We start from the raw sequence: 545,612 nt of genomic DNA on the forward strand, positions 1-545,612 counted from the left end.
TCATTCATCCTTCTACTTGCCTACAGTGCCTAGAAAATTACTTGATTACTTGATTAATTACATTCAGGAGGTTTTCCACTAAGCACTATTCAGCATGATTATCTGGTACCTCCATACTTTCATTAAAGAGACAGACAATGTCTTATCATCTTTCCTAATAGCTGGCCCATGCTGCCGTGCCAGATCTGATAAGCTCTCAAGATGATTTGGAACAGCCTTAGAACATCCAACCACTTTTAATTGGGGTCAGTGTCTTCACATCTGCAGATGCTCCTCTCACTGAGTGATCAAATCACTCCTCTGTAACCAGGGCAGGCAGTCTGTGGCACAGTGAGCGTCCCTAGGAGACAGAGAAGGTGCTCAGGCAGTGAAATTGTCCTGCTGTGCCTCTGCAACTCTGGCAGGACCACACTGGGTGGCACCACCGTGTCCCCAGCTCTGGCTCTGGTCACATCTGCTATTTGCTGGCAGAATCACTCAGGGATGCTGCTCTGAAGGCTGTGGAAAGCTGGAACTGAGTGAATGAAAGGCTCTACGAAAACTACTCTGAAACCTGGGTTTAGGTTCTTGTTTCCACAACACTCACAATTTGTTTAAACTATAAAAGTGAGCGAAGCAATTCTGGCTGAGCAGCCTGTTTTGAGTTTGTTTTCCAGTTGTCTGCAGTATTTGAGTCTCCCTCCCACAAAACTTAAGAGTTCAGATTCTGTGGGAAACTTTCCAAATTCTGGCTGGAATAACTCAGCCATTAATTCCCAACTTGCCCATCTGCCAGGTCTAGAAAATATTTCTTTAAATCCTTTAAAACATATGTCTAAACTGCTTGTTTATCTGTCAACATTGTCTCACACTATTTAATTTTAAAGCTTTACTTTTTAAACCTCTCAAGGTTGACCCTGCTCTGAAGGGGAGGAGCAGTCAGTGGGTTTGCACCACGTAAGAAGTGCCCGTGGCACCAGGTGGGCTGTGTGCCCACTGACCCCACACCGAGCTGCTCAGATTCTCCCACAGCAGCCTTTTCCCTAACCCCTGTTAAAATATTTAAAAAAGAAATTAAAATGGATTTGAAAGGAGGCTGAGGAGCTGGAGAGAGAAAATGCGATTTCCTTGTCCTTGTACCCGGCCTGCCCAGAGGGCTGATGCCCTGAGGGGAGCTCGGCTGGCACAGAATTGTTGCCACATGAGCTGGCCGCTGGCAGGAATCAGTTTATATGGAGCTTTATGGACACGAATCTCAGTTCAGACAGAGCAGTTCTCTTGGTTAAATGGCTGAGTGCTTGCAGAAGAGTGGCTGGCTCCTCCTCCACTGCTCCAGTCCCAGAGCTGGGAGCACCAGCAGAGATTTCCCCATTTACACATCGCTGTGCTTCAATACTCCTCTGCTTCCACTGCCGGGGTGTTTGATTCCACGGGAACTCCCCCAGGCTCCCACTGCCACAGCTCACCCCAGTTCCATGCCCTCACCTGGTTTTCAAAGGAAAGTTCCCAAAAAACTCCTCTAAAGCTGTCACTACATGGCCACGCACACAGAGCACATATATGGACACAAAATATGTTATTTATTGTGAATTTTGCAAAGACACATTTAAGCAACAAAATATACATTTGTGAACCTTTAGTTTATACATAACAATCTGCTACCATAGCAATAAATTAAATATACATTATTTACAACAGACATAGGTCACCAGAAACTACAAAGCACTGCCTCTCTACATCAAAAATAAACTTTGTCAGATACATTTCTCCAAGATTTATTTTCACTCTATAAACTCTCTTCACATTCTCTGCTATAAATCCGCGTTCCCTTTGCAGGACATCGGCAGTGCTACATTCATTGAAGGCGACGAAAGCATGCTGGGGCCGGGGCAGAGGCTGCAGCGGCAGCGGAGCAGCGAGAGCACAGGCGGGACCCGCAGCGGTGCCGGGCTCGGCCCTGGCTTCGGGGCGGTACCGGCACCGAGCACCTCCTGCAGCCCAGAGATCCCAGCCCCAGGCACAGCCCTTGGCGGCAGAAACATCCCTAGGCCCCTTACCTGCTGTTCTTGAGGACCCTCAAAACTCTGGGAAGAAACGGAGTTTGTGCTTAGGATGCCCTGCTTCCCTCAGAAGAAGCAATTCCATGTTGTGCTTTGGCTCTGTGGGGTTTCAAGGAGATGCAAGGACGTGCCAAGCGCTTTCCTGAAGGGAAGCCCAGCCAGGGCAGCGCTCTGCCGGCCCGGGGCAGCTGCGCACCGGCCCTGATGGAGGCGATGCCGCCGGAGGGGAAAGGCACCGGCACAAGGACTCGGAGCCAGCCGCACCAGGTGTGCAGCCGCACCTGAGCTGGCCTGAGCCGAGGGGCTGCAGCACGAGCAGGCAGGACCCGCACCCGGCACAGGGGGAGCGCCCCCAGCAACAGAGACACGGCGGGGGCTGCCCCATCACCCCCCTAAGGCGTTTCTGAGCCCCCTCTGCTCCCTCTGCCATGCCGCTTCTGAGGAGGGCAGAAGCTGTATGCATGGAAACAGTGGAATCAGAAAGGAAAATGCACTGCCCAGTAACTCTAGTGTCAGTTAAGGATCCTTTCCTTTATATATATAAATATATATATATTATACATACATATATATATATATATCTCCCTTTTATATATGTATAGAGGTGTGTCACTTATAAGCACAAAACATTTTGCAAAATATATACAGGAACGCCTCCACCCGCTGCTGGAAGCGCAGAAGTGCCCGGGATGTCACACGAGCCCTGCGGAGCCCCAAGGCCCGCGGGACGCTCCAGAGCGCTCCGGAGCAGAGCGGGGCAGCCAAGCCCAGCTGCCGGGAGGAGGCACAGCGGGTTCCAGGCCTCTGGCGAGGAGTGCTGCTGGAAATGTCCCGCAGGAGCCAAACCCCGTGCCAGAGCCCGGCCCCACCGCCGCCCCGGCGGGCTGGCCGAGAGACAAGCCCAGAGCACTGCAACTCTCCCTGAGGCTTCACACTGTTCTGCCTGTTAGTCCCATTCGAATAATTCCCAAATCAATCTAGGTCAAAAAGGAAAGCCATAGTTTCAAGTGAAAAAAAAAAAAACAAAAATAAAAGCAACAAAACAACCAAAAATGGCAAACCAGCTGACAGTAGCCACTGCATCATCTGCTGAAAGATCTCATGGAGATCAACACCCACAGGAATGACAACATCTACAGAACCGAGTGACTTCTCAGAAGAAAAAAACCCAGAGCAGACCCTGGGAGCAAGTCATTGCACCAGTCAGTGTTTCACTGCGCAGCCTCAGGAAATCAGACCAAAGCTTCTAAGAGGAGAATTGGGGATGGGTTTGAAAGTGCTACTGAAGCATCATCAGACAAGTGCTGAACAGCAAAAGTGTGTGATCCTGAGACACCTACAGCTACAGGCTGGACTGAGCACACTGCATGCTCCTCTTCCAAAGGAAACTCAAGGCTTAAACCCTATTGAAATGCAACTGGCTGGGCGCAGGAGGAAGCATCCCCATGGGAGTTACGATATTTACTCGTCCTACACAGCACTTAGGGCTGGTGAAACTGTTCCCTGCCTTTTCACAACTGTTCTCCTTCTTTAACCTGGTTCCCCCCCATCACAGCTACTGCCTACCCCCATGGATTAATTCCAGCACCTGTGTGAACTGGGTCCTAAGGCCCTCGGAGAGCACCTCCCTGCAGGACCAGGGTGAGCAGAGCACGTCCTGCTTGGCTGGGCTCATCTCTGGCTGGGGAGAGGACAGGGAGGAAAGCAGGTGGAGGTTGAATCCTATAAGCACTTGCCCCAGAGAGAGGGGAGCAGGAGCAGCCCCAGCCAAGGCAGCTGCCCAGGGCTGCTCCAGGAGCACAGCTCTGTCCCTGCCTCTGAAACCTCTGTCAGGTACTTCGTGCCTCTGGGAGCACCCACTGGGGGAAGATGGCTTTGGCACTCAAAGTCCTGTTTTCAGTAGGAATCACAAACTTGAAGAACTGTGTTCACTTGAGACTGAGAACTTGATTTCATGAGGGTGTCCAAAGGTCACAGGCTGGGGGGACAGGGGGCAATATCTCTGCAGCATCATGGCCTATCTTCCAGAAAATGGGTGAGGAAAATCTATGAGCAATGTGAAATTTATGGACAGGCTCCAGGAAACTTCACATGAAGTTCCATAAAAGAGCAAAAGGATTTCTTGGCATGTTGAGAGAGGTATTTCTGGGAAAGGGCATTATGGGAAAGTTACCTTGCAGAATCCATATTCCTTTCAGAATAACAAGAGCTTGCTCAAAAGCAGCAGGACAGACTCTGTAAGGGCTGGAGCAGCCTAATGCCTCTCTAATCACCAGAGTTTTATGCAATTGCCTGCCTGGTGATCCAAGCCATAGGGCAAAGCAGAGCCCACCAGGTAAATCCCCTCTGGTTCCAGTTCTAGTACTAAGAAAAGCTAAAGCTGTAATACAGCACAGCTTCAGGTCACCTTTCCCAGGCCTGTGCTCAGTGTCAGGCAGGGACAGAGCAGGGAGGATGAACCTGCCAAGGAGGCTGAGCTGGCTGCTGTCCCCAGCTCCCCTCCCTGGGCCAAGTCGCTCACCTGCCTCTCGTGCAAGAAACTGAGCAAGTTTGGGGCGAGGGGCTGCCTCGGCCCCGAGAGTTTTGGGGTGTAGGTAGGAGCTGGGGGGTGGCTGGAGAGACCCTGCAGACTCCACTCCAGGGAGAGCTGCCCAGGACCCCCCCAGGGAGGTTTTGCCCCATGGTCCCCAGAGAAGAGCAACAGCAAACGGTGGAGGGCAAACTGCCCCAGAGCTACTAACACCTAACTTTGGCCTGACCCCCACCCTGCAAAAAACAAACAAAAACCCCTGTTTCCCCATTGATAACTGCAAATAAAGCATGGAGGGACCTGAACTACGCGGAGGTCTCTCCTGCTGCCCCTCTGCCCCAAAGGAGCTGCCAGACAATGCAGGGACGGGGGGATGGACGGTGCCCACCAGCTGCAGCACACTGGGCAAGCACAGGGTGACCCAGGAGGGGACCTGGCCTGGCCACGCGTGTGCAGCACAGGCAGGGACACGTCCCCCCTGCAGGCAGAGCAGGGCACAAGGTGTGTGCTGCACAGGGGGACAGAGAAGGTGAGAAGGTGGCTGGTCCCTGCCAGGACAGGACTGCAGCAAGGTGAGAGCTCTTTTCTGGTGTGGCGGGCGAGGGCACCTCGCTGCCCATGGCCGGGGCGGGCGTGGTCCCGTGGGGGGGTTGAAGATTTTTCCCTTTGTTGAAACATTCTGTGCAAAGAAGAGAAGGATGAAAGTCAGGAGCGTGGAAGGAGAACATTCCCACCCCTGAGGTGCTGGCTATGAAGCACCTGTCCCAGGGAGGGAGCTAAAGCCACGGCAAAGCCCTTCCCCAAAAACACCAGGCCACCAATCACTCCCAGGTTGTGGGAGAAGGAAACCCAGTGATTGGGTGAAAATCCCAGCTTTTTGAGACCCATGCTTTCAGAAATATAACTGTCTTTCATTTCAAGTTCAATGATCTCTTCTGCTCTGTTTGGATCTTCCTAATGACACCCTTAATTTCATGGAACAGAAGGAACCCAGCTAAATCCTACTGAGTTCCCTTTACCTCTACCCAAGAAATCGTGTATCTTCTGTTTCCCCTTGGATTTTTGGAATGGGTGAGGGCCTGCATTGCCTTTCCACCCCAGTGCCCAGAGCACAGCACAGCAAACCTGGAGATGGGCACCAGTGTTTGACAGAGGTTAACAGGGAAAAATGCAACCTGCTGGGCTGGGGCGCCTGACCTGGGAGCAGGTGCAGGAGCACGGTGCTGCAGAAAGCAGCAGCAGCACTGGTGGGTGCAGACTGCCATGGATCCTGCCCTTTCCCTCCCTCGCCTACAGCAGCACCCAAGGTGCTCTAAGGCACAGGATGGATTCCATAAGCAATAACAAGCAGAGTGAGCAGCTGTGGTTGGCTGAACGCAGCTGGCCCCCAAACAGCCTTTTTGCACAAAACAAAACACACCGACACTCACCTGTGACAAGTTCATGACTTCCTCCTGCTAGTGGCTCTATGTGAAAGAACAGAACATGGGGTGGGTTGCAAAGGGGCAAGAAATCACAAAATCCCTTCCCTTTTCTCCCTCATGGGCCCAGAGCCACCCCCAGAGCCCAGACCCCCCCTGCCAGGCAGGGAGGATGCAGCTGACAGCATCCCACCAGTGAGAGCCCTGGCACCCACCAAGCTGGAGCTGCCATGGCTGAGCTTGTCAAAGCGAAACTTCAGGTTGGACCTTGGAGAATTTCTGTTCTTTAGATCTGCTGGAGGGAGAGGACACACAAAGAAAAAAAATAATAAACTGTGAACAAAAATATTTGCTGTAGTACTGGCTGCATTCGCCCAGCAAGGCACTTTAATAGGCTGTCAGGAGTGCTACCAATATTTAGTCTACCTCGGCTGAATGTTTGGCAAAAGCTGTACATTAAGTGTTTGCAATGGAACAAATTGAGGCTTAATTACATTTCACAGTCTTTCTCCTGGAAATGCCACTGAAAAGGCCACAAGGAATGACTGATCCATATAATGTATGGGTGGATTTTCATGTTCTTGGCAGGAAAAATACAAAATAAACACTTCAAGCATTAAAAGGGGCTGGTTTAAGGGTTCAAGAAATCACTAAGGAAGTAAGGAGGAGGACCTGTGGAGTGCTGAGACACAAAAAGCCTGCCTGCACTCCATGGTCCCATTTTGCCTGCAACACTCCCAGTTACAGAGCTGTTTGGGTCTATTTGTGCTTCCTGGCTGTTTCAAAAACAGCTCCTCAGCTGACAGTGCATCTCCACGTGGCTGCTGGTGCCTTGTGGCAGGCTCTCTGTGGCTCAAGGAACCAGAGCCGTGGGGATTTGTGGGCGAGGGGTGACTGTGGCCATCCCCCATCTCGCTGCACCGTCACCACAGGACGGGCCAGCAAAGAGCTCTTCCTGCCTGTTTGGCCCTCTTGGGCTGCACCTCATTGTGCAAACCATCCAACTGAAATGGATGGAGGTGGTGAGCAGGTTGGCAGGAGAGGAATGGAGCCAAGACCACAGGAAGCTGACTGTTGATTAAGTAATTGTGAGTCATGGCTGAGCCTCTGGAGGCAGAGTTTCCACGACTACTGCACATGCCTGTCAGGGGACACAGAGGGAACAAAGCCACAGCAAGAGCCACCTCTGCCCTCTAATTGAGAAAGGAAACAAATTCCCCATGGAAGTAACTCCAGCACATGGGGCCATCTCTGCAGATGAGCCCTGTCAGGATGGGGCTGCCCCACACCCCGTGGGTGCCTGTCCTGCCAGGGCGAGCACAGCTGCTGCTGCACCCTGGGATCCGGCAGGGCTGGGAGGGGGCTTCTCCATCCCAACCCCCTACCACAGGAACCCAGGGGCTTTGCCTTTGGGCAGTTCCAGAGCCGGTGCCTGCTGCCTGTGACCCACCTGTGGGGCTCCTGCTCATGATGACAGGGGTGGCCGTGGCCGCCGCGCCGGGGCTCTCGCTGCCGGGCGAAGCGCTGTACACAAACACGTCCTGCTTGAACGGCGACGCGGTGGAGGGCTGGCTTCCCTGCTCACACAGACAGGACACAGCTTTTCCTGCAGTCAGGCCTTCCCCACACCCTGCCAATGCCCCACTGCACCCGTGCCCGCTGCAACTACTGGCCTGGGCAGAGCAAGCAGTGCCCAGGGCATTCCAAGGCTCACTGGGGTGCCACAGAATTACAGAATGGTTTGGGTTCTCGGTTTGGAAGGGACCTTAAAGACCATCTAATCAGACCTTCCCTGCCATGGGCAGCAGCTCCTTCCACTGGACCAGGTCACTCCCAGCCCTGTCCAATCTGGCCTTAGACACCTCCAGCGATGGGACAGCCACAACACCCCGAAGTCCCACCAGGCACACCAACCCTCCTCCTCCCCACAGCCAGAGATGGGTTGAGCCTCTCCACCAGCAGTGAGGAGGCGCCTGGGGGCTGGCAGGCACTCGTGCCCCTCAGAGCCCGGAGGTCTGGCGGCAGCAGGGCGCAGAGGCGAGTGGGCAGCGTGGCACAGGGAGGGTTTGGTACCTACCACGCTGTCGTACTCCTCCAGGGTCTCGCTCTCCCCCGCCGTGCTGCTGAAGCTGCTGGTGCTGGAGGAGGAACGGGAGATGTTCGACCGCCCGTTCTCTTTCAGCTTGATAAAAGGCCTAGAGAGAGGCGGAACGGAAGGAAGGGCGCGTGGCTGTCACCAGGGAAGCGTGTCCCTTGGACTGTGACGGGGGACAGGCCCTCCTGCGCACCCCCGGAGCAGAGTGCTGCCGTAGGAATGAACCTTTTGGGGCGCTTCAGCACATAACCACTTCCAAAGGCGTGGGACAGGGCATTGGGCGGGTGCCCAGCAGGAACACCTAGGTGGAGCTGACTTCGCCTTGGCAGGGAGGAAGAGGCACAACAGCCTTCCGTGTCCTGAGGATTCGGGCAACCTCGGTCAAACGCTGCTCCTTGCTCTTCTTTGTAAAGGCCAAAAAGGAGCTGGGCTCAAGAATCACCAGATTCTTTTCTCCCTTAATATCAAACTTATTTACAGTAAAATTTAGATACGGTTTTGTTTGACAAATTCCTAGATGTCTGCTGAGCTGTGGTGGAAGGAGGATGGGCTCCTCCTGGCTCACCTGTCTTTGTTGGGGCATATTTCAGGGGAGCTGGGGTTGGATGAGGTTTCAGATTTCATCTCTTGGGAAGAATGTCCCAAATCTGTTGTCTTCTGGGCTCCAGAAACACTGTCGCTGAGGGCACAAAGACAGCTTGCATGAGTTATACAAGAGACTCAAAAAGGATGGTCAAATTGTACTACCTGACACCAACTATAAGCTGTGAGAGCGGCAGAGGCTCTGAAGGCACCAGCACAAACTCACCACCTCGTCCTGCTCTCCGCCTGGCTCTCCGACGTCGTGTGCAGGCGAGGGAACAGCCCTGAGCGGCGCTTGATGGGGCTCCTGGACTGGTTCTTGGCAGCCACAGCTGGGACAGGGGGCTGGGAGCAGAGAACAATCTGGGTTTGAGAGCCTGTGGGGCTGTGGAGGGGCGGGAGGAGGAAGGGACACGAGGACAGGCTCACCGAGAAGGTGGTCTTGGTCACCTCGCCACTGTTGTGGGCAATGCCCCCACTGAGGCTGCCCGGGATGCCACTGCCATGGTGCTTCTTCTGGCTGCCCACCATGGTCTCCATGGAGTGGCTGCGCACCCGGATGGCTCTCTGTGGCAGAGGGGACAGGGGACAGCAGGTCATCACCAGTGGGGTGCTGTTCCCAGAACTCCTCCCCAGCTTCAGGTCTTCCCCAGGCACAAGGGAGAGCAACCTGTCTATGCTTCCCTGAGAGCAAGCACACCCCAACAGCAGCACGACTCGTGACAGCAGCCCTGGCAGGTGCAGCTGAGCATGGGCTGCCCTTGGGGAGCCCCACAGCCACCACAGGATCAGATTTTCCCCTCATTGCTCTGTGATACCAAGGACTCCATCTCTGGGACCAGGAGACAGAGACACAAGCCCCAAGCCCTGCCTCCTGCCTGGCCAACCTCCCAGACCCTTCATCAGGAATGGGGACCACAGCCAAGCCATAAGCCATGTTTGTTTGCACACCCTCCACAATTCTGCCTGGACTCAGAGAGGACAGATCCTCTCCTGCCTTTCTTGCACCTCTCCTGCACCTCTCCAGCCTGTCCCAAAACAGCCCCTGAGCTGAAGGCTTCACAGCCACATAAAAGTGCTTCAGTTCTTCAGCAAGTTACTGCTTGAGAATACATTTAGCCTGAACCCCTGCTCCCTGCCATGGCTTCTGGTTTGGTCTGTCCACCTCTGGAAGGGACTGGAGGTGAGCTGTGCAGCACTGGCCCCACGGCAGCCACAGGCTCTCCCTGCTCCCGTGGATCTTCATTTCTCCACGTCCCTTCCCTTACTCTTCACATCAGCAACCTTCTCTGTTCTCCTCTCAGCTATTCCCTCAGCCATGGCTCCTCCAGCCCCTGAATCCCAGCCCAGGCTAAAGGCTAAATGAGCCATGGCAGGCCAACTTCCTGAGGGTGCCAGCACTGCATCTGCAGCATGCAGGCTGTTTGGTGCTGGCTTTGGGGGTGATGGAGCCACAGGTGGACCTGTACCAGGGTAAGAGGAAGCTGCAGCCCTGAGCTCTCACCGAGCCTGCAGTGCTGATGACCACAGCCCCAACAGCCCCTCCTGCCCAGCCAATAATGAACATCAAGCAAGAGTCCATCAGACTGAATTTATTTGGGTCAGCAGCATTGATATATAAATAGAAGTTGTTCTTAGGTAAAAGTGATCAATTGCTTTGCTGCAAAGCAGCAGCCACAGGCACTCACACTCTGCAGGCTCCTGTCCAGGGCTGTGGAACTCTCTGGGGTTCCCCAACACCCCAGCCCTGAGGAGTGGCTCCTTTCCCCAGAGAAGAGGCAAAGGCACCTCTCACTCACTCAGAGCCCAGCAGAACTGCGCTCTTCTCACCTCTGAGAACTGGTCCCCCGGTCACCTGGCCAAGGGGGTGATCTGTAGGCTGGGTTGTAGGTGCAAGGCAGCGAGCAAAAAGATATGGTGGGGACCAGGGGTGAGCCCTGCAGCCCTCCTTTACGGTGGGGACCAGGGGTGAGCCCTGCAGCCCTCCTTTACGGTGGGGACCAGGTGTGAGCCCTGCAGCCCTCCTTTACCGTGGGGACCAGGTGTGAGCCCTGCAGCCCTCCTTTACGGTGGGGACCAGGTGTGAGCCCTGCAGCCCTCCTTTACGGTGGGGACCAGGGGTGAGCCCTGCAGCCCTCCTTCACCGTGGGGACCAGGGGTGAGCCCTGCAGTCCTCCTTCACCGTGTGTCCTCCCCGTCACTCCCAGAGCGCGCGGTGCAGGATGTACGCCAGCAGGCAGCCCAGCAGCGCGGGCCCGAGGTGCCCCACACGGACCATGGGGCTCACCTCCCACCCCAGCGCTCCCTGCAATGCCAAGAGAGCACGGTGTGTCTCTCACATACACAAAGTGTGCCAGAACATCACTGCTTAACCTCAGCGTTGAGCCCTGCCGTGAAGGCTGCGATGTGTGACTGACTGCACAGCAGTGCCCTTCCTACACGTCTCACACTGGAACAGGACACATCTGAGCCTCCGCAGAGGGGTCTGGGGAGCTGTGCACCCCTCCTCCCCAGCCTCATCCTCCAGGTACCCATTCACCAGTCTCACTTCTCTGCACTACAGAAACAGCCATGCCTGAGATAGCCATGCCAGCAGGCACAGCCGGGACAGGCCCCTGCCCAGACAGTGCCAGCCAGCACCAGCCCCCTCCGTGCTGCAGGGCAGCTGCACCACAGACACCCGGCCATGGCTCATACCCTCACACTCAGGTGCTGCCTCTCCATCTCGAGGGCTGTCCCTGCTGCTCAGCCAGTCACTGTCCCTACTGCCAATGGCTGCTCAGAGTTTCTCCACAGCACTTTACCCATTCCTTTTCCTCCAGCCCACATCACCTGCTTTCCCTCCCACTCACCCAGTCCCCTGGCATACTCAGCACCACTTCCCCACTCCACACCCAGCACATTCTTTCTATCTTCTGTTTTAAGCACAATGACCACCACCCCCACCCGCTTGCTGTGGCAGCTGCCCAAGGCACCCCCCCTGACCCCCTGGCAAGGGCAGGGCTTTACCTTAAAAGACTCCAGGAAGCCTCCATGACCCCCATTCTCCAGCTTGTCCTCCTCGGGCCCCAGCCCCAGCATGGTCTGTGTGTGCCCGTGCAGCTCGTCGTGGAGGTTGTCCAGCAGGGCAGCCCGTGTCCGGTCCTGCGGGAGAGCCACGGCTCAGCCCGGGCTCCAGGGAGGAGCAGTGGATCCACGGCTCAGCCCGGGCTCCAGGGAGAGCAGTGAATCCACGGCTCAGCCCGGGCTCCAGGGAGGAGCAGTGAATCCACGGCTCAGCCCGGGCTCCAGGGAGGAGCAGTGGCTCCACGGCTCAGCCCGGGCTCCAGGGAGGAGCAGTGGCTCCACGGCTCAGCCCGTCTCTCCTCGAGGGCAGAGCCGCCCCACGGTCACCACGCTCTCGTCCCTGCGAGCACTGACCCAGCTCAGCAGGGAAAGGCGGCTTTGGGGAGGGTGGGACAACTCCCCAGAGCTGCTCCAGGCAGGGGCACGTGGCCAGCGTTACCTCCAGCTTGGCAAACTTGTCAGACTTGCAGCAGGCGTTCTCGGCATTGATGAGCTTGGTCAGCAGGAACTCCCGGAACTCAGGGCTCTGCAGGGACAGAACCAAGGCAGAAAACACCCATCATTTTAGGACTCTCTGTATCTCTGGTAGCACAGCTGTACCAACCCAAAACCCAAGCTCACAGCACCTGGCAGTGCCTCCGGGTGTGGAAGCATTGGTGGAAAACCCCAGGTGGGTTTGAGGTGCTCGCCTGCACCGACACAGCGCCTCAGCGCCAGAGCTGCTGCTGCCGCCTTGCTCACATAATACCATGCAGTGGTGCATGGCCACTCAGTGGTGCATGGCCACCATAAACACCGGGGGCCTCCACGGAAACCAGAATTAATGCAGGTCAGTTCCAGAAGTTCCCCAAGCCGGTGTGCTTGGAAGCACCTCGGACACGCACATCTACATTTCTCCAGTTTGGAACATGCTTCCCTCCCAGCCCCTACCTTCTGGAACACCGGTGGGCTCGGCAGGGGTGGGCCAAAGGAGGGAACATCTTCCCGGGCTGTGACTGACACCTGAGGAGTCAAGAGACACGTTATTCCCAGGGGTGCAGCAGGATAACAGGGTTTATTCCACCTACAGGCAGGTGATATGTCATACTGTTCCAAGATACATTCAAATGCTGAGGATCATCAAAACTCTTTACCAAATGAGTTGTTTCACAAACATATATTTTATGTATTGCTGTCTGTATACACACACATTATGTCACAGTGCATACATAACACATCTATGTGCACACGTGTGTGTGCTCGGCACACAGGTACAAGCCTCCACCGGGCCTAACACTGCATCACTGAGCACAGGGTAAGTGCCCTGGGCAACCTGTGCCAGGGCCTCACCACCCTCACGGGGAAGAATTTCCTCCTAATCTCTACTCCAACCCTACCTTTGCAAGTGGGAAGCCATTCCCCCTTGTCCTGCCTCTCCATGCCCCTGTCAAAAGATGCTGAAGCAAAACTGGGTGGGTGACACTGCCCTCACCTTGTACGCCGTGTTATCTGCCTCGGGGTTCTCCACCTGCACCACGATGTAGGCGTGCAGGAAGTTGGAGGCAATCATGTCTGGCACAAATGGTGTGTTCTCCTCTTGGAAGATGATTGCCACAATGTCGTTGCCAATGTGCCTCTTCCTCTGGAGCTAGACCGGAAGGGAGAGCACTGGGTCGGTACAAGCAGGCAGCTCTGCTCCTGCAGGAGCAAGTGCCAGTCCCGTGCCGGGGTGCCAAGCAGCCACGTCCCCACAGGGGACAGGCTCAGCAGGGCCCACAGCACCGGGCAGGGCAGCTCAGTGCATCCCCACTCAGACCCCTCTGTGCAAGCAACCGCGTCTCTCTTACTTGTTGTGTGTCTCCTTCGGTAAAAGGCAGCTTTGTAGAGACATGAAACATTATCTCCCTGTCCCTGAACACCGTGTACACAGACTCCGCTCCCGTCTGCCCGTGGCTGACATCCAGGCCTCCTCGAAAACTGGAGATCAAGGGAAAGGCGGAGAGAAACGAAGAGATGTTAATTGAAAGCTTCACAGAGAGCACCAGCGGCTGTCAGGGGACAGGCTGATGAACAGCCCAGCTCATTTATCTTTATCTAGCAGCAAGCAAATGGGAAAGAACAAACCGTGCGTCATGTGTTGTAACCAGCCATCGCTGTCACCAGCCTGAAATACAGGGTGCACATAAGGCAGAGCTGGCCAGCCAGGGCTGACCACAGCCATGGGCATGAGCCGTGGCCTCACCATCCCTCAGCAGCAGTGGGGGTCTCTGCCTGCACTGTGGCTGCTGCGGGGACGGCCCTGGAGGCACCCGCAGCTGAGCCGCGACACCGGGCACAGCATATTTCCACAGACTGCCTTCCTTCTATGGCTGAATATAGCCAGACTTTATCACAACCTCAAAGCTGCAGGAAAAGAAATTTTTCTCTCTTGGCAGCTCCAATTTTTTTTTTTAACTCCCCCAGCTTTGAGAAACAAGCCAAAACTATATTTGCTTCTGCTCTGCACATCCCGCTCATGAGCGAGATGACTTCTGTTCTCACACGTAGATATTTTTACATATGACACGGTCTCTTGTTAATATATTTGTAAAATCATCCTTTTTATTTAACTTACCCTTTGAAGTCCTGGAGAGTTATGGTGTCTCCCAGAAAACTTAAGAAGTTCTTGAAGGCAGTGCTCTCTTCATTATTGCCAAACAGCTCCTCCTCTTGGGTCTGCAAAACACAAGGTGCACCTGCTGACAGCCCCAATTTCCCTGCCAGCCCAATTCCCTGCCACCTCCAGCTCCATCCACAGGGCCCCTGGGGTCTGACCAGCACCTTGTTCCATGGTGTCCTGCACAGGCTGCTCCCCACCTCTGCTCCCCAGCTGGCACCACCACTTTGCCCCCCAGCCACCAGCACCATCCATGGGCTGCACAGCCCGCTCAGCGCCCAGGACAGCCTAGGGCAAAGCTGCTGAGAGCCTCCTCTGAGCCCCAGCAAGGATAATATCCAGGAAATACCAAACCAGAAGTGAATCCTCTGTTGAAAAATCCCTAATCGTCTCCTGCTTGCTCTATTTCAAAACAATGAGACCCTAATTATGGCCTTGCATGAGTCACTCAATCCAACCCAAATGCAATATATAGAGTGCCTGTCAGAGTAATTCTCAGTGAGTTCTGAGGCTGAGTTCTGCACTCACCACCCAGAGTCCCCCTGCTAATGACAGCATTTTCAGCAAGCGCCTTTCTTCAGAGCCCACAGTCCCTCCAGACAAACGAAGCTGTTTAGCTGTCTAAACATATATCTGATTAAAATACCACGCCTGCTAAAATCCATTTTCACATCCGCTTTTCCCTACAGCAGCTTGTGGGCTGATTTCCATACTGAGACTTTTCAGTCACATAATTTTTTAATGAGTGGGGAAAACATCCGAGCAATGAGAAACACGGTCAGTGAGGACACCCAGTGCCACGAGGTGCTGCACACGGCAGAATTAAGGTCAGAGTTGAGCCTGTGCTCGTGAAATGTGGATCTCTGGTGCACAGGGACACGGTCCATGAAAGCAGCATGGGGACAACTCACCTGCCTGAACTTCTGATAAATCACACCAAACTTGAACGTGTTGTTGACCTCATGCTCATCATATGACACTATCATCTGGGATGCCTGCAGGAAAGCAAAATGCCACTTGTTTTATCTGGTGGTTCAAAATGTGATGGCCAAAAGATCCATGGTGAGGGGTGAGGAGAGCCCACCAGAGCTGCAGCAGGGTACAACAACAGCTGGGCAGCACTGGGGAAGTGGAAGGGGGAGAGAAGCCAAATTCCCACATAATTAGGCTAAAAGTTTCCAACAGTGGCCCTGGGTGTGGTTCTCAGTATCCCTGCAGAACACACAATCAACTTGGGCAAGTTGCCTCACCTTGGGGTAGAGAACCGGGTTAAACTTCAGCCCAGAGGCATCGTCACAGAAGGCCTGTGGGCAAGGGGAAAGAGCAGTCAGTGCCAGCTCCTTGGCCAAAACTTCAGCCATCAATGTCTTATAAAGAAGCCAAATACAGCCTCCAATAGCAGGAGCTCCCCACTTCACATCCACCACTGGGATGCCCCATGGCCTGGCTGGCCACAACTGAGGATGCAGCAAGCCAAGTCCCAGGTCCCTCCATGTCAAATGAGTGCAGCTTTCTCTCCTTGCAGGAAACCAACAGCAGGGCAAGCACACAGCACCACCCAAGTGCCCCCTGACCTGAGAGCCCAGGCACTGCTGCCCAACGCATCCCAGCACTGGCACAGGCACAGGCTGCACGAGTTCCAGCCAGGCCAGGCAATTCACCTTTGCAATCTGGGGGATGCTCGGCAGTTTGCTGAACCCTGCCAATGGAATCCTTTCATGCAATGTCTTCACTTTGGACCTAGCAAAGAAACAACAAGCAGACAGATGTCAGAGAGTGTCTACAGCAAAGCAACACCCACTGTTGGGAAACACAGTTGTGCTGCATTTGTTGGGCCTGGTTAGTGAGCAAAGGCTCTATTTGTCTTCTCATCTCTTAAAATATTCATAGTTCAAGGGAAATGACACAATGGTTCAGACATGCTGGGTCCTGTCAGCTTATGGAGGGATGGTGAGAGAAGTGACTGGTGTTATCCCAGGGAGGATTAAACCCACAGAGGTTTATGTTCAGTTCCAGCAGGTTTAGTGACAGATCAAAGTCTCATGTTCATTATCAGGTTTAGGCAGTCCCAGCACAGAAACACAGGGATGCTGCCACTGCCTCCCATCCCACCCAGACCCCCTTCATATGCTGCCAGTCCAGCCCAAGCACTTGCAGTAGAAACAGAACCAGGGACACCCAAAGAGAGAATATTTTGTGAAACAAAGATTTTTTTTTTCTGTACCTGAGTATAACCCTTAAATATTCTGTGCCATCTGTCTCCTCACATTTAACAGAAAGGATCAGATTTCCAAGGCTGCTGGCTGTACAGTAGAAATTTAAATGATCCTAAAAATAGAAAACTGCACGTTAGCAGCCGGGAAGCAACTCGCCGATGGCAAGGACACTGCCTGGACACTCACCTGCTACCCAGCACCCTCCCATCACTCACCCTGCACCCCCTGCCCAGGAGCAGGGCTGTGAGCAAGGGAGCAGGGGCTGCCACACTGGCCCCCATGTCTGGCTGAGCCCCGGGTGCCAGGGGCAGGAGGCTCAGAGCCAACACCCCCACTGGTGTCACAGGAGACCTGTGCCTGTGGGGCCAGGGGCAAAGGCCACAAGTGTGGCCATCACTGCCATGCTGGGAACCCACCAGTGCTCCATTCCCTGCAAACAGGGAAATTGTAAAACTTGCCCATTTTGCTCTCAGCTGGAGAGTTTTCTTAGTCAAAGGTGTGCAACGTTGAACCCCGTGGGGGGAAGAACCCACCTTCCCCAGGAAATGCTTGCGGTAGGCTCTAGCCTCTCCCTTGCACTCCAGCTTGTAGCCATAGGTGCTGGGGCTGAGGTTTTCCTCCTCCTCCTCACAGATGCTGCTGTCAGATGAGGTGGGTGTGCCAAGGTTTTCTGGGTCTTCTATCCAGTATCCCCCAAACTGGGGCAGGATGATCAGCGGGTATGGGCTACCCTTCTCCAGGATCTGCAGAGACACGTGCCAGGAGGGGTCAGGCAGGATAGGGGCGTGGATGTGGGATGCAGAGCTCATTGTTCCATGTTTTGCCCCCCTACTACAGCAGACCCCAGCCCTGGCACCAGGAAGGACAAGTCCAGCCCCTCTCTGAAACCTCTCCTCTGTCACAGAAGAGGGCACATGCTACTGAGGAAAAGCCAAAAACACAAAGGTAGGGAGGAAGAACATGCTTTGTGTAGCTCCTCTCAAAAACAGAATCTCCACCAATTCCTCTGCCATCAGCAATTTTGGAAAGGCATTCACCAGAAAGTGTTCAGGGGGTTCAGGGCACCCACCTCATCGATGCTGGGGTATGGGATGTAGTCTTCCTGGAAAAAGGAACCAAAACATCATCTATGACCATCTGCTCCCCACCAGCTGTCCCCAGCCCTGCCCACCCAACCTAGGGAGTGCCTCCAGCACCTGCTGGTCCCTCGCAGGAAGGCACCAATGCAGGCCAAGTCCTGCCTCAAGGGAGTTCCTCTACTGGAGCAACTTCCCAGTGCAGTGGCAAACCCCAAGCCTTTTGCACAGCTGGAAGCTGAAATGCACTGGTCTGGACACAAAGCTGGATTAGGGATTTACAGGCAAAATGCTCCCATCTCTGAAATTCAATCAGTGCCTTGTTTTTAGATAACATCTAAATCCTTCCCAGCCCTTTGAGTGACTGCCTTTGACAATCACAATAAACCTCTGAGATGGGGGGACACTTGAAGAGATCCCCTCAAGAAACAAAAATCAACTAACCTTGTGTTTTTGGCTTCCAGACCTCTGTTCTTCCAGTTTTGGTGCCTGTTTGGAACAAAATGAGTGCATCAAACAATTTAGATGCTTTTATCCACACAGGGGGTCAGTCCACCAACATGAGGGTATTTTGCTACACAGAGATCACTCCAACCCAAGTGGCTGGAAGGTGAGGTCTGTTCCTGGGACAGGCCCTCTGCCCTCACGGGCTGTGCTGGGACAAACATCCCGAGTTACTGGCATGCACACTGCTGCTCACCTGCATTTTTTCCAGCATTTCGAAGAATTCTGCCGACTGAAAAGAAAAGAAGGAAATCTATTGTTCAATTAAAGCAGACGCAAGGCAAGCCAGTCCAAGCCACATGACAGCAGGGACACTGGACCCCCACCCCGAGCACTTGTCCTGCTCCCTGAATGTGACCAGGCAGCTGTGACACCGAGATTCCCATCCAGCCCCACCTGGAGCTCAGCGTAATTGCTGCAGCTGCCCTTGTCAGAAGCCCTCGACCCCCAAAAATGCCAAGCTTTGAGCACATTTGATCAGGGGTCTTGAATAATACATTTTCTTAATGACAGCAGCATTGCCTGCGGCGCTGGGTTGCCCAGTGCAGGGTTAATCCCCCCTTGCCACAGGAACTAAAGAGATTACTGAGCCGCTCCGATTAGAATCCCTGTTTCTGCTGCCTGGCTCAGGAGTGCCGGGGCAGCCACGGCGCACACGGGACGAGCGGCCCGGGTGACACGGGCGGCGGTCAGGGACAAGAACTCCAGCGGGGCGGGCACAGCGCACCATCGGCTCTCGGGAGAGCTGCCAGCACCCCGGCTCGGCCGCGCTCTCCCTCTGCGACGGCAACTTCAGGTAAGGCTGCTCCGGATCTACCTGTGCTGCCCAGCGGGGCCCGTCCGGGCGGGGCCGTCCCTCCCGCACAGCGCCCGCAGCAGCTGGACTGGCCGGACACTCCTGATCCCTCTCCCAGCCTTGCTGCCGTCAGCTGCACACAAATAAACTACCCAGCTAAACTGCGGCTGTGAATGCGGCGCTCCCAGTAAGCCCCTAAGTGGCTTTTCTGGAGGCGTGGCGCCCCCGCCCCGTCCCTTCTCTCTGCCCTCCTTTTGCCCAGCCGGGTTCGCTCCCGGCGCGGACCGGGAGCGGCCGGACCACGGCAGCGCCGCCAGCCCGAGGGGCGAGGGAAAAGAGGGATCAGCAGCTCCCATCCCACCGGCTGCCAGAAACGGTTTGCGGGAGAGACATGCGTGATTTGGGGCCAAAAACAGGGGTCATGGCAACAAGGGAAAGGCAAGGGGGGATGATTTTTAGTGAGCACTTAGAATAGACTGAATTTATGAAAAAAACAAAAAATAAAGGAAAAAAACAGGAGAAGATGAAGAAATGAAAATCAAAGGAAAAAAAAGTCTGAGAGAAAATTTTCCCTTTAATATTTGTGGTGAGCAAAGGTCGGATTTACAGCACGAGCAGTCTATGGCTGCCAGCACAGGTGGGGCAGCTGTGGCTCGGACACAAGCATGGCTGTTTCCAGCTTTAGACCATGCCCCTCCTTACCTAACACACCTGTGGGAGTCAAAAAGAAAAACTCCAGGCTCAAACAGCTCTGTGCCCACAGTGGACTACTCTTTCAAAAGTCTGGATTCTGTTTATCTCCAGGTACAAATGTTCTTGGGTAGTTTCAGGTCCTGCTCTACCAGTAGCCAGAGCCAAGACCTGACTCCACGGTGGCACCAGACCCAGCTGCTACAGTGAGCCCCACAGAAAATGCCACACGTACTGAGCAAAGCACACAGCTCTTCAGAGAGCTGTGCACACCTAGAGCCGGCTTTCCTGGGCCACAAAGGAAAGGATAGAAAGAAAACCCTGCACCAGGCAGGAGCTGCCACGAATGGAGGGCAGCAAGCAGAGCTGTGCACCCCTCCCCAGCACTCTCCCCCACATGTCGCAGCCCTGGAAGAAATCTATTACCTTCCTGGCATCGCTCCCCACCTGCATCAGCCACACAGCCCGAGCTCCTCACGGGCACCTAGCAGGAGCACCAGCCCGACCATCCTGCCCGGCCCCGCCTCCCTTCCGCAATGCTTCCTCAAGCCACAAGCGCAGCAGGACAGCCGTCCTGTTATTTCAAAGGGTGGCTCCCCTGGGAGGCAAAGTGCCCGGAACAGGCTGGGCGGGAGGCAGGAGGGGTTTGCGGAGGACAGGCAGGTGCCGGCTGGGACGCGCAGCCCAGGGCGCCCGGGCACAGCGCCTGCCTCACACGGGCACAGAGCCACCGCAGGGGCTGGGGAGGGTCACCGGGAGGGAATCACCCTGGGAAACACACAGAGCCAGGAATCACCCTGGGAAACACACAGAGCCGCCCGGCACGGCCGGCACCCAGCGCCCTGCCTGGCCGCGCCGCTCGCGGTTGCGTAACGGGAGTGTCGGTGCGGGATGGGCCGGCCCGCACGGCCCGCCGCCGCGGGTGGAGAGGGACGGCGTCGCAACAGGCTGCCGGCTGGATTCCAGAAACCATCTACTGCTGCTCCTGTGGCAACAGCCCTAATCCGTGCGGCCGCTGCGTCGGAAGTGCTGCTCCCCGCCGGCCTGGCTTTCCAAACCCGGGCCCGGCCCCGCACTCTCACCTTCATGGTCGGGGGGGCCGTCAAGGGGGGCGACAGGGGCCGCTCCGGGCCGGTCACATCCGTGCTGTTCAGCAGCTCCTGTTTCCTGGAAAACCAAACACAGGCATGTCAGCTCCCCCGTGCCTGAGCCAGCGCACCAGGCAGAAGATAAGGGTTATCTCTCTTGGCAAAGCCGTGGTGTGCAGCTGCCTGTACAGTAATATCTGGAATCTGAGAAAAAACCCAGCAGACGGTGTGAGAAGGTGATAAAGTCATCAGAAGAGCCCGTGCCCAGGGTGGGCTGCGAGTCCCTATGTGCCATCTTGGTGGTGCAGGGACAGCAGGGCTGGGTTCCTGTGACAGGAACCAGCCATCCCCAAGGCTTCCCTCCCCCTGGCAGCCTCCCCACCCGGGCAGGACCTGCGGCTGAGCAGCCCTCTGGCAGCAAAGGAGGCTCAATGACACCCAGGGACACCCCAGCACAGCTTTGGAGGGACCCAGCCGAGGGCCCCTTTGCCAACACGGCACCTGGCACCAGATTTGGAAGTACCGAGAGCCACCACAAAGATGCAAGACCCCACAAAGGCAGAAAGCAGCCCCTGTGCCATGGAGCTGTCAAGACAGCCCCCACAAAAGTCCCCCAAGCTTTGGAAAAGTACGGCCTCAGCCGTCCCCTGAACAAAATTCCCATCCCCGTCGCCCGGCGGTTCCCGGGCAGGCAGCCACGCCATCACACAGCGGCACTGCCAGATGCTCCTCTGGGAGTCAGAAAATCTGAGATTTAATTTAGTTTCCTCTTGTCCCTGCCAGGTTAGTCCTGCAGAAACCGGGCCAAAACGTCCAACTGTTTATCTCGCTGTAACGAGGTTTGGTTCCCATGGCAGCACGCCCCGGGATGGCTCCACGCAGCGCGGGCACCGATCCCGCCGGGCCTCTCCAGAGCACACGGCTCCTGCCACAGGGTGCACCCCGGCCTCTGCCAGCACTCACCCTCTGAAACACCTGCCCTCACCACAGCCCCAGCACCCCGGGCCCTGCCCTCCCAAGCCCCGGCATTTGTGACAGCAGGTGACAATCACCTGCTGGTCATGGGGGAGCGGTGCCTGCAGCCCCTCCTCAGCAGGGCCCACCGAGGTGCTGAGGGGATGAAGTGAGGAGGCAGCAGAGATGCTGGGAAGGCAAAGTGGGACCAGCAGCATCGTCCTACTCACAACCAGGGGAGTCATGGCACCACCTGGGCTGTGCCAGCAACATGGGCTTAGCCAGAAGCACTGGGGGTAATATCCACTGAATTGTGGCCAAATGTAAATCCAGACCAAGAACTGGTTCTCACATTACACTAAATCAAAGTAAACCCTCTCTCTCTCTCTTTTTCATATCAGAGCAAGTTAAATTTACATTGTAACATCTCATTTGAGCTCCTGGCATCTTCCAGTTTTTCAATGCAAGAAATTAACTGGAGCAATGTGGGGCAATAGCAGGATTCCCGTCCTGCCCACCCCACACTGTTTATCAAGCTCCTTCCCTCTGCTCTCCACAACCTCACCAAGTCTCTGCTGCTGAAAAATGCCGAGGATGACAGATTTTCCTTGTTTGCTCTTTGACTTTCTGGGACACCAAAGCACAGCCTGATCTGGAGCAAACCACTCATCCTCTGCTCTCCTTGCTTTGAACCCTGAGCTCTGCCTGATTGCACTCAGCTGCACAGTGGCCTCAAAGGCATAAAACAGATACGACTTTGAAAAGATTAAAGTTACAGGGATGAGCACAAATAATTTGATTTGATCTGGGATTTGTAGTGGGTTGCCATAGCATCATATTCTAAGTATTATAAAATCACCCAACTTAACAACATGTTCCTCTGTCACATGCTGGCTGCTTCTTTGGGGCCAAACTGCTGGAACTGCTCCTGCAGTTCCGGGAGAGCAAAACAAGCCCATCCCCAACGCCTGCTTGGAACGGGCCTCTGCGCTGAGAATCTGTTATGGTAAAGTCCAACCACAGACGCCGATGATTCAGCCCGCCATCAGCGCTGGGGTCAAGGGCCGGCGCCCATCGCCCAAACTGATTGCCCTCGGGGGATGGTAAATGAATCGGGGGGAGGATTAGCGCGCCTTTGTCTGCGCACCGGGGGCTCACAGCAGCCCCGCTCCGTGACCCAGTGCCCAGCTGGCACTGAGGGTGCGATCTCTGCACAGCCTGAAGCGCCGCAGAGGTGGCAGGTGCCCAGCCAGCGAGGATGGGCGCTGGGGACGCCGGGCAGCTCCCCACGCCTCTCCCTGGCACCACAGGAGATGTGCAGCCCCAGCATCGACAGCCAAAGGTCACAGGGCTGTGTCCACTCCCTGTGGGGGCATCTGGCAGCTGCCAGGGGGCTCTGCCCACCCCTGATGCCCGCGGGTCCACCCTGGCCACGGCCACGGCCGGGCGCCGGTGCGCAGGATGGGCCAGAGCGGACACCAGCCTCTCCAGAAGGAAACGTGGGCATCGCTTTTGTAATTATTTCTTTGTTTTTCTCATTAGGCAAATTAAGAGAGAAGGGAAAAGAGAGAATTAGAATCCTGCATACTTAGTAAATCTAATTAAGGAAATACCTTAATGCGGTTATGGCAGAGCCGACTGCAGGGTTTCCGAACAGAGGCTGAGATCATTCCAGCCATCCCAGCCCCCCTGGGACTGTGCTGGGGGGACCTGTTGCCAGCTCTTAGGCAGGCAAAGCCCACCTGCCAAGGGCTGCTCTCCTGGCTCCTTCCAAAGGGGGAGAAAATGGGGATTTTTCCCCCCACTTTTGGGGGTAACCATGGACACTGGTGAGCTTCCAATACAGCAAGGGCAGGTGAGGTCTTTCTCTTTAAAGCGTCCCTAATCACAGTCCTAAAGCACCTTCAAATTAATATCCTGTATTTGGTAAACCCCACGGACATACTGAAGTTCTGATTAAAGAGTCCTGGTCAGCACAGAGCCAAGGCTGCCTGGGCCCCTGGGGTGTTCCCACCCAGACCCTGACTCCCCGTGCACACTTGTCTCATGCTCTCTCAAGCCAACGTCTCATGAAAACCCCCAATGCATCCACCTCCTCATTTTGTCCATCTGATTTGTTTCCCAGACAGGCTCTAAATCAACACAATACTTTTAGATAAATCACAGGTGGGGAGGGGAGATGCCAGCATGTTACCTGACATGGTGAAATGCTCCACATGTGGTTGGCTCTACCTCTGTCAAGATGTGCAAATGAGATGGGAGCACCGTATGCCTATGCTTAATTCCACAGATCAAACCTGGCCTAAGGAGGTACCAAACTCCTGCAGCAACAAGTTCTGCCTGTCAGATGCCTCACCCTTGAGAAGGTCAGCAATGACTCCCCTGTAAATTAACAGCCTCTATTTTTGGACTCATAATTTTTTATCCTTGATGGGCATCACCTTGCCAGCTGCTTCCTTTTTAGTTTGTTTCATATTCCATGCCTGATCTCCTACATTTCCAGAGGGGACTGTGCTTCCATACCACCTTCCATCCTCCCCCTACCCAGGCTCAGCCCTGTCCACAGCGGGCAGTGGGAGTGGGGCACAGGCTGCTGGTCCTCCCTCTGGGGGGGCTCCTCTCCATCCCCCACACAACTGGGACTGACCCCTGGCTCCCAGGACACGAGCACCTGCTAACACACCAGGCAGAGCAGCATGGGGCCCTTGCCAGCTGCTCACAAATTGCAAAGAAAAAACCAAACCAAAACTGTGGGTTTTTAGCAACACAGACAAGGTCACCTTGCTGTGAGTTTACACCTGGAAATCTGCAGTGAGTGCCTGAATGAAGAACCTTGCCCTGACTTTGAGCAGCTCTCCACCCAATCCCAGGATGCCAGGCAGGCAAGATCTCGCCGCATCATCACTCATCCCATGGAGGACAACAGCAGAGGACATGCACTGCTGCAGGCTCCCACTGATGTCAGGCACTTGTGGGGTTCCAGATTCCCCCCCAGACATGGGGTGCAGCCCAAGTACTCAGTGCTGCAGAGCTCCCAGACCCTTGGGCAGAGCCCCTGCTATGGAACATCTTTCCTAGAAACTGATTTACCTTGTTGTGTCCTGGCTCAGCTTAGCCCTATTCAGCCGTGTTGCCTTCTCACATCGAAGCCTCAGAGTCAGCAAAAAAAAAGTGCAGCATTTTCTCATCTACATTTCTTGCAATAAATTACACATTTGCAAACTGCCAGCCTGCACCTGCACACATGCAGCCTCCCTGGCGCACTGTCCTTGGAGCAGGACTGCAGCCCTGCTCAGAGAAAGGTGACATTTAACTGCCAGTGGGGTTGGCTTTAACTACCCCCCCCCCAAACAGCAAATAAACATTGTTGAACAGTTCAAAACATCCTGTGCTGGAGCAGGCAGGATCCCAGCTGCCAGCACTGGCCATGGGGTCCCTGCTGCAGCACACATCGCCCATCCTGCTGGGCAGGGGGGCCAGCAAGGAGCTGACTCCTGCTTTGCCTGCACCTCTACAGACACTGGAATCTTTCCAGCTGGCCAAGGGCTTCCCACTGGGCCACGCCAGGACAGGACAGCGAGGCTCGATATGCAAAAAATGGTGAAAAGAGTTTTTTCTTTTACCAAATGTGCTGCCTACTCTGCCTTGCAGGAACAGAGAAAGTGGCAATTTCCTGCAGATCTGGGTAAATCAGCCAAGGCACTTGCACACATTTTCAGACCAGAAGGCTCGTCTGATCCTATTCCTGCCAAACCCGAGCCAGGAACCTCGGGCAGCCGTTTCTGAGCTGATTCAATAATTTGCAAATTGCAGAGAGGAGCTCCCAGAAACCTGCGTCTCCAAACGCCACGGCACTGATGCCAAAGGGCAAGGGGAGGCTGTGAGAGGAGAAGTGCCCACACCAGGGCACCCACCCACCAGCTCTCCCCTGTGAGAGGACAGCCACCACAGCGTCACCTCACTTGCATGTGGGACAGTTGGGAAAATTCATTTAGATATAAATACAGTTCCAAATCCCAGGCTTTCGGAACAAAACAGGAGCAAGGAGGAGCCCGCAGCAGCAACCACCCCCCAGACCTCCTCACTCCTCCCCCCTGGCTCAGGTGAGCAGAGGAGGCACAGGTAAGAAGACTGCAGAGAGAGGGGCAAGTAAGCATCACCCAGCTCTGCCAGGGGAGCCTGGTGTGCTGCGCTGCACTTTGCTGGGTTGCTAACAAGGAAGGGACATGGGCCACCACAGACTCTGCAGCTGCCACTGATCCTGCCAGGCTTGCATATGGCTCATGGAAAGCAAAATTCAATTGCAAATGCAGAACAAAGACTGAATGTAGGAGGGGAAAAAAGCAAATAGGAGCAGGTGGAGGAACAGAGTCCCTTTTGAGGATGCCGCTAGCAGTCCCTTCCTTTTCCTGCAGATTATGTCACTTTGATGGCCCTGGCAGCTTGCATAAGATGAAACAACCACCGTAAAGCACTGCTTGAATTCTTGCAATCACTCCCATGGAGGCTCCTCAGTCCACGGCAGACAGAAAAAACCTCCTCAGGGTCTTGTTCTCCCCTTGAGAAATCTGTGTGACTCTTGTTGCACTCAGTAAACCCTGCAGCAAGAGGTGCACCGACTCTTTTTGTGCACAACATGATAGTGGGGGAAAAATAAAAAGGAAAACCAGGCTCAGACATCATGGGGCAGATTCCGGTGTAAGTTCAGAGCCAGGTTTTTTCTAAGCACTCCAGTGTCACCTTGAGCTCGTTCATAAAATCCTGGTACCTGGGGGAAAGACAACTCTTTGCCAAAGTCTTCCTTGGTGTGACGAGTAAAGCACTCCCTGCCCTTGGGGCAAGTGCAGGATTGGCCAATGAGTTTCAGTGGGTACAACATCCAGAGGATCATTTGGGTCCCACCAGTGTCACTCTGTGCTTGGACAGTCCCCACACGTGTGAAAGCACGAGGAGAGACTTCAGGTCACCCCCAGCCAGCCAGCCCCTCCAACACTTGATAACCGGCAGCTAGAGCCCATAGTCCAAGGGCAGAGTTATGGCTGCAATGGGCCTGGGCTAAACAGGACAAAACCCGAGGAGCAACAGCAGTGGCAGGAACAGTCAAGCCCAAAAGGAGCCCCAGCACAGAGCACCCCTCATTCCAGCCCAGTACAGGGGACCACAGCTAAGCTCAGGTGAGCTGACATTACTGCCGCTCATTCAGGACCTGCAGGTTGGCTTTTTCCAGCTGTTCTGCTTTGATGATCTACCTAATACCCCAGGAAGGGAGACAAAAATACCTCAAACCAGCAAGTGACACAGGAACTCCCCAGGAATGCCAATGTTCAGTCTTTAGTGCATCGCTGACATCCTGCTCTCCGTGGCACCAGCTGTCCAAGGCAAAGTCCCAAAGCCAGCAGCACTGAAAAATGGGGTACAAGCCCTGCAATCCACAACTGATGGCAGACAAAAAGCTTCATCCTCAGTTGCCTCACTCTGATTTTTCATGCTTATAGATTAGGGAGCGGGGGAACATTTTACAATAACGACTCCAAAATAATCATTTCTTCATTCATTTTAGTTTGGTACAAAATCACAAATTGAACCAAGAAAAAGAAAGAAACAAAAAATCCCCCAGTCTGTAGCACTGCCCATGTTGCTTCCACCCTGAAACAGAGGTACACACACTGTGAGGTTCGGGTGCATATTTCTGACTATTTTTAACACCAAAGTTGCCAGAGCAGCAGAGTCCTGGAGGAGAAAACTCCCTTCCCGGGGCAGCCCGCACAGATCAGCGCGGGGTCAATCTCCGAGGCCAACAGCGACTCCCGTGCGGAGCGGGGGGAGCGGCGCCCGCGGAGCAGATGCCAGCTCGCAGAGCGCTGCAAACAGGCCATTTCCTACGGCACAAAGTTGAACACCAAGTACAGCCCGCGGCTTCGGCAATGAAAGATGAAACCGTTTGTCAGCTGTTCCCGCCGCAGACAAAGCTGCGGAGCCGAGTCACGGCAGATCCGGACGGGAGCCCGAGGGGGCCCCGAGGACCGCGCTGCTCCTCCCGGTGCGGCGGCAGCGGGTGCCGGGCTCAGCTGGCCCGGGCGTGCGGCCCCTGCACACACACACTGACCGAGCGGTCACGGCGGTGCCGGTGCGCGGCCCCCGGCGCCCCGCACAGCGCGAGCGGGTCACGGTTACCCGGTGCCGGCTGCCTGGTGCCCGGCACCGCTCCGGCGCACAGCGCACACCGCGAGCGGGTCACGGTTATCCCGGTGCCTGTTTTCCAGCTCTCGGTACCGCCGCCGGCACCCCCCGCCCAGTAATTCCATGCGCCGCTCCCGCCGCCGGCCCCGCGTCCCCCCGCAGCCCCCGGGCTCTGCCCGACCCACGGTACCGAGCGCTCCCCGGCTCCCCGCGGCGTCACCTTCTCTCGCTGCTCTGCCGGGAGCGGTGCAGGAGCCCGATCAGCACCACGGCCGCCCGCACCCCCGCGCGCCGGGACCGCGTCCTGCCGCCCGCCCGGGACATCGCCGCTGCCGCCGCCGACCGAGCGCCGGCACCGGCGGGGGCGGCGGCGCGTCCACGGCCGCGACCGCCCCCGCCCCGCGCCGCCCCGCGCGCGCCCCGCGCCGCCGGTAACGAGCGCGGGGCCGGTAACGGAGCCCCGCGGGAGCGGCTGCGGAATGGCGGCAGCTCTGCCCCCTCCCCGCAGACCGGGGGCCGGGGGTGTGTCCGCAGACCCCCGGACACCCCGGGCCGGCGCTGCGGGCGGGCGGGGCTCTGAGCACGTCACGGGCCCGGGGAGCGGACTGCCGGCGGCACAGCCCCCGGTACCGAGGCTTTCCCGGCAGCGGCAGCCCGGCCTCCTCGAGGGGCGAAGTGCCAGCGCAGCCTCTCGAACCCTCACAGAGGGAGGACTCGCCCCTGCCCCACAGACGGGTTCCTCACCCAGCAAACCCCGCTGGAGCTCTCGGCTGGTCCCAGCCTGGCCCTGCCATCCATCCCCGTGCCAGGGCCGAGCATCCCTCCCCCCGAGCCCAGGCTGCAGCAGCGGGACAGCACGGGGCCTCGAGCCTGTCCCTCACACCGGGAGCTGACACGCAGCTCCCTCCAGGAAATGAATTCTTTTTTTTATTAAGTAAACTGTAAATTATCTACTTCTCACTTCAGCACCTTTCCCTGGAAGTCCTTGTTGCCATGGTGATAAAACACCCAGGTCCCTCTGCCCCCCTTATCTCACCTCTCTATTCTGCCAGTTTAATTTTCACAGGAATTAGACACAGGACAAGCTACAGCACTTTGAGCTACTTCCTAGTCTAAGGGATGGAAGCACCATCCCTGCTGCCAGCAGGTGTGGGATCGTTCATGAGAACATCCACCCAGCACAGGACAGGACACGGGCACCTGCCCAAACCTGCTGGCTCTCTGCATCCCTGCAGCCATTAGGAACAGTCAAACAATCCTCCTGCATCTGGTCCAGCCACTGTCCTGGCTGGGTGTAACCAGCCTGGCCTTAGAGCAGGGAGTGCAGAACCACTCTGGCAGCGGCACACAGGGCCCCTGGGGCAGCTCCAAGTGTCACACCCAGGTCAGGGTTTTGGGGGGACCCTGCCACAACCAGGAATCTGTTGGGGGGCACACACAGGCTGCAGGCAAGCACATCCACCATCCATTCAAGCAGGACCTGAGCAACTCCTGGGGAAAGATGGCCAGAAAGGGCCCCTGCTCCCCACCCACAGAGCAAGAGCCCAGCACAGAACAGGAGCTGCCTGGAAACCCCCAGCTGGGGCAGTCAATCATTAACAATGCATGGGGCTCCCCTGGCAAAGCCTGTAATAAATGTGTTTGCTCAGGAGAAACAGCTTGCAGAGGCCACAGACCACATCTGGCAGGGAACAGCCGCTCCTGCTGCCTCGTCCTGCCTGTCACACTCCTCCTTCACCCACTCCCCTGCCTGTCACCCTTAAGGAGATCAGCATAACCTCAGTTCTGGCCTTCTCCATCTAAATGCTCCAGCAGAATCTCTAATCAGGTGGATTCCTTAAATGCCACAACAACAAAACCCCTATCATTGCCATAATCTCTTTCTGTATCCTACTGTAAGTCAGATAAAAACAGGTGTGATGTTATTTTTGTCAACACACCACATGAATTCACCCCAGTTGAACCAGACAGTGTTTCAGCATCACCACAGCACCCATCCCGACCTACACCGTGCACATGGAGCACTCCAGAGAGCCAAGACCCAAACTGAAACCCAAGATCAGTATTTTTGTGTTTCACCAGATCTCGAGGGCCCCGAGGAGACTGAGGCTGCAGCAGTTGCAGCAGACAAGTGTTGAGGTACCCACTTTCCCACAGGAAAAAGCCCAACTCATTCTCCAGAAATTCCAAAATGCATTTCTGTCTCCTCAGAACAACACCAGATGATGCCAAACCCTGAGTGGTGGTGAGAGAACGTAAGTGGGTAAGAGGAGTGAATCTTGCTAAAGATGCTACCTGCACTGCCAAGCCTTTCAGTAAGTTTTGATGGATCAACAGACATCTTCCTGCAGAAAATACCTGTCTGCTTTCCTTCAAGCTGAAGCTATCAGTCTGACAAATTCCTCAGGCACAGAAAAAAAAAAATAGATCCTATTTCTGTGCCAAATTACACCAATTCTCAAATTCATTTTCAATTAATAGAGGGGGAGGGGGTTAATTTTAAATCTTTTAGCTCTCACATTAAACAGGCAGATTTGAATTTCATTGAGTCTCCCTCTCTGGAGACATTTTCCACCTCTCCCCTCCCCTTCTCCAGACAAGCTAAGTATTAATCTCCTCTTGGTTTATGCTGAAGTGGCTTTGTATTGATTTTTAAAGATGTTCAATTCTCTCCTATTTGGAAATAGACAAACACTTTGAACAGAAACTCAGGTTCCCTCTCTACCCAAACACAGCCCAGCCCACAGTGGAATAATGGCATCTGGACTCACTGCAGCTGATTTGTAATTTACAGCCTGAGGGCAAGACAAGAGATGGTGAGGGGCTGAGGTGGGCCGGGGGCTCTGGGCCCCAGGAGGGCTGCATGCCCACACAGGTAAAAGGAACCAGGACCTCCTGCCCCACAGGACATCACCTCTGGCTGTGCCAGGCCCTGCAGAACCTGCCCTGTATTTCTTAGGTTCTCCATCTGGGAGCTGCTCCAGGACGGACCAGGGCAGGATGACAGGGATGCCTAGGAAGGCACACAAGGTGGCAGGGCTGGTGCATCTGAAAGCTCCTGCCCTACCTGTCTTCCCCATGCCACACCCGCTCCAGCTCCATGCAGCATCCCACAGTGATGCCACCCCAGCATCCATCACCTTCCTGAATGTTTGCAACAGGAATGCCCTGTCAGGGCCAGCACCCCCAGAAGCTCTCAGATGTCCCAAAGGACATCTCCTAAGAGGGAACGCTGCAGCTCAAGACATTCCAAGTCTCCATCCTTCCTTTAAAACACCAGTATCACCCTGTCAGCGACTAAATTACCCCCAGGCTAAGCAGTTGCCCCTGTTTTTTGAAGAAATATATATCCCTTGAAAATGCCCTGACATTTTTGCTCCAGACAAAGCAGTTTGGCAGTGAACTAGGAAGCCTGAGGGGCTGCAGGGAGAGCAGGACAGGTCAGGACAATTACACACCATGATTAACACATCACCTGGCAGCCATCTGGACACTGCTGGGAAAGAAGGACCTGAAAATGCCAGACTGGGACAAGATTGAGCCCTTATCCCTAGGAGTACTGAATCTGCCGTGAATAAATGACACTATTAATATTATTATGAAGCCATTAATTTATGCAATAACTTTGGCTTTTGTATAGATGCTGCTGTGAGATGAAGCCCCCCATAGGTGAGCAGTCCATCAGTCTTCCTCAGCCACCTGCAGAGGACCCAGCCCCCTGCTCACACCTGAGCTGCAGCCACAGCTGAGCCCAGCTCTGGTGACTCAGGCCTTCTCTGGCCAGAGCCACGGCGCTGCCTCATCAGACAGTGCAGGAGGTGTCCCTGTCACCCCCGTGCCTCCCTGGGCAGGAGATATTTCTGGTTCCCTCGCTCACGAGGGACAGTGCCAGAAATACACGAGCTATGCCAGGCATTTACCACAGCCGGGCTGGAGGCACGGCCAGCCCATCCTGCCTGGGCTGCAGGGGCTGAGGGGAGCCCAGAGATCTGCCCAGGCCCTTCCCCACCACCTTGGGACCCTTCCACACTGCCACAGGAGCCCCCCTGGCCACTGCCTCCCACCAGAGCACGGGCACCTGCCCTGCCCAGGTGGGAGAGCTGAGATGGAGCAGCTGCACCAGCACCAAGGACTGGGAGCCAGGGAGGAACAAAAGGAGACAATGCAACACGGCCCAAAACCCAAAAATAGTAACTGCATCCTTGCAAAGGAGCAGTCACATCCCCATTTCTCTGGCACGGCAGAAACGGATTTGGGAGCTTGCAAACGAGGGAGAAAGCGATTATGGTGTTTCAATTGGTGCTGCAGGAGGAGGATAAGAGGGCATCCACTTTTATAGAAGCATCACAAGAAATAGAGCTTTAGATTACATTACATCCAGCCCCAAGTAATCTGATTAGAAATTTATTTTATGGATTCAGTTAGAAAGACATGAAGGCAATCCCAGGAAAGCAGAGAGCAGCTCTTCCATGCAGGCAGTGAGAGACAGAGCGCAGTGAGCCTATCTCCCCAGAAATAGTGTGAGACGGGTGTGACACAGCCACCCCGACACCACGTCAATTCTGAGAGACTGGATCGACGTGTGCCAAGGCATGGGGCAGCCCCAGCTCCCCAGCTCTCACCCCACACGTTGGCAAGCCCCCCCAGCACAGCAGTGCCCCAGCCCTGACGGTCCCTGTGCCCCAGCACTGTGGCTCCTGTACAGAGGAGCAGAACTGAAGTGCAAGAAAGGAAAAATTTACCTGCTGAGCTCAGGATGGCCAGAGCCCATCCCTGTGACAAGTGCAGTCCAGCATGGACGTTCTGCCTGGCCTGTGGCCAAACAGGGCCCAGGAGTGTCCATCTTCCCAGCACAATTTCCAGCCCTCCCAAGCAATAGGCAGAAAGAATGGTCAAGGCCACAACAAAAGAACAAAAGCTCTCACTGCAGAAAGCAGCTGAGGTCAGGTGGGTCTTGTGCCGCTGCCCTGGGCAGAGGGGATGCTGAGGAGCACAGCTAAGGAAGGAACTGGGAGCAGCCCCTCCCTGTGCCCCCCAGGCTGCTCCTGCTGGAGGGCACAGCCCCCAGAGCAGCCCGGTGGAAGGGCTCCTGGCTGCAGCGTCTGCAGAAGACACTGAGCACCGTGTGTGACAGACACACTCAAACAGACCGGCTCCAGAGGGGTAACACCTGAGCCACAGCCAGACCAAGAACTTGAAGAAATCCACAAAAGAGCAATGACCCAAGAGCAATCGGTGACAGGAGCCTGGAACACTGACCATGCCATCAACACATCAATGCACGAGTGGGTGGTTTTCCGAGACTCATTTATCAAGGAACAAAGCAAGCTATGGGTACAAGGAGTCTCTTGTACACCTCTCCCATCCATTGTGTGCCGTTGGCTATGAGCCAAACACTATTCTGTAATTGAGACAGCCCAAGTGAGTCACCTTTGGGCTCTTCCTGCCCAGCAGCCTGGCTGTGCAGGGGCAACTGGGGGCAGCATCAGCCACAGCACAGCTGACACAGAACGAGGTAGTCATGGCCATGACAGCAGCACAATTACATGGAAATTGTATTCCTGATCATTTGGGGTATTTCTCCCTGTGAACACAGGCCTCCTGAAGAGATGAGCTCCAAGATTTCAGCATCCAATTAAATTAGATCAAATCAGCAGAGGAAATTAGTCTTTACAGCATGAGCAGATCCTCAGAATTTTACTAGTAAATCAGTGAGCTAAATGTCAGCATTGATCATTAACATCGCTAATAAAGCCAGATTTGGGAGGCACAGCCACCAACATGTGCCACTCGCCCAATGCCTCCAGCACCTCCAGCACTCTGCTCAGCCCCAGCCCTTCCTGCACTCCCCGTGCAGAGCAAAGACCATCCCTGCAGCCTTTATGCCAACCAGTCACCACTGGAATCCTGCTGGGAAGCTCAGGATCAGGCCCAAACTTTAGCCTCAATGGAGCAATGCCCTTCCTGAGGGTGCTGCAAGGGATGTGGGAGGAGGAGGTGGGCAGCGAGGGGGTCATGGGGCAGGTCCCAGGGCCACAGGGGGTGGCAGCAGGAGCAGCAGCAGCACCTGGGCCCCAGCCACTCTTCCAGAGATGACACCATCTCAATTACCCGCCTCCCTCACACACCTTGTTTGATGTGAAAGCATTAAAAGACATATAATTTGCGGAGCTAAAACACAGGTATTATCTCTGACACATCCATACTACAGGGAACGTTCTGAAGTCAATCACATCCAGAGGTTTCCGCTGCTCTACAGATTTTTCCTTGCCTCTTGCTCCAAATAAGAAAAGATGGAAAATGAAGCAGTTTTTAGCTGTAGACCCACCATCTTCCTCTTCCAATCACCTCACACTGCGCAACCTCATCGATGATCGGGAACGGGAGACCCAGATCAGCTTGTCAGGGCTTTAGAAAGTTGACTCTGCATTCCAAACTGGAAAGGATTAACAGTATATTACTGGAGGAGAAAGGCACTGTCATGGTCAGTAACATATGAGAGGAATGAGACAGAACAGAGCCTGAAAGGACTGACCTTTGAGCCTTTGCAGAGACTCAGAATATAGCTCTGACCTATTCAAGTACCTGTCAAGCCTCTACACGTCTCTTCTGGGTGGGAGCCTGAGATGAGCCACGTTTTCACGACGGGCTTTGGAAGATGTGAGTTCCTTGGGTATGGCATGGGTCACCGAGAGCATCCCAAGCCCCATTGGAACTAAAACAGCTGAGATGGAGAGGGCCATTCCAGGGCAGGACCATGGCACGGGAGTGCCACTGGGCGCTGCGGCCGCCCATCCCTGCCGGAGCGCGGCGCCGGCCGGCGGCAGGAGCCCGGCCCTGCCAACTGGCAGGAAAAGCGACAGCCGGCAGGAGCGGCACAGTAATTAACAAAATTATCATCAGGAACAAACCACAGGCTTTGGCAGAATGCCTGCACCGCCACGCCGGCGCTGCCTACCCGGCTCTGGGCTCCTTGGCCCAGCAGACACGGGGCTGCTCACAGTCCCCAAATCACACCCGCCCTGGCGGCAAGTGAGCACACGGCCACGGCCGAGGGGAGGCCAGTGGGCACCCCAAGTGGGGCAAGAGCCCCTGCAAACCCTGCCTGGGTGACCTCAGTGACTGCTGCAGGCAGGGAGTGAACCCAGGGCAGATGGGCCTCAGTCACCGCAGCCATCAGGGCTCCCTCCTCCCATCAGGACAATATTTGCTCTCAGAAGGTGGCTGCTCTCCCAGCAACCACCCTCCGGCTGCAAACAGCTCCCAGCCTGACAGGCTATAAATATGGCAGGAGGAAAAACCAGCACAGTTTATTAGTTCTGAGACAGAGCTAAAAATAGACCCACGTGGGGCTGCTCAGTCCTCTGGGCAGATGTAATTGTGGATAATCTAGCTTTAAATATGGGAAGGCTGTCTGACAGCAACAACGACATTTTAGCGTACGGACGGGGCGGCACTCGTGCCGCTGCGCCACCTCCAACGTCACTGGGGAGCAGAGCCTGCACCGCCACATCCCAGCCCACCTCTCCTGCTCCCTGGCTGGGCTTCCCGCAGGAACAAACCCTCACATAAACCCAAATGTCTCCACCCCGCCACTCAGAGGAAAGCATACAGTCAAGTACCAAGGGGGAGCATCAGTGGAGCTCTGCCAGTACCCATTCTCCCAGCCTGAAATTTTATATAACTAAGGCTTACCAGATTAAATGGCTGAAACACTCCAAGTCCTCAGAGCTGACAGCACCTTCCTCCTCCTGTGAAAGCTTCCTCTGTCCCAGGCAGGCTGTGAGACGTGCTGGGAGGATGCTGTGTGGGTGCAGGGTTGGGTGTGGGCAGGCAGCCAGGGCGATAACTGCCCTTCCACGAAGAGGGAAGCACTCCCGCCTGCCTGCCAGAGATAGCAGGGAGTCGTTGGGACTGGCTGGATTTTGTCAATCTCCCACCAGTCCTTGGGCTGACGGGGAAGGACAGACCATGGCACTGCCACCGTCCTGGCAGGCAACTCAAGCAGCTGATGGTGAGCAGGGCTGGTGGCAGCCACCAGCCGTGGCAGCAGCAGAGGCCTGTCACCATCCCTGGGCACACACCTGCAGTTCCCTGGCACTGCAAGGGGCTTCATCCCAGCCACAGACCTGCTGCCAACACAAGGACTCATTTTGCCTGGCGTGCCATGCCCAGCCACGGCTCTTTGAGCTGCCACAACCCTGCACTCTGCTGGGTGCACAGCTAACACCCATCCAGCACTGACCCACGGCGAGAGACAGCCCAGCCTCCAGCTCAGACTGGTTTTAACTGAGTTTGAAGTTTTCTGCAAGTCCAGAGCATTCCTTGCACCCTGGCCCTGCAGGCTCAGTCCTTCCTCAGGCACACTGGCAGGAGGGGGGCACTGCCAGGCTCCAGAACTGGGACAGCCATGCAGGGCATGCTGCTGGTGGGGGTCCTTGCTGGGGTTTGCACTGGGCTGGCCCCATGCCCGTCAGCAATGGAGAGGAGCAGTTCCAAAGACACGGAGATGGGAAGCCTCCCTGTGTGCTGCAGCTGGCTGCTTTGCAGTAGTTTTGAAAGCATTTCCTTTGCATGTGCTTCTCCGGCTAAACATAATTGCAAAACATACATTTACATGCAATTATCCATTTATGAAGTGCTAATAAGTCAAAGGAATTTACTTAGATGCAATCTGCTTGCCAGACCTTGTCCTCACAGGACCCAAGCACAAACCTCCAAGATCAGGGCAATAGTCAGTGCAGCCAGCTCCAAGATGCTAAATCATTCCCACATCTTCCCATTAACTCAGCTCCAGCCCATCAAATATTAAAGAGCCTCAAGCCTGGACACAGCTCTTTTTACGAAGGTCGAGTCAATCTTTCATCTCTTCCCACCTTCATCCTCCTGCTCCCATCAGCAGAGGAGCATCACATGCTCTTTCATGTGAGTTCTGACAGCACACACACTGACTCCCAGTAATTGCTGTGCATGGCTCCTCCATTCCACAGAGACATGATTATTTTGGTGCTATTTTTGCTTTATAAAGCTAAAAGAAGAGGTGACTCTGCTAAAAGGGGGGGGGGGGGGCTTTTTCACTGATTTTTTTTTTTTGTTTAACACTCTGTGGTTTCTCAGTACACCCCATCAATGCAATGGGGTTATTTGCAATGAGCAAATAACCAGAGCACAAAGGCTGAGGAGCTGTCAGCAGGTAAAGGGTTGGTGAACCTCCCATGGGACATCACCCTACCAGTTTGTTCCACAGAGGAGGAGGAAGGGCCCCACGAGTCCCCATCCTGCTTTTCCACCTCCAGCATCCCCAACAGAAGGATTTTACAAGGCTAGGGGTGTTCAAGGGTCTCTGCCTGCTTTTTTGGGGACTCCTCCACTTGCTGGGCTGCTGGTGAGAGGCAAGCAAACCCACCTGGCTGGCTCACCTGGCCAGAACTGCTCTTTGACATGCAAAGATCCTTTGCAGGCTGATGTTTTCCTCCAGGGTGATCCTCCCACCAGGGAAGCAGCTTAGTTGCCATCTGCCTCAGGTCTTCCCTTCCCAGCAGCACAACCTGACTTCAAACACCCCATGTTTGACCAGGACTGCATGGAGCTGTGCCCCCAGGAGAACCAAGGGGACCCCAGGAGCCTGAAGACACTTCTAGCTCCCTAGAGACTTTATGAGACACAAGAAAACACCAAGACCAAGCCAAGGCTGGGGAGCTGCTTCTGGACACGATCCCCTTTTGCCAGCCCAGGGGATTCAGTAGCCCCAAGCACTCTCCCCTGAAGTGAGTAAGGAATAAAAATGTAACAGAAAAGTAGGGATCACAATGGAGTTGGTCCAAACCAAACCCAGGGTCTGCAAATGCCAAATCCCATTTACTGCCCAAGTGTCTCAGTCTCCATCCCACCGCTCCCTGGGGCCAGCCTCAGTAGCTCTCAACAGTCCCAGCACCCGAGCACAGCAGCACCAGTGCCCACTTCCACCCTTGGGGACATGCACCCCCAAAAACAGTCAGCAGAGTATCCCCAAGCCTCTCCCAGACTCTCCATCCCCCAGACACTGCCTTTGGGCAGGAGCATATCTCAGCCCCCCAGAGGAGCCCCTGGCTCCCCACGGCAGCCACAGGCTCAGCTTCCTCCTGCCGCAGGAGCGGGGGCTCCAGAGCCAGGGCTGGCCCGTGGCCAGGGCACCCAAACCCGAGGGGTGGGACGGGCACACCGGCTCCTGGCTGGGCGCCCACGCTCTCGGGTTCCTCTGCCCGGCAGGCACGGGCATGGCGCAGCTCCCTGGGGCAGAGCCAACCCAGGCTCCAGAGCTCCCCGGGCCCTTCACAGCGCCGAGCTGTTCGGCAGCAGCTGCCCGGGAATGCCCCAGCCCTGTGCAGCGCCTTCCCTGCCCTCCTGCAGCCCTGGCACCTTGGCCTGTCACCAGAGGGGTCAGCTGGGCCCTGCCTGCGCTGCCAGGCTCCCCACCACCCCCTCTCCCGACACTGCCCCTCCGCAGCGCCTGCTCGTGCTCTCCGGTCCCTCAGACACATCCACGGTTACCATAGGAACTAACGAAACCCGAACTGAAGAAGAAAACGGAGAGGCAGGCAGAGGGAGAGCTGCTTTGATGCCCCAGTGGCACCTGCGTGGGTGAGTTTATCCTGACCGTGTGCGGGCAGGCTGTCCCGCGGAGGACAGGCAGGGCGTGCCCCGCATCCCTCACCCTCCCAGCCCGGCCAGGTGCGCGGGGCCGGCCTCGCCGCCTCTGCCAGGCAGGGCTGATGTCTGCACGGCACGAAGCTCCCTCAGCTGCTCCGGGGCATGCGGAAAGCAGCTCCGATTTTCGGTAATAACTTATACAGGGAAAGAAAACTTCCGATGCCTGGTGCCTCTGTGCCACGGGTTAAACCAGGACACTCCGACAGAGGCTGCAGCAATAACAAGAGGGCGCTAAAAACCCGAAAGTTTGGGTTTATAATATTTTTATCATTTTAAAAGCTTTTACAAATACGAAACGTGGCTCTGGCTGAGCCCCAATTACAGAACCACTTAATGAAGCAGCCTACCCACAGACTAGAAGCACCACGGGGCTGTGGGAAGCATTAGCTGCAAACAGCAGTGGATGTTCATCAAAACCTCCAAGGAAACTCCCTCCTCTGGCCAGGGCATGAAAGGTAAGGATAGAGAGAGAAACGTGGCCCCGGATCCTCACCCTGCCCAGGCAGGAGCATGGCAGCATGCCCACAGCACTGGCACAGCATTCCAAGCTCCCTGGCACGGCGGAGAGAGGAGGATACAGGGGGGTTCTGCTGCAGAACTGCTGCAACAGCATTCAAAAAATATCAGGGCACAGTGTACAGCAGAGTGCAAAGAGCAGCTCAGTCCTTCTCAGCTTCACAGAAAAAGGAAAGTGCAGAGAATTCCCTCCACTCCCCAAAGTGGTAAGCATTGATTTAAACTTCTCATTAGTTCAGCACAACCTGAGCAATGAGCGTAGCACCAGCGGTTCTGCTGTGCCATTTACAACGGGCATTGGGCTCGCCCAGGCAGCAGCTCCCCCAGGCCTTCCGGATACTTTTCCATTAATGAATAATTTGCAAAATGATTATAGAGGGAAACCACATGAGCCATCACCCTATGCATTGCCTGGAGCCCAGGGGAGGCTTGGCCAGAGCATTTCTGCATCAGCACAGGGTGTAGCTGACAACACTGGAGCTGCACATGTGCTCACAAGGGGGAACCCCGACCTGGGGTTCCAGGAATCCAGGAATCCAGGATGCACAACAATGGGAGGGAAGGGCTCAGTACCCAGGATGTGCAGCCAGGAGGACAAAGCTGGTGGGAACAGGAGGCAGGTCCCAGACAGCCATGAGTGCTGGGGGAGCAGAGAGCATCAGTGCCACCACTCCCAGACCTTCTCCATCTTCTCTTCCCCACTAGCCAAGGACATACCCCAGCAGGGATGTGACCTCACACGGCTCACTCCATCACAGCACAGGATCTGGCACAGCAACCACCTTGCCAGAGCTGCACAACCCACACCACCCACCAGTGTGTAACAGTGTCCAGCAAGTGGCAAATCCACCATAGACCCACCAAGCAACACTGCCAGTCCACAGACTCTCCTGGACCCCAGCAGCATCTCCACCCCCTCCAGAGCCCCTCAGCAGCACAGGAGAGGAGCTGGGTCACTGGCACTCACTGTTCCACTGACACTCACCACCTCTCCAGATTGAAAAACCGAATACAAAACCTCCAGACTTCACTGGATTCACCCCCAGAAGCTCAGTGCCAGCCTGACCTGCTGATCCCCCCCCCCATTACCCCCGAGGCAGAGCCCTGTGGGCTGCCCCACGCACGCCTCAGCCCACCCATCTCACAGCGATGGTGTCACCGTGCTTGCTGCAATCTCCCAGCGCCTGATTCACTCCAGGCTCCAGGAGAACAGACTGTGGGACGTGCACCAACGCGTGTCCTGCGGTGGGCGGCCGTGGCTGGACTCCACTGCACCAGCTGGAGCCCAGCTCCCAGAAAAGCCCAGGGAGCTGGAGCCCAGCTCCAGTTCCCCACCCCGGGGAAATCAGAGCGCGAGGGAAGAGCCAGGTACTCACTTGATCTTCAGGCTGGCCAGCATTGTCTTGTCGATCCTGAGGAGAGAGCAGAGGAGGGTGTTACTGCCGGCACGGGGCTCCAGATGTAGCTGGGAGGGGGGTGGGCACTGGGGGCTGCTGCCAAACACGACCTCAGCACATCCTTTGGAGGTGCCAGCGCTCCAGCTGACACGACAATCGCCACAGCAAGATTTCATCGGGAAACAAAATCAACCAAGATTTAGCCCAAAATGAAGCCTGGCAGCGAGCAAGAAAAGATCCCCGTGGTTCTTTCCTGGTGCAGAACTGCTGCCTCCCAGTCTGGAATGCCAGAGGTGAGCTGGGAAGCAGAGGAGGGCACCGCCTGTGTCCCAGCTCTCTCCAAAGCACAGCCTCCACAAACCATGTATTTACAGATAATGGACCTGTGGCAGCCCTAATGGGCCAGGAAGATCCCCCCAAACCCCACATATTGCAACTCAGCCCCAGGCAGACAAAACACAGAGCAGCCCCATCACGCCCAGCCCTAGCTGGCTCATGTGGGACCAGGAGCCCCAGTTGCTTCACTCATTTCCCTGGCACTGGTAATGAGTGCTCATCTCCTCAGAATCATTGTGGTTACAGTCATATTAATATTAATTAATGCAAATCATAGTAATGTCTCAAAATGCAAAATAATGTCTTTTGGCAGTCACTGAAAATGCTCTCTTATCTGCCACATGGAACCAATTCCACATCTCAAAAAAAGACCAAACAGCAAAATAACACCCCCAACACCTTCTTGTTTTGCACTGTGATCACAGAGAACACAGTGTGGCCACAGAAATACAGCTTCCCCCCGCTTGCAGCTCTACCTGGTCGCCCCCAGGCTGGGCTGTGCTGTCAGGAGGGGCTGCACCTGCGGGTGGCACAGGGGACCGGGTCCTGAGGTGGCACAGGCTGAGCCTGGCAGGCACTCAGGCACAGGTGCCATCACCTTTCCCAGGGTCCCTCACTTGCAGCAGCCTCACTCTCCCAAAACCCCATGGCCATGGGAGCTCTGTGCCAGGCATTTCCCCAAGCATCAGCTTCCATGCTCTGCTCTGGAGAGCCAGCATGCTGCTGCTCCTAAAAATAGATCTAGGGCACCTGCTACTGTGGCTTAATACCTTACAAGCCTTCCCAGACCTTGTTCATCATTAAATCACGTTGAACGTCAGAGCATGCCGGGGAGCAGAGCTGTTTCCAAACCCAGTGCAGAGGCAAAGCAACCCAGGGACAATGGGTGGCTGGGGCAGCTCCCGTGGGACCTGTCCCTGAGTGAGGGCTGCACCAGGGGCTCCATCCGGAGCCACGGGAAGAAAAAAACAGTTGTAGTTGTTGTTATTTGGCCTTTTAGAGTGAGAAGGGGAGAAAAAGAAACAACAACAACCAAAAAAAAAAACCAAACAAACAAACAAACAAAAAAAAAACCCAACAAACCCACACAGGAAATAAACTCCCATGTTGGGGAAACCGCAGTTGCAGCGTGACTGTGAGAGCCGTTTGTCCGCCCTGCCCTGCCCTGCTCCAGAGGCGGCAAAATGAAACTGCCCACACCCCAAGCCCTGGGGCTCCGCGGCCCTGGGCTCACCAGCTCCGGGGGCAGCACCAGCTCGGGGAGCAGCGCTCACGGCGGCTTTGCACACTATGAGCATCCCTACAGCCAGACCGGGGCACCACGTCTGTGCCCCAGGACGAGCACACTGCTCCGGGACCTCGCCGGCAGCAGATGCCGCTGGAGGAGAGTTTAAAAAATATTATTTTCCCGCCCAGCAGAGGCTGGAAATAGCGAGTGCAGCCACAGCAGGAGGTGGCTGGGTGCGCCCAGGCACCTCACACGCAGCCCCACAGGAAGGGTGGGTCGGCCGGGACCGTGAGAAGAGGCAGGTGCAGGTATGGGGCTGTGGCAGGTCTCTTCTGTTCCAGTGCACGCCCAGGGAAGGGCTCTCCGGCAGCCCGCAGGGCTTTCCAGGCGGCGCCTTCCCAGGGAGCCGGGGAGCAGCGCACCGACGCCTTGGGAGCAGCCCCCAGCCCACAGCTCCACGCTCTCACCGTGCAAGTACTGGCGCGGTGCCTAAAGGAAAGCCCCTGTCCTGATTCCCCAGCCCCAACTGCAAGCACAGCCCCCAAGAGCCAGTGCAGCCCCCCTAAAGCTGCCTCGGCCCCCCTAAAGCTGCCTCGGCCCCCAAGAACCAGCACAGTCCCCCAAAAGTGGGCAGAGCCCATTTTTCTCAGTGACTCTCCAGCTCGTGATTTTCTTTTCCCTGCAACTGCCAAAGCACAGAAAGAAAAAAACATCCAGAGCAGAGCCCAGCTGGCCCTGGATGCCCTGCCAAGGAGGGTCACGGCTCTGCTCCACCGCAGAAGCTCCTGGGATGCCCCCGGGCAGCCAGGGCCCCAGAGCCACTGTTCTCCACAGGATCGTGGGACAGAGCTGCCCAAGAGCTGCAATTTGACCACCCCAAAATGAGCCCACATATCACAAAACTTATTTGTACAGAAGTCTATCCAAGTGCTCCCTTTGCCTTTGTAAGTAAAGAAAACCCAGTCTGGCCAAGGCGGCTCTCTTGGCTTCATCGAGGCTCTGCTCCATCCCAGGGAACCCTGCCGAAAGCCTTGGCGCTCCAGCTGCCCTCCCGGTGCCCTCGCAGTTACTCAGCATTTCCCCCGGCCGGTCTCAGGCAGCTCTAAGTCCCCGGCACCACACTCCCCTCAAAGCCCACTGTCCAGTGCCTGCAGCCCCTGCGGAACGGGGAGCGTGCAGAGCAGCCTTTTGCCCCAAACACCACCACATGGAACAGGCATAAAACACCTCGGAGAGGAGTCCTGAAGAGAGGGCAGAGGGAGAACCGTGTCGTTTCCTTAAGCTGTTTCCCTACAGATGAACACCTCTCAGAGAGAAGCGACAGGAGCAAAGCGTCCCGCTGAGCTCGGGGCGCAGGCAGCAGCCGTGGGGCTCTGCTGAGGACCGACAAGGAAAGGATGACTCCTGGAGATGCCAGGAACCTGCCCCGGACCGGGAGGGAGCTTGCTGCACACCCCAAGGTGCTCAAGGTGGCTGCAAACATCGCTGTCTGAGTACGGGAGGAGCAGGCAGCAGGGAAAGGGGCGAGAGAAAGGTGCGCGGGCAGCCCCTCCTGCAGGTATCGTGCCCGCAGGAGCCGCCGGGGCGCTCCCTTCCCTGCCCATCAGCCGCGGAGCTCACGGGGCGCTGCTCAAGGGCTGAAGTTGTGCCAGGCTTGCTGCGGGCGCTGGGGCAGGAAGGTCCTTCCCGACCCGCACGGTCGGGCTGGCGCGGGCCGAGGGAAGGGCTCTGCCCGAGGGCACGGCGCCCAGCGCCCGGTGATTCCTGCTCCGACAGGAGGGGAGGAAAGCGTCCCACGCGGCTCCCAGCAGAGCGAGGGAGGCAGGGAGGAAGGGGAAGGCACCCACCAGCCGTAGCCGCCGAAGGAGACGCTGCGCTTCCTCTGGAACATGTTGGTGGCTCGGTGCTGTCAGGGCACTGCGGGCGCGGGGACAGCGGGGACGGGACAGCGGGGACGGGACAGCGGGGACGGGACAGCGGCAGCCGTGCGGGCACGGCCGGAGCGGCGCTGTGCCGGGCGGGGGGACCCCAGCACGCCCCGGTCCGCTGCTCCCAGCGCAGCAGCGCATGCACACGCGCACACAAAAACACCACAAAAAAAGTCATTTCCTTTTCTTTTCGTGGCCACAGGCTTTTCGCAACCTCACGCTGCAAATATCGTATTTCTCCTAATGGCAGGACCGCCAGCAGTGCCGCACGGGCAGCGGGGCTGAGCCACGGCCACCGTGCCACCCACAGACACCGTGCCACCCACAGACACCGTGCCCTGAGGCTGCCCCAGCCACTAAGGCCCGACCCAGAGGGTCGCTGGTGGCAGCACGGTGCTCTGCCTCTTCCTCTCTGTCCCCGAAATGGCAGCGCTGCAGTCACAGCATCAGGCTGGCTCCCTGGTAGGGGAACCCCCACCCAGCCCTCCAGTGCCCCTCAGGGGACATCCCACCAAAGGCATCAAACCTCAGTAAGCAAAACCCCATCACTTCATCTCTCATGGCAAACAGATCCCACCATGCCAGAGCCCAGCAAGGCATCTCCCATTAGCTCCCATGCAGCTTCTGCCTGTGGCACAGGTTTTCCATCCTCTGGTTCCCTGGCAGCTCTGTAAAGCTGAAGTGGCATCTGCAGCCTGACCACCACCCAGACTCCCCTGTCCTTTAACAGCCAGGCTTTAAAAATCCCACGGGAATGGAAATGCTGACATCTAGCTGGGTATGAGCTCCCATCCATCACAAATCCCCAGAAAACAGATGCTGCTCCCTGCACCACACTTTGGGCATTGTAGGGCACAGCAGAGCCGTGGGGAGATGAGCCCTGGTGCAGGGGTGGGCATGATGCCCAGAGGCTGAGTGTGGTGCCCAGGTGTCCTCACACCTTTCACCTCCCCAAACCAACCACCAGCACCCACCTGCACCCACTCAGAGCTGGGCTACACCAGGGGATCACCACCACTGCAGCTCAAAGGCCAGAAAGAGCCTCTGACTGCCAAGGTCCAGCCAGATCACTCACCTCCTACCCCACTGATCCAAGCCAATGCCTGGTGTGGACTGACAGCATCCCCTTGCCCTGGCACTCCATGCAGTGCTGGCTCCTGGGTCAGAGGCAGCTCTAGCCCAGCATTCTCATACAAGCACCCAAAAGCTTTAAATTGAGAGGCACTTGAATTCTATCTGATGTGTGAAAAAAGGGGTGGGGAGAGAGAGTGTATAGGGAGCTGGAGAGAGAAATCACTCAACACCAGGGAAAAAACTTGGACTGAAATCCAGTTATTTCAACTCCTACTTTCTGCCCACAGCCTTAAAGGGATGAAACGATGGAAATTCTTTTCATTTTAGAGCTCTTAAGGACATTATTAAAAAAAAAAATGCTGCAGGCTTTGAAGCCATAATTCAGGTGCTACAAAATATCTGGAGCAGTCATTTGCTTGGAACACGTTTGCTCCTGGCCTGCATGATCTGTGTCAAAGCTCTGCCCCAATAGCAGTGTGACGTTATCCTCTCGCTTCATCTTCCCCCAGGTCATGTCTTCCTTACACTCCTCCCAGCTGATTTCTGCCCAGCTCTACCGAGCTGCTCACAATTAAAATGTCTGAGAACAAAAGCTTTGGGTGTAGCCAGGCTCTTCCACACACTGGAACGAGACCCAGTGTGGCTGCTCCAGCACAGCCCTGGGTGCAGAGGTGTGGGACACGGGGTGACAGTGGCTGTGGGAAGCACTGACCTTAGCCGGTACCATGCCAGAAACAACTTGGAGAGCCCCAGAGACACAGCCAGCTTTAGACCTTTCCCCTTTTCCCCTTGCAGCACCATCTGCTGCATCTTGTTCTTGTTCTGCTGCTTTGGCCCTGCGAGAGCTCGCAGCCACCGGGGGTGACACGGACACAGGAAGGGTGACAGGGACACGCCCAGCAGGGCAGGACCTGGTTCCCCCTTGCCAGAGCTCACCTCAGTCAGTAGGTCATTGTCACTCCTGCAGCTCTTCCTCGTGTCACACTAAAGCACAGGGTAACCCCCGTGCCTGCCCCAGGATTTCAGAGCACAGGGGGGCAGGACCCTGGGGTGGCCATAGGGAAGCATCTCCGTTTCCTGCTGTCCAGGAGGGAGTGGGGCAGCCCCTGCACAAGCCCACCTCACCCTGCCCCAGCAGCTGGGGATACCCGTGGCTGGCAGTGGTGGAAGTGGAACTCTTCCTGCTCCCCATCCCCACACAACTGACAGCCCCCCAGGGCCACATCAGCTACCACAGATCCAGGTGGCACGCTGCATTTCAACCAGGCAAAGGTTAAAAATGCACCAGGGGCCCAGCCTCAGCTGCCCCGAGGCCACCAGCCTCCCTCGCTCCCGGGTACCACACCACAGCCTGCCCAGCACCGTCGCACCCGCAGGGGCGTGCCTCCAGAAATAGTCTCTGCAATGACATTTTCTCACTTCCCCTCTTCCCCCCCGAGGTATTTCATGCAGGCTCAAAAACAACAAGGAGAAAAACCTTCCTACTTTCAGAGCAGGCACAGGCAAATCATAACCAAGCAGCCAAAATTAGGGAACAAAACCCTGGGGGAGGACGACTCCTCAGTACCATCTGCGCCAGTCTAAATTAACATCTCCCAGGGGCCTCTGCCAGAACCAGGATCCCATTGCTCCAACCAACCTGGTGAGCAGCCCCTGCCTACTGGGAACAGTGCCACACTGCTGGTGACACCACAGAGCAGGATTGTGCCCAGCAAGGGCAGCATAATTCTTCCCTTCCTTACTGGGATTGCATCATTAGTGCTTTAATATTGCCTGAAGCACTCTGAGGGCATTCAGCTTCCTTTTATGATTCTAAAGAAGGTTGTGGGCACCCAGAAGTATTAGATTTTGTCCTGACAGGAAGAACACGCCGTGCGCATCATCAGCTTGACCTACAGAGCAAAGGAAAACAGTGTCCAAATTACCTCTGACTCAGTTCATGGAATATTTAAACACTATTTTCTCCCCTTTATGGTACTGCTGAAGTGAAAAGAGAAACTCGATGTCTTAAATGCAGCTTCCCACAAATCCCAGCTTGGTCTTAGGGGTGGCTCTTCACTGTTCAACAGCTTCAGACCAGAAGGACTGGGAGGCTCCTTCGGCCACCACACCGGGGAGGTGAGGCTGTGTGTCACCCAAGAGGACAGCTTCAGACAAAGGATGGGAAAGCCAGAGCCCTTCCTGAGCCCAAGGCCATGCACAGCTCCAGCTGCAAACCATGCTTCAGCTCCTCTTCCACATTCTTGAGAAAATTGATGGCTCATGGACTCATCCCTATGTCCAAAGTGATCTGACCACTCCTGCTCATTTCTGTGGAAATGGCTGAAAAACAGATCCTGGAGGGAGCCACCACGTGACCCGCAAAGCATCACTTCTCAGCAGTTGGCACAGAGGGATACTTACACCCAGGTATGACAGCACCAGCTTTCCCAGCAGCCCAGGAAGCACCCAGCCCAGAGGAGAGAAACCCAGGAAACCAACGGGTGCTGGCTGACAGCCTGGCCCCCGTGCTGGCCAGGTGTTTGTGACCCCCAAGGCCCCACTGGCCTCTCCCACCATCACATGAACCAGCTCTTTGCTGCAGAGGGACACAGATCATGTCTCATCACAGCCCTGTGTGCACAAACTCATCACATGGGCTCCCAGGCTCATTGAATTCTTCTCAGCCCACTGAATTTAATGTACAGGGTTGTTTGTTTCCTCAAGGCCACCCATTTTAGAGTCCTGCCTTGCTAGCAAGGGCATGAAATTCCTCTCTCCTGAAAAGGCTCTCTCTAGGAAAAGCCTGTTCAAGCACACAGATTTTCTGTGCCTGTTTTCTCCACCTCTTCCAACCGCCCCCTTCCCGTGCCGGTGGGGCCTGAGGGAGGATGCTTCAGGGAAGCAGCAGAGGCTCACATCCTCATGCAGTCTGCCTCCCCAGGACCCAGCAGGAAGGTTGCTCTGGGCATCCACACAGGGCACACATGGGTGCCCTGCTCAGGATGCTCCAGAGACAGGGCAGCCCCGCTGCCGCTGCTGTGCTCCCTCTGTGCCTGTGGCATCCCTGCTGCAGGCAGACAGCAGCTGCCATGCCAGCAGCATGTCCTGGCCGCTGTCACCATGGCTACCTGAACGTCCACGGTGCTCCTCTGCCCAGGCAGTGCAGGGGCTGCTGGAAGGAGGATGCACTGGGGCAAACCTCCACAAAAACCTGCTCCCAGTGGCAGGCTGGCACTGGCAGCTGTGCCAGGAACTGGAGAGTGTTTGGCCCAATTCACACAACAAACAAGGAGCAGGGGGGTGGCTGCAGCCAGTGAAGAAATTGTGGAGAGACAGAAAAAGAACAGCTTAAACTGAAAACCAGGGCTGGGAAAACGTGGGGGCGGGATGAAAGCATGGGAATGAGAGAGACCTGAACATGCTTTGGCTGGAAATTAGGAGGTTGCTAATTTTCAATACAATCAATCTCTGGAACAGTTTCCTAATTATGGAAATAAAGGAATCAAAAATACCCCAACGACCTCATCGAGACTCAGAACATTTAAGATGTTACACAAGATGATAAAGTCTAGTGTCCCTGTCCATAGGAGGGGGTTTGGAACTGGGTGACCTTTACAGTCCCTTCAAGCCAAACCATTCTGCGATGCTGTGATCCTGCAATGCCCACAGCAGCAGGGCACTGGGCTCACTGACCCAGCATGTGTCCTGGCACCTTCCCCTGACCAGGGCTGCTCCTCTCAGACACCCCTGCCCTGCACCCCGGCCTCAGCAGCAGACAGGGAATCCGTGGCTGCCCGAGGCTGAGCTGCATTGGCACAAGGTCAGACCTCAGCAGCCAGGGCTCAGGTTTGAGGCCAAACCCGTGCATGGACACTCTGAACATTGCAAACAAGCCACACGGGGCTTGGACTCGAGCTTTTCCAAATCCTGCTACATCTTGCCAACATCACCTCTATTTTTCAACCATTTTGGGTGGATTTTTCAGGAGCCAGGCTGAAACCAAATCACAGTCAAACAACAGTCCTTCTGGCATCCAGCTTGGAGGCAGATGTTAACTCCAAGCAAGGATTCATCTACCCCCACAAAACTGCAAAACTGTCTGTGGAGAATGAGCTGTTTTTAGCTCCTGGAAAAAATGTCTCTCCTCCTGTTGCTGCTGAAGTCCTGTTCCTGTTTCCACAGCAGCAGCATCCACCAACCACCAGAGCATCTGACCAGGTACACGACAGGCAGCAGAGGGCCTCTCTGAGCAGCCCTCGGGACCCTGCTACCTCACAGATATGCCTAGGGATGAAGGGAAGGAAGGATGATAAAACAAACAAGCAAAGAAAAAGGCATTTTTGCTGCTATGGTTATCGTCTCTAGCGGGAGGAGCCGGCAGCAGAGGGAGAATGCAGTATCTGTGAACGTGGTGCGAGCCGGCTGCCCGCAATCACACCGCGTGTCGGTGCAGCTCCACGCCAGGCACATCGGTGCTCTGCCTGCGGGATGAGCAGGATGGAGGGAAACGCTCAGCCTGGTGAGCAGACATTGCACCTCTTTCCTGTCGCGGAGGAGCTGCAGCCTCGCACAGGGGCAGTAGAGTGGAGGATGGCCCCAGCGGACTGGCGTGGGGCATGAAGAGACCCTCACACGTTCCTTTTCCGTGCAAACACCTTTGCGCTCCCAGCGAGGCGGTGCCCGGGGGAGGCAGGACAAAGCCCCCGAAATGCCACCGGACCCCACCACCCCGACCCCCGAGGACGGCAGGCAGAGCCCCGCACGGACTGCTGGAAATCGCCTCCTCGAACGGTCAATATTCTAAGAGCGGTGCTGGCAGCCACTTCCCCGTCCTCCCGCACATGGGTCCCGGTCCACCGTCCCCAGCCCTGAGCCTCCGGACAACGCCCGGCTCCCGGCCCCCAGCCCCGTCCTGGCACCGCGGCTGCCAGCGGAGCGGCCGAGAGCCGTGAGGGCACCTCGGCCGCGGGGCTGCCCTGCGGGAGCACGTACGTACCGCCGAGGAAGGAGCCGCAGCCCCGCCGTGCCCGCCGCTCGCCGCCTGCGGATCCCGCCGCGGTGACGGAGCGGCCCGCGCGGGGCGGGGCAGCGCGGTGCGGGGCCGTGCGGGGCGGGGCGCCTTCCCCGCCCGCCGCCGCAGCTGCGGGGGCACAGCCTGGTTCCGCCGCCCCGTCCTGCCAACGGCACTAACGCAGCCCCGCCGCGGCTGTCTGCTCGCTCCCTTCCCGCCGAGCAGCCGCTGCGGCGGGCGGCCCGGCCCGCAGCATCCCCGTGCCCCAGCGGTGCCCGCAGCATCCCCGTGCCCGTCCCTGCGCCCCAGCGGTGCCCGCGGCTGCTCCTGCCTTGGGAGGCAAGCATTTTACTCCAATGAGAGAGATACAGACACCACCATTGGTCACTAGTGTCCTACAGACTCTCCAGACGGCTCCAGGTAACTTCTCAGGGGAAACTTCCAGATAACTTTTCCTCTGGGAAATCAAACGAATCCAGGGAAATCAACCCCCTCGGGAAATCGAATTAATCTAGTGAAATTAACCCCAACAGCACTTAACATTAATTATAAATGATGTTACACGCATTCCAGTTGCACGTGCCAAATGAAACATGCTCATCGGGCGCGAGGCTAACGCAACCTCTGAAAGCAATTTGCAAAAATTAGTTAAAATCAATAATCAGCACAGTCATTCCAGTTTCTGGAAAGCCTCTCCAGCGGCAGGCAGAGGAATTCCCATCGCGGGATGCAGATGGCAGCAGTAAGCGTGTGTGCCGTGGCTCCTGCCGGGAACAGCTGGCACCTCCCTCATGCCCCTGGAAGTCTCTCCCAAATGTGAATGTCACCTCCTTCCACCCCACCATGCTTGCCCTGCATGAAGAGTACCCACAGCCCTTCCTGTCCTGGGAAATCCAAGTATTTTGGGCACCCCCTTCCTCTGCAGCCACCCTCCTACTGTTCTCATCCATGCAATTCCAGGCAGATAAATACTTCAGGGCTTTAAGGGCTCTTGGAGCAAAACTGCTGCTGAAACAGAGAGGGAAGAGCCTTTAGTGCCACAGCCACTCAGGGACTCAGCATGCTCCAGAGCTCTTTGCAGGCCAGAGAGCAGATGCTGCGCTGTGTGTGTCTGGAGGCCCATGAGGTTTTTATGTTAATGGTGTTTTATCATCAAACACGGGGTGGGAACTGACAGCAATGCATATGCATCGGCAGGGAAAGCCACAGCACATGCCTGGGATGTAGCTCCCAAGGGGAGAGTTTAAGCTCCAACCAAAATCAGGGAATCAGAACAGATATTTTCCAATGATCACTGATGGCTGGGGGAAACACAGCCCCTAGCTACCATCTGTTTTTAAGTAAATCTCAAGTGCTGCACGCATAAAGCAGCTCCTCAACCAAAGCCATGGGGATGATTACAAGAAGAGTTTGGGCAGTCAGGTGATAATTTGTCCTTTCCACTACTTTAAACCAAACAGCTCTTATGTGGTGTTTGCAGCTCCTGGTGCAACCGCTGTGCCTGGCACTTTATTTTAAAGCAAAGCCCAAGATGCTCATGTGTCACAGGGCTCCCAGACAGGCTCAGAAGGCCCGAGTCAAAACCACCAGGGCTTGTGCAAGGGCAAGCAGCAGGGTGTGCCAGCGCTCCCCACAGTGCCCAGCCCTCACCCCGCAGCCCCCTCACCTGCTGGGGGAGCCCAGGTCTGCCCGGCTGACGATGCGGTGCTGCTGGGGTGAGTAGAGCCACTGGAAAGCCGTCAGCGTCCTCTCCTCAATGCGAAAGCGGCCCTCTCGCACGTACCTAAAAATAAACCAAGGGAGACTGAAATATTCATCAGCCCTGGATTGCAGGAGGGAGCGCAGCACGCAGGAGCGGCTGGCTCTGCACCACCACGTTCCTCAGGGCAGCAGAAAATCCCTTTACAGCCCCTTATCTGCCCGATCCCTGTGCCACCCCCACCCTGACTGCCCCCCCCGCCCACGCACCCATGGCCATGTCTGGCACAGGGCATCCCTTGAGACTGACCCCAGGGAGGGTCCCAGCACCCTCCTTGGGCATCTGTGGGGCCGCTGCCGGCTGCAACCCCTGTACAGCCCCGGGGGACAGAGCCCCCAACCCGCTCAGGGCCTCAGACCAGACCCACAGGCCCCCGTGACCGCCTTGTGCACGAAAGCAAAGCACAAACATTCCCAAAGCAGCACAGGGCATTCCCTCGTAAAGCCCCAGGGGACAGAGGTACAGCACCCCCTTCTCAGCCCCATCATCTTGGGGTACAGCCTGCCCCAGCACACACCCACCCCCAGGTCAGCCCCGTCCCCAGCCTGTCCCTGGCTCCAAGGCCTTTCTAGCATCACTTCAAATGCCAGGCCAGATGTTGAGGCTTATCCAGTAATAGTCGAGTGAATTGATGGTTATGAATTTGATTAGAAGAGTATGGGTTCCTGTTAAGTGAGCAAAATTCTGATAACTGCAGTTGTTTCCATATTTTGGAACAAAATCCTGTTGCCTGCCTCCGTGCCAGCAGCCAGCTGCGCTTCATACACACTCCTCTGAACGTGAAATTTCATCAGCAAGTAATTAATAAGTTAAAGCCCCTGTAGTACTGATTGGAGACACAGGCACACACAGCTGCAGCAGCCACGAACCTCAGCCAGAGCTGGAGAGGGCTCCTGTCCCTTCCTCTGCATATGGATGCCCCGGGAGGTTCATTCCCAATGTTAAGCCCAGGGATGTGCCCACCCTGTCTGGATGGGGCTGAGGGGAGGTTCCACTGTGCCATGAGCTCCCCACGTGCTGCTGCGGGGCTCTGTGACCTGCCCGAGCCCAGCCAGCCCTGCGGGTCCTGTGGAGCTGGGGGCAGTGACAGTGCAGGAACTGTGACTTCACACTGCAGCTAAAGGAAACCCAAAAGGCTCCCTGAGTATCCCCAGCACAGAGTGACCTGCCAATTTTCTAGTTAAAAGCAACCAAGCAGGGTGCAATGCCAGTGCTCCCTGCAGCTCTGGGGTATGATAACTGTGCACAGAGCAGAGGCAGGGAAGCCAGGGTGTCCCTTGGGAAGTGGTGGTGAGGCAGTGAGGATGCAGAACAGCAGGGCCATGCAGCTGCTGTAACAGTTTGTTCAAGTGTGTGAGGGAAATAAGCGTCCCTCGCTGCAAGGAGCGGGGAAAAGGGAGGGAGAGAGGAAAAATCTTCAGTGATTCCCACTCTTGCCCTGGTTTGAGGGGCTCCCACCCACAGCTGGGGCGCTGGCACCCAGCGCCGGCCTGGCTCGGGCTCTGCTCCCGCCCGGGAACCAGCCCGGGCCCGTCCCGTCCCTTCCATCAGCAGCCGCCCAGCCACAGCCTGGCGTCGCCGCAGCGCCCTGCTCAAAAGTCACAAGCTTCGGACGTCACAAACTGCACAATTCAACATAAAAGAACACAGACAAAGCTTGTTCTCAATGTCAGCCCGTCCCGGCTGCTCCGGGCACAGACAGTGCCCTGTCTCAAGCCCCGTCCCCGCACGCCAGAGACCGGAGTCGCCCCAGCACGCCACGCGAGTCCCGGGGACTCCCCCGGAATGAGGAGACCCCGGCATCCCGGCACGCTGCCGCTCCCGCTCTTCCTCCTCAGCGGGCAGGACCCTTTCCCAAGTGCAAAGTCTTCGGGGTCTGACTCTCCTACCTCTGCCAGCGATCCCCCTCCCAGCACCGACCCGCCCCCTCCCTGCACCCCTGTGTGTCCTCCCGGCTGGAGCAGGCGCTCCGCCGGGACCCCCGCTCCGGCCGGGACCCCGCGGCACCCCTCGGAGCGCCCCGCAGCACCCCAGATCCAGGGCGACGTCCCGTGTCCCCTCAATCCTACCCGGGTCCCCCAGCCCGGGTTCTCCCCCTCTCCCGGGCTGGGAGCATCCCCACGCCAAAGCCCAGACCCCTCGCAAGCTGAGCCCCTCCGGTCTCCAGCTCGGGTCCCCCTTGCCGAGAAAGCCGGGACCCCCGGGCCCGCCGCACTCACCAGCGCACCAGCTCCCACCGCCGCTCCCCCGCCGCCTTGCCCGAGGCCATCCCGGGGGTCCCGCCGGGCGGGGGGAGCCCGCAGACCCCGCTCGGAGCCGGCGGCGGTTCCTCAGCAGCGGCCCCGGGGCTGGGGCGGCTGCGCCGGTTCCCGCGCCAGTTCCTGCGCTCCCGCCCCCTCCGGCGGCCGCGGGACCCGGGGGGCCTGGCCCGGGCAGGTGCGGGGGGGCCGCACGGCTCGGCCCGCTTATGTAAAGCGTTATGCAACGCCCCCACCGGGGCGGCCCCGAGGGGCACACAACGCCCCCGGTACCTCTCTGCGGACCCCGGAGTCTCGCACCGACCAGCTGGACCCCATCCACGGCTCCAGGAAACGTACGTTTGCCAGCCTCTTAAACACTCAGAGCAAGTCGCGCTGAGCATCCCAAAGTGCCTCGGGAACAGCCACCGGGGGAAAGATCCCCCCGACGGGACCCTGGCATCCCGGTCCTCCCCAGCCCCTCACTCACCCAATCCCGCTCAAGCGCTCAGGGGCGGGCGGAGGCCTCACCTGCCCGGCCGGGGGCCTGGACCCCGCCCCTGGTCCTGCCACGGTCCTTGCTCGCTGTCAGAGCACCCACCCAACCCACCTGGCAGAACCGGCAGGACTATTCTCCCATAAATTCAAAGTAAAACCTGCCCGAGCCGGAGCTTCCCTCCCAGAGCCCCTGGGCGCTGCAGGGGGCTCAGAAGGTAAACCACACGTGCAGTCAGGTGTTACTGCAAGGAGCTTTAAACCACACAGAAAGCTGTTTCCTAAAAGTGGTGTTCTGGCCCTAAATCCTCACTTTTCTGATCTTTGAGAACTTATTTTCACAGCTCAGCAAACCCAGGTGCTGCATCCACAAGCCAACAGCTTCATTTAAAGCAAATCATGTCAATTACTCAAGTAAATTCCTGTTATTGGTAATTCTGAAGTCCTGCTGGTGTTGGGTGCGAACACATCTGAAGGGCACTGACGCTCCCCACGGCTGGGGAGCAGAGGTTGCTTAGCCATGCTATCTGGAGAGGCTGTGCCTTGCCTGGGCCACAGAAAGGGAACTTAGGTTCTCCCAAATCTGGGCAGTGGCCTGCTCTCCACAGGGAACGTCATCCCCTACAAGTCATGGGCTGAAGGCTGGAGAGAACGACCTGCCCAGAGAGACCGTGTGCACGGGCCAGGTGGGCAGCTGGCAGAGGGGATCCCCCACGGGAGCCCAGCACTGGCCCTCCCGTGTGTGCCAGCTGTGGCCAGGAAACGGTTGGCACCCACCATAACGATTTTTAAAGACCTGGGAGATTTAAAAATAAAAGCACCCTTCATTAAAAAAGCTTTTAAACAATGCAAAAAATTAAAAATTGGACTGTTCACATATCATATATGCACTAACACAGAGGAACAAATTGCATTGCTTAGCTCAAGCAAATATCCTTACGAGTAGATATTTTCCAATCCCTGTGGAAATGTTAAGCTAATGTTAAATTTATTAAAATCCTCCAGCTTTTAGCCTTTAGACTTTAAGGAGCTTCTTATTAGTTTCTTCAAAGTGATTAGAAGGCACACACATACTACATTTCAATTAGGGTGAAAAATAATATCTGAGGCAAAGTTAAACTCATTTATAAATTAAATGAAAAAATCCCCCTAATAATTAACTCGGGGGAGGTGAGGGAAAGCTCTTGTCTCAAAGCACTCTGTAGCCACCCTGGAAGGGACAGGGCTCAGGCTAACTCCAGTGCACATGGGATGCAGCTCCCATTGGGAATCAGCTGTTTGTTCCAGGAATCAGTCACCGCTGAAGGGACCTGGGTTTACCCAGCACAGGCCCTTGGCCACATCCAGACCTGCCGGCAGAGGCTCCATCCCTCAGGTGCTCTGGCAGCCCCAGGAAGGGGAGATGGTGGCAGAAGCAGCCCCAGGTGCTGCCTGGGCTGCTTCTGGGGACTGCCACGTCATGTCCTGTCATGTCCCTGCCCGCTGACTGCAGCACGGAGCGAGACTTGGGGACCTCTGAGGACAGAAGGAGGCCGTGGTGCCCAGCACCCCTTGCCCCTGCAGGGCAGCACGGCCCTGGCCCTGCCCGGCCCTCCCCCAGCCGCCCCCCACCTGCCCAGCCCTGGCGGCGGGGTGTCCAGCACAGCCACCGTGGGAACGCAGCCTGGCACGGCCCTGAGCCAGGGACATGGACACACGGACACACACAAGCACACACACACAAACACACCTACACACTCATACACACGCACACACACACACAGGCATGCACACGCACACATGCATGCACATGCACACACATATGCATGCACATGCACACACATGCATGCACACGCACACACACACATGCATGCATGCACACGCACACACACACATGCATGCACATGCACACATAGACGCACGGGTGCTGCCTGTACGGGTGCTGGTGCCGGTACCATTTATCCTTACCGCAGCCGGTGCCGCCGTCCGCCGGTGCCGCTGCCGGTGCCGGTGCCGGTGCCACTAGAGGTCAGTGCCGGCACGGAGCAGCAGCAGCGGCGGGGCCGAGCCCAGCCCCGATCGGAAGAGCTGCCGCCCGCAGCCCCATCCGCAGTGCCCGCATCCCGCATCTCTCACCCCACGGCTTCGCATCCCGCAGACTTCATCCCCACATCCTCACATCCCCACACGCCCCATCCTGCATCCCCCCGTCTCCCCCAGCCTCGGACCAGGGGAGAAGCCACGTTGCTGCAGCAGAACCCAGGGCTGGGGCACTTGGTGTGTCTCCCCACGTCTGCTGCCCCGTGGGTCCGCTGAGCAGGGGCTGCCAGCGCTCTCACAGAGGCACATGGCAGTGAGATGTCTCCAAGCTGGGGTATAACAGGCAAGGAGCTGACTGCCTCTGCCCAGCAGGCTCTGGAGCTTAGTCACGCATCTGAAGCGGCAGCAGGGACCCCCAGTTCCTCCTGAACTGGTATTCCTGCCATTTTTGCCTCACTGGATTGTAACCTCAGACTTGCTTGAGCAGGAACTCCTGTTTCTTGGAGGAAGCAGGGAGCAGGGAAGAGATGCAGCATAGTTGCAGTGCAGGACATCGCGGTGGCTGGAAGCACCAGCAAAGGGACTGCCATGTCGTGTCCTGCTCAAAAAAGCTGCCAGTGAAACCAGTAAATTTTGGAGCTGGTGATGGGAAACGTGAGCAGCCTGTGTGCAGCAGAGTGACCCCAAGTTGCCAGATGATGGCTGTGGAGGCAGCCGACATTTCCTGCGCTGTGCTGGGTGCGGAGGATGCGCGGTGCTCTGCTGCTGTCCCGCCGGCAGGCTGCATCCCGGAGCGATGACCTCATTCACACAGCAGCTCTCTGTCCCTGAGTGCCTGACCTTGACTCTTTGCAGGCTTGTCTTTTATCCAGTGGAAAATCAATGAAAATTGTACAAACCTTGTGAAACACGATGCACTCAGACTTTCCCCCCCTCTCCTCCCCCCACCTCCTGTCTCTAGCTCGCTGCTCCTCAAGTTAGCACACAAGTTAGGGGAAGACACAAGGAGACGTTAAAAACATCCACACCCCCCAAACATGGCACACTGCCCTGAGAGGGACAAGTGACCCCTTGGCAAGCGTTGACCTGAGGGTCACAAACGGGCGAGGGGGGCTCCACGTGAGACAGTGCTGCTTTGAACAAGAACAGCTGCACTCTCCCCCTTCGCACAGGCATCTGTGATCCCTTAACAATTTCTCATTTCTAGAACTCATTTTTCAGAGAACACAAGTTGAGAGGAGCCCACAAAGTTGGCATGACTGGGTGAGCACTGGGAGGCCCTGAAGCTCTCCATTGTGCTGTCTGGGGCTGCAAGCAGATCCGTCTGAATAACTTATTGCAAATGAGCTTCTTGTGTGTGCACGTACAGACCTTCAGAGCACACTGCTCATCTTTTCTCCTGATTCAACGATTTCTTTCTTTGTGTGAACTAAACTTAGTCTCCATAGATGAGCCCTAACACCAAGCCCAGCCTTTCTCAACCACCAGAAGCAGGCCAGGCTGGACCCCAGCACTGTGCATCAGGTGAGGGTCCAGTCCCTGGCTGTTACTGTGCAGAGATGTCACAAACCTTCTGTATCACACCTGGAGCATGTGCTTTGCTGCAGGCACAGGGCAGTCTATTGGCCACAGCACACCCTCGCTGGATCTGTGGAGCACCAACCCTCACCCAGAGCCCGGAAGCATTCAAGGGGAGGGAAGGATGTGGGATAGCAGAATGATACCACAGACCACGGTCTGTGAGCTCCCCTACAACTCCCCTGTGTGCTGGCTGCACACCGGGATAAGCAGGATTGCAGCAGTTTTAACAGGAGTCAGCAGCACGATTCAGCATCTGAGCGGGAGCATGGCACTCTCTAGGCACATTTGGGTTTAAGGGAACGGGAATCAGCAGACTGTCAGCTGACGGGGAGGACGCTACCATTTTGCTGTGCCGTCACTGCCGCGCAGCATGGAACAGGCCACCACATCCCAGCCTCCCTGCCGGAGCAGAGGCGCAAAGGATTGAGTCATCCTTCAATGTGAAGCCCCAGCTGGTCCGGGCACCACAAACAAAAGGCATGAAAAATCAGTAACCACTCGAGTAAACAAGTTTTTGTCACCATCTCTCTGACCACTGCTCCGCTGTCTTGACAGACCGGTTTCCCAGCTGCAGCTGGTACCGGGCCGCATTTGAGTCGCATCCCCCCGAGCGGCGGTGGCATTGCGGCCCCCGCAGGGACACACGGCCGCCGCCTTCCCCGCAGACACAGAGTCCCCGCTCTGACCTCCGGGGCTGCTCGGGGGTCCCCGCGCCCGGGACTGAGCGGGCGGCGGCCGCGGGACCCGCGGGGCAGTTTCGGCCTCGGGCTTCAGCACCGCGGACAGCGGCGGGGAGCGGCGGGGAGCGGCGGGGAGCGGAACCCCGGCCGCGCCGAAGGTCCCGGGGAGCGGCACCCCGAGACCCTCGAGGAGCGGGACCCGGCCACAGCGAGGCCCCAGGGGAGCGGGGCCCCGAGAGTCCCGGGCAGCTGAGCCCCGCTTCGCCAAGGGCCTCGGGGAGCGGCGCCCCAGCCCGATGCGTCTGCCCCGGCAGCGGCTCGCCGCGGCCCGGCCCCGGGGCAGGGTCTGTGCCCGCGCCGCCGCCGCCCGCCCCGGCGGAGCTCCCCAGTTCCGGTCACGTTGCCGCCTGTTTACGGGCGGCGGGGCCGGGCCGGGCGAGGCGGGGCCGCCGCAGGCAGCGCGGGCAGCGCGGGAGCCGGCGCGGCCCCGGCCCGGCCCCGGCCCCGGCCCCGGCCCCGCCGCCCCATGACGCCCAGCGGGCGCCCCTTGGGGCCCCGCCGCTCCCCCCAGGTAAGGCACCGGCCGCGGGCGGCGGGGCGGGCGGGCCGGGCTGCGGGGCGGGCGGGGTCCCGGGGCTGCGGGCCGGCCCCGCGCAAGTTGCCCGCCGCCCCGCCGTGCCCGTTCTAGGAGTTGCCTCTCCCGGTGCGTGACCCCGCCGGCGCCGTGGTGCCCCGCCGCAGCGGCTGTGCCGGCGCTCGGTCCCCGCGGCCCCCCCGAGCCCGGCGGGCTCTGCCGCCCGCTGCGGAGCGCGGCGCCGGCACCGGGCAGCGCCGCTGCCCAGCCCCAGCGTGCGGGCGGCACCGCGGGTTACCCCGCCGGGAGGAGGATTGGCCCCGGAGCGGCGGGGAGGGCCCGGTTCCGCTGCCGGAGCTGAGCTGGATCCATAGCGAATTCCCTCGGAGCCGGGGGGAGAAAGCACGGACTTGCCTTCAGCCTCCGCAGCCCCCTAACAAGCGTCACCGGGGCTTTTCCTCAGGCGATTGTGCTCGGAGAATTGCAAGAAACAATAATTTATAATCACCATCTGTATTGATTTTATCTGTAAATAGATACTGGCAGATAATGAATAGCAAAGGGCGCTCCAAGTGTAATTCTGCCTCTGCTGAGATCAGGGAAGGTTTCCCACTGACTTTTCCAAGGCCAGGATTTCACCTCTGGTTTCTATTCCTGGCATCACCACTGCCTCTGTGACCTTCTGCAAGTTTCTGAGCTTCCTGCTTGCCTGATTTCCCTACATTTAAAGATACACTAGCTTAGTGGCACTGCTGCAGTTTATATTTGAGCTGTAAATACCAAGCACTATGGATTTCTAGTGTGTATCAGTGATATTCCTGTGTATGTTTCAATGTGATGGAGAAGGGGTTGCTGGCAGCCACAGCAGGACAAATTATCGACCTGTTCCTGCAAACCTCATGACCCCTGACTCCCAGCTAATTTGCCATTTATGGGGAATAATAATCACAGATAAGGGCCAGACCACGGTGCGACCATGGTGTGTGTACAGAGGCACACAGATATGCAATACTGCATCTCCCTTTCAGATGCATGATTGGGATGGAGGGTTTTTCTTGGGTCACACCTTTGGGATTCTGATTTACATTGAACAGCAGACTTAAGCAGAGTTTTGTCCTGGAACCAAACTCTCAATCAACCTGTCTATGCAAAGGAAATCAGCTCTTGATAGACTTGCAACTAAATTGGTCATTGTAGCTGCTCCAAGAGGCTGCTTCAGTCATTTTGGTTTGTGAAATAAGAATTTGATAAACTGGGATGAAATTGTAAATTTCATTGGGGTTTTCCACCAGCACTTTGAAAGAAGTAGCTGAGATCAGGACTCCCAATATTCTTGTGCCAAAGGTCACAGTTGCATAGTGAAAGGACAAGAAGTGTGGAAAAAAAACATGTTTTAGAGGCAAGTGCACAGGAAGGCTCAGCAGTTGAGACCATGCCCACAGTCACTCCCCATGAAGAACTGAAGGGGGCTGAGCCCAGTGCCACCTCATCATTCTGTGCTCAAAATCTTGGGGGATCAGCAAGGGACCCTCGTTCCTGGAAAGCTCTCAGTGGTGGAGCAAAGCCTGTGGATGTCCAGTCCCCAAAACTGGAGAGAGCTGTTTAGCCAGAGCTCTGCAAGGAGCAGGGGCCAGCTCAGGCTGTAGGTGTCACCTTTGAATAGGGGCAAGCCACACTGCTCAGCTGACTGCTGCCTCCTTTGCTGCTGTGTGTGCACATGTACAACTCTCAGAAGCACAAGGGCACAGAGCATCCTTCACGCTAAAGAGGACTACTATCACTTACTCTTGGCTTTTATTATGAATGACATTGTTTTCTAAGGCTGTAACCTCATACGTAACTCATCAAAATCAGAGTACACAGTCACTGTGAGAGCTTCCACCACCGGCCGGCTCGGGATCTTAGAACTAGTCTGGAAAGGAGAAGTAATGGCTACAGCAGCAAGGGAGGGATCAGAGTGGGGGCACCAACTGAGTCCCTACTCGCTGCAGTACAACCATCCTTTTGGGAGCCACTCACCCAGCTGGGGCAGGAGGAGCCAGTGGCAAGGACAGCCCCACTCACCACGCTTTGGGCTCTCCTGCCTGTGGCACGGGGTGAAAGTTCCTGCCATGGTTCACTGCACAGGCTTGTGGTCATCACCATTGTGGGTGTTCTGAAGCCCTGGCGCAGGGAGTTCTGGTGTTACCAGCTGGGAGCTTGTGACCCTGTAAGTGTTAAATCAGCCAGCAGCAGCAGCTAATCCTTATTAACTCCCAACACTGCCCAGGATGAAACTGTGTGAAATGACAGAAGGCACACATCAAACTAAAGGCTTAGGATGCTGCTGCAATCCCACTTGCCTTCAGGAGCATTGGAGGGAGGATACCAGCTGTTGAGAGTTAGGTTCTGAACTCCTTTGGGGTAAAAGGTGGACACTGCCCCAGTGACGCAAATGTTCATCTATTGCCCTCAGGTAAAGTTAGGGACACTCCAACACTGATGTTACTGAAGCCTGAGGAGGAGATTATATCATCCTTAACAGCTCTGGCTCTTGCATCATCACCTGTGAGGCAGAGCTGTGTGACCTGCAGAGGGGACAACACGGCCCTCCCATGGGGCTGCAAATGGTGAACAGAAGAAGCCTCGGGTCCCTGGAATCTCTGGAGAGCTCTTACCCTCACTGCTCTTGGGCAACAGCACAACTGTTTCCATCATTGTCCTCATTTCTAATGAAGGCAGCTCCTGCCCTGCTTGCCTCTGTGTCCCACTCCTGCCTTGCTCCATGCCCTTACTACTGGTGGGAGGTTCATGGCTAAAAAAACAAGGTGCTCGCTCCCTCATGTAGGGCTTCAGATGTTCCTGCCACAAGCTGAGAGCTGCTTCTCAAGAGAAAACATGAAAGTCATGTTGGACAGGCAAGGCTGACTCAAACCCACTAAGGATTTCCCATTGCAATTCTGGAGACAGACTTCTCTTCCCGCATACACAGGTAAATTATGAAGGCTCTTTGCTTCCAAATCAGAGACAACAAACAGATCTCAAGTCCAGATTTTTTTTTTCTTTGACTTTTTTTGCACCTTGAAATCTATCAACTATTTTTACAGGAAAACATTTTCATTAGTTAAAAAAAAAAAAGAGCAATTTCCTACTTAAGGGGAGAAACGAAAGTTCAATGGAAAATTTGCAGCCATTTCTACTAAAGACATTTCTACTAGACAGAACAAAGTGCTTGAAAATAGCAGTATGTCTCCCCTGGGCTTTGGCCAACCTACTTTCTGATGTTTCCTGAGATGAGGAACACAACTCCCATCAAGAAGCTCAGCCCACCATGGCCAGGGCTGGCAGGAGGATGTACCCATGGTGTGGTTTGCATTCCTGGTCTCTGGCAGATGCCAGATAACTCCCATAACTCTTGCACTGGCATCAGGACATATGGCCCTCCGAGGAGGATGGCCTGGCCAGCCCCAGCCCCCTGGCAGAGCTGGGTTTGACACCTTCCATAAGGACAACTACAGGACAATGCACTTCGGATCATTTCCTTACCAGCAGGTTGGGTGCTTAGCTGTCCCAAACCAGCCTGCACCCTACACCTCATCAAATACAGGAGACCTTACTGTAGAGTTGTCACAGATCTACAGAGCAGGAACAAAGCTTTGACCTTGGGGCACTGCCAAGACCACTTACTGAGGGATTGATCTTAAATGCATTCCGGGGGCAGGAATTGCAAAATGCCCTATGTGACCATGCCAGGGGTGCTGGAACAGTGAGCCACAGTGCTCGCTTGGTTCTGCAGTTTCTGTAGAGAGAAAACTGGAGTCAGATGTGGGAAGCAGCTGCCCAGGGACAGGATGATGCACTCTATCCCTCAGGCTTGGGGCACAGCATTTCCCCATAGAATCATTTAGGCTGGAAAAACCTCTCAGGTCGTTGAGTCCAGCCACTCTGCCAGGTTACCTTGTTTTGCTGTAGCTTCCCTCCTTCTGAACTGCGCGTAGGGAGGAAGGACAGATTCCACACACCACAAAATGGTATTTTCTGGGATAAAGGGGCTATTTTTCTCTCTGTGCAGCAGCACAGGTGGGCAGCTTTTGCAGCTGCTTTGCCATGGCCACTGATGACGTAGGGATGGACCCCCAGCCCAGCCAGCTCGGCTGCCTGGCACAGCCTGCCAGCAGCTCTTCTCTGCCAGGTAAATTACCAGGGAAGATGTTCCTTCTCCTGGAAGACAACGTGACTCTCCTAGCCATGCAGTGCTGATCGGGTAAGACAGAGAATACTGTATTTTTCATGTGCTGGATCGCTCGCTGCAGTTGCTGCTGTGTAATGTGGGGCTTGTCAAGTGAGAGCCAAAATCGTCTCTGGTGCAACTCCCACCTGGGGACGACAAGGAGCAATCCTGTCCCAGATGCATCCTACTCAGTGATAAAGTACTTCCTAGGGCCAAATTCAGAACAGACATGCATGCTGTGATGCCAGGGTTCATGCAGCAGGATTTCCTGCCTGTGCAGTCTCAGAGCAGGCAGGACAGGAGCCAGCCCCAGAGGCACTGGAAGGTGAGAGGGCTGAGGCCATTCCCTGGCCATCAGCTGAGCAGGGCTGGCTTTGCCCACAGCCCCAGTCCCCGTGGAGAGGGCTGAGGAGAGAAGGCACCACCCTGCGCCTCTGTGAGGGGCCCTGCCCTTCACAAGGGCTCCGGGGCTGGGGCTCACAAGCCCAGCACACTGCTGCACGTTTGATCACCAGCCATCTCCACGCCCTGCAGGCCTGGACTGTGAATTTGGTTGCGATGGAGACCGTGTCCCTGGAGCACCAGATCCAGAGCGTGCAGCGGCACATCGCTTTCCTGAAGAAGGAGCAGATGGAGCTGCTCCATGACCTGCACCTGGAGATCCTCCGCTTGCAGAAGCACTGCTCAGGTGAGCGCTGGGGCGGCCACGGTGGGTGGGAGCTCACGGAGCTCCTGGGGCAGGAAGGCTCCTGCTGGGGTGCTCACAGAGGTGCTGGGCAGGTCACAGAGGAGGCGAGTGCCAGGCTGCAGCGCGAGGCTCGGCGCCCTGCACAGCTGCCCCCCGCTGCAGCAGGGTCACACTCCCCTCCAGCCACCCCTGCAGCAGTGATGGCTGCCCAGCCTTCTGCCATCACTGGAACTCATTCCAACTTGTGCTGCTGCTCTCATCAATAATTCAGCCATAGCTAATTACTCCTTGTCTTCCAGCCTCCCATTCTCCCAGGTTCCTGGGAAACCAAGAAACGTCTGCACTGATAAAATTGGCTATTTTTCCCCATCCTTTCTGAGCTCTTGGTGTTCTGTTTCATTGTTTTAATGGTTTCATCTATGGCCTCTTCAGGCAGGCAAAACAGTGGGGTTCTCCTGCCTAAATCAAACTTGGGGCTGAAATGAGCCCACTTCACGGGTGATCTCCCCTTCCCACTGTGACCCAAGGACAGCTGTACCTGACCAGAGGGGTCCTGTCCTCATGGGTGAGGTGTGTGCTTCTGCCAGGAGTGCCAGGCAACCCCTGGGCAGTTTTAAGGAGCCTTTCCTGAATTTGAGTGTCAGTATCTGGGGAGCTGTTTGCAGGAGGAGAGTAGAGTCTTTAAGTCAGTTTTTCTTCAATGTGGCCCTGTGGAGCCTTGCCTGCTGCCCTGGCACTGTTGTTTCCGATTTTTTCACTGTCTTCTTCGTCTACCTGAGCTATCCCTGTGGGAAAGGCTCTCCCTCCCACAGAGGTGGTTCTCAGCTGCCTCTCAGGGGTCATGGGGATGGTACTGAAGCAGATCAGCACTCACCTCCCAGCTCCAGCACAGAAACTGGGACCCCAGGCTGTGCATCATCCCTGCACTTGCTCAGCAGGATGATGTCTTTGGAAATAGGCAACTGCTTTGGTTTTCATTTGAAATATATCTGAGACTCCAAACCTATTATTTTAGCTTCAGAAAAATAACACAACAATGGCCATTGATTCCCACCGGGGCAGTCGAGTGTGCTGAACGCTTTCCAGAAACTGCATTACGGTCGCAGGTACTTCTGCCTCCTCACTACAGATTTGTTTCCAAGACAGACAGGCAGAGCAGCCTGAGACAAGGGTTCGGTTTCAGAAGGTGGCAGTGATGAGGATTAGAGTCAACACAAAAGCAGATTAAAAGAAAAATGTAGGGCAAAGATTAACCATTTGAACTCATTTTCCAGGGAAAAAATAGCCTCCAAACAGCTGAATGCTGCTGCTAGCACTCTCTTCCTCTGCTCAGGGCTGTTAGTGGTTGGGTGGGCTGTGATAATTAATTCAAAAGGGACTGTCTGTAAGAGTGCAGGGTAAAGTGAACTCCAGAAGGTCCCTGAGCTGAACTTTGTGACCTAGTGCTGTAGCCTGGGGCTAGACAGCAAGCAGGCAAAGGGCAGCAGAGAGGAGGCAGCATGTTGGGGCTGAGCAGGCAGGTAGGCGCTGCAGCTCCTGAGATTTGGAAGGGATTTGAATGCTCCATGTTGCCCTGGAACAGGGCAGCATCCTTCTGCAGGCACATCGTGCTGGGACGAGGCTGTCCCTGTTTGTGTCACGTGCAGAGGCAGTGATCAGCCTGGAGCAGTAAATTATGAAATGCTTTGGGTGGCAGCTTACACTTTGGTCTATTTTCAATCCATTGCTCTGCTCTTTGTTCTGGTTTACAGCACTGAAAATGGTTCAGCAACTCTTTTAAAAAAAGGAAAGGCAGAGGAGCGTCCCGTGGACAATGTCTTGGCCATGAGACTCCTTAATAACATATAAATTGCCAGTATTGCCTATTTTTAGCTCAGCCTGTGGCTGGTGCTCCAAGATGGCCACACTCCCATGGAGGCTGGGCAGAGATATCACTGCAGCCACAGTGATGTCCAGCGCCCCAAAGAGAGAAGAGGAAGTGATGGGGAGCACAGAATGGGTGGGACACTCCTCCTCAGTCCTGCTGGATTTCTCTTCCAGAGCTCACCCATGACCTGGAAATGAAGGAGCTGGAGGCCCGCCAACAAGGTAAGAGCACAGCTTTGGGCACAGGACAAGGGGGAGCAGGTGTGGTGCAGAAGAGCCTGCGGCCAGAGGGCCCCATCAGCAGGGAGGGCACAGGGACCTTGCCTGAGGGGGCAGTGGGGCTGAGGGCAGACTGGGAAGGCAGGGTGCACAGCCTGCTGGTGCTGCCCGGGAGCCCCGCGGCCGGCAGAGGCTGCTCTGGGGGCAGCCTGGCTCCTCTCCTCCTCTGCCCACAGATGAAACTGGAGCTCCTCCCTGGCGCTGCCTGGGCACGGTCCCTGGCACCGAGCCCCAGCCTGTGCTCTGTCCTCAGTGCCAGGGCAGCCAGTCCCAGGGCGGGTGTGGGCTGCTCTCACTGGGGCCAGCGGGGGTCCTTGGCAGTGCCATGGCTGGCTCCATGGCAATTCCAAACTCCCAGCTCCTCCCTTGGAGCCAGGGTCCCTTCTCTGCACCCCAGGGCTTTGCTGGCAGAGGGCCTGGTGCCCAACCCACCGGCTGCCATCGGGGTGTCACCAGCCACAATGCAGCGAGTCTCATCCACGGTGCCTGCCCATCCTTCAGCCTTTTAGAGCTGCACAATTACTTTGCCACATTTATGGGGCAGCACCTCATTTACGATGCCATCAAATGATTGCTCTTCTAGTGCCATTCATGCAATAATTACTGCCTGCAACTGCCTCCCTAAGACCTCATTATAAAGCTGCAGAATCACTGAGGAGCTGAGGCTGTAAGTGGTTGCCAATCACATCATAAAAAGCAGATTATTGCAGAGGATGGGAGCAGGCCTGGGCAGGCCTGGGAGCGTGGGCAGGTGCCAGCCTGCGCCCTGCCAAGGGCTGGGTGCTGGAGCAGGCAGCCAGGGCTGGGGTCAGGAGTCCTCAGCCCTCCTGCTGCCCACTGAGCTTGGCTCCAGAGCCCCAAGCTGCGAATTCCTCAAGCTGCCTGGCCACCCTGCCCCAGGACAGCATTCCCCAGAACTCACTCCCTCGTCCCAGGATGGTGACTCCTTCCCTGCTGAGAGCAGCCCAATTCCTCTGTAATCGTGGATTAGCATCTCCATCCTGACTGACCAGGCTTTGGAATCCCAAGGCTTGAGGCCAAAAGTTGGGCTGATGGTGTCCCTGCACCATTTCCTTTTCTCTTCCAGCCTGTGTGCTCCCCCATACCCTCTGCACACATTCAAAGTCACTTTTAGGGTGAAAAGCTACTTACCTAAGGAAATTTTAAAACTGCAGCAAGGTAGAGGCAGCAGGTTCCATGGCAACAACATCCTCCACTGAAACTGCCTTTTGCTGTCACCCCGCGTTTGGGTGTTACACATGCCGGGATTCCTGTGCCTGCGCTGGCAGTGAGCCCGTGCTCGGGCAGCTCACAGGGGGTTTTTTCCCGACCTCAAAAGGCACCCAAGCAGCCTCAATGGCACTGCTGGCACAAGCTGGCACCACCGAGTGCTCAGCAGCCCAGTCCAGGCAGGACCAGTACGGCTGAGCCCCTGCTCCCCATCCTGACCCCTCTGTGCCTTGACCCACAGATGTCCTGGACCGTGAGCTGGAGGAGAAGTGCCGGGCGATGGAGGCCCAGCTGCAGGAGAAGGAGAAGGACAACCTGGAGCTGCGCAAGGAGCTGCAGCACAAGGAGACGCTGGTGGCTGCGCTGCGCTCCAGCCTCCGCAGCAAGGAGCGCCGGTTCCTGGAGGAGCTGAAGCGTCGGAGCCACCGCGTCACCATCCTCGACACCGAGCTGCAGAAGCAGACGGAGGCGGCCGCCTACCTCTCGCTGCAGCTGCACGCCACGGCCCAGCGGCTGCCGGGCCCCCGGGCGGGCGGGCGGCCGCCCCCCGAGCAGCCCCCGGCCGAGGCTCGGCCCCGGCGCCGCGGCCACAGGGCGGCCGCCCGGCGCCCGCCCGGGGACGGCGCCAGGGACCCCGCGCCCGAGGAGCACGATGCCATGCCCGACCCGGCGCTGTTCCTCTACACGCCGCGGCCGCACGGCCCGCAGCGCCCGCCGCCGGAGCCCCCGGGCCCGCCCCGAGCCGCGGCCGGCGCCGCCGCGGCCTCCCGGGGCCAGCGGCCCCCCCGGCAGGAGCCGGCGGCCAGGGCCAGGTCGGCCAAGGGCGAGCCCAGCAAGAGGCAGGGCTCCGGTGCCCACGGCGCCCCCCGGGCCCAGGAGTAGGCGGCGAGGGCACGGCGCGGCCCGACCGGCCCGAAAGGCCTGAGCCCGGCGGCACCGGGCGGCGCCGGCCGAGGCTCCTTCCCCATCCCCTCGGTGGAGAGGAAGGGGCGGCCGAAAGCGGAGCCCTGCACGCGCCTCCCGCCCGCCGGCAGCCAGGGAGGGTCCCCGAAAGTCTGAGCCAGGGATGTTACCGGCAATTCTGCGGCACGGGGGAGCATCCAGCACCCGGCTCTGAGGGGGATGCGTCCGAGCGCCTGTCCGGAGCTTGCGAGGAAAAAAGAAAGAAAGAAGAGGAAGCATTTTTGAAATGAGCTTTTCCTGCTGCTGCTGCCCTCAGAGTGGGCGCCGGGTTGCTTTCCCTGGCCCGGGGCGCTGGGAGCGGGCAGAGCAGCAACAGGCGGTGCAGCACATGGCTCGGCCCCGCGGCATGAGCCCAGCCTGGCCATCCCCGGCACAGGGCGCATCGCCCGCGGGGCTCTCCAGAACGCAGGCAGCTGAACGAGGTGGATCCTGCGGGTGACGGAGGGATCCCTTTCCACAAGGACCGCGCTGCGGTGCTGGCCAGGCCCTGTGCCACGCTCCCTGTGCAGCAGTTTGGCTGTCTCCAGCACGGATTTTCCCTCATCGCGGTCGCACGCAGGACTCGGACAAGGCAGCTGGACAAGTGCCGAGATTGGTCGTCCTGCTGGACGCTCTGTGGCTCCTCGGCCGCTGCAGCCGGGCTCCACGTGCTGCTGGAGCAGGGTTGCACCCTGTGCTCTCCTCGGCACCAGCGTTGTGGTTCTCAGTCACATCCACAGCCAGGTCTGGGCTCGCTGCCGAGGGCTGAGCAGCCCCCGGTCCTCTCGCGTTGCCCCCCGTCCTTCCCAGCACAGCGGCCATACACAGCCGCCTTCGCCCCGCTGGGGCAGCCTTGTCCCATTCCCACCAAACTGTCGGCTTTACAGTCCCTCCCTGGGTGTTGTGAAACACCATCAGGAGCGGAGGGCTCTGCCGGCCAGGCAGGGCAAAGGTGACTCTGCTGCGGTGCTGCCGGCCCTGTGCTGCTCAGGGCAGCTCAAGGGGCAGGTTTAACCCTGCTGTGTGCGGCACCGGCCCCTGCCTGCAGCCTCCCGCAGCACCTCACTGCCCCCGCGGCTGGTGTGGGCAGGAGGGAGCTGCAGGGTGACATCAGACCCTATTTCCTTCCAATTCAGTTTGAAACCTCTTGAAAGACATCGCCCTCATAGACTAGCGAGGCTTGGCCTGCCCGCACTCACCCTCAGTGTGCCCATGCAGTCAGAGCTGTCTATTTTTGTAGTTCAATATTTATATACTCTATTAAAATGCTTTATAAGATTGACAGCAGCAGTCGCCAACCAGCTCTTAAGTAAAAACAAACCCCAAAGCATATGAGCTGCACTAGCAGGGCAGAAATTAGTGGCTTTTGTACCTTTTCTTTGGCTGTTATGTAACTAGTCATGCTTTGGAGGGCAAAACCCCTTGTGCTCTCCCAGGGCACCCCTGAGGGTTGGGACTCCCCAGCTGCTCCCATGGTCCCTAACACACCCCTGGGTTTGGGAAAGAGCCCAGCAAAGCCACGCTGGGCAGGGCCCCCCTCACAGTGCTCAGGCAGCAGGCTGGCTTCAAGCCAGGCCCAGGTGTGCAGCTCCTGGGGCATGGAAGCTCTAGTGGGAGATATTTGCAGCCCCCAAGGTATCTGGAGCTGCTGCCTCGGCAGTGCAGAACCCCAGGAGCCCCCAGTTCTCCTTCCAGACGGTCACAGCCGTGGGAGGCTGCAGGGAGCCCGGCAGGGTGCTCACAGGCCATCCCTGCAGAGCTCCACCTGCCCAGGTTGCCCGCACAGGTTGGGCAGGTGCGGGGCAGCACGGGGGCTCTGGTAACGCCCCGCTGGGCTCTGAGCACCGGGAGCAGTTACATGAGGAGAAAAGCCCCGAGCTCCCTGGCAAGGCTGCAGGATGCATCCCGCCTGCTTCCCCCTGCACAGTGACCCAGGCAGGCTCTGCCAGGCCCAGCTCCGGGGGGACCTGGGCGTGCTGGGGCCCTGCTGTCACCCACCCACGGGGGCACGGAGCGGAGGTCTGTGAGGGGAGCAGCCCCAGGGCTCCAGCGGCACAGTTCTGGGAGTGTTGTGCCGGTATTGGCCTCCGGAAATCGCTGTTTCTCTCGGGTTCTGAGAGGTTCTACTGCAGATTTGTCTCTCCTCTGGTAGGGTGAAAGAGGCGATGCCTGTCCCTGTGTGCTCGGCTGTTGCTGCAGCTGTGGAGTGCACAGCTCCTTCCTGTCCTTCCTAGACAATCCAGTATGTTGCATCCTTATTACAAACTTCTTCATGAGATCATGGTGTTTATGACTGAGCATTGAAAAGTGGAGGGAGAAGTATGATCCTTCTCCTGTGTAAATACCTTCCTAGCAATCATCATCCGTAGTGCCTAGTATGTAAATTAAGCAACCCTGTCTGAGCTGCAGGGCCCTTTCCTCTCCACCAGTAATTAGCAGCTTGCTCAAGGAGTTGATCTCATTCCAGTCCCCCGTGCGGGTCCCTCCCCAGCTGGGCAGGTCTGGCAGAGCCGCCTGCAGCGAGGGGAGTTCCCCAAGGGATGGAGAGCCAGCACCCCAGTTCCCCCCTTCATGCCAATGTAATGTGCTTGGAGATGAGTTGTCAGGGTGAGCCCTGCACTTTTCCTTGGGCACATTTGCCTTGGAGCAGGAAGGATCAGCTCTTGCGTGCTGTACCTGCTTCAGTCACTGCTGCTTTTCTTAGGGGGGAGGGAAGCTCTAGAGATACTATATATACACTTATATATATATATATAAATATATATATACACACACACACATACATGCACTTGTTTTGAAGGGAAAACACTGTATGATTGTAATAGAAATAATGTTGAGATAAATTATTTTAACCTTTGTATTTATATAAAATGATCGAAGAGAACAAAAAAAAAAAAAAATCAAAAAGACAGTATTCCTATTTTTTACTGAGAAGGCTGCTGGAGCCACCAGGAGCCTGAGAGCCACTGGGGCCCAGGCAGGGCTTGCCCTCCCGTCCTGGAGTGGGGGGCTCTCGTAGACTCCCCCTCAGCCTGTAAGGTGTAGCAGGGATCTGTAGGTGCAATTAGTCTGTGCTCTGCACTCCTCGGGAGTCCAAAGGGCGCACACAGCTCCGACCCGCGCCGCACACCTGAAAGCACAGACTGAGGAGCACAACCGCCCACACCGATGGAACGGGCAGGGTTTGATGTTCACTTGTAAAGCTTAATGATTAGACTGGAAATGGAAGCATAGCAATAACGCTCGGTTGTTAAACAACGTCTTGTGTGTGTGAGCCACCACGTGCCGAGAGCTGTCTACAGACTAACAGCCGGGCTCCCCTCTGCACCCCCTTCCGCTCTGTAGCTCTGCAGAGGCTTATGGATTTGATGTGTTTGGTTTGCTAATATCTCTTATTATTATTTTTCCTAATGCTATCTGAGAAAGTGCTGTCTCAAATGCACCTTGCAGCAGCTGTGAGGTGAGCAGTGGATGTGGGAAGATGCACCCGCAGCACTCGCTGTGGCAGAGCCAGTCCTGGCAATGGGGTGTGTGCTCCTCTGGACTTGTTCAACCCTGGGCAGATTAGTCAGGAAGTTCTTCTTCTTGACCCTGTTAACTAAAAAGCCATATTTTCTGAATGTGTTTTCTGGGGCTACTCTAAGCACTCCCAGCCGTGTCCTTCCCATCCCCACTAGGCTCCCAGCCTTCCCACTGCTGCATGGCTCTGTGCTGAGACAGTCTGACCTGGGCCAGGCCCAGGAAAGGAAGCTTTCTGTGAATTGCCTTACGGCAGGCCAGGCCAGGTTCATGGCCCACCTGATGGCTGCTCTGGAGGGACTGAGGGGTGCTCTTTCCTAGGTGCCCAGGAGAGGTGGCAGTGGCACAGCAAGAAACATCCTGCCTGAAGTGGCTGGAGCCAGCAGTGTGAAGGGATTGCTTTGCTTTTCCCAAGTTCTCCCCAGGCTCTCCGCACTGGGAAGGTAAATCAGCAGCACAATAAGGGACTTTCATTGTTGGGGGTTAGGTGAACCTTTCAAAGTCCTTGTGTACAGCCTTGTGAACTGGCTCCTGCTGCCCCAATGAAGCCACACCATCCTGCCTTTCCTGGAACAGCAGCCCTCATGTCCCAGCAGCCCCGATGAGCCAGTCTAGCCGTAGTGACGCTGCAGCCGCCTCGCTGCACGCCTGTTCTTGTCACCCTCTTGCACTGCCGGCGCCTGGCTGCCAACAGCACAGGAGAGAACTCCCTTATGCCTCTGGGTTGCCCCATGCAGGCATCTGAGATCTGTGGATGAGATCAGCAGTGCCGAGTGCTGGCTGGGTGAGCAGGAGGAGCTCAGGATCGATGAGCACAGCAGCTGTGGGGGAGCCACCAGACACCACGGCCAGTTAAAGCACAAGGATCAAAGCACTGTGTGCCCTCACCATCAGAGCTGCCCTTTGCTCCCCAGGGCCCCATTTCTGCCTCTGTGTCCTCCTTGCCAGCTCTGGCCCTGCAGGGACGCTGCTGTCCCAGCCCCATGGAGGGATGGTGCCTCTGGGCAGGACACAGAGGGTGGCACTCGGTACTGCCACCACATCCAACCCCTTCCTCTCACCCTCCCTCTCCTCCCACCTTCGGGCAGGAACAGGGGTGAAGCTGCCGGGGTGTGTGAGAGGTGCACCCAACCCACACCCAAACGGTGCCTGGTCCTCCCTGGCCAGGGTGTGGTTATGCCTCCTGGCTCTTCCCGATAGATTTCAGTCATCTTGCAGCTTCCAAGAAAGCTCCTCTTTCCTGTTGCAATTATCGCAGGAATTAGACTACCAGGCCCTGGGAATGCCCCAAATCTTTGCATGTCTGAAGCAGCAGACCCTTTGTGCCCAGGTGCTGTGGGTACAGCACTGAGCTGCAGCCCCCTCGGCCCACAAGGATGAGCCCTGTCTGTAAGGTCACTGTCACCTCAGTGGGGTGGGGACATCACCTCTGTCTGGCCAGAGCTGTGCCAGGACCCCTGGGAGGGCTCAGGCAGAGAGATGAGGAAGGCAGCCCTTCTGGTCTCAGCTCCCCCGGTCCCAGAGCAGCTGTGGTTTCGCTGGAGCAAAAATATTGTCCTTGGCTGAGTTTGCGAAGCTGAGTGAGAACAGTAAATGCCTGTGCCTCGTGCTGGGGAGCGCCGCCGCAGAGGGACAGATGCCAAAGCTTTGAGACTGCTCTGCTTCATTTGAATGTTCATTTTGCTACATGTCACCATTTTTTGCCAGGATGATATTCTTGTCAACTTTGCTTTTTAACCAAGTGCTTTTCAGAATGTGTTAACACTCAGAGACTAGAGTATGGAGCTGTACTTTAGAAGTTGTTGTAATACTCCTTTTTCTTAATAAAGAGAATGAAATCTGCAGGGTGGTACTGTCCTACCCCAGAATGCAGGACCTCCAGCCACAAACCAGAAGCATCTCTGTCTCTGTCCCAGGACTGTCTCCTACCTCACTCCCCCAGAGCTCTTCCTCAGAGGGACAGCCCAGTTCTGACAGGGGGCCTGCAGGGAGAGAGGGGGATCATGATCAGGATCTGGAGGAATGGCTTCCCACTGCCAGAGGGCAGGGTTAGATGGGATGTTGGGAAGGAATTGTTCCCTGTCAGGCTGGGGAGAGCCTGGGACAGAGAAGCTGGGGCTGTCCCATTCTTGGAAGTGTTCAAGGCCAGACTGGACAGTGACACAGAGAAATGGGAAATAAATTCTCCAATGAGTTTCTTTGGTTAGAAAGTTGACATTATTCAGCGCCGGGTACATGAGGGATTGTTCCACCTAACATGTATGGCAATTATCAAAACTTTTAACAATTTATACATTTTAGCAAACAAAGGAATTAGTGTGCATTGGCTACAAATTACATAGTTCTCTCATTAATTAGTATTCGTTATTGGTTCCCCGCTTCCCATGCTGATTAGTCTTTCTCTTCTTTTGGATCGGTTGATTTCTAGCATAAGTGGTCTCTGGGTTGGTGGCCACAGACCCTCCCTACGAGAATTACCTTCTACCCATTTGGAGCTGATTTCAGCACAATCACTGAGTCAGTTTTATTAGTTATTCCTTATCTTGGGAGTCCTGCCAAATGTCCTTGTGGCCCATAAATTCTGCACTCTTTGTGTCCATTATTAGTGGTAATATCCTTCTTCCCAAGCTATGTTAACTTCCTCCCCCAGGTCTTAGATCACTGAATCATGTCAAGCCCCAAAGTTTGTTTTTCTAACACATGGACATCACTTACAGCTTGCTTGTTAGCTACTATGTGTTTCATGGATTAAATATCCCTTCTTGTTGGTTAGGCTTGAAAGTTACAAAGATCAAGCGTTAAATAACATCCTTTGTTTGGTTAGAATTTTTGTTTTGATTGGAATTTTCATTCTTTTTGTTGTTGTTAGTTTTGTTTGGTTTGGTTTTTGTTTGTTTGTTTGTTTGTTTGTTTTACCTATCACCAACCATTATTTGTTACAATTAAAGATTTTCCCAACCTTTCCCGGCACGGCTGCAGACTCCTGTTTAAAGAAATAGAACCTGTTGGGTACAGCGGGGCTTGGAGCGGTCTGCACTGTGGGAAGGTGTCCGTGCCCACGGCAGGGAGTGGAACCGGGGGTCCCTTCCAGCCCAAACCCCGCTCTCCTCTGCCCCGCGAACGCCCCGAGCCGTGCCCGTGTCCGTGCCCGTGCCCGTGTCCGTGCCCGTGCCCGTGTCCGTGTCCGTGCCCGTGTCCGTGTCCGTGCCCGTGTCCGTGCCCGTGCCCGTGCCCGTGTCCGTGTCCGTGCCCGCCCGGCGGGGCGGACAGACCCGCACAGCCCGCTCCCGGCTGTGCCCCCCGGGCGCGGGGTCACGCCGCTCACGGTGACCTTGCGGCCCCGGGCAGGACGCAGGGGGCCGGTGACCTTCCCCGGGGTTTGGGGGGGTCTCTCCGGGCCGTACCCCGAGTGCCGCGGGGCGGAGCGGGGCCGAGCCCGGCCCGGCGCGGCGGGCGGTGCGCGCGGGCGCGGCCCCTTTAAGGCGCTGCCGGCGCGCGGGGGTTGGGCCCTGGCGGGCGCCGTAGCGGCGGCGGGGCCGCACCACGTGGGCGGGCGGACGGCGCTGTCCTTCGGCGGGCCCATGGTCATCCGAGCGGGCGAGATGCCGCCGGCCGCCGTGCCGGCCGCGCAGGGCGCCGAGCAGCAGCACCCGGCACCCCGCGCCAGCCGGCCCGCCGAGACGCAGCAGCGCCCCGGTAAGGAACCGGGCCGGGGCCTGCGGCGGCAGCGCGGGCCGGGCTGCGGCGCCGGGGATGCCCGTCCCGAGGATGCCCGAAGCAGCGGTGCGAGCCCGCCGCTCCCTCTCCGGCGCTGGGGCTCTTAGCGCCCGCCGGAAAGGTCGCGAGGGTCTGCGGGAGCGGGGCCGGGGCCGCGGAGGGGACGCGGGCCGGTTCCGGCAGCTCGGGCGGCTCGTCCTATGCGGGGCCGGCCCGGCGGAGCGTCCCGGGCGCGCCCCGCCGCGGGGCCGTGCGCCCACGGCCGGGGGCTCCGTTCCTGCGGGGGAGCCGTGCCGGGGCCCCGCGCGCCCCGGGAAGGCTCCTGGCGGCCCTGAGGCCGCACTGGCTGCCGGGGCCGGAGGCCGCAGCGGGGCCGGGCCGCGCGGTTCCGGGTGCCGTCCCGTGCCGCAGCGGGGCCGGGCCGGGGCCGGGGCCCGGGGGAGCCGCGGGGTCAGGCGGGGCCCCGGGCCTGGGCGGGCCCGTCCCGGCGCAGTGGGAGCCCCGGGCCCGGTGAAGGTCACCTTCATGGGGCCGCTCCACCGCGCGGCCGCGGGGGGGCCCGTGCCGGGAGTGCCCGTGCCGGGAGTGCCCGTGCCCGGCCCGCGGGGAGCGGCCCGGCCCCGTGGGCCGCTCCCGGGAGCCCGTGGGCGGCGGCGGCGCGGGCAGCGGGAGCGGAGCCCTTTCCGGGCACCGCGTGGCGCTGCCCGCGGACGGACACGCGGGTCCCGGGGGTGGCGGGCAGCAGAGGGCTGAGTCCTTCTGCAAGTTCGGGCTGCGGCCGCCACTGACATGTTAGAAAATACTCATGAGCGAGAGCTTTCCTGGAAAGGGCAGAGGCTCGTTCGACATCTCAGCTGGAAATTGCAGGTTTAACTAGTTACTTGCTGGCTGTTCTTGCGCTGTGCTGGAGCCTGAGTGGCTCAGGCCGGGCTCAGGGACAGTGTGCAGCTCCATGTCCTCACTGCTCTCGGCGCCAGCTCCAGGGCTGGCACCGACCCTGAGATGCCTCCACCTGCCCTGGGTTTGCTCCGTTTGGTGTTTGTACTTTCAAGAACTTAGGAGCCTGAGCACCCATCTCAGACTCAGCTCTTTTCTCTGGTCTCTAAAGCAAAAGGCGTGTAAGCAGCATGGCTTGTGGCCGGCCTTCGTCCCAAGGCACGTGAATCCCCTGACTGACCCACACCTTGCTTCCATCCCCCGCTGGTTTTATGGTATTAAGGTGGATTTTTGAAGTTTGTCACCTGAAGCAAAGTTCACTGGTGTTTGGTAGTGGAGCAGGTTGGTTGCAGTTCAGGAGTGGGAAGCTCAGTGCTCATAGTCTCCCCCTCTCTCCTGCGCTGGATTTTGAAGCAAGCATCACGCCTGCAGTGCCAGCAACCGGGTTAAAAAGTTATGCAGTGTAATCTCTGCCTCTCCAGCCACAATTGGTTGCTGAGAGAGGATGGAAGGTGGAAAAATCCTTTGTGTGTTTCAGCACTGCACGTGGAATCTGGGGAGGAGTAGAGGAAGGTCTCACCTGCGAGCAGGGCCAGTCTGGCCACCTTGGCATTGGCCTCACAAGATCTGGCTCCCAGGCTCTGGTGTTCCCACTGCTTGTGTGCCCTGCAGAACACCCCTGTAGGCAGGCCCTGGCTGTGTCTGGGGGCAGCTCTCGGTACCTGGAGCCATGAGCAGGCTGCGAGTGGGCTCCTGGCTGCAGAAACACCCCCCCCAGCTGTGCCAGGCACCCGGGCTTGTGTGCTGGGCTCTGTGCCCGACGAGAGGGCTGATGGCTGCTGCTCTCTTCCACCAGCCTGGAAACTGTTGAGGCTGCTCTGACCTCCTGAGTGCAGAAACTCAAAAGCATGGACAGTTGGGGTTCCTGTAATGATTTCTGATGGGCTCAGTTTTGGGTTGTTACCTTTGCTATCAGCTGGTGTTTCTTGGATTGATTTTATTCTCTGCCTTAGAATAAGTTTCTCACGTACAAGTTAGCAGTGTTTCTAGCTACTGTAAAACGCCTTTCAACCTTGCCTTGCCCAAATCTGTTTTCTCCTGGCTCAGTCCCTCTGTCCCCGAGCTCCCCAGACAGCCCCGCTTTCAGATGCGTCTTCCGTTAGAGCAGCAGAGAATGCAGGTGTTAATGGAAAACTGCTGTGGAGGCAAGTGTAGCTGTGCGTTAGCAACAAGGTCAGAAGGCTGAGTCTTAATCTGGGGATGTGCTATCGCTGTCTGTTGCCCAACCTTGGAGGTTCACTGGTGTTTTGGAAAGGACTGAATTGCTGGCAGTTGGGGTTTTTAATACGCGGCTCTAGCAGGCTTGGGGGGGACAGTCAGAGGAAAGTTGTGCAGGAGAAATCTGATCACTGGTACGAGGTTAAGGAGAGGAAAGGAGTGGGATAACACCCCATCTGCATGGCAAGATGAGGGATGGGAACCCGAGGGGATCGTGTTCGGGGCGGCTCTGTCAGTGGGATTAGAGCTGAGCTCCCACTGGAAGCTCTCCGCTCTGCCTGAGCAGCCTTGTTCCTGGGTTTCCCAGCCGAAAAGTGGAAGTAAGTAGGTCAGGAACACGCGCTGAGATAAATCCACCTGCAGACTCGGAACTGCCTTGTGCACAGTAAAACCAGCACCATGTTGCAGAGTCCTGTGTTTATCTTCTTTGTCTGTACGTGACTAAACTTGGCAGCACACCCCTCTTCTGGCACAGCTTCCCAGCACTTGCTTTACTTTCCTGCATTGTGCTCCATTGGTTGTGCTGGAAAGTTGTTATTTCTAGAAGCTTTACAGGTCTGAAGTTCATGCATTTTTTTATTTGCATTTGAGAAGCAATGCCAGTCCTTGGGGCAGTGCTTGGACAGTGTGCCAAAGATGAAAACCAGCACGTGGTTCCTCCTGTGGTGGCATTGGCTGTCACTTTTGGCAGTAGGTCAGGTTTTTGCCATAGTAGCAAGGCTCTCTCAGGATTAGCTGTCGGTTGGCATGTTTTTCTAAAAAAGCATTTCCTTAGTTTGTCTTTCACTTGAAAGTCTCTACTACAAGCCGTTGAAGAGGTTCAGAGAGGTTGTATGTAGTTATGTCCAATGATATAAAACTGCAGGATCGTGAATCTTGCCCAGAGCTTCAGCGGGTTGGATTCAGCGGGAGACTAGCCCTGCTTCCCAGGCAGCCAGCCTCCTGCCCTTGGGGTTGGATGAGACTGGGAATGGTAATGTGGGTCCTGGCTGTTAGCAGGCCGTGCTGTGCTGAGTACCCTGCATGCTCTGTCTTTGCTGTTGGTGTCCCTGGAGGTTCAGCTGCAGGTTGGGCTGTGGTGCCAGCTGGGGTCAGGGCACTGTGCAGGCCTGGGTGGGTCACTCGGTGTGCCTGGCAGAGGGGTTCCTGTGGGGCTGCAGCTTTCCCAGGCTGCTGCTTGCAGCACTCTTGCAGAGCTGCGGGAGCAGCGCCCGCTCCTGTCCCCTGAGCCGTGTGGGGCCCGAGTGGCCACAGGTGCCCTGCAGGGCAGCTGGAGCTGCTGAGGCCATCACAGCTGTCAGACCTCCCCTGCAGAACCTGCCCAGAGAACAACAGGTTGGTTCCCTGCTCTTGCTGACCCAGGAGCTTTCTGAAACGAAGGTATGCACAAGAGTAAAGCACAGGACTTGGAGGATTGTCAGCTGGTTCTTGGTTTCTGTCTGAAATACAATTCCTTCCTTCGGCTCTCTTGAAATTTGAGAAACATGCTCTTCCTGACACAGTTAATGTTTTTGTTGGTGCTGGTCTTTGCACTTTGCATTAGTCCTACTCTTTGTGCCTGATTTCTGTGATGTTTGAATTGCGTGTTATTGTAGCAGGGTCACCCAGACAGCCGGTTTCAAGGCTAGGTTCATGAAAAGTTTTGGCCAGATAGAAAGTTTACAAATGAGTTTAAACGTAAATCTCCCAGATGTGGGAGAGTGCAGAGTGGGTAGCTCAGGGTGCCAGATGCAAAGCACAAGGCATTTCAGCACCTGTAAGTGCCCAAGCCAGCAGCTGTGGGACCCTGCGGATACCCTGGGGCTTGGCCCTGCCCAGAGCACTGCAGGCTGCAGCCTCACCATGTTCTACTCTCTCTGAGCCAGTCTCAGTGGTGTGAAGCTGCTGAGAAATAAATGCAGAGCTTGCACCTCTGCCCACAGATGTCTTACAACCAATTTGAGTTTAATGATGGCAGTAGAGCAGCTCTAATGTTTCACTGTGGGCTCTTATTAAAAGAAGTCCTTGTTGCACCTAATGTGGGAAGTTCCTGGGAAGCTGTGGTTTCCACAGGGGAGGCAGAGGGAGGCACCTCCACATGTCTCCCATTTTCTCTGATGGGATGTCCTGCAGAAATGTTTTCATTAGGGCCATCTCTGGAGCTAATGCCTATTCATTTAGTAAATTTATTTGGACTCATTAAACTATTTATTTTGCTTCATTTATTATTCAGCTAAAATTTAATTTGCATTTGCTGTACTGACACCAGCCTTCACAGGTTAGAGCTAACACATACACTCTTGTGAGCTCACATACATGTGTGAGCTTGCTTTGGCTGTAGTCGAAGAAATGCAGCTCAACTTCATGATGCCTGACCAGGTACTTCTAGGAAATTCCTCCTCTTCCCAGAGGTCTCTTCCTAAGGAGGAAGAGTTGAAGCTATCAGTACATATGAAGTCCTTCAAAAATCACAAATCACAAGAAAAACACAATGTTCGTGTGATCTCGAAGTCGGTGCTGGCTCATGGCACTGAGGGGTACCCAGCTGTGAGGCTCCAGAGCTCGGAGGCCTGTCCTGTGCCAAAGGAGTGATCCCTGGATGATGCCAGTGATGGAGGGTGAGGAGCCCGCGGCTGTGGCACAGCCTCGCTGGAGGCGAGCAGTGGCCTGCTTGGCCACAACCTCCCTGGGCCGTCTGGTGCTTGGAGAAAGCTCCAGCTCCATAATCCCTGCTTCGGTTGCCATGGTTTTCTTTAAGTAGCATGGAGACAGGAGAGGTGTTTGGGGATTGTGTGTGTGGTTTTGTGGTTTGTTGGTGTTTTATATGTCAGAGCTGCATGAGAGGAGAGAAAATTCGTCTAGAAACTACTGACTGGTTCACTGCCTGAATGCTTTGTGCTCGCCTGCTTAGTATGGATGGCTGTGCTGGGCCCGGGCGTGCCATAGTAACTGCCCTCGCCTTGTAATTCAATGCATCTCACTTGCTCGGGTTTGGCACAGCGCTCGTCCCAGGCTGCACTGGTGTGGCACTCGAGATCGGGCTATTAATAACCGCCCGGCCCGGCCGGCATCCCCCGAGTGCTGGGAAGCCGTGTGAGCCCGGCTGTGCTCGGGACGGGAGAGCGGAGCCGCAGCTGCGGGAGCTGCTCCGTGCCCGGCGAGGCAGCTGGGGACAGGGCCGGAGGTGGGCCGTGCAAGAAGGTCACCAGGCAGTACTTTGGGGAGACTGCTGCAAGCCCAGCATCCAGTTCTGAGCACACGGGACGTAGGATCCTGCGCCTGTGTCCTGCCACACTGGGGCCACACAGGCATTCTCGTTGGAGAAAGCACCCGATTGCAAGAAGGCAGTGGAGGGCACGGGCTGCGCGTGGGACTGTGCCTTGTGGGGACTTCAGTGTATGTGTGGAACACAGCTGACCGTTCTGATCCGGTGCTGCACGACCCAGGCATGGGAAACAGCCTTTTTGCAAACTGCTGCAGGCAAGTCACCGACCTCCTCTTCCAGCCACGCAGCTCTGGCTCACCTGACGAGAGGTCGCCCCTCTTGCCAAAGTCTCCCACAAGCTGCACTGCCGTCCCGGAGATGCCAGATACTGCCCAATGTGCTGGGCTGTATCCAGACATCATCCCCAGTGAGGCAGTGACTGGAAGCCTGCAGAAGGGCACTGGATGCATCCAAGACCTTTCTGAGACCAAGGACAAAGAAGGAATGATGACAGTTTGTGATAAGAGCGGTTTGAGACCTGGTGTTGGCACGGTTGGTCTGCTCCAGCAGACAGAGGCATCCCATGCAGTGACTGTCCTTCCAGCCGACCTTGGGGACAGGCCGGCAGGGCTGGTTGATCATGCTCAGTCACTTGAGGCCTGCCAGAGCTGTGTGAAACTTGAGGACAGCAGCTTAGCCCACAGATCCTGCCGCCGGGAGGAGCACGTGGCAGCAGCTGACTGCAGAGAGAGCCCTGGAGCGCAATCCGCTGGCCAGGGCCACGGCGAGGGGCGAGCGGCCGTGCGCCTGCACGCAGCCTTGGTGGCTCCAGACAGCGTGCTCAAGGGCAGAGCTCCTGCTCCCTCCCCAGGGAGCCCTGGGACACCCTCCGCTGCTCTGCCATCAAGTGCCAGGAAAACACTGCCAGCTCAAAGTGCACTTGTGCTGCCTGTTCTCCCTGGTGAACCTAAGGCTCAGAACACAAGTCCTGGTTTTGTGACAGAGCCTGCTGCCTGCCCCAGCAGAAGGTCAAGCTGCGATGCTGATTCCCAGGTCCAGGTTCTGCCCTCAAAGCAGCAGCAGAAGAAGAAGAAGAAGAAAAAGAAGCTTCCTCTCCCAGGTGCTCTGTCCTGCTGCATGGAGCCACCACACCGTATGCCCCTCACAGGGGTGGGTGGCTGTGTGTGCCTGTGGGATGGGGCAGAACAAAGGAGAGGGGAGGGGTGCAGAGGTGGTGTTTTAACTTCACAGGTGAAGGAGGAAGGTGACAAGGTATCTCACCTGGGTGTGTACCACAGAGGGACCTGTCAGTGCCTTGTTTGTGTCAGCAAAGCAAACTTAAGGGGATTTTGCTTGTCTTTTTCTCAATTCATAAGCTAAATCCCTCTTTCGTTTGTGACTGCAAACGTGGTCCTTGTAAAGGATGGGAGTGGATCTGTGCAGCCCAGCCTGCAGCAGCTTGGGTGGAAGTGTGCAGCTGTGAGGGACCAGCACAGGGAGCCTTTGGCTTCCTTCAGCTGTGTGCAGGTTGAGGACAGGCCTGAGCTGCAGGGGTGGAGCAGCTCCATCAGCTGTGCTGAGGATGGAATGTTCCTTCTCTTCCTTCACCCAGTGCATTATTGCAGTGCAGTGAGGACAGTGGGCCCCAGCCAGCTGGCCCCTCAAAATGGCACTGGAGCTGATAATAGAAAATAAATTCCAAAAGTTGTTGCTGGTAAAGTAGGGGGTTTAATTTTTAGTTTTGTCTCTCTTAAGAATTTCTCCAGTTACTAAATGTAGGGAAGGAAACTCCCCACGACAGACCTGTCCCTGTAGGACCAGGCTTACTCCCAGCAACGTAGTGTCGCTGACTTTTGGATCCGATAATCTTTGAAAAGGATTTGTGTCTGACTTTGGTTTAGAAGATTTGTTTGAACGTAAATCAGTTATTAACTAACTCTTCCCAGGATCTGTGCTGTCTGTCGCTGTCTGCAGCCAGCAGGTTTTGGGTTCAGGTGTGCGCCCTCCCTCATGCCAGGATCTTTGCAGGGGTTTCCCAGGTGCCACTGCCACAGCCTGGCTGTAAATAGGAAGCATGATTAAAGTAGGCCCTGTCACCTTGGCGTGTGAACTCCTTGTCCAGGCACAGAGATGAAACTAATCCTGCGCCTGATCCTTTGTGCCAGGTGAGAGCGCAGACAGGCAGGTGCGGGTCGCTGCCCCGGTGCGGTGGTGCCCAGCCCTGCTCTGCTCTGCTCTGTGTGTGTGCAGGGATCGCTGCGCTGTGCTTGGGGCAGCAGTGAGAACATTGTGTTCATGCTGTTCTCACCGTGAGAACACTGCCAGCCAGCACAGGCCAGAGCTCAGCAGCCTCTGCCGCACCTCGGGTAGGAGCTGCGGCTTGAGTGCAGGAGGAGGGTCCTTGCTGGGGCACAGGCACACATCCCTTGGAATGACAGGGGAGGCCAGAGGTCACAGCCTTTGGTCAAGACCACAAACCTGCGTGTTGAGGCCGACGTGACCCGGCAGGGATCTCCATCTGCAGCAGGACCAGGGTGGTAAGTGGGAGGAGCGCCGGGTTTGCCCCCGGAGCGGGTGGAACCGCTTCCCTGTGACTCAGACACCTTCCGTGAGCCATCTGGGGTGCAGCGAGAGCCAGCAGCCAGACGCAGCTGCCCGCCTGTTTGGGGCTTGAAGTGAGAGCAAGGAGTGGGAGAGAGGTCTCTGCAGGTGTCCCTAAGGTGTTCCTGTGCCTCGTCCTGCAGTCTCAAGTAGGCTGAAATCCTGTGGAATGCATGAGTGCCCCGTGATGTACCTCCCTCTGTGCCAGCGCTGCTGAGGCTGCGGCACAGTCGGGCTGCAGCGGGTGGGAGGAACCAGTGACCCACTTTAAGGCAGGTGGGTGCAGCTCTGCTTCCCTCGGGGAGCACATCAGGTGAGTCAGCGCCCAGCTGGCAGCACGGCCTCCAGGCCAGCTCGTGCTTCCTTGAAACATACCCATTCTATACAGCACCTCTCTGGAAAGCCTTGGCTGGCTCACATCCAAGGGTTAACCTGCTGCACAGCAGATCTTTCTCAGTCCAGACTTAACTTTCATTTCTAAACCCAAGACTGGGTTGTCTGGAGCTAGATCCTCTAGCATAAGGAGACATGAAGGTGTTGCCTGTACATGTCTTTTGTCACAAAGTGCAGAGCTGTGCCAGCCCTGCCCTCACTCAAGTGAGGAAAAGAGGGATGGAAGGTGTGAACGTGTGTTGTATTTCTGCAGACCAGGAGCAGTATTCTGATTTCTGAAACACTAGGTAGTTTGGGGATCTTACACCACTGAGCAGTAAAAAGCAGAAGTGTGGTCCTGGCTGGTGACTTTCCCTTGCTGTGTACAGATTTTCCTGTCTCATTTGGCTTTGCTGCTGAAGGTGTTTGCTGTTCTCCAGACTGACGTGTGCATGGATTGCAGTGCCAGCCTTCCTTTCAGCCAAATTCCGTCTCCTTTCTGGCTACCACAGCAGGAACAGAAGTTGAGTGATCCTGCCCTGCTTGGGTGGGCAGGGGCTGGGCTGTGCCTGGCTCAGGCACCTGGCAGGTCATCCTGTCTGCAGTACCAGTAGCCCCAGGTGTAGCATTTCCCTGGTGGCTTGTCTGCACTCCCTCCAGATCCCCACGTGTTCAGGCAGCCCAGGAGTATGGCTGTGCTGGCTGCAGGGTGTGATGAGGGGCTTTCCCCAGCCCTTTGGGCATGGTGTGGTTTTTCTGAAACCACATCTCTTGAGGCACTCTTGCATGGAGCTTTTCTTCCTCCTTTCTAGCATGACAGCAGCTTGCTGGAGCCAGAGCCAGGCCTCTCGTCTGACTTGCCCGTGGCTTCATCTGTCAAAGAAATGAGCAGCAAGTGCTGGGCACATATGCACAGTGACAGGGAACATGGGCAGCAGCCGCTGAGCTGCTGAAGGCAGCCGAGGCTGCGTGAGGTAGCTCTGCTACCTGCTGCCTTTCAGAATGGGTCTGCTCTCATTGCGTTTTTGCCCTTTTCACTGTGTCAGCCCTGACAGTCATTTCTGAGGGTTTGTTGTTGGCAGTCGTTGTCTGAGGCAGGGACATGACCCTCCAGGGGTGCTTTTGCAGGGCTTGTTGCTGCAGCCACATGTTGTGCTCCAGAGGTGTGCAGGGGGATATGGTGTTGCCATCCCTTTTTGGGTTATCGTGAAGGCTGGATGACTTCTCTGGGCTGCAGGAGCAATTGGGGCTGATAGAGAATAACTGGATGTGACAGCTGTAAGTCCTCAAGCCACAGCACCAGTCTATGAGGTGAGGGAGGCTGAGCTGCCATTTCCCCTGGAGTGGGGATTGCTGGAAGGTGAGGATGAGGAGAGACACCTGCCAGATGGAGCTGGCTGCAGGGCTGCAGCCTCGATGCATTAGCCTGGCTTGCAGCTGTCCTGATCCTGTGCAGCCTTTCAGAAAGGCTGTATCTGCTGCCTGGGAAAGCACCTCACCTGCTCCATCCGTGCTGCCTGCAAGTGGGTGTCTGAGAGCACCAAGCTGGCACTGCTGTGTGTGACCTTGGGGTGCAGCTGGGTGTGCTGGGCCAGCCCTGCTGGGAGCACAGCCTGAGGGACACGATGCCAGGTGTTCTCCAGCACCCAGTGCCCTGGATGTGCAGGGTGGGGTGGGGTGCTTGGGGCACCAGCCTGGCATGCTGGGGGCAAGGGGTACTCTGCCATCTTCTAGAGTTGTTATCAGCAGCTCTTTCCACTCTTCCAACTTCTCCTGGCAGCCCCTTAGTCCTCTTTAGTGTGGTCCCCAGCCTGGTTCAGAGGATGTAGGCTCCTGTAGGAGACTGGCAGCTTCCTAGATCTTATCAGCTCTCTGACGGTATCCAGCTCATTGGAAAAGAAAACAAACCATTGCAGAGCTGTGAGGTGGGTGCAGAGAGCTCCCCAGCCCTGTGACGCATCTGTCTAAATGAGCACTTAAAATGTCGTCACCATTTTCTTGAATAAAAGTGCTTAGGCTCAGCCTCGCCCTGGCACCATGGGATCTCTGCAAAATATTTTGGAAATGCAGAGGGTGGCCAAAGGCGGGCAGGGCCGTGGGAGTTGTTGTGTGCCTGTGGAGTAACCGGGCTGCCACATGAGCGCGGTGGTGCCGGGCAGCCGCTGGCCTCCATCTCCCTCTGCTCTCTAACATGTTGGTGCAGAGGTTACAGCTACCTCCAGGCCACAATGCACCACACACCCTTTTTTTTTTAATTAAGAGGCTTCTTAAGACAGCTTAGTGTAGTGCACACTGACCCATCCTTCCTGCTCTCCTTCCCTCCCCTCTCTGCTCACGGTTTGTGGAAGATGCAAACACCGCAGGCAAGTGAGAGCACCTTAATTATGCTGTGAGGGAAGGGCCTGGCACACCTCTGTCTAGCAAACAGCAAGTGCAGAATAAAACCCTGCCTTTTAGCCCCTGATTAGCTCGGGCTTTGCAGTGTCCAAGTCAGTCTCTGCAGCCCATTGGAGAGGACCTTGTCTAAACCCCTGTGTCCTTGCCCAGAGCACCCGTCCGGCGTGGCACTGATGAATGGCAGCGGCCCACATGACAGCCTCAAGGGCGAGAAGGATGCCAAGCAGAATGGCCACGAGGAGGCTGACCCGGGAGAAGATGGGAACGACCAGGAGGTCATCGTCATACAGGACACGGGATTTACTGTCAAGATCTGTGCACCAGGGATAGAGCCCTTTTCCCTGCAGGTACCTGCCCTCGCCAGCTGGGGAAGGGAACAGAGGTGGTGGGGAGTATTTGAGCCAGATCCTTTCAGCCAGGCAGGCAGGGAAGGAGGCAGTGCCTGGGAAGGCCCCTGTTAACCCTCACAGTCTGGACAGTACCTTTAGGCAGCTCACAGCTCCATGACCTCTCTATCTTCTGACCAGGACTAGGTGGGGAAGGAGGCAGCAAAGGATGGAGGGTGCAGGAATCTGCCTGGCCAGTGCCTTGACAGAAATGAAGGAAGAAGAGATGTGAGCAAGAGGCTTGCCTAGCCCAGGCCTCCCTGGGCCTTGCAAGGACAGGGAGGGTGTTTTATTCTGGATCCCAGATGTGGAGCATGGGGAAGGAGAACTCACTGTGCTGTAGCTCTTTGTCCATCACAGAGTGGCTTGGCTGTGGAGCTAAGCACAGGGAAATTGGCCTTCCCACTTCTGGGCTGTTCTAAAGCAGTGTTGTGAAAACATGATTTCTGGGCCTGAGTGAGGAAGGGAAAGTCCCTTGCTTGCTCAGCAGTTATGACATGATGCTGCTTCAGGCCAGCCTGGGTTTGGTACAGGGACAGGTGCTAACACAGCTCAGGGAGCTCAAGCCTGAAGACCAGGGGAATGATGCAGTCTCCACTTCCCTCTGCATGGAGAGCCCTGCCTCATGTCTTGTGGACAGTGACGTGCTGCCACATCGGGATGGGCTCTGATGGGCCTGGTTCATAGTCCCATTTAGCTTGATACTTCACCAAAAACTATCTGAATTAAGTGTCTTAATGTTGGGGAGAGGCATCTGGAATCTAAATCCAGTGGGAAGTTCTTATCTCTCCAAGACTGGCAGAGAGTGCAGCAAAATCCCATCCCCTGTGGAAATAGCTGCGTCTCAGACTGGCTTTTTGTCTCCTTTAAATCCCCCTGGCTGTTAGTTTTAATAGGCTAATAACAGCAGGCCACGTTGTTTACAGCAGCTTATGTAAACTACCCCGAGTCCTCTGGGTTTTCCAGCAGTGTCAGTGGTGCTGGAGCAGAGCAGGGAGGTGGGGGAGCAGCCCTGGTGCTCAGGGTGGCTCTGGCCTCCCCTGAGCCGTGTGGAGGTGTGGCACTGGCACAGGCACACACCACCCAGGGGGAGGAGGAGCTGGGCTGTTTTCCATGTGCAGCATTCAAGGTCTCACCACTAATCTGGTGTGAATGGATAAGGAAAGAACCCCACTTCCCCCACCACCTTCTGTTCCTTCAGTGCCCTCTGTCACCTCTGTCCCATGCCAAGTGCTTGGTGCAGTGCCTAGCTGTTACATCTCTGGCTGTTGGCCCAGTGAGGTGGAACTCAGGTGGCTGACCCTGCCAGAGATGACACTGCCCTCCCAGCAGGAGCAGAAGTGATCTTCCTGGGAAGGGAGGTAGAATCTGCCTTTCCAAGCCTGGAGGGAGAGGTCTGAGAGGTTTTTGGTATTGCAGCTGAGGGGCAAAGTTTGGCAAGAGCACGTAGGAGGGTAAACAATAATTGTCTGTGTTCTTACCTTCTTAAGGTTTCTCCTCAAGAGATGGTGCAAGAAATCCATCAAGTTTTGATGGACCGGGAGGATACCTGCCATCGGACCTGCTTCTCCCTGCAGCTGGATGGCAACGTCCTGGATAACTTTGCTGAGCTGAAGACAATTGAAGGACTGCAGGAGGGCTCACTGCTGAAAGTGGTGGAAGGCAAGTTCCTTCAGACTTGGGAAGGGAACGAGTGAGGGTTTTCTTAGGGAGTGCTTTTGGCCACCTGTCAGCTCTTTCCTCTGGTTCCATTTTGAGACCTGTGTGCCAAAGGAGTAAGCAACTGTCTTAATTCCAGTTTCTTTCCTCACTTTGGTCATCAGAGCCATATACAGTGCGAGAAGCCAGGATACACGTGCGCCACATTCGGGACCTTCTGAAGAGTCTTGACCCATCAGATGCTTTCAATGGTGTGGACTGTAACTCATTGTCCTTCCTGAGTGTCTTCACTGAAGGAGACCTGGGAGGTATGGGTCAAAAAGACTTCTCTCGTGTGGTCAGTGATTTTATTCCCTGACTCCTTGCTTAGTTAAATACACAGTAACAATCAGCTCTCCTGTGTAATTTAGAAGTGCAGAGAATACTTGGAGTTCTTCTGCATCCCTCTTTGAATGATGACTGGGGGAGGGAATGCTGCACTTTTCAGAAATGACTTTGTCTCTGTCCATTCTAGACAGTGGAAAACGGAAGAAGAAAGGTACCGAAATGGAACAAATTGACTGCACCCCTCCTGAACATATCCTGCCAGGTAGCAAAGAGAGGCCCCTGTGTGCCCTTCAGCCCCAGAACAGAGACTGGAAGGTAGAGTTCTCCTGTGTCAAACAGCCGCTGGCATATTCCTCACAGCAAACTGGTGGTCAGGGATTGAAAGCTGAGCTGAAGTGGACTTTGGGATTTGCTCTGCTTGGTGCTTAACAAGTGCTGGGGTAGCACTGCCTAGCCAAAGGAATAAAGTCCAGCAGCTGGTGTGCAAAACACCGGACATGGAGTCTGGACATCTGCAGAGTGTGGAAGGGCCGGGCTTGCTGGGATGGGTGGCAAAGAAGGGAAAGCAGCATTCCTCTGCAAAGTCCTGGAGACAGGATCTGCAGGTCACTGCAGATTGCCCTTAGCTTTCCCATGCCCTCCCACTCAGATTCTGGTTTAGAAGCTGCCATTTGAAAACAAGTAAAGCAGGAAATCCATACCCTGGGCAGCCCAAAGGCCCAGGGTGTCTGCTTTCACCCATGTCTCATGGTGTGAAAGGCAAACTAGTGGACTGCAGAGGGCTCAGGAAGCTGTGCTCAGGAGACCAGGTGCGTTTGTAAACTCTGTTTCTGGAATGGAGCAAGGGCAGCAGGTAAAAGGGATCTGGCATGTACCTTGAGTGACTCTAACTCAAAGAAATTAATTCCTGCTGACAGGAGTTGCTTGTGTTGTGTTCTGCTGTAGCCTTTGCAGTGCCTAAAGGTATTGACGATGAGTGGCTGGAACCCTCCACCCGGGAACCGGAAGATGCATGGGGACCTCATGTATTTGTACGTCATCACGGTGGAGGACCGGCACGTCAGCATCACTGCCTCCACTCGGGGATTTTACTTGAATCAGTGAGTAACTGAGATTCTTCCTGTCCTGCCCTGCAGCAGCCAACTGGAAAGCAACTCATAAACAAACAGTTGTGACTTTTTTTTTTTTTTTCCTGTGGCAGAAACAGCCTATTTTAATTCACTGCTCACATGGGCTTGTGGGAGTTGCTGTACTGGATTGGGCTGTTCAGTTATGCCTGGTACCATTTCTCCACAGTGGCTAAATGCCTCGTGCTTTAGGGAAAGTTTAAACATCTCATAGTGTCATCAGCTATTTAGAGCATTTTGAGTTGGGAGGAAATTCCTTCCTGACTATTGCAACTATCTCATTTTGCCCTGAAGCAAAAGCACAGCCTGTCAGAACTCCCTGAGCTGGGTGCAGATTTGACTACAAATAATTTCTTTTTTTGTTTTTCTGATGGTAACTTTGAGAGGCTGTTGTGGCTCTGCCTGTTGGAGCGGCTGTGCTGAGGGGTTCCTTTGTTAAGTAAAGGCACCTCTGGTGCATTTGGGAAGTCCTGTGAAATCAGTCCTTCCCAGCTATCAAAATAGAAGCCTCTCTTGATCCTGGGGATGGCTGAAAAACGATCAGGCCCAGGTACAGGGTTACTGGCTATTTCATGTGGGGAGATGGGATAAGGTCCTTGCTGCCCATCTGCCTCTTTGTCCCATGGTCTCTGTCCCACAGGCAAGGGCACATGGTGCAGCCTTTGATACTGTGCATGTCTGAAGAGCTCTCAGTCATGTTCCACGTTCCTAGGGCGTGGAAAGTTTCAGGTATGACAATGGCTTTTGACTGTTTCTTTTATTTTCTCTTGCAGGTCTACTGCATACAACTTCAATCCCAAACCTGCAAACCCTAGTTTTCTCAGTCATTCCTTGGTGGAACTACTTAACCAGATCAGCCCTACCTTCAAAAAAAACTTCTCCGCTCTGCAGAAAAAACGGTAGCAGTGCTTCTTCCTCTCTAGTTCCTTGAGCAGCCCAGTGTGAAGTTGGGGAGGCTCAGCTGGTTCTGGGGAGCTGGATGCCACTGGTGCAGGGATTGCAGTGCCTGCTTCTCTGAGCTTGTGTAGTGGTGGGTGGTTTGGACAAGCAGTGGAAGCTGCAGGGACCACAGAGAACCTGACTGAACGACAGAGCAGCACCCTAAGGATCTCCCTGATCCACAGAAGAGACTGAGGCATAAATATCAGTGAAAGTAACACAAGAGGGCTTTGTGTAGGCTTACAGTGGCAAGAGGTTGGTTATTTTAAACATGTCTGTGCATGTTAATATTTTGTAATTTCCTCTAGCTCCTATAATAATAACACAACAATAAGGCATTGTTTGATTCTCCTGTCCTTGCTGCAGGGACCATTTTTTCTGCTCCAGGACAGTGGGTCCTGTGCAAAAGCCTGTCATTCTTCAGAGCCACTTAATTAACCACCTCGGCTCAGCAGGATGTGGATTGATGGGCACATTGTGTGGCTTTTGGGAGCTCTACTCCTGCTTCATTAAGGAGATGAAAGTGACACTGGACGAGAGCTGAAATAAGCAGGGGCCTCCAGCCACCACTGTGACTATCTGGCCATTTAAAAATGGCTGTAGTGTGTTGCTTCTTGGGGCAGAAGTACCTACAGATGAGCCCCCAGCCCCTGCTGAGAGCAGACAGATTACACGAGAGACCTTTGGCAGTGCTTGGGTTTCCACTGCGCACCGCTGTTGCATGGTGACCTGTAGGGACCAGTGTGAATGCACAGGGAAAATTCTCTTGGAATAGAAAAGATTCTTCCTTTATAGATGTGTAATGGTTGTTTCTCCCAACCTAGGGTTCAGAGACACCCCTTTGAGAGGATAGCCACTCCTTTCCAAGTGTACAGCTGGACGGCCCCGCAAGCAGAGCACGCCATGGACTGTGTCCGGGCAGAGGACGCCTACACCTCCAGGCTGGGCTACGAGGAGCACATACCTGGACAGGTACTGGTCTTGCTTTGCCGGATGACACTGGCAAGAGTTTTGCTGCCAGCTGTGCCAGGAAAAAGTTAACTTCCAAAAAGTAACCTCTGTTATTTGTGGGAGGGTTTTGGTCATCAAAGTAAAACTTGCAGGAGTCCTTGTTCTTCACAGGGCCCTTGACTACAGGGGCTGTGCTGCTCAGGCTTCAGCTCCATGAGCACAGAAGTGACTGAGAGGAGCAGCTTCTGCTCAGATGCTTATAAATTCTATGTCCCTTCTCTGAAGAGTGCCACTGTGCAGGAGGCAGACCACTCCCTCATGCCAGTCAGGCCTGGAATGGCTCTTGTGTCTCTGAGCAAGCTGCTCCAAATGCTTCGGCTGCAGCTTTCTAGCACTAAGTGGTGCAGGGCAGCAATGCCCAGTCGTGGGCAGCATGTGCCTGCAGTGTGCCCACAGCACTGGCTAATGACACCTGCATCATGCTGCCCCTTCAGTGCCCCTGCACTGGCTGGGCTGATGCAAGATCTGTCCCAAACTGCTGTTGAATAAAGTCCGCTCTCAAGGTTTGTTCATTCCTGCTGCTAAGTCACTTCCTCTGAGCCCCACAGCAGCCTGAATTCTTGCCCCTTCCTCTCCCTTCTCTCCCAAAATGCCTTGTGAAGCAGGAATGCTGCCTTGCCAGCCCCTTCCCACACAATGCATTGCATCCCACAAGGCTTTTCCTCCCTCTTTCAGACCAGAGACTGGAATGAGGAGCTGCAGACCACACGGGAACTTCCACGCAAGAACCTCCCTGAGAGGCTGCTGAGAGAACGAGCCATTTTCAAGGTAACTTTGGGATATGCAGGCAGCTCCTCACACAGCCCCTTCTTTGCTGCCTGTGTTCTGGCTCCTGGGACTTGTATTGAAGCCACTAGCCAGGTTCACAGCAGTAAAAGCCAGTGACCTGCCTGTCTGCTGAATGGCTATTGCGAGGAGAGGAGCAAAGGAAAAATTTGCAGGGAGCTTTGAGAGCATGGGAGCCCATCCTGACCCTGCTTTCTCTCCATGTGCCTCCAGGTTCACAGTGACTTCACTGCAGCAGCAACACGAGGTGCGATGGCTGTCATTGATGGCAATGTCATGGCCATCAACCCCAGTGAGGAGACCAAGATGCAGATGTTCATCTGGAACAACATTTTCTTCAGCCTGGGCTTTGACGTCCGTGACCACTACAAGGACTTTGGTGGAGACGTTGCTGCTTACGTGGCTCCTACCAATGATCTCAATGGTGTGCGGACCTACAATGCCGTGGATGTGGAAGGGCTGTACACGCTGGGGACTGTCGTGGTGGATTACAGAGGGTACAGGGTGACAGCTCAGTCTATTATCCCTGGCATCTTGGAGCGGGAGCAGGAACAGAGTGTCATCTATGGGTCAATAGACTTTGGCAAGACAGTGGTGTCACACCCCAAGTACCTGGAGCTGCTGGAGAAGACCAGCAGGCCGCTGAAGATCCAGAAGCACAAAGTTCTCAACGACAAGAATGAGGAGGTGGAGCTGTGCTCCTCAGTAGAGTGCAAAGGCATTATTGGCAACGATGGGCGTCACTACATCCTGGACCTGCTACGCACTTTCCCTCCAGATCTAAACTTCCTGCCTGTTGAAGGGGAGGAGATGCCAGAGGAATGTAAGAAAATGGGGTTCCCCAAGCAGCACAGACACAAGCTTTGCTGTCTCCGCCAAGAGCTTGTTGATGCCTTTGTAGAACACAGGTGAGCAGAGCTCCCCCCTTCCTGCACCTGCATCTGGTCATGGTTCAAGTCAGGACCTTGCTGCACTGTCCCTGGGAACATCCCAGCAGAGCTCCCATTAGTGAGCAGCTAATTGCCCTATTGCTTGGCTGTGTAAATGCAGTTATAGGAACTTAATTAACAAGAGGTGAAAACAGAAGAGATTTGGACAGGGAGCCAGGGAAAGAGATGGTTTGAGTTTTAGTGTCCAAGCATCTAGAAGTTCTTTCTCTGCAGGTGTCCTTTCCACTTGATGGCTAGGGAACGGGAAAGATTTATGCTTCTTTTTAAGGCTTTCCCAATATCCTGAAAGTTGCGTTTGTTTCTAGAGGCTGGAAAAAATCCTGTGGGCACTGCTGTAGGCGTGTTTGTGGTAGGATGTGTTTGGGTCACTTGGTGCTGGTGAGGCAGGGGAGCTCAGGGAGTGGGACGTGTTCCAGACGTGTGGTGCTCTGGGATTCTGCTGTGCTGAACTGCCCTTTCCCTTTGCTGCAGGTATCTCTTATTCATGAAGCTGGCTGCACTGCAGCTGATGCAGCAGAAAGCCAACAAGCAGGAGAGCTCAGCTGCGCTGGAAAATGGTGCCTCTGCAGAGAATGGCGCCGCAGAGAGTGAGAGGCCTGAGTCCGAGGATGGCAAAATGGACGACAGCGTGACTGGGCTCGATCAGGTGAAGGAGCTCGCGGAGACCATCGCGTCTGATGATGGAACAGGTATTTCATCCTCAGCACCAGTCCCTGGTGGGCTGGCACTGGTGGGAGCTGCGGCAGGCTGGGGGTGGTTGGGGTGATTGGTGGTGGTTAAAGAGGACAAGCACTGGCTGCCTGTCAGTGTTGCCTGGCCTCTGTTAGAGCTCCTCACACCCTGATGAATGACTCGCCCCTGCAGGCAGGGGGACTGAGGTGTCTGAACCCAGCAAGGCCACCAGCCCCTCCACTCTTCCCTGGGAGCAAGAGCCTGGCCTGGGCTGTGGAGTGCAGGGGAGGGCTGGTGCCAGGCAGGAGGCCTGCAGTGCACAGGCACCTTTGGGAGCCCCAGGCTAGGATGTCTGAGTGCATGTGCGGTGGAGGTGGGGATATCCATGGGGATTTCGGGTTATCTTATGTGCTCTTATTCAGACTTTGCAGCCATTCTCCTTTACAATTTATTGTTTTTATAATGTATTTCTTCAGAATGTGCCATCATTTTTAGTAACAAAACTTAATTTAATAGCTAGGTCTGTCATCTCCTGATCTCCACATTCATTTGTATTCTGTTTTTCTTCCTGCTCCAGTGGATCCCAAAAGCAGAGAAGTGATTCGGAATGCTTGCAAGGCTGTAGGCTCCATTAGTGACACATCATTTGATATTCGGTTTAACCCAGATATTTTCTCACCAGGTACGTGTACCCAGAGCTGGGACCAGCCCTTCAGAGGGTGGCTGTGTCCAGCCAGCTGCAGCAAACGCTGTGCTGTAGCCAACAGTGTTGCTGGTTTTGTTTGGCTGGGCAGGGTGCAGGGCCCTCTGTGAAGCATGGAGATGCAGAAGAGAGGAAGCAGCAATGGATTGCAGTGCTGGAGCTGCCAAGGGCAGCCAAGGGGAGTGTCTTCCACCCCCAGGGGAGGGCTGTGGGTTGCTGCCAAGAATCCTCCTGTGATTCTCCAGCATCCCAGCTGTGAGACCACGTGAAAAGAAGCAGAGGGAGGGAAAAAACCAAATTTGATCCTCATGTAGTAGTTTACACAAAAAATAACGCTTGTAGTTGAACAACTGATGTTGGGACCTCAGTGAAGGGCTGGGTTTGTTTTAGTAACATTTCAGTGAGCAGTCACAGTGTCCTTTCACATGCACACATCAGGCACAGGCATGAATTTCCATTACTTGGAGCCGTATTTTTTATTGGGAAATTGAGAAGCTCCCAGAGTGTTTCTTGGGTTGAATACTGGGGCAGTGTGCAGGCACATTGCAGGAGAAGGGCCAAACCATTGAGTTTGAGCAGCCCAGCCACTGCCTGAACAAAGCAGCCAATGCTCTTCCCATCAAAACCTTTATAGTTTGAGATAGGTTTTTGAAGCATCCAGCATTCCAGGGTGACAGTTACATTTCTGTGAGTTGCTGTGGTTGATGTTTTTCTCTTTTCCTCTCCCAGGTGTTCGCTTCCCAGAGTCGAGTAAAGAGGAGGTGCAGGATCAGAAGCAGCTGCTGAAGGATGCTGCTGCGTTCCTGCTGTCCTGCCAGATCCCAGGCTTGGTAAGGAACCCAGAGCCAGTGGTGGTGCTGCCCTCAGAACCTGGCTGCTCTGAGCAAGCAGTGGCCCTGGTGATCTCTGGGACAGCCGCTTTACCTGAGCAGCTGCAGGCTCTGGCACTGCTGGGGGACAACAGCATGAGCATTGCGTGCAAGGCACAAGGGGTTTTCCTTTTCCCATCTTACATCATGGCACAATTTTCTCACCTCAATCCAACAAAAAATTTTTGGCACTGGTAATTAAAGCTATTGCTAAGAGTTTGGGACAATAGAGACCACATAAGCCCTCCTCCCTAGCCCTAGGCATCCTTCACAGCTTATTGTTTTAGCTGACCCTGGCTGTGACTCAGTCAGTGACTAATAATTTGAAGTGAACTGGGAAATTATTTTAACTAATAGCAGTCATTAAAAACTCCTTCTGTAAGTCTTAGGCATTTTGGATGTTACCCATGCTCCTGGCCACGCAAGAAATCCCAGTTTCTCCCTTCTTGCGATGCTTGCTGAATTGATGGCTAATGCAGCTGTCAGAGCAGGCACTGGAACTGGCAGGAGAGAACTCATGAGCTCTACTCCAAGAGGTCCAGGAGTTGTTGGTTTTGTGTTACAAGAGGGTTTTCCTTATTGGAAAGTTTCTTCTGAACTCTAAATCCACTAATTCTGTAGTCAGCACAGCCTTCAGAACCAGCTATTCAGTCTTTATACAAAAAAGCAGGTGAGTCAGTCAGAAAAGGGCTTGGTGATTGTTGATTACGAGGTAGTTGATACTCCAATATATAAACCCAAGACACTGCACAGGCCTGTGTGAGAGCAGGTTGCAGACCAGCTGCTGTAGCAGGTAGTCCTGTGCATATCAGAGAGGAGCTGGTGTTACTCCATGACGTGAATTAAACAACTGTTTATCAGCACTGCAGCACAACTTAACATGCAAGTGCCATTTGTCCTTATCAGCTATGTGTGCACAGCTCCACGTACTCTTTGAATTGGAAATGGCATTTAGTGATTGTGAGGCCCTTAAAGAAGGGTCAGCCTGCTAGTTGCACAGGTAGGAGTTGTTTTACCTCTGAGAGAACTGGCTACTGCAGGTGTCCCCCCTGCCCGTGTTACCATGGTGGCCCCTGGTGTTACAGCAGGTGTTACCCACCAAAAGAGTCTTGTTTGGGCTCAGTGCCTGCTTTCAGGGCAGCCCTCAGCCCCAGGTAAGGAGGTGTCTGCAGTGACATTGGGGAATGCCTGTCCTGCCTCCTGGTGTGGGTTTTTTAAAACGGGAGTTCTTTCCTCCGTGTTTGTCCTCAGTAACCACAGTCTGTACGTACCCTGCAGGTGAAGGACTGCCTGGATCACACGGTGCTCCCGATGGATGGGGCGACCTTGGCTGAGGCCATGCACCAGAGGGGCATCAACATGCGTTATCTGGGCAAAGTGATCAACTTCATCACCAAGACCCCTGGCCACGCACAGCTGGATCACATCTTTGTAAGCATCAGGCTTAACATCAGACAGTTCAAACCACTCTGGCATCATTTGTCCCAAGGAGATTCCCACTTTGCCAGTTGTTCTCTCTGTGTAAAAATAAACAGCTTCCAGAACAGGGAAGGAGGGAGGAGGACGTGTAAGTGGTGTCTGTGGAGGATTTTTCCCAAATCCTTAATGGATTTTATAATGTTAGGAAGTGTGACTTTTTTTTGGGGTAGAGAATTGCTTCAGGGATTCCCAAATGTAATAGTGAGTAACACAGTTGGATTTTCAGCCATGCATTTTTTAAGCCTCTGAGACACATCTGGGCTTTGGCTCAAACTCTGAAGTGTTGTGAGCGTGGCTGCCCAGGAGCAGGCAGAGGCTGGGCTGTAGCAGCCCCTGAAGCACTGCTGGAGCTGTGCTGAGCTGCACCCGTGGCTTGTGGGCACAGAGGTACCAGGGGCTCCTCACTGCCTTCAGGAGGGCTGTCAAATGCTTTTACAGTTCTGTGCTGCAGGGAGAATAGCGTATCTTCTGCAGATCTTGCTAAAAGACCATTTCAAAAGCCCAGTGTATTTTTCCATATTCTTGCCAATTCACTCGGTCTGTTCTTTATTCCTTTGGGTAGAAAATTGGAATCAGTGAATTGATCACTCGATCAGCCAAACACATCTTCAAGACGTACCTCCAGGTATGACCTGCAATCTGACCTCTTGCCTCGTATGTCCTCCCTAATGACTTTTTTCCACAAACAGAGCTGTTTGGGGTTCTCCTCTCATTAGGCAGTTCCTGGGAGTTGCATGGCAACAAGAAGTACAAGCTCATTAGCAGTGAAATAGGTACAGGCCTGTATGTAAGGGAAAACAAGTTCCCACTTGAAGAAAGCTTTCCCAGAGAGCAATCATTCATGCTTTTCCTCCCCAGATCCTCACTCATTATGTTGGAGGCTTTTAAAAGTGAAATCACAGCTTGTTTTCTTTGTAATACTTTTTCCTCTTAAACAGTGTTGCTTTTCCCCTTCTAAGAAGCCTTTTTAATTGGTTCAACGCTACATATCCTTGTAGGTGTTCACACACAGCCTAGCAATACACCTGGCTTGGTTCCAGTGCTAAAACCTCCTTTGCACTCTGTGCTCTCTCTGTCCCAGGTAGCAGCCTGAAGTGCATATGCCTACGCTGCATTTCTGTGTGTAGGCACACACTCAGTCCTAGGGGCCGTAACTGTGTCTGTGCTAGTGCCACCTGGACATGCTGCCTTCCTGTCCCTCTCGTGGAAGGTGCCCCTGTTTGTGTAGGACTGGGTGTGCGTGAGGCTCGGGGTTGGAGCAGTGCTGTGGGATGGCAGGTGTCTCTCCTGACTGACTCTGGTGTCTCCCTGTAGGGTGTGGAGCTGTCAGGTTTATCTGCTGCCATCAGCCACTTCCTCAATTGTTTTCTGAGCTCCTTCCCAAATCCCATTGCCCATCTTCCAGCTGATGAGCTGGTCTCCAAGAAGAAGAATAAGAAAAGGAAGAACAGGAACCTTGGCAATGCTGATAACACTGCGTGGGCAAGCATGACCCCTCAGGAGCTATGGAAGAATATTTGTTCAGAAGCAAAGAACTATTTTGATTTCAGTCTTGAATGGTAAGTGGAGCAGGTGACCCTGGCTTGTCACCAAACTTCTGTAGCTCTTGTTCATTAACAGGACCTCCCTTTTTTATTTGTTTGAATAAAATTTGTACCCTTGAGGGACTTACACAGATCTTTAATGGAAAGAAATTGGGCAAAGAGTAGTAATGGGGAAGTGAGACTTTGAATCAGATGAAACCTATGATGCAAAGGCAGCCATGAAAAGCAGAGGAGGAAGGGAAGCCTTTCCTAAGGTTTCAGAAGGGATCAGAAAGTGAGAAGCAGAAGTAGTATAGTCAGAAGATACTTGTCTGTATCAACAGTGATTTAGGCTGACGGGAGCTTCTGCTCCAGAAAAAGGACAACTGCTCCTGTACATGAGTAGAGATAGGGAATAAGGAAGGGGCACGTTGTGAGTGCTAAACTGGAAGCACCAATGAAGTGACCCAAGAGAAAAGCCATGGCTAGTTGGATAAACCAACTTTTGGCAGTTGGACAGTGATCATTCCCTTGTGACAGGGACTGCTCGCTCCTCACCAAGAGCTGAAGGTCCTCAGCCCAAACACTGCAGTGGGCTTTGAGAACACACGTAGGATTTCTGTAAAAGCACTGCTGTGCTCTGTAGGCTTTAACAGACTGTGGGCAAACTCTGCAGTGTTAGTCCTTGGTTTGGGTTAGACCTGGCTGTCCGGGGACCTGTGCCTCAGGTACCCACAATGGAGCAATGGCCTTGAGCAGAAACTCCCCTGAGGGCTGAAGCTTGTGTTTACTTTCTGCAGTGAGAATGCTGACCAAGCAGCTGAAGTGTATAATCTACAGAAAATCACCCTACTCCGTGAAATCTCCCTCAAAACTGGAGTCCAGGTAAGATCCACATCCTCCCTCCCTTGCCATCATGATCTGTATTGAGGAACACGAAGAGTAAGTGCAATGTGTTTTGCAGGGGCAGCATGAGCCCCAAAAGGTCTTTGTGGTGTTCATGTTGGAATACAGGTCTCAGCTTTGAGAAACAGATTTCTGATGCAGTTCCCTCTTAGGGTAAACTGGCTGGCATGTCCCTTGGAAGAGCAGCTAGCCTCAAGCACTGCCTTCTCGCTCCTCTGTGGGCTGTGGGACAACAGCGGGATGAGCTCTCCTGTGAGGGGTTCAGTGTTGTCACCGCAGTGCCATTTTGCCATGTACAGGTGGTGGTGCACACCTACATCTGACCTTGGAGAGTTCTGTCCCAGGTCATGGTACAGGAGATGTTTTGACTGTGATTCCGCATTCAGAATTTTGCCCCTTTTCTTGCCAAGCACCTATGGAAGTGCTAACTGCCCTCCACTCTTTTGGTCCCTCCAGATCCTGCTGAAGGAGTACAACTTTGACAACAGGCACAAGCCCACTTTCACAGAAGAGGATATTCTTAACATCTTCCCTGTAGTGAAGCATGTAAACCCCAAAGCCTCCGATGCTTTCCACTTCTTCCAGAGCGGGCAAGCAAAAGTTCAGCAAGGTACAGTCCCCATGTGCCTCTGCCTCATGATGATCCCTGATAATGGGAAGAGCAGGGTATGTGGGGCATGGCTACCAGGACACCGCTGCCAACCCTGGTTTGGTAGAGAATCCTGGTGTCCAAGACCATCTGGAACACTCCTGCTATAAAGCCACCAGCAATGAGCAAGCATGGGTCAGGGCAGTGATATTCTGCCTTCAGGGCAGTGACCTGTGTCTCACTTCCTGTCTCCAGCAGTGTTAGAGGTTTTTATATATTTATATATATATATAAATATATAAATATAAAATATGGATATACCTTCTTTTCAGGTTTCTTGAAGGAGGGCTGTGAGCTCATCAATGAAGCCTTAAACCTGTTCAACAATGTGTATGGTGCTATGCATGTAGAAATCTGTGCCTGCCTGAGGCTGCTAGCTCGGCTCAACTATATCATGGGAGATTACTCAGAGGTAAGCAGGGGCTCCGAGGGGATCTCAGTGCTCTCATTCCTTCCCCATGCTTGCTCAGGCTCACAGCGTGGTGTGACTTGCCCTGGGTTTTGTTCTGTTCTGTTCAGGCCTTAAGCAATCAGCAGAAAGCGGTGCTAATGAGCGAGAGGGTCCTGGGCATCGAACACCCCAACACCATCCAAGAATATGTGAGTATGGGGAGCTGGGGGAGCAGCAGCACCTCGGGGGTCTGGCTGCAGTCTGAGAGCCTTAGTTCATGTCTGCAGCTGGATATCAGTTGCATTTCCCTCTCTTCTGCAGCTTTCTTTCCAGAATTCTCCACTTCATCATCTTTTATGATCCTGCAGAGTGAAAAGCTGAGTGTGTCCTGCATGCTCACTATTTGTCCTGCTTAACCTAGGTTTCTAGTGTTTGTTTGCTGCATATTTATTTAGATATATTAATTCTCCTGGCTTTGGCCCTGGGCTTATGTCAAAAACAAAAAGAGGAAAGAATCCCCCCCAAAACACAGTCAGAATATGACATACATATGCAAGTCAGGTTGGAAATATTCTGTGAGGGGTGTTAAGAGAAACTGAAATGAAACACACAGCTTCCTCCGTGCTGTGTCCTCAGGGACACCTCAGTGGGACTGTGAATCAGCCAGCAGACTGGACTTTTCAAAGTGACTGATGTCCTTCAACCACTTATTCATGTGCAGCTAAGGAATGGTGTGGAGAGATTAGTTTCCTTTAGAGTAATGCTGGGTCCCTTCTCTTGTCCTAGATGCACCTGGCTCTGTACTGCTTTGCAAACAGCCAACTCTCAACGGCACTGAACCTGCTGTACCGTGCACGCTACCTCATGCTGTTGGTATTTGGGGAGGATCACCCAGAAATGGCACTCTTAGATGTAAGTAATTTGTTTAGGAGTCTTCAAGTTCCTAATCTCTGAGAAACCTCTTGGCCTTTAAGATGCCCACATGATGGCTGTTAAAAACAAATGTTTAGGCACTGGGATACTGCAGATGGTTTTGAGCCCCTGTAATCCTTAGGAAAACTCCTTTGTTTATTATGTTCTTGTTGCACTGGCACAAACTGGAGCGTTTGTTACCTCCCTTGTGCCTGGATTGTTTGGGCCTGGGGGACGATGGTCCCTGGCACATGTTACTGCTGCAGGGACTGGCCAGGGTCACAGCCCTTCTGGCAGTGACACACCTGTGGGGTCCCACTGTTCACAGAGCAGGAACTGCAGTGTCAGTGTGTCTTTCCCAATGCCTGCTTGGCTTCTCTGTACAGAACAACATTGGCCTAGTGCTCCATGGGGTCATGGAGTATGACCTGTCCCTGCGGTTCCTGGAGAACGCCTTGGCCATCAGCTCCAAGTATCACGGCTCCAAGTCTTTGAAGGTTGCACTGAGGTGAGGCAGGGTGGGGTGCTGGGCTGGGTCACTGCTGTCAGAGCAAGCACACTCACTGGGCACTCACATGGGAGGGTCTGGGCTTGAGAACTGCATATTCAGTCTTGTCCCAGAGCCAAGGTCATGGTGCGGTATCCAAGTTTGTTATTTCAAAAGATGGAGATCTGTTGTTCTTCAGGTTAATTGGATCTGCTGGGATGCTGCTTGCTCAAAAGAATCTGTCAAGATAAGCCTGGTCCCTGTGGACTCTCAACAGAAAATTGTATGTGGGAAGTAAAGGCTGGAGAGCCTGTAAGAGAATTACACTGGGAGCCAGGCACAGTATTAAATGCTCATGTTTAATTGTTCCAGCCCTCAGGGAGAGACCTTTGAGAATCATTTTATGTGCTTTTGTCTTTTGCCATAAAATTCTCTATTTTAATAAAAACCCTGAGTGGCTTCTGTGTTCCCAAGGGACCTGGGACTGGTGACACCTCTAGGATCTGCTTCCAGTGCCCACTGCTGCAGTGCTGGATGGCCTCTGTCCTTCAGTGCAGAACTGGTTCTCTTAGCCAGGCATGGCCCACTCCCAGTTTTTGCTGCCACATTGCAGCCATCTGTTCTCCATCAGGCTGCAAATCAATCTGATTAAACACCTGCAAGAGCCTGCCTTGTTTTCCAGTGGCTGATGAATGTGCAGGCTCCAGAGAGTCTTCAGCTGTCCCTCAGTGGCACTGGGATGCTTGGAGAGACCCATCTCCTCCCACAGAGAAACACTGCCAAACCTAGCAATTTCTTTTTCATTCCAGAAGCATCAAGGCCAAAAGTCCAAGCCAAGTCAGCTCTCCCTGCTGGCAAGAGCCCAGGGGACTCAGGCCTGGCTCTGCCTGAGGGCTGCAGCCTTCCTCTCCCGTTAATAAATCCAGCCCCAAGGTATTCCCATGGATGTGCCTCTCCCTTCAGTTCACTGTTGTGGTCTTCAGCTTTCCTGGATGCAGAACAAAAGATGCCCAGCTCAGTCTTGACCTCTGTAGGTCACTGCTCAGCATTCCAGTTAAAATCCAACCTAATTAGTGTAGTATTTGAATCCTCAGCTGGGCTGGGAAGAAGTGCTGCATTCAGTCTGCTTTGACACTTGTGTTAAGACTTTCAGCCCAGACACTGATGGCACAGTCATGCTTGCTGCAGCACAGAAATGTTTTTTCTTCAGAGAAGTGACTCAGCCCTTTTCCTTCCCTCAGCCACCACTTGGTTGCCCGAGTGTACGAGAGCAAAGCAGAGTTCCGGTCGGCTCTGCAACATGAGAAGGAAGGCTACACCATCTACAAGAATCAGGTGATGAGTGGCCCCACTGTGCACTTGTGAGCTGTCACTGCAGGGCCAGAGTTGAGCAGTTCCACTGCAAACCAGTGCCCAGCCCAGGCCTTGGGGAAGCCTTTCCTACAAACAGCTCTGAGCAGATGCCAGGGAGTCCTTGCAGGGCCAGGGCAGAATTGCTGCCCTGTGCAGTAACTGCCACGGCTATGCCAGGAGTCTTTGCTCAGCTTCCTGCAAATGTCTCCGTGCTCTACCCACGGCTGGACAAGCACTTCTCTTGTGGCATGGCCCCACGTTCTGGTGGGGCTTGCAAAACACTGGTCTCTTCTTATGTTTTGTGCCACTAGTCTTTAAATACCAGCTCCAAACTGGTTTGGTAGTGAGCGCTCAGCCTGGCTGCTGCTCAGTGAAACTCCTACCCCAGCCCGGGGCTGTCTGAGCACGTCTGCGGCTGCACGGGGTGACTCAGCTGAGCTGGCTGAGGGCACAGCCCAGTGTGGGGAATGCTGGAATACTGGTCCAGGTGGGGGGGGCTGCTGGGATGCTGCTCCTGGAAGAAGAGCCCAGTGCAGGGAATGCTGCTCACCCAGCAGATACTCTCCCACTTGATGAAAATGTGAAATGTTGATAAGAAGGCTCCCAGAGGAACTGTTTCACTGGTTTTTGAATGCCAAGGCAGGTAAAATCCATTTTCTGAGTTCCTGTAGGGATGCTGAGCTGGCCGCACCCGGGTGTGTTCCCTGGGTTGGGTCCTGCTCTCACTTGTGACGTTGAACCTTTTCTTTTTTCCTGTTTCCCATCAGCTCGGTGAACACCATGAAAAGACCAAAGAGAGCTCCGAGTACTTGAAATACCTGACGCAGCAAGCAGTCGCTCTGCAGCGCACAATGAACGAGATCTACAAGAACGGCTCCAATGCCAACATCATGCCCCTGAAGGTAACCCAGAGCACTGGGGGTCGTGCTGTGCCAGATCCAGTTGTGTCCAGCTGCTCCTGAGGGACATGGACTCTCAGGAGGGAGTAGCAGTTGTCCCTTCCCAGGCAGAAGGCCTTGCTAGGGCAGTGGCTCAGACACAGTGTGGTGTCACCTGTGTGGATGGAGCACAGCGTTGCAGGGTGCCTGGGGAAGCAGCAGGGTGCAGGGAGAGCTCCTGGGGTGAGAGCCTGGCACACCTGCACACAACCCTGCCCTGCTGCTGACTCACTGCCAGGCAGCAGGTTGCTCAACCCAGAAATACTTCAGTTTCCTCATCCTCAAAAATGCTGTCATCTTTTACCAGATGCTTTGTTCTCCTTCCAGGGATGTTGTGGTTGGGGAGGCTGGGCAGGGAGCGCAGAGGGGCTGTCAAGTTTACCTTACATGGAGCAGCAATGACTGGCCTTCCTGGGCCAAACCCAGCTGCTCCTACCTGCCTCCGCACCTGGCAGAGTACCCAGCCTGAGCCATGGGCACTCTCCAGCAGATTGGGAAAGAAGGTTCCAGCTGCAGGGAGGACAGAGTGGGACAATGCTCTGTGTGTGGGTGTTCTCCCTGTGGAGAACTGGCAACAAGACCTGAGGAGTGCATGGCAATAATGGGAGAACAAGGACCTTGAATCAAATAAAAGTCCAGGGAATTGTGGCCAGTGAAGAGGCTCAAACCCATAAAAACAGCACTAAAGGGTTTACCCTTGTTAAAATACTTCAAGAAGGGTAGAAAACCCAACACATTTTGGAACTGGCACTGTGATGTATTTAACTGAAGTCCTGCAAGGTTCAGCAGGAGCTCCCTGTGGGGACTGGTGGGAAGCTCTAGATGGTGCTTTGCAGCTTACGGGTATAGAGAGGTAGATAATGTAAATGATACTGTTTTCTCAACCATTGGTAAAGGGACATGCTTAGCAGTTCAGAGTCCTCTCTAGGTTCCTAAAACTTCTTTCCCCTTGTGATGTAGTTCACAGCTCCCAGTATGGCCAGTGTCCTGGAGCAGCTGAACATTATCAATGGAATTCTCTTCATTCCACTAAGGTACAGTGATTCTTCTGGGCTATGCCTTTAGAAATCAAGTCTGTATTGTCTTAGTTCACAAGAGAGCACAAACCAGCTTCCCAGGATTTGTTTGTTTTAGCCAAGATCCTGATTCAGGCCTTGATTAGCATTATCAAGGCCACTGCAAGCAGTAGGACTATAAGATTTTTATTATTATTACCATTATTATTACTATTATTATCATTACTGTTATTACTATTATTATTATGAACTGTCTTCTGTACTTCTAGTTGAAAATTTGATTGGGATGATAGTGGAAATAGATGACCTGAGCCAAGGCTGTTGTTCTAAGGCTGCAAATAATCATTGGTGGTAAAAATGCAGCATCAGCAGCTGGAGGCTGCCTGGCCATCAGCAAGATGAACCCCCTGCTCTGCCCCAGCCCCACTGAGAGAGCAAATCCTGGTGCCTCTTTGTTCAAACCCAGCCAGCAAACTGGGCCCTGGCTGTGCTGAGGCATGGCTGAGCTGTGGGGGAGGGAGGTGCAAGCAGTGTTCCCCCACTGAACATGGCCTTGTCCTGCTTCACCATTCCCACAGCCAGTCTAATGTCTGCTCCCCTTCCTGCTTTCCCCTTCAGCCAAAAAGACTTGGAGAACCTTAAAGCCGAGGTACAGCGACGCCAGCAGCTCCAGGAAAGCATGAAAAGTGGGGAACAGCTGGAAGCAGAGGACAAAGCTGTGGAGGAGAAAGAGGCTGAGCCGAGCATGCCTTCTGCTGCCATCCCCTTAACACAGAGCTCTGCTTAACGTGTACCTCGCTTTAAAAAAAAAAGTTTAAACCACCCTTTTCTGAATCTGGCCCAGGGCCTTAGCTGCCCTCGGAGCAGCTCCTCCTTTTTGACAATGTTATTGCACTGGTACAATTAATACACAATGCAAAGAACTAATCTGAGCAATGTAATCTGTCTGCCCAAGCTTGTGTCTGCCACGCGAGGGGAAGTGGCCGGAGGCAGCACAGACCCGTCCTGGCGCGCGGGGCCCTCCTGCCGTGTGTGTGTCCGTGTCGTGTGTGTGCGCAGCAGTTATTTCTACTTTGTACATATGAATTCCAAATGAACTGTCTGGAGGAATGTAACGTTTCTCAGGTCATTTTTATGTTGACTAAGGACACTGCTTTGCTAAACCAGTAAAGAACCAGCCCCATCACTGTTCCACGTTCTTGTAAAATGTGGATTCCAAGCCAAAAGATTGATTTCCCCCAGTCACTATTCAAGCTTGGGCTGAGAACAGCCATATTTGTGTCACTGAGATGACTGAAGCCTGTGACGTATGGAAGTGGGGGATGTACAGCATTTTCTACATCAGGATATAGCCATGGGATCCCTTTAACCATTTTTTTCTATGTTTGGTTGGCAGTTTGGCAATTCAGTGGGGTTTTGTAACATTCACATTCTAATTTTCAAGGTAAAGATATAGATAGAGATATATATATATATATATAGATATATATATATATAGATATATATATATATTATATTCACCGTTCCACCTCCGCCTCTGCTTGCAGCTGAGTAACTTGGGATACTGTATCCAAAGAATGAGGGCTTGATCTTTAAAAAAGCGCACAAACTTCCATTGCAGTGGAAACCCCAGTGCCTCTGTGAGGTGGGAATGCAGCAAATGAGGGCTGAGCCAAGGGGAGTGAGGAGGGAATCACAGCCCTATTTAAGGGCAGGAGAGAGGGGAGGAAAATTCAGAAATAGTGACCTGGTATCATTTGCAACAGCAGCTGTTGACACAGAGCTGAACCTGACAGAATCACAACCAGAAAGTACCAGGTTTTGGGGAAGGGGTTTAAATAAAACTGAAGTTCCCCCAGCACTGAAATCTCTGGCAAATACCTTTGCCTCTGGCATTTTTGCACACTGGTTTTGGGACTGGCGCTGGGAGCTGCCATTGCTGGCAATGGACGGTACTGAATGGCAAGTGCCACTAAAGAAATCCTCCTGCCCCCTCCCCTCCCACACACATCCTGTGGGGCCGTCACTGTCCTCAAGCAGGTAAGATGTGGCTGCTGCAGGCCCTGGGATGCCGACAGAGTTGAATGTCCCATTTTCCAAGCAGATCAAGCTGTAGAAGAAGGGCGGGCTGGCCGCAGCCCCTCGCTGCCATCGCCCAGCCTCTCCCTGCCTCGCGTTGTCTGTCCTGGATCGTGCCCCGTGCTAATGCGTGCTGCTGCTCTTACTGACCCTTGGAGCCAAGTGCTGTCCCTGTGCTCTGTACCCTCGGTTTCCTGTCTGACCCTACAGGTATCTGTAACTCTGGGCTGCGCGGGGGGAAAGGAGGGAGCAGCCTCTGAGGTGCTGGAGGCAACAAAGCAGAGTCTTCACTGCAAATGAATTTGCTCCTATTAGAAAAATTCTGAATTTGCTGGAAAGCAATCAATAAATGACTACAGTGCATCTTTCCTACAAGATTTTTCTTTTACTAGTGTCTTACAGTCCATTAAAAGCTTTTTAAACTCTTGCAGGTATTTTTTTGGTTTCTTTACTGTTTGTTGCAAAGTGTTGGTACCAGCACTGGAGCCACCACTCCTGTTCCTTTGAGCAGGAGTGGGGGGAAGGAGAGAACAGGACCAGCTGACCCAGAGGCTTTAAAAGCTGTAAATCAGTACCAGAGTCACAACCCCAGCCCAGAGGTGATAGGACCCACAACTCTGCTGTCAGAATCCATTTGTGCTCAGGGAGATGAGTCACTTTGCCCTCTCATCCCAGGGGAGATGTGGGAACAGGAACACAGCTTTGGGGATGTTCTATGCATGTGAAATGAAGCTGAAGGAGACAAGTCCTGGCTACTGAGGCTCCACAGCTAAGCAGCTCCAAGGACAATGCAGGCTGGTAAGTAACTGCATTTGCCAACATCTGTGTACCTCACTACCTCTTTTGGGTCCTGGGGGTTCTCGTTACTCTGTTCACAAGTCCTTAAAACACAAGTGTAAAAATTGATTCAAATGGGCCCTGGGACTCAGCTGAGCTGGAGGTAGGCAGGTACTCAACCCATTCTCTGAAAAATGTTCCCGTGCCCATCAGTGCTCCATTGGGACTGGAAACACCTCAGAGCTGCTGTCAGCACAGCACTTGCTGCATGAGCAACAACTCACCCAGCTAAGGGGGAAAATTAAATTTAACTGTCCACACTGCTCTTAGCAACTCACACCTAAACCTGCCTTGTGCTCCCTGTGAGAAGCTCACTGCTTTTGGACATACGAGGCTTGCCTTTCAACCCTCGCCCCAAAAACCACTTCTGTGCCACCATGTCACCCCATCTAGCCCATGCATGCACTGGCTCTGGCAGAGCCCAGACTCAGGTCTTCTCCCAAATGCAAGTGGGTCTGCTCCAAATGTCCATCCCATGTCTGTTCCCACTGCAAAGTACCACCCTACCAGCTGCTCCCACAGACCTCAGCTGGCAGGAGGGCCCTTTAATTCTCTCCCCATATCAAGCTCATGAGCACATCCGTGCTCTTCCATTACGAAGATGTGCCCATTCCTGTTCGGCCACTGACCCATCTCTAAACAGTACTTGAGGCAATTAGGGCCAAATCACAGAGAAAAACCAAAGCACACATAGGCACAAGACCCTAAGAGCAGAACAGATGTTGCCAGAAGCACCCAGTGCCGTGCTGCCCCAAAGCCGAGAGCGATTGCTCCGAGGGTCGGCAGCCGGGCTCAGCCACCGCCCTCGGCTCCAGCACGAGCGAGGAGCAGTGAAAGGCAGCTCCTGTCTGCGGTACAGAGAGGGTCAAGAGAAGGGAAAATCCCACCAAACCCAACCCAGCCAGGGCTGGCCTGTGCCAGGTGCAGGGACAAGGTTCTCCTGCCCACCTGTGAGTACAGCTTAGCCCACCAGAACATTTCCTGCAGCACCTCACTGCATCGCAGCAAACAACAAAACCTCACTACTCCAGCTGCCATGAACCAGCTCAAAAGCACTTCCTGCAGCCTCAGGTGAGCACAAGTTAAAATGAGAGCAAGGGCAAAGCAGGTGGGAGCACAATCTGAGGGTGAAACACCAATAGCTTTTTTTCAAAATAGTTTTAATTCTTGCATCCAAGGAAACAAAACCACATCTAGTTTTATATGCATTTAATAGTTTACCAATTGGTACAATAAGATTTTTTTAATATGCAGAAAACATGAATAAATTTTGTTTTACACAGTCTGAGAGCAACAAATCTTACTGTAAAACACAGAGCAGTATTATATACATTCCTTTACCGATTTTGTTTTAATTGTGTCAATGCTTCAGTTAACTCCTACAGCCTGGGAACTGTTCTCTCCAATTGCAACCTCTAACAGCGCTCAAACAAACATCTGACATTTGCCTTCACGTCGATGTCGGGATCGACTCTAAAGCGTGAGAATTTTGCTAACTTCTCTTCAGAATGAACTCGGGGAAGCCTGAGGGACAGGCAGGACAGGAAAGCAGCTACTTACATGACACAGTGGAAAGATAAAAAGGCCAGTTAACGCCAGTTGTGACTTGCAAATCCAACGCGACCCCCCCCACTCCCCCCCGTCCATCCCACCCCTCTATGCACGTGCTCTTGCTACAGGACTCTCGGTATTGATTTAATACACGGACGTTATATACAGCTGGACACAACAGCTCACTCCAAGGGCGCTTCTCCTTCACTCAACTCAGCATTTGCAATATTCAAATCATTAAAGGATTACCAAGCCACCACTGTCTACGAAAACAAAGTATTTTTCCTTTTAAACAGCTCTCAGGGAAGTCAGGAGCTGTCTAAGAGTGATTTCTCAGGCAGTTCACATGGTCAGGAAGCGGCAGAGGAGAGGCAGGGACCCCATGCCCACAGTCCCCACTCACTGCCAAGCAGGGGTTGTTTTCCTTTCCTCAGTGTCCCGGGCACACATTGGTCAGCCCACACACAAAAGCAGGATGGGTTTGTTTCACCTTCTAAAGTGCAAGATGGTATAAAACACCAACCTCAGCTTCTATCTAAACCACAAAAAATGTTGCACTTTCTGGCCCGTGTGGCATGCCACAGGCTAGGCTAAGCCCAGGGATCTGCAGTGGCCCTGGTGACAGGCCAGAGCTGGGTCCTGGCACGTGCTGCCAGGTTTAGTCAGGAAGTGCCAAAGCACCAGTGACCCTCTCACCCCCTCCACTGCATCTAGTTCATTATTGACCCAGTAACCTCACTGTTGCAGATCTGATCACAGCAAAGGCACAGCACAAGCTGACAGTAACAGTGGGGACAGTTCCACATCATGTCCCAGTGTCCCCCTCACTCCCACGCCTGCGGTGTGGCTCCCTTCCAGCCAGGGCTTCAGCTTTAGTCCAGTCAGGACCATCCCTGAGATCATTCCCTGCTGCCCAGAAGGCTCCCTCTGCACAGGAGCAGAGTTGAGTCTCACACAGCAGTGACACTGCTGCCAGCGCTGGGGCCAGGTGGCCTGGTAAATGCGTCCTTGCTACAGGGAAAAAATGCAGTAGACAACTTCCACATCACAGGTACCTTTAATTTCTCATTCAGGTTTTGAATTATGTACATGAGGGTGGTTTACTTTAGACTTAAATAAAGTTTCTAGGTCCTACCAGGAATTAAACAGATGTTATAACTTTACAGTTGCAGATGCATGGAGGGATTTAAGATGCACTATTTGTGTATCTGGAATTCTCCAATAGGACAAAAAAGCAGCAAATTTTTCCAGTCCAAGCAGCTAACAAACAAAACAGACTTTATTGGTGCATGCTTATGCAGCAACACACACTGAGAATGACAGAAACCACTGGATTTAAGAGATTAGCCTGGATCTTAAACTGCCTCTGAAAACCCCCAGACCAGAACGCCACTTTCTCCACCGCTTCCCAGAGGATCCCACGCCCCAATCCAGCTCCTCCCACAGAACAAAGGGTCCTTCTGGGCTGACTGTGGAAGTTTCCCCCTCACCAGTGCAGTGTGTTCGCCCTCCAGCCCACCCTATGCTGGTCAGGGACTCTCAGGGGCATTAAAAGGACATTTTAAAAGCCATGGATTAAACCAAAGGAATAAAATAAAGCACAAATTCACCTGTTAAAACATGAGCCTGGTACTTCATTGTATTGTCAATTTTAAAGTTGATTTTTAAAAACACCTGGTTAGTTTGATAAGTATTGTAATTCTTGGTTATCTACAATGGAATCTGTCAAAAATGCTGATTAAAATATTAATTTATAATATTTTCATTCATTTCAGGTCAAAATATGTAACTTTAGGGATATGCAAATTAAAAATTGTGTACACCAAACAACATAAATACTAATAACTGAGCTGGGCTGGTTTTGCTGATAGGATTTGGGTTTGGTTTTAATGTTTATTATCATTCCCACAGATGGGTGTGGGCTTTGTTCATGGCATCTTTCTTTTAGAAGCCTGCATGGATCTGACCTGCCATTGTCAACTGAGTCTCAAGATACTTAGTGCTTCCTTTAAAGCATTTCAATGCTGCAGCCCAAGGTTTTTCTCCACTTGCAAACCCCAGGATGTTTTAATTGGAGCCACATTGCCAAGGTGAGGATCACCTCATTGTCCAAGGAGGCACTAAGGAAACCAAAAAACTTTTGTATACCCCAATTTCCTGCCAGTGAATGAGGGAAGTGTCCTTTGATCCTGCTGTGTAAATAGGAATTGCACATCTCTAACAAACATGGAAAGCAAACAGCAAGTTGGACCATGGCAGTCATTTGGGAGAGGAAGCTCTACTGGAAACTGGATCACTAAACTCTAGTGGGATGGACAACTCCTCCTGGAAGTTCGTCTAGCATAAAAAAAACCCAAACAATAAACCATTTAAACTTAGTTTAACAGCACAGCTTAACCATTGAATGACCAAATAAAAAATAAATACATTTATCACATCAGCTGCGACTAAGATTTGTTGTCTTATTTCAGGTTTACAGTCAGTTCTATAAATATACCAACCCTTGCGTGATAGGAGGCCAAAACAAATGTTTTCTGTTGATTTGGCAAATGTTTCATGACAAATATTCCAGAGTTTAATTAATTTCCATTAATTACATATAAGGTTCAGAAGATTCTGAATTGCAGCCTTATTATCTAGTATTCTTAGAGAAGATTTATTAAGCACACTTAAGTGATGTTACATAGATACACATTTCTGAAAGAGCCCTACAAAACTTTTCCCAAATGAGGTCACCAATTCAGGCACCAACAGACAGCAGAAAGAAAAACAGGTATAATTATCCGACATAACGACACTGTCAACTATTCAGTTAAGTGCCCTATTCCAATCATCCCACTTCTGCCTTCTCAGGTCTGATGTGACCAATGCCAGCCCATGTTCTTAAACCTATGGTACTTCTAGACAACGTATGTAAATTTACAGTATACAATTTGGATTCACCATGCATGAATACTTTGTGTGTAACATTTAATAAGCTCAATCTACATCCAGAATAATTTACATGAAAGGACAATATTTATTTAAACAGAGCTCAATGGGTAACCATGGTATCTGAGTGCATCCAGAGGAAAAGGGGTCACTGTGAACTCCATCAGCGGCACTCCCACACTTTTACTGTTTGATCTACACTCCCAGTCACCACGTACGGGGCTGTCTTGTGGAAATCTGCCAGGAGACAAAAGCTCACGTTACCAGTGAACCCAGAACTTCAGCATTTCCTACTCTCACTGAATGGCACTGCTTTTTCAAAAGAATTCTACGAGCTCAAACGCTAAATTCCAAAGCTCCTGGCTGTACTTCTGTAGCCAAATTCTCTCATGCTGTTACCAAGATCTGGTAACACAAATTAGGAATGTCCAGGAATTCAAAGTAACTCTTTTCTGATGTTGCGCACAACCTACTTTTCCTTTTGCTGGGCAAGTACTGACACTAGAACCCTCCCCACGTGCCAGCACGCTCTGGTGACAGGTTCCAGAACTCCCTGTCAGTTAAAACATTCTTATCCATGAGCAACACTGGCAGCAGAAGTGGAAAAATCCAGCACACTCCAAACTCTACAACTCACATGGGTGGGGGGTTTGACTAGAAACTGGAGTTAATTTCTAGGTCATTTCTTCTACACAGAGAGCCCAAGGTGCCACTAGGGCCCCAAGGTGAATGCCAGCCTGGTGCTCAGCTGCACCAGTGGGGAAGCAGCAGCTCTGGCACAGGGAGCAATACGTACCCAAAGAGGTAACAAAGTGTTCATGCGCGTTGAGGGTTTTCATGCATCGCTTGTTCTTGAAGTCCCAGACACGGAGAGTCTTGTCATCAGCACAGCTCAAAATAAACTTTCCCCCAGAATGGAAGAGGACGCCACGTACCCAGTTATCATGGCCCACCTTGTGCACAAGGAGAGATCAGTGAGCAGGCTGAGAGCCGAGTATCCCACACCTCGCACTACGGCACATTAAGGGACCCCTGCCTGGCCCCACAAGGACAGCTCCGAGCTCCTGAGACCTCACAGCTTATCTCCAGTTTCTATTATTACACCTCTATCAGTCCGCCCAACAATGCAAGTTCCTGTACTTGAAGGCAAACAAACAGCAGTCCTCATGTGATCTGCAGCAATTCTACTCTCCACCCCCAGCATCACCCAGTCCAGCCAGAATCTGAGCTGGGAACAGGAGGCTATGGCCTGCAGGAGGTCCCACACGTGACAACAACATGATACTTCACAGAAGACACAATTCAGATCATAAACGGCATTTCTGTAAACAAACCAAGCTACTCATAACAGAACCTACACCACAGTACCGCATTCACACTATGATTTTGGAGATTGTCAGTATTTCTTAGCAACAACAAGATCTGAACCATAGAAGCCATTAAAACTGTATTTCCAGCATTTGCATTATTATAACTCTGGCTTCTCTTGAAAACATGACATGCAGGATAATACATTTCATTAAAACTGGTTGTACATATGCAGCTAGGACTGCCAGAAAAAACACCAATGGACTTACAAGTGTCATAAGGCACATGCCAGTGCTAATGTCCCACATCTTAATGGTCTTGTCTCTGGATCCAGACAGCAGAAAAGGCCCAGGCTTGCCACTCTTCTTAGTCTACAGAAAATTATGTTTTAAGTTATGGTACGCATAGGATGGAAGCAGCAAGAGGAGGAATGAAGCAGATCCCTTCCCAGTGATATTGTTTAGTACCAAAATCAGATCATACAACAGCTTACAGCGAGTAAACCCACACTAACAAAGCTGGGTCGCAGGCACTGGTACTAATGCTAGGAAAATTACACAATCTGTGAAAAGAAATGGTTGCTTGCCGATTCCACAAGCCAAGTAACACTTTGAATACACACTTTCCTACTGCAAGACATCCTCTGTTAACAACTCAAGCGCCACATCTCGGGATGAGGACGCAGCTCACACATACCTTTGTGTTCACATTTTTCACAAAATGTAATGAAGCAGGGTTAAGAACTGAAAACTCCCGACTGTGAAGTGATTTCTGTGTGTGTCCATGCACGGTGTGACCACCAGCCGAGCTCTCACCTGCCCCAGGTGTGCAGGTGCTCCCCTGCGGGCTGTGCCCGATCCCACCAGCAGGGGGCAGGGGAGGCACCACTGCAGAGTCCATATGGCCACAGGAAGGACACATGGACTTTCGTTTTTATTACTTATAATCAAAAGATTATAAGGATCTTTAAGCGATTCAAGTAACATTTGACTGAAATAACCTGTAAAAGCCATCATTAGTTAAATTCCTGTGTTCACTGTGGCTACTTTTCCTCTGGGGTGTCCATGGCCTTTGGAGGCAGAGGGCAAAACAGCAATGCCGGGCAGGGGGCATGACTAGAAATTGAAGCTTATTTCTATTTCCTTTTTTCTACATTTTAACATCCTTAGAACGAAAATTTCTTCTGTCCTTTAGCCTTTCCTGAGGCTCACTAGAAGTGGTATCAGTACCCAAGGCACCTTCATTCTGCATTCCTGACTGGCTTCTTCCCCCTCTACCTTCCAATTGCTAAGCATCCTTATAAACTTCACATTCTGCCAGAGAAGCTGCTTTACACATTTCTTTGCTTCAGTACAAGACAGCAGTTCCACTCTCACCCCTCCCTGAACAGAGCATCTCCCTGAAGTTCACTTTCACCAGTGCAAGGATAGGTCCTTAACACAAAAGCTGGATCCTGGGAGCCAAGACGGGGCTTAGCTGCACACTAAGATACTCGGACAAAAGTACTCATACATCTGCTGTACCTGCCAGGCCCTTTGAGCCCAAAGCTCAGCGGCTCTCAGTGCTACACAGAGCACGGACAAAGATCTCCCTGTGCGCGCTTGTGTAACAGCCCAGGAATGTTACCTCTGATCCTGTAGCTTCTGATATGGTGGAGTAGGAGCTCTCGGGAGCCCAGGAAATGCACTCTACCACATGCTCATGCTCTCGGAGCTCAGCTTTGCATTCCTTTGTCGCTACCACCCACACGCGCACCGTCTGGTCGTTGGAGCAGCTGGCAATCAAGGTGCCGTCCTGGTTGGGCCGCACCATGCGCACCCATTCTCTGTGCCCCGTGAAAGTCTTCACGCAGTAACTGTGCAAAAAACACAGCATCACTCAGCCGCCGGCGCAATCACCCCCTGCACGTGCCTTGGAAATGTGAGGACACCTCACCAACTCAGTGGTTAAGATAAAATATTTTAGCGCACACATGTTCCTCCAGGCAGGTGATGGAGCACGCCATAAGGAGTTTGTGGAAAGGATGCTGACATGAGAAAGCAGCGGCAGCTAGGAGCTAGCTAAAACTTGTTAAGGCAAAAAACAGGAAACTTGGGGGAAAATTAAATTGACATGACTACTTGCATTAAACAAGTATTTTAAGAACAAGTAGAGATTTACAGGTCATTTAGGTTATTAGAGAGACAACTGATAAATGAAACAAGCAAGAAGACAAAAAAAAATCAGGAGACAACGTGATCTGTGTCAAAAAAGGTAACATATGCTCCCTTTAAATTCACAGTTAACCAGTGAATTTATTTTCTAACTGGTCATGAGCTAGAGATCTACCCTCATAGCCTCTAGAAAGACAAAGCCAGTTAGCTTTAATTAGTCAGTATTAACATCTAAACTCCTCTGCCTAATGACTGGGACAGAATCTTTCAGTGAATTACTCCAAATAGCAGAACATAATTTCTCAATTCAAAGAGTGCCTGTTGACATTCAGATTCCTGTGTCCCATTTCTACACACAGTGGTTTCTCCTCGCTTTTATTCTGTTTGGTGCTGTTTGCTCACAAGTGCACTTACCCTGTCTGGACTTCCCACATTTTGATAGTTTTATCCCTTGAGGCAGAAACTATATGATCTCCGTTGGGCATGATGGCTACCGAAGAAACATTATGATCATGACCTAAAAACAAAATAAAGCCTTTATTAAGCGGCACTGGCAGAGTTTTCACAGAGCACACAGGACTTGACTTTTTTTTTTATCTTAGTCAAGTAGCTACAGTGGCAGAGCATGCTTTATTGAATAATCTTTACATGTAAACTTGAGGTTTTATGAAATAATCATTCATACTTTTAGAACCCACACAGTCCAGACACTGAGCATCCTTAAAGGTGCTTTTTGTTTACTTGCATATACCTGTAGGTGGGTGTTTATTTTTTTAAGTCTCAAACATTCTCTATTTCTACTCACCCCTTCTAAAATATGATCCTCAAAGCAAGAAAAAAGCTCTTACATAGGACTATAAAACCCATTTGCTGTTAATCTTAGAATCTTACAGCTGTGGGTGTTGTACTTTCTCATTTTTCCTATGGCTTTCAAACCTAGTGCAAAGGGAACATTCCTGTGTGATCAAACACATGCAGCCAAACCCCACATGGAGCAGCCATAACTCATCTGGTGCTGACTCCTCCTTTCCTGTAGCCCTGCATCAGGAACTGGGGGCTGAAGGAAGGAATCTTTCACTGATTTGAAGGCAGTTTTATTGTCTAGCAAGCATTTCATATTTAAAGCTAAAATCCCTCTAACTGTCATTTTATTTCAGTATCATTATGAGATGCTTCCTACACCATCATGCATAGTAGATTTAAGATGCTATTTCATTCCATATATACTGCATGTATCCCCTATTTACAGAGCACTCAAAGTATCAATGGAATACACTCTGGTCTATAACTCCTTTCCACATCAGCAGTTTTCCTGGATTAAAACAAAAAACCAAAAAAACTCTTCACTTTACAGACTGCTAAATCAATCCCTTAATACCTTACCATGCATAGTTCTGATGCACTCAAAGCCCTGGAAATCCCATAGCTTAATGGTCATATCAGCAGAACAGGAGGCCAAGAGTTTGCCAGTGTGGTCAAAGGAAATATCTTGCACAGAGTCTGTGTGCCCCTTCAGGGTTCTCTCAAAGTCTCCCGTCTCATAATCCCACACCTGACAGGGGAACAGACAACCTGTTAGCAGCAGCCCACTACTCTTTGTTTTCTCCAGCCTCCCGTTTGCACTCTGCAGGCCAGTCTGGCACCTTGTTCAATAATTAATCAAGCAAAAGACAGCCCTAAAAAGCTGAACAGTAGAGAAAAAGAAATTTCTTTTTATGTGATTTTGTTACTTATAAATTAACTGAATTCATGCATTTTGAAAACTATTTTCAGCTAAGTTTAAGCATTATAAGCCCAGCAAGAGAACAAGTTTCACTGTATTGATGTCACCTATTCCACAGGCAGCTGTCTGGAGCACACACATACCTTTATTGTGGCATCCTCTGAAGCAGAGACCATAACACTGAACACTGGATGGAAAATGACTCGAGTGACAGGACTCCTGTGCCCACTCAATGCATACTTCTCTGGAGGACGAGGAATCCACTCTTTAGGGTCTCGTTTCTGACCAAGAGGTCCACCTGATGTAAATTCTTCCTTAGCTTCATTCAGCTTCGATTCTAATTCCATTACCTAAGTGTAAGAATTTTAAAGAGACCTTTCATTTCCAGTTTTATACAAGACCTAATTCACCTTCTTCATTAGTAATCCAAATAACAACTGACTCCAAAACTCACAGCAAAGCAAAGATTGCATGGACTGAAACTGATAGCCAACATTCAGTAGCACTGGTTTTAAAAATCAAACCTAAATTAATAATTTATAGCTTATTCTTTAATAATTTATAATTAATTCTTAATAATTTAATAATGAATCATTTATTCTTTTCAAATTCCCAAATATTTTCACAGGGGAAAAAAGTTCTACAAAATCCCCTTTACTCACACACTGTACAAATACATCTGAATTACTATTGTGCCAAACTACCAAAGAAGGTTGTGCTAACAAAAAGGAATGCTACTGCTGCAGGAATTCTGCATCCTGTTGGAGCTAGCACAGACATTAACCAACAACAGAAACACTGGAGGGCTAATAAGCCCTTGCTGTATTAACCTGCACAAGAGATAGGACTTTGCTGTTAACGCACTGATCTTAGGGGTTTTTTTGCTTTTAATACACTCTTGAGCCATTGAAGCATGACTAAAAAGAGTTTTGTACTCCACAATCCCCCACTGGAACGCGCTGGAGCTAATGGCTCCTTCCCTCTAGGGCCATGGCCAAAGACAACAGGCAGCACTGATTTTTCCTCCGTTCCAGCCCAACCTGACCCTCTGCACACAGCGATTCCATCTCCCTGCTCACCGACTGCCTCAGGGCACCTCTTGCCTCTCCAGCTTCAGGACTGCACATGCATGTTCAGTGCTGAATGCTTTCTGGGCTAACTTTTTATATGTGTGTATCCAGCAGATCTCTACTTACCTTCTTTTGTAATCTTATAACAGATGTCCATTTCTTTTCCAGAAGTCCAGCATACTTCTTATCTAACTCTTCATTCTGAAAAGAGGCATTCAAAGAAAGAGGAAGAAAAGCAACACAGAAAAACAAACATGAGAGACACAGAAGTAACTAAGTGCTGCACTTCCTCTCCATTTACAAAATTACAGTCTCATGCTACAATAATCCTAAATGAGATGAAGATAACAGATATCAGAAAATAAACATGCCAAGACTTACTCCACAGCAGATAAAAGCTCTGAAGACTCACTACCTTGGTCAGAGACAGATGTTATCTACTATAGGGGCACACTTGTGAAAGCTGGAGTCATTTGCACAAATAATCCATACAAAAATTAAATCTCTCTTTGTAGAGCTACACATCTATCATTCCAATTTACTCATATCATTTCAGCCTTTACCTTTTCTTTCCACTTTAATATATCCTACTCCAAATCACATTTTGTTGCATAAAAGTCATGAAACTTTAAGCAACTGTGTTTTCTCTTTCCCTCAGGACCATCTAACCTATTTAGATTGCTTTCCTAAGCTTTGGGAAGAGGAGACTAAATTAGGCTGATAGATAAGGCAGATAGGGAAATGATATTAGGATTTTCAATTACAAGTATGGTATTTTGATTTGTAATTTCTACCTAATTTCTCCAATTTGCTACTATTATTAAATAAATAAGTCAAACTTCAAGCATTTTGGAAAAAGAACAATGCAAGATATGTAACAAAGAAAAGGCAAGGATTTATCCAGAGAATTTATCCAGCACACAGAAGTTTACAACTCAATCCAGCTGTAGCCATATGAAATGCACACCTCCTATGCTAATAGGTGGCAAAGTTAAAAATTGTATCAAATTATCTGTGACAAAGGCAAATCAACAGCATGAAGATGCAAGAAATGACTGGTCTGAGTCATTGGCATCTGTATAGTCTAAGCAAACAGAGCTGCTTACCAGAGCTGGCCACACAATCACAGAATCACAGACTGGTTTGGGTCGGAAGGGACCTTGAATCTCATTTTGTTCCACCCCCCTGCTGTCAGGGAACACCTTCCACTAGACCAGGCTGCCCCAAGTCCTGTCCAACCTGGCCTTATTGGATGGTGAATCTCTATGAACTGTTTCAGCCTGCCCTCCTACTACATGGTTACCCAAGAGGTATGCAACAGATTCAGGCAATGACTTAACTCCTGATCCAACTCAAGTCTCAAAGGCATTTTCCAACATTGGCTCTGTATGATAAAGCAGAGGACAAAAGCAAACCAGTTTTGTCTTTCTGTTTCTTAAAGATGCCCAGTGGAGTCAGTCTCCAAAGTTGCACAGTCTCTCAGACCATTTCAAAGCTGGTTATAAAACCATTTGCTCAGAAATGGTCAACTCACCCAGTGATTATTTTTCCCTTTTCTGGTAAGGCAATAAGCATGTGAGCTCATCATCTTCACTTCTGAAACTGTCTGAGCTAACAGGTAGGTAACAGACACAGAGGTTTAGAACAGATGCAAATGCCATAAAACTGACTTCTGAACTAAAATACAATGAAGAATCTTGACTGAACTCACCACATCTAATTCAGCTTCCTTTTTAAAAACCGAGTATGCCTCCTCATAGCCATTGGAACGTAGGTAATCTGCTATCGCTCGATTTCTACAAAACAGCATTTTAAATACAATTTAAGGATTCAGAGAAATATTGTCATCAGAACATAGTGCATTCTGATCAGATCCTTTTATATGTTACAAAGTCAAACAGCAAAAAATTTCCAGAATTTACTCAAGATAAATGTAGAATTCACAGATTGCAGCCTATATTGCAATGTGCTTACTGCAAATTGAAGAATCCATTTTTTATGCCATCAGTAACTTTGAAATTATATTTTCATCATTTCCCAATTCTAGTTTCAAATACCATCAGTTCTAGCAAAAATAAAGGGAGATCCAAACCACAATACACAGTACTTAAAGGGCATGTGAACAGAGACACTCTAAAATCTATTTTGAAACAAATGCTAATAATTGAAGTTTAACGAAAATGCAACACAAACTTAAAAACAATGATCCCTTACAGTTCATCTCGTTGCCTTTGTGACAGCACCATTCTGGCTGAGATGTCAGGTTAACGTGATCGAGCAGCGGCTTCTCCTCAAGAGCTAAAGTCTTGGGAACCCAGGATCCACAATTCAGTTTGCCACAGTGGCTTAAATCACAAGTATTTCCTCAGATGTGAAACCCAGCAGGAAATCCAGAGGCATTCAACACAGAAGATTCAATCCATCTACAAGGAGGATAAAGAGACATCATTTGTTTCCTTGAAACAAGCATTCCTCAGGTAGCTTTCTTAGATTTATCCATCTTTAAAGACTCTGGCTCTACCCCAGGATGGGGCCCTTGCAGCTACAGTGCTACACAACTGCAGCACACAAATGACTTTTCCCACTCCAATACCACCATCTGAGGGAGTTTCAAAGAACCTTTGAATAAGAGACAATACTTGTTTTCTTTGTTTACTTGAAGTTAATACTTCATCTCACCCATGTTTAGGGCACAGAAAATTTTTAAATAGTCCTCCAATCTGATCAGAGTGGCACCATTACCATGGGAAGAGCTGCCACAGGCCCATGGCAGCAGCTGGGCTCAGGCAGTGGAGCAATCACAACACCTCTGGCAAGGCCAGCCAATTCGGGATACAGCTGAAACCTGACACGCTCGAGGAAGTTCAAGTCAGTGGAGCTGTGCTTTTCCAAAACACAGACTTGTTAGTATCCTTTGATTCAGAAACATGAACTGCAGCATTCTCAGTGCACAACCTGCTTCAACTGGGCAGCTTCAACCTCTGCCACAGTGACATCACCAAACCCACACTGCCTTTGCTTTCTGCACTGCAGGGACCTTGTGAGCACCACGACCATGGGAAGTGCTGAAATGGCACTTCTTGCACACCTGGCAGGTTCTGTACAAAACTCATCATTCACTCAGGCTGCTCAGCAAGTCTGACCAACCAACCAGCCTTCAGCACGGAGATAAGCTGAGGCAATGCACAGAGGCTGAGAGACAGCAGGTGGGTTTGTAAACCTTCTACCGACTGCTAGAGGACTGCACGCTCCTGCTGCCTCACCTCTGCCCCTCCCTAGACACACAGGTACACTGACTTCAGTATCACCGCTCAATAACAATTTCAGTAAGGAGCCTCCTCTAAACAATAGCCTGCTATGAAAAAAGTAAGGAAAATACTAAGCTTGTATCATTAATGGCTACTTATTCATCACAGGGGATCAGAGGCTTCTTTCTAAACCTATCTAGGTCCTGCTGTCTGCTTCAAAATGAGCTTAAGCAGCAAGTTGCTTGGTCCCACCCTGTTGGCGGATCTTCCACATTAAATGCTGCACACGGTAATACTGCCTGCATGCCAGTTACAATAGGAACACTCTGAACAGGCAATGCCTCATTTAATTAGTCTAACTTCTTCCCCAATAGCTATTTCAGAAACAATTAGGCTGAAAACTAACAGCATAGGCTTCATCCTTTCAGATAACAGAAGCAAGCATTTCACCTCCTCTTGTCCCATAACCCAATTCATGCCAGGTGAAGAGACAACTGGGTTTCAAGATCTGTCCGGTGCTCAGTACAGAGCAGAGTACCACATGCAAATTAACGGAAATGCAGTTAACATCAAAAATAAGGTGCTGCAGTGCTGAGAGGCGCCCGCAGAGGGCGCGCCGCGGGATACCCGGTGCTGAACCGGGCTCGGGCCCGACAGGGGCAGAGGAACGGGACCGGGCACTTCCGAACACACGGCAGGGCTGCCGGCAGCGCCCAGCAGCACAACGCAAACAGAGAAACGTCCAAAATCTGCCTCTAGTCCTGCCAGAGGGAAAATCTGAAGGTGGGATTTGTATTATCAACTGCCACTATGCAGTGAATGCGTAGCAAATCCAGTGCCAGTGCACGGACTCCAGTAAAAAAATCCCAATATCTCATCAATTTTGTAGTGGCATCTGGGAGATCCAATTATAGCACTTGTCTAAAAATAACAGCAACTGTGTTTGTAAGGCCATCTTTCACATGTCATCTATTTAGAAATGCATTTTCCCTGTCAAAAGGTAAGTAACCCCAAACTTTTCCATATCCCATATCCACTTCCCAACACCTGGGCTGCTCCACAATCTAACTCCGAATTGTTAGTAAGAAACAGATACTAATACTAGATAAATTCCAGTAGCCACATGGCAAAGCAGCTACTCCTGCTATTAGCAAATTACAGCTGAGCCAAAGCCATCAACCAACTGATCTACAGCATCTCGCTCCTCCAGAAGGGTCTGTTCCAAGCACCCTGCTCAGCATTCCTAACTTTTAACTACAAAGTCCCCTGAATAGAAGGGGAAGTATTTTTAGGACTGCCCCCTTCATAGACAAAACCAGAAACACAAAAGGAAAACAACCAAAGCCCACTGCAAACAAAGAAAAAAAACAAAACAAACAAAAATCCCCCACACAAAGAACCCACTCAAGCAGAAGTGTCCAAACCCAAAAAACCCAAAAAAACCACCATTAATTACACACCTATGTGAACTACCTTTTTTTCAGATGGAGCAGACTTTGTGACATACAGGCTTCAGCAAAGCAAGACTAACCAGTCCTCCTCCATCACCTATCAGTCGCCACTGTGTTACCCTCAAACAGCTCAGCCACCAGAGGCAGCTAGAGCTCTGGGGGAACCCTGGGGAACGAAAACAACCCACAAAGAACTGCCACCACTCCATTACATCTTGCCTCAAAATGGTCACTTTGTATCAGCATATTAAGGCAGTGTCAAGACAGAGTTAGATATTCTTCTGAAAGAAAAGGTGTCTTGGCATGAGAATTTTACTCTGTCCACTATTAAATACAGGAAAAAGCACACTGAACTTAGCCATCCATGGAGTAACAGCTACTCATTTAGTGTGAACCAGGATGTGCCTTTTGTTAATACTCACTTATACTCCTCCAAGTTGTAGTTTCTAACTTAAAACCTATCTGATTCCCTATCAATAGTCTGCATATACAAAAGCACCAAGTGGCAAGCCTCTGCATAAGGACAGTAACAGAGGGCTACAGGTGTTCTCAGCAAGATCAGGTGTCATTGTAAGCCTTTTAAAATTGGGAGCTGGCGGAAGTCCTGTTGCTGGCACAGGTACGACACATGCAATGGGCGCCTCTCACTTCTCCTGGCAGCACAGGACCTGCACGGTTTTCTAGAACAACACAAACCATTCCTTACCTATACAAAACATACTCCTCAGCTCCACTAACAGCAACGTCCTCAGCAAGCAACTGCACCTCATTCCAAATGCCCACCTTTCCACTCAGCTACAAATCAGCTTTTGTACTCAGGACTGGCAGAAACATCAAAGCAGTACAAAGAGCAGACCTACTTCAATCCTTTGGTGCTGCAGGACTAGAGGGTGGCATACTAAAGCATAACCTTTAAAAATAAATTAATTTTAAAAGAGACAGCCAAGAATCATCACAGGCCAGAATTTTTCCCTGCACAAGTTTCTAAAGCACGAGAGAGTTATTGATGAAGAGCAACAAACTGAGCAGGAATACCTTTAAAGCAGAAGAACCCTCACCTGTAAGGGAAGGTAAAAACAGCACAGTACAGGCACTTCTGACCTTCTCATTTCAAAAAAAATAAAAACAAATGGGACCCTCTGACTCTTCATGTCTGACCATTGCCCCCTTCTTCCTAAACTGGGGTTCAAAGATTCCTGAGCTTCACCACACTGAGGACACGCTTACTGCCAGCGCAGGGGCTCCGAGGCCCGGCTCTGCCCCGCCGGTGCCACCTGGGGAGCACGCGCCCCTCGGCGCACCCGCGCAGGAACACCCTCTGCACACCCTCTGCCCCAGGGTGACCGAGGATTCAACAGACCGCTGCTGCTTCCTGGCTTCAAACACTGCCTTCTTCCACTGATGCCTATCAGTGTGCTTCAAGTGCTTCCTAGATTACTGGAAAACTTCACAATAACTTAATGAGAGACCTGCAAATGATTCATAAATGCACCAACAGCAAAATGAAACAAGTTCAGCTCCATTTGTTAGCTGAGACAGCTCTACAGGAGGTATCCAAGCACAATAGCTACACGTTCAGTCACAGCAATGAGGTAGAGAAAAAATAATTAATTTTAGGCAAGAGATTCCCCTCAGCTCATGGTATGTTATGCCCACAAATGATACACCTTGGCTTGTAGGTATTTCTATGACTGTGCTCATACTTGCTTCAGGAGACACTTAAATATTTTCTATGTGTATTCTCCAAATGAAACTGAGAAACAGATTATGGAATCAAATTAATTCATCACCATTTTAGTGTCAACATGACAAAAATACTTGTTCATTTACCAGAACCAGCATCAAGCAAGAGTAAAATTACTGGAATTAAAATTCCTAAAAGTATCTATTCTGTACACAGAAAAAAAATAATCAAATCTAGTCAGTAAATTTCTTCAGAGATTATGATTTTGTTCAGCAGAGTATACTGGATGCTAAATAGTACTACAATTTGGGTTATATACCTAAGCCCTTCCAAATCCCCATTTTCAGAAGTGTATCCTTAGCTACCACCAAATTCCACCACCACAACAGACCTCAGCATCTTCCACAGGATTTTGCCAGTAAGTTTGGCTCAAGGTTCTCCACTGCCTTTGTTTGCTCCCATCAAGTGTGTCAAAAACACTTTTAAGGACCAACACCACAAACAAACCCCTAAAATGGCTCAACTGACTAACAGTGCCCATTTCTGCTGTTCAGAAAAAGTCACAGTTGAAGTCACTCCCAACTGAGCTCTGATCCCCCTCACCCTTAGTGAGCCCCAGGAGTGAGGCACAGCAAACCCAGCTGTGCCAGCGCCTCTGTCACTGGCAGTGCTCTGCTACCACAGTGAGATGTAAGAAGACCAAAAATCAGCTTCATTCCTTGGCTCACGACACGGGCAGCAGCAGCGAACTGTTCCATACACCAGCACCACCACCCCAGGTTCACTCTGCTGCTGCTGTCCAGCAACCTCATGGTACTGCATATCCCAAATACATGTCCATGGCTCCCCCAGTAATTTAACAGTAAATTAATTCAATTTCTGCACCGTTGCTTAGGCTCCATAAACTGTCTTTGCCACAAAATCAAGCTATGTACACTAAACATGTAACTGTAGCTCATTATATTAAAAATAAGAAGAGATCCATGGCACAAATTACAGAGCTAAAGCATCCACAGATACAGAACAGACCAGCAGAGTGCAGCTTTGAAAGCTCAAGAAAGCTTTAGATCAACACTGCTGTGCTTTAGGAATTGTATATTTTTTGCAGAATTCTAATACTTTAGTTAACTCAGCTACAAGATCATTTTTTCCCTATTATTATGACAACATTTTAAATTATATTCTCCAAGAACATTTATTCAAGGAAACAAAATCAGACATCACTTTTGCACACTGCCAGCCAAGGCACACCTAATACAAAGCATTTTGTGTAAAAAAGGCATAGGAGCCGTCACCAGCATCAGGAACACAAAACTGGGTTCACACTGTGAAATCAATTAAGAATTTTTTATTACTCACATTTAAGTTCCAATTTAAATCTTAACTTATCATTTAAAATATCGATAACCCATATAAAACTTAAAACATTTTGAAGTGTCCACTTACATGCTAGCAACTTTCAAGTGGTTCCTCTAACACATTCTATCATTCTTAAAAGGTTTCTTAACCTCAAAGAAAACTCCTGGAATTTATTTCTGCATTGCTAATATATGCAAAATCCTCCTTCAGTTAGCTCCCTCTCTTCAGCTAATTTTACAATCCCAGTGAAAGGCCAGTCATTTGTGAAAACCAAAGGCCACCAAAAAGAGTAACTGAATTGATATAATCAGAATTAAATTCCACAATACTTTAAAGTTGAAAGGATCCATTTGTGCATTACTAAAGGAGAAACTCTTGTTGCATTGTCTCTTGCTACATGGCTGGCACAGGCAAGGTTCTTCGATAGTGTATCCTGTTTCATAACATCAACAAGAGAACTTAAAGGGGTTATTTGGGAGTAATTCCCAGGTAATTAGAGCTACAGTCCTTATGGAAGAACTAGACCACACGAATTGTTCTCTTACACCTCTGGATTATGTTGCTAAATTCTACCAAGTATAAAAGAAAACTTCCTTTTAATTTAAACTCATTTTTAATGGGTCTGATTTTGTTTTAAAAGCATAAGCAAAAAGCTGCTCTATCAAACTCAAGCTACAGAATAGGACAATTCTTTACACAATGTACCCAAAACCAAATTCCATAGAAGTGAAGTAATATATCCATGGTTCCTAGGCATAACTATCAGGACCTGAAAAGGGTTCCTAGATATGTCTGTATCTGTTGATAGGAAAGAAAAACAGTAACAAGTAAAATAATTCAGTTACTCTCCTGCTTCCATCCTGCCCCCCATTACTGCAGGAAAGCTCATCCACAGTAGAATCACCCAGGCACAGTCAAGCAGCTGCTCTTAGTGCAGCAAACAGACCTTATCCTAGAAAATGTTGGAATCCATCACCTGCTAAGCCAGCAGGGATGAGTGGGAGAATATGAGAAAGCTACTCATTTATGAGCTGGGTTAATCTTTTTTCCACTTTTCAGCCTACATCAGTAAAGCTGGCTGAAGGATTACGACAAAGTGAGCTCCAACAGCTATCTGATTTGGGAAAAACAAAACAAGAAACAAATCTGATCTGAATTACAACTCTGAGCCTTATTTTTAATTCATATGTTTAGTAAGCCTGTTATTCTGCAATTAAGGGAAGTCTCAAAATGCCTGTAGGTCAACACTTTCTTTGATACATCAATGTAGTATCCACAGAGTACAGCATTCTGTGCAGTGCTTATAATAATTCATAAAAAACATTTTCCGTTTCAGTTCAGTTACAGGTTTATCAAAGGAAATATATTTTTAACATGAAAAAATGTGGTTGTTTTCTTCCCCATTTCACCTACTTTTACAGCTTTTGCTAAAAACCTGATACAGTAGTTTAGTTCTGAAAATAATTCAGCATGAAATCCAAGGGGAACCAGAAAGCAATCTGTAGGCAGATCAGATATAGTGCCTGTGTTCCAAAGACTTGGAATGCAGGTTGCAATTACATCTGAAAAATAAAGCTAAAGAATGCCATCAAGATGCTACAAACCAGAACAAGTTGGGTGCTCCATGCAGCATGCTGCTGAAAGAAACGCCTGTGCATTCTGAAATCAACTCCTATGCCTGTCTGCTTTCCCATATTATTTCAAGCTAATTTTTAACACACCACTGGCAATCACTACCCACCTCTAGGACTGTAAAACAACAAAACATTTCTGGCCTCGTTACCTTCCCAGGCCCCAACACTAAATGACTTTGAGGAATCTGGGCCAAATTTGCTTGGGAAATATTTTTTTAAAAAAAGAAGACTTTAAATTAATTCAATCTTGACATTTTTTCACTATGTATCACTTCAGTTTTGCAATTCTGATAGAAGCATGATACAATTAATTCTCAGGAGAAACATCTTGAGTGAACACTGTCATACCATCTCATTTTAGAGCCTTTGAGCTTCCTCCAGGTCAGAGCTGCAGCCTGAGGTCTGTGTGTCGGCTTTGGTGGAAAACAAGGGAAAACATCCTTCTTCTAACCTCCCTGTTCAATTCTATGTGAAAATGCAGGTAAATTTAGCTACCAATAACAGGAAGAATGCAGGCTGCAGTAGAAAATAAAGCCCTAAAATGTGTGAGAAGGTTTCTGACCTGGCAGTCCCCACTCTGCTGCTCAGGGTACTGTGAGAGCAGTAGGACAGCAGGCAGGGGTACTGTTATGGGCTCGATGTTACATGCTGCTACTCCACACTTGCTCAGAGCAAAGCACGTCAGGGTCAGCTGGATGACTCCAGCAGGGTACTTTTCAGTATCATTATTGCTAGGTCAAACAACACATACACATTTTGGGATAGCAATTCTAGACCACAAGGAGAAGAGTGCTGCACTTAGATATGTCTGTCAGCAGCCATGCACTGGATTTGAACTTTGTTGTTCTCAGTTTTTCTTCCCATACTTCTCTGGCTTGAAAAATTAAGTAACAGATTTATAATTGTAAAAGAGGTCACAGGACTATAACCAAATTTAAGTAATTCAATCATTAAACTGCCTGTTATCCTGGCAATGTGATATTAACAAAAACAACCACAAATTGATTAAATTTATAAAGCAAAATATCCAGAAGAAAACTTAAAGGAACACCTATATTAATATTTTAGAAACAGGGGAAGGTATAAACCACAAAGAAATCCAAACAAGAACTTAGACAGAACTTCCACTCTTCAATCATGAGAACACTGTTGGTCCTTTATCAGTTTTCAAATCTTGTCGACCGAAAATGGTTTCACTTGCCCAGAGGGGGGGAAGAAAGCCAAAAAGCTCATCATAATTAAGATCTATAACATCTTATTCTATTATAGGGTATAGTGTTCAACCTTTCATGACACTAGTACCAAAAATAATGAAATCAAGATTCTGGTAGAAGGTGTCTCATCTTTCTTATCACCCACCTTCACCTACTACACTCCTGCCTCTAAAACAGAGCTGAACGTGAGAGAACCAGAAACTTCTACCATTACTGATTTAACAGACACCATCTGTTTAAAATACACAGACACTCATTAATGACATCATCCTCTTAATAGACTGCAAAGACAAACCAAATTGTTTATCCAATCTCTTTCTTCACCCCAAAAAGCAGGTGAACTCAGCACAAGACAAGCTGCCAGTGTTGTTTCGTTATGGAAGAAATAGTCATTTATCTGCAGCAAACAGCCTAGCTGTGTCCAGCTGATTTTCCTTTAGTCTTAAAGAGGGATAAATGTAACACCTTTGCTTTAGCATTAAGTAGAAAAACAAGGCAGAGGCAATCTCGGGGGGAGGTGGGGGGGGGAAACACTTGTCGGTCTAATTAAACCAAAGGAACTTAAGGTTTCTGGAGCACAATGGGAACAATTAACATGGATATAAGAAGCAAGGTATAAATAATCTCAGTCATGAATGCCCCTGCGCTATCCCAGATGCAAACCAGTACAGCACCACGCCACAGAGCCTGTCACCTACCTCACAAGAGGTGTGACAGCTGAGTCACCAACCAGCTCCAGAACAAGAGGTGCCTCTGAACAGCCTTCGACCAACTCCCTCAGCAGGGACCTACTTAGCAACGGATCCAAGGAAATTACAGGACAGACACTGCTGCTGCACCACCTACAAACCTCAACCATGGATGGTCCCATCTCTGGAAACACCTTTTCAAGGATGCAGCAAGTAGTTACTAGTAAAAAATACCAGGTTTTGATTCCAGAATCAACAAAAACACAACCATAACGATGTATTTATTACATTCATTTAATCACAATCCTTATCCAAAGTCCACAAGCAGTCAAGCCAAGCTGCAGAACTCAATCAGAAGCAGGACCATTAAAAAGGAAATGGCAAAAATAATTCCAAATGTATTAACTAGCAAGTACTTTGAATTAATAATGTTGATTTTTTTACATAGTTATACATGCATCGGTGCTCTTAGTATTGGTCAGTGTGACAACGCTGCGCATAACATTAGTTTTGAACGGATTGTATGTTTATAGTCACAAGGAAATGGAGTTCAGCATACACTTACTTCGTACATAACATTTTTCTTTGAAATTTCCTGACAGCAGATGCTAGCAGGAAGTGAAATGATAGGTGGCTTCCAAGATAGTGAACTAAAAGCAAAAGAGCCTAAGTCACACCTATCTAATCCCTTAAGGAGAGAGGAGGAGGTTAAAAAAAAAAGAATATAGAATAAACTTTTAAACGTTATGAATGAGACAAACATTGCCTCATCCAGGTCCTGCCTCAACTGAGAGGAAAAGGCCCTTTTTTAAACAACTGGGATAAGATACAGGTTAGCAATACAGATCTGTTGGGCTAACCTGCAGCAGCTGGCATCTCCAGGGTAAACTGGAATTCTGTTCCTCATCAGACAAAATCCTAGTTCTTGCCAAGGCTTTTAATATGTACTGTTCATCAGTAGGTCTTAGAACATGGTAGGAATGAAGAAAAGTTTTGTTCTAAAATAACTTGTAATAAATGAAAACCAGATATTTAACCCAATCTAGGCTCAGAACCCCACCATTAAGCTGATGTGACAGAGCTACAGCTTCCACCACACCTCTGCACCCCACTGGCAGCACCATCCTGCCAACAAAGCACAGCCCTTCACAGTCCCCTAGCATGGACAGCATTCAGAGTAAGAATTCTGAGGAAACAGCTTTATGTACTTGAAAATTGATTTTAAACAGGTTGTATCTTAGTGTAAACGCCTACTTCTAAAATCTTAAAGTGTAGCCTATTCTGCCAGGCAGATCAAAAGATAAAGCAACATCACCCATGAATAAAACCCTCAAATGCCACATTAGGAGCCCCATTTCCCTCATGTCAGGTAATAAAGTAGCTCCTGAGAAAGCGCCTGAACCCAGGCAAGGCTTCACTAGTGCAATACATTTTTAGTAGTCAGGTTGTCCTGCCAATGATATGCAATCTCTTGTAAAAGGGAGAAAGAGGAGCCAGTTGTAACGTCACTGACAGATCTGCAAGTATGGACAGTGCATAACTTAACGACTTCTCTGCAACAAACCCCACAGGAGAGTCCGAGCACCACTCTATCAACACACATGGCTCTGATCCTTGGGAAAGACCTTCAGTTGCCATCACAAATTACATTTTAGAGACTGGAAACTCCCCCGCACCCTATAGGAAATCTGAAATTATTATCTACTTCTAATAATTACGGATTTCTATTGTCCTCTTGATTTCCTGAATTTAGGCCTACACAGCTCTTATTTTCAGCCTCACAACTATTTCAGCACCCACTTCATGGATGCTTCAGCTGCTCTCCCAATCTTTGCCTTTAGTTTAGAAAATGGGCCTGAAGTTCACCAAAGTAGAAGAGAGCTGACCTAAACCAAACTACTCCAATGTCACTCTCCTTCGTACTAGATAATTCCAACCCCTCTAGTTCAGGAAAACAGGGCAGCTACAGAGGGTTGTAAAAAAACTTAGAAACATATGCAGTCTATACCTGAGCTACCCTGAGGCAGAGGGGTCCAGCTATTGTTTGCCCAGAATACTCCACAAGAAGCGTAAATACATTACAATTAATGGTGGACATGGGCTATGGAGTTCTTCATGGAAGACAAGGTTGCAGTACTGGACAAGGCAGTCAGCAGATGTTGATTCTAGAGCTGTCCCATCCACAGCAATTTGAGAGCAAAGACCTGAGCTCCCAGGCTGGAAGGAGCACAGGAGCCAGGACAGGCACAGGGGTCAGCAGGACAGGCAAGACAGAGCCTGTGTGCAGCCAGAAAGACTTAGCATTAGACTCATTTGGCTCATGCAGCCACTGAATCCTAGAACATCTACTCCAAGTGAATGAACTAGAAATAATGCAGAAACCACTGCCCCTTATTTTAATTTTGGGCATACTAAGAGAAGCAGTCTCTTTCTTGTATGCCCATCTCTGTGAGACCCCCATGAAAAAGCAAAACCTCAGCCTGCTTCAGAACCATCCATGTTCAATGCTGTACTTGCTCCAATCAGCACTGAAATCAGATGGGAATGCCATGAGGCACTGTGTGGAACAGGAGAGCACTTCCATAGGCAGCCCTTCCTAGGTGCTTCCTCCAATCCCTATTGTATTCCCCAAATCCTTTGTTCAAAGGCTTTTCCCACACAACTTTAAGCAGTAGTACCCAAGAGGGACAGCAATGCTCTTACAGAGCTACAGTGCTCAAAAGGACTTCCAAAATCCTGAGATGTTATTTTACAAGAGCTTGGCACATGACGAAGGGCAAGGCAATCCAGTCTGTACACTGACAGCGGTCACTCCACTGTGGTCACCAGAGAAACCAGGGATTGTCTTTTTCTGTGTGCCCACCCATAATCCGCTCTAACCAAGAAGTTCCATGAACAAATAACAGCATGAAGCCACAATACAGAGGCTTCTCTAGATTCCAGAAAATCTTGTGTGTAAAACACCGGCACAAAAATTGCAATTCTTATCTTAAGTGTAAATAAAATCAATTCAACAAGTGTATATCTAAGTGGATAAATTGAAGCGGTTATCAGACAAAAAAAAAAATCCGGCTTTGCAACAGTAACTGGTCACTTCTCACTGCCAGACAAATCAAAATCCACCCTGCAGAAAAATCAGTCTCAGAACAGAATGTGAGATTTGTTTCGTTTCCGAAGCTTCCTGCACCATTAGATTCTTCCCTAAAGAAGAGACTTCATTGTTACGGCAATTAGTATTCCTCCACCCCGGCAAAGGGAGGAAAAAAAAGCTCTGAAAGGGTAATCGAGCCATTTCGCAGCTTTGCCTCCTTACTCCACCCAGTCTCTTCCTTGCTCAATGGCTGCTCACAGCATCCACAAACATGGGAACAGCAACAGAAACACACAAAAACGAGACGCCCAAGAACAAGCCAGATATTTGCAATGCATCTTACAGTTTAAAAATATTTTCTTTGTTTAGTTCTCCAACATAATTTTCCTATTTAACAAAATGACTCTAAGGGCAAATAACATTCTGACAGCAGACCCTCCCTCTCCCGAAAACCAGCCAAATGCTGCACAATCATTTACAAAATGATCATCACTGAACGGAGGTTCTTTAACCACCACCTCCTAATGCCATGAACAATACTGCCATAGGAACATATACTTAAAAGAATCACCACAAAAATACATAAGCTAGCCAGGTCAATCTGCCCAAACATTTAATTATATTAAAACGGTGTTTATTAAAGATTTTTAATATAGCTTAGATTAACCTTCCCCCATCCGTAGTAGGCAATTCATTATGAAAGGACTTGACCTGCACCAACCAAGCCCACTGCTGCAGCACTATTGAAATGGTTTGAGTGATACCATGGCAAAGAAAGGGAAGGTGTCACATTATTATTGGTATTAAAGGTCAAGTTTAATTGCATCCACCTTAAAAAAAAAATTTAAAAAATCTCACGCCCACAGAACTGAACAAACCCCAAACTTTTCAAAGGAGGCACCACTCCCACCCCCCAACTTCCATCAAAAGCCCTGCCTGCGTATAACCAACCTCCTGAGGAAACAAAACCTCGGGAGCAGCAATTAATACAGGATTTAAGCAATATTATAAGGTTTTCACAGGAAGCCTGTGCACCTGCAGCCATCCAGGCAGAGATATGACCCCCAGAAGGAGAGATTAGACCTCCCTCCCCCGTTTTACTGCAGCTGGTTCTGAAGGTCTGAGCCACCTCCTATCGCTGCTGCCCTGCTGAGCACTGCAGGAAAACTAGGGATGCGAGACAAATTCTGAAACAACACCTACTCCTTTCCCTGGATTATTAATTCTCGTCTTGTTTTCGGTGCCTCGGCCGCGCTAGCGATTTGGGCCATCGCCCGACGCCCGGCCCTGCCCGGGGAGAGGGTGACAGGGGGAAACCCCCGGCAGGAACCGGGGAGGGATGCTCGGGGTCCCCTCCGCGTACAAACCAGGCCCATCGTCCCTGAAGGCTATTTTAGCGCTATCTACCCTGGCCCATCGCATCCTCCCGGTATTTGCTAAGTCACGGACGGAGCGGCGCGGCCCGAGGGGTGGGGGGGGAACACGGGCCCGGCGGCGGCTCCGCGCCCGCCCCGCCGCTCCCACCGGGCCCTGTTTTCCTGCAGAGTCACCCCGGGAGCGGGGCCGCGATCCGCGGGGAGGGGGAGAGCCGCGCCCCGGCCCCCAGAGCCCCCCCCCACACCGAGCCGGGGGGAGGACACCGGGCCAGCCCCCCCGCCGCCCCCCGCCCCGCCCGGTCCCTCCTCACCAACGGGCGCGGCCGCCATTTTGAGAGCGAGGAGAGGCGGGGGGGGGAGCGGGGCGAGGGCGGGGAGCGGGAGAGGAGGGGGAGAGCGGAGAGGAAAGCGGTGGCCGCTCGTGCCCCGGGCCGGGACAGCCCGCGCGCCGGGGGGGCGGCGGGCCCCGGCCTTACCGAGCCCCGCCAGCGCCGCCGCCTCTCTGTGCTGCGCGGGTCAGGCGCCATCCGCCTGTCCCACTCACCGGCGCGGCGTCCCGGTGCGGCGTCAGGGTCCCGGTGCGGGGTGACGGTCCCGGTACGGGGGTTCCGGTGCGCGGTCCCGACGCTCGGGGACGCTCCGCTCGCTCCGCGCTGTCAGAGGCGCCGCGGCCGCCGGGAGGGAGGGCGGGAGCGGCGCGGCCGCCGCGGCGCTGCGCATGCGCGGCCGGGGGCGGGGACGAACGCCCGCCGCCATCTTGGGCGGCTGAGGCGCCGGGTGCCTGTCCCGGCGTGCCGCGCGCGTCTCCCGGCGTGCACCGCGCGGCCACCCGCCTGAGGGGCGGCCCGGGAGAACCGGGAGTAGCGGGTACTGTCCGGGACGCACCGGCAGTACTGGGCACGGCCCGCAGGCCACGAAGGTCAGGCGCACTGGGAAAACACCGGGCGCAGCAGCAGTGGCACTGGCCGCGCCAACACCGGGCACGCCGGGTGTCACCGAGCGCCGGGAAGACGAGGCACCTCGGGTACACCACATCGCCTCTGGCCTCCCACAGGCACCGGGCACTGTAGTGCTTTCCGAACGTACCTTCCCGGAAATCCCTTCCCGGGACAGCTGTTTTAGTGAGTGACCTTGTCCCTTGGATCTGGATTCACCAGGGTTTAGATGTGGTCCGGATCCTTTGTGTCCATCACTTCCGTGTGACGGCAGCTCTGGGGGTTCCCCTGTGCATCTCCCAGTGCCCCTTCACAGGGGCACTGGAGAAACACTCGCACTTTACACTGGGAAGTGAATGTTCACATTATCTTCAAACCCCATTTAGGTAAATCCCAGAATGTCCTTTGTTTGCTATTTCAATATGGTAGTTCCTGATGGTAAACTGAGGCACAGACCGGTGCCGCTTTAACCCGTGCGCTCACAGGAGGTGACGCAGCAGAGTCTTGGCACTGCCTGTCCCAGCTGCCGTGTGGCCCGTGCAGCCGAGCAGCTCTATCCAGCACGGTTCTCCCATCAGTTTGTAGCTCTGAGTCCCCCTGCTCCGCAGCAGTCTCGTGTCAGGGGCAGCAGTGCTTGCCCAGGAGCTCTGCACAGCCCAACATGGTGAGTTCCCAACTGCGCTGGCAGAGGCCCAGGCAGGGACCCTGCTGCTGGCCCAGAATGCCAGAGCCCTGCAGGCCAGGGACAGTGACCACAGCCACCTCCAGCGCTGGCAGCAATGCGGTGAGAGTGGGGCCACGCAGCTCTCTGAAATGCTGACCCAAGGGAAGAGGAAATTCCATGTGGAAAATTATCTAGATAGTAAAAACTGAAAGAAACTTCAAGGGACACAGAAAATTTCATCATCAAAAGCTGCACAGTCCTATCGGTTACTCCTGCGAGTAGCAGTGGAAGTTACTAATGTAGCAGTTACCTAATGGATCTCTGTGTTTGTACCCACAGCACCTGAGGGTGCTGGTGTCAGCCTTGCCTGTGCTGGGCCTTGGCCCCTGGCTTGCTCTTGTTTATTTTGTACAGCAGTAAACAAGACAAGGCTGTGCAAACCCCCTATGCAACACAGATACTCATCAGGGTTATTTCACAGACAACATAAGAAACAGGGGACTGAAATTTAGGGGAAGACTTTCAAATGGTTACCCAAATTACCTTGGCTTTATTTCCATCTACTTGCAAAGCAGACAAAACTGTTTTGACAGCCTCAAAATTCTAATATTTCAAGTATTTTGGGGTGTGTAATCAAGTGATAATTATCATCTACCCAAAAAATTAAATCTGGTTCATGGGGATTAATGAATTTTCCAGAGATTGTTAGGGCACTGGCATTTTATTCTCCTTTTGCGGTTGGCCTTCCTTGTCATATCATTGCTTGATACTAGAGTGGAAAAGAAGTCCCAGCTGCCAGCACAGCTGAATGGTGAGGAGTCTCAGAGCCCATTTTTCTTGATCATTTCCTTGATTGCCACCATGTACCTTGAATAGCAAACATGGACCCTGCGCCTCAGTGGGCACAGGCAGATCCAAATTGCACAGCTCCTTCTGATCTCAACTTCAGTTTTTCCCTCAGAATATTCCTAAAGGTAGTGTTTGCAGCTTGCACAGCTCTGCTGCAGCATGAGCCAGGCTTCTTCAGGGGAGTTTTTGTCATCTGGGGTGGCACAGACAGCAGCAGCTACTACAGCTGAGATTATGGTTCCAAACGTTCCATCAGCCCTTGCCACACACTTCCTGCTAAACACGGAAACTGGATTCATTGATAATTCATATGTTGCCTCTGAATGAAAGTTGTCATTAATATTCTGCGCGTGTACATATTTGTGTAGCAAGGCACCTGCAGTGACTGTACCACTGCAGCCAGCTCATGTACACGTTTCACGTCCGTCGCGGTGCCTGACCTACAAAAGATGTGAGCTGTTACAGCCACAGAGCTCTGGGAGGGAAAGAGTTACGTGAAAATGCCTCCACAGATTTGAACTGAAAGATCAGTGCAGTTTTAGGTCGGGACTGAATTCCAGTGACACAAATACTGTCATTACAAGGTGCCTAAGCACATACCAAAGGAAATTGACTTGTAGCTATGTCTTGCAATTCAATTTAATGAGTCAATGGGCATGTCTACCTGTGTCATTAACCCTGTCACTGGGATAAATCACAAGAAATGAGCATTTTTTTTCTTCTTTTTGTTCACTAGTGAATAGTGACTTCTCTGTGGCTCAAGCAAGACTCTAGAACTGCAAGTTTCCACTTTATTGTTCTTATAGATGAAAAAGTTTTAGCAATCCCAGTCCTAGTACTCATGTGGCCTTTCCTCTACATTATAAACATAAGGAAGAGAGCAATCTGTAAATGTGTCTTGCTCTACGTGACATTCTCAATAGCATTAAAAAGAAGATAAACAAATCCTGCCTCTGAGGTTCCTGTGTGGGGAACCTTGGCCCTGTGCAAAGTCTTCCCTTGTTGCAGTAAAATTTTTCACTGAAGTAAGCCCCTTTTCTAATTTAGTATGAAGGAAATGAAAATTAAATTTTCAGCAAGTGTTCCTGTTTTATTGCTAAAAGTGGCCATGCCTGTTTTCATTCCATTTTGTGTCTCACCTGCACTGCTGATTGCATAGAGCTTATAAAGAATTTCTGCTACTTTTGATGATGATGTGTTTCTGTATCTTGATTCAATAGTCTTTGATAATCCAACGCTATTCTGATGATACTGCTGTCACATGGTTCCTTCTTTAAAATCACGTGTTAGTTCTTTTCCTAGAGCCAAAGGATGAAAGTCCAGGTACAAGTAGCATTTCAGCCACTTATCAGTTCTGTTTCCACTGGTGTCCCCTGCCAGGCCCTTATCCAAACCTGAGTGCTCAGCCTGGAGGTGCTGCGTTCCCTGGCAGCCGTGGGCCTGGCTCCCATGCTAGTCCTGGGTTATCTGTGGGTTCCTATGTGGTTTTGTGAGGTTGTAATTGGTGTCTGCTCGGCCTCTGTCCGTGCTCCGCAGGTGCGGCGAGGGCGGAGCCGGCCCGAGGCGCTGCGTGTCCCGCGAGGTGGTGGACTCTGCTGCTCAAGGTACGCAGGTGCTGCACCGGAGATTTGCAACTACAGGCTGAGGTATGCAAGGGGCCTGGTCAGTACCTACAGGGTAGTTGACTTTCAATCTTACATGTCTTCTAAACAGTATAATCCTGAGCAGAAACACTTCCTCGTACAGTTAAATTAATGCTCTTTTCCTAACGTACAATCTGTTTAGCTGACAAGCCTGCACCAGCTATAATAAACTGACAGTATATCCCCCCCATTAAAAACAGCAACATTTTACAACAAATAGAGCTATTCAGAAATGTAAATGCCATACTGATGCTTTTTTACATTTTAGAATATTTGTTACTACCAGAAAATGAAAATTGTCTATTAGATTAGAAACTCATGTTTCTCAGCAACATCATGAATATTATTGGTCTAACGAGAAGGCTGAGATGTTGAAATAGATGTGTGCTGAGAGCCCCATCAACTTCTAAAGGGCTAGTCCAGGTTTCTTTCCAACAGGACAGAATATTGCAGTTTACCTACAAGGAGGAGGTAGGTGGCTCAAATGCTGTGATTCACAGGCGTAAGAATGCACCACCACCAACCCATGCATGGGTACTCACACGCCCTGATCAAATTATATGTTTGACACATTCTTAAACTGAACCTTTCTGCAAGCAATTACACACGTTAGTGATGCTGTGATTCAGTGTGGTGCTGGCTGATGATGAAACACTGCAGGGCTGCACCTCATGGCACATGGCACCAGGAAACAGGAACCTTAGCTTGCCTTTTTACCACTGGCTTCCCTCTGGAGAGCAGCTGTAAGGAATATTATCTTAAATGGTTGTGAAAGGACAACTCCAGGACATCCCCTGTTGCAGTAGGTGTTTTCTAGTAAATGCATTGAAAATCGTAAATGGAAGAAAAAAACCTGGGATTTAAAACTTTTGTCAAGACAGCAAAGACACAGACAGAGTGTGGGACAGAGCTGGCTGTGGCTCTGGGGGGCTGCAGCCACTGCCCAGGGAAGTGCAGCTTCAGGAACTCCAAAGGACAGAGGCAATAAAAGTGTTTGTTCAGCGATACATGAACAGGAACACTGCTGCAGTCAACCCCTTCTGGGTGCAACTCTTGAGTCCCAAGAGGGAGGGGAAGGGAAGGAAGAAGGAATATCTGTCCATTTTTGGAAAAGTTACAAATTCTTAATGCTGATACACTGTGATATCCTGTGCTTTGTCCTCTCAGGAACTCCGCTTCTTTGGGGCAAATCATTTAATGTCTCTTGGATACTTGTTAAAACATTTCCAATGCCAGCATTATTCATTCATGTTTATGAAGTCTGTTTATATTCATGCTTCAGTAAATGTCACCATAAAAGTAATATTATCAAGTATTGGAAAAAATCTTTTCCCAAACCTGTGGTAAAGCTCTTGGTGGCTGTGATGGAATTAATCATCCAACTGGTCTGCAATGTTTATAGAGAACAGTGGATATGTCTCCACACTCTGCTGGCTGAAAAGCTCTCTCATACATTTGGTGTGTTATGTGTTCTAAACATCATTTAGTACCCTCTGTGACCTTATTATGTTTATATATATATAATTAGAAAATGATACGTTTTAGGATGTGGCATTTTTGGCCAGGTTAAAAAATGCACTTAATTAAAATTGATTTAGAAATGATCAATTGTCCCTGACTCTCCACTGGATTTTCTGTGTTCATTCTAAATTCTAAACAAATTTCATTAAAGTAAAGTGTATTACCTAAAAAATTGATAGAAGACTGAGTTCTGGGGTTTTAAAAGCTCTCTATGAAAAAAGGAATAGAACTTTACCTCAAGGTAAAAAATCAGCATCCAACCGTGACATAAGAGTTTGCAGGCAAGACTTCCACTGGTGCCAGTTAGAGCTGCACTGTAAGGAGATTATAGTTATGTAATAGAATGTTTTAGTGAATAGTTTCATAGTTCAATAAATTTTCTATGACTGGGAGAGATGTGGGGCTCTGAACATGACAGGACATGATTTTCATAGTGTTTACCCTTTATGTTACACCACTACTCCCTCTGACTTAGCCAGGAGTGATCCACAACTCTAACTAGGAACAGGATGTCAGACTTGAATTGTAAAAATTACAGTTGTGAATTTCAGTTGTTCTCATTTTAATCCATGATTATATCCTTGGTTTGAAATGGTGTTAATAAATAATGACAATCTGTATTTGGAATTGAGAAGGATTTCTAATTGAGAATTATTTACTAATTCTTAAAAACATAGGAATGAACTCCTCTTTGCTTCATTTAGAGTCCCAGTAGATTTCCATTTGGCCTGGAGAGTTTTCTCTGTCCCCGTTTTCAGGCTTCATTGCGTTATCTGTATTCACTGCTTTATCTCCTATGGCATCTTCTTCATTATTAAGCAGGGTCTGAGAAGGAGAGATTGGATTAGAGCAATTTTGTCATCTTATGGCACAAGACAATACGAAGTATCTCCTAACATTTTTGACATACTGATAAAGCAGATTTTTTGATATGAACTCTGTCTAACACATCTGATCTGTACAGTATTCCAATACGTTGTATTTGCAGAGCTACTCTGTGATTTTTCAAAAACCAACCAACCAATTTTCCTCTTTTAAAGACTTGTGGAGGGGGATGTAACGCAGGGATGTAAAGCCAGGGATGCTGACCTGTCTATAAAAACTGAGAACTGCGTAAATAAGGAGCTTGAGTTTGCAAAGTTGTTTTTTCCCATAACAACATTTCCTAGGATTCTTTTTTTTCTCTTAATTCTTTTTTAGAATTAATCAGCCTGATGGTACATAACACACCTGAAAGAAATACTCTTTGTTTTCTTTTAAGTTGCCAATGTAACCATAATTTAAAAAAAAATAAAAAAAAAAAACAACAACAAACCAGACAGTGTTGGGAAGGGTGACTGATTGACAATGTGCCAGAATAATGGAGTTAGGTAAGGCTGTTAGAAAGCAATTGAATTATGGTGAGACAGTAATAACTACAATGGGAGTCTGGACTGTAAAATTTTCGGCTGTAATACCTCAAACAGACAGTTCTGAAAAATTTGCCTTTGTGCCACCTGCACATCTGTAGGAACAGGCGAGTCCACTGCTGGTGAATGCCAGGGTAGGAGCTTGGTTCTGGAACACCTGTGTGTGTAGATCATGGAGCTTCTGTTACAGAAGCAGGAAGAAATTAGGCTAAAGAGTTACTGTAGTGAGTTGAAAAGAAAATGTAAATTATGAGGAATAACAATGGACTTGTTTGGGAAAAACTCCCATCTCCTACCTTGTCTGTCTGCTCAGGAGACCTTCACCTTTTATTTTCAGGTGAGCAGAGCTGGGCTCTGCCAGCAGAGCTTTTAGAAGCATTCTTTGAATGCAGAGAGATACCTGTAGGCAATTTCAGCAACACAGCTTTTATTTTAATTTTCTTGACAGAAAAAGACCAAGCACTGAAAAAGATGGTGATTGCATTTTAATAACTAAGAAATCAAGTAAGTTTCAAGTGGCTAAGAACAAATTCTCTGGGGAAAATAAAACAAATGCATTTCCACCTTCAGCCTGAGAGATCAGCCTTCAGAGTGTGTACCCTTCCAGATTCTGGGTTCACCATTACGTACTTTGTACAAACCACCTTTTTTAATTCAGGGTGGTTTCCCGCAAGGGAATCTTTCCATGCTCCGAGTTAATTATGTTTCTCTCCTCTCGAGTTTCTTTACTACCTAGAATTTTAAGCTAATGTAGTCTATTTTAGGTTTTTAAAAGTGCTTAGTGCTATGATATCTATGTAGTCATCTAAAAAAAGATTTCTTAAAATCTGAATACAGGGAAGTAGAGGACAGCTAGGGATCATCCTAGTTCTCACAGAACGTAGTATCTTTGGGCCGGCTAGAATAGTTGTTCTCAAGTAGTCCTGCTATGCAAAATGTGTACATTTCATGAGGTGAGTTAATCCCTATGTTCTAGGAACAGACTTTGATAGCATTATCTGTCATTACTTACAAAACTGTATGAATTAGAGTGCACAGAGCTATTCTGGGGCTGCCAGACCAGTTAAGGAAAAACAGTGTTTTACAGGACACTAAAATTCAGTTGCTTACAAGCACTCAGCTCCAGTGGGGATCAATATCAGCAGGGACTGCCGGACAGAGAGAGGCACATACTGTCCTAAGAGTGCCTGATGCTGAGGTTTTACAATAAACCTCTTGCCCCACAACTTCCACCAGCCTTGTTTTTAGCTGGAAGTCTTCAAAGCCTGTTAGCAAACAGCCACAAGTGTTCTACTGACATCTAAGATGGGGAAAATAAAACACCAGCCGCGCTAAATGTCACACTTGGAAATGCAATTGTACATGTTCAGCAGCCCCATTATCCCTGAATATTAAAAAATTATGTGGGTCCTTGCTGGGGGGATGCACTACCAGTTAGAAAATGGAAAGCACTGAGCTCAGAGAGAGCAGAGCCCGCTGAACGTGCGGGCAGGAGCCTGTGCCAGTGAGCTGTTACCTAATAACTTGGTAATTCAAGCTCAGATACAGAGCACAAGGGAGCCTCTTGTAGCCCAACATTTAGAGACCTGAAACTGAAAATCAACTAAAATGACTCAATTTTTTCTTTTCTTAATTATTAGCTGTCCAGGGTTTATGTGAGCTCTGAGACATAAGGGGGAGCAAAGTAGAGCTAAGCATGGCTGTAAAACTAGAATGGATAAGTGGGGTCAATAAGTAAGCAGGAACCTTTCTGCTGTCAGCCTTGAACAGTGAGGGCTCTTAGTCCAGCAGTGGCAGGCCAGTGTCCCCAGGAGCAGGCACCAACAGTAATTGAAAGGTGCTGGAAATGCAGGGAGGTCAGCAGGTGCACTGAGAGCCAGGTGCACAGCAATGCCTTTTGTTCCCATGTCCCAAGGGAGCATTGGAGTGACCTGAGAGAAAACTGCAGTGGTGACTGCAGAGGAGAGTGATGCTGCTCTGTGGGAAGAGGCTTCTGGAGGACAGGGAAGCTCCTTCAGTGGCTGCTGGTGGTTTGTCATGTGTGTTCCTGAGTCACCCATAAATTTGTGTGAAGATGGTCAGTAATTTGATTGCTAGGGGCTCACCAGGTAAAGGACAGTAAAGGCTGCTCAGGGGTAGTCAGAGATGATGCTCAAGCTGGTAAGGGCTCCCTAAAAAGCAGTAAGAGTTTCCTGAAATCTTCTCCAGCATGGATGCAGGAAAATCAATCGTCCAGCTGAAAAAAGACTAAAAATAATGTGAAGACAATAACTTGATTGGTTTAACATTCATGCTTCCCTTAATAGCTAAAATGCTTTCTTCCCCCTTCTATAAGCTTATGGAAAGCCCCCCTCGAATTCACTTGGAGCAGGTCCTTTAAGGTGCAAATGAATCTTTGTTTAAAGAAGGAAGTAACACCAATGAATACAGCTGGCTCCAACCAGTGGTCACATTTCTGTGCAAAGATTTCATTAGTGAAGTACATTCTTTTCAGATCATTTCTAATGGATGTAAGAGCTTGACATTAGCTACTTACTGTATCCCCAGACCAGCTTAAAACCACTGTGGAACCTCCTTATGGTACGTTGGAAATGGAGAAGAAAATGTGAGGACTTGTAGTAAGTCCTTTAAGATCTTGTAGTAAAATTAATTCTCATGGAATTTGGATTGTTTCACCGAGTGACACAAACAGCACTCTACATTTGTACCGATTTATTTTTGTGCACTTCATTCTTCATTTTCAATTGTCTTGCTTCTTGTGGAGTAATTTACATATATGCAAAATGAATGTAAAAAAAATTGAATCAAAACTGTCTTTTCTCACTACAATTTTGCTAGTGCTAATAATAGAACAGGGTGCAAGGCAAGTGGAGAATCTTGCCTTCAGGCATGAATCTGATTTCATCGCATTTTTGTCCAGTTAATTGTTTTGATGTTATTCTTAATTTATCAGTATTTTTACTAATTAGAAAAATACTCAACAAACTGCACCATTCAAAAAATTGTTGTGCAACTCAGCACCTAATGCACATTTTTAATCTGGAGTGTTGAGAATGATGGCGAGAAACAAGACAGAATGGAGTGGGGGTAGGGAACTTGGAATAATTCAAAGAAATTGGAGAGAAGGCAAGTAGCTAGTTTTATTCCCATTTATCAATTAAGGCTGGATTCTGTGTTTATCCATCATGGCAGACAGAGGGAAGGAAGGAGAAGAGGGTGTCATAGTTGGGCACACCAGTTGTGATGGGAGAGGTGAGCACAGCAAAAGAGAGAAGTTGCTGTTGGTATTCACGACCAAAGAATGTCTGAGCAGGGCAGTGATCGGCTCGGCAGAGTCTGTAGCCCCCACAGTAGCCAGGTGGCCAGTTCCCCACTCAGTCTGCCAAGTGAGTTGATCGTGAGCTCGGAGCCAGACAGGGTGCCAGGTGGCCAGATCCATCACTCAGCATCCAATTAACAATGACACGGGTTTGGAGCTGAGCAAGAAGGCAGCGCTGCGATGGGGACAGGGAGCATCACCACACCACCGGTCCGGCCCCTATGGCAGCTCCTGCTCCTTTCCATCCCTCTAGAAAGCTTGGGCTTCTCGAGTCTTTGCTTTGAGTGGTTTTGGTCGGTTGGTTTTGGGTGGTTTTTAAGCAGTAAAGCTGTCCAAATCTTTTGGATGTCTCAGTGTTATTCTTTTCTAGCACTTTCTCCATGGCTCAGAGCACAGCTGTGCCGTGCTGTGAGCAGTGAGTCTGTCCACACAAGAGGGGAGCTACCCAGGTCATTTAACTTCCAAACTGCACTGGAGTTTTAGGGAATTTTAGCCCGTGTCTGGTACTGGGATCGTGGCACAGGTGGAACACACCTGATTATACCTGAATTGCTTGGCAAGAAATAATGCTCCACTTAGTTCTCATCAAGAATTTTAGAAATAAGGACAGTTTTCAAATTCTGCTTTTCACACTGATTCAACATTCAATAAAGACAATTGCCCTTTAAAGGTTTTTTCACCTCAGTGGATTATGCAAGATGTTCTTCATTATTTACACATTATTTGATGGGTCTGCTTTTCCCACTCTTTACATCTGTCACAAATTTTCCATAGCTTTAAATGGAAGTATAAAATTCAAAGTTTATTGTGATTATGTGGGCATAATAATGGATTTTCTGAGAAAGCTTCGAAAGACAATCAGGATTTGGGAGATGGAACAGCCCAGTGTGGTTGTTGTTTGAATGATGCTGTTTGTCCTCACTAGTGGCTCTCTGGAGGCAGTGCATGTGATCTCTTCTCAGGTCTTACTGATCAGCCATAGGAGCAAAGCCAAAAATTTTTAAAGTTTTTTCCACTCCCTAGGAACCAGGTTGACACTGGTAAGTAGAGAAAATTTGTCAGTTTTATTTATATGTTGTGAATACATAGAGGTCTTCCATTTGTAGCATCTTGCATAAGTACTAGGGTATTAAAAAAATAGAGGTAACAGGAGTGTATTTTAACATTTATCTCTCTTTAAGCTTCTCATAGACTGAAAATAGCATTCCACCTTTAGGCTGGCAGTTAGGGCAAGATAAACATTTCAGAATCAGTCAAATGGACTGGCTGAAAGTGAGATAATAGTTCATAGGAATGGAGCTATTTATAGCCTGCAGGATGCAGTGGTTCAGCGACAGCCCCATGACTCACAGGGAAGGTGCTCTCAGGGGAGAGGCCTGGCCAACATCTCAGAGCCGTCACTGCAGTGGCACACACGACAAACTGACAGAACGATGGCAGGGGCTTGTGGTTCTACCTGGGCAGCTACAAATAGGGCCAGGTATCAGACTGGTCACATCTCACTGATTTGCTATATATCAGTACAAGGATATGCATATGAGACAATCAGCTACATCAAGCAGAGTGTTTAAGAGAGACGGGTGTCTCCTTTGGCAGATGGAATACAAAATACCAACGCTTGTTTCAAGTTCTCAAATACTCTATTTGTTAAATCATGTAATACTTCTCTGGGTTAGACTTCTCAGAGATGAGACGGGAATAGCAGTTTTGATCCATAACTCCTTAAAGCCAATGAAATATCCCAGCATTTTTGGATGAAGGAGACAGTCACTGATGTACTGTGATCCTGAGTTGACTCAGAGTGGCCCTGTGACCTTGTGTTAGCCTCTCTCACCAGTTTCCATGGAAAAACGGAGCTAACAGTGCTCAATTATCCACTTTATCTACTAAATAGGGTTAAGGCTGGGGACGTTACGACCATTTAATTACTCTTTGTAATGAGCTCTGAAGAGAAGTGACTAAGAGCCGGTGGTGGTGGAGTAAATCTCACAGCTGCTGGATAAACCGTGTGGGTAGGGTGGGAGGCCGGGCAGCAGCAGATGCCGACGATGCCGTTCCCGCGGGCTCTGCGGTGCCAGCCCGCCCAGCGGGGGCCCCGCGGTCCGGTCCCAGCGCAGCCGGCAGAGCGGGGCTCCGGGCGGCTCCCGGCGCCGCCTCCCGCGGAACGCGGCGGTCTGGCCACCGCCGGCGTGATGCCGAGCGCCTTGCATCATCCGCCCGCCTCCGCCTCTCTCCGCCACAGCTGCGATAGTCACAATTACGCTGGGAGGAGTGTGTCCGTGGCATTTCTGCCCGTTGGATCCCTCGCAGGCCATCCCACGGAGGTGGGGTTTCTGCCGTGCTTACGTGTCTGTATTTTAAATCAGGCTCTCCTTGTGTAGCCGCCCTGCGGCCAGCGTGCCCTCCGTGCCCTGCGCGCGGGGCTGCAGAGCGAGGCGGCTTGTGGCTCCTCGGCCATCCGAGCCCGGAGCGGCCCTGCTCGCCCCCGGTGCTCATCTGCCGCCTCCTCGGCTCGCCGTTCCTTCGCACGGGACGGAGGGAGAGAGAGGTTCTCAAGGGAACTTGAGAGAGAAAAAAAGGAGCTTGGAGAGAAAACGCTATATGAGACCAGGCTTTTGGTTATCAGTGGCGGGACAGGTGCCCAGTAGTGGACACGGTGATTCCCGACTGACTCTGCTCGCCGCCGTCCCCTGCCCAGAGGATCCCCACGGTGTGCACCGGCTCTGCCTTTACTGGGGCCTGCTCACACAGCTACACCAGCAACCCAGCATGTCTGTAATCTCTAGCCAGTACACAATCAACTTGCTGAGCAATTTTAGCTCCTGAAAATTATTTATTTTGAAAAACAACTTAAAACAAGAAGCTTTTGATTGTTGGCTAGGTTCAGAAATGTTTTATTGTCTTGTTTTGACTTTAGATGTTTGTGAAATATAAAGAAATTATTACTGTGCCTCTTTCTTGTATTCTAATATGATTGCTTTTAGAATACCTCCATCATTTTGGATCAGCAGAAGGGTGTTTTCATGTCAATTTCTAAGGGCAGGAACTAATGTAGTCATATTGATGAAGTCGGTGCCCAGTCAGAGAGAAAAGACAGAGTAATTAATGGTCAGCTCCAAATATTCCAAAACTGAAAGTTCTAGGTAGGGCCTTCCCCAGATAATGTTTTTCCATTTTAATTAATTCTTCGATCTCTATTGGCATTTTTTACCAGCATCATCAGGCTTTACAGTATTTATATTTGGGGGTTTTTTTCAGAATGTTGGAGAACAACATGTGAAAGAACGAAACCCAAATTATATTCTCTTCAAAGATATTATCACTTTATCATTAATGTAATATGGGGCTTGTTTATCAATGACCTCACATTCTTAGACGCCAGTTGAGAACCTGCTGAAGGACCAGACAGTTGGAATGACTGACTATAATTGAGCCGTCATCAAGTCAGCTGCCATCCCAGGGATCATGGAATCCTGTTCCTAAATATGTATGACACCACAGAGTTTTGTGGGGAGTTTTACCACAAGGGGATGAGAGTCTTCTCCAGGTTCAAATAAATTCTCTCTCCTGGCCCTCTCTTCTCCAGTGATCCCAAATTGTGCTGTGGGCAGGCCCTTGGATAGGCAATAGGGAGGATCTTGCAAGCGTAAGAAGGGTAAAACTCTTTGCTTTGATTGCAGGTGGCTTTCACTACTAGATTCATGCTATTTTGGTGTACACTAGATGTTAAGCTCAGTGTATTTCTAATTTCAACTTTCTTTGCTTCAATCCCACTGTTGCTCGCCTTGACACCCTCATACCCACGACCTGACAGCCACACCTGGCAGTGTGCTCAGAAAGAGCTGATGAAACACAGAGAGCCCCTGCCAGACACCATGAACAGTGTTGCCCCAAGGAAACAAAAATTGCCTGTCTATTTTACACCCATGTGCTGTGCAGATTAGGATATGGTTTCAGGTATTTGAATGCTTTAAGCCTGACTGTAAGATTTTTTTTACCCCCATAATAATGAAGTGGAACTAAATGCTCTGTTTTCCAATATGCCACACGGCTGATTAAACAGGAGGCTGGGAAAGGGGATGAAGAGTCAACATTTAGCTTTGGGTATTCTTTTGTTTGTTATTTTGGAACAGTAGGTTGGAGCAGATTACAAAGCTTGAAATGAATATAAATAGTTTCCTGATTAAAAAAAAAAAAAAAGAGAAAAGCAGAAGAGTACTTAATTTAAACCTTGCCCTGAGGAGCTGGCAGCTCAAAGCCAACACGTGAACTTGTGTAGTGGCACTGTAAAGAGAAATTCCAAACCAAAAGGAAATTAAACTCATCTAGTTGGGTTTGCTTCAGTGTTCCCCCAGCCCAACTGTCTGTAGAGCTGTTACCAACATATTTGCACTGGGAATTAGGTTGCTATTATTTGTAACAGCAGTTATTTGTAACAGCTCTCCTCCACTGCAGAATGCCTTCTTGGCACCAAATGATTTCTGCAGCAGTCCTGGAATGGCAACAATCCTCATAATTTTAATAGTTCTTATCGTCTGGGAAATACCGATCCATTTCTGGAGTCCTGGATTTACTTATAGCATTAAGATTAGTTAATAAATATAGTAACAGTGATATCATTGTTACCTGTACCACTTGCATGCAGGAAGCTTCACCACCTGACAGCTGGGTAGAACAAGGAAGGAAGGGCCAGGTAGGGCATTAGGGCAAGCGAGGAATGGAACAGCAGCCTCCTCCTTCCCAGCTCCTGCAGTGTGACCTCCAGACAAGCTCTTCCCATTCATCCTAGCACTTGGTTTTCCTGAAGAAATCTGGCAAAGGATCAGGCAATGCATAATGGAAAGGCTGCTGCATGCTGCAAGTGACAAACCCCACAGCGTTTGGCATTCATTTCTGTTGCATTTGGAGACGTGGACTGGGTAATCCAATATGTCTTTTGTGTCTTATCTGGTGTTGTTTGCAGCAGGCCTGTTTAGTGAGCGTGTCACCTTTAGGCATTAGTGATGAACAACATCTGAAAATGGAACCCTAACAGGCTGCTGCTTAAGCAGCACGAGAGCACAGCTCGTGCTCCCAGGCAGCCTGGGCTCCATGGCCAGCGCTGCCCGCCGAGCCGCGCTGACCAAGGGGCTGCCCACTAACTGTCCTTAGGCCAAAAATATGAACTCATGGTAAAACACAACGAAGCAGTTTGGAAGTATCGGTGGAAAATAATGCACCTTCCTTTATCCCAATCTTCTTATTTACTTCTTATTTACAGGTCTGTGCAGGCATAAATAGCATATCAATGCATTTGCTTACTTCATGTTGCACCTGCTAATTACCAGGTACAAAATATCACTGTCTCTGCCTAGTGCATTAGGAATTGTAGAGGGTTTTTGGACTCACTAATAAATACAGATTTTATTATCTATTGAGAACAGGGCTAAAAGAGGACTTAGCAAAAAAGGCCCCGTGGATGGTGTTTTTATTGCTGTTCTTTAGTGAATACCATCCAAAAGGATTTCAGCACACTACTTTGCCATCTCTTCTAAGCAGAATACAAAATTATATATAAATATATATACACTTAAATGTACTTTTGCAGCACTTTGGGGAAGATGGGCTGACTCTGACCCAATTTTTCACTGAAGTGATTAGTGGTTCGATATGCCTCAAACTGAAATCCATTAAAAGGTGCTGCTGTGCTAATGCTTCATCTCTGGTGATCAAGTTTCTTTGAAGAGTCTGCAGTTACCTGCTCAAAAATAGACTCACTAACAGTCACTGAGTAATTGTTGAATATTTAGGTCACGTTTCATTTCTAGTTTTCAGCTTTGGAGGCAGAACCTGGTACAGGTAGTTACTACTCTGAACTCTGCTGTTCCCACTTAAGTAAGGGGGAATTTCACCATTAACTTCAGTAGGCAGGACTTCTAGATCTGTTCAAATTTAAATGTATGAAAATTTCAGCATTGCTGCCATTCACAGTTCCATGTTTCAGGATGGTGTATCACTTGCTTCTGTTCCAGTTCAATTCTTTTGGTTAGTTAGGAGTTCTTTTGACTGAAAAGGCCATGTCAATGTAAGCCCAAAAAGGCTGAGGGGTTTGGTATACTTCTTTCCCTTCCTTTTATGTGATTTCAGCCATACCTGGATTTGGGGATTTGCTGAGCTTCAACAATCCCATTATAACCAGAGCAATGCAATTTGTCTGTAGACAAGCTCTTAATGTCATTTACAGTGATTATATCTGTGCTAAAATTACAGTATTGGTTCAGAGCAATGTCATTATTTTAAATAATTATTTAAAATAATTGTAAAACAAATCAGTCATCCTTTTTTGTAAAATTGCTTCAAATTACTTTTCTTCAAATACTTCTCTTAGAAGGAGGCCTGTTCTTGTTCTGTGTCAGCGACTGTCAGGTGCAGCCAGCCGTGGCTCACAGCAGTGCCATGACAATACTCAGCACGTCGGGCTTGGCAGAGGTGGCATCGACTGCTCACAGCTGCTTGAGGGGTTTCTTGGGTGCTGAGGCTTTCCTGCAGCACAAGGAGCATTGAGCGTAGAGTTGGATTGCTTATTATCAGTATTGCTTTTATTACTATTATTTTCTGAATTTTCCATGTTCATTTTACACTCTTTGCCTTCTCCAAGGGTGGATTCTCCATTACCTTGTACTTGTTGCCTGATGTTATGCTCGTTCTGGCAGGTTGTGCTTACACCCTACAGTCACTTGGCCTGAGCATCTTTACTAACCCTTTGGAGAAATGGCTCTTCTCACTTTAACCCTACAAAGAAGAACATGAGATTTTCTTAACTTGGTACTTCATTATTTGATACTTGAAGATTTTAGGAGAAAAATAATAAAAGTTTCCCTTTCTCCTCTCCTAACTCAACAGGGTATCATGACAGCTCCTGTATTGAATGTTTTGTGTTACTGGGACTCTGGACAGTTTAAACAGAGAGAACCAGACTTGGAAATAAAGCTCTCAAGGTGTGTCTGTGCTTGAGGCCGCTGACTCTGGAACGCTTTGTCGGGCTGTCCGTGCGCGAGAGACAGGGAGCCGGGCCGGGATGGACTCTTCATCCCGGGAAACCGCGGCCAGGGCTGGCCCGGGAGCGCCGGGCAGGAGCCGGGCTCGGCACGCCGCTCCTGCCTGGGAATCACCCGATGGCTCAGGACAGGAGTGTACTGCCAGGAGACGAGTGGAACCGAGAACACACAAGGTGCTACCAGCTTCATAAATGAGTCACCAAAAGAGAGAAAAGAACTTTGATTAAATCAGGCACTTCTTACACTATCAACTTGTCACAAGTGTGAGACCCGAGCAAATGCTTTCAGCATCTAAAGAGATGATCCCTCTGCAGTGCACTCGGTTTCATCCTGATGATGTTTAAAGACATCGTTTCATGGCTTTAAACATTTTCTGCCAAACAAATGCCGTTTGCGTTTATGTGCTCAGACTAACAGTGACATCCAGTGGCTGAGCGGCCCAACCACGGGAACAATCGCTGCGAATGGAGCGGCGAAGGGATCAGTCATGGTGGCTTAGATCACATGGACTTTAGAGTGAATATGTAATATGCCATTCCCAAGACTTGTGTGACGGCCAAACCCATGCCACCTTCTCACTTATTCCCTTGGGAAGAGCTGCAGTGTCTACAAGAGGGATTATTGTGAGTTCTCCTGTGGTGGTAGCGGCTGTAGGCATAGATTGACTCCTCCTTAAAAAGCCTCCTTTTATCTCTGTAAACAAGTCTCGCTGAGTCTGTAAGCACTTCGGGCATGAGCAAAGCTGATGGCTGTTCTGAGAGCTGCCTGGGCACTGGGGAACAAGCAGGGCTGCAGCAGCAGCACTCATCTAAGGTGTAGAATGTTGTTGCATGCTTCTGAGTCCACGAATGCAGGTCAGAACGTTTGTTTATTCCTGAGACGTTATTTGTTACCGGCCTTGGTCCCAAGGGCAGCCCCTGGAGCCACCATTGCGCAGTCAGACCCCTGGGCTGTGGGTACGTCACAGGTGGAGGATCACCCACTGCTTTTTGGGGTGGCTGCTGCTCCCCTCCTGATGGCAAACTGCTGCCGTCTTCCTCTCTTACTGCTCAGCTTCCAGAGAGACATTTGTGTTTTGTTTGTGGTCTGACAGTTAGCAGAGATCTTAATGGCATACAATTCATAGAGCTTTAGGATGGTAATTACAACAGCAATGCCATGTTCCAGGAACAAACTCGGGTGTTTCAGAGAAAACTCACACAAAACCAGGAACAGCTCCCAGAAGTCTTCTGACATTAAGCGTACAAATAGCTTGATAGAATAAATGGTTGCTTCCAGCATGAACAGAACTAATTTTAGACAGGAATCCCTAATGTGCCTGTCAGTGCTTCCAAATGAATGATTAAAGATAAAAATAGATTTATCATGTTTTTGCTTGCATGGGGCCTCAGATCTGTGAGCAATACAGAATCACCTGCTGCAAACACCCATGTGAGCCTCCCCTAATGTACTGTGGAAGTGATTCCACAGTGTCCATTGAGCACAGCTAATTTCATTGTCACAACTGGAGACGTCTGGGTTGCAGTAACAAGAAGTGCTTGGTAAATTTGTTTTGACTTTGCTGTTTCCTGATTAACATAGAAGTGCCAGTGCCATGAGGCCTGTTCTGCACTATGATTCATTTTTTTCTAAGAGCCTGCCAGTGAACTACACACACAATGAGAAATGTGCTTTGTAAGGCTGACCTGAATGTAGATGTTGTCTTTTTTGTTGGTTTTCCCTCAAAGTTTTGGTCTTATCTATTTGTTTTTATTGACAGTATAATTGAATTTGCATAACAGTTTCCATTTAGCAAACATTTTTCTTTTAAAATAACTCTACTTGCCTCTGTCTTGTGGCCCATTTTCTAATATATGTTAAAATATTCATAGTACCAGTAATACAGAAATATTGCCACAATATCACTAGATGCCTGAAACACATGCACTTGTAAATATTGTCTGTGTCACAGGGGTGCAGCGTGGCTGTGGCAGCTCCTTCCCAAGCATCCACAAGCATTGGCAAAACATCCATTCCCAAAATACCTGATGAGAAGACCCCCTTCCTCACACCTGCTCAAAGGCCAAAGGATTTCACTCTCTTTGTAGGCACATCATTTATCAGAAGAATTAACAGATCTTGTATTAAAGTGCTTAATTCTCAACTAAAGAGTAAAGCCAGAAAAAATGAGTACATTATTTGTCATGGATACAGAGTACATTTGCTTTTACTATGTAGAGTAATACATTTATAGTAAGACTTTATTCTTCAAGGTTCACGGGTCAAGATTAATCAGTTGTGACCTTGGCACACAGCTCATCTCTTCACGAAGTAAAAGCTGAGCAAGGGAATCTGAAACAAGGATCCATACATTTATATAGAGCTGAGTCTGACTGAATGGTTGAAATGTAATTGAACAGCAAAAATAACATTCCTTTGCAGAGGAAGAATTAAAAACCTTTGGAAAAAGAGAAGTGAAATATGAGTAATTTTTCAGTGAAGTGACATTATGAATTAATCTCTAACATGGCTGAAGTTGATGGTTATAGTTCCTTCCCAGGTATAATCCTTTCTCCAGAGCAGTTCTCCATGCATAAAATATTCAGAGAGAAAGATACAAACATCAACATTTTAAATGCCAGGTGCTTTATTGACAGAGTGTTTGCTGTTTGCTGCCAAACAAAATTCATGTTTGCTTCTGCTTGGCATCTTTACTCACAGGAACTTTTAATTTTTTATCTACTTCACCTATTCTGTAGTAGCAAACCAGACTATAACTGTGTAATAAGCTGCTGCAGTCATCCTGGCAGTTCCATCCGCAAGAATGCTGCCTACACAGCCAGGGCCAGATTCCCTGTATCCAAAGTCTGTTGGGACACTGGGAGAGCAAAGCTCCTGCCTCAGCTGTCTGAGTTCACAGATCTCAGTGTGTGCGTGACAAGGAACAGCTTTGGTTTATATGCTGACAGGGACTTTCCAGTGATTTTTTAATCTAAATAAACTCTCTTTTTTCATGTTTTCTTGGTTTTTTTTACACCCATCAGAGCATCCTAGACCTCTGCCCCAATTCACCAACATGGTTTCCGTTGATAAGGGGAATTCCTCACTCACTGTTTTTGGTTTAAGATTATTTTGTGTTCATTGTCAGGCTCAGCACATGAGACAGTCTTGACTTGTGCGTTTGTATGATTTTTATTTGTTCCTCTGAAAGCAAAAGGCTTTTGTATTTCCATGCATAATGCTGGCCTGAAAACCCATGTGCTGCTCAGGATCTGGCTGCACTGCTCTGTTCACGCTGTAGAAAACTCAGCTCTCTTCACAATCCTGTTCAAACTGTCCACTCTACAGTTTAGCAGATCTTTGCCTATTTCCACAGATGTAGAAGCAATTCCTAAAAGGAGTATTTTTGCTTAGTGATGTAGTTTTCTCTGGCCTGCTCTAGTCTACACATTGTCCACTAAGTTTACACATGTTTACATAGAAAATGCATGAGTACTACCATCAAGAGGAATTATTTTGAACCACAACTTTCCTCCTATTTCCTTCTGGTTTTATGAGCTTCCCTGCCAAGACTAATCAATATGTAAACCTCTGCATGTTTGTAGCTGGTCTCATCTTTGTATATTAAAAGTTGTATTTCATAGCTTCCAGGTCTCACAATTTCATCTCAGCTTCCATAATACTCACCTTTTCATTCACTCCTGCAGGCATGAGTTTTGTTACTTTAAATATTCTATTCATTTCTGCAGTTGTTGACAGAAACTTGCAAATCTGACCCTGCAGGCTTGAAGATTATTAGGGATATTGCAAAGCACAGAAGCTTAAAATGAGGCACTACTTTAAAGCTTGGCTTGAGAGAGTCCTCATCCTGATTCATGGCTTTGGAATTGCAGAACTCTATCTAAGCTCCTCTTCATCCTCTCTAATATTTTGGATTGATGTTCCAGCAGAGGAAAGACCTGAGAGCCAGCCTGTTGGTGTTGTAGCTCTGGGGCAGCCCAGGAGCAGCACCTGCACCCCGGCCCCCAACGCGGGGCAGCAGGCACAGCCAGGGACAGGCCCTGGTGAGAGGAGTCAGAATCTGGTCACTCCTGCTGCAGCTGCCACTCCCTGTGCCCAGCACAGGACTCCCCAGCACGGGCTCTGTCCTTGGCAAGTATGGTTTGAACCTGACCTTCTACAGGACTTCTACTGCCTTTTCATAAATCCACTGAATCATTTATGTTTGTATTAAGGTTTATAATCTTGTTTTTGAAAAAGGAGCGTGACCTTTGGCCGATGTCATTTGCCAGACTTCCTCCAAGCGATGCCATCAAGAATTACAGGGATAATGAGGTGGAACAATTTATTAATCTGTCATCTCTGAGCAAATGGGCTACATTTGTTTTGGAGCCTTAATGTAGTGGTCGTGGGTTAACCAGCTTGTGAAATCCCTTAGGCATTTCTTTCCAGGTAGGAATAAGCTGGGATCTCACTGACTTACCATATAGTAGAGAAAATAATGGGTGAAATCTATAATTAACATCAAAACTTCTTGGATTTTCACTGGGTCAGGAATTCACTGATGGCTTCACTGCTGCAATTCTTTGCACCTAGAGAGCTCTGGAGAGGCTTTAGCAGGACTACCGCCGGCACCACAACCTGCAAGAGCTCAGCTGAGAGATTTGCTGGCAGAAATACTCAGTGGTTGATCTGCGTTCTGTTGGCCGTGCAAGGGCAGAGCTGAGAGCCCTGCCTGGTCCCTGGCCTGTCCCGGCTTTCTCCCGAGAGCTGCTCCCCGGCCGCTGTCCGTTCGGCAGCACCGTTCTTCCCTGCGCTGCCCCTGAGGAGGGTCCGGGGCTGCAGCGCCTTTGCCAAGGCCCAGGCCCAGCCCATGGGCTGTGTCATGATGCTGGAGCTTGTGGGGCTTGGCCAGATACAGCCTGGGCTCTTCTCCAAGTTTTGGGAATGATGCAGCTGCGGTTCCTCAGTGTCCCTCCTAGACACCTGAGCACAGGTGGACTTTCATAGACATTAGTCAGCTTTATCATGGCTGGGGTAGGCAAAGGATTTTAGTCAAGAAAACAAATAATTGGATACCCAAGTTAAAATTTTATTCATTACATTGTTTTCCTCTTTTGTTCTAATTTGAATCATATCAAAAGTGACTGATGTAACAGACTTTCAGGTTCAGCCTGTTGGTACAAAATATCTGATAGCATTGCTCAGGGCGAGCAGATTGATCAAATCCTGTAGGCAAGGGCTGGAATATCAGACTTCAGAATCCTTGGATACATTTAAACATCCAATTCAAATAAATGCAGCTTACAGGAAGAATTCTACCTATCATGTTTAGGGCAAAGAGAAGGTCTAAGTTGGGATATTGCTGACACCACTGCTGTACTACAATTAAAATATGGCTTTTGATTAGTAAACAGATGGATTTTGATCTGCATCATGAGCCTGAATGAATTTGTTGCCAGTTATTGAAGCAATTTGTGTTCTTGGAATCAAACTACCAAACAGTAACAGATGTGAGTACACTGAGCTGTCAAGAGCTTAATGAAGTAAAACTGAGATCACTACCCAGTTTCAGAGAAGGGTTAAGGGGATCCCTTTTTGAAAGCTAATTATTTAGGACAGCACACCTGTCCTTAGGCAGCAGAAGATACCAAAAATTAACCATTATCTTGCATGAGTTCTCACTCTGCCACATGTGGTTGAAATGATAGACAGAGTTGTAGCTCAAAATTAATTGAGCTTTCAAATTGGGAGAACGCAGGAGAAAAAAATTACCAAGGGTTATTAAAACCGTTTGAAATCACTAGCACAGCTCACTTTCCAGTAGTATAAACCATTTCCTTTCAATTCTTAATAGTGTAAAGACAATTTGGTACACAGAACACAGACAGTTAAATCCAGCAGACGTGCCGCAGACGAGACATCTGCTTTCAGCATGGGGTGGGAATAGAGAGCAGAGCCTGGCCGTGCAGGGAGGCGATGCAGGAAGACCCAGGTTTGGGATACTCAGGGCTCTGGCCACAGGCAGGTCTCTGTGTGGGGAACCTGGAGGAGTGAGAGCCCTGTGCCTGCCTGCTCGGAGGCTGCAGCAGGCCATGGGCTCGAACCTGTCAGAGGCTGCCCTTGGAGAGGGCCCAGCATCATTCAGCCCAGGGCTGCTGGGGTGACCTGTGACGCCTGTGAGCAGAGGAGGCTCTGTGCACAGCCCTTGGTCACATCAGCTGAGTGCAGCAAGAGCTCCTCTCGTTCTCACATCCCGTCCCACCGTGGCTGTGCTCGCAGGAGCTGGCTCGTCGTGCCCAGGAAGGCAGCAGCTGCTGCTCTCCCTGGCTGCAGACGTACATGCGGACGTACAGTCCCAGTTAGAGCTGTGAAGATGCCGTCTGTCACTTTTTGTCCCAGGTGGAATGGGATGTAAAAGCTCACCCTTGGGGTCAGGCCTGCAGAATTGCCCAGAGCCCCCCCGAATCCCACAGCTCATCAGCTGCTGGCGGCAGCCTCCCCTCCTCCCCTTCCATTCAATGTGGGAGCACCAGCCCGCCTGGCCAGGGGAAATCACCAAGTACTTTCCAAGGAGCACTGTTTCCATCCTTGCAGGCTGGTGACCAAGGCAGTATGTGTCTAGGGATGGGAGAGCTCTGGTGCCAGTGGTGGTTCTTTGCATGTTGCTATATGCAAGTAGTTTCACTCATGCAACTCATGCTATTAAAATCACTCACCTGGTACTGGCAAGCAGAGGGGCTCCCGAACCCCGACATGGAAAGGAGATGCAATGGCTGGCATTGATAGTGCAGAAAGAAGGGAGAAGTCTTTGTTACTCTCCATTTTTGTGGTAGAGGATGTACAGTGCTGACCCTGGGTCTCCTCTCCAGAAAAGCAAATTAATAATTCTTAGGAGATTGCTGTATTTTTACAGGAGATTTGGGTGAATATATAACTGCCTCCATAGGAGCCTTTCATCATTTAGCATCCTACTGATACCTGCTTTTCTCTCCACAGGAATCCTGCCCTGGAATGATTGTAAATTACCAGGCAGAAATCTTTGATCACTCACCAATTAACTCCCTTCCTTTCAACATGTAAAGCTCTGTATAAAGGAGCTCCGGTAACTTCAGTACGGGGAGAAACATTCAAATTCAACATTCTGGGCACTTGGTTACCTGCCACTTATTCTTGAACAGAAAATTTCTTCTGTGGTTCTTTTAGACTGTTCCTTTCAAGTAGGCACAAATCCAGTGTGTGAATACTGATGCTTTCTACATCTGCTCTCACAAAAACTGAAATCTTTTAGTCAAACATAAATCTTTGAACTTCATAAGTTATTTCAGTGAGAAGTAAAACATTGTTGTAAGCAGAGAGACCGAGATGGAGAGAGGATGCTCACTTCTTACCTTGAATTTCTTTTTTCTTGGGCCATAGTGGGAAGCAGTGAAATAATCAAGGTCTGCCTCAGCTTCAGGAGTGGGCACAGCCTTGGCTTTAGTGCTGCCCCTGTGCTTGAGGTCGAAGTCCCAGCTCTGCTCAGCTGGAGCCAATGCTCTCAGGGATCACCTTCCACCCGCATTTTGGGTTCACAAAGAGAAAGATTTGCTTTCCTTCTAAATGAAGGATTTCTCAGTTGTAATTCTCCATGATTTACATATTTTTAAAGATTTTTTGATACTTTCCAAAGGGCAAACTTAGTTTCTAAGGCTGAGTGTCAGTATGGCTTCAGCCAACACACAAGGGACTGAAGGCAGTGGTGAGTTCCTTCTTGATGTGAGCTGGGGCAGCAGCTTGACAAGTGATCCTGTTCGCAGAGTTAGCTTTGGTGTTTGCCAGTCTTTGACCTTCTAGAAATTGTTGTTCAGTTTTAGCACAGTCTCAAGTTCTCATTTCCTGGTAAGTTTAGGACTTTTATTTTTTTAACTCTACACTATCTTACTCATTCCTTCCCAGTGGGAAGTGCCCCACATACTGAATTCAGCAGTGGCAGCCACAGAATTAGACTCTCACTTCCCCTGTGAAAACATCACAAAGTTTCTCCTGAATTTTGTTCTACTTTCATTAAACCCATGAAGTGATTTTTAGCAGTAAAATAAGTTTTACTGACTCTTGCTCTCCCAAAGCAGGTATCTAGAATAAACCCAGTGATTATTAGCTAGCTATGTTGCAGTAACTATTAAAAATCAGGGGGGACATTAGTGTCACCACTGAAACAGGCAGATCATGTCACAGAAAACAAGCATTCGAGGTAGAAAAAACCAAACAGCCTCAAACAAGTGGTGTCGGGGTAAACAGAGAAGGGTATGGCTTTGAGGCCGCGGCAGATCCAGGAATAAGGCCGTGTGTCACTCTGGAAGCAGGTTCCTTGTGCCCTCTGGAGCCCTGCAAAAGCCCTGGCAACACTGAAGGGCTGCCTAGGTATAAGGGGCTGCTGGCATGGGGGCTGCTGGAGTCCAGCAGCTTGGGAGAAGTATGGCCAGACCACCCTCTTCAGCCATTTTTTAAAAACAGTTCCATTCATTCTTCATTTTTCTTTCACTCAATTTTTTACAGCAAAAAGAAACATTTTCCTGCTAAGATGTCTTAAAGTAAATGTATTGTAGGAATTTGGGTGTTATGGGTATATCTTCATTCACAATCAGTAGATAATTGCATTAAACTCTCTTTACCTGGAGAGGCCTGAAATTATATTAAACCCAACAGTCACATCGCTGCCCAAACGACATAGATCACTTACAAACTGAGATGCTCCCTTCTGCCCTCAAACCAAAAGCCCTTTCAGAAGAGAGGTGTTACCACCCACCACCTGTCTCTCCAGCCGTCAAGATCCAGAGCCCATTCATTAACCACGAGCAGCTCCTTTAAATTATTAAACCTGATTGTACATGTTCTGGAGACCATTGAGCTGAACTGACAAATATCCTCTCCATGATGGTGTCTGGGTTATGGGCTCTACTCTGGAGGAAAAGGCTTTCTCCATCATTTTGGTCACATTCCTTTAACTGCTCCGATGGAACCAGCACTTGGCACAGGGCATAGGGCTGGCATGGGCCCAGCTGTCTGTTCTCTCACGGCTGTGTTTTCCTGGTGTCCAAAAACCTGGTGGAGGATTCTATCCAGTGGGCAAAGCTGGGTACCGGGTTTACACTAGCCTGTGGCCAAATACAGTTTCAAATGTCTATTGTGTTTAGGGGTTTTTTTCCTTAGAAGTGAATCACAAAAAATTACAGTAAAAATAGGGTGAAAGTAGTCTTTCTTCCTATTGTTAGATTGGTTTTATTCATGGTCCAGTTACTGCTTAACAGCCCGCTGAATATCCAGGAGGCCACTAGGCAACCTATTAAAAAATGTAATCCAGAAGCAAAGAAGCAAAGGAAGAAGGAAAGCAACTTGCCCTGTGGTACAATTAAAAGTGAAGCCCAAGAATAGCATGTGATCAGGGAACAAAATAAAGCAAAGGCTGGTTCAGTAGAGATTGCACATGTCACATAACCACTGCTCTTCAAGCATCCCAGAGGGCTCTGCACACATGGATGACCTGCATGCCTTTGCATCCCACTGGGGGCTCACCCTTTTACAGATGAGAAACAGGAGTTTATTTAAATCAAAGGTGGCTGAATAATCCAGCACAAACCTTCAATTTCAAAGCCATTCTTCCTCCAGCCCTCCCTGCCAGCCTCCCAGCAGAAGGCTGGGGATGGTGCTGCTTGGGGTAGCCGTGGGCTGCAGTGCCAGGGCTCTTCCCATTGCTGCTGTGGTCAGTGGGCTCCCCGTGTGGGGTCTGCCAGCCACAGCCCGTGCTGGCTCAGTGGCTGCGGTGTCCCTGTCCCTGCGTGGGCCCATGTGGCCGTGTGTGCACTCCTGAGGTGGTGGGGAAAGGGTCTGGTGCAGCTGGGGGCAAAATAACTGCAAGTTGCTGATGGAGCCCTGGGCCGCAGCGGGCAGGAGCAGCCAGAGCAGCAGCCAGCTAAGCAGAAATATTGGCCTACATTTGTTTCTCTGCCTGGTGGAAGGCATGTGAGTTTCTATGGCAACTTGTGTTTTCTGTTCGTTAGGCCTACTGACTCACTTCTGAGGGAGCTGCGAAGAAAAAAGATTTTCTTTCTGTGCCAAGTCAAGTGGCTCCTATCCTGCAGCCCAAAGCTCTTGTCTGAGGGCTGCTGCTCAGGGTTTGTGACTGGTGTGACTTCACAGCATCAATTTAGGGCCACAAGAAAAGACAGTTGAATGTGAAACATCCTCATCCCCTTGAGAATACAATGGCAATGAGTTAAGTTTATCTTCATTACAAGAGGACGACAGCCCGGCTGCAGCCCTGGGACAGTCGGGCTGGTGCTGGTGGCAGCACAGAGCTGTCTGTGCAGGAGGGCAGCGCGGTGGCTCCCAGCATGTGCCTGTGCCATGGGGTAGCCCAGAGCACACACCCTCGGTGAGCTTGTGAGTGCTGGTAGGATAAAATTACCAGAGAGGCCCAAAAGAGATATTGCTGAGGTTAGTTCTTGTAGGGGGAATCAGAGCTGGCGAGAGCACGGCTCAGTGGGAGGAGTGGACACGTGCAGAGCATGGAGCCAGGCAGAGCAGAACATGCTCCTGAGCATCTCATCACCTCAGTTTTTCTAATTGAGAAACTTTCCTGCATAACCAAGCTCGATTTTCCAGCAGAGCCCAGGGATGCTGAGTAACCATTTTTCCTCGAAATGGAGGGGGGCTTTGCATCCACTTCTCTCAGGCTCCACTGAAACTCCCAGCTATTATACCCTAGAGAACACTGTGAACGCTCGCACGACCAGCAATTCTTCTGATGCTTTTTCTTTCGCCTAATCACAAACATATGGTACACTTTAGGGGAGATTATCCTGACATTGTTAGCTTTAAAATGCGGTTTTCTTCCAGCTTTCCAAGGTCACAGCAGCTATCCAGTTAAAGGCTAGAGAAGAAATAAAACGTTAACGCAGCATGACCTTGGTCAATCAGTTAATCTTTCTCTACCCTATTTACTCCAGCAAAATAAAAATCCATCCCCACACACTGCAGAGTGCTTTGAGATCCTGGGGTGAAAGGTACATCATAAGCTAGAGTATTAATTATTGAAGGCCTGATAGAGTGCATGGTGCTGGAGGGAATGTAAATAAATTTTCTGTTGGTGTCTGTTTGTTTGTGCACAGCTGGGACGTACATTGGTTGTGGAGGTGCAGCCCCCAGGCCTCTGAACCACTGCGAGGTGTGTGAGGGCTCCAGTGCTGCTACTCCAGGGAGTAAGAACAGTGTAAAAGACTTTGTCACCGTTTGACATAGAGCTCCTTGTTCATCACCCTGCGAGGGGCGGTCAGGATGCAGGCAGCTCTCCGCTGGCATCTGCAGAATGGCACGTGGGTACTTGTGCATAACACGCAGGGGCAGAGCCTCCCGCCTCTTGTTCCTGTTGCTATTGCAACCTTGAGGTTTTGTGGGAAAACCTATTCTAAAATTGCTCATAAATGGGTTTTCTGACTGTTATATTAAGCTGGATTACACAGCATAGAGCATTGATTTTTAGATTTGAGAGTGATGAATAATTTATGTGCACGTTGCCTCCTAAACCAGACTGAGGCTGGGACGGCCCTGGCCCTTCCCAGAGCAGACACAGACAACTGTGGTAGGATACAGCCAAACAATCAACTCTCTTACTTTTTAGTATCTGCTTTTAAACAGGCAGGTCATTTCTAACATCATTTTGTTACTGAGGTTTTATTTTAAAGTGTCCAGGAGTGTTGTCCCACTGAAAGCACAAAGCATGATTTTTAGAGCTACTGTTCCTTAAAACGTGCTTTTGCTATCATTCCATTTTAACATGGCCATATATTATGATATCCAATTGTTTGATACAAGCATGAGTACACATAAACAGCAAAAGGAAAATTGTCTTTTTATGAACCATGAAGCTGTTTATCATATATCTAAATAAAACCCTTTTTCAGACCTTTTATCAAATTGAATTGGCTTGTGCCATTCAAGCACTTCTATTTTTCACATGTATATTGTAGAATACGTTTAAAAATAAAAGTGGATCTTGGCACAGAATTAAGCTGGTGTTTGCACTGTCCTTGTGCAGAGACTGTCTCTGAAGAGCTTAATACACTCCTGTGCGGGTTTAAGCCTTGTTCAGACATTGATTCGTTTGTAATTTTTCTAGCAACTTCAGTTTATTTTTAATATTTTGCATCTTTACTGACTGTAGCAAATAGAGCAGAACGTGTCCATTTTTCCCTTGCATTGGTCAGCTTTGGTCAAGTCATCAAAGGCAAGAAATGTCTATTAAGTGTTCTTTTGCTGAGTCCTCAATTTAAATGAACTTGCAGGGAGCAGCAAATCTTTTTCCTCCTGTTTTCTGTAGCCCAGTTCCTGCGTCCCTCGGAGGTCACAGCCTCCCTGGAGAGCAGCCTGCCGGCTGCCGAGCCAGCCCGAATGCCGCTAGTCAGCAGCTCTGGAATAATCTCCCTTAAATGCACCAGCTCCCAGCCATCAGAAGGCTGACCCTCGGGAGGTGGTGAGGGATTGCTGCGGGATCTCTGTGGCATCTTTGCGGGATCTCTGTGCCATCTCTGCGGGATTGCTGTGCCATCTCTGCGGGATCGCTGGGCCATCTCTGTGGGATCGCTGTGCAATCGCTGTGGGATCTCTGCGGGATCTCTGCGGGATCGCTGTGGGATCTCTGCAGGATCTCTGCGGGATCTCTGCGGGATCTCTGCGGGATCTCTGCGGGATCGCTGCGGGATCGCTGCGGGATCGCTGCGGGATCTCTGCGGGATCGCTGCGGGATCTCTGCGGGATCTCTGCGGGATCGCTGCGGGATCTCTGCGGGATCGCTGCGGGATCTCTGCGGGATCGCTGCGGGATCTTTGCGGGATCTCTGCCGGGATCTCTGCCGGGATCTCTGCGGGATCGCTGCGGGATCGCTGCGGGATCTCTGCCGGGATCTCTGCCGGGATCTCTGCGGGATCGCTGCAGGATCGCTGCGGGATCTCTGCGGGATCTCTGCGGGATCTCTGCGGGATCTCTGCGGGATCTCTGCGGGATCTCTTCCGGGATCTCTGCGGGATGGCTGCGGGATCTCTGCGGGATCGCTGCGGGATCTCTTCCGGGATCTCTGCGGGATGGCTGCGGGATCTCTGCGGGATCTCTGCGGGATCGCTGCGGGATCGCTGCGGGATCTCTGCCGGGATGCGGCTGCGCGGGGCTCCCTCTGCCGGCGGCTGCCGGGAGTGCCGGCGGCCCCGGGCTCGGTCCCGGAGAGCGGCGGCCCCGGACCCCGGCGGGGAACGGGGGCCCAGCGCTGCCCCGGGGCTGTCGGCGCTGCCCCGGATTCTCCCGGCCCTGTTCCGAGCGCACCCAACGCTTCAGCAGGGCCCTCAGCGCGCCCTGCGCTGTCGCGGCCGTTCATTTACGCAGAAGAGCACGGTCCGGTCAAAATCGTTCGGTAGCTGTCGTCTCCAGGGAGCATCACTTGGCAGGGCTTTTAATGCAGCCAAAAGTGATTCCAAGCCACGCAGAGCCCATTCCAGTTCTCAGGGGAGAAGAATTGCTTCTCTGTGTATTCTGTAGGTTAAATTCTATCATTTCAAGCAGGTATTTTAGTCACAGACCGTATTTGCAGCAGACTGCGGTGATGCGTTCGGTGTTTGTGACTCCATCACCGTTGCTCCAGACCTGGGAGACCTCAGCATGCCGTCTATGGACTTTGGATGGGCCTTTCCCTCCCGCTGTTCCTCAGCAGTTCAGCAGCAGGTTCTGCAGCTGAGTGCAGCCCATGCCTGCTGCACAGAGTTTCCCTGCGCTGTTGCAAACCACACAAGGTCAGGTTCTTACCTGCTGAGAGACCTGCACAGCTGGTACTGCCCCGTGTTCCCACACCGGCCCCATCTGGAGCTCAAACCGGGCCTGCTCAGATTGCACGAGTGAAGACCATGGCATGCAGCAGAACTCCAGGAAAAGCCAGCCCCAGGTGTGAGCCCCGGGAGCCCAGGAAGGGTTTGAGTCTTCCCCTGAGCTCATCTGTAGCAGCATGTGCTCTTATAGTAGAAATATTATGAATATATTATTGGCATAATATAAACTGTCCTTATGTCGTGCTGAAGCTCCTGGGCCAGTGCAGGGATTACTGGGTAAAACCAGGAACCTGGGGAGTGTCTGAGACCCTGTCAATCCCTGTCAGCCCTGCCCCAGGGTGGATGTCAGGTGCTGCTGTGGGAGGAATCGGTGATTTTTCAGCCATATCAGCAGATCTGTGTGAGACCTGTTCATCACACATGTTCTGCTTAACCACTCTCCATGATTAAATATTTACAATAAGAATTTATTCATCATTAAAACCCTAAATAAAAGGATTACAGAGAAAGTCAGAATGGTTCAGTAAGAAACACCACTAATTATTTTCACCCTTGTGGGTTTTTCTGTGTTTGGTACTTGAATTTCAAAATGAAAATATTGAGATAAACTCCTGCTTTCATGTAAGCACAGTCGGGGGTGATTTCTTATTTGGTGTGAAGCCTGAAAAGGGAGAATTAACACTCATTTAATCATTTATGTTCAGTGATAATTTAGGCCCTGAGCAACAAAGTATTTAGGCAGGAGAGAAAACTTTAGGCAGTTGTATATTCCAGTGACTTCATACACATTATTCAGATGCCTGAACTGAAAAGTTGCTTATTCAGAGTGAGGGAAGAGCAGAATTCCATGTGCTGGAAGCTGAGTTGTGGAGCCCAGCTGCAGCAGATGGATGCTGAGAGTTTTCAACCCAGGGTGCAAACACAGAGCTCAGTCCCTGCACAGCCACCAGCGCTGGGGGTGATGCCCTGGCTCTCAGGGCCTGGGTGACCTCAGGAAAGTCAGGAAATTAATGAGCATCATTTCTGAGCTGGAGGAAAAGTCAAAGAGGAATACTGCCAGAAAGCTAAACTCACTGCCGGTCATGGGATGCAGAAATCCTGAGGATGGTTTGAGCACAGAGAAGCTGTTTCTGCACAGCCAGAAAGGAAACAAGCAGAAGAGCAGGAAGGAGATTGTCAGATCTCCAGCACTATTGCAGTTATTCTGCCAGGTCTGCACAGCTGAAGTGTTTGTTTTAACATCCATCACATCACCAGTATAGGGTAAGTGTAGGGTATTAGGTGAGTCTTGTGCCATTGCAAGACAGTGTCATCCTCAAATGGAAATTTGTCATCTCCTTTCAAATCTTGTCTGTTTTGTGGGGGGGAGAAGAGTGGATGTAAGGAAAGATGATGAGCCTCATAAACACTGCTGCTTTTTCCTGCACTGTCTATATATTAATATCATCATAATTTTACCTAAGTAAATCTAAGCCCATTCAAACTTTATATAATGCCACCATTAACCCTCGAAACAAAGAAAGGAATTTACAACAGCCCAGCCTCATGATTAGGGTATTATCCAAATTCACCATTTAGAATGTTTCAGAGTGATTTCCTTCAGGCTCAACTACAGGCACAATATAGTAAAGATCAATATCTGGGCAATCTGAGTATCATCCAATGTGATCTAAAGGACTGACTAAACAGGAAATAATACACAGATAAAAAGATAAAATGCCCTGGGCATTTCCTCAAAACAGGTAAAAAGGCTCACCTTGGAAACTGTATATGCTTATAAGGAGACTAAAGGTGAGAATTTTCCTAAGTTACATCTAATATTTAGAGAAGATCAAAAAACATCAGTCAAAGGATTCAACTGAAACTTTTAATACCAGAGATGGAAACTGAAGAGACCCCTGTTCCCCTAGTGCAGGGATGGATGTGGCAGCTCCAGCAGTGCCACCTCCTCAGGAGCCACAGGAGCCCTCTCTTCCTGGGAAGAGATTCCTGCTGTGGGTCATTGTCAGGAGTAGCCCGGGTGAGGAGGACAGCATAACCCTGAGCAGAGTCCCTGAGGCTGGGCAGCCTGACAGGAAGGACAGCTCTGACTCCAGAACAAGCCACTCTGCCTCTTGGTGCCCTGAGCCCCATGGCAGGGTTGTGGAGGTAGCCCAGTGCCTGCTCTTCCCAAGTGTGGACCATAATGGAGTAGAAATTGGACCTCTTGGTACTTCTAACACACATGCAAAGTTTTCAACACTGTCCCTAAAGTGTTCACAAAGTCAACCAAGGTAATGTAAGTGCTCTGGTTTATCCCTGTCCCCAGTAACAGTGTCAAATTAATCAGTGAAAACCCTTCCATAAGGCCTTTCAGAGGTAGATAAATATATACAGTTGAGGGATTGTAGATGTGTACACAAGCTGCTCCATCAGCCAGGCCCAAAAACTTGCAATAAGTAAATTTAATCAGGAAACATCACTCAGATATGAATGTTTAATGACGCTGATTTCTACTGTGAGCTGCCAAAGCTAGGAGCCAGCTTAGCAGTCAAGAGCCCACAGAGCTCAAGGTTTCAAAACAAACAGCTCTCCTTGGAGATTAGTATTGCAAAAGATGTGAGCAGGCAGAAGGAATGTTTTGCCTCCTGCTAAAGCATTAACCCAGCACAGGACTAAACTATTGTATAGCACTTGAAAACGTTTCTTTCAAAAGCTGTGCTCAATCAAGCACCCTCAGTCAGAGCACTGCCTCTTGTATGCTCCATAGCCTCCTCTAATGACTCATTTTTGTTGTCTTGTTTGGGAATGTTTGTCTTACCCACTAAACCCCAGAGTCTGTGGCCCTTGCAGGGCTGGGGTCTCTGGGCTGGGCTGTGGTGCTGCAGGCAGGGCTGGGGTAGGAGGTGACTTTGTACAGCAGGTTTGATGGCAGAATAGCAATCCCTCCTTCAAACCGAGTCCATCGAGAAGAGCACTGCAAACCCAAGTGGTCTGTAGGATTACAGACAGAGCTGGTTGGAGACCACTGCACTTTGCACGTGCATACACAGATCTGGTGCGCAGCACTGCAGCCCACACCAGCAGCTTGGGCTGCAAAGTGCCTGTCCCAGCCGTGTGCTCCCCTCTGACACAAGTCCAAGTCACTTTGCTGTCAGGATGTCCAGCTTTTTGAAGTGCCAGATGAGCAGTCTAAGCCCTGCAGAGTGACAGCCTGCAGCATGCACAGCACAGCCAGCCCAAGCTGTGGGTGTCCCAGCTCTCTGCTGCTCTCCAGCTGCGTTTGCCAGGGGCTGGGCTGTCCTCAGCTCCTCTGCTGGGATCAGACAACCCGGTTATTGAATCTGACATATACAGCCACGCACAGCACGTGCAACATCTACCAGGATACATCCAGGCTACAAAGGGAAGAGCTTGCGAGATGTCAGCTGCAGGCAGCCCTGGAGTAGCTGATACTCCACGTGCACTGTGTGACTTTCAGCAGTGCTCCCGCTGCTGTCACAGGCTGAGCTCAGCACAGCCCGGGCTGCTCTGGGGAGCTGGGCTGGCTGATGGAAGGCATTCCTGGTGGAAAACTCCTCCATTCATTGCGGGAGCTGGGAGGAGCCGGTGAGGCAGTTTGCAAGATGACTGGAAAGCAGCCGACAAATTCGATGAGAAATGAGCTTGTCCCTCCATGAGCTACACCTGCCCAAAGCTACCCCAGGTGAGTTCTTTTGGCCAGGCTTCATCTACATCTGTATTTTATCTACCTCTTCTGATCATAGTTGTCTACATCTTCTGCTCATGTGTGATGACGCTACTCTCATTACTCTTGTGAGGAATTCTGATAACACAAGGATGAGTTCAAGGCAAAGCCGGGGAGGAAGTGACTCTTTGCATCTGCAGAGGATCAGATGAACGTGCAGTGCATGAGGCCAGCAGTCACATGCTGAGCAAGGGTGAGGCATCACCCTCACTGCCCAGCACGGGCAGTGGGAAACAGAAGCACCTGTAGAGCCAGCCCCAAGCTACACAAACCAGCACAGCCCATCCCACAGGGATTTGTGCTTGCCCCCTTCAATGGCCATGTCTCAGGGCAGTTTTAGGTTTGTAAATTCCTTAATGTTCGTAGGTAGAATGAAAATTCGCATATGAAAATGTGGTTTTTTTAAAATCCCATTCCTTCTGTGAGAAGCACTAGTTTTTCTAACCAGTTTATTTTCCTCTTGCTTTAGTATTTCTTCCCAGCCAAAAAGCAAAAGTCAGTCAGAGGTAGATAGAATGGAAATTCGAATGGCAAATTTCCTTGTGGATAATTGAAGCTCAATTTAGTTTCACAAGCAACTGACAAAGGGGCCGTATACAGGAAAACGTTGCTCGAGTTAACCGCGGGCAGCCGCAGTGCGAGGTGTTCCCGGGAAGCAGGCGCTGCTGTGCTGACCCTTTCCAACGGGCTCTCTCTTTTCCTTGCTTTTGTCCTTAAAAAGGGTTCGGCTTTTCCCTTCCGTGCAGCCACCCCGCGGCTGCGGTGCAAGGACGGGCAGAGCGCAGAGCCACGCGCGCCCGCGGCTGGTGACCGAGGACAGCTCGGGGAGGGACGGGACACAACCGGGGAGCCCTGCGGTGCCGGCGGGGCCCGGATGGCGCAGCGGCCGCTGCCGGGCCGGGCGCGGGGCGCGGTTCCGCCGGTCCCGGCCCGGGGGTGCGCGGGGCAGCCCCGCCGGAGGCGCCGGGCCCGCACGTGCGCGGGGCGCGGCGGGCGCGGCCCCTTTAAGGCGCGCGGCGGCGCGGGGCGCCCATGTGGAGGGCAGCACGCGTGTTGTGCTGCGCGCCCATTGGCCCGCGCGCGCTGACAGCGCGCCCCGGGCCGCGAGCGCACTGCGGGGGGAGCGCCGCCCGCAAAACGCGGCGCCCGGATCGCGCCGCCGCCGGACCGGACCGGCCGCCGCCGCGTCTCGCGCCCCGCGCCCGCCCCGGAGCCGGCCCGGGTCGCGCCCGTCCCGCGCGACCGGCGGGGCCGCGGGGCCGTGTTCGTGCGTCCTCGGCCCTGACCGGCCGCCGCGTCCCGGCGCTCTCCGTCCCGTCCGGGCGGCGCCCCGAGCTCCACTCCGCGTCTTGGCGCCGCCCGCCGCGTAGTAGCGGGGCCGCGCCAGCGCCCGCCTGTTGTGTTTCTGTTGCCACCCGCCATCTTGTCGCCAGCGCTGCGGCCGGCGGGGCGAGCCCGGGGCGGCGCGGGCGGGGCGGGCCCGCGCTCCGGGCGGCGGCGGCGGCGACGGCGGCCGGGCCCGCGCCATGAGCATCGAGACGCTGCTGGAGGCGGCGCGGTTCCTGGAGTGGCAGGCGCAGCAGCAGCAGACCGCACGTGGTGAGTGACCGTCCGCCCGCGCCTCGCGGGGCTGCGCCTGACAGCCGCGGCCGGCCGGGGCTACACGGGCACTGGCACCGGGGAGGGGTGGGGGGGGGCACCGGCGCGGGCTTTGCGCTGCCCGGGGCATGCGACCGGGGGAAACTCGGGGCGGGTGGGGCGGTGTCAGGGCACGGGCGGGATTCGGGGACGGCGCGGCGGGGGCTCCGTGCGGGCGGGGCTGCCCCGGGCCGGGCCCCGCTCCCGCCGGGGGCGCCGCCGCCCCCGCCCCGCGCGCTGCGTGTCCCCGGCCGGCGGGAGGGCGGGGCCTGGCGCGTCACTGGCTCGGCCCCGCCCGCCACCACGTGCGCGCGGCCCCGCCCCGCGCGGCCCCTCCGGGGGCTGCGGGGCCCGCCCGGGGCGCCGGGGGTGGGGACGGGGGAGCCCCGCGGGGCCGCCCCCGCCCGCTGTCCCCGCGCCCCGCGCCGCTCCGCCGCTGCGGCGGCCCCGGCCCTCCGGGAGCGGCGGTCTGTGCCCCGGGGCCGCCGCAGCAGCGGCGGGGCTGCCGCCCGCGCGTGGCTGCAGGAGAGCGGCGCCGGCCCCGCTCCCGCGGCGGCCCCGGCGCGGGGACTCGAGCGGAGCCGCGGGAGCGGCGCTTTGTGCCGCCGCCCATTGTGTCGGTGATGAGTCACGCAGCAGACGGGGATGCGGTGCTGAGGGGCCGCGCAGGGCCGGGAGCATTCCCGAGCCCGGAGCACAGCCCAGGATTTGCAGAGGGCAGGGGCTGCCCGGTCCGCGCTCCCCGCCGGCTGGGTGACAGCTCCGGTGCTGCTTCCCAGCCCTTGACAGTCTCCTTGCCACCGCAAGCCCTGCGGTGATACCGGCTCCGGGCTTACAGGTGGTGGCTGTGCTCATGATGCAGCAGTAAAATACCCGGGGCTCGACCTCTGCAGGTTTGGGTTTGTCTCTGCTGCTGGGAGACAGCTCCCGCTGCCATCCCGCTGCTATCCCGCTGCCATCCCACTACCCCGCGCTGCGGGGGCATCTTGTGAGTGGGTCTAACAAGCTGTGCTCTGGGTTACACAGGAGCAGGAGGGACTTGGCTTGCTGGACAGCTTCTGAGTCAGGAATTACTGCTGAGCAGGGTATATGGGCAGGGTAACACAGCAAAGAAAAGACGCCCTGCAGCCTTCTCAGCTCCAGGAGCAGCTCACAGGGATGTGCGGGGATGTGGTGTTACACAAAGCCTGCTGCAGGCTGGAGCTGCCACCATGAGCATGCCCTGGCCTCTGGGTGCTGCTGGGGGGCACAGGCACATAAGGGCTGGGCTGGTTGCAGGACCAGCAGTGTCAGTGCAAACGTGGCCACTTCAGGGAAGTCTGAACACCAGGAAGACTCTGGCACGGGAGGGAGGAGCCCTGCAGTGACCTTTGGGTGGCAAGAAGATTTCAGGGGAGAGCACAAGCAGAGGAACAGCTGGGAAGCACTAGGAAGTAATAAGTAAGAACAGTAAGACTGTGCTGGCTTCTTTGCTTGTGTTCTTCCTCTCCTTCCCCTTGAAATATTGTGTTCTGCGAAGTGTTATCGTCTGTTATACCCGCAGTTACACTGTGGAACTCCAGGGGTTCAGTATGGCCTGAAAATCAATCCATTTTGGGAACAGCATTAAAAAATATATACTGAATCTGAGGGCTGCTGTGTCTGCAGCTGACAGCAGTGCCTACTGCTGCTGCTGTAACCCTCTTGCTGTAAGCGTGTGCCTCCCAGGCAGGTAACACTCGTTTACATGGGCCCAGATTCACAGCCTGGGGTCCTTTCTCCCTCTGTTGTGTGCAACCTCCAGAGGCATTTGTCTTGAATTAGAGGGTGCTGATTTCCTTGAATTTAGCTTAATCCAGGAATGTTCCGTGATCTAAGAAAAACAAATTTTTTCATAATTGCAAGTAACTGATACTTGTTTTCCTAGGGTTTTTCCCATAGATGCTCATCTGGGGCTGTCCAGCTTGTGTTTGCTGCTCTCTCGAGTCTGCACAGTTCATTCACACCATTCCTTTCCTGAGTGGTGCCATCGCAGGCAGTGACCCTGCAGCAAGCACAGTTCTGGGCTTTTCCTCTCACCTACCTGCCATTTGGGCACGCTTAATTTCCTGGGAGTGGTAATGGTGTGTGGTGGCCAGGAAGGTTTCCTTTGGCTGTGGTGCCACCTTCCCTGTGCCAGTGGGTGAGGAGGACAACCTGCTCAGACCCAGCGTCCGTGGCTGGGCCTTGGCTCAGTGCTGTGCTCTGTGTGGCCTCTTGCTGTTGTCTTTCAACAGATCTCATCACTATAATGTTGGGGTGCACCTCCAGAAACCTTGTGGGGCTGTTTTGCCACGCCTGGCTTCTGTCTCACCAGGGTGCTGCGTGGCCTTAGCCTTGGCCTCGGCAGCGCACCCACCTGGGTTTCTTCAGGGGAGGTTAAAGCACCTCCCAACACACAGTGTGAGTTTATCTGTTTCCAGAGGCTTCCAAGAGAGCTGCACTGCAGTTCTAAGGACAACAGTGCCATAGTGACAATTAGACTTTGACTTCAGGAAGAGCCTTGCTCTGTGACACAGCAATCTCTGAATTTCAGGGGTGGCAAGGATAATTGTTGTGGGATTCCAGGGATAACTGCCTTGGTGCAGCCAGTTCAAGTGGTGGTGGTGACTCCCAGTTTTGATGGGCAGATACCCTTGATTCCTCTTTCTTTTTCAAGTATGGAGATAGGGTTCTGAAGGAACCCTACACACAGGAAATCTGCGCATTTTCATTCACTTCTTTGAGAAGAAAGCTGGCTAGAGTGAGCAGCCTGTGGAAGCAAGCCCTGGTGCAGCCCTGGGATGAAGGTGCAGCAGTGAGCCCTTGTTCTCCTCACAGGATCGAGGAATGTTACCTGGAGCAAACATGCTTACCTAACAGGCTGGCTGTTATCTGCCAGATCCAGTTTTGCCATGACTCACTGAACTCATTTCACCTGTCTGTGCTCCCTTGCTGCCTGTGTAACACACTGTTTGCTGGCTGTGTAACACACGAGCTGTAAACTCAAGGCAGGCTGCAGAGCACTTGCCAGCAGTGGATGAAGTGTGTTTTCAGAGTTTCTTCTGAAGGGACATCTGTGGACTTTTTGGTCTGTATTAAGAATACATAGTCTGTTTATAATAGTGTTTAGTTAGTCAGTTCATGTTTACTGTTCTTTTCCAACCTGTACATTTGAGGCATGTCGTGGTTCACTCTTCCTGCAGTGCGTGCCTCTGTCCCTGGGCCAGAAGCAGGGACAGCAGTGTCCTCATGTGCATGGGAGCAGGTGGGTTGGGTCCTGCCTGTCAGCCATGCCATTTCTTGCTCTGAAGTGTGACACAGAAGCTGTTCAGCTGACAGAAATACATGGTTTTTATCAGAGTGCATGACTTTGTCTCCCTGTCTCTTAAAACGCTGATGCCCGGTGCAAAAGCACAGGGCCATCTTGTGTAGGACAGCTCACCTGCTTGGCTGCCCAGGTGTAGCTCCTTGGATGGTGGAGCAGGGTCAGCATGTGCTGTTGGTGCCCACGTGGCCTGTCAGAGCCAGTGCTTCCTGCACTTTGTCCCAAATACCATGGAAAGGTACAACAGGAGCTGTGCATCCCTCCAGCCCGCCAAGGTGTGATGCTGCAGCTGTGACAGTGGCATGCTTGGCATCCTGGTGACATGATGGTCCTGGAGTTTCTGTAGAGATGAGACTCTCCATGATGATTTTGTCTTTTTAGCAATCTTGATCTTTGGTCTTGATTCCTTTGTAGTGCTCCTAAATCCTTACCGCTTATTTCTTTCTTCTGTCCACAAAGAGTTAGTTGTAACTAAAATGCAGCTAAAATTACTCTAGAGCTAATTCAGGGTTTCATTTAAGCACTGGAATAGCTTATTAAAGCTATTGTAAATGTAAATTATCTGTAGAGACTGGAGAAGCTGTTTTTAGAAATGTCTGCCAGGTGTTTATTTAGTTGTTGTTGATTCTTCTTCTGGTTGAGAAAGTGGAGATCTGAGTATTGTAGTTGTTAGCAGTGAATGGTGACCCAGTCTGCACGTGAGGTGTGAGCTGTGATGGCAGTGGCAAGATCGCTCGGCAGGGAGGGTCTCAGGTAGGGGTAGGGGTCTCTGAACCCCTGAAACTGATGCCAGGTAGGCTGGCCTAGCTCTTGCTTCTCTGTAGTGTGTTGTGAACTTCTGAGGTCTAATAGTGAAGCATTTCAGGTTCCTTTGTGAACAGCGTGCTCCTGAAATACAGTTTAGTTGGTCTTTGAGGTGCTAGTGAGGCCCAGTGTGTGTGGGGAGGAGAGGAGTGGCACCGTTCGGTATCAGGCTGCAGTCTGGACGCGTCACTGAGAGCAGCAGTGGCCCTGTGGAAGTGTCACCAGGTGCCTGGCAGCCAGCTCTGTACTGAGGGCATGGCCAGGAGCCCACAGGGCTTTGGGAAGCAGTGCCATGTCTTGGGTCTGCCATGGTTCTGGTGGAGAAACAATAATGCCAAGGGCTGGGCACCAAACTGCCATGTTTTAGCTAAGATGGGAGAGAAAAGTGGGGCTTGTGCTGTTGTCAACCAAAATTCAGGAGGAGTTAGAAAAGTGTCCTAATTTTAAAGGGTTCTCAGTCCTGCAGGCTTGTTCCTGGGCCTGGAAGTGCCCGTGGCTGTATGCTGCAGCCTCTGGTGTCAGCAGCATTTGCTGTGACTCAGAGCTTGCTTGGCTGATGCTGAGCTTTGCTGGGCTCCTGTTCTGCTGACTGTTCTTATCTCCCCCTTCCTGGTTCTCCCCTGCAGAGCCAGGAACTTGCAGAAACAGAATCCCAGTCTCCAAGCTGAAGCCTGCCCTTCCTCTTGGCATGACTTGTCACTCCCCGGGGCAGCCTTTGGAGTAGTAAATACCTGGAGACTCTTCTGTACCCAGCACTTTCCCGGTAGGAGCCTGCAGTGACTCCTGCGGGTGACACTGCTGCCTATCCAGAGTGAGTGACACACAAGGCACTCCTCTCCAGGGTTGTAGCAGTTCAAGGTGTGCAGGATAAGTTCCCAGAAGCATTGAATGATTCAGAAAAAACACTTCAGACCATTCAGAGAACTACACCACAGAAGTGCCTCACTGTTCCTGGAGTGAGAGATGTTCTCCACTGAGCACACACAGAGGTGGGATGCTTGGCTATGCAAAGGCACAGGCTGTTGATAAACTCTTGGTACTGATAGTGTCCCTAGTGAAAGGTAGGAGCATTCAAAGGGCTGTGGCATCCCTTAGAGCCTGCTCCTCCAGCACGGCTCCAGGAGGCTGGGGCCATGGCCTGGCTGCTGCAGGCCCACGCTGCCAGCCCGAGGGCACATGCGGCTCGGCCTGCTGCTCCCTGGCTGGCCTGGCAGCAGGGCCTCTGACAGATGGGTGGCATTTCCAGGGCAGGCAAAAGGGACGAGATATATTTAAATGCAGCAGATTATTAGGTAACAAAGAGTGCCTGGTGCTGTGTACTCAGACCATCGAGGCCCTAAATAGCACCAGGCCAGTGGTCAGGGGTGCTGACCCTGTTTCTGTGTCCTCCCAGGACAGGATTTGCTGTTCAGTCCCGCAGCTGCCGATGTTGCTGTCACTGCCTGGGTGGTGTGGCCAGGGACCTGAGGTGCCTGCTCTCGCCATGTGAACCTGCTGGCAAGCAGAGTGGTGTGGGCAGGGTGGGATTCCAGGACCCCCTGTGCTTGGGCTGTGGTTCAGATCCCCTGGGGGTTCACAGGACTGGTTCACTCCCATAGTTTGTTCTGTCCTCAGTCCCCTTGTTAAGAGCGTGAAGAGCAAGTGGAAATTACACATAATTTTGAGGCGCACCTTTGGATTCAGCTGTCCTCTTACCCAAGGGGATGCCCTCAGCCTTGGCTGCTTTCTGTGTATGGGCTTGCAGGAGATCTGTGCTGAGTGTGCCACAAGGGAGGGAATGAGCCTAGCATGTGTCTGGCATGTGTCAGAGCACACAGCACGCTGATCACCCCTACTTGCTTTGTATCTGTGACCAAATGTAGGTGAGCCTCCTTCATATGAGAAAACATAGAGCTTGGGGGGGCTTTCTTCAAAGGGTGTCTGGTTTGTGTACAGGGTGTGAGTGCAAAGTGAGAAGGAGACAGACCTTCACCACCCAGTGGAAGGGTTTCTGTCCAAAGAGGTGGCTCAGGGCCCTCCAGTCCTTTTGCTGGGGCTGGGAGCATGGGTCCTTTGTGCCTGTGGGTAACTCAGACCCAAGAGGACAGTGGCTCTTCAGTGTTAGATCTTGGCTAAAAAAATCCTTGAAATAAACTCTTTAGCTCAAGGGAGCAACACCAAAGGCCTTGCTGGCAGGTTGTCAGCAGCCCCAGGGCGGCACCTGCTTCCAGAGACATTTACATAAATACTTGTGATCAGTAATGCCTGCTTTAACCTTGCTTTGCTGTTCTCTCCCTTCCCCATGAGTGTAGCTGGTTGCAGGAGTTGCAGGTTGGCTTCTGCTGCTTCTGCCTTTGGTGCAGGTCTCCGGTGTCCTGGCTGGCTGCTCTGCTGTGGCCGTGTCACCTCCAGCAGCCCGGGCAGGTCCTGCTGTCCTCACTGCCACGACTTCCCACGAGTGACTCCTTTGCTGCTCCCTGTTCTCAGTCTCGGTGCAGCTGGAAGCCTGGGTGGCAGCTCTGCTCTGTGTGGGTTTTGCTCTGCTGTGTGCCGGGCAGGGCGGTGCCGGTCAGCCTCCGGCCGCTCTCTGTCCCCGAGGCCGGACGTGCTCAGGGAGCACCGTGAGTCAGCAGGTCCTCGGGGCTGGGTTTCCTCATGCACCCTGTGCCAGGGCCATTGCGTTGGCTCTGGCTGCGAACCAGCAGCAAAGTGGAGCAAAAGATCTGCAGACAAAGGGCTTTTCTTTATTAGTTATTAATGTCGTTGAACTGAACCCCTCCGAAATTGTTGGTAGCTGAGATTTGTGTTTGCATCAGGAGATTCCTGCTGGGGTTTTTGCCACCCTGCACTGCTTTGCTTCTTCCTTTAAGGAACTGTTGATAATACCCTGAAATATTTTGAGAAAATACAGAGAAGTGCAGCTTTAAGATTAAGCTGCTGCTTAAGCAACATCCCTCCTATTTTTGAGTCAGTCAGATCTTTTGCTCACCCACCCTACTTGTGCTGCAGAAGTTGAATGAAAACTTTGGATTTGTGTCTCAGGCAGCCGTGAGAGGAGTGCTGTATGGATGTGAAACCCATCCTGATGACAGAATTTTGTATGGTGCTTTTGTGAGTGCTGCGGGGCTGCAGCCTCAGTGGTAGAGCTCAGTCCAGAGGGTGGTTTCTCCAGGTGTGGGTTCAGGACCGTGTTTACCTTGGCAGCTGGTGCTTGACCTGGCTCCTGCTCTCCAAGAGGTGGAGGCTGTGTTTGGGCTGCTGCTGCCGCTGAACTTCGGGAAATTGTGTCGAGTGGATCTGGGTTGGTGTTGCTGTGTGGTCACGCGTACCAAAGCGCATTCAGAATCGGGAGTAAGAATTTTGTTGCCTTTTTTGCTCTCTAGTTTTTGCACCATACCCTTCAAAATCAGAAGATGGGTTAGAAGTATCCCAGTAGTGGCAGGGCCCCTCGGGGGTGACAAGGGCTGGGTAGCTCTGTGCCTGGTGGGGCCCTTTTCCCCTTGTTACACTTGTTATGTTCAGTACAGGTTGTCTTGAAGATCACTGGGGGATTGAACACAACCTGGTCATTCCAGGTGGCAGCATACATGCTCTTCTCTCTAATTTCCTAAATACGCATTCTGACTTCAGTGTTTCAGTCGAGCCAAAGCTTCTCCTGGGAGAGGCTCTGTTGGGATGTTTCTTAGAGCTTCCTCTGAATTACCTGCTTTTGGTGACTGTATAAGACAGAACACCCAACTGTCCACATCCTTCGCCTAATCCCTCCCTTGATAAATTAAAGTTTTATTTTCCAAATATTTGTATATTACTGTGAAGAGGTTGCTGCACCACCTTTTGTTGCAGCTCCTTAGAGGTTGTCAGGAGCGGGATCTGCTGAGCCTCACGGATGGTGGGTTTGGAGATATTTGATTAAGGCTGCGCAATGTCTAGATGCCAGGGCCACTGGCGCCGCAGGACTTGTATAAATAAATTTTGTTTGTGCCATGTTCACACAATTAAAGCCAGAGCCCTGGATTGTGTTTGATGAGGTTTATTTTGCTAGTTGGGCCACACAGCTTTTATTTACTTTGTCTGGTGTTCTGAAAACATATAGGAACATACACACATCAAAGCCAAGTTTAAGAACTTGATTAAAATCCACAGCAGTAAAGAGGTGGGTGCCCTGATGTGTTTGTATCAGTGCAGTGTCCATTGAGCTGGGATTCACTCGGGATAGCATAAAACCCAGAGTATTTTAACTTAGGGATCCTGTCCCGTGCTGGTTGTAGGCTGCTCTCAGGAAAGGTCAGGGAAGCGCCATTGCTCACTGTGGGTGTTTCTCTTTCAGAGGAGAATGAGAAGCATGAGAAGCTCTGCCTGGAGAGGGAGCAGGAGCAGAAGAAGGCGGGCAAGGCCAGCGTGCCACGGGCCAACAACACCCTATCCCCGGAGGAGCCCCGGAGCGAACTGCTGGTGCCCATCTCCCCCCCGGGCCCAGTGCCCCTGCCACCCCCACCCCTGGCAGCTCCCATTTCAGTCATTCCCATCCCCGTCGTCACCAGTTCCCCCCAGCAAGCAGCCCAGACCGCCCTGTCGCCGCCGCTCGTGCAGTGCCACCAGCCCCTCGTAAGCACTCCCAGCGTGCCCAAGGAAGCGCCGTCGGTGGCACCGGTGATCCAGCGGCCGCCGGGCCCGCACCTGCCGGACGGGAAGGCGGCCACGCCGCCCTCGGGCAGCCCCAAGCAGCTCCCGCACTACGCGGCGCCGGTGCTGGCCATCTCCCAGCACCATGTGGTGCCGCAGCCCATCCAGCCCCTGCAGCACCCGGCGGCGCCTGCGCCCCTCGGCGCCCTGAAGCTGGCGCCGGCCGACGACATGAAACCCATCGAGCTCAAGAAGAGAATTGGAGGGTGAGTGCACTGGGTGTGGGTACCTGTCCAGGAGGGACGGGCAAAGCTGCGTCTCTCTGGAGCAGCTCCTGTTTGTGCAAGCTGTTGTCGGATCAGAAATGCCAAGACCCGTGGATGTTTAATGTCTTTGAATTGCTGAGAGCGGGGGTTTATTAGCTGGACAGGTTTTTATTTTCCTCCCTCACTCCACACTGTAGGATTTTGTATAAGGATTTTTTTTTGCAGGCCAGAACGGTGTTAGGAAGCAAGTCCCAGCCCTGCATGTCTGATCTCAAGTGGTATCTCATGTTATGTTTGGCAAAAGATCGCTGCTTGTACTGGTCAGGGAAATTAAAGTGCACTGCTGCTTGTGGGAGCTTTCTTGAAAACTGGAATGGGATCTGGGAGATGTTCTTCTGAGGACAAAGAGCACCAATTTCTCAGTGCTGTAAGCGCTAAGGGCCTCCTGCTTGTTCAGAATCTTGCAGCTGGAAGGGGCTGAAGACTATTTAGTCTGCCCTCACCCTCTGTCAGGACTTGTGGCTCTGATGTTGCTTCAGGTTAGTGTTTTTCTGGCTTGTTCTTAAGGACTTTGACTGGTGGAGACCCTGCCTTCTCTGTAGGTGGTTGTTTCCAGACCACAGTATCCCAGTAGGGAGTCTGGTATTACTGCTTGTGGACTGGGAGAACAAACCATTCCCTTCTTCACAGCAGTTTTACCTGTTTCCTTTGGCCCCTCAATTTTCCTGCAGCATAAGTGACCTGGGTCTGTTCAGTTTTCCCTCCTGGCTGTGCTGTCTGGGCCTCTGACTCTTCTGGCTGCCTGCAGCAGGGGGATGTCTCTTGGCAGTGGTGTTGGAGATGGTGTGCAAATGCCATGGGGACTGGTGGAGATGTACAGTGGACAGAAAAAAGGTTCATTGGGATGTACAGATCCCAGAATGCATAGAAACAGTGAAAGTAATGCAGATAGGAGTTTGTGGAGATAAAGGCTTCAGTAAAATACCAGTGTAGTTCCTCTAAGCAGATTGAGATCTTCAGAGCCTGTTTGCTGCTGGAAGGGTCTGTTAGTCTGTGCACTAATGAAGAGAGCCTGTCACTGACATTGTGTGGGTTCAGGAGCTGTGGAGGAGGTTTCTGCTGGCACAGGATACCAGGGCAGGCTGCACAAGTTTGGCTGCCTGGGCTGTGGGCAGGGGGGGGGCTGCAAGTGCACCCACAGCCTGGTGCTGTGCTGTCAGAATGAGCTTTGCCCTGGGAGGTGGGGGGGCTGTGGTGCCAGTGTGGAGCACATCATCACCACTGCCTCCCCCCAGAATTGTCATAAGCACAGAAAAGATGTCTTTTTCAGCCTGTAAATGTTTCATGGGAAAACACTGACAAATATTTGTGACAATTTATTAAACATTATTACCTCCATGTCCTGTATTTTCAGTCAAAGGCAAATAATTACTTTGCACAGTGTATGAAAGATTCTTGAAATCTCCACATCTGGTAATGTACCTTATTGCTGAAAAACTGAGATAACATGTATTTGTTTGGCTTTTCCTAAAAATATTCCTCTGATTCAGAGAGTGGGTGGACTCAAACCCCAAAACCAGGAACTCACGCTGGTTTTTCCTTAAGCAGTGACTGGAGAATTCCTGTATTTCTTCATTCCATGTTTATCCTCAACTGTGTTGTTTCATGCACAGTAAAATCCCAAAGCAGTTGGCAGTGTCTACCCAATCCCATATGCTTGAATTTGGAACTGCACAAACCTGGTCCCACTGGAATGTAGGAGTAGATCAGAACCAGGTCAGAATCTGGGCACTCTGGGTCTGTACAAATACTTAAAATTCATACTTTGTGTCTCTCCCTGTTGTTGGTAGTAGCCGTGTCTGCATATATACCCACACGTCACACCTGTTTGTATCTTCTGTGCACTGTGTGCACAATGCCTGGTTCCTCTGATGCACGTGTAAAGTATGGAGTTTATCCTGACAAAGTGTAGGCAGAAATATATATGTACTTAATGTTAAACCAGTAATATATGAACACTTCTGCTGCTTTTGCATCTTGACATACAGACACTGCTGCAAGCACAGGTGCAAGGCAGGAGTTTTCAGTCTGACACTGAGCTGATCTTTGTTCTGTTTGGGTTACAGGGTTGGGACCAGGGAAGTACATAATAAATTGGAGAAGAACAGGTGCGTAGAAAGCCAGTGGTTTGGGTTTTTTAATTGTAATTCCCCTCCTTTTTTTTTGGCCTGTCATTTGTCAATATTTGTTTGGCTTTGGCGGATTTTTGTTTGTTTGCTTGCTTGTTTTTTAAACAGATAACCTGAGTAAAATTCTTAGTGACTTTTCCTGAATCTTGCAGTATTGCTCAGCTTTCTTATAGCTTAATTCTGCGTTTCTTGCTTCCCAATATGTTCTGTTTAACTGCACCATTGCATCCCAACCACCCTGATCCTGCAAAGCAGTAACAGTGCATAACAGCGTGACTCTCTTTTGATTTAAAAAGAGTAAAATACCCCAAATGAGGGATCAGTGTACAGTGTGTATACAGAATAAACATTAGTTTCTGACCCAAGACTCTCATAAGCCTGTCTAGCTAAATTGGAAGTATGGTGACAGTGGAAGCACCAGCACAGTGAGATGAGATATTTTATGTGAGGCTGCAGAGTGTTCCTAACAAAGCTGGGATAGAGCCCAGGTACAGACCCTGCTGGGGTGAGCTGGCTCAGCTGTGACATGCTGTGCTGGGAGGGGGGGGCTGCTATGCACAGGTGTAGGTGCTTTGCTGGATTAAGGCCCCAATTAAGCTCTCCCCTCTGGTGGAATTGGTTCCTGGTGTGTCTCCTGGCAGCTGACGACCCACCTGTGTTTTCTTTAGACGTGCACATTTGAAAGAGTGCTTTGAGACATTGAAGCGCAACATCCCCAACGTAGATGACAAGAAGACCTCAAACCTCAGCGTTCTCAGGAGTGCCTTGCGATACATCCAGGTACGTGCAGCGCTCGCGGGGCTGGGCAGAGCCCAGAGCTGACTTTGGGTGCGCAGAACGCCCCTTCTGGGGGTTCCAGGGTAACCACAAATCATCCTCACCAGAACTGTGATGGCAGGGAGCACATAACTCGCATGATCTTAGAGATCCAGGCTGAGTGAACTTCAGTTGTTTCCTTTTGGGCTCAGGTGAATTTTAATATGTACGGTTTGGGGAGGTTTTCTGTTTGCTTAACCAAAAGACAGATTTCTGTAAAGATTTGGTATGTCTCAAAATTTTGATGAGATGGACATGTGAGTATAAGTAATTTGCTTGGAGGCAAGGAAAGCCTAGAATCTGAGGTTGCAGCATGAGGCTGTAGTGGATGGGGCACCACCAGGAGTGATCTGGGAGAAAGCACAGGTAAAAAATCAGTTGTGTTTGTAGCTGGAGGAAAATAAGTGTTAGTGTTTGCTTGTTTAATGTTTGGGAAAGTGGTTAAGAAATTGTTGTAGATTACTCCTTTGAATGTGAAATCAGTAGCATGTAATGCAGTTAAAATTCATTTGGAAACTGGAAGAGTTGCTGCATTTATAGTGCAAATAGAGAGCTAGTACACCTTGTACATTTTGACTGGAATAAAAGGTGCTGAGGATTGATCACAATGGTCTTTTCCGCAGAAAAATGTAATCTTTTCTCACTTTGTTTCCATTTTTCCTCAGTCATTCTCAAACGCCATTTCCCTCTGGTGTTCAGAATTGATTATTCACTTCAGCTTTGCTTTGGAGAGTCAGTAATGCCTCAGAATTAGATCCGTTCAGCCCTCATCTTAGTTTTCACCAGCAACTTCCCTCAGAGAGACTTTGACTGGGGCAAATTCTGACTGTACCCAGCCACTCTCTGTCTTGCTTTAGAGATCCGAGCCTTTCTTTGGGTTTTGGCAGGCTGCTGTTGTAATTTGCAGGAGGAACCTCTCTGACAGCCAGTCTGGGGTGCGCAGTGTGGGCTGGGACCGGCCGGCTGTCTGCTGGTCGGTGTGCAGTCTGTCTGTGGCTGTCCGTCGGTCAGTGTGCAGTCTGTCTGTGGCTGTCCATCAGTCAGTGTGCAGTCTGTCTGTGGCTGTCTGTCTGTCAGTGTCCTGTCTGTCCGTCAGTCAGTGTGCAGTCTGTCTGCGACTGTCCATCGGTCAGCGTGCAGTCTGTCTGTGGCTGTCCGTCGGTCAGTGTGCAGTCTGTCTGTGGCTGTCCGTCGGTCGGTGTGCAGTCTGTCTGTGGCTGTCCGTCGGTCGGTGTGCAGTCTCTCGGTCAGTGTGCGGTCTGTCTGTGGCTGTCCGTCAGTCAGTGTGCAGTCCTGGGTGGGACCGGCTGTCCATGGCTCAGTGTCCTGTCTGTCCGTCAGTCGGTGTGCAGTCCTGGGTGGGACCGGCTGTCCGTGGGTCAGTGTCCTGTCTGTCCGTCGGTCGGTGTGCAGTCCTGGGTGGGACCGGCTGTCCGTGGGTCAGTGTCCTGTCTGTCCGTCGGTCGGTGTGCAGTCCTGGGTGGGACCGGCTGTCCGTGGGTCAGTGTCCTGTCTGTCCGTCGGTCGGTGTGCAGTCCTGGGTGGGACCGGCTGTCCGTGGGTCAGTGTCCTGTCTGTCCGTCGGTCGGTGTGCAGTCCTGGGTGGGACCGGCTGTCCGTGGGTCAGTGTCCTGTCTGTCCGTCGGTCGGTGTGCAGTCCTGGGTGGGACCGGCTGTCCGTGGGTCAGTGTCCTGTCTGTCCGTCGGTCGGTGTGCAGTCCTGGGTGGGACCGGCTGTCCGTCGGTCAGTGTCCTGTCTGTCCGTCAGTCGGTGTGCAGTCTGTCTGTGGCTGTCCGTCAGTCAGTGTCCTGTCTGTCCGTCGGTCGGTGTGCAGTCCTGGGTGGGACCGGCTGTCCGTGGGTCAGTGTCCTGTCTGTCCGTCAGTCGGTGTGCAGTCCTGGGTGGGACCGGCTGTCCGTGGGTCCGCGGGACGCTCCCGTGCCGGGTGCTCGCCCGGCGTGGCAGAGAAGGTCAGGGTGCCCTCGGGCCGCGCCAGCGTCCCCCTGCACGTGTGTGGGGAGCACATGGCGAGCGCAGGGCCCCGCTGGCGTGGCGGGGCTGCCGGCGGTGGGCTGGCACTGACCCAGGGCAGGCAGGGCTGGCTGGCTGCCCACGGGCACTGACCTTGTGTGACGTTGTGTAACCTCCTCCCCGCATCGCCTGCTCCTCCTCATCCTCTCCGGCAGATGCTCAGGGAGTATCCCGAGCGCTGTTTTCCTTGGCAGCACCAAAGCCGTGGGTCTGTGATTCAGTCACAGGATTCAGTTGTGCTAAAAACCCAGATTACTAGAAATCTGATTTGAAATTTCAGCATTCAGAAACGAAAGTTGGCTTTTAAGTTTTTTTTACTGCTGTTTGAATTTAGGTTTGATCTGTTCAACAGAACTAACATCTATCACTGTGGGGATGGCCACCAATCGTGTGCCAGGCTCCCTGTGTTTCATTCACAGGCTCAGTGTTTCCCTTGAAAAGAGAACAGGGTAATTCTACAAAAGAAATTTAAAAGTAAAAGCTCTTACTCTTAAAGTAGTTTTTCACTAAAGGGGGAAAAAAAAGCTCAAGAAACTCAAACCCAAATGAGCCTCACAGGGGAGGAGCACAGCACCAGCCAAAGCTGCACAGCGGCTGTTCTGCTCCTGCAGGCACTGTGACAGTGCACTGATTGTTGCAGCCTCTTCCTACAGAATCCTTCCTTCCCCCCTTCCCAGCTGGAACTTCTTAGAAAGCAGGCTGCTTGTTTCTTTGGCTGGATTTAAATATTTGTATCTGCATCAAAACAGGTAAGTTAGAAAGTGAAATTCTGAACTTCCCATAGAGCCATCATTTTAATTTATCCTTGGACCTGGGCTTGTGTTCTGCTACAGTAAATTAGAATTTGCAATTAGGCACACTGTTGCACAAAGGAAATGGGGCCCAACGCAGCTGGAAGTTAATAATCCCTTTAGCTGGTGATTCAGCCTGAGGCAGTGTGGGCTGTTGTGCTGCGGCTCTCAGCTGAGGAGGGTGTCCCGGTGGGTCCAGCAGCACGGCGAGCTCCAGACCCTGGCACACAGCTGCGACCAAGTCTGTTTGCAACATGAGCCACCTCGGCTCTTGTTCTTCACTTTGCTGCCTGCACAACCTGAGTGGAAATGTGGAGACCTCTGGGAAGTTTGTAAGATGAATGGAGCGATGTGGAAAAAACCAGAGTGAGAATGAAATGCTCTTTGCTTTGAGAGAGCAGAGCCCTGTCCCCCAGCCTGCTCCTGAGCAGTGTCCCCACAGAGGAGAGGCCTGTCCTCCCCAGAGCCCCTCTGGCTCTGCCCGTGCTGGGGTGGGCAGCAGGGAGCACAGCCCAGCCTGGCACGTGCCAGACGTGGCTCACAGCCCGTGCGGCTGGGCTGGCTCTGGTTCTCTCAGAGGGATTCCTTCCCCCAAGGAAATGGAATCATCTCTGGAAGCTAACTGGAGCCCTTAAGCAAGGCTGCAACTCTAAGTTCTGAAACTGTGCCTGTCAGTGTGGCACCTGAACACCCTCCAGTTTTGGGGGTTATTTTCTACTGTACATTTAGTGTCAGATGCCATCCAGGTGATTTACTCACCAGGTGGCACTGGGACAACTGGCACACAGCCCAGCCCAACCCATCAGTCTTTGGTTGTGCTGCAGGTCCTGCTTGTTGGTAGTTTCCCCAGTACAGTTGAAATGCTGACTAAATAACAAGGTGCTTTCAAAGTCTGAGATGCAGCTGAGCTTCCCAGGACATGCAAAACACAAGGAGCACGACTTTGGAAGTTGTGGAAGCCAGGCACTGCTGTGATCCCAGCCCCTGCACATGCTGCTCGGGTGTGGCAGAGGCACTGGGAGCTGCTGTGGTGACAGATAGGCCTGGTCCTGCAGAGCAGTTTTGGCTCTGTTTGTGAAAGAGACTTTGCTTACTAATTCACAGAAGTCCTCTGGCAGCCCTGCTTGTAGTGTTAGAGACAAAATGTAGCTGTAGTGAACTAAGGATTTATAGTATGGCCAGTTTGTCATTATTACCTTGGCAAAGGGCAAGAAGGGTGAAATTTCCTTATGGCTTACCTGTGCTCACTAGTGCTGCCAATCATTTATGATGCTTAACTTGTTTATCCTCGCCTCATCTCCCTCGCTTCTCAAACTGCCTTAAGTAACAGTTGTGCACCTAAGAATGATACAGTTTCCTGTTCATACCAACAGTGAGCAACAGATTTGACTCCTGTCGGGGTAGAATGAATCCAGAGTACTATCCAAGGATGCCTAAGTAGTGCACATAAAAATCCTTTGTGAAGCCCTTTTTAAACTGATCTTGTGGACATGTGAACAGACCCGATACAGGTTTTGCATTGGTTAAATTTTCCTTTTAAGATTCACAGCATCTCTTTGTCTTCTAGTTTGTTTTATTTGCTGGTCACTTTGCTGGTGCCTGAGCACAGTCATCCATCCCTGTCTGTGCAGAGGACCAGAAGAAGACCAGTGGATTTTTGGGTGCCATAGCACTGCTTGATTTGGGTGTTGATTGGTGCAGAGGGCCCTGCAGCCGTGCCAGATCCTGGTGCAGGGAGGTGCTGGACTGCAGACACAAACCACAGGTCTGACAATGGTTGTGATTAAAGACCAGAGCTCATTTACATTCAGGCGCTGTTGTGACTGGATTATTGATCAAAATGCATAAGCCAAGCCGTGCTGCTGAATTCTCCCATTAAGTTCCCCACCTTGATGAGGATGGCTGTAACTGTTATTTTTTTATTCTGTGCCAGCTATGAGGTAAATATACTCATCTTCTGTAAAACTTGTTCTATTAAGAGTGGGGTCCATCAGTGCCTGCCCTGCCTCCCTCACGTGAGCAGCTGTGCTGCTTCATGTTGTTTACCTGACCTGATCCACCGATTCTATCGTGTCTAATTAGCCTGAATCTCAGTGTCAGTAACGAAGGCCTCCAGCATCCATAGGCTATGGTCATGGTCATGCAATGTGGCGTCATCTGTAGATTTCAGAAAGTGATGAGAAGAAATAAGACCTTAAAAAAACCCAGTGTTTAGTTCCTCCAGCTGCAGCAGGACCTGTCTACAGGGAGGCTCATCCAGGGAGCCATCAGGGACATTTTTATTTGCAGGATTGGCCACAAAACATGTCCTGTAATAGTGATTAAAAATGTCCAGCATTTGGACCTTGTTGAGTAATTGGAGCTGTTTCTTAACCATTGCCAAGAGGGATAGTGATTTTTTTTTTAAAGTATCTCACTCATTACTTGTACATGAGAATTTGGAAAGGGTGAATGGAATTGTAAATCTGTCAGTGTGTTTGTAATTGTCAGAGAATCCACACCTGTTCCACTGCTGTCATTTAAGTAGTAGTTTAAGAAGCACTCAGGGTTGTAAAAACCAAACCAGCCTGTAAGTGGATTGCAGCAGAGGGTTTGGGAATGCTGTTGTGTGGTAGCTGGTGTGTTTGGGGGCTGTTGCTTGTTCTGATTGCCACCTGCTGTGAGAGCTGGCATGGGAGGGGAGACGGTGCGTGGGCCCTAAGGAGAGTAGTGATAATTACAGCTCGGTTGCATGGGCTCTATTTTATGTGTGACGTTGCAGGAGTCGCCTGCCTTTGAAACACGGCAAAAGCCCCAAACAAAGCAAAGGCAGCCCTCAGCCCAGCAGAGGAGCTGCAGCGAGCAGCAGTGTGAGAGCCATGGCACGGAGGGCAGCTGTGCAGCAGCAGTGCAGCCCCAGCTCTCCTGCACAGACAGAGGTTTGCACCCAGGCACAGCTCTGCCTCATGGCCTCACGCAGGTGCTGGAGTGGGTTTGCCTTTAACAGCTGGGTTTGTGTCCTCCTACTGCCGCCGTGGCCTGACAGCGAGGGAGATGGATGGAGAGCAATCCTCTGGTGACCCAGATCTGCTCTGTGGGCCGTGGGTGGAGCTGCTGGGGTGTGAGTAACTGGCACTGACCTCCTTAGATGGATGGGGAAACAGGAAGGAGAGGTGGTGCGGAGGATGGCACATCTCTGAGTCACCGGGACCTCGGACCTGCTGCCGTGCTGTGGGGGACTGCTGCTGTCAGAGCCCTTGGCTCCTGGCACCAGCATCACCTGCCAGAACTGTGTCCTCTCCCAGGAGAAGCCCTCACTTCCCTGCTCCCTGGTCAGGGTCCCTTCAGGTGTGCAGCTTCCCTGTGTGGCTGTGGGCTGAGCCAGGGTGTAGGAATGGGAGCAAAGGGGGAGTCTGCACCCAGGACACAGCCAAAACTGCGCCTTGGCTCCTGCAGCAGCTGCTCAGATCTGCCTGCAAGGAAAATACAGAAGTACTACAGCAAGTGGATGTAGGGATAAAGTGTCTGTTCAGAAATCTCCTCCCCATCCCTGGCAGACAGCTCTGGCTGTGGCTCCAAGATGTAAACCTGCCTGTTGCCCTCTGGAGCTGCTGTCCATGCCTCATCACAATGGCTTGGGAAGAGCTTTGGGGTCCTGCATCCAGCAGTCATGTTGTTAATAATAATCCCTCCTTGAAATGCAGCATGCTTCATTTCTGTTTGCAGAAAATGATGATACTTAATCTCAAAGTATATTTCTTATATATACTTTGTATATATATAAGTATATACTTATCTCAAGTATATTTCCCACAATTTTTTATTTCAATTTTTTAAAATTTAGGTATGCAGAATTAAATTTTAAATCAAAAATTATCAAGTTTTAATTTCCCAAGTTATTTTCATTTTTTTGGGATAATTTTCTAAGTAACAAATGCACCATGGTATTTCAGGATCTTTGGGGCTTCTGGAATCATTAGAAATATCTCATTTGTTTCCTGAAGAACACAGACTGGTTAAAAAATAAAAATAGGAAAAGCAAAAGACATGACCAAACTGAACACTAAGCGATTGCAAGTCATACTTCAGTTATTTTAAAATTTAATTTCTTGTGTCCTTGGGAGTCATATCAAGGAATTAAACCAGATCTGCTTACCTAGTGACAGCCAGGATGGGGCCAGTGACTGGCCTGGGGATGGCTCTGCTTTTCCTTGCTTTGTTGTACTGTGGGTTCCAGTTGGTTGCTGCCTTTTTGTTTTGTTGTTTTGTTTTTTGGGGTTTTTTGGGTTTTTTTTTTTGTGATTTGTTCGTTGTTTATTTTCTTCTGAATTTATTTTTTGCCTTCCTGATTTGGATCATTCCTGCTCTCTGCCCCAGTGACTGTTTGTACTTTGTCCAGAGTGTGGTGCTTCAGGAGGCTGACTCTGACAGGTTGGTGCAAACAGCCACGTTCCAGCCCTAGTTTTGATCAGAGATTAAGGCCTGATGTCTTTTTTTATCAGGAGCCTGAAGTGCAGTTATCAGTGTGAAATGATAAATGTCAGTACCAATGCATGTTCTTGTTTTCCATGATTGCTCCAGGTATATTTCCTATTCTGGGAAGTATTTCTGTCTAGAAGTTCATCCCTACCCCTGCAGGCAGGTTGAGCAGTGGTGGGTGGTGCCCGCCCCGCTGGGACCTGCCGAAAAGTGGGTGCAGCCTGTGCAGTGAGCATGGGCTCCTTGCCTCGAGTCCCTGTGCTTGTGAGGGTGAGGTCATCTCCCAGGACACAGCAGCACTCCTTGGCTGCTGTCCTTGTCCTGCACTTGGTCACTGGGAGAGCTGGCTCAGGAGGCTGCTGGTGCAGGGGGTCACACTACGGGGAGCCAGGGACAGTCTCTAGTTCACTTTGCAGGCTTTACTTTGGTTTAGCTCCTGGTGTGAAGTTTAAGTTTGAGATGTTGGGAGTCTGAAGCTGGGGCACGAGCGCTGGGAGCCTGAAGTCCTTGTCCTGTGGCTCCCCCCATTTGCACACAGGCTGTCCTCTCTCCCAGTCCCCTGGGGACCGGTCATGGTGAGACCCTCGCCCCGCTCTCCTGGTGCTGAGCACGGTCTGTTAGCATCTTGGGGCTTTGGGTCAAGCCCCTTGTGATTTTAGCTTGTGTTTGGGGAAAGCAGGACTGTGGTCCTGTGCTGAGCAGGGGCTCCCGTGGCACAGGCTGCAGTGAGGTGTAGCTGTGGGTGGTGGCAGTGCCTGGCTGGCTGCAGCGCAGTGCTGACGTGCTCTGTGGTGGTGCTGTGGTGCCCCACCTGTGTTTTGCTGTCAGTGGTACCAGGCCAGTGCATCCGGCATCGCTGCGGGATCTCAGCTCCAGAGCCGGCAGAATGAAGTAGTTACCATGGAAACCATGGCTTTGGTTCCCGTGGCAACTAGCCGGGGTTCACACACGGCTGCTTCTTGCAGGCAGAGGGGCTGGTCGGCATGGGCAAGGCAGGGACGGGATCTGGCAGGTGCTGTCACCTTGGAGGGTGCAGGGGGCGGCTGCAGAGGCTGGGCACGCTGGCCTGGTGCTGGGGGAGCTGGCTCCTCACCTTGGAGGGTGCAGGGGGCGGCTGCAGAGGCTGGGCACGCTGGCCTGGTGCTGGGGGAGCTGGCTCCTCACCTTGCCATCCCCGCAGGCTCTGCTCCTTGGCAGCAGGTCGGCAGGGCTTGGGGCGAGCAAACGGCTTGTGGCAGCTGAGGAACGTAGACAGTTTAGCACCACTGGAAGCAGGAATGCCCAGAGTCGATAGGAGTGATGGAAAATCCCCAAATCCTACAGGGTGAGTGCCTTGGCCGGTGGAGTTTTGGCAGCTGGGGCTGTTTGGGTTCCATTTGGGACTCTGCGGGGACAGCTCGTTCACCAGCATCTCTCTGGTCCCGGTTGGAACATTTTTGGAGTCAGGCTGGTGGATTCTTGCTGCTGCTGTGAATCTCCTGCACCATGGCAGTCCCAGCAAAAATAAGATCCTTAGCATGTAGGGCTTTTTCCATTACATATAGGAATCAAACTGTGCAGCAGTGGAGAGCCTGATCAGCTGGTCTGGTCTGTGCTGAGGTCCTGCAGGTCAGTGGCAGCTAAGGACACCCCTGGCTCAACATGTCCCTTTCTCTGGCACCAGCTGTGATCCCCAGAGCAGAGAGTTAAAGATTATCTGGCTCAAAATTGCAAATCACTCTTCTCATTGCTTATTGATGAGGTATTTTCAATCAGCAAATGTTAGAGAAGAAAAGAGCTGAAATATGCTTTGGAAAACTCATAATTGAAAGTGTGTTTTTAAACGGCTAATAAAATGTTTATGAGGGGAGCTGCGTAATAAGGCCTTTTAAACCTCTCCAATGCCAGCCGCAGGGCCAGCAGCATTCCTGGGGCAGGTGCAGGGAAGGTGTTGGGGGCATTATTTCCAGTCTTGACAGGATAGTGAGCAATGTAATTACAGATGGCTATAAAATGGAAAATTCTTTGCAGTGACAAATGACTGCTGCTATACAAGGAGAGCAGGAGTTGGTGTATGGTTTGTTTACCACATGATGACAGGGAGATGCGCACAAGGACCAAACAGTGGCTGCAAACCAGCCAAGGTAATGGGCAGAAAGTGGGTAAGAGTTACCACTGGAATTGTGTCAGGCCTTTGCTGTCACTGCAGTTGTCTGGTCTCGCTTCAATAATCCAGGTGCATAAAGGCTGCCAAGGAGCTGACAGGTACAGGAGGAGAATCAGATACTCTAGGGGAGCAAAAGCAAACCCACATGTGGATTTTAATTTGGTTGCTGGTGTTTAAATAAAAGATGAAGGGACTCAGCACTGCCCTTGTGTCCTTGTCATCGCTTCCACCTGCACATGGAGCAGCCCCTGCTGTGCCCATGCAGTGGTGCCTGCCAGGGGAGGGTCAGGCCCTTGCTCTTCTGCAGAGGGCTCACTCAGCTTCAGCCCAGCAGAACGGAGAGTGTTCAGAGAGGAACATCATCTGCTTTCACCAGAGCCAGCAGTTGATTTGCAAAACTTCCCAAGCATCAAAAGCCATAGATGGATTCACAAGAATATGAGGAAATCCATTATTTCTTTCTGGGGTAGCTCAGCTTCCCCCTTGGCATGGCCAGGGCCTACTCTTTTAAGTGATGATCATGTGGAATTTTTTTTTAAGTGTGAAAAATAAGAGAGTTCTAAAGTCATAGCTTCTGTAGGTTCCTCACACTGCAGTGTAACAGTTGCCTGGGCAACCAGGGTTCCCAATTGCTTAAAAGGAAAAAAAGAAATGCTGCAATGATGGAGATGCAGACGTAAGAAGGAGAGTCTGTGCTGGAGCAGCCTGGGATGGGGTGGCCTCAGGGAGAGACCACCCCCAGCTTTGGGCTGCCCTCAGCAAACAGAACAGAGCTCACGGGGCATGCCTGGCCTTCCTGGGACCAGCCCAGCCTGGCCTCTCCCTCGGGAAGGGGGAAAACAGAAATGCAGGTAACTTCAGTAATTTTTCTGCTGTGGAGAAACAGGATCAGTATTTCACGAGCCAGGTTAAGTGTGTGTCCTTCAGGATCTTAGCAAGCACCTTAACTGTCATCCCAGATGCCAGCACCAGATGTGAACCCTTGCCATGGTCCTTCCCAGTGCCTGTGGAGGTGGGTCAGGTGGCAGCTCCTGCCCTGCAGCTGACCCAGGCCTCGGTAGTTGGGCATTTGTATGAATTTCTTTTACCAAAATTTAATTCTCAATTACTGTGTTGTCTGTAGTTTTAGGGTCCCCTCTGCCCTTTTCAGTGCTACCGTTACATTCCCATTCTGCTGGAAAATTGCAAAGGCTTGGGTTTGGGGAAAAGTGTCTGTGTGGTTATATGTTATTTTAAAGCATCTGGTTTTGTATTGCATGGGATCCATGGTGATAGTGCTGACAGAAACTTCTGTTTTAGAAAAACATCCTGGGGATCAGTGGGAGTCTCTAAAGGTTTTGATGTGCCGGGGCAGGTCAGTGACCACAGTCCCAGTGACTCAGGGTTGGCTGTCACTGTGGACTTTCTGTTGACTGACGGGAAATCCTGGCACCTGATGTGGGCAGGATGATTTGCAGAAAATAATCTGCCAGGAGGCGGGTGCCAGGAGCTGCGTGTGCCTGTGGGGCCACAGTCGGAGGGCGGGCAGGGTCCCTGCTCCTGTCCCTCCACGGCTGCTCGTTTCTGCAGTGGGGCCAGGGCTGTTCTTGCTCCCAGGCTCAGCTCCCGTGCAGGGCACACTCCCAGTCCCTGCAGAGCCTGAGAGGGGACTGCACCCCTGCAGAGAGTGGGACAGTGCTGGGAGGGGAGCTCAGAGGAGAGGGAAGAGGGCTCCAGTTAATCCCACCCAGTTCATTATTAGGCCAGAGCAGCTCAGCCTGGAGATCTGTCTTTACCAAGTGAGCTTTGGTGTATTGCATCCCAGAATAGGTTTTGAAAGATTATGGGTGCCTCCAGCCCATCTGCTGCTCCAGCCTCCCCAGCAGCTCCCCTTGGAGAACACCCAGCTGTGCTGGAGCCCTGGGAGGAGATGCAGACCCAGCAAGGGGCTGCCAGGAACTGGCATCCAGTCAAGAGCTGGGACAGCTGGCACCGAGGGAGGCAGAGCCCAGGGGGCTTGGCTTGGAGCAGTGCCGTGTCCCACAGCCTGTGGAGTGCCTGCAGAGTGACATAGTGAACTCCCTGGCTCTCTCGGCTGGGACGCTCATCCTGGAGCTTGCTAAGGGTTTGCCTGCCTTCCCAGTAATTAAAAGTTTGTAACTAATTACCAGCTGCCCTGCTCATACTTTGTAGTAGTGCTTTCCCCCAGTGCTGGGAGTCTCCTCTTGCAGCAGGGAGTGAAGCCAGATCTGCTTGAATATGCGTGTGCTGTGCCCGCTGCGGTGCCAGGCGGCTGCGGGGATTTCGCGCCTGCTCCTCCTGGAGAGCTGCTCCTCTTCTGTCCTCTGGTGCCCTGTGTGGAGAGCAGCTTTGGGGGGATGCTGCAGAGAGGGACTGGGCTCATGTTTGCACTGCAGGTTTAGCCTCAGCCTTTCTTTACTGGCCTCTTTCCTGATGACATGGTGAGGAGAGGACATTCAGACAAGTTTCATGCAAGTCTTGCGTGTTTAAACCTGATCCAGGAGTGTGCACCTTCCTTGTCACCTTCCCCTCCATCACTCCCTGTCTCACCCACACCTCTCTGCAAGGCCATCAGAGCACACACAGCACATGACTTTTCTGAGTCAGGCAAAATGCTTTGGCTGCACTCAGTAGGAAACAGACTTTAAAACTAGCCTGTGGATTTGGGCCTCAGCCACATGGGAATCTCTGGGCTACAGGTCAGGGCTGGTGCAGAGCCAGAATTCCAGGAGTCCCCATCCTTCCTTCCTGGCTGTCCCCATGGCTACCTCCCTGCAGTGCGCTGCTGGGCTTGCCCAGGTCAGAGCTGTGGGATCATGGTGTTGGTCTATCTGCTGCCTGGTTTGGCTTGAAAAGCAACAGGAGAGAGAGAGCTGCCACCTTTGCCTGAAAACCCTCTGTTTGAGGAGCTTTTAGCTGATCTGGAGGGAGAGGAACTGTCTCCATTGACACCTGCAGTGGGTGTGCCCTGCTAACACACATTGTTTGGCTCTTTTAAAAATACTTCCTGTATTGCTATTACTGGGACAAAGGTATCAGCAGGAGCTGCCCTAATCTGTGTTGCCTTAGGCTGCATTAAAGGCTGGCTGAACAGGCTTTAAGGTCCTTCCCAGCAAACCTGTGAGCTACAAACCAGCAGAACTACTGAAAGGCATGAGGTCAGGCTCTGAATGTACTCATCCTGGAGAACCTGAGAGAGAAATAAAGAGATGTGTTGAGAAGACCATGAGCCTGGTCCTCTGTCAGGTGTGGGGTTTGCTTTTGAGCTCAGTGCTTGCCAGCAGTGAGGGAATAGGAGCATCCATGTGGGCTCTGTGTGGCTGGTATTTTCAGAAGTGTGTGTGGGATTTAAATTCCCAGTGGTGAAACTTAACTTCAGAAAATGGAGAATCTGTATATGGTTTTACAGATTTCACCTAATTTTATCTCTCATGCATATAGTAAGTGTGGCCCTGGGATGAGGGACCAGGTCTCTGACTGTGCAGTGTACACTGGCTTAAAAACTTATAGAACAGGCCTTGGAATAGTTGGGGAATGTGGTTTGTATTTCTCAGCAGTAGTGCTGGGCAGTGTGGGACATTTCTCTGTATTGTGCTGTCTGATGCAGCAGCTCCCCATACCTTACCAATGGATGTGGTGATTCCCAGCACCAGGGGGGCATTAGCAGGAGAGGACAACAAACACCCTTCCTTCCTGTTTGACCTCAGGATTTCCCCAAGATGCAGGGGCTTGTTGGTTCTACCATCCACCATCTCCTCTAGGTCAGGAGGTCTTGCTCAGAAGCTCATCAGTACTTAGGCTTCTTCTTTCCTTCTAAGCATTTCCATTTTGGGGGCTTACCAGTTTTCCCTCAGAAAGTAGAAGGCCTTCAACTAGAGCAATACTTCATGTGCCAGCTCTTGTCCTTCCCTTTCTGCCCGCATTTTGCAGGTGTAAATATAGCTGAACACATCTTACACCAGCATAACTGGCAGTATAAAATAATGACCTGTGGACATGGGAGTGACCAGATTAGTGTAGGTTATTCTTGTCTTTGTTCTCATTATGTTTCTTTTTCTTTTCTCCGACTTCAGACTTTAAAGAGGAAGGAAAAAGAGTACGAACATGAGATGGAGCGGCTGGCGAGGGAAAAGATCGCTACGCAGCAGCGGCTGGCAGAACTGAAGAACGAGTTGAGCCAGTGGATGGATGTTTTGGAGATTGACAGAATTATTCGACAGACAGTTCAGCCAGAGGATGACCAGGCATCTACCTCGACAGCATCAGGTACCCATAATTGTTCTCTTTTTTTCGTAATTATATTGGAATGTCATTGACGCAGTTACATGGAGTGGTGGGGATGTTCATTTAGCAGCATCAGGGCTTCTTTGCATTCAGAATAAAGTAAAAGGTTTTTGAGTTTTTGTAATGATTGATGTTGTTAACACCACACCGCTGCTCATGTGAACTAAACTGAAACTTGTGCATCAGTGACAGGTAGATACAAAGTGCAGGTTTGCAGATCTGACCCGATTGTGGAGATAAATCTCTGCTTTCCAAACTTAGCTCTTTTCTTGCACAGCTCTGCAGCCCTGCTCATTAGAAGCAGGCATCCTGGTGTATTTGTGTGGATGTGGGAGGGTGTTCAGCACATATAGAAGAAGGATTCAATACAGGGAGGATCACCAGAGCATTTGGGCAACTTAATGAGCCTGCACATTGTTGAGGAGGATTCACAGTGAAGATGAAATGACACTAATGGATATCTGACATGCGGTTCCAGTGAGAAGTTTCTGTGAGATAGGAGAATGCATGCTTCTCTCCACGCCAGGGATCTGCAGCAGGAAGAGTAGGCAGTCTGTGGATGTAGAGCTTTCCAGACACCCGGAGGCTGCAGCAGTGCAAAACCATTCACAGCATTCCTTTAAGTCAGCATTTGCTCTTGGCATGCCAGGCAGATGATATGGCAGGTTCTAGGAAGGGAAAACATGAGTTTGTTCAGGCTCATTGCCTCTGATGGTAGGAGCAGGCTCCAGGTGTAGTCTGATGGAAGCTGGGAGTCCCAGTGCTTTGTCCTTACAAGTGCCAGCTGTTCCCTCTGCAGTGGCCTCTGCTGAAAGTGTCCACATCAAGCTGCTGCTTCCCAGAGCTTGGGAAGGGGAAGTGTCTTCCTGGAGTTCCTGCTGCTTCTGTCTCCTGAGATTTTTATTCTGTGCTGCATGGCTGGCACTAGAACAGGCAGTGCAGGGTGCCGGGCTTGTCTTCCTGATCTCAGGGCTAGTATGTTCCTGTTTTGCTTCCTTAGTTCCTGGGCTGGAAAAGAGTCCGTTTTCCAGAACCAGATGAGAGACTTGCTGCCATGTTTCTTCATGGCAATTTCCTTCCTGCTCTGGGTGCAGAAGGAGTGGTGCTGATCAGTGAAACAACTGGCCAGGAAAGGAAACCCTGTTCCTCTTCCCAGAAGAAGCTCACTTCAGCCCAGACAGCTCAGCCGTGTGCTTTCTGTCAGCCTCTGCTTTGCCTGCCCAGTGAGACCTCTCAGTCTGTTGGGAGCACCCTGCTCTAGCTGGGCTTTTGAGCTGTCACACTTACCTGGCTCTGGGTCCTTGGCCCACAGGCAGCGAGGACAGAGCCGTGCCATGCCGTGCCATGCCGTGCCATGCCGTGCCATTGTGCCACCAGCCTGTAGCTCAGTGATGCCTCCTGCACGTCTCTTCTGCTGATGCTGCCTTCTAGGGAAGCTCGTTGGTCCAGTTCATGCTCTGCTTGCGTTTTTATGGGAGTTTCTTCCTTTCGTGTTTTCCAGAGGGTGAAGACAACATGGATGAAGATATGGAAGATGACAGGCCAGTGAACTCATTACCAAAACTCACCCAGCGCCAGCACCCAGAGCTGCTGAAAGCCGTCCCCCCCAGTGCTGCTCCCCCCCTGCCCACGGTCCTGCCCCCACACGTGTCCATCCAGCAGAAGCCCCACGCCCAGCCCTCCCTGCAGACGCAGGCACTGGTCCCGCCGCAGGCGATCGTCCCTGCACAGACTCACATCGTGGCGGCCTCGACCGTGCAATCGACTGTTATCGCCCACACCGCCACCACCCACGCCTCGGTCATCCAGACTGTCAACCACGTCATCCAGGGGCCACAGACCAAGCACATTGCTCACATCGCACCTTCCACATCCAGCCCCGTGCAGCTCACCACTGCTGCTCAGCCCATCGGCCACATCACTGTGCACCCAGCCACCATCAACCACATGGCCCACCTGGGCCCACAGCTGCCCATCTACCCCCAGCCCGTGGCCGTCAGCCAGCCCGTGGTGAGTCACATCGCTCACACCATCTCGCACCAGCAAGTGAACGGCACGGCGGGCCTGGGCCAGCCGGCCGTGATGGCCAAGCCGGCCGTGGGAACCCAGGTTGTGCATCACCCGCAGCTGGTGGGGCAGACGGTCCTAAACCCCGTGACTATGGTGACCATGCCGTCGTTCCCGGTGAGCACGCTGAAGCTGGCCTAGAGGGGACGGTGCACCGGCGAGGTCTTTGTTGGGAACCTTTCCTAAGGAAACTCCGTACATTCCAACCACGCCCGGCTCGGCGGGGCGAGGCGCGGAACGCCGAGGGCGGCGGGGCCAGCATGTCCGGGTGCCCGGGCTGTCCCGGTGCCCGGGCTGTCCCGGTGCCCATCCTGTCCCGGTGCCCATCCTGTCCCGGTGCCCGGGCTGTCCCTGCACCCATCCTGTCCCGGTGCCCGGGCTGTCCCTGCGCCCAGCCTGCCACCGGGACGGGGCCGCGCCACGCTCGGGGCTGTGCGCTGAGAGACTTCAAAGACAGTTGTTCATGGTGATTTTTTTTCCTTTTATGTGTAATGAGTGGACTATGGATATGATGTTCTTAAGACTTTAATTTTGCCCTCTTATGTGTTGCTTCTTTGTAGAATAAAAATTGCTGATCTCTTTATTGAGACATTGCGTAGAATGGGAAAAAAAATCATAGAAGTCTATATTTATATATATGTGTGTATGTGTGTGTATATATATGTATATACATATATATATAAATATAACATTTGAAGGCCTTTTGTAAGGTTGATTATTTTGCAGGATTATGAGACAAAATTCATTTTTGGAGGAAGAAGCCAGAGTGTCCTCTCTAAACAAGAAACTATAAGATAGATGGTTTGGTGGACCAGAGTACAGTGACAAAAAACCCCCAACAACAAACCACGAGTCAAACCATGTTAAAGGTATTTCCCATCAATATATTACATTTCAAAAACCATCTAAAATCACTGTGACTTGTTATGGCATTTTAAGGAAATTCTCTGTCCTGTCTAATAAAAGGAAAAAGAATACACAACCAGACTTGATTTGTTGCCATTTTATAAATGACTTGATTTTATAGCTATGTCAAAAAAATTACTGTTTTTTTATTATTTTAATGATTGACAGTGCTTTGTCTGGACGTTTTTGGGGGAATTTGTATTTTGTCTGGCTTGGTTTGCTGATGCAATAATTTGGTTTTGCAGATCTCTGTGCATGGCATGGCCCTGGTCAGGGTGCCTCCTGCTGGTCCACGCTCCCCCCAGGTTTCTTGGGTTTGTTGTTTGGCAGAGGCGCACACTTTGTGCTGGCAGCTTGCAGCGTGTTTCTGTGGCCTGGTGATTGGAACCTGGGACAAGAAGACGTAGAGAAGTGAGGTAGATTTGCTGCATGGGTTAATCTTTGTTAGTTTGTTCTGTCCTACCAGGCTTTGGTGTGGGAGCCGGTGGGTTTGGCAGGGGATAAAAGGGGATGTGGTTCCCTTCCAGGGCGCAGGCAGTTCAAACTGCTTCGTTCCCTTTGACAGGGAAGCAATCTCTCCTTATGCAGGATAAGGGTTTGCTGCAGGAGATCAGTGTGAGAGCTCGTGTCTGACCGTGAGACGTGCACCAAAGAACCCTCATCCCTCAGGACCCTCCCATTCCCCCTTCCCAGTGGTTGGGGCAGACCAGTCTGAGGTCAATGGCAAATCTCAGAGAGCCAGGAGAGGAGGAATGCTGTTTGGCTCTGCTGGTAGCTGCCAGCCTGCCCGGGAGGCTGCTAAGGACGTGTTGCGCTGCTCGCTGGATGTTCTGGTCCCTGCACAGTGTGTGTAGCTACTGCTGTGAATGATCTCCATTCTGTCTTCCTCTCTTTTTGAAACAAGTATTCCACAGTCCTTACTGCAGGCGAAATGCTGCTGTAGCCAGCAGCCATTCTCCTAGGGCAGGATGGGAGGATGGTCCCACATCTGCCCAGGAGCTTTGGGAGAGGAGGAGGAGGGGGTGGCTGAGCACCTCATGGTGCTGTGTCCCATGTGGGGCTGAGGTCTCCTGCAGGAAAACAGCATCCATACTCTGCCCAAAAGACCTGTTGGACTTCAGCCTGTTGAGGACTGGTGTGAGCAGTGTCAGGGATGTAATTGAGAGCATCTGCCTGTTCCATACTGTCCCCAGATAAAACTGGTCTGGAGGTAGGAGAATGACTGCAGAGGTCAGGGGTGATTGTGCCTTCTGAGTAGGTGTCACTGGGAATTCTGTGAAGTCTGTTCATAAAGCCCCAGTTATCACTTTTGTTTTTCTTTCATGCATTCTTGAGTTCAGGAAGGTCTTGGCTGTGCTTGCCAGCGTAGCTCCTGCAGAATGGACAAACCTCAAAGGATTTCTTTTCATAGAACCCCACTTAAGCAGTTCATTTGTTCTCATTCCAGTGCATCATTAACATTGGGGGATTCCCAGAGTTGCCAGGACTTTGTTGTCCTCTGTCCCTGCAGGTGCTTTCCCAAGGAGGCCATTGTGTGCCAGTCTTTGAGAGATAGGGTTGGGTATGGCTCAGTTTCTCCTCATCAGAAACTCCTCACTGCTGAATATGTGCAACAGGGTCGCTCCCTTCTCAGGAGGGAGTGGGGCTTTGCCCTCTGCGGCAGTGTCAGGAGGGAGAGGACGTGTGCTTCTGCCTTTTGTTACTGCTCCAACTCACAAAATAACAAATTCTCCTCATTGAAGGAGAAGGAGCCAGGTTGAGAATGTGCTCAGTGCAGGAGTGTTGGCCAAGCCCCAGGGAGATGAGCTTGCTGCTGGGTTACTGAATGGCCTGTGCTGTATGGACAGGGCTGCTGCTGACCTCATCCTCTACTCCCTTATGGTTTAGAGCAAAGAGTGGCCCTGCCTTGCCCAGTCCTTATCTTGGACAGTTTTTCTTTCCCCTTGGAATTGTGCCATGCATTCAGTCTGTCTGATCCCCTTCATGGGTGTTGGCCTCCCCCTTAGGAACATCCCCCTTGGCCCGCCCGGGAGCTGCTCCAGATTTCGTGTGTACCGCTGTTCCCATCTGCCATTTTCAGGGCTACCAGAAACATTCTTTAGGATTTTTCTTTTTGTTTTTTAAAGTCAACAAACTTCTCTCTATTCTGTGGGAAGAAGAGTGGCCACAGCCCTTCCTTTTCCACCTCTGTTATTCCTGCTCAGAAACTTTGGATTTACACTGATGCTCTTAGAAATCCCATTCAGTACTGTATGACAAGGGGCACTTTAGGAATGTCTCTCCTCCTTTGATATATGTTTTCCCTATGGAGAAAGCTATATATAAATATATATGTACACTCGGGGATTCATAAGATCTAATTTGTCCCCCAAAAAACCAATAAATATATGAAGTTTACAAGAAATCTCTTCTGTTGTTGAGTAATATTAGTTATTGGTAACCATGCCACAGAAACAATAGAAAATGGGGTTTCTGCACAGTAGTTTGAGAGGGTTTTGTGTCCTGTCACATGTGGCTCAGAGCCTGTTGGTCAGTGGGGATGGTTCTGCTGAGGGCGGGTGCCCTTGCAGCCCACACGCTCCATGTCCTGCTGCCAACAGCCAAATGGTGCTCAGGAGCTGGACCCGTGCTCGAACTCAGGCAGCACGGCCGGGGGTGTTGGCAGCTGGGCAGATGTGTGGGCACAGAACCCCGGGATGGCCTCGGGGAGCCTCGTGCTGGGCTGTGCCTGCCCGCGGCAGCCCCGCACCTGCCGAAGCCGCTGCCAGCTCACCCGCCAGGGAGGGGCAGGCGGAGGGCAAAGAACCCAAACTGCTACTTTAAAATGATCCTGAAAAGAGCTCTTAACGCTGACACTTTAGATACAGGAATGTATTCCTGACCTCACCAGTAAAAATTTGCCAGATCTGTGTAGTTTATCTTTGGAAGGGAAGTGATCTGATTTCCCGTGTTCTCTGCAGTTGCTTGCGTGGGATCCGAGAGGCAGCGGGTTGTGTGTCCCTGGGGCACGCTGGGGGCATGCTGGTGACCCATATTTCACATGGGGAAATAAGGGCTGGAGCCAAACTGCTGCCATCAGGGTTTTTCTGCATATGTGTGTGTGTATGTCCATTTGTCTGTCTGTGCTGGGGCTGACTGTTGGGTGTCGAAAGCCAGAAGGGCTCCAGTGTCACCACTGGGCCCCTGGCCACTGGCACAGCCGGGTTTTGGTTTCTTGAGCAGAGCTGGACAGAGGGGATGGCCCTTAGCAGAGGCCTCTGCTCTCGAGGTGCCCACGGTGTGTCCGGAGCGTTCATCATCCCACTGAGCCGGCTGCTGTCACTGCTGTTGGGCTCCTTGTCTTTTTTTCTTGTTTTATTTCAAAGTGGCCTTCTGTAACAAAAGAAACAAAAAAAAAATGCCTTTGGGTGGTTTAGGTGGAGGTGAGGTGTCGCTGCTGTGTCGGTGTCGGTGTGGTTGTCCGTGCGCACGCCTGGTAGATTCCTGTAGACATGCAATGCAAGGCTTATCGTGTCTGGTTTTTGTATGTAGCCTGTGTCTCTTTGGACTGGTTTGCATCCTGAGGGCGTTTTTTGCATTTAAAGAAAAAAAAGTGAGAACTGTTGCAGGTTGGGTGGGTACAAGGGGCTCTGGGGACCTCCCGTGTGCTAGGGGTCAGGGGGAAGGTGTCTTCTGCCCCATGTGACGATGTGGTCAGTGCTTGTTTGGCCCCTTTGCTTTCTGTGATGGGTATCCAGTGTCCCCACTGTGTCTGTGGGGTGAACAGCCTTGGCCAGATGAACCAGGTGACCTCTGCTTACTTTGAGCAGGACTTTGGCTCAGCCTGTCTCAGTGCTCAGGCACTTAATTAGCTTAGTTAGATACGTGGCTGCTGCAGAGGGCTCCTGGACCTGGTGTGGAGGGGAGCAGCTCTGAGCACTCACAGGTGAGGCTCCTCTGAGACTTGGCATGTTTTTTTCTGAACGGTAGTTCATTCCAGTCTTATTTTTAGTCTAAAAGCTGTGGGGGTGAGGAGAGGAAAACCCTCATACTTATGACCTGTTTTCCATCCCTTGTTATCATTTGGGACAGATTAAAATGGATTATAACACTGTCTTTAGGTTATTTCCTCCCTGAGTAAAACATCAGTTGTTAGAAGCAGATGTTTAGTGTTAAGGAAAATAGGCTGTGGGTAGAATCAGTCATGGCTTCTTTTTGTCCCTGTTATACAGAACTTGATAATCCAAACTTGAACTATTAAAATACCAGCCCAAGCCCAGCACTGGATAGTGCAAGCTTGGCAGAGGTTGTGTTTGGCTCTTCCCAGCCTGGCTCACTCCTTGCCTGAGGCTGCTGATCAGTGAAGGAAGGCCCCACTTGCCTCTGTCCCTGCACTCTCAGGGCGGGACAGGGCTGTTCTCTGCTGGGATTTGGTGGGAATGGGCCGTGGGATGTCATGGTGCTCATCAGGACGGCATGGCTGGTTCTGCTCTGGCTCTGGATGAGGCCCATTGGTTCACCCGTTCCTTGTGCTGTGAATAGGAATTTGAGTGTGAGGGAGCGCCGGTGCAGGAGTCACCACCAGGGAAATGTCCCAAACTGCCAGCCCGTCTCTGTTCTGAGGCTTTCCCTGGCAGGCAGGCAGGCAGGCAGGTCCTCCCCAGGTTGTGCTGCTGTGGCAGGCACAGCCCCGCGCTGGCTGCGGAGCTGCCCGTGCCAGAGCCCCGTGCGAATGCCTTACGGATACGCCTTAACAACCTGAGCCAGCAGGGTGGTGGGGCTTGGCAGAGCGAGAGGGCAGGGACTGACTGCGACCACCCAGCGATTCATTGGCTTCTGGTCAGGCCCCAGCCTGGGCATCACTGGGTGAGGAGCTGTGGTGGGAGTGGGGACCCCCTGCTCTGTCACTGCGTGTGACCTCCGCCCCTCCTGCCTGAAGCATTTATTTATTTATTTTATCTCGCCGTGCTCCCCGCGTTGGAATGTGTCACTGGAGCTGCTGACTGTGAGCCCAGTCGCTGCTATCGCTGGCCCGGAGCCCCTGTCCCTCCCCTGCACCTCACAGGAGCCCCCATGTCGCGCTCACCTGGGCAGGTGCAGTCTGTGTTTACAGTGAGGACGTGTCACTGTGTTACCAATTTACTGAAATACTGAATATTGACAAACTAGACTTTAAAGATTTTTATGTGTTTGGATACATCTGCTATGTGAAAAAGCAACTAATTTTGTACATATTGTATTTTTACTATTCAGCTGTACAATACTGGCTCTTCATGCTCCAGAATTTAGGTATCCAACATGAATGATATCCATGTAATAAGCACTTGCCTGAAATAAATATAAAACTGAAATAAACATGCACTGAAATCGGAAACAGGTTTCTGCATTTGCTTCCCTATGCTTTGCATGCAGATCCCTCACTTTGTTTGTGATTTCCCAGTTCAAGAGCAATGCCTTCCCTCCCTCCAGATCCACGGGGCTGGAGCTCACCCAGACCAGGCAGAGCCTCCCGTGGGCCGCGTGTGTGTCTGGATCCAGCAGTGCTCTGCAGGGGAAAGCAAAGCCTTTGCAGCTTCAGCAATCTGTGAGAACTCGGGCAGCGGTGCCCTGTCCTGTGCCCTGTCCTGTGCCCTGTCCTGTGCCCTTCTCTGCTGAGGAGCCCATCCCGGCCCTGCTGCAGGGCAGAGGGGTCCCACAGCCCCATCGAGGCCCAGCAGAGCAGCCTCGTGCCCAGGGGTGTCCTTCCTGTGCCGTGGGCTGGGGCTGCACAGGGCCAGCAGGGATGGGCTGAGCAGCCTGGCCAGACCTGCCTCACCTGGAACTCTCTCTGTCCTGCAGGTGCTGAAGGTGGAGTCCCAGGTTCTCCCGCTCCCTTGTCCCCAGCAGTGGATGTGACAGATGTGGACGGTCATCCAGCACCGGGCAAGTCAAACCCCAGGGTGGTGTTGGGGCAGCAGCACAGGGGGTGGGGCTGGACCCCCGGGTGGGCTCAGGCAGAGGGGCTGGGGGGAGCACCACGGGTCTAAATAACTGCATTAAAAATTACTGAGACTGTGCAAAGGAAATGGTAGAGACGTGTGGGAGGGACAGAGGGACAAGAGCCAGCTGTAACCCCAGTTGTGGTGCTCAGGTGCCCTGCCCACCCCGAGTGCCACCATGTAGACAGGTGAACGCAGAGGACACAAGGACACTGCAAGTTTATTTAGGCCAACATGTCCTTGGATGCACTTCATAAAGGGCTGATCCTTGTTGATAGGGATAAATACCTGATTAGCAGCTGGAAAAGCAGTGTCTGAGGGATAGCTGCACCCACCCAGCACACATAGGCCTTTTCCACCTTTTTATGGTGGAATGGGGAAATGTTCTGTAACTTCACAGGGACTCATCTCCAGGCAGACCTATTTAGCCTAAAAACTTGGAACACTGCTGCAAAAACTGCTGGTAGCAGCCAAGCAGCCAGGTGAGACTGAGGAGGGACCATCCCTGCTGCAGAGGAGACATAGCCAGAGGAGTTTAAAGGGTTTGAACAAAGACTGGGAGTGATGGAGAAGTCCAGCAGCTCAGCTAGATTCAGTGCAGCTGCAGCACAATCAGGCCTAAAATTTCAGGGTGAAACTCTTACTTTTTAACACTTGTGATAAGCCTATTTCTGTTCCTGGGCTGAGCTGGCTCAGGCTCAGCCAGTGGGTACATGAAAACTGCCCTTAAAGTAATTTAAGGGACCTTGGGAGTCTACTTAATGGTGACCTATTTATTGCCTTTAGCGCTACAGCCCATGCAGCTCATCAGAGAAACATTAATTACATCTCGCCCTGTCCTCCCAGACAGCCTCATCCCTGTTCTGTGGCTGGAATCACCTTGGGGGGAGAGAAATCGCTCCCAAAGAGCTCCATGGGATGCCTTGATGATAAGTATTTATTCATAAGTTACATTTAAACATAAATAATTGAGCAATAAAGAGAATAGTCTGCTCTCAACAAAAATAAATAATACACAACATTGATAAAATCCAATCAGACAGAATGTTCTAACAAATACAGCAAAGTTCACAGATTGGGTTTGTGTGAAACAGCTGTACAGAACATTCCCAACATACCAAAGGAAAATAGTGCAGTATTATCTGTACATCCATCACTCCCTGGGCTCTGGGAGTTGGAGGTTTTTCTCACTCCCCTCATTCTTTTAAAAAATGCTTTTCCAGTTTTCAAGTGAACAGACAGACACACAGGGCTGGGCAGGGGCGCTGGGGCAGAGACTGTCCTGGGGCACACAGAGGGCTCCACAGCTAGGCAGGGGCTGCAGCAGCAACTCAGAGCCCCCCAGGAATTCCAGCTCCTTCACCTGGCGAGACCAGAGCCTGGTGTGCGTCTGCGGGACCCCTGACAGCTCTGCAGGGCAGGGAGGAGGAGGAGGAGTGTGCCCTGGGGGAGGCTGGGCACTGCCATCTGCTCTCCATGGGATGGGAATCCACGGCCCTGCACAGCCCAGGGAGCAGGAGCTGCCAGCGTGAGGAGCAGGGTCCTGTCTGTGGGCTGAACCTGCTCACCTGAGCAGCACAGGGCAGGCCTGGCAGCTGGGAGTGGCCACAAGGTCAGTTTGCAAAGGAAAACAAAGGCAGGTCTGTGTGGGCCATGAAGACTGAGCAGTGAGAGCCAGTCAGCCAAGGCCAAACTGGTGTTTTAGCTCATGAGCTCATCACTGCTCCCATGAACTGTGGCATTTAGGTTAAGGCCATTCTCCCAGCCAGAAACCTTATCAGCTTTAATCACTGCTAAATACAAACCCGAATGTTTTAGCAACATGAGCTCAGACACATTCTCTTCCATGTTCAAGGCAAAGACAGTGAGGCCAGGACCGTGCTCCTCCAGGGACCCAATCCAGTGCTTGCAACAGTGGGCCCAGCCTTGCCTCCACGGCAGCTTCTGGCAGAGCACACAAACAAGGTACATCCAGGCTTTACAGGTGCAGTAAGTCAAAATAGAAATGTTGCAGTTTGTCAAATTCCCCCTTTCAACATCACAAAGATGTAGGCAGATGTCTTCTAGAGAGGGAAATAGAGAATGCAAAAAGATTTTGTCTAGAAATACAAAGTCAGTGTAACAAGGACTATCAAACACCAACCTCATCTGGTGAAGGGAAAGTTCGGGTTTTAAAAGTCTGTTACTATCTCCTCACTATTTATTACATTACATGGAAGATGCAATTAAAACACCATTTGGAATTCCAGTGCAAGGAATGCTCCGTCCAGTGGCTCACAGCGAGGCCCCAGGCACAGCCTGTCCATGGTCACTTGTTCTCAATCAGTGTCTGCACTTTGTAGACAAGGTCTCTGGCTATCCTCAGAATCTCTGCAGCATCGTGGTGCTCAGCCATTTCTAAGAGACACAGACAAGCATCTTAACTCTCAGCACCACCTTCCTGCCCTGGCACTGATACTCATGTAGCATTAGCAATAATTAATTACTGTAACAAGTAGCAATCCCAGAACATTTCAGGGGGTTGGTTTTAGAGAATTAAAGACAAAAGAAGTGGATGAATCCCTTGTGCTGCAGGACCTGGCATTGAGACTCAGAGCTTAAAATGATCATTGGTTTGTCACAACAAGAACTGCACCAGACAGTTTCAGGAAGGGAGAAGGGGCAAAGTCTCATTACTTTTTATCAAAATGGCTCTTACCATTAAAAAACTTGATGATATCAGTGAAGTCCATGTTGTTATCACGGATAATCTCTCGATAAACTTCCACAAGTGCTAAGGCAATGAAAAGGACAAAATGCTCTGAAGAGATGTGCTTTGCTGCCCAAATAACTTCCCACACTGTAAATACATCCTCGTACAACAATTCTGAATGGGAATAAACATTACAAGAGCATCTGATTATTCAACTGACCATGTCCCTCCTCTCTCACCAATGTCTACAAGCCTTACTCAGACATGAACAGACCCTGGAGCCTCCTCCTTTTCCTCTCCCCCTCACCTTCAGCCAACTCCTGTCACTTGTGCACCTAAGGCACAGAACTGGCTTAAAGAACAGTTACCACAGCCTGGAGGGGGGTGTGCAGAGCCAAGCCCAGGAAGGAACCTGAACCACGGGGACCTTGTGAGAGCAGCACAGGAGGCCCGGGTGTTCTGCAGGTCTCTGTGACAGGCTGCGGGTCTGAACCTGTGTCCAGGTGTATCCTGGCTTTGCAGTGGGCCTGTCCACGCTCTGTGGAGTGTGTTTGTGCAAGGACCCTGGGGTCAGGGCTGCTCCCACACCATACAAAGCCCCTCACTCCAAGTACAGCAGCTCCTGAGCGATTGCTGAGCTGCTCCTTGTTACCACAAGGATGAGACAGGAGGTATCAAAGCTCACAGACAAGTGGGATCACCTTCTTGAGCAAACAGGCATTTGCACTGGGCAGGAACTTGGCTTCAATCACATCATCAGGAATTTGCAACTCCCCTTTCTAAGCCTGGACTTGTTCCAGTGCTGTTTCATCTCAGAGCTGTGTTACCTTTCCTGGCTACAAACTCTGCAGTGATCTAAGCTGCCACTCACCATCCTGACAGACACTCATACCAAAACACAGAGCTGTGACAGTTCTACACAACCCTAAACTACAGGCACAGAACATTATTACCTCTTTTAAAGTCAAGCAGGAACCAGCGATAGCAGAAGTAAAAATGAGTGTAATCTCCATTCTGGTGCATCAATTCAAAAAGTTCTGAGTCCAGAATCTAGAATGGAAAACATCAGCTGTCAGGATGTGGTCTGAAAGCAGCCAAGGTCAGAGGTGCTGGACTCCCTCCCTGCTCCTCATCCCTAGCCAGAGCAGCTGCTCAGCACAGAAACAGCCCTTTGCTGTGTGTGCCAGTGCTGTGACCTGGGTGCCCTCAGTGCTGAGCTGAGGAGTCACAGTTGATCTTCACCATGACTTTAAAGGGCCAAGGAACAAGGTGAAGATCCTACTGATTTCCAACAAGTGGCGAATGTCTATCTCCATCTCCACCCCTGCTCTCAGGCTGTGATTCTACAAATCCACTCACAACTCCTCCTCCCCAGCTCTGAAGTCACGCCTGAGCCCCACTCCTTGGAGCTCTTACCCTTCACTGTGGCATGAGGTGAGTGCTGAGCCTCTGGCACAGCCTTTCTTCCTTCAGATCCCCTTGGAGCAGACTCACCTGGATGAGGGACCGCATGTTGGCAAAGTGTGTGTCCATAGCACCTCCATTGGGGAAGTTCTGGCTCATCCTCTTCATCAAGTGACTGAAGCAGCTGTAGGCCAGCTGATCTGCAGGGACAAGGCAGACGCTCAGTGCTGGTAATTCTGGGACTTCTTGAACCAAAATAATAGCACTGCAAGGCTTGGGAAAACCTGGGTCTTCCCCTTTGCTGTTCTCTGAATCTCAGGATTCAGATGAAAGAGAGGTTGGTTCCTGACTTTGGACCATTTTTACTAGTTATGTTTTAGAATCCAACCTGCAGTTGACTTTTCAGCATCAGCAACACCCAGAACACAGTAATTTTACTAACTTTGGTAAAATTTAATCTGGAAGTCAGTGAGTGCCGAGACACTAATGCTAGCCATTTCAACAGCCACAAGTGGAGAAAACACAAATCAGGAGCTGTAGGTTTGATTTTGCTGGTGACCCAGCCCTGGTTAATGCAGACAACTCCTTCTGAAACAGTGTTTCTTAAGGAAAGACCTCACTAAGGATACGAGCATGTCCCAAAGGAAAACCCTTCCTACCATTGTCAAGAATAACCATCAAAGGAGCCAGGAGGTCACACATGCCTTGGACATAACCAACTTCTAGGTGCTCCCAGACATAGCTGTGGAAAGAAGAAATCCTTGTATTGAAGGCTGATTCCATATGTGAGATCAAATCCTAAGCAGCTGCTGAAGGTCTGAGTCTCAGAACCTCCCGACACTTCCCACAGTATTTCACAGCCCTTTACTGTTTGCTGCCTGGATAAAGGGGCCCTCTGAGCATGGAGTATCATCCTGATCAGGAGAAACCCAAACCTCAGAGTACATTCAGAGAACAGTTCTCTAAAATAGGGTCTGTCACTCGAGAAATCTTCTCAAACCTGCATTCCAAACTTGGACCCATGCTCTAACCTGCCATCCTGCCTGTTCCTCCTTCTGGCAAGTTGTTTTAAAGTCATTAGTGAGAATTCTTATTGACTGTTATTTGCATTTTATTATAGTTTATAGATTAGCTTATGGATTGTGACAGAAATGTGAAAGTAGTTGTGTTTACAAGCTCATTACCTGCACATGACATTTCGGAGCTTCTCCAGGTTCTCAGCAGTAAAATACCAGTAATTCCGGTCACATCTCTGGACATCTTTATCAATTCTGTGCAAATTTAAGGCAACAGTGTCCAATAACTCTATCTAGAACAGAGAAGTTTTAGTTAGATCTGCCAAATTTACAGCATTCCCAGGACTCTGTGCAAATTTGCTCTGAGAATCACCAAACCAGAAACAGTACAATTATACTCTGAGGAGATGAGGGCATCGAAGTACTCAATTACTGTCAAAAATGCCAGGTAAAACACATTTGTTTTCACTGGGAAATGTGCCAAACCTGTCTTATTTCCAAATGGCTATTTCCAGCTAAATATCTTCAACAGAGAGAAGCAAAAACTATGCTGCTGGGTGACAGCAAGAGTAACAGAGGTGGTGGCATCTTGAATCTAGATTTAGGTTGTGATTCACTTTGACTAGATGGAGGTTTTAGCTTGATTTAAATAACATAAGAATTTTACAAGCAGTATACTGTCCACACCCCCAGGCACTGGGAAGTTCTAACTGCTAGAAATGTGCCACACTGATTTGTCTTGCCCTCTTACTTTAAAAAAACACCCAAATTTTTCTTGCAGCCTTATTTCTACTCTCGCTAAAAATCCAGATGAAAAGATTTGGATGGAAAAATGCTCAGTTATCATCCCACCAGCTGCGGTTCTAGTTTGGGACTCTCTCTCATTAAACCCTATCTGAAAAAGTACCAATGTTTGCTAAAAAAGCAGTGCCGTGCAGAGGGATGATGGTGCTTCAGTTGTGACCTACTGTGTAGGACGCAGCGCAGACCGAGGCGACATCCACCAAATAATCCTGGGAGCCCGGCTGGGAGCCCAGCTGCTCCTCTGGGACAGAGTCCTGCGGCTGCAGCAGCCCCGGCAGGGCTCTCTGCCCGGTCCTTCCCCCCTCAGCGCTGCCTTCCTCCTCGGCCCCGTCCTCGAAGGAGCCGCTCTGCCCGTCCTCAATGCTGGACAGGATGCCCGAGGCCACCGAGTAGTTCCTGGAGGAGGGCAGCCCCGAGTCGGGCGAGTCGAACTCGGCGGCCGCGGGGGCCGGCGCCGTCAGCGCGGGGTCCTCCTGCCCCTTGGGGTCCTGCTCCGCGGAGTCCGTTTCATCCACGGATATAAACACCTGCAAAACCAAACACACACTTCAACAGCAGGGATCGTGTGCTCCATTGCTGGAGAGCTGTTCCTCTGCTGAGAGGGGATCTGCCTTCGTAGGTGAACCTTAGAGCCCCCCAGGCATGTCCTTAAGAACAGCTGCAGACCATCCAAAATTCAGACCTGCTCTTCACTCTAACATGGAGACACCCCAGCTCCAATCTCTTGCCCAGGATTCAGGAGCTATGCTAGCCTCCATCTCTGCCTCCTGGGGCTGCACCTCTGCAAATGCTGAGCACTGACCACCCCAGATGGCGAGTGGGCAGGGAGTACCTACATCATTGCTGATGGTGGAGTCCCTGTGGATGAGCCGCTGGACGTGGCTGTCAATGCTGCTGCCCGATGAAAACTTGGCCAGCGTGGCTGAGTGCGACTCCTTCTCTCGCTGCTTCACAATGACCTCACAGGCCTTCCACTCAGCCATCACCTTCTGGTACCTCAGAGCAATGTCTGCGTCCACCTGCAGACAGAGACACGTCCTGAGACACTGCCCTCCTTGCCAGAAGGCACTGACATGGGAGGAAACAGGAGGGAGAGGTCTAAGGCAGGTGCAGGTTCTCAGACTGAAAGCCCAAAGGGTGCCGAGGCCCTCTTGCTGCAGCAGCACATCCCTGTGGCTGGAGAGGAGAAGTCAGGTGTTGGGTATTAAATGCAGGAAATTAATAACACTGTAGGCACCGGAAATAATCTATATAAGCAGGTGTATACACTACCAACAGCACTGTGCCACTGTGACAGTGACCCAGGACAGAACAAAAGATGTCATGTGAAACCTCACACAGAAGTCAGTTGCAATCTACGGAGAAAGCACTGCCTCTACCTGCATCATCCCTAATTCCATCACACCTCCTTCCAACTCCTCTAGTCCACCTCTAACGTAGCCCTTGTGAAGGATTCCAGGTCACAGGTTCATAGACACCAGCCTGTACAGAGTCAGATCCCAGGAGAAACTCTGGGATCCCGGCTCCCACAGGCCTGTCCTGTGGCTGCACTGTGCTTGGCCAAATCTATCTGCACTGGGCACCACAGGAATAAACCAGAACTTTGTCACTGCTGGCTTTCTCTTTTGAAAGACAGCCACAGAAACCCCCTTGAGCTATTAAGGGATATGTAGCAATTTTACTGCTCTGTCACTTGTCAAGAGCTGAAGAGAAAGCACAATTGTGAGCTGGCTCCAGGCTCCGCACTTGGCTGGCTGAGCTGCTACCCGAGCGTTCCTGCTAAGAGCTGCAGGCTGTTTGTCACTTGAGGTAGCTGTCGAGTCATAAATCATAAAATACAACAGTTAGTGGAGGGCTGGAGGACAGCTACATCTGGAGTGCAAAAATACCATCAGAAGACAAAGATGATAAATCACCTGCAATGACTTCAGTTAAGGACACAATGAGTTTCCTGTATATGCAGGTGTTATGACTGTTTTCATGTCTCTCATTTAACAGACTCCTACACTCAGTGTAAACTAGGTCTCCAACAACCCATTCCTTTGAGGAGTCAGCTATTACTCGTGTTTACTACTGGTGTTGAGTAGCTCCTTACAATTCCGGGTAAGTTTGGAGTACCCCTGGGTTAGTAGGGTACAAACTCAGGGAGAAAAATCTTCTGTAGGAGCCTGTGTGCTGCAGATCAGATATTTTCTGTCTTGTAACATCTCTGTATGAATTTACTGTAATTCCTATCATACAGACTCTAGTATTTATCTCTTCTTGCCAAATCTCCTATGTTCTAGCTGTACAAATGCATGTGCCCTTTGAAGATGGGGCTAGCATCCACGAGAGATGGCTTCACATCTCCCACTCAAAACTAAGCATCTGGGTCCTTTTGTTCACTTCCAGACGTACCTTTTATTTCTACACATGGATCATAAATCTGATAGTTCACATACTTGTGGAGATCAGAGACAGCAAAATGCAGTCTATGCAAGAAACCTCCAATATCCTTGCCTTTCTTGAAAATCTGAGATTTAAAAAAAGAATGGAGCAGTGCTCAGTAGAACATTCCTGATGTACACATTACAGCCAGAAAATCTATAATAAACCTCTACTAAGATGACTGGATTCAGGGGGGACAGTCTAGACTGTGACCCAGTTTGAACAGTGAAGGGCTCTGTTTCTCCATCTGTGTTCAGAGCTGGCCTTTAAAGATTATTGTGAGTAAAACAACTCAAATTGCCACAGTAATGTTGGTTTAGTGCCCCATTTGCAAGACACTGATTTGTCCATGGCAAGGCTCGAGGTCAGGCTGTCCTTCTGCTCTGCAGGTGCTCACAGGGATATAAATTACCCCCTGGCATGTAAGGTAATTGGGAGTTAGCAAATGCCAAATGTTTTGATATATAAACCACTCCTTATCAATTTAATCCAGAACAGAATCAGCTACTGCAAGAGTGCTACCTCCCTGGTAATAACACTAACTGAAAAGCAGATTAATGTGTTAATTATATGAGGCCAAACCTCATTACTGTTCCATCCAGTTCAGCCAATCTTTGGGTGATGTCACAGAAAAGCAATGTTGTACCACCACACAGTAACTCCAGAGGGTCTATCTGGGCTGTTCCCAGCTCCAGAAAAAGTCCATGCATGCAGATGCAGCACCATGGAGAAAACGTAGTTATTTCAAGGAGTGGTCTGAAGTATAATTCAGCTAACACACCGTATAAAAGAGGGATGAGTAGAATTCCCATCCAAATGTCAATGTCTCTCCATTGTATAAGTGATAAATTTGTGGACACAGGAAGCATGCCACAGACAGAGCTGAATGCAGGTTCCCTGACTTCAAGAAAGAGAGAACTCTCATTTAGTGACATTCGGACATTAAAACATAGTATCAAAACCCCTCTGCTAGCATGTGCTACTAATATTGTCAGTAGTGTTTTTTCCTCGGGAATATCACACAGTAATAAAGACCAACGGTTGCTATTCAGAAAACAAAACCTACTCTGCAAATGTAACTCAGGTTCCACGGAAGCTATGGCTTACCTGGTCCATCTCCTTCTTGGCCATGCCAAATTTGTAGTGACCTAACAAGAATGGCCACACTTCCTTCCGAATCTCATGCTGGACCCCACCATAGTAGACTCTTCTTAGTAATTCCAGTTCCTTGTAGTTCTACAGTGGTCAGGAGAAAGAGGTGTTGAAGGCAATACATCAATATTTAACTCAGGTACACTCAGAGATACATCACACTGAGTAGAGAGACAGTGAAATACATGCAGGACACTAAATATATTCTGTGGCTTGATTCAAGCCTTTAGGACCTTAGCCGAAATCCAGCCTAATATAGGCGTCATGCCTTCCATAAACATAATCAAAATTTGAATAGATGAGTTGCTTTGATAATAATTTATATCTTTGCCATCATCAGAGAAGCAAAGGAGAGAAGAGGCTGTAAGAACTGACTCTCTCTCATGAATTGAGAAGTGACCCTGTGGTCAAACACCTTCAGTATTTCGTGGGGCCCACTGCAGGCGATGTCCTGCCCAGCACAGCAGCGTGTGGAGCCCGTGCACAGACGTCGAGGGGCTGTCACTGACCTTCCTGTCCTTCTGGTACTTGCTCCAGAGCTCCTTGGTGAGGCCGGCGGCGGCGCAGGCGGGTCTGTCGGGGGGCACGATGCTGTGGTTGACCAGCGCCGAGAGGTGCGTGCGCACCGTGGACAGGTGCCGGCAGTGCGCCAGCCCTGCGGGGACACCGAGGGGCGGCTCAGCCACGGGGCACCGGGAGCCCCCAGGGACCGCCCTGCCTGCTCCGTGTGAGAATGGCTCTGCTGCAAGTGCTCAAAGGTTGACCAGAGGGGACACAGACCAGCAACATCCACGTCGTGCGTTACTCTGCCGTGTAAAACTGCATTCTGTCTGCACTGGGCAGCGCTCCTCCCACTGCCAGCAGAAAACCCACAAATACTGACACTCTGCCACTGCAGCTACGTCCACCCCACTGCCCTGAATTTAGGGTCAGACTGCTTTCTAAGCCAAACATCCCGTGTTGTTTAGATAAACATATGGATACCACATGGGCCAGATATAAGAAGCTTCACTTACATCCATAAAAGGCTCTGGAAATGATCTGCCTCTTCATGCTTTCACACAACATCTTTAGGGGAGTTCTGTGGAGAGGCACCAGCAGGATAAGAGCAGGTGGTAAAGACAGAGCATCAAGAATTTCATGCTGATCCCTGTGTCCTACACACAGCAATTTTTTCTCTGCACCAAGATTTATTTAGTTAAAGGACACAGTAATAACAAACTCCACTTATTAAAGCATTCCCCCCCCCCGCAATATTTTGGCCCCAGACAGATTTTCCCCTGACACACACAGCCACAATTGCTGCAGATACACAGTAGAGGTCTATGTCAAATGAAACTGTTGCCCTTCATTCAGTTGTGAATGACTTGCTAAAGATAACATTCCCAGAGCTGAAGTATTTTACACTAAACAAAAGAACTAAATGAAATTTTTCTATAAAATGTGACTTGAGCACAGTTTCATAGGTTAGTTCTAATAAACTAAATTTCTTGCTGCCTAACTTTATCTTTTCATATTAGAAACTACTTCAGAATTGGTACCCTTGTCTTGACTACTGCAACCACTCAAACCTTTCTACTTTTACCTGTGGCATGCACACAGTCCCCAGGTAAGCTCTCTGCACAGCCTGCTCACCTGTCGTGGATGCAGGTGCAGCAGCTGGGAATGTCGTAGGGAGAGCTGCCCATGGAACAGGAGATACAGGAGGAGCCCTGGCTGCAGTGCTCCAGCTGCCACGACAGCAGGTTTGCCCCAAAGCCTTGCATCTCTATCATCTCACTGGTGTCTGTGGAAAAACCAAACGAGACAGAAGGACATCAGCCTCTTCCATTCTCTCCCCCTCCTCCTTCTGTGCATCCTGATGGTTTGTGCTTCACTTCAACAGGCTCTGAGCCTCGGTTCCAGAAACAGGAGAGCAGCATCCTCAGAATCACTGCTCTGGACCTGCAGCATGCTGTGCAGGTCCCTTCCCAGGAAGCCAAACCCCTTCACCATTTGCCCCTCTCTTGCCCATGCACATCCCAGTTCATGTTTCAAGAGAATAGAGAAAAGGGTGCTGCAATAACAACTAAACTGGTTCTTGTGTAATATTCTGGAAATGTTATTTATGGCCAGAAGAGATAGTCTAGCCCAACATTCTCTTTAATTCAGGCCTCAGAATTTCATTTTGCAGTTCCTGGAATCAGCCTTAAAATGCTGGTCCAGCCAGAGTGAAAGCTGGAGCATGAAAGAAATCAAGGCAAACGGAGTCAGTTACTTTCAGAAGATGCTTCTTTCCCCCTCAGAACCAGATCCTAAAACACTTAGCACAGAAGGACAGTTCCAGTCCTGCCAATGTCCATACTATATTTATAAAAGGATTCTCTCTACAGGAGTATGTGATCCAACTGTACAGTGCAGCTTCCTGAGTTATCCCTGTTCTACCAAACCTATTTGCCTTTTTAACCAGCTTCAGAAAGGCAACTGAAAAAATCAGCAGCTCCCTTCAGAGAGCTTGGCTTCAGCTCTTCAGCCTTCCCAGCTGGCATTTGAACTCATAGGGTTTTTGGTTTATAATAAATAACTGGCCTTTCAGCTCACCCATGATTAAAATTAAGGCAAATACAATAATTTATGTCATAAAGTATGCCACTAAATTAACATTTACAAGCAAAATCCAGTCCCCTGGGCCGTGCTTTTAAAACAGATATTTGTTGAGTGGTGGGGAGGGGCAATTCCAAACCATCTCATGCATTTTAAATCAAGGTAGCACAAAGCATTTTAGGAGTGCCTATTAGAAAGTGGGCAGAGGTGAGGGAGGAGTGGAGTAAACCCATTTGTTAACAGAAAAAGCACAGGCTCATGCGGAAGCAGTCATGTGTGTTTCATTTCACAAAACAAAGTGTGATGCAAAAATGCTCTTCACCTTAATTCTTCAGGAAGGAGCTGAACGACCCAGTCTTTATTGCAGCTTCTTATTGGGTTCAAATAAAAACCACTGGATATACATTTTTAGATCATTAGTTTTTGCCTCCCCTCTGTAGACAGGAAAATTGGGTTTTTAATTTCTAATTTTTTATTCTGTTTATTAGAGAAACAAGGAAAGAACCCCACAGAACCTAAAGATTCAGATGAAAGGTACCTGAATTAGTGAAGAATTAGAGTGAACAGCATCTTTTATTTAATTGTAGTGGTGTTATCTGTAACTTCAGCTACATGCAAAAGTCGAGCATGTTGCAAAATGTCAAAGCAGATGGCTGGCAAACCTGCTACAACAGTGTTGTCATTATGGGATGGGGCTGCTGGAGAGACAGCAGCCCAGACAGGCTATTCCCAGGCACATCCCTAACTCTACCATCCCCTTCAAGATTAAATAACCAAAAGCAGACACCTAACAGCTATTCTAGTGGGATAACTTACATGTCCTATTAACTGACTAAAAACTAAATTGTGTTCCTTATGGTTAATGTGTATGTGGCAGTTAAATGTCTTCCTTCCCATTTTTGCCCATATCCAGGCACAATCAGTTAGGACACACTGAAACTTCCTAAAACAGAGTCTTTTTTCAAGGGCAACACTATTTTTGGAACTTCTTTCCATCCATGCCTTCCGAGAACTCTTTATTAACTTGGGCTGGGCTTTATCAATTTCCAGGGACTGCTCCCTTGGGAGAAGTGTGTGGGCAGCCTAGAAGAATTGAAGCTCTCCTTGAACACCTGTTCATACCCTGTCTAACCCAGAACTTCGGCATTGTACAGAGATGCAGGGCAATTATTGTTTCTTGCAGTCAGTCCCACCAGTCCAGGCTATAAAGGAAAGCAAGGACTTCTCAGAATTCAGAGCTAAACTATTGGATGCCAAATGCACACACATCTTGAGAATATCAACTTAAATAATATGAAGAAATAGATGACAAATTTGTGGGGGGGTGGTGGAGCTCACAGCTGATCCTCTGAAGCCCACCCAGCCTATGGACACAAGTGGAATGAAAGCACTGACCCCAGACAGGCACTGCATCTCCACACAGCCACACTCTGCTCCCTCATCTGAGACATCACAAAGCTGTCACACTCCCTCCTTCTCCCCTGAGAACCTGCTCTAGTATCCAGCCTTTATGGTGGGGCAGAAGCCCCCTAGGAGAGGAGGTTTGCTGCTCAGCAGCACACACATCAAGGGACAGGGAAGATGCTGTTCCCACTCCCCACAGTCTGGGAGCCCACTCCCAGCCTCTCTGCACAGTCACCTCCATCTCCAGATCTCATGGTGTGAGTGGAATGTCTTTCCCTGTAATAATGCCAACACTGTTGTATGCATCAGTGGAAGGAGCTGCAAGAGAGCTCTGGGACACAGGGGGAGGAGGATAAAAACCTTTCATCCTATTAGGAGCTGTGAGGTTCCGAGAGCAGATCATTGATAGCATTGCGTGTAGCTTATCTTCCTCCTCCTCATCATCGTCAACAGAGGTAGAGCGGCTGGCAGCTAAGTGGTGGTAGTTAATAGTTACTGCTCAAAGAAAATAGTGAAAGAGGAGCATAAGAAGAAAGAACTCAGTGCTGTGGGAAAGCTCAAAAGGACATGGTCAGCAAAGACAACGGACCTGCATCCTGCCCTCTGCTCGAGGGCACTTGTAAATGGGTATAAAAACTGAGTTTCTTACAGAAACAAAGCATGCTCCACCAAACTCAGGCCAGCCTTTGAGTGTGCACAGGCTGTGGGAGCACACGTGGCACACCACGGCACGGGACAAAGATCCCAGTGCCAGCCTGCAGCAGCTGAGTATGCTTTTGAGCAAAGCTCCACGGGAATTCTAGGCTCCAGCTAGCGTCTGTCCTTCACTGTGCCCTAGCAGTGCTGTGGCCCCTTCTCTGAAACCTGTGCCAGATGCATCTGGACAGCAAAGGTCACTCCCAGCTGTGTGTGGCTGTGCAGACAGGCAGAGTTCCTGCTGGCACAGGACCTGCAGCTGCTGCCCCACAAGCCCCCAGGCTCTGTAGCCCTCCCTCCACCAGGCCAAGGCACAAGGTGCTCTGCTGGTGTGTGCCAGACTTACCTGTGCCAGCCCAGGAGCCCTGACAAAGCCCAGCCAGCACTGTGGCCCAGGGTCAGGAGGCTGCAGAGGAGACTCCTGCTTGCTCAGCTGCACTAAGTCCCAGTGTGAGCAGTAACTCCAAATCCCCTGTAAACTTTAGGGTCTGATGTTCCCAGGAAGTTCTTGCTTCTTTGCCAAGGGGAATAAAACTGAACGTGCTGTTTGAGAACTAGCTCAAATGCCTTCTTGCATGTAAGGAAATTGTATTCACTGATGACATGAGGTGGTTTGGTGCTTGGGAATTCATTTAGTTTTCCTTGGAAGGGCCTTTATCCATTGTTAAGTTTGTGCTTCCAAGCCAGGAAAACTTAGCCCAGGGAGTTCTTGGGGTACTTTTAAAGGTTTATGGTTGAGGGTTTTTTTCCTAGTAACAACATTACAAGCAGGCATTGTGGCCAGTAAAAATATCCTCACTTCAGGAGCAAAACTGCTCTTGGCTAGTCAAGCAATCTTTTTTGTTTCAGTCTCAGTTTGCAAGCCCAGGGGAGTATTTTGAAAACTTGCTCTGTAAAACACAGAGTAAATACAAGATTCCCCACCTCAACTGCATTTCCACTAAGATAGCAAGTCTCACTGCATTAAGGAAACCTAAGTTGTACCTGTTGATCACAATTATCTCTCAGTGAAATTTTATAAGAGGTTTGGTTTTTTTACCCCCTTACAGAAATGTGGCTTGTCACCTGCAGGTACTTCCCAGGATATTACTTCAAGATTTTCTCAGATGCCTGATTTGGTTTTTCTTTTGGTTTTTTTTCAAACAAAGCAGAACAGAGGCACTTACTGTTATCATGCTTGTGTCCAGGATAAATAATTCTGAAGACATAGTCCGTGGATGTGTCCTCAGCTGGCATCTCCTCCAGGTCCACTGATTTGTTGTTGTTCCGTTTTCGAAGCTTCGGAAACACCTTGCCCTAGAGAAAATAATAATTCCATACGTTCAGAGTAAAACAAACTAAGTACTACAGATCTCTGAAATCTTTAATCTCCAAACCTTAAATGTTGGGAGGAGGTGAGGGAGAAAACAGTGGAGTCATATACAGGTGGTGGTTTAGGGGTACTTAATACTACTTTTCTGCACGCTGTAAACCAGCCTTTTCTTGTAATCTATGGGAGCTGGGCACCCCAAGCCTCTGGCAGTAGCTCTGTCCAGTCCATCTGAGTCTCACTTCTATTGTGTGGGTTTGTGTCTTGATGCAACAGCAGATTCCAGCTCATGGCTCAATGAGGTAATGAAGGTGTGAACAATTCTTAAAGGCCACGTGTATAAGAAGCAGACTGGGCTAAATGGAGTTGTGTCCTGCTTTACCATAAAGCAGCTTGAAGTCAGTGCCTGAGCCTGTGGAGCTGAGATATCAAGAGCAGCCTCACCCAAGAGCTCAGCAGAAGAAGCAGTACCTTGCCCTGCTGGGACCACAGCGGGGGCTCCAGCTGGCCACGGGGCAGGAGCCCATTTTCCAGGCAGGACAGGAAGGCGAGGAGGTGCCCCCCTTGGGGGAAGTGCAGCGGAGGCCTCTGGGTCCCATCCTGACTCACCAGCACTAATGTCCATCTGCTTTCTGCTGCAAGGAGGACAAGGGGAGTCCACACTGTTACATCAGAGCCTCAGTTTTCTGCTCTTACCTTCTAAGTAAATTTTAATTGGGATCATCTCTAAGTAGATAAATAAACCTTTGTCAGGCACAGTGTGATCTATGGATGATATCAGCCCTTTAGTCCTAAAGAAACTCAAGATACAAGCAAACTATGAAAGCCTCACACAGTTGTCATCCTCTACAGCTGGGACTGGAGATTTTAACACTCATTTCCACATGGCCAGAACTAGTCAGAGGTGTTCCTGACACTGAGGGCGGAAAAGCAATCATTCAAGTGGCTCTCCTGTTTATGTATTTTTAAGGAATATATGCTTAAAGGTTATGCTTACGTTGCTGGTGGCAGTGGATGCAGACGATCTGACTCAGTGGCACAATCAATGCGTAGTCCCAGTAAACACTAAAAAAGAAGGAAAATGCAGGAAACATTGTTTTTTCCATATTCAGGAATGCTTGCAGTTCCAAGCACCTGATAGAAAGAACTCTGCGAAGTATATAACTGCTTATTAAATTTGGTCAATGAAAGTAAATTATTAGTCAAGTAAACAGCAAAGGAAAGCTAGTTTCTCCCCACTGCATATTCTGGTACCAGGTTTGTGTAACCTCTGCTTTCCTCTTTCCCTCCCCTTCCTCTCTCCTGGTGCCCCCCAGCAGATTACACAGTTCTTCCCATCTTTCCTGAATGCAATGAGTACCTTTTCTCCAGTTCTGAATCTCCAAGGGTTCCATTCATCAGCTGGTTTGGAGTCCATTTTAATGTCAAATTATCTGCTGATTGATGAAGGGAGAGATACCCAGGAATTGCCTCCAAGTCATCTTTCTGTTCATAGAAGCAACAAACAGATAAGCCACGTGACTCAAATGCACAAAATATCTGCATGAAATATATGCTCCAGTCTTTCTATGCCATGCAAGTTCCATAGCTGCAGTATCTAGAAAGTGCTGCGGGAAACCCTAACAGCAAAAGTACTGGTATACAGTATTGCTACTAGCAAGAGGAGAAAAACCACGACACAGTCAGCTGGTTTATGAAATACAGTCCAGTATGTTTGTTCCTGCCTACAGCCCACTGCTCACTGACAGTGGTCAGGCAGTGAAAGTACTTGTCACGTGTCAAAACTACCTCAGCCCTGGAGAGCCAAGCAGAAGGCAGCTCTGTGCTGCGAACAGAATACAGCGAGCCCTTGCCAGGTCGAGCTGTACCCCCAGCTCCCCCCTCCTGCTGCAGCGCCAGCCCCAGCTGCTGCACTCACCGGCTGCACCAGGACGTTGTTCTTGCCGTAGAGAAGGTGGGTCCGGGAGTTCTGGTGCAGGGACTCCACGTACTCCCGTGCCGAGGCAGCAAAGCGATCTTCCGACGTGCTGCCGCTGGAGTGGCGCTTGCGGATCTGCACACACAGCCGGGCAGGTCAGCCAGGGCACACACAGCACCCCAGCCTCTGCAGAGCGCAACTCCTGTGCGGCCAGGGCTTTGCAGAGAAATCACCCGGACTCTCAACTCAGCCCTGATCATGGCACCTCCGAATTTTTTGTGAACTACCCGGTCAGATCACAACTGTCAAATGCCACAGAATTTAGTGCTGGATCTCAAACTTTTCTACGTACAGATAAAGAGGGCACTGCGGCCCAAATGGACTTCTAATCTGTGATAAAGCTCCGTTACAGAAGAAAGGCTGTTCCAGATTCAGGTCCCTTCCTCACTGGCTGTTTTTATTCTCAGCCTGTGCCCTAGCTCAGGGACAGGCACAGAGTAAATACCTACTCCCAGGGCTGGGCGCTTGGAGGGCGAGTCCTGGCGGCCGTGCGCGCCGTGGATCCGGTGCCGCTGCACCAGCTCGTCGGCCGAAGGGTCTGTCCAGTAGTGGTCAGCTGTCTTTAGCTTGGTGTACTCCAGAGCACACGGTCCAACTAGGGAAAGAGACCCAGGGAGGAACCTTCTGAGTCTGTTCAGACACACTCACTGCTATCCTGCTGGCTGAGCACTGAAGGTGAGATTTCCTTCTCAAGCCAAGTGAAAAATAATGGTCACCGATCCCAGGGGATCAGCCCATAATACAGACAATATAATCATGTATCACTCCTATTATCCAGGGCTGTATAAGAGTATTCCTGTAGGACACCCTGCCCTGCCACAGCAGCATTAGCAGTTACAAACTGCCAGCAAGCAATCAGTAAAAATCAATTCCCATTCTGTTTCTAATCCAACAAATAACTACTATTAAAACCTGATGATCAGTCTCTTCTGGTCTCCTAAACAACAGTACATCTTCACTGTTGCTCTATTATAAACAGTTAACTACATACAAGATACAAAATTCACCTGTAGTAACACTGTTATAATGCAAAATGCACTAAGAAACAATTTACTTTCTTCAGCATAAAAAGTAACTTCGCAAGAACTCACCTAGCAGAGAAGCCAGTATTGGGCCACAAACAGGATCTGCCAGTAAAGCTTCCTTTTCATAGTATTTACTATGAATAAAAGATCAGAGCTCAGTGAAAAACAGTAGTTGGTATGAACCATTTCAAAGCTTGGGTTTAGCTACAGGTCTAACGCAATGGGCCTCTTGATATGCTCATTCTGTCTCATCTATTTTCCAGCTGAGCTCAGAGAGGCAGGAGCTTGCCTTGTGCTCTGTGTGTTTACCCAGTATATTTGATTTGGGGCTTTGGGCAGAATTGCAATATAGGAACAAACAACAGTTCTCTGCAAGCAATTTTGTCCATTTTCCACGGAGACAAAACAATCCACACATTCTTAAACATGTCTTCCATCAGTGAGGAATCATCTTGAAACACTGTGAAAAACTATGAACTACTACATTGCTCTTGCAGTGACCCCCAAGTCTTGCCATTGCAGCAGGCAAAGCTCCTTTACAAAACCACACAGCCAAAAAATCCAAACAGCCACAGCTCTGGAATGCCACTGTTCTCTGTGGTCTGTTCACTAGATGGGGCTCAAACTCTAAAGCTCCTCCTCCAGGACAGAACAGCTGAAGGATGAACATGGAGCATTTGAGCAGTAATGACACAAAAATGCATGATAACAAGCCTTATGAAAAGGTTTGTTTTATTCACCAAGTCAGGTTCTCAAAATCACACACCTGCAATGAAGGACCTGATCCTAACTCATCTGAACGGATGGGGAAGGCAGTGAGGTGATGGAACAACTGTGAGCAAACTCCCCTGATGTGTCTCCTGTGGATTATGTGGAAAAGAAATTAAATCCCCTTGTACCCATGTATCTGCAGACACTGAGGCAGTGGACTAAAATGCTTTCATTAACTGTCTCTGGGACATGGCCAACCCTCCCTCTGTCTCTTCTGCACACAGCTCATAAAATCCAAGCTGGCATTACATATCCCAGAGCAACAGTTTGCTTGAACAGCACAAAGACCTTTCTTCCATTCTCTTGCTTTTAGTGGCAAGATACATAATGAAACTGATTTTCATCTTACCAGAAGCCTGCATCACAGGGGTTTGCCAGAGACTTTTGATGAAATCCCTTGCTGCAGACACCTAAATGCATCAGTCCAACAAATCCCTGTGTTTCTGCTGTTTCCTTACCTGCAGTTATCAACAATGTACTGCACAATCTTGTCCAGCACCTTCTCAATCAAGGCTGTCCGAACCCAGATGTGCTTGATGGCCTGAGGTGTCAGTACAGGTGTTTTGCTAGTGGTTGATCCCTGCCTTTTGAGGGGTTCCTGCCCATTTGGCTGATTTTTCCTGCAAAAGGTGATAAAATAAAAGTAGTCAGAATTTGCACAGCTCCTGCATCAGGGAACAGTGCAGCTGTAGGAGAAAGGTGGCTACAAAACAAAGGGGCACATGCCTTGGCTCTCCACACACTGCCCCAGGCTGAGGGGAACAGGAACCCCCTCAATGTCTTTTCCAAAAACCTCCCCCTTAAAATAGAAGAAGATTCCATTTTGCCTCAATGAGGAAAGAAACCCTGACATCTTCAGGTTCTTTGCCAGCACTTGGGTTCCCTGTCAGGAAACTGTTCAATTACACAGAGTTAATACGGTTTTTTGGGGCAGTTTGGGTGAGATCTGTAATTCACCCCTGCACTGACAGGGTCCCAAGTCTTACAGCAGGCCATGACAGCACCCCTACAGGCAAGGAAGACATGTGACACCACTGACATCAGAACAATTTGGGTGTGTTTAGCTGCACTCTAAACAGGGGTTTTCTTAAGCCACAGCCTCAGGAACAGTTAGGCTGTTACAACCCTTCTGTCTCATTCCATACATCCAGCAGAGCAAGTCCACCCCCTGCAGTATTTCCCAATAGTATCTTTTCTGTGTGTATTTTCTACAGCACTTAAATTTTGTGGCTGTTAATAGCTGAAAAGCACACAAACTTTGCCCAAGAGAAACCACAGAATTTAAGTTCATTTGCTCCTCTCTGTTAGAGGATACAGCCAAAGTTCTCTTGTGGTTAGAAGGGTGTTTGTGTGGGCTCTTAACCAGGAGAGAAGATGGTGAATTTTCAGTAGAAAGCGTTCTTCTTCCCAGCAAAAAAACCAAAACTTAGTAAAATCCCTGTCTGTATCAGTAGGCCAAATTAAAAATATATCAAAAATAGGTACATATCTGTCAAAAACTACATAACAAAGTCTGATAATTGTAAGTCTAATAAAGATAAATGTCAGAAAATTCCACAGAAATATAAGTGCTAATTTAAATAATTGTCAGTAGTGAAAGACAAGCTCTCTCACAAAGCCCTTCTTTACAGCAAATTGATTAGAGGCCAGAAGTTCCTACAGTGTGCAAAGAGCTCTTAGGGCTCAGCAGTACCTACAAGCAGAATTAAAAATGCTCTTGTCCTGAGCTTATAGGACAAGACACTCATGCACTATGATTCCATCTACAAAACCACATGGAAAATTTTAACTTTGCTACTCACCACCAGCAAGAAGTCTAAGACTTTCAGTAACCTCAAGTACTTGACTCCAGGATTCTCTTATGCTTAAGTCCAGTCTGTACTGAACAGCTTTCCTATACCATCCTTCTTCCCATCACTCTTTGTATCCGTTAATTTAACTGTTTCTGCTATGATACCTAGAAATTTGCTCCTGGTTTGGCAGGAGCATGCCAAAATAGCTTTTCCAGTATGTCTGTTCTTGAGTTCCTCCTTCCACCCCCTCCCTTCCCACCAACAGCCCAAGCTGGTCCACCATACCCAGACTGTGAGCCCTCTCTGAAATCACCAGTAATTAGTCACTTCTGTTGCTGTGTGTGGGCTGAACGTGCCCCTCTGCTGTACTGAGAAGCAAAATGAAACACCAAAGCCTCAGTTCCCCGTGTCTGTCCATTTGCTCACTGCCAGCTTGATCAAACACCAACATTTACAGGTGCTAACAAGACAAAGCTGCAGCCCCTGAGACAAGCCCCTGTGCACTCACGGGCAGTCTGTGTCCCAGCACGCTGCACACACACCCCGCATCAACTTGGCTGAAAAACAGAGCTCAGCCTCACCTGCTCTCTACCTGCTGCTGCAGCTCCTGCACCTTCTTGCACACGTCTCCAGCTATGGCACAGGTCTTGCCCACCTTGGTGAAGAGCGCGGCCACCTTGTCAGAGCGCAGGAAGCCGGCAGCCCTGCGCTTCAGCATGTGCAGGAGACACGCCTCCACCACACCTGGGGAAGGGGACAGAGCGTTAGGGTCGGCTGCCTTCGGCCTCCTCCTCGGCAGTACAGCCTGCTCACTGCCACTGGGCAGAGCTGGGGGCACAGACAGACAGACATGAACTCAGAATCAGATGATGTCAGCCTGTGTCTAATCTGCTACTACAAGCACCTTGTGAAGTACAGATAATGGCAGTATATAATAAACTGGAATCTCTGAGTATTTTCACCCCACTTTACATGTTCCACACAGAACCTCACTAACATTCCCTGATGGCCACCAGTGAAATACTGCACTGCACTATGCTAGCCTTGCAAGGCTGCAGCAGAAATCTATCCAGCTCTCTGTGACCTGCTACAGGGCAAGGAAATGAGAAATACAAATTAAAACAACCACAAGAAATCTAAACAAAAAAGTAAGCCTTCCTTGTCTATCAGCTTCTGAAGTGAGACTGCAGATGACTCACAGAGTCATACAAAGGGAAGAAGAACCAGTTCATTCACAGGCAAGGGGAAAGACGCAGCTCTGTGTGCCCAGGGCAGGGCAGCCTTCACAGGACTCTGAGTGCAGCACTGCGCAGGGCTCTCCTGTGCGGGGTGGCAGCAGGCACCATGGGGACAGGTAGCTCCCCACCTTAAATACTGGTTACAGTAACACATGGCACTGCATCTGCTCTGACACAGCGGCTCTTGAGAGAAGGCAGCATTCTGTTGCACTTTATGCCCAACACTGTCAGGTGCTGAGCATTTCCTGAAGACTCCTCTCCTTATTGTACCTGAAGGCTCAAATCCCATAACACCTGAAAGCCTGCATCTGAAATACACCTGTCCTCACTGTTTGGGCCCTGAAAGCTAACCCGAGTCCCAGGCCAGGCTGGGATCACACAGAAACACCTCCTGCTGAACCCTGAGGAGCCCCACCCCAGGGCACAGCACAACAGGGCAGTGCCTGAGCTCGGTTCTGGCACGCTCCTGTTGGCTCAGGACAGGAGCCATGGCTCAGACACAGACAGCGAGCAGCAGGTCAGATGCTGCTTCCCATGCTGGTGGCACTTCCAGCCTGCCTCAGAAGCCATCCACCGCTCAGGCACAGCAGCCTGTGCACGGCACTGGTCCCTGGGAGGAGGAGCAGGACATGCGGGCACATCCCTGAGTGACCCCTCTGAACCGTCAGAAACCTCCCCTGTGCTCGAAGGACACCCACGGGGGGCAGAGGCAGAGCCCGTGGGCTGACAGGAGCAGGAGCCTGGTGCTGATGCCATCTCTGAGGCCAGGCTGGCTCCCCTGCCAGGGGAAGGAGCATCCGTGCAGGAACACCCACGGCACTGATGCCATCTCTGAGGCCAGGCTGGCTCCCCTGCCAGGGGAAGGAGCATCCGTGCAGGAACGCCCGCGGCGCTGCGGGGGACAGCGAGTGATGACAGCACGGACAAGTTCTGCACAGCACGGTCTAGCTCCTGTCTAGCAACCATCACAACAGCCCTTAACCCAGCAACTGTTGTGCTCTGTCTTTCAATTAGAAATAAAGAAAAAAGAAAAGCAGCTTTCCAGATGCCTGGAGCAATGCAGCAATTTGATTCCAAATCTTAGATGAAGCAACCTGCCTTTAAAAATAACTGCAAAGAAGTGCATTGCTGTTGCTTAGGAAACAGACTCTCTTCCCACCTTCACTCCTTTTTTTTTATTTCTTTAAAACAATAAAATATTAATGAAACAAATTTAGTGAAAAGCACAGCAGGCACAGCTTTAATTATTAATAAATGCTGCAGCTGCCATTGAGGGCAATTTCCCCAGTGACTGTCCCTAGAGCCCCAATATTTAATTATTCCATTGTGACATTTCTCATTACAAGAACTTGGGCAAGATCAGTCCCCAGCTGCCTATAATGCACACATAGGGGTCATCTGCAAGGGGCAGGACACTGGAATTTGCTGCTGGATTGCCTCAAAATGTATTTTCCACAGGACAAGAGATAAATGCATGTCCAGTTCTATGTGTTAGGAGCCCTTGGACTGGGGGGCAGGTTACAGTGTGTGTGTGACCTGAGTGACCCTTCATTCTCCTACACTTCAACCCCAGACTAACAGCACTGGCTGGCAGCACTCTTCCCTCCAGGCTCCTTCCTACAAGAATTATTCCAGAACAGCTGGAATACATTCACTTCTGACTTGATCTGAATGTGCTAGCAGATACACCGTGGCTTTTATCCAGTTTAGACTACAACACATGCAAGCAGGGCAGCACATCTTGTGATACAGATGCCATCCCATTCCAGCCCAGGGGACTGTGTGGATGCCATCCTGGTGGCAGGGGACAGCAGCAAGGGATCCCTCGCACCCAGCAGGAGAAGGCACAGCACAGCAGGGAGGGACCAGCTCCCTGGCAGAGCCCCCAGGGCTTCCCTTTGTCTCCGTGTCCAAGGCAGGCACTGAACTCACTGCGTCTTGCCAGCATCGCCCACGGCCAAGCTTAGTCAGAGAGGAAACCTAACACATCCTGGACTGGCAGAGGAGGCACCTCAAGCTGCAGAACCTTTTCAAAGACATGAGAAGACCTTGGCCATGGTGCTTTTTGATAAACCAAAACCAGGTGATCCCTGGGAGTAATAAACGGCACAGCTCAGACTGCTGCCTAAAGAGACAACACAAACTGCTTCAGGGGTTATAGTACAAGAACCTTTGGGACAGGGAAATGGGGTTATTTACCCATTTCTGGGAAAAGGAACCATTTTTCCCTTTTTGGAATCTGACACTCTAAGACCTAAAAATACATGATTCGGCTGTTTCTGGAGAAACTGCTAACATCAGAAAGATATCACTGGTGGTTTGGTGTACACACAGCAAGTCTGCACACATGCACACATGCTTTCAGCTACAGTATGTGTGCACACAGGTAAGTCACTACTGCACAGCCCAGTGTGATCCCGAGCCTGCCTACTGTCACTGTACCTACAACAAACACATACAAGAACTGACCAGATAAAAAGGCAGCAACTCATCACACACAGTGGAAGAGCAGCTCTGAACTGGGAATAAATCAGCACAGCTCAGGTAATTCTTTTGTATGGTTCAGCTGACAGCAACTATCTAAAAATTCATTAACTCCAGCCAGCTTTGAGGAACATTCTCTGCAGTATTCACTGCTGAATTTAATTAAGTGCAGATATATTATTGATTTACAGTTCAAATAATCACAGTGCCCACCAGGCTTCAGGAAATGTCACTTTTTTATGACTTTACCACAGCTACTTCTTCCAGGGTCAGGTGAACAGGTTTGGTTTTGTCCTTTTTTGGCTCTATGAAAATTCTAATATGACGTAATGGACTGTGAAATGAAAGTTCTGGGGCAGGAAGGGTGGTGAGCAGAGAAAAGAAGGCCTGTGGAAGGATTATTTATGGGGTGTACTTAGCAGATGAGATTTTCCTTAGACAGGAAGAAATACTGTAGCTAAATACCTTGTTTTCATGGAAACTGTGCTCAGGGAATTGAATTCATGAGGCTGAAGAAATTAGAAACAAGTGAAAAGAGGAGGATGATAAAGAAGCCATCAGATGCTCAGGATCTCCAGCTGCTGTTGCTTTATCCTCATCACAGATTTGCCCAGTTTGAAACCACTTTTCCTACCCAGTTCCAGCCTGCTGTGTCACTGGGAGACTCTGGCACCCAAGTGCAAAGGGCTGCAGAGGAACATCCAAACCTGCTCCTGTGCCCCTGCACTCAACCTGCTTCTGTTGGGCTGTGCCACAGAACATTCTATGTTCAGTAATTCCCTAGAAAATATTTTTTTTTAAGTATCTAAATGGACAATTCCCAGTTCTAGTGTCTGGGAAACTTTGGGGCTGAAATTTGGTGATTTCTCCTCTTTAAAACTGTGATCATTAAGCTTCAAGGATCTCAGCAACCTTCAGAAAACAGAAGTGTTTTCATTAAACACTGTTAAGGGTAAATCAAAATTACTGAAGTTTCTCTAAATATTGAAATTTATCCAATTTGATGACCCAGGATCAAAGCAAAATGTTTAGCAGAGTTCTCTAAAATGTACAAGAGATTTTATTTCACTTCTCAAGCTAAAAACACATGCAGTTCAAAAACTGTTTCATTTCACATCAGAGCTAATATTCACTCTGTTTTCTTCCTCCCCACCACAGCATACCACTCATTAATTTAAGCATCATCTTTGGAGCACAGTCAAAAACCTTCTAAATGTGCATTAAAAAAAATTTGCCTTCCCCCAATTATGATCATCTCTGGTACACTCTCTGGGCTAATGTGTTTATCAAGTGAGGTAGAATCTCTGTAAACTATTTTTTAAGCATTATTCATCACTGAAAATGTTTGTTTCCCAAATAGGAGCAGTAATACAGGGAGATTTGTGTTTTGTTTGTGAGAGATCTGTATTTCCATAGCAGATAATCTTAATTTTTTTAAAATATCAATGCCAAGGGTAGAAAGCCAAAAGAATTAAGATGATAAACTGGGCAGTGGTTATTTACATCTATTTCTACAGAAGTTGCATTTCTCTGAGCTAAGGAAAAAAGAGAGAAAACTGAATTCTTTGTTTTCTGTCAAATCTGAATAGGGTGCTATTTAGAAGCCTCAAGGCAATCAGCTAAAAATCCCAAAGCATAAGACACCTCTTCCTAATGGGGCTGGTTTTCAGAATTGGAATGCTGTCACTCCAGCTGAAAAAAATGGGAACAAAATTGTGTTTCCTTTCAAACACAATTAACTTTGTGCAAAATGGGATAACAAGTCATCCTAAGGAAGGAAATAGCCTCACAACTAAGCCCACTGCTGTGGTTAACCCTGGGTCATTAGCAGTGAGACTGTAAACCAGCACTGCTGGGCACTCCTGCAGCTCAGACACCATCCATCCCAAATGACCTTGGATATTTGCTCTCCAGGAGTCACCAGCCATATTCATGTTCCAAGGATTCCTGGTTTTCCACTGCCAGTGTGGATGGAGACTGATCCATGAGCTCAGCTGAAGCTCTTTGATTGTGCTCCTTCAGATGTGCAAGGCCCTACAATTTCAGACCTTATCAGATCTCAACTATGTGAGAAAATCCAGCCACACAAGTGCTCTCCTACTGCCTCCCACCTCCAGAATGAATGGAGTGCTCATCTGCACTAGGAAGCTGGGAAGTAACTGTTGAACTGTTCCACACAAAGTCCAAACTTAGTGTTTTGCACATTCATCAGTGACAATCCTGTCATACACTGGATTGGCTCTGAACTGTGAAGAGGACCCAAGAGCCACTCTGATTCTCAGAACACACCAGTCCTTTTGCTGTAAACAGATACTCGGTGACACAGAACTATTTCAAATTACAATTCCCTCTACTTATTTTTGAAGAAGGAAGCATCTTAAACTGATGATTATCCCAGTCTAGATGCCCCAGGGCTCTGTGAAAGGAAGCTGCAAGGATGGATACAGGGCCCACACATTACAGCCTGAAGACAGACATCTCAGGAGCACTTATGGGCGATAGCTCTCCTTGCTCTGTTTCTGAGAACAATAAATGCTCATGCAGCCCTGATGTACACAGACACTGCAGGAGAGCAGAAGCACCAGCATAAGACACAAATGCCAGCTCAGGAGTGCCTCACAAAAGCAGCCATGGAGTCAGGCTCTGACCTGCCACAGCCTAGCACAAGTCAAGGCTGTATTTGAGTCTCTGAAGGAAATGCAGGGAAGCTGAAAGAGCTGCTGTACAACTTACAGGAGCACCCAGGAGAAACTGTACTGAGAAGAAGTAGTACGATAGCACTCCCCTACCACCTGGGACATGGTGCTTCTAGACCTGCAAGCCACCCAGACAGAAGAAGGATGGACCCTGCAGAGCTGGCCAAGGGCTCTCACAGCACTGCATGGCTACTGCATGGATCTGTTTGTGCATGGGCCTCCTCAGCCACCACGTCCAGAACCACCAAAGGGTTCACAGGCTGCTCAGCTTCAGAGAAGACTGGACTGGCAGCAGGGCAAGCCAGCACTTGGCTGTGCTCAGGCAAGTGTCCCTTCTCTCTGGGTGGCAGATGTCTGCCGAAAGGCCTCAGGCCACCTCTCTGATGTATTATTCACACAGAGAAAGCACCTAGGACTGCTTACTAATGGGAATTCATTATCTCCCAAGCTCCTCCGGGCAGGCACCACATCCTTCTTTTGTTTGAAGGGCATCACATATGACTAAACACAGTCACAGACCCCATATAAACACCTTCAGTTAATATCCAGATCCAACTCTACAGTCAAGCCCTGTCACCTTTCCCACTGCATGACTGGACAGATCGTGATGTGGTTTTGTTCTTTTTTTTTTAAGATCTGTGTTATTTAAACACAACATTACCCAGAAAAACCCCAGTCATTTTCATCAGTTAATAAGAGAAGAAAAGCAGTATGCATAATGGGGATGGAAAAAGAAAAAGTTGAGGTTAATGCAGCTAAATCAATGGGACTGGCTCATCTTCTAGGGCTGAGCCAGCTAAGCTTCCTCAGCTCCTCTAGGAGAGGCTCTCTGCTCCTCTTCTCTGCACCTGGAATTGCAGGCTCTGCAGCAAAGATCCTCAACAAATCTATCAGGACAGAGCACTAACGTAACACCCAGAAACAGCAAATTTTCTCCTTGGGTTCAAAAGGGGAAAAGCGTTTCTGGTCTGTAAGTCTGATCTAGACGCAGTTTTAGAACAGATCTGGAAGGCAAAGATTATTCAATGGCACTGATGGAAAGGAAAACCAAATACTTCCAATTGTCTTTGAAGTTAAGAACTGTAACCAGTACTGGTGGTAAATTAAATACTAGCAACTGAAGATGAGAAGAAACAGCACATGTCAAGTACCCAAAGTATATCAAAAAAGCTACAAAGCATTGAGAAAACAAAAAGAAGATGGGATTTTTTTTTTTTGTTTTCTTTGACAGAAGAGCCTCAATGTCTTACAGGATTTGAGTTCAGATTCAGGAACAAGAAAGGACCTGGTGATGCCCCTGCCACAAACCCACCCACAGCTGCACAGCTCTGGTGTATCCCCCAGGAACAGCAGTGGAATTCCCAGCTCCCTCCTCTTCCTCACATCCCAAGGGACACGTGCCATGCCATCCTCGAACAAGGTTTACAAGAAGCCCCAAGCACAACATTAAATACCATTCTGCAGCTCAAATCAGAACTGGCCTTTTCAGTTCAGCTACAAAGGGATTCTGCACATTTTAATTAATGGGTTTAATTACTGGTAGCAGGTTTATTATTCAGGCCAAAAAAAGCTTTTCATGCAGTTCATCTCTTCCTTAATTTGAACCGAAATCTCATTGAAAAGCCAAAATCTGTATGTTTAATAGTGCCCAAGTTACTATTTTTACTCATGTTTACTACTAACCTTTCCCCAAAACACAGTAAGTATATTGTCTCTGCCAAGCTGGCATGCTGGATTTACACCTAAACAATATATATTTTGATTGTGACACACACCAACTCTCCATAACCCACCTAAATTCTATGGTGATTAGTTTCTAGCATGGGGAATTCAGGATTATTTAATTTAATATACTGAAAGTATTATTCTAAGAGAACAGACTACTAAGACTCATTTCAAAGTAGATATTGGAAATGTAGAGATCATCTGGGTAACCATGTCTGAGGCATTCATGAATAAACCCCATCTGCAGTATGAAGCTGACTTAAACAAGTTTTTTAATTGCTTCAAGCAGTGTGTTACTGTCAGACTAAAGGTGGGCAGCCACACAGAAAAGGCTCAGCAAACTGCAGGCAGCTTTTGGACAAACACTGTAGGCGTAATGTGCTGCACTGGAAACCCTGTAAATACACTTGAGGTGAGTGCAGAAACAGAGATGCTTTGCCTTCCCCTTTCCCTTAGAACCGCAGAGGCAGGCAAGGGCCGGTGCAGCTGCAGGGCAGGCGGGCAGGAGGAGCAGCGGCAGGCAGAGAGAGGAGCTCAGGGCAGGCTGGGCAGAGGAGCTGCAGGGTGGCACAGAGCTGGAGCATCTCCCAGCAGGAGCTGCCCTGGCCCTGGCGCAGAGAGAGGAGCTCAGGGCAGGAGGAGCTGCCCTGGCGCAGAGCTCCGCCAGCCCCGCGTCAGCGGCAGCCGTTCCCAAGGAAACATCTCCCAGAGCCCGGGCTGCCCGTGGCCACGGCCAGCTTCCAGCAGAAGCTGCTCCAAACACACTCAGCACTGCCCTGTCCCCTGGCTGGCCACACGGCCCCAGTGGAACTCGCTCCAGAGCAAACCTAGCCCAAAGGAATTCAGAGCTTTGTCCCACAATAGCACACACCAGCCACAGGCCAAATGGAGCTGCTGTGGCTCTGAACCAGAGCCAGATTTCCTGGAAATCAGAGGGGATGACAGAGCCCCTGGGATGTAACTGGTTATACACTGGGTTGGGAACAAATACAGAATCTCCTGCACTCACTGCTTCCCCACAAGGATGAAAACATCAGCACTGCTCTCCTTCTCCCAGAGCACCCAGGCAGGGAGCACAGACTGGGGCAGAGTCCTCGTGGTTACAAATCCCTCCTGCTGGATGAGCACAGCTGACCTACACAGAGGCACCATTCCTCCAGGCCAGCAAGGGCGGCACAGAGCTGGAGCATCTCCCAGGACAAGGGGCACATGACATTTAATTGGCACCTTCAGCCATCTAGGACCTAGGACTGCTAGGACCTGTTCAGCTATTGTTGCAGAGAGACCCTGAAATCGGCCATCAGGTATTTAAGAGGCTCTTGCTAAACTCAGCCTAGCAGGAGAGTAAAATGATTCACAAGAATTCTATATTTATAATGAAGATTCACCAAAAATGACTCATGTACCGAACCAATCTAATTTTAAATAGAAGGGAAAAACCTCTTGAAGAGTCACACGAAACTGGAGTGGGGGAGGGAAGAGAACTGTACACACAGGAGAGCACCAGCCAGGAGCTGGTTAGCCAAATTTGCTAGAAGGGACTTCTCCATTCAATCAGCCAAAGTAAAAACAGAACATTCAGCTTCACCTTCTGGTTTAGAGTTAATCAAGGCCTCCATTCAAAGCAGCAGCAGGCTGGAGTCCTGCTTTAGGACAGGTAGGATTGCTGGGCAATAATGAGGCAGCTCAATGCAGAGTTATTAGTTCTTCAGACCACAAAACCAACTGGAATCACAGTAGGAGGATGAGAGAAGTATGAAGATTTTAAAGTATTCCTAATTTTGGCCAAGCAGAGTCTAACAGAAACAACTGCCACCCCATCACCTGTTCCACCAACAATGCAGCACAGCTTCCAGGACAGGATTCCAGGACAGAACAGAGAGCAGGCAGACCATACTGGGAGCACCCTGGAACACACAGCCAGCCTCCAGAAAGGCCACCTGTCATCCTGGCTGGGTACTTGGATAATGACATTTAAGTAAGACTTATTTTACAATTTGTAATGTAAACACACATGTAGCAAATACAGAGGTGAAATGGGCCTGAACACCATGATTTCTAGTATCTAAATCCCTGCATTTACCTCTGACAGCAGAGAAAATAAATGTCTAGAGGAAAAGTAAGGTTAGGTAGCATTAGCTCTTCGTGTGACATTTACCACATAAGGCGATGATGTGACTGCTGTCTTCATGTACAAATTTCCGGGTGACAGCTTCTTCCATGATCTGCTTTACCTAAAATGAATAGAGAGAAATGATTGTATGATCCCAACAAAATCAGCACAGCACTTGGGAGTTTCAGTTTCAACCGCTGCTTGCCCCTTCCCCTTCGCCAACAGACAAACAGCTCCCTCCATCACATTTTGCAGGGACAAATGGTTTTAAGGAGGGAAGCACAAACAAACCTAAGGGGCTTATAATAGCACGAGGAAACCTCTGGCAGAACAAGGACAGGTCTGTTTGGGGTGTGCCTCCAGAGAAGGCAGATTTTAGTGTGCCCACAGTACCCTCCAGAGAACTTCTCCAGCATAACTTTTGAAGAGCTGTGAAAGACTTTTTATATGATTCATCCTTGGCCTTCACAGTCTCTCTGCTCATGAAACCAGATTGTGTAGCTATGTCCCATTTCCACTTGTGCCAGTCTGCTCTTTTTCAAGCACAAAGCATCCCTGAGTGACACAGGCACACATTCCCAGAGAGGTTTAGGGCCACCTTCCCACTGCCTGGGAAACAGGGAACATGCCACAGCAATTATAAATTATGCCTTCAAAGCTCTGCTGCACCAAAAACAAAGTTCCTTTCCAGTTTCAGGGCTTAAGATGTATCAAGCTCCAGAGGGAAATCATTGCAAATTACTGACTTTCAAAAATTAAAGTAGAAACAGACAATTCTTACAATGAGGCTCTTGGCAAGAGCCTGTAGTCACCCTCTGTTCATCTGCCAGTGATTTCTCCCCAATGGCTTCCTCAGCCTGACACCACATGAAACCTCACTGGTTTCCAACTCATCACCAACTCATTTATCAGACACTCATTTCCTCCTGGCCGTGGAGAGCTTGCTCTCTTCCATATACAAATTAACCATAATTTTTGACTTCTCTCATTTGTGAGCTACAATTACAGGGCTATGACACTCTGACTAAGCATATGCCAATTCATTTTCAATATATGAAAGTAAGTGCTACCATGGCAGAAGACTCAACCAGACACACCCTTCTTCCAACATTTAGAGCTAACTGGGTACCACTTCATGGCACTGACAGGTCCCAAGGTTTTGGGCTTTTCCCCTTGGTGCTGGACCAGAAGAAGCTGCAGGTGCAGTGCTCCACTGACAGCTGGGCTCTGCAGCTGCCTTGGAGGTGCCTTCTCCGGTTTGAAGGGCTTCCTCCTCCAGCAAGACCATCTGTGAGACCAATTCTGGATGCTGTAATTAAACATCCCCTCCCCCAGAAATCCTCTTGGGGCCTCTGTGCCCACTCCTACACCCCCAGCCCGGCTGGCAGCAGGCTGCAGCTCTGGCACTTGCTGCACGAGCCTTTCAACACATGGCATTTGCCTTGCTCCAAATTCTGGATCAAATGGATCCTCCAGAATTTGTCCTCCTTATCAAACAGGAGCCCTCTGAGTTACAAAGAAAACACTGGAGGGGAAAAAGGAAACATGTAAGAGGCTTTGAAAACAGAATGTTTTATAGCTGAGGATTTCAAAACAAGTCGTTTGCACTTTATAAAACCTGGCTCACTGCTCACACCTGAGGCCTGACAATAAAAACTTTGAGCCACGCAATTTGTTTTTTTCCTGTGGCTTTTCTGACATGGCTGTTAGAACTTAAGACCTCGCAGGGAAGCAGCTGGAGAAGGAGGAGTAAGAGGGTATCAAGGAAGAAGCAGAGGTGTGAGGAGGTCTCGTGAATGGGCACTCACATCTGGATTATCCTGAGTAGTCAGCAATCCCTTTGTCACAGTTTCATTTACCCAAGGAAAGGGCTGATGTACTACTGGCAAAAAGCAACTGAGTGCCACTGGCCTGAGGACAGACAGAGTATGCCCTGGTGCAGCACAGTCACCACGCTGGCAGGGATCACACCAGCCTGTGCACATATAACTCAAGGTCACAGACATGACTTCAGGACTGCAGACCATGAAATCAGTCTCAGCATCCCAGAGAACATTAACTGGAATTCACACCCTAACAACAGGGAGGAAGAAGAGTAGTTTCAATTACCAAAAGCTCAAGTGCTCAGCAAGTAATTCATTGCCACCACACATTTTCCAGGCACACCCCAATCAGCTCAGTTATTTAGATCCCCCATCAACTAAAATTTTAAGTATATAAAAACTGAGAAAGAAAAGTGTTTCAGATTCAATAATCAACACTACTTTTCTAGAGCAGCACCATCCAGTGTCTCTGAGGAGACTAAACCCCAGACTCCAGAGCTAAGGACACAGAACAGGCTCTCTGCGTGTTCCCCGCTGCCACCGGATGCCAAACAAGCTCCGTGCATTTTCTGGAGAGTGACTGAATGCTATTAGAAAACATTTTTAAGGCATAGACAGGATATGAGAAGATTCAAAAGCTGGAATGCAATGTTCTTCAATCCCACGTCATCCCTCACTGCCACGTAATTCATGGATGCTCCAGGCAAGAAGCTAAAGCAAGTGTTTCTGATCAAATGGAACACAAGCTTTTTTTTTTTGCTTGCTTCCTTAATTCCCTTGCAATATTGCACAGCTCTTCATAGGGAATTCTGCTGCTTTGTCTCTGTTCTCAGGAGGCACTTGACAATGGAGCTTTTTGAGCACAAGCCTCCACACACACCCACTGGCAGCTACCAGCAGACCTGACCAAACTGCAAATTAATCTCATTAACAGAAACATCACCACCTGGCCCCACAGCCACCCATCCACCCCCACAGGGAAGGGATGTGCAAGGGATGGAGGGCTGCTCCCAGAGCCTGGAGGGGAGGCTGTGCAGGTGGGAGGGAGCACTGGGGCCAGCTGTGACACCGGCTCAGGTCCAGCCTTGGAAACATCCTCCTGTTCTCTGTGCCTCCCCTGCAGAACAACTCAGGAGCCACTCACCCTACCCAGGCTCTTGTCTGGACCTGCCTGGTGGCACAGAGAGGCACTGCTGTCACTCGGTGTCACTGTCCCCGAACCAGCTGCAGCCCTGGGGGACACCTGCTCACCCTGGAACAAGTGCCGGCTCTGGGGACACACGTCTGCCACCCCCAAGAGCAGGGACAGGAAAGCTCTGCCTAGCCAGGTAAAGATCTCAGCGCTTGAGGAGTACAGAAGATCCTGGTGGCAGCATTATACAGGTAAAGCAAAGCAAACTCCCCAAAGAGAAGCTGCTCAGTATTTGCAGCATCTTCTAATGGATCGCTGCTCTTTCTCTCACATCCTACAAGGGCTAAAACTTTCAGAAGATGTCAAACACTGAACACACACCATAATACATGGATTATTTAATAAGTTTCACTCAAGAAATATACAAGAGAAATGCCTTTATGTTTAATTTTTTTTAATTTTATTATAAGGAAACTTTAAAAATGGTAAAGAATGCTCATAACATACAACAATAACCAGGAAGACAGTTAATTCCTACAACATTTTTTCCTCAAAGGGAAAAACCTAATGTCCATCATCCATGTCTTCTTCAGCTTAGGCAGCTTCTGCTCACCTCCTTTATTGACAGCTCCTACTGCACTGACTCCTTACTCCTGATGAAAGACTGGTAGTGTAATAAAAGCTGTTCAATAACTATTGTGCTTCTGCTCAGAAGTCCTTACATCTCAGCTGCAAGTTGAGCAATTGAGTTTCTGAAGTGCTCTGAAATCGTTCAGGGTAGACCTGCTAAGGTTATTGTTATCCTGTTTGTTTCACAGCTAGAAAGTACTGTTTAAATCCAGAAATGGCAAAACCCTCCATTTCAGGAGGCAAAAGGAAATGGCCAGAGAAAAAAGCCTGTTTTATGAGTCTGCTTGTCACAACAGATTTTCCTGCAGAGAGAGATAAATGCTCAAAACGTGAACTTCCAAGCGGCCTCAGCATGAATCCCAGCAGTTACATTTTCAAAACACATTACATGTCTTCCTTTCTGTGAGAGCCAACAAAATATATTCCCTACCAATGGGAACTGGAAGTCCATCTGAGGAAAAGCAAACAGCATTAAATTTCCCAAAGGAAAAATGCAGAAGTTTTAGCTGAGAGACTGAGGCAAAATAAACTAAACACTTTGCACCAAGTGACTTTGGAGATAACTGTTCTATACTTTGCAAAGACAACTGAATTTTACCAGGGCTGGGTGGAACAACCCACAGAAAGAATACACTACCTATGAACTCCTTTGGCTATTGAGATTATGGGAAAATCATTCAAGAGGAAATAAGAGTCTGGGTTTAAAGGACAAGGGAAGGTGACCAGGGCTCTGAGAACAGACACGGACATGGAGTCAAGTTTTCCCAGAAAGCAGGCAGAAGTGGCTGTATGAAGTCACACATGATAAAAAATGAGGTTGAAAATTCTATTGGAGAAAGTTACCTACACTCATTAAGGGCAGCATCACCTGGTGGGAGGTTACTAGTGGCTCATGTTCAATTCCTGCCCCCATCAATTGATTATTGAAGACAAATAAATCTCCATCTCAAGGTCTCCAACTGCAACCTGAGCCATTTTCTGACTGTGAGCACAGACAGGGGCCCTTCCACAGGTCGGGGTGTTACCTCAACCTGCTTATAATCAACAAAGACTCTCATGGCTATTTTAGACTGGAAAGCTCTGGCCAACCCTAAAACGCCAAGCCACTATAAGTGCTCTAAAAGAGCACTGGTGAGGACTTGGGAGAAGGAAAAACCAAATCAGAGACAAAACAAAAATGCAGATGACACAGAAGGTACAAATAATACTTTCAAGCATTATTCAAATAATTTAAAAACCAGAGTCCAATTAAAAACATTTTAGAGACCTTAAAAACAAATTAGCCTCAGATTTTTTAATTACACACCACTACTTTTCCTCAGCTTGAGCTGGCTTGGGTTATAAAAATCCATTTCACTTTCCATCTCATGCATTAGCACAAGATTGCAACGTTCACACTTGGAAAACATTTACCAGATTTATTTATATATTTAAGCATTACTCAGGAGAGCAAGCGCACCCACTTCTAAATAAAACCTTGCACTGCCTCAGCTCAAGGGTTCTGGTTCAAGCAGAAATTTCTAATCGAAGTGGCATGTTCGTGGCAGCATTCAGCAGGTACCACCCGCCCAGAGCCAGCTGCTGGCTGGGTCATCCTGGGACACAGTCCTTCCGCTCCACAGACAGACTGTCCTGGACATGTGTGTCCCTGCTCTGCCCCTTCCACGCTCCCTGCGACACCCAATATGTTCTGATTCCAGCATTAATAAGTACCAGGACATGGCAGCTGGGCTCAGGAACCTTGGCTACAGCAACAACTTTACATCTGAACTTTGACAGCTCCGACTGCTTCCCCAGCAGTGAACTGCAGAGGGGAAGGAGCAGGAGGGCAGGTACCCCTTAAAAAAACCTGTTACTGCTGTGATGGATAAGCATTACACCTCCACTTCGCTACTGTGTAATAACCGGCAGCTACACGCAGCTCACCACAGCCAGTGCCACAAAACCACCAAATCTGACACCCGGGTTCAAGGGGAGAGGTGTCCGCAGGAACTCCCAGCAGGAACGCGCTCCAGAGGTGCCCATGGTCCGGTACTTGGACACCGCCGGACCCTCCTCCCGCCCCGGCAGGAGCCCTGCTCTGCGGCAGGAGCTGCTCCAGCGCGATGCCATCCGTCCGTCCTGCCGAGCCCCGGGCCAGGTCCGGAGCAGTGCCGAGCACCGCCCCGCAGCACAGGAGCGCCGTGCGAGGAGAAGCGCCGCCGGCCCAGCCGCGAGTGTGACCGAACACCTGCGCTCAGGTACGGGGGCCGGGCTCCTCATGTACACACGGCTCTGAGTGCCCCAGCCCGGCAATGCCACACAGGTGTGTGCGAAAACAACCACCCAAATTAACCCTTCCCAGGGCACAGGTGCTCTGGCACCTGGGAGTCAGCTCGGCTCATCCACGGGCACCTCAGAAATACCATTCTTGCCTCCGATTTCCCGCCCTTCCCCTCTAAAGCTCACAGTTAAGGAAAAAGTGATAAAAAACGAGTGCTACGGGGAACACAAACGCCGGGAAAGGGAGCGGGAGCCGATGTCAGCCTCCTGCCGCGGCAGAAGTCCCGCGAGCGGGCTCCCGGCTCCAGGCGCACCCGGGGGAAAGAGCGCTGAGGCTCCCGGAGCCGCACCGCCCGCCAGCCCCCCGGCCCCGCCAGCCCGAACGGGCGCGCACGGCGGCGGCGGCCGAGCCCGCTCCCCGCCGAGGGACCGGCACCGGCACCGGGACCGGCCCCTCCGCCCGCCCGGGCCGCAGGGCGTTCCCCACGCGGCGAGCGCCGCGACCCGGGGCCGGACCCCGGGGCTCTGCCCGCCGCACAGCGCCAGGGCCTCCCCCGCCTCCGCCCTCACCTCCTTCTTCACGTTCCACAGCAGCTTGTCCTTCACGGCGTCCGCCGAGCAGCTCATGTTGGCGGGCCCGGGGCGCTCACAGCTCCCGACCCGGGCCCGCCGCCATCTTCACCGCGGCGTGACGTCAGCGGGCGGGGCGGGGGGCGCTGCCCGGCCGCGGGGGGGCGCTGTGCGCGGAGAGAGGCGCGCGCGGCCCGGGCGGGACAGAGCGGGGAGAGAGGGACAGGGGGACAGAGCGGGACAAGGGGACAGAGCGGGGACAAGGGGACAGAGGGACAGAGCGGGGACAGAGCGGGGACGGGGGGGACAGCGGGGACAGGGGGACAGAGCGGGGACAGAGCAGGGACAGGGGGAGAGAGCGGGGACAGGGGGACAGAGCGGGGACAGAGCAGGGACAGGGGGAGAGAGCGGGGACAGGGGGACAGAGCGGGGACAGAGCAGGGACAGGGAGAGAGAGCGGGGACAGGGGGACAGAGCGGGGACAGGGGGACGGGGAGACGGGGAAGACAGCGGGGACAGGGGGAGACAGCGGGGACAAGGGGACAGAGCGGGGACAAGGGGACAGAGCGGGGACAAGGGGACAGAGCGGGACAGAGGGGGACAGAGGGAGAAAGCGGGGACGGGGAGAGAGAGCGACAGAGGGGGGACAGAGGGGAGGACGGAGCAGAGGGGACGGAGCAGGGGCGTCATGGATCCCCCGCTCCACTGCCGGCCCCGGTCCGGGAGCTCCAACCCCAAACCCACGGTGGGGATCGCATCGGCAACACGGAACAAAAGTTCCAGAGATCCACACCACCAAAAGTTATGATGTTGGAAAAAAATCACAGAAGACAAAATATAACACTTTATTAAAAATTAGTGTTCTATTTCCTTTTAATGCACTGGTGAAGCACTTTAATCAACAGGTAATTGATTAATTACTGCATTTATTAGGTACTTTGTCTGTAAAACTGACCCCTAAAAGTTAGACATGAAAATAAAACAAAGACTGAATCTCTAAGAAAATAACTTGATCACAGAATGTCAATTTAAACGAGATCAGCAATCATATTTGTTATCCTCGGGATATAAAATATCATAGAAATCCAAAAGAATCCTTTACTCTCAATAAACAAATTAAGTGTCGGCAACCCTGTGAGGTAGGGGAGGGTCTCACTCATTCGGTTGGATGAGAAGTGACACACATGCAGAAAACAGAGCCTGGTGTCTGTCCCTGAGGGAGGGCAGAGCTGGAACAGGACTCCCGGCACTCCCTGTCCCACAGCACAGGGGAAGGGGCTGCGAGGTGAATGCCAAGGATTGTCACAGAACACAACCTCGCTGTGGAAGGCAGGGGCTGCTGGGCAGACCCATCCAGCTCAGGTGTATCTCCAGTATTGCCTGGAGAGAATTCTGTCTGAAAATGAAAAACCTCAAGAAGAACAAAATCAAACCAAGCCCACAGTAAGCAATGCCCACTCAAACACAGCTCTCGGTGACAGCACAGCCCCTCCAACACCCTCCCTGTCCATCACTTATTTTCTGTTTTAACCAAGAAGTGCAAAAGATAAAAGTCGCTGGAGTGGAACATTGCAGCAGGATAAATGTCTCCTGTTCAAAAACCAGAATGTCAAGGTGAAGGTTAAGCAGTGACTTCTGTCTGGGTGCTGAGCAGCAGCTGGAGCTGAGCCCTGCAGAGCTCTGCTCTGAGCCTGCTGCCCCATTAAGCCGAGGGCTCCTTCCCTCACCCAGACACCAAGCCTCCCTCCCTGCAGAGGGCCCGAGGCGCTGCCAGGGCACTGGCACTCCCTGTGGGAAATGCCCCGGCTGGCACCCAAGGGCTCCCACTCACTCCCTCATTCAGGGCACGGCCTGAATGCACAAAGCTTTGACTAAATTTAGGAGTGAAGAGGACAGAGAGTCCTGTAAGAATGACAGCTAATGTAGTTACAATTCACACCCTACAAGAGGGGCAAAAAGGCTCTTTTTTTTCCCAAAGGCTACTCCAAATTCCCAGGCACACCGTTAATGCACCCACTGATGATGGCCTGGGTGAAGTCAGTACAAATCTCAACTTGCAGACAAACACATATAATTAGAAACCTGCATTGTCTTAATCTGTGCTTAATTTGAGCAGAGATCCTTGGAGAGCTCACTGCAAACCCACCAATGCTGCCTTTAGACTGCGTCATCCTGCTCCCTGCTGCTGCTTCTGCACTACTGGCTGTGAACTCATGTTCTAGAATGTCTAAAACATTCCTGCCACAGTAATTAATAGCCTTCAATCATGCTTAAGGTGAGAATACAAAGCATGTGTTACATCTCAACTCCAGTACTCGAAATGAGCAGAACCTGGTGGGACAGAGAGTGGAGCAGGGCATGATTTTGGGGCAAGGGAGATTCAGAGACAGCCCGTGCTGGAGCAGCTCCAGACACACGGGACTCAGGAGAACCTACAGCGAAAGGAAAAGGATATCTGCACGGCATAACTGCTGACAGTTCCTACTGATACTCTGTATTCCACAAACACCAAGAAGATCCTTTGCACTTGGTAAAAGATTCTCACAACCCAGATGGTTCTCTAAACTGTTTGCTTCCCAGGTTAATTAATCTAAATTCAAATCAGAAATTAATACTACTTGTTGGCTGTGGGAAATAGGGAAAGGAAAATGAAACCAAAACGCAGGCTTTTCTCTGCTTTTTACAGTGTAACAATTCACAAGTTGGGTCCATTTTGTTAATGAATCCTGCGAGTACAGAAAGCCTCTGGAATAGCACAGGGATCTGACATTCTCTTTCACACACTCCTTCCCACACCTGTCCTTCCCAGAAAAAATAAAAGCAAACATGACATTTTTCTGCTTATAACTTCATTTAAACACAGTTTTGCAAGGCTATCAGCACCACTTACTTACTCTGTTAACATACACTACGATAGCAACAAGAAAAAATAATATAAATCATTTTTCAAGAAACAGAAGTGCCACGTTTTTTAAATGGCATCAGCCTTTGTTACAAGACAGAAAAAGCACAAGATAATAACTTGAAGCTATTAAATGCAGCACATAGACCCCATCACTGCAGCCTCTGCTGGTGCCTTCTAGTTAAATAGCATCAGTGGAGGGAAAAAAATTTAAAAATCCACATCACACTCTAGCAGAATTAGAGAGAAATACCACAAAAATCTTTGTTGGAACTAAATCTCAACAGCTGTATTTTCCCTGGCATAACAGAAGAACCAGCTGGAAAACAAAAACTTACAGAAAGAAATATAAAAGAAATTGCTAGGATTATTACAAATTTCAAGAGGCCTTTCACAAGAAGGCAGGTGCATCCCTGTGCAATGCTGCTTCCTGAATGTGAGAAGAATGAAGTGAATCCTGCCACATGTAGAGGCAAGAAAATCCAAAAAGTCTGTTAGTGTTTTCTTATTAACCCACAACATTTTCATTTTCAAAAACCTAAATGAGTGCAAATAATTTTTTGTTCCCTCCCCTGCTTCTATTACTCCCAAACCATCTAGATCTCAATTCTCCTTAGGAACTCCCTGCAATAATTTGGGATCATTTTGTTGTCGGGCTTTTGCAGTAATTTTCCTTAAATCTTACAGGTGGATTTGGCAGTGGTCAAAGCAGCTCAGGACTGACCACTGTGGAATCTGGAGCTTCGTGACCGAGTATGATATGGGAACACAAAGGCAGCTGTGGGACATATCCAAAGTATCCCTGGCTCCAGTGGGCAGCCAGCAGGAATAACCATGACAGTGGCAAAACTGCTACCTGCAGCTCAAACGTACAAACAAATGCTTAAAAATACAACAATGGCTTTTCATACTGAACTTGAAACTGTTTCTACAAAATTTCCAGAAATTTCCAAATTTTCAGAGCAGACTTGACCCCCACCTCCTGAAGTGCCCTGTACAATTAGCACCCAGCCAAGCACTCAGAATAAAAGTGATTATTTCAGTTCAAAATCCAGTATAAGCCACCTCTCTCCTGTGCTCAAAGGCTCTCACAGTTCCATGCTAGAACAATATCTTCACAGCTGTTTTTCTTCTTCAACTTCTACCCTCTAGAAGGGATTCAGGACACAGAACTTGAATTCACATGTTCTAGATTTAGAAAACACTGTTTAGCCTGTATTTCTTCAGGCGCTGCAATTTTTCCCCCGCTGCTTCAGAAATTTAACATCAAATAGCACTTTTAGGCCACAGGAGGAAAAGAATGTAAAACCAATTCCCCAGATTGCCCTTGTTTATATAAACAGGATTTCACAGTGACAAGCTTCAACCAGGGCAACAGTGCCACAATCTGCTCAAGTTTGCTTACTTCAGGTTTCTTCCCTCACCATACCCATTTCCTCCTCTCCTGGGACAAGTCATTACCTACACACTTACATTTTCAGAGATTTCCATTTTTCACATGGAGAGGCTGGATGAATTGATTCTTACCACTTTGGAAGAGCTTGCCTTGGAATCGATGATTTTAAAGACACTATCCTGGAACACAAACCTTTGCAAGTGTTCTGGGGACAGGGGTGGGAGAGCACACACAGGTGCAGCTGACCGGCCAGCTAAACATTTCTCCTGGGGGTTATCCTGTGTAGGGTCTGCCAAGAGCAGCCGCTTTCAAGTTCTCTCTTCAGTATCTTGATTTAATAACTGCAAGTTCCATTACACAAGGCCCTGAAAGGGCAGCTGTCTGAAAAGAGCTTTTCAAACCACCCCACCTGACTCAGGAAGAGCAGTGCTGCTCACGGCAAGGGGGAAACTGGCAAATCGTTAGACAGGAAAGAGCAACCACAAACCGAGAAGCAGCGCTCCACATCCCCTTCCCAGCAGGAAGGGGGGCCGGCCTGCAGGTAAAGCACAAGGCGCACAGCTCACACCTCAGTTCTCCGAGCCCTCGGCCTTTAGCGCCGCTCCGCGCACACCAATCCCCGTTGCTCTTCCAGGGGGCCGAGGCGCCCCGTGAAGATGGCTGTCCAGGGGAGCGCCCCTCCTGCCCCGGGACGAGGAGGCGAGCTGGAGCCTGCTCAGGAGGCGGCCCGGCTAGTGGCCGAGCTGGCGGTCGTCGTAGGTGCTGTACCTCTTGACGTGGATGCGGCGCACGCGCTCGCGCAGCTCCAGGCCCTCGTCGTCCTCGCTGTGCGAGGCCTGGCTGCGGCTGCGGCTCGTGGCCTCCAGCAGAGAGTTGTCCGGGACTCGGGGCGTCTCGTACAGCAGCACGTTCAGCGTTTCCTCATAGATCCGCGCCTCGGGGAACTCAACCTGCAAAAGACAGCACGTGTCCTGTTCCTCAGCCGTGCGGGAAAACAGCTGCGACACACACCCACGTGTGAGCCATAAACCCACACGTTATAGAGAGAAAAATGTCTGGGAAAGGGTTACTCCCACCAGGTGGCCTCCCTCACCTAATCTTTTAGATTGCTCTAGAAGGGAATACAGTATCTCCGATTCTTAACATTGGACCCTGGTACCTCAGCTGCACCACTGCAAATTCAAAGTTAACTCCTGAAGTTAGAGAAGCTCTGCAGACTCCTGAAGCTAATCAGGACCGTTTCTAACCCGCAGCACGGGCAGGTGAAGCTCCATTACCTTGGTTTGCTTCTTCTCCGTGGCGTAGACGATGGAGGTGCAGCACACCTCAGCCAGCTTGCGGCCCTGCCCGTAGAAGGACCAGCAGCAGATCTCGTCCCCAATCACATCCTTGATGAACAGCACTCTGCCGTTGAACCGCAGGGACAGCTTGTCAAACAGCTCAATGTTCTTCAGCAAGTTGTCATCAGAGTTACTGAAACACAGCAACAAAAGCAGGAACAGGGCTTTTCAAGCAGCCATCTCTGCCTGTTCTGCCAGCTTTCAGCACTGATCCAACTGCAGAATACAAATAAGTAGTGACTCACTGCCGCGTGCTGCCAAGAAAAGAGGGGTGAGAGCCCATTTCAGATACAAATACACTGCTCTGACCCCATGAGCAAACACACCAGCCTTCAGAGGTGAACTTACACAATTAATAAGGACAGCACAATGTCCCAAACCATTACATCAACTATCCATGCTCAAGATGATCAAACCCCACTTCACTGAAGTTTTCTGGCGTAATGACAGCACAAGTCCAGAGTCTGTGTGTGCTGGAAGGGCCACGTGCTCGGCATCCTGCACACCACAGACACACTGCCAGCATGAATACATTATTTAAAAAAAAAAGTTTTACTGACAGACATGCAATGTAGGGCCCTAATTACTTTTCAAAACAAGATACACTTGTCAAAACCCAAAAGAAACCAAAAGAAGCAAAGTTAGATCATTCATCATCATCTTCCACTCCCACAGTCAAAAAACAACTTTTCCACTAAAGTGAGGGGAAAAAAGAAGGGACATACCTGGTGTAGGAGTATTTATTGTTGCTTCTATTATACAGCAGTTTAACAACAGGCTGTTGGGAGTGAGAGAAAAGAAGAAAAGGTAAGTTCTGCGTCCCAATACATTTAGCATAAATCCACAGTTGAAAAGAGCAGTTACCTTCATTGATGACTCTATCAGTCTCTCCTCTTCTTTTGGAGAGGTGATAATAGGGATGCTGCAGACAGGTTCATACAAGTCTTTCTTGTCCTGTTTTAATGAAAGAAGAAAGAGAGGAAGTAAGAAAGGGATGCTAAAGCTGACATTGCTGCTGCTGCCTCCTTCAGCCCCTCCAGCCATGTTCCCAAACGCTGCGATGCACAGGAAAAGAGCTGGGTTGCTACAGTAACCACACAGCTTACCTTGATCTGCAGCCCAGAATCACAGCACAGATTTCTTATCCCCGGAAGGCAGCAGTAATTGAAATATTGGAATGCAGGTGGATGTCCTCAGCTATAGCCAGGACAAGGTCTAGTCATACTTAGTTTAAGTGGGTTTAATATTACATCTTTTCTTGAAGAAAAGGATAGAAGGAGTCTGCATAGTTTTCATCAACTCAAACCACTGCACAGAAGAGCATCAGCCACTGTGAACCGAGCACTTGGCAGAACAGGATGTCACCAGCATGAGCCAGCCCTCAGGGACATAGAGCAAAACCCACGTGTGGGCAGGACAGGCCATGTCCCCAGATCCCTGGGGCAGCACAGGCTGTGTCCCCAGATCCCTCACCACCTGTTTACTAAATCATATTTTAAAAATGCCTTCTATACCTCAGACTTGGTGCCATCTCTAAGGCCATGAAATAATCTCCCAAGTTGTCTTAAGTAAATTTTATAAGCCAAACAGCCATGAAACACTCCACAGTGTGCTTCCGTTCTTACCTGCAGGGCTGCTTGGCACATGTCCACTAAGCCCTGGATGAGATAGTATTTGGCTTCTGCCATCAAGGCTTTGATCTCCTGCCTGTGTTTTGGAAGTGCAATTGTGTCGTCTCTGAGATAGTTTAATATCGTTCCAAAGTGCTTCCCACAACGGTCTATAAGGATCCAGCCTGAAAAACAACCAACACATTTCAGTCACCTCAACACAAGAGGCAAGAAAAAGCTCCCTGGAGAGGTTAAACAACACTGAGGTTTCCTGACACTGCTCAGGACACTTCTCCCATTTCACCCAGTGGAAGTCCCTACTGCATTTGAGCAAGCTGAAGCTGGTTCAAGAACAGAACCTGACAGTGGAGCCCCTTTAGTATTGTCCAGATGCTCCCACTGCTTTCCAGCACCCCAAAAGCACAGCCCCAAGCTAAAAACACTCAGCTTCCAGCACAATGCACTGAGATTGCTGCAGAAACCCAACTGCAGGGCTACACTGTGATGCTGGGCAGTCAGAAACTTCTTAGAGCCAAGGAAGGACTAGAAGAGTGAATTCACCAATGATTGCAACAAGTAGATATGGATAAGTTCTGTGGCCTAATAAGGAGGATTTGGCAATTCTCCAAACACATCTGCTGCTGCTGTTTGGAGTTAAAAAGAGAGAGAAATGTTCTGAAGATGCTAAAAGACAGATCAGCCCAGAAAACCCAGTGTGGGGGAAAAGCTGTTCTAGTCCCCAAAGAGGAGCAAAGAACAGGACAGACAGATCAGGAGGAAGCACAGAGGGGATGAAGCAGAGGAAGCAGTAGCAAATGGACAAATTCTTGCAATTTTACAAAATCCCTGAAGTCACATTCCCTAAGGAAACAGGATGTCTGATTGCTGCCAAACAATAGCAGGGAAGGATGCACACACACACAAGGCCAAACCCTCTCCCATAACACGGAAGGCAGGAAAAAAAGTGTTATTTTGGAATCTAGGTACAGAAAACAACATAGGAAAGTAAGCTAAACACCTGCTGGACTCGCCAGTTGAAGCTATCAGAACATGACTCTCATTTTCCATCCAGGCTGAGGCTCTTACACAAAATTGCCTGTTATGCCCTTTATAACGTATCAGGGATTTAAAATATCCTGTGTCCAGCTGGAAGTGACACACTGGCTGACTGATCCTTAAATGCTGCCATGGCACCATGAGCCACGACTGAAACATGCTGCTCAGGAAAAGAGGAAAAAAAAGGATTTTTCAACAAACAAGGCAGGCTATTCTGAGCCTCAACACTGAAAACTGCACGTCCCTCCTTGTGTGTGTGGTTTGAATAATACCACTGCTCGATGTGACAGAAATGACAACCCACAGACTGTTTGTTCAGTCTTTACAGCAGCACCACCAACCTGCTCACCAGCTGCGAGGGCAGGAAAGAGAACCAGTCCTTCCCCAGTTCATTTGAGTAACAAAACCAGGTATTTCTATAAAACCAAAGGATTGCAAGCACCAACAGGACTTGCCTGCCTCATGTTTCCAGTTATTTTTGGCATATATAATTCTCTACATCCTTAACGGAGTAAAACCACCACCAAACCCCAGCTGTTTTACAAAGCTGTTAGCAACGAAAGCCACACCCTTACCTTCCTTGTCGGTGAGCACCTCCATCCTGCCGCTGAACATGGCCTTGAGCATGGTGTCGTGCCTGGTGAGCACCTGCACCGTGGTGTAGTACAGGGAGCCCCCAACGTTGAGCCGCACGTACTTGTTGCCCAGGCTGCCGCCCTTCAGGCCGCCGGCCTTGGGCTTGTGGCCCGCGGCCGGGCACAGGGCGCTGCCCAGGCAGGTGTCCCCCGACATGTCCTTCTGCAGGTAGATGACCACCCTGCAGCGCGTGGGCCGGGCCGGGCCCGCCGTGGTGCCGCCGTCACGCCTCAGCCCGCCAGCACGGCGGGACAGGGGCCGGCATCACCGAGGGGTCAGCACGGCCAGAGGTCAGCACGGCCAGGGCTCAGCAGGGCCAGGGCTCAGCACGGCCAGGGCCCCACAGCCACTCCGCACACAGACTGCGATGTCACCCTGCAGAAGAGACACTTCCTAAGGACACAGCTACGCACATCCTGACAAAACACGAGTCGGTATTTTTCAGACAATTGATGCAGCCAGCGCGGTGTCACACTTCTGAGGCACGTGAAACTCTTCCGACTTCCTGTTGTTGCATCTCCAGCCAACACGGCAGGAGGGCCCGGCTCACACGCTGCTGGAATGCAGCTCCCCCTCGGCTTCCCAACAGAACCCAACTCTCTCTGAGCCCAGCTGAAATGCCCTGGAAGAGCTTCCTGCCTCTCCTTCAGCTGGGGTGTGTGTGCATCCCCCTGAGCGGGGCTTGTTGATGTTGGTTTGACTTTAAACCGGAGACACAAATGTCTCTTCAGATGCCTCAACACTGAAAAGACAGACCACAAGGTTCTATTTTCTGGTAACTCCTTTCATTCAAAACTCTCCCGCATCCATCCTGGAGCCCCGACCAGTGAACGTAGTTCTAATTTGAAACGAAAATAAACAAGATAAACAAGACTCTCCACTACGTACACCACTGTTTGTCACTGATACCGTACTTTAAACCCTCAAAATCCCCTTTTTAGAACAGTGGCATGTTTATAACAGCAGCCAGACCGAAGCCGTGAGGAGACAGGAATCTAGCCGGTCCGACCGAGCTCCTCAGAAGAGTCCGCGGTCAGCTCCGTCCCTCCAGGCAGTTTCTCACTGCTCGGACCGAAGAACGAAGCTAAACACGAGCAGAGAAGCTAACCTCCCTGCCCAGCCAGCGCAGGCAGGAGCCAGCACAACTCCTCGAAGTGGTCACTGAGGAGCTGCGAGGCCTCTGCTGTAAACAGCCAGAGATCTTTAATTACTCCTTTTGACACGACCGAAAGCTCCCCACATCCCTTCCTGCCCCGCGTGGGGAAGCGGGACGGGCTGCGGAACAATGGCCCCGCAACGGGACCCGCCCCGGCGCAGCACGGCCGGGAGAAGGAGCGACCCGAACGGCTCGGGAGGAGCCGAGGGTAGCGGGGCGGAACGGGAGCCCTGCCCCGGCCCCGCTCCGCCCGAGCCCCCCGCGAACGGCGGCACGGCCCGGGAGAGGCTCCGTCTGCACCAGCCTCAGGGGAAGCGAACAAAGCAAAGCCGGCCCGACCCCGCTCCACGGCCCCGCGCACCGCCCGGCCTATCTCTCTCTCTCTCACTCACCCGCCGCCGCCGCCCCTCGGCCCCGGCCCGCCCCGGGAGCCGCCGGCCCGGAAGAGTTTCCCCGGCTCCCGGCGGGCGCAGCGCTGGCGGAGGCGGGGCCGGGCCGGGCGGTGCCGGAGCAGCCCGAGCCCGGCAGTGCCGGCTGAGGCCCCGTTCAGCTCGGCCCCGCTCCGCTCGCTGCCCCGGCGATGGCGCAGGCGGCGCTGGGCGCGGCGGGGCTGCACTTTGACGAGCTGAACAAGCTGCGGGTGCTGGAGCCCGAGGTGGCGGCGCAGACGGCGCAGCTCCGCGAGCAGTGCCGGGCCTTCGTGGACAGTGAGTGCCGCGGGCCGCGCCGCGCACCTCAGGCCTTCTCTCGCCCCTTTCAGCTGATTCCGCCCGAACCCTAAACCCTTCCTGTTTACTGTGAACTCTAAACGTCCAGCTGCATCTAAAAACTATACGGCAAAGCAGGAGCGTTAGATTTCTTTAGGGAAGTCCTGGGTATCACTTGACGATTTTTTTCTTTGCAGAAACAGCAGAATTTCAGAACATAGTGGGCAGCTTGATTGAGCTCGTTGACCAACTGGCCAAAGCCGTAGAAAGTGAGAAGATGAAGGTACTGTGCAGTAAATTCCTCATTTCTTTTGTGCTCTGTCTTGTGTGGGGCCTCTCTATCCCCCCCTCCCTCCCTTTACAGCAGAAGCAACGATTCTCTGTCAGTGTCCAGCTTCCCCTGGGATTAACTGGGCCTTCAAAATTGATACTAGTGATAATGTTAATCAATAATTATGAATTAATGAAACTTATGACAGTGTCATATTACTCACACATGAACCAGTCCTGCTCTCTCTGCTTGTCTATATTTCTGCACAGAAACAGAATGTGTGCTTTTTAATCACTCTATCTTGGTCAAATTTGTCCTCCAGAGGCAGGAGAGGCCTCTGGTAGCCTGAGCTTGTCTGGCTGTAGGACCAGTGCCCAGTTTGTGTCCAGTATAGTCACAGACTTTGTTCCTCTAGTTTGGGGAACACCAAGCTCCCACCAACCCCTCAGGAGCACAGCATCACCCTGTGTTATTGCTGGCACGGCTGAAATGCCTCACAGGCAACCTGCTGGGAGGGAAAGGGGCTAAAGGAGTTAACCAAAAACCCTCCACACATCCCTGCCCTGTCCTGCCAGGCCATCGGGGCACGGAACCTGCTGAAGTCGATTGCAAAGCAGAGAGAGGCTCAGGAACAGCAGCTCCAGGCTTTGATAGCTGAGAAAAAGATGCAGCTGGAAAGGTGAGTCTTGTGTTCGGTGCTCTGGGGTGTTGTGCAGGCTGGGAAGGCTCAGGGTGGAGACAGGGCTGACTGCCCGTGCTGTGGGACCCTTGGCTGGTTCAGACAGCCCCACCTGCATCAAAGGTGTGTCCTGGCCAGAGCACATGGGAACAATGCCACAGGCCTGGAGTGACCTTCAGGCCCTGCAGTGAACCAAAGAAGGTTCAACCCTGAGGACTTCAGGGCTGAACAGAGGCAGCACGGGCTAGGGCAGTGCAGAACACCTGCATCAGCCTTGTGTCGGGCTGATAAAGAGCTGCTCTGTGTGACTCAGGCACCTGCTGCTTACAGGTGACTCACACAGGTAGCCAGCTCCCCTCCCAGCTCCCCGGGCTGCCCTGACCCCCCTCACACGGGGGTCCTGGACCCTCTGTTTTGTGTCACAGGTACCGGATTGAGTACGAGACTCTCTGCAAAATCGAAGCGGACCAGAACGAATTCATCGACCAGTTCATCTTCCAGAAATAGAGGATTTTAAGATAAAAACCAGCTCACATGGAAACTTGACCATTCCAGGATCTTGAGAATTTCAGAAATATGCAATTTCCACTGTGCAGGGGTGCAGATGGTTTGTACAATGGAGGGGCTGTACCTCGGTTTGAGTGTACCATGCCAGTAAGAAGGGCTGACAGCTCACAGCTGCACAGACTGTTCTGGCCTTTGATTTTATACCAGTTTTGTACAGTCAGTAGTTCTAATTCAAATTCCAGTTGAATTAATGCTACTGGTGCTTTGTTGTGTCGCTTTTTGAAGTCTAGAGCTCTTTCATAGAAATCAGAAAATAAATTACTGTTCTCAGACTGTCTGGCTGTACCAGAATTAGTTGCTCCTCCCCTGTTATTTTTCAGTGTCAAGGTCTACACACAAGCAGCAGTATTGGATCTATATCTGCCTATGTTACTTTTTCTGTAGTATTATAAAAAAAAGACAGAAATGTATGATTTCCAGAATGGACCAATTACAGATACAAAAAAGCAGAAACTACATGAGAATTAAGAACTTTGAACTGTTCCTGAAGAATGTCCATTCTGGACTGTCGTAATATGAGAACTGAATCCTTTTATGGGTATTATTAGGATGGAACACCAGACTGATGAGGGAAACCATTCCAAGTGTGAGTGACACTAGGAGTGCACAAACTACAAACACAAGTGTGAACTCAAGCCTCGTGTTGGAAGTGCAAATAGATGCATTTGTGTATGTCTACAGGACTTCAGTATGGAAATGCTGCCCTTTTCAAAGCCTGGGGAAGGCTTCAACTTCACACAGTGAATAAAATGTGCCAGCAGTGCCTGGGCAGCTTCATGGGGCCCGTCACCTCTCCAGGCTCCAGGTGAAAACCAACCCCAACCACAGAACTACTGTCTGTAGTGGTAACTTATGCATGGATTTACTCTGAACTCTCCACCATCTCGTGGTCACTGCAAGTTCCTTCAGCCATTCCCCGAAGAAGACTGAATGCAGTTTAATGCATTTAGTTATTTATTTCCATACCAGAGGTGATTTTAGGGAAGAAAGAAATTTCCAACTCCTTGGTTACAATTCCCAAAGTACTTCAGAATCCTCTGGGCAGTACTCCTGGTTGTCAAGGATCACTTTAAGCATTCATTAATCCAGATTTTGGCACATTTATCATTGATCAGACATTTATAATTAATCAAAATGAAGCAGAGCAAAGGCAGTGGAAATTTTAAAGGAAGGGGCAAGGAAGTTAAGAATCATGATATGATTTGAAATGCTTCAAAAGAACAGCTTTGAAAATCTGTTTGTAATGGGTTGGGGGTTCTTCAGAACATGTGGTTGGAAGACAGATTTCCTACTTGAGTGGTTTCCAAACAGTCATCTTGGGAAAAGGGACCTTGGAAGAACAGTATCAGCTGCAGAGTGTGAGTGAGTGTGTGTGTGTCCCCTCACAGAGTTACACATCAAAGGGTTAAAAGACCATTTTCCTGGGAGAGAGGCCTTGCACAGACCTGACCCCAGGCTGGCCCAGGCCCCTGCCAGAGCTGTGTGTGGTCGAAGCAGGGCTGTGCACTCCAACCAATTCCATTTTCCTTGCAGCAGCCAGTGCAGCCAACACGAGGGAGACATTTGTCCCAGAGGACTCCGCCAGCGCAGGGTCGGAACCGGGTGCAGCACAGGTGTGGTGTGTATGACCTCCAGAGCCAGCTACTTCCTTTTCCTCTTCTCCACGTGTTTGTAGTGGGGGTTGCAGAGCATGGTGAACAGGAGCAGCAGTGGGATCAGCAGGTAGGGCAGGTAGATGGAGAGCAGCACCAGGCGCTCGCGCAGCGTCTGAGGGCCCGCGTGCTCCGACTTGGAGAAGTCGTGGAACAGGATGTGGGCCAGGATGGCAAACAGAGTGGTGGCCACGTGGGTGGAGTAGATAATGGCAGGAGTCCTGATCCATCTGCAGCCACCTGTACAGAAGCAAAAAGAAAACAATATTTAAGTATTTTGAAACAACCAGAATTCTGAGTGACAGAACACCGACTGCTGCTTCTCTGCCAGGGTAGGCTATCACTCAGATGGAATAGGGAGCAGAAAAAACCCTCAGTACTAGCAGGAACCAAGGAAATTTCTCTTCCCTGATGACAATTTGGAACAAAGGGGTGATCCTGAAAGATCTAAAGTAACAAAATGAGGACACAGGCTTGACCCAGACCTTTAGCTGGCCTGGAAATTAGTGAGATGTCAAATGCTGATGGTGGTTACACAAATGGCTGCACCTGACAAGGGCCTGTAGTTACAAGGTTTTGTTTCTGACAGACTTTATTCCCTACCGCTTTCTCAGGTAGAACACTCACGTGGGCCCTAGCAGTCCAGCCCTCCGCAGTACCTCCCTCAAACCCCCTAATCACAATACAGAACCGTTCTCTGCTGCACAGCAGCTGCACTGCAGAAATGCCCCCAGGACATGCCCTCAATCACCCTGGTCCCCCACCTTTCAGGAAGGCGTAGGCAGCAATGGGGAAGAAGGGCAGCTGGAGAAAGGCTTCGCAGTAGATGAACGCCTTGAACCACTCTGGGGGCTGCAGCATCAGGGGGTCCCTGAAGGCAGTTGCATACTGCTGCAACAGGTCTGTCAGCTGAAAAAACCCAAAACAACAGTCAGTCACTGAGCATCCACCAGAACAGGGCAGAGCTCGTGGTTCTCCATGGGATGAAGCCACCAGGGTGTGAGCTCTTGGTCCTAAGCAGGGCTGGGGCTCCTTCCCAGGGCTGCTGCAGGGCAACAGCTCAGCACCAGGATTTGGGCAGTTGCAATTAGTTTCTGACAGAAATGTAAACTCCAGCGCGGCTTTACATTGGACTTTGAACAGAGCGAGATATGTATTGAGATCTGCTAGTTAACTATTAATTGGAAATGGTTCCTATACTGGAGTAATCCTACAGGCAGTTCTGATGGCAAAAACCAATTCACCAGTTGTAAAGCTCAGACAGGAGGTGACAGCCCACTGCACCCTGACGATGAGGGCTGAACTAATTATCTGCCATCCAGCTGTTATTTTAATTGATTTTTTGATATTCATTGTCTTCTATGATTTTGTTCAAAACCCAGCAAACAAGAAACTTTTATGAATAAATTCGTAAATTTGGCGTGCCTACTCCTGCAGCGGCAACAATTCCCTGTTGCATTTTTGGCAGGAATTCGAGGAAAACCCGGGATCGGAGAATGCCCGGGGCCGCAGGAGCCACGTCCGGGGCACGTGGCGCCGGCCCCGCGCTGCCGCAGCCTCCGGGCGCCGGTGCCGAGCGGGACAGCGAGGCCATTCCCACGGAAAGGATGTCCTTGGGCAGCTGTGAAACAGCCACAGCCCGCTCTGGGCAGAGGAACGTCCCCACCGCCCGTTCCCGGGGCGAGCAGTGACCCCGCAGCAGTTCCCCGGGGGGCTCCGTGGGACGGGGATACGGAGCAGCCGCCACATCCCCGCCAGGCTCCGGGGAGCAGCACCGGCCTCAGCCGCCGGACGCGCGGGTGAAGCAGCCCTTGCCTGTTCCCGTTCCCGTTCCCGTTCCCGCTCCTCCCCAATGAATGACCCGGCTGTGACTCATCCCGTGGCACCAGCCCCGCTTTTCTCCCAGATGCTCCTTCACACGTTCGCTGCAGTTTCTCTCCCCCCCCACCCCGCCGCCATCGATGTCTCCACACACGAGATTCGGCGAAGGCCGCCCCCGGCCCCATCAAACCGGCGGATGCCCCGCACGCATTGGCGGAACGAGCCTCGGCTCGACCCCCGGCCCCACTCACGGCCCGCGGCGCGATCCCGGCGGGCAGCAGCGGCTGCAGGTCGATGAGCGCCGTGATCGGAATGTGCGAGATGAAATAGAGGGCGAAGAGCCGCTCCCGCCACCGCGGAGCCGCCGCCATCGCCGCGCCCGGCCCCGCCCCCCGCGCTGGCCCCGCCCCCGCCGCGCCCGGCGGCGGCCACGTCCACGGCACGGGCCCGCCCCGGCCACACCCCGCTCTGGCCCCGCCCCCGCGCCGCACCCCCCACGCCCCGCTCTGGCCCCGCCCCCGCCCTGCTCTTTTCCCCTTCCCCGCTCTTCCTTTCCCCCTTTCTCCGTTCTTCCTTTCCCCCTTTCTCCGTTCTTCCTTTCCCCCTTTCTCCGTTCTTTCTTTCCCCCTTTCTCCGTTCTTCCCCTTTCCCCGGCGGTGCCGGCAGCCGCGTCCCCGCCAGCCCGGCTCTTGTCCCCCGTGGTCCCGCACCTCGGCCCCGCATGCACGGGTCCGGAGCTCCAGAGCCCGGCGTGCCCGCGTCCCGGGACAGCTCGGCCCGCACTGCAGGCTCCGGTTCCCCCGGTGCCGAGCCGGGCCCGCACCGATCGCCCCCGGTCACAGCCACGGCTGCAGGAGCCGCACGGAGCCGGGAGCGGGCAGGAAAGAACGGCACCACCACCGCATTTTCAAATGTCACATTTAATGTTTTCACCACTGTACTCCAAATCTACATTTTACAAAGTGACCAGCAAGTGTGCCACATTAACTGACCAACCTCTGAGATTTTACCTTTCATACCAGTGTCTTCTGGGGCTCGATAATTAAACACGTTTCTCATTCAAGTGAATTGAAATGCTTCAGTTGGTTTTATTCTCAGGAGCCTCATAAAAAACAAAGATATTGCACCATCTTTGTTCAGTTATTCAATGTTTGTCTCTTTCACAGCAAATAATTACTTCATTGAAGTTAAAACTTCCAAACATAACTTACTAATAGTCTCCAATTCCAGCTCAGATCACTCTTGTTGAAAATACTCTGCTAAATACAGATAACTTACAATAACTTTAACAGTTAATTGTCCATAACAAACACCATGGTTTCTCTCCAGACCAAGGCTCAAATTTTAAGACCACCTTTTAGTATTCCTTTGTACAGGTGAAAAACAGTCTTCAATTTTCTAGTCTTGTTTTAAATACAAAAGTTGGAAGGGACATTCAAGTTTCAAGTCTCCACACTAAACTTAAAAAAAAAAAAATCATGTGGAGGTAAACAAACCAAGTTGTATACTCCAGGAGGTAGAGGCCTTCAATTTGTGTTCATATATACATATGCACAGAATTCAGTGTTCCAACAGAAAAAGAATTAGCCAAAAAGTAATAAAAGTTATTTACTACTGTGACATTTCAAGACTTCCACAGCTCTGCCTAAAGACACAAACACAATTAACAGAATTCCCTATGTGCTTTTTTTTGTCCTTTTCTTTTTTTTTCTCTCAACTGTCCAGTGCAGGAAAAAGTTCTCACAAAATTTCACAGACCTAAAATGTGCAAGCTAGTTTCTCTCTATACAGCAATGATGTCAGGGATCTCTGAAATTAGCCCATAAATGGAATTATTTACACACATAGAAGATGCATGCTGGGGGGTTTTATGTAAGAAAGAGCAGAAAAACTTCTAATAAAAATAGATTAAATATATATATATATTTATACTGGGTAAGGAAACAGAAGTTTAGTCTCTCCTAGTCACAAACTCATTCTCTCTACTCACAACATTTGATTTTAGAACAGCACACATCACCATCACAGCTCTAGTGAGAAGCTATTTATAGGGTTGGGCATCAGGGGACGTGGCCACTTCCCATAGCCACGGCCACCCAAAGGGACTTCATGATTGGTCGCAGTCAAGTTTTCTGTATTCCTTAGTTTTAGAAAACCCAAAATCTTCAGGAATGGCTCAATATCAAAACGTATGTCTATCTGTTTGTACAATCTTACTTCAATAAAATAAAAAAAGGAAAAAAAAAGGAAAAAGAAAAGGAAAAAAACCTCCCCGAATTTGGTTCAATTCTGTTTGTTCTGAGCTGAGCCATCACAGCTGCACTAGAATTCATAAAACACGTGCAACTCTGGGTAAAATATTTTCTTCTAAAAGCACAACCACTTTACAAGATTAAAAGTCTAGTACATTTCTAAGTATTATTCATATTGTACAAGTAGTGGTTGTTAATTTAAAACTTCATTAGTAAAATTACAGTACAAGCATGATTAACCTCCAGAATTGCAAATCCCAGGCTCCAGTGGAAAGCTACATTACATCTTCAGTAGTACGGGGCGCTCGGGTCACTCCCACACCAGCGGCGACGGCGGCATCTCGGAGGGCTGGGCGACCGTGGAGCTGCACAGACAGACACACAGACAGCCCCGCTCACTGCAGGCCCAGGGCCACAGCCCCCTGCTCAGGGGGACCAAAGCCCAAAGCCCAAACCCAACCCGAGCCCAACAGCGGCCACCAGCACCCACAGCAAATATTCCTTTATCTGCGCATTTTCACCCCTCAGTCCCTCCTTCCAACGCCTTCACCCTGCACCTCCACAACCGAAACTCAATTTGCCAACCTTCCCAATTCCAGTTTCGGTCTGACTCCTGCTCTTTTGCACAAAAATGTTACTTGAAACTTTTGCACATTCTACTTAAATTCTAGAAGAATTCATAAATACAGTTCACAAACGTTTTATCTATGGGGCCTTCCTATCTCAGTAACTGAAACCTAAAACATTCTGGATGTTTGAATTCTGTGCTACTAAGAAATGGAATTAATATCAGATGTGATTACATACAGTTACCTAATAAAGCTCTTAAAAGCAGCAGACTGAGGGTTGATGCAGAGAGGCACTCTGTTTCCTTTCTGCTGTTCCAAAATGAACTGATGAATTATTTCTGTACACAGGAGAAAAATACAAAACAACACAGTATTAACACTTCTGGCTTCAGTAAAATGCAATGTCAACTGGAGGGAAAGAGAACTTCCCTCATTGAGAGTACATTTTAGGGAGGATAGAAGAGCTCCACCTTCCCTAAATCTGATTGCTCAGCTTCAGCTCCAGGCTGCAGGACAGCTGTGGAGGTCACACCTCACAGCCCCAAAAGGCCACACAGTGACTTCCCCTTCCGCCAGTGCCATCCTTCAGCAAAAGGATGAGGAACAGGGCACCAGGGATGGGCACTGCTGAGGTTTGAAACCCACAGACTTCTGCAGGTCAGCTCGTGCTTGTGCCGCTGCCTTATACAATTCTGTTCTTTTGGTGAAAAGAAATAATTTCCAGAGTCTACTACAGAAAAATACCTAAAAGAAACCAGCACCAGGGTCACGGTGTGGATCCAGAGCACAAATCCCAACTCCATCCCAGCTCCACCCCACGTCCCCCCTACTGCACGTGCAAGGCTAACGCCTGCTCACCTTTAACCTGCCGAACAGAACTGAGGTTCTTCTCAAAAGTGTCATCGAATTTGGGATTAGTGATGGGTTCAAAATCACTGGTATAAACCCTGCCAGTCGAAGTGGAGAAACAACACTTGCACATACAGGTGTGGTACCGCAACCGGCCCTCGTCCAGGTAGGGGTGAGCTAAGGCATCCTTAGCAGATATCCTTTTGGACTGGGGAGGGAAGAGAGCAGGCGTCAGGTCTGTTCACAGCTACTGCAACTACTCATCACTTCATCCTCAGTGCTTAATAAACCCGTAGTGGTGTGGAAGGAGCTGCCACTAGAGGGGAGCTGAGGCTCACAAACCAGCCTGGGTGGCACCGACCTGGCTCAGCCACCGCGGCAAACACCGAGCACACAGCGTTTAGGAACATGCCTTTCAAAGGCTTTTTTCTCCAGATAACCTTACAATTATGGCTCCTCCAATAAATCAAAACAAGCTGGGAAAGACAGCATTCTAACTGTTGAGGGAGTCAGAAAGGAATTCTTTTTTTTTTTTAAATGTGTAAGTTATGGTTTAACATTTCCATGGTTCTGCTCAGCAAAGCAATCTTGAGGTTTAAAAAAATACACTCCAAAGGCAGTGCTTCTAAATGCTTCATCAACCCCCAGCCTCCTCCTTTGCACTGCAGTCACTCTGTTTTACATTTGCAATATTGGGGGGGGTTCCGTGGGAATGAAATGATTATCAATTCCAAGATCATATTTTCTTGTGACAATTCTCTACAATGCCCCAAGAAACGAAACCCAAAATCCACAGCAGCACATTTTTATCAGAAAAACAGATGCTCAGTGGAAAAACGATCCCGTTCTGTGACTGGGGATGCAGGAGGAATTTTTTGTGTGTTGCAAGACCAGGAACACCCCCGTGTCCCTAATTAGAACTGCATCAAAGTAGCTGATGTTCTGCTACCTACACCCAGCTCGGAAAAGAGCATGAGTCATGCACAGCCCCATCCTTCCCACTGCCAGAGCTTCCTTCCCAGGACCACTCGGTTTGAAATGTGAAACCCCCATTCCAGGGCGAATTGATCAGCCAATTATACAATATTTTTACTTTTTTTCATGGACCAGAAGTACTGCAATGCCATGTAGAAGGAAACCAGCTAAAGCAGTCCTTGACTTACAACACTCATTTAAGCACCAGACAACAAAAACTGTTCAAACCAGAAGTATTAGAGGTAATTTTCAGTCCTACTTACTGGATCAAAGACCAACATCCTGCAAAGGAGATGAACTGCTTCATGTGTAGCTTGACTGGAGAGTGTATATAGGACAGGAAGGGATGGCTGTAGGGGGAATGGGAGGAAGAGAAGCACAGAGTGTCCTGTCAGATCCATCAGCAGGAGAACCCTGCTCCCGCACGCGCTATTCCACAGTCAGCAAGGACAAACCCCTTGTTAAAGGGTACAAGTAGTACCTAATGCTTTCCAGCATGACAATAATCACCATTACAAAATCCAGCAACTGCAATAAAGGTCCAATTGATCACTGCTCCCCTTAGCTCAGGTGTAATCCCTGGAAAAACCTGCTTTTCTTTATGTATTTTTCTCTACAGACACCACTCCCAGCTGTAGCTGCTCCAGGGTTTGATTAACTCCATCATTTCCAGTAGCTCATTTTAATCTCAATTCCTCCCAAATTATGGATTACTTTGCTTTTCCTTGCCCAGGCAATCCACAGCTGACTGACACTGACAGAAGGACTGTACTGGAAGTCAGGGGTGCTGTAAATTTCCCAGTATAAATAAAAATTACACCTCCATAATGACATCAGTCGAAGTTAACTCTGACGTGCCACACAGAGCCCCGAGCACTTCCCAGCCTTGGTTTCTCAGGGCAGCCTATAGAAGATAAAGCTGCAGTGTTTGGTAACTCTCCTCCTCCTGCCTTGCTCTCCCCCACAGCAGAGGGATCACAACAGGCAGGGGATGGACCCCACACGTTTTCCTTTGGGAAGGGGTCAGCAGGGACAGGGACAGCTCGCTCACCCTGGGGCTGCCAGGGACACGATTCGCTTGAACTTTTAAATACCAAACTGACAAAGTCTACAGAGTATGTAAATACCCATTTTGCCAGCATACGGTGGGGTAGGGGGGGTTTAATCAGAAACTTCTGGCATTAATCTATTTTTGCACAGAGCAGCAAAATGCCTCACCCCTCTCTCCCACTGCGCTCACCTACGGCGAGTAAAAATAGTCGGTGTGACAAAGCAATCGCCCGTTTCTAACTTGGGCTTCTCTCCCTGTTAGTCTAATTAGCAAACCACTAACGTTTAACCACTTACAACCAGAAGAAGCTCCGTTTCAGAATATGAAAAGCCAGGAATTGGCACTCAAAACATGAAACGTGCTTCAAGTCAGAAACAAAAATACCAATCATCACCTGGATGCTCTATATCCCCTGTCTCCAAGGTGCAATGAGCACACCAGCTCCCGTGGCACTCCAGGGAGAATGAACACTGTTTTCCCCAACACACATACAACTAACTCTTAGAGTGTATTTCTTACAACTTTGTGGCTACAGGACATTGAATCTGTAGTGGAAACTTCTTGTACCATTTCACCTCACTAGCTTTTTAGGATTCCCACCATCCTGTGGATCATAAAACACTGGGTTTAGGAATCACGACTCATCTAGCACATGATAGCAGAAAAATAAAGTTAAAACTGGCAGAGAAAATCTGAAGGAAATCCTCCTATTATTAATGCTCAAATTAAAAAATCCTGTCATGAAATGGAACAGCGACAACTTTATGTAGTGGATCCAAAGTGCCAGGGAGGCAGAACTCCCACATGTCAATAATAAAGCAGAATATACATGCAATGCTCATTTCTATGGTAACTACTATTGTAGTGAGCAGACATGAGAAATTACTTCAACATGCAGAAAATAATGATGCAAACTTAACTACTGGCGCATGTACAGGCCAATAATTTTGTTAATTTTGTTAGCAATCATAAAAATGACCCTACTGGAGAGCCACAGAGCCTTATCCCTGCACTAGAGATGCCTGCACAAGCATTTCTTTCTATCTGTTAACACTACATTGCATTTGCCCTTTTTATTGCCCAATCAGCACAATGACTCCATCCTGCCTTTTTCCTTTGGTTGGTGTCTTTCCCCAAGCTAACTTTTACTCCAGTTATGCTGAATGCTGTATCTCAGCTTTCTTTCAGCCTCTGGTTGGGCCTTCCTGAGCAGTTCAGGTCTGAGCTCAGGTGTGCAGGGACCCTCTGGGCTTGGTGTGCTGGAGGTTCTGCTCTTGGCTCTGGGCAGTGGGTGAATTCCACCTCTAACACTCCTGATCCTGGCAGTGCAGCAGCCCTCCAGGGCTTTATGAGTTATACTGTCAATTTTAATTTATGTCTCTTGCCAGTACTAACACTTGAATTTAACATCTTCATTCAAAGTAGGTATCAAAACACTGCTGCCTCAGAAAGGGACTTTTACCTGAGTCATCAAGTCCAACAATCCCCCGAGGCAGAAGCCAGAAATGCTCCTGACTAGTGAAAAGCCCCCTTGTCTCCACAGCAGGTGGAGTCAGCACAGATCAGCCCCTGTCCCAAGCACCACAACCACCCGAGCTCAACTCAGCCCCGATCCCAGGCACAGACAGCTCTGAGAGCAAACATCCAACCAAGCTGGGTGGTTTTAACCAACAGGCCATGGGAATTCAGCCAGGATGTGAAAGCCTCGCCCTGCCCAGAGGAAGCCCTGCCTGGTGGGGCTGGGGGGCTGCAGCCAGCCCTGGCAGTACCTGTTTATGAGGACCCCTGAGTATGTGTGCCTTGGCGCCTTCACAAGCCGTCCTCATCGCCTCCAGCGACGGCGTGCCCAGCAGGTCTGTGATCAGATCCAGCTGCACAGAGCACACAGGACACAGCTCAGACACAGGCATTCTCTCCACTGGGGCAGCAGATTCCCCAGCTACCACGAATCAACATCCTGTCCCTGCTCCCCCGGAGCACAGCCCGACCCCCCCGGCTGCCCCTCCTGTCAGGGAGTTGTGCAGAGCCACAAGGTCCCTCCTGAGCCTCCTTTGCTCCAGGCTGAGCCCCTGCCCAGCTCCCTCAGGAGTTCTCCAGCCCCTTCCCAGCTCCACTGCCTCCCCTGGACACGCTCCAGCCCCTCCCTGTCTTCCTCCCTGTCTCCCCCGAGGTGCAGCTCTGCCTCCAGGAGCAGGGGCAGCAGGAAGGCTGGCAGGGAGAGGTGAGGGGGGATACCTGCTGGATGGGACTCTGTGCCTGGAACAATATCCTTCTGCCAAGCAACTCTGCAAAGATGCAGCCAACAGACCAGATGTCGATGGCATTGCTGTAGTGGCGGCTGCCCATCAGGATCTCCGGAGCACGGTAATACTGAGTGACAACTTCCTGAGTCATGTGCCGGGATTCGTCTAACTCTTCCACCCTGGCCAATCCAAAATCACAAATCTAAATTGAGAAGGTAAATAAGAAAATTAAAACAACCAAAACACCTGCTGCGTTTCAAATAGGCAACCTTCTGGGAAGGAGGCAGGGGATCCCCAACCAGCATTTAAATACATCAGATAATCTGCTGTAACTGCATAAGCCAGGGGAGAGGGGATAGGAGGGAATCACATTGCTTTGTTCCACAGCCATTTAAACTTCCTACAATTCGATTTGAAATCAAGTACATTTTAAGTTGGCATTACAATATTTATAATCTGGAAGATTAAAAAGCTTTGCACTACAAAAAACCCAACCTCTGGGTACGGAGCATTTAAACTCAAACGAACTTCATTTGCTCATGACATGTCTCAAAATATTAAAGATTCAGCTCCACTCATTTGGGCTTGGAGAATTGTTAAAAATGTCTTCAACCAGAAGGGTTAAGAAAAGTGACCAAACTTTGCCAATTAGAATTCTCAGCAAATCCCTGTAAACAACACTGAGTTTTTGTGTTTGGCACAGCTGTACAACACACCTCAGTCCTCCAAAATTCCATATACCCAAGGTTAATGCAAGTGCCTTGGGCATTTGGTGTCATCTTCCCCTGAGGAGCACAGGGACACTGAGAACCCCCTGCCCCTCCCAGGCACAGGACATCCCACCCAAGCCAAACTCAGGAATTGTCTCTTGCTTTCAGAGATGTGAGGTGAGGCAGGGAGAAAAGGGGAAAGGCAGATGTTTGCTCCATTTCTGCTTTTTAAAAAACCTGCAGGATTATTTTCCATTTACATGGACTTTCAGGGAAAGTGCTCACACTGAATGTTTTTTGTTTAAAAATTTAACAACATACACACACGAACATCTTCAATAAATGTAAGCAGCACCTTAAGGACACAGTTGCTGTTCACAAGTAGGTTCCCTGGTTTAATGTCTCGATGTAAAATGCCAGCAGAATGTAGATATTTCAGACCTGAAATATTAAAGAAAAAAATTTTTTTTTCTTATCTTTTAGAAGAAGTTTAAGACTGACAACATTTTCCCAGAAGATATGGCAACTCCTGATCAGCAAAGGCTTTGCCTGTGCCTCAGTTTTTAAATGAGTAACTCCCAGCCACTAGTGCACACTCAGTCACTTAATGACAGGGTAAAATTTCTGAGTATATAAAATACACAGGAAAAGGAATTTAGCAGTCTTTTTATAAAAACCCCCCTCCCCCCAAAAATCCAACAAATAACAAATCAAAAGCAAAACATAATCTCTCTGATTATGGCATGGATACTCTGCTAATCCCCACGCTGGAATTTTCAGATACCTCTTACTGCTCTGTTTTCCAGTAACAATTTTTGCCTTGAGGAGATATAATTACACATATTTACCCATCTGGTTCAGTCTAAGTGTCCTTTTTGTTCCTTGACTCTAAGAGCATGACTTTTCTTTCCCTAACAATGCTTTAAGGCAGCAGGGGTGCCATGCTCTTGTAGCTCCAATAATTCATGCTTGGTATTTTCTCAAATATGAAATTAAAAGAAGTTCCTACAGGAAGCTTATTCAAGATGAGAATGTCTTGAGAAGAAACATTAAGAAAAAAAATGTTTCTACTACACAATTTTCATTAAATTTAGAGGAAGAAAAATTACCTCTTAAAATCTGGTAAAGAAAAACTTTGACATGATCCGAGCTGAGAGGCTGAGGAGAGACGATAATCTTATGGAGGTCACTCTGCATCAACTCAGTGACAACATATCTGCAGTTCAGTGGTTAAGGAAAAGCACAACAGGCACAGAATCTCTTGAAACATTCACTAACTCCTACTTACTTGAGCTCTTACAGGTCAGAACTATTGAGTTAAAGAGAAGAAAGCTGCTTCAGAGGTCAAATTCTTACAGGAATGAAAATAAAAAACGGCTTGTGAAAGAACACAGATTAGTCCATGAGAGTTTGCATTAAGGTAGTTGTACAAAGTTACTGTAAGGCAAATTACCAGTGAGACTGAGGGGAGGTGGCTCCCAGAGGGGCCTGTGTGTGCTCAGGGGGGTCAAAAGCAGTGAAAGAGGGTGAAAGCTGCACACAGGATGGAGACCATCCTGACAATGTCCTGGCTGTGGGACAACAATAACACACAGAGAAATCACTGCAATAAATACTGGGGGAACTACAGGCATTAATTAAAAACATCACTGCTTTAAAAGCTTAGTTTAGCAGTCACATTTGAAACAGAAGTCTGCTATTATCACATTTGTGGCTGAAGGAGGTAAAACACATTTGCCCCGTGTTAACTGATACAGCCAGGTATTGAATGTTCATTCTCTTTCATCTCTACCAGTCAATGCTCTGCTTTCATCTGTTGCTCTACAAACCCTCTCCAACCAAATCCCCGCTGGCCGAAGGGTTCATCTGCCAGCAGAACACCGCACAAAAACTCATTTTATAAATTAAATATCTCCAACTTTTTGAGGAAAAAAATATTAAAATTGCATTCATAAAGAATTCATAAAGAAAAAACCCAACCCTGCAGCACCATAATTTGTAGTCCTCTAATTTTTCTTTTCCTTTAGCAAAGACCCTTTTAAATATTTATACCAGACTTTTAAAATTTGCGGTTTACCTTATACCCGCAACAAATCTTTACCTTCAATTTGAAGCAAAATACTTTTAAAAACCCAAAAGCATTACTCTGCACTTTATTACGATAAGATTTTTGTTTTGCTACGCCACAAATCCTCCTAAATCTCAATCCCGAGCATAATGTCTCCCAGATGTCTCAACTAGTTGCCATGCCAACTAAAGCAGCTTAAATTAAATGAGGGCCTGAAATGGCACCTGCACCACTGCAGGTCTGGGGCGCATTAAATCAAGCCCTTGACGGGCTCAGAGGTGCCATTAACCCCGGCAGCAGCAGCCATCTGATTATTGTCTCTGGATAATTGAGCCGGGGCTGGCGGCAGCGCGTTCCGCTCCGACCCTCGGGCCTCCGCTCCTGCTGGGACCCTGCCTGCAGCAGCCCCTGCTGGGGACGCTGAGCCAAAGGGACCCCAAGCCCTCTGGGGGATGCCAGCCCCCTGCCCACACTGGTACCTTTCCTCAGGGCCGCTTCTCTCAGCGCCACCGCCGGGCGCGGCCGTGGGGCGGCCGCCGGCGCCGAGCGCGCCGCTACCCGGCGCTGCTACCGGAGAGAAATTGCTCCTGACAGCAGTAATTAGTTAAGTAGCTGTATAAAATTAGATCTACAAATGTACCAATTTGCTTCAGAGTAATTATCAAAGCAAATGCGCGGCACAAAAGAACTCAACTTGCTCTGCTGGCTGGGACCTGCTGAGTTGGTGAATTTCATAAAGCGACAGATAAAAGTTAGAAAGGGATGGAGTGCCCTCGGTGATGTGGCACTCTCATGGTGGCTTGGACTGTGCTGTACTTGGTCTCTGCACCCCTCAAACCCCAGTTCTGGGGCTCAGGAATGACCCTGGCAGTCCCTGCCCAGGGTGCTGGCCCAGAGGAACTGGCCCCAGCGATGGATCAGAGGAAAACGCTGTCCCAGGGCGAGCAGGTGCTGCTGGTCCGGCAGGGCTGGCACTGCCCCTCACTGCCTGCAGCATCCCCTCACCTTGCTCCTCTCCACCCTACAGACACCAGGGATCTACCACAGAATCCACCAGAACACAGCTCTTTCAACTCTCTGTCAGTTTACTGCACATCTTTGCTTTTACTGCTGTTCAAACCTTTTCCAGACCCCACCCCTGAAAAGTGGTGCCTTTCAGAAGCTTCTGATATCCACTGTAATGGGCAAAGCTTTCAAAAAGTAACTACAGAAACTCTGGATGGTTCTTAAAGGAGAACATCCATGTTTCTGCAGTTGCTGAATTCAGTATTACAATCAACTGTGGAAGATTTTGTAATTGGAGAAAAGAGCTATCAATCATTCATTTTTGCACTACGTGATATTGGCAAAAACATCAATACCTCTAAGATTCAAAATGGCCACAAAGATTTTCAACAGAAAACCTCATTATTAATTCAAATTATATCTTAATCTGAGTGTTTGCCAGGAATTTCCATCCTAAAACAAAAAATCTCACTAGATTAAAATTCCTTTATTCATCACCGGTTTCCTCAGAAATCTTTTAATTTATCATCAAAATGTTAAGGTGGTTTTATAATTAGTTCTCTTTAAAAAATACACTCTGCAATTCCTGCTGGTACCTACGAAACACTGAATAATTGAAATGAACTCTACCATCTCATTTGCAACACATCATTCATATCATTTTAGTCATTCTTTTATTACATTTCTTTCCCCAAAAAGGGCACTACAACTCTTTGGAAAGAACAAAGGAAATCACTCAATACCAACTCCAGCCCTTTACACTTTTATCGCTGTTCAGTGTGTCCTACTGTAAAAAAGGAACAACCCTATGATCTCTTTGGGAACTTTACTAGTGGGCCAACAAAAGAAGTTTTGACATCTACACCCCTTAAATATGGAACATCTTTACCTGATCTTCTTCAAACTACGCTCAAGTAAGTTCTCCTTACACTACAGTAAGCAGAAACACATGCAATTAAAAATGGGTATGTAAATCAAAACATTCACTAACTCATCCTTTTAATGAATTTAACGGTCCTAAGTGCATTTATTGTAATTATTTCAAAAGAAAGGACAAAGAAGACTACACATAATCTTCTGTTGCCAATATTAGAGTCAAGAAATTAACAAAAATATAAAAGAAGACAGCCCTATAGAACACAACTCAGAATGACTTAAAGTCAGTCAGCCATGAAGGAAACTAATATTTTGGTTTTATATTCAAAACTTGGCAGCAGCTAGGCTCATAAAAATAAGCTTATCCCATTTAAATATTCTTCATTGTACAATTACATGGAAGGAGTAATCCTTAACCTAGATCTGATTTATAACTCATATGACTTGTTCTAAACGAGGGCATTGAACTAGTGCACATAACCAAAATCCAGTTTCTGAAGACTACTTATATGCTCTTCATATGAAAGAAATATCAAAGCAGAATTTTAAAGCTTTACCTAAACTCACATGAAAAAGTCCCAGTACAGCACAGCTATATTTTCAACTAAATAATGTGTTTCTCCAGCAGCAAGCTGTGCTGTACTTTGGTTAAAATCACCACGTTGATTACACCTACTTTCTTCACCAATCAATCCAAGGTATTATATAAATAGATCAAACCATACTTCAAAAGTTCAGGTTACCTAAAAATAATGACAATTTCCCACACATTAATTGTAAAGTGGGTCATACAACAAAAGCAGCTTAGACCCACCAGCACCAAAACCCAACCTGCCCAAATCTAACCAAAGGAGCGGCAAAGAACTTCTCCTGCCATGAGAGTCAGAGCCCTCCCAGCTCAGGGATTCACTTAGCAGTACTCCAGAAAGCAGAAATTCCCTCCTTCACTACTAGAAGACAGCCCAAGGCAAGTAGGCAAGTCAGAAAAGGGAAAAAACCAAACCAAAACATGACCCTCATGTGAAGTTCTTCCCTCAAATTCACTGCTAGAACACAGTTCCCCACAGGCAGCTGGCACCTGCGCTGCAGCAGTGACACAGAACATTTGTGGGACACAGCTCTGGGCAATGGCTTCTGGACCAGGACAGAGCTGACCAAGGAGAGCCACAGCCCTGCCAGTCCACTGAAACCTCTCTGGTAACCCAGGCTTTCAAAGCCTGTGAAGGCAGAACTCTCTGAAACCACCACAAGATCTTTTAAAGTACTAATAACTGAGAGGAGATTAATTACTGGATATAGTTTTCAGGAAACTGTTCTGGGGGAATCCCCGTGAGCAGCAGCAGCAGCAGGGCCTGCTGGTCCGTCCCACACTGCCTGCACACACGGGCCCATGTGCAACCAAAGCTCAGCTCAGTCCTGCACCATCCCACCCCAACACCACCTCAGAGCTCTGCATGCTACAGGATCACTCCTGGAAATAAAACTGTCCACATGCAGGCTCAAGGCTTCTGTGGTTCCATTTCATAGATTACACCACACACTGGCAGCTTCTAAGCTAATGAAAATCACATCTACCTCAATTAAGATGTTCTATTTTTATATTTAGGATACATTTCTTCAAAATAGTCGATGTGTGGAGGCTGGAGGATGTCGAGGGCAGAGAGTACCTAAGAAACACCACACAAGGTCAAGGCCTATTCCAGAACAAATCCCTTTCAAAAAGACAGACTGCACATTTCCCACATGGCTTCATTTTATTCCATCCCACAGACAGACCAATGTTCTGTCTCACCAGGTATGTAAATTTAATAACCCACCATGTCAGATATTCTGTACATTCAATGTCTCTCTCTTTTCTAACTCAAGACATTTTTTCCAGCTGTTTGAGTAGTAGTTTGAAGGCACAAATTTATCCATCCAATAAAAAGCGGTTTCTTTACAATCTATATGAACATAGAATCTTTGAAAGAAGTAATTCCAGCAAAGAAATGTAAAAGCAGAAGATATTACACTTTGTTCTGCCTTGAGTCTTTCAGAGTTTTGTGATCCACTGCTTCCACATGGGAATTGCAAACCCCAGGGTTGTTCCCATTTTGAATAAGCAGCTCAGTGGTACAAAAAGCAAAAGGTAAAAAAGGTAGGAAAAAGCAAAAATGTAGAAAAGCAGCAGCAGAGAATTCCCACCCTCTCACAGAGAAGGTGTGGCCATTTGGTGGGGCCATTTGGGTACTATCCTAGGAAGGTTCAGGACATTTGGGAGAAGCACCCAAACTTCAGATGCACTTCAAACTTTATGGGTCAACCCAAAGAGTGTTTAAACTGATTTTACCTTAAGCAGGTTTGGGAGAGGACCAGCAAAGGGGACAGCACAATGGAGTACAGAACAGCTCAGGAGGAACAGTGTCCAGCAGACACAGCTCTGTGCAGCCTGACGTTTACCTGAAGCCTGAAATAAGGCTGGGCAGAAGTGTACTGACTGTCTGTGTGCAAACACTTGGGAGGGGAAGTTATGAGTATCCTTAGATTCTTGACAGTTTCATTTTAATAGTGTTTGCAGCAGTAATATCTGAGTTTCTAGAAAATCTGATCACTGTAAAATCAGAGAGCTCTTAAAGCATTTTAGATATACTGTAGCACAACACACTTCTCTTACAGAGAGCTCCCTTTTACATTTAGATTTCCTCAAAGATTTCAGGATTACTTTGAATTTACTTACATTGTCATGCTTAAAAAAACACAACATCTTCAACTCCCGGAAGACCCTTTTACAAGAGACCAAATTTTGGAAGACGTTGGGCATCTTTTTGAGTGCAACTCTCTTTCCATCTCGTGGATCTGTTACCGACCTACAGAATAAAAGATAAAGAACATCACATACTCCTGTTAGACAGTTTTTCTAAAGAAGAAAAGAATATTTAAGTTTTTTATCGTTCTCAGCTCAGTGAGTCAAAACAAAGTGAAGGCATTTCTAGGGAAAAGAGCGCTAATGTGAGGGCACTGAGCAGTGTCCTGCAGAGCCTGTGTCACACAGATGTGACCATTCTGAGGATGGAGCGCACAGCCAGCCCAGCAGGGCCACACACTGAGCTCATGGTGACATCAACACCTGCAGTGGATGTCGGGATAAACATCCCCTTCACCTCCCAAAAATACCTCACTAAAACTCTCTCAGTTACCCAGATCAGATTTTATCAGGTCTATCACTCACTTCTTCCTCTCCAAAGATCTAATAATCCTGTTCTGACAGAACTCTGGCAAGTGAAAGACTACTGATTGGTCTATCACCAAATCACATCTGGAGAAGCAACAGCATGTGGTATCCAGGTTTCCACAAATGTAAAACAGGCATGATACTGGTCCTTCTCCCACACAACTTATGGAACGCAAGTATAGTAGCTCAGGAATTATAAGGTGCTTTGCACATGGCAAGTATTTTAATTTAAAATAATTGGATTCTGAAAATAGAATTTTATAATGAGAACCATAAAACTAGAGCAAGGAGATTATGGTGCCTCAATTCCCAATCCCAGTTTTTAAGGTGAGTTTCTCAAACGTCACTACAGAATAGAGTATATGCATATTTTTACTGGGATGACCAAAATAACTTCAATCTCAGTGCAGTGTTGAGCCCACAGAAGAATCCACATCTAGCAATGCACCCTGATAAGTAAATTTGTCCTTAAAAAATTGCTGGCTTTTCTCTCTCATGTGACTGCTGTGCCAGGCCTGGCACGGCTGGTCTGCTCTTCCTAATGTCTCCATACAATAACTACTGGTTTGGGTGAACAGTCTTTTCCTAGTTTCATAGAGGAAGGAGTTCAGTGGGGTTGCTGTGCCATGCCCATTTATGACCAGTTTCTTTTTTCTTTTAAATAACCCACTTTTACAGACAAGTGATGATCCCCTGCAGTACCCATCTGGAAAGCAATTCCTCTGCTCTTTCCCCCACAGCAGCAGCAATGCCAGCCTGACCCTCACCTCCCTGTCTTGGGTTGGGAGCTCTGTACTACTCACCAGCAATTTCACTTCAAGGGGCAGCACAAAACTAACAATCCAAGTTCTGAAGATCAGAACTGTCAGGCCTGCATTCCAAAAAACAGAAACAAGAAAGGAAGAAAGGAAACAGCCTGTCGGAAAACCTGGTATTTACAGCATCCAAAAAAAGATGCTGAAAATGTTGCTTTGTGTTTGTGTACAGTAACTACTTTGATACTAGTAAAATAATTATTTATAGCAATATGCTATCAGGTCACATATCCCCAGGAGAAACTAGAAAAGCAGGAAAATCTCCTAGGAGCTAATTGAGAGAACAGCTAGAAAGGCAGCTTTACTTACTGCTGCTCTCAGAAGAACACATCTGAATTCCCTGCCCTGCTTTGTGAGGACATTCCAGCACGGGTGAATCCCGCAGCAAAGGGCCCAGCAGGCAGGAGCCATCCATCACAAGGCACTACTGAAGCCTCAAAGGGTCCACTTACCAACCACCCACTGCAGCTGGGATAAAGAGATCACAGACCGAGATCCAAACCAAAAATAACTTAGCAAAAATTTATATATAGGTATGGGGCAAAAAAAAAGCAATTGAATCTTGTGTCGAGGCAGGTAGCTCAGCTCCAACCATGCCTTTGGGAGCGCCCCTGAACAGCGAGCCCGAGCTGGGGGATCCAGCACTGAGCAGTGCCCAAAGCCCAGCCCTGCAGGGACACAGCGGGACAAAGGGCCAGGACGTTCTGGGGAGCAGATCACAACCAGAGCAGGTGAGGGAGGCAGGAGAGCAGCCCTGGGGCCAGCACAGGAATGGGATGCATCCCCTGAACTGCAGGGGGTGCCCTGTGCAGCAGGGCCACTCTCCTGCCATCAGAAACCCCTTTGTTCTGCTGATTATACATAATGTATGTATGTCTTGCTATATTGAAGAGCTACATAAAAAGCTTTTAAAATAGTCTGACATAAAACACATTAAAAAAAAGATACTTTACAAAACCTGCACCTTCTATTTACTTTGCAAGCTAATCACACCAGAAATAATACAATTTTAAAAAGTAATAGGACTACAGAAGAGATTAATGACACAATCCAGACCTCTAGTTAAAATGTTTTCAAAGACAATCCTTATCTCAAAGAATCCTTGCAGGCATTCAGCCGTTTCAATTACGCATTTTAAGCCTTTAGCAACTCTCTGCCATGTTGATGGCAAATTTTCAAGGTGGAGTCTATGCCAACAGTGACTTTTTCTCTCCCTGAATCCAGGTCAAGGCATACACATTGTTCTGTAGTTTCAACTGGTAGAAAAACAAGTTTGTGACTGCTCCGTGCAATTATTACACAGGAGCAAGATAATGAAAGAATGTTCTTGGGGTGGTGTGGGAAAGTGCTGGTGGAGTTTGTTCTATCACGGAAACAAACCTTCCTTCACATTTATTGAGAATATCTATAAATTTACATCAGGACTTACCAGAAGGGAGGGAATTTAACAGGATTACTCTGCAAGTTTTTCTTATTAGTCAGTGAACTTTTTTCCTCAGTTGCTTGACTCTCAATCACACAGGCCTTTCCAGCACGCCTTACTCTGACATACGTAAGTGGCCTGGTCCCACAAGCATTTCAGCTGCTCACCCAGGCATGTTTGATGTACCACTTTAAAACAAACAGCTCAAACTCAAGGGCATGTGATCCTAATATGCCACTTTTTCAGCACACCATATCGCAATCAATCACATCTTGGCATATTTCAAAATATACTTGAGCATGGGATGATATTAAAAATCCCTTAGAAAAGCTCACAAACCCACAAGATTCCCAAGACTGAAGTGGAAGGGCAGGGAGAGGCTGTGCACTTATCAAATCTCTTATCTGGGAAATGCTTGATTGAGTACATAAAATTTGCACACAGCCACAGGCCATGGGACCAGGCTCTGCTCTCTGCAAAGTCAGTGCCAGGCACTGAGCCCTACCAAAATGTGACAAAAACTGATCCGCAACATTTAATGGGACTGTTGGGTAGCAGAGAGGAGAGGTGAGGAAAATAAGGATGTAAATGTGAAATCCTTAACAAACTAATATATATATGTGGATTTAGCAACAATTCTTACTGAAGGAAAAAAAAAAAAAGAAATGCATCCACAGAGGCTGAGTTTTTATGCAAAGCAGCTGCTTTAGCAATTTACCATTATAAAGATTCAAACAGCAGGGAGACAGGACAAAGGTGATGTTCCAGGCTCTGCAGTGACCTTGCCTATGACAGCAGTGTTTCTCCCATCACAGACTGCAGTCCATGTCCCACACTGCTCCTGACCTGCACACAAAACGCCTTCTGAAGCTCTGTGACAATTCCTAATGGAAGTTAAATTATTCACATGCTAAATGGCTCTGCCTAACTTTAGTAGCCTGAAAGTCAGTTTTCCAGCCCAAAGCTGCGAGTGAGGCGTTCCTGCCCCCGGCAGGGGCTGCTGCAGCTCGGGCTGGCCCCAAACTGCTGTGCTGGCACGGTGACAGGGCCAGCAGGGAACAGCCCTCAGACAAAGGCAGGACAGACAGACGCTTGTTCAGGAACAATGGCAGGCCAGGCATACGTCAGAGAGGATCTCAGTCAGTCACACTGCCTCTGCCAAGTGAACAAGGAGAGGGAGAGGTGGGATTAATCTCTTTTTGAGGGCTGTTGGGTAACACACGAACTGTTTCTCTAGAGGTGCCTCACCCCAGCAGTGAATGCAGAGAACCAGCAGAGCCTCCTCGTAGATAACCAGATTCCTGATCTGAGGACCCCAATTTTCTAATTTCATATGAGTCTCTTCTCCCTGTGTGTGCAGCCAGGGGCCGTGCTGAGTGTCACAGCCCACTGTGCATCCTGTCCTGCCAGCAGGGTGACCTGGGCTCCCCTCCAGCAGTGGTGGGAGAGGGATCATCAGGAGCAAGGTTTTGTTTTGGTTGGATTTCTCACAACAAGAGAGCTTTAGCACACACACTCGTGCAATTAGCGTGGCATTATAATGGGTTTTACCCTCTGGCTGTACATACATTGTCTGAAAGATGCAAAAGCTGATACAATCTGGTTTAAAGGAGATATTCATAGTCATTTCAGCTATAATTTTTAAAAGAAAAGCCACCCACAGACTCATTAGGAAAAGGAGGAAAATATTACACTAGAGCAATGCTCAGTGCTCTTCACTTTACTGCCATGACCAGAGCTCTCTGGAAGGCTGCTCTGAACTTACAGCACGAGGCCTGTCCCCACGAAGGAGCCATAAAACCAGAAATCAGGAACCCTGACAGGCACAGCAGCAGGGAGGCTGATGGAGGAGCACAAGTCAGGGAAGCACACAGAATCCCAGGATGACTCCAGGGAGTGAGGAACAGCACTGACCAGAGGGGGATCCTGCACCCACCCACCAGCCAGACACACAGCCCAGGGAGGAATCACATCATTCCCTGTTAAATCACACCATTCCTTGTTAAGTCACACCATTCCCTGTTAAATCCTATCATTCCTTATCCCATCTGTGAGTTAAATACCTGCTCACCCATGAGACTCAAACACTGACACGTTTGGCCACCCATTCACATCGGCAGTTCGGGGACTTAAAAAATATTCCAAAACTCGCAGTAAATCATTGCCTACAAAAAGTCCCAGTAGCTGCACCACAGAAGAGTCTGAAACACTGAGGCAAAGTTGTTAGCGACAGCAGGATTTTTAGCACACAAGCACGGAAAAATAAGGTTTCATTGTTAAAAGACATTATCAAAAAGAACAGCTGTTATTTTTCAGCTATTTAAGCACTGGATGTGCTGTTGATTTTCAGGTCACTATTGCTCTGTAGCAGCCTCCAGCTGGCAATACTTCAAAGATCCTAAAATGAAATATTTACAGTGGGTAAAAAAAAAAAAAAAAAATCTTTGAGAGATATGATATGAAAGCAAACTGCAAAATGATAGCTAAGGAGATACTACTGAGCAAAACTTGGATTTCACTTGGATTTACCTTGGAGGCAGAGAAGCCAAGTCACACAGTTCCCTGTTTCACCCATGCTTGGGGATCAGCCACAGGAGTCCGAGCGCTCACTGACACAACTGATAGCCTGACAAGAAACCATGGGCAGGCTGATAGGGATTGACAAAAGCTGGGTGAAGGTGTTCACAGACAAAAGTAAAAACTTCTTATGCTTTTAGACATCTGGGACCTAAAAAAATGTACTCCACCTGCTAAATATTTTCTTACTATTTTGGCAAGTAAAGTAGGTTTTGCATGCAGGAATCTGCATGTGAACAACAACTGGTGTTTGTTGGAAAGGCACTGAACAGAAAATAAGTTACTTAAGAAGATTACACAAAAAGACAATTTAATTAACTGACTACCAATATGCATTCTCAGCATTTCATTAAGTTTTCTCAACATTCTTCATGGAATATTGCAATGTAATCAAAAAATACCCAAAGGCACTTCAAGGAAACCTGTAAGTTACTCCAAATAGCCAAGTCTTTCTAACACATATCCTCAGGAGCTGGTCTTTTTAGTGGTATGGGATCTGTTCAGGGCAAGAACTGACTGAATGCAAGCTAACAGATTTCATGTAGAACTTTCACATGAGCCTGAAGAAAACATCCAGATTTCATTTCCACTTACAGGTATTTTACAGGAAAGGGTTAAGCGACTTCAAAGGTGTGCTTCACTCCCTCCTGCTAAACGCAGACCTCTCCAGAGCTCCTTTTCCAACCATCGATGTCCTAAAAAAGCCCTTTAACGCTGGTTCTAATCACACCCTCCAGCATGTGTGCCATTATCACTTATTCTTTACAAATCAGAGCTAAAAGCAAAACTGATTACTGCAAGAAATCTGTCTCCTTGAACAAAAAGTGATTCAGAGTATCTTACTTAAAAGAAAGGAGTGAAAATTAAAGGGATACTGTTATGGCTAATATCTTTAAAAATGTTTAATTTGTCTTCCTTCATGGAAGCTTAAAACTGAAACTGCTTTCCAAATCAAATTTATTTCCCCATTTATACAAAATTTTCTGACTCTGCTTCAGACCTTTTTTATTCACTTCTCAACTTTCTATATGAACCACAGCTACAATAAACTACTATACTACACGACATTAATTCAGATACATTTTTAATTTAATTTTTAATTTTTTTTCAGCCAATGGCATAGCTCTGGATGTGATGTTCACAAATAAATAACTTGGCCAATAAACACATAAAGCACCATGTATTTTTACAGTTCTTTCTTCTCTATTTTTAAAGCTTATACCACTATAACACGCACATTCCCGCCCCAATTCACTGACCTCTATTCCCATTCCCACCAGCCAACCAAGAAAAACCCAGATGAGAAACCCTCCTCTCCACGTCCAACAAGCCTGCAGGCCTTGGCACAGTTCCTGGAGTATTTCTGCACCTCCAGAGCAAAGTAGGTTAATAAGGTCTCTGGTCACATCCCCGGCTGACGCCTGGCTTCCTGCAGTAACCATGCAGCACCTCTGCTCCACCAGCAGCTCTCCATCCTCCCACCAGAGACCCGGGCCAGGACAGAACAAACCAGCAGGAAATGGTGCCTGAGCTCCTTTCTGCACACAGCAACCCCTGTGAGCAGCTCACCTCATCCCAAGCAACACCTCAACACTCCTTCTTCCAGGGGAAACCTGTCCTGTTTCAGCCAGTCCTTTTTTCACCACAATCACGTTTCCTGACATAGAAAATCAGGAGTCAAACCAAAGTGTACAACAAATATTTGAAACTCAGTACTTCAAAGTAATTACACTGCAGTGTTCCCTGCTTCCACCAGGGAGATACTTGTTGGTTAAGGATTACGCCTCAGGACTTTGATGTATTTGTATAAAAATACACAAAAAAATAGGTATATATGTATGAGGCTGAGGGTACCTTTTAATTTTATGAATTACTGCTATTTATATTCATCTCCCCAAACTCTGTAGTGATGATAAATACATGAACATTCATCAAGGTTTTTAGCTGGAAGAGTCAAATCTTATTTACTGACCTTTCAAGTTTCAACTTACTCCACCCATTCCTTATTCAAAGGAATTCTGTATTCTACAATAGTACAGAACACAGAATTGAAACCCAGAATGCTTCCTAGTTGACCCTTTCTCTTTCCTTCTCTTTACCAGAAATTATTTTAGATAACAGTGTTTTATTTGTCTTGCACAGGCATGGATGTTAGAATCACCAAACTTTAAAATATTACCTAAAATACACACTAAGCCCATAAGATGCCGTAATTCCCAAGCCCAACACATCAGAATGGCCAAAGTAAACACTAAGCAGAGACATCTCAATTGCTCTGCTGCTGAACAAACCAAAGAGCCGAGAGCCAAAGGAGCAGCACACCTGACAGGAGTGGCAGCTCAGGATCACCCTTTAGGCTGTCTGACAATGGTGGTGAAGGCCCAGCCACATCAACAGCTGTGTCCTTGTAGCTGCGCACAAGGCGCTTCACATCAGCTCTTCTACGGCTTCCTCTGCACATTTTACTCACGGAAATTATTGCAAACTGCTGCCATTTTTTTCTATGTAAAGACTTCTATGTGCTCAACCCTGCCCAGTCATTCCTTCTCTGAGTTACTTTAGGAACAGAAGGGACAAGTCAAAACACAAATGTGAAATAAATAAATTCATAACCTCTACCATCCAAAAGTCTAGAATATGTCTCAGATGGGATATTTTTGGAACATGAAAGTGCTTTATATTTTATTACATGTTAATGAAGATTTAAGAAAGACCCATGGCCTTGCAAAAAAGAAGGAAAAAAACCAAAGTAAAAATCAGTCTTTATTTATTGCCAGGGCATTTAAAGACACATCAGTCTCCCATTACCATGGGCCAGTGAAGTGAATGATCCTCTGTCACATACCATCAAGTCTCACGGTGCTGTAAAAATTCCACCTATTTCCTTGACAGTCTCAATTACGCTGGAGCCATAACCACTCCTTTTCAATAGATTCAAAAGGCAATTTCAGAAATCCGGAGACATTGGAGTGACAGGCTAAAGTGGAGAGGTGAACAGCACCTTTGAGTGAACAGCCTGCTGAGAGTGGGACGAGACTGCTCAAAATTCTTCCACGTCTGCAACAGCAGAACATGTAGCTGATGAATTTCTGTGAGAGGTCGTTTGGCTACTGTCCAAATGTCTGAAATACTGTAAAATTTGCAAAATCTAAATTTTCAGGTAAGCCAGCCAACCCTGTTCATGTCTTGGTGCCAGGGCCAGGTGACTTGTACCAGGTGCTGGAGGCAGCACAGCTCCAGAGATCCTCAGCCTTTTCCCCCTTCTAAAACTCACCCACAAAATGTCATCTTACAGAACTGTTTAAAATATTACAAGATCTTCAAGGAAAGTGTGTCTCTCCCTCTTCCCACTAGAAGAAAACCAGCCTGAATTGTTATAAACCAAATTAACTGACGTGCTACAATGCAGTTGGTTTGGTTTCACATCTCCATCCACAGAAACACCAAGGTCTGACCTGCAGGACTCCCTTTTGACCTCCTCCTTTCACAGCTGTATTTAGCTTCCAGTGATCTCTATGAACTGACAGGAAAATCCTAATATATGTTTCGCTATTCTGAGTCTGTCAAAAACCTTGTGATAACAGATGGAATCACTACCATGGGTGCAATTCCAGGGGAATGAAATTAATGACTCTAAAATACTTCAAACTCAAAATTTAAACAATAGTTCAGGATGAAATAAAATTATTACAGAAGAATTCCCTTTACTGGGTCATTTGGTATGTGACAAAATCTCCTTGGGAACAACTGTGGGAGTGATGATATATACATTTAATATTCAAATTACCAAACACCTGTCAGTTCTCAATGTTTTAGATGAGGTTTCACATGAGTAAACAGTAGCTTAAAAATGATAAGGTGACATGCCCAAGACAGAGATCAGAAAAAAGCCACAAGTAGGTCAAAGCTGGTCCTGATTCTGTCAGCATTCACCTACTTTTCCTCAACTGCTTCAGAAAACAATAAGCAATCCAAACCTATACATGCTTGTTTCTTCAGCAGGGGCAGAAGGGAAGCTCAGCTCAGCTTATAGTTTGGGTGAAGATGTGAATGCCCTGCTGGCAAAAGCACAGTGCAAGCCCTTGATCCTGACTTTTCAAGTGCAATCAATGAGCAAATATGCTCAGAAAAGCACTCTGATACCTTGAGGTATCTATAATAATTGAAAAACCAAATCAAATGTACTTTCCACTTCATAATTAAAATCTGCTTTTAGTTAAGCTCTTAGGTAGAACTCTTACTGTCTTCAATTAAATTAAGTGATCCATGTTAAAACGGATTTTTTTAAAATACATTTTTGCCTCTCAGAGTGGCTGTAGGACATTCTCTTTCAGAACAGTGGTGCACAAAGACTGGCAGAGTGCAGGATCTGGGCTGGTCTTGCTTTAGTCACTGACACAGAAGGATTCTCTAGCACACACAGACACTCCCCTCTCCACACACAGTCCGGATCCACAAGGAGAAGATAAAATTCTTTCTCTGCCAAATCATAAATGGCAACTTTCAATGACTTTTAGGTTTAAATCTGAAGAGGGTTCTAGCAGGTTTTAATTTCACATCCTTTTGTTCCAGCTCATCATGTGAATATTCACTGATGAAGCAGCACTGGACAGAGCACTAACCATGCAAGCCACTGTCCCTTTAAATTAATAGCAATTATTATGTGGGAGTTTCTGCCCCCAACAATTTGAATTTAGACATAAGAATAAAGTAGATGCTAATCATTACTCACTGCCATTTCACTTTAAAAGCTGAGTATTATTTTTATACTAGCCTTGGTTGGTTCTGTGTTTGGTAGTTGGTTGGGTTTTTTTTTCATTTCCATATGCTGAACCACAGGAAAACAAAAAGCACTAAACCCCACTGGTCTTTACCCGTACATCTTGTTAACAACAGCGACTCTGAGACCAATGACTTAGAAGACACATGCCCTTGACAAAACTATTGGCAGATCTCCATTTTTGGGTCCATTCCTGTCTGTCCTTCCCATTGAGATATGAGCTGTGACTTGAGAAATGGGAACTGATCGGGTGACTCCCCACTTCTGTTCAAAAACAGAAACAGTAGCTCAATTCCCCTAGTGTTGTTTTGACTGTCTTTATTCTGTTTTTTTTTAAAGAGCTGAGAGCAGGTCTGAGCTGCCCCCCTGGCGCTGGGCACCCCTGCATACAGCCCACGCGTGACCTTGGGCAGCGCTCTGTGCAGGTTCACGTGAGGAACACACAGCTCCCCGGGACCTGCCTGATCCACAGCCCTTCCTCCGGCCACAACAACAACAAAAACAGTCATTCTGCTCCATCATCGTACCCACCAGCTACAAATCAGCATCAAGGATCAGCATCAGCATCTGGTCTTGACTTCAAACGCATCAGGGACAACACGAGGGAGCGAGAAAGCACTGCGAGGCTCAGGAAATTCTTTTCTTCATTTTACAAAAAACACTAGCCTAGGATTTGATAAAATTAAGAAAGATGGATGGCAAGCAGCCCAGAAATAATAATGCCTTCTCCTCCTTGTCCTGAAAAGAAATCCTCCTTCCAAAGACTGCTCTGAACGAGCCAAGCAGAACTTAGAGAAACATCCAAAGAGAAGTTATACTGCAAGATGAGAACAGCCTTTAAACAATGCTTTTGTCCTGTCACTATGCAATCTCTGGGGGGAAAAAGCTCTAATTGAGGCTTTCAAATAGTCTCACATGGGCTGCCAAGGGCCTTTAAAAATGAAGGCAGGAGGAAGCCAAGCAGGTCCCCAGTTAAAAGGCAGAGCCACACTTGTGCTCAGAAGGCAGTGACCTGCAGCTCTACTCCAGACAGGAGTGCCCTACATCAATCAAGGGCTTCAGAATGGACTGGGAGAGAACTTTTTCTGTATTTCCTGCAGTATACCTTAACCCATTAGGAACCAAAACAGCTAAGGCTGTATAGAATGGTTCTCAGAGAAAGCCAGTCCCCTGGCCCAGAGCATGTGCCAGGCTCCCCTCCCTCACCCAGAGTGCCAGCAACACACCTCAGCAGCTGTGCACAGGAGAACACTGCTCCTTGCTGAAAGCTGCTACTGCCTCCATGGAGTAAGTTTTGCTATTCACAGACAAATACTCTTCCATAGTTACATGAATTTATACCAGGTAAAACAATAAAGTGCGCTACCTACAAGAGCCAACTCCACACACACTGCCAAGGAGAAGGCAGTCAGTCACTCTTCAGAAGAAGCATAATACACTATCTCAAACCCTGAATAAGTACTTGGCCACCAGCTCAATACCATTCCCAGCTTCACTGGTCCCACTGAGCAAAGGCTCTAGCCTGCCACCACAAACTCAGCAAACCCTAAGAGCACTGCCTGGTGGTACCCGGATAATGCAGACAAACTGCCATGAACCAGGAGCAGACTGGGGCTCAGCACCACTCCAAAAGGACAAGGAAACTGAAACACCAGTTCCTCTGGTGAGCAATTCTGGGGTTTTTTTGCAACTATTAAAAGGTATCTTCATATAAAAGAGAAGGGAGGAAAGAAAATCCCCCTCTAAAGTCCAAGGATTACTACAATTCCCAGAATATTTCACTTTTCCACAAAATTTCCTGTAAGAGTTTTTGAACAGAATGCTCTGAAAAACCTTTTCTTTTTTTGAATTACACATAAGTACCATCATATCGTGTTCTAAGAAAATTAAAGAAATAAGAGAATATGTATTTTACACAATGATTCTGCTATAACCATTCTGATGTTATATCCAACAGCATTAAGAGCATAAAAATTCCACTCACACACAAATGCTTCCAAGCCTTTATAGAAAAACACCACATCAGGAAATTAAAGAATGATACTACCAGGACACACTGATTCTGAAACAGCCCTCAAGATTAAAGCTCAAATTCTTACTAAGCACTTTTAAAGACTGTACATGGCCATGTTCCAGAGCTGTAGCCATGGAAGTTGTTTCATATCAAGGCTGGTCTAAAGTCTGCCTTCATTTATCTGTCACGATTGCATAAGAAAAGATGATGCAGCTTTAAATACTGAAATGAATTCCAGATTATTCTGGTAGGTTTGGTGTATTGTTCTGGTACATTTTGAGCAGCATTCTGGTACCTGGCTGTCCTGGCCTGCAGCTTTCTGCCCTCCTGTCCCCTCTCAGGGCTGTACCCACACCAGCCTGAACAGCACCACGTGCACTCACTTCACACACCAGAGTTCACCTGAACACAACTGGCATTTTTCCACAATTACTGAAACCCCCCCCAGGCAATTTGTAGCAAAACCAGGGAACTGCGAACCTATAAAACTGAGCTGACAGTTTCATTGATCGAGGCTCTCAGCAGACTTACAATACAAAACTGAACCTTACAAGCATCAGCACCTCAGTGATTTTAAGGCGTTTGTGACCATGGGCAAGTTGGGGATTTCCCCAAAGGAGGCTCAGTTCTGTGATCCACATGCTGGAATCACAACTGTTCACACAGCTGGCACCCACAGGTTGCAGCCATCCATGTGCCCACAGGACACACTAAGGAAGTCCACGTGTTTCTATAGAGGAGATGACTTTGCTCTTTTCCAGGTTCCTCCTGCAGCGCACTATGGATGGAGCGCCAGTGATTTCCACAGGGAAATGTTATTTATTTTCTACAATTTACCCCTTGTCGCCAAACACTACTGTTTTCATTTAAGCATGCTGTTGGTAAGCTGCACTTCACACCAAGTACCACAGACAATGGCAGAAAATAAGAAAAATGAGCAGAAGTGACGAAAAAGTCAGAAAAGACAGTGGGAGAAATAAAAATTAAATAAAATATTGACCTATGTTATTAAAAAAAAAATACTGGTACAACAACATTTGTTTTTATAAGCCCTCTTAGATAGGCAATGGCTATGGTTTGTACCACCTGTAGCTATCACCCATCCAGTGCTCATCCCATCTACTTTTTCCCTGTTACTGCTGATTATGAACAAATACTATCATCAATAAACAAAGCATTGATCCCAGAAGTCTCTATCCTTTTCATACATGTTTGTACTGCCTGCCATCTGCCACTTTGATTTAAGCATCTCCCACCCTACTCAGGGGTTTACTTTTACAAAACAGGTGCAGTAGTTACTCTGACTACCAATAAACCAAAACTTACAGCATCTACTGCGAGATTTTCTAGCACTTTTTTCTTTGTGGATTTTTAACACACCTTTTAAAAAACATCAGCACTTATATGAATGAACACAAATTCCATTTAAGCAAACTCGACACACCTTTGAGCCAGGTTTTCTCACAAGAACAGCTGCACACTACCTACTCCAGACCAGGAGGCAGAACTTTCCAGAGGATTAAAGATACATGAGACCCAGATACAACCATTACAAGTAATCAAAAAACACTTCAAACGTATCCCCAAGGCTTCCTCCGCTTCACCTGCCCAAAGCTATTCTTTCTATGCCATTGTTCCCTGAGAAATGAAGCAGCCCAGGCACATCCAGCAGCCTACCCCCAGATCCTTTCATGGCCTTTAATGTCCTGCTCTGGGGGATCCCACACTTTGGGTTGCACCCCCCCAAAACACCAACAGCTCTGCTGGATTAGGGAATTCAACAACTTAAATATCCTTTTAAAAAGAGATGAAAGAGTCAGGGGGAGAGAGAAAAGAACATCTGAAATATGTCTTCTGGAAAATCAATATTAGACTGCAGATCCAGTCACAAGCTGTAACATTTGCAGAATTCAGAGGAAAAAAGAAAAAACACTGAATGCTACCAGGATCTAACTGGATTATCAGCATCCAGTCCTGTGTGGATACAAACAACATCAAGGTCTGCAGGTGCTGCAAAGCAACTTGCATTTCAAGTGACCTCTGAAACACTGACCTTGGCATAATTTACAGTGAACTAATTTATCCCAAATGGTACTAGCCCAACTTTGAGAAAAAAAATGTTATTCACATTCCTTCTTTCTTGCATCATGTTACAAGACAATAATGAGCAACTCGTATATTACTTGGATAGAATTTCACCTAATCCCAACGTCTTATTTGAATGCAAGGAGTTATTATATATCCATTTCACTTAATTCACTCCATTTGGGAAACAGTCATTTAAATGTTAACAGAATTTTTCTTTTCAGGAAATTTGAAAAAAAGCCCCAACCACTCAAACACATAAAGCTTTGCAAAATTTCCCATATAGAGAAACCTGAATAAGGTCATTGTTCTACTACATTTCTTCACAAAGAAGGTCAGAATCCAATTTAGATAAAGCAATCCTATAAAAAAAATACTGACATAGGGATCTAAGATCATCACCTGCAGCTCCTTCCATTGTGATGGTGAATGTGAAACCCCATCCCCACTCTACTCGTGCCCACTGCCAGTGCTGCCTCCTTTGCCTTAGGCATCTCCTGGTTCCCTCCAATAACTGGATAAAAATGATTCTGCCTCCTTCTTATGAAATCAGTGTCTATCTGCATCAGACAACAGCAGAATTCACTGAAGTAGAACACAAAGAGTGGAAAACTCATGGTCTAAGCCACGGAGCTGGGGGGAGGTGTCTTGGGGAGACAAACACCCCAGTGCCATCAGCCCTTCTGTGCCCCCTGCTCTGTGCCCTGGGCACGGTGCCATGGGGCTGGAACTCCCCTGGGCCCCAGGGACTGAGCCCCTCGTGCAGCCCAGCCCTCTCCTGTGGGGCGGGTGAGCAGCAGAACAGGGCCAGCACTGCTCAGCAGCAACAAAATGTCACATTGCATAGGTCAAAGCAAACCATTGCCCACTGTTAATTAACAGAGAATACTTCCTGATGGTCAAGCACTGTCTTCTGCTAGCAGGTGAGGTTTGAGGGACTGGAAAAAGATGATACAGACAGCTTCAACTTCAGAAAGAACTTCTCCCACCAAAAGTTCTAATGAATTTCATAAAAGAAATGTCTGTAGTTCAGCTTTTGCTAAACTTTTCTCACCAGCCCAGGCATCATTAACAGGAACAACTATGCCAAACACCATTGTGGTTCTCAGCAGTATCAGATAGCAGAAGGGGAACTTTTCTTGCCACTTCTCAGACTTCTCTGAACCCATAACACCTTTGTTTCCTTAATATACCTTCTGGCCATTTCGTCCCAAACACATTATCCCCACGGCATCCTTGCTCAGCAGGACACATTCCTTTAAAGGATAGGGAGATTATCAGTTTATCCTGGAAACGTCTTTCCTGCTGCTGTGCTTAGTATCAGCGCTGGGATAAAACCCTCTTAAAATAGTTCCAGGGTGCAGGCAACAATCCATTGTATGCAATATTCTTTTGCGTTTTATGGAGCAATGACTTTGGCATTTTCAGGCCTTTGCAGGCCCGCAATGAACAGTAGATTAAGGCTAAATTATTTCTGCCCTTAAAGTTATGACAGCCTGAACATGATGTCCTGTCTCAACACCAGCAGCCAAACTGTTTAGAACACTGTACTGTCACGTGACCTCCTGAATAAAAAGGATTAAATGCAAGTACATTAACCCACACCCACAATTTCAAATGGGGTAAATCAGGAATTTAAAAAATATTAATACAAATACTTTTTTCTATTGTCACTTGTAACAGCTTTCCCACAGAGATGCATTTTAACATGGATTTGACATTATTAAGAGAGATTGCTTGGTTCCAGTTTGCGATGAACGACAATAACTTTTCAAAATTAAGAGACACAAGGAAGACAAGCAGAATTCCCCCACACCTTACATTTCTAACCCCCTGGAGCAGATACATCCCAGCCAACAGGACACTTCCACATTTCAGCAGCAGTGTTACCACCAGCAGCAAGAGTTGTTATTCCCTATCTCCCTCCTGCAGCTGCAGAGCCTCCTCACTGGTCCAGGAACCCTGCATGGAAACAGCACCAGCACCTCTTGCAGAGGGACTGAGGCTTCACCCCTCATTTCAAACCTACCAGCCTTGGCAGGTCCAATCGATACATTTTTTTTATTATCATTATTATTATTTTTTTAGGAATCCCACCAGATGGCAGCAGCATGTCTCCCCAGCAAAACTGGGAGCACATCTCCAAAGGACAGCTCCTCATTCTTGGAACAGAAACAAGACTTCCAAAACTCAGCCCCACTCAGTCTGAACCACAGGACACAGACAGAGCTTGTCGCTGACATTAAAATCTGGATTTTTTCAGCACTTTAGGAACACATGAGAGCAGGGAACACTCCAAGAGCAAATCACTCTATTTTTGGCAAACGAGGAATATGACTGGGTTTGCAGCAATTCACCAAACCAGAGGGAGGGGAAACAAACCCGCAGGACCTGTGGAAAGTCCCTACACACCTGCCCCTGCTCAGCAACACCTTCCCTGTCCCGGGGCAGCTGGCAGAGCAGATGCTGTGCAGGGACAGCTGATTTCCACAGAAGTGGTGCCCAGCTGAGCGAGGACGTGGCCTGTGTGCACAGACCCCAGCGGCAGCAGCACCCGCCTGCAGGGGTTAATAACCAAAGTGCTGAAGCACCAGGCTTTGGCTCTTCACGAGTGAAAAACTCCAGCAGCACATCAGCCACCCCGAAACATCATCGAGTACCAGACAAACGAACTAATGACAAATGCTAATTCAACTGCCAAGAGAAAATCTCTCTCGGTGAGGTAACGGGAAGTGCAACGCCACACGCTGATCGCTCATCTGATGCGCCGAACTGAGCTGCAGGTCAGCTGTACCTCCCAAACAAAGCAGTGACACATCAGAGCAGAAGATGAAAGACTTCTGCAAATACCCCAGCTGTCTATGCAATAACATCCATTTCCCTCAGAAGCACTGATAAAAACTTTTCAGTTACCTATTAGCACAAAAATTGCTCAGACAAGATACTGAGAAACAACAAATCCTCCTTCCAAAGTCACGCTGGCTTTGTGAATCCCGTGTCACGCTTAAACCCAAGTGCACATTGCTCACGTTCAAGTCACCTCAAACTATAAATACTCAAGTCAGTGTTTACTTTATCTCACATAGCTAAAATTCAATTACATGGGCATTCTTCCACATTTTGAATGACACTAAAATTCAGTTTAATTACTGCTTACAGACTCCTAAATTGAGCCTGTACACACCAGCAGAAGTTAACATGAAATGCCAAAAGCTGAGCAGTGACCACTGAATTCAAACACACGTGAGCAAAGAGGAACTCACTCCCACCAATGACATCCTCAGCCAGTGCAGCCAGAGGGATCCCAGCTCCCAGCTTCTGCTTTTAGCTGACACCCTCCCCCTCTGTTGTTTTCTCTTTCCCAGGCTGTTGTTACCTCCAAGCAGAGCTGGAGCTGCAGCTCTGCAGGCACAGTCCCCCAGGGGCAGGTCCTGCGGGCGGCCGCAGGTGCGCAGCCCAGGGCTCAGGATGGCACTGCCTTTCCTACCTGATGTCAGTCAGACCCTTCCCTCCACACACCTCCTTTCTCCCCCCAGCACCCTTAATTATATTATATTTAAATATGCAAGCGTGACCTTTCATTCTACTGAGTACTGTGGAAGCAGATCTCTCTCTGCACCTTGTTTTTGGCGAACAGAACTGGGAAAATAAAGACCTGGGAAATGCACAGGCAAACAAAACACCAGTAAAAAGGGCTGATCTTACATAACGACACAAATTTAAGCAAAGACCTTAACAAATTAAGTTATAAAACTCCATAATTTAAAAAATATACAAACTGATGGAAATACCTTCAGATAATTTTTTACAGCAGATTCCTTGTCAGCTTTCATTCTTTTACACCCACTTTTTAATGCTATACCACAGCCAGAGTACAGCAGTGCTGACTGCACAACAGCTCCCCTCCGACTGGGAGAACTTGGCGTTTAAATTAACTCCCCAGCTCTGAGAGAAGGCACACGAGAGCAACCACAGCACTGACCTGCACCTCGCTCCTGCAGCTCCCTCGGCCTTTTCAGAAAGTACCATTTTACTGCCAGAACTGGGCTGGTGACATGTGGCCACCCTGAAGGGCTGGGCTGCAGGAAGAAGGGGGTTTGCTCTCCTGAGGCCTGCCCTGCTGAGCCTTCTGCCTCCCTACACTAGCACACGCCGTGACCCGGCCACTCCTCTCACTGAAGCTGAAGCTTGGCCAGTGCCTAAAGCAAAACTCCAGGGCACCCCAGAGGCTGGGCTGGGAACGCTGCAGAGGGCTGGGACACCACACACAGCTGCACGCTGCAAACTTTGCATTCGTGCTGCAGGAAGTGCACTGCAACACGCCTGCTCTCCAGAACAACCCTCTGCCAGCCTTCATGCTTCCCAGGCACAGCTCCGAATAGGGCACGCTGACAAACATTTATATGCATATATATATATATATATATATATATATATATATACACACACACTGCTGCCAGCTTTGTGTCAGTGCTCCTGAAGGGCACTAATTACATACATGGCTCTAAGGTAGTCACAAAACGCATTAGGAGAGATTCCACTCCGCTGACAGACTCCTCTGAAACGCGGCTGGGGGATAAAAGGGCCGGAGGCAGAGCTACAGCCAGGCAGGAAATCCCATTTCCATTTTTGAGAGGGGAGCAAAGTTCAGCTGTGCCGTTTTAGGTAGCACACAGCACTACCGCAGGTCAAACCGCCGTGAGACAAAGATCTTGACAGGTGACTGCACAAGGAAGACATTTTCATACGCTTTTCATTTCTGACTCTTAAGCCAGGTCAAAATGAATATTCTAATGCTCATTTGTTAACCTGAAATTTTAGGAAGCACGGCTTAGCTGCACGGATGCACACTCTAATTAAAGGTACAGAAAGGGCATAAACAAGCTGTATTGTCTCAGAAGAGAACGGCAGGGTGGGCTGTTAGTCAGAGGAGGCTCCTCACCACTGGGAACCTCGTTCTGCCAACGCAAACAAGCAAAGCAACTTTCTAAGAACGGAGAAGAACCAGCAAAAAAGCTCTTAGTAAGCAGCTCTCTTGTATTCTGATTCAAATGACAAAAACAAGGATGAGTTATGACCAGGTAAAGAATGACAAGGAGGTATCGGTTCACTTTTGTCTCTACTCACCAGACAACACCAAAGGCTCCGTATCCGATGGGTCTGTCCGGCTCAATGTCCAGTTGCTGCTGTGGATGTTGTGAGTGCTGATGATGGTGCGCTTTGACTGCAGCAGCTGCTGCAGCCTGTACCTGAGCTGGGGCTGCTGCAGCCGGTCCGGGGGCCTGGCCCGGGGCCGGGGATGGGAAGTACGGCTGCTGCTGCCCTGGGTTCAACATCGCGGCGGCGGCGGCCGCAGCTGCGGCGGCCGCGGCGGCCGAGGAGGCATGCTGCTGCACGGGGTGCACCGCGGCCGCCGAGCCGGCGTGCAGGTGGTGCTGAGCATGGTGGTGGTGATGGAGGTGAGGAGGAGGGAGGTGAGGAAGGTGGTGGTGATGGTGGTGGTGGTGACCTGCTGCTGCCGCAGACGTACCGCCATTGTAAGCCGCCATCATTTTTGCGTTGGCTGTTGTGCCACAAAGAGACATTCAAAAAAAATGCCCTTTGATTGGATAACAACTGGGTCAAGCTGTCATTTGGCCATAAAAATTAAATCTGCTACACTTTAAAAGAAGTTGGGTTTCATCATACACGGCCCACCTTTAAAAACATGGAGCTCCACTGGCCTTATCTCCTCGCGAAGCCAAACAACTCGGGGAGTCTCTTCATGTGTGCGGGCGCCAACCCCTTCCCCAGCATCCAGCCGGGCTTGGCTACTCCAACTCCATCCTTGGGCAGCTGGGGTGGGGCCGGGGTGGGTTTTTTCCTTCACTTTTGGTTATTTGTGTTGTTTTTCTTGTTATAAAAATTAAACACCGTGATCAATCCCCCTTCCCTCCGGAGGGAGGGCTCGGAGCCTCTGCCCTGAACACCCCGCGAGGGCTGGCCAGCCTAGCCCTGCCATTCCCACACCCTCTCCATGTGTCCCCCGAACCTCCCTGAGCCCGGGCACCTCCTACATCGCTCCCTCCTTCCAGACACCTGCTCCCTCCTTCCAGGCACCTGCTCCCTCACAGCAGCAAAAACTCGGGAGTTTGCAACTTTTCCTTGAAGGCCTGAAACACACACAAGGACCCAGAGAAAGTGAAGGGGGGCGCAGGGCGAGGAGAGGGGGGCGAGGGGGCTAAAAGAAGATAAAAACAGAAAGAGGAAGGGAAGGGCCGGGGCAGGACAGGGATCGCGGGGGGGCGAAGGAGAGGGAGAAGTGGCGAATGAATGACGGGGCGGCGCGGGGCCGAGGAGGGGGCGAAGGGCAGGACGCAGCGGCCCCTGACAGCGCGACCCGCGGCGGGGCGGGGCCGGCCGGGCCGGGGGGGTCGGGCCGGGGGTGGAGGGCAGGGGGCCCGCGGTGCGGGCGGCGGGAGGGTCTGGGGGCGGCCCCGGGTCCCCGCCCCGCCCGGCCCCGGCCCCGGCCCCGGCCCCGCTCTCACCTGGTCCCGCCGCCCCGCGCCGCGCCGCGGGCACGCGCTCCCCCCCCCCCCGCGGGGCGCGCGCCCGACGCCGCCCGCAGCCAATCGCGCCCGGCCCGCTGGGCTGCGCGAGAGCCGCCCCCGACCAATCACCGCGCGGCGCCCGGCGCGCCCCGCCCACCGCGCGCCGCCGTCCAGAGCCCCCCCCCACGGCGCGGCCCCGCCCCCGTGACCCCGCCGGCCAATCACCGCGCGCCGCCGCGCCCGGAGCCGCCGAGACCCCGCGAGATTCCCTCACCTCACACAACCCTCACCCCGGGCGGCCCCGCCTCCCTCACCTTCCTGCCACTCACAGAGGGCCGCCGGCCAATGGACTCTGTTCCTGAGCCGAGTCCCGCCCTCGGGGCCCGCTTTTCGTCCAATCGCAGACGCCCATCCAATCCAATTAACCAATGAGGAGAAGCGAAAGCCCGAAAAGAGGTTACTGGGCCAATGGCACTGGGAGGCGGGGCGGCGGCGTGACCGACAGCTCTCCTCACCAGTGGTCGGAGCCGGTGGGCGGTGAAGGAGCCGCCACTCCACAAATCACGGAGAGCTGCGCCGCCTGACGGATGAGGAAGTGGCTTTTGCGCCCACCCACAGGCGGCAAGGGGCCAATGGGCGGAGGAGATCTGCTGACGGACGGCGGAGGAGACCAATAGCGGCCCGGGGCGGGGTGAGGTGAGGACGCGGCGCGCGCGGGGTCACTGTGGGCGCTGAGGGGGCGGCGGGAAGCGGAGCGTGAGCCGCTGTGAGGGCGGGCTGCGGGGCCGCGCCGGGTCCCGCTGCCCCGGTGCCCTCCCACTGCCCGGTCCCGGTGGCCGCCAGCGGCTCCTCTGTGCCCTCTCTGCTCTCGCCCGGGTCACGGTCCCCTCGGGTCTCGCTGGCTGCGGACCGAGCCCGCTCCGTCCCGCCAGGGTCGGTCCCGCAGCACGGGAGGCCGCCACGAAGGGCGTGGGGGTCTGTGGGGTTTTGGGGCCTGTTTTTCGGGTCTCTAAGGACCGGAGAGCGGCGAATGCGGGGCGGGCATCGGGGCCCCTGGGCTGTGGCCGCAGGTGGTGGCACCTCCTCACGCCGCGCGTGAGCTCCCCTTGGCAGGAAAGGGAAATAAACCGCTAATGAGAGCGTAGAGAGGCTCCCAGCGCCGCGGCCCATTGCCCGAGGCAGTCTCTGCGAGGCTCCCTTCAGTGTGCTCAGAACACGCTCAGGGGTCTCACTGCGAGGTACGTGTTAACCAGGACCGAAATATTCTTTGGTTGTTGTTCTAGTTCCCTCACGCTATGAATATGCATGCTTGGGGACTGCAGTGTCTTTGGGTACGGCATCAGTGTTCCCTAAAACACAGGGGTGGGCAAAAACTCGACATTTTTAACACCTTCCATTATCTCATGTGAATATTAATCATATCTGATTAATAGTTTTACCTCAGAAAAACTCTCCCAGGTTACTGGAGCCTTTCCCATGGTGGTAGAGTTATATTACCGTGAGGGTGATAAAGAGGTTCCTTCAGGTGACTGAACTGAGCAGTTCAGAGGCAGTCAGGGACTGAGGAGGGATCTGCTGGTGCTGTGCTGGGAGAGAGCTGACAGCCTCTCCTTTTCTGCCCCTGGCTCCTGTCTGGGCAGAAAAGAGCCCAGCAGAGCTGTGCCAGGACAGCTGCAGTGCTGAGGTGTTACCAGCAGGTCCCTGAAGGTGCAGTCCTGTCATCTGTCCTTTCTGTTTGTCTGTGAAAACTGGACAGCATCGGGCTCCTCTGCGGGGGTGAGGAAGAGAGAGTGTAAATGTGACAGCCTGTTGTGATACCCGAAACCTCAGTGCAAAATCTTTGCAAGAATGGGTTTGCTACCTTGGGGATACTTTATAACAGTGAAGTTTGGGTAATTTTTGCCTGCTTTACGAGAATATAATCAAGAAAAGTCTCGCAGGACTAAAGATGGGTTCCTTTGTTAAAGCTATCCCTGTTGCATTTGGAAATACGGTTACTAATAGTCCAGTCTGGAATTATATTAGAGTTTTGCTGTCCATTTTAAAAACTTTTAAAAACAGAAACTGCACTTAAGGAAAAAAAAAGCAAGCAAATTTTGGTTTACAGCCATTTTATATCACCTGTTGGAAGAAGAGACAGAATACTTATTTAGAACTCACATTTGTACCTGTCTGGTTGAGGTTTCTGTGGGAGCTGATAACAAGCTGGGTCTGAATACAGCGCACCCCAAGGGTTCTCCTGGTTTCTGCTTCTCCTCGGGCTCTGGGGAGGGGTGGTGTGGGGGAGAAAGAAGGATGTGGGTACAAAAGGGCATAGGGCTTTGTTGGCAGGACTGGAAGGCTTTTAAAACTCTCCCACACGTTTTCAGTATGGACTTTTCTTTTTCTCTCTTCTGCAAAACCTTTTCAAGTAGTAAAAGGGAGCAGTGGCCTAATAATCCTTGTATGGGAAGCTGGGTTCTCAGCGTATTTGCAGGTCAGTTTCTCAGTGCCATTATTCAATTCTAAACACACAGTGTCACCTTAACTGTTTGTTCAGTTAGGTACTTTACTGGGTAAATAAGTGTCTTGCCTTAGAAGCACCCTGAAAATATTGTTAGATGCTGTCATGCTGGTGGATTCTCAGCAGCAGCAGCAGCAGCAGGAGAAGTGTAGGATTTGCAGTCCTGGCATTGGCACGTGTTTCCTGACAGTCCTTGACCAGATCACTCCAAACTGCACTCCCCAGCTTCCCTCTGTAAAGTGTTGGTAAAATCTGGGACCCGCTGTATTGATTTCAGATGCACTAAGTGCTGCAGCCATGTTGTTCTGTCTGCCCTTGGAAGCTGCAGCAGCCCCGCTCAGCGAGGTGAAGCCTGGTGAGGGATGCACTTATCTTGGTGCCCATATGGAGTTCTGTCAGGTGCCAGCATGGGGTGGCCCACCCTAACCAGTGTATCTTCCTTGCACAGTGGGTTCATAAACACTTTCAAATGGTGTCCCTGGCCTCTGTCACACTGTGGAACTTAAGAGCTCCCAGTTCAACTGCTTTTAGGCTGTTCATGCTCTGAAAGTTAAGGAGGACAAGATCAAGTTGATTCATAGGGAAGTATGTGTAAGGAAAAAACAGAAGAGTTGTAAGGAAAACATGAAACTTGCAAAGTGCTCACCTATAGACCCTTTGTTTCCTCAGTAGAAGTTTGTTACTGCATTTAGAAGTCAATACTGTGCATCAGAAACACAGGGCTCGCACTTGTTCATTTCTGAAAATCCACAGCCTCAAGTTTAGTCTTTTCTGACTCTTGAGAGATTTGTTTTCCTCTGGGATTTGACACTTGGTTTGCAGGGGTATAATCTCTTTGACAGTGCTCTGTATATGGGCAAGGGATGGTAGACACTTTGTAATCAGCTAGTCCTGTTTCTTTAATGCTCCTCAGCAGTGTTTTAACCTTAAAATTCTACACAAAAGATTGTATCATCTTGAACAATATAAAATGTAATTGTCCAGTTCCAGACATAACTTGTGAGCATTTTTTTCTTGTCCCATATGAACTAGCTGTGAAAACAGGACTTGAAATATTAGAATAAGTCTTTTGATTGTGTGTTGTGTATGAATGTCCTTCAGGATTTAGGCATGTAGGGGTTTTGTGAAACTTTAATGCAGAAAAAAATAACATTAAGTGGAACAAAGCATAATAAAATGCACAGATTTGTCTCTGATCCACAAAAGGGGTGCTCTGAGCTGCACTATTGATAATTTATCATGTGGGTGTTTGACAAGCCCACACATACCCTGATATAACACTCTGCAGATACAGTCCTCAGTGTTCTGTAACACCCTGGAAATATTTAATTCATAAATCCTGATGCTGGGGCCCTTAAGGTGTCAGAAACATGGTGCTCATGCCTGTGAATCTGAGCAGGTTTGGTTAGTCAGATAAATACCACGCTCCAAATAAACTGTGATCCTAATGTGCAACAGAATAAGCGTATACACAGAATATCATGGGATTGAAATTGCTGTTCGAGTATGTTAGCTCTTTTCTTTGCAAGGAATAATTTCCCAGAGTTTTTGTCTTTAAAACCTTTTCTCCATGAAACTGGAAAAGAATAAATTCATCCATTAATAAAAATCGGAGAGGAGCAGGGGAAGGAATATTTTGGTTTAGCTTTGATTGTGTATAAAGATTTCTGTCTTAACTTTTGAAAGGATGGCAATATTCCTTCGTCTAGGAGGCGGGCAGGGTCTGCTTGTCTTGTGGAATGAGGGACAAATCCCTGCTAGATGCCCTGCTCAGAGCAACTTTTTAATAAGATAGAGGGAAACAAATCGAGTCATCCAACCGAGCAGGTGACCTCTATGGTGAGGCTGTCAGTCAGGCCAACAGGCAGGGTGACTCTTTAGAGCAGCACTGTGGGACTGTGGCACTGCCTTGGACAGTAATTAAATGATGGAATGGTGCTTCCTGCAGCAGGGCAGCATGATGTGCCTGGAATGGGGTAGGGGACAACTGGTGTGAGTGACAGATGGTGTCATCCAAGATTGAGGTTCTCCCTGATGTTGGATATCAGACTCTACAGGTACCTGTTTTGCCTCCCTGGCCCACCAGTCCCCTCTGGCTCTTGAAGAGCAGTTTTTTATGGTGGGATCACAGCCATGCCCCAAGTCTATCCAGTGTGTTCCATATACAGATATGATGGTCAGGATTAGCACTGCAGCTTGAAATCATCCCAAAAATGTCACCTCCTAAACAGTGAGCTTGTGCTCTGCAGAGCTTTCTAGCCAGAAGTGTTTTGTTTTGAGAGTTCTGAAGGACTTACTGAGTTCTTCTTTGCTGACTGCAGCATTTAAGCGTGAACTTGGCTTTAAGTGGGAATGCTCAGGGGCTTACAGTTGGTTTGTAATAATTAGTCATTTACAAACTTAAGCCTGATTGTTTAGTCCCTTCCTAAACACCAGTTGCCGGAGGCAGAGGGGACATCTTTATCCCCTGCTGTTTTCTGGAGAAAGTGTCAGTTCTGTGGTTCTCTCTGTTCTATATTTCTTTGCACCAGAAATGACCCTGCTGCTCTTTGCCGACAGTGTTTCCTTTTATCCCTCTCCTGGCAGCTGCTCTTGCTTCATTCTGATGTTGGAACAGCAAATGAATTCCCTCTGAAGCAAATGTCAAGCCAGTAAAGATGTTGAAGCAGCAAGAAAATCGTCTCTGTCTCTGAAGACGGAATTGGAGACCTTTGTGAATGAGATGTTCTTAAAATAGCTCCACAGTGTGTTATCTTCCCTAGAAGGTGCAGAATTGAAAGCATCACCACAAGGCACTTGTCCTTGTGCAAGCAGCATCCCTAAATGATGGGAGAGAGGGGAGAGAAGCAGGCTACTTCCTTTTCCTTGTCTCCAGGCAAAAAGCAATGCATGATTTTAATCTCTGTGTGATGGTACGTTTATGTTTTTTCCAAGAGTTGCATTGCTGTTTGCTGCTTGTTTAAATATGTCACATGTTGATTGACCTTGTTCTCCTTGTTCCATTGTTTCTGGAGTAAACTGGTAGCTGAAACAATGCCAAGCCACAAGTTGAGTAGAGGTGCTCTGAATTACCCTGTCTAAGGTTCAGGGTGGCTGTGGCCCCTGTGGAGAGCAGAGATTCTCAGCTGGTGAGGTGTGCCACAGCCTCCAAAGGCTGAACTCAGCATTGAGTCACATCATGCAGTTCAGTTCCTGTCTCTATTTAAACCTGCCTCCAAGGAAGATAGCAGCTTTGGAAATCTTCCCTTCCATGGAGCTTTGGTTCAGGTGATGGAAGCTCCATCTCTGTGGTTAGACAGAAAACAGGCATTGGTTGTACATGGAGAATTTGGTTGGTTTGGGAGCTTTTGCTGAGATTTTTCCACCCTCAGCTAGTTTGGGGTGTTTGATTCCCTGACAGCCTCAGGAGAGCATTGGGCCCAGCAGCAGAACACAGCAGCAGGGATGGTGTGAGCTGCTGGGCTGTGACATCCCACTGTCCCTGAGTACAGCGCAGGGCTCATGTCCTGAGTCCCACAACTTGATGAGCCAATGCTCCACGGGGTGCAGGTGCATTTTGAGAATTCATTGTTATTGCTTCATAATCCCATCCTTGAAATCTGATGTTTTTTAAAAAGTATATCTTGCATATGTGCACTTCAGAGCAAAAAATGCAGGCTGCACATGTGACATGCACATGAGCTGTTGTTATTTTGTTTATCAAAAAAATTGTTGTAATTCATGGAATTGAGGGTTTGGGCAGTAAAATTAATCCAGAAAAGTCTGATACAAGCTTTTGCCAGAATCTTTTGAATAATCTATGAATAGAATCTTTTACGTACCTGTGAATATCTGAATACTTCTATTTTTCTTTGACTTGGTGGAAGGGGAATTGATAAGTAAAAATACTAGATGCAAAAATTAAATCACTAATTGAAGAACAGGGATTTTTATAGCAGTTTCATCATTATATTCATAACATAAGTTTAACCAGGAGAAATGTTAAAATTTTGACATCTTCAATTTTTCATCTTTTGTGTGAAGGTGGGAATAATTAGCTGTGCTGATATAAACACAGCTTTCAGAAGTTTCTCAGTTGTCTTAAGACTCTTAATGTTTTTCCTAGTCCTGTTTTTTTGACATGATAATATCTCTTTAAGGGCTTTCTTTACCAGATCAATTCCTTTCCTACCAGGAGAACTAAAGCTTTTCAGCTGTCTGTCCAATTTATCCTTCTGGACTAAATTTCTCATCTTGAGATAACCAGCAGCAATTCTCCCCTCAGGAGATTTGTATCAATTAGTTCTGCATCACTAATTCCTGTGGTATTGGGGGACCAGTGGGTCGTAAGGAAGCTGCTGTGTAAACAGTTATGGCTGTTGGGGGTTTGTCTTGACTTTTTTTTATTTAGAGGTCGTGGGTGCCATCACTGGAGCTCTTGCTCATGCTTGCCCTGTCCTTGCCTGCGAGGCCAGGCGCTGCTTCACTGCAGAGGGCGTGCAGGGCTGTTTTGGGCTCGTGCTGCCTGGTGGATTCAGGGGATGTGAGCTCTGTGTGCTCGCTGGCTGCAGCAGTGGCCCCACAGCCACCCCTGGTGTCACCAGCTCCTCACATGGCTGGCCAGCTGGCGAGTCACTGCCACTGTTGGTAACGGGAGTGGCTGATGCAGTCTGGCAGGAAAGCAGGTTAGTCTGCAGCTGGAATGCAGGCCAGGCTTCCCCCTAATCCCTTACCCACAGAAAGGTGGCTTTAATCTATTTGTTCTGCATTTGGTTGTTTTTTCAGCATTCATCTATCTGCAAATGCCATTGCACTGTTAGTCTGTTTCTATCCGTTTGCCATTAGCAAATGTGTCGGGGCATGAGGCTGTTTTCAGTCACTCAAGTCTAATCCCAGCAGTGCTGTAGGATCTTGGGAATTGCTCTGCATTTATACAGAAGTAAATGATGTATAACGTGTCATTTTTAAGAACCTGCTACCAGCAATTTTAGGATTTTGTTAGACAGCTGATTTTCTTTTTGCTGATGTTTTAGACAAAACTAATTTGATAGGATTATTAGAGGAGGAAAATTAAAAGGACAGAGTCATCCAGGAAGCTCATTAAAATGGAAACCCTGAAAAAACTGGGTAATTGGGCATTGATTCTGTCCTCCCCCCCCCACTTTATGAGCAGTATTGTATTAAAAGTAACATGTCTGCAGGATGATGCTTCAACATCTGTTACTGCTGAAACAAAATGATTTCCTTGTTTTTTCCTCTCTATATTCTCCCAACATCTGCATGTGTGGATCTGTCCTGTATATTTTTTTTAATCCCATCCAACACAGCTCCTTTCCAGGGAAAAGGCATCAAAGGGAACGGGATCCTCCCCTTGGTTTGGAGGGGGATTCTGCATTGCCGCTCACTTGCATTAGCTCTTGGGTGACTGGCTGTGAAATGAATCATGTGAGCGAGGACCCAGGGCTGCTCAGGAAGCACAGGCACAGGTTTGGTTCTCTGAGATGTGTTTGTGTGGAACAAAGAAGTTCACAGGCTGTCAGCTGTCTGGCTCCTGAAATATCAGTGTCACATTATGTGATTAAACCCATGCAAACAGTTGTCCTTATTTTCTGTTCTCAGAATATTAGCAGGGAAATCACATTTTTTTAAAAGTATTTCACTCTGAAGATGCCTGATAATTGTGCTGGGATTTTGATTTTTTCTTTTTTTCTTTTTAGGCTGATTCAATAAATTGATTCTAAATCTAGCTTGCTGAATGTTTGCTATTTTCAATCACTCTGGCTGTGATTATTGTGATAGTAAGCAATATACTTTATTTGGTTTAAGTTTTGGATATTTGCTAAAATATACATAGTTGCATATGCCAATCTTAAAATTCAGTTTATTTACAAGTGTGACAGTTTTCTTTCTCTTCAGTATATGTACTATAAAAATACTATTGCATAAAGGTTTATAGCAAGAAAATAGAAAAAGCTGGGCAATAGATTTGAAATAATATTGGGAAATATTTTCTGATCTCTAATAATTATGATGTTGTGTCTTCCAGACTTGAAATAAGCATGGGAAATTTAAGCGTGGTAAAGCACAGGATTAAATCCATTCCTATCCAGCAAAATTCTTGAACTTGATTTGAAGCATGTGCATTAGTTATATTAATAACTCATAACTATTCCTAAAACCCAGCCAGTGTCAGACTGACTAAATATTAGAATTGCGAGGTAAATACTGCAGTAAATAAGATAAATATGGATGCTGGCTTTGTCCGTGGTTTTGACTTCTACAGTCATTTTTATGGCACTTGAAATCAGAAATGAATAGAAATTTCAACTAATTTTTTAATATGCTGAAATGTATTAAGTTACACAAAAGAATCCATATTATAGTAATCCTGCATATATACAGGGAAAGAGTACCCAGCGTGCATGGCAGATGGTTTCAAAGGAAATCCTCGAGAGCTAGGATTAAAAAGCAATTTTCAGCAAGTTTAAAATGGGTCTCCATATTTGGGTCACAGATATTAACTCTTTCATTGCAAACAAACGAGGGAGAAGTCTGGTCAGATTGTTATGGAAGTGTTTCTCCCAGTAGAAGCTGACCAGCTTGTGCTGGGGAAGAAAGATGTGAGCAGGGCAGTTGATTCTGCTCCTGGTCCTGTTCTCGCACCAGTGGGAAGCAGAGTTGTGGCATACAGAGACAGGGATGTAATGTAATAAATGGGATTCATCATTCCATGAACAAATGTTGGCTGCCCTCTGAAAAATAATGTGTGTGTGACTTTGATCTTTGCCCACTGAAACAAATTTCCATAAAGACAAACAGATAAATAAATTTTAGGGTGCTAGAAATAGCAGATTTATACCTGTTTACCTTCAGTAAGTTATTATCAATCACTTTATTAAAGTGTAAAGACTTTACAGATAGCATTTCTTTATTCCTTTTGGATATGGCGAGCATGTATGATACAGGATAAATAAGAAATTGAACAACAATATTGTTGCTCCCTCATAGACAGGAATGAACATGGGCTCCCAAGTTTTGCTTGGAAGTATATCCGTGCATGGAAAGTAAGCCTGTTTTTCTCAAACATGTTTTAGAGGCACACTAGAATTTTGTTATCTGTTTTTAAAGGTTATATAAAATCAACAGTATCATGCAGCCATTGTTCCAGGCTGCAGCTCTTTGGAGGTGGCGTATGAACATGCAGGAATCTTGTCATCAATCTGATGCACAGAAGGGATTGAGTGCAGGTCAGCTTTGCACTGGAGGATCACAAGAAGGCACTGGGCTTTTAGTAGATAAAAATAGGGCAGCAAGTTGGAGATTATTGGCTTAAACTAACTTATACCAGTTAGTAACCGTGTCAGGAGGGTAATTCACTACATCATTGCTCTTTACACACTTTGGCAGCACAAAGGAACCTCAAGTTTGACATTAACTTTTCTTTAAAAGACACTTCCAAAGTGGAAATTCAAGTTAGCCCTTAAGCACTGTTTATCACTGAACAATGAAACAGAACAACTGATACTGTTCTGTTGTGTTCCCAAAGCTCAACTGGGTGTATTTGGAGTAGGTTTGGAAAGCTTTCTGAACCCAGGTGCTTGATGCTCTGCTAAGTGAATTATAGAAGGAACTTCTGGTTTGAATATCAGCCTAAGGAGAAGTTAATTGTGTTGCTCTCTGGGTATTACATTGGCTATGAGTTAACAGAGGAGGACTGCACTTCTGAAAGGGCGTGGTGAATGTCCTGTGGGATAGGAACTGCAGGTGTATCTGCTAAGTTCAAATTAACAATGCTAATGAGAGGTGTTTTCTGCAGCACTCAGCCAAGATCTTTATCACAGGTCCTCTGCTCTCAGAAAGGAAAATTAAGGTGAAGGATGAAAATAAGGCAGCTTTTGGTGTTTAGTTCTTGTACCACAGCTAGAAAGTGTCAGTGGGCTCAGGATAAGCTTTTAAAGTTGAATCTGTTCTTCTGGGTTTCTGTTTCACATTGCCTATTGCAGTAAGTCTGCCTGTGAGCATCTTGATATGGCCTTCAGAGGGCAAATATAAGTGCTGACATTAGATACCAAAACTTGAACATCCCAAGCTGTTGTCAATCATCATATGTCACCAAGTTGTGCTACTATTAAATACTTGGGGGAAAAAAATCATCCATGGCACAGCTGTCTTTGATTCATGTGTTTGTAAATGTGCTTGAGAGTTTTGACTTAGATTTTTCAAAGACTCGTGTCTTGCAAAGGGAGGCAAAACAGATCAGTTCAGAGTCTCTGTCATTGTTATCTTCCAGGACTTTTGTTTTAAGTAGTTTTTGAAAATCTCTGTGACAGGATCTTAGATAAAACCTGATCCAGATGTCTTTGCATAGCCAGAGAAATCTGTTTGCTTGACTTCAACAAACTTAGGAGAGGTTCTAAATAAACAAATTAGTGTTGGCTTTAGAGAATGAGTTGCTTTGCTTTACTCACTGTACAATCGTGTATTTGAGAAAAAGCAGTTTCTTGTGTGCCGTCTGTTGTTGCCTGGGTCCAAAGCAGTTTTTTGTATGCAGAATACTGCAAAGTAATTATTATGTTATTGTACAGAGTTCTGAGTGTGAGAAACTGTGGCTCTTTAAAGGAGGTAAATGCTTTCTTACCTCCAGCAGCTCTTATCAGGAAATATTGAAGGGTCAGTTCTCCTCAGTCAGAATTTCCCTCTACTTAAATTTTTTTATAGGGTATATTTTTTAAAGCTTTTCAAAGTAGATGACTGAAAGCAACAGCCTGGTTATGTTAAAGCCATACATTCATGTCTGATGCAACTGGTCAGTTGAAAGTGAAAGCTCCCATAGGGATAAATTGAGCTGTGGATGGGCTTCTCAGCACTTCTTTATTAATGGCACTTCAAGTAGTGAGTTGAAGAGAAACAGATAATGAAAATTGATTCTTCTCTGCAGGTCTCTTGCTTACTTTTGGACTTGGACAGGCCTAATCTGTGAAGATAATTAAAGTTCCTCTACTGTGGATGCTGTAAGTGAATTTTTTGTTGTATGTCTTGTATCTGGTTGAGAATATGCACCTGAAGTATCAGCATTGACCAAAATATCATGTGGAGAGGCTAGAGGGCTGAAAAAACTTGTGAATGAAGAATGTTCTCAATGACAGTGACACAGAGTGGTGGCCCTGGCTGTCAGCATGGCAGTTGAGTTCCAGGTGCCATGATAACATAGTGGAACGTTTCCAATACCCTTTACTATTCAATAGACTTCTCCCAGAAGAGGCCTGCCCACTTTAAAACCTGTCCCTGTGGCAGCAGAGTCTTTGGAGCATCTGGGACAATGCCTTTCCTAGAGCAGGGAATGGGCTGTAGCTGGCACTGCCAGAGGATGTGGAGGAGGCTGGGAACAGAATGCCATGGCTTTGACCTTGTTGCAGCATCCCTTCGGGATCCATAGGACACGGCTCTCTGTGAGTTAACTATCACAAGTGGGGGGAACGACACATTTCTTATTTCTGTAAGAGTGTCTTTAAAATCTCTGATGTTCTTCCACCAATGAAAGCATGCAAAGAGCTCTTCAGATTCCCATTTTCTCCCCAAAGTCTGTGGGAACAATTTTCTGGCTTGTAGAACAAAGAAGTTGGAACAGATTACATAGCCAACATCTGCACCTGGCTCACGGAGGAAGCGAATATTTGGCGTAGAAGCTGAGCTCCCTTCTGCCAAGAGAGCCGTGCTGATGCAGTTGTTCAGGGATGAAGATGGCAAAATGTCTTTTCCTTATTGACTCACCAAAGCAATTTTATTGGTCTGTCAGAGTAAAAAAATTCTTGGGAAGGAAAATGTCTTTACTTTTAAATATCAGAGTTTAGTCAATGGTTAATCAAATGCTGTCTAACCAGCCCCGTTAAGATTTTGATGGTGTATCACTTCAGTTCCGATGGCAGACACATCACATATGGGTTGCCATTTTGATGGCTTTGAGTGGTAATCTGACCCATAAAAACTGAAGCATAATATGCAAACTGATTTTTTTCTGGCCTGCCCTGTTCTTGGTGCCATCTGTGTTAGGATGGAAACGAGCCCGCTCAAAACGTGGGCTGCCGGTTTTGAGCTGATCACAGATGGGTTTGAAAGAATAGCCTGTGTGCACAAGGAGAGGGAAGCTGCTCCTGAGCAGGAAGTTTCACTTGAAACCGTATTATGTCTGCTAGATCCTGTGGCCTGTGGAACAGCTACCAGACCTTTCCCCGAATCCTTCATATGGATTAAGTAAGCTAAATTTACCTTCTAAATATCAAGAAAACCCCCACAACTTCTAAATATTGCTCTTCTTCCACTACTATGTTCTACTGCTGTCATCAATAATGGAACAGAGTACAGAAAGCTGACATTACCTGACCCTGTCAGGCTATGTATCTGTTCAGCAAAACTGGACACAGTAAATTATTTCATGAGTTTTGTAGATGAATTTTAATCTGTAGTGTGAATCCTGTTGAACTTACAGGATTCAAGCTACTGTTCCTGGATTTCTGTCTTTGACAATTAATAAAAGTCTGTGTTGTAAGTGTAGGTGAGTACCTGTCCTCTGCTGTTGCATCTCAGTTAAAAAATTCAAATATTTAAGTGCCTAATTCTCACTGTGGTCAATGAGATCTTGGTTTTCCTCTCATGCTGAGAGAGTCTGTGCTCTAAAGTTAGAGACTGACTGGCCTTGTCTTACGTGGAACCACAAGTGTCCTGGTGCTATTTATAATCCCAAGAAACACATGAAATATTTTTCACTGGTTAGGAATATGGTGTACAGAACTCTGATTTCTTTTTTTCTCTCTTTAAATCAATGACATTGGTTGAGTGACCATTTCTTTGTCAGAAAGGAAGCCTGTAGGAGGCGGGACTCATTGATGAGTTTCATGGTCGTGACACACTTGAACATCCCTCTCAAGACATCTTGAAGCCTTTTATTTCCAGGCTAAATAAACACCAATTTCAGCAATGTCTCATCTACTCCCTTTAATTACTGCTGCTGAGAGAAAGTTTCTGCCAATGCAAATGTGCTATTTTGTCATGTCACATCAAATTGCATCAGCCTTATATTTAGGAACAAAAAGAGGGGGAGGCTGAGACAGGATGTGGCTACAAATGGAACCAAAGGGTTTTCTTAAATACAGGCTGAAAATAGACAATCGAGGCAGTGATGCTTTTTCAAGCAAAAATCCATGAAAGGGAAAATGAAGGCTGTGACGGCAGAGCAGGGCTGGGGTGGGCAGAGGGAGTTCTGGGGGGTGCTGGCAGGGAGGGGCTGCTGAGCTCCTCACTTACGCAGACACCCTTGTGTGTCAGATGGGCACGAGGTGCATTTGGGCTGTGTAAGCCCACAGCTTGTCCCTGTGTGCTGGCTGAAGGAGGGGGGAGCTGTGCTTCCCTCCAGCCTGTGCCTGCCCTTCCCTGAGGATGTCTCCCCATGCAGAAATAACTCAGCTCTCTAAGCGAAAGAGATTGTAGGAGAGGCATAGACAAAATTTGAGTGGCTGTCCAGATAAGTGTTGGAGCCTTTGAAAAATCCCTCTCACCACTTTAAAGTGTGGTGTCTCTACAGAAATAATATTTTTTAAAGCTTGTCCTTTAGAAAACATTAGCATCTTCCCCATGGAAAACACTTTTTGCCCCCTTTCAACAGGGATCTGTTGAAATCAAATACATTATGAATTGAATACAAATAAATTATGGATGTAATGGAGCTTGCTTTGAACTGATGAGTCTGATCAGAGCCTGGTGGCAATTAAATCGAGTTCTGAAAGATCAGCTGTGTTTGAGAACCAGCAGAACTCAGAGAGGAAGTGATCTGGGGGCGTGTGAGCAGCACCTACTTAGCAAATTGGAAAAATATTATTCATTTCTTACATCTAAGCACTTGGAATCTCTCCTCAGAAGCAATTGGTGATGATAGAGGTAATATTTTTATTCTTGTCACCAAGGATAATAAAAAAGCAGTAGAAGCTTGGAAACTTGTGTATTTACAGCATTGTGACAGGGGTAAGTCAAGCAGCATTTCAGGCTGAAGCCAGAGAGCAAAGGCCCCCAGGTCTCCTTGGCTGGATGTCACTGGTCCTGCAGGACTGTAAAATGTTAGAGTGATGCTGCCAGTTGATAAATTCCTTACAACAGGCAACCACTAACCGTAGTGCTAAATCCATGCACACAGTACCCCTGGAGGGGAAGAAGGCAAGGAAAGTTTACCTGGGGCTTTCCAGTCCCACCTGCAGCCTGTGGGGTGTGTGCCGGGCTGCAAGGGGGCAGGGACAGCCTTGGGGCTTTGTTGTGCCGGGGTGCTCTGCCCTGGGTGGGCTCGGGGTGCTGAAGGCTTTGTCTGACCCTGAAACAGGCCAGGGATCAGTCCTGAGACATTCTGGTGATGCTTCCAGCAATAATTTGCATAGAATTCTTTTGATTTTATTGTCATTTAACCCACCTCCCATGACTTAACCACATCGGATTTTTGCTTCCACTGGCATTTTCTTTTCTTTTTAAACACATAAGCATAAAAAAAACTCAGTAAAAATGTGTGTATTTTCATAGCAGGGAAGGCATTTCTGTAATACTCTCTCAAAGCAAATCACAGAAATATTAAATGGGGGAGGAAAAAGATAGATGTTTGGTTTTTATAGTTGGGGTTCATTTGTTTTGAACTGAGTAAGTTTGAAAATACTAGATAAAAACTGCAGATCAAATGAAAAGACTCCATAAGCCGCATCATCCAGATTGTTCCTCAAAAAAAAACACCCAACTGACAACAGTACAACAGAAAAGTGTTCTTAATTAGCATCTTCAGTTAAAGGAGAAGCATTGTGGATCTCTTAAATGTATTATTAAATCTTCATTGTTTAGGTAATTGGTTGGGGACAGACACTTGTGTTGAGTGCTATGTCAAATTCGTCAGGGCCTGCTGTAATTCTAGTGCACTTGCTGGATTTCACAGCTATTTGTCTGGGTACGGGGGTAATTTGGAGGGTTGAGTGAAGCCAGATGACTGTAATGAACTCATTTTGTGTCTTTGACTCAGTTTGGGGGAAAAAATATGCTATTAATAGGGTATTTTGTATTGTTAAGACTTCTGTTCTTCCTGTCTCTCAAAGTTTCTCTGGGTCGCTGTCTTTGCCTCATCACCGATAATTATATCAAATTAATTCAGCATAATTGAGTTAATTATTAGCACTGGAGGTTACCACCAGGACTTTGATTAAACCAAAGCTTTTATCCCCCTTTTCCTGAGGTTTCACCAAATGTAAACAAACCAGAATCGTGGGTGAAACCTAAGGCAGCTCCATTTCCATCAAATGCTTTTGCCACACAGAATTGTCCTGCCATGCTCGTTCACTCAGATAAGTATTGAGAAATGCAAAGGGAAAAGAGTTCTCTCTCACCCTCCTTCATCTCTGCCAGAGCTCTAAATTAGTGTAGTTACTCAATAGAGTTGGTGTGTTGTGTGTAATCAGTGAAGAGCAAGGACTGTACCACCGAGAGCAAATGTCCTGTGGGTTCTGGGGGATGTCTGTACTTGTGAGAGCTTCTCGCTGCCCACACCTTCCTTTTCCTTACATTGCCTTTGAGCTAGACTAGGCTTTGGAGAGTGACAATGAAGTTTTGGGGGAAACTTGAGCTGTGGCTTTAAGAGCTCAGAAGTGTCCCAAAGACATGGTGGGATCTGCCCCTGATTAGCTGTTGGTATGGAAACAATCCCTGATTAGTGAGCTGGGCCAATCCCCCTAAGATGCTAAAGGCTCCCAGACTTACATGTCCTGTAATACTGCTGCTTATAAACACTGCTCCCAGGAACGTGGATTTTGCTCAGGATGTGGTGGGTCAAATTCATCCATGGTTTAATTCCACCACAGACAGGGTTTATGCCAGGAAAGGGGTTGAGATTATTACTGTGATTGAGAGTGAAGGATTGGCAGATGCTAAATGTCAGCAGGTGTGGATTTGGAATAATAGACATTGAGTTGTGCCTGACACTGCTGTGAAGGATAATGTGAGCTGGGAAGGACAACTCCCAGCTGATGAGGTGTAGATCCCAGGGCAGGACACAAGCCCCATCGTCACCATCCAGGGATTATGTGCACAGCCTGGGCTGGAAGGGATGTGCTGGGGGGAGCAGGAAAAGGAGAAGTCACGCTGCACAGGTTTATTCCCTTGTAGGCTGGGTGGGATGTTTGCACCAAAGGAAGGCTCAGTGGAATATGTTAGGTACTTTTGTTTAAAAAACCAAATGTTTTAAATTTAAACTTTAGTCAATAGTGTGGATCACAGTGGCTTCTTTTGCCGTTTGAAATTCTGACTCTCCACCTTTAAGAGTTTGTCAGCTCTTGTACTTTCCTAAGAAAGAAAGAGCTCTTTCTGCACTGACAGCTCCTTGTTTTACTGTCTTGACTTTTTCTTGAAAAAATTATAAAGTTGAATTGCATGAGCAAAGTAAGCATGTGTTAAAGAATAATGCTAAAATAAACTTTAACCAATTTCAGTCCTTCCTGAACAGTGAGAAACCACTACAAAACCTTATATAAGACTTACTATTCTTCCCATGCTTGTCTGAGCCATAGTCCATAGAGTTAATGTAGTCATTAATCTGACAGCATGGTTTTGCCCTTCAAAGGCACTTCCATGCCTTATGCTGCCAGCTGGGTGTCTGTCTGTCAAGAACAGTTGTGGCAGCTTATTTGGTGCCCAGTTGGATGTTTCAGAAGGTGATACAACCTCAACCAGAAAGCTGTTGCACTAACTGACATGAAGTAGTTGGGAGAATCACAATTGCTGAACTGGAACTAAGCACTGGATCATTTCAAAATACAATATTTACAAGAAAGGAATGAACAGGCGGTTTTGGCTTAAAGCTGATAACTCAATTCCTATTCAGCCATGATCCCAAAGGTAAATACGTACAGATTTGGCCACTGTGAACAAAATTAATTTTGTTCAGTTGAACTGAGTAATTCAGAGCCGAGAAGAAAAAGTTCTTTTGAGACTGTGCCTTTCAGAATTTCCTTTAAGCCGGGAGAATCATTTTCAGGAGAAAAAAGCAGAGAAGTTTGAATTGCACCTAAACCAGGAAGGTCCCTGTCCTCACTAGTGAGTATGCACCAAAGAATGTTACTCTAATTAGTCTGATCATGCTTATTAATTATACAGAACAAGGTAATCTGGCCTCAGCATGGGCAGCATGTTTCCTCATTGGTGTAGGGTTGCAAAACCCTGAGTGTTTTATTTGCAGTATTGCATGTCTGTGGTGTGTGATACCAAACCAGGATGTAAGGTGAGACATCTGCCCTGTGGCTCCGGTTAATTTATACAAGTGGTCATTATGCCCAGCTCTAGCACTCTCTGTCATTCTCAAGTTTTATCAATTACAATTCTATATTTTGTATTTATATTTATAATTTATTATGTTTTATATTTTTAAACTTGTGACATTGTTGAATAGCATTAGGCCTGATCCTGATGCTATAGAACTGCATGAAGGGTGTCCAAGCAGTGGTGATTCCTTGTCAACAAAGAGATCTTCAGGATCTGTCATTTGCCAGTTCTTAACCCTTCATGTGCTCTACAAATATCATGTAAAGCAAACTTTACACTGCAGGGCTGTGCCCCCCAAATTGTTCTGCAGAGCCACCTGACATTGCTTCTGCCTCTTGCATCCATCAAAGCATAAAGGGGAGAGGAGCAGAAGTAGAAGTGAACAGGCCTGGCTATCATCACTCATGCAAGGGGACTTTGCAGCTCGTGTTTAGAAAGGACAAAACCCCAACAATGCCCGGCCCCGGCTCGTCAGAAGCAATCACATCAGAGCTGCGATCTCAGTGAGAGCCAGCGAGACGTGGCTGCTGGAAGTGACTGCAGCATTGTCCGTGCTCACCCACACAGCAGGGCTGGGGCTGCAGGGCAGCCTCTCAGTGCCTGAGCAGGCAGGGGCGGATGGACAGACCTTGGCTGGTTTGCCTGGGGCAGCAGAGCCCCTCACGCTGCCCTGGATGAGCCAGGTGCTCCCCTGACCCACTGGGGACTGAGGGGAGTGTGACAGTGTCATGAGCAGTGAGGGCAGCTGTGTCCCACACTGGGGAGTTCTGCCCGTGCTGCAGGCACTCAGGGACAGGCCTGAATCTGGGAAAGCTGGAAGGGAGGGCAGATGTGACCAAAGAGGAAGAACCTTCTGGGTAGCAGCAGTTCACTTGGGTGCCTTCCTGGACTGATGTCACAACGTGAAGATGTTTTGTGGTTAAAGAGGTTTCAAAAGGCTTCAAATTTCTTTGTTGTTTTGGCATTCTTATTTTTCCTGAGATCATGAGGTTTGACAAGGACGGGGAATCATAAATTCCTGAGTTAAGACTTCTGAGGATGTAATACTTCAAAGTAGTAAAGCACATCTCTAGCCTGTATACTGGGGAAAGGGAGGGCTGAGCGGGAAGGAGCCAACCTGTAAACAGCAACAGCTCAGGTAACTCTTGCAGTCCTTTAATTAACACCTGTAGTCTCTGGAGCCCAGCTTAGTTGGCTGTTTAACTAGTTCGGAGGGATTGTGATCGTGACTGTTGAACTGTGGCGATTTGCTTGAAAAACACTCACAATAGCAGAAAAAAAAAGTAAACTGAGAGCAGTGGCATAGTATCATCTTAGCTTCATCAGGGTTCTGCTGTGCATGGGGTGAATTGCCAAACCTGCTAATGCAGAGTGAAGATTAATTGGCTTTGGTCAGCCTTTGCTTCACTATCTGAATATCATTATCAGGAATGTAAATGATTATGCAATGCTGAGAAATGCCACAATAGTCTCAGTGTCTCCTTTTATACTTGTCTCTTTGTGAACGGGGCTTTATCTAAATGCAAATGTGATTTCAGCCTTCTGATTAGGACATTATACAGTCATCCATTCCAGAAAAGCACAATTAGTGGATTATTTTATTTCTGACTCAACAGTTCTTGGTGTAGATAGTTTGTTTGTTGTGCTGTGCGCGATATTTAAGTTATCAGAGGGAGATTTACATTATTAGTCAGGATTATAGCCAGATTTTGTGAGGTTGAGGGTTTTTGCGTGGCAGATGAAACTGGTAACGTTTGTGGGATTTGAGGGAAGATGTTTTCAGAACAAAAGGCAACAGTGCAGATTCTTACTGTGCTTCATTGTCCTCTTTGTGCTGAGGAAGGGGCAAATCACAGTAGAGGCTGTGCAGATTCTCCAGTGCATCAGGGTGCACAAGAGCAGAGGGTAGCATTACCTGTTGTCAGGGTCTAGTCCCTGTTGAGGTGTGCTTGTACAGGGCACCAGTATCTTAGAACTCAACAAAGGGCAGGTTATGAGATTATTTAGTATTAAACAGCCACTTTACCAAAACAGCCATGAAGTTTTCCATGTGCTGTGGTAGATTTCCGGTGAAGTTTTCACTGGATAAAGTTACATCCTAAGAAAAACATAGATCTTTGGTGATAAACTTCCCTGCGAAGCTTGCCCATATCACAGCATTTGTAGCATTTTTGGAGCTGTGAATCTGTCAGAACTCAGGTGGTTTGATTTTTTAATTTGAATATGAGAGCCTTATAGGAGTTTAAGTTTGATAATAGATGGGGTGAAAATTTCCATCTTCAAACCTTTTAGAAAGTCCAGTATTTATGAAAGGCAAAGGATGAAAAAAGTTCATCCATGCAAATGTATTTGTCACACAATCTGAATTCAACAGCTCATCATTTTCCTATGAAAACTTACTGCAGTGGAAAATTCCTAATTATCTATAGTGAAACATTTTCAATTCCATTGACCAGCTTCATCTTTCCATATCCATATGTTTCCATGACTGGTTCCTTCCTCTCTCACAGAGCTGCTTTTCTGTGTGCTGGAGCAAGCTGTCCTGGACAGTCCCAGCACATGAGGGATCTTTGCATTTCTGACAGGAAATCTATTGCACCACTTAGGTTTAATTAGAGCACAGTGACATATGATGAGTTTACACATCAAAGCCTAGAAACAACTTCACAAATTGGCTCTGGTCCCAAAGTGTATTTTGGGATCTGTATTGAATTTTGGGATGTTTCACTGTATTAAGTGGGAATATGTGAAAAGCAAGGTTGGGTTCTTAGGGTCAGTGGAATTATACAAATTCTTACCAGCCAAGAATATAGCCCAAAAAACGCATGTAAAATTAAATTTGGATTCAGATCAATTTGAATCCAACTACCTATTCCGGTTTTCTGTATTGGATGATAAAAACTTCTCTCTCTCATGGAGAGAAGGGCAGGCAATCATTCAGTCTATACGTTAGGAGTCACATTTTGTAGTTGCTTGTCTTTCTGCTGCTTGAAGGGGAATCAGGGATCTCTCAGCTGACTGTTGGGCAGGTAATCCCCTCCCCTACTTGAATGCGAAAGTGAAATGAATCCAAACCAAAAATGCATGGGAGTTGATGCCCAGCATAGGTTTCACTGCAAAGAGAAAAGGATATTTTACAGAAAAAAACATTGGAAGAAAACAAGAAATGAATGTGCTGAAGCTTGGCGGTATTTGGATCCCGTTATGATGGGCATTTATAGGTGCATAGAGAGGAGATTTTCCCCACTGCAACAAGATTTGGTCTGTGCAAATATACAGCCCAGGCCTGTAATAGCTGTCCTGGCGTACTCTGAAATACATTTGGCTAAAGGACTTAAATTACTTAAGAAAAAGGAAAAAATTATTTCAAGTATTGAGTAGGTATCATAATGGGTGCTAAAACAATGGCATGCACCTACTTCATTATTCAGTTGTTTATTTATTATCTCTATTCTTAAGAGTAATGATGTAAAAAGTGCCTTTTTCTGAATGTTAATTTAGTTCTTTGCAGATGGCAACCATCTGTTAAATGACAAGGCATTTACAGTCTTTGATTAGCACTTTATAGGACTTGGATGGACTTACTGTTACGACATGTAAATATAGTTATGGAAGTGAAACTTGGTATATTTGTTCTTTTCCTGTTGCTGTTACCAATATATGTAAAATTTCAAATCTAACAATGTTTCTTTCTGTCTTCTCCTATCTGTGTTGTTTCCAGCTGAAGCCTTGAAATTCTTCACAGAATGATAAAATAGGAAATATTGTTAAATTCCAGCACCATTTGTAGCCATTATGAGTGTCCTCATTCTAAAAAGATACCATGTGGATGAACTCCTAGGGATGCTCAAGGAAAGCACTGGAAGTTTGAAGGACTTTAAGGATCCTGGCTGTGGGCTGTGGTACAGGTTTGGGTACTCACTGAAAGTCACACTGGCAGTGTGGAGTTATGCTCTGGAGGAGCTCTGCACTTTGTGCTTTACTCCCTCGAGCAGTGACAGCCAACCCCCGTCTGTCCATAAACTCAGCAAGTTCTTATTCATTTCATGTTGGGGTTTATTCCAAAGTTTCTGCAGGTTCTGCTGCCGAGCCTCGATCTGCTGGCGCTGTTCTCACTGTGTGCTGTGACTCGGCGGTTTATTTCCGTGCCGTCGGTAGCACTCACGGTTGTTGTGGTTCGCTGTGTGTTGCAGAGCCGCGGCCCGGCCATGTCCCCGCTGCCGGAGGCGGAGCTGGTGCGCAGCTCGGTGCAGCTGTACCGGTACCTGCTGCGCTGCTGCCGCCGCCTGCCCGCGGGCCCCATCCAGCAGCACTACAGACACGCCATCCGGCAGGTGCGTCCCGGGGCTCTTCTGCCGCTGAACCAGCAAAAACTGCTCTCCTGCAGGCTGGAGACCTCAGTGCATCTAAGGGGTTATAGTGGGAGTGAGTGAAGCCCTGTTTCTATTTGTTTGCTTTGAATCTGAAACATATTTTTCTTGGCTTTCATCTGTAAGTCTTGTGTTAGTCAAGAGAGTCATTACTTACTCCATAAACACATATTTTATGGTGAAACCTACTGGTTCCATGTCAGTCATTTATATATCCCTCCCATTGGGATAAATCTCATCTGTCTGTTCATATTCTATATTTCATATGGAAGTAATTTCATGCCTTTGATCATACCTGTTGTCCTCTTTCTAGTTTTAACATACCAGACAATTTCAATTGTTCTGAATTGGAGTTCTCTGGGGTTTTTGTTGATGTATGAAAGGAGTAAAATACTTAACATGAAATTCCATATGACCGGATTTGTTATAGAAGGAGGATGGCCAGGTGTTACAGTGTGTGGTTTTGCCTTTTAGACCATCAGTTTATTTGCAACAAATATTTTTCTGAGATTTCAATGCTATCTTTATTTTGACAACTGTTGTGTTGACAAGTCAGTGACCCTTGGAATGTTGCAGAGTTTCAAAGTCCATGCTGATGAAGACGATCCTGAGCGAATCCAGCAGATCATTAAGAGAGCCATTGAAGATGCTGACTGGGTGATGAATAAAGTAAGTGCTTCAGATTACCTGCGTTTTGGTTTCAGAACAAAAAGAAAACATTGGAAAGCAAGTTCTGAATAGTGAATTGTTGTCCTGGATGTTGAAGTGTCTAGGTGAAAGGAAATACCCAGCCAGGAGGGATCTGTGATTGACACGTTCTGTTTAAAAATTCTCTTAGTCAGTATAAACTAATGGTGGGGTTTTTCCAGAACCAGTAACAATTTAGGTTGGTCTCTGTGTAAGTCTTTGTTTCTGTGAAGAATTCTATTAAATATCAGCAGTGGTGGCTAGTATCACTCTGTTATAGGAGAAAAAATTAAAATACAGCATTTTGCAAGCCACATCTTGCTGTGCATCATCTGCTTTCCTAACAGCTTCTATCCTCTGACAATTTGCATGAACTTCGAGAAATACTGTTGCTTTTCCTCAGACCTTGCCCATGGCTGCAGAGATCAGGGAGAGACCACACAGTGGCAAAGCTGTGGTGCCTGGGCCCCCCTGTGCACAGTTGTGACCCAGTGGATCTGTCCCTGTGCTGTCAGACTGGTTTCTCAGATGCAAGAATGAGGATGGTTTCCATTAGACAGCTGAGAGTCCCCTGTGCTTCCTGGGATTTCAGTCTGGCTGGGGAGTGTGATACCTTAACATGGGGTATAATGAAACAAGTCAAAAGTTCAACTTTCTCTCTAAATATTGGTGATTTAATTTACTAAGTGACTGTTAAGTCCTTCTCTCTACCATTCCATGGAATCCAAATGAGAGTTGTTACAGGAGCAAGCACAGATTAGTCCCAGATTATGATATTTTAGCAGTAACCGAATCCAAGCAGGTACAATCTAGTCAATAACTGTGCCTGATTTATTGTTTTATACTGCAAAGGGAAAGCCTACCAAATTTCAATCTAACCTAAAGAAAATGGACATAAATGTATGTGGATCATGAAGAAGAGTTGTAAATCCTTGTTGGTATGAACTTTTACTTAGTTATGTGCTCTTTCCCACAATTTTTTTTTCAGTATAAAAACCAGAAGTAGAAGAGGAAGATGAAACCAAGGAGGACATTGGTAAACATCCTTAGAAGACTTGCAGTCAAGCCCAGTACTATATTAGAATTATTGCCTGAAGTTTTTTCTTGGATAATATAAACACAATCATTTCACTGGGATGTCATGAAGCTAAATTAATATTTCTGAAGAAATTTATGTTTGTAAATTGCTTTGTAAAATCATGAACTTTTAAGTTAAAGCCCAAGCTTGCCTAATGTTTGAGTAACTTATTCCATAATACTGTTAGGCCTGGATCAACCCTAGCAGTGTGTGACAACACTTGGCGTGCAGGTTCTTTGGGGACAAGGTGCCCCTGCATCAGTCACCGTGGATTTGGGGACTGAGCTTTTCATCCACTGGTTATGGCTGGCACTCTGCTGGGTCACAACAGCCTCTGCTGGGATGGTTGGTGTTGTCAGAATGCCTGCCGAGTGGGGTCAGTGCCCATTCAGCTGGGTCTGTGCCCTGTGTGATGCTCTGCAGCCCAGAGGCTTCACAAGGCCTTGCAGCACATAATGAACGTCCTTTGAGCGGGGGCTCCGTGTCCCCGTGGAGCAGCCCGCCCCGCAGTGCCGGGCTGTGTTTCCCGAGGGAGGGCAGCTGGGCACAGGCCCCGGCCGTGCCCGCAGTGCCCGCCCCCCTGCAGTTGCGGCGGGCCGCCGGCAGGTGGCGGTGCCTCCCGGCGCCGCTGTCCCGCGGGCGGGGCGGGGCGGGGCGGGGATGAGCTCCGGGCTCGGCAGGACTGACCCAGTCCTTGGCAGGACTGACCCAGAAATGAGGCCGCCGCTGAAATCCCCAAAGTATTCTGTCAAAAAACTGTATTTTCTGTGCTAACGCTCCTCTCCTGGAATTCCTGTTCTCTGTTACACTTCCCTCTGCCATCACCGTTACTGTTCCTCTCTCTGCTCCCGTGTCTTTCACGTCACCCTTATGCACCCGTAACTTTTGTTGTCTTTGTTTTACCTATTCCTTAATGCTGTTTTCATCTTGTATCTCTACCCCCCCTTATTTCTTCTCAAGTCCTTTTCTGCACCAGATGATATTCAGTATTATGCTGGAGCCAGCCTTCTGCTTAACTTCAGATAAAGCAGGAAGGTAATAGACTTTCTCAACAGTAGGTGTTTCTCCATGTGAGGAAAGCCACTTGTCTTTCTACCTAGGTACATTTTTTTTTAAATTGCAGCCATTTTGGTTTAAACTTTCCAAATAATTTTGTGCAAGGCAGAGCACAGAAAGCTTCAACCTTGGCAGTTGACAAGGAAAATCCAGTATGATCTTGAAGACTAATAAAAAAGCTCAAGCATTTTTTGGTAGAAGCTCTCTGAATGTGCTGCTTCTGATCAAGACCAGCAAAGAGGTGACCTGTGCTGTTCTCCAGGTCTGTTGTCTGTGTGTGGTCAGTAGCACAGAGATGCACTGAATTTTGTATCACTGCCACAATGATGAAAAACTCTCAGACTTAGTGGGATTAACAGTGTATGGAAGCATGGCAGTTTCCTGAACTTTAAATGTGGAGTGATCACACCCCTCTATGGCTTTAGTTGACTTTTTGTAGTAATATTTTGTTCAGTTACAAAAAGGATAATTGCAAGTGTTTAAATCATTCTTACACACCTGTTATTTAATTTATGGCTAGTTCAAGAGGGAAAGGACCATGGAGCTGGAAGTTACAGCCATGGCTTGCCTGCAGCTCCAGATGTCCAGAGGTGCCAGCTGGGATATAGGAGCATCAGACCAAAGGTATGGTAGATGTGAATTTTAGGGTTTGGAAATTGATAGAGCATTCAATTCTCAGTAGGGTACAGATGGGGAACATGGTTGGTGAGGCAGGAGACAACATGACTAAATATTTTGATAGTAGTGATTCAGCTGGAGGCATGAGGAGAAGTCTGAAGGACTTTTGTACAAACTTAATCTGGTTTTCAAAGTAAAAAGACTTTTAATAGAGTCAAAGAAAACTTTATTTACTCAATATACAAGTAATTTTCCTGCTGGTGAGGAGATACGATGCTAACAACTATTTACTTCCTTGTAATAGTAACCCCAGTACTTCAGACATGTTTCTGTAATGACTGGACCAAAGAGTCCTTCACCTGCAGAGCTGAGGCTTTTATGTTTTCAGGACATTATACAAATTCCATTCTCCAGCAGCATAATTTGAGACCAAAAATGTTATAGTAATCCAGATGTAGATGAGAACCTGAACTCTGAAAGGGGTTTTGGGCAGAGCTTTGGTACTTTTGACCAAAATTGCTATTCCAAAACCTTCTGCTCAGAAGTCATTTGACCCTGGAGTTGTCCAAATTTATCATTCACTGACCTGCCTGACCTGAGAGTTACACAGTGAGTTCTCTTCTCCTGTGTTTGAGCAGCTCTCTGCCTCTCTACCCCCCAGCCCTGGTGAGCCTGAAGAGCTGTTCCCTGTTCCCTTGGTGATGCTGTGCTGGCAATTACTGCCCATGGTGACAAAGGCACAGTCACAGGCAGTGTCCTCCCAGGTTCTGCTGTGGCAATTGGGTAGAAAATAGCAAATAATACACTGGTGCACCTATGTTCCCATTTTCAGTCCTCCAGAATCTCTGACCATAAAGATGGTGGGCAAATAAGACTGTGTTGTGTTCTGTAATTATTTTTGAAGAGTTTAAAAAACTCATGATGCTCACGAGGCTGCTGACAGAGCAAGGGATAATGTCAGTAAAAGGAAACAAGTGTATTCTTAGGCTTCAGTTTCTTTTACTGCAATGAGGAACCCATTTCTGTGCCAGTTCTGGTAAGTGATGAACCGTTGATAGGTGATTGCAGTAACCCCAAAACACTGCCAAAAACATTTTTGCGGCTAGTTCCAGTAGGATCTTGAGTCAATAACTTCTCCTGGGTACTCCACAGTTAGGAGTTGAGTGAAGTTAAGAGTTCAAACGTTGTGTGCGGGCAACTCTTGATTAAGGTAGTGAGGGTTTCACTGGAGGCTTGTTATGCAAGGGCAAGACAAACATTAGAACAATGAAAGACAGTAGGAGATTTCTAATTAATAAAGTGATATCATGCTTTACATTCTTGAAGTATAGAGAATTAATAATTTAAATCACTTTACAGACTTACCAACATCCAGTTTAAGGCCAGAACCAACACTGGAGCTATACTTTCTGTTTTGTGTATACACGGCCTTGGAAACCTAAAGCTGAAATTGTGCGTGAATAATCTGTACATTACAAATAGGGAAGCAACATGTCAAAAGATGGAGCAGTAGCATTGGGTTGGTCAGTGTATTTTTAGTGTTTGTGTTCCTGCTCTTAAGTCCACAGAGAAATGGTAAAGGCCACTTTGGTTATTTACCAGCCTTGGAGCCTCATGCAGAAGTGTCCTGTGAAGTGAAAATCTTTCCCTTCTATTTATTTTTGTAATTCATTTATTCATTTCAGGTTTTGGTATGGACAAGATTGTAAATTCCTGTTTTGAGTAATATCCAGGATAGCATTCCAACCTTCACGTGGCCAGAGACAAATACACTTCTGACAAATCACATTCTTGTGTCAGAAGTGTTACTGATTTCCATTCACACTTGCCACCAAAGTCATTTGAGCCCTGTGGGTACTGAATAGAATATTTCCAACCCAGGCCAGGCCTTGCTTAGCACCATTTGTCAGTAATGGAATATTCTTTAAATCATTCTTTAGCACTTTATAAACTTCCTCATGTGGTGGGTTATGTCACAGGCATTGCTTTTTGTTTAGGGACACTTGAGCATGAGGACTTGATGCTAAACAAAAATCTCAACTCTGTGGTATTTGGCTCGTTTTCAAATGTCACAAGGAAGTAATCTTTACTGCGATGCTGTAAAGAGGAATGCACGCTATTTCTGGGAAAACAACTAATATTCTCTCACATCTTTTTTAGAGGAAACAGTTTCTTATTTGTAAAAGCTTTTAATGTGGCATTATAAATTGTGTCTTCATATAAAGCTTTGATAAGCTGCAAACTGAACAGGCAGCACGTCTGTGAGTCTAAAATACTCAATATCATAATATCTATTCATTGTGAGACTCCCTGACCTTAAACTGTAAGAATGAGTCGTTAGAGCTTTATGCTCCACCGTGTCATGTCCCTCAGTGTCACCCCAAAGAGAGGGATGGTTTGGGGTGAGCAGTGTCTTGGCTAGAGCAGTCTAAAGCAAGTCCCTGGCACACAACACTGCTGCACATGGACCTGCACTGCCCACTTGGTCTGTCCCTTTCCTGCAGCATTGCCTGCTGCTCAGAGCTGATGTACCTCTGCTGGAGCACAAGCCAGCTGGTGCATCTTTCAACTTTTGTATTATTTGATTAATTTATCTTATACTTCTGTCAAGCCAAGTTTTATGAAATAGTGTTAACTGAAGTATACACCAGTCATCAAGTACTCCTTTCAGCTTGTGATTAAGCAGGGCAGACACGTTAACTTGAAAAATAACCCTGTTCTTTGAGGATTATTTTCTGTTTTCCTCATTATTGTGTTTGGTATTTAAAATAGGTTTTTAAAAGTTTAGAAGCAGAGGGAGGCATCTGTCACTTGCACCTAAGAGCTTAACAGTGTTTGTGTTTGTCACTGGGGAAGAGGTCCCTGGCATTGCTCACTGCACTTGTAGAGTCTGAAGAGGAAAGTTCTGGGACTGCTGTTTGCTGTCTTCACCTGTGGACACTGAACTTACCCCTTCTGTAACTATCAACCTGGGTGACTTTTCCTCGAGAAGAATCTGCCTTCGTGTTCTGCATGAATCCATTCTGAAAAGGATTAATTTGATTCTTGTTTTTTTAATCAGCAGCTTCTGAGTCAGCTTGGTTTGGGTGCTTCACAGAATCATTTAGGCAAAAGACTTCCCAGCCCATGGAGTCCAAGCTGTGCCCAGTCCCCACCTTGTCCCCAGCCCAGGGCACTGAGTGCCACATCCAGCCCTTCCCTGGACACTTCTAGGGATGGGCACTCCAAACCTCCCTGGGCAGCCCCTGCCAATGCTTGACAACCCTTCAATGAAGAAACTCCTTCTGATGTCCAACCTGAACCTCCCCTGGCACAGCTTGAGGCTATATCACTACCCCATATAAAATATTTTCTTTCAGCTGCAGCTGCACAGCTTCAGACTGAGTGGCCTCATTACCTTTGGGCTTCCTTCTGCTGTGGTTCAGCATCATCTGTTTAAAAAACACTGCACTTAATATCTTTTTATTGTTACACCTTATATTTTGCACCATCTCTGGTAATCATTCTTGTTGAGAGGAGTTTAAAACTGCTGGTGTTTTGATTAATATTTTCCCCTTCTACAGGATAGATTTTAAAAGATGCAAAATTGACAGTAAATTCTTGTGGCTGATGACATTACATTCTGCATTAAATAAAGTCACACAAGATCTGGGATTTTCTCAGTCTTGCTTCAATTTCTTAGCAGTCATTTCATCTACAGAAAGTGGTCTATGTCTCAACTAGTGTGAAACCAGGAACAAGGAAAACTGAAAACAAATGTCAAACAGAAGTTAGTCTGGAAAATATTGTGTCATGATGATGGGCACAGGCAAAGGTTGTATATTTTGGAGCCACCTTCCTTACACTGAGTCAATCTGGGGACTGACTTTTCATGCTTTAAAATAGAGTATTTTGGTTTCCACAACTGCAAGGGCTGCTTTCTCTTTTATTTTCTGTTTTTCCCTCCAATTTCCAGAGGTCACAGAAATGGTGTGTTAAACCACAGTTTACAGTACAGAATGCAGACACCTGTTGAGTCTTGGAACTTCTCCACCCCAAGAGCTCTGTTGAGTTTGTCCTTTTCCTAGCTGGAAGTATCTCACAGAGTACATTGCAGCTTTCTGGCCAAGATTTCAAAAGTAATTCTCAGATTGCCTTTGAGGTGCTTAACTCAGGAGACCTTTAAAAGGCACACAGCAGCTCTCAGACAGGTTGGGACTCAGGGGACAAACAGCAGGAAATTGCTTATTCTCCACTAGCATGGCTCTGAGGTAGGGGGTACTGACATGGTAATGATAATTTACAACTATTTCCAGAAACATGGTTTAAAAATACTGAGATCTCCAAATCCTGCTCCCAGCTGACAGAATAGAGCCTGTAGGATGTCACAGTGACACTATGCCAGGTCTGGTTATTTCTAATTGATTAAATGCAGTAAAAAGGCATCCATGGTTAATTATGAAATTTGAGATGGAGAGCCAGTCCCTGCGCTCTAGCTTCATTACCCTCATAAGCAAAGGTGCAGATTTTATAGCTGGCATAACTATACAAAGAATATATACAATATGAGTGGTATTTAGCATAAAAAGTAACTTGAATGCAATCCATGTCTGTTTGAAAGAGGAACAGAACCACAAACCCTTTGATGTAACAATGAGGCTTTGAAAGGAATAGATTTGGTACAGTACTGAACCTGTAATCTGCTCACTTTATTGCACTATATGGGGAGGGCCTTATTTATTTACTACATAGGAAGTGTTTTCAATTTTATAAGTATCTGAAAGAAATCACAGCTCATAATTATGTAGCTTTGCTCCACAGAACTCCATAACACTCGTAAGAACCTCTGGAATTCATAGGGACTGTCTGTTAAATGGGAGACACCAATCTTGCCTTCGTGCTCTATCAAATTCTGTCTTGGTCTGTACTAACAAAGGCAGTCTGGATATTGCTTATCAGGATGTTTACTTTCCATGCTGTTCTTGGGTTCTGAGCTGAAGCCACTGGAATCAAAGGCAAAGGCTCCCATGTACACTCCATTACTTCAGTAGTGTTCACCATTTTAAACCATTTTGCACTACCCGGAGTACTCAGAGGAGTGGCCTGTGCTCAATCATGGTTACCAGAATTAAAAGTGAAAAGTTTTGTTTTTTCAGTTACAAAACTTAGTGTCTGCAGCAGCGTGGATGCCCAATTTCAAGAGGTGGGTGTGATGCTGGAGGCAAATATATCCTCCATAAATCAGCTTGGAATCTGGGCCCAAAGGCATCATTTTATGTGAGGGGAAGGCAGAAAGAATTCTGAAGTTTCGTTGTCCAGTAATTAGTTGCTTTCTTTTCCCATATTCATATGCTTTTTTTGAAAAATAAATATTAAAAATTCTGCTGCTGCCTTTAGTGCTGAAGAACTGCCTTCCTTTTTTCTTGTTTTCAACTTTATCAGTGTTAAATCCAGCAGTCTGTTTAAAAATGAGCTGATGGTTTGCTGGGCAGTGGTTTATACCATGCTCATTTGTTTGTCTCACCACTGGCCTGGGTCCTTCCTTCTCCACGGTGCACTCAATTTGCTGGTTAGTCAGGGATGCGGTGGTGTGTTTCCTGCAGAATTATCATCCAGCTGGATAGGAACTTATTACAAGACCCTACCAAAACCATGCACAAGCTTTCAATTCTTACATCCTTTCGAAAGGTGGCAGAAACTTGAAAAGTCACCTTTTCTGCAATGGTCGTTCTACCAAATCAAGACATTAACTGTGAAGATTTCTCTCTTATGAATGTGGAGTCATTGCAGTCATCTGTCTTTCACACATTCAGCTTTGCTCTTCCATTAAAAAAATGGGACTTCAAAAGCAAAAACATGGGAGAAAGTCGGGATCAGAGATGTTACGTTGAACAGGGACTTTGACACTTCATGGAAGTACAGAAACTGTTGGTCCCCAAAAACACTACTAGGAAGAGGAGGGGTGTGTTCTTTTAGAGAATTCTCAGATTGCAATTAAGCTGGTACGTGAGAAGAAGGAAGGAAATGTCATAGTGATTTTCAGCTTGTACTGGTCAGAGAGGTCTCTTGAGCTGCTCAAACCTAATGGACAGTGTTGTAAGTCACAGAAAATTCCCCTTTATTTTCCCTTCTGCCAGGTTTCAGATGACTAAATCAAAAGTAATCATAAAAACAAGGTGAGGCAAGACGGTGTTTTTGACCAAAAAATTTGCCATTTCTGTCCTGTAAATTGCATACACATTCTGCTTCAGCTCCTCTTGCTTTGGAGGCTGTGGTCCAAATACCCCCGGCTGCAAGAGGTGGGTGAAACATTTAGACTGAATGAAGTAGTTGTTTTGCATCTTATCATTTCAGAAACTGAGACAAAAATTGTTATGGCTAATAATAGCACCTGCTAATTAATCTGTAACAATCCTTTGACGTGTGTACTAGGACCCTTTATTATAGATTAACCCCTGTGACTTAACCTCCATAATGCCACCCATCACTTTCTAGAACTCGACCTTGTCAACACACATTCCTCCACATCTCTTTTTTGTATTTTCAAGAAGTGACTTTTCAAGCTCCCAGGTGGTGTCCCCCATTCCAAATGTAGCTTCAAAGACCATCCTCTCTGTCACTGTGGTCAACAATGAGTTGTCTCAATCAGCAGCGTGTTTGTTCACTGAATGAAAGCCAAGCTAAATAGTATGTCCCTAGCCTGGAATTCCTATAGAAGAAGAGAAGCAAAAGCATCACTGTTGGAGCATCTGCATCCTTCACTGGTGAGCTACTGAGTCCAGTTTGGGCCTCCAGTGCACAAAGAGTGAGTTCAGTGGAGGCCATGAAAGTGATTGGGGCCGGGTCACAGTGCTGCCTCATGGGGAGAGGCTGGAGGAACAGGGCTTGTTCAGCCAGGAGAAGAGGAGCAGCCTTCCAGTGACTTTCAGGTCACTGAGGAGATGGAGCCAGGCTCTTTGCAGGGGTGGGAAGATGAGAACCAATTGAGCTGGACTTGCAGCTCCAAATCAATGAAAATTGACTAAAAATACTCTGAAGATTGTGCCATGGAAAATGTAGGGGAAGGTAGATAGTTGCTAGAGAAGGAGCTGTAAGCTCACACCCCACACCCTCTGGCACCACTTCCCTGCCAGGAAGGGCAGAGGGGAGGCAATATCATGGAAAGTTTTGAAAATGTGATGTAATTCATGCAGACACTGAAAGCCATGCAGGCATAGGCAAGACTGACCTAACTGTAGTGCTTAGCAAGGAGTCCTTTAAAAACAACTGAGGTAGTAAAACAGTGAGTATAGATAAAGCAGAGCCATAAAATTACCTGAGAAAACCCCTGTCTCCATACAGGAAACATGGAAAGAGGGGCAGCATGCTTTGGTTTTATGTAGACTAAGGTACACTGTCCAAAGTGTGACACCTGAATGTGCAGGAAACAACTGAGTAGATAAAGGCAGGTGTAAAGAAAAGAGACTCAGAGGTCACCAATAAACAGAAGCACATACATTTTACTGAAGTTCCAACAGTGCTGTGTGTTCTGGAGTAAAAACACCAAAGTTTTTAGATTCAGAACTCAAGCTACTTCTATACTTCAATATTCTGTTCTTCATTTTGGCCCAGAAATTTATGGGTTGCTTTTTCAAAACCAGTATTCAAATCTCTTCTGTTACCTGTCCTTGGTTAGAGATTCTACTGGCCTCAGCCAGTGCTCCGTTACTGAAATTGGAGTTTCTTCTTCAGACCATGATTTTGCTAAAGAAGACATTTGCAGCTTTGTAGTTCACTGTTATTTTTTAATCATAAAACTCTTTTTGCACACAGTAATTTAGCAGTATTTTTTTTTCCTGTTCTGCTGTGACAAGCATGGATTGCAGGAGCAGAAGTACCAAACACTGTTCTATACTTTTTCCAGATCCACATGCCAGCTTTTCCTTATGCTCCACGCAGGGACATCTTCAGTGTAGTGAAATGATGCTCAGGAGTGCAGGACCAAGAGCCTAGCTTGTCACAGCCCCATGGAGGACACCAGGGTTTAGGCCCAGTCAAATGTTAATAGCTATTTTGCTCTTTTTTTGCTGTAATTTTGCCTTTGCTGCTGCAGCTGTGGCTGAGGATCTCGGGGGTGAGTCAGGAGTGTCAGCAATCACTTCTGCCTGAGCCAACGTGCAGCCAGGCACAACAAAGTCTGGCCATTGACTGCCTATGGTCCTCCCTCACTTCCTCATCCCTGGGAATTTTGGAGAGGTGGCTGATGAGAGAATTCCGTTCTTTCTGCATGTCTGAGTTTGGCCTAACTGACAGTGAATAGACAGGAAGCAATGGGTTTACTGGCACCTCTCTGCAAATTTAGCACTCTCCTTAACTTTCATTTTCACCCTCAGATGGTCAGACTGGGAAATTTTCCACCCTGCCCTGCCATCATTTGATATTCAATCTTCCACTGGAGAGCAGGACATGGTAAACAAAACATTGTACTTTCCACACTAAACTGCTGCTGTAAATGTATCTTAAGTCTGCAGAAACTGAAAAACAGTCCAGACTGGGCTGGGATCCTACTTTTATTTCCATGTTTTCAAGTGCCAAGGCCTGGATCTTTCATTTTGCTTTTGGTAGAGTTACTATCCCCACTTTATCAGGAACATTTTGAAATAATAAAGAAGCCAATGAGGAAGGTGCTACAGTTAATGGTGAATATCCTAAAGTCCTTAAAGGCATAGTCAGCAATCAGAACACAAACAAAAAACCAAAAAAACCCCAGAGTTGCCATTGCAAAGTTTGGGGGAAGATTCAAACCAAACAAATGTTCTTTGGGGAATGAAAAACCAAAACAGTGCAAAAGAAGATGACTGACGGTAGTCAATGAGAGGAGGTATTTGGGAACAGCAATAGTTATTATTGTTACTAACTGTATGTTTGTCAGAAACCACTAGATGTGAGGGTAGTTCTGACAAATCTGAGATGCTGAGTGTTTACAGGGGTTGCAGTACTGTATTTATTGTGCTGTCACATGCAGCGCTGCTGTAAAAGACATCTCAGACAATAGTTGCATTAGTTAGGAAAAGAGTTAGAAGGAGTACACTAATAACCTATGAAATGTTGGGACAGTTGAACATCTCTCTGGGTTCCATGAAGTTGGGAAAATCAGCCCTCCTTGTCATCAACTTTGCCTCAGTGTCGTAGTTCATTGAAGACTCAAAATGCCCTGATCTCAGAGGAGCAACCTTACAACCAGAGCTTGATTTGTCAATGTTTTCAGGAATATGACTGCTTGAGTTCATGCAGAATCTTGCAGATATGATGTATATTATAATATCAGACACAGAATGTGACTCACTTGGAAGGAGATTCCAGAGAGCTGATTGTTGAAGCTACAAACCATCAGACACTCAGAAAGAAAACAAAATTTAAGTCAAGATGACAGCATTGAATAGGTCAAAGTCTGCTCTGAAAGGGCACCTCTTTCATCAAAGTTAATGCAAGGAAGGCAACCAGTTTTTGCACTCTGATATGGCAGAGGAAGAAGTGTCTGTTCAAATGGGCAGAATTGGTTTTCTGAAGGAAAAACCTTCCAAGACCTGTAGAATATTTGTAGGAGTCCCCAGTGAGCTTGTTTAGTTAATCTCTGATCCAGCTGAGGACTGAATGGTTCTCTGTTGTTCTTACTATACAGAGGGAGTTTTATTATTGATTTCAAGTGAGTAAAAAAATCAGGTCCTGTTTGAGCAACTAGGGTGATTAAGCAGTTCCCTGAATGGCTGTACCTGAGCCAATCCTTTTAACAATTATCCTAAGGAAAGGTGTTTCTCCTCCTCTGGTTATTCCAAATCTGATTTTTCATATCCAATCCCTACATGACCTTTCCTAGATTTCAGCAGTTCCAAGCACAGGGAAATAAGGAGGGTAAATCCTAGCAGCTTAGAATCCACTGAATTCAAATAAACTTCTACTATGATATGTTCTTTCTTACAGTACTAGACATTAAGATTCCCCATGTTCTATAGAAGAAAGAGGTTAATAAGAAAGGAAAGGATGAAAAGAGAATTTTTAAAACCCTGTTATAAAGTAGCAAATGCAAAAGAAGAATGTAAAGCCAGAATTTTCTGGCATTGCATTGAGTGGCACAGCTCTCACACATCGTTTCTGCCTGCTGATTACATCTGCCTGATGACTGGAATGTTTTAAACAAAGGGATTCACCTGCTAATTCTGGTGAGAAGAAAGGCACCACATTAAAGAAAAATAGAACTGTGAAAATTCATGAGCAGTGGATGCTAAGCAGCTCAGACTTGATAAAGCCAAGCAGATGAATGGTCAGAAAACTCAGGTCTGTTTATCAAGAGGTTCATCTCTAGCAATCCTGGATGGGATGCCTACAGGAGATCTCGTGCATGAACACGTGTGCACAGCACTTGCTTTGCCTCTTGAAATGCTTTACACAATCATCTAATATTCATTTTCAAATAGAGAAGCTAGACACAGAGAGAAGAAAACACCTTGCCCAAGCTTGCCCAGTAAAAGAGTGACAGATGAGAAAAGAACACACATTTCCTCATTTCTCTGGCTGCCTTATGCCTCATTTCTCTAGATCTTTGGTCAGCAACTCTAAATCTTTCCCTAGTTATCAATGTACCTCATTTGAGTCACATTATTCAGCAGATTTATTAGTCATCTTTAATTTGTAAACAGTTTCCTTAAAATAGCCATACATAATATCAAGAAACAAATAAGACAGGTCAAAATCCTTATTGGGGCACTTTCTGGCACCAGACTCGTGGGCTGCAGGTGCCTGGCAGCCCTGGGCAGTGCTGCCAGCCCTGTCCCGAGGGAGTTCTGCCTTCCAGACTGCAGGGAGAAGCCTGGTTCTCTAAAAGGTACATGTCCACTTGTCTGACATTGAAAATCAGCTCAGCAATCCCATCTTCCTCATGCAGCTGGCCCTCTGGTATTCCCACACACAGCATGGTGGGAATGGTTTGTACTTCAGGAAGTTGCAGTTTCCTTCCAGGATTCCCAATACTTTGGAAAAGCACCAAGGAACAAATCTCACAGGCAGCAACAGGCAGAACAGGGAACTCTGGAGAGCAAGAAATTCTACAAATACTCTATTGAGAAAGATCCTTTAAAACTTGATAAAAAGTAAGGAAGTAGGTGTAGGTGAAACTTAAAATACCTCTCCTTAGTTATAAGCACGTGGTTAAATGCTTTCCTGGCCTGTACTGTAAAACTCTACAGCTCTGTAACATTTCTCTTGAAGTTGCTCACTTCCTACAGCCATGGGTGGTGTACAGGAGGATGCCTGAAGACTGGCCACACAGGGATAAAAGCTGTAAGAAGCCCTTTTAATTTTAACTCTGTGTGCAAGGCTGCAAACAGTGTTTGGTGTGACACCATGCCCTTTCCAGGAGCACCAGCAGGAGTCAAGGCTGCAGCAGGGAAGGAGGGATGCTGAGAGCAGCAGGGGCTGCCTCCCTCCTCACACCGGTTGTGTAATGCTGCTCATGCAGCAGCACACACCCTCCACTTCTCCAAGGGGGGAGGACAGGAATCACGGGAATCCCCAATTGCACTATCCATGTCCAGCCTTGCTCAGAGCTATTTTGCATAGATGGTCTGCACTATAAAATGCTTTTGCCTCCTGGGAGGGATACAGAGCTTGAGAGCTGGAAGGCGAGAAGCTCTGAGAGCGAGGAGTCTCTCCTGGCAGGGCTGGGACACCTCTCACCAAGCACGGTAAGGAGCACCATGTCCAGGTGTTCGTTCTGTCATTCATTTACTGCCACTCACAGGCAAAGTAATTATATGGCAAACTGTATCTTTTTTTTTCTCTGTTAGGAGCAAAGTGTCAGACTCAGTCTCCTGCTCTAGTTCCAGGCAGTCCAGCTGCTCTGAAAACTTTGTCCCTCCTTTCTGCTGATTTAAAGGTTTGTGCATGTAACTGGTAACACTGACAGTGCTACCCACAGAACCCCACGAGCCTGGACACAAAGCAGCTTCTTGCTCTGAGTGCCAGTGAAGGGAAATGTGAGTCTGCTCTTTTTCTTTTTGCTTTTTTTTCTTATTTTTTCTTTTTATTATTATCTTTCTTTTTTCCTGTTATTATTTTTCATCTTTTTCCTCCTTATCCTCCTTTTCTTCCTTTTCCTCCTTTTCTCCCTGTGTATTTTTTTTTGTTTGTGTAAGGTTCCCCCCTTTTTTCCTTTCTTTCTTTCCTTCTTTGTTTGTTTCTTTCTTTTCTTCCCCCTCTCCATTTCTTCTCCCTTTTTAAAAGTAATGTAAATATCAAAATAAGACATAATTTACAAAAGGAATATGTGATAATGTCAATTTTCTCCCTTTGTCTATAACGTCTTGGAAACATCAGGTTTTGATTTCTGTTATGAAACAGATTCAAATGCTGGGGCTAATTCTCTCTAACCGTGCAATTTACTGGCTTGATCTTTCTCTTCTGTCACACCTTCCCTAGCACAAAATCCATCTTATGTTCAGAAATGAGCAGAAAATGTATGTTAAAATGAATGGCATAAACTTTGTACACTCTAATGGAAATGTTAGTGTTACATTGAAATAAGTGCTACAGATTTTAGAAACTACAGACTTCAGCCTCTCAGAATCCTGTTTGTCTCTGCCTGCCAGGATGCCAGACACGGCAAGATTTTTTCACTACTGTGTGATTAACACAGCAACACTTCACATCCCTTTTCTAAGCTTGCGGTCTGCTCTGACACCAATATTTGCTGCTTTACACGACCAGAGATCATCTGAAATTCTCCTGCCAGTGTTTTACATGAGTACATGGCTGCCCATTACACTGACAAACTGTTAGTTTTAGTATCATGATCCTAAGAATCGAGCAGTTTTCATTTTAAACACAGGATTTTAGATCAGATCAGTTAGGCTGGCGAGTTTCTGAAAGACGTTAAAGGGAGTTGCCCTCTTTGGTAAAAACTGACCTTGTTGGGTTTTTTATGTCCTTAGAAGTGTTCCCACATCACACAAAACAAGGTTTCAGCGCAGTGAAGTAAAACCACCAAAAAAAACCATACGAAATGCTGTGCCCGTGGCAGTTTGTGTTCAAATCTCGTGCTGCCAGGAGCCAGTATCCCAGAGAGAAGGATATCAACAACAACGTGGAGAAAAATAGGAAGATCCATGGGTAAGATCCAAGATCCTGGTTTTAATGGTTTCATAGTTTATCTTTGATTTGAAAAGGGAAGATATTAAGTGGTTTGGGTCCTGGAGAAACCCATAATGTGTTTTCAAAATACTGATATTAACCGAAGAACTCTATGTCTCTGGATGGTGTAACTTGGTAATGAAAGTTAAATAGTCATTGAGGATATAAATCATCTTGCTTTCTCTTTCAAAGTCTTAAATTTATTTGGTGTGCTAACATGGTTTCATGTATTCTAAGTCTCAGGAGGCGTGTGTGCTATAAAAATAGCAAAGTGATTATTTATACTGTAATTAAGTTGGTGAAATAGTTCTGTGATGCACTTCATACACAACACTGTATACAATAAGTTGCACATGCATCTTAAATTTCTCAGTCTTCAGGGTGTTACTTATTTCAGGTTTCATACCCTGCCTTCCTTCCTTTCCTTCCACATAGTGCTGTGGGAAGGGGGTACTGTGGCCTTACTACTGATTGCTGCCCCCTGCCACTGCTGGGTTATGGGCTCAGTACATATTTCAGAGACAGCACTGAGCATCTCCTGCTGATGCTGAAAGCAAAGCCTGACATAAAGAACGTTGCCTTGTGCTGATTTTTCTTTTTCTCTGTTGAAGCTCAGAAAAGGATGATGCCAAATTGCACAATCCCAGCAAGAAGCAGATGGAGAGGCTGCCTATCATAACTTCAGCAAAGCCCAGTGAGGGAGGAGAGGTCTGTTCCCAGCATCATTGTTTGATGGTAACAGTCACGAGTGGTGCTTGCTGCTCACAACTGCTCCACATTTTCCTGAGAGGTCTGACTGTGGTTGCAGGGGGCTAGGACTGCTGGGACATTTTTGGGTGAAAGTTCTTTTCTGCAAAAACAGAGCATTGATGAGACTCAAAGGAAGAGCTGACCCCACGGGGACTGGGATGCCTGATTCCTTTATGTACCTTTGCAAACTTCTAGTAACAAACCCATCCTTGTCTCTAAAATTGGTTCACTGTTTCCCTGAGACCGTGACTATAATGCTCAAAGGTACTCAGAGGACTTACTGAAATTATAAAGGTATTTGCAGTGGCAGACCCTGTTTGATTAGTACAAAAATACTTTTTTCCCTCATTTCATATCAAACTGTAGATTAGCTCAGTAGTTTTGTAGTCAAATAATCATGTTGGAGCAGATCACATTTATATCTAGTTTCTTGAATTTAAACTGAAATATTTTGATGTTAACGTTAAATCTAAAATGAAACTGAAATATATTCAATAGGTTTGAAGACAGTATGCATTTTTATCTGTTCTTTGCCCAGAATCTCCCTCCAAATGACATCAAAGTTTCAAACCAAATATCAGGATGTCCAAGACATGTAAGAGTAAGAAACTTGGAAAATGGATGCAGCTTTCTTGACACACTACACCTGACTGCGAAACAGGTAAAATGTGGAAATATGAACAGGGAGTTTTCATAAATTTTAAAATACACAGAGTGCACCATTGTTTTTTGACATTTGATTGTTTTTCAGGTGATCAATTGCCAGACCAAAGCCTGCCAAGGGTCACTCATGACCCCAAAGGGCCTGGTGAGAGGTCCCAGAGATGGGCCAGTTCCACTAGAGGATCTTTTACCTCAGGCAAGAGACTTCCTCAAGCAATATTACAGTTCATTTAAAGAGTAAGTCAGCTTGATTTTTGGGTGTAAAATCCTCTACCTACCTGTCTGTGAGCCTCCAGGAGGGTCTGGTTTCTTCACAGCTCTTGGTCACTCTCCTGTTACACAGCATGCATTCAAAAATATATAAGGACTGTTAAAAATGCCAGATAACACTGTCATTGCACTTCATGTGCTCCACCTGCCAATCCAAGATCTTGGGAACACAGGGAAGGATTCTGGACCATGCACTCCTCACCTCATCCCTTTGGAGTGTGCTACATTCCAGTACGTTGAGGACTCTCTGCCAGCATTACCTAGTGTTTTCTTGGGATTAGCTGCACTCAGATCAGTCTCAGTGTGGATAATGCCTTTTGTTTGTACTGTTCCAAGTATCTTTTCTCTGTGTTCCTCTCAAGGCTTTAGCCAAAGACTGGAAGGCCAGTGTTGCTTCTCACCCTTGCTCTGTGCTATCAGTATAAAGCTCACTGAGCATTCCAAGAGGGGTTTGTGTTTTCAAAAAAACGGCCATGGTGCAGAGGCATCTTGTTGCAGGAGATGCTGGAGCAGCTGGTTGATGTCCAAGAGCTTGCAGTGACATTCCACATGATGAGCTTTCAAGCAACAGTTCAGTGTTTGTTCATCCCATTAGAAAACATTATCAAACTTTCAAAGGGACTCAGCCACATAATGGCCACTTCTTTAGACACTTTGAACTCCTTTCAAATCTTTCTTCCCTCTGAATCTTTCTGAAAGTCCCTGTCTTACACACAGGCTGTCCTCACCAGCCTATTGCATTTGCACATCCCTGTGTCTCTGCTCATGGCTGTTTGATCACATTGATTTACACTATCTCATATGCTTGCCCTTGATCTTTCATCTTGCTGAAAATGTGAAAACTCTCAGACAGTGCAGGCTATTTTCATTTTGTCTGTAAGACAACAAAACAATTTTTGTCTCTGCTGTGATAAATATTTTCTAATGTTTTGACTTCACTCTCTGTTATCAAACTCAAGAATTTTAGAGTTGGTTTCCCTGACAAAGGACTTGCTCAGCACTTCCCTTTAGGAATGAAAATCTCACTTACTTTACTCAGAAGAGCTGTGGCCTTGTAAACACAATGGATCTTTGAGAGGACAGTCACACTCAGCCTACATATGCCCTGAAACTCACCTGTTCCCTGGTTTTTATTTCCTTGTGATTTTTTTCAAATTCTTCTATAAAATCCAAATTTAAACCAAAAACTTACACAGAATAGCTTGTGGCCAATCCATGCATGTATTGGGTGGTGAAAGGATGGTGTCACTACTTAAATTCCTAGTATGTTAGTTTCTTCATGGGGCCAGTAAGCTCTGTTCTTGTACTCCATAAGGACAAGTCTTAAATTCTGAAGACAAAATATAAAGAGAATGTCTGCACTTTGAATGAAATTCTCATTGTTTCTTTTCATGGTTGTTTCCTGTTCAAAAGGCCAAAAATCAAAGAACAGCTGGGCCGGCTGGAAGCAGTGAGCAAGGAGATAGAAACAACAGGAACCTACCACCTGACAAAGGATGAGCTGACCTTTGCTGCCAAGCAGGCCTGGAGGAATGCACCCAGGTGCATTGGGAGAATCCAGTGGTCCAACCTGCAGGTGAGCTGTGGATCTACACCTGAGCTGTAGCCAATTAATCCTTTGCTGCTACTCAGAGGAATGGCCTTGCCTTTGCTAGAACATGTCCCTGTTTCGATTGAGGAGGACTCCCTCCTGTCCCTATCAGGAGATTGGTTTCTTTGTAGTTCTCTGCTTCATGGCTGAATGAAAATGTGTAGCAGTGTGAGTGTGGGAACTAGGTGTGTCATGGAACCCGGTACAGGTTTTGGTCCTTGGTGGATTGTTATGGGTGGAAATGATGCATATAAGAACTATAAAAATGAACCTTTCCTAGTGGAGCCACCATCTTTCCATTCCTTAAGTGCATAGGAAAAATAACAACTTTGCATTACTGTTTCAAAATTAGTCTTCTTCTTTACATTTCTGTTGGAAACACACAGGTGTTTGATGCACGGGACTGTAAAACAGCCAAGGAAATGTTTGAGCATATCTGTCATCATATTCAGTATGCCACAAACAACGGTAATATAAGGTAGGTCTCTAATTTTAATTTTAAACAACAAAAATCACATCCAGATCTGGCATCAAAAACACATGAAATGGTCTATCTAAACATTTTGACAACTTGTTTCTGCTCTTAATTTTCCTGGTACTTACATTTTCCTCTCATGTGTTCCATCAACCATCTTGAAACTTTTTATGTTTCACAGCTGATGTTACAAAACCTTTTGCAATTCCTTGGCAAAAGAGATGACTTGAAGATTTTGGGGGTGGGTAAGGAGGAGGAATGATTTTATTTCTACTGATGTTCATTTTAAAACTGTAAAACATTTTCTGCTGGTACCACTTTCTGTGTGGAGAGTGAGGATGTTTGTAAGGTGTCTCCTCTGACCCGGGCAGGTCAGCCATCACGGTGTTCCCGCCCAGGACGGACGGGCGGCACGATTTCCGCGTGTGGAACAGCCAGCTGATCCGCTACGCTGGCTACCACATGCCAGATGGCTCTGTCCTTGGAGATCCTGCCACCGTGGAGTTTACTCAGGTATAGCTCCAAACTCACCACCACAGCTGCTTCCCATCTTGGCTAACCCACCTCCCTGGGGCTCCCTCCTCGCACATTTATGCAGAGTGGTAGGGAGGTGAGGATGTCCTGCCCCACAAGTTCCAGGTGCAGGCTGGAACAATAATTTCCTACAGTTCTTATACAAAAGTGCTGCCCTCCATCTCAGAACAGGGTGGGCTAATATTGTCAGGGGACACCACCAGGCACACAACCAGCACTTCATCGGCATGGCTCAACATTGTTTGAATGGCAAAGAGAACCTTTTTCACTTAGAATTTGCCTCAGCAGGTTTCAGAGGATTAAAATTCTTTTGTATTCAGATCTGGAGGGGAAACCTGAAAAGAACACAAAATGTGCTTTCTGTATTTGCAGTTGTGCATCGAGCTTGGGTGGAAGCCGAAATATGGCCGCTTTGATGTACTTCCACTTGTTCTCCAAGCAAATGGCCAGGACCCAGAAATATTTGACTTACCTCCAGAAATTGTCCTCCAAGTGCCAATGGAGCATCCAAAGTAAGCACACAAGATTTAGATAATTGCATTTTTGCTTCTGCCTCACCTTGGCAGGTTATTGGGCTGTGCCTGTGGCAGTTTTTTTATGAGTTCTTTGTCAGGATGAAATGATGGTAAATCATCCTGAAAGATAAAATGCCTGTTTGAACAATGAAATGAGATTTAAATTAAGGAAGCAAATGACCGTTTTGTTGGAAAACTTTTCTCCCAATCTACATTTCAATTATATTCAGAATTTTAAAAATCCTAATTTCTTATGTTAGTGTAATACACACGTAACACTGCACTCATAACAGTGTTTATTGCCTTTCTCTCATTACTTTTTTCTTCCTGTTTGTTTTGGGACTGGCCTGCAGACTGCAGAACTCTGTAATATGGTTCTGCAGTTCCTGTAGCTGGTGATACCCAAATGCTGCAATAAAAACTGCTGTGAGTTTCTGCAGACCCTGGTCCAGGGGTTCCTCCTACAATTGGTACTGTCTTCCTGGGCTTTTCTGGTTTTCAAGGAAAAGACACACAAATAATAACTCCAACTGCTTGTTGGGCAGGTACGAGTGGTTTAAGGAGCTGGAGCTGAAGTGGTACGCGCTGCCTGCAGTGGCCAGCATGCTGCTGGAGGTGGGAGGGCTGGAGTTCACCGCCTGCCCGTTCAATGGCTGGTACATGGGCACCGAGATTGGAGTGCGCGACTTCTGCGACGCGCAGCGCTACAACATCCTGAAGGTGACTGCTGCAGGGACTGGGCTGGGCTGCAGGGGAGGGAAGGTGCGGGAAGTTTTGGAAAAGAGACACTGTCAGTGTTCACTGGGATGGGAGAGAACCGCTTCCTGCTTTGTGAAGCTGGAACATCCTCAAGAGCCAGAACTCCAAAATTCCGGTTTACCTTTTATCTCAGGTGTTTCTGTTGCCACCTCTTTCCCCAGCACGAGACTGACTTTTTCCCCTTCTTCTTCTGCACAACTTTTTCCTGATACAAAGCTGATGAAGTTGAGAAATCATTGGGTCAAAGTTCCATATAGTAAATTTGCTTCTCCCTTTTCTCTATCCCATGTAGGAGGTAGGGAGGAGAATGGGACTGGAAACAAACAAACTGTCATCATTATGGAAGGACCGAGCTGTTGTAGAGATCAATGTGGCTGTGCTTCACAGCTTCCAGGTAAATCACTGAGTGTGGGATCTGGAGACACACTGAACACTCACGGTCCCCTTTTCCTCTCACTCAGTGAAGATGGCATTATGATTCCAATAGAGTTATTCATGATTTTCACCTGAGAAAGTGGACGAATCCATATTTCCTCACAGGTAAAGGCAGAAGAAGAGAAGGAAGCAAAGGAAGTTAAGGGAAAGATTTTCCATCCTTTTAACACATTTATCTATGTTTCAAAACCTATGTAAAGCCATTGCATTAGTATATTTTATTTTCAATTCAAGTTTAACGTATCATGACAACACGAAAAGTGGGTAAAAGTGAGTCAGAGGCTTTGCAACATGCACTCCCAGTGCTGCAGAGGTAAAATGCTGATGTTAAAGAAAAGATCTAAGAGTTCTTAATCAAAGGCCCGCGCCTCAATCTGTATCTTTACAGTAACTGCTGATAGTAATTTATTTCCCATAAATACTCCCTTTACTCTGCGTAAAGTCCTTGAAATATTGACCAAAGCAATAGGATTACTTTAGCCATACTAGGTAGAAGGGCAGAATAGGGTTTTTAATGCATGTTTTTCTTTCTGCCATTGTTCTAGAAACAGAATGTGACCATCATGGATCACCACTCAGCCTCTGAGTCCTTCCTGAAGTACATGCAGAGCGAGTACCGTGCGCGGGGCGGCTGCCCGGCTGACTGGGTGTGGATTGTGCCTCCCATGTCAGGCAGCATAACCCCCGTGTTCCACCAAGAGATGTTGAACTATGTTCTCACTCCCTTCTATTACTACCAGGTAAACATCATCAAAAAGAAAAACCGACTCTAGCAGACAACCTCAGCAGTGCAGATGCGATACGTGACCTGAGGGAGTCTGGGTGCCAAGCCCTGGTTCATGAAAGTTCACTAGACAGATTCAGAAGTAGCCGACAGGAGCTCTTTTATGTGGGAGGTGCTGTTAGTTCTGTTGAATTCTCTGACTTTAAGTAAAATGCAGTTTAATGCTACAGAGACTGATACCATATTTTTACTCAGATGATTGTATATACAGATTCTATTTGATCTGGCCCCTTAAAGATACACAGATCGTTTATTTACTATTTTGTATTCCTTACCTAAAGCATAACTTCTTTTTCTTTAAAGGTGGATGCATGGAAAACTCATGTGTGGCATGATGAGACCCGGAGGCCAAGGAAAAAAGAAATAAAGTTTAGCATCTTGGCAAAGTAAGTTGTTCAAATAAGATTCTTCATGCTTTGTCCAACTATTCTATTCTTGCAATGTTTCTGCTCTAGTTCTTTATAAAACATTATTACAGTAAGGACCACTTGAGTGGTTTGAATCATAGCCTTACCTGTCCACCCCGAGGTAACATTCCTATCTAAGGTTCTTGCTCAGGGCTATCTAGAGTGTGTTGCTTCTGAACCATCTTCCAAAGAAAAGCCATGCTCAAGCTCAGTCTTTCCTAGCTTGTTTGTGAATCAACCCGAATTCGTGTAGCTCCATTAAAAGTTGTGTGTGATTGTTCTTTCCCCAGGGCTGTGCTCTTTGCATCCTCGCTCATGCGAGGGGCAGTGGCCACCAGGGCCAAGGTCACCCTGATCTACGCGACAGAGACGGGCAAGTCAGAGACGCTCGCCAACAATCTGTGCAGCCTGTTCAGCTGTGCCTTCAGCACCAAGGTGAGCAGTACAAATCAGCCACACCTCGTGGAGACAGGAGTTTGGCTTCTGCAGGCTTTTCCATTCTCCAAACTTGCATTTGGAATGTTCTGTAAATACGAGTTGGACTAGAACTTTGATTTTATAGTCCTTTAGCATAATGCCGTGTGAGTTTGGTCAGCAGTCATCTGAGATATCTAAGGCTAGCTCATATGTGTGCTAGGAATGTCTCATGAGCTTTATTCCTTCCAGATCCTGTGCATGGATGAGTACAATATATGTGACCTGGAAAAAGAAACACTTCTTTTAGTGGTTACTAGCACTTTTGGAAATGGAGATTCTCCAGGTAACGGAAAGGTAATGCTCACCTCAGAAATGTGTATGAGACTCAGCTCAAAGACCAAAGACAAACCATTTTTATCTCATGCCCTTCAGTAAGATATGCATCAGGTTTCAGATCAGAGTATTCTGTCTTAAATCAGAGTATTTTTCTAACCTTAAGTATTTTATGTATTTTTATGCAGGTCTTTAAGGACTCCTTGCTCAGGCTGAAGCTATTGAGAAATAAAATCAGGTAAAAATACTTTGTTGTTTGGTTTGCATGCGATTGAGTCCTTTAGCACTCCATATAGCATAACAAAGCAATTTTCTTTTCATCTCCTGCAGGTATGCTGTGTTTGGTCTGGGGTCCAGCATGTACCCTGAGTTCTGTGCCTTTGCTCATGCCATTGACCAAAAACTGGCCCAACTTGGGGCTTCCCAGCTCACTCCAGTGGGTGAAGGGGATGAGCTCAATGGGCAGGAAGAAGCTTTCCGCAGCTGGGCAGTCAGTGCTTTCAAGGTGAATATAGAAATAAATCTCATATTCTGGTCACTCATCCATTCATTTTAGTTCAGTTCCCATAAAAATGAGGGAAAATGAAGGAAACCAAACACCTGAATTTATATCTAAATTTGGAACTCCCCTCTTCTCTACTGCTTGCCTAACAAGGAGAGGGAACTGGGTCCCTTTTATATTACTTTTTAATATCCACACAAAATTGTGTGAACCCTTTTGGATAATGCAATGCTCAGTATGAACAAGTGTAGCATCAAGCATATTTTGCAGTAGATCTTTTTAGGCTATACTGTTATAGAAGTGGAACCTTACTGAACTCCCTGAACCCACACACCAGAGGCACTAAAAACCAGCAATCTGTGAAACTGATAGCTCCTTATTAGGATTATGACAACACTAAGAATATTTTTTTTACTGTGAATAGCCTTTATTTTTGTGGTTTTTTTATCTAGGTCGCCTGTGACATTTTTAATGTCCGTGGGAGACACAGTATTCAGTTGCCTGAGATCTATACCTCTGAGGAAAGCTGGGACCCTACCAGTTACAGAGTAGTGCATGACTCCCAGCCCATGGACCTGGCTAAAGGTATTGCTCCCACCTTCCCATCCCTCTGCCTTTGCTGCTTCAGAGGGGCTGCACTGTGAAGGTTTCTCAGAAGTGCTCTTGGCCCTGCTGGATGGTGGAATGCAGATAATGAAGTACGTGGTCAGATTTAAAAAGACACTGGTTTACATTGTGTGAGTTATCTTTTCCAGCACAGTAACACTGGAACTATCACATATTTGTACAGCCCCAGAAGAACAAAAGCTGAGATGAAGTGCTTTTAGTCAGGGAATGGGGCACACACAACTGACTGGTGGTTGGTCACCTTCTAGGGCAAGCGTGGTTCAGTTCTCCTCTGCATATTATTTGAAGGCATTTTAAACAAACCTAATCACAGAGTTACCAAGAGTCATATCCTCTTTTCTCACCAGCTCTTGCAAACATTCATGCCAAGGATGTAATTCCCATGAAGCTGAAATTCAGGCAGAATCTTCAAAGTTCAAAGTCCAGGTATGCTACCTCATTCTTTTGAATATTGCAATACTACATTTTACTAAAATCTTAAACATATGAAGTGCCTGGTTATAAACATCTTCTCCCTGCAGTTATTACAAAGGATATTGGATTTTTGTACTGTCCTTAGTAGAAGCATGTGAGCTGTGCAGTCTGCAGTGGGGCAGCACTTCCACTGGCTGATTCCAGCATGTTTATTCCGTACTGGACATAGCAGGCAGAACTTCAGCACCTGCTTTGTTTGGATACATGTACTTCACATGCCTGGACTCTGATTTGTTTAACTCTTTGTGAAGCCCAAAGCTGGTCTGGTATTTGGTAATGAACACAAGGGAGCCCTTGCCAAGTGCAACTGCAGATTTATTCCTTTCCTGTGCAACCCAAGGGAAATCTGTCAATGTAACCAAGATCTGTCTCATTTCTCTTTCTTTGCTATGCAGTCGTGTCACCATTCTGGTTAAACTGCACTGTGAGGCTGATCAGGAAGTGCACTACCTTCCTGGGGAGCACATCGGGATTTTCCCGGGCAACCAGGCAGAATTAGTCCTTGGCATCATTGCACGTGTCAAGGATGCCCCTCCAGCTGATCAGACTATCAGGCTTGAAACCTGCATTGATGGTAAGTTGGGGCTTTTTAGACAAAACAACAGAGGATGTTGGACAGATTCCTTTAAAATTCCTAAGAATTTTTGCTGACTGAATTTGATTCTATGATCCTTTTCTCACTTTTCAATAGGATTTTGTTGCTGCTTTTTAGTTATTCTTATACTTCTTGGTTCTGATTTTGCCCTTTCTGGAAAAACCATGACTTCACCAGGGTTTGCAGAGGTACCCAAGGTGACACTGTAATTCAGTTGCTGAATTGGCCATTGACTGCCATTAAATTGATCAGCAGTTTGCTTATTGCTACATTTAAAAGTCCTAAAATAGACATATATGTCCTGCACATCTTTCCCATATTAGTAGGAACAATCATAGGATTCTGGAACACAGAAAGATGGTTTCCCTAAATGAAAGACTGTGCCTTTCCAAGTGGTGTTTTGTTGTCATGAAGTTTTCTGTGTCAGATCCTCCTCTTACAAAATGTTCAAAACCTCACAATAACCTCTTTCAGAAGGGCCCTGTGGTCTAGACCTGCTGCACCCTCGCCTGAAGGGGTATTTTGAAGGACACTGACTTTTGCAAAGCTCTACAGCTGTCAAATACCACAGGTGTTGCTAAGTGTCCTTTTCTTTCCCTCATTTCTAGATGGGTACTGGGCAAATCTCAAAAAGATTCCAGCCTGCACACTACCCGAGGCTTTGACATACTTGCTTGATATCACTACTCCACCCTCCCAACAACTGCTAAAAAAACTCTCCCAGCTGGTGACAGCAGAAGGAGACAAGCAGAGGCTGGAGGTGCTGTGTCAGGTGAGCCTTAGGGCTGGAGTTTTGTTTGCACTACTCTCCACTGGGCCCTCTGATGCCCTTTGACTCTGTAGTAGAAGCTTAAGAATTTTTTGTAGTGATGGTTTTTTATGCCTCTGTTTCATATTCTGTGGTCTTAGAAAGTCAGCCACAGTGAGAGAAGGAGGGGTCTGAGGCTCAGCCTGGGTGTGGGAGCCAACATCTGGTGCTTCCTGTGTGGTTCTGGGTGGGTCACTTGCCTGCCTGGTTCTCTTGCCTCACGGGGGTTTCTGATGAGACATCCCTGAAGACCTTACACTTTGCATGTGGAGGAGCTGCAGGGGAGCTGGTAGATGTTTTTGTCAGAGAATTTGCTACCCTGAGAGTCAGAGGGATGTGGCTTTAAGTAAGGTGTGGTGAATGCTGGCTCATCCTACCAGGTTCAGAGGGGCTCGGGAGGGGTCAGGACCTGGGACCACAGAATTTTATGGATGTGCCATGACAGAGGGCTGAGAAATGAATTCTACTTCAGTTTCTGCATCCTCACAGAGAGAGCAGGTGTCTGAGAACATTGTAGTGGGATTCTGAACTTCTGTGTTCAAAATTAAATTATTTCTTAGGAAACCTCAGTATTGGTCCTGGCAAAGTTTTGAGAGCTCTTTGTTGATTTACCTGAATATTTAATTGAATGTAAAGCAGGAATCTTATTTATAAGTGACATTTCAAATACGCCTGCTCTCCTGAACTCAGCATGAACTGGTAATGTTGTTGTGATGCCCTTTGGCTTTTAGAGCACAGAGGAATATAATAAATGGAAGTTTTACAACAGCCCGAACATCCTGGAGGTCCTGGAGGAGTTCCCCTCTGCTGAGGTCTCCACAGCTTTCCTGCTGACTCAGCTGCCCCTTCTGAAGCCCAGGTACTATTCTGTCAGCTCCTCCTGTGACATGACAGCCAGAGAGATTCATCTGACAGTTGCAGTTGTAAACTACAGGACAAGAGGTAATGAACTGTTGTTTTCATCTCTCTCTTAATTAAATGGTATTTACACTACATTGTGGTTCAGGAAAAAAAACCTGTCTGCCATACAGCATGAAGCATATCTGTAATAAAAAAATTGTCTTGTCACACCTGCAGAATAGTACCTGCAGGGCAGGTGTTCCTCCTGGGCCAAGATTTGCTAAAATTCTGCACCATCATCAGTGTATCCATGTTTTATAAATCATTACTAAACATACATTTATTTTAAAGCTATCATTTTAAGTATAAAGCGTGCTTTTTTTAAAAAACAGAGGCTTTTGGGTGCTATCAGAGGTGTTTTGCCTTGCTCTGCTTTTAGATGGAGAAGGGCCTTTGCACCATGGAGTCTGCAGCACGTGGCTGAACACAATAGAGCTCAATGAAACCGTTCCCTGCTTCATCCGCAGGTAAAGAAAGTTAAACAAATAAGAGCAGCTCGTAGTTCAGCTTCTTCAGTCGGTTTTCCTTTGGATATTTTCAAGTGATTGGTGAGTTGAAGTTGCAACAGCTGTGTCTGAGAAGAGAGGGAATTCCCTGTCTTCCAGAGATTAGATCTTTTACCATGCCATACGTTTAGTAAAATTACAAATCATTAGAAAATTCTGAAATAATTCTATTTCTATGACCCCATTCTCCACTGCAGAGCAAGGAAAGGGGAGGGAACAAGGAGCATCCAGTTCAGCCCCACTGCTGCTTTCTCAGTGGGGACTTGGGCTGTGCTGCTCAGTCATTCAAGCAACTGAACTTGAGTTTCAGTCAGAAACCAGTAACCTAATTAAGATTCTTGCCTTTTAGTGCTAATGAGTTCCACCTCCCGGAGGAGCCAGCCAAGCCCTGCATCCTGATCGGCTCGGGCACGGGCATTGCTCCCTTCAGGAGCTTCTGGCTGCAGCGCCTCTATGACCTGGAGCACAGAGGTACCTGCAGGGACCTGGGGCAGGGCTGGCTCAGGGACACCCCCAGTCCTGCAGACACCCACAGACATGAGCCCAGAGCCCCTGCAGGGATCAGCACCCCAGGCTCATCGGGCGCTGCACTGGCACGGCCAGTCCATCCCCCGGGGACCGTTCCCGTGGGCAGGGGTCCTTTGGGGACAGGAGGGCACAGGCTGTGTGCCAGTCCTGTGTGCCAGTGGCTGCCCAGGCACTCAGAGAGCCACTGTCCCTCGTGGGTTTCAGGGCTCAGAGGAGGGGACATGACCTTGCTGTTCGGCTGCCGGCAGCCAGACCTGGATCACATCTACAGGGAGGAGACTGAGGAGATGAAGAGGAGGGGAGTCCTGAGAGATGTCTACACAGCTTACTCCAGACTGCCTGGCCAAGAGAAAGTAAGGCTGGTTCCTTTGTTCTTTAAGGGTTAACTCCTCCAGAATCATCCCTCTAGTTAAGATCTGGACTCTGTTCTTTAAAAAATGTTAGCATTTTGCTTCAGTGTATTGTGAGCAGCTTTGAGATTCTTCAAATGAAGGAAAATCTCCCTGTGCACTCCAGCACAAGCAAACTGTGCTATAAATTGCTATAAATATAACCTCTCACTGCCATAGAGAGGCATATCCAGTGCAGACAGCCTTTGGAACTAGAACTGGAACATTTTCAGAAACCTTGTATTTTGCAGGATTTGATTAGCCCACAAGTTAGGAATGAGTTGGCACTAGCCATTTTTCCCCATTTCAAAGACACAGCGACCATGGAAATTAATTTTATGTAGGAGAATCTTGACTGGGAAAAAACACAACAGAATAAAAGTTATCCTCTTTTTAGCTGTCCTGGCAGTTAGGAGACGTTGGCATGTAGAAGAGTTTTTGTCTGCTCAAGTTTGATCAAGAGACATGCCCAGCTTCCAAATCTGGACTTGTAAAGGGCAACCTGAAGACATTTTTCACCTGTGCTGTGGTGCAGGACAGAGCAGACAGGGCACTCGGAGCCGTAGTGCACAGACCCACGATGGACTCCGAAGAGCCAGCAGCCAAAGCAGCGTTTCAGAAGCCCGGTGTGCTGATGGTTTTTGTGTTCCCAGGTCTACGTCCAGGACGTTCTGCAGGGGCAGCTGGAGGCCCGCGTGTGCGAGGTGCTGCACGGGCAGCAGGGCCACGTGTACGTGTGCGGGGACGTGCGCATGGCGCGGGACGTGGCCGCGGCGCTGCGGGCGCTGCTCGCCCGGGCGCTGCGCCTCAGCCAGCAGCAGGCCAACGAGTACTTCCAGCAGCTCAAGGTAGCTCTCGTCACGGGCCGGTCCCTCCAGCGGGTGGGGCGCAGTCAGGCTCAGGTGCTGGGCCTGCCGCGAGCTCCTGTGTGTGCGCGCACCGGGACCAGGCTCTGAGGGAGCAGCTTGGCGCCCCGGACTGCCAGTGCGGCTTCCGTTCGGTCAGGGTGAGAGAGGGACTCCGTTCTTACACGGGGGGTCCTGGGGATCAGCTTTGCAGGGTATTGGGAACACCAGGAATTTGAGGTTTTATTGTACCAACAGGGGAAAAGTGAGTTCAGGAATTTTGTGGGCCCATCGTAAAGAACTCAGTGCCTGGGGCTGCTGCTTTTTCAGACCCTCGTTATCAGAACTCGTCCTGGTGCATTTGTGTCCCGGATTCGGGGAGCTCCCTTTCACTGGCAGTAACAAAAGTCTACAATCACAGAACCGGTGCTGCAAATGCAAAAGGCCTTTTACTTACTGAACTGATGGATAAGGAGTAGCTGACAGCATTTCATTCATCTCTTGGGTGTCCTTTCTTTTTGCAGAGCCAAAAGCGATACCATGAAGATATATTTGGGGCTGTGTTCCCACATGAAGTCAAAAGAGCTTTGCAACTCACCAGCTGAAGAACAAATCTACTTGTGTTTTAGACAATACTTGCACATTTATTGTTATTTTCAAAAAACAAAGAGTGAAATCCTCCTTCTTATACTTGTTCAATCATGCATGGGTATAGGATTGTACGATTTGACTCTTAAACCTCAGCCTTAATTAAGTTAAATATTAAATTTAACTTTTATTGCTATTTATTCCAACATTTTAATACATTACCTTAATAGTGAAAGTACAAATTATTTTTTTAATACCATCTACGCTAGTATAATCTGGTGGTTTTTATACATACAAGGAAAATCTACAGTTTTGTACTAAGCTAACTGGAGCTGAAATCTTTTTTTTTAAATGTACTGTTTATCTTTGTGACCTTATTTATATCAGATTGGTTTACTTGCATATTATCTTCACTTGAAAGCAAACGAATGCATGGTTGTGTTGCTGGGAGTTGTCTGGCCACGTGCTTGGACCTGGAGCAATGTTTGCAAATGAAATAATAATGTGCTGGTCCCCTAGTGGCACCACCTGCTGCATCCACCTCAGATGTGTCTGCTCAGCAGGTAGCAGTGGGGAATTCTGCTTTGTGGGACTCGGGTACATGAGCATCAGCTGTTGTTGTTACAGAGCCTATAGCAGGAAGGTTCCAAAACTTCCAAAGCACTTTGTACATTTGAATTCTATGCTCTGGTTTACTTGATTTGTTTGTAATAAAATCTGTCTTTATACTCACACAAAGCATGGGGATCAGTGAACCTCTTCTTGCTCTTGGCTCCAGCCTGCACAGGCAGAGGTAACAAACAGCTGTCAGGCTGTAGTGAGGTGGCTTTGGCTCCAGCCAATGCTCCTCCCTGAGCTAAGGGCATCTCCAGCAGTTACAGTCTGCCCATCAGCAGTTTTACATTTTTGCTACTGCCAGGCAAGTGTGAGTTTGCACCAGGGAATGAGACTGGCTTGAAACTGCCCTCGTTGTATTTGGACTTGGGCTCTTTCTAGGTGTTGCAGTTATATCAGAGATATTCCTTCTCTGAAATTACCAGGACTATATGAGCATATTAAAAAGGTGAGATTTTCCTGCCATCCCTCATCTCCAGGAGCTAGAATTGATGAAGGCAGAGTTGAGACTCTAAAGTCAGCAGTGCTATGTGTGAACAGTGTGTTTCACACGTGCTTCAGGACAGCCCTTAGCCATAGGACCTGGAACTGGGCTGGGTTACTGAGGTGGTTGTGCACCTTGCTGGGCTGGGACTGGACTGGGATTTACAGATTAACACTTTCTGAAGCAATTAGTGCCTTGTTTCATTGACATTTAAGCCAAATTTATATGGCTTTAAGGGAATGCAGCATCCAGAACAGGCTGTGTGGCAGGGCACTGAGGTGCAGACAGACCTTGCTCTCAGCCTCATTCTGTACCTGGTTTTGGGTGCTGGTAAAACCCCCAGGAGCTGGGCTGAACTGGGGCAGCTGGGAGAGTGCTGGGCTGGCAGCACAGGAACACTGCTGGCTGCCCTCCACCCCTGAGTGCACAGGGTGCACTCCTGAGCTTTGGGGAGCAGTCTGACATTGGGATATACTTTGAGCCTGATTTTCACAGCACTGTTGACTGAAGGAAAAGGAAGGGAACGTGTGGACAGAGTCCATGAGTGCAGGGAGGTGAGAGAAGGTCGGGCCCTGCATCTGGGAAATGCAGGAAAGCTGGGGGCTGGTTGGGCTAGCCAGGGATTGGGGGATGAGGGATGGTTAAGGCTCGTTAGGGACACCTGAGGCTCGTTAGGGACACCTGAGGCTTGTTAGGGACAGCAAAGGTCTGTAGGGTAGGGTGTGGTAGATTATGCTTGTGTTGGGGTGATGCACGAGGCTGTAGAGCTCTGGGCCCTGGAGACAGTGAGGCCAGGTAGGTGAAAGGCTTTTTCTTCTCCTTGGTTGTTTTGGTAATGCTGTGTTACGTTGTCCATGTGCAGAGGGGTTTTGCCTGCCCCAGTAGCCCTGCTGGGAGCCAGGGCTGGAGCTGCTGCCTTGGCTTGGAGGAGCAGATTGACCTCTGAGGCTGAGGCCAGACCTGGTGTGTCCAGCTTTCCCAGATCCTGCTCCAGTCAGTTTCAGTTCATTTGTAGCCTGAGCTGTGCTTTGTGAGTTGTTATTTGGTGTCTCCTTTGCGTGAACCCCATTTCTGTGGCTGCTCTGGGATGTTTTGCTGTCGGGCTTTCTGCTGGGCTGGCAAAATGTTCCTGTCGGGTGTGGGGGTTTTGAATGCCATTGAGGCATTCTGCAGTGCAGCTGGCAGGGGCTGGAAATGCTCCCTTTGTGCTGGGTTTGTCTGTTGGGTGTGTGCTGCCTCCTCCTGTTCCTGTTTGCTGCGGCTCTCCCAGGGCAGAGGGACCCCGATGTTGGTGCCTCCTGGGGTAGTTCTGGGGTACAACTCTGAGCAGGGAAACATCAAACTGCTCCAGTAACAGCCAGGGCAGAGCCTGTGTGCCTGGGGACTGGAGTTGGTGTCGTTTGGTTTGTTAAATGAAATACCTCTGCCCTTCAAGTATAATTGAGAATTAAATTTGTTATTTCTTTATAAAAGACAACAAAGCTCTACTTACCTTACGCTTTTTATTGTTGCACGTGAGATGTAGATAAAATGGGTGAGATGTAAAACTGTGCTTTTACCATGCCCTGGCCCATTCCTGGCAGGACGGCACAAAGCTGCCGTTATTCTGGGCACAAAGCTGCTGGCAGCAGCAGAACCTTCCTGGAATTAATTAACACCCAGTAATTGCCCTCCAGTGTGGAGAGCCAGGTCTGTCTGGCAGAGCTCTGCCCCAGTCTGCAGGTGGTGGCCTGAGGACCTTGTGCAAAGGACAGAGAGGGTGCTGGGGGTCCCAGAATGGCTCAAGTGCTGCTTTTGGGAGGGAAGCAGCACCTTAAACAGCTCAGTGCGTGGAGAAAACTCCGTGGTGGTTGTATTACCCATTTAAAAATGTGACTCATCATATCTGGGAGGGGAAACTTTGGTAACTGCAAGGGACTTGGGCAGGGGGAGATCACCTGGTGTCCCTCAGGGAATGGGCAGGGAGCAGAGCGGGTGGAGGAGCTGCTGTGCCGGGGGGTCTCCGTGGGAGTCTGCTCCTGTTCTGGGTCAGCTACAAGTCAGTGGGAGGAGAGGTCAAACTAGGACTCAGTAACACTTGCTTTATCCAGACCAGAGATTTATTCACTGAAAAGATTCCTACATATCCAGAATTCCAGTAGCATAGAGTGCACTCTTTTTTTTTTCTTTTTTTTTCCTGGTTGCATAAACTAATACAGAAACTGTTGTTAGTTCTAACAATTTGTAATTAATTTAATAGCAATTCTGGAAGACACTCAGTTCATAGAAAATATAAAAAAAAATTTGTACTGTACAAAGTTTACATCACATTTGCAAAGAAAACGTGTCCATGTTCACCATGTAACGACCATTTACATTCACTACTGACATGTGGCTCCTGTAGCAGCATTGCACAGCATTGTCACATTGACAGCTCCACGGGGCAGGACGTGTGACACAAACACAGCCCAGGGACAGCTTGGTGTGCGGGGCTGGGGCAGCTCCGTGGCCCCAAGCTCTGTGCCCAGAGCCCTGCTGGGCTCAGCTGGGTGCCCCTGGCTGACCAAAATAAAACCACCCACAGACACTGTCGGCCTCTCCCCCGGCTGTGCTGCGGCAGAGGATGGGCTTTGTGCTCAAGGGCAATTTATGGGTGTCCCACACAGCACCCAGGACAGCTTGGATGCCAGTCCCCCTGTTAAGGGCAGGCTGTGAACGAGCCCCCGTGCCAGGACTGGGCACATCCCACAGCATCCAACGCCCTGACTGGGGCAGGGCAGCACACAGAGGGCTCCACAGACAGGGCCTGACCTGCACAGGAGGGACCGAGGGTCAGTCTGGGGCTGCAAGGAGCCAGGGCCCGTGCACAGCCAGGCCACTGATCCCACACAGAACGTTCTGGGTGTCCCAGCTCTCAGGGCCTGCTTTATGCACCCAAAAACTGAGTGAGGAGCACCCTGAGGCTGCTGCTGTCCTAGACACCGACTGAGGGAGTCTGCATTCAGCAGCAGCTCCTGCCCTTCCCTCCCTAAGGCAGGGTTCCAGCCAAGGGGCAGCACCTTTCTTCCCTGCTTTGGGTTTGTGTTGTGCTGCTCTTAATTAAGCAGCACCTGGCAGAAAACAACTTCTGCTTCAGGCTGCTGACACACCATCAGTGAGAACAGCAGAGCCCGAGGGGGACAGGGATCAGGACAGCACTGCAGTGCCCGGCCATGCCAAACCCATTTCTCTTTTTGAGCTGAGACACATTTAAAAAGTCTTTGTCAACACTTGGAAGAGGCTACAATGGACTTGCACACAGGACTGAGGCTCTCTGCTCAACAGAACTCGGGTTTTGTGCCACTTAGTTCCTCACACAAGACAGCCAAACTGAGGGCTGGTGCTTTGCCTGCTCAGAGATCTGGGAGCTCCCCCTGAGCCTCAGGGATGATGGTGGGGAAAGGGGAGCCTCTGGTAAGGGGGCCTGCAATTGATTTCCAAGGGGGATGGTGCATTTGTCACCTCAGTGTGGTCACTGGCTGTCACCTCCATACTGTGCACTGGAGGAGGGGGTAGGTTTTGGTTTTAAAACTAATCTCTGAAACAAGCTGGAGGTGTTGGGGTCAGGCAGAACCTCCAGGCCCAGCTATTGCCTTCTTGGTTTCAAGATTTGTTGTTATTAAAGGTTTTTTTCCTCAAAGCAACTGCTTTGGTCCTATGTTTCTCAAACAAAGAACTTGCACGCTCAGTCGTGGCCAAGTGTAGGCAGTGGCAACACTCTGTGTGTGTGTGTGTGTGTGTGCAGGGGCTCTGAAGCTCTGTGCATCAAGGCCTTAGTTCATGCATTAGTTAGGGACAGCTTTTCCCTTGTCCTGTTTCTCTTGCCTTTTCCTGAACTCAAACTTGTGTCTGAACTTCAAAAGAAGAATTTGGTCCCTGTGCAGAGCTGTGACAAGTCATGAGTTTATTTTTTAAGGCCAGCAATTCTTAATTCCTCCAGGATTGTATGAGAAGGAGCAGGTTTTGGTGTGAGTTCTGTGGAGAAGAGCACTTGAGTCACTAACTGAGAGCCAGCCCCCACGGCCAGACACTCTACCTGCAGCAGCTCTGTTCTGGTGTAGCTGAATTCAGGGTGACCCAGAGCTGGAGCAGCCTGCTGGAACAATGGGTGGTTTGGGCAATGCCAGTGCAGCAGGCTGGGCTCTGCCTTCAGGAGAGAGCTGACCTCTGGAAGGCAACACCTGCAGGAGCCACGTCGCTGTTCCATTGCCGGGACCCCGCTCTGAGGGCAGAGTGGCTCCTACTGACCACGGACACAAGAGGAACCAGGAACAGCTCAGCTCTTTCTCAGTGCTAGTTGAGAATGGCTGTAGTTCAACTTGATTCACTGTTTATTATGTTTAAAAAAATATAGTTCACACAAAAGTATCATGTAAACATCGTTAAATAGCTGCTGGTGCTCCGTCAGGACACGGGGCTGAGCTGATGGTCCTTCAGCCTCGGCGTGGAGCAGCCAGGGAGGGTTTCTGGTGCTGTGTGGGAGCAGGCAGCCAGCATGGTCACAATGACACCGAGCTACAGCTTTGGGTTACTCGGCTCCAGGATTCCCAAGCCAAATCTTTCAAAACGCAGGACAACTTTGCTACTGTTAATGCTGCAGAGATTGGGGAGGGAGAGGAGAAGGGAGGGGGAAACAGTTACTGATGATTAATCTTACAAAGCTACTGCCCTATCACAGGAGCTGAAATGAGTTTGGTTCTGCTCTCGCATCACTTCAGCTCACCCAAGAGATGCTCAAGTAATTCAGCAGCAAACACATGAAGTTATTCATGCAAACATTATCAGTGGGAAGAAACTGCACAATCTGATTGCCCAAGGGGGAGGAGCAGGAAGTTTTCCCAGGTCTCTACCGTGGGTAGAAGCCTGGCACTGGTTTTCAGTGGGCACTTGCTTCTCTTGAAGTAGAAGGGAAGGAAAAACTGACAGAATTTTCTTTGTAAGAGAAAGGGGAGTTTTGACAAGGTACATCAACAGGCTAAGAAACCCCAACAGAACAAACCCAAACCCATTTGCTCCTCCCCAGGCTCTACAAACACATAAAGGGGTCTCTCACACTGCTGGCAGAGCCAGAAGCGCTTTCTGCTCAGAGCTTTCCTGAGGAGGCTCAGGGAATGATGTGGGAGTTTGTCCTCAAGCAGCAGAAACCCCCTTGGTGTGTGCTCTCCTCTGTCCCTGTCCTCTCCCCTCCAAGCAGTGAAGAAAGACCTTTTCTCGAAGGCATGTGTTTGCTGTGGTAGCTGTGACTCTGCCAAGGCCCTACATCGAGTCCTTCTGCTGCCCAGCGATGTAAACAGAAGCAAACTGTAACATTCCAAGGCCTGGATCTGCAAGGGAAGGAGCTGAAGGCTGCTCTTGCTTTGCTCCTCTTTGACACAGCTTTGTAGCTGATCCCAGCTGACCCACGTGGACCGGCCCCAGACACTGCCCCAGCCTGGTTCTCAGTGGGCAAAGGACCCTCAGCTGCTCCAAGCAGAGCAAGGACCATCTTTCTTTCCACTCAAGAACTGAGCCTGGCTGCAGTGCTGGCCCTGTGCCTGAGGGAGAACCAGCCTGGCCTCAGCTCCTGCTGGTGTGCAGTGCAAGTGCTGTGACAATGTCCCTGTCACCCGCAGGCACAGAGCTGCAGCCCTCAGGACACGGCCCCAGAGGGGCTCGGGGGCCTCGCAGGACACGCAGAGGTGCAGCAGTTTGGGGACAGCCCTGAGCTGCAGGCAGGACAGCCACCCTGCCCTGTGTGCACCCGGTCAGGCAGAGGGGTCCCTGCCCTGCCCAGAGGAGTCTCAGCTGCCGGGGGCACAGGAGCCCGGTGTTAGCCAGGAGGGTCTCGCAGACAGGAGTGGTTATTGAAGCTACAGCCCACACCAAGCGAAAGGCAGAGAGGAGAACTCGGATAAAGTGTTGATTATGTCCATGGGTTAATTTCGTGGTTTGGTTTTGCTTTTTTAATGGAAGGTGATTGTCCAAGTTGCCGGTTAGGATACGACACATGGAAGCATGCAAGGTGGAGCCCGTTATTGCACCAGTAGCTACAACCTACAAAGAAATATGGGAGGGAAGGGAAAAAGACACCATGAGAGTTAGTTTTCAGTTATTTAAAGCAAGCCCTTGAGAACTACACGTTGTACAGCTTTGACCAGGCTGCAGCAGGGGTTAGTGCAGTGTGTGAAAGGATCTGGGTGAGGTGGGGGGAGCTCCACTGCCCAGTGCATGTTCTTTGTGTGAGGGTGAGGCCAGAGTCTGGGGGAATCTTTCTGCAGTTTAAAGTTGTTGGACATCGCTGCTGTGTCAGGGATCCAGTACAAATGGGGGGGAAATTGCACAGGAGAAGTGGCAGAATTTTCAACCAAAACTCCAAGCCCCCATACCCAGCAGAGACCAAACTGCCACGACAGTTTCTGTGTCAAGAGTTTGGGTGGTTCTGATCAGGTGTGGCAGAAAGAGGGTGAAGGATTATAGGAAGGGAAGGGGTTGGTTAAACATCAGAATAATGAGAAAGTAAATACAGGCAGCTGAGGAGATAAAAAGAAACACTGAGCCAAGGACATGGTGAATGGGCACTGGGGACAGATGTGTCTGTGGCCTCAAACCCATGCAGTCTGAACCACTTCAGAGGCAAACAGTGGCCTGTTCCTGGGTCCTTCCCTTCCTCAGGCCATTACCATCACTGGGGAAGTTCTGACCACTCTGGGGTCAGTGTGGGCCCTTTCCAATGCTGACATGGATAATCTCTGACACAAACGGGATCAGTCAGCTGCTGGAGGGAGGTGAATATGGTGAAGTAGGAAATGAACTGTCTGAGGCTCATGGCTTAGTCACATCATTTCCCAGGAACCAGAGAAGCAGAGGAGCAGCGCTCCCACCCTGTCAGGTATGACAGCCCCAGGAAAGTAAACAAAGCTCAGAAATGACACCAGTTAGCAAACAGCATGGCATCAGTGTTGTGAGCAGCAGCAGGTACTCACTCAGCAGACTTCCAGAAGTGCCCTGGGTGGGAGAGCCGGCGGTTCAGTTTTGGCAGTTTTTCAAGCATTTCCATGAGGACAGTGAAGCTGGGCCTCCCACTGAGGTCGAAGGCCCAGCAGGCCGAGAGGATTTCCTGCAGAGGACAGTGGTGGCTCATTATCTCAGTTCATGGGTCAACTGTGCACACCAGAAAACTATCTGAGCACTGGGATGTGTGTGACACTGCTCACAGAGGGCCTGGACGCTGTCAGAGCCCAAGAGTGTCCCGTGCTGGGGATGTTCACTTCTGCACCACAGTTATGCGCACAGGCTAAACCTATCCCATTCTCATCTGTTCTCTTTCCTGCCTTTTCTCTTTCAAGTTCTGAGTATAGTAACTCTCTACAAGCAGTCGCCTCTCTCCCTGACAAACAGCTGTTTGAGGGACTCCTGCAGCTGAGGTACTTACATTGACCTCTTTGCCCAGGCTGACAGTGGCAAGGACTTGTCTCACTCCCTCGCCGCTGCCGATCTGCCAGATGAGAGCCTCTGCAGGCTGGGTCCTGAAGGGCCACTCCCGTGCCTGCAGCTCGTACCACACGGTCCTGCAATGCCAACAGAGGTGTCAGGCCTCTGCCTGCTCCTGACAGACAAAGTACCCAATGCTGGCACTGTTCCAGCTGCTTCAGCTGAGCTCTGGGAGGTGCCTAAGGCTGTGCAGCAAACCCTTTCCAGCCAAAACTTTTGGAATAGGTGAGGAAAATGTGTCCTGAGTCTGAGAGAAGGGGAGCACTGATTCGAAGGCTTAGGCCAGTAGCCAGTCTCACTGAGCAAGCTCTCGTGGTACTCCTGGGTGTTCCTTCCTTACCCAAAGGCATAGATATCTGCAGCTTTGGAGAAAGGCAGCTTGTCTTCATCTTTCCCTGGGGCCATCTCACGGACAATCTCAGGGGCCAGGTAGCACAACCAGTCATGAGGCAGCTTCAGTTCATTCTCCCTCCTGAGTCCAAAAGAAAGAAGCAGGACTAAAATATTGGTGTGGAGACCATATCTGTGCTGCACCTGATGCTTTGGCTTTATTTACTCCAATGTTTTTGCTGATGTTTTGTTTCTAATTGTCTTGCCATGTTAACAAATAGGCACGTGTCAGCCTGACAAGCTCCTTCCTGCGCTTAAGGTCCTGTTTGTTCTGTGCTCTGAGTCTTAATCCAAACTCTCTAGCTGTGCTGCTGCAACTGTAGGAAGAACTCTGCTCAAAAGGAAAACAAAGCAAACATGCACAATGCACACTGAGCGTGTACTAAACCAATGGATGCTTCCTGTGCACTGCAGGAAATGTTTCCCTATTTGACCATTTGTCATTCCAGAGCTGGAACCAAGCACCGAAACCTCCACTTACCTTCCTTCCTGAACCACACCCGAAATTCCAAATAATCCAAAGTCGGTGATCACAACTTTCCCATTGTCATAGAAGACATTTTTGGATTTCAGATCCTTATGTACAATCCCCTTTGCGTGGAGATACCCCATGCCCTGGGAAACACAGCAGAGATGGAAATGTTTTTGGGCTTTTATTATTTCCAAAGCATACTCTACTTTCTAACACATTTCCGCTTCCTAACTCCAGGCTCAAGGACTAGTTGTAACTGGGGGCAGGGCCCCTGTGGGATTTGTGCAGGAAGGTGCGGGGAGAGGCTGAGGGAGCAGCTCCCAGTCCTGTGTGCAGCTCTGAGCTCTGGCTGAGGCCCTACCCAATGGCTCCCTTGGCATAACAAGCTCTTACCTTAATGATCTCCTGTGCTATCTGTCTGGTTTTGTTGATGTCTAGGGAGATCTTGGGGTCCCTCACAAAGGAGTGCAGCGTCCTTCCTTTGCAGAAGCTACAGGAAATGTTTATTTATGAGAACATTAGCTACCTCTACAATACATATCTAGCAGAACCAATAGAAAGATCTCTCTCCTTACCTGGTAATGATTGCCAAGTGAGGGGGGTTCATGCAGGCTCCCATGAACAGCACCACGTTCTCATGCCGGGTCTGCCTGTAGTTCATCACCTCCTTCTTGAAGAGCTTGAGATGATCCTGGTTGTTGCCGTCGATCTCCAGCAGCCTGATGGCCACCTCCCCGTGCCACTTGCCCTTGTAGACCTTGCCCCAGCGGCCCTGGCCGATGGGGTCCCCCAGCTGGATCTGCTCGAAGGGGATGTCCCACTCCTGCAGGTACACGCTGGTCTGGCTGGGTTTGCGGTAGATCATCCCCTGCAGGTGCGGCCGCCGGTTGGGCAAATCTTCCACCTCGTCCTCGTCGTCCTCGGGCTCCGACTTGCCCGCCTCTGCTTCCTCCACCTGCCCACAGCAAGGGGAGGGAAAGGTGTGCTCGCGGTGCCTCAGGGGGGGTGGAGCAGCCCAGCAGCGCAGGCTGCTCCAGAGACCTCCGGGGCAAACCATAAACCCACCTGTGCTTCCCGTGCGCCTCTGCCCGTGCCCGGCTGCTGGGCAGCGCTGCAACAGAAGCAGAGAGACAACGTTGGACATCACTGGGAACGGGGGCCCTGCCATTAGGGAGCAGAAGAAGCCAATACAGAACAGATCCTGACAGTTACAGAAGGAGAGAAAAATACAATTCCTGCTCCATGTAAAAGAGAAAGACTCTAAGCTCACTTTGGCAAATGAGGGACAAAGACTGGAAGTGATTCTTGATAATTAAGTGGCAGGAATTGATTTGGCAGTGGCATGGCTCTGTTATTACACTGTGTTCCAGGAATAGATGCTCCCATTCCTACCCCTGAAACACCTGCAGTGGAGCAGCTGGCAATGCAGGCTGGAAGCTTTTCCATGCCCTGAAATTGGGATCCTGAAAGAGCTGTTTGCTTGCAGCTCACTGTGCCGTGCCCTTCAAGGTAAAGAACTCCAACTTCTCTTTCATCTGACCCTTCACACAACCAGGACTAGATATTAAAGGCTTGGACTCCTTAGTGTGCCATTTAGAGTTAAGTGTCATATTCAGCTTTATAAAAGTGGGAATACCAGCATCACCCTCACTGACTACAGTTACCCTGGGAATTCTCAGGTGTTAAATCTGGTTTTGGCCATAACACAGCACTTCTGGGCTGACTTGAGGATTACCAGGTGAATACTGTACAAATGAAAAGATTTAAAACTCTACTTACTTAGTGTCTGCAGCAGTTTCTGGAAGCTGTGCTGTTTGTGCAGGACTGGGAATTTCTGGGAAATTAGAAACAGTTATGATACATCTTCTACACTTCAATCTCATATAGACTGCAAGTTTTAACATTGCAATAGCAACTATTTGCTTCTTATCTGGGAATTATAAACTCAACCACAGACAAAGTGATTGTATTCTTTTACTGATTTAAAACTATGCTCATCTCTCCTATGCCTGCACGTTGGCTGAGCCCAGTCCTCTTCCATTTCCCCCACCTCTCTGTAATGTCCTTTTGGCCAGGCACAGAGCCATAAAAGTGAATCTTTAGAAAGGAGGAACATGGATGTGAATAGAACTCCACAGCAGGAAACAAATGTTCTACAGCTAAATATTCAAAGTTCCATCTCAATACATAAATCACGTCACTACCTCAGATGAGGGGAGAGAGGCCTGAGTACACACTGAGATAAGAGAAAGTCTAGATTGTTTTAGAAAGTTTTTAAAGCAGAATGATTGTTCTTGGGCAGCATGCAGAGGTTTACAAACAAGTCATGTTTTGGCAGTAGAACTTGGGTTAGTAGAATTAAAACAATCAACTCACCTGGGAAGATAAACTGTTGTCTATGCTGAAGGTAGTAGGCAGCTTTTTAATTAATTGGGGTTTTGTAAAAAAGGAACAGCGAAAAAAATCCCAGGAGGAAAAAAAACAAAACAACACAAACAAGTTAGAGGATCATCAGTGAGTGCCTCATGTGCATTCAATGAATTAGTCCCAGGTCACTGCTGGGAACAGATTAGTGGATTATCAGCCTGCTGGGGGGAATTGCAGCACATGCATTTTGGAAGGGCCCTGACAGATGACAGGTATCACACACAAGCTCTGCCACCTCTCTCAAACAGCCTGGTGGGCAAAGGAAGAGCCCAGGAATGTGCAAGGCAGGCCCACATCAGGTGTGATGAGATGTGCTCTTGTGTCTCAGCTTTGCAGAGGTGCCCCCACAGAAGCTGAAGCTCATGAACCATCTGCATTTTTTATTTTTTCAGTGAATCAGAGCAGTTTGTCCCAATGCAAAGCAGCAGTGGAATCCTAACATTGACCTGCCTCTGGTCCTTTATAGCAGGCTCAAACAGCAACTTGAATTCACAGGTCAGAAGCTGATGCAAAATTCAGCAATGTTGAAGGCCAGCTGTAGTAGCTGCTGAGCACCATGTGACTTCAGGCCAAAGGAATTACATTTATTCTCACTGTTTAGATCTTTGCCCTTGTCAGAGATACTTGCCCCTCTCAGCTCTGGTTAAAGCTGCACACTGGGGCTCTCAATCCATAGGGCATGAAGGGTAAACTTCTCTCTACCAGTCATGTTTGACAGTGGTTTAAAAGTTGGTGTTGATTGTGGGTTATATTTTGGAAGGGTCTGGTAAAGTAATTCATTCCAGCTCTCACTTTTACAGCCTGCTCCAGCAAGCACCTCCCTCCTAACTGAAAGCCCCTGGTGAGCACACATTGCAGGCAGCATGCATTGTACAGCACAAAGGGGGAAGGAGGAGAAAAAATAGCTTTTTTCTTCAGTCCTTTTCCAAAAAGGAAAAGGAGAAATGTTCCTCAATAATCTGTTTCCTGCGAAGATATCTTGCTGATACCCTTCAAAAATTTTGTAAGAAAGACATTTTCATTTTATCAGATAATAAGATACATTTTTACACCTCGTTTAAGGCACAACCATGTATTCAGAAACCTACAAGTCCCTATGAATTCCTGGTCAGCCTCTTGCAGAGTCTGCTGCCAGGGAGGAGTTTACCTGGGAAGTTGAACCGCCCGTCCCTCTGGCCCATGGGGGACGGGTTGGGGGGCGGCGTTGCACTGGGAGGGTTGGAAGACTGGAAAGGTGCTGGAGAAGATGGAGTGGATGAGGTTGTAGAAGAAGGATTACTGCTGGAGTCCAGGTGGTTTATTGCTGGTGGATGCTCCTGCCAAGCAAGGAAAGACACTTGTGAGAGAACAATAAAGAGAAAGGAGGAGTTCCCCTGTGTCTGCTGGACAACAGACAGAGGGAACTTGTTCCTAGGCTTGATTGTGGCATTGCTCTGCTGAATAAGCACCTGGAGCTCTGCACAACCCCTGTTTTACAGGGAGAAAATATCTCATATCCAAGCCTTGCAAAGTGAAGGCTCTCACTCCAACCAGTGAGATCCAGCCTCTCCCTACTGCAGCTCCCCAAGGACTCTGGACATGCTTCAGCCACCTCGTACCTTTTTAGTTAGTGCTTTGGGGAGAGTTCCAAACTGGGGTTCTGTGGGTCTGTCTACTGGGTTATTGATATCAGATGGGACAGACTCTGTTCTTCTTATTTTTGTTACTGAAAAACAGGTTGGAGAAGGGAGAAAAACAGCTTTAATGAGACTTTTTATTCTTTCCATACCATCAATTACATTGAAGTGTAAAGAATTTGTAGAAAGTTACTTACTGGGAAGGAAGGATATTCTACAAGCAGGTGCCTCTTTAGTACATTTGTTGTGACATTTTAATCTGAAAGATAACCATTACATATTAAATAGCAACTTGTTCTTTCCCAAAAAGAGGAAGCCTACCCTTAATTTGTAATTCTTATGCTAATCTCAGAAGGAGTTCTGGAATGCTCAGCCCCAGAGCAGCAAGCATTTGTATGGAGAATTCTATTATTCAGGCTAATGAAATCACAAACATATCTTAGCATCTGATTTATTTTTAATAGAGTTACTTTCACTGACTCTCAGCCAGCAACCATGAAGTAAAATCTCAGTCCTCTGGACTAACAAGCCTGAGAGAGAAGCGAAAATTAATATCCTGGCTGTTATTTAGGGATCCAGCTCCTAGTACAAGATTTGCCCAGGATGAGGTAGGAAGCCTGTGGCAGGGAAACAAATTTGGTTCATTCGTGTGTCAGGCTGCCACCTTCAAGTGTGAGTTGTGCCAGAGCACGCCTTTGCCAGGTCAGAAGGACTGAAAAAATGATGCCACTGCCAAAAGTGCATCACATCAAGAGACAGGAGTTACTGCAGGCTGTGGTGAGTCCAGTTCCAGGCTGTTCTGAAGGAGACCATCCCCGTGTGCTCACCTGCAGTACTTACACTTCACCCCGAACATCATGCTCTTCTGGCACACTTGGCAAATCTGAGATAACCAGGACTTTGTAGAGAACCTACCAGAGACAAGAGAGGGAAAACTGACATTAGCTGGGGTCCAAGGGAAAATGAACATTTGTAGGTAGCTGAACTTGGCAGCTGAGATACCCGACCCGACACCAAACCCATCTCAGAGTCCTGTGCCACCATGGCCCTGCCTGGGCTGCTGGGCTCTGTCCCTGGCTGCTCACCTGTGAGCTACAGCCAGCCCCAGCCCCTGGCTGCTCACCTGTGAGCTACAGCCAGCCCCAGCCCCTGGCTGCTCACCTGTGAGTCACAGCCAGGCCAAAGTCTCTTCGTACCGTCTGGGGGGATCCCTGGGAGAGCTCTGATGGAGAACAAGAGGAGGGTTTAGGGAAGCATTACTGACATGTGCTCACCAGCCTGCCCAGAAACTGAGTAGTCACTGCCCCAGGTCAGCACCTCCAGCCATGAGGTGTCACAGCTCAGACACTGATTTGCCCCCTGTGAAGTTGCCCTTGTATTGGTTTCCATATGATTGGATAAATCATGGTGTTTTACGTTTAGGGATTACAGAAGTCCATCTGATCAGGTCTAAGCCATTCTTAAAGTGGAAAGTCAGACTTTACTCCTAATTGGTTTACTCCCAATTGGTTTACCACAAATGCCATCACCCAGTTTTCCTGCAGTGTCAGTAGATTTCGGAATATTCTGTTTCACTGAAAATTATCTCAATTTTCTAGACAGGGCCAGCATGACCCAGAAGAATGAAAACATACATGTGAGCTCACCTAACTTTCTGCTAAGTGCAGAAAGTAAGATCTAGACTTCCAAATGCCAAACCAGCCAGTGGTTAGAGCACATAACTTCCTGAAAACTCTCCAATACCAAGAATTCTGGCATATTTCCTGAACAAAATCTACAGAAATATTGCACATCTGAGGCAAACCCCAATGTGCAAGTGCCAGCACAGCAGCAGGGCTGGCTCAGAGCCAGTCTCCTCACTTGACCATAGGTGGCACCACAGTCTTTTTTATCATTAGTCCAGGGAGCTCCTAAAGGCATCTGTGATCCTCAGCCTCTTGGAAAAGGCTGGAATGGCTAACTGCTTTTCCTAGAAATGCTGCTGGCCTAGTGTGGCCATCCAAACAATCCCAGTACAGCAGTAAAAAAGGCTGTGAACATCGGGTCAGATGGTTAAATCCTCACTGAATGAATATCAACCACTCTGGGATTGTTCAAGACTCACCAGGGCCCACAGCAGACACTTCACCCCAGCAAACAGGTCTATATGAAGAGGAGCACCAAAATCCTTCATTTCTGTTTGAGTTTATTCTAATGCCTTTTGCATTTATTGCACCAATTATCTCACTCTCCCCAGGGAAATGCTCAGATTTCTGCTAGCACTTTCATTTTACAATCTTTCTATTTCTGAAAGTAATTCCTGAGATTTTTGTTTTAAAGGGCATTAGCTATATGTGCAGTGCTTGGACTTTCATACTTGCTTTTTATACTCAGATACTTTTGGACACTTTCGAAGCTGCTCCAATCTCTCTCCATTAGTGTCCAAGGTTGCAGGTTGTGTCTGGGACACACCTCAGGATGGTCAGAACTCCCAGTGGCCCTGGAGAAACCCAGCCCTGCTCCTGCCAGCCACCACCCACATGAACAGAGTCCTCAGCACACAGGGAACACCACACATTCCAGCACATGCTGCAGCTTCCTCAGAAAGCTGCACCAAGTGTCTTAACTTCACCGCAGAGACACTGGCAATGCATATCCAAAGCCACTGAATGGTTAGATGTGAAATTCCTGTACCAAGAGGCATCTGTGCCAGCTGTCTGTCATAGATAAGTACCCCTGGGCTTTAACCCTTGAAACATCAGTATTCCTTTGCCTTGCTTGTGTCATCTTAGAAAATACCAGGTGGAACCAAGTGGAACCCTGTGGTTCTGTGGCAGGCCAAGCTCCCACTCAGTTAACAGAAGCTCTGGGACAGGAGGGCCCGTGGAGAACCTCCATTGGCTGCCCAGGGATGGCCAGCAGGGAGCTGACAAGCACAGGTTCTTCTCTCTCAGCAAGGCACTGCAGACACCCCTGTGAGAATCTCTTACCGAACCTAGAAAGAAGAAAAGATGTATTTTTTTAGGCACTGATACTCCTGTGACAGGTACACGCTTTGCTAGAGCAGGAACTGCTGCCTGCAGCATGTGCTGTCAGGTTTACGGACACCTCCGGCTTCGCACAGGCTCCTGAGCTTGCTGCGGTGCCAGTATTTTCCTGCCTACCTAGGGCAGCCTTTGCCGGAGAGAGCCCCGGCTCCAGGCCGGGAGGAAACTTACTTTATTGGAGGAACTTCGTCTATCCTGTTGCCCAGCTGAGACTCGTGGGACTTGCTCCTGGTGAGGGTGGGGAAGTTGGGCAGCAGCTGGAACACCTTGCGGCAGGGGGGCGGCGGCGTCCGCGGCGGCTTCAGGCGGTGCCGGCGCTTGGGCTGCGGCGTGGCCGGGGGGGTGACGGTGATGCTGTGCGGGGTCCTGGGCCTGCCCCCGGCCGCGGGCAGCACCAGCGGCTCCAGCAGGGTCTCTGCCGAGGGCCAGGGCCCGTGGCTCGGCGCCGGCGGCTCGCAGGGCGGGGCGGTGGGCACGGAGCGCGGCTGCTGCTGGCTGCCCTTGGCCGGGGCGCACGGGGACCAGGCGGGGTCGGGCTGCGAGCAGGAGCTGTCCCGGCGCTCGGGGAGGGCCGGCGGCACATCGTCCCTCAGCTCCCCTCCTGTCCAACGGAGCAGCGTTAGTGACGGCCGGCAGGGAGGGCACTGCGTGCTCCGAGCCCGCCGCTGCTCGGGGCTCCGGGGCAGGGCTGCGGGCGCCCGTTTCACCTGGCAATGATCTCCCCTGAGCCTCAGCAGGGCCCCAGGCTGCGAAAACTCAGCCCAGGGCCTGATCTGAGCTTTTGGGAGACATATAGCTGGGTTTTTTAAAATGCCATTTCTTTCTAAGAGGTGAATGCCACAACTCCTGAGCAATGGCTGGTTTATACAGTGTGGATGGGAAATATTTGACAGCCTGGGACAAGAAAGATTAGAAAAAAGGAAACGTAAGACTGAGCTGCTTGCTGATTTTTTCCATTAACTAATCTTTACCATTTGCAATTGGATGAACTGTCATAATACCAACAGGAAACATCACCTTTCAGTGACAGATTGATAACTGCTACACAGAAAGATGTGGTGCATGTGAGTCCCAATCTGCTGGGAGAGGCTCTTGTACAAACAGATTTTTACAGTGCCAGTGGGAGTGCTACGGGAAGGTTTCTCTCTGAGCTGGCAATATTTGGGAAAGGCATCACCTACAAGGAATCTGGCTGTATTTTAGTAAGTCAAGGATGTGTACTGACCTATGGAGAATGAACTGGAGCATTGGACACAACTCTGAACAGAAAGGGTTAATAAGGATATACTCTACTGAGTAGGGGAGGATTCTACATACATTTATTTCCATTTATTTATCTGATTTGATGTCCAAACCAAACCCAGCTGACAGCTCTAGATAGGTTTGATCAGTGCACATCCCAGAGCTGCTCACAGAACATCCCCAAACAGTGTCTGCAAGGCAGCAGATGGGGCTGGGCTGCTGGGACACCAGTGCCACAGGAGAACAAGGCAGTGTGTACCTGACTCCGTCACCTTCCGCAGGCAGCTCAGGGCCCCGTTGAGCCTGGAGCACTCCTCATCTCTGGCTCCACATCTCTTCATCGTTTCTTTCACCTTTGACTCATTCATTTCTAGTAAGGCATCCAGGGTCAGCTCCTCTGGTATTCTCTGCAGGAAAGCAAGAGGGACCCTTTTTCTTGCTCTCTGTGTATAAACAGGAGTGTCACCTGTTGGGTACTTTCAGCAGTGGCACTGTCTCACCGCCTGGGCTGACTCATGGCTCACTCCTTTTGGCAGTGCCCCTCTCTGGCACGGCCAGCAGTGCCCACAGCTGCTCTCTCCCCTGCCTGGGGTGTGAGTGTACTCTGTTACCTCCAGGACTGGTCATCCTCTGCTATTCCACTTAGGATTACAGGGGTTGCCTCCCCTTGTGGAAAATTTTTGCAAAGCTACTAATGAAACTTAACTTTCTCATTAAAAATAGGGTTAGAAATAAAACAGGTCTAAAACCTGAAAAAGAGTCCGATAAGGATGTTTGGCTTTTCAGTACTGAAGTGAACAGCAGAAACAGTGAGGAAAATTATTTCTTTATTTGAACAAAAAAGAAATGTTTTGACAAAGATAGCAGCCTCCTCCTCAAGCAGTTTTTCCTTCATCAGAGAACCAGCTTTACCCATATCCTGCCTGGAGAGATATCTGTGCAGAACTCCTTCTACATCTTAATACACCAAAGCCCCACAGTGATAAGGCTCAGATCAGGCAGACAGAAAAGATACAAGAGCCTGGAAAACACAAAATGATCTGGTATTTCCTGACACAGAACTGAGCTGTGTCTCTCTCTCCTCCCCCATTCAAATGTTTCCAGTGTAAGTCTGCAGCAATTGTGGTTAATAAACAAAACCAGGATACTTAGCCCAGTTACCCAGGAATTTCCCTGTAAAGTCCTGCCTAAACAAACCTCACTGTTGCCTATTCTCACAATGAGATCACAAATTTCACAATATTTGGCCTTTATCCTAAAGTTTCGACTCCTGGAATCAAACTATATAAAAGGCTTTGAACTTTATTTGAAGGGAAAACTCAAAAATGTGTGTCACTGCTTGGTGAAATGAAAAGCTTGGAATCCTCCAGTCCTTAAACCCCACTTCCGACTCAAAAGCAAATGTGAACGTGTTGAATGTCCTTTAACAATTGCATCTTTCTTAAGCCAGTCTCTTGCTTTGAGAGCTGACGCAGGACTTTCAGTCGTCACAGTGCCCAACAGCCCCAACCTTTGGAGCTCTGTAGGTGGCAACACAAAGAGTTTCCAATTTTAGTAACTGGCATGGAGCAAACAAAAAGAATAAATTAAGAAAGGGCAGAAGTCTAAGAAACACATCCTGTATCTTCTGTCACATGCCCTGAACTGGATGAAACACAAAACACAGCTGACTCAAGGGGAGACCAGGAATTTAAATGAGCAGTAAGCACAAAGCAGGACCAGAGCAGAGAGTTTAATGAAGTTTGGCTAGACTTACTTTCTTTTTCCCTGTAACTAATCTTTGCAGAATAACAAAAGCACAGCCATCACAACTGATGCTGAGTATTATTAATTTTTCTGCACATCTGCACCACAATGAAGCAGGACATGAGACTGCCCCATCCCTTTGGAGGACACAGTCTCTGCCCAGAGCTGACTGGTCCGTGATGGTCCCCACAAGGCCCAGCTCTGCACCCCCAGCTCAGCTCTCACACAGACCCTGCCTGAGGGGACTGCACCCACACACAAAGCCCAAGCTCCTCTTCTGCTCAGTAGTTTAATTTTAGAAAGAAAGAATAGCAAGTTGTAGGAAAGTAGAAAGTACAGAAAAGGAGATTATATTTAAACAATCCCAATGACCTTGAGCTGGGAGAGCTCAGACTTTCTGAACCTGCTGCCAGCCCCCATGACACGCGACAAAAGAAATAAGCCTTCAGAGAGGGGGAGGGAGGGGAAGTAAGAGGCTTTCTTTAAACAGCCACTCATGTGCTGCACATATGTGGTGGCTTAATATAAAACTGGTCAACCTGATCCCTGTAAGATTGGCCTGCTCTGCCTCGGCTGTGTGTCACCCCCCAGGCAGTGTGACAGTGAGGAGGGTCACTAGTTCAGGGTGGCTCTCAAACAAGTTCCGCTGCTGCCCTGGCTCAGCTGCTGTGGCAGGAGAAGGGCCCCTGCTCAGGGCACGTGGGGGGCTCTGGCCCCTCAGTGCAGCTCTGGCCCCTTGCACAGGGGTTACTCCCACTCTTCACCACTGAGGGTGAGACATGTGGGTACAGCTGACCTGTCTTCACCTGCTTCTTCAGTGGGTGCTGAGGCTTTTTTAAAAAACAGCTTTAAAAATGCAGATTAAAGGCTTGCATTAGGACCAAGCTCAACACCACCTCCCTGGGCACACCTTTTCTTGACAGGGAGAGCTGCAAGATATTCAGACAGTACTCTACTAACAAGGTCAGATTTAAAAACAGAGAAAAAGCAGGAGAAGACAGAATCTGCTTTCAATCTTCGGCACCTCATAACTGCCAGCAAAATCTTAAGCCTAACCATGAACTGCTCAGCAGAAGGGATGCTAAAAAGTCCAAAGCAGGAAATTATTCCTCCCTACAACAGGTAAGAGGACTTTTCCCTGAAGCCCTCCTACTTATCAGTCACAGACTACACTTCATGGTGCACATGTCTAAAGAGAGAAAAGTGAGTACCAATGCATCCAAGGAGCCATCCAAGGGTCAGTCTCAATTAGTCCGGGTGAAGAGTTCACAACAGTCTTTAATCTTGTCTGGTGTCCAACTTAAATCCCTGAAACATGGCAAAAATGCTGGTATCTAACACAGTGGAAGGGTTATTTTTGGTAAAGATTCCACCCTGCAGATAAGCCTACGTAGCTAATGCTGCTGCAGGCACTCTGCAAAATCAGCCTGACCTGCTCCTCGACCCAGTAGCCACAGCTCTTCCTGTAAAGCTGGACAGTTGTCAAGGCCCCAGATGCCTCCTCTTAAATCAATACATTCCCTCTCCAATCATCCTCCCGTGAAGCAGCAGATGCTAGAAGAGAAAGCCCATTACATAAGGTGCTTAAATTCCCACTGATAGCTCTAAGCAAAGCATGTAAAGATGCTCTTAAGAACATCTTGTGCCTGCTAGTTGTTATTTTGCAGTGTTTTTCTGGTGCCGAGCAATGAAGGTACTGAAAAATTGCTGTATTATTAAATTCCTGGAGATTTTATGGGCATTCTGGAAAGCCTCTCACTTGAAATTTCCAGCTTGCATTAAGCTGTGAGCATAAACAGGCCATGGTTCCACCTAACATCACCCTCCTCACTGTTCCACTTCGCAGCAGAGGCTGGAGGGGAGCTGACAGGCTCAGGGCATTCTGTCCAGCTGGCTCTTTGGGGACAGGAGAGCTGTTGTCACTACTCTTCTGTGGCAGATAGGTGTAGCAGTTGCAGATCCCTTGGGCTGACCTCAAGCCATGAAGGGTTCGCAGTGCTCAAAGCTGCAAGGGGCACCTGGAGCCCTTGGCAGGGAAGGGGAGTCCTGGCAGTGGTAGAGACTATCTTCCAGGAGCTGTTTGCACTGGGGAGGGACCTTCAGCTGGAACACTGAAGGAATTTTATAGCTCAAGGAAGCCTGCAGGACAGAATTAATTTGCATAGACACAATTAGCACATCCAGGATCTCTGCTATCTGGCCGGCCAGCCAGAGCTCCTGCTGCCAGACCCATGGAAATCCCCAACAGACAGCCATGGTCCTCATGGCCTGTTCATGCAGATATGCTGACAGAAAAAGATGAGAGGATACAGCTGGGGAAACCTGATAGGCATAGGCAGATTGGCCTCTTCTATCCCCATCCAAAGGATGCACTCACAAAACCCCCTCACAGCTCCTCCAGTGACAGATCTGCTATGAGCTGGGCCACCCTGTGAAAACAGAACCCTCTGCCACGGGCTCACAGCAGCAGCCCCAGGCCTGTGGCTCAGCCTTAGCAGGGGCATTTTCACAGGGGCAGCACAAGGCTCTGGGCAGGCAATTCTGGCTCTGGGCAGGCAATTCCTGCTCAAGGCATGAGCCCTTCCTGCTCTGCTCCTGCTGTGCCCAGCCCTGCCCCTGCCTTGCTCAGCTCTGCAGCTCTTTGGCATCAATGCTGGCTGGGGATGGGCTTCACAGGAAGGCAGGAGGTATCCCAGAAAAGGGCACAAGGATACAACTGGGACTCAAATCTGTTCCCAAAAGGAACAGCCTCAAAGCAGCTCCAATCACAGCCCTGTTCCACCTGCTCACGGTCTCCCTGGTGACACAGCCCTGCTGATGGCCAGACCCCGGGGCAGGATGTGCCCCTCCCTGTGCAGGACAGTTATCCACTCTAAAAACAGCCTTCCAAGCTTGACTGACTGGCACCCCTGCTCCACAGCCAGCAGGGCTGGCCCAGACATGCTTCAGAAGATGATAAGAAGATGACTCTGTGCTTAAGTTAGTTTTTAAGACAGTGACAAGTTACATGTGGGAACAAATACGATAGTTAGGTTTCTGGGAAGCACAGTAATAAAGGCAGAGAAAATCGCTTTCTGGGCTGAAGAAAATAAGCCAACAGAATTTTTTTTAGTCTCTTCTATTTGGCAGACATACTCCAAGCTCAGAAGCCAGTAAATAGCTCTGCAAGAGACTTCTTCCATCAGCTCAAGGGTGGAGAGAGCACTCTGTTCTCATCCTCCTTCCCTCCCATTGCCCTCCCAATTCCTGACTCCAACTCCCAAGGCAAGCAGGACAATCCAGATCAATATATTTTTCTAGGACCATTTTCAGAGCAACTTTTACCCACTCAAGATGACTACATAGCATGAACACACCTTCTGTCTGTAAGGCTCCTTGCCCTGTTTTTTCTAGAGCTCAGTTCAAGTACCTCTTTGCTCACTTTCATCCCACCATATTTAACCATTTATACATAATTGTTGGCATCAAATTACACATATAATCAGTCTCTAGAATTAATCAATCTCTAGAGCTGATCAGATTCTAGAACTCCTAATCAAAAACAAGGACTCCAGCATTCCCTAGAAAAATACTTAAACAGCAAGTTACAGCACCACATTAGCCCAGCTCCAAAGCAGAGCCTGCTACCACTTTCTATGATAAAAATCTGTCTGGCAACTGATTAGAGGAACAGTAACAAAGCCACAGAAATAGCACTGGTAGGGTGGGGGTTCCAAGTTCCCTTACCCCTCTGGAAGGAGCTGTGTATTGCCAAGGAGGATCCCGGGCTGGGGCTGGCAGTGCCCACCTACCTGCAGGCCCGCGAGGTCGGCACAGCCCAGCCCTCGCACCCGGCGCAGCGTCACCGGCTCGCTGCTGTCCGCGCTCTCGGCAGCTCCAGCCGTTGCCCAACGCCATAAACACTGCATTGTTATTGCTGTAATCTCTTCCAGAACTAAAGGATTTTACAGGCAGTCATTATTCTCATTTTAAATATAGGTTTTCAAAGAAATAAAGGAGCCCAGCAATTATAATCACCAGAGCTTTCGAGCTTCACAATGTCTAAAGCAAGTCACTGAGCAAAAATAGTCTTCACTCAGGAGTAGAGGAGTCAGCAGATATTCTAAATTGGAGCTGCTGCTCTATTTCTGACAGGAGAGCCTGGGAGCTTCTGTGCTTCCCTGCATGGCAGCTTTATTTGGGAGAGGACAGGGGGGAGCGAGGGGAGGGGAGGGGAGACAGAGAAACAGAGCATTGTTCCTCTCACCGCTGAGCTAAAGAACTGCTGCAATTAGGCTGCTTTTCAACAGTGTTATGTCACAGATTAGCACAGTCTTGAAAATACTCCCTCCAGCAGCACTAGAAATGCAAAGGGAATCAGAACCATTTAAAAAAGCAAAAACCCCATCAACCCAGGCCTTTCTCCTGGTTTGTCCCTGGCAGGCAGCAGGCACACAGAGCCCTCCACTGCACCTCCTCCTGTGCCAGACCTGCTGTTCTATTCAGCTCTCAGAGGTGCCCAGGGCAGGGCTCTGAGACAGCTCTTCTGAGACTCCACAGGTACTTGGCAATCTCTCCAACTAGTTTCAAAGCCTAAAAGGCACAAGAAGAGAGGGCTGTGTGCCACGTGACCACACTGTGACACTTGTGCAGTTTTCCTCCTCTCTGCACCATTTTTTGGAAGCGTTAAGAAGGAAAGCTAGCATGCCCATTTCCATTTTACAGCGAGCTAACAGTATCTGAGATGGGAAGCTGTTCCCAGTAGCACAGAGGCAGAACCACTCAAGGGTCCCCATTTTCACAGCATGACCTGCTCAACCCTGTCTGCAAAGGCTCCTCCCCATCCTGTAACAGGCAGTGTACATGAAGCAGGACACCACTCTAGATTTTGTAATAACTAACCTATTAAAGCTCCTTCTGTCAGTGATTTCCATTTTGAAAGCTTTCAGGTGAAATGCAGTTCATGCTGTACGAAATCTAAACAACAGCAGGAATGATACCATGATACCTGAGACATTTCTGAAAGGTAACTCATCCCAGACAGCTCAGCACTGTGCTGATGTCAGTGTCCAACACCAACAGTGGCTGCACGGCTGTTTTTTGAGCAGTGAAATAACAGGATCAAAAAAAACCAAAACACTGCAAGAGCAGAGCACTTAGTTTATTAGCCCAGCTATTTCCACTTCCCCCAGCTCACAGCCTGTTCCAGCATGCCTACTCAGAAATTATTTTAATGACCCACAGGGTGTTGCAGTTCTGCTGTCCAGCTAATACAAGTGCTACAGAAACTGCCTGCAGCTGCATGAAATGGATGCAGAACCCTTAAAAGATAACTATACATTAGGAATCCCAGAGGAATTTCAGTGCTTTGTACACTTCTTACAGTTCTGTCCCAGAAGGAACAGAGTTCATTCAACTGGACACTGCCTGGGAGGGGGCAGCAAGAGAGCACAAATCAAAATAATACAGATCTGGGAAATTCTTTCTGCCTTAGACCAAACTCGAATTTGTTCACCCCTTTTAATGACCACACATACAGAAGGGCAGTCTCAACTCTCTCTGCTTCCTGAATTAGCGGGATGTGGAAGATTTGAACTGTCCACCTCCCTCCTCCCTCTCCTTCACCTCTTCCACCCTCCTTTCTGTAAGGCATCACAAAGGATTTATAAAAGAGCTACAAAGACATTCTTTTAGACTCAGGCAATTCCAGTAACCTTAGAAACCAACACTAGCTGGGAGCCTGGCAGTTTGGCCACAGCAACAGGCTGCTTTTGTCCTCTCATTGTCACTGCTGCACCTTTGGCTGTGCCACCCAAAATCTCACTGGTCTGGAAGGCAACACCAGCACCACCTTCAAAATGAACAGTAGGAAATAAAAGGAACAACTTGGTCCTGAACCCATACTGTTTAACCAGAGACCACTTAGTTACATCAGAATCAAGCTAGAATTATTTCCATGAAAATTTGTGGAATTTTTCACCCAGGCAGATTCCTACTGAGGCCAAGGAAAAATTTTGGTTGTTTAGTGATCAAAGGAAACCGAATGAGAACATTGTGACCTGGCCTGCAGAGGCAAAAATGGGAAAAAGAATAGAAAAAGCCTTTTCTGCCCTGTTTAGCTGTCAGTGAACTGAACTCTACGAGTGTGTGTGTGTGTGTGTGAGACTGTAACAATGGTCCTGTTTTGGCTAATGCTGGACACAGAACACAGTGCAGCACAGTACTATTAGTATCCAAAAGGTAATGAGTGATTAAGTCCTGCTGTGGCTCTCAGACCCAGCAGGCAGCTGGGAATGTCCTGAAGGGACAGGAGGGCTCTGTGAGGGCTGTGTGCCCTCCTTACCTGCACCACCTCCTTCCTGACGTTGACGATGTCCAGCCAGTCGTTGAAGCGGGGGTAGCTGTTGAGCTCGGCGGTGCGGTCGCTCAGGGGCACGCTCAGCTTGCACTGCCGCTGCCGGTGGATGTAGTCAATCAGCTTCCCCTGGGGAGCCAGAACACAAACTGTGAGCTTCCTTGGCATGGCCTGACCCTTCCCGGGCTGTGCTTCTACACGGGGCGTGCTGGCTTGTGAGCAGGGCTCGCTCATGACATACAAGTGACATCCTCCTATGAGCTCTTGGGGAAATCCACGCAGTGCATTTCCCTCACACTGAGCATCTTTGCTCTTCAGCATTTCAGTGGAAGGCAGGAATAACCAAAGTACCCAAAGACTCTGATGGGCATTTCTATTTCAAAATCAACATTAAAACCAGCTAACTTAAAATAACAAAAATTCAGGCAGTTGGACTAGATAATTTCTGCACATCTTCTATTCTAAAGTTTTATTCCAAAGCTTTTATCACCTGACCATCTCATGGCAAATGCACTATACAGAATTCTTCCCTTAAGGCATAAAAAGAATAAAACAGCAAAAAGGAGTATTGTTTGTGCCTTATGTTTGCTTATCAAAAAGAAAATACTCTCCAAAGATTGCTCACTGTGTCACACATTCCCATGAGGGAGGCTTAAGCTTCAAAACCTTCCTAACAAAACAATGCCTCAAAGCAAGTTAGTTGATCCATGATTTATAAACCAAAACATGTTCTTAGTCAACAAATTTTAGCATCTGGGACATGATCAGACTGAAAATGTAAAGGAAAAAACAAACATGGATTCTTTGACCATTATGATGTGTCTCTTCTTACAGTTTAAGTGCTTTCCTATGAAGTTACTTGAGAGCGTGTTTTAAGAGCAATCTATTCCTTACAACTATCAGCTACAACAAGTCTGTCCCTGCCCACACACCAAATTCTGACAGCAGTGCCATGCAGCTGGAGATTTATCAAAAAGTGTGTGAATACTGAAGTGATTCCAATTCCAGTAATGCCCAGAACAAGGCAAAGCACTGCCATTCCCAGGAGAGGCAATCCAAGACTGCCAAGTCCTAGAAACTCAGCCATCCCTTTGCATTCTCACCCTGACCACCCCTGCTGAAAGCAGAGGAGCCTTTTCACCACAACTTCCCAACAGGGCTTTGGAGCACCAGCCCCACAATGAACTGGAAATCCCAAGCACTCGTTCTCAGTACCTCTTTTTATATAAAGGGGCTGACAGCACTTCCTTTTTTCCACCCCTGCTCTGCTTCCTCTGGCCAGAGCAGAGCAGAGCAGAGCAGGGCAGGGCAGGGCAGGGCAGGGCAGGGCAGGGCAGGGCCAGCCCGGGGAGGGACTGGCTGTGGGCTCAGCAGTGCCTGGGCCCCAGTGGCTGCCACGCTGCTGCGTTGCTGCTGTGTGCCAGGCTGAGCCCAGGGGCTCTGTGCCTGCCATGTGTGCCATGTGCTGGGCCCCGTGTGACAGGCAGGGGCTGCTGCTGGCTGTGCTCTGGCTGCCCTCTCTCTGCACCAGCCCCTCCAGCTGTGCCCTGCCCCGAGTTCCCCTGGCTCTGGAGCAGGGGAGCTGGGATCCTCCAGGCAGCCCTGTGCACTCTGGGGCACACATGTGTCATGGGCTGCCTCAGTGCCGACCTCCTGCTTTCTCACTGTCACACGTCCTTTCCCACAACAGCCTGTCCACAGGGCTCTCTCCTCACTGCCATGGCAGAAAGGAGCTTGCAGGTGCTGTCCCAAGGATTTTCCGGCTCGGGGCTTGGTTTAAATTTTCTTTCTTCTCAGTGTGCTTTTCCCCTCTATGGACACTGACACCGGGCAGGCTGGGATGAGTACATGGGCAAGGGCCCCTCAGGACAGGCAGAAAGAAGAGGCTGCAGGAAGTCTGTAGACTCAACAGCCCCCAGTATGCCAAAAATCAGCTTACACAAATGAGAAACAGCTTCCCAACTGTGCAATAGCTATGTCACGGAAAAGAGAAGGAAGACAGAAATCACCCAAGCCTTGTCTCTTTCCAGAGGCCACTAGAGGGAAGGGCCAATGACGATATGTGTTCTGATACACAAACTGCAACCACAACATCCAGCCCCAGGCAAACAGCTCAGTGCGTTTGTGAGCCTGTCCATGGAATTCCCAGGGCACTGCGGGATGTAGCTGCTGCTGCCCCTGGCTCACCTCACCCTTCCCCATTCCTGAGAACGCCTCAGGGCTGCAGAGCACCTAAGGACAGAGGCAAGATTGCACAGTGATTTTGGAACTGGTACGGCCAGCCCTGATGGGCCTGTGTCTAAAGGAGCAGCTTGGCTCTGCAGTCTGACTGTAATCTGTTATTTTAGTGTAGGATCTCCCATCAGGCAAGATTTATTTTTCCTGGAAGGAGGATGAGCTATCAGCATACTCTGTAAAGCCAGAGCTCCACGCTTTGTTATATGGAACACTAATTACAGGCAAATGCCCTAAATGTAGCACATGATCCAGAATAAAGCAGGGAACTGCAGGCAATGGAGGTGTCAGAATCTGTTCCAAAAACCACAGTGGAACGAAAGGAGGGCTTAGCATCTATTTATAAACGAAAAATCACAAATTATGTAAAAGAAACTACACAGAAAGTGTGTGCCTCATGTTATCCAATTCCAGCGTGCAGTGTCACGAGGACAGCACGCTGCTCGAGGCAGGATATTGCTGAGGTACAACCACTGCTTTTGTACTCCTCACAGAAGGTCTCCTGGCCAACCTCAGAGCAACACCAGAAGCATCACATGAGTAAGAGAACAGAGCTGGGCTGCACTCCTGGCAGCACAGGTCTGAGTGTCTCAGAGGGCCAAGGCTGGTTTTTCCCGGATAACTCTTTCGCATTTACTCCTCAAGTCCAAATTTGTTTTCCCCTAGTCCTATAAATAGTGTATTTGCATTCTCGTCCCAGCCTACATGCACCACGCTTCTCCCCTAGGATGAATTTCATTTTGTTGTTTCCTGCCCAGACTTTTTACTAAACTACATGGTTTGGCTTTAATAGCTGAGCTGTTGCAAAACCATTTTCTGAGAATATAATAAAATTTCTGGGTTCAGTGACGCACATAAAAACCCACAACCAGCACACAGGTCTCCAACCACAAACTAGACTGAGAGATAAAGCCAATAGTAGCTACTCACTGCCTGCTTGCTAAATGGCACGTCCTACTCATCACAAATGGCAAACCCCCCACCAGAAGCAGCAATACTCCAACTGCCTTGAACCCACAGAGATGGGAAAGGACAAGAACAGAGACAGGACATGGAGCAGCTGGAGCATATCACTGACTCCAGGGCAGAGCCCTGCTGCTCTGCCTGGTGCAGCTGGTGGCCAGGAGACCAGTCCTCATTGCTCTGAGAAGGGCACATGCTGCCAGGGGCTCCTGGATGCCTGTTCATCTCCTTACAGCACCTTTAAAAGATCCCTTTACAGCACAGATGAGAAGCAAGTCCAAGAAGTTTAGGAGAAAACTGCCAAGCTTGTACTTTTTTATTTATTTCTGCAAAATAAACAGCAGATCTCTTGAGATGCAAGTCCGCCCCTATCCATGACCTCCAGCCAACAGCTGGGACTTTAGAGGACGATAAACAAAAAGCAAATGCCCACAAGTTTTTCAGCTGCACTTCTGCAGACATGGCACAGAAGGCATCTGAGAAACCAGATCACTGACATCGGGGTGCAGAATTCAGGAGATACTACCCAGATAAATCAAGTTGATTATGTTTTATTCGTGTTTAGAAAAGTGGCATCTTGTTCCAGAGTCACTAAAAGGCATTAAACTTAGACCTACTGCAGCTTCTGCACTTGGTCAAAACCCAGTCTCAATCCAATGCCCTTGATCCAAATAAACAGGGAAAAAGGAGCAAAGGCTAGAAGACTCCCCATTTCTCTGAAGCCTTCTGTGGCTTAGTCTCATGCTTTTAATCTGCTTATCTTGAAATACCCTATAAATGCAGCAAAAATAGTAATTTTCAATTCACAAAAAAAAAGGGAAACCATGGCAGAGAATGGAAATTATAAATTAAACAACTTGGGGACAGGCAGAGGGAGGACTCTGCTACACCAAGGTGCCAGCCAAGATTTCTTCAGAATATCAACAGTTGGAGACCAAGTTTGATTCAATCATACATTTCACAACCAAATGCCATGTTTTCACACTTTCACAAAACTTATAATCTGCTCAGTGAAGCCTGCAACTTTTCTTGTTGACTTGAAACATACGCAATGTTCAGAAGAGGGGTTTTGCAATACCCAAAACAAACAACTGTCATGATTTAATCAACAAATCAAGCACATGGTCAAAAGTAGATCCTATTGCTCCTGTGCCCGGAGATGAAATCTCAGGGAGCCTGGCAGTACTGGAGGAGACAATAAACATGAGCTTGCATGGAAACTTCCAAGGCTTCAACCAAGTCCTGCCCTGCAATTTACCCAGCTGGTGGCTGAGGCTTTAAAAGGATCAGATCAATGTATGGCCCAGCTCTTGCATGTGGTTAAGAGAAATGCAAATCATCTATCTTGCCTCAGACAGGAATTAATCAGGAAGGAACTCCTCTATTAACCTCTTGCCAAGAACCAGCCCAGAGGGCAGGGAGCACTCCCTGAAGCACCCCAGCAGCTCCTGGTGCAGCAGGACACTGCACTGGCCAGATCAGGATGATAGTGTGAGGGATGTTCTGCATTTCTGCCTCCTCAGACAGGAGAAAAAACTTCTGAGCTGGAGTTTATCTGCATGGGGCACTGGGGAAAGTCAGATGAGTCATCTGAAGGCATCCAGTGAAAGTGGATTCCCTTCACACCTTTTGCTGACTCTTATCTATTCTCCTCAGTGCCATTATATATACAAATGCTATGTCAGACCAAAAAATCCTTCTAGGCCATCTGAGCATTGAAGAGAACATAAAAAGGTCAGAATTGGACCTAATTTGTCTCTGAAGTCATGCTTGGCAACCATATGAGAAACTGATAAAGATCTCCCCAGCTACTGGGAGAGCAGCAGCATGTGAGGATACTTCAGGGCACTTTCTCAAAGTCATGCAGTTTAAAGCGAAAAAAGGGTACAGTGGGGTTGATCCATGCAAGGGAAAGACCTAGGATGTCACTGATACAGCACACTGAGATCTGGGGCAGAGCCTGGGCTCTGGAGAGCTCAGAAAGCCCCTGTGCAGGTGCCCACACAAGGAACCAACCTCTCCCCCCTGAGGCACCCACCACAGCCACTCGAAATACGGGGTCAGTGCCTGGTCTGCCTCAGGATGTACCTCAAAAATAGCCTCCAAAGCAGCCATGCCCCTGTGGGTTTTGGAGAGAGGAGCACAACAGAACTAACAAGTCCCCCAGATCCCACACTAACCATGTGGGAAACCCAAACTGGTGGAAATAGCAAACACCAAAGAGGTAGAAGTGTTGGCTGGTTCTGCAGCTGGGACTGAAATGCAGCAATGCTGAGCATGTCCTGAGCAGAACCTCCCCTCAAAAGCAGGAATCTAGGCAATCTCAGGTGTGATCAGAGTGCTGCTGAGCCTGAACACTGCTGTGGGCCAGAGGGGTCTCCAAGGAATAGGCCAGGACAAGTGTCTGAGGAGGGGACTAGAATAGGGCTGAGGAATCCTCGCACAGAAAGAGTGCCGAGGTTTTCCCAGTGCACCCAGGAGCCAGGATGGGGGATCACAGGACACAGCTCTAGGCTGAGCTCTGCCAGGGATCTGCAGGCAGAGGACAGGCTTCTCTGTGCTGTGCAGCAACCATCCAAACCAGTTCTGCTCCACTGTGAGGGTCTGCAGAGCCCTTCAGCTGACAACAACCTAACCGTGCCTGCAGCTCTGCCCACAGAGCACTGAGCTGCTCCTTTGTAAACTCAGGCTCTCAGCAGCTGACTCATCTGAGTGCCCCCAGCTATCTGAATGGTTATCAGCATCTGATCACAGCATCACCAGCACCAACTGCAGCCTCAGAAATTCTCATTTCCCCCTCTGTTCATACAACTCCTCCTTGTGACTGTAGGTATAAAGACACCTGATGACAGTGTGAAGTGTTCCCTTTCTAGTACAGGGAGAATTGAACCAGTGCCTGGTTTTGACTGGTTTAGAACCAAATCTGCTTGCTTAAACTGAGAGAGTGGGTCTGTACCCTTTTCACATGACATATGCTCAATTTGCAGTGAAATCTGATTCAAACCTGTTCATAGAACACTTCGTTCAGCCACAGAGAAAACCATCCTTCCCATCTGTGCTTCCATTAGGAACAGTCACATAATACAAGATTCAGCTGGAGAGTCTCAATCTCACAAATTTCCAAACTACCTTGAGATCAGCAAGATATTCGAACAGCTCTTCCCAAGGCAAGCACAAGATCTGCATAGGACCCAAATTCCGAGGAAGAGAAGCAAAACACTTCATTTCAAGGAATTATTTGTATCCTAAAAAATTAGGTCACTCCATTTTGTCACCCACATGGCTTTGCCCTCAAAACCAATAGAACTGAAGCTACTAAAGGATGATATTGTGACCTGTATTTTCACCAGCCATACATGGTAAAATAGATATCAGACAAAATATTACAGAGAAATAACTGGCAGCAAAGTAATTTGCTTTATTTGAGGTGGCATCTGAGAAAAAAAAGGGCTCACTTACACGTCAGCCTCTGACCTGCAGCCTGTGGAATTCATTCTCTACTTGAACCCAGCTGACTCATTCAGCAAGAAGATTGGCAGCGAGCAGGACACCTGTCCAGAATGGGAGGCCTGGTTTCTGTAGTTTTAGCTGTGCTGAAACAGTAGCAGAGCTCTTGCTTGCTTGGGTGCATTTGCTATCCCCCTCTGCCCTGATCACACAGGTGCAGTCACAGGCTCTGGAGGTGACTGCTGTGCTGGGCCACAGGCGCAATGCCCTTGAACATGACTGGCTGCAGAACAGTGACACTGCTTTGAATGCCACAAACACCTCAGGAACATCAATGTACTCAAAGGACCCCATGCAGCAGCACCTTGTTAAAAACAAGAAAGAGGAAGAAGGATTAAAATAATTTGCACAAAGTGAAGGAGCAGCTCTCAAAAGGGATGATGAAAGCTCTTTCAGTGCTCTGCTCTAACCAGTGCCTCCCAGGAGCAGGGACTCTGAAAAGCAGAGGGTGTTAGAAGGATGCCAGGGATGGAACAAGCCCCCGGGTGGCAGTCCCATCATGGAGCCCTGGTGCCAGCCCTGATGCTCCTGTAGGACCCAGCTGTGCTGCTCAGGGACTTTGGGCTCACTCGTAACAGAAAAGGAAATAGTTTCTCAATGCATTGCTAAACAAACCCTGCAAAACAGGACCCAGCACAAAGCAGCAGGAAAGTGTGCAGGCAAGGTGTGCTGGGGGAGACAGGCCTTAGGAGAAACTGGTAAATACAAGCCCAGAGAGGTAGAGGGGTAGGGAGAGATGGAACACCAGACGGATGGATTTTCCTTTGAACCCTCAGTCATGCCTGAGGCTGACACAATAGCCACTGCCCAAACACTACAGTATGTTATTTCTGCTTTGTCAAATGATGCAGACAGCATCATTTCTGGGTCACTTGGAGGCCACATACCACTCCTTTTCTTCTCCACTCTTTTTTTTTTCCACAATCCCAGCAAGAGAGGCTGTAAACATTCAGCTGAGACCTTCCCAGCTAAGAGTGGGAGGATGAAACTGCACAGTCAAGTAGTTCCCTGAGCCTCATAACATAATTCTCTTCAAAGATTTCATCCCAGTGAGGCATCCGAGCCTAATGCAGCTACAGGAACAGTCCTCTGCTTAAAGATCAGAGATTTCACACCCACTGAACACTAAAAATGAAAGCCCTCCCCCTTCCTTTGCAACCCGAGGACACACAAGTGTAACAGAATGACTGAGAGCATTCTGCAAGACTAAGAACTGTACTTGCCATTTGCTGAGCACAGCCCTGCTGCTGCCACACCAGATCTGCAGCTCGGCTCCTCTCAGCTCACAGCTCTCCAGCACCCAGCGAGATTCTTTGCCTCAGCCACGCTTCATCAGGCTCAGCTGTGCCTCCATACAGAGCACAGCAACCCCCTCCTGCCCCAGCCTCTCCTGAAGGGTACTGTTCTTTCACACTGCCCTACAGACCTGTTCAGGTTTCCCCATCCCTCATGGAGCTGGTGCACAGCCATTGAGCAGGCCACTGGATTTACCCTGCTGTGAAGAATATCACACAGGCTTCTCCAAGTACTGCAGGTAAACAAGTACCTGTCCAACCCTGTGAAGTCCTACAGAGGCAAATGCAGCCCAAACATAACATTAATACTCTGCCTCTCTCGATAATTATTCAGTATCTTGGCAAACCCACTGGATCTCTCCTCTCATTAAGAAAACAATTACCCCCCCACCCCTGTGGGCTTTCCAACAACTGCAGCAGAAGGCAGCAAGTGACAGGGAGAAAGACTATGGAAGGCTCACAATCTCGAAAGGAAACACCGGGCCATGCTCTGGAGATAGGAGTTGTGTTACAGCCCATGGATCTCCCTGTAAAATTCAAAACTTAAAGTGCCTTTAAAGAGAATATCCTCCATAGTTTTTATGATGGCACTAATCATTCTCACACATCCCTGAAAGAACTCTCAGGTATATTTGGCTGATGATTCAGGAAGTGGAAATAAAGACACCAACAAGCTGTGCATGTGTAAACTTAGAGCCTAAATAAAGGAGAGTTTAGAGCAGACAATATAAAGCCAGACATTTCCTTCAGCAAGGTCAGGAAGAGAATGACTAATTGTGGATCCCCGTCATATTCCTGCACTTCCCTTTCCTCATTGCAAGCCTCATTCTGCAGGTCCTGAGCACCTCGAGCTGGCACAGACCGTGAGCTCCAAGGCAAACACCTTGGAGGAGGTCTGAACACTCCCCAGGACAGAACTGAGAGGTCTTGGAAGGCATCATGCTCCTTCAATGGAGCATTTTACTGCCCAGGATGGTGTCCCTAATCCCAAAGGCTTTTTCCCATTTTTCTTCCCCCCCCCCCCCGCCAGCGATCTTCCTTTTGTCTTACACATTTCTTTTTCTGTAGCCTCAGTAAAATACAAGCACAAACCTCCAGTCTCTACCATTCGCTCACTTACTGGCTGGGGAATGAGACAGATTAGCAATTTGTTCTCAGGCTTATTAGCACACCAAGGGAAGGAAACAAAAACACAACAAAATCAAATCCTTCGCTTGTTTGGCTCAATTATTCGAGCACTTCCAGAGTTCCACCTTCCCCTCCTCCACAGCACGCACAGTTCCCCAGACTGCTGCAGGGCTGGGCTTTGGGGAAGAGGTTTACACAGAAAAGTGTTAAATCTCTGTAGGAGCAGGTTGTAGGTCTTGGAGCTGAAGACGTTCTGTCTCTCCACCCTGGGAAATCTCAGCTAAGAAACTGTATTCTCTGAAATGCTCCCAATTATTGGGTTTCTGCTAGAAAGAATTGAGCTATTTTGGCAAGGCCTGGGGTCACATTTCTCTTTTCACAGACACTGAGTGAGAAAGCTACCATGGCTCACTGCTCACATTTTGTTTTTCAAAAAATCTCCTTGAGGCTCTCTCTTACTGGTTCATATTTGCCCATAGGAACCATGAGGGGTTTCTATCATTAGTTAAATACAAACACAGGATTCAGAGTGCAGACACCTGAACCCAGATTCCCAACCCCGAAGAGAACATTTTTTCTTATGACCCTGAGACTTTCAACCAAACCACGTTGTGCCCACTCAAGAAGTAAATACAGCTGCTGGCCCAGTAATAGTTGTATGAGGAAAAATACAGAGGGGACTGATGAGCAGCAATTGGCCATACACCAGGCAGTTCTGCAACATCTACCTGGCATCATACAGCAGCCTGGAAAGATTTTAATCAACACCTGAAAAAAGATCACAGATAGAAAGATAACAAGCTCCAAGCTCAGCATCTTTCAGGCAGGTACAATATCCATTACTTTAGTGAATTTCCACAGAAACTTCACACACCACATTTGTCTCTGAACCTAAGCAGAACAGGAGGTTGGTGTTGGGGCTGGTTTTCCTTTGGTTTTGTTCATTTAAGATAAGTGTATTGTGACAGTTGGCTAGAACCACGTTTCTCATTTTCAAAGCATTCTACGGAAGCAAATTAAAGTTCTCAAAACATATTCTTCTAATAAAAATCGGCATTAAATGTACAATGGAAGAAAATGTGCCAGTTCAGAATCAGAGTTTAAGCATTTTGCTTGTGTGTCCAAAAATTATTTTATGCAGAGTTTGTGAAAAATCCGAGCCTGATGTTTTTGCTCCAGTTGGGGGTTGGAAAAAGGCCTTTAGAGCAGCAAAGTTCTCACATTTGCCATCACTTCCACAATTCAGAAAAACTTCCAGAGCATCAGCCTGTAAGAAACATTTCTAAAACATTATTTATACACTTGTATGCTTTCATTCCATTTCTCTTTTCATGATCTTCAGAGTATTTAGGACATACTCTTCAGGAAACTTCTTCATCACCCCTTTGCATTCCTTGTGCTGAGTTACATCCCTTTTGTCTTAAAGTATGTTCTTGGATTATGTGTTGGAGAGAAGCTGAGCAGGCTCTGGGTTCAGGGTTTCAACTGCCCCTGCTCAGCCCAGAGGAGGGACTCACTGTGCTGAGCCACATCAAGCAGAAACACACAAAACCCAAACTGCTGAGGAGAAAAGAAAAAGCCATTGTAACAGCCTGTGTGCTAGTCTGTCATGGAAATACTCTCCTCCCAAGGAGCAGGGGAAACACAAAGGGATTCTGTGTTGTATTTCTCTGCCTGCCAGCGGACAGCTCTGAGTGCTGGATGCAAATTTATGCCAGAGGAGTTGAGATTTGTCACTGCAGCCAAGCAGCTCTGCATCGTTATACAAAGATCATTCAGGGCTTTGTCCAACTCCTTTCATTTACAGTATTTCACCTTGATCTCTCCAACGGGAACATGGATAAGTTAGGCATTACTGAAAATCCTGGATCCTCAGAATGCTGTAGAAAGCTGCAATGCCACACCTATACAGTGGCAGACTCTAAATGCCACTGCTACTCTGCTACACCTCCTGCCAGGTGCGCTGTAAAACACTACTGGGAGTAATTCTTTCTAGCACTCCTCCAGAATACCAAAGCCAGAAACACAGGAAAGGCCTATAAATGGCTAAGGGATCCAGCAGATCTGCAGACAGCTTCTTGCCAGTCTCAGAGGCACTAAGTCAGTGCCCACACTCAGCTTTCCTAATACTTGGCTTGATCCAAAATAGAGCACAAGTTGTCCTTCCACAGCTCAGTCGCTCTGAGGATTTCCACAAATGCAAAACTTACAGCACTCAACCATCACAGGATGAGCAAACAAGATAGCAGAATTCCCTAAGTATCAACAGTCTTGCTTTAGAATCAGCTTCTGAATCCAAAAATGTCTTGAACAAAAAGGAAAAAAAAACTTTTTACCTCCATCCTTCCTTCACAGATAGTCTTATTTCTCTTTTGTGTTTTGGCAAAGGAAATTTATAAATTCAACTAGATTGTTTACAGTATAATCTTGAAAGTGCAAATAATCAGCAGCACATTATTATTAGCTTTCCAGCTGTGACCTCATTCAAAGAACACTGAAGTTATCTGAAACTTCCAGATGCCCTGATTTCCCTGAATGCTGGACAAGGTCCTGCCCGTGCTGCCTGTTACCCAGCAGTAGAGCTGAGCCTTGTGCTGGGTTAGGTTACAAACACAGGCATTTGGGAGCTCAATAGAAGCAGTCTGGCTGCCCAGGCTCTCGAGCCCATTTCCATGGCCTGCCTGCAAAGCCCTTGCATGTCCAGTCTTGCCTCTTCAGCACAGCCATTGCCAATCATTTCCTTCAGCTGAAAAGAGAAAGGGAGAGGACCGAGCACAGTCACCCAGAAATAGGAAGCTGTAGCATTACTCACTACGTTGAGGACTTGCCTGCTCTTCCTTTTCAATTACTCAGCAGATGTTCTTAAATCAGTTACTCAGTTTCTGCATGCACCTGCCAAACCCCAATTTCGCAGGACACGCATCCACCCGCTGAACTCAGCGAGGCACATCCTGCTCCCCTCCCGCAGCCGGGAGGAGCCTGGCGCGGGGAGCGAGCCTCGCCGCTCCAACTGCGGAGCCGCGGCCCGCTCACTGCTCCGCACACCCGGCGCGTCCGCGGCAGGGCTCCCAACCGCTCCATCGCCGAGCTGCTTCTGAGGGCTGCTGCAATAAAAAAGGGCAAATCCACCCCCAAGAAGGAAAATGCTGTTTCCAAAAAAAGCCACAGTTCTTAAAAATTCCAGTTTGTTACATACACTACAGTCCCCCGTGCCAAGGCTCCATGTTCTGTTCTCATGATGAGACTCAGGAAGGGGAGTTTGCTTCAAGTATTAATACCGAGGCGGGGGCTTCTGTCTTGTCTGGGGTATTTTGTCTCCTTGCAGAGAAAACAGAGTAGGGACACAGCTGAAAAAAACGTGCATTAAAAAAAAAAAATCAACTATAGGAAATTGCTTAACTGGAATGTGGCAACTTGCCACATTCTCTCTTTTAAAACAGCAAAACAGCTTTATTTTAACAAGCTGCTATGAGATTGTACTTTGGGATTGTCAGGAAGAACAAAATACACTAAACCCCACTCCATTCAAAATGCTTTGAACCTATAACCCAAGATTTTAAGAGGGAAAAAGAAAAGCTTTGATATGTTCTGCCATGCAGTGGGATCAGAAATTTTCAGTCTGCTCACCAATTATCAAGAATGCTCCCAGAGTACTGTGTACAGGCACTGAGACACAAAATACAGGACTGGAAAAGCTGTGAGTGTAACTGAGATTCAGCTGCCAGGTTAACTGAGTCCCCACAGCTCAGCTCTAGGAGAGACTCCTAAAACAGTTAAAAAGTAAAATGGTGTCAGTATGGGCTTTATCTTCCCTCCAGGACTGGTGATGCCATTTGCCAGTGGGTCTGCTTCCGGGTCAGCTCTCTTTCCTTCTCAGGAAACAAATGTTCTCACCGGCACCTGTCCAAAGCCCCCTCTCTCTGCAGTTCCATGTCCTTAGGTTAGCCTTCCTGCTCTCTCAAGATCAGGAACATCATAGTCTCAGACAAACATCTATGCAGACCATTCTGAAAGCCCAGGACCATCCCACTGATGGAGTCAGTATAATTGCAGTGAGAATGAAGGACTCCTTGGAGAAGTTTGGGTTAAACGTGGGATGGGGGGAAAGGCTGTGAGACAGAAGATGGTGTCGCAGAAAGCTTTTATTTATGGCCTTTTCCCTGACATTGTTCTGAAGTTACTGGGATGAGCTGTGTGTTCTACTCTGCTCTAAAGCTGCTGGTCAGTTGTTGGGTGTCTTTGTTCAGTGAGGTTTTGTACTGGATTAGTTCTTCCTTCCTACTCCTCTGCTACTCTGCAGGGCCACGGGCAGAGCGAGCGAGGCAACAGGAAGAGCAGGAGTGTAGGAGTCACCTCTACAGAGACAGAGACAGAGCAGGATGTGACCTCTGCTCCCTAAAGAGGGCACAAATGGTCAGATCCTCATATCCAAGCTGGTCTCTCCCTAAAGGAAAGGCTATAGCAAGGACCAAGTGAAGCTGTTAATCTTCAGTCAGAAATTAAATTTAATTGTATCAGTGGTGCTTTGTAGCAGGAACTTAATTATTAACTGCAAAGAAGTCAAATTATTGACTATTCTGATGGATGCTTGCTAAACTAAGTTTAAACACTCTAGTATTTGATGGAACTTCAATTCTGACAAACTTTTATCTCACAAAGTGCTGGTGCCGCTCCTACCTGAAAGCATCCAGCTCCTGCAGCCTTGGAGCTCTGCTCAGGTAGGACAGAGCGTCTGCAAACCTGTGTGACCTGTTTGTCCAGCCCAGAGGCTCCCCTTCCCCACTGGCTGTGCAGCCCTACTGCGCTCTGAATTTAACAGCCTCTGACCCCAGTTTGCTCCATGAGCTGCCTGAGCCCTGTTTCCCAGGGCAGCACAAATTCCGCTGGAATGGGCAATGACAGCCAGCCACCACGAGTTAGTCTCATCTCCATGTACAGATACTGAGCTGTGCAAAGTGTCTTTTCAGCCTCAAATCTTAACAGAAGGCTGTATTAGCGTGCAGCAAAGTACAATTGAGGGAGGCTTTACTGCTACTAACTTGGTGCTCCCATCCTGGCTGTAGTTACACACGGATTGCTGCTGCTGGGTCTGCACAAACACCAGGCATGGTTCCCCAACACTACAATTTCATACTCTGAGGGTAATGATTCATCTAGTTCAGCCCCTTTAATCTCCAGTCTCTCTAAGAGACCATGGCAATAACTTCTGAACATGCCTGCCTTCAAAGCTATCCTAGATCCTGTCTACGAAGGGCTTTGTAGGATCCTGGATAATGAGAAAAAAGGCATTGCAGTTAAGATGACCAGCTCAAAAGACAAAAACAGGGAGCTCCCACTGCTGCTTTAGAGCTTAGTCCTCCATGTATATCTTTTTCCACTTAAAAAAGGGACCTTACTTATTCCAGCATGGATGAGTGCTGAACCAGCTTCTTGCAGTGCCTCAGCTCCTGCTTGCTCTTCCTGTTTAGCTGAAACCCTTGTGTATGAAGCTAAGTAAAACTGACCTAGAGGTTGTTTATGCTTTCAAAGGGTATATGGTCTGTGCTGGAAATGAGTACCTCGATCCAGCCTGACTCCCTACTACAATAATAACTGGAAATGAACTCTGGACCATCAGTTCCCAACCACTCTGGGTTAGATCACATTGCACAAGGAATATCCCAACCTGGGGGAGGGGAAGGCTCTCAGTGACACGGAGCAGCACCTTCTTGTGCAAAGGCTCTCCCAGCAGCTGCCCAAGGCTTGGGACCAGAGATGATCCATATGGAACCAACAAACAGCAATGGCAGACAGAGAGAGGAAAACACCCGTGGGTTCCACAGCAGCTGAAAGGAGAGGGACCACTATAAAGCCAACTACTACACAGTGTCACCTGAATATGAACCTTGAGACTCGAAGGTAACCTGTCAGGTGTGTGCTCCAGATATCCAACCCGGATAAGCAATGCTAAGGCTCCCTTTGTCTCCCAGCCAGGCCATCTGCAGCAGCAATATTGAGAATTACAGGGCAATAAAGGTGCGGCTAATTCCCTTCTTATCCCAACTTCCACATTGTCCTGGCCCAAACACTAAATAAAATCAGGACTAGAAGCACTTTCTCTGAAATACGTCTGCCCTTGCTACTTGCCAATAGAAGTTAGAAAAGCCTCTCATGAATAGACCAACTGCTTTCAGTTCCTGTCAGTGAAACTGTAACTACTCAGCTTTCACTTGCCAACATTAAGAACTCCCTCCTCGTCTTTGGTCATTCTAGAGAATGAGGAAGGATCAAAGCATGGATTGAGTGTAAGCAGTGTCTCTCTTATTGCAGAGGGAACTGCAGAGTACACAAGTTCTCACCCTATTGTCCCTTCTGAGGAGCCTGTGAAGCATGCTGACACATCCAGGATTTCAACACAATTAAATTGTAAATTAGTCTTGTCCTTCACAAAAGGCTCATGACACAAAATGATCTCCAACGAGCTACAATGACCTACTAAATTCTCCATTGGTCTCTTGGGAGTTTCCAGGACCTCCCTGTACATCATTCCCTAAAGTCAAACAGCTGCACTTACCCACTGAAAGAACACATGGATTGGACAATGGTAGAGGTCACTTTCCTACATACAGTCCTTGATTGCCAGCTGTACTAGTAGTTCACTATCAGCCCCAGGAAAAGGTCCATGCACTTAAAAATTCAGAGAAGGAACTTAAGAGTAATTGGACTTTAAAGTATTCCTGTAATCATTTCAGTGGCAGAGATTTCAGGGATAGATACGAGCAAATCAAATCTTCATACAAACAGTGAATATTATTTAGGCCGTGGGTAGCAGCACTTGCATGTTATGGATGACAGCATCATATAATAATTTCTTGCCACATACATGGCTCAAAAGGGAGAAGAACAATTAAGTGTCAGCTCAAGATGCCAAGAGAGAGCTGAACAGTTATTGGCGTAAACTTCCAGGTGTACTTGGGTGGATGGCAGCCTCATGCTGGGGCTGTCTCATGCAGAATGGTAGCTGAACTGGCAAAAGAGCAATGTTGCTGAAACATGCATTCAACAAGATGAAAAATGAAAGGTTATCTTATAACCACAGAATTTCTACCAAGAGTCAGGTGAAATAAGTCACAGAAAGAATCCTTCTGTATTCTAAAAATATCCCCTTTGTCAGTTGGTTTTCCTTTGCTATGTGAGTGTTGTTTTTCAGTCCCTTGCTCATTCAAAACACACTTTAACATCAGACCAAGTCTGAAGACAGTACAACAGTACTTGTGTTTAAATAGCTGGAGCTTCAAGTGGGGGTCAAGGCCATGCTGTTTAAGGTATTCAGCCTTGAAAGGCACTTATAAAAGAACTGAGCCAGCAGAGACTAGAGCTAAATTCAGCTCTTACCCTAGTTTTAAACTGCTTCAACTCCTTTGTTTTCAGTGCAGTCACATTCAGTTGCTACTCCTGTAAAGGAAAGTGGGCTCACATAACCTGACATTCATCTGATGTCAACTGGACAACCCCAAGGAACATAAGTGAGGTTCTCAGTCAAAGCCAGCTCTACTCTTTGCTACAGATGTCACTTACATGATACCTTTAGCACACCAAGTGTTCCATCAAGTGATACGGCTGTAAATAATTCACCAGCAACCCCATAACACTTGATTAAAACCTACTGAAAGAAGATCTAATTAAATTGTCTTTTAAAGAACAGACATGATATGATGACTGTGTGAAGGGCAGATGGCAAGCAGAAGCTCACTGGAACATGAGAAAATCATTTGGAGGACAGTACTTGGTAGCCAATACCATAAGCTTTGCAAGGCTGTTGGCTTTAAAGCTGTGTATCTGCTGTGCTGTGAAATATATGTCTTATTGATTAAATAATAGTTGGACAATATGTAATAGGAATGTAACAGCTACCTTACTGGAAATGATATATGCTTTGAGATAAAGAAACACAGCTCACAGAAGATTTTCCATGTCTTTCAACTTCTGAGGAAGAAAAGAGCTTTATTTCATACCTCAAATCTAAGAAGAGATATGATCATAAAACTCACATCAGAGAGTCAAGTATAAATCTAAAGTAGCCCCAAAGTTCAAATGTATTATCACACAGTTCAAAGTTTTGCATGAAAATAAGAATTTACTGAAGAAAACACAGACTTTTGTCCTCTGTATAATGAAGTCCATCCCAGTTGGGGGAAGAGAATCTACTGCTCAGAGACAGGCTTTCAAAGTAATTAAATGTGATCCTGGTGCAGCTACCTGAGATCAAAGCAAAGCTGTGCCATGGTACCCACCCTGACCTCCCAGAAGCCACAGTCTGTTTGCAGTCAGTCAGTCTTAGGGGGAAAGCTCCCAGAATTATTTTTCCCAAAGAAATGAGTGTTTCTTACTGATAAATTTCAAAATCCCCCATTCATCAGGGTGGCTCTCCAACTTCCCCCTGTTCTCTCTCCCAGAGTTTGAGGTTAGATAAATCTCAGAGCCACAGCTACTTGTATGAAGAAGCTGAAGGCTCAGCACTTAGAAGAACTCTTAAAGAATTCTAGCAATGCAGAGACTTGCAGAGCTCACTGATGCTGTTCCCACAACACTGAGGCTCTGTGAGGGAAGCTGACAGACTATGCTGCTAACCCACCATGTAAAATACAGCCTGAACATGGAGACTTTATTCTTTGCAGTATAAAGGGGCCATGCCTGCAATGGCAGAGAGCTCACACCAGGCTCCTCGTGTCAGGAATACAGGAAGACTGAAAGGGCTGAGCCAGCCTATTTATGTGGAGGATCCACGAGTGGTGAAAGGGAGAGGCAGGGATCAGACCATGCATTTCCTCATGTGTTTCCCCTTCCCTTCTGCACCTTGGTATTACAGCTGCAGGAAAGATCAAGCCAGAGGTGTGAAAATTGCTGAGTCAGGCCATGTCTGTGGGGCCTCGGAGAGGCTGTCACAGAGCCAGGGCCAGAGGACAAAACCTTGTGCTGAGGCAGAGCTGAGCAGACACTCCAGGGTGGGGACAGGCAGGACACAGCCACTGCAGGCACAGGCAGGAAGCACTGGGCAGCAAGACATCACAGAGCCCTGCCTAGGAAAGCTGAAGAACCAGAAGCAAGTTGCATTAAGAGAACTGTGGAAAGTTTCAGTTTTGCTCATAAAGACAAAAGACCTGAAGTCTTTTGCTTGGCAGATAAAGAACAGTTTTTAGGGAGACATCTAAAAAAGTCAGGAAGCTTTTAAAAAAAAAATTCTCCCTACTTCAGCTTATTTCAGAGGAGCTACATAACTGTATTTCAAAGCAGGATTTAATCCTCTAGCTTACTCTAGAAATAAAAGGGAAAAACTGCTCTGGAAGAAGAGAAATGTTGCTAGAAAATTGGTAGGAACCACGTGTGGAGAGGTTCTCCAAGAGCACTGTAAGGCAGCATGAGGGGCATGGACACGCCTCTCCCCATGACTGCACTTACTGACAAACCCATCACCTCCTCTAGCAGTTGTCTTTTACTGCTGATGGCCAAAAATCAATGTGCAGTTCTCTAAACCTACTAATTATTTCTTCTCTTCAGTTTATAAATAAAACCTCACACTGGAACCTGCAGGCCTCAACAATAACCCATACACAACAAGGAGCCCAAGACTTCCTTTCCAAATTTAGGTTGCTTCAAACAGAAGTGAAAGTTCTTTGATAAATCAACAAACCCACATTTTAGAAGCATGTAAGGAGAACAGAACTGGGCAGGAAAGTACTAAACTCATTGCAAAAAGCTTCTGAAGATTTCCAAGGCTCCAACCCTGAGGCTCCTGGCTGCATGCTGAACACTGGGGTCAATGACCTGTTCTGGCAGCATCAGATCAGACCAGATCAGAGCCTGGATCTGCTGCATCCCAGCAGCATTCCTCAGTGCCACGTTAATTACTGCTCTAAAGAGAGCTCACAGGCTCTGCTATTAGAGCTCTTCCATGTGGGATAACTACTAATCATCCTATCAGGGGCACTCCATAACCCCGACCAAAGCGTGATTCCTTACTCTGCTGCTTAAGTGTCCTGTGATCTTTCCCTGCTTCCCCAAGATGCACATAGAACCAGCTGGATGTTCTCACTAGGCCTAAGAGGAATGAGAGTCCTGGCCTCTGCTCACTTTACAATATAAACACAAATGACAACTGTATTTTACCTTTAAAGACAGATTTTGAACAGTCTTGAGCTCAGGTAAGTCCAATGAGATTTCGATTTTCTTTCTGCCTCCAGCCCCAACAGCTCAGACTTCAGCCCTCTGTGCTGCACTTAGAGCAGGATAAACACCAGACACCTATGATCAGCCTGGGCTGTGATTCCCTCAAACCCCAAGAGCAGGGCCTAAGTGAAGGCTTGAATTTCCACCTCAGGAATGCTCCAGGGTTCATTTGAAACAGGTCGTGCAAAAAGCAGGTTTACAAGGAGGACAGGGAGCCGAGCACAGAACAGGTGGCTGTCACCTAGCACAGGTGCAAGTGAACACCACAGCTGCAGCAGTGATTACCTCATGTTCTTGGAGGTGTGCAGTGGGAGCAGGGCTGGCTGGGCCACGCCTCTGGGATCTGTAGGTGGCACAGGAGCTCTGTGCAGCTCTGGCTTAAGGCAAAAGGCCTCTCTGACCACCTGTAAACTTTGGTGCTTCCCAGTTGTCCTCCCACAAGCAAGGCAGAGTTTATCTAGTTTATCTGGGGACTGATCCTGTCCTAGATTCCAGGGGCTATGCCAGTGAGGACTGGCTACTAAGCCAGAATGCCAAGCTGTTTCCTAATCATGTGCTAGTCTGACTAGGTGCAGACTCCCATCAAGAAGCAGAATGCCCACGACACTTCCATGCACAACTGCTCACAAGTCATGTGCTGGAAGAACTCCCCGTTTCCCTTGGAGCAGGTGTGTTTCCAGATTCAGAGAGCTTCTGTTCCCTGTATTTGCCTGCTGTGGCAACTCTGCACTGCTGGTAGTATCTACTGTGTGGGATTGCTCCACAGGAGTGAGAAATGAGCAGGGAGGGAAGTCTGAGAGCTGGCTGAGTCAGGATCATCCATACATCACTCTGCCTTTCACCACAGCAGTAATCCAGCCAATACATTCTCCAACCCCCTAACAGTGGAGATAGCCAGGCTTGCTTTCAGCACCATTTTCCTTTTATCGAAGAAGAAAAGAAAAAAAAAAGAATCCCTCTAAGCTGAAAATGAGGGTAAGAAATATTAATCTTAAAAGAAAGGTGAGTGTTTATCCCTCAAGCATCTGATAGATTACACTTAGTTGGAAATATCAGGAAATATCATTGTAACAGACACTATCCCCTAAATAATTTGGTATGTCACCTGATTTCTTTGTTAAGTGTTCCTATTTATGACCAAAGCAGGTGATAAATTTGTGTACCCAATGCTGACTCATTGCTGTACATCTGTCTCTAGCATGCAGCTGGAACACTGATTGGGGCTTTCCTTGGGTGAAATGCAATTCACAGCATTGGAACTGGAGTAGCAGCCCAAGGTCTGTGCAGGTGGGATCTGGGCAAGCTTGGTCACAACCAGGAGTTCAGCTGGACGAAGCTGGGGCCCAGCTTGGCTACCTCCCTGATTAGATCAGTTCTGTGTTAGAAGCTGTATGCAGAGACCAAGGCCGCTGTAGCACCACAGGCTGTGGGTTCCTGTCGCAGTGTGCAGGCACAGACAGACAGAGCTCCCAGCCAGGCTCAGCTGGGCTCCTGCCCTGCAGCTCCAGGGCTGCAGGAAGGTGAGCAGGAATAATGCTGTGTTACCAGTGACCACACAGGCAGCCTCAGAAAAGCAAAGGCAGCACAGAGCCTTACTCTGACACTTCCTTTCTTGTTTCTCAATCAGTGCACCATGGAATCCGACACAAGGCAAGAAGTACACTGAGCCTGACAGAAAAGTGAAGAGTCCCTTGTAATGTCTTCATACTGATGAAAACCTGCTCACCAGAGCTTGTCCTGGAAACTCCAGGTAAGTGAAAACACTGCTGCTGAGTCTTTGTGACAACATTTATATAAAATCAGTGGTAACAGATGTGCTAAATTCCATTATGATGTGGAAATTCTGATCATAACTGTCACAAAGGAAAGATGATGTCTGCAGACTAGAAAACAAAACATGGTCTTCCCTTCTTCCAACTTAAACAGAATCTCTGCTGAAGACTATCTTGCACAAGAAGTACACAAATACTAGAAAGGAGAAAGAGTCCTAAAAAAACAGAAGACACTTTAAGAAAAACAAATGTGTTGCATATATGCAAAAAGTAAGATGAAGTAAGAGACTTTCTTCTTCTCTTACATAAGACCTGCTGGGAAAGGAAGTCTTTTCAGCTGAACAAAGCTCATGAACATGTGGCTACAGGTTGCAGTTTGGCCTGAAAAATTCACTATTCCCACTGCTTCCAATTTACAAACACAGTTGTCCTTCCCTTATGCATGCAAACTTCCAATTTGCAAGTGTGGACTATTACAATCCTTCTTCTCTCATGCCTCCCCCCATTTTCAAAGCATTTGTTTCTGTTCAGAGATTGCTTGGTAAGATAAGCCTTTTCTAGACAAATTGCCAAATGAATTGAGATAATGCCAAAGCAAGTTCAAACAGATTTAATGCACAGGTACCATTCAGCCACTGAACGGCTGATTTGTGGAGAGCAGACTGACTTATTTGTGAGACAGCCCAGCTGGAGTCAGGCTTTTCGATCTGGTGCTCTGTTTGCTGAAGGTGTTGAACAGAAGACATACCCGAGGAAGAAGCCAAACTGATCTTCACACACAGGGCCAGGAGTGTCTCTGTCACGGATCTAGTCAGGCCAGAGAGCCAGGAGGACAGTTTTCCCAAAGAGTAGGCAGACCTCAGAATGTGTGCTACTGCCTCACCCCGACACTCCCACCATAACCAGTTTGGAGGCAGCTGCCATGCCAGAGGCACTGCAGTCAGCTCTTCTGAGGCAAGAACCCAGCTAGAAAGAAAATACATCTGCAGTCTAAATCCACTCCAGGTCTCGCAGTTTGGCCTTCCTCCCTCATCTTCGCTGCAGTCAAAACTGGGGGGTGCTGGGGGAAGGTGTCCCCCTTAGTCTGAGGATTCCCACAGCTCACCAAACCAGCTGTTTCCAGCTGAGAAACCACAGGAACCTTTCCTGCTGCCAGCACCGGCGACTGTGTTCTCCTGCTCACCTCCTCCAGCAGACTGGCTTAAGCTGCAGTTGGAAGTTGGATGTGCTTCACCACAGATGTCTAGTCCCACCAGCAGTTTCCCAGCCAGGGAAATGAATCCAGAAAGACACTGCCTTCACAAAGAAATACAGCTAAAAATAATACGCTTCTAACTTTGCAAAACCAATTTGAGTCATACAAGGGATTAGTGTAAGGACAGAGGTAAAGACTGACAGAGCTATTTCTTTCCAAGGATGCTTGGAAACACACTGGATGCTCACTACATGGCATACATTTTTGCTCTCTTACATACAGGTTAAAATTACCATTATTTTCCATTTCACTTTTGTAGTCAACTTGAGAAGTGAGTAAACATGCTAGGACAGAACTGAAAGCACAGACCAGCACCGGCTAAAAAGAAAAACACTCAAGCACTTATTGGGCAGAAGATATAAAGCTTAAAAAAACCCAAACCAGACCTTGTGGCATCACAGAACCCAGTCTGCTAATAACCAAACTAACAGAACCTACTTTCCACTACAGGGAAACTCCCAGCCCTTCTAAGAAATGGCCTTCCTACCCTGAAACAGAGTCAACTCATATAACACATTACACTCAACACATCCTTTGCAAGCAATTCCCACAGCCCTTTCTTTCCTCTCCTTCCTGTATCTCAGTTTTCCCTGAACTCTTCTGAGCCACTGTGAGTGCTTATCTGTACCTGCCAAGGTCCAGTTTGAAATCCTTATCTACCATGTGTTTTACTTTGAGAACACGTTACAAGCAAGAGGAATCAGGAAGGAATTAAAGCATTGCAGTAAATGGGGAGGGAGCTAAGCTTGAGCCTAAGTGCCCTTGGGTTAGGTTCGTGTTCTTTACCTGGCGACTACACGTCACTACACGGTTTACCAGTTATATTAATGGAACTAAGTTTTCACAATTCTTTTTCCTCTGAAGTCTTTGCAGAAGAAAAGCCCTGTCAGAGTTCTGCCCCAGCCTAGATGAGCTCCAGGACTGACACATTGTACAGATATAGCATAGTATAGTACGTGCTCACAGCACTGCAACACTGTAGACACTAAACATGACCCACAGAGCCATTTGGTGACTTGTGGAGGCCACCAGGGAAGCACAGCAGGCCCTGGAGATCTCCAAGCTCCCAGCTGCACTCCGGACTCTTCAGGAGCTGCCTGCAGAGTCCACTCACCAGTACCCAGCTCCCTGCAGGACCAGAGCTCATGTCTTTGCTGGCATGAGCCCACAGGCAGAGGCACACAGCCACAGTGGCACTGCTGGCACAGGAATCAGGGCACAGGAACTCCACCGTGGTACCTGAGACAGCTCTGAGCCCACCCCCCTCAGAGGCACCACAAGCAATGACAGCTTGGGGAAGCAAACACAGCCCTAGCTCCCACAGTCTGGCTCTGTGACTGCAGCCTGGCACAGTCAAGCACAAGACTCGGGCTATGCCTGACATGTATTTTGGTACAGGCAACCCAACAGTGCAAAGAACATGGATCAGTACCCATGCCCACAGCTCCATGTACGGGCAGAGATCCAGGACTTGGTTGAACTCCCAGAGAAATCACATACTGGACTGTAGATCAAAGAGATTTTCTTCTGAACATATATTTTATGATCATTGGTGAATGTGGCATCCATTTGTCTAAACAGATAAATGCTGAAGAGGATTGTGTGCACATACTCAACAACTATCACTAGAAACAGCTTTCGTTGCTTTAAGAAGAGCCTCAAGATCATAAAAGGCCTTTATACTTTGTGAATAAAGGTTTTCTTTTAGAACAGGTCCACAAGCAAAATAGGAATGATCACTTTCCAAAATGATGCTGATTGACATTGTTTGGGCATCGAAAAGGCCCTCAAGCAGGGCTGCCAAAAGGCTATACAAATATTGTTTCTCAGAGAATAGCCTTCAAGATGCTATTTGGAGGTGACAGGAGGAAGAACAGCACTATAAATTTTTGGGGAAAAGAACCAACCAAAACAAAACACCCCACAAAACAAACCAATCAACCAACCAAAACCACAAAAAAAGTCAGACAAAGAATAAAGGAAGAATGATAGATTTCCAGGAGGCTGTGCCAAAAGCTACCTACCACCTATTGTTTCATGGTTTTCTTCCCAACCTTCATTTCTCATGTGATGGATTTTTCAGCAGTAGGTTTATTACAGTTACAGTGTTGTGATGATCCTTTCTTCCTAAAAAGCCTAACGCTCTATCCAGCTCCACTGTCTCCAGTTCTCCAGTACCAGGTAGAGAAGAGGAGCATTAGTATTTACATCAAACTTGAATCTAAGAAGGGGGCAGGAGGGGATTGATTGCTTAAAGCAAAACTACTTGCAGAGAAGGTAAAAGAAAGTGTTATTTAAGTTTCTAAAGATCAAATTAACTAAGGAAAAATACATATAGTTTCCTTTCCTATGTACTTATACAGACTTTTATACAGATCCAGCTCTTCTTTGAGAGCATCACAGCAGTTTTGTGTTTGAAGAATTTCATATAATCTTTCTACACAGCAGAACGTCTCTCCAGCCTGGTCCATGATGCTGTTTGAGCCACAGCAACAGAGGGAAAAGGAGGATCAGATTAGATCAGTGAAACTGAGCCAGGGATAGAGAGACAGGCCTGGAGCAGAGGGCAGGAAGCATCAGGAGCAAACACCAAGGACCTGAGGCAAAGGGGAGTTTTCCCAGCACGCCAGGACAGCGGTGTGGGGACACACCTCCTGCCAGCGAGCCTCGAGTCACCTTTGCTCCGCGCCTCACATCGCATCTCGTTCCACAGGGACAAGGGAGCCCGGCACAGGCCCCGGGGCGCGGCGGGGCGGCCGCACACTGCCTCACGGAGCTGCCGCGTACCCGCCCGCCCCGCACCTGTCCAAGCTCCGCCGGCACCGCGCTCCGCGGCTTCCCCGAGCGGCGGGCCCCGCGCCGGGAGAGCGGAGCCCGCTGACAGCTCCGCGGCGGGGCCGGGGCGCCGCTGTCCCCGCCAACAGCGCTCGGCCCGCGGGAGAAGGAGCGGGCGCGGCGCGGCCCCGATGCCGAGGGGACAGGGAGGCGGGCAGCGGCAGGCCTCGGCCGCAGCCCCGGCCGTGCGGGGCAGAGGCGGCAGCGCGGCCCCGCTGCGGCGCCCGCGGCTGCCAGCCCGCGCCGTACCTCCAGCGTGCGGATCTCCTGCTGCGTGAGGTCGTTGGACGCGGCACACTTGGTGCGGAGCCCGCGCAGGTTGGAGAGCGAGATGTCGATGAGGTCCTGCAGCAGCCCGCACTGCTGCAGCGTGCTCCGCACGGCCGGCAAGCCCCGCGGCCCCGCCGCCTCGCCGCCGCTCCGCTCCTTCCTCTCCAGCATGCCGGCGGCTCGCAGGGCAGCCGCTCTATCCATCCCTCGGCATCAGGGAGGCCGGGAGGCGAGGCGGCGGCGGGGGAGCGGCGGAGGGAGGGAGGAAAGGAGGGAGGGAGGCGGGCGGGAGGCGGCCCGGCTCGGCTCGGCCCGCCCCGCTGCACTCGCCGGGCAATCACCGCGCGGTACATGCGCGGCCGCCGGGATCCGCAAGCACGCCCGCTCCGCCCCTGCCGCCGCCCTCAGCGCACGCCGCCACCCCGGGGCGCTCCCCTCAGCGCGTCCCTCACCCCTCAGCGCCCGCCTCATCCCTCAGCACGTCCCGCACCCCTCAGTGCCCGCCTCATCCCTCAGCACGTCCCGCACCCCTCAGCGCCCGCCTCACCCCTCAGCGCGTCCCTCACCCGTCAGCGCCCGCCTCACCCCTCAGCACGTCCCGCACCCCTCATTTCCCGCCTCACCCCTCAGCGCGCCCCCGACCCCTCAGCACGTCCCTCAGCCCTCATTTCCCGCCGTTTCCCTCACCCCTCATTTCTCGCCTCAGCCTTCAGCGTGTCCCTCAGCCCTCATTTCCCGCCTCACCCCTCAGTTCCCCCTCATCCCTCAGTTCCCGCTTCGCTGTCTCTCTCCCCTCTCCGCGCCCGCCTCAGCCCCTCAACCTCCCCTCAGGTATGTCAGGGCTCGCAGCTCGCTCCGAGCAGCCCGCAGTCGGCTCCGCTCCCCTCCGCGCCCCTGGAGGAAGCAGGGCCGGGGCAGGGGTGGCCTGCTCAGCCCAGGGGAGATGTAAGCGGGCTTAGGATAAACATGTTTTTGTGAATATAAGCTTTGCGATAGGTACGTGTGTTCATCCCTATCATGAGCAGGAGTGAACTTCATTATGCCCTTGTGGAATCGCTGTGGTTTCAGTTTTCACAATGGAGATGTGAGAAATATAGTCCAGGTAACTGCATTACATTTGGTTTCATATCCAGCCTATCTGATGGCCTTGCACAGAGCTGAGCTGTTAGTGCAGGAACCACTCATTTCCCAATGATTAGAATTGGGACTGTTCATCTGACATGAGGGATCCAGAGAGGCAGTTAGGTTGTACCTTACTGACAGAAGAAGACAGCCTCCTTAATTTGCGCTAAATTGATACCAGGTTTTAAAAGCTTAAATTACATCTGAGCCCCATGTGGCAATACAGAAGGGAGATTCCTGAAAAAAAAACAAAAAAACAAAAAAACAACTGAATTTAGGACATGAGGCAGTGGAGCAGGGCATAGCAGCTGACACTGAGCTGTTTTTCTCATGGTTAAATAAATACTGGTATCCACATTAGTTTGTGTGGATTTGCATCAAGTAGTGTGGCATATGCTGTTTAGTAATTTTTTTAAGAATGTGGGTCAGGTTAAGTATTTGATTTCATTGTCATTATTCACATGCTGTAAATTTCATACGCAATAAGAGCTTTGCTGGATTAGGGTTTAATTAGTTTGCCATCTGATGAGTCCTGTGGTTTTGGGAAAGTAACTCTGCTTATTACCTCCATATTTCTGACCTTGTGAAAAAGCCTTTATCTACCCTGTCTGCACTCAGAAGCACTGGAAGTTTAGTACTGGAAATTTTAGTTTCTAGGACTGACAGGTTGAGATCCTCAAATGCAGGTGACTGTGGAACTCGGGAATGTTATTAACAGGATATTGTTCTCCTAGACATTCTCTGCTGCATACCCACCTGAGAATATCCATTTGCTTACAGACAAGAGGCCGAGCGCATTGCATAAGAAAGCAACCTAGGAAACTTGTGGGCCGCGCATCACAGGATACTTGGCATTCCCTGCAGTGTTTGTGTGCTGGGAGTGCCGGCCTCATTACCCGGCTGCCCTCCGTGGGCAGCATTCCAGTCCCAGCGCACAGGGCTGCCCTTGGGCCTGCGGGAAGAATGTGCTGACTAAACACTGCCTCTTCGTCCATCCCTGCTCAGCATCGCAGGTTGTGGGGCTGGCGCCCTTCCCAGGAGCTCAGGCTGCTCTTCCACCAGACTTTGTGTGCAGTTCTGGTAGTTTGTCTGAAACCACAGCTTTCTGTCTATAAGGAGATGGGGTAAAAGCACTGCTTATCAGAGGATTTGAAAAGAGAAATCCCGTGGCTGGGCCGTGCTAAAAGGACTGTGTGAGCACACTGAACGAGCTCTTTTCCCAGAGATTTCAGGAAGTGACATATTTCATGTTGCACTATACACATTTATTGATGCGCCTATTAGGATTTTTCTTGTAATGTACAGTTTATGTAGGGTAGACATAAGAACTGCTTTCTTTAAACAACTCCTTTTTTCTTGACTTGAGTGATCCATACCCACATTGTCAACTTAATTGTGCAGTGGCCTTTTTTGCCACTGGGTCAAAAAATAATAGTTTTGAAAACAACAATAAAATGTGGAATGCCTGAACTGGATTGGAGAAAACTTATAAGTCCTTGGTTAAGCCACTGGCCTAAGGATTGAGGGGATTTCTCTTCCCCACTGCCCCCATCTCTCTTGTCGACACAGATCAGGTTCTAGCTACCTCAATAAAGCCCAAACCTTGCTAAGCACCCCTGGAAATCCTGGACCATAGCAATGGTCTTGGACTCAGTAAAATAAGCTCACTGGGGAAAAATACCTTTTATTTTGTTCCTGGAGAAAGAAAAGCACTGATGCATTTCACATGCTGCCTGTATGAAAAGCCTCTATTACCTTTTTAGCTATCTTGCCCCAATTTCATTCAGCCATCACAACACTGAATTTAGATGATGAGACTGAATTGCTCTATTTGATGTGTTTAACACATAATAGAGACCTGTTTTAAGAAAATGCAGTGTTGGGATTTGAAGAGCTGAAATGTTAGGTATTTCAGATAAAAGAGGCCTTTATTATCAGTGATTTTCCCCTCAAAGGCTTCCTCCTACACAGCCATAGGAGTATTCCGCTCCCCGGCACAGCACAGGAATACACAGTAGCTCTGGCATGCTCCTCTGCTGGGAAGCTGAGAAACTTAAGTCCTATTTTTAGACATGCTGCTGGATATTCTTGTTAGGATATACAGAGAAAGTGAGGATGGTGAAATGGTATTCCCAGAACAAATCCTCACCATTCCCCAGTTTAGACATCTCCGTGGCTTGCAACTGAGCCAAACCAATTCACACAAGTATAAGATATGACCTTCACCTTTAGGAAAAATTTTAGTCTAAGTCCGCTTCTTCCACGGATTTTTTTCCTGTGAAACAGCACAGTCAAGCGCAAGGGATGGACCAGCAAATCCACAGCTTTGGCAGTGTTGGATCCCAGTGAGTCAGAGATAGATACAGGAAACTGAACCGTGTGCCGACAATAATGGAGGAAAAGATGTGAAAATTAAACACTACTCCTTTTCTTAAAAATAATTTTCATGGGTGGGGAAAACAGTTGTGTTTGGGCAATCTTGGGGGAATTGCTGCCCCACAAGTGGAAGGCACAAGAAACTGCTACGTAGCTTCACTCAGTGTTTTCTGTGGACAGGTGTTGTGGTTTAACCCCAGCTGGCAGCTAAGCACCACCAACCCCCTGCTCACTTCCCCTTCAACAGAAAGAAACTGAGATGGGACTGGGAGGAGGAGGACTCAAGTGATGCGTTCATCTTACCTTCTGGAGTCACGTGAGTAAACAAGCATTGTAGCTGCTACAGCAACCAGAAACTTTCTAGCTTTAAGAACATAAGAATTTTAGTCGTCTATAAAACAAATAAAGCCCCCAACATTTATTTTTAGAGTAATCTCATGGGTTTTGCAGTCTTTCTTTAGCATTAGCTGTGTTGCAATAGTGCTGCCTTTTTGTCTGCTATTTATCACCACTAAAATAAACTGTTTGGGCAGGAAGAGTCTTTTACTCTCTGCTTGCACGGCAACGCCTGAATCTCAGCGAGAAGCCTCTGAGTTCTGCTGTAATATAAATACTCAATAATTACAGGCCCAGAGGCTTTAGCCCCCACCCCACTTGGAGCCCTGCCAGCCCGTGGGGTTTTTTCTAGCAGCAGACGTGCCAACAGTGAAAAGTGACAAATTTTGTTGGCAAAAGATATTCATAGGTCTAACAAGGATAAGAAACACCCGCCTCTAGAAACAGAGGCTTATGGCTCTCCAAGGATAAACACACCCTAGATTGACTCATGCTGGCATAATCCCCTTGTGCAATTTGTATATTGGCATTAGATATGTGTGTGAGGCAAAAAGACAAATATTTGGTTAATGAAACAACACAGGGATAATAAAAAATAATTAGGCAGCTTTACCTCTCAGAACAATGCAGCAGGTGAGCTGCTGCTCTTCCCCTCAGACAGGTATATCCCTGCAAACAGAGCTTCCTGATGTTTGTTTTATTTGCAGCAAAATAACCTGTTTATTTTGTTAGATGCTCTCAGAGTAAAAATAATTAATAAATAATTAAATTAATCAAGTCCAGTAGCGCGCAGTCTGGTGAGGGAGGGGGTATATACCGTGGTGGAAAAAGCAGGCTCATATTCCACAAGAGAGCTTTGTCAAGTGTATTGCATAAGGAGATTACAGGCCTGAGTCTGAAACAGGCTGAAGGTTTTAGTTGTGTTTGTCATTAGCACGCTGTGAACTGCAGCACAACAGCCCCTCTTTCATCTGGGTGAGAAAAGGCTCCAGGTCCATCATTATGATTCTGGAGCTGGGACTCCACATGGCTATTAGCTTCATTCCCCAGAGCCCTTTCTTGGTGTTTAAATAAAGGAGAGGAGCTGGGCGGGTTAATCATCTGCTGCCATTATTCCCGTGCTGGGATCTGTTTGATGTGACAGCCCTCTGGGAGGGCCCCGGGCCCAGACTCTGCTCTGCAGCCCCGCTGAGGCTTGTCCTGCGCTGGGCTTTGCCAACGGAGTTATGTTGATTAGCAAAATGAGAACAAACTCCTCCCATCCCCATGCCCTATGTCCGTTGGCAGCTCTAAATCAATGCCAGTTTTTCTGGTGAAAAGGGAAAAAAAAAACCCAAACTTCTCCTGATGCAGCAACTTCTGTGTGGAGATTTTACCACCGGCTCTTGTCCTGCTCTGTGGGAGGCCTCCTTTCCAGTTCTGCAACCCTTCCTCCACAGCTGTGTGTGCAGTGCCTCTCAAGTGGGGTGACCACAGCCATTTCTCAAGCACTACACTATGTGTCTCATTACATACCTAGCAGGAATGCTGTCCTGGGATCATCAGGGTCTGCTGGATGTTCCACATCCCTTTCCATGGGAGGAGCAGCACCACAAAGACCACTAGATCCAATATCCACATTCTTCCCAAGATCCACCTGCACGTTTGATGTAGCTGTATCCCTCTGCTGCGGTGGGACCTGGGAGGATCTATTGCCATCTTACACCTGCGAAACATCCAGGAAATATCTTTTTCTGAAGCATTCTGGTGCATGTCTTGTAGCTCTCCGTTATGTAGTGGTCTCTGGGGAGAGCTTGCCTGCACTGACAGCTCTGTTTTAGAAGAGCTGCAAGAACTCTGCCAGAGATAAAATGGAAGGAGCTGAGTTCTACAGGTTTCTAAACATGGAGACACTGTAAAAGAGGCTGGGCCAAACGATATGAGTGGAGAGACTGCCCTGATGCATCTGAGGGGCATTGCCTGTGGCATTCCTTCATTGGAGGTGGAATTCTGGGTGCAACTGTCCGTCTGTTCTGCTGTTCCTCCTGGCCTCACAGCCTGCTCCTGCTCTACTGAGTCAGGCTCTTGGAAAGCAGGTCTGTGAAAAGACTGCAGACAGTCTAAAGAAAGCTTGCAACATTCTGAAGAATATTTAGAAACTTAAACCTGTCCGCTGCAAAAAAAAAATGGCTCAGCAGGAAGTCCTTAGAGTATGATAATAGAAAAGACGTTTTATGCAACTATCAATCATTCTCACTCTTGATGAGTTGAGAATTAATCTGCAGAAGGAAAAGCAAACACAGATCTTTTGTTCCTTCCAATTCAAAGTCCTTTGAAATCAGTGTCTTCCCAGCCAGTAAGTTTTGGATTAAGTCCTTGTTCCACCCTCCTTTCCCCTATCCCTACAGTACCACGAAAATTCAGGCTGTTTCTCTTTACTTCCTTCCTCTTCATAAAATGTCTAATAATCAGCCATCTGGTGTCCAAGATGCCTTGAGTATTAGGGCATTTCCTTTATCCAGGGGAGGCTTGTTAGAGGGAAGATAAATGTGTCCATGACCCATCCCTGCTGTGTGCTGATTAGAGTCTGGCAGTTTTTCTTTGTTCACAGTGATTACAGTAGTGCTAAGTTGTTTAGGAGAGAAACATATTTAAAGGGAAAATCTTGGTTTCTGATCTACTATATTTCATGACATTACTTAATTATGCTTAATGAGAATTCTGTAGAACAGTATAATGCTTGTAATATATGTTAAAGACAGAGTGGGATTTTGAAGGGAAGATGCAAAATGAGATTTATAGAAAACACTGTGTATCTTAAAGAACTGAAGTCTGGACTCATTCTCATTTTAATTCTGTCTCACAGTGGCACCCTATTTTTCAGAACTAGCTGAAAAACTTAACCCTTTCTTTTCATTCTGTATTCCAGAGACCACAGCTGCAAGACAAGCTGTGTGCAGAGCTCTGTTCAAATCAGTGTTAGTCCCCGGGAACAAGGGCTCTGTGTGCCATGCTGTGTAAAACTGGGTCAGGTCTCAAGGTAGCCAATGGCTTGAAATTCAAGTTTAGGAGGAAAATACTGAAGGGCACATAGAAACTGTGACTGAGCATCCACTGGACAATTGCAGTTTTTTAAAACAAAGCCTGGAGGGACAGGGCAAATCAGACTACAAAGAAAACAAAAGCAGCAGGAAGAATCTGCAGTCTCAGCTCTGAAGTTAAAGAAAAAAACCTACCTCCTATTATTCTGTGACAATTTGTAGGCCAAATTCATGACATAAAGAAGGTTTGTGTCTTGATTTGTGAGCCCTTGAGAGTTGCAAATTTTTGCCTTGACCGTGGTGGTGTGAAGAGATGCTGGCAAGGTTCTGTTTGTATTCACAGAATGATGCTCCCATCCCATTGGGGTGTGGACAGTCACAAGACATTTGTACCAGGAGTCTTCACTTGATGGTATGTTTGTAAATAGTGAACGATTTTGGACCAGCTGGAGTTTGTCAGGTGAAAGAGACATAAAAAGAGATGTCCTTAAAATACCTTTAGGCTGTTTCTGTACACCTTTGTTCTCAGCTAAGAAATATTTCTGACTTATTTTTTTCTCTTGAAAGTCACCTCACCTTTAAGGGCATGTACTGTCCTAATCCCTGCTTGAACTCTGTGTACAGTTCAGGCTGTGGATTATGGCACTCATACAATACATAAGCTATTTAGTGCACCCATTAATTAACCAGCTAATAGCATGCATAGCATGAGTGTGAGGAGTATGGTAGCCCAAACTTTCTGTGCAGGACTGTGCAAATCCTCCTTTAAATGGGGCCCAAAGCTTTATGCAGGTGCTTAACTTCTCACAGAGGAGATAGATGCTGCCCAAACTACCCACCAAGAACAAACGCACAAGCAGATAAACCTTTTTCTGACGATGCCAGAGAATATAGTGAGCCATATACTTGCAGTCCATTCAAACACAGTAAAAGTCTTTATAAAATCAAACGGGCATAAGTTTTACGTTAACTGTTGACTTGAGTTTCTCATTTTGAAAGGAGAAACTGCCAGTAACTGCCAGCATGCTGGGGCTTAGCTGCCCCAGTTCTGCATGAGTGCACACTCTGATCTTGCTGAGAGTGTCTGAGGAGAGAATGGTCTTGGCCGGTTCTTGTCAGCTTTTGAATTCAGTCTCCTGATTTTCTGCTCGCTCTTCTTCCTCAGTTTCCATCACAGTCATCGACTTTCTCAATAGCACCATCTCTGGAAATAGTTTGCACCGGAAGCAAGATAAGAGAACTTGAATGCTGGCAGGAGCTGAGCCAAAGTTTTGAAAATTCTGGCTCTTACCCCACAGCACCAAATAGGAAACCTTCTGCATTCATGGCATAGTGGACAGGAAAGGACAAAGTAAACCCTTACCACTTTCCCTCATACTTGAGTTTAGTTTTCTCTGATCCAGCAGCTTGTATGTTTTACCCCTGCTCTGAGTGCAAAATGGGAGAATTCAGCAGCTAAGGAATAGGCAGCTGTCCCTGGCTGCTGTTTCTGCCATGCAAAGGGTGCAGGTCCCATTGGTTCTGAGGGGGAATATGGCCTGGCAAGACCATAATGCTTGATCATAATAAGGATAGAGGGCTCAGTGCAGGAAAGTGGTTGTATTCAGAATGTTGCATAAGCACAGGGTTAGTTGTTAGTTTGAAGTCTATATCCATACTTTAGTGCATGATTTCAGAAACCATTTAAAGGCAGGGAATGATGACCCTGTGGTTGAGACATTGAGACTGGACCAGTCTGGTTCAGTTCCTGGCTCTTTTAGAAAGTATAGCCATGGGCAAATCATCTTGTCTGTCTGCCTCCCCCATGAACCAGAGATGAGAATGTTTCCTCTGTCTGACATGTCTATTTGAACCATGGAGAGCACTGAGGAATGAAACTTAGAAGATGAAAGGGGTCGATGTGATCCACATCTGCGCTTCCCAGAACCCTTTTCAAAAGGTCAGATTTTGCCCATTACAATGGGCATAATAAAACATGAATCCGTGGGTTTAGTGGAGTTACTCCACATATTCACTGAGCTTAGTGAAGTCAGAACTTAGAATACTGGACTTTAATGCTTCATTGTGGTGTTCCTTTGATGAGACTGTGGTCAGAGCATTTGATAGAATGCTTCCAGCTCCCATCCATCCATGAACCCCCTTTGCAAACTCCTCAAATTCAAGAGCCTTGTTCAATTGTATTGCCTTTTACCAAAACATGAAACAAAACATCTCAAACCATGAACACTGTAATTTACCCCAAAAAATTCACATTTAAAATAGGAAATCAGAAATATCAAACCCACAAGCATCCAAGTATTTTCATGAAGGCTAATCAGGATGTTAAGGGTTGCTAATAATTTTATGTAGATGTTCAAGCTATGAAAGAACCCATGTGGTCCTTTTCCATTCTGTATTTCTGTAAAAAAATGAGACATCTGTAGAATTTTAGCAGTTGTTGGTTGTCCTAGATGTCTCCAAAATAACATGCTGTTCAGCTGTGCTGTGAGGCTGGGAATTTTAGCTCAGCCAATGCTCCCCGTACTCCCTCCAAATCCTGACCCCTCTGGTTTCCTTCAAACTGGGAAAGTTCCACCGTAGTCACCAGTTGTTAGAGGCTCATCAGCCTTGGCCCATGCGGCAAACAGCAGCCCCGGTGCTGCAGGTGCCTTTGTGCTCACATCTCCCCTCTGCCCTAGGGTGGAGCTATTGGGAGTCCCCGGTGGAGTTTGCCTTTGCCCTCTGCCCAGCAGACACAGCCATCTGCAAAGAATTCCCAGCCCAAAGGTGTGTGCCAGGCCCCGAGCCTCCCAGCTCAGCAGGACGGGTGCAGTCGGCAGCGCTAACGCTCAGGTGTGCTCACAGGATTGCATCATTCAGTGCTGCCAGCTCCCTCTCCTCAGACAATGTGGTTCAGATATTGGCTGCACAGAAGGTCAGCTTGTGCTAGGAAAACAAACCGGCTGCTTTGCTTGGTGCAGCAGTGAGGGAGGGCTGGGAATAGCCTCTGACAGGAGACATTTTGCCTTGTTAAGTGTTGTTACTGTGATGTGGTCAAAGCATTTTGACCCAGCTTTTAGCAGGCCAGGCTTAATGCACTTCTTTTTCCACACAGTGATGTGTAGAGGGACTAATCCAGATGGGCTTCTGATTGCATTAGTCATTCCACAGCCAGCTCCCAGTCCAAACCAGTGACTGTCCTGGGGTGTGAGGCATGCAGGTAGAGGTGGGCTGTGCTCTCAGCATGGAGCTGGGGCACACAGAGTTCTGCTCCACATGCTGTGCTATCTGCCTGTAGGAAAGTACTGGATACAGCAGGGCAGCTTACGTGACTCCCTAATAAAGTATTTATTTATTTCAAACAAATGTCATAGAAGGGTAAAGGTATTAGTGATAATTAAATCCCTGCCTGATTAGGGAAAATAATCTTACGATGGGAGTGCCAAGCTGTAGCATGAACTCATTGCTGATTAGACACCAAAGAAAGGTTCTCAGCAATGTCTTTCCCTTTAGAAATGCTTTGTTTGGAGCTTGTTACCTCAGTCAGGTTATCCAGGCTCTTGCAGTCAGCACAATCTGACATTACCAAACACAGTAGCTTTGCTCCCAGAGAATCAGTTGGGAATTACAGAGGGGAAGGAAAAGTAAAGTTATGCATTAGCAGCTGAGCTGAGAAAAGAACACAGAGGGTTGCATTTGGGCAAGTGAAAAATCCCCACATGGACTGCAGTGTGCTGGAGCTTTCGTGCCTTCCAGAATATTCCCAAGGGTCCCAAGTGTACATGGGGTTTTTTTCTAAATGGATGGAGTTAGAATGACACAGCCTTGCCTCCCTGGGGACACTAGAAAAGCAACCAAGAAGTGCCTAATTAAGGCATAATTTATTTTTCTCTTCTGCAGCAGCTATTGCTATTCAGTTAGACAGATAAAGCAGCACATTAGGAAGGCACATAAACTGTGCTGCCAGGGAAACCTGACTTTGGTTCTTGTTCCCTTTCTTCCTTTAATCCCACATACAGTATCCCTGCTGAGAGCAGACTGGTAGGAGCTTGTGAATAATGGAGAGGGGTAATACTGAGCAAAGTCATCCCAATGCACATCTGCTGCACACACTGTATTTAACCCTTTCTTTTCAACAGGTGCTTCTAAGGTATATGGATTGAGGTAGTTGCATGCATAGAAATTGAAAATATACCACAAGAAGAAATAGTAAGACTACCAGGAGATGCAGAAATAGTAAACACCTGCTAGGTTCGGATTTTTTTCCCCAGGGTACTTTCTAGAATGAAGTGGTCATCCTAGACAGCCCCACCAAGATGCAAGGCAGGATTAGTAAGTGGTGCAGTAGCCTGGAACAAGGGTGGGCCACTCAGAGACCAGTGCAGCTCAGGTGCCTCTTCCTGCATGTTAAAGAAGCAAAATCTACCATGTAGAAAGGTGAAGAAAAGAGGGCTCTGAGGAGAGGCTGTGCTGCCAAAGGCTGGGTTTGGAGGCAGCATGCTCTGGAGAGGACAGCAGAAGAGAGGAAGGCAGAACTGGCTGCCTCCTCCTTGTGTGCCACATGTAGCTCTGGGCACATATCACAGGTGATCTTTTGATCTCCTTGTAAACTGGGGCTGATAGAACTTACCTAACTGTCTCTTTCACAAGGCTTTGGAGAAGGTTGGTTATTTTATTAGGAGTAATTTATCATGATGACTCCTATGTAGAGTAGTTTTTTGGAGGCAAGCCCTAGTAGGCAAGCTCTAAACTTGCCTTTAGACATGAGTGCTGTACAAAGTCCTGCAGGACCTGGGAAAGGCAGGGAGGAAAGTGTCTGCCCGAAGCTGTGGGCTACTGGCAGAACTGAAAAGTGGACTGCTACTGTTCCATCTGGGAAATGCTCTGTAACTGTGGAATGATATAAGAAATTGTTGACCCTGAAAATCAGGAAACAGGCTGGACTGGCTCATCCCTCATGTGACTGGGCACTCCCTTCTGATTATTACCTGGGGCTGTGATAGCAAAGAACAGGAATGCAGTCAGGGTGTCACAGAAGGCTCTGACCTGGGCTCTCCAGATGTGTGCTGGATGGTCTCAACACCTCCCTGCTGCTCTTGAGAGCTGCAAAAACTGAAATGAAAGGCAGAGTGTCGTGCTGCAACTCCAGCAGAAGCTTATCTGCACATAGAAACAATGCTTGTAGGTCAGCTCTTTATACCAGTTTTGTGATTGAAATTATTTGGCAAAGAGGAAAAAACCAAGTGATTGTACACATTAAATCCCCCTGACCTGGGCTGTGGGAGATGTGTTTCAGTTGGTGAGTTCTAATGGCCTCACCATGGAAGTGAGACTAGGAAATTGAGGCTGGGAGTCCCAAGGGCAGTACAGATTCCCCAACCACTTGTGGAAGCAGTTGTGATCGCTGTACTTTCCCTCACACATAGAACAACCTCAGAGAGCTTATATATAAAGATAGGAGAAACAAAAAGCCGCTGGCAAAAAGAGACAACAAAAGCCTTCAGGAGAAACTCTCTTATCTGCAGTTTGCACTCAAATAACCCCAAATGACTGCTTATCTATAGCAACAATGCAGTTCCTACCCGATTTAAAAGTGGGAAAAATAAACCCCAACAACCCAGCCCTGGAGGGCTTATCGAGTTACTCAGATAACTGTTCTGCAGTGATGGCAGGAAGAGAGCAATGATGAGGTCATAGAGAAAATGCAGTACTTTTCTGTCACTGGGAATGAAGGGTCGTGTTTGCTAAACTCAGGTGAAAATTTGAAATATTGACATGCTTGGGTTGTGCAGGGCTGAGATCTCAGCACTTGGAAATCACAGTAAAATGGCCACCAATGGGATAAAGGAGTGTGAACACTTCTGTGCTGTAATAGGAGTTTCAGAACACATGCCAGCTCGCAGTGAAGGCTGCAAACAAGGAGCACTGATGTTAGAGTAGTGCTTATTTCCTGTTCCCTGTGGACTCCATCCAGTGCCTCAAAGTCTTGCAAAAGCTCCCAGCTGACTTGTGTCTAAACCAATGCTGTTTCTGGCCAAACCGAGGCGTGGTTTTTATGCCATTCTCCCCCAGTTACATGCAGAGCATGCTCCCGTGAGCCAGGTTGGGACACAAACTCACTAAATTTATCAAAAGCCAAAGGATATGGTCACACCTGAAACTCAGCATTTTATGTCACTTTTAGTGACATCCCCTGTGCCTTGAAGTGACACAACAGGGAGAAAACAGCTGCCCAGGAACATTGTGCAATTCTGCATTTTCTCCCAGTCCGGGAAATTACTTAAGTAAGAAACTGAGCCGGTTGGGCCAATGTGTTTATTGCTACTTGTTTTGGCGTGCAGCCAGTACCCAGATGAAGCCGTTCCCCCAGGGCTGTAAATCCCTGCTCTCCTCCTGGCACAGCGGCACCGGCTGTGGTTCCGCAGCAGCAGCGATGCCAGATGGTCCTGAGGTAACCGGCGGGGCTCCCCGCGGCAGGCTCGGGGTGCCCGTCCCACACCGGGGGGCTCCCCAGGGGCTGCCCGGCGCTCTCTGGGCTGTCCCTTGTCCCCTCGCAGCCCGGGCTGCAGCGGCATCTGCCCGGCGCTCTGGTGCCCTCTGCAGCCGCTGGGCCGGGGCTCCTGCGGGAACTGCGGAGCATCGCAGGCGATGAAAATCGGTAATGCTGTCGGAGACAGCTGTTTTCGTTAGATTCATTTTCGTTAGATTCATTTTCGTTAGATTAACTTCACACACAGGTGCTCCCCCGGCCCGGGCCGCCTGCGACAGAGGGAATCGTGCAGCCACGGGTGTGATTTCTGTAGAACAGCCTGGAGACAGATCCTTCTGCTCTACAGCTGAGCCACGGGCAGCACCGATAAGGGACCTGCATGCTTTTGATGCACACGAATCAAGAGCAGAATAACAGCAGTATAGCCACGCTGAGAGCCAGCCCCCCTGTGCTCCCTGTCCTCTTACCCCTTGTGTCCAGGGGCTGTTTCACCCACAAGGAACACTTACAGTGAGGGCAAATGCAAGCTGCTCCCCTCACATCAAGTCCTGCTTACACAAGCCTCTTGCATCTCCTGTGGGCCTATCATTTATGAACCTAAATATTCTGCTCTTCATTGTGCTATGCATTTATTCATGGCTTTACCCTGGGAGCCTCAGTTGTGGTCTGCCTTCCCACTGTTTGATTCACTAAGAAACACAGTTAGGTACAGATCCAGAATAAGAAAATTATTCTTGCCCCAAAACATTAAAAACCCATACTTTTTTGTGTTATAAAATAGCAGAGGCATGTATAATTTCTTAACAGACTCACTGCATAAATCTTTGTCAAATCTACTTTCTCTCACAGCCTGTGAGAGTGTATGGTTTCTGATTGTGGGCATGATGAAATTAAATACATTCCTAGTGATTGAGAGCAACCTGAAGGGAATGGTACCTATCCTTCTGCCGACCCGGTGCACCCCTACAGAGAGCTGAAATGGGGAGGTAAATGTGGGGAGTGAGCCCAGACCATCTCAACTACACAGTAACAATCCCAATGAGATCCTGTTTCAGGTGGCTGTTTTGTGGAATTGGGTCTTATCACTGGAGTCCTGTGCAGTAACACAGTCTCTGTTGGAGAACTTTGGTTTCAGGTCTTTCCCTGCCTTGTTTTCCTGTCGTTGAAGTTGTTATTTTTAGTTTAAATGCAGCTATTCTAAAATCATTGCTAATGTCCTGCATTGCAGTATCCTACTTTCCTCAAAGGTTCAGTTGCCAGTAGAAATTGACTTTGATGTTCATGGTGCAGCTTTGTCTGGAGCCCCTGTTGTGTAGGTCAGAGCATCTCTGTTCTGGGAAAGGAGCTCGTGGGGGTGGCTGCTTCTTAAGCCCAGGTGTTGTCAGAGGAAGAGGATGTTGGATCTCTTGGGCCCAGCTCAGCTCTTTGAAGTCACTTCAGGCTCATTGCCAGCTGTCAGCCACGCAGGGCTCTGCAGGAGTCTGTTTGTAGCAGGCAGATGTGTCATTCAGCAGCCTCAATGCACACTTGTCCTGTGCCCCCAGGCACTCTTGGCATTCCTCCTTTCCTGTGCAGCCAGAGCTTTGTGGCACCCTGGGGGACCCTGCAGTTAAACCCCCTCTGTGTCAGTGCTGGGGAATCCTGATGGGAAGATTCTTCCTGAAGTGTGTTCTGAACACTGCTTGAACAGTGCCTCTGCTGAGCCTTAGTCTGAGCAAAATGCTCCATGAAAATAGCTCCTCTGGGTGCCTGCTGGATGCTGGGGGATGTGGAGCACAGCCCTTTGGCTGGACCATGGTCTGTGGTGAGTTCAACCCCAAACAGTGCTGGGGACAGCTCATTGCTGGGACAGCTCACTGCTGCACAGCAGCCAGCAAGAAGCCAGGTATTTTATTGCAAACTGAAACTTCAGGGCAGTTTTGCAATGCAAGAACACTGACCCTGCTTAGCCATGAGGAGATTTCGTGCCCTGTAATCCCACATTGATCTGGATTACTTTTTTATTTAAAGAAACTGACCTCCAGTAGACACAGCAGGTCTCTCTGGCCCAGCAAGCAAGTCCTGAGCACAAGAACAGAAACAAAAGTTCTAAGTAGTAAAAAAAATGGTAGAGACCACTATTGTGCTTCAATAAAAAAACCAAGGAGAGCAGTGTCTCCCATAGGTCTTGACATTTTATTAGTAGATTAAGTAGTTAGCTAGGCTACTTAATTCTTTTTTCTGAAATAATAAATTAAAGGTTACCAAATACTCAGCACATTTGCTTAGAAAGAGAGCATCATTAAAATGCTGCCTTCTCTTTCCAGCAGGCAGCCTCATTTCTTTTGGGTTTAAAGAAAAGGCACACCTCCATAATGCAGTTTTAACCAAGCAAAGCTGTGCTTACATCTCTGGTGTGACACTCCATGTGTGACTCTGGGTATGGTACCCAGCTCCTCTGAGTTTCAAACGTATTCCAGAACTTCTCCACCTCCCAAAGGTGTTCTGGTGTCAAAGCAGGTGATGCTCAGATGTGTTATGAACGAAGCCATGAGGGTCATGACATGCAGGAGTAAATGGGAGGAGAGAATGTCCAAGGCACAGTTGTTCTGAAGCTGGAAGCCTGTGAAGTGGTGACTGGCAGCTTTCTTGTGTTTGGGACAATTTCAGAAAAAAATTCTTCATTATTTGCTCAAAGAGCAGTTTTTTCACTCTTCCTTAAGCTAGGAATCAGTCTGGTCTTCCCAGAAGTGATGAAAATAAGCAGGTTTAGCTGGAACTCTGCTGACACTTCCCAGTGAAAGGACTTTGCAGAGTAGCCCCACAAAGAGCTGCAGGACTGTTCACAGGCCCAGGGAAACAGGGCTGCAGATGTCACATGAGCAGCCTCAGAAGAGGAAACCGAGTGTTGCTAGATGCCAGTGCGCAGCCACTGCTGTCACGCTCTGGTGACTCACACCAGTGGATCAAGGCAGGCCTGGAAAGCCGAGCTAATTTGTCATTTCCTTCCTCTTCCTCTCCCAGGGCAGCAGTTCACAGGGGGCCCCTCTGACCTTTAGCCTCTGAAGGGATGAGAGACTGAAGAGCTGACAGAGGTGTGTGTTCAGGGAAAGAAAGTATCAAAGGCTTACATTGATTTGCTTTTTAGCACTCCTTGTGTTTCATGCGTTGGATCTCTTCTAATTAAATCAGGAGAAACAAAAGAAGTCCGAGGTTTGTTTTCCAGAACTCTCTCATGCTCAGTGCTGCTGTTTGCAGTGAACCCAGGCATCTCCCACTGATGAGAGCACAGCACCTTGATGAGACAGAAATTCCCACCCAGCTCATCTTCTTTCTCTAACGCTGACAAATTCGACCTGCAGCAGGAAGCAAGGCACTGATACGATGCAGCGTGGAGATGCTGCAGGAATCTCTCCTCCAAACGCAGGACAAGCTGCCAATCCCCCTGCAGACACTCCCGTGGGGGTTATTACAGGCTGTAGGAGCCGCTTTGCTCCTCCCTGGTCCCGAGTCTGCCTTCGAACAGGACACGGGGAGGCAGCGGTGAGCGCCATGGCCGCCGGCCGGGAGCCGGGACCGGGACCGGACCGGGATCGGGGCGGGGCGCGTGCCCACGTGTGCAGAACTGCGCGTGCCCAGATGTGCCGAACTGCGCGTGCCCAGATGTGCCGAACTGCGCGTGCCCAGGTGTGCCGAACTGCGCGTGCTCAGGTGTGCAGAACTGCGCGTGCCCAGATGTGCAGAACTGCGCGTGCTCAGGTGTGCAGAACTGCGCGTGCCCAGATGTGCCGAACTGCGCGCGCGCGCGCGTGTGTGCTCAGGTGTGCAGAACTGCGCATGCCCAGGTGCGCAGAACTGCGCGCGCGCGCGTGTGCTCAGGTGCGCAGAACCGCGCATGCCCAGGTGCGCAGAACTGCGCGTGCTCAGGTGTGCAGAACCGCGCATGCTCAGGTGCGCAGAACCGAGCATGCCCAGGTGCGCAGAACTGCGCGTGCCCAGGTGCGCAGAACTGCGCGTGCTCAGGTGCGCAGAACAGCGCATGCCCAGGTGTGCAGAACCGCGCATGCTCAGGTGCGCAGAACTGCGCGTGCCCAGGTGCGCAGAACTGCGCGCGTGTGCCCAGGTGCGCAGAACTGCGCGTGCTCAGGTGCGCAGAACTGCGCGTGCTCAGGTGCGCAGTGCCGCGCGTGCTCAGGTGTGTAGAACTGCGCATGCCCAGGTGTGCAGAACTGCGCGTGCTCAGGTGTGCAGAACTGCGCGTGCTCAGGTGTGCAGTGCCGCGCGTGCTCAGGTGTGCAGAACAGCGCGTGCTCAGGTGTGCAGAACTGCGCGTGCTCAGGTGTGCAGAACTGCGCGTGCTCAGGTGCGCAGAACAGCGCATGCCCAGGTGTGCAGAACCGCGCATGCCCAGGTGTGCAGAACTGCGCGTGCTCAGGTGCGCAGAACAGCGCATGCCCAGGTGTGCAGTGCCGCGCGTGCTCAGGTGTGCAGAACAGCGCGTGCCCAGGTGCGCAGTGCCGCGCCTGCCCGGCAGAGGGCGCTGCACAGCCGGCAGCCCGGAGCCCCTCCCGGGATTGGGGGCTGGTGAAGGATTTGGGGTTCGGGAAAGGGGTTTGGGTTTCCTCCCCTTCCTGCCCTCCCAGGCCTTTCTCTTCAGCACGAGGGTACAGCAACAAGCCAAACCAATTCCAGCTTTCCAGGAGGAAAGAGCAAAACTAATTAGATATCTTGTTCTCAGACATTTCTCTAGAAGTACAACAGAATGTTGCTTCTCTCTTGCTTTGAGCAGGGATTCAGCTCAGATCACTTTGCTCTGGACATGGAGCGTTTCAGAGCATTGGTACCTGGTGTGAAACCACAATGCCAGAGTTTGAAAGAGCAGAGAAGATCAAGGCAGCAGCAGAACTGCATCTGTGCTGAATGAGGGCAAGCCTCTGGAGCAGGCCCTGCAGACTGACCATCAGGAACTGCGTTTATATTTGACATTTGTTTGGAAAGCGTGATAGGCCTGTGCCAAAGGGACTTTCTGACCACATCAGGGAGGAAAAACAGATTCTGAGGTTGGCCACAGTTTTCTTTAGAATCCCTTTCTGTGCCTCATTTATTTACCTCTAAGTGAGGGATTATGTATTCTGTTCACATCTTTGGTCTGTTTAACTTAGGAGTTGTTTGGATTAGAGAGACTTCTTTATTAAAGGCTTGGATGCTACTATAGTGCACAAATGAAGATAATTCAAACATTTCCATGGTCCCATAAATACTCCAAATGTTATTATCCTTATATTTCTCCATAAATGCTACTGAGTTATGTTTTGTTTAAAGTGTGATTTAAGATAATTGGTTAGTCAGAATACTGGTTTGTTTCTGAATAATAAGTAGTTAATAATATCTGCTGTTGAAGCCAAGAACTATTATAGATTCCAGAAAAAAAAACAGGCTTTAAAAAAAACCCCTCAACATCATATTTCTTATGAATTACTAGACGGAAGTGATACTAAAAAGAGGAAACCCTTCTCACCACAGCACAGTGCACAGAATAATGTCTTCCCAGCCAATGTATGAGCATCCCTGTTCAGGGCAGTTTCCTTGGGCAAAGAGCTCCATAGGAAAAGTGTAATTTCAGAAGTTCTCCATGCACACAGATGGACATCTTGAATTCATTTCTATTGCAGCCTGCTGCCAAAAGAGCTCACGATCTGGCCCGTGTACCATGCTGTGGACAGTAGCAGTTCTGTCTGAATCGAGCCCTCTGTGTCTGATGGACACAGAGCTGAGCTGTGGAGCTCACAGCTCTGGAGCTGAGCTGCACAGAGCTGCTGGGCAGGGCCTGACCCTGCTCTGGGGCTGTGCTGGGTAGGGTCTGACCCTGTGTGTGTGACTGGCCAGGGCAGGGGCTGTGCTGGTGTTCAGGGCTTCCAGCACAATCTGCGACACTTGTGTTGGCCAAATGCCATCCTGGCAGCTCTTCACCCAACACAAACCTGTGAGCAGGCCAGTCCACTTCCAGCTTCTCTAATGTCTCATGATCCAGTGGACACAGTCAATAAACCTGGGGATGCCAAGGGGCCTTTGCACCTTCCCCCAGGAGGTAAATGCCCTCCCAGTTGCTGCCTTCCCAGTGCAGTGTTGTCACTGTGCAAGCACTGAGCTTTTCCCAGGCTCCAGAATAACCCCTGGCAGGGAGTTACAATGTGTGTGAGTTACACAGACACACGTGGATGGAGGCACTCACCCCCCACATCAACCCACAGAGATACACACGTGTGTATTTCAAACTTCCCTTGCTTTGTTGCAAGCCTTTGCTATGAATATGTTTCATTAGAGCCTGGGCAGTTGTTGCTCAGATTCTTGCCATGGTGGACTCTGTTTAATTAGATTTTTATTTGTAGTGTTGTGCTGGAGTAGAGTCAGGAGAGGATTCTCTAGGCAGCAGATCAAACTCATCTGTGAGAGCACTGAGGTCAGAGAAATGGCAAACTGCAGGCCAGATGTAGGGCTGATTTATACAATCACAGAAGCAGCATGCCACCCCTAGTTCCTGTTTGTTCTCAGAGCCCGCCAACTGGAGGTGCTTCACTTGAGTATCATAACTATCTGAACTTCTGGGATCAGCCTGAAGGAAACCACGTGGCAAGTTCAAACCTCCCTTAGAGGCCAGGTGGCCTTGGGGCTGTGTCACAGACCTGTTGGAAGGTAGGGAGGGGACTTTCTCAGCTGTTCCTTTTCCTTCTGTGCCAGTGAGCTCACAAAACCCAGCGCAGCTCTCTGGACTGGGGCAGCAGCAAACACATATCTCAGTCTTGTGACATGCCACATCGGGACCAAAGTTCTGCCCAAACTCTTCTCACTGCTTTTATCTGCAGTGGACCTTGGGTGTTTTTTTTTGTTGTTGCTGTTTTTTTCCTTTCCTCTGATGCAATTAAAATGAAGCAATACTTTAAGTCTTTCTTCTGGACTTGCTCCTTCTGCAGTGACCACAAGGAGCTGGTCATAATTAATAAATATCATCAAACACCGTAATGACTCCTGAGCAGTTGCCCCAGAAGGTTTGAATTACATTGTTAATAATGTACACTGATAGATTTTTTTCCCATCTAATTTCAGTTTAAGTTTTCCATCCTGGCATTTATTCTGGTACAAGAGTTTTACTAGAATTGCTGTTATATCAGGAAGCAGATTGAGATAGTCTTCCCAAAGAAGTGCTTGCCTTTTGAAGCAGGAGGGGAGAGTACCACCTTGAAGAAGTGGGCAGAACTCTCCAATTAAATGGGAGAAGTTCCTGCCGTTAGTGTGCAGGGGGCAGCAAGCATTTGGGTAGGCTGAGAAGTGAACTCAGAGAGGGAGAGGGGTTATGATTTCTGTCAGGGAACCCCAGTGTAGCAACTCTTGTTAGAGCCCGTAAATAAATATTTTTCTCCTTGATGCAACAGAGCACTCACGAATAAAAGTGAGCATTCAGGCGCTCCCTCATGTTAGAAATAAATCATATCTGCCCCAGAACTTCTGTCTGAAATTCGCTGGTTACACAAGGCATAACCTTGCTGATAACTAACAGTGTTATCATGACTTATCTGAAGTTTACTCTGGCTTTTTTTTTGGTTCTAGTACATCAATAATTCGGGCTGTTCTGATCCAGCTCATTGCAGTGGGATTTGGGTGTGGAGCAGTGTTTATTAAACAAATTTGTCCTTGTGCCGAAGCCAGCATCCCACAGACACCCTGCCTGCCTTACTCAGGTGGTTCTAATCTGAAATAATTACTTGGATAAACAGTTTCTGCCTGACACCTCTACCAGATTTCCCATGGGATCTTACAGAACCTCTGTGTTTTATGAGCCTATTGTAATATATAAGGAAAAGGTCACGGGATTCATCCACCCTGTTTCTAAAGTGCTCCAATGGAAGTCCTCATCTAGCACTGAAACAACAAAACCTACACAATACTTAGCAGTGTTATTCACTCGTGATTCAACTAAAATGCCATATGTGAATGTGGAAAATAGAGTTTTCAGAGTATTTCAGAGAAACTTCCTTGTGGCTGCTTGGGCTTGCTTCTCTCCATCACTGTTTAAGATGGCCACTGCAGGCCGTGCCTCAGGCACAGGCCACTCTGTCCCCTGTCCCTGCATCCCGAGCCCTCCTTCCCCCTGCCCCCCACCTGAGGGCCAGCCTGGATGGGTTGTGGGGACAGAGCTCTTTTGTAGCTCCATGGCCTTGTCCTTTGCTTGTTCCCTTTCCCCCTGACAGTGGTTACTGAAGACCAGCTGGGAGGAGCCGTGTGCCTCACCCTGCTGAAGGGCCCAGCTTTGTGCTGTGGTCACAGCTGGGAACTGGTGGGGAGGGTGGGGATCGGGCCTCACCTTGTGGTGTCCCACCACGGCAGGAAGAGGCTTGTAAACGTGGTACATTATTATAAATAGCCTCACTAATGAAGAAAGCTTGTGTACTTGGTCTAACACTATAATTTGTGTCCTGGGAGAAAGGTTAGAGCAAACAGAGGAACTTCTGCAGGCAGAGCTGGGAGAAGCAGCTTTCAGAGGTGGTGAAACGGGGAGCTGGGATGTTGTTTTCTTCCTCCATTTCCATTAATCAGAGCTTTTGGTGAACACAACCTGAGGGGACCCTTCAGTTAGCCCCTCCTGCAAGATGCCACACTGAAGTCCTAACCTGCTGACCCAAGGCTGGAACCGTGATCTTGCAGAAACAGGCTCATGGCAAGCCCAGCTTTTAGCTAAGCTCATGAAGGTGCTTAAATAAGCAGATTTGCAGCTCACACATGCTTATAACACTGTCACTGCTTTAGAGAGCTCTGTAAGCATCTGTCTGGGAGCACAAACCAGGCTTCACCAGCTCAGCCTGGAACGCTGCAGCCAGTGTTGATAAACCAGTCACCAAGTGAGATACCAGAAAACTTTTATACAAGTTTTTAATACAAAATTCAACAAAAATATATATAATCAGGCATTTTATGCAATGCATACATTCTTTATATCTGCAGGTACAGATAAATAACAGAAGGCAAAACCAAGTATTTTGCTTATCTTTGGCCATTAACCAATAATCACCCCCAAACAGATATTATAGGGTTAAAGGATAATAAACTGAGTCTGCAAATGTCTCTCATTACAGACACAGTATCAGGCAAAAATACAGTAGTCAGATTTTCAGAAATGTAAGGAAATAGTTCTCTTAACACTGCCCAATACTGAAATTTCACCTGGTTTGCTGCTATGGAGCATAAGGCCTTCAGCTGACTCAGGCATGGTCCTGGGTTACATCAGATACACTGCACCCCTTTTAACCTCCTGCCCTTCCCCACACACTGCTCTCTACAAAGCCACGCCGTACCTCTCACAAATAAACTAGGACAAAGTCTGACCTGGGGGGCAGCTTTCTGCACCCCAACCAACGTACAGAAGGAAGCTTAACTGCTGTGTAAGTCAATAGTTTTCCTACCTCAGTGTGCCAGAACAGCTGTCCTTCCACTTACAGCTCAGACGCATCATGGCTCTACCAAAGCAATATATACATGAGACACATGAAAAATCATACAAGCAATTTTTAAAGGTACACTGATAACATGTAGCAGCTTATGTCTATATATGTACATGTTTTCACAGTTACACTTTAGAAAATTGAGAACACCAGGAATACTTCTACTGTGTTTTCTATAAATAGTAAAAAAAAATTACCTGTCAGGCATTTTGATAAAATAGTATTTAGGTTATCACTTTAAATAGCTCTTGAAAACCTGTAGAGTTTTAAGCTTAAAGGCTGTACAGTTTGAGGATTCCGTAAAGTGTTTGTAGCCAGTTTCAGCAGCTGGGCCACCTCCCAGTCGTCGGTTTCGTTTTTTTGTTTTCTTCTCAAATAACTCAAATCTGGTAACAAAGGAACTCCACCACTTTGCCTGGGATAGGCAAGTTCTTGACCTGGCTGGTGGGCATCACCCTGCGGATGGCCATGCGACACAGGTGCTGCAGGCTGGACACCTGGCTCGGGGTCGCCCAGAAGTACACGCTGCCATCCTGGGTCCTGCACAAAACCCACAAAACCCTCCAGGTTATTCCACACGAACCAGCTCAGCCTGCTACCAACTCACACACACATGACTAAGCAGGGGACTTGCTGGTGCTCAGTTCCAGCTGCTCCCGATCCTGATTTACTCCAGTTCCTATTTTAAGCTACAGCAGCACAATAAGCAACTTGTCTATGCAAAGGGAGCAGATCTCCCAGCAGCTACTGCTGTGCCACCTAACACACAACAACTGCCCTCAGCTATCTGATGGGCTTCTTCCAATCCTCATGTTTTGGGTCTCTCACATATTTATTTTTAAAGATAAGAAGTGAGTTTATCAGCTGATTGATTTTACTGCTATTCCATGCATGTTTAAACAAACAGTCCCAGTCAGAAGCACCAGGCTGCAAGTCACAACTGAAGATTTTCAGAACACTGAGCCGCTGTTTTCAATCTCTTGTGTTACCTTCATATTTCAGAAAGGAAAAGAAGTCTATACTTGCCCTGCAGCCAGAACGCTGCCATCAGTAGAGAAAGTACAGCAGAGTCCATTGTTCAGAGGTGCAACTTGTACAGGGTATTCTTCATCAATTCTCCAGAACCTCACCATTCTGAGGAGGAAGGACAACACAGGAAGTTATCAGAGTGGGTTTTTAACTGTGCTTGGTGTTTTCTGTGTGCTGCACAAAAAACAAGTGTGGAGCACCGCGGTGGCAGTGCTGAGAGGCTCCTGTGCCAGGGCAAGAAGGCAGGAGGGGCAGCAGCCCCGTGCCCACACTCACTTGTCGTCGGCCAGGCTGGCCACGTGCAGCCCGTCGTGGCTGAAGCACACGGAGCGCACCCAGCGGTCGTTGGCGCCGCCCGCGAAGATCGGCGTGGGCGGGGGGAACAGGTGCCTGTGGACAGATGGACAGAGACACGCTCAGGGACACAGCCTCAGCCAGGACAGCAGAGCTCAGGCACTCACAAACAAACAGCGCTGGACCAGTTCACCGTGGATTCGGCAGCGGGGACTGAACTGCCGCGCGCTCTTCAGCTTTGCTTAACAACTTGGCGCACATTAAAATACCAGTGCTGGAAATTCTCTCTCAGATGGAAGAACAACCTCCAGCCTCTGCCACTTTAGGACTTCCACCAGCCACTGGTCATTTCCAAGTCCACTCTGGGAGACAGTTTCCAGATTTGAGTGCTTTACTTACCCAAATTCCCTAAGGATCACTCCAATATGTGGATCCCAGACATAGACTCGAGTATCATAAGATGCAGTAGCCAGTAACGCTCCATCAGGAGAGAACTCACAAGCTACAACATCATTGTGATGGCCTTCAAGTTTTCGTAGCATGGAGTATTTATCCATATCCCAGAGGAACACCTGAAATTAAACGAGCTGATGTTATAGCCCTGCTCAGAGAGGCAATGAAGCATTTGTTTTTTAAGTATAGCTAGTCTTATTTAGGATTATACTAAAATCGGGTATTATGAATTACTACAATTAAGAAATATGCTCAGTGTCATATTCAGATTAAAATCAAGTTTTTTTAAAAAATAATTAAAGCAGACATGCAAGTTCTAACTCAAATTTGTTAAATGTTATTAACAAAATAAGCCAAAATATAAGATAAAGGCAACACAATTTAACCATGTAGCTTACTGAAATTCATGTATTACAAAACTATTTTATTAAAATATTCAGAAATAAATAGGGTTAAACTCTACAGTCCCCTCTTTTCAGTAACTACCAAAATTTTAAGAAATATACAGACAGAAAATGTAAGGTTAACATATTGTTACTCCAGTGGCATCCCTTTAAGATCACTTGTTTACAATTGCTTGGATCACCAACGTCAGCCTAGGAAGAGAAACAGATACTGCAAGCAAAAAGAATTTTCACAGCCAAAAGTTATGTCTTTGGCAAAACAACAGGGAAGTCTAACCACATTATTAGAAAGAATTTAGTCATTTAAAATCAAGTCAACAGTAATAAACAACATTAATATCACAATTTACCCGACTAATTGCACAGTATATTGTAAGAATTAATGGAATATTACAGTATTTTACATGCAGTTGTATATTATATATTATCAAAATAAGGACTGTGCAGAATTACTTAATAGGAACTATCCATGTACTGAAGCATGGTTTTACAGGAATATAAGTCTTTAGCAAAAGCTGTTATGTCCCTCAAAGCACTCACTAGCAGCCTTGATTTTTCCCTTGACAGTTTTACAGCTAAGGTTAAATTCTGACATCTTGGATAAATTTATGTTTGACCAAAACAAACTCAGCCTTAGTGCCTCCCATACCACCTGACTCTGAACCATTTTACAATCAGTTATAAACACATTCACTAATTTTTCCAAGAAGACCCCAACATTCTACAAAACTGAAAACTAAGTTTGAGGAGTCAGTGTGTTTCACTGCTGTGAAAACTATTAAAAAAAAAACAAAAACAACAACAACAAAAAAAAAAAAAAAGGAAAAAAAAAAAGCAAGCAAGCAAGCAGACAGTGGACATGGAGCAGCACCTGCGTACGTACAGGACCCCTTGCAGCCGAGGGCAAGGTTACTTCGTCCTACGGTACAGACGGTACAGCTCGCCGGGCTGGCGGCCAGAGCTGCCACTCTCTGCCCGCCAACACCACTGTGCTCCTCAGAGTGGTGCCAGCTTAACTCAATCACACCAATATTGCTGCCACCACCTGTGACAGGGAAAGCAAGAAGCTTATGGAAAACACACAGCCTCCAGACAGCAATGTACACATCCCCCTCTGCTCCACTACAGAGCCAGACCCCAGAGCTCGGCTGCGCTCACCGCCGTGGACAATGCCTCTGAGCACTCCCGCAGGAGTGATGGCCAGTGCCTCAACTGGGCTCCACTACACTGCCTACAGAGCCCCTGGAACCAGGCTGAACTCCCTTTCTGGTTTGCCCTAACTCTTCAGTGCCGGGAGTAGCTTATGGCATACATGCATTACCTGCACTGCTTTCAGTTCTCTAGCAGGGCATTAGGATGGAAGCAAAACCAGTGTGCTCCTCTTCCTTTTAACTCTTAGATACTACTGCCATTGGTACGGGAAAACAGGGAGAAATGTTTTTGTTCAGCAGGAGATGCCCTGACTGGCTCCAACTTTGGGAAGTCTTTCTCATTGAGCACGAAATAGGAAGGACAAAATCAAAACCAAAACAGTTTTATGCATTAATCTAAGTATCTTTTAACACTGGCAGCTTCAGTGGTCTTTGTTTTATACCGTGACCCTGCGCAGACCTATTTCTCCACACTTACAGCCTCTCCAACTAAAAGCAGTGCAAGTTCCATTCACAAATCAGGGTCTCAATGCACCATTTGCCAGTTTAATTTCATGCACTTTCACATCATCAAACATTAGAAGTTCATGACACCGAGCACAAGCTTAATGTTACTTAGATTTAAAATGATTATGCACACAATTCAGGAGAATTAAGGAACAAGAAACTCTGACACATACTGCTTTACTAGCTCCAACAGAACAGAGGATGGAGGAGTCTGGAGAGAATGCACAGCCATACACCCAGTTCGGATGGCCTCTCAGCACCTTCATCATGTTTCCTAAACAGAAAGGCATTGCTGTAAGAATTGGTTAAGTATTACAAAATTCAGATGGGAAAGCTTTTCCAAGTTAGTTATTTCTTTGTGAAATTTCATATTATTTTCCCAAACTTCTTGCAGAGTTATTCTACACAGAAATAAAACCCCTGGGATGCAGCCTCTACTTCCATGTCACTATTCAGAAAGGTCACTTCATGCACTCTTAGCCCAAAACCTGCTTCTGCCTCCAGGGTTCAGACAGATAAGGAATTCCAAGGGGCTGCAGAGTGAGTGACTAAAGAATTCCAAGTGCACAGTGACTGACTAACCGAACATGCAGTTTTTAAACAATCCTGACCAAACTTGAGTCTAGAGCAATAAAAGAGGTGAGTACATGGGTGCTTCTCTCAGGTACTGGAGCAGATAAAGCCCAGACATTACCATCATCTTTCAGGTCCCACACTCGCAGGGTTTTGTCTCTGGACGCAGACACAAGAATCAGGCTGCCATCGGGGGCAAAGGTTAAATCTCTGACAACTTCTGTGTGGTCCATCAGGTTAAGGAGGAGTTTTCCTGTTACATGAGAACACCACAATTTAACATGAAGGACTCCTGTACTTAAATCAAATGCTTTATGGATATAAATACTGAATATAAAATTACTGCATGTAAAGACAATTTTCTTCGTAGATATGTTCCCTACAATGAGCAGTACATGGATCCTTTCACTGTCCTGTATCAAGAGGTAACTCCTGGAAAAGCTACAAAATCTATATACTAGAACCTCAGAAATAAGGCAAGACTTGTCTTTTGATGCACATACCTGTTCAAAGCTTCAATTTACAAGGACAGATTACTGAATAGTCATTATTTTTCTTAAGTGAGTTCTCTCCAACCAAGCAGCTGTACTACCACAAAACTGAAAGTCCCTAAGTTCAGATTCAGTCTTTTTGAATCATTCATTTTTCTTTTTAAAAAGATTAAAGGTCCTCATCAACATAAACCAGCAATTTCATGCTTTTGTAGCATGGTAAAAGCAGGAAGACTATTGAGGAAACAACAATGTATGTACGCACACAATTATTTTGTGTCTTCCATCTCTCACATCTCAAAGCACGACGTGCCTCTCTTGTTCCTTTGGCAGTTTTCATTACTTCTAGTTGCAGGAGCTCATGCTTTTTTAATATTTTTTCATTTGTATTGAAGGTTCAGTTCCCAGTTACAATTCTATAACCGATTCCTGGTGCGTACCAACAATATTATCACTGCAACACGTGTGAGCTGCACCTGAGCATGACAAGGAACGTCTGGACAACGCTCTCAGGGCCACGGTGGCAGTGCTGGGGTGCCCTGGGGCAGTCCAGGAGCAGAGCTGGGCGCTCCCTGCAGCTCAGGATCCCCGCTGTGCCCTCAGCTCCTCTGCACTCACCCGTGTAGACATCCCAGATCTTGATGCGGCCGTTGTTGAGGCCGGTGGCGAGGAGCAGCTGGTCCTGCCCGAACTTGAAGCGGTGCCACTCGATGTTGACGCAGCGGCTCTGCTTCTCGGGCACGGAGGAGCCGAAGGCCAGGCTCCACACGATGTCCCCGCAGTCGATGATGTGCTCGCAGGGCCTGTTCTTCTGGCTGCCCTCGCTGCTCTGCCGCGGCAGCCGCGTGCCGGCGGCGTTCGCGCCATTCTTGGTGCCGTGCAGCAGGCTGGAAGACAGCACAAAGCACGCTGCAGCACAAGGCAGCCCCAAACAGACCTTTCTTCGAGGTCTGATGGAACCTGGGAGTCGTCGTGACGTACATCGCTGAGGCACAAAACGGTGGGTCTTTACTTTAAAATTATAAAAGTGGCTTTTTCTGATAACTGAGAAAAATGACCAGCACCCGGAAACCTTCCAACACAAAATAACACTAATGCTCTGTATACAGTTTTACCTCTGTGGAGAGCAGGATACTAACTTAATCTACTGCAAAATCCAACAGTTTCAAAGCATTTACAAAAAAATGAGCCACAAAAAATTTCTAGGATTTTCTGCTAAAGAGTTACTAAGAGTCCAGCACATGAAAAACAATTAACCACCCCCAAAACGGGGGGGAAAATGGGTCAGAGAAATGTAACCAGCTACAAAACTGCAGTGGCCACCTACCAACTTCACTAACATGCAACCTGCAAGTGCCAATAAAATGTGTGTTTTGGAACTCCGCTTGCATTCAAACAAGGGTGATAAGGAAAGAGGTCTGACTTAAGTAAATTCCTATAAGGTAAAGCCAAAGAGCATCGTGATAGGAAGTGTAAAGGGCCAGATCTCCCCGCGTCTCTAAATTCCCTTTTCATTCTAACTTCCTATTTTAGAGTGTATGAATTAATTAACAAGCCACTCCTCCACAGGCTTTTTGAGGCTGCAATAGTTGTTCCTCTTGCTGGCCACACAGGAAGATACAGAGCAGCTGTTATTTTAAGGAATTCATTTCTCCCCAAGGTGTCAAAGCCTAGAAGACCAATACATGCGTTTTAATCGATTTGAAGCTATCTCCTGTTTTCCAGGTGCACCGAAAGCCATAGCGGTTTGTCTTACAAGTTGTTGAGGCACTGTGCCCAGGGGACCAGCTTCACTATGCGATGTCCCTGTGACCACGCCAGGTACGAGCCATCGGGAGCGAACGCGACCGTCCAGTTCTCCCTGCCGCACTTCTTGTCGAAGGGAGACGTGGGGGCCAGGAGCTCTCCTACCGTGCGCGACCGAGCTGGGGGGGACAGAGGAGATCCGTGAGACGGAGATCCGTGAGAGAAGATCCGCGCAGCGCCTTACGCCGGCTGCACGGGCAGCCGCGCGTCGCCCTGCTTTGTTTCACGGCGACTAACGCCATCGGGAGGGGGCCCGGTGTCACGGTATAACCCAGCAGGGCTGAGCCCCCGCAGGGAAACACGCGGTGCCGCTCGCACTGTGCGCGATGCCGCAACCGGTACGGTACCGGCCCGCGCCTGCCCGCGGCCGGGAGAACGGGCCGGCGGCCGGGGAAGGCTCCGTGTGCCGGGACGGGCTCCGTGTGCCGGCAATGACTCCGTGTGCCGGCAATCCCGTCCGTTACCCGCGGGCAGCCCCGAGCGCGCTCCGCCGCGGAATGGGCTGAGCGCCCGCCCGCCCCCGCCCGAGCCCGGGCCCGGCCTGAGCCCGGCCGCGCTGCCCCCGCCGAACCCGCTCGCCCCCCGCTCACCGATGAGCTTCTCGTTGACACTCGGGGGAAAGCTGGCCATGGACGGGCGGCCTGAGGAGCGGCGGGGCTGCCACGGAGCGGGACGGGCGGGCACGGGCTGGGCAAGATGGCGGCGGCGGGCGGCGGGGCGGGGCGGGGCGGGGAGCGGAGCGGAGCGGGGGCCGGGCCCGGCTCTGGAGGAGCGGCTCGGCTCGGCCCGGCCCTGCCCGCCCTGCTCGGCTCGGCTCGGCTCGGCTCTGGCCGCACTGCTCTGCTCGCCCTCCCGGGACCCTGCCCTGCCCTGCCCTGCCCACCCGCAGCGGTTCGCGATCCTGTCCCCGGTCCGCTGCCCGTGCCCGGCCGTGCTGCTGTCGCAGCCCGGTTCGCAGCCTGACCCCGTCCTCCCGCCGTGCGCCTCCCTGGTTCGGGGGCTGGAGGAGTCTCCTATTCTGTAGTGTTACTTTCTATACGAGTGTAGTTCAGCATTTAAATCCAGCAGCATCTGGTTTATGATAAAATTTTGAATTTGTTGTTAATGAAGGTGTTCACCAGGAACTTGGAGAAAGAGACCCTGAGAGCCCCTCATTCTCTCTGATTTTGTATTGACATCTCTATACATCCTTCTCTCCTTCCATTATCTCCTTTCTCCTTTGCATATCTAAATTCTGCCCCTCTTCTCGACGAAGTGACTCTTCCTTGCTCTGTGTATGGACTTCAGAGAAGCACGCAGCAGGATAATCAACTGCAGATAATAACTGTGATTTCATTCCAAAGCAGTGGCCTCACTGGCAGGCTCATTGCAATAGCCGTGGGATCAGCTATTCAGCTGTAGCAAGAGCCAGGAATTACCCCAGAGTGAGCAAGGCCAGCAAAGCATTTTTTAAATTATGCAGTGATACAATGTCGAAGAAAGGAGCGGGGAGAAGTTCGGCGTGTTCTTGGTGATGTGAACACTAGCGTGGGTTAGTGCTGGTTTGTGTTAATTCCCCTGGCACATCCTAGCACTTATTTGAAGCAGCACAATCCTGTTGCTGTTCTGTCCATCCCCCCCTGCCCGCTGCGGGAAGAGCCCTGAGCAGCTAATCCCTGGACAACTCCTTGGAGCAAGGCAGACTTGAAGCCAGTGAATATTGTGAAATGCTGCTTGGAATTGCTCATGGGTTGGGGATGTTTGAGCCAGGCCAGCCCAGAGCTGAGCTGACTCACGTAAGGATTCTCTGGAGGGTCTGAGCTTTGCTCAGAGCCAGCACACGCTGCTGACCCTGGGGGCTCTTACAGCCAGCAAACTGCAGCTTTGGCTTACTCAGCTTCACAGGGGTGTTACCACGCTGCTGCCTTTCTCACTTCTTTTTCTCCAGTCCACATTTTTTGCATTATGGACACAAAGGCAGAAAGGGATATGTAAAACCCCAGAGGTTAGAAACTGTTTGTTATCGCAGGCTGTCCTGGGGACATTGGTAGCACCTTCTCTGTTCAGGAGGGACTGGAAGGGCTTGTCCTTGTGTCTGAAGCCAGAGAGGGAGGGGTGAAAAGCTGTGTTCTGTCTGTAAGCTGCCAACTCATCCCTTCTGCTCAGCAAAATTTATCTGTCTGAAATTCAGTCTAAACTTGAGGAGATAAAGAAACCACACTTTCCTTCCTGGGCACCCTTGCTGTGTTTATTTTCCTGGCAAGTGGCATATGCAGGGGGATTTTTCAGATGATTTTTCAGTTCTTCCTGGGTGAGGTGTGGCTGTGGGATCCGGAGTGTCACACCCCGGGCTGTCACATACTGCCAGGGCCTGCAGTGGGTGGCTCAGGCAGATTTATGGGTTTTCCATTATCTTCCTTTAGGGATGCAGCTGCCAAGCCTCCACAGGGCTGCTCAGCTGGGAAACTTACAAACTTGGTGCCATCTTTCTCCATCAAGTCTTTGCTCACTGCAATAAGCTTTCACAACTGAAAGGGCTTTTGTTCTTTTTGCCTGTCCTGGAAATACCTTCAGGGTTCCAGGCTATGGAGCTTTTCCCCAGGCTGCTGGAGCACCAGGATCTGCTGATTTCACATTCCTGTATTCTGACATGGTGAATTCAATTCTACCCATTTTCTTTGCTTTGTCTTCTCTTTTTCAGGCCCACAAGTGATGTTCCTCCTCCCCACAGCTGTCATTCTATAAAGCACTCCTGGCAAATTAGCAACAGTTAGGTCCAGTCACACTTAAATCCAAGGTAGCTCATCTGTGCAATAGTGTTTGCCATTAAAAATTATGCTATTTTTAGTCTACACTGTTAATTATTCACAAGCTCCTGTTTGAGAACCTCTTGGGGATGGAGAAAGTTCAGCCTCAGGCCATGGAGGCGGAAGAGAAGGTGAAAGGAAAACACAGACTGGAAGAAACAAGAAGATGGCAAAGAAGGTTGAGGAGGAAAAGGGCTCACAATGAAGTGAATGGTGAGCAGCAGAGGATTGAGACAGGAAAGTGCTGCCAGGAGTTGGACTTCAATGATCCTTGTGAGTTCCTTCCAATTCAGGACATTCTGGGATTCTGTGATCTTAGGGAGGTCCAAGTGGCAGCTGCCCCCAAGCTGAAAACTCAAAGTGCACGTAAAGCAACAGCCCAGCCCTGCAAGGAGCTCTTAGAGTGCATGGGACCTTGCACACGAGGCTTTGCCAGCTCTTGGTCTGTAAATACATTTTCAAAACTCTCCCTGGGTGTCTCCTGCCCCCCTCGCTGCAGTTGTGCCATGAGGTGCTGCTGGGCTGGCACCGAGCTGTTGCTTCATTTCCCGTCCGTGTTGCTGTGTGCCTGGTGGCTGCGAGCAGTATTGGCACCACTGCGGCCCTGGAGAGTTTGCAGTCTAAACAGACAAGGCAAACAGCAGTTGGGAGGAGGACCAGGGGGATGAGGCCACTTTCTCAGGGTCATCATGGAGCAGTCAGGAGCATAACTGTGTGATTTTCCCACAGGCACCAGATAAGGCTGCCTCCCTTCCTGGAATTCTGGGCTGTCATTTTTCTCTCCCCTTTTGTTCAATGCTCTGTGACCTCTTTACCATTGCTTCCTGTGAAGAATTGTAGGTGATGCTAAATTGATATACATCTGGTACTTAAGGGGTTAATTTCAAAGGTCTGCTAAAAGAGTGTGCAGTGGAAAAGTTGCACAGATGGAATATCAGACCATGGGAATTTTTTCTCTGTGTTTTTTGGTCTCGTTGGGATTTTACAATTTTTGGAGCACGTCTTTGGATATAATAAATAGAGCAGATGGCTCAGTGTATGGAGGGAATTCAGTGCTTCCAAGATGAGTAGCTGCACTGAAATAACAGAGACAGAAGTTTGGGGTTATTCCTTTTAGATTCAAACCATCCCTTCTCCGTAAGCCAGCCATGGGTGCCTTGTAAGGGAGCTGCTTGCAGAAATATCTGTGCTAAATTTACCCTCTGAGGGTACAAGAAGTCTTATCCCAGATGGCTGAAGTGGCGCTGAGAGTTTTGGGCTGTCCTAAACAAGGGCAGGGGCGAAGGAAGCTCTGCAAGTGCTGAGGAGCCGGGTGCTCAGTTCTCCAGGTCCCATCAGGCATTGGCCAGAGCAGGCTGGGATTGGGAAGCTGGTGTAAGACCAGAGGAATTCAAAGCAATCACGTAACAAGGCAGAAAAAGGGCTGTGTCCTGGCCAACTCTGAGTGTACAGATCACAAGACAGCAGAGAATGTTCTGAATTGTTCCAAACCCAAATGCTTTTGTGATAATATGAAATATTTACCTTTTTTTAAAATATATGACCCAAGGCAGAACTCTACAGTGGTTGCTGCTAACCTGGGGTGCAAGCAGTAATAAACTGCTGAATATGTTCACAATGGAATGGAAAGAATACTTTTGGCTGTTGGGTTTTTTTGGTTTGTTTTTTTTTTTTTTAATGCTTTGGCATTGGACTATCAGGATTGCACAAACAGAGGGAAAATCAATGGCATGGAGGGTGTAAATGTCAATAACTCATCTATAAATTCAATTTATAGAAAAATGGGTTGTGTTTAATAGGAAAAACAAATGGGAAAGCCTCCCTACATTCTGTAGAGCAGATCAATAAAATAACCAGGACAGAAGAAGTCAGCTTGTTGGGAATTGCAGGGCTGTGTGTGACAGCTTCTGCCTGGAAACCGCCGAGGCTGCATTCCTGCTGCAGGGAGTTGGGAAATAGCAGGTTGCTTATAGATAAAGAGTGTTTGCTCACAGATCAAACAGCTTGAGGTGGGCCTGAGCTGGTGTTGAACTGAGCTTGAAAATATTTGTGTTTCTTGTGTCCAGCCCTGTTGCTACAGGGAACACATGCAGAGGGCCACGGAGGTGGTGAAGAATCTGAGAGAAATGGACATTCTTTGAAAGTGGAGGTTGGACAAGCAAATTTCTCCTAGTCCCCATTTGTGGGTTGTAAAAATGCTGTAAATAGGTGTAAGAGGAGAGAACACAGACCCTTTCCTTCTGTGGTACCCTGAGAAGTGTGGCTGTGCTTGTTCAGTTGTGTGCAGGGTAAGGCTGGTGTCGCCCTTGGTGGTGACACCCTGTGCACAGACACACAGGGAGGGAGCTGCCAGCAGAGCTGGCCATGCTGTACCTTTCAGTGATGGCCTCTCCAGGTGTGGCTGAGCCCAGCTCTCTGTTCCTCACACTCCTGTGCAGCTATGAGTGCTGGTCTGCTCACAGCTTTCTGGGGCTGGCAGAACACTCTGGGAAGAGACACAGTTAAACTCATACTGCAAATGGAGCTGTGATCATGTGCATGTGCCTTATGAGAGCACAGCCCATTCCACAGGGCAAAGGGATAAGCCACAGCACCACAGACCCCACTATTTGGCTGCCCCACACCACAGGTTTTGTTTCTTTATGTCTGTTCCTAAACAGCTCTGGCTACGGAGGCACCAGGGCTGTGCCTGTGTAATTCACCTCCTGCATCACCTTCCTCTGCACTGCTCATCTGGCTCTGATCAACCAGCCAGGGTCATTCCAGTGAGTCTGAGAGCTCTTAAGGGAAGGCCCTGCCCTCTGCATTAGCGTAATTGCAGGTTATTTGTGAGATTCCTTCCATGGCTTACTTCCTGAAGGTCTGGCACAGAAATCCGGTTTTGTAATTTGAGCTCTAACGAGTGGCTGGATGTAATTATGGGCTCCATTATCCCAGCAGCCTCTGTAGCATGGAAAGTAAAAGCTCAGTGTTGCCACTAGCACTGAAAATATAGCAGTTGGCAGCTAATAATTCCCTTGTGCAAGCAGTCTGTGGGCAGTGTGTACACAGGTAGGACCCAGGTTCTCTGGGGCCTGCTCTGGTCTGTTTGTAAACATTTCCCAAAAGAAGCTGATGAGATGTCTGGTTATACTCTCATTATACCTCTCCTGAAGGCACAGATTGCACACAAAATGTGTAACAAGTTAGATTAATAGGTTCCCCACTGAAGCAAAGCAGGATTTGGGGGAGCATAATGAACCTTTCTGCCAGGTGTCATAAATGGGGGATGAGCTGGACCTATGGACACAGGGATCAGCTGCAGAGCAAAGGGACTCATGGCTGGCTGAACACAGGCTGGCAAGGCAGCTGAACACTGGGAATGGCTCTGGGAATGCACTGAGAATGCTCTGGTCATGGCAAAAAGCTGCTGGGGACTGAAGACACGGGACAGAGAGCACATTCCTGCCAGGCCTGACATGTAAGGCAATCTGCAGCCATCTCAAGGCTGCATCCTGCTGGAAACAGGTCAGCAGCTGCCAGGCTCTGGGGAGGGGGCAGTCCAGAGGGGCCCTGCTCCAGGGCAGGCTGCTGCTCACCCTCCAGCATGTTGCCTGTTCCATCTTTTCAGGTTGCAGGGATGGGATTGCTTTCTCTTTGCTGCCTGTGCAGCACTAATTCCAAGGGTCTGGGGTGCAGTCTAAGTGTAGGTTCTAATCTTCAAACTGTAGTTGGAATCCCTTCCATGCTCCTGGGTCAAAGCCTTCCAGCTCCCACATGGCTCAATCCAGGCCATTTTTGGACTGTATTTGAAAGCTGTTCAGTCATGACTGTCAAAAAAACTGTGATTTTTTTTTTTTTAATTTGAGATCCATATATGGAAGTAAAAGATGAATTGACCACTTGAATCCTGCCAGTCTAACACAAGAAAATACTTGAAATGCAATTCCATTACATGATTTAGCTTGTGTGCTACACAGGCGTTACCTTTTCCTCTCTCCCTTACTGAGCCTGGAAGCGTTGCCCTCTTGCCTTCTTTCTGTTGGAGCTGGCTTTTCCTGTCATACTGCATACTCTGAGAGAGCTTGGCATTTTTCCCTGCCCTCTGCAGCTCTGGAATGCTTTCTTGCTGTTTCTTAATGCCTGTTATGACTGCAAGTGAGGCAGAGGTGGTGCCTCTGTTTCACTGCTGCTTTTAAGTCACATGATGATATTTGGGGAACCTGTGGACCTGTGGCACTGCAGAATCACAGCCACAAGGAACAGTGAGTCCCAAAATGCAAAGCAGGTTAATGAATCCTTATAGGGTCGGGGTCAGGTTTAGGGCAAGGACAGTTATTAATGGCCAGCAGTGTGATTCTTCAACATTGTCACTGCCCATGGGGCCAGAGAATTAAAAAAATAAATACAAGGACTGGATCTGTGTGTGGATACCAGCTGGGAGCTCACCAGGAAAGTGCAAATGTAACCATGGTCTTCACAAGAGCAACATGGCCCTGGGGTAAGATTTATCCCCCGTTTCTAGCTCCATTTAACAGCAGCTCAAAGGCCTCTGTGCTGCTCAGCATTATTTAGAAGCCCAGAAAAGCAGCACATGTTTTATCCAAAGGGTATTGTCATGTACCATCCATCCAAACTTCTGGATATCTACTGCAAGTAAGCTTTTTTAGGGTTTTATTTTAGAAAAGCTTGTGTGGGCTTGAGCAGCAGTTGCAATTAAATAGGGCAGCATCAGCTAATGGCATGAGTCATGGGGAGGAAACTGAGCTGCAGTTGGGGAAAACTCTTCAGTAACAAAGAGTCTTTATATTCATAAATTCATACAGGCTGACACAAGGCTTACACAGAGGTTGTTTAAGAAGCAGAAAATTCAATTCTGGTCTTGACATTTTCCCAATTCTTAAAGACTTACCTTTCCATCAGACAATTCCTTTCCCTCGTCAGTCCCTCCCCTAAGCTGAGTACTTCAGAAGACAGAGCAGGAGGAAAGGCCATCTCTGATGGCCAGGCTGCTCTGATGGCTCTTCTCCCCAGCACACTGCACCTGGGTTTAAAGTAAGTTAAAATGAAGTCCGGGTGTCCCATGTGTGAACCTGCAGGTCTTTGCTAACCACTGACTCCACCTGTGCCAGTAAATCCCATTTCTGCCCCCTTTGGGCAGAGCTGAACTGGCAGGAGCAGCGCTGCGGGGCCAGCAACAAAGGCCACACTTGATGGATGTGCTGATGGCACTGAACCCAAATCCTGGCTCCCAGACTGTGAGATTATGGTCTAAAATCAGCTGATCTGACTGAGAAATCACGCCACTGAACCGAATGGGACTTGCACAGGTTTTTACACAGTGCCAGGGGGACAAGTGTCAGGCCCAGTCTTGTATTGTGCAAATTGAGACCGGTTTTAATTCTAGGGTCCTCCGGGTGTTGGGAATTCCCTGGGGCTCCTTGGGTGGCTCTGCTTGGGTGTGAGCAGCCTTTGGGAGCTGATCACCAGGCACTGGAAGGCTTTCTGGAGACAAGTTTAATGTGATTTTAGGAGAATTCTGCATTGCTTGCAGTGGTACCACTGTAGGATGCGAAGGAGACAGGGACTAAGAACAAGCTGAGAGCTCCTCTTGCTGACCCTGTGGTGTGATAAACAAGAAAGGAAACAAAATGTCAGGCAGAGGAAGTGATAACCTCGAATTATCCTTTGGGGCAATGTTCTAATCTAGGCTGAACTGATTAGTCATCCAGAACAATTAAAACGCTGCTTTATAATATTTAAGTAACTTAACCTCAGCAATGACTGTCATATGTGGGGATGGCATTACTCACTAGGGAAGGGAAAAGTAGATACACAAAATGATCTCATTCTGCTGAAGTCTTTAGAACATGAACACATACACTGGGAGTGATTGTGATCAAACAAACTCCAACTGGGACTCGACAAAGGGCTTGTTTATAGCTCCAAGGCAAACGGGCAGACACTAACAGGGCTGTGTCCCTTTCCCGTGCAGGCATCAGCCTCCATTTCAGAAAATATACTGTTCCATTAAGTGCAATTAGAATATCTGAGCTCTTAGAGGCCCTGATAATAGACTGTCCTTTAATCAGATCAAGTACCAGGGATTAAACTCCTGGTGTTTTGCATCCAAATGAGATTTCTACTGGAACAGAAATACTTGCTTCTAGAATTGATTGTGTGAAACATCGTGCTAAATTTGAATGATCCGTTGATGACTGGACTTTCTGGGTTAGAAGTTCCAATGTGAATATTTTGTACAGAATCCCTAACAATCAGATCATTTGCTGGCTCTGCTCTTGTTTAACAGATCCTGTCGCTGTCAGGGAGGAACTGGGAACCAGAGAACACAAAGGAAAATCCGCGGTTTGCTCTTAAGAAAAGGTTTCTTCACGTTTTGCAGTATATCCACGCGTGCGGGCCGAAACAGCTCGCGGAAGAACACGAGCCCGCAGCCGGGCTGTTCTCCGCAGGCAGCCCGAACCGAGGGCGTTCAGCGGCCTCTAATGCCCTCTGATGGACAAACGGGCGGGAGCGGCGCCGCCGGAGCTCGCGGGGAGCGGGGAGAGGGGAGAGAGGAGCGGGGAGAGAGGAGAGGGGAGAGAGGAGCGGGCAGCGGGGAGCGGGGAGAGAGGAGCGGGGAGAGAGGAGCGGGGAGAGAGGAGCGGGGAGCGGGGAGCGGGCAGCGGGCAGCGGGCAGCGGGGAGCGGACAGAGGGCAGCGGGGAGCGGGGAGCGGGGAGAGAGGAGCGGGGAGAGGGGAGCGGGGCGCTCCCTCTCGGCTGTCCCGGCGGAGCGGGGCTGCTCCGGCTCCGCTCGGGACCTGCCCCGGCTCTGCTCGGGACCTGCCTGCTCCGCCTTAAACCCGCGGGCTTCGAGGGCTTTGGAGCTAGGAAGGTTAAGTAACCTCTTACTAAACTTTGGCAGATCCTTTCCTTCCTCCCTTCCTTCCTCCTTTACTTAGGTTTGTTTTTTTGGCTTCTCTCAAGAACAGGAGAGAAATATTTTTGACCCTGATGGCAGATTTGGCACGGTTCCCCCTCAGTGACACCCTGTCCATCAGGAATGGGATCAAACCTATGCCTCACAGAGGAATGCTTCCAGAAGGGATGGGAGCTTTCTGGACGAAAGCAGATAAATAAAAATTGAAAACTATCATTCAGCATGTTTGAGCCACTGCTGGAGTGTTTAAAAAATGCTGGTGAAAATGGGAAACTGGGATAGGAGGAATGGAGAGAAGAAAATCAAAGGATGAAACAGCCTTCAGGAAGTCAGAAGGAAAAAAGGTTAATAAAGAAATAATTTGAGTTGAAACACAAAATAGAGGAAAGCAGAAGATGTGAGAAAGGAAAAAAATTCCGTATTCTCTGCCAAGGAGCCAAGTGTCACCTCCAGGAGCCACTTCAGGTGTAATGCCAGAGAGGCCCAGATCTCCTGGGTACGGTGTAGGTGATGTTCTAGAATTGACCTGAATCTGAAAGGGCAAATGCACCAGAAAGGAAGGAAATGCTGCAGGGCTTCTGCCTTTGAAGGGGACTTTATTGAAGGTGGGGCTGTTTACTGATGGTATCTGTGACACAGGATCAGCACCTTCACTCCTGAGCAAGGACAAAGTGTGAGCTGAGAGCTCCCTGAGGTTTTCCTGCAGGCCTGGCCAGGTTATTTTCTATGCATGCCTTGACCTTCTCATCTGCCTCCTCATCCTCTAGCTCAAGCAAAAAGCAGAAGTGCCAGAATACCTCCAAGGAAGTGATTCAAGGGACGTTTTTGGCTGGATTGAAAACATCCGTGGCTGGAAATTTCACAAGGGGGACTCTTCCCACGTAGATAAATTTCCAACTCCCACTGTAAGGCTTGGCTGTTCAGGCTCTAAACTTCTGCTGAGAGGGAATAGAGACATGGCAGGGACTTCCCTGTGCCAAGAGACTCCTACCACTAGTGCCACTTTGACAGCCACAGTGGGAGAGTTTTAGTGAGGAAAAGCCATTGGGATTCACTGCAAAACCTCACAATACTCTGTGGATGCCTTAGGCTGCAATTCCTTGTTTTAGTTCACATAGAAGCTTAAGGAAGTGCACAAAAAAGCTCTTGCTAAAGCATCCTTGAAAATCCACAAGCAGGAGGTTGTCAAGAGCTGCTGAAGAAATGGTGCCACCACTCAGAGTTCTCAGGAGCTGGGGAACTTGAAAGGTTTATGCTCCAACAATTCCCAGCTAGCAGTTACAGACTGTCCTGTCTCTGCTTGGGGAGGGCACAATCAGGTGGGCTCTGGCACAAAATTAATAGTAGAGCTGTTGTGGGGCTTTGGGGACAGCAGTGCGAGAATGGGTCTCCAGTCTAAGTACTGGCTGGAATTTTTCAGGGAGTTTGGGGGAACACTATGAGAATTTCCAACACTGATATTCTACCCCTGTGTCTAAAATCTGGGAATACTACAGCAAATCCTGTGTGCTTTTAGATTTACTATGGGAAAAGCACTGCCAGAAGCAGGAAGAAGCACTGTTTGTTTTGTTTGGTACATTCTGAGGGGAAGAAATAGCCTGCCCTTTTCTACCTCAGTCAGGAGTTCCCAGGATGCTTCTCTCTGATCTAATCATATCACCCTGGTTTCTTTCTGGCATTTGGGACATATTTTTCAGAACCATATCAGTCAGCTGAAGCCTTTCCTGCCCCTACATGAATTATGATTGTTTAGATTTTGGCAGAACGTAGAGATCCCGGTGAAGATTGTGGCTGGATTGCCTTCCCTGCAGATTATTCCTGCCTGACTGCTGTGGGACACTGAGGGGTCAAATCCAAAAGAATCCAGTTGGAAAAGGAGACGTGACCAGAAGGGCCCAGTGGGGTCAGTTCTGCCTCAGGGAGACCCAGCCTCGGGTTTAATGTGAATTAATGAACCTGCCTGGGGAAGGGCTCTGCTCCACTGAACTCTTGAGGGTTTTGTGTTCATCTCCGCACCTTCGGTGTTGGTGTTTTGTGTTCTCTGCCTTTGCACTCCCTGTGACAAAGCCTTATTCTTCAACCAATTAATTGGGTATTTTCCTTATATAAAATATTTGCAAATGATTTTTGCCTTTTTATAAAACATCTGCTCTTCCAAAATTTGCTGTCGCCCAAATTCCTGGATTTGATGCTAGAATGCAATGGAACTGCTTGTCCTGTAAATCCAAATTACAGGATTTTTATCGCTTATTTTTTACAGGGAAAGTTAACTCAGGATAAGTTTGACATTGCTGTTGCTGGTAATAATTCCTATGTGCTGTGATAACAGCAAGAGTCTCTGAGTCACATCAAGGCCCCGACTGAACAGGGGGACAGAAGTTCTGTTTGATTCTCCAGTTCTGCCAATTTTAAATCCACTGTTCCAGAGCCCTCACCTCAAGCTGCATCTTTATTTATATCGTCAGAATTTCAATGTGACTCTGGTATGAAAGAACATTATTTTGTGCTTCTGTCTACCCAGAAGGAAAACAAATTAACATTCCCGAGAAGGAAAGTGGAAGTGGATGTTTATTTGTGTGCATCCTCCGTTTCTGAGTCACCGAGTAAACAGTTGGCTGGGGCTGGTGTGACCAGGCTGGGGACGAAGGTGCCACACCCGGGTCTGATGTTACTGCCAGAGTTCTGCAGTGAAGCATTGTAACAGAATAAGTTAATTTATGGAAATACCCGGGTTTACGTTTGAAAGGTAAGAAACAGCCGTGCATTCCAGCCCGAGCCAGCAAACCTGCGGGCTACGTGTCACGCACAGCGCTTGGAGGGGGAATGCAGGATCAGCCGGGGATGCTGTCTGCAGGGGAGCGGCCGCGGTCCCGCCAGGGGCGCGCACCGGGAGCACCGCGGGTGCGGGCAGGGATGGCCACGCTGCGTTCCGAGGGCGCTGTGCCCGTTCCGAGGGCGCTGTGCCCGTTCCCGAGGGCTCTGTGCCCGTTCCCGAGGGTGCTGTGCCCGTTCCCGAGGGCGCTGTGCCCGTCCCGGAGGGCGCTGTGCCCGTTCCCGAGGGCGATGTGCCCGTTCCCGAGGGCTCTGTGCCCGTTCCCGAGGGCTCTGTGCCCGTTCCCGAGGGTGCTGTGCCCGTTCCCGAGGGCGCTGTGCCCGTCCCGGAGGGCGCTGTGCCCGTTCCCGAGGGCGCTGTGCCCGTCCCGGAGGGCGCTGTGCCCGTCCCGGAGGGCGCTGTGCCCGTTCCCGAGGGCGCTGTGCCCGTTCCCGAGGGCGATGTGTCCGTTCCCGAGGGCGCTGTGTCCGTTCCCGAGGGCGCCGTGCCCGTCCCGGAGGGCGCCGTGCCCGTTCCCGAGGGCGCCGTGCCCGTTCCCGAGGGCGCCGTGCCCGTTCCCGAGGGCTCTGTGCCCGTTCCCGAGGGTGCTGTGCCCGTCCCGGAGGGCTCTGTGCCCGTTCCCGAGGGTGCTGTGCCCGTCCCGAGGGCGCTGTGCCCGTTCCCGAGGGCGCTGTGCCCGTTCCCGAGGGCGGTGTGCCCGTTCCCGAGGGCGCTGTGCCCGTTCCCGAGGGCTCTGTGCCCGTTCCCGAGGGCTCTGTGCCCGCGCCGGCCCTCGGGCGCCCGCCACGGCTCCTCCCGCCCCTGCCTGGCCCCGCCCACAGCGGCCCCGCCCCACCAGGCCCCGCCCCAATCGAACCCGCCCTTCTCGGGCCCCGCCCGGCTCCCGCCCAGCCCCTCCCCTGCGCAGGCGCTGCGCGCGCGCAGGAGCGCGCGGGCGGGGGCGGCGCGCAGGCGCAGTGCGGGGCTCGGTGTGCCCCTGGCGCGGCGGGCGCGGCGGCGGGGGCGGCGCGCGCTCCCGCTTCCGGTGAGGTGTCATGGCGGGCCCCGCGCGCTGAGGGCCCGCGACACCGGCACCGCCCGCGCGCACCCGCCGCTCCCCGGGCGGGCGGCGGCGGCGGGACATGGCGGCGCACAAGCCCGTGGAGTGGGTGCAGGCCGTGGTGAACCGCTTCGACGAGCAGGTAGCGGGGGCGGCGGCGCGTCCCCCTCCCCGGGCCGCGGGGAGGGCCGGTGCTACGCGGCGGGGGAGCGGCCCCGCTCCCCGGGCCGGGGTGGCCGTGGCAGCGCCGCTCCTGCCGTCCCCCGCCGTGCCGGGGCCGAGGCCCCGGGCCCCGGCGCCCTTTGTGCCGGGCGGGCCCGGGGCGGGGCCGCGCTCCCCTCAGCAGCCCCTCAGCAGCCCTTCGGCAGCCCGGCGCTCCCGCCGCTGCCGGGCCGGCCGCTCCAGGTGCGGCGCATCCGTCCTTGTGCCGGCAGCGGCGGTGAGGAGGGGCCTGGCTCCCCCTCGCTGCTGCTCCCCCGCCTCTCCCGGAGTGTCTCTGCTTTCCGTGGACATTGCTGTGAAATTCACGTCCTTGCTTTACATCATCTGGCTCTCCAGAAGGGAGGGAGAGCCTCGAGAGCGAGGTTAAGGAGGGCTGGAGGCGCTGCAGCGGCCGTGCTGCCCGTGCCCCCCGGTGCCGGGGCGATGTCGGTGTGCAGCCGCATCCCCGGCCTCGGAGCGCGGCTCTGAGGCGTCACGAGGGGGTTCCAGCCCCTGGTTTCCATTGCAGTGATGGATATTTACATCTTGCAAAAGTCAGCGCTAGTACTTCAGAGAAGGATTTTCTGAATGGAAGGAAGAGGGATTTGTTGGCTTTAGACTTATATTTCTCTGATCCACCAGCAGGAACTGCTTACTGGGATTAGGTGGGTGACTCCCCGTGGGGCTAAGCTCAGTGCTTACCCTCCTTCCCTGCTCCCAAGGTGCTTTCCTGACTGAGGTAGCTCCCGTGAGGCTCAGTGATCAGTTCCTGTGGTGTTTGTCTCATTTTGCCACACTTTGAGTGCAGCCCTTGTGTCACAGGAGGCCCAGGTCTGTGAGACCCTGCTTGGTGTAAATCCATCAAAAACATGGAGCTGCTTCTCCACACTGAGCCTTGTTCTGTGCTGCATCTGTCCCTCAGAGCTGCTGGGCTTCAACACCCTGCAGAAAGATGTGGCCTGGCTCAAGAAAAACAAGCTGGTTTTTTTTACATTCATGTGAAGTTTATTTTGAAGAGGAAAATATCAAACTTTGTCTTTTGACATTATAATGAGGCAGTTTTTTGCAATATATTATGGACATATTTGCATAGTTACCTTATTGTCCCCCTTGAGTCATAGATCATTTTTTCCATAAGCTTAGAAAACATAGGATTGATTATGCTCTCAATAATGCAAGAAAATATTTCTTGATGTACTGGTGTTAAAAGGCCCTGGGCTTTCTCCTCTTCTTTGTTGTGTATATTGTGGAATTGGGCTTGCCAGCATCTGTTAGGAGTTACAAACTTAGAACAGAATTATTTTTCTGTACTTTTTGTGGCATGGTTATGGATAGGTGTAGGGGAGGAGTCCACTCTGGATAGGAAGAAAGCTGAGATGCTGAAATAGTGGAGTTACAGTGATAATATGCATCAAGTACATCATTGTCAGTCACAGTTTTGGTGTCTTATCAAAATATACTGAATATATGCAGATTACTTCAGTGGTGTTCATGCAGCTGTGAGGGTTTGCATCCTGTGTGCGCCTGAATGCAGGACCTGTGGGTTCAGCACCGGGAGCCAGCTTGGCATGCCAGAGTGGGTTTGGTCAGGAGGGCGAGAAGGGCAGCTCAGGTCCGTTGTGTTTTGGTTTTTCTGCCCAGAGGAAGACAAACGTTTCCAGGGTTTCTTCCTTCCTTTGCAGAGAAGAAAAGTGTAACCATCTTTCCTCCCGATTTACAGATGTAGACAGGCTTTTCATTCATTTGCTGAGTGGTTGAATTCATTTTAGGAAAGATGAAACAGCCAGCTGAGAGGATGCTAATCGGTATTGAAAACAAGGGAAATCAGGGCAAACCAGTCTGCTCTGGTCTGCTCTTGTTTATTGTTATAAATGCTGCTTTAACCAAAATCTGCTTTTGTCTGTACAATTCTGTGGGCCTGGAGTGACTGGCAGGCAGAGTTTTGTGAATTAACCAGTGCCTGGCTCAGGGAATAAATCCTGGAGCTCCCGGTCAGTCCTGCCCTGTGCTTCAGTGAGCCCTCACCTGCTGCAGGGCTGGCCTGGGGCTGCCCCCAGGCTTCAGCTGCTGCAGAAGAAGCTGTTGCTGCCACCTGTGAGACCAGACCACACTGATAGAGAGCATGGGGAGACCTCTCAGCAGAGCCTGCACTTAGTACTAGTTATTGTATTTTTCAAAACTTGGGGTGAACAGGATAAAATTAGACTGCAGTAGCACAAAGAGCCTGGAAATTCGTGGAATTCCTTGTGATTTCAGATATAGTCAGGTCTTTGGAAAATACAATTCTCTCTGTTTTTCCTATGGAAATGCACAATTCCAGTTTTATGTTTTGTGTTTTCATAATGCTTTAAGTGTGTTACAACGTGAAATCACAGGAAGCCTAGCGCTACACTGGAGTAGTTGTGAGCACAGTTGGAGGAGTCTGACTGCCCAAACCTTTTATATCTTGATTGGTTTAAAACTATCAGATGTAATAAAAACTATTAATCCTTTATAAACTTACTTGTGACCATGTAAGTGGTTATTGTGGTGGAGTGCCCATCCTTGGAAGTGTTCAAGGAATGACTGGATGTGGCACTCAGTGCTCTGTTCTGTGACAAGGTGGGGGTCAGTCACAGGTTGGGCTCAATGATCTCAGAGGTCTCTTCCAACTTTAATGATCCTGTGGTTCTGCAATTCTGATATGCTTTAAAGAAAGAAGACTTTTGTTATGTGGGTTGTGGTTTAGTCTTCCCATTTGCAGTTCATGGAGTGTGATGGCTCTCAGTTAAGAAAGTGCATAAAAACTGGAAGTCAGTAGTAATGTTCCATTCTCCCTTTAATTAAAAGGTATTAAATGAAAGCAAATATTCCCTCCTGATGATTTTTCTTCGCAGTGTTTGAAATCTGTGCAGAATCAGAGACCTGCAAAAGCAGTGGTTGCAGGTACCAGCTGTGGTTTTCCTCATGGCTCGTTAGGACAGCACTCATAGTAATGGGATGTACTGTGAGGTGTTTCCTGTGCTGTGCTGGCTGTGTCCCCCTGGGGTGTACCTGGGCTGGGCAGAAGGTGCAGCTCCTGCCCACAGCTGCTGTGTGTGGGGCAGAATGCCCCAGGAGCTGGGGCCGAGCCAGGCTGGAGCCCTGCCCTGCAGCACGAGGCGTGCTGTTCCATCTTCCCCAGAGCAGAACCTGCAGTGGCTGTGATGTGGTGGCTCCTAGGGTGTGTGCAGGGGATTTGCAGCTGTGAGGTGCTGCTCTGCCCAGGGCTGGAGCCCAGGGACAGGAAGGAAATGCCCAGTGCTGCAGGCGTTACCTGGCTGCAGTGAGGAGCTGCTGAAAGTGCCCAGGTGACCCATGGCCCTTCCTCACCTAACACAGTGTTTGTGTTGGCAGGATGGGTAAATACGGGATTGGTCACAGCACCAGCTTCCAGTTCACCTTCTGACAATGCTTTATTTTTAGAGCAACCTATATAAAAACTTTTGGAAGTTTTGAAACTTGTGAAGGCTGAGCTGTGAGGTTCTTTTCAGGGCTAGTCCCTCTTTAGCAGGTGTGTGTTGATAGAAGGGAGGAAGGTGCCTGTTGATTTAGAGGGATTTGTGTCTGGTTCTGACAGTGCTGGTGCTGAGGAGGGGTGGTGCTGTGGGGATTTTCTGTCACCAGTACGTGTGTGTCTTACAGTCTGCTGAAAAGTTCCAAGAAATTGTTTGAGAGGATGAACTGAGGTGGATTTTGGGTCTGTTAAGGATAGCAGTAGGGATTTTTTCCTAGATATTGTGTATTTCTCCAGACTATTAAGTATCAACTAACTAGAGTTGATTTAACTTTGTGTTCATTAATTGCAAGTGATAAAGCAAAATCCATGGCTCAGTGTAGCTTTTCCCAACAGCTTGAGTGTACAACTTACAGACACTCAGGCCTATCAGCGGTCATAGTTCCAAACCAATGTCCATGTTCATATAAAAAAGATGGACCTTCTTGCGTCAGACTAGAGAATACCTGAAACAGGTATTGCTAATCACTTCACAGGCATGAAAAACACCATTTTTTTCTAAATAATTAGTATCTATGACCAAGGCAGGATTCCTTAAACTGAACATTTTTGGCTAAAAGTGAAAAAAATCCCAAACACGGTATATATGTTTTTTTCTTTGTCCATTTCAAAGATTTACAATTTGGTTGCTGTAAAGGTTCCAGATTTCATCTACCTATTTTGTCTTTGTCCACTGCGTGAAATAAGGTAAAATTTATTTCACGGGCCAAGTGCCATTGTTCCCTGTCCTGTGTGGCTTGTTTGGCCCCTGAAGGAGCCATGTGGCTGCGCTGGGGCGAGGGAGGGTGTGTGGAGCCCACCTGGGCATGGGCTGAATATGCCCAGTGCAGCTCCAGCCTCGCTGGCTGCTGCCTCCTGTGCCATTGGTGACAGGAGCTGAGCTGGGGCAGTGACTGTCCCTTTGCTGCTCTGGGGTGAGCTCAGAGCAGAGCACGTGCTCTGCTCAGGGTTGAAGACCCAGGTATATTTAAGCTTTGTGCTCTAAATTCTGTTTCTAATTCAAATAGCTCTACAGGAAACCGTTTGTCAGAATTTACTTTTTCTAAAATAAAATCAAAGTCAATGAAAGTAAAATTTCATCTTTCCCCCACCCCAATGTTTAGATTAATGGATATTTGTAGAGAAGTAAAGTAGATTGTCTTTAGTTGCTCAGCACTGTCACTGCATTCTGTGAGGGGAAATAAAATGTTCCAGCATGTCAGAGTGCACAAAAAAAAAGAGCTGAGAGATAAAAACCCCCAGAATAACAGTGATAACATTTCCTTTTTGTATAGTTTCCTTTTTTAAATGATAGTATAAAAAGCAGTTTTACTTCTAGGTGACCTTGTTGTAGTGGCTGTTGTGGCAGGAAGCTCCAGAAGTGTGTAATGTGATGTTTCTCTGGCATGGGAGCACACAGAACTAGATCTATGACACAGTTTCTTTGAGAGGCTGTTCTCAAGTGTTTTAGCACTCACTGGTATTGAGCTTTGCTGCTGCTGTCAGCACAGAGACTTGAAAATTCAAATAAAAAGTACTAGCAATAGTGAAATTTTAAATTAAATGTATCTATCATCCTCCAATGACTTCCAAAAAGGAATTGTAGAAATACCATCTGACAGTGAAAACAAAGCTTGAGTCATAAACGCTGTTTATTCCGCTTTTCCAGGGGTAAAGCGAGCACACTGGAGCGCCTCGCGCTGTTGTGAAGCCCTGCAGCCCCAGCTGCCAGGGAGTCACAGCTTCCAGTGGGGATGAGCTGGGTTGCCCACGGGAGTTGTTGCTGTGGGTGTCTTTGCAGGTGGAGTGTCAGCCCTCACCCTGGAGGTGCTGCAGCTCCCGGAGCCCGTCTGGGTCTGGTGCTTTGGGGTCTTTGGTCTGCTCTGGAGTGCCGGGATCATTTTTTTCCTTCATTGACAGTCAGCCATTCTCTTTGGAAAGACCCAGCCCATGTCCATAGGGATCCTAGTCCATGGTAGCAAAAGAATTGAGCTTGAACCCACACCAAAGCTCTGATTATACAGAGAGGGAGTTGCTCCATGGCATCAGAACAGGACAGTGTGTTAGCGCCCTTTTCCCTCCCTGGGGACGGGCTGGGTCAGGCACACTGCATTCAGAGGTGTTGGACAAAAGTGCTCCAAGTTGGGGTTCTTCAATGCCATTCATCTTGCGTTTTAAATCTGGGCATTTGGACTTTCCCCAGCAGAAGGTGGTGTCAGGTGGCTGCAGGGGGGCAGCGGGGAGGGTGCCCTTGCAGAGCCCCCCGTCTGCGAGGTGCCTCCTAAGGCACTTTGCAGCTGTAAAGCTGATTGTAATTCCTTGGAATCCTTCTTTTACCCTCTCTTAAATGCTCTCGCTCTCTGGTAATCTTTTCTAATGCACAAATATTACACCACAGCATTTCCATTGAGCTGTTGCTGTCTTTCAGAATACACCTTTATTCACAATTCTGCTCAAAACTGATTAAAACTTTTAGTAGCAATTCAAGCTCCTATGGATAGGGAATTCCAAGGTCACGCTTTCAAGTACAAATGGCATAAATGTTCCTATATTAGTTTGCTTTTAAAAAATATAAATCCTGATTAAAGGGATTGTTTCTGGAGAGTGGTGTCCCAGAAGTGGCGGCTGGGAGCAGGCAAGGGGGAGTGGGTGTGTGCCTGTGAAGTGACTTGTTTGTGACCCCTGAAGAATTTGGGTACAGCAGGAAACAAAGTACCCAGTGTTCACACAGCAGCAGGAACATCTCGGGCGGTGCAGTCACTCTGAATCTTCTCTTTCTGGGAAAAGATGGATTTCAGGTGTAGTTTTTACCACTGGCTGTTGGGCAGGGACAGGTAACGTGTGTCTTACAGGTGCTCCAAGCGTGTTTGAGGCTGAGATTCAGCACTGGGGGTGTTTGTGGGGTAACCCCAAAGGTACCCATGTCTGTGGGGGCTGCAGGGCCAGCACTGGCTCCTCCTTGGCCAGTCCTGCCCTGTTACAGAGCAGGGGACACACATGGAACAGCTGCTGCCTTCCAGCTCACCTGCTCTGGGAGCTACTGGTGTTTTCCTCCCCTCAGGTCCCAAGATGCATTTTTTTTCTTGGAAGATTTTTGGTCTTTATTAAGCCCATTTTTAAAATAAAGAATCTTTTCTTACAATTCTGTCTTATATTTTTCTGCTCCTTTTGATTGCTTTGACATCCAGGTTGTAGAAAATTTATCACAAAATAGAGGTTTAGTTTCAGTTCAGAAAAAGGAACAGGTGAGCTTAAGCATTTTGCTTTATAGATAACTAGTGGAAAGATGACTGTAGAGAAGATGAAATAATGTGTTCGCTGTTGTCTCTTGTTGAATGTTTTTCAAGGTGGTTTCTGATGTGTCACAGGTTTTTAATCCATCTTTAAAGCTGTCAATTTCAGTGTGAAAAAGCTTATAACAGTTCTCTCTTGTAGCTTCCAATAAAGGCTTGCCAGCAGAATACCCACACCAAAGTCAGCACGGAGCACAACAAGGAATGTCTCATCAACATTTCCAAGTACAAGTTTTCCCTGGTCATCAGTGGTCTCACCAATATATTAAAAAATGTTAATAACATGGTAAGTTTTCTAATTTTGCATTGTTTGGTGATTTTTTTCCAAATAGTTGTTATTTATTTCTATTGTGAAATCTGTAGAGAATTATTTGAAATTTAGTCAGATTGTTGCTTGCCTTTTACACTTAATTATTTTCTGTTCTGAAGTTCAGTAGCAGCATGCATCAGAGCCATGTTCCACAGAAAGGCATTGGGATTTTGGGGCAGGGAAGGGATTTAAAACTTGTGCTATTTGAATTTTCCAGGCTGCCTGGGTGTTTAATGCGTGTCTATGTATTTATAAAATAGATGTATTTTTTAACCAGATGAGTTTCAGTCAGAACCTTTGCCATGAGAAAAGTTTAGTTCATTGAGTTTTGAATCCATGTAAATTGGGATCATTTGGAATCTCCCCAAACAGGTAACAGAACAGGCCAGGCTCTGGCAGTACTTTTTTTATGGTTTTAGAGACATTCTTTGGAGTGCACCCTTGGCTGTCAGTTGTATAGAGATGTGCATCTGCTGGAACTGCAGAGGACTGATAAAATGAGAAAATAGGTTGGCCTGCTGCTAGGAATTTTAGGCTGCTTAAAGCTACCTGTAATCCCTTTGGAGAGAGAATTTATTTTAATTAAACTCTACAGGCATGAGGGAACATGTTGATGTGCAAGGTGATTGGCTGATAAATGAGAAAACTGTACAGTTTAAAGAAGTTTCTCTATGTGATACACAGATTTTGAGAGTAAAGACCTAGCTGAGAATGTCAGTTAAAAACTTTGCCCTGAGGAGCGAGTCTGAATGTTTGTCACGTGTGATGGTCTGAGCTTCTGTGGGAATCAGCAACAATTGGGGAGGGTTTCTGTAGCTGGAACAGACCAGCCCAAGAAACACTCAGTCATAACAGTCTTGGTTCAGAAAGAGTCTCAGCTGAAACCTGGGCTGAGGTGAGCTACTCCTGCCCTGGGGTAAAATAAACTTGTCTGGGTGGCTCTGACAGGTGCTCTGTCTGTGGGCAGTTGTGCCCTCTGGTTTTGGCTGAGTCTTTCGTGCTTTGTTTTAATGTTGCTGGAGGCAGTGCCTGTTCTTGGCACAGAACTGGGTGCTGGCTGGAGCGCCCCAGGGAATCCTGCCTGTGTCTGCAGTGGGGCATCCTGTATGGAACTGCAAAAGGGTCAGCACTGATTGATAGCAAAATAGGTTCTGGAAGGTGGAACCCACACTTCTGAGCAGCCAGTGGGCCTGAGGGAGGTGAGGGGCTGCAGGGCACCTCCACTCTTACTTTGCAGGGCTGTTTGTTCCTTATTGCTTTTGGTATTGCAGACTGGACAAAGATATTTCTTTAGTGATAAGGTTTTAATTCCTATTTTAATCTGACTTTTGCTGGCTTTGTGTCTAAACTCCAAACCAAAGCAGTAATGGAGCCATAATTTACTGTGCCACTTTGCTGCTTCCCTTTCATTGCATCACAAGTCAAAGATCTGTGTCTCAGATGAATCCATTCTACTTCTAGAGAATATTTGGAGAAACTGCTGAAAAGAATTTATATCTATCTCAGCTGATTATCTTGGGTACACTGGAAAAATGTCTGGCAGGGGTGAGTAGGCTTGCATAAGTAATTCTAACTTGCAATCCAATGGGTTGGAGAATACAGGTCAAATGCTTGTGTATCTGTTGTTACTGGTACTAAAAACCCATCAGATTTAGAGCAAAATAGGATTAATGCCATTTAAAAATACTAAAACTTCCTATAAATGCAAGTGCTTGATGTAATTGATGCATTAACGATTTAGAGGGTGCTTTATATTGCCTAAAATTAATGGTCTTTTTTCCTGTTAAAAGTAGCAGAGAATTCGGTACAAGTTTTTCATTTTGTGCTACTTAGTTCTCTGCATACAGTGCTGAGTTTTCTTTAAATGTCTTAAAGCTTTCATTTGTTGAAGTGATTTTCCATGTGCTTTTATATAGAGCAGAAACTTTGCTGCCACTACTCTAGAGATGATTTCTGCAGGTGTTTCCTAGATTACATTAGTTAACCATGTCCAAATCTCCACTGGGAGCGCAGGCCTGAGCTTTCCAGTCAGAGCTGCTGCGAGGCAGTTTGCTGGTCCCTTTGGGAGGAGAGTGGTGCTGGTTGTACAACTTACTGTGCCGAGCTGGAACTGCAAAGCCAAACTTCACTGAGACCGAGATTTGCAGTGGTTTGTTCTTTTAACAAGAACGGGATTTTATTTTAGAATAAAATAGCTGGATTTGATTTCCAGCTTTTACAGCTGAGGAAAACACCTCTTTTTGGCACTTTTTGTCTTTGATGCATTGAGTCAAAAGAACAGTTTGAGTCAAAGAACCAGAATTTTAACTTCAGAATTCATTTATTTTTAAATATTTCTTTCATGCATAATGTTTGAAACAGTGGTTTTCCTGATAGATCATCATATTTAAATAGCCTAAAATTGTGCTGAATGTTTCTTGCTCTGTCACTTGAAATCAGAGCAGTTTGAGGCAGAATATGTTAAATCAGAGTGAGCCAAAGCTCTGTACAAAGCGTGTTGTGTTCTGTGGTATCTTCAGATGGATTTCTTGCTCAATGTTTCATCAAGTTCTCATGGCAACAGGACTCAGGTCAACTAAGTGGGAGTCTCTGAAACTTCCCAATTCCCTATGGAAAACTCATTGGTAGAATTTTAGAAAGCTTTAGTGCTGACCCTTCTGTTAAAACTTGCTCTTAGTAGAGCAAAGTTTCACTTTGAATTCTTCTGTAAATAGTTTCCTTATGTCTCACACTGTGCAAACTGGCAGAAATTAGATTTTTCTTTTGCAGGGAAATTAAGCCTTTTTTGAGTCATATAGAGCAATTCCCAGCAAGAGCGAGGGAGAAGCACCTCTTTTTGGTTCACTTTTAATATAAAATACTTGTTAGCAAAATATGGCCACTAAGCCCCTACCCAAAGGGAAGTGAGGGTGAGCTTTGCCCTTTAGCCCTCAGCAGAAGCTGAGGCGGACAGTGCTGTCCTGATCCTGGCACAGAGCAGCAGGGCACATCAGAGCAAAGCGTGTGCTGCTCCAGAGCCTGGTGTGATGTTTGCCTGATGCTCGCCGAGATCCATCAGCCTGGTGTCCTCAGCTGAAGCTGTGGGGTGGTTTGGCCGTGCTGAGGCAGGAGCCTGTCTGTGCAGGTTGGGGGGCTGGATCCGGGCTTTGCCTCCCGAGCAGGATTCAGGGCCTGCTGTTTGTCCGTAGCAACCGAAGGACACCATGCGCCTGGACGAGACCATGCTGGTGAAGCAGCTGCTGCCTGAGATCTGCCACTTCATCCACACCTACCGCGAGGGCAACCAGCACGCGGCCGAGCTGCGCAGCTCCGCCTCGGGTGTGCTCTTCTCGCTCAGCTGCAACAACTTCAACGCCGTCTTCAGCCGCATCTCCACCAGGTACAGACCGCTGGCATCTGCCCTGCTGCCTGCAGCCCTGGGCAGGGACAGCATCTGCCCTGCTGCCTGCCTGCAGCCCTGGGCAGGGAGAGCGTCTGCCCTGCTGCCTGCAGCCCTGGGCAGGGAGAGCGTGTGCCCTGCTGCCTGCCTGCAGCCCTGGGCAGGGAGAGCGTCTGCCCTGCTGCCTGCCTGCAGCCCTGGGCAGGGAGAGCGTCTGCCCTGCTGCCTGCCTGCAGCCCTGGGCAGGGACAGCGTCTGCCCTGCTGCCTGCCTGCAGCCCTGGGCAGGGACAGCGTCTGCCCTGCTGCCTGCCTGCAGCCCTGGGCAGGGACAGCGTCTGCACTGCTGCCTGCCTGCAGCCCTGGGCAGGGACAGCGTCTGCCCTGCTGCCTGCCTGCAGCCCTGGGCAGGGACAGCATCTGCCCTGCTGCCTGCAGCCTCTGCTGCCACCAGCTGCGGGCTGTTCAGAGGAGCCAATGCTTTAAATACTCTTTAATGGGGTAGTTCTCAAGTGGAATGCCCTCAGCTTTTCACTTGGCAAAGTGAAAGGTTTACTTGGGTTTCAGGTTATGAAATGAACCCATTTCAACCCCATCCTGGGTTACTGCTGGCTGTATTTGTTGCTTTTTTAATCTGCTTTCAAAAGTACCACTGAAAATAGTGTGTGAAGATAATGCAACAGAAGTTAAATAAGGTCTTGTGGGTGCAAGGTGCCTTGGAAAAAAAAAGAATGCTGAAGCTAATGGTTGTATCCATTTACTTACAAATTTAGAATGAAAACTGGTGATTGTCCACAACTCTGCTGGAGCCCCATGGTTGTTTTCCTGCTAGGAAGCTTTTATGTTAAATCTGTCTTATGCCTGAAGGGGACAAACAGCTGGGCTGTTTGTTAGTTGTTGGAAAAGACCCATTTGTCTTCTGACTGATTTGAGTTTCACAGCACATCTACTGTAAAAATAACTGGATTTTCTGCTTTTCTAAGTAAGAAGGGAGACAGATCCAAAATTTCCATCTATTTTCTCTTTTTGCTCTCTTCCAGATCCTTCTGATGCTTCAGCATTTGTCAGTCCACTAGAGTGGTGTGCTAAGCTTTTTATTACTGAAATACTTTGATATTTTTTGAAAGGTGCTTGAAGTAGCTTAGCTCTTGTCACACAGTGTTACAGTTGACATCATTCTTGATTTATTAGAAGTGGAACTTGGGCAGCCTTACATGGTCACAAAGCAATAAGTGAGCCAATTTAATTGAAACAAAGATTTATGTTTTCCTCATATATTTATATATTACTTTGGAAAATGTTTGTGTTTTAGAATTCAGTCTAAAATGATTGAGTAATTTGAAACGTACAGAGTCTTTATTAACATCTATTTCAAGAACGTAGACTTGGCATCTAGCATGGGGGATGTGGTTTTACTCTATAGGTTGATAGTGTTTTGTTGCTTATGGAAGTGGAAACAATTTATTTTGCTCCTTTTATTGGAAGCATTTTTCGGTTGAAATTTTTTGAGAATCTTTGAATCTAGTGGCCGGATCTGTGTGTATTTGTATGCCTGTAGCATGGTTTGTTCCCCTGCTCCAGAGCCCCCCCCCCTCAGCATCCCTTTGAGCTGGAGCAGAGTGCTTTTCCCCTAACCTGGTTTCCCTTGCAGATGGCTTGTACAGCAACAGTTAAATGTTTGACCAATTGTTGCTGGGCTCCGCAGGGGTCAGCCTGCTGCCAGTCAGCACTGCTGATCCCTGACCTGGGTTTCCTGTTTAGGCATATTTCTGGGCCTTGCACAGCAGCTGGGGGATTTTTGGCATGAAAAGCACAGCAGTGGGGACCTTCCCATTCCCAGCGAGGGCTGTTAAGTTTGCCTGGCGCTGAAGACATGAAGAACTGCTTTTGTGTCTAGTACTAGAAATCACATTCCATGTCTGAAATGCATCTGTAGCCTTGGAAGGAGCCATGGCACTCCCGAGTTTGTGGGAACAGATGCTGTAGTGATCAGTGGCTTGGTGTCTGCTGAGTAAATTCTCTGAGCCAGCAGTGTGAAAAGATGCTGTTGTATTTAAACTGGTGTGATTAAAAACTTCATCCTGTGTGCTCAGGCCAGAGAAGTGTGGAGCAAGAATGGTTGTAGCTCACTGCAATGATACCAGTACCATCAGTCCCTGCTGTGCTCTGAGATCTTACCTGGGGCAGGACCTGCTGTGAAGGAGCAGTAGCCTAAAGGTGTCAGGAGCCCATGACTTCAGTGTTTACTTGAAAAGATGACAAGATTACTGCCACAGGAGGGTGGATAACAGGAGGATTTAGGCAAATCTTGGGCACAGTCAATCCACAGAAGGTACTGGCATCTTATAAGATCATCACTGGTTTTCTAGCTCTATTTTCAGTATGAGGATGGCACAAGACTGTAATATTAAGTCTCATTCGTGCAAGATCTTTTATTTCTAAATCTGGAAACGTTCACCTGAGATGATGGAACATTCTCCTGCTATTGAAATGTATAATCTCACAGGTGTGTTCATACCTGTCTGACAGGATCTGACAGAAAAGTTTATTTACTTCGTGTATTTTTAGATTGCAGGAACTGACAGTTTGTTCAGAAGATAATGCCGATGTTCATGATATTGAACTTTTACAGTACATCAGTGTGGATTGCTCAAAACTCAAGCGACTCTTGCAAGGTATGATCTGAGCCTGTGTTTTGAAATATTTCTATTTTAATCTGCTTAGTCAGAGATGACACGGTGTAATTGATATATCTGGGTTTTATTGCTCTGTTTTACTCCAAGCAGTCATGTATTTACTGAAGTATTTAAAAGTAGTTAAGTACTATTAAAACCTTGATTCGAAAATTGCTTTGTACTTCAAATATCATGTATAATCTGTGTTGTTTTTAGAACAAGTTTCTGTTCTAAATGCAGAAATGTTTTATCTTTTCAGAGACTGTATTCAAGTTTAAAGCTCTGAAGAAAGTAGCTCAGTTAGCTGTTATCAACAGTCTTGAGAAGGTAAGTGTTCAGTACTTCTGTTTCATTGCTTATTCGTAGACTTTCTTCTAGTTTAGGAATAGTTGCAATTCAGTAATTTACTATAAAATAAAAATTGCTGCCTCCCTTTGATGCAAATATGTTTTGCAAGAAATTTTGAGTGATTAGAATTAAGAATAAAACCTCTCTTTGTTTAAATGTGCAATTCAGTAAAATTGTTGAAGCTCTGGAATGTGAAGGTGTTTCCCATTATCTGCAGGCATTTTGGAACTGGGTGGAAAACTATCCTGATGAATTCACAAAGCTGTACCAAACCCCCCAGACTGACATGGCTGGTAAGGCATAACACATGACAGTGTCCAAGGCTGGTTTCTCAGATACCACCAAATGCATTCACTTGCATTTTGTGCCCTCTTTCCTCCTTGTGCAGCCTGCAAATGAACAAATTTCTGTCAGCCTTTGTCAGGGCAGGCAAGAGTATGTTCCTGTCTGTTTTCTTTCCTGACTCCCCTCTTAAAAGAGATTCGTTTTGTGCTTCACCACACAAAGAAATGAACCCCAAAAGATACAGACTCTTTAAATTTATATTTTTCATCTTGATACAGGGTAAAAACTTAGAGAACATCACCTTTACTTGTCTCTAGTGAAAAAGAGAGGAGAATTTATATTTTCAGGTAAACCATGTCTTTAACTGGGTTGAGACCATTTGATCCCCAGTAGCATGTCAGTATTGTGCAGACCAGAACTTTCCTTCTGTGTAGGTGGAACTATCCCTCTGCTCTTTTATAACTGTTCTTTACCTCTTCATTGTTAAAACTGGTATTGGACTTGGCCTTATGTTTTATGCAGATTGTGCTGAGAAGTTGTTTGATCTAGTGGATGGCTTTGCTGAAAGCACGAAACGTAAAGCAGCAGTGTGGCCACTGCAGATCATCCTCCTGGTCCTGTGTCCAGAGATAATCCAAGATATAGCAAAGGATGTGGTAGAGGAAACTAAAATGAACAAGGTAAGAGAAGTAGCTGTATTCTGGCTCTGTTTTTTAGAGTCTGCTTGGTTTTGCTGATTCTGTATTTCCGGAGTGTTTAATTTTGTCTTTTCTCCTTCAAGAGCACATTGCAATTCCATATGTAAATTTATGCACTCTTTTTAAGTTGTCACCTTACATACATTCTTTTACTGTCAGTAATTCATACAGATAGTATGCCCCAACCAATGTTATTTCAGAACTGTCCATTTCCTTGGAGATTTGAATCTCTGTGCTGTGATTTCCTCTGCCTCTACCCGCAGCAAATGGCTGTGCTGAGGTTCTGGGGTCTGCAGGGGGCTGTCAGCCCCACAGGTACAGCACCTGCAGCACCTGCTGGGTTTCATGTGGCTGCAGCATTAGGACTGAGAGTGAGCAACCACCTCTTGTGCCATTCTGATTGCCCCAGCTCTGTCAAAGGGAATGTCTTTAATAATGACAGGATTTTTCCAGAGTGCTGCATCCAGTTGGTTTTTGCCATCACAGTGTCTGGTTATAACTATATCTGCATTGAATTCTGCAGAAGCTGTTCCTGGACAATCTCAGGAAGGCCCTGGCAGGACACAGTGGGAGCAGGCAGCTGACTGAAAGTGCTGCTATTGCTTGTGTTAAACTGTGCAAAGCATCTACGTACATCAACTGGGAAGATAATTCTGTCATTTTCCTGCTAGTGCAGTCCATGGTAGTAGATCTTAAGGTAAGAATGTCTGTTTCCTAATTGCAGTGAAGAAATTTGAAATAATGAAGTTAACTTTGAATTTCTTAGTTAATACCAGTGATTTTCAATGGAAAGTTTTGTATTAAAAGTAGCCAAGAATGATCATGGTATCTGATTTATATATTTATATTTTTTGAATTATATAGAATTTGCTGTTTAACCCAAGCAAACCTTTTTCAAGAGGCAATCAGAATGCAGATGTAGACCTGATGATTGACTGCTTGGTTTCCTGCTTCCGCATAAATCCTCACAATAACCAACACTTCAAGGTAAGAACACTGCTTATGGTAAGTCATTCTCTACATTCTATTGACAATCTGTCAGTTATAAAAGCTCTGCTAAGAGCAGCTTGAAGCTCACAAATGAGTTCAACTGTATAAATATCCCTTAGTAATAAATCCCTGCATGTTTTGATAAATCTTTTCACAGCTGATTAGGCTTCTCTTGTTCAGATTTGACAGCTTTGTCAATTTAATAAAAAGGCTCCAGAATGTTTTTCAGGATGATAAGAAAGATGGCAAAGACAAAGATATTCCTAAGTGGCTTTTATGTATTTTTATTGTAGATCTGCTTGGCACAGAATTCCCCATCAACATTTCATTATGTGCTGGTAAATTCACTCCACCGAATCATCACAAACGTAAGTTCAGGCAGTATTTCATCAGCCCAGTATCTGGGGCTTCTGTTCAGATCAATATCAGTAAATACCATTTGGATAGCAGAGCAAATCTTGTGAGTGCAGAAGTGTCGCTTTAGGGCACGAAATAAAACGATGCAGGCACTGGAATCTCCAAGGTGAAAAAGAGAGAACTTTAATTTCTGGCTCCAACATTTATAGATTTCCAAAAATGACAGTGGATTGGAGGATTACAGTGCCACCTCTCTAATGATGCCGGATAAACTAACAGTCTATTAATTTTTTTTTTCCTAGGAAAGAATGCAAAACAATTAATTATTTACATAAAGTATGTGAGAAAGTTCATTACAAGAATGTAAACATCAGAAGGCTTAGAAGAACTTAGAAGAACAGGGTGACACAGAAGATCTTGGGCTTGGTGCCTGTTCAGGAGTCAGAGCAGCTAGTGAGCAGCTAGGTCGGAATCGTTGCTTCAGTTGCAGCCTATTGAAAGGTTACAAGTTTGATAATGGGCAAGCAGGATGATGCTGGGCATACTGGTAACAGTGTACAGAGAATTTGGGGCGAGGGTTGGGCTTGCCCAGCCTCGGTGGCCCCAGAGCCGTGGCTCGGGGTCAGCGCCGCCCTTGCCTTGCAGTCGGCGCTGGACTGGTGGCCGCGGATCGACGCCGTGTACTGCCACGCCGTGGAGCTGCGCAGCATGTTCAGCGACACGCTGCACCGCGCCATGCAGGGCTGCGGGGCGCACCCCGCCATCCGCATGACCCCGGTAAGCCCGGGCACCCAGCCCTGCCCTCCTCCTCAGCACCTCGCGCTGGACACCGGAGGGGGGAAGAACGGAGCAGCAGGGAGCCGCACGTGCTCTGTAGCCCTGCAGTGTTGGGGGATTGGCTGTTCCTAGTTCAATGTCTCTCAGTTTTCCTGCTGCTTTTAAACTGGCTACGTACAAGTATTTGTCCTCTAACTGTCTTCTGTGGCTAACTGTCCATTTTAAGCTTTCTGGCTCTGTGAATAGCCAGCTAACATGTCCATCCTTGCTTAATGTGAAAAACCAAAGCATTCTGTATGTGAAGATAATCACTGAAAACTGTGATACTTTTACCATGATTGGCATGTTCATTTGTCTTGCTTTAAGTTGAACAAGTTGACTGGTCTCGGTGACAGCAACAAAGTAAAAGATTTTTCAACCATTATGAAATAAAGTCAATATTCTTGGCTGTCTTGGAGAAAGTCTTGAGTAAATTCAGATTTGTAGTTCATCCAAATTCTTCCAGTAAGTCCACACACAGCTGCGTTGCTGCATTCTCCTCTGAACATTCCTTGAGGACTTCTGCTGTGGCAAGTGGTCTTGGTAGGTTGGTTTAGAGAGCCTAAAATGAGACATAAAAATATTCCTGTTGGGCTTCTCAAAGGAGAGCAAATGAGCACAATGCTTTTGGTTGAAAGCTACTCCATGTTTAACTTGCTTTTCACCTGTGTGTATTCATCTGTTGGAGAATAGTTGCCCTGACAATACCCCTGCTCTGACTGGTGGTGCTTTGTCTTCTGCTTCTCACTTTCCCTCTGCCTGGCTGCTGTTGCCCACGTGCTCAGACGCCCGCCAGCCCCTGCTTTGCATGGCCCTGGGCCTCTGCTGCTGTAAGTATGACTCGTAACTACCGCAGAAAAGCCCTTCCTTGCGCTGACTTTTCTGTGCATAGTTACCCGCAGAGCCCACCAGCCCCCGGGCAGCGCCAGTGGAGCTCCTTCCCCAGGAAGGCACTGTTGGTTCTGTGCCCAGCACGATGCTCTTCCCCCGTGCCCCTGCTCTGGTTTAGAACTGGTTCCTGATTTCCATCCTGAACTCACTGATGCTGAACTCCGCCACGTCTGTCCTTGTCCGGTGCTGTCTGTCAGCGTCCTGCTGCTGTTGGTCCCTCGGTGCATTGCACAGAGCCTGGTCTGGCTTTCTCACTGACACTCTTTAGTTTGGATTGTGTGGAGGCAATAAGTGCTTTCACAGAAACACATCTCCTTTCGCCACGTGCCTCTCCTAGAAATCCCTGAGCTGTGGCAAACCAAGGCCTAGCACAGAGTTAGCTGCCTCTGTCACCGTGCTATCAATTTCTTGATCAGATGCTTTATGTGGTAGGTTTTATTCCATATATTTGCACAATAACTAATTATTGAAATAACATGAAGACCTAATTTCTTGTAGAAGTTAATCATACCATGTCATAGCTCATCAGTTACCTTGAAGGTGATTTCAGCCTAGACTTTCTCCTTTTGTTCAAAACCTACAAGTAGTTCAATCGTTTTTCAGCTGGAGGCAGATTATATTTAAGCGATGCCCTGTGTGCATTTTAGAACTGAAAGGTTAATTTTCCAGAGGTTGTTGAGGTGAACATGCAAGCATCTGGCCTGGGGCTGTAGAGAGAATAAAGACATTACTTTGCCTTTGGAAAAAATTCCCCCCTATATACTCAGAACAAGTTGGAAATGTTTATTTTTATTTCTGTCTGAGACCAGTGAAATAACCAGTAATTCTTTTTGGTCCTTTTTCCACTATTCTTTCGCCACAGTTTATCTCTTTTGCAAAAAATTTTCTTACGTCCACATGCAGCTTACTGAAACAATTGTTAAGGGAACTTTAAAGATACAGTAGTGATTGCCTGTGAGAGAGGGGATCTTGAACTAGAAGGCTGTGGGACTATACTTGAGTTTTGTATACTTTTAAACTTTTTCTCGAATTATAGATGATAAAAGCAATACATTTAATAAGATGTTGAATTATAACTGTTATGTTTGACTACTTTCCTGATGAAGACTGTGGTTTTTTTTCCTTATATCAGAGCCTTACATTTAAGGAGAAAATGACAAGCCTTAAATTTAAAGAAAAACCTACTGATTTGGAAACCAGAAGCTACAAGTTCTTGCTGTTGTCCTTGGTGAAATTGATCCATGCAGATCCAAAGCTTTTGCTGTGTGTAAGTAAATCCTACTGTTGTACTGTTCAGTTATAGTGGAATTTACTTTTGAAGCTACTAAATTAGTAAAAATTAATGGTCATCTGACCATCTAGGACACTTCTACTCATCTTTTTCTCTGGTTATGATGCTCCTGTAGTTTTTAAGGAAAAAGAAACTTTTTTTCTTTTCCCCCTCATTGTGTTGCTCTGATTCTGTAAAGTCTCTTACAGACTTTACAGAATCAGAGCAACACAATGAGGGGGAGCATGAAGTTCTGTGACTCTGAAGGGGAAGGTGGGGGAAGGAGTGGGAAATAGAAGAAAATGAAAATAAGGGGGTTGGAAATTAGTCATCATTTCAATGAGTACTGTCTTAGATCCATTTTCTCAGGCCTGTGATGGTTTAATATAAAAATATTCCAGTTCTGTCAGAGGCATGATATGCAAGGCGTGTTATGGATTAAAAATAAAATGACAGATTCTCTGAAAGATCCTAAAATCCCCCTAGTTCAGCAGCAGGAGTGCTGCAGGAACTGTCAGTAGTGTGGTCAAGCAGGGGAAGGCTTTGCAGCTGAGCCTGTGCTGTGTGTTTCCATGCAGAACCCCAGGAAGCAGGGCCCTGACTCGCAGGGCAGCACGGCCGAGCTGATCACGGGGCTGGTGCAGCTGGTGCCGCAGTCCAGCATGCCCGACATCGCCCAGGAGGCCATGGAGGTGAGGGGCACAGCCCAGGGCTCCCTGGGTGGGCACTGCTGCTGCCACAGCCTCTCCTGCAAAAACTGTCTGTCTGTCTGTGTGCATGCGCAGCATGGCTTTGGACAGAATGACCAGGGAAAACCTCTGGGTCTGCAGTATGAGCGTGAAGTAAAGACTAAATAGAAATGCTGTTGACACTGAGTAACAATGAACTCTTGTTCTTCTATGGAAAATGCTTTTTATATCTTCTGTTGTTCTTAAAGTAGTTGATGAATATGACTGCACCTATTTCTCTGCCTATGCTCGGGTACTCTGTAAAGTTCTGCCTTTAAGTGAAACTCTCTTTGGCTTTAGGCCTTGCTGGTTCTGCACCAGTTGGACAGCATTGACTTGTGGAATCCTGATGCTCCTATAGAAACGTTCTGGGAGATCAGGTATGTAAATTAACTTATATAAATGAGAGAAATAGCTGTTTTGATTTGTCTTCTCTTTTGAAATAGCTGTGAGTATTTTGGGAAAGCTTTGCAACAACAGGGAGTTCATGGTCTCTTCGGGCGGGGGGAAAACCTGTCACACTTGACACTAATTTGGACCCTTTGGCAGTTTTAACAGAGAGTGTGAGGCCTGGCGGGATATGAAGAAGGAACATCCCTAGATGTGTTCCTTCCAGAGCAGAGTTGACACGTTGTCAGAGCAGTGTAGGTAACTCGTGCTGCCCTGTCTGTGCTGTCTCTGTCCCGGGCAGAGCTGGAGCTCCAGGCCGGGCTGCCCGCGGGGCTTCAGCTGCTCCAGGCCGTGGGCGCTGGGAAGGGTCCCAGGGGAGCTTGGCCTGTCCATGCACACTCTCACCTCTCTGTTGTACTGCTGGAAGCCCAGGGTAGTGTTTGCACAGGGTGTTCATGCTAAGTGCCTATTTCTATGTGAAATGTAGTGTAATACCTTCAGAAGTTTTGGTGTTCCATCAGAAGGCTGATGATGAATTTCGTTTTGCTGCAGTTCACAAATGCTTTTTTATATCTGCAAGAAGCTTACAAGTCATCAGATGCTCAGCAGTACAGAAATCCTCAAGTGGCTGCGAGAGATTCTCATCTGTAGGAATAAATTTCTGCTAAAAAACAAAGTAAGTGAGCATTGCCATCTCCCTGTTAGGATCATTAACATGAATTGTTCTCTGTTGTGTCACGGCCTTTATTTGCCAGGTTATTTTTGATTGGAAGAGATTTAGTAGCTACTACTATGTGTTCTGTTCTCTGATTTCCTCTCTGCTTTGTGAGGCACCTTGGTTAGAATTGGTAACCAAAGTTAGGTTTGGGATTTTTTTTTCCCCTTCAGCTGCACAGGTTGCTGTACTTGCCTGGAAAAGGACTGTTTCACAGAAACATGTGCCTTGTACCTCTTTGCCTAATACAGGGAAATAGTCCCCAAGGTGAGAGAATGGGAAGGTAGTTAATGGTACAATACACATGGTTATGGATGAAGAAAGTTTCCTTTTAGATCTCAGGTTCTTCTGAGTCCCAGAATTCTGACTTGCTTCTTTCTGATATTCTTAAAGTATCAAATAATGTATTTCTTATGGGGAAATATCAGTCTAGGATACCATTAACATGAGGAACTTGATAACACCCTGAGAGCAGCAGTGGAAGAAGTACTGTGTAAATGTCCAAGAGCTTTTTACCTTCCTTAGGTCTATGCCTTTTACTCTTTTAAAGTATCAGTTGGTACATTCCTTTCCTCCGCTCTCTTTATAGCAATCAGATAGGAGTTCCTGCCACTTCCTTTTCCTTTATGATGTCTCTGGAAGTGGAACTAGTCAAATTTCTCTTGACCATGAGGAAATGATGCGCTGTGCACCAGGGGCTACCCTGAGGAAAGCAAAGGGGAATTCTTCCATAGTAAGTAATACATGTGGATAGTTAATTTAACTCTTGAGAAAAACCCTGTGGGCAAGTAGAAATTAAATTACTTTTAGAGTTATTTTTGAAAATAAAATTAATTATTTCTGAGGAGAAAAAGACATATTTATCCTAAATAATGTATGTATGTAATGTGCTGGTTAACAATGCTGTTTCAGACTTTACAAAGTAACATTTTTTCCGTTAAAATGTTGGCGGATATTTTTTGATTATGATTGCAAACGGCATTGTGACATCATATATGAGCTCTGATCCTTTTTAGGATGGCTTATTCCTACTAGAAAAAAAGGAGTTTCAAACACAGTTTGGCCAGGGCTGCATTTTCACAAGCAATGTTCCCCAACTGGGAATTGTGTGTTTCCCAGGAGAGCACTGCAGGATGCAGCGGAACCCCGATCTGCCGCCAAGCCCAGACCAAGCTGGAAGTGGCCTTATACATGTTCCTGTGGAGCCCAGATATCGAGGCAGTCCTGGTGGCCATGTCCTGCTTCCGTCACCTCTGTGAGGAGGCCGACATCAGATGTGGAGTAGATGAGGTCTCAGTGCATAATTTTTTGCCAAACTACAACACTTTTATGGAGTTTGCATCTGTGAGCAACATGATGTCAACAGGTGAGACTCACGAGTCAGTTAAAGTAACTTTGTACCTGGACAGAAGTCTGATACTTGTGTTTGAGTTCTTTAAACAGGTTGAGGTTCTTGATTTCATGCTGCTCTGGCTTTTCCTGGAATGTCTTAGTTATTAGAATTGCCAGAAAGTTTAAGGAATTTGGTTGACTGAGCTCAGGAAGATTTTACAATCGTGTAACAAGAAGCTACCTTTCTGAAGACTGTTAGGGGGATATGTTCCTCTTAATTCAATAATTACTTTCAAAGATCACAAATTTGATGTAGGTGGATTTTCAAAAACTTGGTTCAATGTTCTGTGCCCTTTGCAGGGAGAGCAGCTCTTCAGAAGAGAGTGATGGCATTATTGAGGCGCATTGAACACCCCACTGCAGGCAACACAGAGGTGAACTAACTTCTCACTTCATATGCTCTGTGTGCATATTAAAAAAAACAAACACAGAAATATTGTTGCTACAAGTAGTTTTGAAGTTAAATCTGATATATCTTACCTTCTTTCAGGCCTGGGAGGATACACATGCAAAATGGGAACAAGCTACAAAACTAATCCTTAACTATCCAAAGACCAAAATGGAAGATGGGCAGGTGACTATGAATTTTTCCATTGGTTCAACATTTAGAAATTCAAGCCAAGTCTTTAAGCTTATATATTTTAAGGCGTTAGAGTTTTAACGTAGCCGAGGACTCTGTCTCCCAGGTGACCGAGAGCCTGCACAAGACGATCGTGAAGCGGCGGATGTCGCACGTCAGCGGCGGCGGCTCCATCGACCTGTCGGACACGGAGTCGCTGCAGGAGTGGATCAACATGACAGGGTTCCTGTGTGCCCTGGGCGGGGTGTGCCTGCAGCACCGCAGCAGCGCGGGGCTGGCCACCTACAGCCCCCCCATGGGCCCCCTCAACGAGCGCAAGGGCTCCATGATCTCCATGGTCTCCACCGAGGGCAGCGTGGAGACCCCGGTCAGCAAATTCATCGACCGCCTGCTCACCCTGATGGTCTGCAACCACGAGAAGGTGGGGCTGCAGATTCGCACCAACATCAAAGACCTGGTGGGGCTGGAGCTCAGTCCAGCGCTCTATCCCATGCTCTTCAACAAACTGAAGAACACCATCAGCAAGTTCTTTGATTCTCAAGGACAGGTGATTTAGTTGTGTGATATTATTTACGTTTGTGTCAGTCCTGTCTTTCCCCCGAGTGACTGAAATGGATCCCTGTTTGTGTTCTGTGCACACCCTGTGTGAGCAGAGTGATCATCACAGCACATGTTAATGATTATTGTGGTTGTGATTCCAGGCTGTATTTAACACTCTTGAGTAGTGAACTCTTGAGCGCAAAATCTGTGAGATTGTTTGTGGAATCCTTATGGCTGGCAGTGTTCACATATTGAATTGTGACATGTATTGGAATTCTCTTGGCTTGGGGGTAACTAGAAAAATCCTTGTCCATGAGATTTTTGAAATGTTTCAGTATATTTGGCAAATACTCTTTCTTTGGTTTTATGTGTAAAAAATTAACCAGAAATTGTCATCCTATAGGTCTTGCTAACTGACACCAACACACAATTTGTAGAGCAAACTATTGCTATAATGAAGAATTTGCTTGACAATCACACAGAAGGGAGCTCGGAACACCTTGGCCAAGCAAGCATTGAGACAATGATGCTGAATCTGGTTAGGTAAGGAGCTGTCTTGACCTTTCTATACACAGTCATCATGTTTAATAAGTGAGTTTTGGAGCCTTGTAGTTTATATCTTTTCTGCTTGTGTCCATGGAGAAGCAGCAGCTGATTTTCTGACCCTCTTTATGGTTCTGACAGCTTCAGTAATTGTGGAAGTTGTGTAGCGTAAAGTGTATTGCTGAAGAGTGACTGTTTTGTTTAGAGAGCTGACCATTCCATAGCTTGGCCCTATTGCCGTAGGCATTCCTGGTTGCTTTTCTGTACATTGATGTTAGTGGTTAAAAACCAGCTGAAGGGCAGATTTTGGTTCACTATTACATTGATAGAAAATTTTGGCCAGAAGAAATTTGCTACTGATGCAGGGGCTTTTTTGGGGCAGAGGAAGTGAAGTAGCATGAAGTATTTAATTAGCCTTTTTTACTTTTTTCTTCAGGTATGTGCGTGTGCTTGGAAATCTGGTACATGCCATTCAAATAAAAACAAAGCTCTGTCAGTTGGTAGAAGTAATGATGGAAAGGAGAGATGACCTTTCATTTTGTCAAGAAATGAAATTTAGGTAAGAATGGCATTACCTAATTTACAGGGTAGAGTACTGTGGGCAAGTGTAGTTTTCTCTGGTTAGGTGGTTAAAAAAGTAACCAAAGCCCTGTCACAGCAGTGTTCCTGGTACAGGGAGAGTTCCCTTGTCTGTGTCTTCAGAATGATTATGAGCCAGGCGCTGCATTTAAGTGTGACTTAGTTTGTGGTGATACTGAACTCTTGTAACAATTTAATGTGCGATACAGACTGGTGGAAAAACCCCAACAAAGCTAAACCAATGTATTTATGTGTAACAGGAACAAAATGGTGGAATATTTGACAGACTGGGTAATGGGAACTTCTAATCAAGCAACAGATGAGGATGTGAAATGCTTGACAAGGTAAGGGGCGCTCTTCACCTGTAACGGCATTTGATATCCATGGATGAGCTGGCATGTTGGGCTTGCTGTAACAGTAATAATGTTAAGGAAAAGACAAAAATTGAAACTGAAGCTTTGGTGAGCAACAGCAGAATTATATTTAATGTTTAGACTTAAATGACTAGGCTCCTTTTAATACTTTCCCTAATTTAGAACCTGTAACACAAAATATAAGAGCTGTTTTCATAATGGACAGAACTTGAGTAAAATACCTTTTTATTTTTAAAAATATTATTTTTCATCTGCAGGTAGAGATATAAGTAAAAGTGACTTATATTTGTTAAATTTTATTTTTCAGAGATTTGGACCAGGCGAGTATGGAAGCAGTGGTCTCTCTTCTTGCTGGGCTTCCACTCCAGCCTGAAGAAGGAGATGGTGTTGAGTTGATGGAAGCAAAATCTCAATTATTTCTCAAGTAAATAGTGACTTTTAACTGTTTCTCTATACAATTACTCTGAAGAGAAGCCCTATATGACCTTTATTACAAACTGTGCTTTTCTTCCAGCAGAAATAATTTTATTATCCTAAGAGGAATTACCTCTTCTCTGGCCCATTTCAAAATCTCTGCTTTGTAGGTTTATGGAAACATTTTCATTTAAAAAATAATTAGAAAATTTGGCTTTGTTTCTGCTTAATGCAGATATGTGTTTCAGTCATGGCAAGGATTAGCTCATTTGATACTGTATTTTATTTATTTTTATCCATGAAACTTAAACTCTCTTTGAAGACATTTGTTGATAGAGGCACACCAGTGTTGGGGAGAATGGGCACACCAGGTTTGGGACAAAGGGAGGTTGTTGGAACACAGTTAAGGTTTGGGCTGTGCCGTGAGGAGGCCCCTAGGGGTGGGGGTGAGGTTTGGGGGGTTTTGTTCTGTGATTGCTGCTGTGGGTGAGGTTTGGGAGGTTTGTTGTGCTTGGCTCCCGTGGGTGAGGATCTGGGGGCTGTTGTGCTTGGCTCCCGTGGGTGAGGATCTGGGGGGCTGTTGTGCTTGGCTCCCGTGGGTGAGGATCTGGGGGGTTGCTGTGCTTTGGCTCCCGTGGCAGGGTGGTGTGACCACGAGGGCCTGTCCCCAGGTACTTCACGCTGTTCATGAACCTGCTGAACGACTGCAGCGAGGCGGAGGAGGACGGCGCGGCGGCGGGCGGGCGCAAGCGCGGCATGTCGCGCCGGCTGGCGTCGCTGCGGCACTGCACCGTGCTGGCCATGTCCAACCTGCTCAACGCCAACGTGGACAGCGGCCTGATGCACTCCATAGGTAACGCCCTGCCTGCACGGCGCCTGCCCCCCGCCGCTGCATCCTCCTCACTGCTGCTGGCTTCTCTCCCTCAGGCTTGGGCTATCATAAAGACCTCCAGACCAGAGCCACCTTTATGGAAGTCCTCACCAAGATCCTGCAGCAGGGGACGGAGTTTGATACCTTGGCAGAAACAGTGCTAGCGGATCGCTTTGAGAGATTGGTGGAGCTGGTTACAATGATGGGTGATCAGGGGGAGCTTCCTATTGCTATGGCTTTAGCCAATGTGGTGCCTTGTTCTCAGTGGGTAAGTTGATTTTATTTCCTACGTTTTGTTAAAATAGTAAGAATTGAAATAAAAAGCGCAGCAACAGTTTGGTACAGAGAGAATAGAGCTGCCACTGACAATAGTTAGCCTTTCTTTGTACGTTCCTAAAAATGTACTGAATCTAAGTTCAGATCTTGGTGATAAGATTTAGTTAATGTCTAGGAAGGATATACAGTTATAGTAAATGCAGCTGGGCTGGTTATTTATTACAGGTGATGTGTGCTGTGATGCAGACACACGGAATTGTATTTGCTCTTCTAGGTTTTAGCAAGAGGAGTTGGGCTTTGTTATACAGCAGAATAACTGCTTGTCTGTCTGGATAACCATTATGAACTTGAAAGGCTGGATATCCTGAGGCAGATTTTTAGACGAGCAGTAGCATAGGAAACGTTTGCAGAGAGATTGTTTTTGTGTAATTTGATATTTACCTGCCAGAGCCCGTAGCAGACATAAAGCTTTATTGCAAACTGCTTGGTGGTTTTGTCATAGTACTGGGGTTTCATACTTGCCTTGGCTCCCTGAGAGTCAAATTAACTCTTCTTCCTCCCTTTAAGGATGAGCTGGCTCGTGTCCTGGTCACGCTCTTTGATTCCCGGCACCTGCTCTACCAGCTCCTCTGGAACATGTTCTCAAAGGAGGTTGAGTTGGCAGACTCCATGCAGACACTCTTCCGAGGAAACAGTTTAGCCAGTAAAATAATGACTTTCTGTTTTAAGGTACATAATCTCTTTTTTTTTCCTCTGGTACAGATCTCTTCAATAGCAGGAAAAGTTTAGTAATATGAAAATACAAAGCTGCTTGTCTGTGGGGTTAAGCACTTGAGTAATGGGATTAGATAAAAGCCATATATATAGAGTTGCCTTTGGATCTCAGTTTGAGTTAGTCTCAGTTCTCACACCTATTAAATTTAGGGAGTTTTCTTTTTGTGTTTTAACATTTGATGAAGTGAGTCTTGTAGAACACTTATGGTCAAGCCCTTAAAAACTAGGCATCCCTCTGGCACTAAACTTTTGCCTTTCTGACTAATTCAATTGTATGAGTGATTCTGGACCAGTGCCAGCTGGAGGACTCTTCCTGCTAAGTTCTGAGGTCTTGTTTGTGCTCCCATTTCAGTTTAAAAAGTTGTGTATAAACAGAGGTGAAATGTGGAGTCAGTGCTCTGAGAAAAAATGTCTGCTAGTTAGCACAGTTGCTTCTTTAATTGAAAATTAATTGAAATACTTGTAGAAATTGATCTTGGTTGTGTTCCAGAGGTGAGACTATAATATACAAACCTGAGTTTTACAGGAATTTGGCTTATGCCAAAACAGACCAAGTGTTTTCAGGCTGTTGAAAGCTTCCAGAACTTCGCAGCATTCCTGTGTCAATCTGGGCTCTGTCCTTGTTTCCCCTGCACACAGGTCTATGGTGCTACATATTTGCAGAAGCTGTTGGAACCTTTGCTGCGGACTGTGATCACATCCCCTGAGTGGCAGCACGTCAGCTTTGAGGTGGATCCAACAAGGTTTGAGATTCAGGGCGAGCAGCAAATGTATTTGTTTGTAAACATGATTCCCACTCATTGTCTGTAATAGGATTCCTTTTTCCTTGTTGCAGATATTTTTCTCATGCTTTCATACCGTTCTACCTCTCACTTTTCCAGACACGTTAATTGTCTCTGCAGCCCTCTTGCTCTGTTGCTTTAAATTATTTCTAATTCTTAGAAAAATCAAAAGTATTCATCTCTTAAGTAGCTTATCCAAAGATAGGCCTTCTAATGAATGCTTTAACCATCAACTGTGTCTACCTCAAAATTCCTTTCAGATAAACCATCAGGAACTGATAATGCAATTATCAGTTGGAATTGTGCATGCATTTGTATGAAATGGTCTGAGAGAATGCCACCTACAGCTGTCTGTTCATTACTGAGTTTTACATGGCTTTTTATTTGTACCTTATGTGGTTTAAAATAATGATGGAAACTTCTGTGTAAAAGATCTCAAGTATTTCCATAAGAAAAAGGGGAAATGAGGTTCTTACCAAGGATGTAAGTGCAGCTTGTGTTGTGTTTGATTGCTGGTCATACATGTGTGGGTCTGTTTCAGGCTGGAGCCTACAGAAAGCCTTGAAGAGAACCAGCGGAGTCTCTTGCAAATGACAGACAAGTTTTTTCAGGCAATCATTAATTCCTCCTCGGAGTTCCCACCCCAGCTGCGCAGTGTGTGCCATTGTTTATACCAGGTATGCCTGCAGTGGTTGCCTGCCCCTAAGCTTTGGGGTTGGTTTGTGAAATTCCAGCAGTTTGGAGCTTGGTGCTAGACACAGGGGGCATCTTGAAAAAGCTCTTCTCAGTCTGATAAGTAGCACCAGTCTGAACGTTGGGGCTAAGTGGTGTTTTAAGGCTTGTGTTTGCAATCAGGAGGTGACTGAAGGTACCCAGGTTCCCTGACCTCTGTCCCCAGCTCCTCTGCTCTGTCCTGTGGCTGCTGAGCCCAGTGTCCTGCTGCATCTCCTTGTGTGTTTCTGATGGATTCAGCTGCTGCTAAAAATCTGGGTAGGAGTTCCCTCAGGGCTCACAGGGAATACAGTTTCCAGTCCAGTTGGAGCATGTCACAGAAATGCTGTGCTTGGTGGAATATTGGAGCTGTGGTCTCAGTGAAGTGCTCTGGAAGACAGCCCTTTCAGCCAAAGTCTGTATTCAGGTCTAAAGCAAAGCCAAGCAAATGGATTTTCTGACCTGTGTGAGCTAATGATGAGTAACTAAAATGCTGTCACATTTGCACAGGGGATGCTGGGGTGATCAGGGCAACTGCTGCGATGCACAGAGCTTGGGAGTGAGAACAGGGAATGTGTGTTGGGACTGTTGTGGTCTGGGGTTGTTTTTGTGAGCCCTTGTGCTGAAGCATGTGTGCAGATGCTGAGCCTTGTCCTGCCTGACAGCTCTGTAAAAGCCTCTGAAGACTTTTGGTTTCTCTTCCTGACAGTGGCTGTGTTTGGGTTGGTGGCAGAGTGACTTTGGGGTTTTTTGATGTGTTTGGGTTTTGTAATCAGGAAATGAAGTGGGCAGATTGGTCTCCTTCATGGCCACAGTGTCACAGACATCAACTAGAAAAATATTTGGGTGTTACTGAAAATATCACACACAGCCTTGGTTGTTCCTTCTGTTATTGGATGTTGCAGTCTCCCACACCTCATCTCAGAACTGGGTTTATATGCTGTTTCCAGGATGTGTCAGATTATTGCCATTTCAGTGGTCCATTGGTAGCAGTTATTTCTGTGCAAACCATTGGTAATTCCTTCATTAAATGGAATTTTAAAATGTGCTCACCAGCAGGCATTCCCAGAGATTCTTCTGTGGAAGCCTTTCCAAGTGTGTTGGCTTTATTCTTGCCTTTACTGTCTGTGGTAATAAGGGTAATTTGTTCCTAAAAGAGATTATTTACTGGCAGAAATAGAAGTGGTATTAACTGATATTTAGCTTCAATATTTACTACTTTAACTGTTTCTAGTAACACCTAGATTTCTGTACAAGTGTTTGACTAATACTATTTGTGATGAACATTCTGTACTTAAAATTCTGGGGAATTTTGAAGTCTGGCCTTTATGTGAAAGAAAATACATTATTTGGGGGCATTAATCCATTTTTATCATAAGAACCAAATAGGTGATTTTTATAAGATAGCTTCCTTTTTAAAAAGGTGAATGTGTTCTATCCCAAGCACTAGTGTGAGAGTAAATTATACTGAATTTTGTGGTGGTTTTTTCATGCTTAGAGTTTTAAAGTAACTGTGTGCAAAGGATGCTCACCAGATGTGTTCTGTAAATGATTAGTAGCTAGTTTTAATCACTGTAGCAACCTCACAGAAATGGTGTCTTTAGTTGGATATTGGTGTCTTTGCTGGCTGGTGTTTCTGTTTGGGAGCAGAGCCCAGTGAGTGTTTTCCTTTGGAAACATCCATAACTGGCTACTGGGACAGATTCACCTGGCTCCTTACAGGTAATGTGTGTTCAGGAGTGTGATGTGAGAACAAGCATGCTCACAGTAACTCCTACAGAGGATCTGTGCTGGCTCTTCCATCAAATCCCCCCCACACACAGGGGTTTTCTTGTGAAAGCAAGGTGGAAACTCTCCTCTCGCTGCAGTATCCCAGTGAGTAGAGTGTGTGTACGACTGCTCCAGAAGCCACACGTGCAAGTTACCCAGAGAGAGTTGGCAGAGGTGCCACTGGTTAAATATTCATAGGTCCTGCACAGGTTTCAGTCCAGCTTGCTTAGCAAGGGTTTTACTGGCTGGTTTGGTTTGGCTGTTTGGTTTTCATTCTGTTCCATCCTGGATGTGTGGAAGCTCTCTGCCAGTGCCAATGTGACCCTCTGGAGGTGGCTGAGTGCTGCAGGCTGGCTGGGACCCAGCCCTGGGTGCTGCTGGAGGCTTCCAGGGGTGCCCAGCCCTGTCCCAGCTCCCAGGAGAGTTGTTGCACCTCTGGCTGGGGAGCAGGACACGAGGGTTGGGGCTTTGCTCAGATGCTGCTGGAAGTAAAACAGAAAATTGGGGCCTTCGTGGGTCCCTTTGCATCTCAGTGAAATGCAGACATAAGCATGATCAAGTCAGACTTTGACTTGGAAATCTCTAATAAATTAACTGTAGGCTGTAGCTTCTTTCTTCCTTTGTCCAGAGGGCGTTTCGTGGAGTTACCTCTCACAGTGTAATAACCCCGATGGTTCACAGGTCTACCAAATTGAAGGACACACAGAGAAAGATTGGAAGATTCAAAACTCTAAATTTAATTTAAAAAGCAATATGTATTTCAAAGGTATAACACTACTATTTGTACTGTTAAAATTATTTGGGGATGGTAAAATACATTTAAAAGCTGAATACACCATTTAAGGCCCAAGATTGTGTATCATGAGCACATTGATGTGGTTTGACTTTTAATCTAGCCAGAAATAGTAGAAATGATTGAAATTCAACATTTGCTTGTTTTGTATTTAGTGCTTTGTAAATAAGATGTAATAAAACTGTGGAATAAAAACTCCATCATCAGTCTTTAGTTTATATATTTCATTTTCGTTGGTTATGTTTGTTACATTTTACTGTGTAATTTATGTACAAGTCAACATTGGTTTTTTGTTGCTGTATGTAGTTGGTGCTGTGACTTGTTTGTGCTCATCTCTGTTCTGTAGGCAACTTGCCACTCTCTACTGAATAAAGCTACCGTAAAAGAAAAAAAGGAAAACAAAAAATCAGTAAGTTTGGAGACCTTTTTATTAGCCATTTCTTTCAAAGCACAACAGAAATCTTTTGCTGTTTGTTCAAAATATCTTCACTTCAGTCTATTTGACCTCACTGTAAAATCATTCTACTAATTCTGGCACAAAATAGCTTTCATTTCAATTAACACTGGAATTAAGTTAGATTTAAAATATTCTCTGTGTGCCTATTTGAGTAAATGAGACATTTTTAACATTACTGCTTAGTATTTAATATTCTGACTCTTCTAGTCTTGCCACCATCTTCAAATTAAGAAATTGTGGAAGAAAACTGTTTCCTATGGTTTTGAGAAAAATCTGGGTCTGTTGAGCTGCTTTAACACTCTGGCAGATAACCTGAGCTTGCATCCTGGGCAAAGAACAATTAATATTTGTGGGCTACTCAAAAGAGGCTCGTGGGACTTGTTTCTGACACATTTTCTTCTGTTTGGTTTCCGATTAAGTGAGCAAACCCCAACTTTAGCACTTGTATTATTTCCTGAGAAAAGCAGATTTTTCATTTTAAGTAACTTGCTGTGTTAGGGTTTAGATCTGTGGGTTGCTTTAGAGCATTGTCTTTAAACTCTTTTCTTTGGCAGTGACCTCAAAATATAAAGTATGAATCAACCAGAATGGAAATCTAGACTTTTATTGAATACTGTTATTTTTGCTGTAACTGAGCAGAATAGTAATCACGTTTAAAATGCAAAAGTTGTGGGCAAACCAGTATTTTACAAGAAAATATCAGTAATTGCATCGCAAGGTAACTGACTGGAGTTGCTAATGAACCAAAGGGATTCTTGGTGTATTTTGTACTAATGGCTTTGTCTGTTTAAGCAGCATGATTTGAGATTGCATTAGTTTTGTTTTGAAGTATTTTACTGAACTGAGATTTGTTTGGAGTTTTTTTTATTTTAAACTATACAGGATAATATCAAGATTACTAATTTTATTATGTGGAAAGAAAGAATCTGATTCCTTTTGATTAACCGTTGTTACTCATTACAGTATACACATACGGATATTGATGTTTTATAGAGCCACATGTTGAATATCTAAGAACTTTATTTTTGTCAGGAAGCTTTGTCTTTAACTTTTCAAAGTTAAATTAGAGACATCCAAAGAACAACTCTCCTCTTAGTAACACATAGTTGATTTCCTAAAGAAAAGAGATTTCTTGGGAATTATTTTTTTCCTGGATGGCAAAGGACAATATTTTAAATCTGCTCAGTGGTTTTATACAGTGTATGTGTAGGTAGAGGAGTTCACTGACCACTCAGCTCTGGCTCCTTCTGTGCTGCTATGGACAGATGATGGTTTTGAAGGGTATTTCTGCAAATAGCTCCTCCTCACAAATGGAAAATTACTCCTGAAGCTGTAGAGCACAGTGTTATTGCTGGAGAGGCTCGTGGCTCAGTTGTGCAGTTACAAACACACAGATCAAAGACCCAGTAGGTGAAAGGTGTTCCCTGTGCGGGGGGAGGGCAGCGCACACCTGAGGCACCTGCGGGGTCCCTCCAGGGGCAGGGCCCTGTGTGGTGTCAGCTCTGAGAGGGGCCAGGAGCTCTGGGAGCCGTGTCCCTGCCACGGGAGCTGTGCAGCAGCTGAGGGAGAGCCAGCTGCTGTCTGAGAGCCCCACTCCTTTCCCTCCTGTTCTGGTTCTCTGGGATGCAAGAGAGTCCAACTCCAACGTGCTGCGCACGGTCGGTGTGGAAGGAATGCTTTGGCTCGGCTTGCCATGCGGGGCTTTTGGCAGCCCTTGCCCGCTGCTAAACGCAGGCCCGTTGTGTGTGGTTGTCCGTGCACAGGTGGTGAGCCAGCGCTTCCCCCAGAACAGCATCGGGGCCGTGGGCAGCGCCATGTTCCTGCGCTTCATCAACCCCGCCATCGTGTCCCCGTACGAGGCGGGCATCCTGGACAAGAAACCCCCGCCCCGCATCGAGCGCGGCCTCAAGCTCATGTCCAAGGTGAGTCCGCACCCTGTCTGCCTGCCCCTGCTTTGTGTGTACCTGCTTCGGTGCTGCTCCTTGGCCAGCGTGAGAAAACGGGGGAAATGCGGAGGTTTTTGTAGCAGCCGTCGCGTTTATTGAAGGTGCGGTGTCTGTGCTGCATTTATGCGTTGTGGCATTGCTTGAGTTCTCAGCACTGTAAGGATGGGGACAAACACTCGGCCAAAAGGATGGATAAGAGAGTGGAATTCCTGCCTTTCACTTGAACCTCTCATTTGGAAACTAAAAAAAGAGACCGATGTTCCTGTGGGCACAGTGAGGGTCGCAGCAGCCAGCATTTATCAAGCTCATCCCACTGCTATAAAAGGGATTTTTCCTGTCTTAAATCTTATATGGTCATATTTCTTGTAAAAAAAAATTTAAAATGTTTAATTTTAAAATTAACATTTTAAAATATTTAATACAAATTCTGTGGCCTGTGTATATTATCCATTGTAAGTGTTGGGAAATTGTATTTTTCTTTAGATAGGGGTGTGCTACTGCTTTTACTTACCTGTCTTGAGTTCCAGGAGAAATACTTAATAACTTACTGGTAGTTTGAAATATTATTTATTTTCATAGTTTAAAGTTCATAAATAAGTGAATTGGTTTTTAGTATGTAAAAGTATGAGAAAGAAAATATTTGAAAGTGAGTGTATTTTAAGTTACTTGACTTACTGGCTTTTTGTTGTGAAACATCAAGACAACAAGTGAAAATAAACTGTTTCTGCCAGTTTAACTTCACCGGCAGAAATGTTTGTGTCAATTACTGTAACAGTAATGCGTTAAACCTCTGTGTGTCTCTGCCATGTTTTTCCCTTTAGATCCTTCAGAGTATTGCCAACCACGTGCTGTTTACAAAAGAGGAACACATGCGGCCTTTCAATGACTTTGTGAAGAGCAATTTTGATGCGGCACGAAGGTACGGCCTGGGGACAGCGGTGCTGCCTGCAGGGAGAGGGGCAGCGGTGCTGCCTGCAGGACAGCCCTTCGCTGTCCCTGCCAGCCTGATGTGTGTTCCTGGCTGGGAATTGCAGGTTTTTCCTCGACATTGCGTCCGACTGCCCGGCCAGCGACACTGTCAACCACAGCCTGTCCTTCATCAGCGATGGCAACGTGCTGGCGCTGCACCGCCTGCTCTGGAACAACCAGGAGAAAATCGGCCAGTACCTGTCCAGCAACAGGTGAGCATGCAGCCCTGGCAGGGGGTGTGTGCTGGGGAGAGCCAGCAGAGTCCTGGAATGGCTTGTGTTGGAAGGAACCATAAAGCTCATCCCAGCCCCTGCCATGGGCAGAGACACCTTCCACTATCCCAGGGTGATCCAAGCCCTGTCCAGCCTGCCCTGGGACACTTCCAGGGATGGGGCAGCCACAGCTTTTCTGGGAACCTGTGCAGGGTCTCCCCACCCTCACAGGGAAGAATTTCTTCCTAATATCCAATCTAAGTCTCCCCTCCTTCAGCTAAAAGCTGTTAGTATTTGGAAGTACTCCCTTCTGTTGCTTCTGTTATTACTGAGAAGAATATCAGTCATCATTGAAGATTTCTCATAATTTCTTTAAAAAAGAAAGTCCAGCTTGTTCCAGTTGAGGAAGGGTAGTGGGAGTTGCTGAGTAAAGGAGGAGTTTCCTGACAAAGAACATGTTGTTTGTAGGGACCACAAGGCTGTTGGACGACGACCCTTTGACAAAATGGCAACGCTTCTTGCCTACCTGGGGCCTCCTGAGCACAAACCTGTGGCAGATACACATTGGTCCAGCTTAAATCTCACTAGTTCCAAGTTTGAAGAGTTTATGACAAGGTAATGAGGTTATTGTGGACACACAGTGTGGATTTCTAGACTTTATCATGTATATGTCAGTCGTTCTTAAGACTCTCTGCTATCAAGACTCTCTGTTTTAAAGGAGAGTTAAAAAAGCTGAGTCTACATTAACCTTTTAGGTTTCTGAGTAGATTTTAATTTAAAAAACTAAACTGAGTATGAGAAAGGGTGGTAACATATGTGATTAAGGAAGGCTCAAATTGTGTAAACTTAATACTTTTGTTCAGAGATGGAAGTAAAGAGGGTTTGGGATTTTTAAAATTTGTTTGAAAAGCAGTTATGAAAGTTGATGTCAATGTATTGCTTTTTAGGCATCAGGTACATGAGAAAGAGGAGTTCAAAGCACTGAAAACATTAAATATTTTCTACCAAGCTGGGACATCCAAAGTTGGCAATCCTGTTTTCTACTACATCGCTCGGCGGTAAGAAACCTTTCACCTTCCCAGTCGGAAATGAACCTGTCAGTCAAAGGTGTCAAGTGTATGTAAGAGACACCAGCTTGGTATCAAACAAGAGTCTGAAAATAGCTTATTTCTTAATATTTGCTGACAGTATTTTTGACTTGTTTCCTAAACCAAAACTATCATTTCTAAGTAATTACACTCATGACAGGAGTTGTTCCTGGAGGTTTTAAGGAAAGGGAGATCCCTGTGCTCACCCCCAGGTGTGGTCAAAGGCAGCTCTGAAGATGGGATGAGCTGTTGGAGCTGCTCTCTGTGCTGAGGTGCTGCTGGTGAGGGTGTGCTGGCAGCACTGGGGAGGCTGGTTTGGCTTGGGGGGCTGTGGGTGTGCTGCCAGGGCTGGGATTTCCTCAGTCCTGACATCACCAGGCACTTTGGGGTGCTGGCACAGCCCCTGGGCTGTTCATGGTCTGGTCATTGCTGGTGCATTTTGTGCCTCTGGGAGCAGAGCCCTGCCTGGGGGTGCTGGGGTTGCTCTGTTTGTGCTGCTCGTGGTGGCAGTTGCACTGGGGGGGGCTACTTTCAGTGTTGTCATGAGAAGATGTCATCAGTGGTGATTCTTTGGATAGAGTGAAAGAACACTAGATGAGGAGCATTATTTACCTTCTGTCCTGATTTTCTGTCTTCAAAAGCCACACAACAGTCCATGAAACCTGCAGGTGTGCTGACAGAAGGGGCTGGCTCGAGGACAGCCTGGATTCTTCTTTCCCCCTATAAATTTTTTTTTAAGCAAGATCCCTAATGTTTAATCCCCTTACATGCACAGAGTTAGAATCAAAGGCAGTCCTTTGAATTCTCTTTAAAAAGCTCTGTTTGCTTGCCACATTTTTCTTCTCCATTTTGTTCCATTAGACACAGTCTTATTTCATGTCAAGTCAAACAAAATGCCTGCATTGTTATCCTGCCTTGTTCAGACAAGAAATTAGGCATACAAATGCAGAGAGTAGTGATAACCCATCTTAAAAAGTGACTGTGCCTGGCAGTGATCCGAGGCATCCTTATGTATTCTGTGCAGACCTGACATGCAGTATTTCCTTGTTTGCAGAGTAAGAAATGGTTATTTCATCTGCAGAGAAAGAATTTCTGGAAGTAAATCAAGACAAAAGTTTGCACCACCTGTTTGCTAGGCCTAGCTCACCTCTCTCTTCTTTAAAAGCAGAAAAATCAATTTATCCAAAGATGCCTCACTGGGCAAAACTGTCATGGTCCAGTCAGCCAAGCATTCCTGCCTTCAGAGAGGGTGGATAGGAGCAGTTTTCTGAACATTTTACCCAGGTATGGGATATTCATGAAAATATTGTTGTACTGCAACATGGGCCTTGCTGCTTGGTGAGTTATTACCTTTGCCTTCAGCAGCTGCACAATTCAGGAATCCTGGCAGGGCTGCCTTTCAAACCAGCAGGAAGGGCTTTGCTCTGGGATGATGCTCTGGCATCATTTCTTCTCACAGGGATGTGGCTAAGTGGAGCTTATTTGGATTGTTTGTCTTCTGGTTCTGAGACAGGTGTTGTGTTTTCGAGGTGTGAAATGTGGAAAAATTGTTTAGATTGGAGCTGCCAGGCTATTTGAGGGCTTATAGCAGGCTGGGGTTTTTTGGGGTTGTTTTTTTCCTCTTTTTTTTTTTTTCTTTTTTTTTTATAGTTGAAGATCTTGTTGCTGAGGCATTGTTGAGTCATTTTACTGATATATCTGGATCAGTTTATGTCCTCCTTGTGCTGTGAAATTGAATTCCTTCTGTCATCTATCTTCACATTTTGTTTCCTGGGCAACAACCCAGCTTCTGGAGCCAGTGCTCTTCTGTTTTTAATCCCTATCCAGTTACAAAAATGATCCATAAATCAATGAATATTGATCCTGAACTACTGCCATTAGGTTTTAAGGCTGATCCCAAACTAATTAATAGGAATAAAACCTCTGAGTTATTGCTGCAGACCGCAGCAATCCCCACAGCAATTTTACCCTTTCCAGAGCGAGTACCCAGCTATTAGAGATGTGCCAGAGCGTTTCTGGGTATTTTGAATATTGCCCTGAAATGCTGAATAGTTGTTTTGGATACCAATTTCACCGAGAATAGATTATTTTGTGTTTCTGGAGGTCTGAGTGCACAGCGTGTTTACAAACCCAGGCCCCGGGCTTAGCTCACTGTGGCTGCGCAGTTGCCCAGCAACAAGTGCTCGACTCCCACACTTCTGCCTCCTTCCTGTGCCTTATCGACTCATTCGTATTCCAGAAAAATACCAGGAAGCCTAAATTCCAGTCTGCTTTTCTGAAAGCAGTCTGAGCAGGCAGCCCTGGTGCTGCAGCAGCTCAGGCAGGGTTTGGGAGGGAGCAGAGCCCTGGAGTGAGCAGGAGCCGTGGTCCTGCTCACTTCATACTCAGCTGTGAGTCTGGGATCCAGCTCCCCAGTCCTGACTGTGCTTTTGGGAAACCTCAGAGCCCCATTTCCACTTTTAGGCTTTTCTTAGCATGCTGAGAAGTTTGAAGCCTGGATAGCAAGTCCTTCAGGATGGGGGCTTGCAATTTGCCCCAGATAACCTCTGGAAAGCAGTGTTTTCCTGTTGCTGGTCATCAGATTCTCATTATGGGTGAAACATTCACAGAGCCTTTAAAGTCAATTCCCTGTAGGTTTTTTAATGCAATAGAATTTGGCATCCTGTACTGATTCTGCAGCAAAGACCCATGCAATATTTCCTGTAATTTCCTCAAATCAAGCAATTTAGCCACAGCACCTCATTTTGTGATGAGTCTTGCCTTGCAAGCCCAGCTGCTCCCACTGTGTGGGATGAGGCCAGAGAATGATGCAGTTCTGGGAATTGCTGAGTTCTGAGCATGGGAAATAAGTTGGTGCTGTGCTACAGTCAGTCAGCACTTAGCAAACCCAGGGACTGTCCAAGGAGTGCGGCAGCAGGGACTTTTTCGGTGTTCCTAGGTTCTAAAGAGTAGGAAGGGGAAGGATAGTCACAGGGTTGTGTCATCTCATCAGCTTATTGCTAAACAATATTAGAGATACATCAGTATCTAAATAATGCTATTTAATATAACCCTAATTTCCCCCCATAAGACATGACAGTGGAGCCAAATGTCTGCTTCAAACATGTTTGTATAATACAATGTTATCTATTTATTTGTTTTACTCCGCTTATTAGAAAAGAGGCACAGTCTCTAGTTCAATTCAATACAAACATAACTTTATTTTTACTTAAATGCCAATGAAATAACTGTACAAATCCATTTGTAACATTTACTGTAAATGTGTAACATTTACTGTTAGAAATTAAAACACGTTTCCGGTTATAGAAATACTGTTCACAATTGGAAAGTTGTCATTTCTCTGATACCAGTAATTGTAAATGATCTACAGCCCCCATTGACACCTTAGGAGAAACAGGCAGAGGACTCCAGTCTCGGTTGTGAGGTTTTCTGGGTTTTGCAGCACCTTCATGCTACAATGACTGAAAATTAAATGGCCTGGAATGAATGGAAAACATTGTATAAGATCTGTAATATTAAGTGGATAATACTTTTTCAATTAACTTGTTCTTCAGTTTTCATTTCATGCTGTTTGCAAAACTTCATCTGTAGTATATCAAGTACCTTTGCCATAATTTAAATAATTTTCCTAGAGTGGACACCATGCGTGCAGCTATTTCTACTGGCTGACGGTGCGGATGTCGAGGAGAAGAGCATCCATGCTCGCCCTTAGAAAGCAGGGGTGTGGGCATGTTCAGTGCCATGGACTGCATTCATTCTCTTTGGAGTCACAGGAGTCAGCAATGTTTCAATGACAGCTCACCAGCTAACTGCTTAATTGATTTGTTACATGACTTGTGTTAGAAATTGGCTGATATTCATTTTACTGATGATAGTTTGCTACGTTCTGGCTGATTTGTGGTATTCTTTTAAGCAGAACATATTAACATTTCAGGATGTCACTTGACATAGAGTCAAGGAGTTCCAGGTCATTAATTTGGGTAGATAACTCCTTGGTGTTTGACAGTGTCATGGCATTGAACATCTGGCATTTTTCTCTACTTTTATCTTTTTTTTTTTTCTTCTTTTTTTTTCTTTTTTTAATATGGAGAGAGCAATAACTTGCCTGCAGTCTCTAAGTCAAGCCAGAGCAGAAGGATACAGGCCCCTACCACTGTCCCATGCTGAAGTGGGACCATGTTGCCATCTCAGTTTACACCCTCTTAGCAGACATCATGGCATTGTCATATTTAATTCCTAAATTCAAAACTGTTGTTCTTCATATTTAAAATGCTCTAATACATATGAAGCAAACGTAGATATACATGCTAGCGATTTTGCTCAGGAATAACTTTTGATTAGTGAAACAGTTCAGTTTAGTTCTTTATTTTTTCCCTTTCTTTTGCATGTCATCATAACTTACAAAGAATCTGTGCTGCTATATTACAGGAATTGCTCACTGGCAAGTCAAGCAAGACAATGCAGATATGATACAGGCCTTCTGTTTTTTTCCAGTTGTTCAATGACAAAATCATATGTAAAATCAGTACTTAAAATTCTGATGTGTTTATTCTGTGCAAGTAAAATGAAAAATTTAAATACAAAATAAGCACATTTTAAAAAACAAAATAATAGATTAGTTGTACTCAATTAAGACATATGAAAATAAGTAGCAGCTTAGTATCAAGACATTAGTGTGCGCATCTTAAGAACTGTTACTTTCTTTAGATCAGAGTTAGAACTTTGAATTCCTTTCATTCATTATCTCAGCTGGATGTGTTAACTCCAGCTGTTATCACAGGAATAACCTCAGTAGTTTCCACGGGGTGCAAGCCCTTAGTCCATGGCCACGGCCACGGCGTGCAGCAGTGCCAGGCAGAGCAGCCCCATCTGCCAGCGGCTGGCGCGGGAGGGCACGCCTGGCGTGGCCTCCTCCTTCCTTAAGGTAGCGGTTGTGCTTTGAGGCATCTTGGAGTAGTTTGTTGGCATTCCACTGGTGATGCTTAAAGTCATGGGGGTGGTGGAGGATCCCGTGGCAGGGGCCAGGCTGGCGTTGCCCTCGGTGGAGTCCTGGACGAGGATTGTGCGAGTGGCCGCGGCCTCCTGGGGGCCGTCGGGGGAGTCTGTGCCGGGGAACAGAGCCGGGGGGCTTCGGGTCCCCAAGGGAGGGACTTCCTTGGCTTTCAGTTGTTTGTGCGTTTTGGTCACTTTGGTGGGCTCAGGCGCCGCGGCAGAAGCCTCCCTGTCCGCTGCCTTGGTGCCTTTGATCATGGGGCTGGAGTCCAGGGCCGTGGGCTGGGCCGGGGCTGGCGCGGTGCTGGGCCAGGGCTGCTCAGCGCAGGGGGCCCCCACAACACGGGCAGCTGTGCCCTGCACCCACTGCAGCACGTAAGGGATGGTTTGGTTATCGCTGCAGGACCAGGGGTTGTTGTACAGAGTTATTACCTGCAGCTGGGAGAGCTGGTCGAAAGCTTTGTCAGGAATGTATGAGAACTTGTTGTTGTGCAGGTAGAGGCTTGTGAGGTGTTGCAGTCTCACCAGTGTTCCTGGGAGTATCTGGGACAAGAAGTTATTGGACAGATCCACTGTCTCTATGTTGTAGGGCATATTGGTTGGAACTGTCCAAAGTTTGTTGCTGCTGAGATTGAGAAACTTGAGACTGCTCAGTGTGTTGTTGATCAGGACAGCTCTTTCCACCATATTCCTGGAAATATCGAGCACTCTAAGATTCCACTGGTAAGCTGTATCAAGTTTCTGAAGAACTTTAATGTTGTTGTTTGTGGCATATAATTCCCATAAGGACTTGGGCAGATGAGCAGGAACATTCTTGAGCCAATTATTTGAAATATCAAGGGTCCTCAGATTGGTGAACCTCGTTAGCTGATGATCGAGATCTACAAACTGGTTAAAGGACAGATTTAAATACGTAAGGTTGTCTTGAAGTCCCTGGGGCAGTACAGTTAAGTTTCTGCCTGAACAGTCCACATTCCTGTCGTTTCCTGAGCACTTACAGCTAGAAGGACAGATACCCAAACCAGTGGGTATGAAAACCAGAAGGACCAGCAGACAGGTAGATGTATTCAATATCTGGTATTCCATTGTTGCCTGGAAATAAATACACCAAAATGACACCCTTTAAATCCATGTAATACATTTTATCTCCGTATAAGGGTTGTCTTGGCAATGGCCACTTGGAGGAGAAATTAAGTAAAAATATCAATAACCCCCTTTGTGGCACGGTCCTTTTTAGAATTGTTCAAGAGAGACTTCACAAAGCATCCCTTCAGCCTGTCATGTTGTCTGGCAGAATGAGACTTGTTTTTTTCATCTCCCTTTCCCCCTCCAGCTCAAATGAGGGCTTTCTTCCAAAAACGCAAGTCTCTTCCAAACGTTATACAATGTCTGCTTCTTGTTTTTAGTGATTTCAAGCCTATATTATGTTTGGAATAATGTGTTCATTTATAGAGGATGAAAAAATGGCTGTCAACTGGATCTTCACAAATCTCTGCAGTAATGTAGCAGTCCCCCCCATCCAGGCATGCTGTTTGCTTAAGTAAATTGGTTAAAATACATCGTAGGAATTTAGCTTGAGCCCCAAATTCCAGTGTTCATGCTAACATGCACCGTAGCATTTTCTCCTCCTTACAGTGTTAATTACAATCTCAAAGCTGGAAACACATGTTTAGAACCCGAGTTACCGTTAGTAAGAAATCTCTGACACTGCAGCAGATTTCTGGTGCAAGCATCTGTCATCAGCTCCTAATTCCATTCCCGTTTCCATCTCAGATCTGGTAGTAGGATTTTGTGCGTAAAATCAAAAAGCACAAACTTACCGTGGTGTCCTGCAGTATCAGCACATCGTTTCTGTGATGGATTGGAGCTTAGAGGTCGCCTTGTTCTGGAGAGCAGCTCCAGAGGCTGCCGGGGGCTGTGCTTGTCTCAGCTGCATCGTACGGCTGCGCCCGGCTCCGCAACCACCTGATCCTGTGGGCACTGCAGAGCCGGCCCCGAGCCCTGCCAGGGCCCTGCTGGGGCAGGGAGTGCCCCGGCTCCCCGGCCCTGCTGCGCTGCTGCTGCTGCTCCCTCCCAGCTGGGGCTGCCTGCACACGGCTGGGCTCCCCCCGCACGCCCGCGGGCTCCGGCAGCTCGGGCTGCCACCCCACTGCTCCTTTCTGTCTGAAATGGCAGGTTAGCTCGGCTTCTTTTTGCCTTCTGTTAACCTCTCCTCCTGTAGTAGAGGTTAATGTGAATTTAGGCTTTCTAGCTTAAGCTTTTTTAAGCAACACTGCCAGAATATATTGTCATAATTTTAAAATACTGTTTTCTGCTCCTCGGATCAGGCTATCACTGTGTTGTCAGGTATAATAATACAGCTCAGCTTGTAGGATTTTACAGATTTCTACAGGAAATCTTGATCTGATTTTCTCAAAGCAGTATGAGAGTGAGAGTGTTTATAATGTTTCATTTATGGTGCTGTTAATTTTAACAGGGTGTCATGTGAATGAGCCTTATGAAAGTCTTTGTATGATTGTAATGCTATTCTTTAGGCATACCCAATCATACAGCTTATGTAAACAGTAAAGAAAATTGAAAATATATTTTCCTATGGCCATTTTATACACAGCAGCCTGGGATTGCATTTGGATGATGTACTACTCTTGATTAGCAATAGTTTGAAAATTCTGATGTTTATTGTGTGCAAATCTTTGTTCTGAGATCCATCCACAAATCTATTCCCTCCTCAAGCAAACTGCAAACTCTACCATTTTGCAGAGCTCTCATGGAAAACTACCTTCAGCATCTAGCAGCTTCTTTAGATATATATTTTCAATACTGATATTAAAAAAAAAATCTACTGCTGATACCAGCCTGCTACTGCCCAGCCAAGCTGGTGTGGGGAGATGAGCTGTGCTGGTACTCAGGGCCCAGAGAGGAGCATGTAAAGCACTCGGACACTGGGAGCTCCAGGGAATCTAGCATCCATGAACCATTGAATGAGTTTGTATTAGTGACTGAGTGCATGCTGTATCTGAGCAAATATCAGGTGGGCTTTAAGTGACCAAAACATCTTTGACTGAGAAAGCTTTATTGAAATGTCCTGGAAGTGATTGCATTCACTTGCACAGCCCAGTGGAGCAAACCCAGGTGCGAAGCAGAGTTCCTCTGACATTGGGCTGTCTGTGACATCTCCACGTGTGTAGCTGTGTCTGGCTGTGCTGGCACACACAGCTGTGTACTCTGCCTTCTGGAATCTCTAGTTACAGGTGATGACTGGGCACAGTTGGTTTTGTAGTCAGAAGTTTGCTTCAGACAGAAGCAGGTTGTTCTCTCTTGTGAAAGCCGAAGTTGGGAAACACCAGGGAAATATCAAGGAAATGCTGGGGCCTCACCGTTCTTGCCTGTGTCAACTTCTCCTTTTTTTACTTTCTTGAAAATTACTTGGTTTAAGAAAGATGTAGAGTATTCTGGACATTATTTTGGCAGTCTACAAAGGGTGTTCTGGCTGGGGCAGTGTTTCATGGATCTCCTGGTTCGGTAGCTCAGGTGGTGAGGGCTGTGGTTCCTCTGCTTCCAAGTGAAGTGCCGAGTGCTCGCTGGGATCTGAGCTGGGCCCCTGGGCGGGTTCCCTGAGCCAGTCGGGGGGTGGTGGCAGGTCGGAGCACTCGGGTGGAGGGTCTGGGGGAGGGCAGGACGCTGCTGCAGTGTTGGCTGGCTCCTGCTCTGGGGCAGGGGCTGGGGCTGGGGCCGAGCTGGCTCCGGAGCAGCCCGTGGCCGGCGGAGGTGGCTGCCCGTTCTCAGTACTGGTAGTGTGGTGGGGTGGGTTCTCTGAGGCAGTCAGGTCCTCCTGCAGGTTTGTGCCTTGTTTCAGTCTCCAAGGCAACATAAATAAGACCGAAGAACGCTTGGTGCCGGGGTCAGGGTCCGTGAAGAGATCTGACGTGTCCCCATCCACGAAGGGGGAGCGGCCTGCCCAGTGGGACTCAGCCCGAGGAGGCCTCAGGCAGCATTTCCACAGGAGAATTCCCACAATTGCCAGCGCCATCCCAATCAAAATGCTGCCGAGGATCAGCGCTGCTACCCAGCTGCCGTCCCCGGCTTCCTCCTCCCCTGGGAAGGCCTGGGCATCTGCAGATGGCCGGCGTGAGCTGGGCACGGTTGCTTGCAGTTGGTAGAGGAGGGGGTTGTCTGCCCTTGGGCTCATGGCAGTGGTGTACGTGTGGCTTTCAGTCCTGGCAGCGTGGTGAGGTGCTGCTGCAGAAAGAGAGCTCCAGATTCCCCCACAGAAGAGAACCAGCATCACCTGGTTGCTGGCCATTTCCCTCCTGCCTCTTTACAAGGGTCCTCTGCTGTTGCAGGGAAGAAGTAGAACATGCTAACTTGTAAACTGTATTTTTGCACTTTACTGCCACCAGACAGTTCTATGTTAATACCATCAGACTGAAAATAACGGTCTCCCCAATATTTCACATTTCAAACCTGTTCCCATCTGCATGATGACTGGGTTTGACACTGACTTTAGAAATAGCAGCAGATTTTTAGCATTATGAATCATATTAATAACGTGGCTTGTTTGAAGGTAACGGCTTATTATAATATTTTGTCACTTTATCAGAAGAAAGCATTGGCAGAGCAGTCCTCACAATGTTTCAAAATAACATTTATCTATCATGTAACTGGCTATGGACCTGGAACAGACTCTGCAGCATTGACAGACAGGGTTGTCAGAAGTCAAGCAGTGGCTTGTTGTGATACAGGCTGAGACAGAAGTAAAAGGCTCTTTAGAATTCTCTTAAACTTTTATTTCCTGTTCTCATATTTGTTCAGCATAGCAAAATATTTAAAAGTTTTCCAAGTACTTCTACCATAATGACACAGCATTTTAACGGTAAAGTGTTTTATAAATAAATTTCCTGTGTGCAGATTGTGCAAATGTTGAGTTGGTGGCATGAAACAGACTTTTTTTCCCTGTACTGATTAGAGTTCAGCTCTCTAAATGTCTCCATATGAAATAAATTATATAAAATTCATCCCCTACACAGCTCTTTCCCTTCTGAAGTCACTTTCATGCAATTTGAGCTAATTCATTAGTTACTATAGTGCTAGTCCTGTGAAGCTATTTCTGGGAAATTAATATGCATGAGTCTTTATGGGTTTACAAATACGCAAAATTAAATTTTAAATGCAGCAGTGTAAACACACATGAGCGGTAAGTTAATGACTAGAGAACATCGTGGTCTAAACTCTGACAGGTTTGTAATGGGTTAAAATGATTCTATTCAGTTTTTATCCTGCTCCCCTCCTCTCAAAATAGGCTCAATACTTGAATTTGACCCTTACCTGCACATTTATCCTCTCTGAAGCAGGCACCGTCTGCCTTTGTTGTTTGGAGGCTCAGGAGGGCTGTGTGTGCTCAGAGTCAGGCAGGGTAAAATGGCTCTTTTCATGCACACAAGTTTGTGCAGAGAGGGAGGAAGTTGCCAACGCCGGCAGGAAGCGTCTGCGCCAGCAGCTCGGGGCTCTTATCTTGGAGATCGTGTGTCCCACTGTCCCACGGACAGACTTCTGCTCTGCCTGCCCTGCTGGCCTTCTGCAAAAAGGTGTTTGTGGCTCCTGCCACATCAGGCACCTCTGTGTGTTGATGTGGAAATTCTCAAATACCTGTGTGTCTGTCAAAAATAGTTATGGTTTCTTCTGTGGGAATCGAAAACTCTGCCAGTTTGGGCTGGATTTGAGTTGCTGATGTAATTCAGTGATGGGTTTGCTGTGCTCTCAGGGTTATTACTGGGAAACCACCCCTGGGTTCCTTGGTGAGTCATGGAAAGCTGTGTGGTCATGGGATGCTGGCTGCTTACACATCCTCTCTTGTGTGGCTGCACTGAGAGGCAGAGGGCAAAATCTGATTTCACCCTCAGCCTGTCCCTACTTGCTTGGTTGTTCTCCTGTGTGGACAGCGTTGGGACCAGCTGCCATCACTGGTGGAGGGCTGTGCTCTGAGCAGCTGCTTCCCCCTGGCTGTCCCTGTCCATACCATGGAGTGTAACCCAGGCTGCTCTCTTTGGTCTCTGTGAGCATTGGAAAGGCTGCGTGGTGAAAAGAAACCCACACCAGATATGTCCTCATGGCACTTTGCAATTGTGTTCTGCCAGTAGCTACTGACAGATACCTCTGCAGCCCTTCCTGCTGTGCCTCTCTGACTGCGCTGCTTCTCTCTTTGACACTCTGCCTGCTCCTGCAGCACACGCACATCCTGATCCCGTACGCACACTAACCCGGTGTTTCTTGTCTGATTTCTTTGTCTCCTCCCCATTCTCTTCAACCCCCACAACTGATTCCCAGTTCTAGGCTAAGCAAGCAAACTCCTTCCAGCTTTATTTTCCTCACTACACAGCCCACCTTTGAGCCTGGCAGTTGAATTTTTTGAGCTCTGTCTCTGTCCTGGCTGCCAGGGTGCTGTGGTCCTTCTGCTGCTGTATCTGCCCTGCCAGCCAAACTAATGGGTGATCCAGTGGAACTGGGGTGGGGGATTCAGTCATCCTGGTCCTCTCAAACTCGTACAACTATCTTATGTGTCACAGCTGTTGGTTATAGCTGCACAGGATGTTTGGAGCTTTGGCCCTGTGCAGTCTCAGCACTTGTAACCGCAGTGCAACAGAGCTTCTTCAGCCCAAGGAGCAGCCTGTGGAAAGCTTCTCATGTTTCCTTAAAAAGCAAAGCTCTGCTGCAGGGAGAGCAGCCACAGGCACCTCCCTGGAATTATGGGAAGGTCAGGTCTCTGAGAATAAAGAAACTAAAAGTTGTTGTGGTTGAAAGGAATTCCTGGCGTGTTCTCTTTAGTGTCAGGAGAAAGTGGAGTGTGTTTCCATGATGCAGGAAATCACAGCGAGTCATCAAAGACCATTCCTGAGCTCAGCCAATGTTACCGGAATAAAACATTCCAAAATGCCTGGTCATATTTTTTCCTAACATTTTGACTTAAAGAAATAGTATCATGGAAGTCATTTAAAAACTCATATTACAAGTTTATTGAAGATAAGAAATTGAACAAGTTCTCATATTCTGCAAATGCTACAAACCTTATCATTCATAGTCAATGTCAAAACACAATAAAATGGTTCTTATCAGTCTGCTTCAAAAGTAATTAAGCTGGTTTAAGAAGTTCTTGATGGAAAATCCAGAAGGGCAATCTGAGAGGGACTAGATCATGGATTAGTGGTTGAATCAGAGTTGTGACTAATGTATGGTTTTCTTTGAAAAGCAACTTGGTTATGCCTGTGCAGCATCTTAGTGTTCAGAGCGTTGATCAGACTGACAGTCTGTTCCTTGTTCCCCTCTGTGGTCTCTGAGCACGGGCAGATTCTGTCCTTTTGGTTTATCCTGTTCAGCTCCTGTCACCCTGATTTCTGGTCAAAGGAGTAAAACCAGTCCTGACACTACTTACAGAAAGCTATTTAACACATTTTTACTGACTTCTGGATCCACATGTGGCTGCAGCATTCCCACTGGCATAAATGGAAAACCTCTAAAATTTGGATTTAGCTTTCCTGGGGGAAAATTCTTGCTGTTACTTGAAATACAAGTTTTTGCCTTACATTAATGGTGTAACAAAGGCAAAAGATAAATTTTTACCTGAGTGTGAATTAAATCTCAACTACAAAATTGGTTAAAATGGGTTTGTGTGACTGGGATGGTTCTTTGCTTTCTTGTTCATTATCTGCTGCTTTGGTAAGTTTCTCCGTAGTTTCATCTTCAGTTTTCCTTTGGTTCACAGCATCCCTCCCTGATACCAGCTCCTGCATTATCAGCTCGGTTCCACTTGTCTCCTTGGGCATCCTCTGCCACGTTCCTGCTGCTGTGGGCCATAGGCTGTTGGTGGCCAGGAGGTCACCATTGCTCCTGGGCCTGCGTTTGCCCTGCTGGGCTCTTTTGAGATAGGAGAGTTTGTTGGCTGCTACGACTGTGGACAGAAACAGGGAGATGCAGATGAGCACAAGAGCTGCAATGATAATGAAGCAAATCAGTATGAGAGACTTATTGTCTTCACAGGTTTCTTTGGTCATTGGGTTCTTGGGTTTATTGCTTTTTTCTAATCCTCCCATGGTGGAAACTGCACTTGAGGCAGGGGAAATCAAATTTTGAGTCCTTGTGGAGGAGAAGGATGGCAGGGTACTTTGTATTTTGGCAGGGGAAGATGTTGAATTTTGGACCGTTGTGGAGGAGAAGGGTGGCAGGGTACTTTGCATTTCAAGAGTAGTTGTTTGACTGCTGAAATTGAGACTCAGAGGAGAATTTGTGCTTGCTTCTGTCCTGTTCTGACGCCCACTGAGGTTTTGGCTGATGGGACTCCAGGTTTCTTCTCTGAGGTGAGGGTAGCCTGTGTGGTTTGCACTCGTTTGCAGCCACAGGGACAAGATGATCATGACAGGGAAGACCAGGCGTGAGTTACTGCATCTCGTTGTCTGCATCTTCCTGTTGAGTCCCCTGCAAAAATACAAATTGTGGTGCTAGTTTAGCAGGTGCTGGTTCTTAGAGGTTTGGATTGGACTTCTCAGGGAATAGCAGGATTCTTGATGAAAAATACACGGCCTCACTTTGGGAGCGATGTAGGAGGATGAGTTCAAGTGCCCAGATTGTGAAAGAATAGATTGTCTCAAACTTCTGACAGTTTGAGGCTATAGAAAACTTACAAAGATCAAAAAAGAGCATGGGGCAAAGAGAAAAAGAGAAGTGTTTCCTACTGGGGGCTTCATGATGTCAGGGCAGACTCGGGGAGTTCCTTCTCTCTGAAGCTGCCCATGTTACACCCGGTCATCACTTCTGCTTTTACACAAAGACCCTGTGGAGGTTACACATCACTGGCTGCTGCTCACCTCCCTGAATTCCCCTGGGCCAGGCAGGGGAACCCTGCAGGGAACAGATGGGCGAGGGAAAAGCTTGAACCCAAAATGTTCCTGTGTGTGACAGCAATAACTTAATGTGAACTGTGGTAGTTCCTAGCACAGCTGTCTGGGGTACTTTAAAATGCCCAGGAAAATCTTTGTTCACTTGTTTTTCTGCCTTTTTTTTGTACAAAAAGCTCTTCATCACAAATGTACTTCTTGTATTTTTCTCCCAAACATTCTGCAGATTGTGGCATTTTCTGTAAAACGCCACTGATAATTATCCAAATGAGAGTAACCATTCATATGTTCTGTTTCACATTTGTGTGGCATTCAAATCTGTACCTGTTGAATTTTTCTAGAGGGTAGGAATGTGAGAGTGGGGTAGGTCTGATATGAAGATAATAACCTCAAGCTAACAGTGACAAATCAGCCAAGCAGTGACCCAGGCAGTCCTGCTGCTTGGGCCAGGCTGCTCCTGACCTTCCCAGGGCAAGGCTGTGTCCCACCAGCGTCTTTCTTCTGTCTCTGGTAACAGATCAAAGTGTTTGCTTTGAGTGTTACACACTCTGTGTGGTGCAAATTGAAATGCTACAGGGAGTGACCAAAAGTAACACTGTTAATTTTGTGGCTGCTCTTGAAAAAATGTGTTTGTTGCCTCTAAAGGTAACAAGGTGTATTTGTGTGTGTGTAAATATGAAACATCAGAGAAGTGACGTTCCTGGTGTGTGACCAGGTGAAGGGAAGGCAGGGATACACCTGGTGTGGAAGGGGATCTCTCCTTGCACAACAAGGAAGCAACAAAAGATCTGTCTATAACTTTGTGGTCCACCCATAACATAAAATTGTTCTCCATCCTGAGCTTAATCCTGTTTGTTCAGTTTGAACCAGAAACCACCTTAGTCATAAGCTACAGCTCAGGTAGGATTTTTGTTTGTGTATGGTGGAAGTCACCTGGATGATTCCTTGTAGCGTACTTTGAGAAGGAAAAGGAAAGCAAACCCAGCACAGCTTGGGGTTTTTAACATTTCAGCTGTTTTGAGCAGGACAGGCAGGGCCAGCCCAGCTACCCTGCACTGTTCCTGACCCTGCCCAGGGTGCAGCTCCAGCTCTGCCCCAGCTCACTGAGCCCAGTGTTCATTGTGGGCTTCCAGACCAGATGTGCTTTTCTTACAAATCAGCAGGCTCGTCTGTGAGGGGCTGTTCTTGAAACCCCAAGAGCAAAGGAACTGATCTTTAAAGAGCTGGTTTTCTTTTTGGTTCAACCCTTTGTGTGTAGGTATTGACAGGGTCTCAGTACCCAGCGAGATCTGCACTGCAAGGACAACAGAGCCAAGTAGTGACTGTTACTGTTAATTCCTCAGTCTGACTGTGAATAATCTTTAACATGATGAAAAATGCAGTATATCAGCTACCCTGATTCAGTCAGAGATACTGTGCCTACAGTTTGTTACTATTTTTTAATTACTCAAATTTCTGTAAAAATACTTTTTCATATATTTTTCTATAAAATGTAAGTAACTTTGAAGTACAACTTAAAATAGAAGAAGAAAAATGTGTACTTACCTTGCCAAGATGCAGTCAAGAGAACATGGATGTTTCAGATATTTAGTCCTTTGACAATAAGATTTCTTTGTGCATATGTGTGCTCCTAGGATGCAGACAGCCATCAGTGTACAGCAGGGAGATTTGGGCAGTGCTGGTGTTTTTTAGGCAAACCTGTGACTGCAATGACATGTGGCTCTAAGTGGGGAACTAAAACCACAGCTATGACGCACTTCCTTTGGGTAACAGCTATACCATGACATGTTGGGGGAAAAACACCAACTTGCCCAGCTTAGCTCTCAGAACCACAGGAGATAACAGGGGGGAAAAAAATCTCCTGTGCAGATGAGTGTTCTGTTTCCTGAGTTGTCCTGCACTCCGGTGCTATCAAGAGAAGTGTCCCAAAACCCTTAAATCTGCACCTGTGCTTAGAGCATTTATCCGCTCCTCTGTAGCCTTGTTTGCCTTGGAAGAGTTAACGACAGCTCAGAACAGTGACAGGTATTTAAAAATACCTTAAAATTTCAGAAACTGCTGATTAATTTATTTTTAATTAGTTCTTCCTACTAGAATTCAGTCTGTGAACCCTGGAGATGTGGTTTAGGCAAATGCATTGCCCAGTCTCAAAATTCAGAGAACCTTTAAGTGAGGAAAAAATAATCTCAATTATGGGAATGTTTTTGAAAAGAGGTATTTTTGTAGGCAAGTCCTCTGTACTCCTCAGAGGACTGACCATTCTTAGAAACACCCCCAAGCATTGGAGTGCTGCAGGATAGAGTAATTGGAGTGGCTCTGGACCTCTGAAAAAGTTGGGGTGTGGATGTTTGATTTTTAAGACTCCTGAGATAAATATATTTTTCCACATACAAGTATAGATATAATTTGAATCTTTAAGGCTGTTATAAAGTTAGAGGCACTTAGAGGTTGTGGGGCACTTCAGGATGAAGCTGAGTTAAATTCAAGCCCCCTCATCCTGGGCACTAAACGTGGCCAGAGTGTGAGGCAGTGCCTGAGGCCAGTGTGGTGTCCCTGCTGTGGCCCGAGGGTGTTTGCAGGACTGTCACAAGGGTCAGTCTGGCTCATGGGCAGGACTGGGGGTGCTCTTGGTGCCCCCAGCACAAACCTGGGCGCTCAGGGGTTTGTGCTGTGCACCTCAAGCATGACCCAGCCATGTCTGTCCTGTCTTACAGGTTCAAGACTGGTCAGATCAACGGGGATTTGCTGATCTACCATGTGCTGCTGACCCTGAAGCCATACTATGCAAAGCCATATGAAATCGTGGTGGACCTCACACACGCTGGCCCCAGTAATCGCTTTAAAACAGACTTTCTTTCTAAATGGTTTGTAGTTTTTCCAGGCTTTGCTTATGAAAATGTTGCAGCAGTTTTTATTTATAACTGTAACTCTTGGGTCAGAGAATACACCAAATACCATGAAAGGCTCTTGACAGGTTTGAAAGGGAGCAAAAGGCTTGTTTTCATAGACTCTCCAGGGAAGCTGGCAGAGCACATCGAACACGACCAGCAGAAACTCCCAGCAGCTACCTTGGCTTTGGAGGAGGACTTGAAAGTGTTTCACAATGCTCTTAAACTGGCTCATAAAGACACCAAAGTTTCTATTAAAGTAAGTGCTTTTAATGCTGTTCTTAGCGATCTGCTATATTTGTTTAAGGATTGGAATATGATTTTACTGTCTCTTAATTCTCCTCCTTTGTCTCAAGGAGAAATCACAGCTTTCTAATATGCCCCATTAGGAAGTACAAAATTTTGTACGTTTATCTTTCCTAAAAGCAGGAGTGTGAGGGTTTTCTCTGTGGGATTACCCAGAGGTGCTGCAGCAGTTTTTTCCTCTGTCTCCAAGGTTGGCTCGACCGCGGTGCAGGTGACGTCGGCAGAGCGCACGCGGGTGCTGGGCCAGACCGTGTTCCTCAACGACATCTACTACGCCTCTGAGATCGAGGAGATCTGCCTGGTGGATGAGAACCAGTTCACCCTGACCATTGCCAACCAGGGCACCCCGCTCACCTTCATGCACCAGGAATGCGAGGCCATCGTCAGGTCCATCATCCACATCCGCACGCGGTGGGAGCTGTCGCAGCCCGACTCCATCCCCCAGCACACCAAGATCCGCCCCAAGGACGTGCCCGGGACGCTGCTCAACATCGCCCTGCTCAACCTGGGCAGCTCCGACCCCAGCCTGCGGTAACAGCTCTGCACTGCTGCTCTCTGCTCCCTCAGGGGGCTCCCCAGGGTGCTCCGCTGATAGACAGCCTCTCTTGAGCAAAACCAGTTTGCTTTCACCACAGCTCCATAAAATGCAATTCTCAATAAATAAAGATTGAGTTCCTGTGAGTGAAGAAGGGCACACACTGTCAGAGGAAGTGAAGGAAACTTAATTTTTCTTTATGAGGAGCAGTAGTTCTGCTTTGCTCTCCATGTTTATTGGGTACATATGATTTTCATGGTGTTGAGCTTCTTGTTTAAGAACATGGGAGCTGTCGCCCTTAGAGCAGCTTGTGATTTGTGTCAGAACAGGCTCCTGCAGGCTTGGTGCTGACCAGCAACACCACCCCTGGGCTTTGGGCAGGCTCTCTTCCAGCAGCTCAGGTACACCTGGAGGGATTTAGAATTTACTGGAACTTCAAGGTGTTCTAAGAAACCCAATACAAAGCCCTTCAAACATACTCTGTAACCTTATCAACAATTGTTCAGAGCAAGTGGAGGAATAATTTCTTCTATTTCTCCAAGGAAATTCTTTTTTGCTACGAATTGCGACCAGTCCAGGGGAAAATGTTTGGGAATTTAGATGTAATTTCTTCTACAGCAGCATTGAATTGATTTTTGAAATACCAGTACTGTGGTGTATAATGTGTATATGTTCAAAAGTACAAGAGAACTCTTACAAATCACATTGTTTGCTTTGTTACAGGTCTGCTGCCTATAATCTTCTATGTGCCTTAACCTGTACCTTTAATTTAAAGATTGAAGGCCAGTTACTGGAAACTTCAGGTCTGTGTATTCCTGCCAACAACACGCTATTTATTGTATCTATCAGTAAGACTCTTGCAGCAAACGAGCCACACCTCACCTTGGAGTTCTTGGAGGAATGTATTTCAGGATTTAGCAAATCCAGTAAGTAACTGCAGTGCTGGTTAGTGCCAATCATGAATTTGAAAAGATCCTAATCTCCAAAAGGATTTTAGATCTGGCTTAGTCAGCTGAGCATCCTCATTGGCTCTGTTGCTCTCTCCTTTTGCCATGCCTCTTTGAAGCCTCTCTGGTGGCCCAGTGTTCTTTGCTCAACTGGGACAGTAATTGTTTTAGGCACTAGAGCTGAAAGGAAGAGTTCTTTATGAAGGGAGGCCGGTGCTGGCCGTGTGTGATGAGCGTGTTGTTGCAGGCATTGAGCTGAAGCACCTGTGCCTGGAGTACATGACCCCCTGGCTGTCCAACCTGGTGCGCTTCTGCAAGCACAACGACGACGCCAAGCGCCAGCGCGTCACCGCCATCCTGGACAAGCTCATCACCATGACCATCAACGAGAAGCAGATGTACCCTTCCATTCAGGCCAAGATATGGGGCAGCCTGGGACAGGTACCACTTCTGCATCCTCTGTGAACAAACACTTCAGATCAGGTTTCTTCTTCCTGGGGTCAGCATTTTATAAATAGTTATTCTTTAAAGTGGAAAATGAAATAAAAATAATGCTAAATTATAGTTTCTAGTTCTGAATCACTGGTAGTAAAACCTAATGGAATTCAGCTTTATGCTTCTAAAATTTACATGGGGTTTTTTGACAAAAGGGTAACGAGTCCCTCAAATGGATGGTTCAGTTTGTGATAGTTGTGCATCTTCAGTTAAAGAAACGAATGACTGCTCTTTAAAGGGTGGTTCACTGTGGAAAAGTAGAGTTAATCTGACTCTTTTTCTCTGCCAGATAACAGATCTCCTGGATGTAGTGCTGGACAGTTTCATCAAAACCAGTGCCACGGGGGGCTTGGGCTCCATCAAAGCTGAGGTGATGGCAGACACAGCTGTAGCACTGGCTTCTGGCAATGTCAAACTGGTGTCAAGCAAAGTGAGTGTCAAGCAAACTGGTGTCAAGCAAACTTACTAATGTGACACTGAGATGCTTTCTGGTAACTCAGGGCAGGCAACAATGCAAAAGCCATGATAAAATAGATTCCTAGCAGTAGAGTAATTTCAGTGTTAAATGTTGATGGTTTTTACTGAAATTCTAAGCTGTGCTCCCCATTTGAGTAGAACAGAATGGTTGCTCTCTTTTCAGGTGATTGGGAGGATGTGTAAAATCATTGACAAGACCTGTCTGTCCCCCACACCCACGCTGGAGCAGCACCTGATGTGGGATGACATTGCCATTCTGGCTCGGTACATGCTCATGCTCTCCTTCAACAACTCCCTGGACGTGGCTGCACATCTCCCCTACCTCTTCCACGTGGTGACTCTGCTGGTGGCCACGGGGCCCCTTTCCCTCAGAGCTTCCACTCACGGGCTCGTCATCAACATCATTCACTCTCTTTGCACTTGTTCACAGCTTCACTTCAGTGGTGAGCTTTTTTGGATTTTCAATGGAGCTGGTTGCTCCTTAATTTGTTTAACAAATATTTGAGTTGTCTTTCTCTGTAAACTATTCTGAGAGTTTGAAAAAAGTGGGTTGTAGTTCAGCATGAATACAAATCAGAATGAGGATATGATCAACAAGAAATGAGTATGGAATTGAAAAATATCTTACTTAAAGCAGGTGCATAATGTAAATTGTTTGTATAATGGGTTTTAGAAAAAGAGAAGAAAGTACCAGTGATTTTCTGGTAAGGCAGAGGAGAAAATACATCTGTGCTAAAACTGGCTCATGTATATCTTGTGAAGGGTTGCATAACTTGGTAACAAAAATACCAATTACATAAGGGAATTGTGAACTTACAGTATTAAAACAGGTATTTTATCTACTGCTGTATTTTAGCAGTCCTAAAATAATTGATATTAGCAATTTGGCAATTCTTAGCCCAGAAGCACAATGTATAAAACCAGGCTGAATTTTGTTAAGAAGAAAAATTCAAAATCTTTGTGATCTTGTCTTTTTTTTTAAGTCTCTCATTTTATGTCTGTACATATCAGCAGGGAGAGTGGGTGTGCACACACACACACACACACACACAGAGGTGTCTGTGTGTCTGTGCTCTGATGCACAGGGTGCTGAGCCTCCTGCTCACACAGTGGGTTTGAAGTGCATTGAAATCAGCTGAAAGGTCAGAACTATAAAGATAGTCAGTGCCAGAGCAGGGCCATCATTTTCTTCTGCTTTAAGTGTATTTCTTCATGTGAGTGCCAGAGCCAAAAGCAGAGTCTGCTGCAGTTTGAACTTCCAGTTCTGTCGGTATTTCAGAGCAGGAACAGTCTGGGTTTCCATTTTCTGAATCACTGTGAGAAGAACACACAGAGCCACATCTTTACACAAGTTCCTCTGTAGAGTCTCTAGAATCCAGTCCTCATGCCTGGTTTCAGCAGTCAGGGCCAGAGAGCAGAGCTGCTGTGCCTGACTCGGGGCAGTGGCCAAGGGGGCAGTGCTGGAATGGGCACAAGGACCTTGGCTGTGTCCCTGGGGGGGAATGTGCGTTTGAATGTCCCCGGTGTAAATCTAATATGTGCAACTTTATTCAACAGAGGAGACCAAGCAAGTTTTAAGGCTGAGCTTGACTGAGTTCTCTCTGCCCAAGTTTTATTTGTTGTTTGGGATCAGCAAAGTGAAGTCGGCGGCGGTGATCGCGTTCCGCTCCAGCTACCGCGACCGCTCCTTCTCGCCCGGCTCCTACGAGCGCGAGACCTTCGCCCTCACCTCGCTGGAGACGGTCACCGAGGCCCTGCTGGAGATCATGGAGGTGTGTGGGGATGGGGTGAGCCCTGAGGGACAGGCAGCAAGGGCAGGGGAGGTGCCTCCTCCCTGCTGACAGTTAACAGCTGATTTCTGAGAGCCAAACTTCTGCACAATCCCAGTTGTACAAACACATTTTCTCCACATTACATCTATTCAAATAATCTAATTCCCTCTAGGCTTGTATGAGGGATATTCCAACGTGCAAGTGGCTGGACCAGTGGACGGAACTAGCTCAGAAGTAAGTCATAGACTTCAAACCCTGGGCCTTCCCTGCCTGTGCAGTACACCCAGAGTCTCATCTTTTTGTTATGTATATATTTTGTTGTATATATGTTGTTTAATGCGATGTGCTCTGTTTCTTCACAGGTTTGCATTCCAGTACAACCCCTCCCTGCAGCCAAGAGCACTGGTTGTCTTTGGCTGTATAAGTAAACGAGTGTCTCATGGACAAATAAAACAAATAATCCGAATTCTCAGCAAGGTAGTTGGGTCTGTCTCTTTTCCTTTGTGACTCATAAAGTAGCTATTTTTAGCTTTATTTTCCCATCAAATATAGAACTTGGCATAATTTTAGGATAAATATTTTTTTCTAGTGTATTCTTGTATAGAACTGATTGGAAATACACTTTCTGTAGGCCAGGCTTCTGAATTTAAATGGATTTGGTCGCTTCTGAATTTAAATTGAATGAGTTCCATCACTGCTGTGATTTCTAGAGTATCAGTAGGTCTCAGTATTGAGTTTTAAAATTCCTGACACAGGTAGATCCAGCAGTCAGTATTTGAATAAATGAGAAATTTTCTATTAAGGCATTTACCAGCATGCACATGATGCTGATGCACAGCTTCCTTTTTCTTAAAGGAAGTGAATGACCTCATGTGTGGTAGGTAAATATAGTAAAGAGCTGATTTATGTCAGAAAACTTTGAAGCAGGTGCCTGGCCTGACAGTGATGTTCCGTCATTCTAAAGCAGGTTGTGTTCCACAGCTGGTGAACAATGTACTAAATATGTGTCCTTTAAGCATTTCATTAGAGCTTTATAGACACAAACTTTAATTGAATAGTGTCTACATGATAAAAGAGCTTTTCTACAGCTCTTACAATCTCCTGCAGCCTGATTTAGGGTACACATTGTGCAGTCATACATTTATTTCTGCTGTCTAAATCTCCATTTGGAAAAGTTCTTGAGAGTTGGTTTAAAGTGAACTCAGACTTTGTAAGTAATTGAGAAAAACAGTTATTGTGCAGATCTTTGATCTTCTTTTTACAAAGCAAAATGTAATTATGGTTGTATTTTTAATTACTCTCTTTTTTCAAACAGGGACTTGAGAGCTGTTTAAAAGGTCCTGATAATTATAATAGCCAAGTTCTAATAGAAGCCACAGTTATAGCCCTTACCAAGCTGCAGCCTCTTCTTAACAAGGTAAATCACTGCCTTTTAGAATAAACAGAGAATGTATTTTGTAAATTGTGATTATGGGTATGATCTCAGAAATACAAGTTAAATGTTGGGGTTTCTGAAGTTCACACTTCACTGTGATTCATGCATGGAAGGAGCACATATGGGAAGTGTGGCAGATTGTGGGACCAGTGCAAAGGCTTGAGAAATGCTGGGAATGTTCTGTTCTTCCCGGAGCGGGGCCCTGGCAGCTGGGCAAAGGCTGTGCCCAGGCTGTGCCCGTTCCTCCCACAAGGCTCCAGTGCTGCCCTTAGCTGTGTGTGCTGCTGCTGCCCTGCATGCCGGGGGAATGGCCACATGTGGGTGCTGCTCCTTCAGCCAGCCAGGGTCACTGCCAGGCTCCTGCCTCAGAGCACACCAGGGGCACAGCAGGGACAAAGAGCTCCTGGTGGTGAGTAAAACTTGTTCTGGAAACAGCTCTGCTCAAGGGACCCAGGATGTGCTGAATGCCAGTTCCTCCTGTGTGTGCTTTTGATTTTGATGAGGAAATGCTTGGCCAGTCCTGTGTTCAGAGCTGCAGTCCCTGTTCAGATGGAGAACCACAGACCCATTTCTGGTCCGGCTGGTACAGGGCCATGTGGGTCTGACACTGAGCAAGGAAGGGATGGAGGTGAGCAGAAATGGCTTGGGAGGTGCAAACAAGGCTTGACATTAATTTCCTTTCTACTGTTCACCTGTGAAGCGCATTAACGGGTCCATGTGAGCATCTGTTCCCTTGGAATGGATGTGGCTGAGGACAAAACCTGCTACAAGGGCGACAGACCCTCCCCTCTGTCCTGGTTGTTCCATCGCCTGCAGGAACTGACCCTAAGGGCAGTGATGGCTCTTTCTCTCCCTGCAGGACTCCCCTATGCACAAGGCTCTGTTCTGGGTGGCCATGGCTGTGCTGCAGCTGGATGAGGTGAACCTGTACTCAGCAGGGACAGCCCTGCTGGAGCAGAACCTGCACACCCTGGACAGCCTGCGCGTGTTCAACGACAAGGTGAGCCCACAGCCTGCATTCGTGGCAGCAGTCAGAGCTGACAGAAAAGGGGGAAAACCCCAGCTTTTTCCTTGTCAACACTTGCTAAGCAACTAAACCTGAATTTGCATTGGAAATTGTTTCACTCGGGTGATATCCACAGATAAAGATGTGGAGAGAAGTTGTCTTTACTCTGTTGGAAACTGGAACAGAAATGTCCAGATGTGATCTGTGAGAAAGTGTTTGATATTTTCCTGTAGCCTTTGAAAGAACTGTTCTGTCACTTAAACAAAAAACCCAACAAATTTGCCATGTCCTGAGTAACTTCAGCTGAGGTGCTCTTGTATTTTGTTTTTGTGGGTCAGAGCCCAGAAGAAGTGTTCATGGAGATCAGGAGACCACTTGAATGGCACTGCAAGCAGATGGATCATTTTGTTGGGCTAAATTTCAACTCCAACTTTAACTTTGCACTAGTGGGACATCTCCTGAAAGGTAAGAGTGCATACTGCTCTTTGTTTGAGATGGCTCTTACTTCAGGAATAAAAACAAGTCAAGGGATAAAGGAGCCACATTTAGTGATGGATTTTGAGTAACTTGGATTACAGAGTAGGTACAGAATTAAAAACTCTTGGATTAAAGGACTTCACCAGACTTCCTTTATATGTCTCCTGTGAAGGTCTTTAGTGCTGCTGCTGAAAGTTCTGAACTGTCACAGGGTGTAGAGCTTCATTTGCTGCAGTCTTTTACTTCTTCCTCCAAGAATGTCTCTCCCTGTTTGCCTGTGCTCAGGCTCACTGTGTTTTTTAGAAGATTGATTTGTGAGATAACAGATATAATGTATGCACAGACATTTGAAATTATGCAGTTTTGAGGGGAGGGGTAGAAAGAATTAGTCTTAAATGTGCCATTTCTGGTAGCATTGCGCTCTCTTACCCTTGAGATGGAATGTCTGAGAACGTGCTGGAAAATATTTATAAATGCTTTCAAAACATTAGTGCTTCATAAATATGGATTCAGAAATTAAATACAGTCTTTTGTTTCTTAGGGTACAGGCATCCTTCCCCTACCACTGTAGCAAGAACAGTGAGGATTTTGCACACACTCCTTGCTCTGGTTAACAAACACAGGAACTGTGACAAGTTCGAGGTGAACACCCAGAGCGTGGCTTACCTGGCAGGTAATGAACCAAACCTCCTTTCCAGTCTGAGCTGACTGAAAAGGACTGGATTATTGTGGAATTCCTTCAGGTTCAGGTTGTTAAAGTTGTACCAGCACAAAGAAAACTTGTAACTGGTGGACAGGAGTGTGGTCAGGGTAGGCACATTGGGAAGGCTTTTTGGGGACTGAGGGCTTTGCCAGCACAGCACATCCTCTGCAGCTTTGGGACTTCTTCAGGGAGGCTGGAGGTTTCTTGGTGTAAGTACTCCAGTGTATGCCTGACAGCCTTCAAGTTTCCAGTGGTCTGGACATAGAAATTGTGACCATGTGAGGGCAAATTTGTAAATCTTGTCATTGTAACTGGATGGGAAACAGAATTCTTTTTAAATGACCTGCTTTTGTTCTGTACATTTCCTAAGGTGTAACTGCAGCTCAGTGGTGTTGATGTAAATGTACACACGTATGGCTGGAGTATTGTTTCATTGTTCACTGTGTTCTGCTGGGGAAAGCTTCCCTTCCCTTCCCTTCCCTTGTCTGTCTGTCTTTGCAGCCCTGCTGACGGTGTCGGAGGAGGTGCGGAGCCGCTGCAGCCTCAAGCACAGGAAGTCTCTCTTGCTGACAGACGTTTCAATGGAAAATGTTCCCATGGATACATACCCCATCCATCACAGTGACACTAGCTATAGGTTGGTTGTCTCACTTTTAGATCAGTTACCCACATTGCAGAGCCTGGCTCCTTTAGTGAGTGAGCTGTGCCCCACTGATAGCACTGAGTCCATGGGCTGTGGTGGCTCCTGAGCAATTTGCTCTTACGCTGGGGTCAGGAGTCACAGAAATTTGGATGTGCAATTTGTATAGATTTAATTTTTAGAGCTTAACTGCTCTGGAGGCTGTTAAACCTTTTGCTAAAATCTTTCTACAAGACCTGATTTTATCTCATTTATACATTTGGTTTGTGCTTTTAAGAGCTCCAGGGCATAGAGCTGTCTGTGCCACTGGGAAACCTTGACACCTTGTTACAGCCTGTGTGCAGCCAGAGAGATCTGCCAGGAAATCAACTGGAAGTGCCAAGGAGAGCCTGTGTCCTCAACAGGGAGCGCTTCACTCATGATCTCTCTTTTTAGCATTGAGATTGGAGTGGCTGATTACTAAATATATTTTATCTTACCCCATAGGCTTATTTGCTTGTGTACTTTTCGTGGCTTTATTTTTTATCCCTTCAGCATCACATTCACATCAGATTGTTTGTTTTCAGTAGCTCAGATGTGTTTGCAAGCAAAGTAATAGCTATTTGTTATTATGTCTTTTGGGGAAATTACCGGGTAGGAAAGATGGGTTTAAGAATGGATACTTTGGCTGCTTGAAAAACCTCTGCCAAATAGCATAGTTTTAAGATTTTCTTACTTGAATTTCTCTGCACTTTCAGGACACTAAAGGAACACCAGCCCTGGTCATCCCCCAAGGGGTCAGACAGACACCTGGCTGCCAGTTACCCAACTGTGGGACAGATCAGCCCTCGCACCCGGAAATCCATGAGCTTGGACATGGGGCAGCCTTCACAAGCCAACACTAAAAAGCTTCTAGGTTATTAACATAACTAATTTATTGATCTGTCTACAGAAAACCCTGGGAAGCGTTACTGGAGAAAAATGTTCTTGTATTAGTTCTGGCTTTAAGGGCTTATTCCTGATTGAGAGGAATAAATGCAGTTTCTGCAAAATGCAAATTTCAGGGCACTGGACAGTTGAAGAGGACTCAGTTCTTTTGGCCATGATGGGGGGGAGCAAGAGCGATGCTCAAGATGTGCATGTTGAAGTGGAGAAAACAAGATATTCCAGATTCTGAAGGTGCCTAGTGCCAGTTTTGTGCTCCCAGCCCTCTCCAGCAAACCCAGGAAGTGGATTTTTAGCTGCTCCATTGAGTGCTCTGGCTGGGGCTGGAGGAGATGGTCCCAGAACATGGTAGATGTGTGTAAACAATCTGATTTGTACTCATGGCTTCTCAGTGCATCATGTTTACAACAAACTCGTGTATCAGAGGAACAAGCTGAGTTGCTTTGCAGAACTTGTGGAAGCCCTTTGGCATTACACAGGTGGAAGAACAGGGGCATTTCCTTCATTCCAGCCCTTTCCTGCTTCCTTTTCAGTAACCATGTCCTGGCATGTGTATTGTGTGTGGGGGGCCAGGAGTCCATGGCATGCCCCCCTGACTAATTGCATGCTCCCTCCTGTGTATTGTGAAGCACTCTGGAAGCTGTGATGGAGAGCGGCATGGTGTGATCGTATTTTCTGTCCCATCCCTGAAAATGGTGAAAAGGTCCACAGATTCCTGTCAACACATGGTAGATAGGGGAGTAGCTTGGCCAGAAAACCAGAAGAAGTTAAGAGTATGGATTTAGGTTTAATGTTTTTAATTGCTTGATAAATTGTTTTTAGGTACAAGGAAAAGTTTTGACCATTTGATATCGGACACAAAGGCTCCTAAAAGGCAAGACATGGAATCTGGAATCACAACGCCTCCCAAAATGAGGAGAGTAGCCGAAAATGATTATGAAATGGGTGAGACACAGGACTAACATTTTAAGAACCATACTAATCGTAAACGCTTTGTATATCCATACAAAGGACTATTTCTAAATTCAGTGTTTACTTACCAAGGTTACTCCAAGGTAAGGGAGAAGCACTTTTCTTAGCAATGGCTTCTGCAGGGTGCAGCCTTCATATCTCTGGCAGCTGCACTGGAGCTGCTCAGTTTACAGGTGCAGAATCAGGGGCAGCTCTAAAGGACTGCATATAGAGTGCAATGAAATAAATAGCATTTGGCCTTCTATAAGTTAATAAGCCCCAGCTGCAAATTCCTGCAGGAGATGGAACGTGAGCTGATGCCTGGAATGCCTCTCTTCATCTTCTCCCCCATCTGCTTCCTGTGCCCTCACCCCCAATTGCAATGCAAGACCAGGGTTCTTCTCTTGTATCTGCCTGACCCTAAATTTGGTACTTACACCCCTGGGCCTGTATTTCACTGAAGAGGAAATTGGGGTTGTTGTTTGCCATCTGATAACACATCCCATGTAGTGGTCCGGTGCTGCTGCACTACAGCGCAGTCGTTGCTTTGACCTTTGTGACGAGACCGGTGAACTCTGAGGTTTGCACGTGACTGACTCCAGTGTGCAGAACCTGATTCTGTCTTGCTTTGGTTTTATTTTGCCCTGGATGAGTTGCTCTTTTTTATCTGGCAGAAACCCAGAGAATATCTCCACAGCAGCACCCACACCTCCGGAAAGTTTCCGTTTCAGAGTCAAATGTCCTCCTGGATGAAGAAGTTCTGACTGACCCAAAAATTCAAGCACTGCTGCTTACAGTTCTTGTAAGCTTTCTTCTGCCTGTTGTCTGCTATTTTCTGATGTCCTTTTAACTCCTAGAAAAACAAACATGTTCCTTGGAGTTTTTCCTGCTGAGTTTATGATAAACTATTTTGTATAACAAAAGGTTATTAATACATTATAGTTTAAAAGAAATGAAAATTATTGGAATCCCAGGATGATTCAGTTTAAAGTCATTAACTAGTCAGAGGTGCAGTCTGATAGCACTTTCTTCAGCTGTACCACTGCAGCTCCCACTCCAGCTACAATTCAGAAAGACTCCTTGTGTAAAAAAATGATGAGATACATTTATTGGCAAAAGACAAATTGTTGACAACTGGTTCTGTTGTTTCTCAACAGAAACATTAATCAATCTTTTCTAGCACTGCTTTCTGGTAGTCAGAAATCTTAAACCCTTTAAGCAAAGGCTGTAACCACCCAGGTGCACTAACAGCTCCTTCCCTGCCAGGCCACGCTGGTGAAATACACCACAGACGAGTTCGACCAGCGCATCCTCTACGAGTATTTAGCAGAAGCCAGCGTTGTCTTCCCAAAGGTCTTTCCTGTTGTGTGAGTACCTGAAGTTCTGGTTACAATAACTCTGTACCTGGCTCTTCTTTAGAGGTCTCTGGTCCAGGACAAGCATCTGCAAGGCCCTGGCTTATGTGGAGGTTACAGGCTGCAGTCTGTCCATGCTGGTTGATTTTAATTTGTACACCAGGTGTTTCAAATCTGATTTAAAGCCTAGTGCAAGTGCTCTTTGGGTGTTTCTTTAGACACCTGTTGTAGTTTTGCTGGAGTGAATATGTGTAAAGGAAACCCAGCTGTCAGAAGTTAAGGTGAGCAGGTGTTCACAAACTGACCTGAGCACATCATTAGAGTTCTCATGGAACAGAGTTGGGAATTGTGTTCTAAAATCACTGCTGGGACAAAAATCCCGCCTGAAATGCTGGTTGCTAAAGTCAGTTGGGAACTACAGGTTTATTTTGTTTAATGACCAAACACTAAACCACTTTTCCTTTCTTCAGGCATAATTTATTGGATTCCAAGATCAATACCCTTTTATCGCTGTGCCAGGACCCAAACTTGTTGAATCCAATTCACGGGATTGTGCAGAGTGTTGTCTATCATGAGGAGTCCCCACCCCAATACCAAACGTCCTATCTACAGAGTAAATATTTTTCCTTTTTTTAAAAAAAAGTGCTGTACTGGGAGCACTCTCTGTTCTCTGTCAGGTGAGAGCTGGGCTTTCATGGTGGTGTTCCCTTTGTTGTTGCAGGTTTTGGATTTAATGGGCTGTGGAGGTTTGCTGGCCCCTTCTCCAAGGTAAGAGCTCTGTGGGGTCTGGGCTGTTTGGCCTTTCTGGGCACGTTGGTGCTGCAGCAAAGATGCTCATAAGGAGCATCATTCTCATATGAGTGAGCAGAGAGCATCAGGGGCACCTCCAGGGCTAAAACCAGCCCTGGGCCTGCAGCAGGTGCTGTGATAGATAAGTTACCAAAGTGGGGTAAAAGCAGTCGGCTGTGTGAGTGCAGCTTTTCCTGCTCCCAGGGTCAGTTCATTGCATGTATCTGACAGGGTAGGGGTTAATTTGGTAAGAGTGATGATTCCAGGATGCTAAATTTTGTGTTGGAGCAGAGCCAGTGGAGCACTGCCTGTGTGTCCAGTCATACCAAGGGAGGTGGCCAAGTGTGGGGCTGGGGCAGGGGCTCTGCAGCCCCTTTTCCTGCCCTGGGCTCCCACACACTGAGATCACACTGACACCTGGTCTGCAGTGTGTACATTTAGAGTGGTCTGGACAATGCCACAAATGAGTTTTTACAGATACATCAAATGCTCTTGAAAATTTGCAGGCAAAACAGTGGGACTTGAGAGTGAGCTCTGGAGCAAAGCTCAGACTGACAAAGGAAAGAACAATCTTTTTTCCCCCCATCTCCCACAGCAAACCCAAATCCCAGACTATGCTGAGCTCATAGTGAAGTTCCTTGATGCCTTGATTGACACGTATTTGCCTGGAATTGATGAGGAAACCAGTGAAGAATCTCTCCTGACCCCCACCTCTCCATATCCTCCAGCAGTGCAAAGCCAGCTCAGCATCACTGCAAACCTCAACCTCTCCAACTCCATGACCTCACTTGCCACTTCCCAGCACTCCCCAGGTCAGTGCCTGTTCTGGTACCATCTGGGTGGGGGAAATGGGGGAATTTCCTGCTTTAGGAGACTCGTTGGCTCTTTGGATGCGTTTATGTGTCAAACATTGGTGTGTTGTGGAGTCAAACGAATATTAAATTGTTCCTGAGCTGTTACCCTGTGATTCAGATCCTGGATTTTATCCAGCACAAAAATTGTCTCCCAGGTCACTCCATGAGAAGGGAAGAGAATTAAGGGCATCAGAACAGCAACACCTATATTGGAACATGTGCCCTGCAGGGGATCCCTGGCTCACAGGCACTGGTATGGTTTGTTCAGGGTTCAGAGTGGCAGCAGGATTAAGGCAGGGCTGTTGGAATTATTTGGGAACAGGGGTTTCTTTGGGAACATACCTTGCTGTCAGTGTGGAAGGACATTCTGGACAGCATCTTTCCATTTGGAACACAGCAGCAGTGGCAGCTCCAGCAGTTCCTTTCCAAGGATGGTGTAGGATTAGGCTCTCTGCAAGGGAAAGAAGCATTTTGCTCTGTAAATGTCCTCCTTCCTTCTGCCCCACTTTCCATTCCCTCTTCCTTTACAAGCTGAGAGGAAGGAATTAATCCAACTCGTCAAACATTCCTTCCAAGTGCTGTGCAAACAGATGGCTTTTGTCAAAGGCTGGTTAAGAGTCTCCACAAACAGGGAACTAGGGAACTTGTTCAGGTTAATAGTGAGTCTGAAACAACACACTGCTGGCACTCTGAGCACTGTTTACTTGGAAATTAAATTTAAAACACCAGTGTGAAGGCCACGTGTTCAGCAGCGCTCAGTTAAAAGAAATATTTTCAGCCAAGTGAGTTTTTTTTATTATGGCTACAAATACTAAGTTCCACATACATGAAAAATTCATTTCTTGCATCTGGAAACAACTATACAGATCATTGTTTATAAATGTTTTGTCTGTCACCATCTCTGTTCCTTTCCCTCCACTTCCCAGTCTCATGGACATTATTCACTTATGTTTATTTCTTTCATTCTGTGTCTGTGAAGCTTCTCTGCCTTGCTCTAAGTCTGCAGTTTTCATGCAGCTGCCTCATCCAGGTACTCTCTTCTTTCATCATATTTGCACGAAATGCTGCTTGAGCTGCGTTAGGGCCGGGCTGTGGCATGAGGAGCAGTTTCTGACACGGGAATGGCTTCAGCAAGTGCTAAGCTGGTGCATTTCTTGGGGGATGCCAATAATACCCAGTGGTAGAGCAGACAAAGTCACCCACAGCCTTCAGAATAAATCTGGTAACGAGGGATGCTTAATATGGAAATCACTTGGCTGCACGTGTGAAGCTAAAATGAACTGGTTGGTGTGAGCTCCTTAGATTGGCCAGGACTCAGCTCTGACTGCAGGGACACATGGACAGACAGACACGAGTTTGGACTAAACTGCAGCAGACAGTGGGGCAGTAAATCGGGAGCTGCACCCTTCTGCATTTCTGCTTTGTGTGGAGAAGTAAGAGAAAGCTGCACAAGAGGGTTTTTCGCTCATGCCCATGGATTGTCCCTGTCCTCAGCATAGTTTGGGAGTTTTGTGCTGCCACCCACACAAGGAGAGAAAGGTGCAGCCTCTGGCTGGAGCCCTCACATTGTTCCTGTGCTGAGTATGGAAGGTGTTCTTTGTTTTCACTAATGCCAACACCAATTAATTTCTTGCACATAATTGTGGATATGTCACTTAAAATAACAGCACATTGTTCTAACCTTTCTATTTCCTGTCAGACATCCTAATTTTTGCTGCTGATTGTAGTTTATCCTCTTGCATAAAACCACCCATCCTGCTCTTCATTGCTGGTGCTGCACCTGTCCATGGGTGTGAGGTGTTGGTGAGCACTCACCAGACAGTGAGGCAGCTACATGGAGAGGCTGCTGCAGGGGTTAACTCACAGCAGAGTCAGCATAAAGAGCAGCAATTGCTCAGGAGCACCTGTGCACCTAGCCCAGCTCTGGGCTGTTGGGTGTGCAGTGACAGTGCCCAAAGCCACTGCTGAGGGCTCTGACGCTGGCGTTGGGTGGTGGTGTTGTGTCAGCGTGGGGTCTTCACTAAAGCACTTCAGTTTTGAGGTTTGTTTGATGGGAGGCTTTTAGCAAAGCATAACAGAGTTTTGCTCTGAAGGACAAGATCCTGCAGAGGACATGCAAAGCTTCTCAGAAGGTCTAAGTTGGTGGGCACAAACTTGTCTGGTGCCATTCTCATCCTGAGCCCCACAAGCCTCTTCCTGCCACTGGTGGGGCTGAACCTCAGCACAGTTTTCATGAAGGGTCCCAGCCTCAGTTTCTCTGTGCCTGTGTCCTTTCAAGACCCTCCTTTGGAAACTGCTTCTTTACTCATTAAGAGCCAGCTTGGTGGTTTGTTTTGTGTTTTCCTCCTTCCTTCACTTAAGCAGACTTGTTTCCAGCAGGACAGCCAAGTTTTCTTGGTTTTACTGTCCCTTTGCCCTCTGCCGGCCCCACAGGCTGGAGGGCAGGAGCGAGCGGCGCTGCAGCCCTTACCTGCCACAAATCGTGTTTGGTTCTTTTTAAACTCCTCCCGGCGGTGGCGGGCGGTGTGGCGGGCGGAGTTCGGCGGGGACGGGCCTTCAAGGGGGACCCGCCCCTCCGGGATCCCCGCGGCCGAGCGGCCCGGGCGGCTCGGGGGCTGCCGGCAGCGGGGCTCAGCGCCGCGCTCGTGTCTCCGCAGGGATCGACAAGGAGAACGTGGAGCTCTCGCCCACCGCCGGCCACGCCAACAGCGGGAGGATGCGCCACGGCTCCGCCAGCCAAGTGCAGAAGCAGCGAAGCGCCGGCAGCTTCAAGCGTCACAGCATCAAAAAGATCGTGTGATTGTCGCTTTTTAATTTTATTTTTTATTTTTGGACCTGACTGACACGCGCGCCCCCTCGCGAAGGGCCCTCCACCGGGTGTGATGCTGCACTTGACCTGTACAGATACCATCCAGCCGCGTTGCCAGATGATCAACTCCTGACCCACTGCCTGAGTTAACACCTTCCTTCATCCCCCTGCTGGGCTCCAGCCGTGTTCAGAGCCACGCGTGTGCCCCGGGCGAGGTTGGAGTTCTGTAGCGCTGCAGAGCCGTGTCCTGTTCGAATCCAAAGCCATTCCCCAGCCCTGCCATGTCTGCTCTGGCCTCAGGTGTTCCTCCTAAGGGAAGTGTTGATCCTTAACCCTGTTTGCACGCCTCAAGGTAGTAGTGGCTTCCTGAGCCGGGGAAGTTTCTCTAACCCTGGTTTTAATCCAAACCTATAAGATTCTAGCTGTGTACTTTTTTTTTACCACACTGAGATGTTCATGACAGCTACAGTACAAGGAGCTAACAGAAGTGGTGGATTAGGTTAAATTTCAGGTAATTAGCAATAAAGGGGAGAGGAAAAGGAGGCTGCAGGAGTCCCTCATTCCCCAGACCAAGCTTCACACACTTGGACTGTACATGGACCAGACTGGACAAACTGGCTTTTTTCCCAAAGCTTTTTTTTTTTTTTCTTTGGCTGTACTTCTGTACTTTATCTTCCCTGAAGAAGCTGTACAGGGGAAAATCCCTGGGAACTGAGCCTCGAGCTGTCATTGTAGCACCTGCTTTAGTTCTGCCCTTCCCAACAATGTGCACCTTCAAGAGCTCCTAGCAGAATATCCAGTGGGGAATGGAGGGAAGATGGGATGCATTCGTTCCCGGCTCTGGGGGATAGCGTGTGGCAAAGCTGCCCCTGCGCTGCCTGAGCAGGGACAGAAACAGCCACGTCTGCTCAAGGTACATGAATTTAAATTAACTGACACTGTGTCCGATCCCAGGGCGGTCTGGCGGGGGCGCAGTCCCCTCCCAGGCTGGGTTCAGGGCTCCTGCGGGGCTCACACAAACCTGAGGCTGCCGTGGCTGTCAGGGCTGCGCTGGCAGTCAGGCACAGCTGGCGGGGAGGGGCCGGTGCCCGGTGCCTGCGGCCGCGGTCCCGGGGCTGGTCCCATTGTGGGTGCCAGTGCCCCGCGGGGTGTCTGAGTCACGGCCAGCTGGGGTCCAGGCAGGGGCTGTGTCCCCGGGGGCTCACTCAGATCCTGCTCAGAAACAGATCCGCTTCCCGGTGTCAGATCCCTCTGCTGGGGTAGGAATTAACAGTCCTTCAGTGGCTTTAAAGGAAAAAAAAAGTATATCCATTAGGTAAAAGCCAGTCCTCCAGTGCAATCGTTAGTGGCTTTCAGTAAATCAAACTCCACAGCTAAATTATTAGAGAATGGTACAATTAAGGGTTCCAGTTTATTGCTATAGCACATAATTCCCATGTATCCACACAGTAACATTGTAACATTTATGTAAATAAAAATACCTTTATTGTATTGATTCATAAAATAACAATTTCTTTAATTTGTTTACAGTCCTGGAAAAACTATGAACGCAAAACTTCATATGCAAGTAGTTTGCCAAAACAAGAGGAAAACTTAGAATTAGCAGTCATGGAATAAACAGGCTAGAAAGATGAACTGGTGCAATTAACCAAATCCCCTCACTCGGGTGGTGCAGGCGCCAGGGCAGGAACGCAGTCACTGGTGACACAGAGTGGAGTCTAAGCAGGGCCATGAGGCTGAGCTGGCCTCAGGGACAGAGCAGGGGCTCAAGCCTTGTGTTTGGGGTCCCCAGGTTAGAAACCATTGTCATCTCACAACTCAGATTGTGAGGAGCCACCCCTGGTGTCACTGGGGTTTGCACTGGGTTGTGCTCAGTCGAGCTGGTTCCAGCCCTTCCCGTTTTGCTGAGGACAAGGAATTGTAGAAGCCTGAGGATTTGTATGTAGGAGGAAAACAACCTCTTGTAAAGGTGGTGTGCTGTTTTTAGTTGTTTCTCATATGAGCAGGTCTGCTGCAAACAGGAACAGTAATTCCAGAGGAACCTGCCTGACTGACTTTGGGCAGAGAGCAAGCCCTTCACTGTTCCGCATCGCCCACGTCAGAAGTGTCCCTCCATCAGAACTGCTGTGTTCTCTGCGGCACAGAGATGTGGGAGCCGAGGGACAGGGATGAAAGTCACCTTCCCTGTGAGGAGTACTCCAGGCTCTCAGTCCCAGCTGGAAAAAATGGTCTCTTCGTAAAGTCAGTGAACAAAACTGAATTTCCTCTTTCCTGGAAGGAGTTGGTTGGAGTTTTCCCTGTGTGAGAGGTTCAGTGAGAGGGCCTGGACTCCGACAGAGCAGAGGTATCAGACACCTCTGTCAGGTAACAGGTGATTTGAGGTGTAAGGACTGCTGATGGCCAAGGTTGAATTTGGGATCGTGTGTGCCCTGATAGACAGGAACATTGTCTCCTAGTACTGGTGCTCGGGAAGCTTGTGCTTGGCTCCCAGGGAACCATGGCCTTTGTGTAATGATTAAACTCCCATCAGTAATTAGTTGTTGAGTGCCTTACTGTCACTACATCGCTCTCCCGCTCCCTCCAGCAGCCACTGCTGGGATTTGCCTCTTTTTCTTTCTTACATCCTCCTTCCTTTGTTCTTTCCCTGTTTGAGCACTCTCCATCCCATTCCACCCCAGGGAGCTCTGCTCCCATCCCGGGCTGCTCCATCCTTTTTCCATCTGTTGCTCTGTTCTCTGGTGACCAGCAGGTTGTTGCTGGTGACAGTGTGGGTGTGAGCCCTGACCTGACACACAGGAGCCCCTCCCAGGGTCCCCAGTGCCACTGTGCTCCAGGCAACCCATGGGCCACTGGCAGTGGCTGCTGCTCCAGGCTCTGCTGCTCCAGGCTCTGCTGCAGGGCTGGAGCTGCAGCCCCAGAGTCCCTGTGCTCTGACATGAAAACTTAAAATTCAGAAAAATCCGATTGGAACACGTGGACCACGTAACACCCTCCCGGGGAGCGTGTGTGACCCCTGGCTCAGAGCCCGTTCCCTGCCCCACACTGACCACAGCTCAGTACTGTAAAGACAATTACCATTCTGTTTGTGTTTGTATTTTCCCTGACTTAAAGATAACTCAGTAGTATTTGAATAGTGCATAACCTACCTGTAATGATGCTGACATTTCTGCTTTCCCGTGCATGAGGTTTCCCAGGACAGGGAACATTTCACTGAGTCTCGAGGGCTGAGCCCCTGGCACGTGCCGGGGCTGGCTCTGACCTGACCCAAGTTGTAGGCTTTAGGGCTTTTTGTTTCATTCTAAGGTTAATTTTTTCCAAAGTCACAAAGCACGTCCTATTGTTATGCAACAAACCACAGACAGTCACTCAGAGTGTTGGTCCCACCTTTTTTTTTATGCAGTATATTCACCTGTAAATAGGTTTTGTGTAAAATTTGACAGAAAAGTATATTTACTACACTGTAAATACATGTGACAATATATTGTATTATTTTGCTTTTTTTGTAAAGCAGTTAGTTGCTGTATATGTATAACATACAAATTTGATTATTCTAGTGTTAGTAACTGTTAACTACTCCTCCTCCCTCCTGCTGGTGCATTCCATCATTTAAACCAGAAGCTGTGTCCGACACACTCACCCTGTGTATGATCTCACTGCTTCCATCCGGCCTCGGCTTCCCAAGGGTTTCCGTGATGCCAGTCCTGGTCGTGCTGTCAAAGCCAGGGTGTGAGCCTGGAGAGTCTACTGGTCCCAGGCTGGTGGAAGCTGTGGGTCAGAATGGTGGAAACCTGGTTTCAGATAATTAGTGTTCACCCCATTCTCCCCTCATGTATGTACTTCCCCCTTTTTTTTGAAGTAAAATGTAAATTCAACCTGCTCCCAGTTGTTCGAAGGTCATTCCGGGGCTGCAGGGTGAAGGTGGTGGATGCTGATGTCCTCTCTCTGTTGGAACAAGTTTGGGTGGGTTCTTTGGGGCTGAACCGAGAGACCCAGCCCAGTTACAGAGCCTAACACCCCACTTTTTCTGGGGAAATTAAGAATCCAGTTAAAATTGAGTGTCTGGGGTTTGTCTTCCCAGACTGGTGCTGCTCTGGGTGTGGGATCCTGCACAGATCTGAGATTGCCTGCGGTGACTGAGGAAGAAGAAAGTCCATTGCCATGAATTTCATGTCACTTCAATAAGATTATCATAACTGAATAATAAATCAGAATATTTCTTTTTAAAATGTAAATTTAATATTGTAATAAAACAGCTGCTTGGTCTTTAAAGAACAATTCAGTATAATTTGTCTATTTGAGCTTTTTTTGCCTAGAAGCTTGAGGTTTCAGCTGTCAGGCAACTTCTTTGACAAATGATTAATCACATCTATTTTTCTTTTAGGGGATACATTACTTCCCCATTAAAAGTGTATAAGTACTTATATTCTGACTTTGTGAATCATAAAAGGATGTAAAGACACATTAAAGTGTGACTGCACTGACTTCTTCTGAGACATCTTGTTCCTGCACGGTGAACAGACAGACCTGCAGACACCTGGACAAGTGATTCCTGTTGTGATCCTGCTGCCAGCTGTGGCTGCACAAGTGGAAGAGCAGCAGTGTGTGAATTGTTAAATTTCATTTTCTTTACTTCAGAGGAACTGTTCCTTAGTTCTGAGTTGGACCTGGAGTGGGATCCAGGCAGAAGCCAGCTCCTGAGCAGCACCTGCTCAATCGCTGCTGTCAAAAACATTCCTAAAGTTCCTCTTTTGGGCAGTGGAACCTCCCTGCTACTTGAGATCACAAATACACTGTAGCCATAGGGAAGGAATGAAAGGAGAGTTTTATTTTAGTTGCGTATGCAGTTGGAAAAACTGTATTTAGGGGAAAATTGCACTGTTGGAGCAGGCAATTCTGTCTAAGGAAATAGCTTCAAAATCCCTGCCCAGCTGATGCTGCTGAAATATTTTACAAAGGAATATAATAAAGTAAAAATGCAGAACTTACTTGAACTTGGGGAATGCATTCTGTTCCGGAGGTGAAAACTGCACAAGGAGGAAAAGAAAGTTGTTCATAGCTGAGCCCAGGATGGCTCAGAGCTGTTGGTGAAGGTGCCCCAGCACTGTCCCAGGTGATCCCTGTTCCATTAGGTCCTCTCGTAGGACTGGGTTCTGCTTGGTCACTTACACCATTACCAAATGTGTGTCTGTCCTCCCCTTGGGCCCCTCTAAGGACAGGGGACAGAGCACCTGAACTCAGACAGCTCAAAGTGATGGATGAGCCACCTGTGTGACAGAAGTAAGGGCCAAGCTCCTGCAGCTGTGCAGCACTGGGCCCCTCAGAGCAGGGAAATGCCTGTCCCACTACCTGGGTTGCCATTTTCAGGTCTGAATCCTTTGTGCCTTGCAACAGGGGCTCTTCAGTTGGCTGCTCCTCTGGTTAACAAGCCCTCAAATGAAAATCACTCCTAGGCTTGTGTGGGTGGAAAGGGTACAAAAACAACTCTCATGATGTGACTTGTTCAAATAAGTATGGGTTTGTTCTTCAAAGGAATCATGAAAAAACCTCTGACGACGGGATCTTTTGGGATATTTAAATAACAGTGCTATAAATAGCCAGGAGTAACTATATGCTCAAGAAAATACCCCTGAACTATTAAACAGCATTTTAGGGTTTTTTTTCTCATAGCATACTGTCCTTCAGACAAACTGGAAATATCTGTTCTGCTGCTTCCACCCCCAGTTAGGTACTGGGAGAGCGAGGTCTGCCCAGGAGAGCTGGCTGTGCAGCAAGACAGTGCAAATGCTGAAGAGTTGCTGCTGCTCCTCCTCGGGCTGTGAGGACACGGGGAATGAAACCACAAGAGGTTTCAGCAGTTCTGGTTCCCATGTGTGTCTGACACGGGCTGTGGCTGTGACCTTGACAAACCCCTGGATGTTTGATCACCAGGCACTGCAAACTCTGGGATTGCCCAACGCTAACAGCCAAGGGTGGCTGTCGGTTGGGAATTCTTAACGGACAAACTTCCGAGAGCCTCAGATTAGGGACATCAAAAGGGCAAAGTCTCAACACCGAGGGATTTTTCCACTTCATGTGTGACACAATTTGGAGTTAAGAGGGTATTTAGTATTAATTCCTGACTTCTCCGAACAAAAAGAGGCAAATCAGGAACTTTTCATAGAAAAATACTTGGGCAAATCAGTGATTTAGGAAGGACAATCCTGCTCATGACTGTGGTTTCTCCAAGTTACTTATTTATACTCTCTCATACCTACCACCTGCTTCAGGCATGTGTCTATAAGCAATGGGCAGGTTTGAAGAGCACTGAATATTTCCCAGTCTCTTCCAAGTGCCCTGTCCAGAGCTGTCCTGGAATCAGCTGTCACACAGCCCACTGAGCATGGCAGTGCCAGCTCAAAACCTTAGAGCTTCCTTGGGACAGAGAAATCAGTCACACACTGGATCTTCTGCAAGGATGCCAAAAGCCCTGGGGGAAAATGTCACAAGTCCTACACAATAACATGAAAAGTCTCTATTAATTCCAACTTGGTGCTGCTGCAGCTGAGCAATAACTTTGCCTGAACACAGATTAGCATTTCTCATTCTAGTTCAGCCTTGCAGCTCCAATCCATTGCTGTAGCTTCTGGCTAGTATATGCTCACTAATGTGTCACCACCAGCCAAAGGTTCGTGTAAAACTGTCTAAAGCTCAGATTCACCTGCTTGCGTGTGTGGCTGTGTTAGCAGACAATGAGGTTCTCCGGCCGAGCCCGAAGGTCCCAGCAGAACGCAGAGGCGGGCAGGCGGAAGGTGCTGTAGCGGCCTTGAGCAGCAGTGACAGGAGCCATTCCCAGCGACTTGTGGAGGTGCCCAGAGCCCGACTGGGACACCCGGCAGAAACCCCGGGGCCAGGCAGGGAGCGGGGCTACGGGGACCCGCGGGGCTGTGGGAAACAAACTCCCATGAGGGCAGGGTCGAGAAAGGCCCGGGATGAGGGACGTGGCGGGAGTAGGCCGGGCTGGGCCTCGGCGGGCCCACGGGGTTTGTCTGTACCCGACCCGTGACTACCGCGGGAGAGGGAGGAGGGGAGGAAGGCGGCGCGTCCGGACTCTCCCCGAGCCTCGGCCCCAGCAGCGCTCCCGGCCCGGACCGAGCCCGGCGCCGCCGCGGCTCCGCTCCCTCAGGGCACGGGGCGGGGCTGCGCGCGAGCGCGAGCGCCGGAGTCTCGCGGGACGCCGCGCTCTCGCGAGAGGGGCGGGGCGGGGCGGGGCGCGGCGGTGTCGCTGCATGTCCGAGCCGGGCGGCCCGGCCGGGGCACGTGGGGCGGCACCGGCACCGCTCCGGACCGGGCCCGGCACCGCTCCGGGCTCCGCCGCCGCGCCGGAGCATCCGTAAGTACCGCCCTGGGCCGCCGTCCGCCCGCTGCCGGAGCGGCGGGGCCCGCGGCCGCGGCCGTTGGCGGCGGCGCTGCGGGGCGCGCTGAGGGTGCTCCCCCGCCGCGCTCCCGGCCGTGCCTCCCCCGGTGCCGGCGCGAGGGCCGTGGCGGGAGCGCTCCCGCGCGGCCCAAGGTCAGCGCTCCGGCCCCGCCGTGACCCGCGGCCTTGGGCTGGGGCCGGCCGTACTGCAGCGGGCGGGGGCCGTGTGTGTCAGGATGCGGGGCGGCAGCGGCCGCTCCGGGCCGTTCGGGCCAGCTCTGTGTCCTGCTCCCGGGATGCGGGCCGTTCGGGGCGGCTCTGTGTCCCGCTCCCGGGATGCGGGCCGTTCGGGGCAGCTCTGTGTCCCGCTCCCGGGATGCGGGCCGTTCGGGGCAGCTCTGTGTCCCGCTCCCGGGATGCGGGCCGTTCGGGGCGGCTCTGTGTCCCGCTCCCGGGATGCGGGCCGTTCGGGGCAGCTCTGTGTCCCGCTCCCGGGATGCGGGCCGTTCGGGGCAGCTCTGTGTCCCGCTCCCGGGTCCCGGGCGGCAGCGGCCGGGGCGGTTCGCCGGTTCTGAGGGGAGCGCTGCGGCCGTGGCTGCCCGCCGTGAGGGCGGGAGATGATGGCACGGGTGGTGCGGAGTCGCAGTGAAGATTAAGGCACCTTGTGCTGTCTGGTCTGGCGAGCCTTGCCTATGTTATGGTAATCGCCATAAAAAGTGTTATTTGCAAAACTTCTAATGTGCTGTAGTGACTCCTTTTGTTCGTAAGCCAGCATGGAATACAGGTGGGAGCAGAGGAATGAAATTATATTGCTACTGAGGAAGTGATGTTGCAGTCTTGCTTTCCTTGGGGAATCCTTGTTGTTTGCTCTCTCTTTTTTCTTCCCCCTGATTAAAGCAAGGGAGATCTAAGTAACTCCGGCTCCAGAGATGGGCACCTTGATTTGTGCCTGGCCGAGTGCTTTAATGTAGTCAGTAATTCCATGAGGCGATGACCACAGAATGGACAGGCATCTCAGCAAGGGCATGTTCTTCATGGATGTTAGCCATAATAGCAGGAAACGGCACCAAAAGATGCGTTTGGCTGCAGCCCACCTGTTGGGAAAAGCCAGGGGCTGTGGGATGGCAGAAGTCAGGCCTTCCTGTGTTGCCAGGGTTGTGCTGCACCTGCCGAGCCTTATCGGGCCCTGTGGACTTTGTCTCAGGTGAAAGCAAGTGGCTGGTTGCTGCGGAAGGTGTAGCGCTGGGGTTACTTTGTGGCTGTGAATGATCTACTGAGCACAGCCCTCGGTAGAGCGGAGCACGTGGAGTGGGGAGTGCAGCACAGCTCCCCAGACCCGGGCTTTCTCTCCTCGGGAGCGCTTGGGCCAGAGCTGCCAGAGAAGCTGAACAGAGCTGGCTCCTCTGCTGGGATCACCGTGTGACCCAGTTTAGGTCATTTAACCTCCTCATTCTTTAATGAGCTTCTTGTGTAAGGGGTGAAGGACTGTGCAGGCACCCGCTGACCTGCTGTACCTGTCACCTAGTGATGGACCTGTGATTCTGGAAAAGGGCAGCACAGCCTCACTGTGTGTCTCATTCTCCATTCCCTGGTGTGCTTGCATGTGCTGCACAGTGCAAATGCACTGGAGGAAATGACAGCTCTCAAGTAAGTGGGGAGGGAGAAGCCTGTAGAGTTTGAGCAGTGCTTGAAGTAGGATGGAATCCATTCATGCATTGATTCCTGTCCTGGTCTTGCTCGCCTGACAGTCCTTCAGCTTCTGCTTAAGTGTTTCATTGAGCTCTTGAAGGACTTTTAAAATCTCTCATGGGGTTTATGCAGGTCAGTCTGTCACTGCAATTGTAGCAGTGTCTTCTGCAACAGGCTGTTTGCTCTCAGACATGAAACAAATGATATGTTGGGGCTGCAGGGTCTGTGTGGATGGCACTGCAGGAACTCAGTTGTGTGTTAGCAGCTGTTTTGTACTTGAAAGTGCTCTCCTTATTCAGCCTTGGTTTAGAAACCTATCTGAGGAACCAGATTCCTTCTTAAAGAAGGCTGGAGGTGCTTTGAGATACTAATACTGAAAATTATGGACTGCCTAGGAAGCCTTGGCTTTAACCTAGACACCTCACAATGCCTGAAATGAGGGAAGAGGAATTCCCTCACTGCCCAGGGTGTGAGGTGACAGGACCTGCAGCTCAGATCCACCATGATTTGTCTGTTCTCAAAGGTGCAGATTGCATGTGGAGTTCAAAGTGACAGGAGTTTGCTGCGGGAGTGCAGCCAAAGCTCTCAGAGCCAGCAGCAGTTTGATTTGTGATGGCTGAGACTCTCTCTTCACTTTGAAAACATTGCAGGCTGGCTGCAGGGGGATTGGAGAGCAAGTGCACTTCTGCAGAAGCAGTTATCTGAAGAGCATAATGCTTTTAAAGCAACATAGCCCACTTATCTGTGCCTCTCGTTGTTCATGTGCACTTAACGCATGTGAAAAAATGATTTAAAGTATTTCTAGCGTCCAGGGAGCCTGTAATAGGATTGGGGCTGGTATCCCAGTTGCCCCTAGCAACATCTAGAGCTAATAAAAAGCATTAATTGCAGCATTAATTACTTATAATCATTTCATGTTTCAGATCTAATGATTAGCTTTTTTAAAATCGTGATTTCTAACTGCAGTGCTTCTGTGGAGCTCTTAATGCAAATGGCTGGTTAGACTTCATGAAGTGATGATTAAGTTCAGGCAGCCATGCTCAGATATTCAGAGAACACTATTTTGTTCTTCAGGTGTTTAATATTTCCTGGAAATTGAAGATGTTGCATTTGTTTCTCATGGGGATTGCTAGAAGGGGAGATATTTGCATGTCCCAAACTACTTTTTCAAGTGTTCTGTCTTTAGCTGGTTCACTGTACATTTTTTTATTGCCCACTATGTGGATTCTGCATTTTTTCAGCAGGAAGCTAACTGGATTTTTGGGTCCTGGACATTACTACTAGCAGGGATGAATAAGACCATTTAAAATCATTCTTGAGCAAGCAAATCACTGCTGCAGACCTGTCCTGGTCGGGGCTGCTTTTGACCTCTGCTGCCACCTGGCACTGAGAATGAGAAAGTTGCCATGTGCTGTGGCTGATTCTTGACTCTGGGTATAAATAGCAGCAGTTCCTGGCAAAAGTTCATGATTTTCATGTGCCTCTGGTATCAGAGGCCTTAGCTTTGCTTGGGGATGAACCTGGGAATGGGGAACTTTGAGATCTCTCTGGTCAGGCTGGCATGTGCTGTGCCACTCCTCATAGCCCTTGTTCATGCACATGGGTGTCTTCCTGCTCCTTCACATGAGTGGCTCTCACTGAAGCCTTTGCTGTTCCCTCCCAGCCTAGGTGAATACAGGGCATCCTTCTCACTGATGTTTGGTGTCCTCCCTCTCTGAGTGCTTCTGCAATTTCTCCTCCAGCCAAGCCTTGGCCACAAGGCTCCCAACCAGACTTCAGTGCTTTTTGCTTTTCTGCCTAAGCCTAGTGCAGCTCTTGTTTTGGGAAGCTGTTTGTCAAGGTCTCCTGGCTGTGCTCAGCAAACATCCCGTGGGCAGAGCTGCTGCTGCCCTCCAGATACCTGGGGACCTGTTTGGTCTTTGCTGCTCTTGGCTCCTGGCTCTTGCAGCCCTATCAGTGTGTTTGCTGTAAACCTCCCTGTTCTGTCTCCTTGAAAATTCAAGCTTGTTTTTTGTCTCCTGTGCAGAGTATATTGGAAGCCCTTGGTTAGTTTAGTCTCTGTTTTGTGGAAATTGATAGAGATGCCAGGCATCTGACTCAGGTGGCTGCTTTTAAATCTTCATTTATAAGCTGTACATGTAGTGGCCACTACAGTGTGTTACCCATAGCAAGGGCTGTGTTGGCTTCCTTATGTAGAAGCAAACACAAAAGGCTGATTATTGGATGTGTTTATTCTGAAACTCTGGAAAATAATTTGTTCTGTTCTCCAGCCTGAGTGAAAATGCAGAGAGAATGAGAGATAAAACTTTTCCTAATGTGTTGATAGGTTATAAAGATAATAACAGCTGCTTTAACTGTATTGTGGGGGTACAGGTAAAGTGGTGTAGGAGCAGTTTTTGAAGCTTGCTGAAGTATCTGAAAGACTTTTCTGGGAAAGTGGAGAAAAAGCTCTCTTGCCTCCCTCTGCAGTAGAGGATTCACAGGGAGACACTAACTTGGGTGAGAAAACTATAAATAATGAAACAACTGGAGCAGGGAGGTAATAAGATATCAAGAGCAGTATGGAGCTCAATAACCTGATAGGATTAATGTTAATGACAAACTGTTCATTCCTGCAGAGCAGGACCACTCAAGGCCCTGCCTTAGTCCATGAGAGCAGTGCTGGGGGTTGGTGTTTGTGTCCTTGTGAGCTTCTTAATTTCCAAAACATCTATCAAAAAAAACCCTACAGGTTGGCCCAGCTGATGCTTTTATTGTAGAGCTCTGAGTGTGGAAATGAATAGGAACTGTTCTGAGTCCTGCATTGGTGCAAAGGCTGCTGCAGGGGCTGTGCTGGGCCAGGGCTGGGATGCTCAGTGAGGGAAAACACACAGAACCAACAATCAGTGTGGCAGCTCCAGCTGCGAGGGGGGACTGAGCTCTTGGAGGAACAGCACTGTTGCTGATTACACTGAAAGCAGTTTTTATCTCAGAGATAAAAGACAGCCTGGTGTTAATGGTGTTTCTTGTTCCAGAGCACTAGTTTAATTCTACATCAACCAGCTTTTTCAGCCTTTTACTTAAGTCACAATTTATCCTTTTGCAAATAGGAGACTGCTGGTTCTTAAATATTCTGAGGTTGTGGAGTGGCTTCACTGGTGGTTTTCATTCAGAGAGGAGCCTGTTCCTTGGGCTCATAGCCCGTGTTTACTGGGCTGTGAAAAGGTGGTGTTGCTTAAGGGCTATCTCTTGCTGTTCTAGTCTTTCAGTGCTACTGTTTGAAGCAGAAATTGCTGCACAGCACTTGCCTTTAATTAGTTAAGTACAGAGAGACTTCTGTGTTGGCTTCTTTTAAAATAAGTGCCACCCAGTTTGAGATCTTGCTGGCCTGGCTCCTACCTGTCTCTGGGTGTTTGTAGCTCCTGAGTCATGCTGTCTGAGCTCCTGGCTCTGGGTGGTGTTTGGTTTGGTGGGGGTACTCCAGGCTGGCTGCCGAGAGTGCTGGGGAGGCTGTGGAATCTGGTGGCCAAGTGACACCCTGGTGATCCAGAGTGTGTGATGCAAGGGCTGGCAGGCTGCTGTGGCTTCACAGCTCTCTCCTGTAAGCTCAGGCCCGGGGCTGCTGCTGACCTGCATGGGAGAAAACCCCCTGTGCTCTGCAGCTGGAACATCTGGGAGCACATGCTGCAGCAGGACCTGGCGGGAGGTCCCTCTGTTGTGGATGTTCTGCCTCCTTCATCTTGTATGAAGCACAAAGAAGCTGCAGTTAGATAATGCAGTGCCACGTGCCAGTTCAGCTTTCGATGAAAATATGCCTCATGCCAAGGGTGGGTTATGTAAGTCCTTACGTCTGTTTCAGTGCAGCAATTTTTCTTATTTTAATCTTAACAGTAGGGCCTCCAGTTCCTTAGGTTTTTGTTAACTCCTGTTCTTATGCCTCCTATAAGGCAGAGCATGTGCTACCAGTTATTTTTAGCATGGAAAAATTTAAGAGCCCACGTGGTCCCATTTAGTTTGAACCATGCCAGCCTGTCCAGTTCTCTTTCACCCAGATAGTATTTATTTCCCAAGTGCTGCTTCACTAACTGCAGGATTTGTCAGGAGGCATCCTGGCCTTGCTGTTGAAGCAGCATTTCCAGTTTGCTCTGTGATCCTTTAGGACGGGCTTTAATTCCAGCCTTGATTTCCACAGCTTTCAGGGTTTGGAAACCTCTCAAGTGCAGGGGCAGAGGGAAGCGGAGGAGCCAGGACCGGCTGAGGGTACGTCCCTGCAGAGCATGGGGGCTCAGTCACTTGGGAGTCATCCTGGCCTCTCTCCTGGTGGAGACTCGAACCAGCTCGCCTTCAGAACAGACCTCCTTGTGTGTAGAAAACGCTGAAATTCTGAGCAAGCGCTTGCTGAACTCCTTCAGACCTGGAGAATGAATTATCTGGCGTCCCCGGGAACCTCGTGCTGCAAACATTTCTGACCTTATAAGGCTGTGAGTGCTGAGGGCTCTGTGTCCTGGCCAGGAAACAAGGTGGCTTAGAACTGTTCTGGGACCCTAATGTAAATGAGTAGAGTAAATTTGCTGTCCTTGGCATTTTTCTCAGGTAGGTAATGTGTGCATTCTTTCTTGACTTCATCTCCTTGCTCTTTACCAGCAGTTTTCCATAAATCAAGTCAGGACACGGACTTGGAGAGCTGACTGACCCCTACTCTCCCCTTGGTGCCTGATCCCATCCTGACGTGTTGTGGGAATTATTTAGCAGTTTGGAGAAGCCTCATGCCCTAGCTGCAGCTCTCCAGCCCCATGATAGGTGTGACATTTAGGCCGGATTCCCGGCGTGCCGGAGGGAAGTGGAAGTGGCTGGTGCTGGGGTGAGCGCATACAGTGCATGAGCTCTGCACTATTTATGGTGCAGGACTGTTGGGGCCCTGCCTCTTGGGAATGGTGCTGGAGATCCAGTGTTTTCTGGGGGCTCTGGCTCCTGCAGGCTGCTCTTCTCCTGTCCAAAGCCTCTGGAGCTGCTGCATTTCCCAGTTGGCTCCTCCTGCCCGGAGAGGGAGGGTGCAGTCCCTGCTGGGCTGAGCTCCCTCCCTCTTGGCAGTGCTTGAGGGCATGTGATTTGACAAGTTGCCATTTTCTGTCCTGCTGCTGGCAGGAAAATCCCAGGCTTTCTTCCCCCAATGTGTAAAAATGATCCCATTGCCGCTGCAGTCCTGAGCTGACTGTCAGGTCGGCAGCAGGGGCATGCCTTGGCTGCTCTGGGACAGGTTGGGAAGTGGCTGTGGGCTTTGAGAACTCTCTGGGGGAGAAATGGACAAGGAGCAGTGTCACAGCCCTTGGGATGGGCAGGTTTGATCCGCTGTCCTCAGGCATCACGTGCAGCCAGGCTGTGACCAGCATGGCAAGATCTGCCAGAGCCTTCCTGCCAGGTCTGTGTGGGGAGATGTTTGTTGGTGTTGAGCTGTTCCCTGGCCAACCCAGCACTCCAGGATGTCTGCTGGCATCTCGTGCAGAGCCACTGCCTTTCAGCCTGCTCTAACTGATGGCAGGATGTGGAATTCCCATTTAACATGATCCTGGTAGTGATGCAGCTCTGGCTTAAATAATAAATCAAAAACATGAAATCAAATGAGCATCGCAAGGAGCCGTCAGCTAATCCAGCAGTCCCCACTCATCCAGGTATCATAGAGGAGTGAAGATCTGTATCCTAAATGATGATAATGTTCAGAATGACTCACAGAACTGTTTTGTCTGCCAGACTTTGGGACAGGCTTGTCCCTCTGGGCCATCCTGTGACTGTCTCCCTATGCTGCAGAGCTGTGTGGGACTATGGCTTGGACAGTTGGTGCAACTTAGTAGGGAATCAGATAATAATAGGGCTGTCTGTTTAATTGGGAATGCTTGCTGGGAATGGACTTATGTGAGCTACTTTAATTTGGATTTGTAGTACGCCTGAGAGACAGCTTGTAGGGTAGTTCTGCATTAATTACAACAACTTGGACACGCAGCAGATGAGCACTCACCGCTCACAATGTGCCATTGTTCTGGGCAGCATAAAGGGGAACCTTTTGTCTTGGGAATGTACAGGCTTCACCCTTTCCATTTGCCAGCTTCCAAACTCAGAACAGCCACGGTATTGCATAGGTTTGTTGGTTTTTTCATTCTAAGATCCCAGATGCTGCCATTAACAGAGGGCTCACCTTCAGCAGTGAGCCCTGCTCCTTCACTGCATACAACAAGCTGGGAGAAACTGGGATTTAGTTACTTCTTAGTTACTTAGTTTATTTAATCAGACACAAATGTCTGATGAACACACAAGTCTCCGTGTAGAACAACATAAATGCCTTATTTGTGATGTACTGGGAGTATTACTGAACTTAAATCATGTCTGCAGTTGACCTTTAATTTGGGATTGAACAAGCAATTTTCTAGTCCCTGCCTTCGCCATTCTTTCATTCATTTGTGTGCCTCAGTGTCTGGGCCCTGCAGGAAGCAAGGCAGAGTCTGGGTGAAGTTGTGTGGATGCTCCTGTGGAATAGAGAGTGTGACTGGAGGAGGTGAGAAATCTGGGGTGAATATGAAATTATCTGAGGCTCTGATACTGGCTTTGAGCCTGAGGGAGGCATGGTTTTGTCCCTCAGCTAGAATGTCATCAGCTCCTTGTGGAGATTGTGGCCTGAAGGAGTGTTGCACCGGGTGCTGTAGTTGGGGTGTTAGTCCTGATAACTGAAGGGGTTTTTTGGTTGAGACACACTGGGGCCAACTGCCTTGGTTGTCCTCTCGTCATAGAAATATTATGCTTCTGAAGAGGAGCCAGATAATGCTCTTTTCCAGTGGGTGGCTCCCATTTCTAAGATTTTGCTATCTCCTGAAAACAATCTTTATTTTTGTTCCTTGCTGGCATGAGTCTTGAGGGCTGTTTGGATTAAAGCCTGTCTGTGTAAGCACCCTCAGACACGTGGTGTTTTGCTTTAATTCCTGTGCAGTGAAAATATAAACTGTAAGTGCTTTGCAGCAAGACTGTTCGGGATGTGGTAACAGTTTAGCTTTGCGTTCCAGTTGCAGACATTCCTTAAGGAAAAGGGAGGGCATGGCAGCCTTCCCTCATGTGACTCAGGTGAGGCTTGCTAGTGAAGGAGCATGACTGGGTGTCCAGGTGGGAAGGAGGTCAGAGGCCCTGCAGAAGAAAAGGGAGAGCTGTCAGCTTTTAAGTCAGGGGAGTGGCAGCTGTCAGTGTAGTGAATTTGGATGTAGAATAAACTTTGGAGCTGCATTCCTAAGGCTTTATAGAAGTGTGTGTTGTCAGAGTCCAGAGCCCTCGGGAATGGGGTGCTGCCTTTCAAGGGGAGAGCTGGGAAGCCTTGCCATGTGCCAAGCCTGTGCCATGGAATGCTGTGGTCCAGCTGGGCTGTGAGCCCAGGCTGGTGCTGGGGGAACCTGCTGTGCTGGAGGCTGTCCTGAGGGCAGGACTGACCTGCGGAGGCGTGAGGCAGAGGAAGCAAGGGGAAATTAGGTGCAGAGGTGAGGAAGGGTGAAATCATTGAGTATAATGATGAGACATGTCCAGATATCCCTAGTCTTGGGTAAGGATCTTGTTCTGTGGCGTGCTGGTAGAGCAGAGATGTGAATTTCTAGAGCAGCTGGAAAACAAGCCTGACCATTCTAATAGCAATACCTCAAGGCACTTATGGGACCTCAGCCTTCTTGTCACCTTCCTTGGGACTATTCAAATGTGATTTCTGTTTCTCCTAGGTATAACTGCTGAAGCTCTGTAAGATGGCTTTACGCTTCCGCAATTTCGTCCCTTATGCCATTCCTGGAGTGCTGGCGCTTCTTGGCTGCTGGTGGATCTATTCCTGGAGGAAAAAGCACTCGGGCTATTGCAACAAACAAGCAATAGCCATTGCAAGGGAGAAGCAGGAGGAAGTATCAGAGAGCGATGCACGTCCCAAACCAGAAGCGTGTGTCCCTCGGAGAGTGCCTCTTTTGTCGGAAGGGGAGTGCCAGGAGAAGCCAGCCCCCGGCTCCCTGCTGCCCGCGCCCTCTGCCCTGTGCCCCGCTCACGAGAGGCCAGCTCTCTCACCGGACCCCCCAGGCCTGTCGGCCACGACAGCTGGGCCCGGCCCCCGCGAGGACGACAGTGAGCAGCTGGAATCGGTAGGATCTCGAGCGGGAAGCGGTGTCCCTGCTCGTGCCTCGCTCCCTCTGCTCTCTGGGAGCTCAGAGTGTAACCAGAACACGGTGCTGGGGCAAGGCTCGGGGGCAAACCAAGGCCAGCAGCCACAGGAGTCTTTGGGAGTCACAGAGGATATCAGTAACACAGAGCAGTCGGATGAGTCTTCATTTAAGCCCCCTAAGGAAAAGCAGATGCCAGGAATTGTGCAGTCAGATACTGGCTCTGTGACAGCCTGTTGCTTGGGACTTGAGAAAGAAGCCAGTACCCCACAAGCCTCTCTCAGTGAAGCTGAAGTATCAGGTCACAAGGATTGTGCAGTGAGTGTGTTACCAGGAAGTTTGGAGTCTACCTGTCCAAAGCAGTCCAGGGAAGAAGAGGTGTTCGAGTCAATCACTGGTACTGTACCAGTGTGTCAGAAGGACACACAGCCAAAAGGAGATGAGTTGGAAAGAGAGAAGATTGGAGGAGTGAGTTTGGACAAGGAAGTTGAGAAAATTGAGCAAGTAGCAATACAGATAATTTCCAAGGTCATTTTGGCAGCAACTGAGGAAGTGCTGTCATGTTCTGCAGGCGATGCATCCCCTTGGCTCTGCCAGGCCAGCCAATCTGAGGCACCTCTGGGGATGGAGAGTGTTGCTGCCTCTGCTCAGGTGCCTGTGGAGGGAGCCACAGCAGCTGATGAGAGCATGGCTGCAGGGAGCAGTGCAGAGGAGCACGGTCAGGGTGTGACAGATTGTTCATCACACGGCTGTTGGGCCAGCCCTGTTCAGGGGAACACAGAGGACTGTCAGGTGAAGAGCTGCGTGTGCAGGGAGTCCCAAGGAGTTGGTCGGACTCGTGTGGAGAGCTCTCTGGAAGAGTCACCTTTGTCCGTGGAGGACTCTGGGTATGGCACGCACACACCCGGAGGTGGGACGAGTGTAGAGGAGCCTCTGCAGAGCACAGTGCTGTCTGTCACATCAGAGCAGCACTCGGACTCACTGAGCGCATCCTCAGCCCCAGACACGTCTGCTGAGCAGAGCTTGGTACCAGGGGAGACCCCCTCTGCTCCGGGGCTGCCCGAGGGCAGCACAGTGCCCTACAGCAACGGGATCCTGAAAGAGGATGGGCCAGACCTGAGTCAGGAGTGTAGCAGTGCTCCAGGCACGGATGGAGACCACTCAGAAGGTAAGGGACTGGAGAATCCTCCTGCAAAAAACGTAGTGAGCAAGCATTGCTGGGCGGCACCTTGCAGGTGTGAGACCTCATTCCAGTGGTTTCTGGTGATCTCCAGGACCCCCTGGGTGCTCACCCCCCTTTATGGGCTGCTGCTGACAGGAAGGAGAGGCAGGTTCTGAGGTGCTGCTGGAGGAGCCAGTGCATAGCTCTGATGAATTGTGATAAAATCAGCTGGTTGCAGAGCAATTACCCTGAAGCCTTTTTGTTCGGAGGGGCAGGTGCATGCCAAGAAATCCCAACAGGGAGCAATATTCATGGAGTTCCCCCATCTGTCTGTGCTGGTTTTCCCTTGTAGATGCTGGATGATGTGTGCCTGGCACAGTACATGCAAAGCTGTCTGAGCAAACATTAGCCTGTGTGACCTTGGGGAGGGATGTTAAAATCCTTTGTAGGACCCTGCGGTGCCAACAGCCCTTAATGACAGGGGATGTCTCTTGTAATTGCTACAAAGCAGTTGGAACACTGCTTGTTGCAAGACATGGGGGTTGAGTTTGCCAGCAATGAAGGATTGAACCCACTGAATGTGTTCACTAGTGAGAGCAAGCCAGGAGGAGAAGGTACTGCCTTGTTGTGAGTGCTGGTGTGACAAGAAGGTCCAGGAGTGAGTTGTGGAGCCTGGTGGCACTGACATACTGAGGTGGGGAGAGGGGAATACAGCAGGTAAAGCTGATAAGGTGGCAGTGTTGGACAACAGGTCACCCAGCTGACCTTCACATCCAGGCTGTGAGTCTTAAATCTTCCCTTTGCCTACAAAACCGATGCCAACAGCTGCACCCTTGGCCTTTCTCAGCCTCTGTGCTGTGTTACCCATTAAGATGTGGCAAATGTGAAGCAGCTCTTGGGTTCATTTTTCTCTTTGGTCTCACTGGATGGTCTGAATACTTGCAAGCCAGTGAGGATCTTCATGCTTCTGTTAATGGGGAGGAAGGACCAAGGTCGTGTGACACTGGCTGTATCTGAGATCTGGTCGGGAGGAGGCTGTTGGAGTTTGTTCCTTTCCCAGGCAGAAGTGTTCCTGATGTTGGCTGATGCTTTGGGACCAAAATACATTTCAGCTCTTGTGCCTTGTTTCTTCAAATATAGGGCAAATTTGGGCAAAAGGCAGCCCCCTACCATGCCTCATAGTGGGCTCACCTGGCATTGGGGTCACTCTGCAGCCCTTCCCTTTGGGGTGGGAATGTAAGTGTGGGTCTTGAGGGCTGTCTGAATGCTTGTGCCTGTCTTGTAGGTTCAGATGTAAATAGTGTGGATTTTGTGGACAGTGGCAGTGCCATGAGGAAGACAGTGGCTCGCCAGAATGCGAAGCTGGAAGGAGGCTCCAGCAAGCCAGACTTCGTTATCTGGGAATTCGAGGTCCCAAAGGTAACCAGCTGCTGGCCTGCTCACCATCCTGTTCTGCCCTATACAGCCACCTCCTGGTCCTCCTGGTCTGCTGCTGGCTCTGTGCCATCCCAGGGAGATCAGCAGCCAGTCCAGGATGACTGGAGCATTCTGCTCCTGTTAGGACTCACAGGAATGAAGAGCCAGTGCACAGCTGTAAACATGCAGCACTCCAGGGCTACACCCAGGGGACTGGTGCTTGTTGAACTTGTTATTCCCCATTATCTTCCATCCAGCCTGGAAGTCCAATGCTTTGAAAGCATCCAGGAAGCTTTGAGGGTACCCAGGTATTAAGAACAGGGGATTATCAAGATGAGCTGTGCTTACTGATCTGAACTCATCCCAGACCCCTGAACTCTGCACTGGTCCAGCACTGCTTTGTGTTTATCCTGCTTGTGACAGGGGAACTGAGAATGTGGGTGGTGTAAGCCAGAGAGAGCAGAGATGTTTGATCTGTTTCTCTTCCTGACTGTTGCTTTCTTGTCCCTTTCCTGAAGGAGTTAGTTGGCCGCTTGATTGGCAAACAGGGGAGGTTTATGAGCTACCTGAGACAAGCATCTGGTGCCAAGATTTATGTCTCAACACTACCTTATTTCCGTGACTCCCAAGTCTGTCACATTGAAGGTGAGTGGAATGTGTCTCTATTCATGGTCTAATGTGTATCTTGGGGGACTTAATTAGACGAGCAAGGAATTTAAATGGATTTAGTGGCTTCTGAGTCCAGTTCTTTTCAAAACTCCTCTGGGCAACTTGTTAAAACTTACACTGTTGAGGTAGTGCTGGAGGATCCTGGCAGTTGTATTTCTTCAAGTGACAGGACTGGAGGTGTCCTCAGCATGCCCATGCTAGACACTTCCCATGGGATTTTTGTCTTCCAGGGACCTCACATCAAGTAGAGAAAGTCCTGAGCCTGATTGGCAAGAAGTTCAAAGAGCTGTGTCTCACCAACATCTACACCCTCCCTCCGCCGATGCCGCTGCCGCTTCACTCCCTGCTCGTGTCCGCCTGGGTGAGTCCCGGCTCTGGCTGTGCTGGGGCTGGAGCTTGCATTGCCGGCAACACTCATGACAGGTTTTCCTCCCCATGGCAGCTGTTCCTCCCCGATGGAGTCACTGTGGAGGTGGTGGTGGCACACCAGGTGGATGCAGGGCACATGTTCCTGCAGCAGCACACACACCCCACGTTCCACGTGCTGCGCAGCCTCGACCAGCAGATGTTCGCCTGCTACTCTCAGCCCGAAATTCCAACCCTGCCCACTCCGGTAGAAGGTAAGTCTTGCATGCTCACACATGGCTCTGTTGAGAAAGTTCTGGGCTCCTGTGCAAACCTGTTGTCCCTGAGTCAGACATGGGAAGTTCCCAGTGGATGAGGATGTGATAGCTCACGTGTCATCTCACCTTGAAGTGCTGCCAGAGTACAGATGTTGCTCTGCTCTCCCTTACCCTGCTCATCCCTGGAGTACCTCCTGAGCCACATAGCTGCATGTTGAAATTCAGAGTGAGATCAAGCCTGTCTCAGCTTATTTCCAATCAACCTGGCATCTGGGGTATTTCTGCTGGCAAAGTGTGGAGCTGCTCCCACACCTTCATAGTGTCACTGTGTCCGTGTCCGTCACTGTGTCTGTACCTGGTGTGAAGGGCGCATCGCATGGAAAGGGGTTGTGCAGGAGACAGGAAGGGAACTGGGTACCTGGGCAGGGCAGCTCAGTTGTGGCAGACAGAGCTGAGAGTAAAACCCCCCAGTCCTGTGTCTCAACTGCAGGCCTGGTGTTCTGGGGCTGTGGGGGATGTTGGCGGAAGATGGAAGCAGCCTAAGAAATGCTGTTGGTTCTCCATAGATATATGAGCAGCACTGCTCATGCCTGAAATGCTGATTTTTGGAAATTCACTTATCCTGAGCCTTTCTTCTCTGCACTCTGGTGTTTTGCAGTTGGTATTATCTGTGCAGCTCCAGGCCTGGATGGGGCATGGCTCCGGGCTCAAGTCATCAGCTACTTTGAGGAGACCGATGAAGTGGAGCTCAAATACGTGGACTATGGAGGATATGATAAAGTGAAGGTTGACACACTCAGGCAAATCAGGTCTGTAGATCCTCTCCCATGGCCTAAGGCCATGTCTGGCTCAAATCCTAATCACAGGAGTCTGTACAGTTTGAATTCTTGAAGGTTTTTCCACAGCTGAAGTGGGAAATGAGAAAGGTTCAGCTCAGCAATGAGTGTGGGTTCTTGGGAGCACAGCAAGATCCTGCAAGGCTTTTTTGAAGGGAGGGGAGAGAAAATGGCAGCTTCTGCCCCTTCAGTGGAAGCTGAGGAAGAGGATGCCTTCAGGTGGCCTTGAAGTGTAATTGATGGAGCCAGGAATAAGCTCCTGATTCTCAATGCTCTGGCCCCACTGTCTGGGACAGTTGTGTTGGATCAGGGGTTTCTTACACAAGCCCATTAAATATTTGATTGTTCCCCAGAGCTGGGAGACACACAGCACAGCCTCCCTGGTGGAGGTAGGTTTTGCTTAGAGCCTGATCCATCTTGGCATGTTAATCAATTTATTGCTGCTCTTAGATTGCTGGGAGAATTGTCTGATTTTTTTTTTTTTTTTGTTTGACTGTCATTAATTTAAAACTGAATTCCTGTAAGAGCAATTTGATTAATCAATGTCACATTGAAGAATGTAGGAGTGATTTAAAGCCCTGTTCTTACTCCGATCCTCTTTTCTTTAAGGTCTGATTTTTTAACACTACCTTTCCAAGGAGCGGAAGTTTTACTTGACAATGTGGTGCCACTTCCAGGTAAATGGAGCTCTTGATGTACTGTTGGCCCTTCTCCTGCAGGTTTCCATGGATGCCAGATGTATCCAAGCCATGATTCCTGTCTAAACCTCCTACCTCCTATTGCCAGTGCAGCCTCTGATGTGACAAGAGGAAGGACTGGAAAAATTGTATTGTATTCTTCTAAATGTGCTAGCATGGCATAACCCGTCAGAATCCAGGGGAAAGATGATAAACGTCCAGGCTTTTTCCTGCTTGGAGGAGACAATGAATTACTGTCCTAAGCAGCAAGTTGGCAGGACTGGCAGGGTGTAGATGCAATAGCTGTAACTGCTCTAATTCTTCTGTCATAGAGCTGCTGTAAATGCAAACTTAGTTTTTAATCTGCACAGAAATACCTGACATTTTCCTCCTGAAATGACTGATTTGTAAAGTTCTGTGTTCAAATTCCAAGCCTGCAAGCACTGGGAGAATGTCAGTCACTGACTAGAAAGACTTTGGTTTGCTTTTTTTTTTGTCCTTGGCTCTGCTCAGGTGCTGGGCACCTGTGGTGCCGACACTTTGGGTTCCCAGTGCCAGGGGTGCCCTCTGTGCAGGGTCAGCAAAGCCCTGAGGGACCTGAACTTAGTTTATTTAGGATCAAAACAGCAATGGCAGCTCCAAGGTGCTGCAGAAATGTCCTCTGCTGTCTTTAAAGCCTCCTGATTCATCAGCTACTTGTGTTTACATGATTGTGGCTGGTGGCTGTAGGAAGCTCTTCATCCTTTCCCTGCAGAACCAACAACTCCAGGGATGGGATCAGCTGGCTGTGAGGGATCTCTGGCCCAATGTCTCTAGGAGGACAGAGAATATTAGCTCAACAGTCCTTCCTAGTGACTGTGAAGGACCTCATGTGTTTGCTGTGCTCTGCTTTTCCCACAGATGAGGATCACTTTTCCCCGGAAGCCGACGCCGCTGTCAGTGAGATGACCAGAGGCGCTGTCCTCGTGGCACAGGTACAGCCCCTGTCTGGAGAAGCCTTGCTGCTGGTGGCACTGCTGGTGTCCTCTGCCCTGCACTCTGTGCTACATAAATGCCAAAGCCAGAGCCTGGCTCCTGGGAAGTGCTGGGGCTGGGAACTCCCATCAGCACTGCTTGGGACTGGGAAGGGATGAGTATTCCCTCTTGCTTGTGATGCAGGCAGGGGGAAGGGAACCTGGATGTGTTTACAGAGCACAGCAGGGCCTGGTGTCCAGCAGATCTGGGGTCCCCTGGTCTGCACTGCTTTGCCAGTCCTCCCTGGTTTTACACTGTGGACATGTGGGATCTGGCTCCAGCTGGCCAGAGGCAGCACTGGGGTGTCTGGTGATGTCCCAGAGACTTGAAGGCAGCACCTGCTTGCAATCCAGAAGTGCTCACCTCTTCTGAAGTGCTTCTGGTAGTGGCTGTAGCTGTCCATTTAAGTGACTTGGGACCGGAATTGCTGCACACTCATGTTTTTCTGTGTTTCCAGGTGACAAATTATGACAGTGTCACAGGGCTGCCACTGATACAGCTGTGGAACTTGATGGGAGATGAGGTGGGTATATTGATGTATATGCTGAAAACTCTTTAATCATAAACCTTTTAGTGTTGATTAGGAATTTTCAGAACCAGTTTGTTGCTGTGGCTTGTTCACTTATCTGCTCTTTGGGTTTTTTCCCCCTCCCTTTAGGTGGTGTCAATAAACAGGACTCTGGTGGAAAGAGGGTTTGCTCGGTGGCTCGACTACTAGCAATGTCCTAGATGCCTTGACTACTCTTTCTGCGGAGGAAAAAAAAAGACAAAATCTTGTTTTGCACTGTTACAATTCGGTTTGGCAACTTCCCTCGAGGAGCCCCGCTCACACCTGCCTGCGGAGTTTTGTGGTCCATTGAAACACGTTTTGCTCAACTGTTACCATTTCACTAGAACAGATACCTCATCTCCTGGAAGGGGGTGTTCAAAGCCATAATGACAGATACTGTAGCTTTAAAGCAAAAAGTCCTCCCTGGCCTCTGCTCAAATTTTAAATGGAAATGATCTCAAAGCCTTGGGGGTGGCAGGAGGCAAAGGCCCCCAAACGGTAACCGCGCTTTGGTTCCGGCTGTGTCGTGCCCCACCAACTCGGTGTCTGCTTTTCCCAAAAGTTACATCGGTTGTCCTCTTTTTAACAGGCCCTGCCTATGAAATTAATGAATGTTATTAAGGAATTTAATGTTGAGTTATGGATTTTTCTGTATTGTGCCAGTAACCTGCACAAACAGCATCCATCTTATGTCTTCCTTGCGCCAGGAGGTGGAGGAGTTGTGTTCCTGTGTCTCACTGCAATCATGGATTTTAGGCTTGATCTGCTCTCCCTGCAGGGGCTTGGAGTGCAGGATGTTACCACTACAATTTTTGCTCTGAAATGTCATGTATTTAAAGAAAAGAAACTGCTTGCCAAGCCCAATTGTAGTTTATATTTTTCTAGCTGTGCAAGTTTGTAAATATATATTAAAAAAATCATTGTAATATTTTGTACAAGAAAAACACTGGAAACAAAGGGAACTTTACAGAAACTTTTTCACACCAAAATGTCCTATATAGGTAGAACTGGTATGGAGTGCATTAGGGTAGCCAAATTATTTGGAGCATCTGAATGTTGGGAGTGTTTCAGCTCTGCTGTATGAGGATTAGTGTCCCCTTAGGTTGCTGTCTGGTTGAAATTGTGGTCGCTGCATCCTTTGCTATGTTGCTGTACAGATCTGTTTAAAAAAAAAAAAAGTAACAACTTGGCATTACTCTTGCAGTGGTGTTCTCTCTCAATTTTTTTTGTTGCTCCTTTTTAGATTTCTATTACGTATTTAAAATTTTGCTCAAGTAATTTAAGCTGACTTAATGCTCTTAAAGACATGCCCTCTAATGTGTATCATTTTAGATATGGATTGAGCTGGGATTTATTGCTGGCAGAGAAGACACTTGCCAAAAATTGTTGATGTAGTCAGTCCTCAAAAGCTGCTTCAGGTGATTCAAGGATGTGCTCACATCCTGTGAGCTGACATGCCAGGGCATCACACATTTGGACAGTGGCCTACACCAGCCTTTATCCCAATCCCCTCTGCTGGGGAATGGTTGTAGCCTTTCCTGGAGTTCTCTCCTAGCCGATGCTTTGATTTAATGTTCATGTTTGCAGTAACATCCAAGGAAAACTAAATTGGGTAACTCAGATCTATAAAAAATATATCCTTTTGGAATGTTTTTTTCCATTTCAATTAAAGCTCGAATTTTAAGCTGTCTTAGTGAAACTGTGATGACTTAAGAGCCTTCCTTTCCTGCCTCCATTAGAGCAGCCCTGGGCTCCTTGCTCTACACCCATGGGGTGGCTGTGTCACTGCTTATTGTTCATGGCAAAGTTTGAGTTGTCTGAATGTTGGTGTTTTCTCCTCTTTGAGAGGTGTCAGCGTCAGGAATCTACAACAGGGATGGGGAGCTCTGCCAGCGTCAGCTCTGTGTTTTCCCCTGGCTCTGCACTGTGGAAGAACATCCTGTTCCTATTTGTGTTGAGAGCTGCCTGGTTTTTAAACTGCAGTAAAATAGAACATTGCAGGGGGAGAGGAACTGAAATAAGGAGGTGTTGGCAGGTAACAGATACACAGCTCTTTCTTCTTTAAAATCCCAACTCTCAGCCTATACAGGAACATAAATGTGAGGGGCTATTTTAGGTTTGGATTTTGTTTTGTATTATGGATAAAAGTGAGTGGATTTGCTGAGCTGGGGAAGGGTGTAGTTGAATATGGACTGCTTGGAAAAGGCACAGGTCAAAAACGGCCCAGGGGAGATTGTGGCAGTGGTGCTTTGTGCCCTGTCAGACCTCGGGGATGAGGCTGTGCTGGCTTTGGAGCAGGCCCTGCTGCTCATAAATCCAGCAGTAGCCCCTGAGCAGCTCTGTAATCCTTGGCTCAGGCCTGAGGCTGAGCACAGGCCCATGGAGCTGAGCTGTCCCAGGGGGTGCTTTGACTGAAGCCCTTCAAAGGGACTTTTCCCTTTGGAAAGTGGTAATTTTATTAGGGGTGAAATGAATGAGTTCTCAGGAGATGCCTCATTTATAATCTCCTGGAGAGCTTCCACGGGCTGCACAGCACACTCCAGCGCTCCCTGCCAAGCAGCCCCTGCATGCCCAGGTCCCCTCTCCAGGCTCTTTCCATGGAGTGAGGTGCTTCCTAGGAGGCCTCCTTCTTGTGGCTGCTGGCCCTTGTCCTCCTGCCCGAGGTGGAGGATCAGGAGCCCATCCCTGGGCAAGCAGCCCCTTCCTGCCAGCTCCTCTGCAGTGCCAGGGCTGCTCCTTTGGCAGAGCCTGGAGCTGATTTCCCTTTTGGCACAGGGGTTTCAAGGCTCCTCAGGGAGGGAGGAGGGCAGAGTTTCTGGAGCAGATGGAGAGTAAGGGAGCCCCTGTCTGACACAAGGAGCAGCTCAGCTCCTCCCCTCACAGCCACAGGTGCAGCCCAGAGCCTGGCTCAGCACATCCTTAGTGCTTCACAGGCAGAGTTTTTTTTCCCTAAAAAGAAAGGAAAATTAGGTGCAAGCTGTATTATCTCTTCCATTCTACTGTATCACACAGATCCCTGGGCTGTCCCTGGGAAGCCAGCATGTAGCAGGCTGCTGAGCAAGAATTTGAAAACATGTGTCTTGCCTTTAGTTCATTGTCCCAGGGACTGTGTTTTGGCTTCAGTCACCTCTGCTTCCTTCCCCACCCTGTTAAAAAAAAAAAGAAAAACCAGCCATGATAGAGGAAAAATTCTGGCTGCATTGGGCAACAGGGTTGAGGATGGCAGCTGGAGGAGAGACTTGGGGCTCTTTGCCATAGGAAATGTCAGAGCAGTTTTGCCCTGACCCTCCAGTCCCAGCTCCTCAGCACTGCTGGGCATGGTGCCTCACACAGCCTGTGCTTCACAGAGGAACTCCCCTCTGACGTGCTGCAAGGGCATTCAAGGCCATTTGTCCTGACCTTCTCAGCTCCCGCTGGCAGTGTGTCCCACAACTTAATTACGTGTGAGTGGGAAAAGTGCTTTCTGTTTCTTTTCTAAATCGCCCGAAAGCCTCCCTGGCTCATCCGTCACCCCAGTGCCCAGGAGAGTGAGTAATGGCCCTGCTGTGGCTTGACCACACTGCCCCGAGCTTACAGCCTCCTCTCCTGTCCTGCCTCAGGCTGAAGCTGCTGAGCTTTGCTCCACGGGCTGGAGCAGGGCTTGGTGACTTCCCCACAGACCCTGAGCCCTGCATCCTTTGTAGGCCTGCAGAGCTTTTGCTGAGTGAACATGTGCTGGAAGCTTTCCTCCTTTTGCTGAATCAAGGCTGTAAAGCTGCTGCACATGCCCAGCAGTGAGTATTGGTGTCTGAAAGCAGGTTTGGATGTTCCTTACAACATTCTCAATCCTTGTGGAAAGCAGGGGAAAGCAATGGGAGTTGTGCTGTAGCTGTCACTACACCAAGGTTTTAACCTTCCCCTGGGAGAGGGATCAGAGGGGCTCTGGTTTGGGCACTTCATGTCCCAGCTTCAAAACCCTGCGTGTTGCCTGGGGGATGTTACTCTTTCTTTGTGCCCTGACTCTGCAGTTTGGATTCAAGAACACTAAAGAGACATTTCATGCTGTTTCAAGTGAGGTGCCCTCATTTCTGGATAGCAGCACTCTCACAGTAATGCCTGGGTCTGGGTTTCTCTGCTGCGTGTTGTCTGATGTTCTCCAAGTGCACCTGAAGCACTTCTCTGGCCCTCGAGTACCTTTCTTGTTGGCAGCCATGAGTGGCAGCATGAGCATCTCCTGCTTCTGTCACATCCCCTGAGCTCTGCCTGATGCAGGGACATTCCCTGGCTGTTCCAGGACCTCCCAGTGCAGGGGAGCCAGCTCCTCCAGCCTCCCGTTCTCCCCCAGCTTTCCTGTCCCCAGGGCAGGGGGATGCTCAGGAGGGATTCCTGGGAACCCAGCCCTAAGGGAGACACTTGTTCTTCACTGGACAAGGTATTTTGTCAGAGCAGGAAGAAATGTTTGGCTGCCCTGTCAAGCCTGTAGCTCTAATTCTGCTATGGGACAGTGACACAGCTGCTTTTCTGTGGCACAAACCAGTGTGTTACACACAGGATGGGGTGAGGGGTGGCAGAGTGAACTGCTGCAGGTGCCCAGCCCTGTCTGGGGACAGAGAGACACCACGCATGATGAGGAAAGAGTCGTAGTGGAGAAAAGCTGGTTTGCTTTTTTTATGTCTGCCCTGTCCCCCTCACACCCATCCATCCATCCATCCATCCATCCATCCATCCATCCATCCATCCAGCCCCTCCTCAGGACAGCAGCAGGCTCGGCTGCCGTGCGGAGGGAGCAGCAGATGGCACTCGAGCACCGGCCCAGCCCCGCTGAGCTGCGCGGCTCGCAGTCCTTGAGGGGAGATGGATCATCTCAGCTATACACTGCGTCTATAGGACGGCGATTTACATGCCTGGGATGTTCCTCTCTGCTCGCAGGTCCAGATTGTATCTCTGCTTGTGCAAGTTTGTCCTTACACTGTGTCTGGATGTGAGATGATAAAGGGAGAGTGTTACTTTTCACTCACAGAGACAGACCCCTAATTTTCTTGGATATGTTTTGTGATCATGGCATGCCTTTCCCTCAGAGCTGCCTCAGAACACAGAAACAAGATTATTTTTTTCTCAAATAAGATCATTTAGTCCCCCCAGCCAAAATTAAGTGAGCTTGTTGTCCTCCCACTGAAAATGGACTTGAAAGCGCAGAAAGTGAGAAACAAAGTTCAGCATGATTGTTACAGAGGCAACAGCCAGAGAGGTGTGAATGAGTCAGGGAAGATGTTCCCGTTAAGATGGTCACTGTGTGTGCTGGGATGCAGAGAGGTCCTCTGCCTGAGGAGCTCTGGTTCCTCTTGGTGTCCCAGCATTGCTGCTGTTCCTGGCAGAGCTGTCACATCCCAGGGCTGGCTGTTTGCAGGGACAGCTGATTTTCCAAGCACACAAGCCCTGACCCCAGATTGAGACCATGCTCATTCTCCTCTTGACCCCAGGACGCTTCCCAGTGGCAGCTGGGATGGCACAAGCCCCCACAGGTGTCTGTGTCAGGCTCTGTTTGCCCAGGATTTGCCCTTGAACAGGGCAGGACACCCAGGGGAAGTTTGCCCAGGAATGGGGAAGAAGCACTTGCCCCTGTATCTTCTGAGCACCCCAGCCCCAAGCTCAGTGTGCTGGGCCCCCGTTATTGAAAATGGGGTGGGGGAAAGCACTTGTGAGCCCCCAGCTCTCCCATGTGTGAGACCCATACAAATCCAGGGGTTTTTGTCAGCAGCTTGACCTCCCAGGCAGCGTTCTAGCTCTGCAGTGAAGAGGTGCCCTCGTTCTTCACCTTGCCTGACTCCTCTGTAATGGAAGGGCTAAATGCTTATTACTTTTTTTGTAGCCTTTTCCACTTGCCAATCAAACGTGTCTGGTCGGGGTTTGTTTTGTTTCCATGTTGCTGGGGCTGTGCAGGATGCTCCATCTCGCTGTAATTATGGTTCCATCATTGTCTTGGCACAGAAACATCTGCTGTCTCCCTGCGATCTCCACTTCCCTGTTTCTTTGGAGAATGTCATGGATCCCGATGACCTTCTATTTTCCATGGCATCTCAGTGTACGCAGCTGTTCCTCTCGCATTCCCCTGTCTCTCCATCTACCTCTTTTTTTTCCTATCAGCATCTCCAATGCATTTGAAATTTCAGCTCATCTGCTTATCAAATCAATATCTCGCCGTCGCCTCTGTGCCGCGGCTGCTGGGAACGCGGCGCTTGCCCCCCGCTGCTGGGCTCCTTCCCTCTGAGCACAGACGTCCCCAGCTCCTGCCGGGAGTCCTCATTTCCCCATTCCACAGCTTAGAGTCCATTTTCTCAGGCTTTTTATTTTGATTGTGTTATACCCTTTGGCTGTCTGGGTCTGAGGCCCATCAGTGCTGCAGCTCCTCCTGAGCAGTGATGTGTTGTGGGATGGATGGATGGATGGATGGATGGATGGATGGATGGATGGATGGATGGATGGATGGATGGATGGATGATGTTGCCACTCAAGGTGATGTCACTGCCGGTTGCTAATGACAAACTGAGCAAAATTGGAGTGTGTGAGGAGAGGAGCTGTGCTGGAACAGTGAAGAGACTGGAAAATACAGGCTCAGCTGCTGATTTGGTGTGACCTTGTTGAAAGAGCATGGGGTTCGTGAGAGTGATGAACAGAGATACTTCAGGTTTTATTCTGTTCTGGCACCTTTTATTACTAGGACTTTACTCGTATACCTATTCTCTTAAAAAATATTAATTAAAAAATCAGTCCTATAGGTGCTGAAAAATGACTAATAAAACTCTAGGATATGACAGGACCTTAAATCTCTGCTTTGCTCTCTGTCTGAAAAATACGCATCCCAATTCTCCACCTCCCTCTTCTGTCTCACCTGCCTGCATGGCAGGACCCCAGCCTGGCACAGGGCACTCCATGAGACTGCAGCAAAATTAATCCTGAAAATATTAAAGGCACATGGATTTTTTTGTTGTTTTAGTCACCTTCAACCCATGGTCTGTGTACATCTGAGCTAAGAATATCCTATTCTTGAAAGGTTTTGCAGAAGTTTGGCACCTGGAAGGTGTGACAGAGGAGTGGGGAGCAGGTAGAGAGCTGGTGGAGCTAAGGAATCACACAATAACTTCATAGATGGATGGAAATAACACCATGTTTGCATCACAGCTTTTTCTCTTTCAGGGCTGTGTTTATGCAGAGCTGGGTTTTATACAGATCTGCATTGCATGTGGGTGCTTGTACCTAAGTAGGGCTGTGAAATCATGGATTAATGGTTCTAGTCATCCAAAAGGAGGGATGTGGCAGTTGGAGTGGATAATGACTCCCTGACTGGGGAGGAGAAATGCTCCCATGGAGATGGGAAGCAGCAGTTTTGGTGAGGTCTCAGCTCTGTATCCTCACCCAGGCAGAGCTGTCAGAGCATCACCAACAGCAATTCCTGTTCCCTGGGGACAAGGCCAGGGCACCTTCCCCTGGGCTTTTGCCCCTCTCAGGGAGAGGTGCCCAGGAAGGCACAGCAGCAGCTCCAATACAGGGCTCAGGCGTTGGGCCAAATGGGGTTCTGGAATGGGCCAAATCAGAGCAAATGAGAGTGGGAATTGCATAGGGAATAAGTGTTGGAGGGAATAATCTGCATCACTTAACGCTCCAACAACTCTGAAATAATTGGCTGTTTCCTGGGCATATCCAGAAGAGCTAAAGTGTTCTCCCTGTTGCCTTTTGCCTGGTGATCTTCCAGAGACCTGATTGTCTGCCTCTCCCTCACCCTTTACCTCTTGGGCCCCCCCTCCTTCAAATTTCTCCCAGAGTTTGTATTTTTCCCCCAACAATGTCTCTAAAGAATCACAAATGTGTAACGTGTCCCAATGCCTGGATTTTAATAACGTGCAGCAACCCCCATCAGCACAGGCAATTTCACATTCAACACATTATTGCTATTTAAAGCGCCGAGGTATAAAAATGATTGGCAATCCAGCTCTGCCAGCCCGCGCCGCCGCTGCCAGATTGTGATTTTTAATATTGGCTGCTCTGCGCAGTCGTTCCCTCACCTTTGACTTGCAGATTTCCCAACGTCAAAATAGCAAAATCATTTTGGGTTGTACCAGGCACATTTCTTGCTGCTGAAAAGAAGCAATTATCATTAAATATCCCCCTGGCTGGATGTACACAGACACACCCACATGGGTTGGGGCTGCTCTGTGTTTCCAGCCGAGCCTTTCTCCAGCTTTGCAAATATCCTTTATCTGAGCTGCTGGATTTTGGGGGGTGGGGGGCCACGGGCAGGTGGGGTATTGTGTTGTGTCTCTGTTGTGGTTATGGAAGAGGGAAGACACCGGGATTCATCCCAGAGGTGCTGCTCCAGGAGGGCTGATGATTTTCATGTTCCTAGGGTTGTGACAGAGACCTCTCACAGAGCCCAGAGGTGTTGGTTGTGTCAGGGCTGTTCCCATGAACGTGTTGCTCTGGGTTAATGTGCAGTGTGAGTAAAGATTGGACCTTTGAGAATTTCTGTTGGAGGCAACCTCACCCTGCTTACCTTGAAGTGACCAGAAACAGCCCTTTTTACATGAAAAAAAGACTGTCCTT

At 48.6% G+C, this 545,612-nt stretch overlaps 19 protein-coding genes across 59 annotated transcripts; 8 read left to right on the forward strand and 11 right to left on the reverse strand.

Annotated features, from left to right (window-relative positions):
- Window positions 1-1,575: 1,575 nt before the first annotated feature.
- Window positions 1,576-54,187, reverse strand: RAP1GAP2 (RAP1 GTPase activating protein 2; the record flags this gene model as incomplete). Of its 21 annotated transcripts, none has more annotated exons than XM_084219227.1 (26): window positions 1,576-5,248; window positions 6,000-6,035; window positions 6,206-6,285; window positions 7,441-7,570; window positions 8,068-8,128; window positions 8,651-8,764; window positions 8,894-9,012; window positions 9,097-9,234; window positions 11,677-11,811; window positions 12,173-12,259; window positions 12,664-12,735; window positions 13,205-13,360; window positions 13,560-13,689; window positions 14,327-14,427; window positions 15,280-15,363; window positions 15,619-15,672; window positions 16,030-16,108; window positions 16,593-16,696; window positions 17,118-17,327; window positions 17,654-17,686; window positions 18,105-18,149; window positions 18,361-18,396; window positions 20,733-20,817; window positions 40,454-40,489; window positions 51,700-51,816; window positions 54,012-54,187. In XM_084219227.1, 25 exons carry the CDS (start codon window positions 54,059-54,061, stop codon window positions 6,027-6,029), a joined length of 2,265 nt encoding a protein of 754 aa, XP_084075353.1. In that variant the 3' UTR covers window positions 1,576-5,248; window positions 6,000-6,026. The 21 variants fall into 21 exon arrangements, with proteins under 21 accessions (XP_084075353.1, XP_084075350.1, XP_084075336.1 ...); XM_084219224.1 differs by having other exon boundaries at window positions 6,206-6,282; window positions 8,068-8,185; XM_084219210.1 differs by having other exon boundaries at window positions 8,068-8,185.
- A 5,054-nt stretch (window positions 54,188-59,241) lies between these two features.
- On the forward strand, window positions 59,242-75,012 carry CCDC92B (coiled-coil domain containing 92B). Its single transcript, XM_084218871.1, has 4 exons — window positions 59,242-59,375; window positions 64,123-64,276; window positions 66,317-66,364; window positions 67,893-75,012. Exons 1-4 carry the CDS (start codon window positions 59,331-59,333, stop codon window positions 68,531-68,533), a joined length of 888 nt encoding a protein of 295 aa, XP_084074997.1. The 5' UTR covers window positions 59,242-59,330; the 3' UTR covers window positions 68,534-75,012.
- Window positions 75,013-75,652: 640 nt separating this feature from the next.
- On the forward strand, window positions 75,653-108,186 carry CLUH (clustered mitochondria homolog). Of its 2 annotated transcripts, none has more exons than XM_084219313.1 (26): window positions 75,653-75,808; window positions 86,748-86,944; window positions 88,474-88,645; window positions 88,807-88,950; window positions 89,157-89,284; window positions 89,915-90,069; window positions 90,870-90,995; window positions 91,860-92,007; window positions 92,722-92,814; window positions 93,046-93,740; window positions 94,254-94,471; window positions 95,032-95,136; window positions 95,887-95,987; window positions 97,305-97,457; window positions 98,068-98,130; window positions 98,820-99,064; window positions 99,829-99,913; window positions 100,391-100,544; window positions 100,856-100,995; window positions 101,103-101,183; window positions 101,761-101,886; window positions 102,273-102,394; window positions 103,615-103,708; window positions 104,494-104,628; window positions 105,625-105,698; window positions 106,299-108,186. In XM_084219313.1, the coding sequence occupies exons 1-26, from the start codon at window positions 75,694-75,696 to the stop codon at window positions 106,465-106,467; spliced, it is 4,038 nt and encodes a 1,345-aa protein (XP_084075439.1). In that variant the 5' UTR covers window positions 75,653-75,693; the 3' UTR covers window positions 106,468-108,186. The 2 variants fall into 2 exon arrangements, with proteins under 2 accessions (XP_084075439.1, XP_084075438.1); XM_084219312.1 differs by lacking the exon at window positions 75,653-75,808 and adding an exon at window positions 81,117-82,347.
- Window positions 108,187-109,788: 1,602 nt separating this feature from the next.
- On the reverse strand, window positions 109,789-135,763 carry PAFAH1B1 (platelet activating factor acetylhydrolase 1b regulatory subunit 1). Of its 3 annotated transcripts, none has more exons than XM_084219314.1 (11): window positions 135,623-135,763; window positions 121,547-121,755; window positions 121,044-121,128; window positions 119,459-119,533; window positions 118,406-118,612; window positions 117,923-118,091; window positions 116,954-117,056; window positions 116,013-116,241; window positions 114,656-114,757; window positions 113,875-114,031; window positions 109,789-113,315 (listed from the first exon to the last, which is right to left on the reverse strand). In XM_084219314.1, the coding sequence occupies exons 2-11, from the start codon at window positions 121,576-121,578 to the stop codon at window positions 113,242-113,244; spliced, it is 1,233 nt and encodes a 410-aa protein (XP_084075440.1). In that variant the 5' UTR covers window positions 121,579-121,755; window positions 135,623-135,763; the 3' UTR covers window positions 109,789-113,241. The 3 variants fall into 3 exon arrangements, with proteins under 3 accessions (XP_084075440.1, XP_084075441.1, XP_084075442.1); XM_084219315.1 differs by having other exon boundaries at window positions 135,555-135,763; XM_084219316.1 differs by lacking the exon at window positions 135,623-135,763 and adding an exon at window positions 135,390-135,409.
- Window positions 135,764-171,464: 35,701 nt separating this feature from the next.
- Window positions 171,465-200,744, forward strand: MNT (MAX network transcriptional repressor). 2 transcript variants are annotated; one of them, XR_014616645.1, is made up of 7 exons: window positions 171,465-171,610; window positions 180,085-180,646; window positions 182,773-182,814; window positions 183,504-183,615; window positions 197,152-197,344; window positions 198,864-200,298; window positions 200,581-200,667. XR_014616645.1 is itself a non-coding variant. In XM_084218928.1 (6 exons), the coding sequence occupies exons 1-6, from the start codon at window positions 171,538-171,540 to the stop codon at window positions 199,568-199,570; spliced, it is 1,689 nt and encodes a 562-aa protein (XP_084075054.1). In that variant the 5' UTR covers window positions 171,465-171,537; the 3' UTR covers window positions 199,571-200,744. The 2 variants fall into 2 exon arrangements, 1 of the variants encoding a protein (XP_084075054.1); XM_084218928.1 differs by having other exon boundaries at window positions 198,864-200,744.
- Window positions 200,745-200,930: 186 nt separating this feature from the next.
- SGSM2 (small G protein signaling modulator 2) lies at window positions 200,931-244,110 on the reverse strand. Of its 8 annotated transcripts, none has more exons than XM_084218922.1 (24): window positions 244,020-244,110; window positions 237,648-237,723; window positions 227,928-228,090; window positions 226,012-226,173; window positions 224,849-224,916; window positions 224,207-224,352; window positions 223,698-223,832; window positions 223,140-223,264; window positions 222,777-222,844; window positions 222,251-222,414; window positions 221,637-221,766; window positions 220,135-220,269; window positions 217,423-217,573; window positions 216,804-216,868; window positions 216,297-216,442; window positions 215,743-215,871; window positions 213,045-213,227; window positions 212,373-212,735; window positions 211,573-211,697; window positions 211,048-211,130; window positions 210,479-210,588; window positions 209,938-210,034; window positions 208,991-209,158; window positions 200,931-203,707 (listed from the first exon to the last, which is right to left on the reverse strand). In XM_084218922.1, exons 1-24 carry the CDS (start codon window positions 244,074-244,076, stop codon window positions 203,631-203,633), a joined length of 3,126 nt encoding a protein of 1,041 aa, XP_084075048.1. In that variant the 5' UTR covers window positions 244,077-244,110; the 3' UTR covers window positions 200,931-203,630. The 8 variants fall into 8 exon arrangements, with proteins under 8 accessions (XP_084075048.1, XP_084075047.1, XP_084075049.1 ...); XM_084218921.1 differs by lacking the exon at window positions 200,931-203,707 and adding an exon at window positions 207,212-208,689 and having other exon boundaries at window positions 222,251-222,411; XM_084218923.1 differs by lacking the exon at window positions 200,931-203,707 and adding an exon at window positions 207,212-208,689 and having other exon boundaries at window positions 220,135-220,245.
- A 732-nt stretch (window positions 244,111-244,842) lies between these two features.
- Window positions 244,843-254,581, reverse strand: TNFAIP1 (TNF alpha induced protein 1). Its single transcript, XM_084219375.1, has 7 exons — window positions 254,508-254,581; window positions 252,899-253,334; window positions 251,283-251,452; window positions 250,522-250,611; window positions 250,383-250,435; window positions 249,595-249,790; window positions 244,843-249,267 (listed from the first exon to the last, which is right to left on the reverse strand). Exons 2-7 carry the CDS (start codon window positions 253,113-253,115, stop codon window positions 249,049-249,051), a joined length of 945 nt encoding a protein of 314 aa, XP_084075501.1. The 5' UTR covers window positions 253,116-253,334; window positions 254,508-254,581; the 3' UTR covers window positions 244,843-249,048.
- A 17-nt stretch (window positions 254,582-254,598) lies between these two features.
- Window positions 254,599-256,624, forward strand: IFT20 (intraflagellar transport 20). The gene is made up of 4 exons (XM_084219377.1): window positions 254,599-254,822; window positions 255,020-255,105; window positions 255,669-255,772; window positions 256,198-256,624. The coding sequence occupies exons 1-4, from the start codon at window positions 254,696-254,698 to the stop codon at window positions 256,277-256,279; spliced, it is 399 nt and encodes a 132-aa protein (XP_084075503.1). The 5' UTR covers window positions 254,599-254,695; the 3' UTR covers window positions 256,280-256,624.
- Window positions 256,625-256,704: 80 nt separating this feature from the next.
- TMEM97 (transmembrane protein 97) lies at window positions 256,705-260,196 on the reverse strand. The gene is made up of 3 exons (XM_084219376.1): window positions 260,064-260,196; window positions 258,756-258,900; window positions 256,705-258,231 (listed from the first exon to the last, which is right to left on the reverse strand). Exons 1-3 carry the CDS (start codon window positions 260,181-260,183, stop codon window positions 257,981-257,983), a joined length of 516 nt encoding a protein of 171 aa, XP_084075502.1. The 5' UTR covers window positions 260,184-260,196; the 3' UTR covers window positions 256,705-257,980.
- A 528-nt stretch (window positions 260,197-260,724) lies between these two features.
- Window positions 260,725-295,885, reverse strand: NLK (nemo like kinase). 2 transcript variants are annotated; one of them, XM_084219296.1, is made up of 13 exons: window positions 295,843-295,885; window positions 295,013-295,467; window positions 294,443-294,878; window positions 275,127-275,256; window positions 274,022-274,077; window positions 269,571-269,677; window positions 268,817-268,902; window positions 267,744-267,953; window positions 267,278-267,379; window positions 264,721-264,807; window positions 263,492-263,690; window positions 262,878-262,971; window positions 260,725-262,429 (listed from the first exon to the last, which is right to left on the reverse strand). In XM_084219296.1, exons 3-13 carry the CDS (start codon window positions 294,865-294,867, stop codon window positions 262,375-262,377), a joined length of 1,551 nt encoding a protein of 516 aa, XP_084075422.1. In that variant the 5' UTR covers window positions 294,868-294,878; window positions 295,013-295,467; window positions 295,843-295,885; the 3' UTR covers window positions 260,725-262,374. The 2 variants fall into 2 exon arrangements, with proteins under 2 accessions (XP_084075422.1, XP_084075421.1); XM_084219295.1 differs by having other exon boundaries at window positions 294,443-295,467.
- Window positions 295,886-296,485: 600 nt separating this feature from the next.
- LYRM9 (LYR motif containing 9) lies at window positions 296,486-319,929 on the forward strand. Of its 2 annotated transcripts, none has more exons than XM_084219105.1 (5): window positions 296,486-296,541; window positions 307,266-307,338; window positions 317,851-317,991; window positions 318,604-318,696; window positions 319,703-319,929. In XM_084219105.1, exons 3-5 carry the CDS (start codon window positions 317,866-317,868, stop codon window positions 319,718-319,720), a joined length of 237 nt encoding a protein of 78 aa, XP_084075231.1. In that variant the 5' UTR covers window positions 296,486-296,541; window positions 307,266-307,338; window positions 317,851-317,865; the 3' UTR covers window positions 319,721-319,929. The 2 variants fall into 2 exon arrangements, with proteins under 2 accessions (XP_084075231.1, XP_084075232.1); XM_084219106.1 differs by lacking the exon at window positions 296,486-296,541 and adding an exon at window positions 296,564-297,083.
- A 14,537-nt stretch (window positions 319,930-334,466) lies between these two features.
- Window positions 334,467-349,321, forward strand: NOS2 (nitric oxide synthase 2; the record flags this gene model as incomplete). The annotated part of the gene is made up of 26 exons (XM_084218856.1): window positions 334,467-334,588; window positions 335,221-335,317; window positions 335,898-336,020; window positions 336,111-336,259; window positions 337,706-337,868; window positions 338,270-338,361; window positions 338,730-338,871; window positions 339,265-339,404; window positions 339,953-340,127; window positions 340,459-340,560; window positions 341,147-341,341; window positions 341,689-341,771; window positions 342,083-342,227; window positions 342,459-342,563; window positions 342,731-342,780; window positions 342,873-343,047; window positions 343,497-343,629; window positions 344,019-344,097; window positions 344,541-344,719; window positions 345,349-345,512; window positions 346,280-346,490; window positions 346,828-346,915; window positions 347,304-347,425; window positions 347,687-347,835; window positions 348,525-348,719; window positions 349,241-349,321. Exons 1-26 carry the CDS (start codon window positions 334,482-334,484, stop codon window positions 349,319-349,321), a joined length of 3,444 nt encoding a protein of 1,147 aa, XP_084074982.1. The 5' UTR covers window positions 334,467-334,481.
- Window positions 349,322-352,307: 2,986 nt separating this feature from the next.
- On the reverse strand, window positions 352,308-400,833 carry KSR1 (kinase suppressor of ras 1). The gene is made up of 20 exons (XM_084219340.1): window positions 400,590-400,833; window positions 375,133-375,273; window positions 367,324-367,471; window positions 365,994-366,423; window positions 365,766-365,770; window positions 363,958-364,018; window positions 363,624-363,707; window positions 362,994-363,055; window positions 362,779-362,885; window positions 362,328-362,496; window positions 361,130-361,171; window positions 360,533-360,587; window positions 359,819-359,864; window positions 359,329-359,708; window positions 359,147-359,243; window positions 358,763-358,896; window positions 358,232-358,363; window positions 357,833-357,968; window positions 357,384-357,517; window positions 352,308-355,015 (listed from the first exon to the last, which is right to left on the reverse strand). The coding sequence occupies exons 1-20, from the start codon at window positions 400,812-400,814 to the stop codon at window positions 354,937-354,939; spliced, it is 2,667 nt and encodes an 888-aa protein (XP_084075466.1). The 5' UTR covers window positions 400,815-400,833; the 3' UTR covers window positions 352,308-354,936.
- Window positions 400,834-422,826: 21,993 nt separating this feature from the next.
- WSB1 (WD repeat and SOCS box containing 1) lies at window positions 422,827-430,828 on the reverse strand. Of its 2 annotated transcripts, XM_084219182.1 has the most exons (9): window positions 430,705-430,828; window positions 430,065-430,233; window positions 428,927-429,195; window positions 427,939-428,070; window positions 427,418-427,518; window positions 425,129-425,301; window positions 424,712-424,825; window positions 424,433-424,540; window positions 422,827-423,946 (listed from the first exon to the last, which is right to left on the reverse strand). In XM_084219182.1, exons 1-9 carry the CDS (start codon window positions 430,742-430,744, stop codon window positions 423,787-423,789), a joined length of 1,266 nt encoding a protein of 421 aa, XP_084075308.1. In that variant the 5' UTR covers window positions 430,745-430,828; the 3' UTR covers window positions 422,827-423,786. The 2 variants fall into 2 exon arrangements, with proteins under 2 accessions (XP_084075308.1, XP_084075309.1); XM_084219183.1 differs by lacking the exons at window positions 428,927-429,195; window positions 430,065-430,233; window positions 430,705-430,828 and adding an exon at window positions 428,574-428,810.
- A 12,830-nt stretch (window positions 430,829-443,658) lies between these two features.
- NF1 (neurofibromin 1) lies at window positions 443,659-516,504 on the forward strand. Of its 6 annotated transcripts, XR_014616656.1 has the most exons (60): window positions 443,659-443,834; window positions 450,843-450,986; window positions 452,472-452,555; window positions 454,199-454,389; window positions 456,957-457,063; window positions 457,323-457,390; window positions 457,629-457,704; window positions 458,219-458,376; window positions 458,918-459,091; window positions 459,259-459,381; window positions 459,678-459,752; window positions 460,387-460,518; window positions 462,581-462,715; window positions 463,297-463,410; window positions 463,747-463,826; window positions 464,389-464,512; window positions 465,141-465,284; window positions 465,671-465,917; window positions 466,244-466,317; window positions 466,434-466,517; window positions 466,630-467,070; window positions 467,467-467,606; window positions 468,043-468,165; window positions 468,446-468,529; window positions 468,867-468,983; window positions 469,645-469,826; window positions 469,901-470,112; window positions 470,688-470,849; window positions 471,534-471,637; window positions 472,218-472,353; window positions 475,297-475,359; window positions 477,171-477,329; window positions 478,175-478,272; window positions 478,388-478,534; window positions 479,003-479,149; window positions 479,482-479,592; window positions 496,214-496,646; window positions 496,884-497,224; window positions 497,952-498,154; window positions 498,423-498,616; window positions 498,960-499,100; window positions 499,311-499,590; window positions 500,705-500,919; window positions 501,092-501,153; window positions 501,282-501,396; window positions 502,235-502,336; window positions 503,214-503,354; window positions 503,699-503,825; window positions 504,379-504,510; window positions 505,042-505,177; window positions 505,918-506,075; window positions 506,927-507,049; window positions 507,730-507,857; window positions 508,322-508,422; window positions 508,881-509,023; window positions 509,132-509,178; window positions 509,795-510,011; window positions 510,209-510,306; window positions 511,033-511,083; window positions 512,711-512,788. XR_014616656.1 is itself a non-coding variant. In XM_084219300.1 (59 exons), exons 1-59 carry the CDS (start codon window positions 443,775-443,777, stop codon window positions 512,851-512,853), a joined length of 8,553 nt encoding a protein of 2,850 aa, XP_084075426.1. In that variant the 5' UTR covers window positions 443,659-443,774; the 3' UTR covers window positions 512,854-516,504. The 6 variants fall into 6 exon arrangements, 5 of the variants coding, with proteins under 5 accessions (XP_084075426.1, XP_084075427.1, XP_084075428.1 ...); XM_084219300.1 differs by lacking the exon at window positions 510,209-510,306 and having other exon boundaries at window positions 512,711-516,504; XM_084219301.1 differs by lacking the exons at window positions 510,209-510,306; window positions 511,033-511,083 and having other exon boundaries at window positions 512,711-516,504.
- OMG (oligodendrocyte myelin glycoprotein) lies at window positions 484,438-485,700 on the reverse strand (the record flags this gene model as incomplete). The annotated part of the gene is made up of 1 exon (XM_084218919.1): window positions 484,438-485,700. One exon carries the CDS (start codon window positions 485,698-485,700, stop codon window positions 484,438-484,440), a length of 1,263 nt encoding a protein of 420 aa, XP_084075045.1.
- On the reverse strand, window positions 487,788-490,024 carry EVI2B (ecotropic viral integration site 2B). The gene is made up of 2 exons (XM_084219351.1): window positions 489,940-490,024; window positions 487,788-488,948 (listed from the first exon to the last, which is right to left on the reverse strand). The coding sequence occupies exon 2, from the start codon at window positions 488,915-488,917 to the stop codon at window positions 488,087-488,089; it is 831 nt and encodes a 276-aa protein (XP_084075477.1). The 5' UTR covers window positions 488,918-488,948; window positions 489,940-490,024; the 3' UTR covers window positions 487,788-488,086.
- Window positions 491,751-495,177, reverse strand: EVI2A (ecotropic viral integration site 2A). The gene is made up of 2 exons (XM_084218893.1): window positions 495,045-495,177; window positions 491,751-493,080 (listed from the first exon to the last, which is right to left on the reverse strand). The coding sequence occupies exons 1-2, from the start codon at window positions 495,146-495,148 to the stop codon at window positions 492,240-492,242; spliced, it is 945 nt and encodes a 314-aa protein (XP_084075019.1). The 5' UTR covers window positions 495,149-495,177; the 3' UTR covers window positions 491,751-492,239.
- Window positions 516,505-520,098: 3,594 nt separating the features above from the next.
- AKAP1 (A-kinase anchoring protein 1) lies at window positions 520,099-538,231 on the forward strand. Of its 2 annotated transcripts, none has more exons than XM_084219275.1 (11): window positions 520,099-520,231; window positions 529,666-531,256; window positions 532,536-532,669; window positions 533,185-533,311; window positions 533,566-533,696; window positions 533,778-533,955; window positions 534,617-534,767; window positions 535,404-535,471; window positions 536,372-536,445; window positions 536,943-537,008; window positions 537,144-538,231. In XM_084219275.1, the coding sequence occupies exons 2-11, from the start codon at window positions 529,690-529,692 to the stop codon at window positions 537,201-537,203; spliced, it is 2,556 nt and encodes an 851-aa protein (XP_084075401.1). In that variant the 5' UTR covers window positions 520,099-520,231; window positions 529,666-529,689; the 3' UTR covers window positions 537,204-538,231. The 2 variants fall into 2 exon arrangements, with proteins under 2 accessions (XP_084075401.1, XP_084075402.1); XM_084219276.1 differs by lacking the exon at window positions 520,099-520,231 and adding an exon at window positions 526,091-526,516.
- The last annotated feature ends 7,381 nt before the right edge of the window (window positions 538,232-545,612 follow it).

This window comes from Fringilla coelebs (assembly GCF_963513975.1).
Source record: "Fringilla coelebs genome assembly, chromosome: 20".
NCBI classification, from domain to species: domain Eukaryota; kingdom Metazoa; phylum Chordata; class Aves; order Passeriformes; family Fringillidae; genus Fringilla; species Fringilla coelebs.

Bases quoted from the DNA above. Each gene is read 5' to 3' on its own strand.
- NF1 (XM_084219300.1), top strand. From the start codon at position 443,775: ATGGCGGCGCACAAGCCCGTGGAGTGGGTGCAGGCCGTGGTGAACCGC. The intron at 459,382-459,677 runs GTAAGAACACTG...TTTTTATTGTAG, and splicing joins ACAATAACCAACACTTCAAG to ATCTGCTTGGCACAGAATTC. The intron at 502,337-503,213 runs GTAAATCACTGC...CTCTCCCTGCAG, and splicing joins TGCAGCCTCTTCTTAACAAG to GACTCCCCTATGCACAAGGC.
- AKAP1 (XM_084219275.1), top strand. From the start codon at position 529,690: ATGGCTTTACGCTTCCGCAATTTCGTCCCTTATGCCATTCCTGGAGTG. The intron at 533,312-533,565 runs GTGAGTGGAATG...TTTGTCTTCCAG, and splicing joins CCAAGTCTGTCACATTGAAG to GGACCTCACATCAAGTAGAG. The intron at 533,697-533,777 runs GTGAGTCCCGGC...TCCCCATGGCAG, and splicing joins CCCTGCTCGTGTCCGCCTGG to CTGTTCCTCCCCGATGGAGT.
- IFT20 (XM_084219377.1), top strand. From the start codon at position 254,696: ATGGCGCAGGCGGCGCTGGGCGCGGCGGGGCTGCACTTTGACGAGCTG. The intron at 254,823-255,019 runs GTGAGTGCCGCG...TTTTCTTTGCAG, and splicing joins GTGCCGGGCCTTCGTGGACA to AAACAGCAGAATTTCAGAAC. The intron at 255,773-256,197 runs GTGAGTCTTGTG...TTTGTGTCACAG, and splicing joins AAAAAGATGCAGCTGGAAAG to GTACCGGATTGAGTACGAGA.
- NLK (XM_084219295.1), bottom strand. From the start codon at position 294,900: ATGTCTCTTTGTGGCACAACAGCCAACGCAAAAATGATGGCGGCTTAC. The intron at 269,678-274,021 runs GTATCCTAAATA...ACTGAACTGCAG, and splicing joins ATCGACTATTTTGAAGAAAT to ATATGTTGTCACTGAGTTGA. The intron at 267,954-268,816 runs GTGCTGCTTACA...TTCTCAATTTAG, and splicing joins ACAGCAACTGTGTCCTTAAG to ATTTGTGATTTTGGATTGGC.
- TNFAIP1 (XM_084219375.1), bottom strand. From the start codon at position 253,115: ATGTCGGGGGACACCTGCCTGGGCAGCGCCCTGTGCCCGGCCGCGGGC. The intron at 251,453-252,898 runs GTAAGGGTGTGG...GTTGTTTTTCAG, and splicing joins GGTGCTCACCGACAAGGAAG to GCTGGATCCTTATAGACCGT. The intron at 249,791-250,382 runs GTATGTCCCTTC...GCTGTGTTTCAG, and splicing joins AATAAATACTCCTACACCAG to TAACTCTGATGACAACTTGC.
- KSR1 (XM_084219340.1), bottom strand. From the start codon at position 400,814: ATGGATAGAGCGGCTGCCCTGCGAGCCGCCGGCATGCTGGAGAGGAAG. The intron at 359,865-360,532 runs GTAAGTAGAGTT...CTTCTGTTGCAG, and splicing joins GAAACTGCTGCAGACACTAA to CGCTGCCCAGCAGCCGGGCA. The intron at 359,244-359,328 runs GTAAGGAGAGAG...CATTTCCTGTAG, and splicing joins CACTTGGCAATCATTACCAG to CTTCTGCAAAGGAAGGACGC.
- PAFAH1B1 (XM_084219314.1), bottom strand. From the start codon at position 121,578: ATGGTGCTGTCACAAAGGCAACGAGATGAACT. The intron at 118,092-118,405 runs GTATGTGTGTGC...TTCCCCTGTCAG, and splicing joins CAGAGGATGCCACAATAAAG to GTGTGGGATTATGAGACGGG. The intron at 116,242-116,953 runs GTAAGTGCACTT...TTTTTTGCACAG, and splicing joins ATGTGGGAAGTCCAGACAGG to TTACTGCGTGAAGACTTTCA.
- WSB1 (XM_084219182.1), bottom strand. From the start codon at position 430,744: ATGGCCAGCTTTCCCCCGAGTGTCAACGAGAAGCTCATCG. The intron at 430,234-430,704 runs GTGAGCGGGGGG...TGTCCCCCCCAG, and splicing joins TGTCAACGAGAAGCTCATCG to CTCGGTCGCGCACGGTAGGA. The intron at 427,519-427,938 runs GTAATGTCTGGG...CTTTCTGTTTAG, and splicing joins GTGGGACCTGAAAGATGATG to GAAACATGATGAAGGTGCTG.
- SGSM2 (XM_084218920.1), bottom strand. From the start codon at position 244,076: ATGAGCTGCTCGGCGGACGCCGTGAAGGACAAGCTGCTGTGGAACGTG. The intron at 222,845-223,139 runs GTACTCATTGCA...CTTCTTTTTTAG, and splicing joins GATTCAGAACTGGAGAAAAG to TGTTTACTGGGACTACGCAT. The intron at 208,690-208,990 runs GTAAGAGCCATT...TGTGTCTCTTAG, and splicing joins TATCATCAAGTTTTTTAATG to AAATGGCTGAGCACCACGAT.
- CCDC92B (XM_084218871.1), top strand. From the start codon at position 59,331: ATGACGCCCAGCGGGCGCCCCTTGGGGCCCCGCCGCTCCCCCCAG. The intron at 59,376-64,122 runs GTAAGGCACCGG...CACGCCCTGCAG, and splicing joins GGCCCCGCCGCTCCCCCCAG to GCCTGGACTGTGAATTTGGT. The intron at 64,277-66,316 runs GTGAGCGCTGGG...TTTCTCTTCCAG, and splicing joins CTTGCAGAAGCACTGCTCAG to AGCTCACCCATGACCTGGAA.
- LYRM9 (XM_084219105.1), top strand. From the start codon at position 317,866: ATGTCCCCGCTGCCGGAGGCGGAGCTGGTGCGCAGCTCGGTGCAGCTG. The intron at 317,992-318,603 runs GTGCGTCCCGGG...GGAATGTTGCAG, and splicing joins ACAGACACGCCATCCGGCAG to AGTTTCAAAGTCCATGCTGA.
- CLUH (XM_084219312.1), top strand. From the start codon at position 81,471: ATGGGAAACAGCCTTTTTGCAAACTGCTGCAGGCAAGTCACCGACCTC. The intron at 90,996-91,859 runs GTAGCAGTGCTT...CTCCCAACCTAG, and splicing joins TCCGCTCTGCAGAAAAAACG to GGTTCAGAGACACCCCTTTG. The intron at 97,458-98,067 runs GTAAGCATCAGG...TCCTTTGGGTAG, and splicing joins CACAGCTGGATCACATCTTT to AAAATTGGAATCAGTGAATT.
- TMEM97 (XM_084219376.1), bottom strand. From the start codon at position 260,183: ATGGCGGCGGCTCCGCGGTGGCGGGAGCGGCTCTTCGCCCTCTATTTC. The intron at 258,901-260,063 runs GTGAGTGGGGCC...GGGTTTTTTCAG, and splicing joins CCGGGATCGCGCCGCGGGCC to CTGACAGACCTGTTGCAGCA. The intron at 258,232-258,755 runs GTGGGGGACCAG...GCTTCTGTACAG, and splicing joins TGCCTACGCCTTCCTGAAAG to GTGGCTGCAGATGGATCAGG.
- EVI2A (XM_084218893.1), bottom strand. From the start codon at position 495,148: ATGGCTGTCTGCATCCTAGGAGCACACATATGCACAAAGAAATCTTAT. The intron at 493,081-495,044 runs GTAAGTACACAT...GTATTTTTGCAG, and splicing joins CTTGACTGCATCTTGGCAAG to GGGACTCAACAGGAAGATGC.
- EVI2B (XM_084219351.1), bottom strand. From the start codon at position 488,917: ATGGCCAGCAACCAGGTGATGCTGGTTCTCTTCTGTGGGGGAATCTGG.
- MNT (XM_084218928.1), top strand. From the start codon at position 171,538: ATGAGCATCGAGACGCTGCTGGAGGCGGCGCGGTTCCTGGAGTGGCAG. The intron at 171,611-180,084 runs GTGAGTGACCGT...TTTCTCTTTCAG, and splicing joins GCAGCAGCAGACCGCACGTG to AGGAGAATGAGAAGCATGAG. The intron at 180,647-182,772 runs GTGAGTGCACTG...TTTGGGTTACAG, and splicing joins CTCAAGAAGAGAATTGGAGG to GGTTGGGACCAGGGAAGTAC.